Source organism: Cygnus olor, chromosome 6, assembly GCF_009769625.2.
Source record: "Cygnus olor isolate bCygOlo1 chromosome 6, bCygOlo1.pri.v2, whole genome shotgun sequence".
Lineage (NCBI taxonomy): Eukaryota > Metazoa > Chordata > Aves > Anseriformes > Anatidae > Cygnus > Cygnus olor.
Genome location: NC_049174.1, coordinates 33,387,244 through 33,851,180, shown reverse-complemented (window position 1 = coordinate 33,851,180; position 463,937 = coordinate 33,387,244). Strand labels below are relative to the sequence as shown.

Sequence of the window (463,937 nt, the reverse complement as noted above, 5' to 3'; positions counted from 1 at the left end):
TAACTGGCACATTCTCCCTCTCCTATAATTCACACAACCACCATGTGCAGCACATCCAGGAGCATCAGCAGCACAGTGAATAACAGATCCAAACCTTTCTGAAGGCAACAATCATGTGCTGTAATGTGTCTCAATACTACTAACTGATTGAGGTCATAATTACTAACTTTAGAAATGTTTTTCTCCCCAAATCCTCATCTAGATATTTCTTTTTCTGATCTGTAGTGATTTATTTTTGTTCTCTTGATGCATATAACAGAAGATGAAACCTTTTCCTTACTAATCGCTAATTTTCATGTTTGAGTGACATTTCTGTATTATAAAAAAAATAATAATAATAAACATGTTTAAAAGATGCTCTGTAGTCCTAGAGCCTACATATATATGCTGAAAGCTTATCACTTCTTTCACTATAGCCTTGGTTTTCAGAACCATATGAGATGCATTTACTAAGCAATGTGGTGGGGTTTTTATTCTTGATGCCAAGAAACAATACAACTATTTTAGGCAAAGTTTCATTGCTTCCTAAGGATATAGTGAACTGCTGGTGGAACTCTCTGAACTTTCTATTAGTCTGTGTTGAAGTGCTGCAGGATTAGTTATAGTTAACTGTCATCATGTCATTTTCTTCCAACCATTCAGATTCAAAGAAAAAAAAAAGAAAGAAAGAAAAAGAAACCTAGCAGCTATCATGGTATGATTAACGTCTCTATTTGTTTCCTATCCCAAACTTCATTTTTAACTCACAGCTCTCTAGCTCTTCACACACCCCTTAGCTTTCACATAGATACTTGTTCCTTGCTTACCACACAAAAATAAGCATTTCAACAACAGATAAAGAGTTACACACAAAGTGCAAGAAGCTTAAGACAAATATTTAATATTAAATAAATGCTTTCTTACTAAGCCATTTATGCTCCCTAGTGTAATAGTTCTGTGGGTACCTGTTGTTTATTTGTACTTCAGGAAGCCTTCTACAGCCTGTAGGCACACATTCAAAAATAATTTAAAAGGACACGAATTGATCAGCAATTCAATGACAACTAATGGTAATACACTAGTTGAACGAGTGCCAACTGAAAATAACATAAAACTACCTACAACTCACATTTCTCCTGGTTTAGAGCTATAAGCTCTCAACATCATCTTGAAAGCCAACAGAATTCGTATCTCCCACCTGTAGGTGATAGCTTTCACCCAACCTATGGTCACTTATGATATGATAGCTTTCAGAGTACAAAGGTCCGGCTGACAGCAGTTAATACAAAGATATACCTAAATCAAGTGACCATGAGTGATCATTAACTGTGAATGGTACGAGGCAAAAAGTTGTCTCTTTGGCACAGATCGTCCCAAAACCTTAGTATTTACAATTCTCATATGAATAGGTTTTACTTAATTGGAGGAAGGGGGTGTTTGCAAAAATTAATGCAATATTAAAGTAAACCAGATTTATCCTTTTTCATTGCTTGAAGTATTTTAGGATAATCTACTTTCACTTAAAAATCATGCTGCAACAACCTTAATTCTGGAGAATTAGGATAGGAACAGACACATAGGTGGGCAGGGCCCACATGCCCTCTCTCAATAGCATCTCCATTGCCACCATCAGAGACAGAGTACTAGACAGACCACGGGTCTGATCCAATAAGTCATCTCTGTTTTGTTAAAAACCAGGAAATACAACCAGATACTACCCTAAATGAAAAAGATTTATACTTCTTTCAAAAGTTCCAAACAGATAGAGATTTTTTCTCACTACTTCTTTGCCCCACTCTCCCATCTTTCAAAAATGCTTTCATAATACAGACAGTGGCGTATTCTGACTCATCCGTCTTCTTGACTTATCTCTAGAGTCTACGCTGTAGGTGATCACAGTACCTCATGACTGGAATTGTCGCTGCTTTTTATAAAAATGCTGGACCAAGTAAGAGAAAAGAGTGGAAGAGTCCTAACGTGTCTCTTAGCTGTAGCTGATAATTGAAACACCCTGCAAAATGTGGCTTGTCTTGAAGGAAGCTTCTACAAAGTTAAGATTTTATTTTGCAAAACAAGTAGGTAAGCCATACCATATGCAAGAAACTTCATTTAGTCCTTTGTGATCAATTCTGGAAAATGAAGGCCAAAGCAGTAGCTTTCTGCAGTCTCTCTACAGCCTTCTAAAATTCATTACAAGGAAAATTTACTCAACTGAAAGATGATTTAAACAGTATTTAATACAAGACGCAGTACAAAAACACTTTAACCAGATGTAAGGAAATGGGGCAACAAGATACATGTATTCACCTTTTGTGCTGTACTATATCGATTGGTAACCTGCTAAATAACATTTACGTTAACGTAGCATAACACTGGGAATGGAGCTAAATGGCATTTGCAACACACATTCAGGTAGTTTCTAAACAAAAATCAGCTGTATATATTGGGCAAAGCAGTTGAAGAGATTGACCAAAGCTACTGGTGCCAGTCTGCTTTACAGCAAGTAGATAAATGCATTCAAATCCATGTGCACTTCCATGACAAGGAAAGGCATAGCATAGCTCTGATACTGTGTCCTTGGCTGGATTATCAGCAGTGGATCTGAACCCAGCATTTTAAAGGGGGAACATCTATGAGTCTTTTATGCTCAAGCCAAAGCTATAAAAAGTTTTATCTATCACTAGAGTACAACAGGTTCAATACTACATCTCAGTCAAATATGAGCAAGTGAAACTTTACCATATAATTAAATCTCAGCAGCAACTGATGAGGAATTTCAGACCTGGAATAAAATCATTGCCCTTAAAAGTTACCAAAGGAAAACCCACTTGGTGGATTTTCCCAAGCTGCTCTGTAGAAGTAATGACCTTCTTTAGCATACATCAGATCTTTTCGGTGGGAGATTGCATGCCTCCATGACTCCCTTCAACCTACACCAGATCTTCAGTGAGCACTGAAGAGAGAATGTCACTCAAGGGGTGTTTGGCTAGATCAAAAACCGCTTTGTATGTTTTGAGGTATTGATTTAGTTAGAGAAAAAATTTCCCTTTGTGTCTAACAGTTCGGGTATCCCTCACTAGTTGCCAGCAGTTGCTGAAAGCTGGGCTCGAAGCTTGTTTTCATGCCCTCAAATATTCTCAATTGCCAGACAATCTTTAGAGCAGTCTCCCCATTCTGTGTTTCGTATTGGTCATCTTTGAAATCCTGTAAGCAGCTGTGTATTGCTGGTAGTTGGCCTCTCTTTACCATGTCCAGGGAGTAAGACAGAAATAGCAAATGAGATACTACACTTTTGTACTGTGATACAGATGAATCAGAGAAGTCACCAACTTTCAGCTTTGTTTTCCACTTTACATTATTTCTGGATATAATACAAAAGTCTCTAATTCAAAACTTTTTACTTTTTACTTTTGCATCTAGAATTACACAAGCCCAAATGAAAACAAATCAGAGGAACCTTGGTGCTTCCCTAACTCCTAAAAAAAAAAAAAAAAAAAAAAGTCTGATTTAAATGGATTGAAGTTTTAGCAAAAATCTGAGACTGGTGCAGATTTTATCCTCAAGGGGAAACAAGGTGGAAATGAAAAGAGGAACTCACAAGCTATTCAGTTTAACTTAATCCCCAGACACTAGAACAGTTTCATCTGCAGAGTACCAGAAAGGATTTTTTTTTCCTGGGTCATTAAATGTTAATCTAAATTCATTCATGCTCCTCTTAGCAGGCAGATCAAGTCCATATGATTGCCAGCAAGTGCACATATTTTGATTGATGTCTTCTCATTCATCTAGAAATCTGAAAATAATTCTTGTAAATGATTAAATATTTGATTTCTAGCAACAAAAGGAATGAAAAAAATACATGGGTAATAAATGGCAAGCCCACTGGCTAAGGCCCTGATGTACCTGGAAGTCTACTGCCTTTTCTGAGATAAAGTAGAACAAAGGTAGCTTTAAAGTTTGATTTGCACTCACAACCACAGTGGAAGGGGTAAGGCATTTGGACCTCAGACACAGTAAATTATTTCCACATCTGACGAGCACCAGCGAGTATTTCACAGCCTGGGATCACTGTAGAACTGGCTGCAGTAGCTAGAACACAGGCTAGGACCTCTGTACACCCAGTGACCCACTCCCTCAGTACCTAGGTAGGCAGAAAGGGACCTTAAAGTGGGGCAGAAACTGATCTCTAGACTTAGAAACAAGACTTTTGCAGCTAAATTCATAGTGAAAGCTAAATGCTTAACCACAGCAGTGATCAAACAGTGGTCATTCACTTGTTTTGAGGGGTTAACTGCACCCATGAGTTTGAAGAGAAGGATGAGAGTTATTTAATGCAGTGTCTTTTTAAAAGGAAATCAAGAAAAGGAGACAAAAATGAAGACTAATGAGACAACTTTAGAAGACCACTTTTTCTATAAATGATTTATTAGAAATGAAATAACCTGGAAACCAGGATTCACAAAATCCCAACCAATCATCCACTTCATGTAAAGTTGCTGTCTTAACCTGCCAAGAGAAATCAAGTGTAAAAAAGTAATGAAAGAAATGGCACCTTCCTCTTGGACTTAAAGATAGTGTTTAGCTTTAAAGGCATAATCTAAAAATAAGTATTGCTGCTCGCTAGTCTCATTGTATACTAAGATTCACTCCTCTTCATTTAATAGGAAATAGATCTATTTGGTATCTGTAACCTGTTATCCAGTGGAAAAAATAAAAACACAATTTTAATATTTATTAAAATACTTATTTGTGATAATGAAGCAAAAGACATCTGATAATTAACTAACATGCACAAGCCATGTCTTTTCAAATTGGGCTTATTTCTAGATTGCTAACACTGTGTTTGTCAAACCACCTCAGTTTGAGGCAAAACAATTGTTAACATGAAACTATGAAATAACGTATAGTTACAGGAACAGGCAATTTCAACTTCTGTGTCAAAAAGATGAGACTAGTTATGGTATAATTATAACATTTATAAGCCTTACACTAAATTGCATTTCCTTAGTGAGTGATACCTTTGAAGCTAACATGACTCAAATATCTGCCCTGTTAGCAGTGGTTCCACAAGGCTTTTAGTTGCAACATACCTGGAAGGTAAAACGTGACCATCCTCTCAAGTGATAGATGCCAGACATTTATTGGTCTGAACATCAATAACTCAATAACAGTGTGCCCAGGTGGCCAAGAAGGCCAACAGCATCCTGGCCTGTATTAGAAATAGTGCAGCCAGCAGGACCAGGAGGTGGTCGTCCCCCTGTACTCAGCTCTGGTGAGGCCACACCTCAAGTACTGTGTTCAGTTTTTGGGCCCCTCACTGCAAGAAGGACATGGAGGTGCTGGAGCATGTCTAGAGTAGGGCTATGAAGCTGGTGAAGGACCTGGAACACAAGTCCTATGAGGAGCGGCTGAGGGAACTGGAGTTTGGTCTGCAGAAGAGGAGGCTCAGGGGAGACCTCATTGCTCTCTACAGCTACCTGAAAGGAAGGTGTGGGGAGCTGGGGGTTCGGCCTCTTCTCACAGGTAACTAGTGATAGGACTAGAGGGAATGACCTCAAGTTATACCAGGCAAGGTTCAGGTTGGAAATGAGGAGACATTTCTTCTCAGAAAGAGCAGTCAGGCATTGGGACGGGTTGCCCAGGGAGGTGGTGGAGTCACCGTCCCTGGGGGTGTTCAAGGAAAGGCTGGATGTGGTACTTAGGGATGTGGCTTAGTGGGCAACATTGGTGGTAGAGGGGTGGTCGGACCAGATGATTTTGGAGGGCTTTTCCAACCTCAATGATTCTATGATTTATGAACTCTGAGTTCTTCTCTTCCTTGAACTGTATTCAACAGCATCTGAAGACTTCCCTGCGAAGAGTAATAGCTACGACAGCTGTAATAGTCAGAACCTTTTCTTCCTCCTGTGAAAACGTTGCAATGCATGCATTTCCTCTAGAGTTTAAAGTTGAACTGCCAAGTGTTGAAGGACCTAGCACTCAAGAAGCTTGCCTAGTGCACTGGTGTAGTTATATGCACACACAAAATTAAGTAAAAGAAAAGATAAGCTATTAGAAATGTATAGATTAAAGGGGGTGGGGGTAGGGGGAAAACCACTTTTTGACAGTGCCAGAAGTAGCCACTCAGACCTGAACATTGAACCTCATAAAGCTGACTGTCCTGTTGGCGTCCATTTTATAAATAGCTCTGCAGAACCAGCAGGCACATCTTGTCCCTTAAAAACATGCATGATTCTGCACACGTAGTGCCAGGCAGCAAGGACAGGGGAGAGCAAACACCAGTTTATATCAGGTAGCATCTCTACTCCTCCTGACTTAAGCATGCACTGCTCAAATGAAACTTAGAGGGATGCAAAGAGAAGGTAGGGCTAAAAACAGACAGTGTATCTTGTTCTCGGAAACTCTCCACAAAATAAATAAATAAATAAATAAATCTGTACTAGGCTTTATGCAGACTTTCCTCCGGGCAAAAAGAAGAAAAATCACCTTGTGCTTTTCAGATGGTTCTGGAAATGGTCATGGGTCATATGAATGAGTCTGACTCCTCAGCTCTTTGACAGAGTGCAAATTCAGCTGCTGCCTTCCTCAGTGGAAGAAAGAGAAGGAGATAATGCCACAGCAGGAAATCCTTGAAATACTTCTTTTCTCCTTCTGATACTTTTGCTCCTATATATCTCATGGTTGCACAGATTCTTCTTCTGCAAAGCAGTAGCTCACAAAGACAAGTTAGTCGGTGAAAAAAAAATGTGATTATACCTTAGACTTCTCATATCTGTAGTGATCAATAAGAGCTAATAATTAATCAAGGACTATCACCCCAAAAGTAGGTTCTTAGTAAAAAGGTTAACTTGAAAATACACAGCATCCTGTGGCCCAAAAAATTCCTTATAGTTAATCAGCTTGTCACATTTCAGACTGTACTATGACAGTCCACAAATCAAGTGAAGGCCAAGGAGGTCGGAAATCACTCCAACCTAATTGCAGGCTCTGGCAGTGGCAAAAGACTCAGAAGCCGCATCCCAATAAAACAAAAACAGGATGTACTTTCTCAGCTTGAAGTTTGTCTTATGAGCACTCCAAGAGAAAACATTAGAAATAGCAATAATTTATTTCTAGTCATGTTTTCCTAAAGAGTTTTTCACTTCAGCACTTTATTTACATGTAAAGTCACACTGGGGGCAACAATGTTTCATTGAAGCATCTCCCTTGTAAAGTGAGCTTATTAGTTCAGGTACTAAGTGTCTACAGGAAAGGAAGGCTTTCCACCATAACAGACCTACCATATAGTATCATCTTCATCCAATAAAGCCATACTGAACAGAACAGCATTTGATGTTTTGGCAGCAAACTGATTTTGGTATCATAGCTAGAAATAAACTGGAAGGAAGTTTCACATGGGATTAAATAACATACAAACAATATCTGTACCAACTTGAAAGACTGAGTTTAAATACTGTTTAAAGTAAAAACAAATTGTTGAGACTTGTTTAAGTGCTCTAGCCAGATGAATCACTATGCCCAGAACTCCCACTAAATGTATTTATCCAAAGAGCTGCATGGATAACACTGACAGAAAAATATGCTGTTAAAAACTGATCGCATCAGTTGTTTCCCTACACTGATCACACCTCCTCACTGCATCCTAAAGACACATCTTGGACCATGAAATTCTTCTTGAATGCTTGCCTTCAAGTACCTGTCCTACTTCAGAACAGACTGCATGTTATTTCTAGACAAATTACAAGGACAATTTCCGAGATAATTTTGTCTAATTCTGTAAATTCCCTGTGGACTTTATCAGGAGTGTTAAAAGTTCAAATTCTTGGACCCAGGAGGGGTTTTATCATCAAAACTTGAGCTCAGCCACCTGCTGGAGCCACCAGCAGCCCCTGGTGCTCAGCTCAGCTGCCCAGGAGCAAGGGCTTCACCCAGCGAGTGCCCCAGTCACCGCCACCTCCTGCTCGGGGACAAAGGGCTGCAGCACAGTGCCAGAATGGGGAAAGCAAAATCCCTCAAAGTCACAGAATTTAGTTTGCAAAACAATTATTTATTCTACCTTCCAGCTAATTTAAGAGAAGAGTGACTGGGACAGGAGCACGTAAGGATGGAAATAAGGGCATCTGGATATTGTCCAGCTTCTGCTGCAGTATGAGGAGAATCCGCATGCCTGCCTCTGAGCATGCTATAACCCTAAGTGCAACTAATGATGTTGGGGTTTGCTCCTTCAAGGGCAGACATGAAATAATAGGGAGTGCCAGGTTTGACCACTGATTGCAGCAGAAAGACTTCAAGGTGCAAGGAGAGGGGGATCATTAATACCTGCAGTGCATGTGCACAGAGGAAGAGAATTAACCTTGCCCATGCAGCCTTACCTTTGACATCACCTGAACTTTGAACAGCTCATTTGTCATTCATCTAAGTGTTCTTTCATCACTACTTTCTAGCAAATAATTTTGTAATTATTATCAATTACTGTCTATAATATATGCAACATTCTGTACTGCAGTTATATTTTACCACTGAACTTTAAAACAAACGTCTTTTAATTTAAAACATACTCCTCCAACTGCATGACACAGTTACTCCAAGATAGCTGTCAAAGAAAAATCGGGCATAAATATTTACCTCATTAGTAAAAATAAGAAGACTGGAGTTAGGTTGGCACAGTAAAAATTATCTTGAATTCTGTCAGTGTCCATCTGCTTCAAAAGAAATCAGCCTTCCAATAATTTTAGAGCAATATGCAAAAATATATGGAGCTTAATACAGAATAACTCTCCTTTTCTGCATAACCCTGCAATAGCTCTTCAGGATTTGTAGCAACTAGTGATAGGCATTTAAGAAGCACCACTCGCCCAAAGTATGCTTATTTGCCATTGGGCAGCTGAAAATGCTAGGTCCGCAATGAACCTGTTTACTCAAGCTGTGCTGTGTGTTGTAATTATGATCATCAGCCCAAAGGACTGCTAAATTAGCACAGCCAATAAAATCAATAAGATCAGGGGTACAAAGAGACTCGGGAAGGAAAGGATTTGCACAGAAAACTATTTAGTATGACACAGCCGCCCTGTGCCTGTACACTTTGTTGACTCAGCAGCTGGAGTGGACGTTGCTGATTGAGTGTCTGGCGTACGCCTTCAATAGAAAGCATTGTACAACATTAAATGGAAAAGCCCTTGTCTTAGAACAAGCCGTATCATAAGGTTTAAAGTATTTCCCACTCTGTTTCGCTTTGATTTTCATGGCCCTGAATATCCAAGGAATCAGGGTAGGATACCAGCGAAGGTAGGTTTGATGAGCAGAAAGGCAGAAAAGTGGCCCAAGCCAGGATTTAAATTTATAAACTAAAACTAGGCAGCTGAAGTCAGTGAGTAAGTCCAGCTGCACAGCCCTGAGTTGCCAGCACGGCTCAATTTTCTGTGCAGGAGTGAAAGGCACTGGAAGACAGGTCTGCCCCCCACGGCCGAGCGAGAGCCCAGCTGCTGCAGCCCCAAGGAGGGGGTGTTTGCAGCTCACCCTTGGCTACCTGCATTGGGTGGCAATGTTTTACGTCACCAAGCAGAAAGCAATGCAAAGAGGAGCTCTTAAAAATGCCAGGAAGGAAGAGGAGATGGAAAGGATTGTGGATGGCCCAGAGCAGAAGACAAGTCATAGTCACTGAAATGGCTTTTTGGGGATTCACAGGTTTAAATACAGCATTTCCAGTCAAATTGAAAGCAATTTCTGTCAACTTTCCAGAGCAATTTAAGTGAGAAAAGGGAAATGGGGGAACGGAAAGAATTCAACACTTTGACTCCTTACTGCTTACTCTCTCCTTGCTTTTAACTTTGCTCCTATCAGCTTTTGTAAGCTTGTATATATTGGTCTTAGGAAATGTGATTTAATACTTTTCTTTGTGTTTAAAAAAAAAAATAGGGTTAGACAAAAATCCTTGCCCACAGAGAGCAATGGAGAGAACTGCTTTGCTCTTCATTTCTGTAGCCCTGGTGAGCTTCTGCTAATAGCCAGCCTGTAGCATTAAGGAGAAAGGGTAGCATGTTTCCAAGAAAAGGGCGCCAGGGTTTCTCACCTCAATATAACTCATTAACTCTGATCTCCAGCTCTCCGGGAAGTAAAAGACCAGGTTGTAGTTAAAGAAACTTTTCTGCCAAAGGTCAATGAAAATTTAGTTCCAATAAAATAGTACAAAAACCCCACATCAGTCTCCAATTCTACCGCTCTCACCTTTATATGACAGAAGCAGGCTTTCAGGGACAAGGTTCAGATGTTTCTTCTCACAGCACAGCCACTACACCAATTCTGCCATCAAAGTATCTGCCATTAAATATACCAGACCGATAATGCAGGTTAGAGCTATTAAGCTCTGTCCATCTAGTAGAAAACAGGGGCTTACATGCACCCACCCTTACATGGGTACTTGCTTAACAAACACTGCCTAAACACTGGATCCAAGAAAAATGGCTTGGTGTAACAGACTGAAATCAGTCTACAGCTTTTAAATTTTAAATTTATCCATAATTAAATGAATCACTGCATTTGAATATCATTTGTGAAATCAAGCACAATGAACTGCAGTGATCAAAGTCAGCATCAAAGAAGATGAGATTCAGAGGACAATGTCAATAAATAAGTCCCTCGTAAAACTATGCTAAAATCATACACAATCTTTCTGTTGCCTTTTCAGCTCCACCAGAAAGCAGCTGGAGGCTGCTATCTAGCTAATGCTGACCTTCAGTTGTGACTTAGTTTATCTGGATTAGCATAGTTATTTGCTAAAACCTTAAAAGAACAAAGAGCTAATCAATACGAGGTCAAAACAAAAGTGTCACAGACTGCCTTGACCATTCCAAAAAGGTGGCATCTGTCACCGAGAGTTACAGCAGGAGCTGGCACAATGCTCTGGTGGCTGATGCTGAGGGCATTTCTTTGGCAACATCTGCAGACAACATCCACAAGCTATTTCTCAGGCATATTTCATGCCCAGTAGTGGGTTACATGAACAGGCAGGTCAGATTGATCAACAGAATGAAAAATGTCAGGAAAAAAATAAAGGTAGGAAAAAAAAAAAAGAGCAAGGAACAGAGGTTACAATATTGGAGACTTTCATGAAGGAACTTAACTCTTTGATGCTTTGTGCTCATTTACTCCAGTGGCTTGTAAGTGAAGCCAAAGACAGTCAGGATAAGCACAAGGTTTCAGCTGTACAGCGTCTTGCATCTCAAGTAGATCACTCCTTTACTAACATTCATTTACACACTCTGCTTTCTGACACAAAGCCTCGTCTGCAAATGAAGTGCTCTAATAGTAGACAGCAAGCATATGATACACCTTCCAGACAAAACTGCCAGAAACATGGAGATGAGTATAATGATTCACAGTGTGTTTTTTTTTGTCTTTTTGTTTTGTTTTGTTTTGTCTTTTGCCAAGCCACAAGGACCATCATTCTTTATACTCCATAAAGCCCTTCTATGAGCAAAAATGTCTTCCTTGCGCAAGCCTCTTGCAGGCTGGAGTAAGAGTCAGTGCATGAGGTCAGGTAGTTACAGATCCAGGCATTGGAGAGAAGCACAACCTGCAGAGCTCAGCTTGGGAAGGCCAGAGCCTTTTCACCACGCAAAGTTCAGAGCAGGCTGTGGACACTGAGGATCTTGCATGCCACCTAGAAGTATAGTCCCAAAGAAAACTTTGAGGTACAACAGCATCCAAACTTGACATTCAAACTCAAAAAAACTCCTCTTGAAAAATCAAGACGACATCCAAGATATTCAGAAAACACCTTTTATATTACAAATACTGATAAACTGCATCTGTTTATTGCAGAACCATTATGCAGATAAGAATTCAGGATGAGCTAGACTGCCTTGGAGAAGATCAGTCTCAGACTTAGTTCTTCACATCCTGTATAAGGGAGGGGTGTAGGTGACACAAAGCATCCACTATTTGTTTAGAGAAGAAAGGAAACAGGAATGTGAGCCAGTTCTGCTCCACATTCTCTCTCCCGTTATTTAGCAGCTAATGGAAGCTTTAGTTATCTATCCTGCACATTGGAGTGGAGATCTGCTCATTTGTTAAAACACTTTGTAAACGAAGGATAAGTCTATGAGTATCCACTCTCAAAAACCTTTCATAAAGCCTTTGGCTTTCCTTTTTGTCACAGGGCAGGTAGAGAAGAACATGCTAATCAAAGACCCTAGAACTACGGCTTCTATATTTGGCAGCTTGGTATTCTCTGGTAGCCTTAATTTATGCATATTATTAAAAGGTTAAAGTTGGTCACAGGTCTCCTGTGACTGTCATCTGTGAAATAATGCTGTTGGAAATGTAGTTTGGGTTCTACCTCATTCCCACCTGCAAATAAAACCACGCATATTCTGCACATCTTTTCCCCTGAACGTTGACACCTCTAGCGACATAAAATCCAACAAGAGATGTGACAGCTGCCAAGGTCAATAAGAGTTATACTGAACTGCTGAGTAAGTGCTGGTCACACAAATCAAAGCTGTATAAGGGCAGCTTAACATACACAAATCTGCAACTTATTCAAACTACTTTTTGAACCACGACATTTTTATCATTTTTTCTCTTCTAGGAAATGTTATATAATGAAATATGATCAAGTCAAAGGTATTTCATGAAATCTTAGCATTATGTCCTTTGTGTCGAATTACTGATAGGAAAGTATGTTGAAAATACATTTAACGTTTTTGAGAAACTTAACATTTGAAGGCATTTGTAGGAGGGCAACGATATAGAGAAGAAGGTAAAAATAATGTTGTAAGAAATTTTAAAGACATAGGGCAATGCTGTCTAATTAAGACTTAGATTCACCTGTTTAGATGTTCCTAAATTAGGAATTACAGGTTGGGCATTTTCAGTACTCAAAGCCTTCTGCCTTTGCTGTACTTATCAGAAAGGTTTTGGTATTCATTGGCAGCTGCATGTTAACTTACCTGAATGCTAGTATTTCTGAAGACGTTACCAATTGATTGGTAAGCATAATAAGATATTTGCTGGCAGACCCAATGGTTAGATTGAATTTTCTTATCTGAACTCTTCATTGAAATTCATAGACATAGAAACTGGTATATTGGATCAGCAAAGCTTGTATTTTTATTGTGTACTCCTGAAATATAGAGATTTAGAACAATTGCATAGAAAAATCATTTCAAACTTTGTGCCATGACTAAGGCCTTCTGTGCCAACCTGTTTCCATCAGAAAGTATTTACAGCCAAGCTGAGAAGCCCTGGAAATAGAAATTGTTAATAGAAACGCTGATGTAACTGCAACTGGATTGCTGCGACAAGTAACACTCCAGTAATTACACTGAAACAAGCGTTAAAAGGGGAATGAGGACAGAAAGCTCTCCATCAGGCACTTGCTTACTCCTGAATTTTTCTCTGAGAAGTAGAGCTACTAGCAGAAGGGCTCTGCAAGGGCTTCTGTCTTCCTTTATTCTATTTTAAGGTTGCTAATTGATTCTCTGAGGGAAGGTTTAGTCCTTTTGATGCAGTCTTTGTTAATGGAAGGGCTTTACAACAGTGGTTGGAGGTGTGTGGGTGTGGGATCCATGCAACCTTTCATGCCAGCCTTCTCCGCGATGACTCACAAGGCAGAGAAGCTGGAGAGCCTTCCTCATGCAGCGAGAAATGGAGCACTGTTCCCTGCTAATAGTGTGGGGGTTGATACTGAAGCAGGCTGCTCGGTTTGTTTTGCCTGAAATGAGCCTGGCTGACCTAAATTCCTGGTGGGGGTTTGATAGCAGTTCAAGGAATAAGGGGATGGCGAGACAAAGAGACCAGACTGTGTTGGAGTAGTCATCTTGACTGACACTCACCCACATTGCAAAAACGTTACCAGAGGTTGCTCTACTGGGACATCTTGCTCCAGATAAGCAAAATAAATACCAGAAGAATCATCTCTTTTTGAGATACCACCTTGGAACTAGCATAACAATCACTTTGTAAATGCTAACTTTCTCTTGTAACGCAGAACAGCAAAAGCAAAAGAAGTGATCAGCCCAATGCAGTCAACTGGCAATGCCAGTGGGCAGACTAACCGTCTGTCCTTATCTGACTAATGTGTTAATTTTATTGAAGCACTACTAGACTAAGTAGTCTTATCAAGTGTTTTGCCACCTAAAAACCAAGGCAGTTTGCCAAGAAAAATGGCCCATGGTTAAGGAAAGTGTAACAGTTTACTTGTTCCCTGAGCAGAGCATAGTTTAATTTAGGTCTAAGGAGCTATCTAGGAAACACTTCCATTTTTCTTAAACAAGGACACTTGGGTTACATCTGAAAATACTACTACATACATGAAACAGAAGGAAGCTTTTTTTTCCCTTCCATCCACATCTCTTACTTACCTGTTGTTTCTGCTACCAGCAAGATTACTTTCAGGGATGTCTAGTGGCCTCTGCCAGTTCTAGCAGAAACCCATGGAGATCTCTACTCCATTTCCATGTGAAGACAGAGTGTCCATCTGAGTTGAGGAAGGCTCTCAGCTTTTAAATACACAATCTGTTTTGATAAGAATTTCATGCAGGATTTTTTGTGCTTATTATCGTGTCTGAGCACCTTTTTGCCACTCAGTGCACAGATCATTGAAGGCAGGAAGGCGGCTGAATACAACAAGCTTTCTCTGTGGTCCAGGGCATCAGCAACAGTATTTAACAGGGACAAAAAAAAAAAAAAAAAAAAATTTGGTTTCAAGTAATAATCTGAGTCATCCAGAATCATGTCTCAAGTCTACTCAAGAGTTTTCAGCTATTTTGATTGTTTGTGTACATTTGAGGAATAACCTTGTAAGTACTTAGTTACAAGGACCACTCCAAATTAAGAAAAATTCTCTAGTCTCTGGAGACATTACTTTCGTCTTTAAGCTAAAACGCCAATAAATGCCTATTTTTGCACTAATTATATGAGAATTGCTGATCAACCCCATTGTTAGATTATATTCTTCACTTAGAATATGTTAAGTTTTCATTCAGCAAAGGGCTAACTTTCAAATGGCATTTTTATGAAATGCGTGAGGCAGACAAGTTTTAGAGTCTGAAGTGAAATATTAAGATATTCAGATTTTCTGCCATTCACTTCAAAAACCATAGGCAGTTCAACACTAACATAAGACACATACAAGTACAAGAGAAGTAAATTGAAAAGACTCATTGAAAATTGAAAAGCAGTACACGATTAAAATCAGAAATTTCCATTTTATGAAATACAGAGACCCTGTGGTCAACAGAATAGCCACATTGGATTGGATTGAGCGGCGTTCTCTCTCTTCAAAATGCAAAAAGCAGATGTTTTACTGTCTCCAACTATTTTGTAGGTATTCATGCAACTCTCATAAAGGACTACTACTATGAAAATGAAGGGCAGGAAATGGGAGTCAGTCCTGGGGCACTAGAACAGTTAGCTCTAACTTCATGTTTCTTAATTAACAGGTGGTTACAGACAATATTCTTTCAATAACATGTGTTATGGAATCACAGGTCTCAAATTCATTATGAGAAGGTTCAGTCAGTGCAGATCTAGACTTACTGGTCAAAACATTACGCAGACCTGGGTTGGTGAAATTGCAGTGATACATACAGTTCATAGAAATAAATAAATGACCACGTTAAGAGATTCATTTTTTCTTTATTTTTCTTTTGTGATCTTTAGCACGGCTTTGTTCGGAAAGAGATTTTATCTCTGGATTTCCTTTATCAGACATATCTTAGCAGCAAAGGTATCTTAGGGTAAAACAAAATTTCAGAAGCTACTGTAAAACAAAATTTAAGATGCAACTTCTAAACACAGAGAGTAATCATGCCTTTAGACTGCATCTTTTTTAAAACTCTCTCCTTGATTTTTTGTAGCTTTATTGATCTTTAATATAGGTTCAGTGATTTGTTTAATATAGAGCCAAAACAGCTTATTCTTAACCCTTTTTATCCAGTTCTCCGGAATTTTACTGATAAACAACCTTACAAAAAGAGTACACACTCTTACACTTGCAGCATGAGCTAGACAAGAGTTATTGGCCAGGGGGCTGGGGGCTGCCTGAGGCTATATGAGCATTTGTGTTTTTAGGTTTTGGCTGGTACATTCAGGCGCACATAATAAAATAGAGCTTTTATTTTAAAAATCAATAAAATGACTGATCTTAAGTCAGAAAATGGTTTTGTTTTACTTTTACCATCATTGTTTTTTTATTGTATCTCACATTTTGTGTTTTTTTTTTCCTTCTCTTTTTCCTGCCAGACAATCAGTCTAGACTCCTTTTGAGATTCAGCTTTTTACAGTACCTTATTTTTCTGAAGTAGTTCCTCCCCTTCTGTTAGCATTGCTGTTTTTATACCTTTCTCACCCAGCTTTTCCTACCACTTTTGCCATCAGGCTATTATAACTAACTCCAATACATAAGTCATGGTACAGTGAACGATGGCATTTAGAGACAAATTGCTCATTTTTTTCACTCTGAGCTACATGGACCAATAAAATAGAAAACCAGATGAAGCAATGAAAGGCAAGTTACATGGCTAGTTCATGTGCTAAGAGTTATTAATGGCAGGCCTGGGCATACCAAGACTATGCCCAAGTTAATTTAAGAATCCAACTCTTCCACCCTGCTCTGCGTTCGTTCCCATTTCTAGTTCAATCAGCCACATGCCGGTGATTGCCACAGTGTAAATCAGTAAAATTATCCAACTAACTAAAACCTTAGAGCTACTTAAAAACCTACTTCACCCAGATCATTTTATTGCTGTAATTTATGGTGCAGGCTGAAACATTTGCATGAACAACCACAGCACAGGTGGGAATTCACTGACTGAGGAGACGCAGCTGGGTGCTTCTTAAGTTGGTGTAGCGGTTACATCTAGTGATGCAAACCTAGTGTAAATAATTGTGTTCTCATTTGCATGGCTTCTTTTGCTATAGCTCATTAATAAGGTATGCTGAATAGCGTAATAGGCACTAACTTTTCCAGCTTTCTTGATCTTACACCAAAAATTATTTCATATATGACCTTGTGATTTCCAAGGGAAAAACAAAAAAAAAAAAAAAAAGGAAAAGAAAGGGGAAAAAAAAAGTCATTCAAGCCAATTACATTCCTGACCTCTTTGATATCCTGCAAAAACAGTGAGTCTGACTATTTGTTACACCACTATGTTGTTAACACCAATAAGTGTTAGGGATACAAAAATCAGTTCCTGTATAAATCTTGGTTCAAGGATGACGGGTAAGCAGCTAAAAAACATTTCTTCATGTCTTTTCCCCCTAATGTAAAACTCTTAGTAGAAAAATGATAAGGATAAATGGCACCTATCCAACTGATTCCATTACAGAAGCTGGTTTGTCTGCGACAGATGATTCACTATTTATAGTGTCTTTAGTGCATGCCTCACGGTATACTCTCACAGTCAATCTCAAAGACATGTTATTTAGGCAGGGTAATGTACTCATCTTCTCTGAAAGAGAGAAACTTCTGCAGACAAAGAAAAGAACATCTAGGGGGATAAAATCATCTATATCTACACCTGTTAAAACAGAGCTCAAGTACAACTGAACAAGAATACAAGTTTAAATCCAGAACAACCCTTCTGACTTTGGGGAGCTCCAAGACGTTCCAATGTATAAGAGGAACATTTAGCAGAACTGTCATTTCCTTCCAGAAATATTTAGACGCTTCCAGCTAGAGCCAAAAACCCAACAAAACCAACTCTAATTTCTCCCAGCACAAAGGGTTTCAGCTGAACTGTCAGCTCTGACATGCATCAAATAACAATGTTGAAAACACAACTCGTGCTTCATGACAGACAGTTATGCCGTAGACACTACCAGACTGCAGCATATAGCCGTCTTGTTCAGGCTTCAAGCTCCTGGTCTGTGAGGAAGTAGTACAAATCTCCATACAGACTGAAAAAATACATGTTTAAGCAACTAGTAAGCACAGAGAACATACCCACAGTGATCTTAAGTACAGCAATACTGAGAACTAGGTAGAGTAATTGTTGTTCTGATACATCTACAGCATTGCAGAGTAAACTCCAGAAACTCAGAGTATGCAACAGCTGAAAAGCAGCGATAGCATCTATTTCACTGGTATTTGCTGTACAGCCAGTATTTTAGTTGCTCCCTACAAAATTGCCCTTTTCCACAGTAAAGCCCAAGAATGATAGTTTCTTCTTCCCCGCTCCAAAGAAAACTACAATTCTAGGATTACAAAACATTTTCTCTCACTGGCCCCTATAGGAAGTGTTTGTTTTTTCTTCTAAACATTGTTATTGTGCTATATAAATTGTAAAAATTGAAACAATGAAATATTTAAAGCAGTTTTGATAATAAAAGTGTTCCATTTTGAAAAAAAATATCACAATGGGAGTTTTCAACATCAAAGCATTTGTCAATAAAATACACAGAACCATCACAGAATAGCGCAACCCTTTTAGTTTTCTTGTTGAATATTTCCAAGTCACTGTCATCAACAACTACAAATAGCAAGGTTAAAATGCTTTGTTTTTTCTGTTTGTTTGTTTGGGATATTTTGTTTGGTTTTAAGCCTTCACATAGTGATACTTCTCTTCAAAATACTGAGATAAATCATGATAAAGAAACATGTATATTACCTTTGTAGCCTCTTTTTCCAGAAAACACAAAAGCATTTAAGAATGTATTATTCAGAATATTTCAGGCCAGGAGACAACCCATTTTACTTTTAAGACTCTGTACGAATGATACATTGAAAATCTATATAGCTGATGTGCACTGGTTAAATGCATTTTCTAGAAACACAGCTACAGAAGCCAAGAAAAAGTTTAGACCAAAATCTACATTACAGATGAGAAGAAAAGCCCGTTAGATTGGCACAGAGCCTGCAAATCCTGAAAACAGTGAGTTTTGGCAGTTATTATCAAAGGGCAGTTAGAATTCCCTAGAGGACACTGACATTTTTTCCAGCAATAAGTGCAAGATCTTCTCTTGTTGATTCTTTCTGATACCTTGGTTCTCGGACAACCTCAGTTAATAGTTCTGGTGGTCGCATACCCGTGGTCTTCATCCTGGGTTCACTTTCATAGATCTCTCCCTGCAATAAGCTATTTTCTGGGAGTGATTCATTACAAATACAGCTCCTCACATCATTTCTTCCTGCCTCTTCCTCAAGGTAAAGAGGGGTCTTGACAGTATTTTCACTTCAGTTCCTTTCAAATAATATTAGAACTACAAGGATGGGGATGGTTATGCATATGAAAGCTAACATAATGGGCTAACACCTGACTGCACCGGAGGTCAGGCAGTAATAGATAGTGAGACTTCACTGTCTGCCACGCAGCGGTTCGTTACACCTCCCCGACCTAACAAGGGTCCCCACATAGCAGCTTTCCTCTGACTCCAGACAATTGGACTATTCACTTTTTTTCCAGCCTTACCACGACATCTACCTCTCAGTCCATAAAACATGCCAGCAAAGTTCTACCTAAGAAAAAAGCAAAAGCCTTCCATATTTCACTCTCATTCTATCTGGGGACAGGGATTTGGTTTTCGCTCCAATTTTTGATCCAGACACGTTGTGTTGCCCTGGAGTAGAGACCATCTTTTTGTCCTGGCTGTAGTGAAGACAGACTCCATGACTCCTCAGTTATGCCTAGTTGCTCTGAGTTTTATGACATTTTATCCTTCATAGCTTCTCTGTATGCTACCTTTCTTTCCATACTCTGGACTTTATTTTGCTCAATGATGTGTGAAAATGCAGATCGGCACCGTTCACTGCAACAATTAGTCAGGGTTTTCAATGGTGTCACCAACAGAAGAGCTTGGCTATTATCTTCCTACTTCATGAAGTAATAAAATGCAAAATTGAATGAACCAGATGAATCTGCATTCAATCATTAACCTAGCAGTTGTTTGACGTGAAAATCTTTTACCAATAAAAATGTTTTAATATAAAAAAAAAATCACAGTTCAGAACAAGTATTTTATAATTGGTAATGAATCCTCAAGTGAATGTTATAGAACAGTTAACATCGAGATGAGTTAAGAGTGAAAGGTAAGCCTGTCATTAAGGGCTTAGTTAACAGTGCCAAAGGATTCATCACTGCCATTAATAGGCATCACTGCCATTAAAAAGGATAGTGAAGTGAAACTACACTACTTTTTCCTTGCTGGAAAAATAAAGGGTTTATAAGAGCATTCTTCATCCTCGGAGTCTGAAGAAAATAGTGAAAACTCTGTGCACATAACACTCAAACCACTAAAATAAGTTAAAGAGAAAACCTAAACATTTAGCTCCACATTTGAACTGATTTAAAATTTCATACCTGTTCCACATCACCTCTCTATGTAACACTTGGGTTTCTTTTATCCTTAATAACAACCTACTATTATAGGTAAGAATATTTTAGCCTTTCAGCAGAATGTTTCATTTTTCCAAAATACAGAGCTGTTATCTTGCCTTCAGCTACTTAGCAGCATCCCTTAACCTTATAGGAAGATGCCAAGTAAGGCAAACTGTACAAAGCAGGAAATAACAAGTCTTCATGAACCATATCTTGTACTAAGCAAATTCCTTTGACCTCTCTGCACACCAGAAGTTAACAGAAGCCATATCCATTTACATTCAGACATCTTTCCTGCTTTCAATTCTAGAGGAAAGTCACCCACAGTATTATTTCCCATCTTTGCAATAACGATAGGCAGCAAACCAAAGTCACAAGTCAAGCTGTCCTTCACATCACAAGAACTGAAATTTCGGGATTTTTTTATTTGCCTTCAACTTTGAGACTATAGGTTTTGCTTTTACAAGCCTGTCCACACAACTTCTTCTACCAGAACTCATCCCTTAAGTATTACACATAACCTAACTTAGCTGAGCACAAAGCAACATTGCTGTAAACACTGCACCCTGGAAAGGAATTTATCTCTCTTCATAGTATCAGTGTTGCATTGGAAAAGCTGATCCAAGAAACCAGAATTAGTATGTGAATGAGTCCTACCAATGCAACAAAAAGTCATTTGATAATAAAGGCCGAGTGACACAATCAATACGGTCATAGACTGGGGAAAAAAAATCTGAGGCAAGAAAAAAAAAGATGTTAATTGAATATAACAATCATTTATAGACTGGTAGAAAATGTAGAATATATTTAAATGCCTTATGTAGACAAAAGAACCTCACTGTCAGAGCATAAAGTGGAACATGACACACCCATGAAATATAGGATAAGAGCTAAGATTATAAACAAGTCACTTTAGACATCAGGATGCAAACCACACCTGTCCAGTGTATATTTAATCATACCTTAGACCTACAAGATTGTGCTTATATGAATAAACTACTAGTGTAGCATCAATATCAGATATTAGTAAAAATGTGACACTAGGAGAATGAAATGTAACCCCATTATAATACAAAGCAACATGAATTATTAATTCAGAAACATATTTGAGATGATCTATAGACTACAGAATGGAATAGTCACCATTTGTACTTCATATCGAGAACCTTATACCTATGTTCCTGGAAATTTTAATGTCAATTACAACACAACAAGATGATTTGGGGAGCATATAGAACCCGGTCACCTTATAAACCCTAAACTATCTGCTACTGAATAAAGTGAAAAAGAAAAAGTTCATTTATGGATTGTTAACAGAACACATGATGCAATACACTAATATGCACACTTACCGCTGGGCTCCATGCTGATGGCACTCACGGCCCAAAGATGGGCTGAATGAGAAAGCACTACTAAATGAACCTTCAGAGGGTGCACAGATCTGGGATTAACACTAAATAAGTCCAGACCACCATCACCATGGTGTTGACAGTTTAAATGAGCCAAAACAAGAGCTGTCCTTACTCAGTTCTCTTTGCTGCTGGGTTGCATTCACCCACGAAGCAGAGAAGTTCAAGGTATTTTCTTTCCACAATGGCAGCTAATTGCCTGTGCAACAATTCCTGCTCCGCTGACCAGTATAAAGCATCATTTTCAAGGCAGCTTCAGAAGCCTCTAGAAGAAACCAAACATTTCCACTTGACCTTTCCTTATGGACATCATCTGCATTGTGGCAAGTGTTTTGCTTGCTTTTTTCTTATCTGCATAATGAACCACTGTAAATCTACGTCCAAAATACCTCCCCTCTGCAGTATTTCCTTGTACTTCACTTTAGTGAAAGCCAGAAGACAGCATGCAGTGGTAATCTTTAGTTACAGAAAGTTAAGGATAGCTATCTCAAAGAAAAAATAAATAAATTATTGTTCCATAAATTTATAGTGAGAGGTTTCTTGACTGTGAAGACCTCAAAGCTTTTCAAAGCAGACCTGTAAGCCTTGATATGCAAAAAAAGCTCCTGATCTGAAACTTTTTGCCAAAAGGCAAACTCAGAAGAGCAATAAATGGAACAAATCTGGACTGTCTTTGGACATTAGCCAAGGCTTCATGAATGGCACCACTTGCAAAGACAGGCAAGTGAAGCATCAATAAACCAGGAAACCAATAAACACTGAAATCTCTGTTGTATTCATTATAAATTCACAGCACTTTCTAAACTTAGATAAGAACCAGTAATAATCCATTCGATACCCTGAATCTGACGCCTGGCAAAAAAAAAAAAATATATGAACTGAACAGATTTATTTCTGTTCTCATTGTATAAACTTTTCCCTCTAACATGATTTAAAAATGAAATCATTCCTGCTGTTTAATTCTTTTTGAAGACTGATTTTTTATCCTTAAATGTTATGGCTCCAAACTTCAAATCCTATCTTTATCACAGAGGTGTTTGGAAAGCCTCACTCCACAAAGGAAAACACTGTTAGAACAACTGTAGAAACACCCAGTTAGCGCTTTCTGATACACAAGCTAAGAATCTAGATGTGAATCTCTATGAAAATGCTCGGTAGAAACAGAAGCTAGTGGTTTTAGGTATATATGAACTATAGTCAAATGTGTGATAGGAGCCAGAGCAGGCACACTTGCCAAGACAGTGAATCTGCAGCAGCACCTTGCAGAGACAAGGAGAAATAGCCAGGCAGCTCACAGCATGGCTGAAATACTATGTGAAACAGAAACTTAGATCTGATGTGTCAAGCCAAGCTAGTCATACAGTCTGTAGCACAAAATAAGTCTTTAATGTGGGTGACCTGACAGGCGTCACATCAGTAGCATCAAGAGATCTTCCCTGGCCTCCCTCCTCCTCCCTTGTGCTGTGTTTCCTCCCTCCTGCTGCACAGTGCAAATGTTCAGCAGAGGTTTCACCGAGCTGCTTTAACACCCTCAGCTCTTGTAGAGCGTTGTCTCCTGCCACAGAAAACTGCCACAAGCCAGAGACTGTGCAAGGTGTGGGACTGGGGTTGGAAGGGGAGACCAGAACCAGCCTTACCCTGACGCTAGAGAGGAAGACTGGACAATTTTAGATGTGGAGATGCACATCCAGGCATCAGTATTGTCTCTGAAAACAGAACGAGGAGCAGTCTGAAGAGCAGGGATGTGATATACGGTACCACCAGACTAGACAGCACCTAGTTTGCAGTATGATCCCCACACTGCAATACAATCCTTGTCACCGTCAGCGAAGAAGCGAGCAAGTTTGTGTTCTGTTTGGTTTGAGGTTTGTCTTTTTTTTTATTAACATCCAATTGCAGCTTGAGCAGCAGAGAAATATAAAGACCCACTGATATTTCAGATGAGAATCTTTATTAAAACTATTTTTCATCATTTTTAATCATTTCACAATCTGAACACGATCAAAAAGTTTGCTTCTTTTCTTTATTATTTAAACACCAAAACGAATGTCCATTTTAATCACTGGGTACATCATTACACTTATTTTTCAAATTTCAGACATGAAAATGCACATAAAGATTTTTCATTTTCCCTTGCAAACACACAATAAAATCCGAAGCCCTGCAACAAAAATTGCTAGTGTTGCTCCCCCTACAGCAACCTCACAAATCACCCTTTAATTTTAGCGAAATGAGACAAGATCACCTCAGAACTGAAGCCTCCCAACAGTATATCATCTAATAATGGCCATCAAAAGGCTGATGCATTTCAACTCTGGAAAAACATCACTTCAGCTACGGAAACTCTTACCAAGAAATATATTTTTGCTTCCTTCTAGCAACAGTTTCAGATGAATTGATCCAGATATACTCAAAAAAAAAAAAATCACCTTAGTAGCTAATGACTTTTTAGGGTAAGTTACCAGAACTTTCTCCAGTTCTTAGAGTTTTTCTCTGCATAGAGTGCTGTGGTGCAAGGCTGATGGCCAGAACAGTCAGAAGAATATTTCATTTGAGTTAGCGACGGGATTGCACTTTATATGCTCAAGCAGCACTTTGCAATGAGTGTTCTGTCATTGTGGTTTACTCGGAGTATTACTTTTTATTTCTACAGCGGTGTCTCTCTGAGCCATGCAAGTGACAGAAGTTACCATATTTTACATCTTGCCTCAGCTTTGATTTCTAGGATATTATAACCCCTTGGAAGCTGTGCTAGATACTGCCAGTGGCAGATTTCCCACGGGCACCTCAATGCCAGGCAAACCTGCTCATTTGAACCTCGTGTTCTCCTCCCACTTTTGTGTTCTTTCTTGGAAAGTGCATGGGTAAACTGACTTCTGCATAAACTTTATTGAAACCTGACAGCTGCATTTTTTTTCTTTGAAAAACAATATGGATATGAACTGTGTTCAGATTAATATAAAATACCTTATAATGCTAACAAAAATAAACATTTTAAGTGGCATTTAACACACCCAGTGTTGCCTAGAGACCTGCATTTGTTAGACCCTAACCCTGTGAACAGCTGAGGTCAATTCATAAGCTCTGTTTCATAAGAGCTCCAATCCTGTTTGGTGGAAATGTGTAAAAACTACATATGCATGAATTGTATATGAAAAATGGGGCTAATTTCAAATATATATATATATATATATAAATATCACAATATTATGTTTGAGGAATCGAGTTCAGCATTACCTACAGCTTCTAGACCTGTTCTGATGTTTTACATTGTAAGCTTTAATTCAGAAAACAGAGGGTAAGATTCCATTTCCTTTCCTGCTACAGTCATATTGATATAAGAGTTTTGCTTCTGCATTATGATAACCATTAAGATTCTATGAATTGTACTGCAGATTTACAACATCATAGCTTATTTTAGAAACCCTTCAGGTTTAAGGTGAGATGTGAAAGTTATTTTTCAGTACAAGTTCTCCTGAAAGGACACAGGATTAATAGTTTTGTGGTTTTTTTTTTTTTTTCCAGCAGCCCCAGTGATTCAGCCTGTAGCTCTCAGCAGCCTGAATTCAACATGAAGCACCTATTCAGCTAGGCTACACTGTGTTCCCACCCACTGCCCAAAAAAGCCAAAACAATTATGTGACAAATGAGAGGATGCCAGAACGATAGTCAATAGGAAAGCTTAGAAGTTGTCTTTAAAAAAATAAAATAAAAATCCTTCCCCCAATTTCAGTGTATTTTGAGGAAGACAAAGACAACTGCTCATGCAGTAAAGAAAAACAGACAAACAAGTGTCTTAAGGTAACACTGTTCATTTCATGCTTTATTAACACAATCCTATTACACGTTTTTCCCCCTTCGTTTTAATTAACAGAATTGCAGTATAATGGAGCCATCCAGACAGCCCCACAGTTGAAAGCAGAAACTTCTATTCTAAACTCTATTTTTAGCAGTATACAATTTTGGCTAGGGAATTATACAACAGCTTAGACTGAGAACTGTCAGGTTTATCTTGCAAACAAACCAGATTGGAGGCTACAATTTGAAGACAACTTGGCATACTAGCATTAGTTACAGGTCACTAACGTTGCCTTAATGTGAAACGTTAACCCTCTCCCACAAAGCTCTCATCTCTGAACACCACAGTACTTCGTGTCTTTGTAGGCAGGCTACACACAGCCCGTATGCAGACTTCAGATAAAGATAAAACTTCTGCATCTAGGTGTATTTATTGGTAGCATTTGTGTATACAAGCCCACATTGAGGGATGTTTCCACAAGGGGCAGCAGGGGTGGGAGCTCAGGGTGACCTTTCCCACAACATGGGGAAAAAAAACGCTATCCTTTAGGCACGAGCAGCCCTCAGCTTGGGTGTAGAGACCTCAGCACCCGACTGAGCGCTCCCATATTCAGCTCCTGGCTGGGCTGAGCCAGGTGTGCTCTCCAGCTATGCCTCCTCTCACTCCCATCCGCTGGGGAACACACCCTGGGGCCATTTCGTAGCACCTGCCTGTTCTGATACACACCAGGGCTCATTCCTTTCATTGACCACAGCTGCTCCTCATGAGGCTTCCTCTCTAGACCCTTCCCCATCTTCGTTGCCCTGAGTCATCATAGGAATAGTGTTTGGTTCAGGAGGACAAAGAAGGTGCTGTTTGAACACACAAACTCGCCTGGCCCCACAACTGAGCTAGAAGGCGACCAGCCTGTTACACAGGCCCAAAAAATGCACTGCAGGAAGAAAAAGCCCCGTGTCTAGGCAGAACACAGCTCATATTTCTAACTCTGATTATGGAAATAAAGCTCTCAAGATTGCCACCTTGCTTAATGTTCAAGACAAGACTACGTTCCACTCTTCCTAGATACCCATGCACCATTTAAGAAATCCATAACATTTCCTGGTCACTGCAGCAATCTGCCTCAGAGCTCTAGCAAAGTGCTATCCAAACTCTTTGGGAGCAATGAGAAATGAAAACAAGAAACGTTTATTTAACTGCAAATGCCTTAACTCCAATCATATTACTCTACCAAAAAAAAAATATATATGTATGTATGACGGTAGAAATATTTCCAACAAGATATGAGCTTCATACTCAGACTTTCTCTGAATGAAAATAAGAGTCTACATCAGAAGGGCAGACATTAATGTTTGGCAAAGCAAAAGTTATTTTGCATGAACCTAATATTTACTTTTTTTTGAAGTCTACATCAAGCTAAGAGAGACAGCATGGATTGGATAGAGAAATGATAGCAGTGTTGCCTCAGGAAGGCATGGCAAGATTTTGAATTGGATACAAGGAGATTATTAGATAAGCAGACCCTGCTTTCTGCCTCATCACAGACTGGTATACAGATGAGCTATATTTTCTGGAGTGTAGAGCAGAGAACAAACTGACATACATCACTCTCTTCACTGTAGGGGTACATTTCATAAAGGTAAAGACAATCCTGGACTCCCTCGATGGCAGGGTACAGGTGAGATGGCCTCTCTAGCCCACGATCTGTTAGGCTGACTTTGGAGCCATAAGAGATGGGAAGAGAGGCTTAAGGGACTTGGTTTCATTTTCCAAAACAAGTAATGGATAAGATGGTATTAACAGATTGTAAAAGCCTTCAACCTTTTCTTGCTGAAACAGTATGGATTATTTTTTTTTTTTTTGGTCATTGACTTCAATAGTAGAGGATTGTGTCTTAAGAAATGGAATACCTGGCCTGAGAATTTTTTTGGGGGGGGTTGGGGGGTTGGGGAGTGCATGGTTTGTAGAGGAGCAGTTTGCCTTCACTTTTAATTTCACACCTTTAAACACTTTTGCTTCTTCCACCTGTAACATTCTCCTCATACATATATATCCACGCATATATATATCACACTTATTACACACTAAATTTAAATTTTACCTTTATATTAAAAGCTTGCCTTTTTACGATATGATGTATGTGCACCTTACCATAAAAAGTTAATCCTCCTAAAATTACTGTTGTCAACACAGGAGGATTTACTGGAGGAAATTAGCCTGAGAAGCACGCTTACAAAAACAGTAACACAGGCAACTGGTGTGGTTCTTGGGTGATAATTAATCCAAGCATCACTTTATCCAACCACACATCCTCAAAAATCAGTATTTGCATAATATATAGGTCATGAGGGCTAACAAGTAACGGTAAGGCAGTGCCTTAACTGGTGGAATCACCCATAAAATTTAACTGGTTTGTTTTACAGTGCACAAGTTACTTGACAGTGAGCAAGCCAAGTAATCCCTAGACAGGATGCTCGGAACAGGCAGAAGGACAGCGACACAGTGAGACTACAAAGAAGTTGCAATGCTGGAGCAGGTTCATCACACATACCGTTTCGTGCACACAATCTATTTGCCATTTACAGGTGTTATCTCGCCATCAATGAATCAATGGAATTACAAGCTTATTATGCACAGTCAGGCTTGGATTATAGCACATATTGAGATAAAATGTATGAGGTTTTTTAATACTAAAACAATGTTTTGCTTGTTTAATTTTTAAACTCTTATTACTATCAGAGCACAAATCTTATCAGCTTTTGAATTATTACCTCAAGGTCATCCTCAACAGTATTTACCATTATGTTACCGGTTGCTAGAAACTATCTTTGGAAGGGGTTTATATATTTAAGGATTACAAATTTGGACCTTAAATCAGTCAAGTAACTTGATTTTGATGCAAACCAGGGAAAAATGTATGAATTAATTTCAGTAGAGATGAAAATTACTCACCAGCACCTCTGTTCAGAGAAGCACTGTAATCTATTGTGGTGGTATTGGCAGCAGGACAAGACACATTACATGTGCAATGCATCAGAGGAAGGAAAGGAAGCATGGTTGCCCATGAGGGATAGCAAAGCCAAGTTAAGTTGTCAGACTCTCCTCCATCCCGCAAGAGGCTGGGGATGACAGCATATTTTTGCTTATTATTTGGTGCCTAGTCCCGTACAAAAGAGGAAAGACAAAGAAAACAACCACTAAAAACAAAAAAGGAAGCAGCTGCAGCAGATCTAATCCAGAACATTATGAAATAAACACTGAGGTTATGCTTCAGAAGTTGAGCATCTTCCATGGTGGTTTCAGACTGGAGTGCTCTGTTGCCTCCTAATCAATATTCAACATACAAGAGGTGGCCTTCCTCGCTCAGGAACTAATGAGTGGTTAATGACCCCAATCTGGTATATAACAGATTGTTAATACTGGTACAAGGAAAGCCCTAGTGAGATGAGCAGTTGCTGGCAGAACAGGAGGGCAAAGGAGTCATTTGATTGAAAAATGGTCACAAGCTGCACTTTATCAGAAAAGTTACAATATTCTTTGTTGTGCGGCTCTGCTTTACAAAAGCAGAACAAAAAAATAAGCTATTGTGATATTTTTAATATTACATCTATGAAGATGATGACACAGCTCCTATTTAATTCCCATTTGCGTTCTGCTGCATTTATACCATTAGTGCCACACTGTGGTTAGACAGACAGGCTCATATTTTGGAGGGGGAAAAAAACGTGTGGCTGACAACTATCATTTAACTTTGTGGAGTAGTAACAAATGGGCTTTTCTATACACAGTTACCTACAAATCATAAAGACTGCCTTCTTTTGCAGGCTTTTCAAAAGCAGGCAAGAAACAGAAAGGCTCATGCAAAACCCAGCAGTTCTCTGCTACGCTGAAAGAAGTTGCCTCTGTGGTAATTTTGCAAAGCTTCAGCTTACACAGACTGAATAAAATCCCTCTCAGCAGGCAATACGTGATAATTTTTACATTAGGAAGACATTGCTTGTATCAATTTGTTTCCCTTATTTTATTAAACCTTGTTTATATATAATTCTATATTCATGCACAACAGAAAATCTGTTATCCTGTCCCAGTAAGGCACTAATGCTTTCCACGTGGCAAATTCATTTATGTTCTCGTAAAGTCATAAAATAAGGTTTTACGGAATACTCTCAATGTGGTCTGGAAGCAAAGAGGAACATAGTGGGCATCTTGAACTCCTGTCTACCATCCTGGCTCCTAAACAGGGCAGCAATTCACTGCTAGAAAAGATTTCTAGGCTGTCTCCAGACAACCTCCTGTTCCCTCAGGGACGAGCAAAATGGGGTCTACAACCTAACTGCAAAGTAGAAGCTGGAGGCTCCTCCTTTTCTCCTGCATCCTTGGAGTGCTCCCTTATTACTCTCTTAATCCGGTTCCCTGGGCTCTGTTAACAGAAGTCCCCAAAGGGCTGAGACCATTCCTCAGAAGGCCACCTCAGATCAAGATGTCTGACAATTATTAAAACCAAGAACCAGTTACGAGCTACCCAGTGGGATGCAGCCCGTGGAGCAGAGCTCACAGAAGCCCCTTTCACAGAATACTTTCACCCTCTCGAGCCTCCTTGACATGTCCACGGGAAGTCCCGTTGCCCCAGCCCACCACCACGTCCTCATCGGAGGAGCACAATGCTGTGCCCCTATCACACATTCTTAGTCACCTGCAACTCAGCTCTACTCCATAAGCTCCTATTATTTCCTTAGGCCAGCACACTTAGAATTTTATATCCCTTATGATCCTGGATATTGATTTGGAAAGACTACAGCTGATCCAGGTTGTTTTGACCCAGGCAGGAGGTATTTCCCTACCAACAGACCTTTTTACTGCTGCTCTATTTCTGCTGCAGGGGAGCATCATATATGCAACCCCAAAGCTGAGAATAACAGTTATTTTGTGTGTGTGTGTGTGTTTTGTTTTAAATTCTACATATTATTACCTCTTTTTGACAACATGTTAGTCAGACTCCTTCAAAGTCAGTAACACAGTATTTCTTGAAGAGAAGTGGAAATCACCCCCTCTGCTTTTCCTCCTTCCTTAGGTAAGGGCACCAGGCTGATTTTTCTAGAATGAGCCTCAGCTGTTTTCAGGCTGTCACTTAACCCCTACCTCTTCAGCCTGAAAACAAGCAGCTCCTTTGCTCCCCTGTATGACATCTTTGGTTGGGAATTTTTCTCTTCATAGCTAGTTCTTCACGCTTAGAAGAGCTATAAATGGTAAAAATGGTGAATGGGCTTTGTTTTCTGAAAAACAGAGAATAATTCAGTGTTTTTTTTTCAGTGTTCTATCTGTTTCTCGATCTCTTCTTTTTAAAAGAAAAACCACTTTCTTCTCTTAGTGAGCATTAGTTCCCAGGGATGCTGACCGTTCCCATTTTCTACAGATTACAAACATTAGTTTGGGGTATACTTCATATACAAAAATCAGGCTCATTATGTGAATGCATAAAAATATAAGGTTCTAAAAATACGTTGTTCCAAACATAGACTTCATGCTGCCTCAGGCAACTGTCTATAAATCTCTTCAGGTGCTAAAACTCAAGGACTTGAGCTCATCAAGAAACAGTTATCTTTACCCATATATCAAGCCAGCTTTCAGGATGTGACAAACATGCAGTAATTTATACATCTAATAGAGACCTGCATTCTGTTCCAATTTATCATGGTAAATTCATCACAGGAGATTCAAAGTAACTATGATGTTTTCAAATACTTAGGCAAAGTGTGGGTGGTCAGAAAGCAGTGATGAGAACAGGATTGACAGCTTGCTCCCCTTCTGTTTATATGCTCTGGAACTCTCCTTCTATGCAATACTAGAAAAGAGTAATATGGATTTAATACTGCATCACTATATTACTGGTCAAAAAGTTGCAAAATCATACAGCTGAGAGAAGAAAGAGAAACCATGGGGAATACCAGGAACCTAACTTGTATTTCTGCCTTTGAAACTCTCCCCTTCAGCTAATTAAAGGATGTTTTACCCTGTACTGAAAATCAACCGTTCTCATGGGTTTCAAATGCACAGTACCTGCCTCCTTCCTGATAAACACTTTTTTTTTCCTGACATAACTTCCTTTTCTCAAAAACACAGAAAAAATGTAGCAGCAAATCTATCTTAGAAGCAATAATTTATCCATTACATTGGAATAGTATTTAAGTGACAACAAAGCAATCAACAAAAGAGCAACATTATTTGCTCAGTCAATTTCTTTTAGAGTGATAAAATAAACCAAAACCAAGGCCATTAAAATGCTTGGGGGGAGAAGGGAGGGGAGAAACCTGGGGAAAAAGAAGTATGGCAATATAAAAAATTCAGAGTACTTACACATGACAAAGTTTCAGATACGGTGGCCACAAAATAGGAAAACAATTGCAGTGTTTGAAAATGAGAGCTGGGCAAATCAATGATTACTAGTCATCAGCCATGTCTCACACACATCATTTATTAAATCAGAATCCTTCCTTCATCTTCCTCTACAGAAACAATAAAAAAGTACTCTATGCAGTTAAGCCTCCGTCTGTATATCTCAGGAAGACAGAAATCAGATAAATTCATTTTAAGGGGGAAATCCTTCTCTTAATTTTCCTCGCAGGTAGCAGTTTTCCATCTCTCTACGGTGTCCTACCACATGATCCTCAATCACAATTATTGCAGAAGCTCTCACGTGGAAGTGGTGCTGACCTCAGCCAGGTGCAGGGGCCATTTCTGCCACATGAAACCAAAAAGCATTTGGTATTGAGGACCCCAGAGGTCATCATCAAAATGTGAGGTAAAAGTGGGGGTTATTGATATCATATTTGTCAAGAAATCCATGACTAAAATACAAGGAAAAGCTGTTCTTTGTTTGATATCATTTTTTTCCTGTATTTTTATCATTTCCATTAGCTTGGTATGTGAAAGCCCTTGTCCTGGGAGCTAATCACTTTCTGCTAAATCCTTTAAACACATAGCAAAAAGATGGCTTCAGCCCCAAAATCAAAGGGGAAAGGAAGTCAGAAAAGGAATACAAGGAGACAGAATCAATTGGGATGACAGGTCATGGTCTGCACACACGAGGAGCCTCACTTGGTTGTTATCTGTAGCCAGCATGAATCTTTAGGAGCAATGTGAGGGAGAGCAACAAAGACACTTTGGAGACTGAAGGCAGCATAGAGGAGACGCCGCGTTTGTAAGTGCAACAAAGCCAGGCTGGTGTCTTGGGCTGGTCTGTCACTTCTCAGCGAAGATGATCCATCAAGGGAGGCTGTGACCAAGGGGATGGGAAAAACGGATAGCATTTTGCACGGCTACAGTTGTCAAAGTCAGAGAGTGGGATGCTGCAGTACCCAAGGCACAAATAATCAAAGCCTAGTCAAGACTGTTAAGGACTTCTCATTAGGATCCTAATCAGAGACAACTCCTGAGGCCTTGGGTGCGTCTGTGTCCCACAGCCGCTGGTGGCAGTGCCTTTCTCTCTTCTCCTCCCAGCCCTCCCAACTCCCTGCCTTGTACCAACTCTACAGCCTGTGCCCTCTCTTCCTTTTTTCCCAATGAAAGCAACATGCCAAGCAGCTTCTGTCATAACTGACACCGCGCTGTAAGCACCATATTAGCTAATTCATTAAATAGACACTGAAACAGGGAAAGGGATCAATTATACCCTTGTCTGTTTGCTCAGCTGCTGCACACCGTCAGGTGCGTGTTGTGGTGTTTGTTTGTCCAGCCGTCCCCACGGAGAGCAGCATGCAGCATGTTCCAGTGCTGGCGGTGCTCCTGGCACCCCTCTTCCTGCCCACACAATGAAATTTTCCCCCTTCCCCCCAAGAAGGGTCTGCAACCTCTTCAGATTTTTGATTTCTGGGTAATATTTTTAAACTGATGGGACCGGTGTACTGATTTGGAGCAAGCACAGATTGAAGACGGTTGAAAACTGGAGCCACACATAGGACTGTATGTACAATTCAAAAATACACAAAGAAATCGGGAAATTTCTATCCTAAAGCTGTAGGAAAATGGAAGTGATGCTTCAGTTTTAACTGTCACTATCAGGAAAAGCATCTTTGACCAGCTTTTTCTATCCTAATGATAGATTTGAGGAAGGATATAGGGTTTGAACTATTATTGCAAACGAAGATCAAACGTTTCTGCAACTTCTTTTTTCAACAGATTTATGCATTCATGGCAAGTATTTTTGTTCATTGATCACAAATGACAAGAGCCAACCTATACTGCTATACAAAATCACTGCAAACCAAAATCATAAAGCATTCTAGCTAATTGTCTACAAAGTCCTAAAGAGACTCAATATTGTGCCCCGCTTTCCCATTTATATCAGTGGAGTTCTGAAAAGTTCATAAAAACAGAAGTAAAAAAAGGTGGTAGAAGATGGAGGAAACAAAATGATAAAAAAAAAAATTAAGCAGTGAATTTTTGTAAATGTCATTACAGATTCTTAGGGACTTAAAAGAGAAAATGTTCATTTTTTTTCATAATAGACATAGTGGCAATTGCAGTCATGCAAGCCTAGAATCACATAGGTAAGAATTAATTTCAAAAGGAATATTGGCCATTCTGCTTAACTCATGCAATTTATTCTTTTTGCTGGATCTAGCTGAAAAGTACACTTATTCAAGGAAACTTGCCAAGATATACGAAATTTAAGGATTATACCAAGGATTAAGCTTATAAGCATTATGCAGCACTCTACAATAGTATTCGGACTTTCAAATTTTTCACAAATCACTTGTGCAAGGCAACCTGGGGTGGGGGATTCTCATACCAGGAGCGCTGCAAATACAAATCCAGAGACTCACCTGAACTTGCTTTTGTTCCCAAAATAGCAAGGATTTCCTGGGGTATAAAATGTCTGAAAACATTTGGCCTAAGCTCTCAGATGAAGGCCTGAATAATGGGACTCTGGGGAATGAATGACAACCACCAACCCTTCCTTCTGAGAACTGCTGTTGTTGCAATGCAATTCCTCCCCTTCCAAAGGTAAACAGCACAGCCTCTATAAATCAACACCCTTCCAGAATACAAAGCCACAGGGATATCCCTATCAGTACATCATTCAAGCCAGAAATTAACCTTAACATGCCATATAATCAGTAAATAGTCGGAGTTAGTGGTCAGAGAGCAAAGGAGTGTTGATAGATCCAGTCAATTATTATTTTCCCAATAAAATAATAGCTATGGGAGATCTCTTACCTGTGTTTCTGAAGCTGGCATAGAGTCATGCTTTGAACCATGACCCTCAGATACCACGGATTTCAAGCATCTGTACCAGAACACTCATTCACTTCAGACACTTAAATCTGTAAAGCTTCAAAGGAGGCAGAACAAACATTAGTTTTAGTCATCCAAAAGAACATCTGCATCTGTACCAGCCACATGTGGAGGCAAACAGCTTGGGCTGTTCTCTCCAGCTGGGCTAAGTGACCTTAGCTTAAATCTTCCTGAATTGCGACTAATGACCCAGAACATCCATTGCAGCAATTAAAGCAAATAAACAAACACCCCGTCCTCTCCTGTCAGCATCTGAATCGTCTCTTTCTCTTTGCTTAGTATCTTTGCAGATGATCTTGATACTAGTCACGAAAAACAGTTCCAGAATCTGTCACCACAAGGCCACCTTAGCTCTGGAGTAGCATCGATGGCTGGTCAGGAGATGGGCAGCACAAAAACTGAAAACACTCACACTCACAATGTGAAACTGGGTAGATTTTGCCTTTGGATGAAGGCAATGCTGAACCTGTCATGCTGGTCAAAGCAGCGATTTGCTCTGATGAATCAATATCTGCTTCATATCTGGGGACGGGGCAGTAGTCAGTCTTTCATCCACTGAGTCAAACCATTTTAGCTTGTGCTTTTCTCACGTGGCAGATCAGGAAACTGCAGGCCAGTAGTGAAGTCCTCTGAAACCCTTTCACCCAGCACAGCTTCTTCCATCTCTCTTACAGCAGAAGCCAACACACCTCCTTGAATGTGACATGAGAGCCACGCAGTACTTTCAGAAGATTTAAGTCTAACTGTGCAAGAAAACAGGGAGCAATCCAGTAGCTCTTCCCCTGATAACAGATGAAGAGGGTCCAAACTCACCCTAAATGCTGACACCCACAAGCTGGTGTGAGGGAAGGTAGCGAGCTACTGCCCAAAAACAATCCAATCTAGGGGAAACTGAGGCACAATTCCTCCTGACATGCGTGACTACAACCATAAAGGCCAGCTCCTCAGTGGCAACCACCAGCATTTGCACTGTTGAGGTGGTTCTCCCGAGCAGTGTGTGGTCTGGCATCCTGGCCCAGCACAGGCAGGTCTACGGCTCCCAAACGCAGCCAGGCTGCAACCCTGCTCCTGAAGCTGGGTCACTATTCCAAAAATACACAGGGCCAGATGGCGAACCCACTCAGCAGTCCAAAAGCAAGGGGATTCAGGCAAAAGGATGGTATCCTGGGGTCTGGCCCCTGCTTCCTGCAATTCACTCTGCCTTTTGCAGTAATGAATAATTGGATAAAGTGCATAAGCAGTGCTAAGGGTCACCCAAAGCCTGTGCAGCACAGCAAGCATATGACTTTGCCTGTGTCCTAGCCTTTTGTTCCTCCAACTCAAATTGTCCACACCAGATTTGTCTCAGTTTGAACATACATTTCTGTTAATTTCCTGTAAAAACTGTATTTGGTTACGATGTTATGATGGAATTGCTATAATCACATTTAGCAATGACTAAGCTCTGTGTAAATGATCTAGTTCACATAAACACACAGAGTCCTTTTGCCAGAATGTGAAATGTTGGTCCTTGATTCTGTAGCTGCAAGTAATGATGGCAAAATAGGACAAGGAAATAACAATACGGCTTGTTTGGAGCAGGCTTCTCTTCTGAAAAATCATTCTTCAGAGCCATGGGAAGTGCTTGCAGTTGCATTTCAGCCACAGCTGCATTTCAACATTTTTCTGATTAAACACACCTAGAGAAAGGGAAGATATTCCTCTTCCCCACAAAGTCTTCGTCTTGCAAAGTCAGACTGTTGAAAAAGCCTGCCTTGGGTTGGTTCCCAGTGCCCTTCCTCTCTCCTAGCCCTTCCTTGTCAATGGTGGCTATAGCTTCTGTCCCCAGATCTCTGCTTTCATTTATAAATAAGCCTCTAGCCCCTTTGATCACAAAGAAAACCTTTGAAATGTGAAATGAGTTTAAACCCACACAGCAATGTGTGCTCAAGTCTTTAGACACCTGTAATAACAGCAGCTGGATGCGTGAGCTGTCCTATTCACTTCAGCAGAGCGCTCGTTCTGAAGCCAAGTCAAATAGAAGCCACATGGTCCAGTGACTAGATCATTATTTTGGCATTTGTGATGTTCAGGTTTAGTTTTGTGCTGATCCACAGAGTTGTGGGAATTTGGACGAGCTGCCTGGCAGAAGGTTTAAGCCGTGTCTGCTCCCAGCGGGCTCCTGGAGCCGCCTCGTGCCAGCGGCAGGGCTCGGCCGCGCTAGGCCTCAGCCTGCCTTGCCCCCGCCAACCAACTCGTAGGGTTTGGACCTAAGATGGGGATCAGCTAACAAAATGTGCAAATTGCCATATCATACCCCTTGAACAGACCCTGCTCACGGCATTCGTTAACTCCAGGAGTTACGGGAGGAAGCAACGTGGCATTTATAAACATATATGACAAATCAAGAGGGGTACAATAACAGATGTGAGCAGTGAAAGGAAGAGAGATGCACCCTGTAACCACAGCACTGCGACTTGGGCTCTGACACACAGTTCCTGTGTGACATCTCAGAAAAGGAATTTAAAGATGTTTAAACATTTCTTTTTCTGACAGCAGATGAAACAGTAAGTTAGTGGAGTAACTACTGCCAAAGACAGTGGTGGAAGGTCCGGCTCTCCTAAAAAACAGAGGAACATGATAGGGAGGGGTGTGTGTTTATAAAATTATTGCAGTTGCATGTATTGTTTCCCACTTAAGTGAATTTGAATCAAAAACCCTTCAGAAACGAACACAGAAGAATTCCCTGTTTCCTTTATCCACACAGTTATGACAGATTCACAATACCAATGACATGTTGTCAGATGACTCACTGAAATAGCTCTGGCTGCTATTTAGGCTTTTTCTTTCATGAAAACCCTTGCCATATCAAAGTCCAGCAAATCCTTAACTTTATGAACGCAGACAGTTCCGTTGACTTCAAGAGGATTGGGAGGAGGAAGAAAAGTCTGCATCTAGGCACTCTTTTGAGAAATTTGGCCCTACAACACATTCCAGACAAATGATAATGATCAGCCATATCTGTTTTTATGGAGCATCCATAATTTTGAAACGTATAAAATGGCACCACTAAAAACCATCACAGGGATCAAAGCTGCTGCAGAATGAAAATTGTGTGCAAGAATCAAATCTTTCCTCCCATTCCTTAGTCCCCTGATGAAAGCAAGAAGGGAATTTTTCCCTTCCAGCTGGCCTTTCACAGAAAGTGAGGCCATCCTATCTTCTGCCAAGCTTCAGGTAACTTACAAGGATAAGGTCATATCTTTCAAGATGTACCATTAGCTTCCTTACCGCTGGAGAAAATTAAAAAGGAAAATTGCCTGTCACACCCAGAGAGCTAAGCTGATGATGAAGGCTGAAGTCTGCTCAGATTTTCATTCCTGGGCTTAGAATTTAAGGTTACCTTATTTACTTATTTTCATGCACCCCAAGTGCTGCTTAAAATACAAAACCTACCAAGTATTTGCTTTCTTGCAAAGATGATAAATTGGGCTAGATTTTCAATGTGCTGGATACACACAACCCCACCTTTTGGGTGATCTGGAAGGGTCTCGGGTAATTTTATCTTTTTGATGGCATGTAATCTTCAGTGCTAGAATGAGACACATTTTCTCTCTGTTTTCCCCTTACCATCTAACTTGTGGCTGGCCTGATGATGTCAGGATTGATGTGCCTAGGAAGAGATTCTTGCTATTTTTTATTGCTTATATGTTATCTTTTAGTTTTACTATTATTTTTTCTGTACATACTGTTTGGAGAGCAGCAGACCCATCACACTGCATCTCTTTCCCAGTGTCAGATTATTCATCCTAGCAATGACCTTACTTTACTTCCACAAGCCTAAAGATGTGTTTGTTAAAATAGGCAATTGGACACATTGAGATAGCCTGCAGGGCATTGTAACTTTGTCCATATGAAAGATGCTACAGAAGCTGATGCATCCTAAAGCACCCTTTTGCTTGGCTACGTTATAGCTGACTCTTTCAGCATACCTCTTGTTTTACTGATACATGCCATGGAAATTTTTTAAACTGTCCAGATATAATGAAAAAGGATACATTAAAGTAACCATAAAAGTTGGTTTTAAACTAAAAGAAGCAAACAAGCTTGTTGTTTGTAACATCTACTTACGCCTGTGTACAACAGATCTCGAGGGTTATTTCTGCTGAAGAGATTCATAAGCTATGCTTCTGTTAATAATAAGGATGATGGTAATAATAATGATGATGATGATAATAATGATGAGAAGAAGAAAAATGTTACTGCACACTCTAATTATCTTCTCATTCTGTGAGCCATGTAAGGCCACGAAGACCGCAGAGAGCTGCTCAGCCCATGCAGCGCACAGGCCAGGGTCATGCTGGAAACCAGTCAGGCACACTGCAGCGGGAGCCTGTGGGGGCATGGAGGTGTCTCGGAAGGTAGCCAGGAAAAAAAAATAAAAACAGTCTTGTCAACTTAACTTCATAACCTCAAAGGCAAGGCAAGACTTGCAAGTGGTTTCAGTACAACAGGTAGTCTTTTAAAAATTAGACAAGTTTTGGGGTTGATGAGCCCAGGTGATATCAAAATGCCTCATACATCCAACACCAAACACAAAACCAAAACCTTGGCATTTGAGGGCCAGCCTATAAGCAAATGTCTTACTCCTTCAGTAGATCACACAAAGCCCTTTGACTGTGGCAGGATTTTCTCTCTGGTTCCAAGAAACGTGTTGACCCTCTCTTCCCTCACCGCGGGGAGGAAGAACATCCAGTATACCACAACAGCAGTGGTGGCAATGCCCTGCCTAACACCCAAGTGGGTCAGTAGTCATCATACTGTGTAGCCCAAAGCAGCACGTACACTACAAAACACTTGCTTCCAGAAGAAAAGTTTCTTGACCTGAAATAGGCATCTCTTATTGCTGCCTTCCCCAGTGGTCCTTCCCTCGAGCTCTTTGGCACCGCTCACCACACTGGGCCCATTAAGTTTGCAATCCATCTTCAGGACACTGTCACTCCACAGTGGAGCACATCCAGCAACCAAGTCCATGCCTCCAAAACCCTGCTGATTTTCATCATTACGGAAAGGAGTCACATTCAAAAATCTGATCTCTCTTGCAAGAGCAACAACTGTTCACCAGCTTTTAAGACAGTCTTAGTTAATAACAGTACTTTGATTCATGTCTGATTAGAGGATCTCCAGAGAACTGCGCAAGGACAGGAGCAGCACGGAGCAGGTTTCCCTCTTACCACGTGAATTCATTGCCTTACACGTACACAGGTTCTTGGTGGCCCCATCATCTTCCAGGAAAGGATTTGCAGCAATAAACCCCATCCTGTGGCCAGTCTGTCATGTTACAGACACTCGGCAAGACTTTAATAAAGTGACGGCTTGATGCAAAAGCCCAGGCTCCAAAAAAGAAAAGTAGAAATTCGGGTATATGCAGCAAACCGTGCACTTGACACAAAGAGGATTCCAGAAAGAGAATGCTCATTGACTTTACATTTTTAGGCCATTTCTTCTCTGCCTTCTACCATTCAGTACACCTCTTCTTTTGGCAAAAACAAAGGGGATGTTACAGGCCAAAAAATGCATTTTTCTTTAGATCATCACTGAATGTACACTGTTTAATTTACAGACCAAAACAATCGGCAACGTGGAAATTGTATTTTTCAACAAATTCAGGTTTTATTCATAAATGCAGAATATTTCTATGCATAAAACATGATGTGAAACATAGCTTTATGTATTTTTACTATGCAAACTTAAACTTTGATTTATATCCATTTCACTAAAACTTTATTGCTTCCTCGTCAGATAGGGCAGATTCCTTTCTGTACCTTAGATGGTAAATATAGTTAATGTGCTGAGGCTGCAATGGATCAGCAGTGAAGCTGTTTAATAGTGACATAAATTATTTCAGTGACTTTTCCTGCAAGTGAGAGATGACTCCATGTGCTATAAACTAATACCAAAGGAATGATGCTCTTTCATGCCAGCAAAGTGCCTGAGCTATATTGTTTTTGTATCCTGTTGGGGATGCTACAAATGCAGCATGTATTACAACTATATGCACTTAGGCGATTTTTCTTTGCTGTTTTTAATGCTCTCCTGCACTGAAAATTGAGCTTCAGTGTCTGAAAGAAGGCAAAGCCAATTACTTTCCTTGAAACCTCTCTTTAAAGTCTGCAAACCCCAACAGATATTAAAAAAAAAAAAAAAAAAATTCTATTAGCTTAACAATATACTTTAAAATAATTCCTTAAAATAATTATGCTGTTGTTTGTAGAACTTGACAAGAGCAAGGCATGAATGAAGCTGGGTGGCCAGTGGGAGCCACATGCATGTGTGTGCAGGCCCTTTCCCGTGCTGCAGATGCTGCTCAGCAATGCTCCATCCCCATCCCCTGCTCCGTCCCCAGAGCCCGCGTTACAGTTTCCGCAGCATTTTGTTCAACTTACAGTTCAAGTGCACTTCTACCAGGAAAACAGTTTCTATTTGTCCTCAAATTGGTCACTTATAAAAGACCTTTCATGTGCATCGTGGTTCCTCAATAGAAATAACAGGAGTACAGAGGAACAGAGCAAAGTTTATTACAGCCCCAGAAAAAATGTAACTGAGGCAGAAGTTCATCCTATGAGTAGCTTTCACCTATTCAGTGCAGCTCTATTTTCTGCTCACTTTAGTCCTTGACCCCATAGGAATTCATCTTCTTTTCTCCCTTGTGTTTTACCTTCCCGTACCTCTCACTGAGTTAACTTTGGCAGTCCCTTTGCTGTTTGGTTTATCCCACCACTAGTGTGAGGGACCTCAGATGGGACTTCTGGACACCACGTCCCACTTTTCCTCTCTTCCCCAAGCATTCCTTCCAGCTGTGTTTCTCCTTCCTCTCCCATCTCTTTGCATGAACTTAAACTGGCCTCCTTCTTTTCACTGTACTTTATCTATCTCTGTGCAGACCGATGCCAACCTCTTTTTCCTGTACCTCCAAATGCAACTATATGGTCTCGCTCGCTTTTTCTCCAGCAGCAACCCTTCCATCCAGCACCATCCAGCTCTGCCCCACAGAGCAGAAGCTCCGTGGCCAAGTGGGTCTCTTCTAAAACTGCCTCCCCATCCCACCTTCTCAGCCCGTGCCTGGCCACGACGCTGCCTCACGGACACTCGGCTCCTCACAGCCAAGCCCATGTCTCAGCCTTACCCGGTATCATCTCTTCACATGCATCTATTGTCTGAGAGTGGTTAAACAACTGAAATGAAAAATGATTTTTGATTCTGAAAATCAATATTCTCTCCTGCTAAATGCATTCATATCTTTTTTTCTATCCAGGACTGCAGCCTGGGGCTCACTGCATGTATCTGCCTCTCCCTGTGTGTCACTGTGGTGGACCCATCATCTGCATCTGTTCGGGCTCATATTAATACAGCCACCAGTTCTTATGACTAAGGCTTTATGCTTTATCCTTCTTCTCTTCCTCCTTTCCACACCACATCCACCTCAGTCTGCCAGTCCCAGTCCTCCAGGAACCCCAGCACATGAAATGCCCTCAAAAACGCAACTAACAAGAGTGCTTTCATTGCAAAGGCAATTGCTCTGATTTCCTCTTCTCTTGAACTACTCAGACATTTCCATGGAAATCAGTGGAATCACACCTGACTGAAATTCCTATAGCTGAGAATGAAATTGCCCATGTGTTTCCATCGTCTGTAGGAGGACACCACTGACTCGAGGTGGCTGATACTGCTGGACAAGGTGCTGTGTACCTACAAACTGAAACAACAGCTCCAGAGGTTTTTCTTCCTACACCCTCTCCGTTTTCTTATTACCACACAGGCTTCAAATCCTATCACTTTCAATGTAAAAGCAATGTAAAGGGGGAGGAGGCAGCTGGAAGCCTCACTTTAAATGCTAACATTATTCAGTATTTTTCTGATGTTTATTTCACCTGAAATGGTCCAGAAATACACAGCTATTTACAGTGACTTATTACTTCCATTATTAGATATGATAACTGCAGAGAACAGACTGCCATAATTCAAAATCCACAGAAAATGACAGTAAGCATCTCTGTGATGCCAGGCTGGCTTTCACCTTACTGGAAAGGCCTCTGCTTATCTGTGGGTGTTACGGCAGGGTTTTGTGCCCAGGAGAATTCCTCCTTTTGTCTACAGTTACAGTACCGCATGAACCTAGAACAGATGTGCACAGAAGACTTTACTCAGATGTGTCCACTGGCACCCTTTTAAATTTTCTGGCAAAAATAAACTGAATTGGGGGAAAAAGAAAAAAAAAAAAAAAGGTATTAGCAAGTAAAGCAATTAAGTTTTGTCCTAAAAATGCAAATTCATGTAGGGGAGGCTGAAGCTGTCTGCCTAAATTACTGACATAATCCAAACTATCTCTGAAGTCCAGACTCACTAAAGTTTTTGTTTCCAACTCTTTGCCTCCCTTTACTTTTTCTTCTGGTTTTGCTTGAGGATTCATTCAGAGAATCAATTTTTTTAGAAGCAGAGGAGAAGGACAAGAACAGGTACATGTTGTTTTTTTCTCATGTACCGACAAGCTGTAAGTACAGGTAAAACTGAGAGATCAGCCAGTCAGAGGTCTGTAGTTCATCTTGTCTCTCATTTTCTCCTGTGGTTTTTTGGTGGTTTTTTTTTTGGATTACCAAGAAAATCAATAAGGTTATGTCCAGTGACGTCTGGGACTTGTCTATCAACTCTGTATGCATGAAAAGTGATCGATTTCAATGATACTACAGAAAAAAGAAACTGCCATCACTTCTCTGACCCAGGCTCTGTATTTGAACTTACCTGGGCTCATCAGCCTATAATCAAATGCTTACGGTGTCTTTCAGCCTTCAAAACTACCAGATCCCATTTCAGCAATGCCTTCTATTTATTCCTAGAACGGAAGAAGACAGTATTTCTCATTTTTTCAATGCCCAGTTGGTTTATCAGTTTTGAAATGGCCATTTGGCTAAACCAGGTGATAAAGTTGAAGGTTAAATGAAAACCCATTCCCTCTGTACTGCTCTAACAGCTCCCGTTCCCCACAGTTAACCGATGGCTTCCAACTACTCAGCAAGCCAACTCTCTTTAACACTTCATTTGTGGACTACTTTGCTTTTTTAATTTTTTTCAGCATCCATAAGTCTATGAATTAATATAAATTGACACAATTCTTAAATTATTAGATAGTTTTATCCTTATAAATAGAAAAATACAGTGGAAGTATATAAAATTCCTACTTGAGTTTTTAAAATGTGTTTCATCTATCAGTTTTACCCAGACTTGTATCGGTACGTTTCGATCTGTTTAGACATCCACATATTGAACCATCTTACTGAATGCTCAGAGCACAGGAAGATCAGTAGGAGCTAAGGACTCACTGACACTGGACAACGGGCTGAAAAATGCCACAAAACTCCAGGTCCTTACCTGATCTCTAACATTACTCCCTATTTCTAATAATTAAAGAAGAAACGGGTGTATCTTTACCAATTACACATTTCTGTTGTAACAAAAGTGTCTAGCTTTCACATGTGACAAAGCTGAATGAGCTAGCTTCAAGGTGACTTTGCTACAAAACAGGTAGAGCTCATGAAAATCACTTTTTTCCTGCATCCTGCTGCCCCTGTTCCTTCCCTAAAAAGTTTCCAGAACTGCATACGCATACTAGAAATAGGGGGTCTCATTCCTTCCTGCATTGCAGTACTGTCAGTCACTGGTATCTGTGCAAAGTAAGTGCAGCATAAACAAAGTGCCAGGTCTGATTTGACATCAGCTGTGTAATGCATAAATAAGGTGCAGAGCAGGGAATGACTGACCACAAAAACTTTACGGCAGGTTGCTGGGTAGGTACAGAAGTATGGAAATGCTGGCTGCCCATAACTGTATGTAAATAGGTAATGCAGAAATACAAGGCTGTATTTCCTACAGGTATACAGTATTTCTAGTATACATGTCACAGTTTCCTTAATACATTACCTCTCTGAACATAGGAAATCGATGGCTTTTGCGCCTAGAAGACATATACAATAGCAGAAGCCACAATGACTGAAATAAAAATGAAAGTATTGCAAAAAGAAACTATTTCCTAAACCCCAATCAAAACTGATTCCTAGCAGAAACAGTAAGGAATATCTCAACATATTTACCCCAGAAAATATTCCTACTGGAGAGGACGACTGAGTTAACCCTAAGTTAACACCTATGCGCACAGAAAGCCAGAAATCACAGCTTTTCAATCAGGTAAGAAGCTGAGATGGTAACAGGGTGCAGAAAGGAAGTGCAGATGGAAACTTCTGTATTAAAGGGGATGTAAAACTTCCCTGAAAGTAACGTTCATTAGAACACAAGTGGTGACCAAGTTAACAGAGCTCATAGAAATAAAATGGCAGGTGAATGGGAATTTTTCTTTGTCTAGAAAGGAAACCATGAGCAAAAAATTGTCCCCAACTAATCAGTCCTGTACATATGCACAGACCATAGGTTAGAATACTGAGCATTGTTTTCAGTAAGAACCACTGTAGGGTCTACTAAGGAAAAATATTTTATTAGATTCACATGTGTAATGGATTTGCTCTATTCTGAAATTAGCATACTACATTCTACCTAAACTTGCATCTTAATAGAGTTTACTGAGCAAATGCATAAATAAGAGGTTTTCATCCATCATCTTTCTGACATGCAAGCTAAAGTCACTTTTAATCTGTACATAATAAATGGGATTAAGCATTCACTGAGTGTGGTTTTATTGTGTCAGTTTGCAGGAGCCCAGAGGACAAATTCTTGTGAATGGCAGCCTATTTTTTCCACTCTTCTTGTCTGAGTACTAGATTTAATACCTCGTGCAAGTACCTTTCGCTCTTCCACTGAGTCAGCTACTGGACAAGCAGTCTACACCATGGAGGGGCTCAAGGGCTTCCACTACTAGCAAAGCTTTTGATTTCTGGAAGGGCAGAATAGTGGAAGGGTAAGTGATACAGAAAAGGAAAAGCAGGTTAAACACCCAGTCAGAAAATCTTTGATGAGCCAGCTCATCAGAAATATAGAAAAGACTTCAACATGTTTCCAGGTTTCCTCTTCACGGGGAAAAGTAATTTAAGTCATGTGCATAATGCCACTGACATTGCAACATTTTAAAGCTGTTCTCCATCAGCTCAGGATTTTTATCTGACCAAAATAAATAATAATTAATAAGACCAAATTCAATATCATCACATAATTTACTTTTTGTTTCTTTTCTTTCACCTGTAATTTACTGTTTAAGTTCCCACTCCCCCAAAAAAATCTGGTAACAGGGAAAAAGAGACACATTTGGTGTATGTCTTTATCTGTACAACCATCTCAACACTGTCAAGACAAAATTGGTAATTTGAAAGCTATTAAAGAAGTCTCACTGTAAGCAAACATGCACCTCAAAGCTCAGACCCTGAAAGACTCTCCTAATGCACAGAACAGGGGTCTAATGGTCTAACAGCGGTCCTAATGCACAGGACAGCGGCCTCCTGATCATACATATATGATCACAAGAAATAGGCTGATTTTTAAAGGGCTTGGCAAGGTTCTGCATACGTATCTCTTTTTTTTTTTTTTTAAGTAGGAAGGGTGATGATTCTTACTTAACTCAGTAAAATATTTTGAGATCAATAGATGAAAAGGTTGATACATGCACTTAGAACTATTACCGAGTACTTTGCAGCAGATAGCAGTGTGTCTGAAAGCATGCCAAATGCCCCATTTCTTATTCTACAATTTAGAATGAGCCAGCGAATGCTGCAGGATCATGATTAAACTTTTAAATGTCACATCCACTAAGCAGCAGTATCAGTCAGTCATTGAGACAGTGTTATATGAACTTAGTTCACATCAGTGAATGAATTATACAACCCTTTTTCCCATAATTTGTTTCAATAGGATACGTATACCTCATAGCTACAGTCAAACACTGTGTTGCTCATTGAAAGAGTGTGAAAAATAAACACTTTATTCAGCTCCAATTCAGGAAAAAAAAAATTACATAAATTTTATACACTGAGCTGCACAGGGTATTACCTCTATACCCGTCATCTCCTTGGGATTTCAAGCCTATAAAAATCAATAATAATGATGCCAGACTGAGTCCTGACCTATCTGCACCACAGGAACTGTCTCCTACAAACTCTATACAAGGTCAAGAAATGATGAGCTGCTAATTATGAGACAAGGACAAGTGATGCAAGCCTATGTTTTTCTCTGCTAACTTCCCCTTAAGTTTTTTTTTATTTTCTTTCATTATAAATCTGTTTATGCAACTGAAACGCCTCTTATCATACAGTACTTGTATTCAGATTTGGACAAGCAAAACTATAGCGTGGAGTTCATAACATCACATCTGCAATATTACAGCATTTGTAAATACCAAAAATCAATCAAGAGAAGTCAACTGGCTTGATGTGCTCAGTCACAGATCAGAGCCTTCGTCCTATTTGTGGCAGCAGCCACAAAAATCTGCCTTAGAGCAAGGAAATAGGCATTGTTGAACTGCCGACACTTATCCACAACACAGGAAATGCTCATTTCCATGGCAGAGGTGGGCATGTTTCCACAATCACACTCACTGATGGTCATCTGTAGCTGAAAGAATTTGTACTCAAATTGTCCTAAGTTGATTCAACTGTGTGGTAACCCAGCTCTGGGTTACCCCTTTCTGCAGCCAACACTGCTCTTACTTGGGCAGTGTGGGCCACGTACAAGCCTTTCACCAGGAGAGCTTGTCTTTGCTCCCACCACGATGGTCTGCCTCCAGGGAGCCTACTTTTTTGCCTTGCCAAGGAGGAATGAAGAAATACCCTACAGATAAATCAAATCCCTCAGAGGTCAGTTCTCCTTATGGAAAGGCTGAGCTCTAAATATCTGATGACACTTTAAAGAAATTAAATTCTTTTTTAAATGGGAAAATTAAAACAAAAAAAATAAAAAATAGACACACCTCAACACTTTAAGCAACTTTTCCAAAGACTTACGTGTTGAATAAGAAAGTGATAAAACACATCAGGAAAGCTCTAGTCAGTTGAAACAATACATATCCCCTTCTGAAAAACCTTCAAGGAGGAAAAATAAAATGTGTTTGTTTCGTCTCAAGACACAGCAAATTGTTTCCTTTTTTTTAAGATCATTTGACCACAATAACAACCCTCTCCAGGTTTCTTCTGAGTTATTCCTTGGGCAAAATCCACAAGCCAGTGTATTCAGAGCTACCGTGCGAGAGAACAGGAACAGAAAGATCCCTCCCGGTGTCTCCCAGAAGTCAAATTCAGGCTTTGATTTGAGACAGGTGCATTTACATGCCAGGAACAATTCCCACTTCTATTCATAAGATTAGCAGCGAGGAAAGCCTTAGAAGTTCAGATGAAAAAACCTGCCTGACCTTGAGTTGTAAAGGTTGCTCAAACTCGGCTGGACTGCAAAGCTTTAATCTGACGGTGGGGAGGCCACAAACACAAGACGGTGCCAAGATCTGCTCTCGGTCTCTGTAAGGCTCGAGTGATTCCTTTTACATTTCAGTGTAAAAGCGAAATTTGGAGCAGTGACCTTGAGCCTTCTTCTCCAGCCACAAGCCAGGCCCCCTGCGTGCCCAGGCCTCTGTGGAGCATCATTAGCACTGCAGGAAGCAGAGCTCCCGGAGGCTCCCTCGGGTTTCACCATCTTCCCCACTCTCCTGTGGTTCTCTAATTGTGCTTTTAAAGGAGAGACACTAACAGCTAGCTTGTTTCTGATTAATGGCATAAATGCCTTTAAACGGCTGTTAACTTTGCCTCTTCTTGATTTTTAAAGCACTGTACAAAGGGTTAAGATTCACAGACCTCACTAATAACCGGAGCTATATGACTAAATTTCTGTGGTTCTGCCAAGCAGTAATTTTTGTCTGACTGACAAGGTCCTTCTCTCTCTGAGTAGTAGGGTCACAGAAGCCACCAGTCAATTACCCCTTCCCAGTCCAATGACTGCCTTTTCACCTCTCTGCCTGAAAGGACTCAACAGTGTTATTCACACTTCCACAGCTGTAAAGCTCTCCATGATCTTTATGGATAAGAGATGTTCTTCAGATAAAAGCTGGAATCCTCATGATGTGCTGCTTTCCTTTTGGCACACTTGCACTGCTCCATCCTAGCACAGGTACAATTGCAAGGTCACCAGGTGTCCTTTTCTTCCTCACCATCTTTATATTTCTGTCTTCTGCAGTGGCCTCGTAGACTTGAGTAATGGAGAGAAGGGGAAAAAAAAAATCACTCAGCACTAAATGCATGCCTGGCTCCATTCTCTTTATTGGAATTACACCAGGGATGAATTTAGGCATAAACTCTTTTCATTAGTTGTACAGTAAGCAGAGATGCTAAGCAACACTGTACCAAAGATATTCAATTTACAAGCCACAGCTCATCACAGCAGCACTGTACATAGTTACATTACATCCATAAAGAGTGGAACCAGAAATAAAATAGTTAGGTGCATTAAGCCAGAGCCCTTAACAAAAGGGAGACAGTGGTAAGAGCTGAGTTATGAGTTGTGGGTATTGCAATGTAGTCTTTATTCTGGTACTGATCCTGAGCACTTCAGTACATTACTCAGTGTTGTACCTTTAAAGCTTGACCACCAGACCAGCTAATAAAATCCTCACTCCCTCTCTGGATTCCTGTATAGAGCAAGGAGACAATTATTTAATTACAGACTGTGTATTCAACAGTGCAAAAGAATTTTGTATTTAGCTGTGCCAGCAAGCATATCACTGGTTGATCCAAATTGCTCAGAGAAGCTTGACAGTTCTCCTAAGTGTCATGAAAGGAAAACGTCCATGACTTGTTCATTTGAGAAGGTAACTCCTACTTTGCATAATCACCCTCCTCTTTGTCACATGCACATTGTTCTGGCATCACCGGGCTGAGATGCAGCCAGTATTTTAAATTACTCTATGTATATGGTTTCAGTGATGTGGAATGGCCATCTCATTTCCAAAAAGGTCAAAAGATGAGGTGTGCAAAGTGCTGCAAATACAGAGACTGCCGGGCTCTCTGTGTTGTCTTTGAAAGGCAAGCCTCTTTCCAGATAGAAGCAATGCTGAGCAATAATTGCCTGATGTAGAATTAACAATTCCTTCAGTATAATATCTAAGTCTTACAAAACAGTTAATCTGTTTAAACATTCAATTCAGATTATCTGTAAGAGAGATAAGAAGAAAAAAAGCCAGTCATGTATGAAAGATCCCAAAGTGCAAAGAAAACAGTGAGAACACTGTGCACTCATTAAGGCATCCCTTGGCCAAGTTTTGTCATGAAACTGTATTAGACTTTCTATCAATCAACTTGAACTATGGGTTTTTTTAGAGATTTATATGCATGAAGTGCATGAAAAGAGTAAGATTAATACTAATGTGTTGTTCACTCTCCTTAGTCGCAAGTTTGAAAAGAAGTCTAACCTAAAGAACACATCGTGACTCACTTCTCAGCTGGTGTTCGTGGATTTTTTTTAATCTATAAACATTACCACTTTACGTTAGCAAGTAAGTAAATAAATAAATTCAAGCATATAAGACTGCTAAGATGTGAGTTCACACAGCTCACTTCTAGAGCTAGTAAGAGAATGTAAAGTCCCATTGCTGTGTCCATCTTCCTGGTAAAAATGAAAAATAATAATAATAATAATTTATCCATTTTTAAAATCTTCCGACTGACTTTTATGTGTATTATTTAAAGCATACAGTGGGCTGCAGAGGACAATGAAGTGAACTCTGATCAAAACTTGAGCAGGGTCTGAAAGGACATGAAGTGACACCAGATGTGCTATCAGCTCAGCTGATATGAAATGTCATTTTTAAGAGTAAAATATTCAAAGATATGATGGATCTCTTAGCTTCTGTTGTCCCATTACATGAAAACCCCATATTCCCTATCAGGCTTGCCATAGATGAGACATGAAGTGAAAGATTCAGGCTTTCCTGAACAATGAAAAAGTAGGCAGAAAAAGAGTATTAAACAGCTTGATCTTGTGGAGAGGTAGAGAAATGTGACCACAACTAACTCTCATGCTGAAGCCAGCAGAAGCTGTAGAAAAAGTGATCAGATTGTAGAAGTTTGCACTGGAGATTTGTAACATCTTTGAGGCCACTCTGAAACCAAATGTGTGTGCCACCTGACTGTCAGGAGCTGAAAAGGGCCTTGCCACTTCATTGGCATACAGCATCTTTACCATGATGTAGCATTTACTACCTGGAAGGCTATGAACCTTCACTCCAAGTAATTTCCCGACCACATTTCACTGGCCTCGTTTTCAAAGCTTTTATTTTCACAGGTCATCGTAACTCAGTTCCTTTTCTCCTCTCCATAAAGGAATGTGTGTGTATAAAGATGCAACCAGGTCTTGCTTATATTGGGGTCACTCCCAAGCTGTGCTAGACACTGCCAACAGCATGTCACAGCTCCTTGAAATGGTGACACTAAGGCAGAGTAAGAGCAGGGAAGGACTAAAACAGACATGTTAAATGCTAGATGGAAAAGTGATAAGCTGTCTGGCACTGACCCAGAAAAATGCTTGTGTCCAGCTGAACTCTGCTTGGTGCTGTCATTGTCCATAGGTAATCAGTCCTCAGGACATGGAAGAGCCCATGGCCAGGCTGAGGAATACCTTACTGGTTCCATGCCTATTGAATACACTGCACTGCCACTATCAGTTTTCTCCCCAGCATCACTACAAGAGCAGAATGAAGGTGCACAGAGACCTCTTCTTGCTCCAGCTAAGCAGAACAGTGAAAATATTGCTAATCTAAGCCACAAAGACACTTCTAATTCCTGCCCAGTATCAGCCAACCTGCAGATAGCCACATCAGTGAGGTGTGACTTCCTCCGTATCAGTAAGAAGCTTGTCCTTCTATGGGAGAAGCAGATTAGCAGGGAATTTAGCTACTCCTCTTCTTGTAAGCCATGAGAGTTTACACACATAGCAGGTGACCTGTTCCTCATCACAAGCACGCAAATGCCAGACATCAAAGAACACTTCTAAATGAATGCTCAGGGTAATTAATTTTCACCAGAAGGTGTTTTAACCTTTTAATCCAGCTAAGCTAATAGATAGTAAAGGCTTTCTTTATGGCAACACCAGACCAGCTCCCCAATACCCACATCCCTATGGATGGGCAGCCCCTCTCCCAGCTCCACAAGTCACTGCACGGGCCGTGAAATGCCCTGCTCCTTCTAAAAATATGCACTTTCTTCCCAGAAATCAAATCTTGGAATTTTAAAATGGCTATTTCCCACAAAACGTTTCCTATCTTTTCACCACCTGTGCTGGACATTCTCAATCCAGTTGCGGGGAGTTCAGAAAGTTCAGAGATCTCCCTCTTTGTTTGATGAGTCAGTGTCTGGAATTCAAATCAGGATTCAAATCCCCGTTCAGAAGTTTGATCATTGATGCAATAATGAAGCCAAACAGTGCCTCAGACCTTAATTCCCTGAGAATCACAGACCAAACCTCCCTGCTGAGCTGGGCAGCTCTGGTACAGGATGGCCGTGGCAGACAGTCATTGATCCGCTTTGCTAAAAGTAGGCAAAAAAAAGCTTCCATAATGCAAGGTGGCACTCAGCAGTCATCTGTTCTCTAAATCTTTAAAGAGCACAAAAATTCACTGGAGTGACTCAAAATTAGAAGTTTGTAATGGTTCGTACGAAAAAAGCCCACCCAGTATCACACCTCTGATTTCTTTAGTGAATCACAATGCATAAGGGGATTTCTGTTGTCTTCCAAGTCTGACAGCAGAGATTGGATTTATGCAAATTATAAGGTTAAAATAATTAGAGATAGGTCAAAGGTATAAATCAAACAGCCAGAGCTGGCACGTCTAAAATTCTGCATGCTAAACAATCAAGGTGTTTCAAGTCAAAACATCCATTGGTGCTTACCTCTATAGAGCAAAATTTAAGGAAGGATTTGCTAAACTACCTGGTTGTTAAAATCGCTTTTTGTCTGCCTGTTCTAGAGGCCTCACGTGGGATGATGAAGTCCTGCTTCCACCTGTATTTCTGCAGCACAATTAAAGTCTATTCCTCAGGTGTGGACTCGGACATCTCATGAAATATAAAAGCTATATTGTGGACCGCTGTAGTAAAAATTCATTTGCAATGGAATAAACTTGATGTCAAGCAATGAAAGTTCAGACCCAACTTTCGTTTTGCATTGTTGTACATCCATAAGCTAATAACTTGCTTACATTTGGGTGTCTCGTTTTTTCAAATTGATTGATCAATGTCCTAGTTATTCAACTAGCGACAGATTGGATGTAAAAAGAGACACAAGTTTCAAACATGCATTTGTGTCACCTGAAATTATAGGCGTAATGTGCAATAATTAATATCCCTCTTGGTTACTTTAAGAGCAGAGGAGACATTCATATAAAATTAGGTTTTATATAGCAGAAAACAGATCCCTGAATGTTTTATGGTGAAATTAATCACCCCATATAACTGTACATTGACTTTTGCTAGCTAACACAAATAAGTAAATAGATAAATGCATCTTTTAGTAGCCTGAAGTTTTTCTCCCTGCACTTACCAGGTGAAGAGGGGAGGGAAAATAGAGTCTGAGTTTACTTTATGACTTTTTTTTGCACACATTGTGCTTCAGATATCAGTGACAGATAATGGCCTACATTTCCTAGCTGAGAAAGAGTGCCTTTTTCAAAACACTGAGAGAAGTGGCACTCATGAGGTTTGCTCTCTTACTACTCACAGTATGACAGAATAATTTTACTCATACCCCATCCATTTTGTTTCTTCAATTCCATTTTATCCCTGTTCATGTCTGTCCTCTCCTTCTACTTAAAAAGTCATTTACTAGGCTCCATAGCTCATTAAAATGTTCCCGGCTTCAAAGCCCCTTTACAATAACACATTACACATGTTTATTACTCCTTACACGAAATGATTTTAAGGCACTTCTTTTCTTATGGTTTTCAAGTGACCTTGCACTCCCGTTACTTTCCCTATGAGTAAAGTCCATTTAACATCCTAAGCACACGTTGCAATTTAGGGAAATTACAGAATTCTTCAAATACTCCACACCAGCAAGGGAGTGGTCATGCTGGAGCAAGGCAAAGGCAATCTGTGTTTGTTATAAATATCCTTTTCTTTCGTTTTTCTGACATGGTAAGAATTTGTGTAGAATTGGACAAGCAGGTCACAATGAATTATTCACTTGATGAACGTAATCTCTTTCAGTTTGAATTATTTGTGAACAACTTACTATTTTCTATTTAATTAGTTTAAATCATTTGATATGTGATTTCATGACGGATCCATGTGCATGAGCAAAGCTCTATAAATACCAGCTTTCCGTTTGGAATAAACAATCCTAAGCACATCCAAGTTTTTTTGGAGCATTATTTTATAATTAGAGCTATTATTCTAAGGCAGCAAAGCTCCACTTAACAAGAAAATATTTTTAAAATATAAACATTAGCACCGTTTAGAAAATCTTAATTGGTATTTAATATAAAAATTAGATATTTATTTTAGATATATAAAAATTGTACAACTTAATTCTAGCCTGAAAAATATATACATTATTGAAGAGGTACATCCATTTAGAAGAACTATTTTTCACATTTCCAGCTAAAGAAAGACAGCTGAGAAGAAATTTCATACAAGAGACTTCAGGAATGCCATTCCTAAAATATTAAAGGTATTTAATTTACTATAGCAGCGTCCTTAGCAGCACTATAATAAAAGCTCTGTGTTTTCATTCTTCACCCTAACTTCAAAAATGTTATGTATAGCAGTCATAAAAATGTAGTGCAATTTAAAATTTAGCTTGAAAATGAAAGCAAAGAGAGGGAAAAGTTGCTTAAAGAAATATTATCGGACTGTTTAGGTACTAAAAGACAGTTATTCAGAAAACATTTAGAGATGTATAAAGACAGCTTGCATCTCCCTCCTAGAAAGAAAGGCCATTTTTATTTTCTTGCTTCTTTCAAACTTTGCTTTAAAACATAATAATAATAATAATAAAAAGCAGAGATATGAGTCCTTGAAGAGTTTCCCCGAAGACAGGACAAAAACCTGAGCAGTCCTTGATCAGAATGAAGCTCACTGTGCGTGGGGAAGCAGGCTGGACCAGGAGACCCTGAAAGGTCCCTTCCAAACTGTGTTTTCTAAGATACTGCAAGTTCACTCCATGGAAACGACTTGCGTTTGGAAAGGGCTAAAGCTTTAATTTCAAACTTAAGCTGTTATTTTTTTATTTTGAGGGTTGTTTTTCAAAGTGGAAGCAGTCAACATCTATTTAATGAGAGAACTTAACTGCTATTTGTCTTCTCCAAAAGTGCAATTTTGATGGCAATGTTTCTGGTCCTCCCATAGTAAAGAGTTTTGTTGGTTTCTTCTTATTTATTTTTTTTTACTTAACTAGGCTTTTTACTACCAGTTTACACAGGAACTAAAAGCTCCGAGTAGTTTGACTGAAAGAATTAATGACTGTTATTTCCTGAATGGAGACATTTCATTTCGAGTGCTGGTAAAATACTTTGCTTTTCTGAGGCACCTGAAATCCAAGATTCTAAACGTCTTTGCTGACATTTATTTTTCTCTTCAAATACTTCTGCAAGAAGGGTCAGAAGGGAGGTTAAGAGAGACTCAAAGCACATCATTGAAAGACTCTATGACATTTCCAACCTCTTATTCTTCTGCTCTAGCCACTAGAATCACCCCACACTCGGTTCAGCCCCGGCACTGGTATGATAAACCTTTGGAGCTATTCTAGTCCATCAAGTTAATAACATGCGTTTTAGACAGTCCTTTTAACTAAGCCACCAACACCATCAAGGAGCAGTTAGTCTACAGACTCAACAATTCATCAGCTTTATGCGGTCCCTAAATGTATATTTACGTGATAAATGGCAGTAGACTCATCACAAACCCATCCTGTGCAGGGAGAAGCCAAGAGCGCGCCCACGGCTCGGTGCAACGCCGCGGCGTTCGGCCACCTCTGCCATTAAGCCAACCTTGGTACCAGGTCTGGGGCAATAAATCAAATCACTCCTAATGTTGTTCTACATTAGCATCTTGTCGGAGGCAGCTCTGTTTCCCAGGCAGATTAGATCAGATCACTCATGATGTCACTCTAGATTATCGCTGGTTGCCCACAGCTTTGCTGAAGAACTGTCAAGGTATAGATAAAATCCAAGCAAACATGCTAATAGATAAGATAAGGTGAGACAGTGGCACAGGAATCCCCGCAGTGTTTTTGTATCAAGAGGAAGTTCTCTCGTAAAGGAATTACGCTTTGCTTGACTGTTTATTTAATCTCCTGTCAGTTTCTCACTGAGATGAGAGGCTGAGTTTCTCAACTACACAGAACACACACAGCTGTGGGTAAAGGCTGGATCTTTTGCCAGGCTTTTTCCTATAGAATTTTCTTGTGCCTGTAGAATTCTTCTGTGGACAATCAGCCAAGCCTAGAGCCAATATGTTGGGCAAGTGTATGTCTTCACTTTGGTTCCAATTAGGTCTTTTATTGGAAGAAATGCTGTAATAGTCTCAAGCCTCAAACTGTTCTCATGCCATAAAGCAATTCATTTTAAAACTTCCAAAGAAACCCAGAATGATCCATGTATAGAATTTCAGCTCAAGATTCCCTGTTTTCTTCCTTCCTTGACAGTGCTTTTGCCTTCCTAATGTCCTCAGACACATTTTATGCATTGAGAATTTTGGACACCTGAACTCCCGTTGCACAGAGGTTCACATTTTTATACATCCATTGCTTCATTCTTATCTATTTTAAAGGCATCTCAACACTGACCACCCTAATGCCATTTTAGAGACCTCTGATGTACTCAAAGTGTGACAGCACCTCAGTGGTGAGCCTTGTAGAGACTCTAGAGGCAACACAGTCATGTCAGCATGCCTACACAGTAGTCAGTACCAGCACTGTTTTATTCAAGGCTCACATAAAATCTCATCTGGACACCAAGGCATGCCCATGAAGTGTATTACATTTAAAGGCAGTACTTGGGGGGAAGCATCCTTCCTCTGCATAAATGATAATCTGAAGCAGAATGCAGATACTACACCTTAAATCTTCAAGGTATAACTAAAGCCCAACCTGCATCCTGGAATTCCAGCCTTCTTTTCCCATCTTCTCAGGTCATAAATACCAACTACGGAAATTAAAAAAAAAAAAAAAAAAGGATTCTCCCCGTCATATCAGGCAGCAAAACAGAGAGTACCAAGTCAAAACAGCCTTACAAGGCAAAATAAAACATGAAAACATGTAAAAGGGCTCTTGTTTTCTTTTCAGCATTATGCCTGATGTAATAAATGCATTTCTACACACCAGCTTACAATTCCATCTGACTAGCTACACCCAACCTAATGATTCAAAGACTAATTAGTTCATTTACTTTACGGCCCATTTGCTGCAGTAACAATGAAACATTATCTAATACAGCTTTTCCTGCAGGGACCAGGAAGAATATATTGTTAACAGAATTTTAAATGAAAAGGAAAATGACATTTCCACTACACCTTCCTATAAGCAGCACATCAGCTTGCATTCATTCTCATGAAGGCTCAATATTCTTGCCCTGATTCAGCAAAATATTAAGCACATCCTACAGATTAAGTGCAAGTGGTCTCCGCATTTGCAGCATTTACGTTGTTCACATTTTTAAAGTCAAGCACAATCATATATGATTTCAGAACAGAGCATTGTATCACTGCTCTGGGGCTGAAGTTTGAATGGTATCCATTAGCATGTCTATTAAGAGAAGAAATGAAAAAGAAGCTAATTGCAGCGCAATTTATGCTGCTTCCTTCCTGTTGGTTTGTTGACATAATTCCTTATCATTTCTAATTACCTGGAGAAAGGGGAAAACTCGAAACTTTAAGCTGTCTGAACTAACCCTGTCAGTTCCTGTCATAGCTAAATTTTGTAAATGCTACAGTAATGCAAACAGACTCACTCCAAAATTCAGAAGATGCTGGATTATGCACGTTAGTGTTGCTTTTTAAACAAGCTAATCAGCTCTAATAGTCCTTTCTCTGTGCCTACTTCACCGTATCACTACATGATTTACTGTACGAAAGGAGAGGTTTGGCACTCAAATCAGGCTCTGCTTCTGTATCTATCATTCCCTAATGACCACTTTTATTTCTCTTTGGATGAGGTACACTCATTAAATTCCCCAGATCTTCACTTCTCTGCTTCGAAATTGCCATTGTGGAGTAGGCATGGAGTGCTGCCTGTATTTTTTCCCCACATTTGGTTAGCCAAATGGCCCCACTAACACTCGTGTTGGCGCAGCTGAAGAGGTGCTGTGGAAGGGGGAATGAGAAGCTGGAGGGCAGAAGCCAGCAGCTCCTTAAATCAGAGCCGCTGCTGTGGAAGAAAGTACATGAAATCTTAGTGCTAACCTTTAGAAAACAGGCAGACTGCAAACAAGAATAATTGTTATGGGCCAAGCCCTGCTGGTTTTACTCATGTTGGAAGTCCTATTGCCATTAAATGTAACTGTATGTGAGAATTAAGAAAGTACTATTTGGATTTTTATTTATGTAGCCTCCCGTGCAATAATGCTGAATGGAAATGTACTTGTTCACTTTTAAATGCGCTCCAAGTATTACGTTTACAAGCGTCACTGCCTTCACACTGCTTTTCCGCAAAATCAAGTCTTTCACAAATACACTGTCCTTCATTTCAACTCCTCATTAGTAAATCTTCAGATTTTTTAATCTACAGTGCAAATAGGCAGGTTAGTGCTCGTTACATGCTATGTTTCTATATCTTTCTGAGCCTAATTTTTAAAACTGATACATTGCTGTCTTGTGAATATGTCGGTTCCCGATGTTCTAAACAGATTTTTAGTGTAGATACATGTTCTGGCTCCACTGTTTTCCCTTTCACCCTAAATAAAGTTTTCCCTGATCACTCTTGCTACTGCAGAGAAATACATTTTCCATTTTGCCTTGAAAGAAATGTGAAAAAGGAAAATGCTGATGGCACAAGAAGCAATTTGAATCCCATGATAGAAAACATAGCCCTAGCAAACAATGCACAGTAATAAGTAATAGTATAGGAACACATTTTTTTTTTAGTTATCAGAAGAGAAATGCAAGGTACACATTTTTAAACAAATAAATGTTTCCTTTTGCCCTTTTTGTAGCAGCAAAAGAAAGGTGGTAGAGGCAAGAGAATAGATTTGAAAAATACATACCCTGCCTATCACTCAGCAGCTACAGAATTGGTTTTGTTTTTAATAACGTGTATTGGTTCCACTTCTGTACAGGCGACTTATAAAGGACGGACAACAGATAGAGGTCAGGCACTATTACAACAAGTCATGTCCCTCAGGCTGTTTCGGTACCCTTTGCTGTTATTTTCATTGTCATTATCCTGTGTGTAGAATAGCAAAGGAAGCTGTATATCTTACTACTGTGAATGTGTTGGGCTCTTTGTTTTAGGCTTTGCTACAAGTAAATCAGATTTAGTGGGAGTGATTCACCAGGTACATATCCTTCTTTAAGTGTAATAGCTCTATACAACACTGTGGAGTTTTGGGGATGACAAAGCATACATTAAGTGCTATCCAAGTGGATAGTTTGTGTGCTGTGCGACTCCTCGAGCTTATTACGCTGCTCCTGATGTAGCAGGGTGAATTTAAAACTTTGTGAAGTGCTGCCTTGTGGCTGGCAAACTACTTCTGACGACATGGCGCTGAAAGTTGCTGCTATTTAATGGCTCTTTGGTGACCTTTCAGAAAAGAAAGCATGGACTTGGTCCAAGTTACAGTACACAGACCCCATGAGCAACTTCTGCTCCGCAGAACAAACTCCATCATTCTTGTGGGCAGGAATTTCCCAGCCAGACCCCATCTTTCAGGTGCACTACCCACAACTCAGCTGTCTTTTCTCAGTCCTTTTCTTGGTATCACATACTCAGAACATACAGTGAATGACAGTGAGATGCACAGATGATGATGACGCACAGATCACTGGGCAATACTATTTTTCTCATCTAACTTATTATGCAAATTATCACAGAGAAAATCAGCTATTATTTCTTAAAAGTATTATTGCCACCAAAATACCATAGAAAGTGAACACAAACAAGTAAACAAACTCATCTGGAAGAGATTCACAGCTGGGCTTAATCAAGCCTTTTGAAAGGGCCCACCTTACTGAAGCGACTTCATTAAGAGCTGATTTTTAAGTCACAGACACATTTCTGTGCTGCAAACAGGCCACCTAAATGTCCATGGAGGGGAACTTTAAAAGAAGTTCCCACCTGTGTTACAGACAGTAGGCACCTTCTTCTGCTGTCACCGATGTGAAATTCCCAGTGTGGGCCAGAACACAGCCACTGATCCTCTTCCCATGTAACCCCACAACCTGGCGGCTCCACACCTGAAATGTTTGTTTTATCTTTGGGCTGAAACCGTAAGAAAATTTCCTGTTTCTTTTGAATGGCATGAGTTTTTGCAGCCGTTTTCCCCGAGTTAACTAGTACACTCTGTTATTTGCTTGCTACCTGCCCCAGCTGGAGGCTACATGTCACCACACAGTAGGGGCTGTAAAGCAGCTCGATCTGTATAATAGAAGATATTACTCCTATTAATATTGTTAATGCAGAGTTAACTGTAGAAAACGAGAATATGCTGACAGCTCATGTTTAATCACCACTGTTGCAACAAATTATGCCTTATTTTCTGATGCATATACACAGCAGCTCTTTTGTTTCTAGTTATCACCAATTACTTGCCAATTCAGAAAGATTAAACAAATTCGAAACAAAAAAAAATTATTACCAACAGAATCAATTTTCTTACAGCTGAGTTTATGTCTGAGCATGAAAGCCAGGGAACTTGTAGGAGTGGCAGAACAGGAGAAGAAATTATGCAGTCTTTTCTAAATGGAGTTAGTTGCCAGTGTGTACATGGCAGGAGGCTGGAGTTTAATGATCTTTAAGGTCCCTTGCGACCCAAACCATTCTATGATTTTATGATTCTATGACCAGAAATTAAATCCAGTTACATCCTATTTAATATATTGATGTTGTTGCAGGCACGTAGAAGCAAAATACAAAAGCCAAAGTACAACTATAAATGGACAAGGAAACAACAACATGAACATACCCTTTGTGTACATTAGTAGTAAGTAGAGAGAGTTAGTCCAGGGAAGGAAACCAAGTAAAAGAAACCCAGGCTTTTTGAAGTTAGGTAGGTTGGCTCCTCAACCAATAAAAGCAATAAACACCTATAAAACAACATGTTTTTTAAAAGCCAGCCTAACTTCTTTCTAGGACAAGTTAACAGGCTTTTTAGGTCAGGATTAGTTTTAGATTAAACTCAGAAGAGCTTTTGACACAATCAAAATGAGCTACGGAAATACAATCTCAACAAAGTTATTCTAAAACTACTACGAAAATTTCAGCAAAGCTCTTGGTTTACTGCCAAGAGAAAAATGATGTATTGAGTAAAGTTCCTGCAAGAGCTCAGTGCTATTCAGTATTTTTATGAATGACTTGAATGACGAAATAAAATACACAGTAATTAAATTTGCAGATAGCATCAAGCTGGAAAGATGCATGACGACTGGGGAGGACAGCATTAAAATCCAAAACGTGTCTAGACAAATTGGAGAAACTGCAATAAATAAGATTACAATTCACTGAAGACAAGTGTAATATACTGCATTTATGCAGAAATCATCAGCTGCACAAATACAAGATGGGATACAACTAATTACAGAACAATTAGTTAGGAGAAAGACGTGGCACCTAAAGAATTGAATACAGAACCCAAGTCAGTACTTTATTTTCTAACAAAACTGCCCTGGTACTGGAGGGTGTGATGAAGATGTCACATACAGGACACATGAAGTAGCCCCCAGCACGCTGCAGCCTGAGGCTGGAGCGCTGTAGATAGGCTTTAATACACCAAACATCAAGAAAGATGTGAGCCAGCTGAACAGCTGCGAGCAGCAAGGATGATCAAAGGTTTAGAAAACAGATTCTGCAAGGAAACATTGGGAGAACTGGGTTTGTTTAACTTAGCCAAGACCTAAGGACACATAACAGTCTTCGAATAACAAAGAAGTTTTGCAGGAAGTTGCTCATCTTCCTACCCACTCGAGGAATATGTTAAACTTGCAGCCAGGAGTATTTAAGGACAAATTAGACAAGCATTAGTCAGGAATGACTTGGCACAATTAATCCTGTCTTGAGTGGGCTGAGGGATCTCTTAGTGTCCTTCCAATCCTACCTGCTGCCCTTGTCCTCACGATGTTATTTTTAAAACTTCAGTTAAAAGGTTGCTTGTCCTGCACATGAAAATCTAAGAAAATATAGATTGGAATCAATTACTAAAAAAAAGATCCGTATGATTGTTTATCTTTGAATCTACATTAAAGGGTTGGATCTTCCAGTTATTTTAGGTGAACTTCAGAAAATACCAAGTCACCTTGAAGTTAACCAAAATCAGTAGTCAGTTTTTTAGGCTAAATGATGCTAGACCTAAAAAGTGAAATTACTGCAATTAGACCATTGTTGTGCGATTGAAGCAATGACAGGTTTGAGGGAGCGGATGATGGATTCTAGACATGGTGATCACTTTGTTATCATCTGTCTGCCCGTTTAAAAAGTACACAAAATATCAATGGCACAATCCTGAAGGGAACTTAGACCAAAGCTTGTCCAGATAAAGTATTAACTAAACAGATGGCACTGATAATGAAGCTAGATAATGAGAGTGCTCAGCACAATGAAAGGTAATTAACTTGCTAAAGTGATCATGACAGGCTACATGATACGACACATAGGGACCTACAGCTAGGAAGGAGCTGTAATTTGAATTCTTCGGATGTAGGATGCTGGAAAGCTGGACAGGACTGCGTGCTGTTTGGTCACCTGCACACAGAGCGCTGCATCCAGAAGAAAGCTCAGGGCTCGTTCAGTCACCACCAGCAGCTGGAGAGGGTACAGTCGGAGGTCTGGTTCTGAGAGACAGGATCTGAAATAGCTCCTGGAGTGGCCAGCAGTGGCTTTTGGGTGACCGCCTGCACTGGGAGTGCCCAGAGCCCCTGCAAAGCCCTGAGCCACTAAGAGCAGCAGCTGCTGGGAAGCAGCCAGCTCTGAAAATCATAGCAAGGAATCTTTCTTGCAGCAAAGCGTTAAGAATGAAAACATTGGCTTAGTTCAGCAGTGTTCAGAGTGTTTGCTTTTATCATTTTTTTTGAGTCTGCTGCCTTTTAGCTGCACGTAAGTAAACGGAAACATCCTTTTCACTCTATTTTATTGCAGATAAAAAGGGAAGACTCACCACACTATCATCCATCTATTATGTTGCCCCATATTAATTTCCTCCTAACACCATCTTAAATATCCTCATGTTTACTTCTCTGGGAATTGTTTTTGTATTTCTTCATCAGTTTAGTTGCTCTCTTTAGGACCTTTTCCATTATTTCATATGCCTTTTGAGATGGAATGACTGAGATTGAACACTTTAATACAGGCAACGGTGTACCATAAATTTCTGTAATGATACTCGTTTTGTCTTAATACAATCTAACATCTCAATTTCTTTCTAGACTGCACTGCATTTCAGCCTCCACTGTGCTGTTCCCTGCAATGATCAAGTATTTTTCTCAGAGTTGTTACAGCTAATTTAGAATCTATCAGGTAGTATGATTAGTTCCAATTGTCCCTTCAGAATCAGTTACCATCAGCTGTCTGCCCTGAAGCTCACCTGTCGTTTATTACTGAATGCTCTATCACCGCTTGATCCTTCTGCTTTCTTTGTATCTCCTCATAGCTAAGAAGCCCCATGCAATTTCACTTCACCAACAAAAAATAAAGTAATACTTATTCACTTTCCAGATAATTTTCACAAGTATGGGTCCTTACATTACTCAGCTATTAATCTTTTCCTCAAGTCCTTATTTCTTACCTTCTTAAGGCTCCTTAATCCACAAGACAACTTTCTTCTTTTGCTGAGATCACTTTTTCTATAGTGGCTTTATCCACACAAACTGTATTTACTATTGTAGTTACGAGATTTCCTCTCTTCGAGCAATGAAAGAATTCTAATAGGATGCGAAGATAGTGTTTTCCTTTACAGGAACTATTTTGATTCATTCTTTGATAACAGTTTTATCTAAATGTTTCATAAAACTCCATACCAGCATGATCACTATGTTTCTTTTAGGTAGTAGCCACGAAGCTGAGATTCACTCACTCAAATCATTTGTATTCCCTATATCTTCCCTTCTTCCTTTTATCTATTTGCTTTATCTTTATGTTTGCCTTTCACTTAGATTTTCAACTATTTGAGGCTGGCTTTTACTCTTTTTTATATTTGGATAGTGTATAGCACAGTAGGACCGGAGTCCACACATACAGGAAATAGCTTAACAAAACAATAGTGACTTATTGCATGGAAAATGTTTCAAATAAAGTGATTTACCTCTTATCAAGAGCAAACAGACATTTCTATCTCTTCTGCTCGGATACTTCTCTGCTCGGTCCTGCTACTAATAAAAATAACTCTCTTCTTTCCTAGTGATTTTCTACCATGAACACCACACTGATCCAAAAGAATGCTATTCTTAGATTAACTCTACTGGATACACAAGAAATGAATCTGGAGACCTCTGCCTATGCAGTTACCATCCTTAGACGAAGATGGTATCAATTCAGAGGACGATTTTTTCTTATCTCCACTTTGGAGCAAGTTTTCTCCATTTCCCAAGATGTAATTCAGTATAAAAAGTTAGAAAATTCCATCACCTAGGTACATGTGTCTCTCCCGTTAATGAAGTGAAACGATTGTTTGCAGAAATGATTACAGAATAAAATGGTATTTACATGTATTAGCAACCCTAGCTGATGAACTACTGACACTTAACGCTCATAGGGACCACACCTGGCCCCCAACAAAGAGCCCCTACCTCCTGACCCCCCTGACCCTCTACCTGACCTCCTACCTCAGACTAGCTGGTGCACATAAGGAATAACTAGGATGATTAGTTCACAAAAAACTCTAGTGGCACTGTTTCAGGAGGTAAATAACCACCTGCGGTAGAGTGCTACAATCTCCTCTGTGACTACATTGTAGTAGGAGGAAGAGTACACAAGAATGCAACAGAGTAGTGTCCAGGGCATGCTTGGAAGATGACAGGGAGGGGAGTCACAACCAAGGAACCCATTTCCACTTCCACAACTTGATCTGTCCAAGGCAGCAGTATGAAGCCACAGAACAGCACGTTAAGAGGGACTTCCCACAGGAAGAGCACATGCAGGTCAGCTTGTTGCCAGAGGAGGGATTCCAGGAGAATCGCCAAAGAAGCTGTATCTTCCTCAGGTTCGGGGAATGGCAAGGCTAAAGGAAAAGCCTAAAGCAAGCCATGTACGTCATCATTTGCTGTAAAGATGCTTTTGTTAAGTGAACACTGCTTTAAAGAAACTGTGTTGCCATTGTTCTCAGAGAGAGCAGAACTACAGGGTCTGAGATTAAGCAAACTAACTGCCTACAGTCCAGAAGAGAAAGACTGAAAGCTGTATGATTCTTCCTCAAGAGAAAAGGTAGATAGCAACTACGTCAGAGAACGGTAGATCAGAGATAGTATGTGCAACCTAGCAACTATCATAAGAAAGCACAGTCATTTTTCCAGTATCCGCCTTATCATCTAAGTGCAGAGCCCCCTTGCCAGATCACATATGTCCATCATCTACATTGCTTACTTCATCATCAAACTCAGGAACACTTCAGCAGAAGGCAGCCGAAATATCCTCTCTGCCCTAACAGGAGGTCTGAGTTCGCACTCGTGTGAGCCATGCAGGTCAGGTCTGTGGGGCTCTAAACAAAACATCCCCAGGCAGACGTGGCAGTCAGCTTCCCTCATGGGGGACTGGAGGCTTGGCGTGCAGGAGCAGGCAAGGAACTCCGTTCAGCAGCGACAGTTGTGAAATCTATTGTTCAGTCTCCGGTCTGGATCGGTGCTAAGATGAATCACTCTCCTTTTCATCTTCTGGTGTCTGCAGACCTTTTAAGTTTTATACATCGGGCAATTGTGAAAAAAAATAGCATTGAAAAAGAGATGAAATAATGTCTAATGAAATGAGACGATCTCAAGATACTGAGGTGTTCCAGCATGTATGACATTCAGCTTAAGCTCTAGACTACTCCTACCAACAGACTTGCTACAAAATGGGGGAATGAGCAGGTTCAGATAAAGGGAGAGATCAGGATTTTAAGTGATTGATCCTGTTAAAAACTCTTAAGAGCTTTGAAAACAATGGCTTCTTGTAAAAATAAGGCAATATTGAATGAATTTAAGAAAATAAACCCAAACCAGCAAAAAAAAAAATATATATATATACACAATTATAGCGATGAACATGACTGATCCAACAGACTGCTTATGAGCATACAATAAAGAATTGAATCTGGTTCTAGAAAGGACCTTGGGAGATTTTCTAACCACACCTCCTCCTGCACAATATTGATGCATAATGCTTAGCCTTAGCAGGCTCAGAAACACTTAGTCAGTGCTTATGAAAATACACATTTTCACACAAGTATTTCATGTATTTTTCAGAAGATCTTGTACTTCAGTATCTGATGAAACATCAGATTATTCTTCCTCACTTAGTACCAGGAAATTGGCAATAACATCTTACCAGGGTAAACATTTGTGAAGTCTCCACTAAGTTCATAGTTACAACTCACAATTCACGTAAAACCAAAAAGCCCTCTAAAATAACTTCAATACAATCTTCCTTTTAAATGAAGGATAAATATATGCCAGCTCTGTTCTCACATGTATTGTTTGTTTTACAAAAGGCTAAGTTAAAATAGATCTGGAAGTGTTGATGAGATGCCAGAGTCAAAACTGATGTGGCATTTTCTTTCTAAGCCTCTGTTTTCAGAAATAGCAGCTTTGAACTTCACCTTCTGGGGAAAATTGCTCATGCTTATTCTCAACATAGAGATAAATGATTCTTGAGGGAAAATTTCAAGAAAAGCCATGACCATATTTTTTAGTTAGCAAGAGTAGGAAGTATATCTGGCACTTAACAACGTACTTCTGTGTATTCATCAGGCCAGCAACAGAAGTTTCTGCAGCAGCCCCTCCTCGCTCACCTATGCCCGTACCTCAGGTAGGAAGGCAGCCACAAATGCAGTGTACAATCCCTCCTCAAAATATGGCACTAGATTTTAAGGCCAATGATATAACCTTGAAATTATGCACACATTGTGCATTATCAATAAATTTGAGCAGGAGCTTAGGTTGCAATAGGCACTTGATACATAGCACACACATACTTGTCTACTGTGGACAAAGGAAGATCAAAGAGTATTTTGCATGAAAGCTCTGAAAGAGATACGCACAGCCCACCTTATTCTTAGTACTAACTTATTTAAATAGCAATAATATTTACCTTTCACACATAACGCCAGCAGATTTCAAAACATTTCACAAAGGCAGTCAGCAGTATTATCAGCACTTGGTAATCTCACAGCATTGTGAAACCGAAGGAAAGGGAGGTAAAGTGCTTTATAAAGAGTCACCCAAAATACAAAGGACCTAAGGAAATGGTCATTAAGCCTGGCACACAGACGGTGTGAAGAGAAGGGCAGAACAGGACGAATGCAGCTCGTAGAAAAGAGGTGCTAAAGGAACACAAGACCCTAGTAGAGTGAAAGAAAGATAAAAATAAATGTAGAGAGAAGGATCACATATAAGGAGCTTAACGGGGAGAACAAGAGCAGTGCAGTAGAACTGAGTAGATGCAAAAGGAATCATCAGGGCCAGTGAAACAGGTGGCAAGAGGAGTGTGAGAAAGAAAAATGTAAAAAAGGAGCCCTTTGATATGGACCATAAAGGGTCCTAAAAGGCCAGAAAAGAAGAGGCTGTAGCAGCCCAGATAAAACCAAGGACATGTGTCAGTAAAGAAGGGTTGAAGCTGTGCTCGGATGGCTTCCGACCTGTGTGGCTCAAGGTTGTTGTTTTTTCAAAGCTTCAAGCCTGACACTGATGCTGCCATCCACACAGGCTTTGCTAAGTGTGAAACAAAGGAGTCGATTTGCTTTTCATGTCTCTCTTCTGCTCTAGTTAGATTTTCTCTGGGGCATTTTTCACTTTTGCTCTGATTTATTCTCTCTCCCATCACGTTTTTTCTCCTATGCTGCTCTTTAGTATCAAGTTCAATGTTCCTTCTCCGATTTTGTGAGAGTCCTTCCCTCCCTGGACAGTACAAGTTTTTTTCATTTAAATTGATTTAAGCTTTAGTTTTGCAGTAAGGGATTTTTCTTCTCTTCTGCATCCCTATGACCAACACTTCTGCCCTTTACCTCAATCAACATGATAACGGCATTTGTGCTGCTATGCGCAAATGATCTAGCCTTTATGTCAGAACATCTTGTGGAGAAAAAAAAGAGAACGACAGAGAATTCATCCATCTTAGATGCAAAGATACCAGGAAATTTTCTCTTACTCTCTATCACTGAACATGCCTGTGCATTTCATATGCTGATCTATATCAGTTTAGAAATGAACACAGTATGAGAGTAATGCCCTTGCACAGAAGCAGTTTTATTCCTATTTGGGCATTTCTCCACTGCTGAAAAGCAATATGTAGGTGTGAGAGCTTGTAATTGCAACTGCAGTGGTGGAGTGCAGTGATTTACCTATAGAAGCTCGTGTGTCTGTATGTGTGTGGTACACACCTCTAATCAGTACGACACATGAATTTTAGACTTGAAGATCGTTGGTTGCTGGTGCTAAGCACTTTTAATACACGTGGCACATTCGGCATGTCATCTGGTATGAGGGCTCTGCTGACTGCTAAGTCTGGGTGTCTCAGCAGGACAGCCTTCTTACCTATTTTTGAGTGGTTTTGAAAACAGCTTTTCTAAGCCCAAAGTTGTAAGATGCTAGATTTGTTTTCAGTGTATTTAATATTTCAGATCCACAGAAGCTCAGCCCATCTGGAATTTAGATATACAATCATAAAAGTTAAATATGACTACCCCGTGTAAAGCATACCATGTTCCTGAGAACATGCTGTTCCTTGTGATGTTTATTAAGCATTACTGGTATTTCTCTCATATTAGTCTCCTGAGACCATCTCAATATCTCCTAAACATTTTCCATCTGTACATGCATGAGCACTGAGCAATTCAAAAATCCTTTTAGGTAACAGAGTATTTTTTCTATGATCATCCACATAGTCTGCATTTTTTAATTTATTTTGGTCACAAACGAATTAAAGCCATTTTAATTTGACACTGATAGCCCTTTGCAGTGCAATTTAAAAAAATAGCCTATCTTCTGAAGAAAATTATAAAAGTAAAATCTTTATACTCTTCTACAACAGTTTCACGGATGAGAAGTCACAGAGAATTTACTAAATATTTCTGTCACCAGACACAGAGATGGTTGAGAAATACACAGAAACAAAAATATTTTTCACAAAATTCCCTGAGTAAGCGCTTGAGGAACTGTGGTTCCCCATCAAGATCCTATTCCAAAAGGCTAGATTTGACTTTGTAAACAAGTTTCATAACTCAAATAAATCCGGGCAGGGTTCTGTTCCTAGCTGCACAGTAGAGTCCTTACATGACTTTGGGTAAGTTACTTTCAACCACAATTTTCAGCCAATCGAGTAAGTATTCACTTTAGTTTTTATATTTAACTTGAAAAGTCTTGCACCTGTTTTTCACATTACTGAGGAACTGGCATTCCTGCTAAGCTCTCATAAGAGCTCGACGACTGCCACAGAGCATCTCAGGTTAGCTGCCTCACTAGTACAATCTCTGAACATCTTTCAGCATAACCTTTGGCACCGCCTTCCTTACATCTCTCCAAGCAATGAGTTGAGTAGTCAATATTTAACGTTGCCAAAATACAGAGGTCTTTGGGTGGAGTTTTCTCTACAAAGGGAATATATTCCAGTTCTTGGAAAATCATTCCTGCTACAATAAATAAAACACAAGAAAAAAAAATCTAACAATATTATCCAGGAGCCAATTGCAGGTGAAGCCTAGAGCAGTTTTGCTTTGACACTGCCTGCATCTCCTGTGATGGCTTCATGTTAGTGCAGGCATTTTGCGGAGTCACCTCTGAATAGTCAGACTCTTTATACTTGGCAACACTCTACATCCAGGAGGTATGCATTTTAACCAGAGGAAGTAATCTCTTCTCACACAGCTCATGATATCAAGCCCTTTTCTGAATGAGAAAGCAAACAGCAACCCGTGTAAAATGTAAAAGCAAAGCTGAATACCAAATCAGAGGAAGTGATACCAGTATGGCTGACTGGTCAGAAAGGAATATGAAATAATAAATTCCTACATATACATATTTTGATTCACAAAGAATCATGACATCAAAATTTGATTTTGTGTAACATGACTGTTGAAATTATCCACTGTGTTTTTTTGTTCTTCTCAAAAGTCCTTGGGCTGTGCTTTTCACATGAAGCACTCTGGATCAAATAAAAAGATTAAGACTTAGACAAATGTTTTCATAATATCTGGATCTTCTGAGCTCTCCAGGTATAAAAAGAAATTAAACAAAATGCAGCACAATTTGAACTCAGAAAACTAAATCAAATCTTTGACTTATATTGTGAGAAAATACCAATACTTTGGGCAAGCACACATGACAAAACTGGGAAAGTTTTTTAAATATCTGTTGAGAAAATAATATAAATGCATTGCCAAAAAGTGTCATTTGCAATTTCTTATATCAAGTCATCAACAATGGGCATCCAAACAACAAGGTAATGAGCAGGAACAAATAACACAACTTCTAAAGTACTACTTTGTCTTTCCATTTGCCCATGCATTCTCTTTTCACCAGCACCACACATTTCTGACATACTAACATAAATAACCATTAAATAAGCTTAATAAATGGTGCAGCATGAACTGCTTGCTTTTGTGCATATTTTACTATCAGCTCACCAAAGTCAGATCAGAAATTAAGTTTTACTTATATAATAATATGATTTAAGAGCAAGTTATGGAAGGTTGGCAGTTACATCTGCTCATTAACAGGCTCAAACACCCTCTGTAGGGTATCATTTCCTTTCTGTTCAAGAAATCCCAGGAGGTAACCCTTAGTGTGTTTGTTGTTTTACCTCATTTGTATGTCTCCATCCAGTATGAAATATTTCTGCATTAAGCATGAATGTTTACATTCTTACCAATATTTCCAGACCTTGCTTTCCAACTTACTGAAGTAATTGGTGAATCTCAAAATAATGCACCCAATAACAACCAAGGATGAAGAAAAGAGAATTGTTTAAATACTGAAAACAATTTTTTTTAACGAAAGAGCTTATATGTAGGTCTAAAAATTAATCTATACAGAGCACTTACAGAAAATATATGTCTCCCTGTGTCTGCACTGCATAGGAAGGCATCAGGAGAGCAATGTATGTGAGCTGCAAACCCAAGACATCAAAACTCACTCCCTTATCGGATCAGTTCAACTGATATTCACATTTGAATTAACTCATATTCTCAAATAACTCACATTAAGTAAATAAATAAATAAATAAATAAAGCTGACCTCTATCTTTAGGTTCTTTCTTTTGATAAGAAGATTCCATATTTACAGTTAATTAATTGCATATAAAACCTCTTAAAAGAAACAGAAAAGGTCTCAGGAATTACTCTTGTGTTTCTTACCTAGGAAATCAAAGATTCCGGTTGATTACACAAAAAGATCGCAAAATTTCTCTTTTATATATAAAGTACAGAAAAGTAAAAGGAAGATATTCATTCATCTTTATTATTAATACTTACCTCTAAGCCTAAAACTACTCATATTATGTCTGTCAGAGTCCTAAAAAAATTCTTCAAGTCTTCATACACTGTGCAATGGGTTTAAATCCATTAGAGGAAAATTTCACTTCTTATCCATAGCATTACATTCAAGTCACCCAGGGACACTTAAAAATTTAGGTCTCTAGTATTTTCAAAGTCAAGGATTTTAATGGCATTTTAGATAATACACACCAACTGTATGGAATTACCTGTCTGCACTGGGGTCATGTCAAAATACAATTTCTTCCTGTGTCAACATTCTGTGGCTTTAGATGTGAATCACTGAGTTACTTATTCATAGTTTTAGTGCTGTGCTATTGTTCATCATTTAAGGCAATGAATAAATAACAGATATTTTCCCTATTTTTTGTCAAATTCAACTTTACTTCAGTTGGTCCCTGGCTGTTCTTTCATTTCCACTGAGAGCAAAAAAGATTCACAAGCAGGTATGCTGACTCTTCCTAAGCAAATGAGGTTATTCTACCAACACTAGCACTAAATGGAAGCAAAAGCAGATGCTGCTTGATTTCTCTGTAATATCCTCCTACTCCCAATCCAAGCATATTTTATGGCTACAAAGGGAATACTCAGCCCTCCAACCCGCCGAGAGGGAGCCTGAGAGGAAAGGAGTTGTGGTTTTGCTTCCCCAGCCCACTGGAGAGACTGACAATCACAAAATGGAAATACCACAGATGGGAGGGAATGGTGCTGCGTAGAGTGCTGCATCCCATTAGGTGACAAGCTCAGCAGTACCAGCCTGCCAGGGTGAACACAGAAAGAACATTGCTGACCTACCACCATCAGAGCACTTGCCCCAAAAATTCAACTGCTTGTTATGGAGCAGTTAGAGTAGGTGTAATAGAGTTCAGACAAGTGATCTACTTACAGATTCGCGAGGTGATGGGTAAGGCTTGCTTTTCTTCAGGAGGCAAGATAACTTTCTGACTCAACAGCCACATGCCTACAAAAGCAAGTAGACAAGGTACCATTTGTTACTTGAGGCATGTTTTGTTCACTTCCCATAAAACTCACTTGTCAGGACAGTCTTCCCACTTGCACAAAGGCCTAAAACAAAAAAAAATCATAACCTCTACATTTTCTTTTCCCCATGAAAAAAAAAAAAAAATTATATATATATATATTAACCAAAGGAACCTGCATAAGTATGACATTCTCCCATTTTGCATGTAGGTACTCCCTGTCCAGAACATGTTATTTTTAAAGGCTTCTTTGGAAGACTCCATCACCAATCTAAGCAATAGCTGTCTGTATCTTCCATCTAAACTCAACCATCAAATATCTGGTAAATCTCTATTCTCTTTTACAGAAAACAATAATCCCTGTGAGAACTGGAAAAAAAAAATTAAACTGGATAGGCAAAACCAGTCAGAATTAGCCAAAAGTGCCATCAGAGATGAAAGAGATTACCAGAAAAAATCCTTGCTCTGTAGTCTGGAAGACGGAACCTCCTTGTTCTTTTAATAAAAAGACCTACTAGTAGTGTAAATTATATAGCTATACCCTTACCCAAGATTAATCATGCAATTTTTAATTACATCCAGATTTGATGATTAGAATGAAGATTTTCCGGTGCTACCTCGACCTTCCATGAATTCAGCTCTCAGCATCACACTGACTTCTAAGGGTGCAGCTAGTAACTACAGTAGCTGAAATGCTACCGCTGAGCACTGCCAAGAATCCCTGTTTGAGACCATATAGCTTTTGATGGTATTTAGCCATGACCAGTCTTACATTTTTAGAAAAGATTACGGTGATGATTGCGACAAGACAGCTTTGTCATCTAGCAGTTTACAGACCTCCTCCCTGCCTTTCCATCTGGCTTTTGGGTTGGCTTCTACACTATCAGAGAAGTGCCATTTCTTTGCTGAGTCCATATAGTCATGAACACAGGAAAATGCTGTTTGTCTTATCAGCACCCCATACAAGTGGTGATACTGAATTATTTTGATACTCAACATTTTTAAATTTACCTTCTTGTTTGTTGAACATCTTATGATTCAATCCTAATATTTAAACTCCATGCAACACTTACAAGTCACTTACTTGCAACGTAAGTACCTACTGCAAACTTCACTTACATACTCATAGCTAACATAGTGATGTATAGAAGTTAGTGATAGGCAACAGGGAAAAAAAAAAAAAAAGTCTTCCACGTAAAATACTGGGAAATTAAGAGGTTTTGCATCCAAATTCATCCCTCGGATTTAAGTTCTAGGTTGGATCCCAAATGGGAAAGGTGGTTTTCCAGTATAAATAGAAGCATGTCCTTTGCCTGGACCCCCTCGGGTCCCAAGACTTGTAACTCTGAGGACCAAAATCTTGTGAGGATACAAAATTCATTCACGTTAAGTCACAGCCTTTACACTCACCCCCAAATCTCCTAACTCTAATCTGGATCTAAATTTTCACAAAAGATATTAAGGCTGCTCTATCCCTGCTGAATAGTGTATCTGTGAATCCTGTATAGGATTTTAGTCTTCCAGTTACAGAAACCACAACAGCATGTATGTTTTCTAGCTGCTTTTAAAGCTGTATCCTCTACAAAGTGTTACTCAATACACTAAAGATCAGACAAAACACACCTAAGGGATATCATAAAGCATTTTCATAGAAGGTCATCCTTTGACACCTTCCTAAATTGCAAAGAAACCAACTTCCTTTGCTGTTTTCACTAAACTTGTCGCAGGATTACTTTTCTCCTAAGGTAACTCACAGATGGATGGCTTGATCAGCTGCTGTTTTTATGCATAACAGCAAGATTTACCTCCCCTCGCCTCTCTGTCCTACAGCAGGAGCTGCACAGGAGGTGGCCACGCCAGCATCCTCCCCACCAGAGGAATCCCGCAGGTGGCGGTGGCATTGCTGGTGGGAAGCAAAGCCCAGGAGTAGGAGAACGTCACCCGGAAAGCTGGTTCTGGCCAGAACACCCCACTGCAAATAAGTGCTCTCCTTATTACAAGGTGGTAATTTTTTCTTAGAATAGTTCTTGCTCCTCTGGTTTTATTTACCTCCCTCTGCTTATTTAGTGAAAGTCTCTCTTAGCTGTATAAAATTATAGTCACACAGACACGGGATTACAGTTCAAAGGCAGCACTTAGTGCTTTTAAAGACTTTTATGGGGTTTTTTGCTTTGACATTTCTGCGTAATCTGGGGTTAATACACGAGGTCAAACAGGAGGCAGCAGCTAGTTTTCCTTTTACTCGTTTTCTTTCAGCTCTAGCATTACACCTAGTTTTCCTCACAGCCCTTCCACAGCTCCTCGCCCCCGTTCTGGGCACAGAAACGACAGGCCAGGACGGCCCGGGCCGAACCGGGCCGGACCAGGCCGGGCCGCCCTCGGTGTGTCAGCGGGGCGCAGGCTGCCCCCTGGCGGCACCCGCCCAACGCCTCGGCGCTGCCTCAGGGGCCTCGCCTGGGCCCTTGGGTTGCGAGCAGCGGTCGTTCTCGGCTTCTGCACGACAAATATAAAAATATTTTTAAAAAAATAAAATTGCTTGCTTTAGTTATCACACCGAGATAGGCAGGAAAACGCTCCGCGTTTATTTTCAAAGAGGGTGGTTACTGTGCATTTCAACTGCAACGAGCAGTGTTTAGAGAGGAAAGCAAAGCATTGTTATCATTCATCACAGAAGACCAGATTTATCCAGTGCCATGCCAGGTCTTCCTAACAGCAGTATTTAATAAGTACACTTGCTGTGCAAAGTGGGCAGGACGAACTAGTTTGTGAAGGAAACTGTTGGCCTATAAGGAAGTACCTTACTCAATTATGTAGTTTAACTAGGAAACAATTCCCCCAGTTTACTCAGTACTGCACATAGCTGTCTAATGCTTAAAAAGCATCTCCCAGAAACAATGTGAGTGGGAATACGGTTATTACATCAAGGAGATTCTTGTGCAGGTCACCTGTACCCAGCAACATAAACCTAGCTGCAAATGCTATACACACGCTATATACAACGCACAACTACTAGAGTCTGACAGGAATCATAAGCTGTTTAACAACTAGGTTATTAGATCAGATTTAACCTAACCAGGAATCTGGTTAGGGGTTGAGAACTGGAAGATTAAAGCCTACTCTTGAAAGGGATTTTTTTTATTAAAAAGCTTGTAACTGAATGGTAAATAAGATTTAGACCTGTTAGAAGATTAAGTGTTCTGCTCTGTTCCTAAGCTTACACTTAAGGCAATTAATAGTTCTCAAGGTCTGAACAGTAGGGATATGCATGAATTTTCTTCATTCTGCCAGCTGAAAGAGATTTGAATGACTTTTGCCTTACCTTGTCACACAAACACTGGTATGGCTTGCAGTCAGGTAAATCAGCAGTAGTACAAGATTATCCATCAGTGATCCATTAGAAGTGTCATATATCAAAATATATATCAGCAGGTTAAAAATGTGAACAAAAGCATTTTTCGACTAAAAAAATCGTAGTGTGTTTGGATTTTTTCCCTTAATTTGCCCAATTACTTAAAATTTTCCAGTTAAAGTAAATGAAGTTTATGAAGAATTGAGTTTATAAATAACATGTTTTAATAAAGATGTTGCAATTCAGCAGATTTTCACCATATCTGCATCATATTTCTTGCTTCTCAGAAACATGAGGCTTATTATGTGTGGAGTGTATGGTCAGACGTGTATAAAGACATGCATTTCCATCCCAGAACCGCCAGCACAAGCATGAGCACAATCTCAGTTCTCCCAAGTCAGGATCCTGACCGGATGTCCCATCCCCAAGTGCCCCCTCTCTCCAAACCAGGACCACAATCCCAGGTTTTTCCTTTCTGACTGCATATGCTCATTGCATCAGCCTCTGCTCCCACATCCTGAGCAAGGAGTACAAAAGCGGCAGTGTTTTGTGGGATCAGCTGCATGGACTCTGCTATCACACTTGGATCAAGATGGAAGTTACAGATTGGTGTCATGGCAAGCTGTGATACCTTTGGGGGCAGTCAGCTTTAACCGAGTCCAGCGTTAAGTTGGTGCTCTTGTTATGTGACAGTTTGATATACTTCATGGGCCAACAGTGGGTCACATAGCAGAGCAGAGCACAGCTCAGGAGGTTCTGGATTATATGGTGCTGCTAACAGCCATTTTTCTTTCTCAATCAGAGAAGCTTAAAGCTACAGCAAATACAGAATGTCATCATCACATAAGTGGCCTAATTATGTTTTCAGTCTACTTGCTTACATTGTTATGAATCACTTTATCAATAGGCATTATATCTTTATATAAAGTTCCTACACAAAATCTTTGTGTAGTAATTATAGTTGAAAACCCACGCACGGCCTATTCACCCCACGATAGGCGAATTAAGTTGTTAGCTTTGCAGCTTAAATTGAAATTCCTAAATTCTACCACACAGAGAACATACACCCTCTGGTGAGACTGTGTCCCCTATCCAGACACTTTTAAAGACCCATAGGCAACAAACTACCTGCTGCCAAATGAATTTTTCTTGATAATATTTCACCTTTTTTACTTTTTATAATAAGTCATGAGTTAACCTCCTAATCATATGAAGTAGTCCAATGAATACCACTAGTTTCTGCAAATACAGAAACTCCTCCTGACTGGTTGCTATTCATTTTTCACTTGAAGGTCCACTAGTCACTTTGCTATTGTCTCTGAATGAGCTGCACAAGGCGAATTGTTTTTTAGTTAAATTATACTTAAATGTACACTACTTATAATTTCATCATAACTCTATTCTGCAAGCTTCTCAAATTAAATGGGCATGCAAGCCACTTCATTGTGAAGGCATATTTTCGTTGCTCTCTGAAATACTTGTGCCTTCTCTTCACAAGTAAAGAAAAAAATGGGTATCTGCAAGGTATCCAGCAGATTTTCTTCTCAAGAATGTGTTAGCAAATGTATTTCATTTGTGGCTTTACAGTTGCGTACCATACTATCAGGAGATTCTGATTAAATTCTCATTATTTTCAGCATTGTAGAAAAGGAGCTTTAACATTTCAAGTGGGTGTTAAGTTGCAGTAGGACTTGTGTACCCATTCTGCTTGAATTATTATTCAGGCATAAAGAGTTGTAAGAGCTTTTTTTTTTTTTTTTTTATAAGTAGGGTGTTGCAGCCTTCACTCTAGAACTTGGTGTATATTTTCATCTCCCTATGGTGTAAGTGTCATAAGGAAAAACATAGAATATCATGCCAACGTTGGTTTCTCAGTTCAGCAAAAGATCATTCCATAAATCTGGGTGATCTGTCACAAGCAGTTTGTCTGCTCTAAGACTCATCATAAACATATTCCTTCACATTTTCTCCTTACCAAAGTTCTGTGCTATGTGTCATATTTCACTATTTAGTTCAGGGTTTTATTTTCTTCTTTCTTGTGCAAAAATGTACTTACATTCTTTGGGAAATTAGAAAGAAGACTTCAGATGGTGCTTCCTGATTACTGTTACTTGTTTTATGCAACCTCTGTTGAAAAGGGTAGGAGATAGCAGCCTTCCTTCACAAATGCCTACCAACCACACTACCATGTTTCAAGCCATGTGATCCACAACCAAAGACTCAATGTATTTCATGAGAACAAACTTGCAGAGAACTGTGATAGAGTAAATACAGCACACTGCTTTGTCAGTAATGCTATTTTCTTAAATGTAGTGTAAAAACAGTGCCTTTCAGCTTACTTCCTGAATCTGAAGATGTAGCGCACATACAGCAAAGATGTAAGCACTGTCTCTACAGTACTTTAATTTTATGCTATAGTTTGTTCCTCTGTAACAGCTTGATAAGTTGATTGATTGTGTTATAAAGCACTGAGAACTTGTAACACAACAATCTCTGTAATACACAAAATGTAACCAAAAGATGTTGAGGCTTAAATGTTTACATATGATAAAAATAAAAAATAAACTAACCAGTACTATTCATATTATTTACAAACATTCTTAAAACTGACCCATGAACATATTTCTTTTCTTTTACTCAATGTGTTTTAAAAAAACCTGTGTATGAATTTTTCCATCAATATTAAACTTTTTTCTTAAGCTATGAAAAATGTAATCCATTTCTCTTTGGAAATTATTACCAGGCAAGCTGATGCTCTGCTGGATGCTGTTAAAGCTTTTCAGTGCAGTAAATATTGTTGGTAAAACTTCAGTGACACATGGATCAGAATAATATAGATAGTTCATAGCCAATTGTTTGAAATAAATTTGTGTATGAGTATCTAAGAGGAGTGGGAAATAAAACAAAAGCTTGTAAAACTTGCTGCCACTGCCTAGATCAGTAAAGGAAGAGGTGAATGAAAACATACCTGAGCTTTATAGCAGGGAAAGGATTAATATCCGATACAAGGTCAATTGTGTAAAAGAAAAATTATCATTTTTATTTGAATAAAGTATAAATATTGATTAGATTCATCATAAAAGACTCGAAATAAAATCATTTCTAAAAATGAGATTATCTATTAAATATTCCCCCAAAAATCAGAATAATAAGTTGACCAAGAGATGGTCTAGTATGTGAGCTGGAACAAACAGAGAATTACAAGCAGACTCCTTGCAGTATAATCAATCAAAGACAGTTGCACTTAAAGTTACCTGTGTGGATGAGTACTGACAGGGTTCGTTACTAGCACAAATACAAAAAAAAAAAAAAAAAAAAGCCATTTCCCAATAAACTGCAGTCTTTGCAGTGGACAACTACCTTCTTGAAGGAAAGTTGGGTCATTCGTTCTCTCACTGTAACCCTCCAAAACTTCAGGTCTGAGAGAAAGAGGCATATCCTTACCCACCAGCAAGGCTCTGAACACACACACTGCTGCTGTCATGTCCAAGAAATTACTTTTGTCCTTCTAATCATAATTTATATCCCTTACCTACTCACATGTGGTGTTCTTTAAAGGCCCATGACTAACAAAAACAGGATTCGTGACCAGCAAAAAGAAGAATCACAAGCAAAGTGATTTATTTCTGAAGTGAAAACAAGAATAATTTTTAGCACCCCCAATTAAACTTGTAAGCCTGTTTTTAAGATAAGGCATTTTCCAAGCTGCATGATGAGAAGTGTGAGAAGAAACAGCAATATTCTATTCACAAAAACATTAATTGCAGTTAAGACAGCAGAGTAGGCATGAAAACTATAGCTCACTTGGCAGGGTGGGACTGGGTAAAAACACCTCCCTGAGAGGTCATGTAATCAGCATTGCAGGTATTGTTATCCAAAGGCACTATAAGATACCCATCAAAATTAACATAAAACTCTGGAACTTCAATGAGTACAAAATAAGGCCTCAGATGACAGAAAATTTTGTTCCCTGATTTCCACCAACCTTTCTGTTTCAACCTCGCAACCTATCTGATATCCCACATCATCTATTAGTACTTGCGGAAGGGAATCTCATTTCTGATCCAGTGTTTTAGTTGGTGTCTCAAAACACTAACATTATGTGGGCATGGCCATCCTGCCTCCAAAATGCTTCCCTGACATAAACAGTGCTCCAAAAGAAAGAACCATGATTCTGATATACAGTGCAGGGTTTCACTGTCCGTAGCAGCTGGCAAAGCAGGAGGAGCTTCTCATTTTGGAAGGGAACCCAGTCTGCAGGACGTCACACGGCAATTTCAGGCTTGCTCTCATGGTAAGGGATGAAGATAACGCCTTTTCTACGCCCGTTTCAGATGCAGTATCCCAAGTGGTTATACAGAAGAGCATCAATGGAGGAACGGTACTCTGACCTTTCTCATAACAGTGCAAATTTTGAAGCCCCTTCCACCCTTTTGCATTCTTCAAACTGCTGGGGACTGTTTTTTTGGTTTTGCATCTTGTTCTCCTGCAATGTTGCTAAAGTGGACAAAAAGGAAAAGGATTTTCATGTAGACCTACTACACCTGTCACATACAGCCTATAGTTCTGGTAAGAACAAACCACCATTTTTTCCAAGTTTTACAAAACGTGTCCTTAGGCAGTAGTTTCAAGGGCACCTGAGTCATTTTGAATTTTAAGTGTCATGAAAATGTTTTAAGACCTTCCACAAATATTGGATCCTCCCTCACAGAAAACAAGAAAATCAGAAGAGTTTTGCAGTCTTTAATTCATTCTCACCCACTTTACGAGGAATTTAGTAAGGATGATGTTATCAGAAACTGAATCAACCAATTAGTGAGACTATTTATCTCTGAAGGAGTAACAAGGGAGATCTGCAAATGCTGAAAGAGAGCAGAGTATGCAAATTGTCAGGGTGTTTTGTAGGCTGCAGCAGCCTTTCAGACAGAGCACAAGGATTAACAAAAATCTCATTTAATTATTTCCTCTCCTGCCACTGCTGTCACCTTCTATAAACAGTTGAGTAAAGGAAGATGAACCACAAAAAATAAACTAGGGCTTAATTAAGAAAGAATTTTTCTTTGTTTCTTCTGACTAGGCCCATGTATGTATCTTGTCTCTAGGATACAGCAGCCATGCCATTTCCTTACTCCGCTAATTAGGGACACCATATTCCCCAAATAGTGTTGGAGTTACACTCGCTACCATTCATTTTTAAACCAGAATGACAGTCATGTTTATTATCTAGAAGTAACAAGTATTCATGTAAATACTGCATATTTGCACATAGCCACGGTAATGAAATTGACATTTCACACCTTCTCAGAACTAAAACTGTTCCAAAAGAGATCACCTCTGAAAGCCTTGCACATGACAAATAAAAGTTGTAGGTGGAGCTCAGATGGGAACATTTCTCAGGCAACCACTGAAAGGCTACAGAGGCCTGAAAGACATGAAATCTAACTATTAGATCTGAATACAACTGAAACAATGGAAAACTCAACAGTGTGGCTGATAAGCAGACAGATAATAGGTCGCCAAGCAGGATGCCTGTAAATTATCACAGGACTAACAAAAATCTACTTGGTGTATCTATGGTATGTGAAGATGTACAGATGAGGAAATACCTAACTGTAGAATTTAAAGATGCCTATCACCAACTGAAGAAATAGTGCTACTAATTACTGAAATTTTCTGGACATTTAGTGCACAGATAAATGGCCAATTTCAAGCTGCATTATAAGAAGATAATAACCAGTAGGAGAATTCATAATGCAACACATAAAGAACTGGCATAGAAAGGAGATGCACAGCTTTCTTCCTTTGGATTGTGGCTGGTAAAACTCTGTGTGTATCGTTTAATCAGCACATAGCGTTATGTTTATCTACTGTACTGCTGTCACAAGAAACCCTCATGACAAACGTACCATCAAGGAGAGCTTTGTAGCTTTACGAGGTGGAGTGGGGCTAGGAGAAGCCAACAGTTGCCAGTAGGTGAGCAGCTGCACGTTGAAATGCCTGGAGTGGGTTGAGGCTCCTGAGCATTTGCAGCAACCAGCAGCACCACAGGGACAAAAGTGCCTGAGATGCTGACCGAATTCTCATTACTGTTGGCATTTTGGAGCCCTGCTTCAACATTTCAAGTGAGCGTTAAGTTGTATTCATGTGGTGACCAGTCACTGCCCATAGTCCTGGGGCCTCTGGTATCATCCCACGCCCACCCTCCCAAGGCCTCTGCAACCATCCCTGCCTGTACTTCTCTCTGCTGTGTTTTATTGTAGGCTCTTAGATCATTCACGCTACACTAAAGACTACTTGTCATTACCATCTATTAGTTACAGACATTTGTGTAACTGTAAACATTAGCACTCAATTGTACAAAGCTAAGCAAAAGCTGAAACACTTTACATAACAGACACCTGCTTGCTAGAGAATGCTGTTACAGCAGTAACAAGCTAAAGCAAACGCCAGGCCAAGCATGGCTCAACAAGTCCTGAGGCTACAGTCATTACCTTAGCCCAAAGCCTGTGGCCTGCTACCAACAAGAGCAGCACTATATTTGCTGGGCTACAATACGCTTGCACGGCCTCTCCTTGTCACTGCCAGCTACAGAACAGGGGACCACACACGTGGCATTTTAATGCTTTTGCCACTGCTAAACCACTTTCTCAACAGCATCCAACCTGGCCGTCTTAAACAGGAAGGACAACCTCAATGTCTCTCAAATTTCACTAATAACACTACTGGACAAATTAAATGCAAAATGTCTGCAAACATGTCGAGTATTAGAGCTGAGTGTCAGCCTTCACATAGCAAATAGACATTTAGGGCAGGCATTCCCATCTAAGAAAAGTGCTGAATATCTTGCAACATATAATTTGCATAACCAAGAGATGGCAGCACTCCGTCAACCATTTGCCTGAAGCATTTATTTGAAAATGATTATCCATCTGTAAGCACGACACCTCAGTGTATGAACAACACTACAAGACTGAAAACAATGGAATAACAACTAACAGAACGAGGCCCGTGATTATTATTCTATTGCTTTACAAAGGTCTGAAAAGATGAAATTCATTCACCAGTAACTTGAATTATTTTTATCCCGTATATACTAAAAATAGGGCATAGCAAGTACTTTTTTAATTTAGTTGTCTCATAGATGTATCATTTCAAAACACGTTCTGTAAAATAATAACATGACCCAACTAACCTTCCACGAAACCTAAGAAGCACGTATATATCAAATATACTCTAATTTAAGCACTCTCTCAACCTTTTCTCAGCAGCTGGAAAAGTTCCCTGGCAATAATCTTAAGAATCAACACAGCCCTAGAATTTAATTATGCTATATATATATACTGCTGGTTGTCTCCTGCAGGCTGATGCCAACAGATATTGAAGGAGTTCAGCCTTTCCCAAAGGCTTTCAGTATCCTATATCATAGGTATACAAGAGATTCCTTAGCACTAGTAATTATCCTCTTTTACCACATTCACTGTGATCTACTTTTAAAATCTATGAACAGTGCGTGGACTTCAGCAACAGTCTTCAAACAACGCTATGTAGGAAATTAGTAATATGAATATATGGATGCTACAAGGTGATTAAGAAACTGGGTAAAAGGGAGATGACAATGAAATGGACTGAAAAGAAATTGTTGAACTGAGATGTTGCTATTGGATGAGTTTTGAGGATGGTATTATTTAACTTAATGAGGAGGTTCACAACTGACTCAAACCATCACTGGTTTCCACTTTCTGTCCCTATTGCTAGAACTCATTTACCTGAGAAGAAGGCCAGACTCAAACAACACTGATTGTATTTCAGAAAAATGTCACAAATAAGTTGTATAATTTTACAAAGGATCTTAATGTTTCTTCCATCTATTTTTGCTTAAAATTTCTGCTTTGATTTTGTCCTATTGCAAGCAATTTTTACTTTAGTTGCTCTCTAACTTCATTGATGTTACGCTTCATTTAACCCAATACATAAGGAACATCAGCTTGTTTTCACAGAATATACTGGACATAAGCTCCCCATCACTTCCCCCCCCCCCCCCCCCCCCCCCCCCCCCAATGTATTCTAGTTCTTGCAGCTTGTTTTCTGAACTTTTCTGGTAAAAAATGGTATCTCCATCTCGACTGGAAATATCCACCACCATTACATTTATTCCCAATATTTCTAGCTACACAAAAGATTATCTTTCTTAGAAGACCAGCAGATGGATTCAGTTTCTTCTTTAACAGCTAAGCAGCAGAGTATTTCTCAATAAATAAATAAAGAAATTGTTGAAATTTTAATCTCACACAATTTGAAACTTGAATTCTTGAAATTCAACATTTCAACAAAAGGTACTGCGTGTAGGTATTAAAATAACCAGTGAAATAGCAAGAATGTGTTTATTCTACCTTTTATTCTAACATGATGCATGCTTCTTAAATGACAGCAATCACACTAGAGGACACTAGAGACTACAGCTATCATAAGAAAAAGTCTCTAACTGATCACCTCTTTTTGTTTTGTTTTCCCTGAAGCATCAGGCCTTAGCATCAGCTTTCTCCTCTTTCTCTCACAAATTAACCTTGCTGCTTATAATGATCTCCAGTGCCACTGGAAGAATATCTGTGGCATTGTACATAGCAGCTAGATCAGAACTCTCCAAGGAACTCAACAAATTCTCCAAAATATGGATTGGAAGCTAAATATTTCTGACTCCAGCTATTTCTATTTATGGGATCGGAGTGCCCATTCATTATTAGTTCAATACATTTTCAGAGGGTGACAAATGAAATCTGAAGAACATATATTGCAAATAATTTATAACAGCATGTTTTTGGAATTATAATTAACTGAACAGAAATACTGTCAAATAAAAAGACCAGACAAAATTAAATATCTTTCCCGGGGGTAAAAATAATTTTCTTTTTTCCTCTCTGAGATGATCAATTCTTCCGGAGCTCTTCTTCCACCCACACTGTGATGTTGCTGTATCAGAATCAATAACCTATTTATAGATAAAAGGAAAATTTTTTATTCAACAGTTAGAAGATTTCTACTGCTTTCAGTTGTATTTAGTATTCCTTTAAAGTTGTTTTTTTTTTTTTCTCTCCAGATAGAAAACTTCAGATAACTACTTTGAAGATAATTCCCATATCAAGCTGAAAGCACAAGAGATAACTAAAGTTCAAAACTTTTTAAATTTTGACCAAGGGAAGATAGGACAGCTCACTTCTTCCGTCTGTTCCCAACACAGGGACCTCAGGGCTGTCCTGAAACACTCTTCTTTAGCTCATTTTCTTCCTCTAGTTTTGTACTTTCCACCCTATAATTTTGCTTTGGATTCCTTGCCTGGTTCACATCCACAAGCTGTCACACCAGTCTGCAGGCCAGCCAATAACTGGTTTCAATACTGTTCATTTCTGTGACAAAGAGTTAATTAAGTTACCCACTCCTGATACATCAATTTGTAACACGTTCCATTAAGAAGTGTTCTAAATAATCTTTTGCCTGCATGAATTATGGATTGCTTTCATGATTTTTTATAGAAAAAAATATGAAAACGTGTCACAGTGAAATTGAACACAACGTTTTTACAAATTAATCGGTGGTACTTCAAAAGTTGTATTCCAACAATTTTATTCAACAGAGCAAAACCTCTGAAGTATTGCTTCTAAGCAATATCTGCTGTTACGTCTACTACTCTTCCCACAAATTTGTCGAGGTCCTGAATTTGTTCTGGTGAACACTAAGGTGGTTCCTGAGGTTCAAGACATTTGGGTTCTAGTTAATCCATATTTTACAACATTTTGGACAAAAAACACACAAAATATGGTATTATCTTCTTTAGTGAGTCTGATCTTTCATTGTGTTTCTATTCTGTCAGAAATTCTTTCCTAAATAAAACAAAAATGCTTAGGGGCAAAGGGTGGGACCACATCAGAGAGTTTAGATACAATTTTTCCAGAGTTCAAATTTAAATTTGGGATTGAATCCTCCAAGGTACTTCTGTCATTATTTGGGCTACTCTACCATTTTATCGGTCTTTGATGTCTCTAATTTACAACAATTTAAAGGCCAACATAAGTTTCAGGGCATTATTTGATGAAATTTATAAGAGCAATATAACCTCAAACCAGTAGGAATACACATGGGTTCAATGCTGAGCACACGCCCAGACTTTTTCCTGCTCAAGAACTTAAGTGAACAGATAGGAAAGGTATATTGTGCTTTTGTTTCATGAAGAAGTAGTTCATTATTCTTATCTGTGCTAAAGAGAACACTTTGCTGAAAGAGATTTAAGTACAAATTCCAAATTTTGAACCCATTCACTGAAAAGCAAATGTACAGGATATATCTAGAGTAAAACTGGATGGTGTTTGAAGTGAATGCAAGCCAATTAATCATGTCATGTTGGAATCGTTTGATATGACATTTTTGGTGACAACTTAGGGGCAGAACTCAGCCATGGTAGCCTGTCCCGCATCACAACTGAACTGAAGGAAATTTAGGCAAGCTCAAATCATATCTGTGAAATTATCTTCAACAAAAATTTTGCTTTCATCCTGCTTTAATAATAATAAAACCTTTTGACAGTCTGCCATGGGAGAGATCCATAGGTCATTCAGTTCCTAAAATAAAGCAAATTAAGAGGGAGGCTGACTCATACAATCTAGAGAAGGTTCTCTGATCACTTGCAAAGTGGTTTCTCAGTTCCTGGAAGATAACCATGGTTAAAACTAATGTATCGGCATTAGCACCTAGATCTCAGCTCCTCTGTCTTTTAAGGCAATCTGACTGGGAACTGTAAATTTCCACCGTTAGCAACTATTTAAACACTGCATTTTGTTAAGCGATAATGCAAGGTTTACCTTAACCCTCAAAGGCAGCTGCTACCTGTTGGCAGGCACATCCACGAGGCAAGTTCTATCAATGAAAAATGCAGCTTATTAAAGGAAGAATACACTTTTTTTTTTCCCTCCAAAGTAAACGTACCAGTTTCAGTATCTCTATACAGGAAGCTTCTGCCCACAAGCCACTTACAGTACATCCTTGCACTTGTCTGATGTCTGAGCCTGTCACACCACAGCGAAACCTCGCTACCGCTACGTTCACCGACAAAGAGCACAGTAGGATATATCTCTGTGAACAGACTCCTACATCAGTTATTGTTGATCGTGATAAACAATCATCTCCTGGCTAACAAAGCGCACACCAAGACCTATGGCTCACTTTCTGCATGATTTAACATTTCATAGATAAACCCAACAGCCCACTCTAATGAGTCAGATCTTCCTAAACACTTCGTTGAAGTCTGTTTACAGCAATGTCGTTTGCTACATCAGGGGGAGGAGGTGTCTGCGTTTCCTTTTTTTTATTATTTTACTTTTTAATATTTTTTGAGCAAACACGACTGACAAAACTGTCAACTCTTTTTATTGTTTTCAACTTATATAAACAGACTTAAGCTGCAGGGAGTCTATTAATAAAGGCCTACACAACAAAACCACTGACAATCTTCAAGGCATGTTTTAATCTCCCAGAAAAAAAAAAATCAATTTTATTTAGAATAAACTAGTAGAGAATAGAGATTACTCCAGGGAATTAGTCTTTAAAGTATGATGGAGAAATATTGATTTTTTTCACTACGGGACTATGATGTTGCAGCGCCTATAAAATGTGCCATAACAATTATACAAAAGACTACTTTAAAAATTCCAGGCTTATTAACCCTACAGCTTTCTAGTAATAAGTATTTCTGATAAAAACAGGAAAAAAAAAGATAATTAGGGAGACAAACACCTGGAAGAAAAAGCTTAGAGCCTCAAATAAGTTCCACTGCACTAATGAACCACTCCACAAAATCCCAGGAGGTCGAAATATATTATGTGTGTTGACTCCAGCGCAGAAGAACTAACCTTGTGCCCTTGCTTTCCATATCTATGGCATCTCCAAAGTGTCACAAAGGGATGAACACAGAGGGTGAAGTTATATTAACGCAAGTTGAATGACTGCCCTGAATACAGCTGCCGAGACCTTCACTCACAGATGGTGACACTTTGTCTTGGGGGCTGAAGCTTTTCAAACAGCCGGAAAAACACAAATTCTGCTTTTGGTTGTACCTGCACCAGTCTACAGCTGAGCACGTCTTCATCAGCTACAGCAGGGAGAATGAAGCTGTTTTTATTGAACACAGAACCTGGTGCATTTTCACTCTGATGCAGGCACTACTGGGTTTTTAACATCTATAGCTTGGAGAAATCAGAATGACACCAAGTCCTGACACTTTATATTTACTTGTTAACAGGGTCAGTATTTCACTTTTTTCCTCTGGCTTTTATTCCTTTTAGCCAGATAAGTCAGACCTGAACTCTGTGCCTATTATTCCCACTGCAAAAATTTAAAGAACCTTTTGATTCACTGCAAAACAAGCAGCATGAAGGCACCCATTTTTTGTAATCCTTGCAAAACCAGCTCTCAACTCCTTACACTTTTTAACTGTCCATGCTAAGATCTTCATCAATATGAGTTAAAGCCTTCTCATAACACTTCATTAGGGAAAACCATCATTCCTGCTTTGCAGATGGGGAAACGATAGAGCTACAAGTCAAGTGACAGCTTAAGGCTATGTCTGCTTAGAAGGGATGTCTGGTGGTTAATGGAATCCACTTACGTAAGTAATATACAAGTAAATATCAAAATATATTTGTCTTAAAAAAAAAAAAAAAAGTAAGACAAATGCAACCTAAAAACCCCAGCCTGAATACTTCATGGCTCTTAGAAGTTGTTGTTTAGCAGTCACAGCCGCTTTGTGCAAAAGGAAATCATTTACCTGAACAAGGGGAAAAGTTCAGGTCTGGTGCTGCGCTCAGTCTCATAACTTTTTTGTCTTCATTGAACTCACAGATATTAACGAATAATTAACACTTGGAATTTTACCATCACCGTACAAACATTCTTCCTGCCTAGTTGTTATATTTTGCTTTGTTCATACCTGAATTTGATTTTGCTCCCAAGCAGTCATTTTCTATTTTTCCAGAGAAATTCAGTTTTCTAGAAGAACTTTTCTCCTATCTATACAAAATACCTGTTGGCCTTGCAGATACATGAACTTTGTATCAAGGTTATATTACTAATATAGCACAGAATAAAATGAAGCTGTCCTAGTAGATGTGGCATGCGTGGTTTGAAATGCATTTCACACAGGTGGTGCACATTTGCATGGGAGGGTTTGATCTGATCTAACTTTAGTTGGGGGTTGGAGCTTGCACAGATGCCTTCAAAAAGCCACAGCAACCTTGTGCTTGTGGGCATGGATGCGTGCACACAGATTTTGGTGGCAGTTAACACTTCTTCCGCAGACCCCCACTTCTGAATGAAGCTGGTAGCTGTGTGACAGCTCTGCTGCTCGCTGCACATCAGGGTCCCCACTAACACTGTCCCCATAGCGTTTTGACACCGGCTGCCTTCCGTCCTCCTCCTTCATCCCAACTCCTCTATTCTTTGTTGTAGGAAATAACAACCCAGACAACGGCAATGCCTCTTTCCTTATTGGTAAACATTCTCTGGGCACATCTGCTGTGATGATGATAAGGCAGAGGTCTGCTCTCAAATGGGAAAAACAGAATGTCAGTTTACATAATGGCCAGAAAACAAGAAAAAGAGCCTACGCGCTAGAGCAGCAAGCCTGTTTCTATCTTGCTTCATTGTCTTAACAGGATTCTTATTGTGTTTATATTTAGAGACATGGGAAACTGTGCTAGCCATGTTCCCCATTGTTACTTAACCTCAAACAACCTATATAATACACTATCCATTAAGGAACCTGAATATAGACGCTAATCAAGGTGGCTAAACAAGATATAGGAAAATAAAGCTCAGGGCTTCCTCCTTGTTTGGGAAAAAACAAACAGGAAGGCTCCCTCTTACACTCACCTCTCCGCAGAAAAGAGTGGGGCTCTTTTTTTCTGATTTGCTTTTACAGGCTCCCAGCAAATCTTAGCTCTCTGGTGTGTACCTGTTCAGCTTTTTCATCATTCACGCTGCCAGTAAACATCCCAGCAACCTGTTTCTCAGCTGGGAAACTTTTTTCTTTTCTTTACTTTTTTAGAGACAGTGTTTATTAGAAAACTGTTTGCCAATGACAGTGGAAACCTGAAATAATTGAGATAGCACTGACTGCAACCAGCAGATCATCGGCAAGTTGCTTTTGATAACATTAGTGCATTGTGCTTGAGTAGGTTTGCTTGAATGCTGTATAACCAACAAGAAGTTAGCAAATAACTTGAATCCACCTAGCTGATATTAAATTGAACACAATGCTCCTAATGAAGACACATCCTCAATTGCTTGGAGTCTACAATTCCAGCTCAGACATCAGTATTGCAGAGGAGCAACAGTGGCAATAGAGCCTGAAAGGCTGAATGCAAAATCATTCTACACATATAAAATTCAAATGATTTCTGGTTAAAAATTTGGTAGATTTATTTACACCACATATTTCTGACTTGCTTTGTCTTCAGGATCTGCAATATTTAGGCCTTTCAAATCATCTAAGGATGAAATACCCAACTCCTCTAAGCCTTTAAATTGACAATTTTACACAGACAGCTTTTGCCTCTTTCTGTGGCATTATTCCTTATTATACATAACCATAGCATTCAATATTTCTTTAATAAGCTTGGGCTTTTCCTATATGAATGTTCAAACTTTGAACATTTAACATAAAGCAGTAATAGTCCCTGGTACACCATGGAGGGAGAGGCTGCCACCAGAAAGCAGCACAGTTCTTTTCCTTTGGCCCTGATGTACGTGAGGCTGTGAAGATGACCTGTCAGGTATGCCACAGACTATGAATCCTTACACCAGAAAAGTACCTTTTTTAATCGATAAGGAATTCAAGGCATGGTTGCTTCATCACTATCCTCAGCAAACTTATTTCCTAGGTAAGCATACTTCTTACCATCTTGTATTGTCACTCAGTTATCACACCACATGATGTAAAGATATGTAGCCATTCACCTAAGAAGAAAATGAAGCACCTATGCCAACACCTAGCAGGGGAGCGTGAAATGCCTGAAGTTCCTTCTCACCCCTCCATATCCCAGTACGTCTGGAATCCACCTGTGGGAAGACCAACAGGAAAGCGGGAGGCATGCAACAGGGGCATCAGGCTCCAGGAGGATCTCAGGGAAAAAGTCAGCCTACGTTGCACCGTCCCACTCCACAGGCAAGGAAGGAAACCATAGTAGGAAAGGTTTCTCTTCTGTGCTGCTCAGGTTTCACATGCATATCACAACCTGTCCATCTTGGACTTAGCGCTGGGGATGAAAACAAACTTACTCCTGGGAGAAGGGCCAAGGGCTGGCCTCATTAGGCATGGCTGCAGTGGGATTTCAGTTAGATTTTAAGCTCAGACCTTTGTTTTCCTTTATTTTAATTATCCTCGCGGCTTTCTCCCCTCCCCTCAGAGTCTCTCCTTCTTGCAGGTGGTGGCACTGCTGCACCATTTGTGGCACTCAGCACAGATTCCTTCGCCAGGTTTCAGAGTGTATCTTAACAAGTAATTAGAACAGTTTTCACCAGCTCATGCTGTCGGCTTTCGAGCTCCTGCATGATCCAAACGGCTCTCAGGGGATGTTACATTATGGTTGGTTTGTTATTGTTTGTTCCAGGCCAGTGCCACTAGACAAAAGCGTTATAAAACTGGTGAGTAGTATTAATCACAATTTCTTAGGTGTCTGTGTCTGCAATATGCCTGTTCTCACTTTCCTGGTTTTTTGCTTAGTTTCCATTTTGTCCTGAAAGAACAAAAAGGACGTGATGCACAGGGTATTTTGCCATATAAAACCTCGGCAACGGGCTGACATATTTGTAGGGTTAAATAAAAAAAGACTGAGAGCAAAACAAGCATTGCATTTCAACACCTACATCTCTTTGTTAGGAATGATGGGATTAGTACCCGAAAGCTCCCCTGCAAACAGCCCGACTCCAACCAGCTCCAAGTATTTCAAGTCCCTAAATTCAGCTGAAGCTTAACCACTTACCCATTGTGTGTCTCCACATCTAACTTGACTTCAGCATACAATGCAGAACGTCCCCTGCTGTGCATCCCAAAACAAGCCCCTTTGAAGACACAGTGTTTATTTCAATTCGATTAATCCTTATTTAAAAACTCAAATAGTTCTGAAATTCACTGAGCTGCATCCCTGTCCCCGTATTAAGAGACAGGTATTCAGTCATACACCGGAGGAAAATAAACAGAGTAAACACAACTAATTTATTCCATTTCCGATCTTATTGATTTCAGGTCCAGAGGGCTTTTAAATCTGTTAAGTGAGGCAATAATAAGAGAATCGCACACAAGAAATAGGACTTTAGCTTGTCTTCCTCCTGGGGCTCTTCAGTGCAATGAAGAGGCTTATTCAGTATTGGTACAAAAAAAGAAGCCCTGCAACTGAAAAACCACCAACGCTACCAAAAGCCCTCTAAAAATATGAAAAAGAAAGAAGAAACACCTTTCTCGGGAAGGCTAAAAGCAACTCGACAGTTGTTAAATATACAAAGAGGGCTATGAGCCTGGTAGACTTCTGACTGATCTACAACAGGTCTGCATTTACATAGTGCTTTACATCTTCAAAGTGCTGTGTAAACATTAACTAATTGATCAAGTCAGAAAAACAACTGCTTCCAGTGTAATATCAAGTACGTATTCACAAGAGAACAAATTATTAACTAAAGGAAGCAATTAATTTAAAAATCTATTATCATAAATTATACTGAGCATTTCCCTCCTCTTTAAAATTATTCCCTCTGCAATCTGATTAATGTTTGGATTAATTTGCTCGTAATTTCTGGAAACTTACTAAGTGCAAACTTAATAGAAGGCTGATAGAAATGTCAGAGGTAATTGATGCTTTAATGGGCATGAAATCTGGAAAAGGAGCCGATCGAATAGCTTCACAATGGCCTTTGTTGAAGGCCAGGGGAAAGGCTCACCATATTGGGCTCACTTCTTTAGACGAGTTTAGTGAATTGTGTAACGGGAACATTTTCTGCTTCCTAAACCTGGACGGACAAAAGATCTATCAAACGAATATAGCACTCCTCTCATTAACTCCAGACACTGTATCATTAACTACTTTTTTTAATCAACATTTTTAAATGATGGCATTTTCAACTCAATAGTTGCATGGAAGATTTTTTTTTTTAATGCTAGTAAGCGGTTTTTATCTTGTCATATCAGCACAGAAATATTACAGAAGCTGAGACAATTCTATTTATTTTTTCCCCCTCCTTGAAATGATAAAAAAAAAAAGTTTCTGTTCCCATTCTTGCTTTGTCTATTCTTTTAAGCAAGAAGGCCTGATCTCTGTATCAGGTAAATCCTATTATTCAGTTTCAGTCAGGAATACAAAGGAAACATTCCACAATCTGTCCACAAGAATCTCATCCAGGTCTGTTTCTTAATGGAATACACACTCAATGATAACATATATTGTGTGTTACCTGGAGGCAAAAAATATCTCCATTTGAGAATACTGCTATGTGTAAACACTATTTAAAACTATTCCACCTCCTATTTTTTTTTTTATATATTTTTTTTTAATAGTCAGTTTACCACAACAGAGCATAGGAGTCTTGTCTGCAAAGTCACTGCCACGTATTTAAGGTCGGCTCCTAAGTTCTTTTCCCTCTCTCTTAATACCATGAAGTTCTGGCTGCTGCACTCACACTACCCATCTTCACATTAGCTCTTGTACCAGCCAATAAGTAAAAACCATTGTAATGCTGTCTGGCTTGTAAATGAGAAGAACAATAAGGAAAGTCTGAGCCTGACAGCCAGCAGTCCATGGTGATTACAGAGAAAAGGGACTGCATTTTTCCCTCTCTTTTTGTTATTGTTATTAAGGTCAGTGTCATCCATCAAGATGTGGAGTTATTTCTGACACAGTTTCAAAGGTCAATTGGTCATGTGCAACGACAGAAGAGATTCATGGAATAACGTACCCAAAAACTGGGGAATGCGCCTTTTCACTTTCTACTGTCATGCCCCTACTCATATTTCAATGCCAGAAATCAACAGAGAGACATTTGGAAACACCAGTTAAGTAAACAAGAAGAAACTGCAAACAACTCATGTATAGTTTGAAAGCCATGGAAATTTGCCTTCTAGGCTACTGTTTCCTTTATTCCAAACATTTGGTCCATTTTTAGCCAGGAGAAATATTTCATTGGCCTCCCGGTGCATCAGAGTGGCAGACTTTGACAAAGGCTCCTGTTCCCACTCCAGTGGGATAGCAAAACTCCAAATATAACCAACCTCTCATGCTATGATTCACTTGGCTGGCACACTGCTGCCTTTGTCCTTCATTCTAGGAGTCTGCAAACAGATCTTTTCCTGAGTTTCAATTCAGGGGAAATCTTGGGCAAAGCCTGTGGAGGTTTCATCACCATACCTGCCACACCTGCACAGTAAGAACTGCTGAAATTGGTAGCAAATGGGTGAAGACTGAATCCAGCAACCAGCAAAACACTGAATGAAAAATTCCACAATGGCTGCAAAAATACAAAGCTGCAATACCTTCTGCCACACTCATCCATCTCTCCTTGATGGAAGGAATATCAGTGCTTCGCATGTACTAGAGCCAGGTAGAAGAGAATTCTCTACCATATGTGTGAAGCTGTACAGGAGGCCCCTAAATCCTATACTCCACTCTTCTGTGACAAAGAAACTTGCTGGCTACTTGTTTCTAAGTGAATAACTTTGAAAACAAGGACTCCTTCTCCTAGTGAGCTCCAAAGCTGAATTTTCTGGAAATATCAATAGTGTAATTCATAGCTAAAATCTGCTTCTCTTCTGAACTAACTTATCTCTACCATATATCATAAGAGCTTCTCAGCAGACAGGCCTGTACAGCACTTCTTATAAATGAAATAGTAGCATTATCTTGTCCAAATTTACAGGCAGAAATGAGCATGTAGCCCAGCTGTATGATGACTGCATGGCCTACCTACAGTGTGGATCTGTACCTTCAGTGTTTCCTGTGCAGTTTAACTCATTTCATTCGATAACAGCTTATTTTACAGGCCACAAATCTCATGTGAGTGCTCCTGACACTCCTAGTCACTACTGGTCACGTAATTGCAATGTAGTACTATAGTTTGGTGTGAAAATTATATGGGAAATAATTACAAACTTAGGCCCAAACAGGTCCTGTGCATGGTAACAAAGTATTTAGCAGAAAAAAGTGCAGTTAACTTCTCACCTCTAATGTTTGCAATATAAAAACTAGAAAGCATATAAATGCTCTAATTCATGTTGAAGGATGCATTATACCATTTACATTTGGAGCACAACAGCCAAGAATAAAAATAAGTTTATACAGAAGGATTTACTTGGAAGCAGATCTGGTAGGCACAAGGCAGTTATTACCTTCACATTCATGCTACTGCTCGTCCTTCTTACCCATATTGTAACTTTACCCAGCACTGATTTACTAAACTAGAATAAATAGAAAACTGATATTTTGAATAGATATCATCATTCAGCCCGACGCATTCAGCTGAACAGGACTCAGCAATGCGTGCAGTAGGTCAGTTGTTGCACTGCCTGGTTATTTCCACTTTAGAGTCCATGGCATACTGACAAATACATATATTGACAAACAGCTCCCAAAAGTCAAAACGCTCATTATTTAACTCTAAACTCAAAGCAGTCATTAAAGAAATTAGATTGTGAAAAGCTGGCCACGTTTCTTCCTAGCCGTTGCCACAGTCTCCCTCCATTGCCCGCTAGGCCTGGCGCTTCCAGGCCCTGTTCCCCCTCAAGCCCACAAGGCACAAGGAGGGTGCTCTTTGCCACTCCGGGGCTTTGCCCTTCCCAGATAAAACCATACTGTAAACTCAGCAAGAGATTACAACAAAGTTCTGAAAACCAATGGTTCAACCATTGTTCCTCAATAGCTCTCAAGTGTGGACTCGAGATAAGGCCCTTCTCAGCAATAATTTCTTTTTTTGTCCTGCTGCTTTGTCTTCTCACTGCCGCCTTTTACACAAACGTTAACGCATTTAAAACCCCAGTAACATACAGGTTAATACACAGTACTCAGAAAAATACTACAGAGCAGTCTCAAACTCGGATGCTTATTTTCTGTGCTTTGGTAGTGATCACATATTATAGCTACACAATTTTAAAATAAACTTTAAAATAGGCTTTCCAGTTCTCTCAAATCCCCTCTTATATTGTGATTTCATCTATGAAAAACATTTAAAACACTAGCTAAATGATTACTTATTTTTGTCTCTGCAAAGCCAGGGATAACCTGTACTACTAAATCACATTGAGAAACTGAAATACGCATTTTTTTAAACTTCTCATATTTACCTCATATTTACAGACCAAGCTCTTCACAGAAAGGACTATCTTTTCTGAACTGCCAGAGACCTTAAGCCACTCACAGGCCTTAATGGTCCTCATAAGCCTCACCTGGGTCTCCCAGCCCTGCCCTTGGGGCTCCCAGCCCTGTCCTTGGGCCCAAGGCCTCTATTCCATCTAGGCTTTCAGCCCTTGCCCAGGCTATTTTGTAGGTGTGCTTGCTTCCAGGCCTGCCTTTTGGCCAGACCTTGGAGCCACACCATGGCTCTAGTTGCACTATGTTACAGCTTGCCTCCAGACCTCATCTCCTGGTTGGACTTTGGGCCCATGTTGTGACTTTGTTTGCAGTCCTGTCCTTGACCCTGTCTTCTGTCATCCTTGTTGGGGCTCCTTGGATGGACCTTGGACCCAATTTATCTCTTGCCTTGCCTGGTGCTGTTGATGGACCCTGTTACCAGGGCTTGACACCATGGTCAGACCCTCTGGGGCTGTGCCTGGATTAGTGAGGGCACTGCCTCCACTGAGGTGACCCTTGGCACCAGACTCCCCTTCCCTTCAGCAATCACTGGCTCTTGCTGCTTCTTGACAAAAAATTAAAATCCATAAATTTGCTTTAATAGTAGTAATAATAATTTAGTTTACAATCTTGGAGAAAACTATACCAGAAATGCGTAACTTAGTTTTCTCCCTTACACAGCTGAAGGTGAAATCAATTGTTTTGAAGTCCCACTCAATCCTCTCAACAAAGTGCCTTCTGTTACAAGTGATTAAGATAGATTAGCTCCCATAAACATAATTTCATATGATGTGTTGTAATTATCATGATTATCATAGGTTTAACTCATTTATTTAAAAATAAAAATGGCAGTAGTTAGCTACAGCCCTTGAAGTTTCCATCTGCTAACCGTTAAAACTCTTGAGATTTAAAAAAAAAAAAAAAAAAAAAAAGAACTGGAAATTGTCAAACCCAAAAGCTTTTATCAGATGTAGAAATTCACTGAAAAACAATCAGAGATGAAATCCTCTAACAAGCAGTATGTCTCCTGTACACAGGGTTCTTTGCATTCTGTGTTTGCATAAGTTGAGAATGGCTGGCAGTCTTACCCAAACTTTACTTAGCTCAGAAAGATAGCTTTCATCTTAAAATATAACTTAGCTGCACAAATGAACTCCCTTAGAAGTTGGCGCTACTGATGTGAATAGAAAAGCACAAATGTTACAAGGGGGAGAATCAAACTCACATGACTGGAAAAGGAGATAATTGTATCTGCTTAAAATATGCTGACCATGACATGTCAACGCAACGCTTAGAGAAAATAGAGATTTGTCCCAGGATTTGCTTCTTTCCTAGGAAACAGTGTATTTATGCTGCACAGAGCATGCTAGTGTATAAGGATTTTCATTGTCATGTACAAATTGGAAGAGACAAATGAGGTTCACATGTCAAATTTTCACTAAGTAATGCTGTATAGGACGTGATTTTTTTTCATATGTTAGCTGAATGATTACTTATGAACTAACTCAATATATCAGTATATATAATCAGCATCCACAAGTTGATGTAGAGATAGGCTGGTTAGACATGTTTGTGAGCAAAAATGGTTGGCCTCTACCCATCGGTGAAAATCTAATTCATGTCAGTACTTTATGTCAGGAACCTGGTTCAACTCCAGTGTGAAGAGACTCTTCCCATAAGTCACATCCTGCCCTGTTATACACTGTTGTAAAGTTAGTCACCCCACTGATGTTAACGGTGTTATTTTTTCATTATACAACCATCTGAGAGTAGAATTTGTTACTGTATGACCTCAGCATGTCACTCCGTATTGACAGAGCTACATTGACTGTTTGCCAAACATGAAATTGATTTTTAACATTGTTTTAAAGGCCTATAAGGTGGCGCATAATTTCATAACTTGTCTATTAAACTGAATTGCTGACTCTAAGCCACTAATATCATTTGAGTTTGATCTATTGATCATACAAAAAATGCAGGCTAAAAGTGTGTGCAATGCTTACTATAAATTCCTATATACCAGACACAAAATGCACTGCTGGTCAAGGTTATGAAAGCAAAATGAACGCTCAGTCTAAAGATCTTTTATTCCTGATAACTTTATCCTCACAGGCAAAGAACTATTTTTTTATCACAGAAACACAGATGTATTTTATTTTATTTTATTTTATTTTATTAGAAAACACTTGGAATGTATTTGTATGTGAGCCCTCGTGCATCTGAATGCTGAATTATGATGAGTAATGTCACACTGACAAATTGTATTTGTTGCAAGTTATAACTTTCACAGACTGCACAGCTTTTACCGACTGATATCTGAGTAAAAAAAAAAAAATCACCTACATTTCAACTTAAAAGAGAAAATAGATATTGTGAAAGATAATATGATAACCATCTTAGTATTTTACTTTCATTTTGTTAATGGCATGCAGATACGTTGAATACGATCACCTGTTCCCATTCATAAATATTATCATTTTACATTTTCCATTGTATTGTGACCCAAAGGTCACCACAGTATTAAAGCATCCCAGACAAGTATAGAATTCACTGAAATGACAGGAAACATTAGCAGAATAAATACTTCCAGCCATTCCAGGCTCTCATCCTAAATTTGCTTAAAGAAGAGAGAAGACGGAGACAGGAGAGAAGTTGGAGACACTCAGAACAAAAGGAGAAGTCACAAGGCTGACAGAGCCACTTTAACTAGGCTTCTCCTGTGTGCATTCAAATTTGCCTAAGCATCCGTAAATGCTGGTTGTTTGATTGATCTTTTGGACTACAGGTTCTCAGTTTACCATTCCTAATCAGGAGTAGGCCCAGGAATCCCAGGACTGTTTGTTGCAGATAAGTCCTCTTGCAGAGGTTCCCAGGAGCAGCTGCCCTTTGCAGCCCTGGACAAAACAATACATTATTACTCACATTTCAAAGCTCAGCATTTTCATCCCTCGTGAGTCTTCCTTAGAGTTCACTCCAAATACTTAAGGAATCCTGATCTCTCGCCTCTAAATTGTGACATCTGATCAATGAAGGCTCGATCCCATGCCCACTGTCGGTGCTCAGCCATTTTCTTTCATTTCTCTGTGTCTCCCCTTTCCCTGTATTTCCTACCTATGAATTCCCCTTTGCTCAGTAACTCCCTAATAAATTTCAATAGGTGATTTGTGCCCCCATTCAGTAATCCATGCACAGTTGTTTCCCCGATCAAATTCAAACTTATAAACCTAATTTTCCTTGGCCAGCAGTCATTCCTTGTGCTCCATCTGAATGTGTGATCACTGGCGTTTAATGGACCCTCACTGCTAGCAGTATAACTGGCACAGCGACATTTACTGTCACTGCTGTGAAATTATGCTCAGTTTGAAGGGAAAAGAGACAACAACAAAGCAAACAAAGCCCAATATTTGAAATGGAATTTGCAATTCCACACAAATGCATATTAGATATAATACCTAAATTATGCAAAATACTCAAACCAGCCCAGAAGGTAAATCAGATATGTTTGTTTAATTTCCTTAATGCTACAAGCGTAGATATATCCACTGAAAGTGAGAGCTTAATGAATTAATAAGAGGTTTTTTTTAAACAAGGGCTGTGCTGTGCAACACCTTGCCATACAAGATGAGTTTGTGAAGCCTAGGGTAGATTTGAAAAAATATCTGTACTTACACTAATTAAAATACATTTGTAATGTCTATCTTTGTGCTTTGGTGTAAACATTTCACCATAACTACCTGAGCTGGAAATTTTTTCGTCTTTACCCATGACTTGAATTCCTGTAACCAGCCATGACCAGAGAGGGACGTATCAGTGCTCTGCCCTCTAGTACTGCTGTGAGTCTGTTATCAGAAAGGATAGCAGTACCCTATACTGGACCCAGTTGGTTCCAGTTCTCAGGCAGCAATCCAGCACAGACCTGCAGGGCAGTGAGCAGGCAGCGCTTCCCCTCACCGTGCACAATGCAGAATTACGGAATCACAGAATATCCTGAGTTGGAAGGAACCCACAAGGATCATCGAGTCCAACTCCTGGCTCCATACAGGACTACCTACAAATTAAACCATATGTCTGAGAGCGTTATGACAGAGTCCAGAGAACAGCCAGATAAACATCATATCCAAAACACCCAACACTGGGACATCTGGGTAGCCAGAAAGAAATTCCTTTATTTCTGCTGTGTTTTCTTTTTTCTTTGCTCATTATTTCCTATAGCCTCCATCACTTTCTCCTCCCCTCAGCATGGGTCCTCACTAATAGCTCTTACAATTCCCTTCCTTTATTTGTCTTCCTTACACCATTCCTTTTCCTTTACTTTCCACTGTGCAGACCCATGCCCCTAACGGAGCCCGCCCACTCTTTACCTCTCAGAAAATCCAGCAGTTTTTGTTGCCTACAAACTGTTCCTTCAACTTGTGTAATCCCTGTGTTGTTTTACTTACTCACTGTGCATGGTTCTTGGAGTGTGAGCATTATGTTTATGAGCATGGTTAAAGTAATAAAAAGAATAAAATAATAAAAGGTTTTTTTTAATTGCTTACAATGAAGTATTATTCCAACAGACCAAGTGAAATGTTACCATCCTATGGTTGAGTTTTACTCATAAAGAAAACCAGAGCTTGGACAATGTGGATAAATGCAGGCCCCGTCTGCAATTACAAAAAAAGCTGTCAATAACACTCCACAACTGTCACTTTTATTACCCAACTCCCCCTCCCATAGCACTATCTCATTTGTAGCCATGGTAAGATGCCAAATTGCTTTATTTCCAAAGTGTATGACTACATTTTAAAAAAGCCTTTGTGTGCAATATATTCCACAGTGCTTAGTCTCATTAGTGTTGCCTCAGCATGCATGCATTCATGACCAGCATCCTTATTTCATATGGAGGCATCCTTTAAAGAAATTGAATGCTACAGGGTCTATACATCAATGTTATGATGCTGTATTTTTCTTGAAATCTGTAAATAAGGTCAACAGGATAGGGATATTCCAGATGACAGAATCCCTAATAGTTTTTGAGGAGCAGCCTGTTTCCTTCTAAAAAGTCAATTTGTTTTTGACCCATGCCTATTAAAAAGTGTACTTTGTATAGCAGAAGCAAAGCACAATTCCAGCAGTTTTCATGGCTTTCAGTAAAAATTGTTTGAAAGATTGTATGCAAGACTGGCTGCCCATAGATAAAGAAGGAAGGTAATGAGGACTCTGGATCATTGTAAGTGGCATTGTTTGACTCTGTATTTTAGGGTCTCAAACGCGATGAATTCATAACCAAGACAGTACGGCAAGGGAGAATAAAAAGCAGCATTGGCCTTGCAAAAGCTATAATTTAGAGAGCCAAGAATGTAATTTCTGTTTCTGACACAAAAATTTAAATAGCCTAAGCTTCTTTCAAGACTTTGGACCCAATCCTGATTCTCCAGGAATCACTGACTGCAGTGAATGGAAGGTCAGGCTCCATTTGACAACACAGCCTTCGTGGTTTCTCCTTCCTGCCCATGTCAGCAGCTAATCAGAGCCCATTACAGCAAAAGCTGTAGGGCTCAAGTCAAAGGTGCGAATGGGATCCAGGTCACTAGTGATTGAAGGTCACTACAACTGGGCAGCTGAGAAGTAAAAGCGGGGGCTGAAACCAGCTCCTGGTGGACAGCTGTCTGCTATACAGAAATTATTATCACAACGAGAGCAGCAAAAAGGGGATAAACAAAAAATAATGGGAAGAGAATACAGAGGCGTGAAACAGAAAAGCAGAAATATAGGGAATCAAACAAGGCACGCTAAACTAGAGCATAAAACCCAAAACTGTTCATTATAGTTTATGACTTAGTAGGGCTCTTGTTCATCTTTAACTCCAACATCCAACAGCAAATAGATCAGCTATTCGGGCCTATATCATTCTTTGTCTTAGCTAGAATATAAAAAAACGAGAAGAGGAAGGCTAAAATAACATGAACAAAAGTGAACAGAATTAAAATGACCAGAAGAGGCCAAAACAAATTAGATGAGAATATTTATAGCAAGAAGGACATGGCTCCACAGTCCATCACACACCTTTTTCTGTTCCTCACCATCTACCACTATCGGATGTACATCCTGTAACTGTCCCCAAAGCACAGGACATTGGAACAAGTTAATAAAAAATAGGCAAGCATTAATGACAAGAAAGATTTGTGTTTCAGTCAATGAATTCTCATCATCCTGACCAGTTGGGCAACTTGAGAGTGGTTTCTTTTGAGAGACAGGTGACCGGCCATTGAGCACTGAATCTTTAAATTTTCTTTATCTGCTTCTATTTGCAGTTCCTTCTGGAGATTCTCAGTTTCTCTTTTTCCATCCTAGCCCCAAACCTCCTTCTCCTTACAGCAGAGTTTGCCTCTCTTTCTGCCCAGGCCTTTTCTGGTGGCCCCATCCTGTTCCTTTTGTTCCAAGGGGCAGCCACATGGCCCAGGCACCATGCAGGTGGGGAACCCACCTGCTGGGCTCGGAGCCAGCCTGACTAGCATTCCCTTTCAACACCAAAGAGGCCACATAATCACTTTGTCACTTTCATGGCACCTATTTTACTGCAAAGGACTCTCCCTTTTAGAGAAAACCCTCAATTCCTTAATTGCTGTCTACTAAAGACCACTTGTTTGTCAGTACTGATTGGCTTTGGTGTTTATACAGCCCTTTGGCAGAGGAAGATTTTTATACCAAATGGACAGAATTTGCTTTACAAGATAAATCTCTCCCCTATATCTTCGATGGCAACATCTCATACCTGTCAGTGCAGTCAGCTGTGCCTGTCACCACTAACATGAAAATCCCGACCTCTGCTTGGACTTCAGTAGAGTTCAGCGGAGAAAGGCACGGAGAGAGTAGTCAACCCACAGAAAAACTTTGTGTGATAGCAGCAGAAGCTGGACATATTAGTGGCACCACTAAATCTGACCTGTTTTCAGTGGAATTCAGTTTTCCCACCACAATGTGACTGTTCGGCCATCCCTTGTTCCTAAGAATCATGTAATACTGCTCCAGTTTTCATCCATACCTACCATACACTAGGTGAGCCTTGTAATCTTAGCCAGTCTGCTCCGTAGCTTTGCAAATGAAATGGCAGCTTTAGGCAAGGCCTGAAGATACCATCCCACTTCCATTCTTATACGATTGTTGCTGCTGGTACACCAGAATTAAGCGATTTTTCCTACCTAATCTAAACCCACCTCCCTCCACACTTTCTGCATTTTAGCGCTGTCCTCTGATATCTCATTCACAACTCTGCAATTTTTGTTCATTAGAGGAATAGAGGAATTTGTCCTATTTGGGATGCCACTGTCTGGACAGCCAAACAAGTAACAGGCTGTTACCTGGCAGTCCCTCCAGCTTTCACCATCTTTGGGGGACAGATTAACCATGGAGACGTTGATAAAAGAATATTCTGTAACTTGTTATTGCTTTGTTTTTTGTTTGTTTGTTTGTTTAATCCACAGGTATTAATAGAAAAGGAATATTGGCAAATACAAGTTTATGTTTGTAAGAGTTTTTAGTGAAGTTGTTATATCTACGGAATACAATAATGAGGCAGTATCTTCCAAATTTACGGTGCTGATCAGAGTCAGGAGTCCTGATTTCTACTATTGTCTTTTCTACCATATTTTTGGATAATTTTCTTTTAAAAATGAAAATAAAATAAATAATATATATATATATTTTTTTTTTAGTTTGCCTCCTTGAGTCCCAATGTGTGTTTAAGAATCCTTCATCACTTTTCATGGGCTCTATAGTTAAGGAGTACTAAACATTTCTATTATAAGTTGATTGAAACAAACATGTCTGAGTGAAATTCTCAAGCTTTATTTTAAAATAAATTTATTTTAAATAAAGCCTTGAATACAAATCTGTTACACAACAATTAAAGTCAAATGGAATTCTTTCAGAAAGCTTAGTGATTGATATGGCTGGTAGGTCAGCACTTTATCTGTAATATGGTAAAATAAAAAATGTCTAGTTTGTGCACCCTTTTTATGTTCTAATTTAATATTAGTAAAAATCTTATCCTGATAGTAGTTTAGTCTTTGTTGGCATTTGGCATTGGATTTCCTAACGTATCTTTTGGAGTCTTTCCAAAGAAGAAAAGAAGGAGAGCAAAAGGGAAGGAAAAGGAAGGGAAGGGAAGGGAAGGGAAGGGAAGGGAAGGGAAGGGAAGGGAAGGGAAGGGAAGGGAAGGGAAGGGAAGGGAAGGGAAGGGAAGGGAAGGGAAGGGAAGGGAAGGGAAGGGAAGGGAAGGGAAGGGAAGGGAAGGGAAGGGAAGGGAAACTTTTTTGTTTTAATCAATTCTCATTAAAAAAAGAAAACACACAATGACCTACAGGGTTTCAGTGGTAAATGCTGAAATATTATAAGCAGTTCAAATGGCCATGGATTCTTCCCATCTGTCATGGACTGCAACTGAGTGATGTAACAGAAAAGTGGTATTAGTTTCAAACTAAAAATAAATCATCAAGCCAAGCCTAATCCTACCTACACTGCCCTACCCATGACCTTCCCATGGCCAGGACAAATCATATTCCATAGGGAATTTGTAAATTCATTCTTCATGCTAGCTCATTTTTGGTCTCTTCATGGAAAAAAAAGAAAAAATCTTCCAGATAGCTCATACTGAGCCCACTACAATAACATTTCAGACTTTTTAATGTTAAGCTTCTCCCCACCAGAGTCTAGCCAGACAACTTGCATATTTAAGACCTCTGAATTTGTCTACAAGGAGTTTATAAGGTCTAAGGCATTAGGAGCTGCCCCTGAAGCATTAGTGTACAGGGAGGGAAAAATAATAGAATCTCATTCTAGACATGGAAAAGATGCAGGGAAACATCCTTTCACAGCTAAAACAGTAAGTGCAAAGGCAACTTATGTGTATGTTTTACATCTTTGTGTATGTTTTGCATCCTCTTCAAAGGCCTAAGCAGGTGCACTTAGAGGAACAGCAGAATTCCCTTAACTAGGTTTCTTCAGCATTGCTGCACGAGGCAAGATCAAAGCTGCTTCTCTCTTTCACACAATCGATTTAGGCCAAGCTAGATTCATTGTTAAAGTTAGATTAATCTTGCTACAATCTTCCTGTCAAATGACATCCATTTTGTATAATCTTCATTCATAAATGTAAATAGTCTCATTAGTTTATATGTTCCTTGTTAAAAAAAATAACAGCACTAAACAAGCCTAGTAATTGGAACCTATTAGCAGAAGAAAACAACAACTTCTTTCTTATTTTAAAATTAATCCCATCAATGATCCACAAAAAGGAAGTGAAAAAATGTTCCGCACAGTGGGATACTGCATGAAAACAGAGTATTTGTGCTATTTCATCTTGCTTTATATTAGAAAAACAAACAAACAAACAAACATATTTTTGCTTAAGACACGACTTTCAGAGTTGGAAACAACTAAAGTTTCTCACAGGCAACAATTAAAATCACAGATATACAGAAAGTCTGAAAAAAAAAACAGGCTAAAGGTACCTATTGTGCCTGAAAAAAGAAGTGCCCGAATTTACAGGCCCTCTAAAAAAATTCTTTATGTGACAAGGTCCAAGGGCAAACAAGATGTTTGTGTTTGAATCTGGGAAAGAACTCGGGCTTCCCAGATCCACGTCTTACACAAATGATTTGCCTTTGTTTGCTTCTTCAGAAAATGCTAATTTGCACATACAAATTACTGGTGTGCACCTATGTCCATACGGATTTGTGGGAGCAAATTCAGAGACTGCTTTCCCAAAGCTAACTCATGAATTGCAACTCATAAGAAAGTCTGCACACAAAAGATATGTTTCTGAATATAAAGAATCACAATTTCTAATCAGTTTCATTGATGCTCGGTGTTTCTGGTAACCATAGTAACAGGCGCACACAATAAATGGTGTTTTGTTGAATCAGTCATGAGAAAGAAGTCTGGGCATGGTGAATCAGACTGAATCAGAAACAGTTTCCTTTACTACCCTCATCAAAATAACTTCAGTGTAACTAGAGGACAATTCAAATCAGCAAGACAGGGTAAGTCCACGAAATTCAGCTTTCGGTCCTGTTTTCAAACATTCCCCTCAGATGCTCAGATTAAAGTTTTACTTCCATTTCAAAGACTGGGGTTTATGCAGGATAGGATTCAGTTCGAGGTTCAGATTTTATCTTGCCCATACTGCAGGTACTTTGCGTCAGGCTGAAGTCCACCAGAGACATTACAGATGTTCAGAGCCAAAAGACTCAGAGTAATTTCAGGCTTACATAATAACTGGAAAAAATACATGAGAAAAATATTTTTTTAATGTGAAATAGGGAAAATGTGCCAGATAGTAACAATGCAAATAAAATTCTCTTGCCCCCAGTTATAAGGCATCAGTGGCCAGAGTTTGCTTTGCACCAGTGGAAAAGAAATATAATTAAGATATAGCCATACAATTTTAAAAAGAAAAACAAAAACCAGGTAAACTGAAAAGCATTGAGGAAGACGAGGTTTTCTGACAGCCATTCTTAGAAAACAAGTACAAAAACGGCATTCATCTGGCAGGCCCTAAACCAACTGTAGACGTGAAAAGGGTTTCCTTTGAAGTATAAAGATCAAAAAAATTTTTTTTCAAGTAATAAGATCTCTCTCAGATGGATTTCAGTAATATGAACATGTTTTCCACAGCATGGCAATAAAAATAAAACAATGCAATAAAACTGGAACTAAGTCAGTCACTCTTGAATTCTTAGAGTAAGGTCAACCAAAGTTAGGATCAGTGCTTACAGTTTCTGATGTCACACTTATACCTCATGAAAGTTATAAAATCATTGTGAGTAATGAGGCCTTAAAATAATTTGGTGGCTGTGGTGACACCATAACAGGTTTGATCAAGTGGCCCGTGATGTAATCAGAAATGCAACAGCTTTTTCCAGAATGTCAGTTTTTTAAAGGAGCTTTGGGAACATGGGTGGAGAAGGAACAAAAAGAAAATCTTTTCCTTTTATCTGTTTTCAATTCATGATCAGGCTTTAGCATCTACTTTATTCTCTTTTTTTTTTTTTGACTGTACCATGTCTTTCTTTCATATTCCCTCCTAAAGGCACTAAAACCAAATCTGAGCATCGTCACAGGTATTGCTTTCATCACACATTTACAAATAACTCATTTTTCTTCCCCCCCCAAAAAAAAAATTCTTTTTTTTCCACCATAGGGTATTTGATCTTAGGCTCTCCAAGTACTGCTGCTTTCCACATATAAGAGCAGGTCTCATTGCAATCCCTGTACAGACAGGTAAGACAAAGCCAGAGACCCAGTGGTAGATAGATGCAGGAAGATTCTGACCCCAAGATTCTGATGGCCTGAGCCCTTTCTCCCCAGTTGTACAACCTCTCATGGTGTTTTAGTCACTTAAAGGTCTCATCTACTCAAGGCAGGACAAGAGGACCCAAAGCCATGGACCAAGGAGAAGTAAAAGTACAAAAAGTGCCCTTGACTATGAAAGCCAAGTTCCTTATGGACAGCACCATCACAGCACACCAAGCGGCTGTATTTTAATGTATTTGTTACAGGTTGCTTCCAGTGAGAAGCTACGTGTTATGAAAGACCATACTCAGCCAGAAAAAATCGCCAAACGTTTGCTGTTTTCTGTCTTTTGTTTGAATCCTGCTATGGCTCCCATTGATATCAACAGTGTAAGTGCAGGGAAACACCTGTACGTTTACTCATTTCATTTCATCTACTCAGCCCAGTTACAGAACCAAATTTCCACTGCTGTCTTCGCTTTTTACCTAATTTTCCATCTGAGCTGGCAGAAGATCAAGGAGGTCAAGTGATTTTCTCGGGGTCACGTAGTGAGTCAGAACCCGGAGCCCAGATGAAATCCAGGATCCTGCCCAGCTCCGGCACTCGGGACTTGTCTGCTCATTAAACCGCACAGGTTCCAGCTGTTTTCCCTTCTCACATGAGCTGAATATGAGGAAGTTTGCTGAGAATGTCTTACATACAAATTCAGCCAGCAGCGGACTTTCTGTGGTCAAAAGTTAGATTTAAAATAACTTGAAATCAGTATCCAATACTGGGTACTATCTAGTGCTGTTCTTTTAATTTCTTATCCTCTTCAAATATCTGTCCATTCTCTTTCTCATGGTTATCTAAGAAATAAGGAAAGTTTGTTTGTGTTTTTTTTTTGTTTGTTTTTTGTTTTAATTGTTGTTATCTCTAATCTCTGCAGAGAGAAACAAAGAGAATTATTTAACCACAGAACATTTCCTGCAGCCACTGGAGCTCACGTTTTTGTTCATTCGGTGTGTGGAGAAGCTGCCTCACTACTAGCATAGAGCTGCAAGACAGGAGAAACCTAATCTAGTTTAATTACAAGCAAGACTCGGCGTTTCAAATAATCACCACAGATACAAGTGAAACCTCATGTCAGAGTTAAAGAGCTCGTACAGGTTACTGAGCATTCCTGAAGGGAAAATGAGTAGTATACGTAATTTCTCCTGTAGTAAGGTGGGAGCATTAGGAAATGATCACTGCAGCTTGAGAGTCCTAATTTCTTGAGCATCTTTTCTGAGTTAATAATTTTGAACTTTATTTGGGTATTGGCTGAAATCTAACTTGCATGGGAGATCACTATATAGTCCCAAAATAAAAGGGTGATAGGGAATGCAATGCTATCTTACCATCAATGCAAGTTCTGCAATAGGCTGAGAACTAAGGCATATTTTATGCAATTCATTAATTATTAATCTTAATTTAAATTAAAGTTCATTCCTAGTATAACTGTTGCTGAATACATCTAAAGAAAAATATGTATGATCCGATAGCATGGATGAGGGACTCCGAATTTGTTCATTGGTAGCATCAGCCTTGGTAACTACCTGAATGCTATACTGGTTGCTCCTTTATCACTGTTTAATGTCTCACATGGCAATGGTGCCAGCTGAACATGGAGTACTTACACACTTTCCCATCTGAGAACAAGAATTTCTTTTATGGGATATGATAGTTATATGTATCCCATAGCAGAATGTAAGTCTCAGCACATCCTATCCACAAAAAAAAATATTTTGGCCAGTCCAGCTTTTATCACCTTGACTCTGTCAGACCTTTGATTCTGACAAATATTAAGTAAATGTTCCTCAAAAAGCTGCCGAAAGACAAAGACCTCCAAGCACTTCAGCACCTACTGATAAGCTGGACTGTGGTCTGCCCTGAATTCATGAATCCTATCATCACCATGATGCTGCTGTTAGCTAACAAAACCCCAAACATGGAGAGAGCACACTGGTGGAGGACCGTCCTCAGAGAAGACGCACTTTCCTCTTGAGGAGGTACCTCGCACCCACATTAAGTGGTGCTCTCTACAGCCTACGTGGGGCTTGGCGTGCAGCTTAACCTTGGTTTCCAGCAGGTGAGAACTACTTCCTGCACATCAGTAGCACAGAGGCTGTAGGCTGCATCACTCAAGCACAGGCACAGAAAACCAACAGCTAAAACGAACGCCTCCAGTGCACTAAATATAAATACACCCTATGTGATCCTCCCCTAGGATCAGACCCGAGAAGCTGCTCTTTGTCACCTACCAGCACGAGCATGAAGGCACTAACCCTCAGGAAATGCTAACTGCTTGAAGTACAGCAATGCATGTTCTCTGAACCACAGACTGTCATGAATGTATTAAACGTGTCCTACCACGGCAGCCTGCAGAATGAAGAATAAAGTTCAAGATCATTCATTTTAACCGTATGGTGCTCCCCACGGTGCTAGCAAGTTGCATAAATTATTTTATACACCTTTAGGGTAATGACTGTGATTGGCAACTTCGTTGCTCAGAAATCTCAGAGCTTTATCGTGATGATGATGCTATTCATCTGTACCAGAGCAAGAATACTCTGAATTTCTGATACAGGCCTCCAGAATGAATTCCATCAAGATGGAAAATGTGCTACTTTCTCCATGTTTCTGGTGCGCTTGACTGACTTTATTTTCTCTTTAAAAAAAAATGAAGATCACTGCATACCTATGGACATCTGCATTTCTCTTTGTATTTGTGTATGCATGTGTATGGATATGTGCATCTGTCTATGCATTAAAAGCTTGACAGATAAGTACATTTATGTGCATGCTTTCTCCCAGGGAACATGCTGGGAGAACAAATGAGCCCTGCATAACAGATATCATGCACATGGCTTAATGCATGGTGGGAAGAGCCTCCAGGGATGAGGGTAACATGGGAGCCTGCGGAACAAGCCACCGCCACTGTCACTCATGGAGAATTCTGACGTGGGGATATCCTGCCTCCAGCAAGCTCTTCTTAAAAGTTACCTGATAAATTTCAGCTTTGTAATTTCTTATAACTTCACACAAAGTGAACTCATAGGAGAGCTGTTGGAATTTAGAAGTTATGAATATACAAACATAAAACTCAAGGTTCAAGATGACAACGGCCAACTCAAAGATGCACAAAGCTCTCATTCATATTAAATGAATATGAAGTAAAAGAAAATGTTGATTCTCCAATTCCCCTCAAGGTCATCTGCCACTCAGCTTTTTCCATTAGTACTACTCACAAACCGAGTACAACATTTGCTTTGACAGTCTGCATTTGCGCTGCAATTCAAGACATATAACTATCTATCAAATAAATTCATTTTTAAAAAACACAATAGATACAAGTACACTGATTAGGAGATACTTTGTATTGGCAATGAATATCTCAGATATGAAGAAAGTTTGCCTGTTTTGCTCATAGAAAATAGTTATTCTGTTTGGCAAACATAGGCAACTCCTCAGCTGTGACCAAAAACAAAATAAACAGACAGAAAGTTCAGTGGGAACTATTCTGAATATATTGCTGTAGATTAAATGTAATTTCAATGCATAGAAGGTCATTTTACATTGTTATAGCTCTGTAAGGGTTCCTTAATTATAAATAAAAATAACACCTAAATATTCCAAATGCTTTTTCATTTTAAATTAGCAATAATCTCTTCTGGGGAGCCAATTAATCAAGCAGCACAGAACAGATGAATATGTACTTTCTTTTGCTGCAGAATAAACACACCTCGGGTTTAATTAAAGTTCCTCAGAGTTCATGTCAAATCAGAAAAGGAAGAGCAGGCCAGTTTTGAGTGCGCTCCATCTGCTACACCCTTGCTAACTCTCCAGATTTTATGGCACTTAAGGTATTGCTTTCTGTTTTTCTTCAGGCCTCAGCTGATGTAATGCAGGGTCAGCATGTGACCTTTTTGGAGGAAAGCTTGCCAGTGTGACTTGGGTGTATCCCAAAGACACAAAAACAAGAAGTCAAGTAAAAAGAACTTCATACGTATGGCAGCTTCAAATTCTCATGATTTAAGTGAATCTCATGATTCTTTGAAGGCTTATGGGTAAGGGAGGGGAAGCTTGCACTTGTGGTTGGCAGTGCTTCTGGTATTTTAGAAATAACAGTAACAGAAAGCTACCTTGAGAAATTCCAGCGCTTGCAGCAGAGAGAAGCAACATTCCTTGTCATCCAGAATCCTCAGCACAGGACAAAGTGAAAAAAATCTCCAAAAGAGTCACCTGTTAGGGTTGTTTCTTTACAATACCAACCAGCCCGGCACTGCGGCAGAAATGGATCTGGGGATCTCACATTGACCCATCAGAGTCACCCTTACAGAAACTATGTATTTCTTTTTAGAGTCAGGCCACAGCATTTCCTACTTCCTAACAAAATCTCTCTTGGAAGCCCTAGATTTCAGGATAGTGTGGGATTGGGGATGCCCCTTCACTCTCCCTTTCACTTCCAGGCAGAGGGAATGGCACATATACACAGGTGGACAGCCTTTCTTGTGGGTGTGCAGAGTATGCAATAGTACTACTATTTCACCCAAGGTTTTACACACCTTTACAGCCTTTGCTTCCAAATGAAACTTCCACAGATAACGACTTTTTGCATCGGGCCACCAGAATTCAGTGGAAGTTGTGTCTGAACGGCGTTTTCCTCTCAGAGAAATAATGCGAGTATTTTTAAGTGGCTGAGTTGCGCATCAAGAAACACGAATTGTAAATAAGGAAGTACTTTGACTAGTGCAGAAGATTGATACAGCACCTGACAGCTTTCGTTACGTAAATCTAATTTATTTCAGCAAACAAGTGACTGGAATCATGCATCATTTCTGAACGCGCTGACCCTCAGGTTTACATGGTTGGCTGCTACGGGTTTGAAAACAGGAAGCTCCAGCTGTAACATGAGTGACCCAGACAGCAAAAAGCTAGACACCAAACTAAATTGGAAGGCAGGAAGTCAAAGTTCATGCTCATACCACAAACAATACAAAAATAATAAAGTTCCTCTGAGATACATTTGGCAAAGCCAAAAGGCATTGTGAGGTATAAAATATAAAAGAACTGATAATATAAACGTTTATAGAAAATCAGAGCAAAGAATAATTTGCCAACAGTGTTCCAAAGAGCTAACTCCATCCGCATACACTTTCATAAACACTGGATGCACACAATAAACTGAGCACTAACTCTAGCAGGATGCTAACTCCCTGAGGTTCGTTTAACTAGTCCATTCAAAAGCCCTGAGTTTTGAATACTGTTACTCTTTGCTTTCCAAAACCTTGATCTCAGCTCCCTCCCAGCTCCAGGATGCTGCTACACTCCCTGCTCTGTTGGGCACTTTTTTTCTGGTCCTCTGACACTCTCTCTTAAAGCCCCTTTTACTTCTCTAGTGACCTGCTTCTCAATGCTTTTGATCTCTAGAGCCTTCCCTGGGCTCACAGCAAGCCTTTACAGCCCACATCCAGAAATATATCACATCCTGTTCGCAGCAGAACTCCCCAATGGTTTCCCCAACAGCTACAGTTGGTCTCTTGCTGTTGCCTTCTGAGGAGCCAGCTTCTGCACAAAACATGTACAGGCAAGTTTATCTGCCGACAGCTGACTGCATTTTTCATTTTAGGGACAGAATGAGCCATTAGAGAGGAAAGTCTAACACCTAGCATGGATGCCAGCCCCACAGGTCAGGAGTAATGCTGCCGAAGCCATGGGAGTCCTGTGAGATTCACATCTGAGCAGCTGGTGGGTGCCAGAGCCATGATCAAGAATTCTGCAGATCCCGAAAAGCAGGAGCTCGATTCTGCACCAGGGTTGTAGCAGTTACTCTAAAATTCTCCTAATTCCACTCTGCAGGAAATAATGGGAACTTTTCATTTTATTTCATTTACATTTAATTTCTCTGGGAATATCATTTGTCCCTAGACTCCTGCCAAGGTTACCCGTCTAATCGCTAGCTATGTATTCCAGCTTCATTTTTTGACTCCCCTGCATCCTTGTGTTTTACAGCCACCTTTCATTTGCTATGATCTGTCCCATAGCCTTTTGTCCAGAAAACTGCCTCTCTCTCTTTAAGAATAGCTATTCTCCTCATTATATCTACAGAGAGAAAGGGGTTAATATTGACAGCATCCTACATGTATGCTACACAAAATACTTTCTGCAAAACTAAAGGGACTATAGCTTGCAGGCACAGAATTTTCCGGGAAGGTTAGATGTTTGTTGTCACACGTCTGCAGTAGATCACAGCTGATCTAATACAGTATTTTACCACAGAAACAGCATTGGTATTTCCCACAAACTTGCTTGAAGGACTTTTTTGCTGAAGTTCCCTTTTCATCTTGTTTGCCTTTTTACATTCCAACTTCTCCTGTTTACTCCCTTGTCGTATTTATTACGAGTCTTAAAACACACTATACCTGTTAAAGGAGAGGCAACCTTTCCAAAACTCTGAACCAAGTCAATGCTCAGCTTACACATGCACTAATGACCTGCTGTAGTCAATGGGCTTCAGCATGTACATGTATGATATGTCTTGTTGAACTCATTTCTATTTAAGCGTGTGGATATAGTCTTTTAAATTGCAATATAACAGAACAGGAAAATGTAAACAGAAAAGACTGAAATAAAATACAGCAATTTAAAAAATAAAAGGCTTTCTGTTTATCAAATACCTCTTTTCATCTTTGTGTTGGCACTTTCTGTGTAAAAAAAAGGTTTTAGTGTTTGAAACCCTAGAAAAGTACTGTTAATTTACCTGACAGCTACCAGCATTGGAAACCACATGAATCTAGAAGCTTTCTAAAAGCTTGATTTCTGCTAATGGTTACAATATTACACAGAGGCCATTGTCACAAGCCACCATCATTACTAACAATTTGATTCACAATAGATGTCAAAGCACTTCAAGGAAATGCAAGAACTACAATAATAACCAGTGAAGTTACCTTTGTCATCAATATTTTGTACATGACAAATTAAGGAGCCCATAGGCCGGGGTCTCCATTTTGGAGACCATCTAACATTTTGCATTCTGAAACTTTATATGCTACTCTTAAGATAATGGACCTGTTTTTCAAAGTTAGTTTTACTGCCACTGTTTACTTTTGTTTTGCTAGGACAACTACTGAACTGCACTGTTTTGTGATGCAACAGTGTGGCAGAGAGACACCAGGCAATAGTGAGCCAGTTTAGGGTGTGAGATAGTCTTGTACCTGTATGTACGTTGATCTCTAGTGAAAATGTATGTGTGCAAATCTCTGAAAACCAAACATGGCGTTCTTAAGTTGGATATTCAAAGACAAGCAGCCATTTTACTGCTCCAAGTGTTCAAGTTAAGCTTAATGTCTGAAACAAATTGAAGATCTAGGGGCAGAATTTGCTCGTCCCAGGATATTACTACATCTGTTGTACAGTATTAAGGTAAATGAACATGCTGGAAAATATCTCAGTAAAGCATTCAGTCCAGCTTAGTTTAGCCTAGTTAAATGCTGGCTTTGCATTCTTCACTAAATGTCATTAGTAGAGTTTCTGTGGTTCTGTAAACCTTTTCTGATACATTGCTTTAAACCTTCCTTCCACACAATTCCACTTAAGGTAAAAAATGTCTACAGTCTTGGGAGGAAAAAAAAAAAAGAGAGAAAAGAATTAACAAAATGGATAAATGGCCTTAATGACCGGCTTATTTTTACTAATGTTTGGTGTTTTTAGATTTTGCAACCAAAATTGTGACACAGCTTCAATTTGTTTCCTCACTCAAGTAATTTAAGTTGCAATACTGTTTCCTGAATTTGCAATTTCAATTTGCTCATTCTTCTCCCCAAACTTATCTTTCCTCTTCCTAGTTAAGGTTTACAGAATCACTCAAATACGCCTGATGTGTGTCCCAGATAAGATCAGTTAGAATTTATACAGAACATACAGAACGTTCTGTACTTTACCTAGTTTGGTATAAAGAGGTTATAAATGTTTAGGAAGGGAAAATAATAATTTTCCTCTGTGTTTAATTGTGCTTAATGTGACTACTAAACATTGTTTCAGGGAACAAAAATAGGTTTTTTGCTACCTAAATTAGGAGTTCTAATTCTATTCCTGTACTATCAGCAATTTCTAGTAATGCACTTGTAATTCTAGAGATCTGTACATACTAAATACATAGAACATATAATTCAAGGGTAACTTTACATCAACAATACAGTGCAGAGTCTTCCTTCAGTACTGATAGGTACACAGATAAAGGGATTCCAGATCTATTTGGTATTAAAGTTACAGGTTTGCAGTCCTTCACACAATATTCTGTAAGTATTAAGTTCTATATAAAAGTTGGTTTTCCTTCCGCACACTAATAGGATGGCTTAGATATAACTCAGTATTATCACATAGTTAAGGACCAGCTTTTGCCTTATAATTTGCACACAAACATGCACACATACTTATGTACACTTACTTTACACCACTGGTAGCTGTCAGTTTTTCTGGTATTTCAAAAAAGCCATGAGCGTTATTTAGCAATGTGCAGACTATCAAAACAGATCCCATCTTAACACCAAGCTTGAATTTCAAGCCATAACGTCAGTAGGTGCAGCGGACAACTCTGTCAGGCCACTTGCAATTACTTCCCACTGCAAGCTTTGGGCCACTCAGTGGCAAGAAAACGTCACCGGTGCTCAGTCGACCCACCTCACCACCCATGTCCTGGCATCTGCAAATTCCTGGAAGAAAGCTCTCTCCTCAGCCTTTCCGTGGCACAGCAAGCACACTTCCCACAGGACAGTGCTAACATGGCAGACACAGCCCATTTTGAGATCCTCCAGGAAAATCACAATGTTTTTTACCAAGAGCCAGCATGATTTGAACCCAGCAGCTTCAAACTCTGAAAACATGCCTGTCCATCACTTGACCAAATGGAGCAATTCAATAACTAGCAGATGTGTAAACACACTCTTGGTGCATTTTACTGATACGTTCCCAGTTTCTCAAAATGCTGCTCTCCATGAAACTGGACTACATGTAGCCTGAAGAATAGTCTTGGGCAAAATGTAAATCTTTATAGTAAAAAAATCATGATTTGCAAGAGGCCAGCTATGGATTTGCCTGCACAAAATAATGAGAACAGCTACTTTTCAGTGCACTGAACAACAGCAGTGGAAGTTTTAGGTGTGTATCTGTATAAATCGTGATGGAAATAATATCTGGTGGTATTTTTAATGTATCAAGCAGCTTTGTCCACATTTTTCTGTTATGTAACTTGAATAGACATCCAAAGGCATGTATGTACCACTGACTTTTCCGAAGTTTTGGACCTCAAACATTCTTCCTTATTTTATTTCTCTCTGTATCCTTTCCCATAATTAGACTGTGTAAACATTCAAAAACTAATCTCTGTTAACTACAGAAAACATCAGTGTTCTTGCTTCTGCTGTTGTATCTGAAATGGCATAATTTGGACTATTCCTAGGCATATGCACAGTACAAAGCACACTTCACAGCTGGCTCCAAATCCCAGAGAAGACCACTCAGAAGACAGAAAGAATGAGCAGAAATGTGAGGTACTAAGCATTTAGCAATCGCAGCAGTATGTTTTTTTGCTCTAATTTGAAATTGAAACACTTCCAGGAGACAGAGCTTGGAGCTGCTTTTTTTCAAGGACAGGGAGAATAATTTTTAGTAATTAAACAGAAGAGTGAAGATCCCCAGGAATACAGGACACAGTCAGATGTGTCCAACTCTTCTTCCCATGTGCTCTATCCATCAAAGAAAAGAGGAGGCCTCACCTGCCAAGCAAATGTTTTATATGGAGCTGGAGGGTTCCAAATGTCTCATGAAGGTGTCAGATAAACAAAAGGAGACAGGAGAAGGTGACAGGACACTCACTGAAGTGTTGCTTCTGTTTCGAAGATGAGTGACAGACAAAGAATTTTCCCCCATCCAGAAACAATGAAAAAAACATCTCAGACTATTCAAACTAGATGTCTCTGCAAAACACCTATGTTGTGCAAGATATATTCTAAGACAAAGTATACAAATTAATTTTGGATGTAAAGAGAAAGGCAATTTAAACAGGATAAATTATGCTTCCAACAGCAACTTTTAATAACCAAACCAATACTACAGTAAGAATACTTCAATAATTTCATTAAATATTAAACTTTACTGACCAAAGATATTGCCTACATATCAATTTGATTTATTTTCCCCTAGAAATAGCTGTAGCAGGTAGTTATTGACTGGCCAACAGTAATTTTGGGCACATTTAATAAATGCAATAAATATGCATTTAGTTTCACGCAAAATTACTGTGAAAACAGATCTCCCCAGAAGAAGTATGAGATGGCAAAATCAAAAAACCCGACGGATAGTATGTGATTCACATGGGTTTCAAGATACTTTTGAACAGCTGAAGGAAGGCACTTTGTGGTAATTCTCATTATTTAAAGGCACCGGTTGGGGTCTATCTCACTGCTGTGTGCCCAGAGCACCAGCAAATGCATGGTGGAGGCCGCAGCCGGGCTGGGACTATGGCTAGGCCCATGGGTCATGGGTGGGTGCTGGCATGGCCCTGGGGAGATGCCATGCAGCAGCATCCAAGGGCTGACAGCTCCCAAGGGGCCTGAGGCTGGGTCAGAGGGAAGCACCACATGCCAGGCTCCGTCACGGCGCGCTGCTCTGGGAAAGGATGCGATTGTCAGCCCAGGCATGAACAGGAGGCCTATACAGGTGGAAATGAAAGGAATCAAAAAGCTGTTTAACGTATCACCCAGCAAATTTACTTGTTTCTCGTGAGGGATATAACCATCTTCCTAACTTTAAAAATATTCCTAGCACTTCCCCGCTATTTTAAATCTACTCTCTTCAGCAAAGTTAATGTAAAGTTAAGCCTATGTAAGGCAGAAATCAGACATCAGGGCAAATGTTCTTGCTCTGTAAATCAGCAAATCTCCCCCTCTCCTAAAAGTGAGATTTCACAGTCAATTTAAGCTGATCTGAGACTGCATTGCTCCTGAACAGGGCAATCCAACTTCCTTTTATCTCCAGCTGCGTGTTCCCACCACTTCCCTCGTGCGGGCTCTAGAGATCATACAGGCGAAGGATAAACAAGATCAGCTCACTGATCCTCCTGAAAACTAACACTGAAAATACTTAGGTTTTAGCCATTTTCTAAAAAGTTGAGAGCAGCTCCTTCCGTGACAATTTACAGTTAACCCTCACATAAATTGATTTTGAAACCTCTCTGTTCTACATAAAGAAAATTGGAAAAAAAAAAATTATTAGTATCTAAGTAAGAAGTGAGACAGTACATAAAAACTGGAAGTCTGTTACAGGTAATTACAACATTTCAAAAGAACCATTTTTATCCCAGATTCAAAAAACCCCTAGTCTACACAGATCCTAACGTACAAGAAGTGAACAGTTAAAATGAAACAAATTACAGCAAGAGACTCATTTTGAGAAATGTATTTCAAATCTACAAGTACTCAGCTTACACAAGAAACATAATTCAAGGACAATCATTAAAATGTCATTTTCCTTTACACTTTTCTTTACTACTTTTCTTACCTTATTGTTTTAAAATGTTATGCATTTTTAACATTGCAATGGGGTTTTTATTTTGTAATTTGTTGAGCTGGTATTCGTTGATCTGGTATCTAACCCTACTTGTAAAGCAATTAGAAAGATCTTCTTTCCCCTCTTCCAGCCTTCATGTTTGTTAGATTTTATCTATGCGGTATTGTGATAATAAGCATACTGTTCCTTTCTGATGTTTATTTCTTGCTGGTCCTGATTTTATCTATCTAATGTGTGTTGTAACAAGAGAAAGTGTACCTTTTGTGGCAGCTAAAGATACAACAACGGAATAATGTGGAAAATATTGGTTGCTTTACATACCTTATACCATTACCAAGAGGTATGTGATATACATATGTAAACATATGCAATGTTTATATTAGAGAACTTACGGGTAATATGGATAATTAACACCGTCATAGATACATGAATTAATAATATCAAAATACTTGGTTGAGTTTTGAACTTCCAAAAACCATTAAGCTCAGAAATGGAATCACTGTACTTTGTTGGCCCTGTTCTGATGCTTGCGTTTTATAAATACACAGCTTTCTGACCTAAATATAGTGCTTGTAAGGATGGTAGCCCATCTAAACGTGGTGTATATGCAGGCAGAATCCCCAAAAAGTAGTTATTAGAGTTTCCAAGTGTCCAAATCTAGACAAGAGTAAGTTAATGGCATCTGTGAAGCCTGCTAAAACAAGATCTTATTGCAGTCATGGTTTTCATGAGACAGGCAACTTAAGACAAATAAATGTCTTTGATATAAGGCTTGTGAAAAACAATCAAATGATAACATTTGGTTGGTGCAGTTCTAAATTTGATTTGAATTGAGGATTTTAAAGCCCTAGATAATATGTATCATTCCTGATCTCTATAATATTTGTGATTTCTTAACATATTAATCTTTTGTAATGTTATTATAAACTGGGTTCCTAACAATCTGCTTGAACGTGTGGTTTTACCTCTTTGTACTGATTTGTATTTTTAATACATTAGCACCCATTCACACTTTTAAAAAAATCACACAATATATGTAATTATATACTGAGATGCTATGCACAGAGCAGCAGATGAGAGTGGTTCATCATCAGTAGGAGTTGCATGCCTAAACCTTATTTAAATGCATAGTTTTTGCTCATCACCCTCCCAAATCAACAGCTAGGGCAAATAAGAGAACTATCTTAAGAATGGGCAACAGTCATTTGCATGCAAATAATTAAAAATGGGATGAGCCTTCTTTCAGGTTGATCATGGCCAGACTGGTGTCCTTGGAGGTTACTCAGTGACTCAATAAACTCACTAAACGTGACAAGATGTTAGAACACTAGCGGTTTCTATTTTGACCTTTTCTACTCTTTATCTTTTTGCCTGTTTTTTTTATCATGTAACCTCTTAGGGAAGGAAATATTGCCTTCTTTTATGTTGGGAAATTGCCCAGAACATTACAGACACTACCCAAACAAAGAGTAAGTATAATAATAACAAAAAGAGGAGGAGGAGGTTTACTTGACCCCATACAGAAGTCCTTTAAAGACTTCTATCAAACTTAATGCAACTGCAACCTGGCTTATTGCTTAACTAAAATATTCCACAGTTAATTGTACTAATATAATCATTGCTATCAAAATGAACAACAGAAAAGATGCTTGTTGTCAAGAAACAACTGAAATTATTTTGAGGATAGTTAACATAGCCACTTAGAAATATGTAAATAGGTTGGTACCTTTTCTCTTCTGCTGGGATGGAGTTAAAGAGATCTAGAGTTTCCTCTCAATTCTGCTCCTGGCTTCATAATCTTCAGTATGACACTGTTAGGTAACTCTCTGTGGCCTCATCTCGTAATCTGTAAAACAGAGATATAAGTTTTCTTCTCAGAGCATTTTAAGACATACAAGTAAAATGCTACACAAGAGTTCAAAACCATTAATACACATTTTCCCCACTGGGTAAGGTCTTAAAGCAAAACCTTTCCCTTTGATCATTTGCTGCAACATGCCCTCTATCAGTCCTCAACAACACATTTTAAGTAGCGTATGATAAAAAGAAGGTCAATACAATGAAATAAACTCTGCAAATACCTCATTTTCCCTAGATTTAATTATGATTAATCTTATCTACTGCAATTACATTTTTTAACCTTTATAATTTTACAAAATGCTTGTACAAGATTCTTAGTCCCTAATATTTCATGCTATGTAGTTCCATTTGTCTCCCATCTATGAAATATATAGCAAGCATGACATTTCATATTTTAGAAATTTGCACTATTACACAAGGAACACTGCCTTCCTGCACCATTAATACCAACATTATGATTCAGACCCATGGTTTCTAAGTCCTTCTTTTAGGTTAATTTATTGTGGTAGTAAACCAATTTCATTGCTTGCTTCTAGTATTTTATATAACAGTGGAAAAATTTGGAAAGCGTAGTATCAAGACCACAATTATCCTTAAAATCATCTTAATACTTCTGTGGCCTGATTTACATGATTTTACCATCAGCTATGAAAACATCAGCCTTGTGACTACTGGTGGGGCTCCCCACTTAGATTTGTTCAATTTTTGTGGATATTTATGTGCATTTGGTATATCAGAAAGTACAACATTCTATCTTGTATAATTATCAAAATCTCTCTTCCTTAATTTAGATGGATCTTGTTACATGTTACATAGAAAATACAGTCTTCAGAGAAAAATAAATAAATAAATAAGCTTTAAATACATATGCAGAGAGAGAATAAGAATGAAAAAAGCAACAATTTGTCATATATTAGAAAGTGGATGCAATGGTATCTCTGGCAAAGGCTGTATTTACATTTTTGTTAGTGGTGTGGGGGCCATCTCAGCTATCCTTAGAACTTTTCTTGGGGAAAATTATCTTCATTGTTCAGTCCTCAAGTGTGTTTTTGCTTTAGGTCCTGGGAAAAAGATTTGACTCCACATGACTGCTTCTCCCATGAGCCGGCTTTCAGTTTCATTTCTGGCTCTGAACAGTACCAACAACCAAACAAAGAAATCTGACATAAACTGAGTGAAAGTTTTCTGAGTAAGAATGCTAACATTTCAACAATGTCTCAAATAATATAATACTAATATTAAAAATTCTAAATGATTGTATGCAGAAAATTTGAGAATAAGTACGTTGCATAGGACTCAAAATCACTGAAAGCTTTTCCACTTCAGTTGTTGCTGAAGACTATGCATCAAATGAGGTGGAAAAGCTATAATATGCATGGATTTGAACTTCTGTATACATGAATTTGAACTTCTGATATATCATTTTTGGTTACAAATTGGAACCTTATAGGACAATCAAGACTGGTATGATGAATGATAATAAATACAATTCTGAAGCCTTTAGTTAAGAAAATATAGCTGAATCCAGAATTACTCAGTTTGTATTGAGAATCTTCACAGGCAATTTTGCCTTAATACATAAAGCTATCAGAAGTGGCTTAAATAGATGATTTTAAAAATGGAAGAAATCAGCGGAGTCTTTACCAATGACTCTTTAAATAGAAGGCCCGATTAAATGAAAAAGTCAGTAAATGGCTGCAAAAAATACCTCTGGAGAAAATACTGAGTCCACAGTGAAACAACCTGGCAAGATCCTGAGAAATTTAACCTGTGGAAAGCTCAAACAAAGGCCTGTGGATAGATCAAGATTGCTCAATCAGTCCAGTAGCACAGAAAACAGAAGCTAAACTATGAGTGAAGGGAAAATTCTAAAGACACTTGCATCTCTTCTTCACCATTGAGCTTGGGGATCAAGGTTTTGTGTGACAAACATTTCAAAACACACATGTCTTACCCATAACTTATAAGACAAGAAATAAATGTGTGCAGTGTGCAGTATACAGGCCATTTGGCTTCTAGGAAATCTTGCTGCTTTTCTTGGTAGCCTCTTTGGCTTGATACATGCATCTGCGGAGAAAGTCCCTGTTGCTGCTTAGGAAAATGTTCTGGGGACATGTCCTGGCAAAGAGACTGCAGGACTAGTTTAAAAATTGAATTTTTAAATGCAGATGAAGAGCTGGAAACAAGTTTCACAGCTAAATTATTCTGTAGCATGGTAAAGTTTGTGTTAAAGGGTATTTATAAGCACAATAAAATGCAAATACAAATACAAATAATGCATTTCTCTCAAGACAAAGCTATTCCACAGATACACGTACTAAAGTACATTCCACTAAAGAAACAGCTGCAGTTTCTTCCTTGGATTTTGTCCCCTAGGCATACTCTGTTTGAACACAGTTAATGCATAGAAGACTGTACCTCTTTGAATTGCTTCAATGTTTGAGGCTGTTGCAAAGGACTAAAGCAAATACATTTGCATAAAAAAGTGTTAAAAATAATTATAATTTTGTAAAGACAAGCAGTCAGTATTTCCAAAATGACAGATTATGAAAGAAAACTAACAAATGAAGACTGCTTGTCATACTAGATTTTTTTCCAGTCCCATCCTCCTGTCATCCTATCATTGCATTACTTCTATCCATTAAAAAACAAAAACAAAAAAAAAAAAAAAAACACTAACATTCATGGGAACATTTATAACCTTAAGGTCACCAGACAGAAATGCCATTATGTGGAACCACATAAAAATGTTGTCAGCAGTACCTCTACTGTACTCTACAGCTGGCGTTTCAGCCTGTCCTCTTCTGCAATTAATAGTCACAGTAATAAGATTTTGAAGTTTGAATCTCTTTAAAGGAGAAAAGCTGCTTTTTCATCCCTTTCTCAAAGCTTACAATATGATTGGCAAAGTATCAAGAATAATAAGACAACTGGTGATGTAAACCCCAGGAGGAACAGAACAGCTTTTGTTCTGAACTCTCATCAAAATCTTGGAAATCTTGCAATAGGAAATGTTGCTGGAATGTAGGTTCTTACTCAGAGTTCGTACATGTTGGGCCTGCAATATCTGAAATCTCTTAACTGCTTCAATAGGTATTATTTCCATCCCATTTCATGCTTGTAGCTGAAACAGCTGTACAGATAACTATTTAAAATGTTCTTGATACACAAAATATATATTTCATTCTTTATTAATGCATCATTATTCTTGTTGTCACAATGAAGATGCTAGCTATTCTGATTGTTAACACAATAATTTCTATGAAGCACTCAATACCTGTTGCAACCATGATTATTATAGCTCATAGAAAAAAGACCATGCTTCCTAGACTGTTAAATGTAAAGTTAAATGTAAAAAGCCTTGTGTGGGTTAAAAATTAAGGCTGTATAGTAAACATGACCGAGTCAGAAAAAGCCAAAGCTATACTATATCCACCATCTATACACACTGAGTTATCTTGAGCATTTGTAAAAACATACGGTAATGTTTTCACAAGACAAAAAACAAAATAGCAGTACCATTGGTCCTAAACCCCCCAGCATTTGCTGCAAACAGGAGGTTTTGTTAAACATGCAAATGTTTTTGCAAAACTCAAAATTTTACAAAAGTTTCAGTTATGTAAGCATCAGTGTGACCTTTGGAACTTAATTTCCTCTTTTTTAAATGAGAGAAAAAAAGAAAGATTTGCTTGTGGAGCTTGCATTTATTGTATACTCTGCTGTGCAAGTACTCTTATCAAATGTGGTTTTAAGTGTGCCTTGTCGTGCAATTCAAGTTGTCTGGACTTGAGTTACTTCTTCCTAATCAGCCTAGTAACCTAAAGGAGAGCACCCACTCCTTAAAAGCTACTTGAACTGCCGTGCTCTTATTGGCACTGCATCCACTTGTGTTTGATGCTACGATGTCTGGGGACGTATCTCACAGACAAGTCAAGTGGACTGTGTGAGATTGTCTGTGCTGCTGATGACCACACTGAAGGAACTGTAACTTAAATACCAACCCTTTCAGGCTGCAAGCAACGTTAACAAAAGCATTAGTTATTATACTAGTTAGCTTTGCAGAATATATTAATCACTGACATTTTGCTGGAACCCAAGCAAATGGATCAATTAAACCATTCAACTCTTCTGTCAACTCCGAGAGTACAAATGAAGAGGTTGGAGCTCTCACTATCTCTTATGTCCATACAGAAATGTAGCGTGGTTCAAAACATTCCCAGGTAAGAGTGGCAGGAAGACATTACACAGTGAGAAGCCTGAGCTGGATGTGTTCCCATAAGGAACAGATTGGCTTTGAGTAGATGCCTATTATGCCTTTGAAAAACAGAGGCATAAAAGCAGTTTTTTGGAAAGGGAAAATGTTATTTTAACAGATTTGTCTGACAGAGAGCTTTTTGTTTGAAATTTGCCTCTACTATTGCTCAGATAATCAGTGTATGAGTATTGAAATTAGTATTTTTTAAATAAGTTATACCAAGAAATAGCTCAAGGGGTAAGCCCAAATCAGTTTTCATACAATTCAACAAAGTCTCGAGGTAAGAAGCAGAAAGGGTACCAGGGTTGTGTGCAGGAGGTTTGGGATCAGTTGCTGTCACCACCAGCCTTTTGGTTGAGTCAGAAACCATACACCACAGAAGTAGGGGTGCCATCTGAGGCAGGCTGCTGGTGTCCTCTCTTCTCCTCTGATACCACGTTAAGGCTTTATTGTTAGAGATGAGCAAGGCCTGTGTGCTTGCAGACATTAAGGGCAGGAAAGTGGAACCTACTCACTGCAGCTTTTTCCCCCTTTCAAATCTCCACCCTCAGCAATGCAACAGGACAATAAAGTTATTTTAAAGACCTGAATGATTAGCTTGTATGTTTATAAAACCCAAATCATTTCTGATTCATTTATACTATCTATGTTGTTGTAAGATGTTATTCTTCCTGTGCTTTGTTTTTTTTCTTTTCTTTTCCATTTTAACTCTGCACTCTCAATCACAATTTGAATTACAATCTCTTAAATTAGAAGTGTAAGATAAGAGTCATCCCTCCTGTCTGGTTCTTTATTTTATTCAAGTTGCAGAGTGATCATAAAATGGTCACTGGTCATATGTAGTGTGAGCTTTCAAATAAAGCACTCAGCATTACAAAAGATGCTTATAAATTCCACATGCTAGCGGGTTCTTACAGACCTCTGAGAGACACAAACACAAAAAGGGCCATGCACTACATGACAAGAGGCACATAAACAAAACAACTCGCCGGTGGGTCCCAGTTCTCTATAAAAATCCATTTAACAATACTGATGTATTTGCTAGTTACTGGAAGCTAGGAAAATGTTTGGGTCTAATGTGTGTAGTTCCTTCTTTCAGAATGAAATGTAAGTTGGTGGGGATTTTTCAGGATGAGGGACTGGGGGAGGAACAGGAGGAGGAACAGGGGGGTTATTGTGGAGATGCAGCGCTGAGCAGGCAGTAGTAGGCAGATATTGCTTTGCAAAGAAATCAAGCTGGCTGTAGCAAGAGGAAAAGGAAGGTTACACAAAAACTCCATATCACTTCTTTGCTTTCATTCTATTGAGACATACTCTTACCTGCAAGACCGATCCCCTGATTTCAGCTTTCTGACTGTTTTAGAAGCGCTGCAGCGATGCCAGCTGGTATAGCCAAGAGCTTGAGGTTAAACACAGATAGAGAAACATTGTCTAGAGAGTCAGTTAAACAGCTCCCCCAATTAACTGGTGCTGCCTAGCCCAAGGCTATAAAAAATCTCGACTGGGCCAGCAAACTTTCAAGCCTGCATCCTGCCTATCTTCCTGCCCTGGGGAGCCTTTGTATGAGGCTCATTGTTACAGAGCAGCTACTTCAGCAAAGGACTCACTGCAGGAATTTAAGCCTTACTGAGGAGGATTATCAGAAGTCATTGTTTTGATGTTCCTTAATTTCCAGGGTTTAAGAGAAGAGACACTAGCACAGTTTATGGGATGAGTTCATTAAATTGAGTTCTGAATTCCTTACTATCCATGGCAAGATTTACCAGAAACCGTAAAATTGAGTTTTACAGAGTATATTAATTCACACCCTGAAATTTCCCCAAGGTACTCTCTGTTTAAATATAATCTCTTCTGCACTCAGTACTCATTAAGCATTCTAAATATAACCATAAGCACATAAAGATCTTATTTGATACACGACATTTATTTAAAGGAACTATTTAATCTTGTCACCCTGTACTTAACTAGTAGCAATATACCAGAACTAGTTACAATTTTCACAAGTGAATTAGAAGTCAAGATTTCTTAGTACTTTCCCTGACTGCTCACAGCTTTTGGAAAATCAGTGGTTAAATTCATGCATAGCAGTAACCCCGGATGGCTGACACACATACACTTCTAAATTTCTCTGTCAGCTTATGCCTGTTGCAAACGCTCCCTCTGCAAAGCTGTATTCTATTTATTGGGCCTCATTATTTGTGAATTTGTTTGTATGTTTGAGAGAATATCCCATGTTTCTTTTTGAGGAGAAGTCTCAGAATTTTTCCCTGATCAACTGGCAGATAATTTGCTTTGCAGGCACCTATAGATGGGCACTCTTAACACCGAGGTCATTCAGTTTGTACATATATTGCAAAACAGAGATTTTCTGCATAAACTACATCCCCACTACCTTGTTAACAAACTTAGTCTAGGCATACATTCCTTCTAAACCCAGGTGAAGACATTTCAATTTGGATTGCAGCGTTTCTATACTAAAATCAAAATACAAAGCTAAGTAATAGGTATGTTTTTTCCTATCTATGAATTCCTGGGTAGTAAAACCCTTTTTTCCCTTGATCAGTAATAGAAGTGTTCTTCACCAGTGGATTAGAACTTTGCTATAGAAATTCCTACAGTAATGATCTGAGGAGCCCAAGGTTTTGTGACTATATGTGGTTATGAAATATGCCTCAAAAACATATTCCATTAAGTCTTCAATCCAGTGCAAACCACTGTAAGACCATCATCATCTACATGTTCAGTCCCCTTCATTCATCTCATTGTGAGCACTCAGTAAGGTCAAATTATTTGTTCTCCATGTCCAAAACTCTCCTTCAGTGTCTTTTAAATGAGGGACCATTTCATGCTGTGTGATCTCAACTTCCCTTGATGACAGCTCTATCCTACTGGAACTATGAAACTGTCAACATCAAGAGCAAAATTTAGGTGTGCAGAAGACAAAAATGGCTCAGCTGCTATCCCACAAACTCTCTCAATAGAGGTCAACAACCTCAGCATCCATGGAGAAAGCTGCAAAGTGCAGTGTTTCCATCAGCCTCACAAAACACCACCACCAGAAATTTCTTGCTGGCAGCAAAAGAAAAATACTTTGCACACATTACGGTTTCAGAAACTGTAGTAGAGTAGATAGTGCCATGACAGACATGGAATACAACTACAGATCACCTTGATTTAGTAGAGGTAAAAGGTGTACATGGTCAGCCTTTGGGAAGTAATGCCTTGTAGTAAATGTGAAGTAATATAAGGCAACTCCGCATCTGCGAGAGAAGGCCAAGCAGCTCACACCAAACGTTCTTCCTCTGCACTTGGGCACTGTGTGGTCACAGTCAATGTAAGGTAATCTGAGGCCACCTTTATCAACAGATTGAAACCAAAGATTTAAAAAATAAAAATAAGAAACATTAATTTATCACGCACCTTTCCTAATCCTACCCATATGAGATCATCTAATGTTCAAGGTTCTGTTGGATTCAAGTATACACAATGTTATCTTTTTTTAAAAAGCATTAAGTTGGTAGTTAAATGACTTGCCTGCAGACATCCAGGGCACGAAAGGTAGAGCCATTAATAAAAGCCTGGAGTCCCAACTGACAAGTTCTGTGTAGCAAGGATTAGAGTGTAGTTCCTTCTCTAAGTAAATTACAATGTTGTGCTCTATGCCATTAGAAATATGAGTGTTTCCACACCGCGTTAGTCCCTATTACATATTACACAGTATCCTTCATTTGACAGTGGCCAGCATTAAAAAAGCAAAAAAACAACAACAACAAAAAAAAACACAGTTGATAAATGTTTTGCCTTTCCTCCATGCCAGACACTGTATTTTCCACGCACCTCTAAAAACGCATTTTCGCATTACTGGTAAGAAGATGTAATGCCTTGTCCCACTAATGTCAGTCTTGATCCTAGCAATATGATCCCACCACTTCCCTTGCATGGGATCCGATTCCACAATGAGTCAGTTCAGGGTACAAAACCAGCAGCAAATAGAAAATTAACCCTACCAAAAAAAAAAAAAAAGTCATCCACCACTTTTCACCCTGAAACTTATTATGGAGACATAAGCATCTTTTCCTTCCTAAAATCTCTGTACATTTTTAGCTTCAGTGATCTGAAAATTCTTGTAGCAGAATTTCAGTTTAAATTTCACATTATGGGGAAAAATATTTCCAATTACTACATTTGAACTTCCTATATTTTGTATCAGAGATCAGATGCAGCCCACAGGCAGACCACTGGATCAGTTCTGAGTCTCAAGTCTCGTAGCCTTTTTACCTGAAGAGCATGCGTAGTGAGCAGACTACAGACAAGTTGAGTCTTCCAGAAGAAGCTGCATGCTCTTGGATACCAACTAACCCCTCATTTTCTCCGTTTTCACACCAGAGACATCTCATATGACTAGCTGATATTGACAAGAAGGAAAAGAGGGCAGACGGGAGTGGCTGCTATGTACTAGAACAATTCATCCAGACCCCCGTGAATTCTCAAGTGGACGCAGAGACAGGCAGCGTGAGAGCTAGCAGTGCAGTGTGCTCATGTTTACCCCCTTGCCCTGCAGAAAGTTCAGCAGATGCAGCTTCCAAGAGCGTGCACACACACAACACGGCTGGTCAGCGACCTCACTCTGCTGCTGCTACTCAGGCACGCCAGCTGCGTGGCTCCCTCAGCCAAAAGAGCAATAGGTCACCACTATTTTAAGTTCATTGACTGTCCCCTTATTTTAGTCTTGTAAATTAGATGACAATAAGCTCCTCCTCTGTTTTCTCCAGGCCATTCATTATTTTCTAATTTAGCCCCATTATTCATGTTTGTTGAAAACCTAAGTGCCCATCTTTTTTGCCCATGCCTTTGCCCTGAAACTGTCTGGTTATGCAGCCCCGGGTACCTCCCCTGTCAGGGACAACCAAAGAAGTATCTTGCTAATTTCCAAATGCACTTAGCATTTCCACTCATTTCCATAAATGCAAATATGTACTCCAAGAGTTTGATTCCCTATCACTTTTCTGGTCATGAGTTAATTTAACTTCATGCAAAGTTGATACAAAACATTACTATTCTTATGATGTAGGATTTTACATTCATTACAAATGATGGTATCAAGCAAAAAATAATCCGACCTAGAAAAATACAAGCATATTAGTTAAAACACACTGTCTGTTCCTTACTAAATTATACATTTCTAAACCTTTCAGAAGCATGCCTTTTAAAGTAACTCAGGGGATTTGCAGTTGCCTTCCAAGCTTTTCATTTCTAGGTCACTTGTTAAATCTACCCCAGGTCAGCACTGACTGAAAATTATTACTGTCTGGCAGCTGTTTTGTAGTCTACATAAAATGAATTAGTGGTTTCATTCCATTTCCTAATGGACAAGTGGCCCCATCTTATACTTCGACCTAAATGGCACCCTGTTGGGTACTGCAGGGAAAGAACTAAATAAACTCTTTTTATTCTGTAGGTAGGTCCTCACGGTGAAGAACAAGACTGGTGGGACCCTCGGAGCTATTATAGCACAGCTCTACAAAAAATAATGTCCTCCAGGTATGGAATTCATGTAACCCAACCAGATAAATGCTATTTTGGTGAGCTGTTGTGGTGATTATTTTGGTCCTCTGAGGATCTTTGTCATGTCGTACGGTGGGGAACATGCTACAAGTTGCCCACTATTAAAAAGAGAGCCCCTTCACACACCATTTCACAGTTCCAAGGTCAGAAAATGTGTGTATGGATGTGTGCACACGACTGCATGTGTATGCTTGTGCTTTTATGCCAGAAACCAAAAGAATAATCCAAAAGATCTCCTGCCTAATTGTAGCAAAAGGGAAATTTTAATAATAACATGGTGGACAAACAGATAAAGAGATTTCCTATTTAACAGACAGAGGCAGAAATTATAATGGGATCCATGTTTGACTTCTACTCGTTGTGCTCTACTTGCACTAGGAATAAAACAGGTTTTCCTGTCCTGAAAGCGCCCAGCCTCACACTTTCAGAGCATAACTTTCCCCTCTTTTTAGAGTAGACACAAGCACAAAAGCACCAACATGTATTATAAAACAACTTTGCGTCTGTCTATTTGTACCCGAAGTATTTCACACAGAAATTTATAGAAGTCCATCATTTTCTATACCATCCCTTGTCTTTTTTCCTTGGATGATAGATAAGTCTCTGTGAATCTGGTACTATCCTTGTCCTTACTGAGCTAGGACAAATTTTCCCTGAGGCCCCCATTTCCCTTTGCATTCCCATTTATCATTCCACTCAGCCTGCAGCAATTCAGACAGACCTGATCCTTTACTGAGAAATCTTCACCTCTTCCTACCCATCAGGATAAGGTTGTTTTTCTACAAGGTCTATCAGCTCCATATGTCACCATCTTTTCTTGCTTTTGTCCCCCAGTGACCCAACTCTGTCTCTTCCTATTTATTTGCTTCTTCTGAACTTATCGTTCATCTTTCCTTCTCGGCTACTCTTCTCTCTCTTCACTGCTTACCCCAACTTTATCCAAAGCCTAACTTTATCCAAAGCAGCCAAAGCAGCCTTCATTCCACAAATAAAAAGTGTTAACTTCAAGGGAAGTTCTCCACCTTGAGAATAATACCAGGAGCCAGGTTTTGCTCAGTCCCATGCTCCTTTTGTATTTCACCACGTAACTTTTATGAAAATCCACATGCAAGAGTTAGACTGGCTCCTAGAGAGATCACACCTCTGTTACTAGCTTTTGCAAGTAAATAAATGAGTTGATATTGATCTTTCTATTACGATGTTGATCTTTCCACAGACATATTACAATGAGCTAAGAGGAGGGCCTCAAAGATGATGCTGGAGCACCTCTCCTATGAAGAGAGGCTGAGAGAGCTGGGGTTGTTCAGCCTGGGGCAGAGAAGGCCCCAGGCAGACCTTACAGCGGCCTTCTAGTACCTAAAGGGGACCTACAGGAAAGCTGCAGAGGGACTCTGTCAGGGGGTGTAGTGACAGGACAGGGAGTAAGGGCTTTAAACTAAAAAAACAGTAGATTTAGATTAGATATTAGGAAGAAATTCTTTACTCTGAGGATGGTGAGGCCCTGGCACAGGCTGCCCAGAGAACCTGTGACTGCCCCATCCCTGGAGGTGTCCAAGGCCAGGCTGGATGGGGCTTTGGGCAGCCTGGGCTGGTGGGAGGTGTCCCTGCCCATGGCAGGGGGTTGGAACTGGATGGGCGTTAAGGCCCCTTCCAACCCAATCCATTCTGTGTTTCAAAACATTCTGTGATTATTTCATGTATATTTTCTGTTAAACAAGCTTTTCTAGGATGACTGTACCTAACACTTTGTTTTGGTATTACATGTACAGGCATTGTATAAACAGTTTTATTTTTACATTTTATCCTTTTACACATAATCACTAAGTTAATTGCCTTTTTTAGTTTTATTCAGTGGACCTTCCTCACATGTGAAATAAAACAACTTCTCTTTGTTAGAAGGAATTTACCCATATGGAAAGTGGTTTCCATGTAGCATAGATTACAAAGAATCACAAGCAAATTTAGTAGATCTTTGTTGCTTGGAACGAAGTCTTTTCAGGGACTTCAGTCCAAAGAATAGGCATGAGGCCAGTTAAACACTCAGTCATTTCTTGTCCATCTGTCCCTGATGGGAGTGTAAGTTACACAGGTTTTGCTTTGTAATCAACTAGACATTACCTAGAGTAGAGACAACCTGTTCATTATCACATTATTTCTATTTCATTGTGTACAAGCCATTTATAAGAATAGACACAAATGCACATTCAAACTCTACAGAACATTTCATAATAAAAAAAAACAAAAAACATATTCTGGTAACCTCCAAGCTACCATTCCAAAAATTAACAAAGCCAACTGTCCAGTGGATTTGTGATTGTGGTCATAGTCACTAATATCTAACTTAATGCCAAGCAACACTCACGTTATTTCCTGTTGAGACTGCAACTTCTCCCTCTGTGGGGCACTAATTTAAAAATTGAAGTCAAGGAATACAATTAAACTTTGCTTTTACCATGTCAGGCACTGACCTGCTCCTAACCCCTAGATTCTGGCTCTGTATGTTTACAGTTTGCTCTTACTTGCCCTTTCTTGCCTTTGATTGCTACCTGTCTTATAGGAAACCACCTTCCACTGGAAATAAGACAGACAGATGATGAAAAGGCCCTTCTGTCTCTTTGTTCATAACACTTGAATCACTTGTTCTTAGAATTATTCAAAGACTAACACTTTGTTTATGACTGGCTCTTCTTGAAGCTTCTCTAGAATAATGGCTCTTACACAGTCAGTCAGGAACTGCTGAATTAATTATTGTGATTGATTTTGTGATAAACAAGACCGATTTTATGTGCTACTCTAAAATCTCTGTTTTCAAGTCACAATCACATCTGATACAAGCAGTACAGTTCCTGCGTTGGTCAACAGAGACCTGCTCACCAACTCTGGCATGGATTCATGGCTTGAATACTAGAATCTGACATTTGTGGCTGAAAATTGCTTCTCTCTTAGAGCAAAATCAGGATTTTAGGAACTACTCAATACTACTTTGCCTTTAGGCACCATTCTCACTTTAGGCACTTTCTCAACAGTTATCTCCATCTCCCATAAAATTGATTTTGCTACCCTATTAGCACCTAAATCCTAAAAAAAATAGGGGTGTGAAGTCTTTTGAATTAAATAAAATGTGTAGTATAAAAGTTATACAAATGCTTATATTCTTTGGTCATGGGTTATGTGATATTTTATCATTCACAGACATAGCAGCTATCAAAGGAACAGAATTTCAGAGAACCTAGGATAACAAGACTGAACTAGGGTCAACAAGTCCCAGTAAATTTGTCAAAGCAGTGAATAAATTTTCTTTTAAATTTTTTTCTTTAAATTTTCTTAAAATTTTCTTTTCTGAAGAAACTGTTTCTAAAGATTGTCCCTCTGACATTTCAAATCTTTTTCATCTTTTTACATAATGTGTTCATCATGATATTACATCCAGTTATTTGTGTGCTAATACTGGTTCAAGTATTTCTCTTCCTTTTCAGGTGCCTACTATCCTGCTTCATTGCCCCCTTCTACCTTCATTTTGCGAACAAAGGAAAGAAAAGTGCTCTCAGTTTCCTCTCACAACAGAAGTTCTCCATTCCACACTTTACAACAATAGTCCTTCCCTGCGCCTATTCCATTTGAAATCATTTTTCTTGTTCGGAATTGTAAAAAGTATTTCAGAAGACTGCTTTCCAGTTCTCTGTATGGCAGTGATAGTATGTCTTTCTCTCTTCCACTATACCCTATTTGCTACATTCAATAATCAAGGACATCTTTTTCTCAGCTATATAGAGTTGGTGGTTCAGACTTATCCTGCCACTGGCTGATATATTTATGTTTTCCTCCCTTCCGCCATGCCAGAGGTTATCCCAGTTTTTAACGGTGACACCTAATTTTCTACTGCTAGTGAATTTCAGCAGCTTACTACTTTTTGTCCCAAAGTTAATGGAAAATAGTAAGTATAACTGGGTCTAATACAAAACCTTTAAGAGCTCTAGTGATTACCTTCCTGCACTTTACTGTTTTCCTTTCAGTGTCATCACTGTAATTTCCCATTTAGAAACTTCCTCGTTTATATTAGATATATTGTACTAATTCCCACATACTCTAGCTTAACAAACTAAGCTAGTAAACACTCAAATAGCATCACATGAAATGCTTTACTAAAGTTCAGACAAGTGGAACCTTCCTCTATTTCCTTTGCCTAGAAAATGAGTTACCAAAGAAAGCTATTAAGTAGTCCTACTACAATATACCTTTATAAACTCTATAGCCTTCTTGTTTTGTTTTCCATTTACTTCCACACCTATAAATATTCTTCCCACCAGGGCTTGTTCTAAAGCTCTGCATGCCAATAAGACAACCAGAGTGATACTAGCCCGTGCTGTTCTTTTTCAATGTCGGCCCTGCGTTTGCTATTCAAATGTCACATGACTTTGTTTTGGTTTTGACAGATTTGTCAAAACTGTCTCAGGACTTCTTATCTAACATGGTTATTTTAGAATTTGATGGAGCTGATAAGGTTCTTCTGATCTGATCACGTGGCACTTCTTGAGCTTTGCTTCCACATCCAGTAGGGCAGTTTCCACTTCTGTATACTCATTCACATTAGATACCCTTGCCTTTGTCCCCTTATTCAACACCTCTGAGGTTGTTGAAAGCTGAAAAGAATCTATAATTAGTTCCTCCCCTCTGTATTGCACTGCTCCTTCAACTAGACTTAGATCCTTTGTAAATCTATATCCAAGCAATAGAGGAGGATGGGCAGACTGCTTTATGGAAAATAAGTCTTTCACTTTTCAGTAAAATACATTTACAAATCTTTCTACGACTGACTCTTATCGTACAGGTTAAAAACAGATCGTCTTTTTGAATTCCTAAGTGCATTTTGACAGATGCCAGGAATTGAAAAGCCTCTTTCCAAAGTCAGTAAAATGCTGTATATTTTGCATTGAACATCATGCTCCAGTAAAGTGGTTTCTTAGTTTGGTTTCAGTTTTAAACCACACGACAATCAATCCTTCCCAAAAGACTTTATTTTGGTGGAATAATTGTTATCAAGCAGCTTTGCTTTAACATCTTCTTTGCTTAGAAAAGAAGGGGGAATAAAAAACACAGCTTTCAAACCACAGAGCAACCGTTGAAAACTTAAAACCACAATACCCAAGAACAGACTGAGCCTATGATTACCTAACACAAAGTGTGGTTTAAACTGGGCATCATACCAAGTTTTTCACAGAAACCCAAGGGGAAAGAGGAGTATAAGTATCCATGGTTACAGTGACCCTTGCTTGGCACCTGAAGAGATCTTTCTAGAAGAAGACAGGTAGAGACATTTATCAGGGTCCTCAAAAGTAGCAAGGCTTCTTCCTGTTTTTATAACTTCAACAAAAAGATAAAATAGCACTTAGTACAGACCGTCCTGAACACAGACTGTAACCTACAAATATTTTTAGAATTTCCCTCTTGTATGTTTTTCACAATATTCACCCAGTGCTGAAAAATAACCTCAGAAATCTAGAACCTTCTATTGAGATAATGGCAAATTCCTGGAATAACAAGTTCATTTATAAAGTGACCATTTCAAAACCAGCCTTTCTTCACATTCTTGGTTGTACTGAGCTCATGAATGAAGGAGCAGGACTGCAGGCTACAACTTTTAATGGGAAAAGTTGGAAGTGCACATTAAGCTAAATTGGACCCGTCTCTGCTGAGCATTGAAGCTTCTACACTCCCTGTAATTCTGTTCAATTATGCCTTGGGAGGCAGTGATACAGCTAAATCCTGTCCATACTTTGCTTGAATGGCATTTTTTTTCTTACTTCTTCACTGACACTTACCTGTTTTCTGTTTATGTGTATGTTTGGGGAAGATTTCTTTTTAAATCTATGCTGATGCACTTATGCATAACCAGATATACTGAAGCGTGAACAAACATGCAGACATGAACAAATATTCATAACAACTGATTTTCTAAATGCTTCTTCTGTGCGTGCAATAATCTGATGAGGCAGTGAAAAACGAGCTGCCCAAAGCTCCAGCAGTAAGTTCCTCTCACCCTCGCAGGGAGGAACGCAGATACTTCACATTAAGACACATGTACAAGCCAAATGCAGTTCTCTTTCTTGTGAAAAATAAGAAAAGACAGGAAGGTATTTCTAATGCCCTACATTTTCTCGGATGCTCATGTTCTCTTTGGCATGCTCCTTAAGGATTCTGCCTCATCTTCACTTCTAGAGGTGATGGCTCAACAGCTACTAATAACAGACTGTAGCTGAATCACCCCCCTGTATAGATCTGATCTGGATCAGGCACTAGCATGCTATTGTCAGGTCGGTCAGAGCACATGCAGAGGTGTTTGTAAAGGCTTTGTTCTGTCCATCATGTGAAATTATGTGGAATGATGCCTGGTTCAGCATCAGGTTTGCCCAGGCAAAGTTGCCTTTCGCCTCACTACAAAATTAATTTGAACCAGCAAGCTGAAAGTTTAGCAAGTCCAATTGTAAGAGATTAGCTCTTCATATCAGGGGGCTGGAACGCTCTCGATGCAGTAAGAGATATCCCGAAAATTGGATTTACCTCCCCATTAAATCAAAAACAGAGGTTCAACATCCCAGTCAAGCAGATCTCCTGCTTTTATAGAGGTTGGTCACCTAATGGCAGAGAAGAAATCATACTGTGTGACCTCAGTGGTTATTTATAAAGATTAGGCCCCAAATCTTACCTATCAGATGTTCAAAAGAGTATTTCCAACAGTGTCAGAAAACTCCAGGAGTGCCACTACATTTATAGAAATTTTGCTTTCTGCAAAGAGTAAATATCACCAATCAAAACCAGTCAGTTCTAAATAATACAGGTGCAGCATCACGCTCATTTCACTGACAGTTAATGATCAGAGAAAGGAACGCAGCTGCCATAAAGACTCCTACAGCTGTCAATATTCTTATATTTGACAATAAACACAGCAGGCTTTACTTACTCATGTATGTAAGCAAGGATTGTACACAGAGGGCCTTGACTCTGCAGCACTGAAAATTTGGCAACATTTAGTGGAGATTCTTTGGTTGTTTTAGGAATGTTGAGCCATGTTTTCAACAGACATCAAATTGACAGACAGTCACTGAGTAAATGGGATTGATTTTACTACCAAAGGAGGAAACACTGACTCAGAAATGCAAGCCCAGGCTTACTCCTGCATCTCCTGCTAGAAAAAAAGGCAGCGCCTCAAAGGCTTTCCAGTCATGGCATACGGCAATCCTGGCTTCAGCAGAACAGAAATGTTTGGAATTCTGGAGTGAATTTTCAGGGCAGTAAGTGGAAAGACAGACCCAAAAGAAAGAACACTGAAAATGCACATCACTGGATTTGGCTGACCTCCCTGCCTGCTGAAAAGCAGATTCAGTCGCCAGCTTTGAGAGGAAGCACAGACAGGAGCAATCCCTGGCACGCAAATTCAAAACCAAGTATCCAAGCTGAGGCTCAGCACCCATATGCACAGGCTTTCCTTCAACACTGTTGCAATGAAACCATTTCATTTGTGTGCTTCAGACTGCAAAACTGAGCTAAACAGGAAGAGTTGTTGCTCCTAATTCTGCTTTCAGTGCCACTTTCCAGATACAAAACTGGGCAAATGAGCTAAATCAACTATTTCAGAAAACTCAGAAGCTCAGAACGTGTGAAAAATCAGTAACCACTACCATTTCTAAATAAAACATTAAAAGAAATGTGTGAAAATGATAAAGAAAACATGGTACATAGTAGCATACATCACTATATGCTAAGCACACAGATCCAGAGACACCATTTCAACAAAAGATTGATCCAAAACTGTTGGGATGGAAAAACAATGTCAAAACACAATTTCCATTGTGTACAGCAAACAGGTTGAATGTATGCAAACATAAACGGATGTATTTTGATCCAGGTGCCTCTGGTAGCAGAGGTACATGGTCTGGTGGACCTACTTTGTGTCACAGAATAAGTCAGGTTGGAAGGGACATCTGGATGCAAAGCTAGACCCAGCTGCTTGTGGCCCCGCTCTCTCTCTCTCTCTTTAATTCCCCAAGCAGCCATGTGCTGCTTACACTGGTAGGAGAGGCACTGCACAAAACTGTACCTGAAAAACTGGGTACAAAGAAATCACAAAATTACAATAGTGCATGTCTATATACATGAATATCTGAACTAGATTATTTAATTATACATTACACAAATTATTTTCTAAGTATATGTGCTTTCAATACAGGAATTTAGCATGCTCTTAACATGGGTCCACAGAAACAATGTCCTTAATAATCCAAACAACTGCAAGCAAGTTTCTAATGGAATTTTCCAGCATAAAAGAACATCACAAGAAACCCATCTCATAGCTAAACAGAAATGTATCTGAATGCTGGCAAAGCCCAAATCCTAGCTGGTTATAGTAAAGAAATGACTTAGGATAGTTACTTTGTTTTCATAATTCTGATCTGAGCACAATTCCAGAAAAAATCACTTTAACATGACTCCAGAAGTGCTCTGCTCCAGCATCATCAAACATAAAACCTTCAGCTTCAGTGATATGCAAATGAAGATATGTTTGTAAAAAGGATTAACAAAGTTGTTCAAAGCATCTTTTTAGTCTTCTCTGCTTCCAAACAAACAATAAACTATCCCCATGCAGTGAGATTTGCTAACCCATAAACACCGCCAAATGGAGGAAGAAGATCAGAACTTTAATGAGTTTGGTCCCCTTTGAATTTTAGCCGATCAGTGTCACCAATAATTTTGACAGGCTCTAAAATAAGCACTTTCTGTCTTCAAAGTGCTCGCAAACATGACCAATTAATCCCTGCAACTCTCCTCTGAGGTAGGTAAGTAGGTATTGTTATCCCCATTTTACAGTTGGGTGAGCACAGTCAGAAGGGTTAAGTGATTTGCCGGAGGCCGGTGATGGAGGTGGGATTAAAACAGAGGAGTGACTATGATTCCTTTTAGAGGACAGCACTTTTTTTTTTCGCTTCTGCTGCAAGCTTTCTGTGCTGACTTTAGACATCTTGGCCTTGTGGCTATACTTGAAAGAAACAAAATAAATGCTTCTTGTTAAAAGCAAGGAACCATAAAGAAATCTGTCTTTTATACCCGTGTACGTAACACTTCTGTCACCTTTTACTGATGTAAGGCTTTTCGTTTAATTTTGTTCCAATATTCAAGCATCATTCCCTCCACACAAGGTTTCTCCTGCGTACAGTGTAACATGCTACCAATCCAATATGTCCTGGTTCTAATTTTGTGCTTTGAATGAGCGGCACACTGCCCAGCGGCCGGGCAGACGTCTTCCCTCCAGGAGCAGGGGAGCAGTCAGTGGGCTTTGCTGCTCCGCAGCCCTGGCAGGGCGAGAAGAAACGGAGACGGGAGCTCGGAGAAGCATGAGCCATTAGCTGAAACCCAACCCCGACAAACCGTCTGCAGCCATTCTAACGGGAGGAAGATTGATCCCTTTCCCACTCCAGCAGAAGGATCAGATGGAAGGAGCAGTGGATATCCCTTTCCTCTGTATGTATACAACTTCAGGCCACTCGAAGACCCATTTGTCAAGAAGTCAATCTGGTGTATGGCAATAAACATCTGAGGTTTGTAAGGAAAGCGCTTTTCATCTAGTGGCCAGCGAGTCCACAATATCAGTTCCCTGGAGTAGTTTTAGATTAGAACAACCCACTACTCAAAGCTAATGTCTCACGAATCCTGAGCACATTTTCTGTTATTCTTTCAAAAGATACTTCCCCTTGCTTTGAGAAGCCCTGCAGTACAGGGGTTGACAAGTACAGGGAAAAACAGGGAATGATTGAAAGTTATTCACTCCCTACTACATACTGCAGTAATTTCAGCCGTTCTGCTGAGTTTGTATTTTTAAGACACAGTCATTTATGTATCTTGAAAGGATAGCTCCATTAATCCTCAAAAGTAAAGAACAGCTTATTAATATATCACTGTAATTATTACACTATGGTGGCATTTCAGTTTTACATAAATCAGGGATCCTATCTCCTTTGTGTTAGGTGTCACCAAAAGACAATGTTGTCATCAACCTTTTATTAGCTGCAAGTTTGTTTTGCTAAAGACACTTGCGAAGACTTCAAGTCAGTCATTTAACATAGTCAAACAAAATGCCATTTATTTTTCTGCTTCTATGGATACTGGATCTAAAGGGTATTTTTCCCTCTGGAAAGGCTTTTTACAAATTTTTTTGCTCATGCACGAGCAGCACTTTATGTTTCTTTTTAGAAGACAAAAAAATAGGTTAATGATTCACAACTTGGGGAATTGTTTTGTTAGCTTAATAGTGTAAGAACATGTAAAATTTTGCATCTCAGGGGGCACACTTTTGGAAACAAAATGCATATTACATGGGTTAGGAAGTGTCTGATTTTCACAGTAATTCATGGACCAGAAAAACATGTAATGCAAAACAAGCTTGAAAATTGCTATTTGCTAACTGCATCTTAAGAAGATTTGTAGCTAACTCTCTGAATTACATGCTCTGCAGAAACGGCCCCCTTCTTTTATCACTTTGGGAATCATTAACTTGCCCTCCAAGCAACAAAGGAAGTTTTCACATGGATTTTCTGATAGGAGAAACAAAAGGGGTTGTAGATAACAAACTAGCAGTGTGACTGCTAGCTTCAGAGGACCTTCATCCCAACACGTTTCAGTGACGTCTCGTCAGATAGGGTATCAATCCCTGAATTTACCACCACTCAGCACTATACGCTTCAGGGCCAATCCATGGAACTAGATTATTCATCGCTTCCGAATTTCTTACATTATCTGTGGACACAAATAACTGTCTGGGTCACTGCCTCCTATCCTGGTAATTAATGCAATCAATTTCCAGGTAATATCCTTTTCTGTTACAGGCCTACCTGCATGGCAAAACCAAGGTGCGATGATAACACTTGGCTACTTGCACTGTAACTACATCTTTAGTACTGTTGATACCTCACGCATTGATGCAACCCATGCTATCCCCCCACCCCAAAAAACAGCCAAACAGCCCTCAGACTTGTCAAATCGCTCTAGAGTTCATGCACCATTGTTTTTGTTTTGTTTTTTCTCGTCCTCAACCATTGCACAGAAACCATCTGCACTATGGGCATGTTTTAATGCCCTGCACTGCATACCCAGAGAAGGAGCGGTGCTGAATCTTCTGTGCACCTCCCAGATGAGAATACATTCTCTGTAACAATGCATCGGCCACCACAGGAACTTCCGCCAAGGTGGAATATATTTTTCCATGTCCTGATCCACTTTTTTAATACCTGTTCAACACGACTATACCTGAAAAGCTGGTTCACATGTTTGCAAGTTCAGTAGGCTGGAGAGCCTTTCAAAAAGCACACCTTTGCTGCAAACTGCACAGCAATTCCTGGTGCCGTCAGCTGGGTATCCTCCATACATGAAAAAGTGAAAGATGATTATACAGAAGTGATCCTACTCATCCCTATATGAAAATCCCTCATCTCATTATACTGCTCATTTGTCTGCCTGGTCATGGAACTGCAGATTACTCAGGGCATGTATTTTCCCATTTGTACGAAGTAGTGAATGCATCACAGGTTCTACAGAAAATAATGAGAAAATCGCAATATTTATAATTTTGTCATACTTTTTTTTTTCCCCAAAGGAGTTCAGAAGGGTAGAAATATCATAAAGGAAGGCTAGGTCTAGTATCTTAAAATGGGGATTCAGTAGAAGAGTTTTTATTTCTATAGAGTTATGGTATGGTGCCTCTCTCACATTTTTCCAGGCGTAAACTCAAAGTAGATACTGAGTTTTCTGAAGACCGTTCATTCCTGAGTTGTAATCAATTAAAGTTTGCCTTTAAAGCAAGTTACATGTGATATTCCAGAGCTTCTATCAAAATATGAATGTCTATCAAATTATGATGCAGTTAAAGTACATAATGACATTAAGGGCCATACCTTACACACCGTATTTTTAACAAAAAGAAATATAACCAACGGCCTTCCAGCACCTAAAGGGGGGCTACAAGAATGCAGGTGAGTGACTTTTATCAGGGATTGTAGTGATAGGACAAGGGGAAATGGCTTTAAACAAAAAAGGATAGATTTAGATTAGATATTAGGAAGAAATCCTTCACTATGAGGGTGGTGAGGCCCTGGAAGAGGATGCCCAGAGATGCTGTGGATGCTCCACCCCTGGAAGCATTTAAGGCCAGGCTGGATGGGGTTTGGGCAACCTGGGCTGGTGGGAGGTGTCCCTGCCCATGGCAGGGGGGTTGATCTGGATGGGCTTTAAGGCCCCTTCCAACCCAAACCATTCTGTGGTTCCATGATTCTATACTAGTCATAAACGTGAGTACATAAGAAGTTCTAGAGTTATTAGGGGAATAGTTGGAGAGTAACTCTTGTCAAATACCTGCAAATAATCTTTATATCTAGAACTGGTAGCTAACTCAGGCCATGTAAACTGGCAAGAGGAGGATTTAAGAATAAAGCTTTTGACAGACTTTCACTTTATTCATCCCTTGAGACTGCCAGTGTAATCTGAGCATATTGTTATTACATAAAGAATGCCCTTCTCCCCTCTTCTTCTCTTCTTTCCAAATTCCAACTGTAAAGAGTAAATCCATATAACTGAATCAATTATTCCCAATATAATTACTCACTATGATGTGAGTTGTGAAATCATGGGAAAAAAAGAAAACTACTCTCATCAAAACCAGTGAAAACATTTCTTCAAATTAGTTTACCTGCATGAGTATCAACAACACTGAGTCCCTAGAGATACCTGTAAAGGGAATTCATGATTCTCTTTTATTTTTATTTGGGCTAGTTCTCCCTTGCAAACCTATTTTATGATTGCTATTTTTATCCTATATCCACAATTTTAGTTTTTTCTCTTTTGTTTTAGACTATCCAAGTACTGGAAACAAGTCACAGCTGAGGATGCTCAGCCCTCACATTAAAAAAGGTGATTTCCTTGCCTTGAAGCTGGAGAGAAAAATGAGCAGTTCCTGATACTAGTGGGCAAATAAAGAAAAATAAAGAAACTGGTGTTCACTATTTTTAGATCACGAGACACTAAGCATGCAAATCCACGATGTTAGATGAAGTTGGCGGCTCGTTTTATTCTCTTCCCATTTCCTATTGTTCCACTTTACCCTATTGTCTCCTGACCACACACACCGCCCGCAGTGCCCCGCAGTTTTTGCCCCCCGAGCCCCGAGATGCTCGGCACCTGCAGCTCCTCCCCGGCCTCCCGACCCCAACCCCGGGATGCGAAGGGCTGCGGGGGGACCCTCGGAGCTGGGACCGTGCCCTCACCCCCTGCCCCTCTCTGCCAGCAGGGACGGCAGCCAGCCCCTTGTCACCGGGGCACTCGGGGACCGCTCTTCTTCCTCCTCCTCCTCCTCCTCCTCCTCCTCCTCCCTCAGCGGCCTCACCCCGGCAGCCCGGGACCCCCGGGGGGGCTCTCCGCGAGGCGGACAGACCCCCCCCGGAGGGCTCAGCGCCCCGCCAGCCGCCACCATGCGGACAAAGGGCGGCCCGAGGCCGGGCCCCGGTGCCACCCGTCGGGGAGGAGCCAGGCGGGGGCTGCCCCCGGGGCGGGGGGGGGGCGGCGGGGAACTGATAAAGGGCCGCGTCCCGCCGGGGCGCCTGCCAGAGGAGAGCTCGGCATGGCTCGGAGCATGGACACCAGCCTCGACAGCCTGGATGTAAGTGACGGGGGGGCATCGCCCAGAGGAGCCCGGGGTGCTCTCCCCCCGCTTCGCGCTCTGCGGGACCAAGGGGGCGACGCGAAGCCGGGGCGGGTTGGCCCCGCTGTCCGCGGTGCCCTGGGGCTCCATGAGGGGTCCCGGCATCTTCCCTCAGGGCTCCGGCTTCGGGTGGTGCCCCCTTAGCGCTGGGTGCCCCCGGGCTTCGCCGCCTGCCGCCCCCCGACGGAGCTGTGAGGGGCCAGGTGGCAGCCGCCCCGCCGCCCCTCAGCCGCCCCTCCGCGCCGTGCCCCGAGCCGTTGGTGGTTTCCGGGCGCGCTTTTCGTGCCCTCGCCAGAATTTCGCTTCCTTTTTCCACCGCTCGCCTCAGGCCGGCCGCCCCCCGCGGCACGGCGCCCAGGGGGAGCCCCTCTCGTCCCTGCGCGCCCCCCGCGGGCAGCCCTGGCTGCCGCTTGTCGTCCCCTGTGCACCGCCACGCAGGTACCCTCTCCGCTTCTCCTCCGCCCCGTCCCCTTCACGGGGCTCAGAGGGACCGTCCCGGTGTAACTGCGTTGTGGCTGCTCGCTCCCGTTGGCGGTAGGCGCGCAGTTAGCGCTGAGGTGTCCTGAGGGGAGGCTGGCTCACAGGCAGCCCTTAGCGAGCCCTTTCCCTTCCATCCCGTCCTCAGTTACAGGATCCTACCCCTCAGAGAAGGACAAAGCAAGTTTTTTCTTAACTAGCTCCTGTTTGCTGAACGCTTTATATACATCATACATATATATACATTTGCTATATAAATAGCATTTATCTGGTTTTCAAAAAGTTTGCCTCTTTGTGGTGATGAGACTGCTTAGTGTCCTAACAAGTCATATAGCATGCTACATAGAGTGAGCCTTTCTAAAAGTGCTAACATCTAATTTTACTTTGCTTTTTTTTCAGCTGTCCTCTGGGTTAATCATTGAATTTTCTGATAATGGCACGGATGAGATTGGCTCAGGTGACTACGGAGACTATGGAGAGCCATGCTTCCAGCATGAAAATGCTGATTTCAACCGGATCTTCTTGCCGACTATCTACTCCATCATCTTCCTAACGGGAATAATCGGGAATGGATTGGTTATTGTTGTTATGGGCTACCAGAAGAAGCAGAGAAGCATGACTGATAAATACAGGCTGCACCTCTCTGTGGCTGACCTCCTTTTCGTCATCACCTTGCCGTTCTGGTCTGTGGATGCGGCGATAAGCTGGTACTTTGGGAATGTTCTGTGTAAGGCAGTTCACGTCATTTACACAGTCAACCTCTATAGCAGTGTCTTGATTTTGGCCTTTATAAGTTTAGATCGTTACCTGGCAATAGTCCATGCCACCAACAGCCAGCGCCCACGAAAGCTGTTGGCTGAGAAGGTGGTGTATGTAGGCGTGTGGTTACCCGCTGTGCTTTTGACAGTGCCTGATATAATTTTTGCCAGTACTAGTGAAGTAGAAGGAAAGTATCTATGTGATCGCATGTACCCTCATGAAAACTGGCTGATTTCGTTCAGATTTCAGCATATCTTGGTAGGACTTGTCTTGCCTGGTCTGATAATCCTGACATGCTACTGTATTATAATATCTAAGCTGTCACATTCAAAAGGCCACCAGAAGCGCAAAGCCTTGAAGACAACAGTCATCCTCATCCTCGCCTTCTTTGCCTGCTGGCTGCCATATTACATTGGCATCAGCATAGATACATTCATCTTGCTTGGAGTCATCAGACATCGCTGCAGCTTGGAGACGATCGTGCATAAATGGATCTCCATTACAGAAGCCCTAGCATTCTTCCATTGCTGCCTGAATCCGATTCTCTATGCCTTCCTGGGTGCCAAATTCAAGACATCAGCACAAAACGCCTTGACATCAGTTAGCAGAGGATCAAGCCTCAAGATTCTGTCAAAAAGCAAACGTGGGGGACATTCTTCTGTTTCTACAGAGTCGGAGTCTTCAAGTTTCCATTCCAGCTAACACTGCCCCTTGCCATCATTTTATAAAGAGACACTTTAAAAGTTGCTCAAGAATGAGACTGACCATAATGTACAGATTTATTTACAGTTGGATTTTTTTACTGTTTCTTTTAGTCTCTGGAGTTTAATTGACTTATTTATATAAAACTTTCGTATTGATGATAAACTGTCTAGGCAGGTCCTGTGGACAAGTGGTTAGTTCACAAAAGTTTTAGTGCTTGTTTGTATAGATAACGTGAACTAAACACTTCTGAATTGTAGCAAGTGGCTGTTAAAAGTTTAGAAAATATTTCTCTATTGTTTATATGTAAATGTTTTCAGTGTTGCTGTTAAATTCTTAAAAAAAGAAAACTTTTGCTGGAGATTTTTACCTTACTACAAGATGTTTGGTTTACAATAGCTTAACTCTGCTGTAGAAATGGCACTTATAACCAAAGCCGCCTCTGTTACATGCTAGGTTTTTTTCCCCATTCTCAGTAGCTGATGGTTTGCAAACTTTTCTGTTCAAGGTAAATAAAAATATATGACAAAAAGTTATTTTGAGTGGTATTTTTATTTCAGGTTAAATATTTTTCTCAATGCTTTTAAGTACAATACTCCCTGCACAATAACTTTGAAAACTGCACGGCTCTTAGATGAATAGGGGGAAAATGAGTTTCAGTACATCCTGATTGTTCAGTTGACACCTGTGAGTTGTAGATCGTTTGTTGTTTTTTTTTTTAACCAGAATGCATTTACTCCAGTTAACGTTTTCTTTAGAACGACTTAAACTATCACTTGAAACAAAGAGATTTTTGAGAACAAAACATCCACAAATGAAAAGCCATCTAGTCAAGCACTTGCTAAGCTCTACAGCCTCTGAAGTGTCAAACCAAGAGTACTGCATGTGACTAACCTTCACGCCATGCATATAAAGTCAATGCTATATTTATTCTGCATTGTACTATTCTAAGTTTAATTTCACATGCTAACAGTAATCAAAAGTAGCTGAATGAAAGACATTTTATTATTTGACCTAGTTTGAACTAAAGTCCTTGGGTTATCTCTACTGTGGAAGGTATTCTCTGCAGAGCTTTCCCTGTCCCATCTACATCCACATTTTCTTAATATAACCCTGTTGATTTTCTTTTAAAAAAATGGTACATAATGGATTTTTTAACATTTTTTTTAGTAGGAACTAGCCAGACTGTCGAATTTCCAATAGCTAACCTTCTCTAAGTTAGCCATATCTTCATGTTAGAGTATGTTCAAAAGTAATAAATACGCAAGAGGAAAGAGTCATTGGGAATATTTGTATGTTCTTACACTAAAAACAAACACAACTGCTACTTATCTAAATAGTAAACACTTTGGTAGTCTTCTGAAAAAGCAAAAAATAAACAATGCTATTTGTCACATAGAACTTAAGTGAAATGAACAACATGGATATTTCGGTGATATAACTCAGAAAGAATGTCTTTCCGTAAGCACAGCAACTGAATATATGTCCCACCATGTTAAACCATGTATTAAATTGTATGTTTTATTTTAGATATTTTCATAAATGCAAGACCTTTCTGTTTTCACCTCCCCTGCTCTTCAGTCAGGAAGCTGCAGCACCTTGGCTGCATCCTGCACGCTTGCAATGACTTTTTGCAATAGTCATTTGATTTTGCGTTGAGCTGACTCAGTTTGCTGAATCAGCACAAAGCTAGAATGGCAGAAAAAAAAATCTAGCAGTTTAGTGAACTGAATTAACTCAACAAGGTGTCCAACAAGCATTAGAAAAGGGCAAGACCCTGTAACCTAGAGCCAGGCACAGGGAGAGAAAAGTAAGAGGAAGAGGTAAAAAGAGAGGAAGCAGGTTCCCCCCCTTTTAGTAACTAACGTTTTGGATCAATTAAATTCAAATGTGTAACTTCACTTGGCATAAACTAACAACAGAAAACGATGCAATCTCAAGAAACAAAAGGTCTTGCTTTCATCAAATTTCTCCTCACAGAACTGAGAAATGAGGAAAACGTGACATAGGAGCAGAACTTCTTCAATGGTTTATTTTTGTTGTTCGTTTGTGTGTTTTCTTAATTTAGTGAGCATTTCCCCATGAAGAATTTGTTGTTCTAAAAGATTCTGATTTCCACCACAGCCCAATCAATCACTGTGACTTAATTGCACTTATAAAATACTTACTGGCTATCAACACATTGCTGCTTATTTGTTGAGGAAATGTTTAGAGCCCTCTAGCATTAACTTAGATTATTCCCATTATACTTCACAGTCAGCCAACTGTTACCTCTCGCAGAGAGTTAACAGGAAAGAGGGTGCAAGTCGGAATAACCCCAGCAGTCCATGTTACTGCCAAAGACCACCAAAAGGACACTTTAAACAAACAACAGAAAGCATTTGTGTTGAAAATAAATCAGCAATATTAAAACAGAACCCGTGCCACAGAGAGATGAGACCTACATTAGTTTTATAAAACTGCCATTGTTCTCAGTAGAATTAGTGAAACTATGGACAGAAGGATGTCTTTAAAAAGATTACTGGGGTTTGGCTCCAGCAAAGAAATGAGTCAAAAGCCACATATTTTTAAACTTTATGTATCAATAAATATGAATATATTTGTAGTGGTACTAGAGAACATATTTGTAAATTGCACAAAGTTGCCATGACTAAACAATAAGAAAGTATGATTCCAATTCTGTCCTTTTACCTCTGAGTATGTATCAAGCAAACTTCACTCAAAGCTCCTACAAATATACCATGTTGGTAAAAAACAAACAAAAAAAATCAATTAATTCCCTTTTAAAGCCACATTGCCTGTAAGCAGATTTTTGTTGAGGCCATGACTGTTTTTATGCCTTTGTGAATCAAAAATATTTCTTGTAAATGTGTTTCTCAAAGTGTAAATTCAGTCACAAAGGTGAATAGCCATAACTATGAAATATATACAGCAAACAAGTCCACATCCATGGAGAACTTTCCAAAGTTTCCAAAGAGCTTTTCCAAGTCTTTTCCAAATTTTTCCTGTCTAGCATAGAGAATAATGTTACGATTTTTTCTTTAAGACATACAAAATGCATAGTCTCAGCACTTCTTTGGTGTAAAATAATAGCTCAACTGCTTTTAAATGTGCAACATGAGATATAGAAAACAGATATGAGTACTGTTTACAAAACAGTTAAATTGCTTCTGCATCTTTAACAAGTTACATGGTAATTAAAAAAATAGAATGTATTTACAAAGATGTAATTTATTTACAAAGACTCTCTACAGAATTCAGAATTTGCCTGCTATGGCTGATGCAATGTGCCAGCAGCAGTGCCTGGACTGAAACGTGGATATTCACCTAATACTATAATGCACGCCTGGTGAGTGCTTAAGATTAGTTAGAAATCCTTTGGATCAGGCGAGTCTAAACCAAGAAAGGAACGGACACATGAACTTACTTCTGCTTCATCTGAAATGCTGTTTGGAGGAAAAGTTAGACTACTTCAAGCAGAGGGATAAAATTACGCTATAACCCGTTATTTGTATGGTGTATTTGCACTCCTCCTGATCAGGTTGTGTGGAGTCCCCGTTTGAGGAGGATGGGAGAAGCCGAGTGGTTGTGAGGGTGTCAGAGCTAACGTATGCAGGCTGCAGAGGTGGCGTGTCTTGTTTTTGCTTGGCTGGTCCTATGACGCAATCATTGTAGAGGGGGTTCAACTCCTATGCATATACATAAATCAAAACAAAATCACCATGAAAATAAAAAGGAAGTCACAGAAATAACATGGAGCCATTCATACAACTGAATGGTTTATCTCATGATGGTTGAGCTCTAGTTGGACAATGTACAAAGTGACCACCTCTAGATGTTTGGTTGAAAAGGCCATTTTTTATATTGTTTGGGAAAGGAAACAGCATGACGAGGAAGCACTTCCTTGATCCAGGCATGCCTCCAGAATCCCCTAACAATGGAGCATTCTCATATTCTCATAGTGCTGAAACTTAGGAAACACTTAAGCAGATAGGGCACCAGAGTTTTTGCTCAAAGGATGCCACTCCCTCACTTTATGTTTTGAAAGAACGATAGACTCTTTTTCACAGTCATAAATCACATGTCAATTGAAATTCCATGAGCACTGGGATTATTTCTTGTAAGGGAGGCACAGATTCTTAAAATCTTTTCTCTTTACTCAACAAATCTTCTGTTATTGTTTTAATTTTCCCTGAAAATATTTAATCTTTAGCAGGATGGAGTTTAAAGACCATTTGTTTCAACATCAACGCTGTTACTATCTTCCTATCATTCTAGTACTAACAAGACATGGAGAAAATAATGCTATGCTTATTGGTTTTGAAACTAAATTGTAATAGTAGTTGTAGCACACTTTGTGCTCACCTTATATAGAGAGACATATACAAATATATTTACATATGGATGACAATATAGATTATAAGAACCATTTTCAATTGTTGATACAAGTGATCCAGGCTTCAGCAAAGTGACTACTGACTTTCCGAGAAGTCCAGACTCATTGCAGATAGAGAAGATATTAATTAAAATGACTACTTTCTTAAAAGGGCAGGAGGCTTTAGTGACAAGCTCCCACTGAACTCAGAGGTCAGAGTACGTAAAGAATTATGCTTCTTAAAGAGTATGCCCTTCTAACCCAAATCAATTACAAATGAAGATTAGGAGTTCCTCTGATTTCAGCTGCAGCCAGAGACCTACAAGAAATTAGATCTTTCAGTATGGAGCAGGTGGAATTGTTCTGGTGAACCTAACAGAAATAAATTTTCAGCAAAAAGGTTTTCTCTTACTGGAGATACACAAATTTTTCATACCCAGCTATCAACAGTCTGACAATAATTGTGGCATAATGTTTGAAAACATTTAAAAAAGTGGCATAACGTTTGAAAGAAATAGGTCAACATTTTAAATATCCTTACCTTTTGGAATTCACACCAGAACAGATTCTTACCACACAAACTTGTCAAACTGAGCAGAAATTATTAGGGATTTTGTGAAGGGATACATTGTGAAGAGATGTTGGGCTGATGTGTTTTGTTGCTTGCTGTTGATAGTGTGTTTTGTTTCTACTATCCCCTTCTCACAACTTCTATTCTACTTAACTTTTCCTTTAGCAATATAACTTTATTGAATTTGCAGTGGTTCCATTCTGTTAGGACTACACACAATAACCTAGACAAGTAAGAAAAAGTAAAGAGAAACTGTTCAAAGAAAAAATGCAGCCCTCACAACAGTCTCTATGTCCTCTAACATGCATTTCCCTTCCAACATCTGCTTTCCTTTAGCCAAAAGCTAAATTACTTCTATATCATATGCAAAGTTTTAACTCAAAGATTGTTTTTATTCTCAAGTTTCGTAAAGTGCAAACACAGCGACATTTGTTTACCTCCTTGATTTCTATTCAGCACTCCCTGATGTGGCAGATCGTCCCCAGGAGAGGTCTGGATAAGCCCAGCTGGGGGGTCCCTCACCCGTGTGTCGGTGCCATCACTGCTGCCAACGTGGCTACACAACCACCAGCTGCCCCCGAGTTTGCTCTCCCTACCGATGCGCTCTGCAAGGCCGCAATACGGCTGGACAGCAATAATAATCACTGGCAAAATTCCTAATGTGTCAGCTTGCCAAAGGCGAGCATAACAGTCCTCAACAGACAAAAATAAACCTGAAAAGTTAAAACAATATCTTTCTTTAACGCTCCTCTCCCAGCCACTCAACCTTTTACTGGACATCCCACCTGTCACCTTTCTCATGCCTGTCCCTCTTCTTCAGCACTGTCCCATTGTAGGCTAATATTTGCTTTTTTTTTTTTTCACTTGGGAAAAATATCTGGTATTTAAAGTATCTTTCAAAACGCTTGTTCTGCCAAGTCAGTCTATAAGAGTTCACCAAGGAGAGAAATGTTGGTATGCTTGATAGGAGAAGCCCAGACTGGGGCCTCAGTTTCCCTAGATCAACTCTGCCTCTAAAATAGTGAAAAGCAAGACAATGATTCTGTTTTTCAATAAGCATGTTTTAATGTGACAGCAATAGATGAGTCCTGTCAAAACTGGGTTCATCACAAGCCTGCAATCTATTCTTCCTGCTCTTTGGGGAAGGAATTACATCTATCATACAAGTGTTAAGTGCACTGCTGGAACTCAGTACAGGGATGTATCAGCAAGAGAAGCTAGAGTCTCTAACATGAATAATGGGGACGAAGGGATTATTGTACAAGGGCATGGTTTCATGTTAGATTTAACCTGACAGCAAAGTAGATCTAATGAATTCCTGCTGTCCTTAGCCCTTAGTTTTGACTACCTTCCTTTTCATGGCCTTCTAGGTCAGTCCCGTCCCACTGCGCCCTTGCTTGCTGTCTTTCTCCCGCATCCCACCGCAGTGTTTCAACTGGGTAAATTTTCTCTGACAGTGCTATCCTGCATGGAGCTGGGCCCTCACAATGCACTGACATGCAGCAACTGAACTGACCTAATAGTCAGCAGGGCCAGAAAGGATTTTCTCACACCTCACAGTGCCCTTCCTGCTCTCATTTACTATTACCCCTGCAGCACATGTGACTCTTGGCAAGCCAGTTCAGCTGCTGAAGACTGGTTTTCACAGGAATTTGAAGCAATCTAATAGTTTTCTCTGATGGGAAGGTCTCCAACCTCCTTCACTCCTTTTGTCTTTGAATCCTTTCATTTTGTATCTTCAGTACTCTCCAATTCTTAGTCCCGTGGGCCTATATCCTGCCATGAATTATCTATAGAATCATTCACATCGTCTTTTGAATAGATATAATTGACTAAATAGATAGCATCTATTTTTTTTTCTAATTTGTTTTATACCATTTTAATGAAGTTAACTCACAAAGAGGGCTGACTACATCCACGATACAAAAGTAAGCAGCCAGGCACATGGCTCGGGAAGAAAGAAAAGTGGTGATGCAGACTTGCTGAACTTTTTCTTTTGATGGCAATGAGCTCTCGGTTCCCTATGTTTTGTGAAACCCTCCACTCACAGAAAAGAAACCAGCAAAATAAAGTGAATAGAACTGAATTGGCTCACTAAAGCATCAAAAGCCAGAGCATTTGCGAGAGTGAGGGTGGAACGAGGCACCTGGGAGCCGGGGGGAAGTGGGACCCTGTCTTTTGAGAGCAGCAAGTTTTTAAGACTGGTTTAGCTATCTTGTCAAAACTTCCCTGAGTAAACAGCCAAAGTGTTAAACAAACATAAAACAGTTCTCAGGTAGAGGGCAAGAGGCTGAAAAGGCACTGAGAGAATGAGATGCCCCTGTCCAAGGGAAGTGAGCCCTGCTTCCTCCATAACCAAACCATGATTACCCGCTGACTACCTGACAGTGGACTTTTCCCTGAAACCAGGCTCAAATAAGAGAGAGCAGCATTTTAAACTAAAAACATCTGTAACAGCGTGTTGAATCACATTCTTGATTATAACTTATATCACTCATCAGATTTAAAGTAGCTATTTGCTAACGCAAACTCTAAATCTACATTCATATATAGTCCACAGGACTTTCTGAATGTCATATGTGTTTTTTAAAAGCAGATTCCTTGAAAGGTAGAGAGCCTGTCTGCTATTTAACAGAGCCACTAAATTTTAACAGGGCTTCCTATTAGGAAAAATGCCAAGAATTTCCCTTAAGTATTATGCTGTGACTCTCTCTACTTTTAATTATCCTGTCGATCAAGGAAAGAAGAAATTGCCTCTTGGTATGAAGTATGCTCAGGAAGCAAACATTAAATCTCTGCCTAAAACCCAAACTTAGTCCCACTGAAGAAAAGCAGTCAGCCTGGTTATGTTGAAGCCAAATTAAATATGGTGTAAATGACTGTATGGTGTAATGTGTGGAGCTGTAAGCCTCTGCTACTACGCTGTAATGAAGGGGAGAGCCTGGCCAATGCATGAATATTCAGTGTAGTGTACACTCATCTAACTATAGCTGAGCCCAGAGAATAAATAATCTACACAGCCATGAATTCTTGAATCTGCTCGCTCTTGCTTCTTCCTACAAGCTAATAGGTAAGAAACTTTGCCTATTCATCAAGCACTTTGTGGACACTCCCTAATAAAAACTGTGACAGATGAAGGATGCGAGATCCTTTGTGATATTTAAGAACCCCTCTGCTCCCCAGGTGTTTGAAAGAGATCCTCTTCATTCATTCAGCAGTTCCAGTGACAATTAACATTCAGAACAAAGATTTTTGTATCTCTGTAGAATAAATCCAGTTTCTAAAGGTAATCCATTTTAAAATCCTGTTGCTAGTACCACATGCTTCACCCTACATGTGCTCTTTCAGTTGCTTTCCAAACTAGGACCTATTATGCCCTCTAAAAGCAACCAACCTGATGCATCTTCTTATACAAATTTACTTAAAACTTTTAACAAAAAGCATTACAAGAAAACAAGTGATTTACCCACCCCTCCTTCTATTTATCGAAATCCACATTCAGCTGTGTTCCAATAGGAAACCGGTAAATGATTATGGATGTTTTTGCAAACTAGTTATAATTACCATCAGGCAGCATTTACAGAGAAGAATGATGTAGGTAGCCAGTTATCCTTTCTGTTGTTAAATCTTCAGCGAGGACAGTTACTGAAGGCAGGATTTTAAGTGCGGCCACCTGTTTCTCAAGAAGACATTACGTAGTTGTATTTCACCTGCACAGACTTTAGTCAGAAATAACAGCTTTATTTAAAAGCTTGTTAACACACCAGCATCACGTACAGACACCAGTTTGTCTATACACCACGCATCATATACAACCATAGAAATATACCAATGTGAATTATTTCATTTACTGAAAAAAAGGGCAATTAGATCCATCTAAAGAAACTGAGCCTATCCCTATGCTTTGCAGTTTTTAAGATCATTTGCTGCTGTGCATCAGGAGAGTCAGCCCTCATCAGCTCAGTTCTCCAACTCCTGGTAATGTATCCTTACCACACTGACCGTGGTACGACCAGGCTATCAGAATTCATGACTTCAGGACACCCTTCCTATAAAATACATGAAAAAGATATGTACAAATTGGATTTTAAAAAGGTATTGTGCAGAGAAGGGTGCTGCCTAAACTTACAAATGGCAAATACTGGAGGAAATGATGAGGCACAAGCCACAGCCTGCAAGCAAAATGAGGGTACATCTAAGTGATGTGGAACAGGGTATTGAAACACAGCGGTGATTAGGCACACTCCCAGGAGAGCGTGCAAGGCAACCTGAGCTTTTGTACCCATGTCCCTTGACAAAGAACATTGTTTTTGCAGAGGGCACCTCCTTCTCCTCTTCAATGTTTTATATAGGATTAGGCGTGCGTTTATAAAAGCACCTCTAGGAGCAAATGCTGTCCTTGAAACAAGCTGGGAAGTGCTTTGGTTATGACTTCTTCTAGGGGCTAGGCAGGTGGGACTTTGCCATTCAGCGCTATCAAGTATGAAACGGTTCTGTTCAGAAGCAGTAGTAGATGTTTCAGTACCTGGATCCGTTACAATTCAACAAGAGCCTTTTAAGTTTTATGTTTAAAGCATCCAATTTGTAGAAATCTAAATTTCTCTCGTAAATCTAGCTGTCAGCAAATGGAGTCTAGACCACTGCAGAACTCTCCCACATTAAGAAAACAGAGCTGCAGATAATATTCATACACCAATAATCCAAGCTGTACACCAGAAATAAAATAGCTACAGTCTTTTCCTCCTTTCTTTTTTTACAAAACTCCATAGGTGAACAGACAGCTCATCCTAACAAGCTCCTCGGCCACTGATGTGCACTTAATCCTGAATCAGCAAAACCTGTTAATAATTCTTGGCTACTTGAAATGGAATTATTTTCTGATGACTGCATTTAATCCAACCAAAGGTCAGTTGAAATAACAAATGCTGTCGGCTCAGGAGTTAATGATATATCCCTACCTCTCTAGGCCTATAATTTCTTTAGATACCTAAGAGGTCATGTCAATCCTAATGTCTTCCAGTTTTATGAATGCAACCATAAGCCCCTCTAAATGAGATTACAAATGATTATTATAACTCTAAATCAAGGGAAAGGCCCACCATTTTCTCTAATTGGAAAGGGTAATTTAATTATAATTCTTTTCTTTCCAGATGCTTTGTTTTTGTTCCATTACATTACAATAACTACTCAGGGTTTACGGAAGAGAAACAGTTAATTGTTTACGACTTCGAAAGGATGAGAAATTAGATCATACGCCAGTGGAGCCACACTTCAGCCACGCTTCTATTGTTGGTCTTGAGCTGCAGGTATTGCCATACGCAGTGTGTGATGGCTTTGCTTCTAAAGAAGCTGAGAAGACTGCGCAACTGGAGAGCTTGTGCTGTTCTCACATTTTTGAGAGATCTCATTCCACCCCAAGTAGGCAATTAATAAAACCATCTGAAGTAAAAAGCTAATAATTCAAGATTTACAAGTCAGTGGGCACAGAGTAGAAAATGGGTAACGTATTCAATATTCCAGCGTGATTTTGCACTCAATTAACATAAACTGACAGAGCCTTCAAAGTGAACTTGTCAACAAACTCACCTTGACTTATTCAAATGACTGTATCTAAATGAATTTTGTTTGTCAAAAAATAAGTAGCTTTCCAAATATTAAATGAGCCAAATCTATATTCTGCATAGGTTTACTGAAGGCAGTGCTTAATTATTTATTAGATATCAAATGTAGAACATCTGTGTAGGAAGGCTGGCATATGTTAGGACCTTTGACTTTGATACACAAAAACTGTCTGCTGAGTTAGGAGTCTCTCTGAAAATTAATTAGATAAGCATGAATATAGTATGTATATTCTTTTAAGTCTTTGCTTCCCTAGAGATAAGGATAATGCTTATACAAAGAACACACGACTGAATGTACGAACGGATCCTTTTGTCTTTGAATTAACAAGGATATACTTCATGCCTTCTTAACTTTTTAGCGGGTGGCTTTCACAGTTTAATGATTTCACAGTCTGAAGGTTGATCCTTAAACTGATTCTGAAACTCTGTCAATATTACAGAAAGTTATAGAAGTATAACTACCTAGATGTTATTTCATCAGTATAGACTTTGTAGGCAAGGCCTTAAGTAAGAACATTCTCCTGGAAAGATAAATTGTTTGTCTTCCTCGTTCATATACACAAGCACATAGACATATGCACACAAATCCAACTGATTATACTTTGGGACATAATCTTGTATTTTGTTAGAAAAACTTTCATCCGATTTATCTCCTTGCCAGTACTCCTGATTTGGAAACCTTCTAAAACTTGCTTCTCCAGCTGCTTCTCATTCCACTGTAGAATAAAAAATAACTTTAACACTCTCTAGAAAGTAGAGCCTGCTACCTATACAAAGGTATTTCTTCTTGTAGCTAGATATGAAAAGTAGTATTTTATCAAGATAAAGGGAAAGGTCACAGCTGGTCTTCTAGTAAAGGACTTAGCCTTTGCTCCATAACATTTTTTTCCCTCTAGAGATCCCTCAGCAGAGATCCACAGTTTTTATTCATGATTTAAGTTAGGACTTTGCAATGGAAAAGGAGCAGTTTATCAGCAAGCATTCAAGGTAATAATTGTGCCCATTCTCACTACTGAAAAGGTATAATCTTCCAAATAAGGCTGCATATAGCAGTATATCCAAGGAAACTAGAGGAGTAGACCTGTGCCAAGTGCATCAAACAGAGTTCTTTGCTTGAGTAGGGTCCATAGTGACATGCATGCAAAAGAACTCTTGCTTTTTGAAAAAGCAATCCTGAATAAACACTCTTCTCATTCAAGATAGAGGCCTTAAGGAACATCCTGCATGTTAACAAACATCTTCAGATAATGCCTAGTTTGATGCTCATTTCCTAGTTATTCACAAACTCTCTTAAATGGAGCTCTTTCACTTCTGCAGCTTAGCCTAAGGAAATCCTGCAAGAACAATGTGTGACTGAAATACACACAGGTTTCCCAAATGGTAGCAAGACCCATTGATGCTGCTTCAGATAGCACCAAGACAGCAAGTTATAATGCATGCTAAACAAGAAAGGATCTTGTTTGTATAGGACTGATTTGGATGCAAGCTTTTTTCCTTTCAAATAGTAGTAGATTATGTAAAGTGTCCTTCAGTGAAGATATTTAGCTGCCAAACTACATTACCTTTCCTCAAGTACATCAGTAGTCTGAATTTCATAAGCACCTATGCAATTGCTTACTCTCCAAATAAGCATTCCTACAGCAGTCACTCTTAGTAATTTAGTCTGAAATCTCCTTTCAGGTGCTGAAGGTCTGGTAATAGAAAAAGAGAGGCCCTAAAAATATTCTATTTCTGAAATCAGGTACCATGGCAATGACACATTTACTGATTAAGGTTCCTTTATTACTGTGGAAGGTGCCTGATTTGATGCACCTGGTGTCTGTACAACCTGTACACTGATACAGAACAAGTGCACCACTAAGGACATCACAACTTCCTTGGGACTACCTTTGTAAACAAAGAGAGATCCTTAGGACCTCTACATTACCCAGAGGTTATCAACGGGGTACAATTGTTTCCAGTATATGGATATCTTTCAATTGTACAGTATATTTAGACTATGAATGTATTTCAAGATGGTTAACACTCAACGGATGGGATGGCTTTCAACAGTTTCCAAGACAGATTACTTTTGGTTCTCAAAGACAAATAGCTCTTTATCCCATTAAAAAAACTCAGAGGGAAACAATCTTCCTCCTTTTTCTTCTCCATTTCTGTAGCATTTTCTGGCATCTTCTCTAGTCACAGTGTACTTAAAGCTGGTGCTAGTATTTTTACTAATCAGAGCATCCCTGATGAGTTTTTATGCTATTACTTTTCTTATTGCCCTCACTGCACAGCGCTTCTTCAACAAAGGGTACACATTTCTTTTTGTATTCACAGAAGGGACTGTGCGACACACAGCACTACATATGGGTTAGTGGATATATCTCATTATCTGTCTTCCCCAGAAGGAATCATATTGATCAGTCAAACAACTTCTAAAGCACTTTAAAGTCTAGATTTCTGTTTCTATTTTGTTTGTGAAAACAGATTATTTCTCTTTCGAGATGCTAGGTATGGTTCTAGGAAAGTTGTATTTTGGTTGAAACAATGACAGGAAAAGGAGCTTGCCTAATATGTATGCTAAAGAGATGTAGTAAAATAAATATATTTTCAAGAACAATAAAAATATGTTTTAAATGAAAGTATATATGACACTAATTCTAGCCACAAAGAAATGGAAAATAGTATTCTGTCCAATAACTGATTTCAGTGGGTTTATATACAGGCATACACTGTTATCAATTCAGATATGATATATCATTCAGAAGTAAAAGCAAGGCATATGGAATATTATATGCATTAAATATATCCTATTATAACTTTTTCCCCCTATAATCACTAATAATTAAGCTTTTGAGACAGAACAGAAGGGTTCAATGCAAGTACAGCTTTCCTGAAATCTTATAAAAGAAAAGGCAGAACTAAAGTACAATGCTTCTGTCTAGCAAATCTTATAATACTCAGTTATCCCAGTTACCATAGCCTCACTTATGCTCTTAAAAAGAAGTGAAGAAGATCAGATTAGAACTTTATGCAAAAGTGCTAAAATCAGCAGAGACTCCCACTGGATAGGCTTTGGATCAGCACACATACAGTCTCTTGCACCCTGGCTTTCTCCATTCTTTTCTACTGTTATCACAGCTACCTAAGTAATTCTGATTAATTTTTCTTTCAGATAGTTGGAGCTTTTCAGAAGAGTCATTACAGTGGGTCCTGTGTGGTTTAAGTGATGTGCTGAGCAAGAGTGATATATTGCAAAGTGAAGTATCAGGCTGGAAAACTAAAACAATGAGTTACTCAGAAAATTGTAATACACCCTGTTTGTTCTTTGCCTTCATATACATAAAAAAATGCTTTTGAGCATGTTTGTTCAAATGTTAAAATGTATACAACTATAAATTTGACTTCAAAATCTAACATCTCCAGTTGTATTTACAAAAAAAAAAAAAAAAGCAAAGCTCATTTACCCATCAGGCACTTCTAAGCACATCTTTGGATGTTGTTGCTGTTGTTTTTTTGTATAGTTGAGCTATTTGTCTTAAGAAAAAAAAAAAAAAAGTGGCATCTGTATGTAATTTCCATGCTCACTTGGCAACACTACCTCCTTTTGATGACAGTCTGCACTGTTTCCCTTTCTTCTTCTAGTCACTCCAGCTGCAGGACCCAGATGTCAAACTCAGGAATGCATTTTTTCCCAGCAGTGATATCTGATTCGGTTGCTGGCACCTCTGCTGGTGGTTATTCTGAAGCTGCCTGTGAACAGCTTCTAAAGTTTAATCTGCAGAAAGCTTTTTTTATTTATAAGCTAAAACCTTTTCAGTTGCCTTAGTTATGGGAACTGAATATTGTGTATTTATCAAACTACTGATTCCATTATTTACTATATTTGTTTCATGACAACTACCTGCTTCTGTAACCAGAAACTGGGAGGCAAGAGGAAAGCTTTCCAAAAAACAAAGATCCAAGGGAAAAAGTTCTTTCCAATTAATAACGTTCTGTAATTTTCTCTTTTACTTTCTCCTAGCTTCATGCTGCACTTACTTACACACTGGTCTTGAGTACTGAGTGAGTCAAGCATCCTCCCGGCAGCACCGGATGGCACCTGCATGCTTACCCTGCTGGAGTCTACGTGACAAAATCATTTTCCTGTGAACAGATCCCTTAAAGAAAGCACATCCTCCCCCCTGTTTATTCTCGTGTGTAACAAATTTCATTTGGGGACAGCTTCTATCTTACATAATTACTACCAATTGCTTTACATTAAGATGCACATGCAATCAAGAGAACAGCTTATAAAGACAACAGCAGACAAACTGCCATGTGGCATTTATTAACAAACTGCTTAGTCAAGAAGCTAATCAGTGCTAGGCTAAAAGAGCTAACTCAGCAGCTAAGAGAAACGAGAATAAAGCCATTAATGAGGTAAAGAAATGGTAAGTGGTAAGTAACCCCAGTCAGGCAGGTAGGCAGACTGGAAAGTTTGGAGCTATGAGAATGTTAATACTCAGCAGCATTTGTATTATCTGCCCACCTGATCTCTGCCTCAATACATCTGTTGGAAGTTGAACACTGAATTGATAAACTGAACCTAACGCTTTGTAAATTAAAGGACTATGGCTAAAAGTTTAAAGACTCAAATTTTAAAAACGCACCTCTTCTGGGACCCAGAACTGGAGTGCCAACTTTGAGATATACACGTGACCTGATCTCCAACAGTATTCAGTGTTTGTCACTATAGAATAAATGAGAGCTGCAAGGGCTCAGGTTACTGTTGGCTCTGCCATTTCCCAAGGCGTACAGTATCTGAAATTAGGCATGGAAAAATGTAGTAACGTTTTGAAAGCTTAAATACTTGGCTAATGTTCCAGATTGATGACTAGACTCTATTTTGTTTGCTGTTCAGTCTAGCAAGATGCCAACGCCATGATTCCTATTCATCACAGATGTTCATGTGCACCACAGGTATGGAACAAATAATAAATGAGGAACAACAAAATATACAGGAGTTCTCAGCATCTAGACAGATAGATAGATTAAGCAATTTTTGCAATATGAAGAAGAAAAAAACAGATGAGAGAGTGTACAAACAGGCCAACTAAAAAACTAAAAAGCATCAGATTCAGGGCTATCACAAGGAGGTATAGTTTCATACCCTATAGTTAATGTGTAGAACTAAAAGATGCTGTAAGTTTATAGGTATGCAAAAAGGGATATCAAAAAATTAATAAAAGAAAATACAGCACAGGCAATTAAATGCAGAGAGCCTATATTTGGCTCAAGAAGTTCCTGGTCTGAAAATCACTGGAGGCTGGAAGAAAATACTGAGGAAATATCTCTATAAACTTACTGTCTTGTTGTACTCTTTCCCATACTCCAACACTGGCCAGAGGAAAGATGATGAGTCACTGACTTAGACATAACTTTGGTCTGAGGCAGTGAAGTTGTTCTTATGTTCAATTTTTGGTATTTGAAAAGTCTCATGGAAACCAGAAGGATGTCTAAATTCTCATGTAACTGTAATGTTACAGTTCTGACCACCCAGCATTTTGTAGGAACAATCAAGAGGAAAAGCCACATACTGGAGAGAAATGTATTGAAGGTGTACAATATTGTAAGTCCAAAAAAAGAGAGCTTCACCACAGAGAGCTATTTTTTTAATATAACTTTTTTTTTTTTAAGTGAGCAACATAAACAACGAGTGTGTGAGTTTTGTGAGAGAGGAAGAAACCACTTCATGAGAAAACACAAAGCAGGAAGACAGTTCTGCCTCAGATTTGGCCCTAGATGGAAAGCTAATGAAGCTGAGAATGGTGGCAGAAACTGTATTTCTTCAGTGAGATTGTGGTGTGACTGCTGCCCTACTACTTTGGACGACAGCCTTTTTTTTTTTTTTCTTTATTTGGACTGTTGAGATTCAGCAACCATGTCTCACTTTCACCACAGTAATTTCAGAAATGTCCGGATATGTACCCTCAATCAACAGCCATTTCTAAAAATGTATTCTCAACAATTTGGGAACATGCAGAAACCACTATTACAAATCACAGCTGAGATTAATACATGGGTACAGACTATGGGAGCGTGCAGTGTCCATAGCTAAGAGCACAGGGATGATAACAGGCAGCCCAATCAATAAGAGGAAGAACCCAGTGGGAAAAGACCAGTGTGGAAGAATAAATTCCACTGTTTCAGTGCTGAAGGTGAAAACAAAGGACAATATGAAGAGTAATGGCAAGACCAAAGTTACAGAAACTGAAGACATTTTACATCAGGAGAAAATGTACTTCAGTCTTCAGTCATGACAGGTACATTACACTTGCCTCAAAGATATTTTACTTGAGCAGCATGAAAAATTCCACTTATTCTTACAGTTTTTCCTACGGTTTTCCTAAATTTATGGAGATTAGGTGCTGTTTAGAGTTTGCAATCAAGGCCTTAGAAACAATCAGTTACACTTAGTGTGAAAACTGAAAATGTTAGCATATAAATGGAAAAAGGAAAGCATGTCTTTAGTTAGCTGTTTTGCATGTAAAAGTCAAAACTGTGACAACATCTCACCTACCAGTGAGATTAGAGATAGCATGCAAACAAAGGCAATGAGTTGAGAAGTGCTGAAGACATTACCACATTCTTCCACTTACAATCATTTTTGAACATGACAAGATTTTATACAAGTGGGACAAAGCGACAAAGCGAAAGAAGAACAAGCCTGTATGTACATAAGCAAGTCACCTTGTCTGTGAACTTGGCCTCCCACTCCTCAGCCGCTAATAAGTGGAATTTATCTCCTTCCACACCTACTGCCCAACTACTTCTTCACATTGTTTGTGTAAAAAACAGGTGTTCAAAAGAGCAGAGGCCTTTTTTGCCTTCATAGCACTGGCAGAACATGCTCAGACCTGGTCACAGCCTTTCCTCCCAGAGGTGAGCACTCTGGAATACACATAACAAGAACCAAAAAGACAGTCCGAGTCTGCCACAGAAAGAGTGGCTCTTCTTTTAGGTCCTCAAAGCAAGGAGATCACTTTCAAGGTACCCACAAATCCTGGAAGAGGACTCAGAGAATTGCTCCCCAGCTCTCATTTAATTCGTCAGACCTCAGCAGCACAAGTTGCACAGCAATGTGTCTGGGGTTCTTGAGAGGTAGAGCACAGTCAAGAATTGTGGCATTGAACAAGCTAGTTTCAATAACAGAACATTTATAGGCAGAGAAGAGTGGATCAAATGCAAGAACCTTTGATATTGATCCTCAGGGTAACAGAAAGATTAAACTGTACAATCCTATGCAAACAGAAATGCTGGGCTGCAACCAAGTGAAGAAATTTCCTATGAAATTGTTTACAATGTGGAAGCAGATTAAGAAGAGAAAAAAGTGACTTTACCCTTTGAAATAATTAGTGGCCAACATCACCATCCTGAACTTGAATTTGAAAATAGAAGCATTCAACTAAAGTCTAAGATGGCTCTCTAGCCTCTTTTCTTCTTGATACTAGAAGATAAATACTGTAAAACTCCTTTTCTTTGATATAAAAGAGTAATTCTGTAACTCTGAAACTGTATGAGCAGCTACTTTATTTCGAAGGTCTACTGTGAGGACAACAGCTGTGGAGCATACAGATTTAAGGAAATTAGTGCAAAAGCGGTCTATACTTTAAATACATGATGTGAGATAACATACATAAAGCAATAACATCTCAGGAGCAGACAATAAATGTATCCTTTCAAAATTCCATAAAGGTATTTGTTAGAATTTGAACAGACATGGGATTGTCCTAGTAAAAGCAGTTACACATGAGAAATTGTGAGTGGGCAGAGCAAAAGGGAGAAGGCAGAAAATGAAATATTTTAGCACAAAAAGCTACAATTAAAAAAAAAAAAAAAAGAAAAGAAAAAAAAATGGAAGTGCCTAAAAGGGCAACATCACTATCATCACTATAACAGCAAGTAGAATAGAGACCAAAAAAAAAAAAAAAAAACCATACAAAATAGTATTACTGTTTTTTTTCTTTACTTTTTTTATTATGGTCTTGGAAAAGATTACCCAAGTGCTTTTTTCCGCTGACAGTCAAGCAAGATATAATTAGACAGTCTACTAAACTTGATATGTGAAAATACAATGAGATTTTCTTCCTCTTTTGGCAACTTCTTCCAGCCAATTGAATACCCACATTGAGGAAGGAATAGTGCATATTGCTAATATGCACAGATTTCATCTCAGAGTGATTATTTCAGTCACTAATTTAGAACTGTGAAGAGATTTACATTTCCCTAACTCCAAAACTGGACTTGTAATGCCATGTGATTCATAACGTGTTACTTGAGTTTTTGCAGATTTTCCTCAAGCAGTCAAAATCTTCTACATAAGGATATACCCTACACAAAAAAAGGATTTTTTAGTTCAAAATCCAATATAACCCAGTGTAGGAAAAAGAAATTAATCATTCCTTACTGAAAATACAATGTTTATGACTGTCAATGTGTTTAGCTTTAGTCTAGTTTCTTTACGGGAACAAATGGAAATATAGGAAATTCCATTTAACCATAAGAAAAAACATTTTTTCCCCTGTGAAGGTGGTCAAAAGATGAAACATACAGCCCAGGGAAGTTATGGAAGCTGTTTTTGGAGAAACTGAAAACCCAGCTGGACACAGCCCTGGACAACCTGCTAGTTGGACTAGGCAATCTGCAGAGATCCCTTCTAGCATCAACCATGCTGTGATTCTGTGAATGTGGAAAACACCAGTACTTAGGAGTTTTCTTTATTTTCCATTCATTATCAGTTCTTTTTCAAAAGCACCAAATGTCTACATGTCATCTCTATGCCCCATTCAAAATTACGGCAGTTTTGATTCCCCAAATTTTCTGATTACTAGTAATGAAGCCATACTGTAATTTTGATCTTACTATCCTCTATCCTGATTTACATATAATCATTCACTATCCCACCCTCTTTCATCCCTTCCATCCTTAACCTTCCAGAGCACAAAAGTATTCTAACTTATAATATCTTTTCCCTAGTGCAGTCCCTTCCCTTCCAAACTGTTAAGACAATGTTTTTTCACCAATTTTTGTGTAAAAATTTGCTGCACATTTTGTCATAAGCATTTCTCTATGTCCTCCTTCAAATTATACAGTTGCTTATATAAATGTATGTTTCGCTGTGTAGAATCATGGAGGAATACTTTGGTATCCCTTATACCTTTAATAAAACTATTATCATTAGGGAACTGATAGTTTACTCATCGCCTGATTCAGAAGATTCCAGTTTGTCCAGAAGAAATAATTTTTTAAATAAGCATACAAAAACCTTAGCTCTCCCATCCTTGAACATCTACTGTAAACTAAGTACATTCAGTATCCAATGTTACATTTCAATTAAATGCACAATCCTTTTATTTTCACAGAAATTAATTAAAACTACACAATTGTCACTGTCTCAGCTCTTGCTTGTACTAGAAGTACTGAGCCACATGAGGAATTGTACTTCCAAATTATCTCCTTGCATATTTACATAGTCAACAATTTTCAGGCACAGGTAGGATTAGAACACATACATTTCTGGTTTTGCATATGCAAATATGCTGTGTGCCAATGCTTGCATTCATGCTTGCATTCACAAGTGATTACAAGTGCCACTTTGAAAACCATCTTGGGTATTTTGTTCTTTATTATGATATATATTTGCATATTAAATGAATATTTGTCCTTCTATCAATTCCATAACAAAAATCTAGTATTAAAAGTATTAGCAGTAATGTAAGATACAACTTCTCAGAAGTACATCTTCAGTGAGATTTTTGCAGTAACAAATGACCAGTGCTAACCATCAGTCTTGTTCTGCGTTTCACAGCAGAACTGTATTATATTTTGGTAGGACAATTCACAGGCAAAAAGGGAAGCTGCATAAACATTTACATTCATCATTACTAAAAATAAAATGTATACACAAACAAAGGCATTTAATAAACAGCACTTGTTTGGGGATCATATTGTTAAAAGAAACACTTCAGTAGGACTCCAGCCATGTCTTCTTTTGAAATTTTGTAAGATATCTTTCTTTGAAAGTATATCAGGCACATTTGTTGTGAAAGAAGGAATATTGATATTGCCAAAGAACAAACTATCTACAAAGTTCATATAATTGAGTGTTTACAAAAAAAATTGCACCTTACATACAATATGAGAGGCAATGAATTTTTGGATGATGTTGTAAATACAATCAAAGCATGTTTAGTTTCTTTTTGGTTTGTTAGAACTACAACAGAAGAAGAAAGAAACGGAAATTTGCAAGCAGACAGAAAACAAGGCAATATAAATAGGAAAAATAGTTACACTTAATGAGATTTGTTTTCATTGCAACTGCTGCTGGGTTTCACTTTCAAACTACAGAGTTATCTGCTTTCATTTGATTAGAGACAATGCTATGCAATCTGTCAGAGTTGCTTTGATTCCCTCACCAAATAAAAGAACGAGTGCATCACACTTAAAGAGAGAAAACATTCAATTTAAGGAAATGCAAGAACAAAGAAAGAGCCTACTTACTTTAAATACAAATGTGAGGATGATTACATTAAAGATAGTAAATCACTGTCTGGCAGCGATACTGGTGGAGAAATTCTGTCCTGACACAAACCACAAGTAACCACAAAGGATTGCTTTGGAAGAGCATAGTTGGGGGGTTGTTTATATTAAACTCTTTATCTCAGTAGATTAGTTTTTTTCTCCTTAGTAGTTGCTTCTAAGTAGTTGCTTCCAAGCTTTTCCTTTGTTCTAGTTTTCCACCACAATCCTTCAGTCTCCCAGTGGCTAATGACTTTTCCATCTCTCCCTGTGCCACAGCAGTACTTGCCACTTTTTTTTCTCTCAAACTGTTTAATAAATTAAAATAATTAAGTAATTTTAATTATCAAAGCAATTTTTCCCAAACAGAATACAGTTTGAAATTTGCTGCTTCTACGTCATGTCTCTCCCTGTCTTGCATTCACAAAAGCTTGTCCTTTGGTCCAGTTGAGAACTATACAGCAAATCTTTGCCTCTTCCTACAATCCTGGTCTTGCTTGTACTTCTACACTCTCATTTTACCACAGGTACAAGACTAACTATGGGTGTGCTTGTACCATCCATATGTCATGTCACTGCATTACACCCTTAAACATGCACTCCTTCACCACCTAATTATTATCTATGGGGGTCAAAAGACCAATTATTAATTATAATTGGTATTTTCCCTATGGGAAATCATAAAATATGACCTAAAATGATATCAAGTTATCAATGGTTCAGCCTCAGAGGATAAATGCTCAGCTGTGGATGACAAAAGGAGTCTGTAGGCACAGTCTCTAGCAAACCCTGTGTCTAAAAATTTGAAACACATCTAATGGACTCTGACAACATCTCCATGCAAGCCTTCTCTGAGGATCTCCAGCTCAAAGCATACCACTTCTAGCTGGGATCGCATGGTACATGGCACTACTGTCAACTCTGCTCTCATTGTGTTGTATCTGAGTTTGCTCCAGAAAGGAATCAATCACTTTGTAAAGCAAAATGGAGACTAACTAAGAAAAAAAAGTGCTTTTCACAAATATGTTATGTTTCTAGTAGCAATGATGCTGCAACTATGTGCATATAAATGATTTAAGCTGTACAGGTATAGCTAATATCTTTACTAGACAAAACAATATATTTCATAGTTGCTTTACTTGAAGTCTAAGAGGTAATTCCCCAGAAAGTCAAGTTGTTATTTCAGTTAAATCAGTTTGTCCAGTAAAAGATACTACTTCTTCATACAAGACTTGACTTTATATTCTCTTATTTGCTGCTTCAAATTATTTTAAATTGAGTTCACATTAAGTGTGTAGTTAGTTGCAATGCACTAAAAGACAGATTGCTGACCTCATCTTTTATTTCACTTATAAGGATGTTATTTTTTACTGTACTTTTTGCTTTTTGAAGGCTTCTAATACTTGAATACTTCAAGCTCTTTCCTTCGCTGACAGAGAAAGTCTACTGTCAGTGGTAACATGTTAATTCAAGGATATGTTTTAACGGGATTCCCAGGCCCTAATAACCATTACTTCCTGCATTCATAATAAAAACAGTGTGAGATGGCTACATTCTCACATATCAAACAAAACTTCAGGACTGCCCAGTTAAATGATTTGCCAAAAGACTATTTGATACAGCAATTTTCTAAGTCTCTCTCAGTTATCCACTAGCTGTTTAGAAGGTATCGGGTTAAACACTAATCAGTGCTACTAAAGTGCTCGATTTAAATTACTTGTCCTGTGCTTGGAGATAACTCTGGTAGTCTTAAAATAAGAGGTTGAATGATACACAGTATTTTTTAAACAGTTTGCCGAACCTTGATGTGTTTCTTTACGACATATGGTATAGTCATTACTTAAAGGCTGGTTTCTCAGCAGTACACATCTTTCACGACAACCAAGTACAGGGATTGAGACTGGGAACCCATCTGCTCATATCTATTAAATTCTCAATACAATTTCAATCATGATGACACTTTCAAATGCGACAGGATTTTTATAACATAGGTGAAGAAGAAGAACATGATTTCACTTCAACGAAAATCATCTTAAATTGTCCTCAGAGAAAAGAAAAAAGGGAATAAACAGATGCAGTATTGAAACATGTAAACACAATGACAGGGCTGTGTAAAACAGGCTCCATGTTATAAAGCTTTCTTTTTTCCTTTAAACTAAGGAATGTGCAAATGGTAATCAAAGTAGCTCAACAGAAAAGCACTTTACAGCACGCCCAAGAATGTGGAGGTGATCCTTTTTATTGGGGCAACTAAAAATATAAAGAAGAAGTCTTTGAGAAATTTTGTTTTAATTTGTTTTATCAAAGCTCGTGAGCAGTAAAAGGAGAGAATCAAAGGGTTGCCCTGTGTGGTGCCTCTTGGTAAAATAATCAGCTTTGAAGTTATTCTTTGGATAACACAAGATACTGAGTTAAGCAAGGGCCACCTCCTTAGGATTTACTCCCATTTGACACAGCACTGCCAAACACATGTAAATTTTATAGCAAACTAAATGTGAAAACATGTATTATATTGGACAACCCTAAATACACAATGATCATTCCCTAAATAACCAGACAGCTGAGAAAAAGTCAGAGGAAAACATGAGAAAGTAAAACCAATGAAATTCTAGGAAAAAAAAAAAGGAAAGAAAAACTGAACCATTGATCCACTGATATTCTTATACTGGCCACTCCCCAGCTGAAGTAATACATCACACTTCAACAAGTTATCACCTGTGACAATATAGACAATAAGGAATCTGTACCTAAATACAAAATAAATGATATCAGAATCGGTCTTAATCTGACAGCCATATTTCGACAGTTGATTCTGCTCATTTAAAGAAACACCTCCCAATTCATGGTAACTAAAATGCTCACAATGGCTGAAAAACAGATCATTTTTACCCCATTATTTTTTTCCATTAATTCATTGATTTTGTTGTTTAACACCAAGAAGAAAAGTTTAAAAATTGTGAGGAATGAGAAAGAAACAAAAAAAAAAAAGAAAGAAAAAAAGAAAAAAAAAGATTAATAATAGAATGAGAAAAAATACATAGCTCCTCTGAGCAGCAGTATTTTGAGTACAGGATTACAAGCATACATTAAACCTCAGATTTTCAACAGAATTCTTTAACTGAATGTGTTCTGCTTTGGATAGCTTTCCATAGCTTTATCTTGCAATAAGAACCTGCATATACTAGAATGGAATCTTGACAAAAGCTAAGGCCTTGCCTAAACTTGCTCATACAAATAAGGAATATTTGTTTGAAGTAGAACAGTTACTTAAAAACACAACTGTCTATGTATGGACATTGTTTTTTCCAGAATAAAGGCATCCAAGAATGACTTACACCAACAAGTAAATCCTCAGAGCTTGTTTCAACACATTTAATAATTTGTTTCCTATATGAAAGTGCAGTTAAATATAAACACTTTGGAAATTTTTGTCTCCTTTGACCTAAGCATTTATTAATTATCTGTGTGCACAATAATAGGACCTTAATCTTTAATATGGTAATAAATCATATATATAAACTGGAGATTAGTCTGGTATGTTACTTTGCATATAAATCATGCTGCAAAAGGTGTTCATATCTTTATGCTTGTAGCCAGGCAATCAGAAAGCATCAGAATTGGTTTTACTGTTTACAGAGAGTTCAGAACTAGCAGCAATTACAACAGGGTCCTGAGCACTGCTGTGCTCCTCACTGATCCTCTGTTAACACCCAGGTCTTTTGAGGTATGCTCAAACCTTCAAAAAAACTGCTCACAGCTCTTCCTACACTGAACAGATGAATGAATACTACATATTTTAATTTACTTATGGCAGAGAATATTTGCAAAAGGTCTGACTTAATGATGTTAGTATGGTCATTATGGCTTCCTCCTGGTACTTCAGACAACCTCGTTATTGGAATTAGCATAGTGTAGCTTTTGGTTGACATTTATTTATTACCAGCTGATTCTATTTTATCATCACAATATACTTACAGATTATAGTAAGTTAATTTAAAAATTTAATTTCTTGCTAGCAAATACCGCAGGAAAAGATATCTATTGAGGATACTGATACCTTTCTGGTAATATTGCACCCCTGGAATATGGTATTCAAATTAAAATACACTGTGGTTTTCCAGTAAAATAATCTCAGACAAGATAGCATGAAATTAATTAAATTATTCCATGAAATTCCTTAAATTTGAGGTGATTTTTAAACTATATGGAGGATTGATACCATGCCAAAATGGAGGCAAGTAGAAGAGGGAGTCAATAACAAAAAATAAATCTAGGTGTCAAATCTTATTTGTGAAATCTCTGAAAACCACATCAAAGTGAATGAGATTTGTATCAAAGACATTTTTCTGATATCCGAGTGAAACTGAGTAACTGTGCTTGGAAATCTATGTCTGGACAAAATCAAAAGCTCCGTGTGGGTATGTAAAACTTAGACTATCAATTGACAATTAGTAATACGCACAGAAGGCGCAGCCTTCAAATCAGGTACTCAAGCTGGCATTTCTGACCTTAAAATACATAACAGGATGATCAGAGGAAGTTTATAAAAGGCGGACGATTTCAGCATTGCACATAGGCTTTCAGCTTTCAGTGTTGTTTCTAGACATCAAAGGGAAAAAAAACAACTACAAGTGCATAAAAATGTACAGCAGTGAGTATCGCAACTAATCTACTGTAATAACTTTTTATTCACTTTGATAGTGGATGGGATTATCAAGCTGGAGCAGATCACCGAACAATCATTTTGTACAATAAAGCTCATACCACAGCAGTAAAAATTTTAGGATAGTTTTAGTCCTTCTCAGCCACAGACCCTTCATCTTTTGATAACATTCTGCTTGTTGAGTGAAGATTTTAATGAAAACAGTATTTCAGAACTTCCTTCCTTTGTGAGTCTATGTCCTCACCTTAACCTTATTTTAACATTGTTTTTTGTGTGGGCGTTTATTGTATTGTAGGGTATGGCAAATCTGATAAGAGAAAAGTAAAGGCTGAGCCCAGCACTATTGTATCAGAATGGCTGAAATATTCACATATCCTGGAAAACCTGGGAAATTCTGGTCCTACTTTCAGGCACAGAATGGATACATAGTTTTTGATTACAGAAAATTCTCTTGCAGTCAAACATAAAGCTAAACTTCAGTTTTATTCCCTGATGAACAATCAACATGGCTCATTTCCTGGGCTTTGGAAGAAAAATTGTTTCTTCTTGCACAACCTAGTGAACTGCGAATAATAGGAATGATATGCGTGATGATAGCCGCAACAGAGAATCTAAAAAATAGCCCAGATGTCTGCGTTTTTGAATTAAAGTATGAATGTCATAGGTGCAGCACACAGAATGTTTGATCCAAAAAGATTTGCTTCTTTCAGTGCCCCAAATGCTACGGCTCCAACTGTTACAACCACTCATTATCTAGGTGGTTAATTCTCCCCAGACATTCTACCTTGTTTGGAAAAAAATCACAACACTTATTAAAAGGCAACAAAAAATATTAAAATGACAACCAGTAATTTACGTTCTGGTTTCCAAAGGAAACAAAATTGTTTCCTTTATCTGCATTTTATTTTATTTTATTACAGCTTCTTTTACATCTCACTCTGTGTGAAAGTGTAATTGTATACGTTTGTTACCTCAAATGACAGATTTTTTCAGACATAATTGAAATATTATGCCCGTTCTTTGGGTATGTTTTGCAAGGAGAGCTTCCTAATCTCAGCTTTCACCATAAAACATCAACTAACTACGTAAGTGAGAAAAGATCCAGGCTGCTTTCATCGGAGGCTGTTGGTGTCATTCCCGAAATTCGAATGCGGTTGGCTGCTGCTGAAAAGTGCCCTGCACACACCAGGACAGTAGGACACCACATCCGTGTTCCTGGAGGGTATGTCTGACCCCTAACATCTCATCGGTCTCATGTGCAATAAGGACTGTGCAGTCCTTTTCCTAATTTAAATGTATTAAGCAAATTCATGCTAGTAGCTGGATTCCTGTACGTACCTAGAGGAAACCCAAGGATTGAACAATTTAGGGTGAACAGAGCTCCTGGCAGAATGCATCTCGGAAATTGTTCACCACAGAAAAATAATTCAGACTTACAACAGATGCATTTGTCTGTAGGGACCTTACAGCTCCTCTGGAGTTCCTACAATGACCAATCGTATTAATACATATTTTCTTTAAGCTTTATATTTAAAAACATAGTCCTACGAGCAACATGTTACAGTTTGAAAGAGATTCCCTTTACAGGCAATCCTTTTCAAAATTACTCGTAATATACTTCCCTGCGCTTCTGGTAACTGTCAAAAATTGGCTTCTTGTCAGATGTAATACTCATCTAATTTAATGCAGCATTTCCTGTTTGGATATTTAAGTAATTCCAATATTTTCTCTAGGTCTTGAGTCTTCTCTAGGAAAGCATACTGCAATAGCCTGCAGTGAAGGCTGACTCAGTACTCATCCAATGATTTTGATCTTGACTTTTAGAAGATCTAACCAACTAGTTCAGTGAGCTGCTAACTCTCAAAGCAGTCAGGGTGTCAGTCTTCACAACTATTTATTTCACAACTCTGACAATAGAATTTAATTGGAAATACTTGAAAAGTTTGTTCCAGAACAGCAAGGACTCAAATTTCTGAACTGTTGCTAACTGAAATTTCTGATAAATATTTCTGCATGTAAAAATGAATGCCCTGAATCTACAAATGAGGGGGAAAACAGAACTGGGCAACAAACAATAAATGCAGACTCCTCTTCAAACAGCAAGGTTTCTTAGGACTCAGCTCATTAATTTTCCCTGGGAGATATGCAATTGAAATTCAGCGAGAGCTAAACACTCGACTCCCTTAGGTTCTTTAAAATCCCAGATGAGGTGATATTTAACCAGTTCCCACACTAACAGAAATCAGTCACTTGGCACAGCGGTGCTGTCTAATTGTTGGTCATTATAATGGATTCGCTCCCAGCCCAGCGCTCAGTGACGTCAGTGCAGGGGCTCGCATGTCCTGTCCTGCTGGGCTGGTGGCAGCCGAGTTCAGTGGCCCGAAAGCCCCCCAAAGCCACACAGGGCGCACGGCTGCGGCGGAGGATGCCTTTCATTACCCACAGTAAGGCTGTGTCTGCAAATTCAGCTTTCCACAAGCACTTTCTGATTTTCAGATGCATATTTAACACATAAGAAGTAATATATCCTGTGGGTGTGACCCTCCTCATATGTTCTATAAAACCAGTGACATTACCTCCCTCTCTGCCTATGAAATAAAATGAGACATCTCTGGAGAGATTTACTCTTGAATAGCCCCAGCTTTTCTCCCTTTTCCCACTTTGCCTCCCCTCTTTCATGCCTGGCGGCCTCGCTTTGCTGCCAGAATTGTCTGAACTGGTGAGCTCACTCCCCCCGTGCTCCTTTTTTTCCCTTTCTCTCCTTCCCTCTTGGCCTTCCCTGGCTTTCAATGGGCTCCTGCAGCTACCCAGGCGGACAGCATTTCGTTGCCACGCAACTCCCTGAAAAGAAGCACATGCTGCTGCTGCACAGACAGAGCCTGCCCGGCTGCTCCAGTGATGCTGTGGCCTAATTTCTACCTCTGTTGTACGGACTACAAAAGGGAACATCTCCACAGTGGAGGGCCGGGGAGGACTGAATTATCTGCACTTTTTTTGTTGTTGTTTGTTTTTTTCCCCGCTCCCCTGACGGGGTGCAACCCCATCTCAGGGCCCCCAGAAGTCATGCATGTCTAATCTGTGCACATGCATTTAGTGCTGCTCGCTGGGCTTTGCAGAGTACCCAGCTCTCTGGTAGCTTCTGGCTGAGGTAACAGTACTTACAGAGGTTTGCTGAGCTTTCCTGTAGGTCTCCTTTAAGGGCAGTTTTGCATGTAAATTCTCGAGGCCATTCATCGTTTCCTACCTGACTCTTTATCTCCTGGGTGTTTTTTTTCTTTTTTAAGGCCTCTTCAGGAATGTGAGCATAGCCTTTCTCATTTTCCCTCCTTTCACTGGGCCTTCCTGAGAACAAAGACCAGCAAACTAAGAAATTCCTTTGGTTTTTCCACAGCCTGAAGAGAGATCACTGTTTTATACATGGATTTAGGTTTGGACTGCCTAATCTTCTTAAAAGCCAAGGCCATACAGATTCAGATTTTGAGGTTTGAACTCAGCTCTGCTCCTGTAATCTGTCACTGTCTATTAGAGACAGTATTATTAGGTAAAAAACTGCAGTCAGAATAACAAGCCAACTTCCTTACATTTATTGTTAGCTTCCTTAAATTTATTGTTAGCATGGTTTTAAGATGAAGGTTGCTTACGTTTGTTGCCTTTTGTCAGTTCTGTTACCAAATCAGCAGCTCCCTCAACCTGCAAGCAAACGTGAACCTCAGAGAGAAGCTGTGCTGAATTCAGGCTGACGCAGTCTGATATTGCTCTGGGGCTCTGGGTATTCCACTGGTCCTCCTCTCACCTCTGGACCAAGGCTGAAGTCCCAGTCCTAATCTACAAATCCCTAATCTGGTTAGTATACATCTACTTTAAGGGCAGCCAAGAATCTTCATCCCCTGATCCCTCGAGTCAGCACTACAGTACAAATTTCTGCCAGCATAGCTACATCAACACAAACCGTGAAAAATGTGTGTAACCTCCAGCTGACACTGCATTGCCAGTGAACGCTCGCTGCAGGCTCATTTATGCCATCAGGGCAGCACATTTGTCAGCTTAGTTTGCACCTTTCAGAAATGTGCCGTAACTAAACAGGCAAGAACCACCGTGGCATGGAAAAACACGGACGTGGCAGATGCTCTGTAATAGACAAGGCCGAGGCCAATGTCTGTGGACACATTACAATTAAGAAAGACTCTGTGAGGACACAGAGATCCAAGAGCTCTCTGTAGAAGAACAGTCCCAGCCCAAATGTTCCAATTCTTCCCTTCACGACTACGACACAGTAATTACATGACTGCAGCCACTTTCATGCCAGTGTACTTTATGTGTCTATTGCTATGAATGTGATTCTGCTTATCTTTTCCTTACCTTTTGCTTATGTCCTTCACAAAGGATCAGAACTGTTGAACTGCATGGCAGCCATAGCTCTGGAACACTAAAAGCAAACCCAGTGGCAAAAGTGAAGTCTTGCCCTTTGGGAGCAAAAAGGGAATTGCAGTCCCTGATAGTTTCACGTGCTATGAAATCATTGTGTTATTTACAAAATGGTTCGAGACTTTCTGGACAGAAAAGTCCTATACACATGCAGAACAATAGTACTTGCATGAGTCACACATATACTGCATTATACAGTTCCTCAAATATCCTTCCTTCCCAAACACACTCAGTATAAGATGAAACACAACCTAATAGCACTAAAGAAACAACAATATGTCTTAGCACTACATTAAAAATTCACACTCCCATTTGAAGTCTAAGGGGGAAAATCTAAAGGGAATCTAAAAGGGAAAATAAGGCCCCAGAACAGCCTATGGCCAAGACAAAGCTAAAGAAAAAATGAAGTGATCCCTGCAAAAGAGGTAAAGAACTGAAGAATAGCAGCATAAGTCGATTTGCCATACAGATATCAATTTCTGACTCACTGTTCGGAAGCAGCCTGTGTGTTACCCTCCATGTTTTCAGCCCCTGCATCAATTCAAGATGATCCTAGAGTTTGGCCCCCAGCCAGAAAGTGGCAAGTGAAATAACGTTCCAGTGCTCGCACTGTGAACACACAGCTGGCTTCAAAGGGAAATGGACTAATCCTACTTCATTTCCCTTCTTCAGTAGGTGTTTAAAGAGCTTTGGTGCGCTGAAGGAAATCGACCAGAATTCATTAGTTTCCTTCTGATTCAGCTCATTGCTGTTGGAAAGGGAAGCAGGTAGGGATTGCAGGATCCTACTCAATTTCCTTTTGAAGTAGACTTTGAGCCAATTCTGCTCTCACTTGTGCACACACGGATCTTCACTAATGATGCCCGTAGTTAAATGCAACAGCTCTCCAATCTGACTAAAACGTATAAAGTCAATAAAGGGAAAAAATATTAAATTAAAAAAAAAAAAAGATGGCCTATTTGACTTCATTGAGAACTTTTGCCAATTCCTAGAAACTGGGCATTACAGAGAAACAAACTCAGAAAATCAAGAGAGGAACTTCTAGAAAGAGACAAAAGAGAAAAGAGAAGGGGGGAAAAAACAGTAGATAAGAGGAAAAGAGCACAACGAAGGAAAAAAAGGAGAGAATCATTTTATAAATGTATCATATACATTTTCTTTGGCTATTCAGTGGAAAGCTACAGCTAACTAAACCACTGATTCTAATAGCTAAACTAAACCCTAAGCATCATTTTGATCTCCTTTGGAGGTGGTTTAGGAAATAGAGACATGAATTTTAAATCAGTTACTCTGGACAGAAAGTTTCTCTTCCCGTTCATAAACAGATCTCTCCATTTCTCTCTTCAGAGCTCATGTCGTGTTTATAGGAGCCATCCCTATGTTACTGGAAGCAGTTGGATTCCAAGTGATTCCAGGCTGTACTCTGTTCAGTTTAACGCCACTGCTTTCGAGACACAAAGCCAGAGCGCGAGCCCTTCCAAAGCAAACGTAAAATTAACCACCTAAGCAGAAAATGGCTCGTGACAAACAAAGCAGAAAGGAAGAAAGCTACAGAATTCATGGTGAGAGCATGGCTTGAGATAAATCAAATGGGAACAACATGTATAAATCTTTTAAATCTTTTTCTATTTTGTAATTGCAGTGAAGACTAAGAAGTATTATTGCTGTACTGAGACCTCTTCTAAGTTTGCATTGTGATACTTTAAATGTTGAACTGCCTTATGAAGTTGCTTTTCACTAATGATTATGAATCATAATAAGTTTGAAGCAGCATATTGCGCAGAAAACGTGTCCTGGACATGGAACCAGGCAAAAAGCTTTTAAAATAGCAATGCTGTGTCTGAGATGACATGGGTAATGCTCTCTCTGAGCAAGTAATTTGAAATGTAATTCAACCTACTCTAGAAGAAGTTATATGGCATTTATGACTTGCAAAGATTGAGAGCTTGGTATAGAAATACTGGGACAACTACAACAACAATATAGATAACTTGTTCTCTTTGTATGTACAACTCATTTTCTTCTTCCAAAGACAAAGGTTGAATGTCCCATCCCTCTCTTTAGTTGCAGTGAATGGATATTGTACAGGAAGAAATCAGTCACCATTTGTAGATAACATCACAAACAAATAAATAAACAAAAGCATTTCACAGCTCAAACATCCGAAGTCAAAACTGGCTTATTAGGCATTTTTCTTTTTTCTTGTTTAGTGTACTTCAAATTGGTTTCAAAGTACAAGAGAGTAGATGGTATAAAAAGACAATTCCAGATCGATCAGCTCACTCAGTATAACTAACTACATTTTCTTAATCCTGTCTTCTTTGCTGCATTTATTTCTCTGTTGTTATTATTCTTGTTTGCTACATGGACGACACAAATGGTTTGCTTGTTTGTTTCATATTCCTTTTGCAAAAACTGCATTCTCCTCCTTCCTGTCTCCTCACTTTTGCTGTCCCTCATACAGAGCCATTTCCTTTTGTTCCTGCTGTGCATGCATAATATATTTAATCTCCTATGGTGTCTCTTTAGAATTCAAATTTCCCTCCAATTTGAGATAAATTATTGTGGATAAAACCATTTCCTAAATGTAGCCAAACCTTTAATGGAGATGAGAATTTCTTTTTTAATGTCAGAATCATTTCAGCTTGCAAAATGTTCCAGTAAAACCTCCCCTTCATTCCTAACGTAAAGAGTCATAGATTGCTTTTCTGAAAATAAAAATGAAGTCTAAAATGAGAAATATAGTTCAATAACTTAACCAACCACAGAGGCAGAGTTACTATTTACAAATGGGAGTTAGTCTATACAAGGAGAATTGGGCTCTTGAAGACAAAACAAGAAAACGTCTTTTGATTTACATCAGAGTTGCCTCTAAGATTTCAAATAGGAGGCAGTGAAAATCTGAGGAAGAGAGATTAAATACTGTCGCACTAGGTAGGACGTAGTGACAGAGGGACACCTGCCCCTAGTGCCATTCTTTGACAGGTACCAGACGGCCACGACTGCCTGCAAGGAAGACTTAATGCACCATGGAGAGCGATGCAGGCTGCCTGGTGGAGGAACAAAAGGGAAAGCAAAGCAGTCAGGGCCAGGAAACATCCAGTCCTCCCACCGTGCACTGCACACAGTGCATGTGCTTGCCCAGACCACCCTGGACAACAAAGGCATTGCATGGTGTTTCCACTCATGCACGATTAAGAAAAGAATAGAGATCAAGGACACTACGTAACATTACAGTGACCACCGTAGTAGGTACTCTGGAAATGCATGATGGTCACTTCAAATTAGAGATGCCTGCATTCATCAACTGTACCACCTAGACCCAACACCTTTTTTACACATCACAAAGCAGGAAAAGTTAGATTTGATGCCTACAAACTTACTTTCACTCATAGTTTTAACCTATGACTTGTCAATATTACCCCATCTCCTTGAATCTTCAGATATAAAATATGACAAGCTACTAAAAATTCAACATTCTCAATGGCACAGCCTCCTAAGCAAGAGGTTTAGAATTTTAACATTACATAAAATGTATTTCCCAGTTCCTGGACAAATGTGCTTGCTGTGGTAATTGTGTCCAAAATGAGAAAAATGAGAGAAAGCCTCGTCACTAAACTGTAAGGGAAAAATGGATGTACTAAAATCTTTTCCTGATCAATGTTGGATTAAGCAGCTGTCTATTTACCAGGCCTATATGAAGACTGCAAACAGAATCCAGCCTATTAGTATGCTTTAAAAAGTGAGCTTTATGTATGAGAATGCCCTCACTTGCTTCATTGTACCAGTTCAAAAAATGTAATCTGAAATTACTGTGAAAAGTGGATAAATCACTCCACATTAAAAGCTTCCGTTACTAGGACCTAGTGTACCCTCTTAGAACTTTCCTGTGAAAACTGCTTTAAATTGCAAATCCCAGCTTTACCTTAAATGACTAGAACACAACGTCAAACAATGTTTCAGCAACGCCCCATTAAAAAAAATAGTCTAGATTTACCATCATTCCTTTGTTTCTTATCTGTTTCTGGTTCTCGTTAAGAAGGGCTTGCCGCAACACTTACAAACTACTGACAACACCAGGTGAAGATTCAAGCAGGAAAGCTGTGCCCATATTACCCACATCCATTGTTTGTTTAAAAAATGTAGTAATGTTCCCAAAGACAATGCTGTGGGCTCTGCACTATCTCAAAATAAAAGAAAGAAAAAGGCTTTCCAGGCTGCAAGTGCAGGTTGCCAGGCCATGTTGAGTTCCTCATCAACCAAAACCCCTGGGTCCTTCTCCTCAGAGCTGCTCTCAGTCCATTCTCCGCCCAGCCTGTGTTTGGGTTTGGGATTGCCCCGGCCCCGGCCCAGGTGCAGGGCCTTGCACTTGGCCTTGTTGAACCTCATGAGGTTTGCACAGGCCCAGCTCTCAGCCTGCCCAGGTCCCTCTGGATGCCATCCCTTCCCTCCAGCGTGTCGACCGCACCACACAGCTCGGTGTCATCGGCAAACCTGCTGAGAGTGCACTCAATCCCGCTGTTCATGTTGCCAACAAAGAAGTTAAGTAGTGCTGGTCCCAATACCAACCCCTGAGGAACGCCACTTGTCACTGGCTTCCCACAGACATCAAGCCATTGACTGTAACTCTTTGAGTACAACCATCCAGTCATTTCCGTACCCACAGAGTAGTCCATCTGTAAAATCTATGTCTCTCCAATTTAGAGACAAAGATGTTGTGTAGCACAGTGTCAAATGTTTTGCTTTTGCTTTTGAAGTGTACTTAGATGCAACAGCAAATGGACCAGCTAAAACTATAAACCAGAGAGATGCAGACCGCATACGATTTAATCCCATAATCTAACCGTTGTTTCTGTAAAATCTAGACAAGAATTCAGGACAAGTTCTTCGTCTTTAAAAAACAAAAGGGCTACAAGAGGAAAAAACAAATTTTCTTCTTTGAGACTGTGTGTCAGTATACAACTATAAGAGGTGGTGTTTAACACTAACCGGTCCAGCTGGCTTCTTTGCTTTCCCAACAGTCTTCATAGCTTCCTTGAGTTGTTTTCTAAGGTCTTCTTTCAGCTAGCCATGTTTATAGCACTAGAGGAGGGAGAAACAAAGCAATTGTAAAGCTTGTTAAGAAATAGTTCATGTGTTATTAAAGGTGAGCTTCCTACTTGCAGTTCTATTTGCCCTTCCTTCCCAAAGGGGGTCAAATCTTTCCATTTAAAATCTGAGCACTCTTCAGCACTCAGGTCTCTGAGACAAGCATTGAAAGCTACGTCCTGATCTGTCCTGAGCTTTTGAAAAGCTTAGAGCCACATTCTAACAAAGTGCCAAAGGATCCCCCCATAGCAGTTTGGTGTCTACAGATACAACACAGCTCTCAAGCTGGCTGAAGCACTGCTAGCCATGGCAGTGCAGACAGCAGAGTGGTAGTCTCCAAACACAAAAAAGCCCCTGAGATTGACATCTTCTCAGAATGATTCACACTGTAGACAAACCTGCCTTTGCAAACAGCCGTACTGTACAAGCTACTGCCCGCTGTCTCTCTCTCAAGTGTTCATCGTGCCACACTTCAGTGGAAATCAGTAATCCTTATCTATGCTGCCTGCATATGCTCTTCAGAGCATTTCCTGTTCTGTTTCAAGTAAGGTCAGCCAGGTTAGCTTAAACTGAAGAACTCTGCTAAGATGGATGACCCCGTCTGAAATGGACAGGGGCACATCTATACGAGTAGTTCAGTCTGAGGTGTGGTTTCACATTGAACCTTGGTGTAAAGGCAAGCAAGTTACCACACGAGCGATGTGGTAGCCTGCTTTCTTTAAGAGAAAGTACTCTCTTTAAGAGAAAGTGCTTTTTCTTTAAGAGCACTCTGCACAGACAGCCTCTACTAGTTGCACTGGTAGAAAAGGCTGCAGGCCCTGGCTTGCTGTTAAATATTCATTATGGAAAATCTGCAGATTCCCAGATTCTTCATCCACATGATCTCTGGATTTTTTTTCTTTCTGTATCTCAGTCCTCCAAATGATGAAACCTTGTGCTCAGCTCTTGAACCTAATGCTCAGCTTTGCTAACTGTTCTTCCTTGAGGAAGGCGGCTGAGGTGTTGCCTTTGTGCTAGCATCTGTGTTATGACCCAAAGAAAAGGGCACCTCAGTCTTTATTAATGAATCTTATTTTCCAGCCAGATGGCTTCAAGTCCATAGATCATGGGATCTGAAATGTAACTATAAAAATATATATAAAAAAAAGACAGGCAGACCTTGACAGTTACACAGTTAAATCATGTATAGCAGCCAAGCACAAATTAACGGGAACGTTCTCAACTATCCAAAAGAGATGAGTCTATCAAGGTCTGGAAAACAGAATCTTCAGAAAAAAAACCACAACAGGTAAAGTATTGAGTCATTCCCAATGAAGGACAGTTAAAACAAAACCAATCATCATATAAGATTTATATGTTCGTGTGTAAAAAGGAGATGGGATGTGACAGGTTAATCGCCCTGTTTATCTGTTTCTCTGCTATCAGCTGTGAATATCTTCCATATTCTCATCAGTTAATCACCTATAAAACCAGCTAAATGTAGAGGGGAATCACCCTCAGTAGAATAAAGAACTAACCTAGGAGTTCTGTGTGCACTCCCCACAATCCTAAACACCATAAAGCCTATGAGTGTCTGCAAATTTTGCTCACCAGACAAGGGGGACAGGAATGATAGCAGTGAAAAGTAGCTGCAGTTTGCACAGCCTACAGCCCACACTGGTGCCCCAGAACTGTACTATGCCGTAGGTATGCGTTTCAATTAATCACACGGGTTGCTCAGACCTGAAAATTGGGATCATTTTCTTCCTGCTCCCCCTGGAAGAAACTAACAAAACATTTCCAGAAGTCAGGATTGCCTCACGTGAAAACATAACGCTTTAGGTTTGCATGAGGTGCTCAAAATGAAGGCCCAGATCTTACAGAGATGTGATAAACCTGGCACCGTATGCAATCCCACTAACTGAAAATTACAGGCACTTTAATTCTAGGTGTTCAGACCGTTCTGAAAATCTTAATTCAATTCCATAGAAAGTAATTAACTTCAACCTAAAACACTACATTTGTGACTCTGCTCTGATCAAATTTAAGATCTCTACTGTTTCTTCCTGACACGTGTGAACCATCCATAAAGGACCTCCTGTAAGTAAAAACCGTGAAATTTAAACAATAAAAGCACATTCTCCTTTTTCCCAAACATGAAAATGACTATCCCTCTTTTCTCCAAAACTCAGAAAAAAAAATTACCTATAACCTGAGAACAAAGATAAGCAAAGAAAAAACCTCCCAAGTAAAATGTTTGCAATTAAAAGAAATTTCAAACAGAGTACATCCTTTAAAACCAAATTTGATGAATATCTTTGTCTAGATCTCCCATCAAAAGTGATTTTTCTTATGAGGGTGAACGAAAAGGCTGAAGTCATACCTAATTCAAATCACACCACCCTAGTGAGATGGAATTATCTCCGTTTACAGAAGGAGAGGTTTGATCCTAATGGTGTTTGCCTGAAGCTCTCTGGTAGAGAAAAGCTTGAGCTATAATGACAGTGTGCACAATGACACACATTACCTTTTGGCTAAGTACTATTTTAGCAAGCTTTAGAAGTTTATCATCACTATATGGTAATTATGACTTTTCTCAGACACAAAGAATTATGGTTTTTATCAATGGTTCATGCCAAATCTAACTCCTTAAAAGAAATCAGCCCAAAGCAGGTGCACAGAGCTGTCAGACCTTGAAATTTGTTTTGAAACCAACCACCTGTTAGTGTAATTGTGTAGCTGTTTTTCCTGGCTTATGGGATTTTAGTTCAGCTGTTGTTCTCATGCTAACACTTATTTCCTCTAAGAATCAGTCTGTCCATGTACTCTAACTTACAAATTTCCATGTGACTGTCTTCACAGTCTGTTTCAATGTACACATGCAGAATGTCTGTTGCAGCAGCCTTAACCAATAACACGCTTTGTTTAAAAAATAGCTCATGATTGCTATAGGAAAATGTCTGAAAAACAGTATTTAACGTCCTCTGTGTCGCATTTAATCACTTAGATGACTCGTCACTGCTTCTTGTTTGTTTTAGACAGCAACAAAGAACATTTACTCTTAATGGATGATCTCAAAGACAGATTTTGTGTTGGTGCCTGACTCACTTCTTGCTGATAACAGAGCATTGTTCCTGACGGTGAAAGTCCCGAGTCAGGATTCCCATTAAAACCTTCTGTTTCTAAAGATTTACAACTTCACCAGAAGCTGAATCTGGGTTAGAAGTTAGCAAGTGTGCCGGAACACTTACTCAAAAATTCTGATAGAAGAAATCTGCCTATGTGTGAGATAAAAGTGTAAAAAATATTATCAGAAGGACAATGGCTTAATATGCTTTTTGTAAATGAGAAATGGCATTTGAGAAATAACAATGAGCTTGCACTTCAGGGGCCGGTTAGAATTGCTGTTCCTTTATTCTCCAGATTACTGTTTTCAGCACCCTTTGGACGTAAGCCACCCCAGAAAAAGAATTGGACACTTGGGTCAGAACAATAGATGAGCTGTTCATGAAATGTCTCCTGGCACACTCATTCCCAGTCATCCCGCAGCTCCACACTGCCCTCCAGGGAGGGCTGTCCACAAAGTCACACCATATCCCTCAGTTTCCCTCTGTCAGGAGACCACTCCTTGGGAATATACACAAAGCGAGGAGGAAAAATAGAGCTGACATAAACATAAAAATATTCATAAGATATTTCATGACAAAAACCCAGCAAAAGATAAATTATAAAGATTAAATATTCCGTGTGTTCTTATTCATGCACAGATAACGGCTATCCAAATGCCTTTTTCAAGCATCACATAAAGGAAACAATAAACAATTTATGGGTAATAGTTCATAAATATATGCAGTGCTGTATATCCAATGGGCATAGATACCTCATTGTGTAAGACACGATTACTAGGTTTATGCATGATATGAAATGCGAGTTGTTTGCAGCTATTTAAAATCATTTTGGGACCCAATAAACTGTTGACAAGATTTATCCTATTTAAATATATTGCCCATCCCCGACTGCAGAGCATGTTGTCTTGTGTTTATCAGAAGGAACACTTTCAAAATGCATTGAGAAACTCAATTGTTTATCATTGTCCCAACTTAAAAGGACTACACCTTTGTATAGAGTTCTGTTAAAAGAAATCCTGCTGCTTATCATAATCACGTACTTCCCCAAAGTTCCTGTTTTTTTAGAAGTCTTATTAATTGCAAATGTTGTTTACTAGAGGAAAACCGTGATTGAACCTCTAAAACAAAGGGAATAGTTGTAACTTTAATCCTTTCAATAAGCCTTTGTTTCCCATTGACTAAAAACTTCCTAAAGGAAGTAGAGCTGCGAAAATCCAGGAAGGAATTAGATTTGCCAAATTCTGTTCCTACTTGGATTTAGATGCAAAGCCTTTGTTATTCATTGTACAAATGTTTGAGTAAAAACAGAATGATCAATTAAAAAAAAATTATGTATTTTTGCCAAGGATGAAAATTATAAATAGGAGAGCTTTCTCTATCAGAGTGAACTATGAACTTACTTAACTTAGAAAATGAATAATATGTTTATTTTTTAGCTGCTAATTTTTTTTTCAGTATTTTTTCCCTTTTGGTTATCTAAGAGAAACTTGGATAATGGACTGATGAGGTTTACACAGGAACCTAAATATATAAATTAATACGGAAAGGAAAAATCAAACGCAACCTCTTACTTAAATTAAGTATGCTTTGCAGCATCCAGGAGAAGAGAAATCTTCAAAATCCCTTTCCATGACAACGAGTAATTGCATACTAGAAAGTGTACTATTGTGGCAATAAAGCTGAATTCCCTGAAGACCTTTCAGAGACACTACCAATTTGTTTTGTATTTTTTTCCACATGCTCCTTTTAATTCTCCAGGTTTTATCTAGCCAAATATGTAGTCTAGGCAAATACAATCTCACTTATTCCATAAGCCAGAAGCCCTTTTAATTTCGTACGCTAAAATAACTTAAATGCAATTCCTATCTCCTTCCCATCATCACAGTGTATATTTAACTGTCCATTTCTTGATCAATACTAAACTGGAAGATTAAAGAATATTTGAGCAACCATTTTTGTAAAGCGCTACAGAAGGATAGACTGTGGAAGGTGCTGTCTGTCTTCAACTTCTCATGGCTTCAGTTCAGCATGATGTGGCACCCAGCTCTTAAGTAAAAGCAGCACTATATTTTAACAGAAGTATGTCAAAGGTTAGGCTGGGCTTAGCTGGATCATTGAGCTGGAAAGACTACACTACAAGTTCCAGCAGCCACCAGCAGGCAAAGAAATGCTGTGGTTAACATCACATCCAGCCTGTTTACTGCTAGCTTAAACCATCCAGTACAGAGAGTGATCTTCAGCCTACGCAGAGACAAATGCCGCTGGATTCCTAGAGAGACGCATTAGTGACTCTGCTATGGAAACACCTTGTAATGTTTTTAAGTTTTTTTAAAACTGATATACATATGACCAATAGCTTCAGTTTAGGATACTGCAGGTGCTAATGCCTAAGTTTCAAGGATATATCAAATATCAGTATTTGCAGTGACTTGAAACTGGGAGAGGAGAGGAGAGGAGAGGAGAGGAGAGGAGAGGAGAGGAGAGGAGAGGAGAGGAGAGGAGAGGAGAGGAGAGGAGAGGAGAGGATTTCTGCATCTCACCATTGATCACAACACTTGACAAGCTTCTCTCTCCCTTTAAGACGGAAAAGGCAGGTTTAATTTAAACCACAAACTGTTGACCAGGCCTCAGCTTGGCTTTGCAATTCACTGTATGCCTGAGGGATAAATTATTTAGCATTAGCACATGGTATGTCATGTCTTGTTACCTAAGTGGACTGTGGCTCCCATCCAGCTGTACCGCTGGGGCCCCAGGATTGGCTGTGGCTGATGTCACCTTCATTTGGAAATCCTCGCCGAGGCCCCCGGGACGGCACTGGCGGCTGCTGGGCTCCCAGCCCTCAGCCTCCCCCTGGGCCCAGCAGCGGCTTTTTCCTCTCACTTTCCACTCCATGGCTGGCCGCAGGTACTGCCCCAATTAAGTGGTTTTCAGTAGCGGTGCAACGAAACAGAAGGTGCGGCAGATGAGCTCGCACTGTTTTGTCCTCTTAACAGAAGAGTTGTAATAAGTCCGGTGAGATGGATGTGGCAAAATGCATTTCTGCTGCAGACCCGGATTACTTCAGAATTTTGAGGGATTTAACCAAATATGAAGTAACTGTTGTCAGTGAAACTATTCTTCAATTGTTTTTTTATTATTATTTTCAGTGCATTGTAGAAATTTGTTCTAAAATCTTTCTGCCACTGCAAGGCAAAGGTATTCCAGACAAATGGCCCGAGAGGACGTATTCTGGAAAATGTCCCTGTTAGTTTGGCAATGAAGTAATTAACTAGAGTGCCCCCTGAGCAGCCATATTTTATCTTCAGTTAACACCCCCAATTATGTTAAAAGGGGTTTTTCCTTCAGAACCGCCTTCAGGTTAGTTGCCCACAGAGGATATACTGATTATGCTCTTCTCTACTGGAAGGCTCCCAGCATAAAAACAAGGGTTACAGGGTTGGTTTGTTTTTATTGAATTTTGCAGCAAAGCCAGTGAAATGCTGAGAATTACAGAGCGCTCGGTCACGCAGATGGTAATGTCTGCTCAGCGGTGAGGCACCAGATTTGCATCTGTCTGTTAGTTAAGATTCAGCAGCGGTTCTCTTCAGCCTTGTGATCTAGGTGACAGGTAACAGAAAAGACACAACTGGCGTGCTGCAAGAAATCCACGTGCTTTATTACTGTTACATTACTGTTAAATAGAGTACTCGATACCCTACCATCAGAACTTTGTGTCTTGTGGTAAGAAGGTATGAAAACCGTGATTTGTCCTTTCTGTTACTGGATCTTAATAGCTTGAAACAGCGTTTCACGTGAGAAGAAAGGATTTTGTGAAAGCTGTGTGGTCTTTTGGTGGTGAAGCGCATAATTCTGTGAGACAGAGGCAGAAGGGGAACTTTGCGAGGGGATTCCCACCAGAAAAGACGCTGAACCAATGCAGAACAAAGCGCCGTAAAATAAACAACTGTAGGACAGGAAATGAAGAACTCTAATCGATACCGCAAAAGGGATTAGTTAGTCAAATGTGAGAACTCAAAACTGCAATTTAAATCAGGACAGCTAACTCCCTCTTCTTGTCCTGTATAAAATAAACAAACTATGGCCACAGGACTCAACAGCTGCTCGCAACTTCGATTTTGGGCATTTGAAAGTTGCCACCTGCAGCAAGGCCCGACCTCAATACCGCGGCATTGATTTAGGCACCCAGCTGGAGGGAAACACCTGGATTTGCTCTAATGCTTATTCTCCCCAAATTACCAGGGCTACTTTTGGGTTTTAGCTAGCTAATAATAAACTGCAGGATTCAGAGGAAGAGAGGAAACTCAGGGCAGGCCCTCCTGACTCAATTTTATTTACGAGACACCAAAATAAAAATTGGTTTGCCCCAGCATGCTGGCACCAAGCTGCATGCCACAACATCTCAGCGCCACGTGTCACCCAAAGTCAAAACGGGCTGAGTCGTGAGGCAGGACAAGCCCTGTGGGAACGGCAGCAGCCAAAATGGGGCGTTTTGCAGAAAAATGGGGCACCCCCAGAACAGCGCTGAGGCGACGGACACTCCCCGCTCCTGCTGCCCGCGGGCAGCTCTGAGGAGAGCGGTCCCGCCCTCCGAACCGCCACGCTCAAGTCTCGCGAGAGTTGCACCGGTAGCACGGGGTGGTGAAGATCTCGCGAGAGTCGGTCGTGAGGGACCGTGAGGGGCCGGAGGATGCCGAGCGCCGCCGGCCGCGGGCAGGGCCCGGAGCGCGATCGCCGCCCGGAGAGCGGGGAGCAGCCGGCGGCCGACGTGGGTCTCCGCCGGGAGGGAGCGAGGGGGGGGACGGGAGGCGTTGTGGCCGCCTTGTCGGGGTTGCCGGGCCCCGAAAAGGGGAAGGGAGAGCGCCCGGCCTAGCGTGGGGCCGGCCTGGGGAGGGGGGGTGGGGAGGTGACAGCGAGGTGGGAGCCTCGCTGAAAATGAGTGTTTGAAAATGAGTGGGCTTAGTTGGGAAACTATGTAGAAGTGTCATCTTTTTAAAGAAAAGGCCCCATCTCCTTGTCTTACCTAACAGATTTTGATAGTCGGGCTTGCTTTGGCTGCCATAATGGCATACAGTCTGTTGTTTTTCTCAGTGAACCTGAATATTGGAAGGAAATACTTAGCAATGGGTCTGCTTCATTGGGAATTAAATATATTTTCAGTAGTAGGCCCTTTGGAGAGGCATTTGTACTAACTTCTGTGTAGCAGAGTGATCCTGTCGTGTGTTCGGTGTTGAATTTTTTTCTTTCACAGGACATAGTTATTTCACTTGTGCATCTGTAAAAGTCTGAAACACATTTTTTCACTTCAGTGTTATAGCTAATTGTTCTATATTATCTCAGTTAACTAGTGATTTTATTTGTCACTTTGCGTGTGCTTCTTTGATATATATTTCTCATCTCCTTTTTAGGATTTTGCTAAGGAAAGATATGGAGTGTCATCAATGATACAATCCCAAGAGAAACCAGGTCAGTTTAAAAACAAAAAAATTAAAAGAGGCCAAAGAGGGGAAGTTATATACTACATATCTTCAGTACTTGTTTGAAAACTCATTTACCAAACTTTTTCATTCAGATCCTGCTGTTCTTCTTTCCCTTTATCTGAATACTTTTGGTGCTTGTGAGGCTGCATTTGGAGTGCTGTGTCCAGGTTTGAGCTCTCTGGTGCAAGGAAGACACTGACTTGTGGAGCCAGTCCGATGGAGTGCTGCCAGCCTGGGTAGGGGAAGGAGCACAGGATCTCTGAGGAGGGGCTGAGGGAAATGGCCTTGTGCAGCCTGGAGAAGAGGCAGCTGAGGGGTGATCTTGTCACTGTCTAAGGTTACTTTATGGGGGGGGTATAGAGAAGATAAAGGCGGACTCTTGAAGGTGTGTGGCAATCAGACAGGAGGTCATGGACATAAGTTGGAACAGAAGCAAATCTGATTGGACAGAAGAAAAGAAAATTGTGATAGTAATTGGATATCAGAGCAGGGTCCAGAGAGATTATGGAATTACAGTCTTTGTGCTCGCATGGACCTTGCCCCGCGCAGCCTGTCGGTTTTTGACTGTTTGTCACTGCAGGTTTGACTTTCTTGTATTCAATTATTGTTATTTATGGTATACCAAGTCCTGAGATGTTGGGTGGTTGGGGTCTTTTTTGAGTAAGTTCTGCTATGGCTTGCTGCAACAGCTCTCTCTGAGTAGGCTATATTAATATTTATAGGTTTTTATTGTTGTTCACACTGCTGTGTATTCAGAAATCCTCACTTCATATTGGTACAGAATTGGTATTCAGAAAGACATTTCAGCTAGAGAACAACGTCCCAGATCAGCATCCCAAGAAATATTTATCTTCACATTATTCAGTTCATGGAACAGGAACGAGGGAAGGTAACAGACTGGCTTCTTGTAACTTTTTCATAGTGGAATGTAAAAAAAAAAAGTACATCTTCTGTGACTAGGTATTTTTTCTCCCCTCTGAATGGTTGTTTTGGTTGACCTCCCTTAGGAAGGGAAATGCAGAATGTAGGGAAGAGGAGGGGCCACAAAAGCAATCATAGTTTGAAAACAACTGAAGGGGAACGTTATGCAAAAAAAAAATAGCAGGACAAGAAAATCACCAGAGACTGTATCAACAGGCATTATTGAATAAAATATGCATTAGCTGCCAAAGAAACAGGACTAAAGTTGAAATTGTGTCACAATGTTAGCCAGGTGCTGGCTGCAGTGGTCTTCTTGTGCTTCATTTCAACGTGTTTAATCGTGAAAAATACCAACTTGTTTAGCCAGCTTAGCGAAGGAAAAGAAGTTGGCTGGGGTGGTGTGATAAGTGCTGGAGGGGGCAGCAACACAGCCATCCACACTTGTGTGCGTAGATAGCTGTGCAGTCACAACCCAGAGGGCGTAATGACAAGAAAAAGGTACCCTCTCAGAGGTAGCAGCTGACTAGTTAAACTGCACTGCTGACTGTAGGCTGAAGGATTGCGCTGTTGGAGCTCCTCACCCTGCGCTCTCTGCGATGGCGTTTGGCTCAGCAGAGCTTCTGCAGGCTTTGTCCCCTGTGCCAGTTTCACACCCTCTATCAAGAGCTCTGTGGGAGCCCCAGCTGCAGGCTTGGATGGTGGATCGAGTCCTACTGTCTTGGAGGAAGTCTACCCTGCCAGCTGTCTCATATTCAAAAGAAACACTCAAAAATGCTCTGGAGAAAAAATACGTTGAGAAGGCAAATGGTAAAAGCTATGGGAAACAATGTGGAAAAGGCAGAGTGCTGTAGTTAGGGTTGTTGTCCCCTCAATCATTTAAAAAGTCTCAGCCAATACATGGACAAGATTTAGTAGGCTTTCCACTGGACGTAAAATAAAACTTACATCCACTCCTGCTGTTCCATTCGTTAGAAAGTGGCTACCCAGAACACCAAATAAGGTAACAATAAAAAACAGAATGCCTGTAATAAAAGATTTCAAGATCAGCCCAGTGCCTTCCTTAAGATTGATGCCCTTTTAATTTAAAGATTCAGAAGTTCCTGCCAGGGAAAGTTCTTATCAAAGGACTCATGGGAGCGTGTAGTCATCATTCAACATCAGTAGTGCACGTATGCGTTTCCCTGAAGTATTCTGGTTGCATTGACCGTCTTGAAGGAGCTACTGCGTGGGGCATGGGGCGCCACAAATGCGGGTGTTCCATCTGTTTGTGCTGTATTAAATTTCTTGCTGAAGTCCATGTGGATACGTGCCATGTCGAAGTCAGAATAATGAGTTGTGGGTGGTGTGTGCAGATCGGCGTACAGTCTGGAAACTGGAGCCAACAGCACAGGTGTGGGCCGGAGCTCGGTTTGATGCCTGTAGTACGGTTGGTTTTAGGCTCGATATAGTAGCTGCACTGAGCTGAGGACATTGGCTGAACATGGGAAGCTAAAAAGTTTAGATGGATTGGAGCAAATTATTTTCTCCAAGGAAAGAGCTTATTGTCATTTCACTGCACTCAGAGATTCTTGTTCTTCTCCAGGCAAAATAAAAGGTCTTTCACTTGATCACAAAGTTTATGCATAGATACTGTGCCCTGCTCCACTGTATTCACACACACACACCTGTGCCTTCATTCTTGGCCCACCTCAGTCTCTTTTTGTGCTAGTGTTGGCTGCCCTGCCTATGTGGTGTGCTTACCTCCCATTACCTCATGTCTTTACAGTCCTTCCTGCCAGCTCGAGGCTATGACTGCTAGTAAACTCCATTTGCCTTTCCCTTTTTGTCTGTTCAGACCTGTTGGTTTCACCTCCCCTGTCTGGAAGCTGCTTTCATCTTAAACTCCTTTTGGCTTTTAGTTTGTTATTATTAAACATCCACTTTCATATTTTTTTCAATTTTATCCAACATTGTAATGATGTTGGCGCTTCACAGTGACAGCAGAAATATTTATCACCCTTTCAAAATTCAGTGATATAAGTTAGACAAACCTGGAAGAAACGGTGTGTAAAAGTGATTTTGACTTGTATTACCCGTATAGCTTTTTGGATGTTTATTTTCTCCTCCCATGCTTAAAAAATGGTAGAGTTCTGCAAGAAAGATAATTCTTATTTAGTATCTTGAAAAGAAGAGGTTGTGCTATACATGAAGGAAATGAAATTAAAAAATACAGAGTCAGTTTCTCCTTAAATATGATTTTAAATAGCAATGAAGGTGAGATAACGTGAACATTGAATGGGTGCTGGCCGTGTAAATTAGGACCTAAGAAAGAAGTGTTTGGTCTGATCTTTAATATCTGTGTCCCTTGTCTTCACTGCAACTGTAGCACAATTTACAATGTCTTTTTATTTTTGCGATATTATCTGTAAGTGTTTATGCATGAAGAAGAGGCAAGAAAACAAAATGTAAGTATAGCTTGCATTTGCAAAAAAATAAATAGACGGTAGTCTGGAGAGTATGGTGGGAGAACCGCAAAGGTGAGAACAAGAAGCATCATTTTTATCATGGAAAAGATAGAAATGAAGTGAAAGGAATTCCATGTGAAATGATAGGTGAGAATACGGAGGGAAGACACGAGCTACAATATGTTGGCTGGACAAGGGAAAATGGGTGGCAAAGACAAATGATCGCTTACACTAACAAGCGTAGACATTACCGTGAACTAACAAGCACTGACATCACCGTGAACTACCAGCATTTTAGAAACAAGAGGAAAGAAGACCAGATTTGGGACACATAGGGAAACTGATGGAAAAGTTGCTGTGTCTACTGTTGAAAAAATCACTTAATTGTGCCTCTTTTTGGATATTGTTTTGTTACCCTATTTATGGAAGTTGAAATAGTTTTTAGTATTTTTATATATATATATATATATATATATATATTTTTTTTTTTTTTTTTTTGCATTAAAGGTGTCGTTTGGTCTTGGTGAACCATGGACCATTATGTATCAAAAAGATTTTAAAGAAATATTTATGTAATGCAGATGGTTCTTGAAACACTAAGGATCCATAAAAAGAGTAACACCTCAGTCTGTCTTTATGATTGTGCCTGGAAAATATTTTGGGTTTCTAGTAATACAGTTTTAAGTTGACTGAGGTAATTTTAACTGTAAAACTCTTTTAAATACCAAACTCTTAGAAGTACTAAAGCTTATAGGTTGTGCTGGTTGCTTGTTTCTTATATTACTGATGAAGTTTGAACAACAGGGGTTGCTGGCAAGCAACATCTTTACTCCCCTTTCTCCCTTCCCTAGTGCAGGTGCATGCACGCTTATGAATAGATTCAAGTCAATTTTGTATCACATTTCTCTGTGCACTTTCATTCTGTTCTTATTTTGATGTGTGTCTATGAAGAAAAAAAATGCGTTGCCCTGAGCATAAGGGCATACAAAACATTTAAACACTACCACCCCCTTTCATATTTGCAGAGTTCAGAATACCAGTCCAGTGCAGAATAATAGGATTTCAGGGCAAGCTGTGACTAATGTTCAGGGACAGAAGGAAGGAGTGCAGAATGGCAGATGGTAAGCTGGGTTAGACAAACTTTGAAAAAGTTCTGTTGGGAAGAGAAGCCTTAGTCTTAGACTAGCTGAAGAGTCTTAGTGAATTTAATGTTATTTTGCAACATGGGAGAAGTCTATGATGCAAGATGAGAGAGTGAATTTGTTTGTTACATATCTCCCTTGAAAAAGATATTTTTTGTATAATCAGTGGTTTTAATTGCATACAAACTATGAAAGTGAAGTCCTGATTCATTTAAAAATATTTTTAACTTTTTTTCTTTTTTGTCCAAATTCTACCCTTTCCTAACCCTGCATTGAATGTTCCTTTAATTTGTAGTGCACATGTGTTTGTAGATTCATTTTATTTAAAATAATGATTATTTTACAGCGATATTCACCCTGCTTAGGTATATACAGAGAACAGCCATGTCTCCTCTGAGCCATACGTTCAACATACCAACGTCCATGTTGTACAGTGGAGCAAGGCAGGTATCCCTTAGCGAGCAGAAATCCAGGCTTGAAAGTCCAGGTTCGCGGTGCAGCAGAGTGACATCCTATAAAAAATAGTGTAGTCATTCTGGGTGTGCCATCCACAAACTACAATAAGCCTTGCTTTTGTTTTAGGGCAGTTTGACCCTGCAATGTAAGTCAAACATTAAGCTTGAGCCAATTTAAAACTCCTTGATCAAGTGTTATTTGCTGAGAAAGGAAATGAGATCTTGTGTGTTTTCAGTACGAACTTCTGTTATGCTGTAGGTACACAAAATAGTATTTGGGACTTATTGTAAATTTTAGCAGTGATAGAAAATGTATCTGGAGTTTAAATGAAAAATGTTTTCCTTCCAAAAAACAATTTTAAAATGTGTTATTTTCTGTAATGCAGATCGAGTTTTGATTCGAATAAAAGACTTGACAGAGGAGAAGGCTGATGAGGTGGTTTGGGTTCGTGGCAGAATTCATACGAGCAGAGCTAAAGGTGAGATGCCTCCAGGGATCTGATTTTTGTTTTGTCATTTTGTTGGTATAAACTGGACATTTATTTTGGCGTCATGATTTTTCAGTAAAAGGAAGCAAAGCAATTACTATCTGTTAATTATGTCTTGCGTATAAGAAAACTTTGCCACTTGGTTACTCAGTGTTCACTTCAACTGGCTTTCTCTATTTTCCACTCTTCTTCTCCTGAAAGGGGAAGAGGACATTTCATTTTCAGCTGAGCGGAAAATCAGGTATTATTATTACACTATTGTAAAAGTAATTTTTGTTTTTATCACTTTACAAAATAGTGTGTGGACAACTGTAAGTAATAATAATCGTAAAAAAATGCAGTCATTTTGCTTTGGGGGAGCTCTTTGGGGGCACTGAGATAAACCATTTTTAAGGCTGTATGGGAAAAAATATTTTAAATATATCAGTTGTCAGATCAACTGCATTCTGTGTACGAATAGTTTTACTGTACCTTTTCTTTGATAGGAAACAAATATGCATTAAAATTTCAGATTTTTTGCCTTTGGTTGTCTGTATTTGATTATTTCAGTTTGGACTTAAGGCAGAGGGAGAATCCTTTTGTAGGTTCTGCGTAGTGTGGGCTGTCACAGTTGGCTGTCTGACAGCCATGTTTTTCACTAGAATCAGAAGTTCTCTCTGGAGATCCATTTGCCATACGGAAACTTAAACAGGCTTTGGCCTTTTCAGTTGACATCAGATGCTGACAACTGTTGTACTGGTTTCAGTTATGTTTGGCAGCTCTTCAGTGAGATACAAATACATTGTCTTCCCAAGAGTTGAAAGGAAAGAGCATAAAGAAATTATCTTCACAAATGAAGCTTACCGATAGTTGTAGAACTGGGAATAATGCAAATTAGGGATGAAAATCCAGTACAGACTATTGTCACAGATAGTAGATTAATTTCTCTTTTTTGAGGATTCCTTTTCTTTTTTTTTAAAAAAAAAAAGTCCTCCTTAATGAGTGTCTGTAATGCTGTTAGTTAAAATAAGGAGCTAAATGTAAACATATACGTATCACATATGTTTTAATGTATATTAGAATCTTACATTTAGGATGACCTGTGTGATTTCCTTGGTGGTTTTGTGGTATGGTATAACATGGAAGTTGGTCTTTGCTAGGTACAGAAATTAAATAATCACAAAAGCTGTGAAAACCTCAGTCATTACAACTTGGAATTATTCAGGCAGGAGACATGATCTAATTTAATTGTTATTATTAGTATACAAACATGAGTATCTTCATGGCTTTTTATTTTGTAATTAGAGGAAAAGTTCAGATTACTAACAGAATTTACTGTATTAAAGACAGATGACTTTATACAGACCTCTAAAACAAAATGGAATTGTTGTTTATTACTTTCTCTTTTCTAAATAACTAATATGAAACATTTACTTCAGTCGGAATAACGTGTAACACGGCAACATTAACTTACAGGAAGCTGTTGCTTTTCACCCTTCACCTTTGACGTCAGGAGGGACTGTGGTTTTTCATGAAATAACAATGTCTATTTTCAAAACTCTTAGCACAACCTGAAGAATAAAAGCAAAGGAATTGATTATGAGCACAGAGTGTTCTCAATTTATTGATTGTGCTTCTTGTTCCCTCTCCTAGACTGACAAGACAGAACAATTCTGACATTCAGGGAATGCTCTTAGGGAATACTGTATGCTTGTTTACTTAAGCTTTGGAGGAAAGAATCTTACAACAAAAGCAAATGTTTAAGAGTAAAAAGTAATGTTAGCCTTTCCCACACACACTGTGGCGCTATTCCTACCATTACGGAGAGGAAAATCTTGCAGGAAACAGGAAAATCTTGCACAAAAATAGCTTTATTTTTCTTAGAAGCTTGGATTTGACTCCTAAAAAACCAACATAGCCTTTACTTAACCCTGTCTGGTTCTGACCAATAAACCAAAGAAATGAATGTGAATGACTGCAAAATCCAGCTGTCTCATACAGCGAGCCACTCATGAAGTCCGATGGAAATTAACTGAAAGATGTGTAAAGAATGGGGTGTTGGGAATTTCTGTGAGTTGTACTAAAATTAAAGTGCTTGAGGCCCTGTGTTTTTTATCATAGATGAAATGTTATTTCTGGCTTTATTTTAAAGCTAGCCTAAGCTACTGATCGCGTTTATCATTGAACAGCAGTTGGGAAATCAGTCTGGGTTCTGCCAGGCAGCTGGGACTTCTGTGGCATGGAAGGCTGGAACTTGTTTTTGTTTTATGGATGCAAAGCTTTTATAAAACATCAAAATAGTATGTCTGAAAATAAGACGACCACGAAGTGCAAGTGGACCAAATTTTATTTAAAAAAAAAAAGGTTTTTTTCCTTTACTGGTAGATGTCTGTAACTAACAGTGTATTAATTTGTATGCAGACGCATTTTCACAGTTTATGCAAAGTTCTTGCTTGCATCCTTTTCTTTCATAAGGTCTCATGTCATTTGGTATTTCTAAGAAGGGACATCTATTCCTGTTTGGTTTTCTGTGCTTAATTTTGATTGGATTCTGTGTGATGTATTCTTACTTGTTCAGTGACTAAAAGTTTCTACCAATAAACTGTCAAACCTTTTTAACCAAATTTTCTTTTGAAACTCTTCATCTTTTTAGGCTTTCGTGTATAGGATACAATATTGGTTTATTTTATAGAAGCTTAAAATAGTTTGTTGTTGTTGAATGTGAGTACTTAAAGTTGGTCTTAGCCTTTTCACTGAAATACCATGTAAAGATTTTGAAACACATGGAGAGCATCCCATAATCCTATTTTTTTTCACACTCTAATGCTTCCTTTTTTCCTGTCTCTTGATGTGGAACGGCATCTAATCGTGAACTAGACTTGGTTATGCCTCATCTGTTTGGTACTTTATCTTGCACGCATTAGGCTCTTTGGGGAAAAGTTGTTTCCTTCTACAATTTTTATAACTCCAATGTTTTAATTATTTCTATCAGTGAGGTTTGTTTCATCACTTATCTTCCATGTGATTAGAAATGATTATATTCTACAAAGCATTTTTTTCTCATAGAAACAACTACCATTACTCATGACAAGATTTGAGTCCTTTTGTAATGCAAATATATATCAGACTTACAGTGTTGGGGTTAAGTACAACTACCGAACTTTTGCTTCTGATTTGGATGATAGCAAGTTTCCTCATTTGTTTCGCTAGCTTTTCCTTAACTTTTTACAAGTTGAGTGGCATTGTAGCTGTCTTCAGCTGTGTATTTTTGTTTGAACACCTAACGCTGTGTTGCAGAATCTCCATCATACTTCCTTAAATTCTTTGTGACTGAGATCACAGAGAAAAATACTGTTTTCAAGGAAATACAGTATCAAATCCAAGACTATGTAAGAAATATTGAGATGTTAAAGATGAGAGATAAGCCTAGCTTATCCAAAAACTCCTTAGCATATAATGTCCTATGGAAAAATTGTACTTTTAATTGGTTTGTCAACTTGCTGAAACACAGGCATATATATTGCTGAAGGCTCTATTTAATTTATGAAGCCTGTACTTTTCTAATTTAAATCTATGGCTTAATGTTTGCTTGTAGGAAAAATGTAAATCCTTACTATATTAGCTTTCTAAGATATTGCAGCCTCTGGAATATGGAAATAGTTGTAGGCTTTTTTTTTTCCTGAAAATATGCAGTTAGTTTTATTGCATTTTTTGAAATCACAATCGTAGGACAAAGTTATTTCAAGTAATTGTTATTTTTAATAGCACTTTTAGTTGTTTTATGTGTTTGATTTTATTTGACATTGTATGTCATGATCTACATCTATCATGATTTTCTAATATCATTTAAATCATCTGCAGCTATGTGTCAAATTGTAATCTACATAATCACAACTGAAAACCACAACTGTCATTTTAGTATCACTGTTCAAGTTGGAGATATGTTGTTTTGAATGTTTTCTAGTGTAAGTCAGCAGTAATTGGGAAGTAGCTCTCTCTAACAAAGCTAGCTTCTTATTCTCACAATTTTAATGGAAATGTTGTCATGTTATGAGTCAGAATTTGGAACTGAAATAGTATTGATGCATTTTGTCATTGTACAACAGTGAGTATTTGTTGTCAGTACTCTCTAGCTGAGGAAGAAACATTTAAAATCACCATGTTTCCTTAAATGTAAGTTAAGTAATGAATATTTATTAGAGATGTGAACAGAAGTATGAAATGATCGTAACTGTCACTTAAACAAATTAAAGGAGTTTTGTTGTCTTGGAAATATCCATTTTAAAAGTCAACAAAGTGCATTATATTCTTTGTAAATTACTATTAAGTCCTATTAACTTCTTTTTCCCTAAGCTGTTCATGAATAAATTGCTCTTACAGGAATTATTTGGGTCTTTTAGGTTCTTGTCATTTATCAGAATCAATACTCCTTTTGTTACCGTTCGTTCTGAGTGTGTGGTGTATTATAGAATGAACATTGTTGGTATAGTCCCTTGTGGTGCAAAATCGAGCCCATTTCTCTCAGAGTACGTTTTTCAAATGAACTCTACAGCTTTAATTTTAGAAGTGATGAAGTACATTTTAGAAGAGAAGAACTTATTTTAAAATAATGTATACTTGCAGCAGTTGTGACCGAAGCAACAAGTATGGTTTCTTCTTACAGTTGATATTCAAAAAGTTATGAACTGTAGTTTGTTCTGTCTAAATATTACTTATCTTGGAAGGCTTATTGATATTTTAAGAAAGTGTCTGTTCACAGGTTCTGTAAGCCAAAATTACTTGATTTATCTCAGGTTTGATGGGTGTACTTGCAGAGCTGAATGTAGTGAGATCTAGCTATTTAGACAGGGAGGCGGAGAGGGAAACTTCCCCTCCCCGTCTCCCCTTAAGAGCTCAGTTCAATATCAAACTAGTAAAGCATTTTTCTCATTCACAAAGATACCGAGTAACTTGTCCTTAATACACCTGCGTTGTTTTTCTTTGTATTCAGGGAAGCAGTGTTTCTTAGTCCTGCGTCAGCAGCAGTTTAATATCCAGGCTCTTGTGGCTGTGGGACAGCATGCGAGCAAGCAGATGGTAAAGTTTGCTGCCAAGTAAGTAAGCAATTATATCCTGTTGTCAGAGTAAACAATGGTGGGAACCAGGACTCCCAGGGGTTGGGACCATTTTCACACATTAACATCAATGCTTCGTTTGTTTTAAAATGTAGTTATTTAAATTGTCAGTTCACTATTGCGTTGAATACATTACACTGACAAAAGATAAAATAGAGAACAGGCTTGAAATTCATTCTGAACTGCTGAAGCAGCATTCTCTCGCCATAGACAACCTACATTTACTTTCAAGCTGGCTAACAAAAAGTCTGGCAAGCTGAGCTTAGTGGGGCACTTCATTTTGAGTGATGTTTGTGTGTGTCTGCACGTGTTCAGAGTTTTTTTCTACAAGATTTGCAGTGTGGTAACACATTATATAGCTGGAACTGGTGTGAAGAAGCTCCATATTACAAGCATCTTACAGAGCTGAAATTAAGAGTTGCTTCTGTGCCCTGAATTAATTTTATTTACATGCCTTATTTTTGGCTCCAAAAGTTGGGGGGATTGAGTTACTTTTCAAAAATATTCTGGTTTTACTTGCAGTAATATTTAGACTTGCTAATTAAAAAAAAAAAAGTTTGAAGCCATTTAAATTCAGCTAATTGGTTTATTTTATTCTTAATGATGTATTAAAAAAAAACACAACATTTTTCCCCCTGCTTCTTGCTTCAGGATTGTGCTTTCAGGTCGTCCATTGCTAAATATGCTTGCATGACAAAGGTGTTTTTATAATAGAGCTTTTTAGTCATGTATAACTACTTACAAATAGACTTGTGGATCACTTCAGTGCAGTAGTATGTTTAACATTTGGTACTTGAGTTGCTTCTGTGTAGTTCTTGGCACTACTCTTGTGCCTGGGAAGGGAGCCCCCACTAATTAGCTGCAAGAGTGCCACAGCCTTCAACCTTCAATATGTCAGGGAGAGGAGGGATTCATTGTAGTATAGACTTGCAGAAGCCAAGTTAAGAAGGTTAGGATAATGCCTCTGCTGATTGAGGTTCAAGGCAATGGGAGAACAGAACCAGCAGTGTTCGTTGTCTGGCGGTGCTTAGAGTTGGCAGTGCCAGCGTGAAGCATGCTGTTTACAGGTGTTCATGAGCCAGAGTGTTCTGTTTCTTCATGAAGTAGTTTTTTCTCTCCAGCACTTAGAATCTTTGAAAAGAATTGAGTGCACAATCTCTTGGTTCCCCACTTCCTCTCCTTGTAACCCACTAACAGTCTGCCTGTGCTCTCTCAACAAACTTGCACTGCAGAGCAGTGAAACAATTTTATAGTAGTGATACTCTCGTATCCTCCAGTTTTCTCCAACATCTGTTTTTTTCCATTTTTCTTCATGTTTCTTGGCTCCACAACTGAGTGTCTTACATTTGTTTCATGAGCAGCAGAGCTCTGTGGTAGGAGCTTGTGAAAAGGAAGTTGGTCTTTACTCTTCTGTGAGCTGACTGCCACTTGTAAGCCTTCCATGACCCTTTTTAGACTTACTAATCTTTTATACTAGGCTATTTTTCTGTTAGGGTAGTGATTTAAAGTAGGTCCTGGAGGTCCAGAGCTACCAAGAAGTGGTATCTGGAAAGAGCGGAGGGCAAAGCTCCTTTATCTTCTGGCATCAGTGAGCTGTTAAATCAGATGGGACCATATCCTTTAATTTCTTTCCAATTCCCTGTCATCTCCCCACTTTTGTTAATGTGACAGACCTGATTTCCCCAGAGTAGCCAAATTCATGTTTGTACTGTTTTGACTTTTCAATCTGTTCCCTTTTATGATAGTATTTTATGTCTAAATCCCGATACTTCGGACTTTATAACATGCATATTTTACTCATTTGTGCTTCTGAAATGCCTATATGCTGACTATAATGTGCTTTGACTGATACAGCTTTCAGTACTACAGCCATCCTGGGTTTTGTTTTGCAGAGTTACTTTATTTTTAAATGCTATTAGTGCAGTCATCGTAAGATTCCTTCCCAAAAACAAACCTATTTCGTTAATATCCTCCCACGCTCTCAGTTTTTCCAGTGTTTTATCTTGTTCTACAATTCTGTCTACCGTCATTGCAGCTGCCTCTTGTCCTTCAGGGCTGCTGTTCCCTGACTTCCAAGTGTACTTGTGGTCACCACGTCAGTGACACCTGAAGCACAGTGACAGTACGTGCCTTGTCTTCAGTCATTTTCCTGCTTGTTTTCATGTGCTGTGGAATAATGCCATTATTATTAGCAGATGAAGCTGGTCTTAGATGTCTAAAAATAACTATATTGTTTCTCTGCCTTTCTTGGTGTCTTTTTCATCATCTCCTCTTGTTTCCTAAACATTAACTGAGGAAATACACATTTATTGAAGAAAATATTTAATACCTTACACTTCAATTTCAATGTAAACTAAACTTTTTTCATTGGCAGTGGGTAAAGGTTAGTTTACATGTGCTGCTTTCTCATATTTTGATAGTGGGTCTAAAACTTTCTTTAAAACAGCTTGTGAAATTACAGGTCATGAATTTTAAGGAGAGGTTAAGATAAAGGTTGGTTAAATCGTGAGCAATTTCTGTACAAATTTTCATAAATAATAAACAAACCAGTTCCTCTTTTAGATATTGGCACATGGGAACAAAACTTTCATAACCTTCTGTGGTCTAGAAACCACAGAATGTAATATGAATATACGTATAGTAACGTAATATTCATATACTGAACATCTCCACAATCATAGGAGTGTGAGTTATGTTTATTGAAAGATACTTTTCACACTGGTTTATCTCAGTTTTAAGAGATTTCTGTGAGGTTAACTGTAAAAAGTTTCTAGTTGATCTTTCAAAAAATACAGAGCTGGCAATGTAGTGTCAGTCAAGGTTGGCAGCTATGGAGTTCCCCCTAAGGTCTTTCATCAAAGAAATCCTCTGCACATTCTTGCAAGGAATGACAGAGTCAATTGTCTCTTTCAGACAGCAAAGGTGCCAAGTGGTGAAATTAGTAATTTATCAACCTGCTTTTTTTTTTTCCAGAACGTACTGGGTATGGTCGTTTTTGGTTTTTTCTCTTTTTTTTAAACCAGCACTGGGCTTTACCCCTCCACTGGCATTATTCCACAAATAGCGGTGATGTGATGTAGCAGCTGGGGGAGGTGGTTACCAGATCCTAATTTAGCTGCTGAAACAGTTTGCCCTCTCTCAGAAACTACATGGCTCTCTGTGGTAGGCTAGAGAATGAAAATATAGAAAAGGGATAAAACATAAGAAAAAATAAAAATATGATGGGTAAACTTTTAGGAAAAAACATACAATGTAGAAAAGTGTACTTAAGTTGATTGATTACATGAATTGGTAATACCAGGGAAAATTGAAGTCACAGTGGTTACTTTTGCTGAGGGCACAGAAAATGGGATGGGAAACTGGTGACTAGATTACTGCCACGGGGTATGTAGTAACCAGGGCTTATTTGGAGTAATCACTCTGATACTCTTCCATATGAATTTGTCCCTTTGTGAATGCTAGTTCAGATTTTGTACATGTTCAGGATTAATATTGAAAAATGTATGTAATTAGGACTTTGAGATGATCATAGATAACCAACTTAACAGGAGTTCGTGCAGGTCTCCTCCCTACTATGCTAGAATGTCTGAGTTTTGAAAAAGAGGAATAAAATGTCATTAATATAATATTTGTCAGTCTTCAGATGATTTCTGGAATATTTTGTCCTCTTGTTGTCTTTATTTCTGAATATATGTCAAATTAGAAAAAGTTGATGATGAAGCTGCAAGATGAACTCATGCAGTCAGGTAAATCTGCCTTCCTTCGAGGGTGAAGAAACCTGTCTAGTTTATCCAAGAGTAGGTAATTTAAATCCCAGTCTGATGGTACCTGTGCATGCTTTCGGCTGCAAAGTGAACTCTTTTTTTAAAAGTATTTTTTTATATCCAGCTTTCTCTGACACTGACATAAACAACCATTGATTATTGTATTATAATAATTATTTAATATTTTAAGATTTAATAAAGTGTTAATATTGTGACTTGTGCAGTCTGCTTGCGTGAATCTTGAAAAAAAGAAAATGAAGAAGTATAGATGCTTTCACTAATTAAAACATATTTAAAGTAAATAAACAAGTTTCTTCTAATTTTTTAGACTTTTGATCAAGAAAATATTATGATTCACTTAGAGAGGCCCACATGGGGTTCAGCTTGCAACATGAAGCTGTTGATGAAAGGTGTTGTCATACAGACTGCAATAATGCAATCCTGTGGTTAAAAGAGAAAGTCTTGGCTAACAGGCATACAGATAATTAAAAGCTACATAAGGCATCTAATAGACGTTTTAATAATTAGTCTTGATTTTTTGGAAGAAACATTACAATGAAAGTTTGATATACAGAGAAATTTTTAGCTTTGGGCTTTGAGTCTGTCACTAAAATAATTTCATTAAGGGTTAAACAACCAAAGGGTATCATGTCATCTTCTTATCATATGTCTTCTTCATGCATTCCAATTTAGGTTCTGGTCCTTTGCAACATTAGTTAGAGATAGAAATATTGTTGTCTTTAATGGAAATGGTGATAGCTTTGGTGTTTTTCTACTCTTTGTTCACTTTGGTTTGGCTTGGTTGGTTTTTGTTATTCATGGGAATTCTACCAAAGCATTACCTAGATGGTTTAGGGCTGGTGCTGTGGAGAACACTTTGAAGATTTTGCTGTAGTTACCAGCATTTAACTAAAGCATCTTCTTTTTTGTTCTAATTTGAACTGAAATTACCATTTCAGTAACGTTCTTGGAATTACCTGTTAGGATCAAAGCAGCATCTTTTAGGTTTCTGTAGTTTACATTTGATGAACTACATTAGGAACTTTAGGCTTCACCAGCACTAGATTTTGCTAAATTCAGTTCAAATAGGACTCAAAGCATGAGCTTTTACTTGCATACCAGATCAGATATGTAGTCTGAATGAGGAAAAGTATGTTTTATAATCATCAAATGAAAGTTTAGAGTAGATTATGAATGTTTGTAGATGCAAAGATGTTTGTATGCAGTAGAAAACTTGGTGGTACTTGTTCAGGCAATTATATGCATATTTGGATACAGGTATTTACATAGGTAGAAACTGAGTTCAAATGCATCATGAAATTATAAAAAAAAAAAAAAAAAAAAAAAAAAAAAGGACCAAGGGATGTCACAGTTTTTAAAGTGTGTTCCAGACCAAGAAATATACCGTTTCAATTGTAGTTCTAGTTCAGGGGGAGAGGGGAAAAATAAGTGAAAGCACATTTAATCACAAGTGCAAAGTTTTGGAGTTGTTATGCAAGTTTCCAAAGTGATATTACAGTTGCAATGAAGTAAAAGTCAGTTTCTTCCTGTATTTTTAAACTGTTAGAATTTTGTGTGTCTTGAATTCTGGGCATATTCTGAGCATAGCTCTGCAATGACTTCTCTAATACCAGCTTGCAGCCATAGGATCAGTGGTTTGAGTCATAAAACACATTTACATTTAACTATTATTTTCTTTTTTGCAGCGTGTAGAATTTGCTTCAATACATTTAAAGCATTTTCATTAACAATTATTAGTGGGAGGGGTTTTATTCAGCAGACTGGAAAATTATAATTTCAATTAATACACTGCTGTTGGTGTCATTAGTAGTATTTTCTGGGCTTTGCCAAAATGTTGACGTGAAGAAGGAAGCAGGAGAAGTAGAAGAGAACTGTTTGGGGGCGGGGGGAAATTAGCAGAAGAGTAAAACTTGTTTTCTTTTAAACTTTCACTTACTGGAAAAGTAGATGGAATTTGTAGTTACACTTAATACTATTTTAGCATGGTGCATTCTCTGTGCATTTCTTATCTTCATGTTGTCTTTTGCATTCAAAGTGATGTATTCCTGTCTTTTTAAGTGGATTTAAGCAGAACCATTTGTAAGAGAGCAAACTCTTTCTAAGCACTTACTGTCATTACTTTGTGTCTTGAATTTGTTGTCTCATCTTCAATATTTGAGATGAATGGAAGCTCAAACTTTACTAAATGAATTCTGATTTAAAGCCTACTGTTGACCTTTGCTTTTTTGTACAAATTCAGTCATTTGTTCATTATACTGATTTTGGCAACTGTAGCTCTTTTAAAATGTAAATATAACAAAAAAAGCACGCTATTCAGGAATATTAAATAGGAAATGGAATTACCTAATGGTTAGGCATATAAAGCACCATGGTCTGTGTAACTTTTAGAGCAGCTGCCAATGAGTTCTATCACCTGAAAGTATTGCCATCAAAGAAATAGTTGAATGCTGAAATGCTAAAATGATGAAATTTGGCTTTTTTTGTGATTCGTTTCTAGTGATGTTGTTAAGTTTTGAGAATTTTAGTGCTTGAATTGCCCACTGTTACTTCAACTTCAATAGATTTTTCACAACTTTGATCGCTTATTCAAAATTCTGTTGGATAATTAATTTTGAACTTAACTTCATTACATAAAACAGTTTGTAGACCAAAGATCCATCTAGCTTCTCTTAGGGCTGGTGTGGATGCTTCAGGAATAATAGAAAGCAGGACAAGCAAGTAGTCATACTCTGCAACACTTAGTGTTTTGCATCTCAGTTGCTTCTGGGTCATACCGCTTGGGTTTTGTCAGAGAAGAAGGCCAAGTTTCCCTCATCAACTAAAAAGAGAAACTTCTTTGTTTAGCTGGGTAATTCATGTGAGAGCATGACTAGTTCCAAACATATATTTCTAAAAAGAGAATTTTTAATCCTAATGAGTTTCTCATGTGGTTTTACTGGAGCTGTACAAAAAGACTGTCTGTCTAGAATACCTAGATTTTGTTCACAGCTCCCAGACTGACTCTGGGCAGTGCTAGATAAACTGATGCAGATGCAGGTGATTAGGACTGTAGTTACAATCAGCAGTGGCTTGTATGTGCTTGCACTCTGTCCTTCTCTCCTTTAACTGGGTGGGGGTTATTGCCCCTCAGTTCTGTGCAGTAAAATATTTCTCGTTAACCCAGCCTTTTTTCCATTTAGTTAAGTTAGAGGATTTATTGGTTTGGGGATTTTTGGGGTGTGGGGAGGAGTCTTGCTAACTAGTGAGCTGACCTCATAAAACTGAAGATGGCTAATTGATGTTTGATTTCCCAAAGTCAGTAGTGGCCAACTTGTCTAATGACATCCTTGCTCAACTCATTTGAAGTCAAATTATGGGCCTACTACCTGCTTGCTTTCTGAGGGCTTACGTGGTCAAGTGATGTACATAAAGTGCTTTCCAATCATCTCAAAAGTGCCTGAGAAGTGAAAGATAAAGTTAACTGTAACAGTTATTTTTCAAAAAGAGGAAAAGTATTTTCGGATATTTTGCTTTTTGTACACCCGCTGCCAAAGACACAAAGTAAAGATATATTTCCAGTAGGGATGAAATTACATGTAGAAAGTAATTGGTTTAAAGTCCAATACTTCAAGTACCTAAATGAAAACCATTCATAGGAATTATTTTTCATCTATCGCTCTTGAGGCTTTTGTTACTGTTTGCTTATAGCACACATGCTTCCCATCATATTGTTGGAAGATTTTCAAGATAACATATAGAGTTTTAATATACTATTAGTGACTGTTTATGGAGAGCAATTAAGATGTCCTCTGTCTTAAAGAAATGCCTTACAAGCATCTTGCATCTTTCACTAACAAGTCATGAAGTTTAAACAAGCTCGATCAGTTTGATTTTCCCCTCCAGATCTAGGACTTCCTTTCAGTCTGTTGTTCTGCTGCTCAAACCCATCTTTCAGATAATTGCATCAGCTGACACATGCAAGAGTGTATGTGGCCTAGAAAAATAACTATGCAACTTGTCACTTAATGTATACACGCACAAAGAATGAGCAATCAGTAAGCTTAATTATAATTCTTTCCCTCCCAAGTCTTCCATCCCAGTTTTTGAGTTTGTTGTGGCTGGGAATACTTCAGTGACATCCTTTATTATTTAGTGATTATATATAATAAAGAACTATCTAAATCCTTAACTGTTTTGTTGTTCCAGCGGTTCATACAGCACATAAACATCTGAGTGCAAAGTACTGAATCTGGTGCAGTGTGCAATGAAATTTAGTAAGCCTACTATCTTTATTGACAGCATCAACAAAGAGAGCATTGTGGATGTAGAAGGCGTTGTGAGGAAAGCACATCAGAAAATCGGAGGTTGTACTCAGCAAGATGTTGAGCTGCATGTTCAAAGGGTAATTTTTTGAGAAAACTGAGCACTGGTTAATTGTTTGAGAAATTATCTGTCCTATCTAGTCTGTCTTTTTACACTTACAAACCTTGTAAGTAAGCGGTCCAATACCAGAGAGATATACTGCTTTAAACTACGAACGTCATTATATAATACATAAACGTGAAACATTCCTGTTCTTAAAAGATTTGATTTTTATCTTCCACTTGAAGTACACTAACAAGTAAAATAAAGAATCTCACTGGAACAATTTGGTTAAGAGTGCTTGTCATTTTGTTTTGATTCTTAACTGCAGCAGGTACTGTAATAAAAAGTCTGCATCTTTTTAGGTGCAAGTCAGAAGTTTCTTCTGTATCAGGGAGTTACAATCTTCTCCTTAGTGAAATGGAGTGGAATACATAACTCTCAGCTAAAGTGAAGTACTGGCTTAATAATAGGGGAGCTCTTGAAATCTAAAATTTCCACAGCTTGTGGCGTAGGGCTGTAGCTTTATAGTTTATTGAAATAGAATGCATATTTAAACCTTTATGCAGTATATTTTGCATCTAAAGGTTTTCAGCCAATATACGAGTTGTATGTTTACAATACTACTGAAGCACAGCCACTTCAATAGTAGAATACAATACCTATTATAGTTGTAGTAGTAAGGTAAATTTTAGTCAACAGCATTATGGAAATCATGCACCTATGACTAGCCTGTATGTCAAGGTGCCTTTCTCTGACTGTGCTTTTTCTATCAAATGAATTATCAGTCTGAAATGTCTCTTACATTTATATGGTAAGTAAAACAGTACTTTAACAACAGAGACAGTGAGATGATCTAGCTGCAATCTGAACCTAAAACTGTGAAATCTTGTAGTTTCAGACCTGGCATTCATGCCAGTAGGCTTGTTCCCCAGGCAGTGTATACTTGTTCAACTCGGTGTTATTTTACTCCTTGGGGAAAAAAAAAAAAAAAACATCTTTCCAAAAGAAAATCAGATTTAAGCACTTTGAGTGTTATTGTGAGAATGCACCCGTGTATCCTGACTATATGAATAAAATCACAGTCTTCCAGCTAACAGCCTATGCAAACACTGTTTCATGTTTATGCCAAAAATATCCTTTTGTAAAACACACCTCCTTTTGTGAGTTGAATCTCATGTTATTTTTGTTCTTTTCTCACTTTCAGATCTATGTGATCAGTTTAGCTGAACCCCGACTCCCCTTACAGCTGGATGATGCTGTTCGGCCAGAAGTGGAAGGCGAGGAGGTGAAAACTTTGCATCCTCAAATATGTTTTAATATATCTGTAATTGAAGAAAAGCATGAAAGCCTGGCACTTCCTTCGTGCAGTGCTTTTGGGGTTTTGTTAGGCTTGCATTTTACTTCCTTTATATTTCTCCAGAACTGTGTTAGAAATTTCTATAGATTTGTTCTCTACTGAACTGCAGCAGAAAAACAAAACCAGAGGGCTTGAAGTTCCGTGTATGTGTTGTTGATCCCCTTAGCTGGTTTCTGCCTGTGACCACTGGGAAGTTATACCTTAAGCCTTGCTATACTGGCAGTTTGTTGTATGTTCTTCAGACTCATCTGTAAGTTCTCCCAAATTTAGAAGTAACCCTGGTCTTTTAACCAGAAGATGTTTTTCTCTACTAATTTTTTTTAGGTGTGTATATTCATTATGTATTTTTTGCACAACTGTTTAGGATGGAAGAGCTACTGTAAACCAAGACACAAGACTGGATAACAGAGTCATTGATCTGAGGGTAAGCAATATGCTTTGTTATATGCTTACCTGCAAGCATTTATTGTCCACTGCTCATATCCATGAAGCAATAAAGCAGTGGATCTGATGGAAGTGTTTTGTTGGCCAGAGGGAAAACTAAATGATTTTTCACTAAACTAAACATGTTTTTCAATTTGTGAGTGACATTGTGAGAACTCAGTTTCATCTACATATGGACATGCAAACAACAGGAAAAAAAAAAAAAGCAACTTTCCTGACATTCATGGGAGAATCCCTTATTAGTCGTTTAAAGGTGAACATTTAGGATTTGGCATGTTGCCATCTACAACTGGGCTATTTTAATTTCTAGAAGTCAAAGGTGACTGAATAAAGACAATTTGGAGACAACATTTCTTCTCAAGTATAGTACCAGAAAGTGTAGTAAGAGCTCTGTTTTGAAATACAGGATGGAAATTTTGAACTTAACATGTAGCTGAGGTGCTGTAATGCATGTCTTGCAAGTGAAATTGTAGCAGGATATCACACCAGTCTCATTTTTTTTCTTCCACGGTTTACCCATTTTTTTTCTATCTGGAATACTTTTGTTTGCAGCTTTCTGCTAGTTAATATACTTCCCAAATACTTACTGTTTCTGATTAGCAATAAAAAAAATTGCAGAACTTTTCTTTAAAAAATAAAAATGGCAACACTAAACACGTAATTAACTAACTGCAGTCCTGTTGACGTGACTTTTTCTGGTCTTTTCCCATACTTGGCTCTCCACAATACAATTTTAATTAGCTTTTCATTGAGTGATGAGTGTGCTTAGCTTGTTTTTATGGTGTTTCTAGTACTGCCTTCAAAATTATGATTATGGTAGTTTCTCAGTAAACCAATCCATGGGCCTGGGAAATAAAACAAAAAAGTCATTTATTTATTGGAAAACGTAGAAAAGTTTTGGGACTGAGGTGTTTAAAGCATTTGAACATCTGATCTCTATGTCAGCAAGTAAAACTACTTGTGCAAATTGTTCTATTTGGATCAATGCTAATGGCTTTTCACCTGACCTTATCATGTGTGATACTGAGCAACTTCGATATGTGATTACTTTTCAGGATATTTAGTATCTCGTTATATTAGTCGCTTTGTCTTAAGTCTTTAATGAAAAGAATTCTGTACTAGTGAGAATGATTTAAAGGATCATCACGTTATGGCAATGGTAAGGCAGTGTGCTAAATTGAAGGTAGAACTCTGGGATGTTAAAAGGTAAAGTTTCACTTGAGCTTCTGATGATGCAGAAAAATGCTGAACAACATGCCAGAGAAACTTAAGAAAATTCTTTTAATGAATGAAACGCCTGTATAATTAATAAACAGAAAAGAGCTTTGAACCCCAAAAAGAACAGAGAAGTAATACAAAGGGAAACAACAGTTAAAATAATAGCTGAAAATAATGGCATGAAAGCTATAAGTCAGGTGAGAGCATCTGTGGAGTAACACCTGAGAAGGTATCTAGTAATGGAAAAAGAAGGAAGACTCTAATGCCAGCGTAAACGCAAGAGATGAAATAAAGAGGTGGGTTAAAATTCTTCCATCCCTAGACATAGCCAGTAGTCCAGCAGGACGCTCCAAATACTTCTTATGTGTCTGCCAATAAATAAATTGTCACTGGTCTACTTGGAGGGTGCAGCTTCTGACCTAAGTGGATCCTTCTTTTCTAAATTATATGATTGCATACGATTCTGGTGCTTGGGGGATGTGGTTTATTGAGTGATATTGGTAGTAGGGTGATGGTTGGACCAGATGATCTTGAAAGGTATCTTCCAACCTTAATGATTCTATGACTATTGTACATCCCAACCATTGTCAGTATACCATTTATTCAGCAATGTTTGGCCCCTTGTTTTGAGGTCTGAACCTTAACTCTGTCTTCTACAGAAGTTATTTTTCTCCACATTTCCAACAGCTAATGGATAGAGGTGCTAAACAGCTATTTCTTTTCATGCTAAAAGGAATTCAGGTTAAGTTTTTACTAAACTGATGGAAGGATGAAATACCAAATTCCAGAGCCTTATTTATGTCTTGTCCTCTGCTTGCACCTGTGGCTGGATGTAACCTGGCCACAGCTTCCTCTTGATTAGGCTTAGTTATCTATTCTGCCTTCCTTCTATGTGTAGAAAAAGTTCCCGTGGCTGCCTGTGTCACGTTTTTGTGTCTTCTGCTGCCTGTTTCGTTCTTTGTTTCAGAACAAAGGTTATTTTGGGTAGGCTCATGCCTAATCATATGTTTGCTTTCTCTGTTCTGCAGGAGCTATGCTTGTGCAAAAGGGGATTCAAAGTAGTTGTGTTACTTTTTTTTTTAAGGGGAGAGCTGAATAAGCAGAAAAAGTGTTTAATGCAGAAAGGGAAAATCCCAGTGAGAACACGTACTAATATATATGTTCAGATTCAAAGTACTGTATGCACACAAGCAAGGGAAAGAAGGCAGTTTATCCTTCAAAATAGCTTTAAAAGAAAATAAAAATTCCTGACAAGCAGTAATTGATTTTCAGTGATTTGGTTTCATAGACTGAAGCTGCAGTACAAGTGGGACTTCAGAGAGCCCCCAGTGTTTCAAATGCACTGCATAAGTTACATTCTAAGGAGGATTAGGCATGATGTATTAAAAGCTCACAGGGGTATCTGAAATCATTGTTAGCTACTTTGTCCTCCATACCTCTTCTTTCTGCTACGACCAAATTGTGGACACCAGGGAAGAAATGTTAACAGAACAGTTCTAATGGAGATGCTGTGATGATCTGTGCTTGCAAGTGTGAGGGGAAGTCCAACCACAGATGTGCCATCTAGTTCTGGTTTCCTTAGTGCCCCATTTTTTTTAAGGAAGAAGGAGGTCACTGAGTATAAAAATAAAGATACTGATTTAACAAACTAAAGATTTAAACTAAATGCGTATACCTTGGCTAGACGTGCACTAAAAAAATCCTTAGCACGGAACTGAAATTATGTTTGTCCATTTAATACAATCTTTAAAGTAGTTTAGTAGTGATTTAACTAATCTTAAGTAGTGATTAACTGGTAAGTTCTTTGGGTGGGATGAAATCATGATGAAGTGGAGCTGTGAAACTTGCATGAATGAAAGGAGCTGGATTTCAAAAACCAACCAAAAAACACTTTCCAAGGAATGATGACTTAGGTAGAAAGACTCTTTTCCTGATGAGTTAACTCATAAAATACAGATCCCATAATTTTAGAGTTAGAAAAAATGAGGGTCTAGTGTCAAGAGAGATGGTGTGAACAAAGAGGAAAAGAGGAGTCCTTGTACAGATCAGATATCCTTTAACATCACCACAGGTGACTGTGAGGAAACTGCTGTTGACCTAAGTATCCGTTTTTCATGATATCTTAATGGAAGTTAAAGTATTTGATTCTGTATACATTTCCCTTATGGTTCCTTTCTTGGAACAATTAGAAAAGGTAAACTGGAGCACTGATGGTGTTTTCAAATCTCTGCTTTCTGCTGTGCTAAAGTTTGACTGCAGTATTCAGCGACTTCTCATATATGTAAAAACACATACAGAAATTGTTAAACAGCCATATTTCATGAAGATCAGTGGTAAGCAAAAAGCAATAAAGACAAGGCATCAAGTGAAACACTGATTCTTGGATTTTGTTTCTTAGTATGTCTTGCTCTGAATTAAAAATCAATTCAGGTTCATTGGGTTTTAACAATGTCCTGACTGATGTCCTTGCTCTGGCTTATTTTTTGATGTCCAGCAGGGTTTTTATCTTAATGGTATCTGTCTGCATTTGGCTTGAATTATATGCATTTAGTGGTCCTGATGCTATAATTATGTCTGCTAATGCGCAGCTCACTGAGACCAAAGCACAGTCCTTTTAGAGTCAATATTGTCTTGTTTAAACTGCTCAAGGTAGTGCATAACCATTAAACCTGTACCTTTAGTAGTTTATGGATGTCAGACTGTTACGTGATAGTGCTGTTCATTGATCTTAATGTAGTTTGGTTTTTCAAAATACTTGATTACTTTAAGCTTGATTTCATTGTGTTGAATTCAATTTACTCATTGCAAAAGCTGTAGTTTTCCTGACTGACTTCAAGCTGTAATGAACAACCTGATATACAGCTTGTTTTATTGTGTATAGTGATTTGACTGTGATGACATAACACAGTCCCAGTCACTTAGGCAAACTTCATGTTCATATCTTCTTGTTGTACTATAAACAGATACTGAATCTGAATGAAACAATTGATTTCAAACACTTAGGATTTACCTTAAGTAACAGTTTTTAAATCCTGGTTTCCTAGCAAAAACTTCATTCATCATACATATGAGAAAGGATTTGGAAAATTACCTACCTTATATAAAATAACATATGTTATTTGAAACAATACAGTTGATATTATTTTCCCTTTTTATTTAGCCTGCTTTATGTATTAGTGATTGTGATAGAAGATAGGTAGTTACAGCAGGCAAACAAAAATGTAAAAAGTGCAGAACAAATTCTGTGGCTGATGTGCGTAACAAAAAGTTCACAGCTTTGCACGTCTGCGCCTCAGTCACACCTCTTGGAGATATAATCATGTAAGGTGTTAACTGCCCTCGATTCTACTGAAACATATTTGTCTCTGACTTACATGACTACGATTATTTTAATGCTGCAGATTGTGTTAAATAGAATGTGTGATAATTGTTTTTATAGTCTTACAGAGTTAAACTACTCTGTTCTAATATTATTTCTCTTTTATAGCATTTAAATAATAAACACACAGTGAAGTTATGATGAAAACTTGTATTTCAGCACTCATAGAATCATTAAGGTTGGAAAAGACCTCCAAGATCATCTGGTCCAACTGTAAGCTATTGTTAGCTAAACGTTTTTTCTGCTTTGATTATTAGAAATAAATTCTCTTGTGAAATAAATTCTGCAGACCATTTTTAAACATCAACACTGTTAACAGCAGCAACATCTAAGTGGCATAAGTTTGTTTCAGTTTCTGCTTCACACTTGAAGGATCGTTTACTGTCTTTGTCACTGTCTCAGATAAGGATTTCCCAGTATATAAGGGGAAGAGTTTATATTAGAGTAAACACTACAGGAAAAGAATGCCATAGTGAAATGTTGTTTGAGGCAAAGGTAAAAATCGATTCACTTTGACAGCTGTCTCTGCCTTAAGATTGTTATGTTTGCAGCTAAGTGTGGTATCTCAAATGGGAACTGTTACCTACCGCTATAACCAGACCTCATAACACACATACCAGTGCCTCAGTTAAAGACAACATAACAGCATGAATTATTTTCTTCAGATAAATTCAGTTTATTTTTGTCCCAAACATTCCAGTGCTAAAGGACATAATTAAATCTGAAAAAATTTGCTTCATATAGACACATACTTAAAATCTTTGGAAAGTTGTAGTTTGAGGTCACCCATTTGACTCTACTGCATGCTGCTGGATGCAGTTCTTTAGGAGTTTATCTCAAATGTCATCTTGGCCTGTTTAATTCTTGCAGGGAGACTGCAGGATCATATACTCAACAGTTACCATTGTTGGCAGTCTCTGAATGAGCACCGATGCTCAGCTACCTTTGGTAGTAAGAAGAGCGGTCTTGTGAGATCTAATTTGAGGTGTGGAGAATTGCTGCTTGTTCTTTTCTTGGTCTATATTTAAAGAAAAAAGCTTCAGTGTCCAGACCAGTGAATTTGGCTACTTTCATAAACACTATTTTTGAAGATAATTTATCGTTACAGATGGGATTGGGAAGACAATGTCTTTGCTCTGCATCCTCACTAAAGCAAAGAGTTGTTACTACCTGGCAAAGTATTGTTAGTAGAGGTGTGTTAGTTATTTACCAGCCGTGTTTCTGTGCACACCTCTAGGCTTCAGAGCAAGTAATCGCTCTCAGATTGGGCTTAGCACATCACCATTTCTCTTTTTCGTGAGAGTGTATACCTTAGCATGGAGCTGGTGCTGGTTCATCAGAAGGATTGTTGATCAGAAGTCGTTGTTACTGTCCTACTTCAAGCAATTGTTGCACGTTTTGTTTCTTACCTTTTTTTTGAAATTTGTCTACTTTATCAAAAACTGTATTGGTGACTGTGTCATGTGACTGTTTGGGTTGTAATCTCTTGTAAAATCTTTCAGCTTCTACATAGGAGATGGTTAAATATATACGCATATATGAAATGTGTATTTATTATATCCCTTTGAATCATTTGGGTGCTTTGATATAACACTGCCACAAATTATACACCCAATTTGGGCTACCTTTCCTGTCTTAGCATATGTCTGACTCTGGGAGACCCGTGGAAAAAGGGTGAAAAAGTTTGAGGGTACTTCTGTAACTGTTGCTCAAAACCTCATTTCCTTCATTTTGAAAGTAGTGGGAGTAGTGGCTGTGGTTAATGCTATCAGACAGCGAGAGCTGCTAGCAATTATTGACTAGGCTCAGCCCCTTACACTCCTGAGATATCAGTCTGCTAAAATTGCAAATAACTCCAAATTACTACAAAACTGCAGTATTATTACGGTTTTCTTTCAGTTTTTCAGTTAGGTGATATCTTTTATCTCCTAGAGATGACAAATGTAGATTTATTTCAACATATCCACTAACTGACTGTCTAAATTTGGGTGCGTATATATTTTGTTTTGACTGGGTTTTTTTGTTTTGTGGTTTGGTAGGAGTCATGTGAAAAAGCCCACAAGGCTCTCCTTACCCTAACTGACAAGTAGGGTACCTTGCAGAAAGGAGAAGTAAACAGTGCTGTGACGCAGGTTGTTGTAAAGAAATGTTTTCTAAGTTGTTTGCAGGAATTCGTTAGGTTCTGTATACGCGTGTAGGTTGCTAACTGCCAGTTCTTAAATGCTGCAAGCACAAAATCAGATATGGGTTCAGTGCTGACGTGTTGCAGTGTTTAGAGCATTTGCTAAGGGATTTTTTTTTCACACTAAAACCCAAGAGTGTTCAAAGAACGTTTAGTGTAGATATTTGTTAACCAGATAAGTGGCTTACCTGTTTCATATGCATAAACAAGTAGAAGCTGATCAGTTCAGGTTTTCAGCTAAATGTACTTCTGAAGTAAATTTTGAAAAGACAGAAAAACTGCAGTTCATGTGATCAGGTGCTACGTGGACTGTTAAATGCTGCTGGGAGCTCAAACCTTCTTTTGAGGATGTTTTTGTGCCTGTGTCATATGTGGTTAGCATGTGACTGGTTTTACGTGACAAACATGTATTCTGTAGTCTTCAATAGGCACAAACATTTTGACCTTATGTAAGTAAGGGCTTTGCTCTTATCATGCATGGTATATTACTGCAACTGTTCTAGTTCAGTGTGCTGAAAGCTTTTTAATAGGTTTAGTGTTTTTATTCAATTTTTTTACTATAAAACCTTTATTTGCAGAAGCATAACTTATAAATCAGTGATTGCTTAAATGTTGAATTGACCATAGTGCCTCCTTTATAACTGAATATGCTGTAAACTGAAATGAGGAGTTTCTGTTGTTTCCATTCCTATTTCTTCTCGTGTAATAAATAATAATTAAAGTGCACTTTTCTCTGTTTAGGCAAATACAACAACCTAAGAGCATAAATGTAGCTTATACTGTCCTGATACCTGTCTGTAAGAGTTGGGAAAATTAAACTAACTTAGGATTCTTTATTTTATCTTCTCTTTATAGACCTCCACTAGTCAGGCAGTCTTCTGCCTTCAGTCTGGTATTTGTCAGCTTTTCAGAGAAACTCTCATTCGCAAAGGATTTGTGGAAATTCAGACTCCCAAAATCATTTCAGGTATTGTATATTTGATCCAGAAGCTACAGATCCGCTTCCTTTATATTTGCTCAGTGTACCTATCTGCCAAAAATTTGGTAACTTCTTTGTTAACAAAAAGATAAAGTTGTATTTCTAATTTAGATAAAACGTAGCAAACAAAGGAAGTATGGAAGTTGTTCTTCATTCTTCTCCTGACTTTGGATGCTAAAAGATTGACAAGACAAATACTATATATACCTGATTTACCTACTCGGCAGTACCTTTAAAGTTTTAATTTGTATAAATATGGATTCCTGATCATAGGCATTGTTCTTCAGATCAGTCTTCTTAGTTTGAGTCTAAAATTCCATTCCCAGTATTGAAATAAATTCTAAATTAAGACTAAAAGCAGCTTGCATCATAAAGAAGCTACAACACACCATGGTATAAGATGATGGCAGTGAATACAGTGTGTCACTTCTGTACCAATGAATATATGGCTGAGTGAAGGATCAGTAGCATCATTTTTCTGTTAGTATGGTCAAACAGTTTTAGCCTGACTAAAAGTCTGGCAGTGTTGATTTTGCTTCTGATTCTGTTGCTGATCTCTGCTATATTGTGAAAATCTCCAATTTACGGGTGGATGTTTTTTCTTCCATCTTATTGGTGTGCTTTGAGGTGTTACTGATGTCACTAAGACACACGACATGTAAAATGTTACTGGAGGGCAGAACGTTTGTATTATTCTCATTGTGTGTGTTCGTTCTATGCATTCCTTCTGCCTACTGAGTTTTATACCTCTGTATTTATATTTTTGGAGACAGCTCTTGATTGAGATGAAACCAGGACTTTTTAAGAAAATTAATGCAAGCAACTATTCTTACAATATGGAAAGTATCACTGAAGATAGGATAACTTTTTTTTTCCCTGCAGAGACAGTTGAAATATCATGAAGTGTTAAAGACTCCCAGGCAGCCAGTTTATTTATGGAGGACCTTTGAGGAAGTGTGCTATTCTTACTGTGCAATGTACCATTGAAAGCAAGCAAGCAAGCATCCTATTGTTTGAATGAGATAATGTTTTGCAAAAATAACTAAGTTAAATCAATGCAGTCCTTACTAAACTTCGAAGCTACATATCATAGCTGTTTTAAGATTTGAGATTTAAAAGGTTACCTGTATTCAAAAATAACGAGTCACTGAAACTATTTCAGTGGGAGTAGTGGTGATGAAAGAAAAGAAAAATTATAGTGGAAGGGCTAGTAATAATAGTAATTAGCACTTTGTTTAGTGTTATCTTAACGTAAGAATCTTCAAAGACTATTAAGTAATGTTACTCTCTGATGCACTTTTGTCAGTATGGTAGGCAACTGTAACTCTTATACTACAGGCTGGGAAATGGAAATTGACTCAGCTTTGGTAGGCACTTCACTATGAGGGGTTCAAATGCACGTGTTCTTGGCTAGTGTTCTCCTGGTAACTTTCTGTGATAATTGTCTCAAACTGAGAGATAGCTTTATACCTTTGGCAGATGTCCTCTGGTAAACCTAGTTTGGGCTCTGAGATACATTAGTGCCTTCAGACAACTCAGACATTTGCCCAGTCCTCTGTTAGAAAGGACGGTCCTGGCAAAACAGGATGTGCCTCAGATCTCGGCCTCTGCAGTTAACTGTCTTTGAAGCTTGCATCGCGGATAAAGACTGGTTTCTACAGAAATGTTGGGCTGTAAGTAGATGTGGTGTGGTACAAGCATACATTCTCTGCTGTCCTCACTAAAAGGTGAGGGACGGCTGGGAATAGTAACATTGAACTATCCCAACTCAATTTGCAGATTTGCAAGACAATGTCTGACAGTCCTGAGCTGCAAAGCTTCCCTTAGCGTTAAGAAAGCGTATCTTTTTCCCTCTTACATGCTTTGTAGAAAAATCTCCTGCTTATCTTTAAACATAAGACTATCAGTCTACCTATATATTTTTTTATATTTTTATTTTAATAATTACTGTAAGCACTTGCTTTTCAGCTGCCAGTGAAGGAGGAGCCAATGTGTTTACTGTATCATACTTCAAAAGCAGTGCCTACCTGGCTCAGTCCCCGCAGCTGTACAAGCAGATGTGTATATGTGCTGACTTCGAAAAAGTTTTCTGTGTTGGGCCAGGTAAGAAAAACATTGGCTTATCCATATTATAACGTTTGCAGTGATGGCTTTTAGCAGTTACAAGTAAGATACCATGTAACTTGAAAGCCTTGAATGCTTTCACTTAATATGGTTTCACACACTGGACACAAATTTCAGTTGGGGTGACAAATGAGAATAAAGTTGACGGGGAGTTTGCTGAAGTAAAACTAAGATGCTGAAATACAGATGGAATTGTCTTCTCCAGTGCCTGCTGTTCTCTGGGGAGAAAGAATAGATAGAGTTGCACTGGAAGCTAATAGTATGATGGAGAACTTGGAATAACACTGCAATTACTGAAGCCATGTTTTCCTATTAAGCATGCTTTAGTTGCCCAGTAGTAAGCAGCTAAAATAGGCAAGCAAAGTTTTATGTACTTCACATTCCATATTAACAAGTACTTATCCCATGCTCTTGTGTATGTACCAAACAGCGTTATTTAGAAAATGTGTACTTGTAACTGGGCTGTCAGTAAATAATCCAAATTTAATATTTCCTTGTCTCATGCTATGTCTTTCCCATAAGCTGATAGGATGTTGCCTTTTTAGGTGGTAACAAAGCATCTTTTGCTAAGACATCAAAGACAGGTTTAAAGATATGTAAAGTGAAAATGCTGGAAAACAAATCAGTAACAGCATGTAAAACTAAAAAAAAAAAAAAGCAAGTAATTCACAAGACCTTAAATGTCTCATTAATTACTAACACGAGTCGTGTTTTTTAGGAAGGCATGTTTATATATCAGACTCATATACCTGAAAAAAAAAATCAGAACATTCACACGCATACAAGTATGTTTCCTGTGAAAAAGGTAGTTTTCAAATCTGAGAGTTCTTGTGTGTGCCTGAAGGCTTGTCTGTTTTTCCCACTTCTGTTTGTTAGTGTGACAAGAGGTACTACCTCTCTGCAAGTCTTGTCTGTCTTGTATCCTTTGACCACCGCAGCTAAAATAATGCTGTCACTGCTATTAGAAATGATGCTTTGAGGCAGCTAGTTTTCTTTTTGTTTCTCAGTAAGAATTGTCATGTCTAGAGACAGCATTGTCTGTGGTCCAATTACTGATGTTTGTTTGTCCATGTTATTTTTTCAAAATGGAATTACAATTTCAGGTCAGTTAGAATTTCTGTTTAATTTTACAGTTTTTAGAGCTGAGGACTCCAATACACACAGACACCTGACCGAGTTTGTTGGTCTGGATATTGAAATGGCTTTTAACTATCACTATCATGAAGTGGTAGATGAGATTGCAGATACCATGGTGCAGATATTCAAGGGACTTCAGGAGAGGTAACGAGAACATTTTCCATTTCATGAGCAACTTCATTTGTTTGAAATCTCTTGCACTGTGGTATCAAATGGGTAAGCATTTTGTCCTCAGCCTGTCAGATAATCAGTCATTAGTAACCTGATTTACAACAAGAGAACTTCAAACGCTGTTTTGCTCCTAACCATTTCTTTGTACCCGACTTTAAAAGTTTGCTAAAACCATAGGCCAGTAAATTGTCTGTTTTTAGCCAAACTTGAATTTCCTACAGTATGCCAGTTTGTGCCACAAAAACTTGCTGTTCATTGTTGAATGGGCTTCCTAATACAAATGATCCATCATTAAAATAAAATATCCTTCCTGTTGTGCCACTACAGGTAGACTGATCGTTCTGTTTTGAAATTAAGATTAATATTAACTGTTTAAGGTGGCTTTCCTGAATCAAATTTATTGTAACAGCCCGCGTCTCTGCCATGACAGCAACAAAGACTATTCTCCATTATTCATAGTCTAACTCATTAAAAAGCCAGGCCAGAAGTTTAGGAAGTGGTTTTCATTTGCTTACAAGTTAGACTATATTTTGCCAGCAGAAATGCAAATCTTTTCATCAGTCTAGAAAGAAATTTCTCTTTTATATTCGAAATAGAGTATTACTTAAATCAAAGGAGAACCCAGCTGAAGATTACAAATCAAAGGGTTGGTTTCTAGATGTCTTAACTGTGAAAATTTGACCTAGTCAATTATTTCTTACAAAAGGAGTAAAACAGAAGTAATAGTAAAATATTAACACGTATATCATTGGATTGCATTAATTTACGTGAAACGTTTCCTTGGGATTATACAGAACTTCTCCAGAAGATGCTTTAAAAAAGGTTTTTATGTTGCAAGAGGGACCTCTTGTGGCAGACTTGTATTCTTCTTGTATCTAATCGTTATTTTGCATTGACCATACATTTCTTAATTATTTTGTATTTTGCTTCTATCCTTGTTTTCTTCTGTATAGATTCCAAACTGAAATTCAGACGGTGAACAAACAGTTCCCATGTGAGCCATTTAAGTTCTTGGAGCCAACTCTGAGACTGGAATACCGTGAAGGTGTGGCCATGCTTAGGGAGGCTGGTGTTGAGATGGGTGATGAAGACGACCTGAGGTACTTTGGCAATGCCCAAATGTGTCAGTCGAACTTAAGGTTTAAGTCCTGTACTGTGCAACTGAGCCCTCAAGAAGGAACTGCAAACTTTGAGAGGAATAAACAGCACTTATATCCAGATCTCTTGACAAAGAAATGAATGGATATAGAAGTAGTCCTTTCTCTTATTGTAGGCTATACATATAAACTCTGAGATTAAAAAAACTAAAACTTACAACATGAAGTGAGAGGAACTTGAACCTTCTAAGATCAGAAGAAGCGCTTTTTTTATATAACAATTGCAGTCCTTCATGTGAATTGACATACGTATTTGGATAGGATTAAACAAAAAGATTCTTCAGTCTTAAGGTCTTTCTTTTCAGTAATGCCTTCCCATTTCCTTTTTCCACCTCTGAGGAAAATGGTTAAGCAGTTGATTGCATTCCCATTGATTGGCTTGAAAGATGGTTTTAATTAACTGATTATATATAAATATTTCTGAAGATGCTTACTATGTTAAAACATTTCTTTTCTTTCCAATAATATATCCGGTACCATTAGGATAATATGTGATATTACAATTAAAGGAACTTTGTGTCAAAGAAATTTCAGTTGTAAGACCTCGCTATAGCAAAATAATTTCCTTGTTAGCTGCTTAGAGCATTTCTCACTGTGTCTAAAAAGAAATCACTGCACAAGATGTATGCCCATATGAAACAGAGTACACGATTATTCAGTAATATGAATACAGTGACTAGAAAGTAGTTATAATAAGAACAAGAATATTGTTAGGTATCAGTTAATTTAAGGGACTCCTAGGACCCATACAAAGTGCTTAGGAACAGAAATAAATGTACTTGATTTTTGAAATTTGTTTGCACAATCCAAAACACACAGAAACAAAGAATACATTTTCTAAAGGACAGACTGAAGCAAATCTGTAGCTTGATCTTTTTAGCTTTACAAAGTATATAATCAGTAAAAGTTTAAATCACTTAATTGTAATGGTGATAATCTTTTTCAGCACACCTAATGAAAAGCTCCTGGGACGCCTGGTAAAGGAAAAGGTAATGATTATTTTAGAATAAATATGTTTGTCATTGAATTTGAAGCCTGATATAGTGGAATCACTGGGTACATATAAATGGCTGCTTCGTGTAAAATAATTTTTTACTCACTGATTAAGAAAACAGTATCAACATGCAGAAGTTGTGAAGAATTTGTGATTAGCATAAGCATTTCTTAATTGTCTGACTGCATTACAATTTTGTTTTTGCCAACAGTTTTGCCAACATCTACCAACAGTTTTGTCTTATTAATAATCTATTCCAAACTATTTTCAATCTTTTATTATTTCTATTGAATACACCAAACAGGATAGTACTTCCAAAAAAAGCATTTCTTAGGATAATTAAAAACCAGTAGAACAGATTCTAACTAAGTCTTCAGGAAAAAATGAGATCTCGGGAGGGGGAGGGCTATTATTTTGGCAAGACGTTTTGCTGCTAAAAATTTTTAAGTTCACAATAGAAGCAGCATTGGGAAATGGATAAATAATATACTACTTCTACTGATAACTCATTTTTGAAGATAATACTGTCAAATTTGTGCAAAGTTATTGGATTTTTTTAAGATTTCAAAGATTCGCTGATTGTGTGGAATATTAATTTGTTCTTTACGTTGTTTTTACTTGTGCTAACTTCTGAAAATCATCATTTTTCAGTATGACACAGATTTCTATATTCTTGACAAATACCCTCTTGCTGTGAGGCCTTTTTATACAATGCCAGACCCAGTAAACCCTGTAAGTAAAGTTCTTTGTCGATGTCTGTGGGGTTTTTTTGAAGTTGAAATTACTTTGTATAGGGGTAACTTGACAGAATAGATAAAGTGTTTTTATATGATCTGTAGTAATTGAAATTCTGGTAACAAGAGTAGGTCAGTTGTACGTGGCCCATAAAGTGTTTACAGTTACCCTTCACCAGTGAAAACATACGAGAAAGAAATATATATAGCTGAAATTGGAGGATCTTTACTGAAGAGATCTCCACGGCCACTAGAAGAGATCTCCAGTTCCTCCATCACTAAAAAGAGACAAAAACATTCTTCGAGGGCAACAGACAGTTCAACAGAAATCCACTTTTTTTACATTGATAGAAAATTCCCCAGTTTATTCCAGAATCCAGAGTAAATATCTTTACAGCATCTTTTGCTTGGATTACTGCCTGCAAATGCGATGTCTTTTTCAAAGAGTGTGTGGATGAACTTTGTTTTTTTTAAATCGACTCCAATCGAATGAGGGGAGACAGTGTACTCTAATTCTAGGGCAGACTCAAATACATTGCACTGTTACTACATTGCTTTGGATATCTAAGTGAAGTTACTGAGAGGTGTGTATTTGCCACCTAAGGATGGAGCAGCTTTAGACAGGAAATAAACTAATCTTTGTCTTTCCAGAAAAACTCTAACTCTTACGATATGTTCATGAGGGGAGAAGAGATTTTGTCTGGAGCTCAGAGAATTCACGATCCTCAGCTGCTGACAGAAAGAGCCCAGCATCACGGCATTGGTAACAAGATAAACAACTTAAAGCTCAGTTTAAAAGATTATAAATCGTGATTGGATTAGTTTCGTTTAGAGGAAGAATTTGAGGCAGAATTTAATATGTGGCAGTAATGCTAAAATCACAACGCTGTTTCATGCATAATGTTAATCCATCTAATTGTTCAACCATTTTAATCTAGAGTGGTGGTATTAAGAAACTAATTAGTTTCCCAGCAACACCTTGATGAAAAGGGATTGTTTCCAAGCGCTTTAGAGAGGACGTAACACAGGAAATACCTTCAATAGAAGGAGGGAAGGCAAACAAGTCTCATTCTGTACTCTCACAGACTTCTTGTGGAGTACTCCAGCAGAGTGGTTGGTTGTCCCTTTTATATCTTGAACTGAGAGGAAATAAGCAATAAGTGGTGAAATTTAAGGATAAGGCTGCCTAATAGTAAAAGGATAGAAGAGTAAATTAGGTAGAGATCAGGAATGTAAAGTGTAGATTGAAATCATGCTTTCAGTGGATGGTGAAGTGAAACGTCAAGAAGATACTAGCAAAAAAGGAGTAGCTCCCACTGTAGCAAGAGAGAGAAACAGTTGTTAAATCATTACTTTCTCATTGCAGTTTATTCACGAATTCTCTAGTTTTCGTAAATTATGACGAACAGTTAGGCCTAGCTCTTACTCAGTTCTAGAATTCCTTCCCTGATTAAATTATTAACAGTAATAGAATAAAATTGCTACAGGCATAACTTCCAGACATTGCTGGGTAATTTATTTGCACTTTGAGTGAAACCCACTGTTAGTTTTTAAGTCACCTTGATAAATTTTTTGTTTTGTTTGCAGTCCCCTAGTCACTTATGTGTTTCTCACCTGTTTAATGAACCCCAAGCCAAATACACCTTTTTCTTGTCTAGATCTGGAGAAAATAAAGGCATATATCGATTCCTTTCGGTTTGGTGCACCTCCACATGCTGGTGGTGGTATAGGTAAGTGTGTTTATTTTATTATATTCTGTGTTAGCTTGACCTTAACTTAAACTGTTTAGTCTCTATCAGGGTTCAATATAAAATTCATAGTAGTAATCTTGTTAGGAAAATGTGTGGAAATGTTTATCCTGAGGAATTTAAGGAGAGAAGCTAAACAGTAAGATGTAATGGCAAAAAATAATGGCACAGTGTGCCAAGCTTAAAAGGTAGGTGATCACAAGAGAAAATACACTGATTTATTAGCCTAGCAGGTCACCTTCAAATTTTACCAAAGAGAAAACTGTAAGGAGGCAAGAAAATACTGCATTATGTATGGATATATCACAGTCTACTAATACCAGAAGCCGCTGGTATCTTAATGCATTTGATGAAGCTGTTGTGCAGTGAAGAGAAACAAGTGATTGCTTCTGTCTTTATTCACTGCGATTTGACTGAATGTTACTGATTAACTTTGGCTGATGCTAATAGTTTCTGCAAAGGTATTGATGTCTACAGCCTTCCTGTCTTGGGTGCGAGCATTTTACATACTAAAATGAACAAAGAGTTTTTTCATAACTTAGTGATAACAATTTTAAGTTATAGACATTGCTTTCATTAGCAGAATGAAATCTCTTTATGCATGTGGAAATAAGATACTTTATTAGGTCCTGAGCAATATGCACAGTGATTTCTTTGATTCAGTCTTTCTGCATTTGCCTCACATTGGTAAGGTACGCTTAATATATTCCTGGCACGTTAAGAGAACAACCTCCTAAGTATGCCTTTAGTAAATGTGTTGAAATGCAATATGCTTTTGGGACAGCTGTTTTGAAATACTTAAAAGATGTTAGCATTAGTGATCATCAGCGTTTGTAGACAATCCCCAATCATTTAGGCCAGTCACAACTGATATCAAGGAAGCTGAAGCTGTGTCTTTTCTGCAATGTAAATGCTCCTCTTCACACATCCCAGAGGCCAGGCCCAAGTATCAGCCAAACCAAAGATGCTGTGAGAATGATCACTGTTCTCTAGTTGTTTTAGCTGGAAATTTTAACACAGGAGGAGTGTGTGAATAATAGGCATCTGGGTTTTAACGTCAGTATGGCTGGGGTGCATATCTAGCCCCATGGATGTGGAAGTCTTCACACGTTCCACGGTATGTGCATAACCTCTGAGGTTTCAGAAAGAAAGAACGCAATGACCAGTGAAGTATTTATTATCATAAAGATATCAGCAAATAGTTACGTGGGTACATAGTGCTGAATCTATATTCCTGCACTGTAGAGCATTTGGAATGAAATTCCCCAAGTAGATTTTTACTGTAGTTGCCTATGACAGTTAATGTCTCTGAAGTATTTGGTACCAGCGCTTAAGACTGCTTTGTTCTATCCTTCTGTAACTGTATTCAAGATACAGTTCTCCCAATTACTCCCTTTCCATTTCAATTTTCTGCACCATCTTTCAAGAAAGTCTGAAGTAATTCAAAAGAGAGTTGAGTCTCTACTACCATTGCTTATTGGTACATGTTTCAAATGAAGCCTGTGTCATGTCAGAAGGCACTGTATGTAAAACTTGTAATTTCTGCTTCTAGCTCTTTTCTGTAGTCAGATGTGTTAATGCACACATATCATAGAATCATTTCAGGTTGGAAAAGACCTCGAAGATCATCTAGTCCAACCTTTAACCTAGTACTGACAAGTCCACCACTAGACCATGCTACTGAAGACATGAGTCTTCGGTCGAACTATGTGAGGCTGGATGTAGCTATAAAGTACTTTCAGCTTCTTAAGAGTTTTGAACAAAAGACTTACCATACTGATGTTTTTGTTTTATTTTTTCCAATTGATGTAGGGCTGGAAAGAGTAACTATGCTGTACCTAGGGCTGCATAATGTTCGTCAGACCTCCATGTTCCCACGGGATCCCAAACGACTGACACCCTAACGAGACCTTCTGAAAGTTTGAGGTGATTTGCCCTGCGAATATGATTGTGAGCATATCTGTTGCTACTGATGAACCTGTATTGATCTAAGCATTATAATATGCAATAAAAGAAGATCATCTCATTTGCTAAAGTGCCACAATAATTTTTTTTTATTCTTTGGTATTTATTTAAAAAAAAAAATATTTTAACAGATCAAGACTTTGTATTGGCAACTGCACATTTTTAATGAAAATGTGATACTTTGAGCTAGTGTTCTAGTGTCACATTAAATTGTATCAAGTTTCTAAACATTTAAATAAATTATGCAATAAAAAATCTGCATTTTTAACTCATGTCAGCAAGCTTGAGTATTTTGGAGTACAGAAGTGGCTCAAAGCTGAAATAGCTGAATGCTTGCAATTCAAAAAGCAGGAGGAAACCAGCCAATTGTTAATTTACATGAGTATTAGGTAGAGAAGCAGGTGAGAAGTGGAACATTCTTAACAAAAAGTCTTAACAGATTGCAATAAATCTCTCAAAGTAAATTAGATACAGTATCTGTCTTTCTGGTTTTTGCTTTATATCCTCACAAGATAATCATGAATCGTTAACGTTGTTTTGAAACAAACAAAACTGATGCAATAACTGTCCAAAGTTTAAATTTATTTTTTGTCTTCACTTTTTTTTTGGAAGTTGTATAGAAGTCATGCCCGTTCTTTATTTTATGTTACTACTTGAGACTGGATAGGAGGTTATATACATTCATGGGATGCATGAGGGATATATAATCTCAGAAAATTAATGGATGGTGAATTTGAGAGCAGGTCACATGTTTGCAGGCCTCTATGATAACTAAGTAAATCAAGGAGGATCCCATGTATCTATTGCCAATGAAACGAAAGGAAATAATGTAAGCCAACCTATTTTATTTTTTTTCCATTTATAAATCCCACAAACTGTTTGAAAGTTGTACATCTAGAGAAATTGGGTGTTTCTGTAAGTCAGAGTACGTCTGAAATTCTAGACATCCCTTTTCTCAAATGAATCACCTCCTTGAACCTCATTTTGCAATGGCATGCAAACCTACTTCTCTTCCTCCTTTTTCCCAACCCCAAAGTTATGCCCTGCATTTTGTGAGGAACCACTGTGTTTGGAACTTTCTTTTATGTACTTTATCTGATGGTTGTTTTTCAAATTTAAAGCATTTAAGCATTGATACCAAAGAACAAAGGATTCCATTCCATGCTTGGGCCCTGCAATAGTTAGTCTGATTTTCGTACGTATCTGTGACTCCTGACTTAATTTTTGCTTAACATTTTCCATGCTAAAGAGTTTTCAGTAGGAGGTGTAGTTTAGACAGTCTGTGTTACTGTTACTACCTTGATTTTTAAATGTCAGAGAAGTCATATATCAGTTATGCTACAGAAAGGTCAGTGAGGCTGTGTATAAGTTGTGTAGAATTTCACAAAAGGGCAAATCATCTTTTGCAGCTGCCATTGAACAAGACTTAATTTTCATGTTTTGTGACAAGTTCTCCATTATAAAACAATCATTTTAGGAATACTAAAGGTCAGTTTGGTAAAGTACTGGAAATGTAAAAGTTAAACTTTGTTTAGAAGTCACACAATTCAAAGAATAACACATTTTGCAGCTTTGCTTATGAGTGTTATGCAATTAATTTACCATGGAATCTTCCCCAAATTATTTACTTTCATTTAAATTGTTACAGTGTACCCAGTTGTGCTTTACAAAGCTAAGTGGCTTATAAGTACAGCTTATCTTCACAGACTTATTAGTGATGAATCCAAGTTTCAAAACAGTTGTTTATTCAGCTAAGCCAACTGGAATTAATTTAATTACTTTTGTTCATACAGAGTTGGTAATATATTCCAGATTGGAAGCGCTTAAACCTAATAATAAGCAAAATTACTAGCTTCCATTTCATGCTAACAGAAAAAATACTCTGAGAATTAAGTTCATCGCTCTAGATGCGGCGGCAAGTTTTGTACATATGCTCCTGTAACAACTGTGCTTATCCCAGTTCTGTTAAGAGTTATTCAAGCTCATGTTTTAGTTTGATTTATTCACAGTAGCTGCAAAAGAACTCGAATTTGGCTGGAGGCCCCGATTCCTTTGTATGCAGAATTTTTTAATGCAATTTTTCACAGCTGAGAATAATTATGATCATAAATCAAAATGCAAAAATGCATTTGTCCTGGATGTCATTTAAAAAGGATACATCAGTGCTGCACAGTGTTAGAATTTGGTTAAAACTCTCCAAATCGTAATTCAGAACTACGTCTTGTTTTGATAGGTAGCAATCGTGGTTTGATAGTTCTGGAAAACCTGTGTAGTTCTTTATTTCCACTATTTCTAGCTGTAAGTTAGCATTTTACACAGTCCCAGTTGCTGCTGCTTTTCCACCAGTTAAGATGATTTTTTTCTTTCATGATGTACAGACGAAGATGATTATTATGGTGCAATTTTTTAAATACTTAGGAATAAAAATGATATAGTAAGGGATAGCCAGGGAGTCTTTGGTTATCAGCTAACACCAGAAAGCCTTAGTTTACTTCTGCAGTTTAACTACAACATTTTCCTGTGAAAGCTGTCTGAACCTGCCCACCAGGAGGGAGGACTTGTGCTAGTTTTCTGGAAGTTAGGTGCAGGACTGATGGCCAGTGGCTGTGCGCTGCCATTGTGGGGTAACCCCAGGAGGCAGCTAAGCACCACGCGGACTCCCTGCTATGTGAAAGCAAACTACGGCCTGCGCTCTGCTGCCAAAGGGATGGAGAAAAACGCACTGGCGGATCAGTTGGCCACCTTTGACTCCGTTTTATGCAGGAGTTCCAGCATGTCTGGTATGACAGTGGTTAACGGGCGTGACTTCATTCATAGTCCACTGTTAACCTCCAGCCTCTGTCAGACTCTTGCACTGGCCATACAGGATTGGGAAGGACGAGTGAGTCAAGGAATCAGCTCCTGGATGCGACTTAGGGAGCCTTGGAGGTGTGATGCTGGTGCACCATCGTGGGGGCCACTGGTACCCGCTTTGGTTCTTGCCATGTAGCAACCCCGCAACAGAAGGATCCTTCTCAAGGCTGGATGAGGTAGGCAGCTGTTTATTCTTGTTTGCACCTACAGCAGCTATACCAAAGGCACACTCATACCCCTTTGGATCCTTGAAGTACCCTTTTGGGATAGTGCCAGGGATATGTGGGGCCTCCAAATTGGCCACAATAGGGTGCTTTTGCCACTTGTTTCTCATCAGGCACACCTCGGCTTCCAACACAGACAACAACTGTGATCCCATTGTCACTCCAGAAATCCAGCCTCTTGCCCAGGCTATGTTTCAATGTCTGTTAGAGGTTTGATCCTACTGCAAGCTGGCACAGTCCTTCGGCGGTGCTAGGTGTGGAGTTGGAACCCACATGGACAGACATCCATTGCATCAGTATCCAAAAGAGGAGAGGTGTCCTTGGCCCATCTGCTGGTTCTGGGGAATTGCTTGACAGCAACTGGAACAGTAATCTGCTTGGACGCATCCACTTTAGCCACTGTCTTTTCCCTCTAAGTGCTGATCTCCATTTTTTATTTATGTACTTAGAAAATAGGCATTGATTTGGTTCCACCCATGATTACGAAAGTTGCTAAGCTTGTTCTTTTACAGTTTCGTATTAGTGAAAGAACTTCATTATGAAGGAAAATCACTGAACTCACTGAAGCATAGCTTACAGTGAAAAAGATAAAATAATAAATATCTGGGCAATACAGAATCTAGTGCCTGCTTTGTATTTATGTTTCTAAGAGTCTGTCCATAGACATGAGGAAAGTACTGTTAATGACCTAGAGATTAAAAGCAAGCAAAAATGATGAACAAGTGTCTGTTTTAAACTACCTCTGATTTCACCTTTTTGCTTCAGCCTTTTCCTTTTATTGATGATTTCTATTCTAGTGGTATTCCCCAAATCCGTAACTGTCTGTAACAGAGAAGCTCTAAACATATTTGTTCCACTAGACACCAAGGGCCTTTCTGAGATGATGCTCATCATCTGTAAGGAGTTCAAAGAGTTCCCTTACTTTAATCTTACTAGCTGACTCAAAATCTTGCATCGCTGTGATGATTTATAGATGCTTTCAAGTTGTTTAAAAAAAAACAACTGATACTCTTGCAGACTTCTGAAGCTTGAAACGATTTGTTCTTTTGACTCACATTCATGCAGGAACTGCGTAAGTTTAATCAGCTATTACTTTATGTAAAAGGCAAAGTGCTTCATTCACACACTGATTGTGCCAGTAACTTTACCATCCTTTGTCCCTTAAGGCTTTCCTGATAATAAAAGGAAGATAAAATGAAACTGATAGGCTGCCCTCGCAGGATCTTTCTGAGGGGCGATGCTAAGCCCTGCGTGTTTCAGTTTCCAAATAAAACTTGAGGAGTCTTTCAGACTTTGGTCTCAGTTGTGGGTTGTGTGTGGTTTCCCCCACCCCGCTGCTTAAAAGGGTTAGAAGTATGAAGGTGAGAGGGAACAGAGGTCCTGTACAACACAGGGCCGATTTTCTCATACAAGACACGTACAAGAGCGCAAACAGGTTCGCTGCTGCTGGTAAACCACAGCAAAGAGCCGCTATGTTCCAGTGACTCACCTGCAGCAGGACACTCGTCTACGTATGTCACTTGTGCACTGGCTGTTGGGGCAACCTGAGGACCTGTCGGTGTTAACCACCACCACTTCAGCACTTCAGTATTTTGGCTGTTCACACTTGACGAGCAGTCATGCCTCAGGTACGTAAGCAAAAACTGAAACGTGGAGTCTTCTGACACACGCATTGGGCTTTTTTTTTTCTTCTCCTTCACAAACAGCCTCTGAGAATAAATAAATAAGAGCGTGGGGCAAAAAGAAAGACCGTGGGGAGAACAACTTTAAAAAAAAAAAAAAAAAGAAAAGGCTGAACAAAGACTGAAAAAAATATATATTTTTTTAAATGGAGACTGGGAAAGAAAGATTACCCCCCTTTTTCCAGAGTCCCACAGAAAAGAGAGACCAGGGGAGAGGGGACTGGAAAAATAGACTGTGGAAGGGGATGACTACAAAATAGGCTCTAGGAAAAGAGACGGAATAGAGAGAGGCTCTGGAAAAACACAGTGGGGCAGGGAAAGGTGCAGCTCTAGGGGAAAAAAAAAGTGCAGCTCTTGAAAACAAATCCCAGAGTCTCTTTCTTAAATGGAGACTGGGAAAAAAGCAACTCTGTGGTTAAAAAAAAAAAATCTGTGGAAAAAAGAGAGCATGGAGAAACCTTCCCCCCCCCCCCTTTTTTTTCTCAGACTCTGAAAAAATAAGAGGAATTTGTGGAGCACGGAATGACACTTTTCCCAATCTCTTTCTGTTTCCCAAGCAGACTTTGAAAAGGGCATCTGGGGAAAAGGGACTCTGGGAAAAAAAGAGGAGACATTTTCTTTTCTTTTCTTTTCTTTTCTTTTCCTTTTTTTAAGGAGAGACTGGAAAAAAAGAGACTGAAAACAGAAACTCTGGAAAAACAGAGTATGATTTTTTGTTTTAGGAGTATGAAAAGAGAGGATCTGGAAAAGAGAGTGAAGAAAACTAAAGACTAAGAAAAAAATGAGGCAAAAATGACAAAGGCAAAAGACCATGACAAACTGATAAAGAGGCTAAAAATATAGATACAGAAAAACTCAGGAAAAGAGCTGGGAAGAAAAAGGCATGTTTGCTTGATAGCTGTATCTACAGTATACAACTTGCCTCACTAGATTTTAATTATTTACTGTTCCTTGTCTGAGTATTATCAGCATGTGTATAGAGTGGCGGCAGACTCGTTTTGGAAAAGAAAAATGATGAAAACTCAACAGAAATAATTATTATAGGTGAATTATGATTTCTGCTGATGTATGACTGACAACCCACTTGCTTTTGTGCCTATTTTTGCTTGTATGGTCTCACAAAGTATGGAATTTACAGACTGCCAACCTTTTAAAAGAAAATCTAAGAATGCCTTTCTTCGCCATTTTGCTAAGACAAGCCTCTGTGCACTGCACGGTAAGGGCACTGCAACATAACGGAACACCGCTACAGGAAGCTCATACTCTTGGGTTTTATTTTTTAATGTTTTTCGAAGTTTCAGAACTGCAAGAAGCCAGCCCGTCTGCCTTCATGACAGACTCCGCCAGATGGATGTTTTCGCAGGTGGCATCGCGCCTGCGACCAGTTCTTCCCAGATATTAAAGCTCTCCCCGCTGGCACCTGTCCCTGCCGCCAGCTGTCCCTCGGCCGCGGCTGCCGGCCTGGGGCAGCGCCGGGTACCCGCCGCCACCCCTCCCTCCCGCCAGCCGCCATGGCTGCGGGCCGCCCAAGATGGCGGCGGGCGGGGGGCCGAGATGGCGGCCGGCAGCGTGGCGCCGAGGCCCCTCCTCCTTGAGGCATTGGGCGCGAAAACCTCCGTGAGGGGACGGGACCGGGCGTGGCGGCGGCCGCTGACTGGCCGGCGCGGCCGAAGCGGGAAAGGCGGCGGGGCGGAGCTGGGGCTGAGGGGGGCTGAGGGGACGGCGGTCGCCATGGACCTGGCGGCGGCGGCGGCGGGCGGAGGGGCGGCAGCGGCGGCGCCTCAGCAGCTGCGGGATGAGGTGGCCGAGAAGTGCCAGAAGCTGTTCCTGGCCTTCCTGGAGGAGTGAGCGGGGCCGGGCTGGGGCGGCGGCGGCGGCGGGCGGGCAGGGCTGAGGGAGGGGGCGCTGAGGCGTTGAGGGGGGGCTCGGCCTATGGGGAGCTCCCTGGGTAGTCGCCGTGTGGGCATTTGGGGTGCTCCGGGGGCTCGCCGGGGGAGCCGTGGTGGGGTTTGGGCTTTGGAGAGGGCCTCCTGCAGCAAACAACGATCACAGAGTCGTTAATAGAGAGCTGGGCCTGGTTCGCCTGCAAAACAATAGGCTGGGGGGAGACCTCATCAATACATATAAATACCTGAGGGGAGGCTGTCAAGGGGATGGGACCAGCCTCTTTTCAGTTGTGCCCAGTGACAGGAGGAGAGGCAGCGGGCGCAAACTGAAGCACAGTAGGTTGTGGCTCAATATGAGGGGGCGTTTCTTTGCTGTGAGGGTGACAGCACTGGGACAGGTTGTCCAGTAAGGTTGTGGAGTTTCCTTCTCTGAAGAAATATTTCTAGGTATTTTTGGATATTTTGTATATGTTCAAACCCCACCTGGATGCCATCCTGCACAATGTGCTCTAAGCAATCCTTGGCAGGGGAGTTGGACTAGATGAGCTTCAGAGGTCCCTTCCAACCTCGGCCATTCTGTGATTTTGTGAATAAGGTTGGAAAAGATCTCCAAGATCATCTAGTCCAACTGTCCCCCTGCCACCACTGTCACCCACTAAACCATGTCCCTAAGTACCGTGTCCCAAGGAAGCTGTTCACATGATCCTAAGGGAACAAAGCCTGTCTTACTGGTGCAGGTCACGGTTAGACCACAGCTGAAAGGCTGTGTAGTAGAACAGTGGGGCAAGAAGCAGATCCATGTGTTTGCAAGGCGTGTGTGGAATGGGGGCAGAAGGAAAGGCATCACTGGAAAAGCTGTTTGCAAGGGAATGGGGGATGCCATCGTTTCCTTGCACACTCCTCAGCACATATCGTCCGTCCTTTCCTTGTCTCTTGACAGCAGAAGTATTTTGCTGCTGCCTGATGTATAGCTGTCAAACATTTTGCTGAATTGTACTCGCTTTCAGGTTCCAGAACAGTGATGGGGAAGTCAAATACCTGCGTGATGCTGAAGAACTGATTCGGCCAGAGCGGAACACGCTGATCGTCAGCTTTGTGGATTTGGAGCAGTTCAACCAGCAGCTCTCTACCACTGTTCAGGAGGAATTTTACAGGTAAAATGGAGAGGTTACCTGAGGGCTGACCAGTGCTGCCATCTCAGGCCTATAAAGTCTTACCTGAGATTACCTGGTTTCTGTATTCCAAAAAAACTCATATTTAAGAAATTTATTTTTACTGGATCAAAGCTTATTTCTGAATGGATTCATAACTACTAGTTTATTATTTTCTGTATTTCAGGGTTTATCCTTATCTTTGCCGAGCAGTAAAGACTTTTGCCAGAGACCATGGAAATGTGCCTTCGAACAAGGACTTCTATGTTGCCTTCCAAGATCTGCCTGCGAGGCACAAGTAAGATGATTATTCATTCCTTGTGTGTTTTTGCTACTGGAAAAAAGTGTCAAAGGATACTGAAAATGTTTTTGATTATCAGAATAAAACGTATGGTTTACCAGTATAATTGTGAAGAAGCTGCCAGACCTTATGGCTGATCTTTGAAACAGTTTTTCATTTGTGAATCATAAAAACACTGGACTGGAAAGGCTCTCAAATACTGACATTCATAGTATTCTGCAAACTAATGTAACCTCTCTATTTGCAAAGCTGGTATAGATAGCGTGTTGCTTTTGAAGTACCAATGAATCAACCTTTGCTTTGGTTTGGCCTTTAGTGTTAATCTAAAATTTTAAATAAAATCAAAAAATGGGAAAACAGAAACCTTGTTTCCTTTGGGTATTACAGCAGTTCTTTAGTCACAGGCTGAATGAAACTATGTAGCTACTGGTTGGGTAGTACCTTCCGCCTAGAAATGTCAACCCTACTAAGAATTTAATCCCGATGAATTTCCATTTTAAACAGAATTCGAGAACTGACATCAGCAAAAATTGGCTCTCTGATGCGTATCAGTGGACAGGTGGTACGTACCCACCCAGTTCATCCTGAGCTTGTAAGTGGAACCTTCCTGTGCCTGGACTGTCAGACAGTGATAAAAGATGTGGAACAGCAATTTAAATATACGCAGCCAAACATCTGCAGAAACCCGGTCTGTGCCAACAGAAGGAGATTCCTGCTGGACACAAACAAATCAAGATTTGTTGACTTCCAAAAGGTACAGTGGGGAGGTTGGGGCAGGGGGACAACAAATGATGATGTTCCTGTGTTCCAGTGGTAGTCGCAAGGTGTTGTTTGTACTTCTGCATATCAAAGGTGGTTGATTTTGGTTCTGTCAACCTCAAAAAGAGATCTCAAGAAAAGGCAGTGGAGTTTCTGCAAATAATTTCTTTCTGTCTGTGGAAGACTTATGTGTAAGCATGGGAAGTTATGAATAGATTCAAAGCAGTTTTATTGCACAACTTTGTGTAAACAAGTCACTGAAAACCCCTGTATTGGAGCCATTGTCAGTCTTCTGTCACAGGTACTTCGTGTGTAATTATTTTATGCAAGTATGAAAAGGGGTATCAGCAGGGGTATTTAGTATCAGCAGTGTTTTGTTCTTCTAGACTGATTTAGTCTGCCAAATCCTCAGCACATTGTATTCCACAATAATGCTTTGTCAGTCACATTAACTGGACTCTTAAGTTGCCCAAACACTTTTCCTTACTTTTCCTTAACTTCAGAATTGTCACTGTGGCTCCTAGGTCTGTATCCTCTTCAGTTTCCCTAACACTCCTTAGATAGTAACTTTAGATAGTAACTCCTGGTTAGTAAAGTGTGATTTTGTTTCATTTAAAAAATAATTTCATGATTGATATGGATAGCAGCCAGCAGATGCCACTTTCTGTGTTTATTTTTTAAGCTATTTTAGCTTTACAAGCAGTTTGAAATTCGGTGACATCTGAGCGCTTGATGTTCTGTACCTCCCAGGTCCGCATTCAGGAGACGCAGGCTGAGCTGCCGCGAGGCAGCATTCCTCGCAGCGTCGAGGTGATCTTGCGTGCAGAAGCAGTGGAGTCTGCCCAGGCAGGTGACAAATGTGACTTCACAGGATCACTGATTGTCGTGCCTGACGTGGCTCAGCTCTCAACACCAGGTTTGTTGCTGCTGCCCCTGACCTCCGTGTGACGTCCCTGCAGCTTGCTCTGGCAGCTGCTGACTCTTCTTCTCACGGCAGGAGTGCGCGCGGAAACCAGCTCCCGGCTTAGCGGGACAGAGGGCTACGAAACCGAAGGCATCCGAGGACTTCGTGCCCTTGGAGTCAGAGAACTGTCCTATAAACTAGTCTTTCTAGCCTGTTATGTCGCACCAACAAATCCACGGGTGAGTCTACAGAGAAAATAAATACAAGAGTACTGAAGATTTCCGCTCTGTTTTTACCTCAAATGAGGGGGGTGAGGATAGGTAAAGCTTTAAACAGGTGCATGTACCACCTTCCCATGCGTTTGACTGCCCTTATATTCTGAGTGAATTTACATAGCAAGTTCTTACCTTGTCGTTATTGTTCATAGCAGTTTTCATGGATGTGAAATTGGAGTTTGCCAATTTTATCAATTTTTTCTAAAAAGCTAAATGATTCATTTATTTCATTCAAATTTCGTAAATTTCTCCAGTATTTCCTTTTCCTCCAGAAAATCCTATTGATTCATATTGTCCCAGGGAAAAAAGCTAACCTTCTTGTTCCCTCTATTTTATCATATTAGATCTTAGGATGTTACTACAGCATAATAAGTAACACTGAATATGACTGGGTTTTAGTAATAAAAGGCCATGTAAATTCTGGGTAATGAATACTTAAAAAGGCAAATTTTAGCCAAAGGAAGCTGTATTATTTTTGCTCTCTTTTTACTCTCTAGACAAGCATCCCTGTTGTTCTTTTCTTGTTAACTGAGCTTAGACTCAATTTTCCCGCTACAGAATTGTCTGTATGTTTTTCTGTTTGTTTTTTTTTTTTTTTAAAGATAGAAGGTAATGATCTGCCTTAGCCTAAGGCTAGTCTTTCTGAATGTGTTCTGTTCAGCTTAGAGTGCAAGTTTGTACAAGCTCCTGTCTGCAGTACTCGCATTCAGTAGTGATCACATTTGTCATGGTTACTTATTTATTTATTTTTAATTCCCTTGTTTAGTTTGGTGGAAAAGAGCTCCGAGATGAGGAACAGACTGCAGAAAGCATCAAAAATCAAATGACCGTGAAAGAGTGGGAAAAGGTGTTTGAAATGAGCCAAGATAAGAACCTTTATCATAATCTGTGTACCAGCCTCTTTCCCACTATCCATGGTAAGAGCCCAGTTGTTGCTGCAGAGAAAGGAGATTTCCCTCGTGAAAATATTAGTTCTTATTGATATCTTTCTAATACCATTTTGGGAATGCATGAAAGCCCAGTCCCAACTATCTCAAACTCTTCCCTCCAGAATTGGTTTTGCTAGAAAAGGAAAACCTAATTCCGAAGGACTTCCTTTGTTAAACTATTAAGGGTTGCAAAGGTAGTGAAAGTGGTTTTGCTATGTGGTGATCTACCACTTAACCCTGCAGCTGCCAGTTGGATATGAGCTTTGCTTTATATGGGCATCATTCGAAAGATATGAGAGTTCAAAATCCATATGCTGTTGTGCGTGGATATATGTGTGCATACGTCTGGTGTTGCTTCTGGCTTCAAACTAGTTTGAGAACTTACGTTGGTTATGTCTGAAAAGTTTGATCAGCTGAATTTTGTCCATATTTAGAGCCATCAAGAACAGAAATAGGCTTTTAGTGGATGTTTAGCAAATAAATTCTGAGTTGGGTGTGCCTAAATGCTCTAAAATTCTAGTGGGCTAAAGTTTTTTAAAATAGGAAAAATGTGGAGTTGCATGTTGAGTGTCTTTTCTTGGGTAGGTAATGATGAAGTGAAACGTGGGGTCCTGCTGATGCTTTTTGGAGGAGTCCCTAAGACCACTTCTGAAGGCACTTCATTGCGTGGGGACATCAATGTTTGTGTTGTTGGCGATCCAAGTACAGCCAAGAGTCAATTTCTAAAGTAAGTATCTCTTTAAAACTCAAATTTAAAATTTTATTTATTTTATTATTTATTTTTAATTATTTTTAATTAATTTTATTATTTATTTTTTATTTAAATATTGTCCAGTGTGACTAGAGCTATAAATGTATACTGTGCCTTTCCTACCTTAAACAGAGGAAAGGGAAGTAAAATAGTTGAGAAAATTTTCCAGGAATAATTTGGATGTGGTTGAATTATTTGAGCTGAACTAAATTCAACAGGCCCCTAAGGTAATAAAAAAGAATTAAATTAAGAAGTGGTTGTTGTTGTTTAGACGGAAGTACAAGTTTTTATGTTTTTGAAAGTCAATGAATATTAAATATATAACACTGCATATCTCAAAACATTAGAGGTGGATAAAATAGTGATTTTTTTTTGCCCTGCTTTAGCTTAGTCTAAATTGGTAGGTCCCAACACTGATCAACTAGACAGCTACTAAGCCTGAACAATAATTATGAAATAACTGTATCTAATGCTACATCTTCAAGCTATAATGCTTTTTTTTTTTTTTGCTTTACTTCAAGTTCTATTTAATGTGGTTTTGTTTTATTATGATGCTCTTTTACCTCTGGATTATTCTCTGTGAGGCTGAGGTCTACTGCATCTCAGAAATGTGGAGGCATCACAAAAGCTGCCTTTGGCTGCCTGTGGTCAGCATAGCTGCTTCCTGCTGTGCAGCCTCGTGCCGTTCCTTTGTGCTGACTTCTGCCTGACCTGTGAGGAGCTGTCTGAGCTTGTGAAGTCAGCGGAAAACTTGTGGGAGGAGGTCTGGATTATTTTTTCTGCTGGTGTAACCAAGAGTGAATAACAGACCTGTAACAGACTGCAGTTAGATAAGGCTTAGTTCCCAAGGCTCGCTCAGATATCGTTACAGATAGGGGGACCTAACTAAATGTTAACTGCTTCCTGAAGGAAGGAATGAGTCCTGGCCCTAGGGCTTGAAAGCAGTGATGCATTGAAGTTGTCTTGTTTCTGCAAGTCTTAGTCTGTCTTTTTAAGTTTGCGTAACACAGTTTCTCACTGTTCTCTCTCTCAATAGGCACGTGGATGAATTCAGTCCTCGCGCTGTATACACCAGCGGAAAAGCCTCCAGTGCTGCTGGTCTAACAGCAGCTGTTGTAAAAGACGAAGAGTCGCATGAATTTGTCATTGAAGCTGGAGCACTGATGTTGGCAGATAATGTGAGTACAGGAACTAGAGAGGTTTCTGCACCCCCAGAATGGTTTTGATTAATGACAAAAGGCACCAAACTGTCTTAAAAATGCTTTTGTCCCAAATGTGATTGAATTTGGGTAACTTGTTATTTTTTATTCTTCTGCTGCAGGGTGTATGTTGCATTGATGAATTTGACAAAATGGACTTGCGGGATCAAGTAGCTATCCATGAAGCAATGGAGCAGCAGACGATATCCATTACTAAAGCCGGAGTAAAGGTAGCTTGTGCTATTCCTTTGGCTGTGTAGTCTCCATGATCATGTGAGAGTTTGTGGCACACGCTGATCCATCATCATCTGTCAGACTTTGATGTCAGCTCAGCAGCTGCCTTGCTGTGGCAGAGAGAGATCACTTACCTGCAAAGTTTTTGTGCCACATGCTCATAAAGAATCATAAACTATACTGAAGGGAAAAAAGAGACGGTAGCGGGAAGGAAACAGAAAATGGGAATGAGTATGGGGAAAATCCTAACCCTGAAGTAACCCTCAAATGGTGTAGATTTGTTTGCTTGCAGAATCATTTGTATATATGCACTGTTTAAAAACAGGGTGATTAGTAGCAGTTTTAAGGGCTTATTTCAGTATTGGTGGTAGTTGTGTGATAATATTAAAATACTGACTCATTAAACTGTACCTGGGCAGAATATGATATTGGAGCTGGGTAAAAGGACTGGTTAGAAGAGTTTGGACTCTTTTGAGGAGCTGTTGTTGTAATATAATCATTGCAGTTCTGTATAAAAGACTTCATGCTGATCTCTTGGAGTTGCAATAAGTTGGTTTAGCAAGTCACAACATCTTTTTCTTTCCTTTTTTTTTTTTTTTTTTTTTTTTTTTTTGTCAGGCTACCTTGAATGCCAGGACCTCCATTTTAGCTGCAGCAAACCCAGTTGGTGGGCGCTATGATAGATCCAAGTCATTGAAACAGAATATAAACTTATCTGCTCCCATCATGTCTCGGTTTGATCTCTTCTTCATTCTTGTGGATGAATGTAATGAGGTAATTTTGAACAATTGTAGAATAATTTACATCAGAAAAGACCTCTGGACATCTCTAGTCTAACCTCTTGCTCAGAGCAGATTATTAAAAGCAGGTTGCCAAGACCTTGACCTGGCAAATTTTGAGCATCTTCACGGATGAAGATTCTGCAGTCTCTAGGCTGCTATGGCAATGTTTGACAAATCTGTGTTTTTTTATATAAAAAAAAAAAGTTATATATAATCAGAATTTCTCATGGTTCAGTTTGTGTCAGTTGCCTCTTTTCTTGTTAATTTGTACTTCCAGGAACAATTTGGCCCCGTTACATCTTGCCATTGAGGCACTTGCTTTCTTTTCAGGCTGAACTGACCCAGCTCTCTTTCGTTCCTCATACATAATGTGCTCCTGCCCTCTGACCATCTCTGTGGCCCTCTGCAATTTTAGGTGAAACTGATCTCATGAGAGCCTCTTGCTTCTGCTTTTATTCTCTGTCTGCAAAGTTAAAAGCTGGCAGTACAAATTTGAACACACTCTGCTGAATACAAGGGTACTTGTGGTGATTTGACCTGCAAACGTAACAACATTAGTCAGTTTTACAAATTGCTAGTCACTAAGGCTAAGACTGCTACCACCTGTCTATGTGGCATTTGCCTTGAGAGTATAAAAGATGCAGAGATTCATGTTGTCTCCATACAGTTCTTTCAGATGTTTTGCTCAGCATCATTATCTAATTGAGAAGGGACTATTGAAAGAGAGAGAGTAGGCTGTAAAGAAAGCAAGCGGTTCCCACGCTGCAGAGTGCTGCTTTCTGCCTATTCTATGTCTAACTTGTAACCCAGGAGAATTCCAAGAGGTTGTAAATCCTAAAACTGCCTTTCATGCCTTCTCTGCTGTGTCCTTGTATTGAAACCTTCCAGGGCATTCTCCTGGGTCTTCTGGCAATGTCTTGCTTCTGGAAGACTAGCTCAGCCTTGACAAGTGCAAGTGAGGGAAGGGGATGGGAAGGAAGAATACAGCTGTTGTTTTGACGTTTGGCTGGTGTTGCAAAAGTGATCTAACAGAGCAACGTTATTCCAGGTAACAGATTATGCCATTGCCAGACGTATAGTGGATCTGCATGCCAGAGTAGAAGAATCTGTCGATCGTGTGTATTCATTAGACGATATCAGAAGGTATCTGCTGTTTGCAAGACAGTTTAAACCAAAGGTAATACTGCCTTCTTGTAGAAATTAATCTGTGTGAGAAAGTCCAAAGGATTAGTCACTCTGCAGCTTGCTTTCTTCAGATGAATGCAGACACTTAGTGTAGTGCTCTCTCAAGAAAGGAGCAGTAAACTCAGTTGTTATCTAGAAACATAATGTATTTTGGAGCCATGCACTCTTTTTTTTTTTTCACTCCAGAAATCCAGACAGCCCAGATGAGATTATGTTATAATCAGTGACCTTAATCTCTTACCTCAAGGGCATGGGTTATTCGATACATGAATGCAGAGATATTTGTATTTTATTGACCTCTTGCTTAATCAAGCAGATTGTTTGTCTTTATTTTAAAAGGGTGGTGTTCCTCAATATTTCTTTGCCCTTGTTAGGGTAAAACACAGAACATGAGACTGCTCTAAGTACAGATTTTTGTGGTCTATCCAAGTAGCTTTTTGGATGGGCTGTTTTTTAGATCTGTTGGAAGTTACTCTATTGTCATTCTTCTCAAATGGGAGGAGAGGACACCCTCCCTTTACAGAGTTTTGCAAACTTGCGTTTCATTTTCATGTGGTAGGAAGTTTGTTTTCCAGTTGGATCTGTGCATGTGCAGATAGACAAAGGCTAAAAAGCATGTACACGAAGCTGTAGTTGGTGTTGGTAGTCTTGAGCGTATACTTGCGTGCAGAACAGTCTGATAGAGACAGGCATGAATTATGCCTAGAAGCAAGTCTGGAAGAGAAAAACAAAGATAATTGATGAGTTGATGTACTTACCATATAACTGTTACTATAATCATTATTACAATATAATTCTGATATGATTGTCCATTGTATTTATATATGGTAAGCGTGATAGAATTAAATATTTCACAGAAAAGTCTGGAATCTGCTAATCTGATTCAAGAAGCATAAACTTGAATGCTTTTAACATGGCAAACTGTCTTACCATCTTATGTCACAAAGATATCCAAGGAGTCCGAGGACTTTATAGTGGAGCAGTATAAACGGCTACGGCAGCGCGATGGCTCTGGAGTGACAAAGTCATCCTGGAGAATCACAGTGCGGCAGCTGGAAAGCATGATTCGGCTCTCTGAAGCTATGGCCCGTATGCACTGCTGTGATGAGGTATCAGGTTTTTCATGAAAGTTTGTAGAAATGTTGTGGCAGCTCTGGGTTTTCCATGTGACTATGGTATTGTACATATTTAAATTCCATGAGTGGGGCGGTGGGTTATTTTTTAATTAAATTCAACTTATAAAGAAACTGATGGCTTTTATGGCTGAATTAAGGAAGATTTGTCCAGTTTTTTCTCTTCAATTCCAGAGGAGAGTCTCATTAATTACAACTTTTTTTTTCATATTGTTTCTGTTTAGACCCATTTCTTTCATGTTTCTTGCTCCACTGATCCTTCTTCAAAATATTCTTGGCATAAGTAAAAAAAGATTTTACTGACACCATGTGATAGCTAAAGTCTAAAACATTCATCAGGCTGTTTATTCCTTCTGTAACCCCATGTTGCAGAATACTTGTAGTAGGATGTAATTTGACTTGTGGGGTCTTTACTGCTTATGATTAATTAGTTGAGATGGGTAGAGAGACTGTCAGAATCAGGGGTGAACTGGAACTATTGGAGAAAGAAACCTTTAATACTAGAAGAGCCACTGTGCCTATGTAATTCATGTTTTTTCAAATCTTCCCCAGGTTCACCCAAAGCATGTGAAGGAAGCTTTCAGGCTTTTAAATAAATCCATCATTAGAGTTGAGACTCCTGACATCAATTTAGATCAAGAAGATGAGCAGCAAATGGAGGATCAAGAAGACCAAGATGGAGTCAATGGTAAATTATTTGTAGAGAGCTTTTCAAAGGGGAAAGTACCTCCAGCCTTTATAGCTTACCTTGTTAGAGTATAAACTTCCGTTTCCCACCTATTTCTCTTCTAATACTGTCTAGGAATCTTTATCCCTGCTACTCACTCTCTTACTTCTTCAGCCTCTTTGTAGGCTCCACTTGCCTGGTTGGTCAGTGCCACACTTCTAGTGGCTTAGATTATTGGCCAGTTAAACGATGTTGCAGAGTTAAACCTGAGCATGTGTCCAAACAGGTGCAGCAGAAGCTCCGGCTGGGGTCAATGGTCTTGTGAATGGGATCAATGGCCTTCCAGAGGACACGAACAAGGATGCTGCACCCAAAGCTTCTCTTAGGCTGGGCTTCTCTGAATACCGACGAATTTCTAATCTTCTTGTGCTGCACCTCAGGAAAGCAGAGGAGGGTAAGGATTCATTTGTTAAAAATCCGGCAGACTGAGTTGTGTCAACATGTGCGAACTGGCTCTTCATTAAAACAAATTCACCTGAAACTTAGAAGGTTTGCATTTTTCAGTGGAATTTGTTAAATATTTCTGTGTTAAACATTTCTTCTCCAATTAAACGATGATAAAGCAGTCTCCTGTGCAAAACATGTTGTTTTAAGAAGCACAAGAGAGCTATTGTGTGTTTATATTTTGAACATTATAAATGTTAACATAGATACCCTTTTCTCTTATGGTTTGGAAGTTATCTCACAGCTGCTATGTTAGTGCAAATTATGTGGAATGGTATTGTCATCAGATTTTTTTTATGCTTTTCATTTGCAGAAGAGGACGATTCATCATTAAAGAAGAGCGAACTTATTAATTGGTATCTAAAGGAAATTGAATCTGAAATAGAATCTGAAGAAGAACTAATAAATAAAAAGAAGATCATAGAGAGAGTCATTCACCGACTTACACGTTATGTATGTATAAGGATGTGTGGATAGTGAAAGAGTTTTAATATATATTGCAATTATTTCTTTTTAATAGATTTTCTTAATTTGAGAAATGTGTTTTGTGTTTCTGTGTCATTGACTGATGCAGCATAAATGCCATCTTTGTTTAATAACTGTTAAAACTAATTTCAGAGAAAACACTGAAATAGATTAGAGGTGTGTATTAGTACAAGTTCAAAGTGCTATTTTATTTTCTGCTGTTTATTTATAGAAGCATAAGTGCTATTTTTCTGTATTTCTGTAGTTTTAGTTGTATGAGCACACAAATGTTAACAAAACATTTTATTCACTGGATAGCTTTAGGTTTTAGAGTGTCTTACTTAAAACATTTCTCTGAAGTAGAAATTGTTACTTCCCAGGATCAAAATATGTACGCGCACTGAAGTTACTTGTTTTACATTTTGGGCTTTTTGGAAGAGAAAATGTCAAAGTAGGAAAGAGGCAGACTACTTCTCATTTTTAAAAGTATGAAAACACTAGACTGATGTGTTCCCAGAAAGCATACTACAAATAGGAGATTACCACTGAAGGTAATTGTTGAGATTAGGAACCTATTAAAGAGGGAATTGACAGCTAAAAGGGTTGAATAATTTGTCAATTAGAGGTGCTACCAGCAGAAAAAAAGATCCTTTTTTTAAAAAAGGACAAATAAAACAGTCCTTTCCATTCTTGTTTGAATACAATTTTCTTGTCTGTTGCAGGACCACATTCTGATAGAGCTGTCTCAGTCAGGCCTGAGGGGTTCCAGAGAAGAGGAGACTTTTGATGAAGACCCATACCTGGTTGTCAACCCAAACTATCTGCTGGAAGACTGAAGGCGGAGATCTGGATTGTAGAACAGACTCAAGACTAGTTACGTGTTGGAAAACGCGTTCTTTTATGCATTATTGCAATGGTTGATACATAGCTAACCGATTCATATGAATGCTTTACTGTGTAACGCATCAATATGCAATTAATAATATATGATTGATTATAGACACTGAGCGTACCTGAAAATTTTTTAAAGAAATGCCATGTATTAATTTCATTTTTAATTCTGTTTTCACTGCCATGGTCCAGATGCAGAGGACGGTCATTCAATAGCTCTTTTTAGCATCAAGCTCTGTAGATGCTTCTGTTTTAAAGGGGGGGAATTTTGTTCTATTCATTGTTCTTATTGTATTTGGTAAACTTTTTATACTGTAGATTTTAAATGTTTTTCTTATTAACATAAATAAAGGATCATTAAATGTCTGGAGCTCTCTGGGGGTGGATTTGTTGGTTCTGCTATGTGGGGATGCTATTTCTATGCCTGTGCTTTGAGACTGAAAAATTAGTGATCTAAACGCTTCATGTCTTAAGAAAGATTAAATTTCCCATATGACAGGCTTTTTTTTTCAGAATTCCAGTAATCGACGATGGAAAACTCTGATTGCTTCTCTTTCTTTTCAGATGTAATAAAGGTGTGTATGCTCCTGTTGCATATTTAAAATAGAAAGTCAAAATAGTCAAGTTCAAAGCAAAGCATTAAGTCAGGATGGCACCCCCCCAGCTTGAGGAATATCTTGACTCGTAAGTGAATTGAAAAGTGCCATCATTTGTGAGGGATTTTAAAGTGTGTATTAGTAAACTTGTTTATAGATAATTCTATAAGAAAATTTTGCTTAAATTTCTGTGGATCTCTAAGTACTGTACACTATGGGAATATTAAATTATTTATTAAGAATTACAAATACTTGAATATTTGTAAGTATTTTTAAGTACAAATACTTGAACATAGAAATACCTGAATTTCCATTTTATCTGAAGTTCCTGCATTCTAAAATAATGACTAGACTAAGTTATTTGGCAATTTAACTGTTCAAACTAGAGCATAAAAGCATTGGCCAAATGTATCAGGCATTGTATATTTTATTAAGGCCTTTTTTCCTTCTTGGATCCTTTTAGAATGCTAAAAGCTGCAGTCAACATTTGGGTCTGTTTGAGTGTTACTGTAAGGCCAAGCTTCGCCCTTTAACATCCCAGGAATTTGTTGGTAGTTCAATAGGGTACCAAATGAGAACAAAATTTGAGCTGAAAGAAAATATTCTAAGCTGATTTTGTGACCACTTCCTTGTTTGTTTCAACTCGCGGTGAGTAGGGAAATAACTAACTCCAATCTGAACGTTAGCAGGATTTCAGAACAATGCTGTCACTCCAAGGGAACAGAGTACTTCTAACGCACTTCTGAGGGGCAAATACTTTCTTAAGGTGCAGTTCTTTTTTTTTTTTTCTTAATGTATCCTCTGGGATTAATGCTTTAGTTTCTTTTTCCAGCACACCATCGTGCATTTGCCGAGACTGGGAATATTCTCATTCCTTTCCATGATGGGTCCAGGTAGCAGCCTTTCACATGGAGAACTCTGTCACCTTAGGAATTCTACATGAGGAATTCTTTGAGCTGTACTGAAGGTGATACTTATATATGGTTTTTGGAAGTCCTTTTGTTAGTTTACATATGATTAGTAATTCTTACTTATTTAATCATTCATTCACAGTCCTAAGTAGTTTTTATTGCAATTTGAAATCAATCCAACTGAATTGGATGCCTGCTCACATCAACATTAATCTTGTGAAGCCGAACTACTGGGCACTAATGCTATATGCAGTAATGTTTCTCTGCTAATATTTTTCATAAACTGCATCTTAGCAAATGCTTCATTTCATTAAAAAGAACTGCCCACCTACCACAAGTCTTATTCTATATTGTTCATAACTTACTTTTAAAATAAGGACAGGGAAAGAAATATTTGTTCTTCATTATATGTTCCTTCTTCCCCCATCCTGATCTTTATTTGTTAATAAGCATTTGTATTAATCCTTTTTCGTAAGGAGAAAGTAAGTGGTTTTTTCCTACCTCTTCTTTCCCTACAGTTCTATGTGTTCCATAGGTTGAGAGGGGTCTTCTCTTTCTGGAGTTAACACTGCTGTACTGAGAAATCAGCAGCAGGTGGTGCTGTAAAGTTCCTAGTCAAGCTCATTAAATCCATTAGAGGAAAAAAACAGTACTTACGCTTTCAGAACAGCAAGCACAGTGTTTCAGCAAGCTTTTCAAGGCTTCTTAATAAAATCAAATAGTTGGCTGAGAATCAAATAGTCCTTCTGTAAGCAAGGAGGTTGGCTGTTGTGAGTAACAGCAGAAGCTGAGAGAGTTTCTACTATGACTTAAATAACAAAGAAAACATTGCTTGAGAGCAATGAATTGCCCAAATGATTCTAGCTATATTTCAGACAAAAACTGCTTGTTAAGGGAAATAACCTGGGAGATAGAACTGACTTTTCAATATAGTTTCAATGTAGTTTATATAGGATTTTATTTAGTTAATTTAAACATGTTCTGCACTTAGGCAGCACAGATGGCAGTTCCAGGCAAATGTACTCAGCTTTTCCATTTTGCTGTATTTGGATGTAGAAAAGTAGAATTATCTCCTCCTGCAGCAATCTAGGTAGGTGATCTGTGTGAGTGCATGCCTTCTCAAGGCTGAAGGAAGGAGTACTTTGGAAAGCAATAAAATTATATTGTTTGAATTCCCTGATTTATTATTAGAATGGGAACACATGTTGCTGCTGCCTGAATTCATGTAACAACCACTTTTCCAAGTGGGTAAGGTACCACCTCTCAGATTTCCTTCACACACCCAAGAACTACAGCACAAATGAGCCTCCCTCCCCTCCTGCTCACTTGAGCCATTGATGGCACCCAGCCCCAGCAAAGCAGGTAACTGCTTTTGTTACTTTTTGCATCCAGAACTGTGCAAAATCCAGAATTCCTTTTAAGCCAAAAAAAAGGCCAAGAGGAAATGAAAAGCGTTGTCTACTGTCCTGGTTTCAGTTAGGACAGAGTTAATTTTCCTCCTAGTAGCTGGCAGGGTGCTATGTTTTGGATTAGAATGAGAAGAGCGCTGATAACATGCTGATGTTTTAATTGTTGTAGAGCAGTGCTTACACCAAGCCAAGGACTTTTCAGCCTCTCTCTGTCCTGCTAGCGAGCAGGCTAGGGATGCAGCAGAAGCTGGGAGGGGACAGACCCAGGACAGCTGACCCAAACTGGCCAAAGGGGTATTCCATACCATCTGACGTCACGCTGAACAATATATAGGGGTGGCTAGCCGGGGTGGAGGGGGGGCCGGCTGCTCGGGGATAGGCTGGGCATCGGTCAACGGGTGGTGAGCAATTGCATTGTGCATCACTTATTTTGTACACATTATTACTATTAATACTATTATTATTATTATTATTGTTGTTATTCTTTTCCCTGTCTTAATAAACTGTCTTTATCTCAACTCACAGGCTTCACTTTCCCGTTTCTCTCCCCCATCCCGGAGAGGGAGGGGGGAGGGTGAGCGAACGGCTGTGTGGTGTTTGACTGCCAGCCGGGCTAAACCACAACATCTACTTACCTTCTCTTCCTGTGAAATGGAAGTGGTCTTAGTGAGAGTCAGTTTATGTTCAAGCATAAGGGGAAACATGCACATTGCAGAAAATGAACCCACTGTTTCCCCATGACCTTTCTCCAACTAATTGCTTAACAGATCTGTTTATCATAAAAAGATTTTCATCTATTTATTCAGTTGTTCTTCTGTCAACTGAAAGTCCTGATTTGTTATCATTTGAGTGTCAGCTGGTTCTGGGAAGGTTTATCTGTGTAACAGATAATTTCAGTTAAATATTACTTCTACTATAATATAAATAGTGTGGACTAACTTTGTGAAGCAGATCCAGAAATGGAGCTGGTTTGTAGGATAGTTGTCTTTTTCATGTTAGCCTGTCCCAGCTTTGGGATAGATGAGGAGTTAGCTCAGATCTCTGTGGCCATTGCTGGACCTCTACCCAGGGAGTTTGTACATAGCCTCCAGCTGCAAAACCACATCCCACCCAAAGAAGCTCCAGGCCCTGCTGCGGCTGAAACCCGTGATTACCCATGCCAACAAGATCCTGCGACTTCTGAGCTGCCCCAGTACTTTTCTCACCTTCGTGAGTTTGGGGTGACGCATTACAAAATCTTCCTGCCATGGGAGCGCATTCTTCCCAAGGGGGATGCCAGAAAGCCAGACGAAGCTCAAGTGCAGTGCTACCAGCAGCTGCTTGAGACGCTGGTTGCTGCAAACCTCAGGCCAGTGGTAGTTCTGCATCACAAGCACATCCCCGGCAATGTGGCCGCACAGGCCGCAGGCAACAAAACCAACGCTTTTGCTGACCTTTTTGTGGACTATGCTGAGTTCAGTTTTAATGTTTTTGGGGGTCTGGTTGATGTGTGGCTCACTTTCAGTGACCTGCCAGAGGTCTTGGAAAGCCTGCCTTACGATGAGCCCCAGCTCCGTGTCCAGGCCCTGGCTGCTGCTCATGACAGAGCTTACAGTGTCTACCACGAGAAATACTCGCTGGCAGGTAAGAATAGGCAGAGGGATTTTTGTGTATGACCTTTTCACAAATAGTTTGTAATGAGATTAAATGGCAACCGCTACATGTAATCTCTGAATGTGCTGTCAGTGCTCTCAGAGTTGCATAGGAATACTTGAATAACAGGTTCCTTCAAATATCTTATTTTGATATTTTTTTTATGATTACTGATAATTCCATTTTACTTGAAATGATAGCCAAAGTAGTTGGGGAGAATGTAGGCGTGTATCTCTGTGTGTATATTTATATATAATTTCTCATTTAACTGAAGTGAAATGTATTAAATAGTTAAATAAACCAACAAGAAACAAGATAGTTACTTTTAGCTTAAAAGGAAAATAAAATATTCTGTTTTTTTTTTTTTGGTGTGTGTGTACGATAACAAAGCTGTAATGATCAAGCTATTTTGTAGACGATAGTAGTTTCAGAACACAGACTTCATAGAATAGTTTGGGTTGGAAAGGACCTTTAAGGTCATCCAGTTCCAGCCCCCCTGCCCTGGGCAGGGACACCTCCCACCAGCCCAGGTTGCCCACAGCCCCATCCAGCCTGGCCTTGGGCACTGCCAGGGATGGGGCAGCCACAGCTTCTCTGGGCAGCCTGTGCCAGTGCCATGTTCTACTGTCAGTTTGCAGGTTTTGTATTCATGTTCTTTCCTTGTATTTTGTGGGGTTTTGTTTGTTTATTTTGGGGCTTTGTTTCTGTCTTTTTTTTTCCATGTCCAGCACAGAATGGATATTTAAAAATAAGCCACCATAAAAGAACCACAAAGGCATGAAAATTATTATTATTATTTATAATTAACCACGGAGTGGAATGGTTCCTGTTGGATAGCTGTATTCAGATCCTATTCTGATCCTGCAAACAACGTTGTTATCGTTGCTGCTCATGAACATCTTAAGATTCACTGAAAAAGACTCCTTGGACTCTGCATTTGAATTTCTACCTTCTGCAACTCTCCATTGATAAGATAATGGATGTTCTGAAATCAGCTACCTAGGACACTGGCTGATGAGCCACAAATTCAAAAAGTTCCAGCTGATTTTAAAATAACTACAGCGAACCAAAATTCTTCATTTGTACTAAATACATTACTAATAGATTGCCTCCTTTTCTTCAAGGTGGAAAGCTGTCCATTGCTTTAGGAATAGATCATAGCTTGGATAGTGCTTCATCAGAGCTGCTTTCAGTTCCTCTTCAGGTAACACCTTAATGGAATGATTTCCAAAATTATTTCCATTTTATTTCATTTCACTTGATTTTTATGTACAAGATCAAGTGGCCTATTGCAAGTTAAATACAATTTCAGCAAATTGACCAATAGGGTAAAATCTATTTGTTTGATCAGTTCGATCGTGAAACTCTCTGATTTTAAAAAATACTTCAACATCCCTTCTTGGCTAGTGAGCAGTGATTAAAATATATGGAGACATATTTCATAACTGGCAATTTTAGCAACATACATGCTTAAATAACAACATATACCCATTGCTCTTTTATTCACAAGTCTCCTTAATGCACAACCAAATAAAAAAAACTTTTATTTTTTTAAATACCTTTTTTAAAATAGTTAATATGTTAAAGCACAGCCTGAGCTCTGCTACAAGTGGTCTAGTTGTACAGGGATAGCACAACATGAGGAAAACCTATTTTCTACAAAGGTGATGACATCCTTTCTGTAAAGACCAAACCCTCTGTCAGTACTTCTTTTCATGTAGATAATGTTGATGTGGGATGCAGTGAACAAATGGCAGTGCAGGTTTATGGCTTGTATTCACAGTCCTTCAGAATTCAATAATAGGATAAGTAGTGACGCAGGCATGATATTTCAACGATATAAGCAAGGTGTGGTTTGTATGGGGAGGAAAGATGTACTAAACAAGCTGACTAAACTAGAAAAAAAAACCCTTGGACTGAAAAATAAACTGGAAGCTTATCAATTTTTGTGCCTACTTCAGCAGCTAGTTTAATAAAAGAATACTATCTATTCCCTTGAATATGACGACCTTTAGTGGAGTAACGTTGGTAGTGTGCAACGGTTAAAGATTTCTGAAGTGGACTTTCTGCAGAGGATTATTGATAAAGCCTCCCTGAACCACATGCTGATAAAGGTTTCTCTGTTTGGTTAGTCTCCGATTAACCAATCTTACTAATTTAAAGAATCAGTTGTAAATCAGGAATATTAAATGCATGAAACATTCTTACAACTTCATTTAATTCTTCTAAATTTAGCGTTGTTTAGAAGGACAGACATCTTTCCATACACCACCCAATTTGTACGCATTGTATTGTCCCACATAGCTGTGTGGCTTCTTACTTCAGCAATGTACCTGTATCTAACATTGAACAACTTTATATTTTGAACAGAATACCTGCAAAAAAAAAAAAAAAAGTTGATTCTTTTCCTTTTCTTGTTTCCAGGATTTGGTAGATTTTCTGTCTCTCAACCTTCAGTACAGTTGTGGAAACGAAACAGATTTCTACATGCAAATGAGTGAATTCCAGGTAACATTATGCACAGTGTGCAAATGAGCATTTCACTTCATGGATACATTGGGGAATTGAAGTTCTAGTAATAGAGCAGAACAGATAGAACAAATCCATCGCTGTTCTTAGATTTCTGCTGAACTTCATAGACCATCTGTAACAAGTTATTTTGCAAAGAGGTCAGGTACAGGAGTTCACACTGAATTCAAAGTAATTGACAATTAATTTACTGTCTTAAATCCTTTAGCATCTAGGTGTATGTAGTCCATGTGTCTGCAGAAGTGAGCACAGAGATGCCTCAGGATCATGTAGCACAGGCAATAGCAGCCTGAAAAGGAGTATGCCAGGCTCTACCTTAACTCTCTCTGCTTTGTGTATTTGTGGCAGGTTGCTTATTCCTTGTAAATGGTAAAGTGATGGCCTGGCCAGAAGTGTAGAGCAAGAAGTGGAGACTCCCCATAGAGAATCTCTGGAAAGCTAATAAATGTCTAAAAAATCCCTAAGGTTTTGATAGATTTATAGAAGTCAACTGTAGATACAGACTAAAGAGAAGGGAAACTTGTGTTTTTTGATGCATGTCTAAACAGTTCTGATTGCTGTGAGAGCTCAGGCAGCAGCTACACTAGGAAACAGCTGCATACAACTCACTGTTACTTCCCTGTTTTTCTGACTCAAAGACAGGTGTTCGAAAGTGTTGGAAATGTTTTTCTTGGTCAGTGATCATTATTGATGCATTAGTAACTGAAAAGGCATAATTCTTTTGTCCAGGACTGGAAAACCTCTATCACATCCTAAGGATGTGATAAATAATTTGGCTAATACCTTTACACAAAAAGATCTTATTTTATTCTAGCATTGGTTCTGCAACTATAATAGCAAGCCTCACGACTCCTCATCAGTAAAGGCAATGCTAGAAATGTTAATTAGGACAAATTTGTGAAAGGATTAGATCACATAGCAGCAATAACGTCAGTGATGTTATAGGCTAGTACCTGATACTATCCATCTGAGAGCGAATTGCATTCTTAAAATACGTAAGAAGAGTCATCCAGCAGCTGAAGAGCAGAAAAAGGAGCTACTCATTTGCTCTAAGATTGCATGCTGCAATAATTCTAAAAATCTGGAGTGGTTCAAACATTTAAAGCAAGATACTTCTTTGTGGCTTTTCAAAGGGAGGTCAAACTAAAAGTTTCTGGGGTTTATGCTTTGATTTGCATTGGGCCCTTTTGGATCAAAGTGAGGGATGGTATTTAATGCTTACTCTGTTTTATGAATTTAACTCTGAACAACGTTATCGCTGATTCTCAGTCTTCTAGAAGTTTTCTATTCTGTGTTAAAAGAGCAGATCCCGAGAACATGGTTTTACTAGCTGGCCACAGTTTATTTTCATACAGTTCTTTGTTTTAATTTTGTTTTTGTAGAATCTCTGGAAGGACATAGAGATCTTGATTTTCACTCTAAAATTCCTTGGCTGTGGTTCCCTGGAAGAGAATCCATTCATACGAGTAGCTGCCATAGTCGCTGGTGAGTGACCTATTTCAAGGAGTGGGAGAGTTTAGTAGCTAGGCTCTGAGTGGGAAACTATAGAATTGTCCTGTCCAGACCACTTCTGTTAGACAAAACAATTTTATAGCTTCTTTCATAACCTCCTTGGAATATAAAAAGCTAACATACTGGATCTGAGAAAAAGAGCTATTACTTGTTTAAAAACAAACAAAAAAAACAAAACAAATGCACCCTTGTTTCAAAAGGTGTAATTGTATGTACAAGTGGTGTCATGCAGTCTGTGGCATCTTATTTGTGACTAAGCCCATCGCTTATTGTTTGTTTTCAGCTCTTAATAAAGGAAAGGCACGTACAATTGGGTATGATGTGAATGAATTATTGGACTTCTCATCTCGTGTTTTAAGGTACAGTTTTTCTCCCTTAAATTAGATACTGTAATAAAGAGGTGTCCTCTAGGAACAAATATGCTAGGCAGATGTATGACAGTTTTAGTGGTAAAATCTGCTGATAGTTGCTGAAAGGACTTGAAAGGAATTAAATACATAAAATAACATCTGGCCTAGGAGAGAAGCTCATCATGCCCCAGAGATGTAGGGGATATAGAATCATAGAGCAGTTTGGATTGGACACCTCCCACCAGCCCAGGCTGCCCAAAGCCCCATCCAGCCTGGCCTTGGACACTGCCAGGGACGGGGCAGCCACAGCTTCTCTGGGCAGCCTGTGCCAGGGCCTCACCACCCTCATAGCAAAGAATTTCTTCCTTATAACTAATCTAAATCCGCCTCGTAATTTAAAACCATTTCTCCTTGTCCTATTGCTCCACTCCCTGAGCAAGAGTCCCTCTCCTGCTTTCCTGGAGGCCGCCTTTAGGTACTGGAAGGCCACTGTAAGGTCTGCCCAGAGCCTTCTCTTCTCCAGGCTGAACAACGCCAGCTCTTGCAGCCTCTCTTCATAGGAGAGGTGCTCCAGCCTCTTGATCATCTTCGTGGCCTGCTAGCCGTACTGCTTTTGGTGCAGCCCAGGATGCAGCTGGCTAGGGAGAAGCTAAGGACTACTGAAGCAGGATTGATTAGTTTTAGCATGTCCCACGGAAACTCATGAGCACGTGAAATTGCTACGCGCTGTGAGGATTTTGTCTGCATCTTTGAACTAGGTGTAATGAATTATGGAAATCTGCTTACAAAGAAGTGCATTAGATACATAGCTCTTGAGCTGTTCTGAAGTTGGCTCACTGCACACCACCTTCATCTGCCAGCGGGGTGGCAGGAGATTGGATTGATCAGATTACAAAGGGGCTGTACCTTAAGTGGCAAATGAGCCGAGTGGGAAGCAAATAACTCTTATCCTTCCTGTTTGCAAGTTCTGTGGCACTGACATCTACCTTGGAGATTGTAATTCCTTTTTTTTCTGTTTTCAGCAAAGCCAGTGCTCTACAGGAGAACCCAGATGCGGTTCTCGCCCCTCGCTCCTCCTATCAAACCGTTTGGGAAATGTTTGCTAGCCAGTCTGAATTGGAGAGGGATTCTTTTCTGCAGGATGTTTTCCCGAGCGGTTTCCTCTGGGGCACCTCCACGGGTGCCTTTAATATTGAAGGAGCTTGGGCAGAGGATGGGAAAGGAGAGAGCATCTGGGATCGGTTTGGGCACGAAGGCCGTGTCTACATGAACCAGACAACAGACGTGGCGTGTGACAGCTACTATAAAACCAGCTATGATGTTTACTTGCTGAGGGGTCTTCATCCCCAGCTGTACAAATTTTCTATATCCTGGCCTAGAATTTTCCCCACTGGCACCAATGAGACCATCAGCTCCAAGGGTGTGGATTATTACAGCCAGTTAATCGACAGGTTGCTAGACACTAACATTGAGCCCATGGTGACTCTGTTCCACTGGGACCTCCCGCAAGCTCTCCAGGTTCTTGGTGGCTGGCAGAATGACAGCATCATAGATGCGTTTGTGAACTACGCAGACTTCTGCTTTTCCACTTTTGGGGATCGGGTCAAGTTCTGGATTACTTTCCACGAGCCTTGGGTTATCAGCTATGCTGGCTACGGCACCGGCGAGCATCCTCCAGGAATCGCTGACCCAGGAGTCGCATCTTACAAGGTAGGGACACAGGAATAACAAGGATCTTGCAGCTGCCATTGTATTGTTCTCCTCTGATGATTCTGTACTTTTAACTATGTGCAAGCCTAATGAGGCCTCTGAGACAGTTATTTGCTTGTTGGATTTGTGATACTCCCCAGAAAATGGGGTAGTTCATGGATGCCAGATTTTATTTTCCATTCCGAAATCAGCCAGATTCTTATGCTTAATCCAAACCCAGCAAAGCAGTGTGACACAAATCCATCCCTCTGCTCTCTGCCCCCAGGTGGCTCACACAATTCTCAAGGCTCACGCCGAGGTCTGGCACCTGTACAACGACAGATACCGTTCTCAGCAACAGGGAAAAGTGGGGCTGGTGCTGAACTCAGATTGGGCTGAACCCAAGACTCCAACCAGCTCCGAGGACGTGAAGGCGTCGGAGCGGTACCTGCAGTTCATGCTCGGCTGGTTTGCTCACCCCATATTTGTTAATGGTGATTACCCAGACGTCCTGAAGGCTCAGATCCAGCAGGTAAACCAGCAGTGCTCCACGACAGTTGCACAGCTGCCTGTGTTTACAGAGGAGGAGAAAGCCTGGGTGAAAGGGACTGCAGACTTTTTTGGGCTTTCCCATTACACCTCCCGCCTGGTTAGTGCCGCAACTAACGGGACCTGCGCACCAGGCTACGAGAGCATCGGGAACTTCTCCTTGCATGTAGATCCTGCTTGGCCAAAGACTGCCTCTGCTTGGATCCACGTGGTCCCCTGGGGATTAAGAAGGTTGCTGAAGTTTGTGTCCCAGGAATACACAGGGACAAAGATCCCAATTTACATAGCAGGGAACGGTATGCCAACAGAGGCCATAGGGGATCGTATTAACGACACTCTGCGAGTGGATTATTTCCGCCGGTACATCAATGAGGCTCTAAAAGGTACGGATTTGTTTTTTGTTTTTTGTTTTTTAATTAATGGCAACTGGTTAATCCATCTCTTCCGCCGTGATTAGCTTTAAAACATCACCATTTGTGTGGGGATATGGAACTCCCCATTCTGTTTAGGTCATGGAACAGGTCTTTCATACATGCAGACAAATACAGCCTGGATCCTAAAGCCATTCTCTGTGAGAACAGTGTTCATGTATTTCAGCTCTCCTGAAGATAATTTGACTGCAGGCAGGCCCTTACCTACAGAGATCTCATAGATCAGGACTGAATGAAGTCTTTACTCACTAGGCAGATCTAACTGACAGCGTCCTGCACCACTGAGGCTTAGAATTTTTAGGGAGATGTTTGTGTCTCAAATATTTTGAGTAAGATTCAAGGTACGGCTGTATCTTTGCAAACTGTGTATTCAATTGACGCAAAAAATAATGCTTGTGACTGAAGTTCTGGACAACTATAGATCTGAGACTTCAAATAGAGATTTCACTGTTACTCTCTTCAGATACACAAATCAATAACATCAGAAAACTTTATTAAATATGTTGGTGATCACTATAGAGCTTTTGGTCTTTTTGACCTAGTTCCCAACACACTGATAGAAGAGCTACCAGAGGCACAAGTGTCCTGTACTCAAATATTTCTCTTCTGATGCATTTTTATTACTCAGCTTTTGACCAGCTCCTATGACAGTGCTGACGCTCTTCTTGCCGGGTACCCTAATTGTTTTGTTTTGTTTTCCCTGGAAGACCACTCCTAGACGTTTGGCTATCGCCCCGTTACCCTCTGATGTAGTGCTTGTGTTAGCCAGTGTCCCGTCGACTAACAGTCTTGTGCTGTTTCTGTGGCAGCGGTGAAACTAGACATGGTTGATGTCCAGTCATACATTGCTCGATCCCTGGTTGATGGCTTTGAAGGCCCAGTGGGGTACAGCCTAAAATTCGGGCTACATCATGTGAATTTTGAAGACAGCAACAGACCAAGGACTCCCAAGGCATCCGCTTATTTCTATGCCAGCGTTATCGAAAAGAATGGTTTCCCACCCCAAGTCTCAAACAGACTCCCTGCGCCAGTGGTGTTTGACCTACCCATGCCATCAAAGTTGCCAAATTTACCAGCATCAGAAGTCCCCTCCAAGTCAAAGGTTGTCTGGCAGAAGTTTTCATCTCAAACAGACTTTGAGAGGGACACGTACTTCTACGGGACGTTCCCGGAGGACTTTACATGGGGTGTGTCTTCTTCTGCGTACCAGATAGAGGGAGGCTGGGACGCTGATGGCAAAGGGCCCAGCATCTGGGATAACTTCACCCATGTACCAGGGAACGTAATTAACAACGACACTGGCGATATCGCTTGCGATAGCTACAACAAGCTGGAGGAAGATATTTACCTGCTGAGAGCCTTAGGGATAAAGAACTACCGTTTCTCTCTGTCCTGGCCTCGAATTTTCCCCACCGGAAGGAACGACTCAATAAACAGACACGGAGTTGACTACTACAACCGCCTCATTGACGGGCTGGTGGCAAACAACATCACCCCAATCGTCACCCTCTACCACTGGGACCTGCCCCAGGCTCTCCAGGACATCGGCGGCTGGGAGAGCAGTGCGCTGATCGAACTCTTCGATAGTTTTGCAGACTTCTGTTTCCAGAACTTTGGGGACAGAGTGAAGTTCTGGATCACATTCAACGAACCCCAAGTCATTGCCTGGGTTGGCTATGGCCTGGGGGAATTCCCACCCAACGTCAAAGACCCCGGGAGCACTCCCTACAAGGTGGGACACATCTTGCTGAAAGCTCACGCCAGGGTGTACCACACGTATGACGACAAATACAGAGCAAGCCAGGGAGGGGTCATTTCTCTGTGTCCCAACATCGACTGGGCCGAGCCGAAGACACCGAGTGACCCCAGGGACCTGGAAGCTGCAGACAGGTACTTGCAGTTCCTGGTGGGGTGGTTTACCCACCCGATCTTCAAAAACGGCGACTACCCTGAGGTCATGAAGTGGAAAGTTGGGAACAGGAGTGAGCTGCAGAACCTGCCGACATCCCGCCTACCCGTTTTCACAGCCGAGGAGCGTGACTACATCCGGGGCACAGCAGATGTCTTCTGCTTCAACACCTACACTTCCAAAATCATAACCCACACAACGACCCCTCTGAAGCCCTTTTCTTATGAGTACGACCAGGAAGTTTCAACAAGTATCGACAGCTCCTGGCCTTCCTCAGCTCTTTCTGGCCATCAGGCTGTGGCCTGGGGGCTGAGGAGGCTGCTGAACTGGATCAAAGAGGAGTATGGCAATCCCCCGATATACATCATTGAGAACGGGGTGGGGATAAAGACCAGCTCGGATGTTGATGACCATACCAGGATCCTTTACCACAAAACATACATCGATGAAGCTTTAAAAGGTACAAACGTTTGCTTTTGTTCTCTGGTGGGTCACTCCTCTAGATTCTCCATCACTATCTTCCTCTGACAGGTAGTTTTTAAAAGCAGCTGTTAGCGGTCTTTAAATATCCTGAATGCAACATAAACGGTGATTTTTTTGTGCTCTCCTTTGCATGGCCATTCGTATCCTCTGACTGTGGGGTCTTTCATGGTCTTTCTTGTCTAGTGTCAGTCAGCTTTGTGAAGCTGGCAGTGTGTGTGTGTTTGCAAGTGACTTCCTTGTGGTTCCTTCGATGCACGATGTATCACTGATGCTCTTCCGTTGCTTCTGGTCTTTCAGCTTACAAGCTGGACGGTGTTAACCTGCGAGGATACAACGCTTGGTCTTTTATGGATAACTTTGAGTGGTTGAACGGCTATGATCCAAGATTTGGGCTGTACCAGGTCGATTTTGATGATCCCAACAGGCCAAGAACCCCAAAGCGCTCAGCTGTGTACTACACAGAAATCATCAGCAATAATGGCATCCCACTGCCCAAGGAGGACGAATTTCTATACGGGGAGTTTCCAAAGAACTTCTCGTGGAGCGTAGCGACAGCAGCGTACCAGGTTAGGAAATGAGGGCTGACTCTTTGGGTACCGGTGGCTGTTAATTCATTTTGGATGAGACACCCACAGCTTTTGTAACAGGTTCTATGGTAATTGAGGGTTGCTGTAACAACTGCCTTACTTATCTCCAAGTTCTTCCCTTTTAACGGTGTGGTTGTACCACGGGAATATTGAGACGGCAGCACGGGCTTCACAGGAACCAGCAAACACTGAGCAGCAGGTTGAACTGCCACAACACCTCCCCCGTGACACTGTACTTTGGTAAAACTTCTGTGCCGTGAGGCCCAAGAGCTCTTACTAGTTTGGTGCAGCAAACATTACTGCTTCAAGGCTTAAGCTGATAGCTCAACACATTCTGTGGTGCCGCAAAGGCCAAAAGGCTGAATTCTTTGCTGGGCCAAGATGTAAATGTGGGGTTACTAATGGTTTCTCCCTTCCTTCCTCCATCTTCAATTACAGATTGAGGGAGCATGGAGAGCAGACGGGAAAGGACTTAGCATTTGGGACCAATTTTCTCACACCCCCCTGAAAATCAGCAATGACGACAATGGGGACGTAGCTTGTGACAGCTACCACAAGATCGAGGAGGACGTGGAAATGCTGAAAAACCTCAAGGTGTCTCACTACCGCTTTTCCATCTCCTGGTCCCGTGTTCTCCCAGACGGGACCACCAGATACGTCAACGAAGTGGGACTGAACTACTATGAAAGGCTGATTGACGCTCTTCTGGCAGCCAACATAATGCCTCAGGTAACTGTAAAAGTGGAAATCCAAGAGTGCAGGAGCTGAGAATTATCCTCATGTTGAAAGATGAGATGCTGACTCTCAGATTTCTCTGGTTTATTCCTGTCTTCTGATCCCAATGTGGGAAACCCTCGCTCCTTACAAACTTCCCAGGCTGTTCATGACCCGTTAAGACCCGTTGATGTGTAGGCCAGTAGCAGAACCCAGGTCTGACACTCAGAGCACGCGTGTGTTTAAGTCCACCCCCTCCTTCACAGAGAATTTTTTTTCATTGTGTGCCGGGAGGAAACGTGTTTTTTGAGTAGGTAAACGTGCTGGGAATATAGGGACACATTAGCAATTACTACCCAGAAGATCACAGTAGCCTTATTGCTGGCTGTTTCCAAACACCTTGCCGTTTTCCAAGTCCCACCGACCTGTTGCCTCCCCACTGCTGGCTGGGTCCCCCCAAACCGCCCTAGAAGCGGTGCTCATCTGGGGAGGGCGAGGCAAGGAGGTTGTTCTGTGCTCCCGACACTGCGCAGCCTTTCAGCAGCTCACCCAAGTTTTCTCTGAGCTTTTTGCTTGCAGTGGACTTGCAGAATTGGGAAGGCTTTGGCCTTTCTTATTTCCTAAAAGCCCAAGCAGTGCTTTTATGTGCCTTATGCGTTGTCGGCCCTTGTTCCCACTTGTTAGGTGCTTGGTTTTTTGAGTTATAGCTCATTAACAAACTCCTTGCTTAGCCCAGAAGGCTTTCTGTCAGCTTGGACTCTGGTCCTAAGTTAGAGTGTTTGGGTTCCTTGCTGGGAGTGCTTTGGTTAATATGTTACTGACAGATTTGTCACGTATTTCGTTAATATGTCAATAAGTTGTAGGCATAGTGTCACCGAGATGGGACAGTCCCTCCTAATGGGAATTTTTTACAGGAATTAATGAATTTTATAAGAATTGGGTACTTAACACTGTTCGGATGTGTTCTTGGGAGAAGAATAAGTTATAAAACGTGTATAGTTATAAATTAATTATAAAGTTATAAATAAGTTGCAAAAAATGTACCCACTTACAGGTAGGATGAACAAGTGTAAGAGATAATTACAGATGTTCTTGTTGTGTAGAACTGTTTTACTCATTTTTTCATAGTTTTGCCAAGTAGCTGCTCTGTGATTGAAACAAAGAAGAAAACAGCCTTTTACTAGCTGCAGATCCCAGCAGGGTTTATGCTCGGAAATGAGGCTGGTTTGTTGTCTTTACACCTGAAAGGAAGGAAGGAATGGCTGAGTCCTTTCTCTGCTTGCTCCCCACAGGTGACCATCTACCACTGGGACCTCCCGCAGGCGCTGCAGAATGTCGGCGGGTGGGAGAACGATACCATAGTGCAGAGGTTTAAGGAATACGCCGAGCTCCTTTTCCAGAGGCTGGGAGATAAAGTGAAGTTCTGGATCACCCTCAATGAACCTTACAACACGGCGTATCTCGGCTATGGTTTCGGGACAGCTGCCCCAGGTGAGGCTGCTGAGCACGGTTTCAGAGCTCTGCTGAAGCAGTGTCTCAGCCCTGGGCTGGGCCTCAGGGCCCCAGGTGCTGCACGTTTCATTTAATAGCAGGCAGCTGGCTTATTTCTCTCACAGGAGGGCAGCTCTGGGTGTCCTGGGTGTGTTTACCTGGGAGGAAGCAAAAGGGGAAGCTGGGGATGGCTGCTCCAGCGCTTGTGTTGTTGCCGTCTCTACAGGAATCTCCGTTAGGCCGGGGCGAGCCCCTTACATAGTGGGGCACAACCTGATAAAGGCCCACGCGGAAGTCTGGCACCTGTACAACGAGACGTACCGGGCCAAACAGGGAGGGTTAATCTCCATCATCATCAACTCGGACTGGGCAGAGCCAAGGAACCCCCACAAACAGGAGGACTGGGACGCTGCCAGGCGATACCTGCAGGTAGGAGGCATGCAGACAGCCCCAGCTCTCCTGGCTGCTCGCGGCGTGTTCGGCTTGGCATCTGGAGCTGCCCAGGCTGGCATCTCAGATACGTTTCCTTGCAGCGATGCTTCTCTAATACACCAACCTCTTCTGCTGAGTATGCAGTAGAAATGAGACAAAATATGACTGCAGTCCCAAAAGCATATTAAATTTGTTGCCATTACACGGACATCCCTGCGTATCTCTTTGTGCTTGTTCGTTATAAATCTGGTACTACGTGTAAAGCAGCATATGGAGAGGAATGGTGAAGTCCCTTGTTTTGATACCTAATTTATACGTATTTCCTGGGTTAGTTTCTCATAGGTTGGTTTGCTCACCCCATTTTCAAAAACGGTGATTACAACGAAGTGATGAAAACGAGGATTCGGGAGCGCAGCCTGGCTCAGGGTCTGAAGCAGTCTCGGTAAGAGCACAGGCACATAACTGCTCTTGTGTTGCCTGCTGTGCTGAAACCTGCTTTTCTGACGGTGCTGTTAAGTGGAAGGATATTGGTGAAATGGTGTGGTAAAAATCTCAGTGTCCCCTCACGGGAAAACTATTTTATGTTTTTTTTTGGTTTATGTTTTTTTTTTTGTCTTTACCTCTCTTGCAAACTAAATTTACTAATGTAAATAAATCTTTCTCTAAGCTTCTACCTTTGGGGTACTAGGTTGGCAGCTCAGAGTGGTGTAATAAATGATCTGCATTAGATGCTGTGATTTGCCTGACAGTGATAAATGTGCTTTAATCATTCTTAAAATGACATACTGAACTCATTGGTGCCTCCGAATTACATTTCTGGTTTGCCATTCCAGTTAATTACTTGTAACCCTATTTCGCTATCTGTGTTCCACTATGAATGTTTTTCCTTTTCTCTCCCTTTCTAGACACATACAAGGACAGCACTTTTTCTTTCCCCCTCTTGACTGTAATAACAATTTCTTGGGGGCATGCTAGGTGTGGGGGTATTGCTGATTGTTCCTCTGTGATAAGACCCCTTGCTCTGAAATGAGGGAGGTGACAGGAGAGTTGGTGTGTGCTCCGCAGCAAAGGCGGGTCTCTTCAAGACTTAAGTTTTGGTTTTATGTGCCTAAAATGCTTGAATTCTTGAGCATTTTTTTATATGTTATTTCTTCTCTGGTGGTTGCTACCATGAATCAGATAGTATAGTCACTGTGTGTTGCCTTATGAGATGAAGTGCCCAAGCATCTCCATCTGGGGAAGAAGTCCTGTCCTCAGCCTAAGAGTGAACTCTCAAGCATCTCTGAATTGCCAGGAGTGCACGTTGAGCAGTGGTTGTCTAGGGACCGAATTCCCAAGAGAATTTTCTCTCTTTTCTGGCTAAAAGAGAACTGAAAAGTCCCTCTTGCTCCAGGGCACCCTGGATGTCCTTGACTGTTTCTTGCTCTGTCACCACAGCAGCGATCGTGTAGGGCTGAGATCCCAAAGGGAGATGTTCTCCGAGGAGGCCTCCCTTTTGGAGGGAACCAAGCGCTTTGGGATTAACTAGCAGAGCTCCCCTGCCTCAGGCTAGTTCCCAGTTTCTTCCGGATTTTCCCATCTTCCTCCAAGAAGATCACAGTGCAGCTCTCTGCTGCACTTCTCCTGTGCTCTTTGCATTTATTCATGGCTGGGGGCCTTGGCTGCGTTGTTCCAGCTCCCTCCTGGGTGATCCAGCTGAAAGTGGAGTAGGTCCCCAAGTCACCAGTACAGAAGTGCCTCCCACCTCATCTGATTTTCTCAGCTGTAGAGCTTGTTTGTATTGTTTCTTTTCAGCACTGCCCTGACTCCTGCTGAAAGCCACTTTTTATCTTTACTTCAAAGCCTCTTGCCCCCTGCAAACGCATTTACAAACAAGCACGTGAAGAAAAGGGGGTTGCTCAGTAGGAGTTAGAGATTGCCAAGCTCTACTTCCATTTACACATCTGTTAGCTACTTTCCTTCATCTCTCCTTTGAGCTTTTCAACATCTCAGTGTTACAGTCCGCAAACTGCTGCAGTGAAGACAAACCCTGTGCAAATTTAACCTTTCTGGGTCCCAGAACACAAGGATACAGGGATGGTCACGTCAGTGTTACAGATGCTCTCAGGGAAAGTTTCTGATTTCTCTAACTCAAAAGTACTTCTGAGCTCAAGCACAGCAAGAGAAAACAGCAGGACTGGTAAAGAACAGCCTTGTCTTTAGTTCTGTTGCCTGCTCTAGAGCAAGTGTTACTGGTTCATGGAGCCCCGCGGCTGCCAGCAGCTCTGCGCTGAGGTTGTGTTTCTGCCACTACCTTTTACTTGAGCGTGAACCACCCAGTGTTTCGTTTCCAATCAGTGAAAGGTCCGTTCCTCTCCTGGGGACCTCTACATCAGGCAACATGAATTGCCTGAATTCTAGCAAAAGCTTCGTTTAGTTAGCCACCAGGACTGATGAGGGGGTAGAAACAAAAGAAGGGGAAATCCTGAAAAGAGCTGCATTTCTATGGGTTCATGCTTTTTCTCTGTTTTCTGTTGCAGACTTCCAGAATTTACTGAAAGTGAAAAGCAAAGAATTAAAGGCACATATGACTACTTTGGTCTAAACCATTACACTACAGTTTTAGCATACAACTTTAATTATTCTACTGGGATTCTGTCATATGACTCTGACAGGTAAGATATAAATGTACGTTATTGGTCAAGTCAAATGTGTGCGCCTGGAGCCTGGGCCAGCTAAGCAATATAAACTTATAGTGCATAAAGCCATGAGAAAGATATATTGGTCTGTTATAACCAATACTAGGGAAAATCATACCATAAACCAAACATATCATAAACAAATCATACCCCAAACCATACCTGTGATGCTGTTATTTTCACAAAAGCCCCTTCTTTCTGATCCAAAATGAATGGTTAAAACAGAACAAGGAAAATTAGAGCATCTACTAAAAGGAAGGAATCGGCTCTTCTGAGTCTCCCACCCGGTATCAGCTCTCAAGAGTATTTATCGTATTTCCTTCCCCCCAGTCCGTAGTTTGAAGAGGGAGATTATCCTGGTTTATGGGTACTACTGCATTTGCTGTTAAACAGTTGTTGGCTCTCTCTGCACATTGGTTAAGCTTAAATTTAAAGCCTAAGTAGCTAAATCGCTTCTTAAATGTATGTAAGTCAAGCTCTTTTATTCGTTGATTTTTTTTTCCCAAGTTACAAAAAGTAAACGATAGGAGCTTATGAGTTTTTCTGCTGAGAATTAAGGTAATTGTGGGACCACTCGTGAGGGTGAACGTTGGCTGTTTTCTGAGCTGTTTTCACAAAACTGTGTGGAATTGGGGTAACCTCCCCTTGTGCTTTGGTGCTGCAGCACTGCCCCTGGGGTGTGTCCCTTAGAGGATGCTGGGATCTGTCCTGCATTCCTGTAGGGGATGTGTGCTCAGTCACTGCGGTGTAGATCAGAGGTTAGAAGTAGGAATTGCTTTAAATGACAAAGATGGGGCAGGCTCATGAGTTCGGCACACAGCACACCCTCAGCAACTGCTGATGTAGGCAGAATGTAACTTTAAAGTAAAGCAGGAGAGGTGTTTTCTGGAGGCTTGTGAGCACCAGTAGCTCTTTACCTCCCCAGAGCTCTGTGCTCTTCCCACCCTGCCACAGTCACTTCGGGTGCAGTTCCCTAGGGCTCAGTGCCGCGTTCTCAGGCGAGCAGTGACACGGGGCCAGGCACCAGGGATGGGCCTGTGATCCATGTCCTCCTCCACAGGGGTGTCGCTTCAGTAACCGACCGCACCTGGCTGAACTCGGGGTCCTTCTGGCTCAAGGTGACGCCCTTTGGCTTCCGAAAGCTCCTGAGGTGGATAAAGGAGGAGTACGGCGACCCTCCCATTTATGTGACTGAAAACGGGGTATCAGAACGGGGAGACACGGATTTCAACGACACCTGGCGGATACATTACCATCAGAACTACATTAACGAAGCACTGAAAGGTAAGAGTGACTATTTAAAGCTGGTTAGCGGTGTCTCCCAACAAGCCTGGCACGTACAAAGCGAGCTGTACAGAGCTGAAAGACCACTGGCAACGCGTTTGTCAACTACAGGTACACACGGGGTTACTCTGTGTCCGCTGCTGCGAGCCTTTGGATGTTAGCAGCCACTGGGCATGGCTGGTCGAGACTTGTGCAGGGAAAGATGAAGTAGAGGCAGAGCAAACCATGGGGTTAGTAGAGTGGGACAAGGGCAGCCTCCTTGTACAGATGCATTTGGCAAGAGAAGGTTCTTTGCCTGCTGCTGGTTCTAAAAATGGCACCGTACTTCAAGCAGACAAACAAACACAGGGAACTGATTTCAGTTACAGCCGTGGTCAACTTTGCTGCTCTGCCATAGGGGAGCTGGCTGCCAGGTGTTCCCAACGCACTTGTTTACTGCCTTTCAGCAGTGGGCCCCACGAGCACTTGTTTGAAAGCTCATGGTGTATTGATAGGTTCTTTTCTCTGTTCTTAAGCCTTTGCTTACTGAATGAAAGCTTTGATTATCGGAGCAGAGAGTGGTCTCCAGGGGCTGATGGAGCTGCCCTGGTCGATGGCTAGGTGTAACTCAGCTGTTGAACCACCTCAGAGCAGCACGTGCCAGAGGTGGGGATGGTTTGGCAGTGAGCTCACCGAGGCCGGGTTGGCAATAACTAGGTTGCACCCAGCTGCATTTTCGTGTGCTGCCCTGTTTGTACCACTGCGGGCTGAGGGGCAGCTCCGTGCCACCTGCCTGCTCAGCTCACCTGCTGTGTGTGCTCCTGTAACAGCCGTCGTGCTGGACGGTGTCGACCTGCGAGGCTACACGGCCTGGACGCTGATGGACAACTTTGAGTGGGCCGTGGGCTTCGACGAGAGGTTTGGCTTCTACCACGTCAACTACACTGACCCCAGCCTGCCGCGGCTCCCCAAGGCCTCCGCCAGGTACTACTCGCAGATCATAAGCTGCAACGGGTTTCCAGATCCAGCAGCGGGCCCGCATCCCTGTCTGGAACCGGAGCCTGAAGGTGAGTGATGCAGCAGAAATCGCACGTCTGATACTAAACCCAGACACCTTCCGTAATCTGTGGTCCTAGAAGACACCAGCTTTTTTTACAATATTCTTTTTAAGGACTTTGGAAGCAAACTGCCTGATTGTCAGCCTTTGTTAGGACTTAAGGTAGTTATGTAGAACTAGGTCACTTCTGTTTGCAAAGCCAGAATAACTTTGAAAGATGTTGTGGTAGCACCTAGCTACGTGCCTGTCCTGAAAACACAGCAAAGAAAGAGGTTCTTCTACTCTTCTCTGATTAATAGGATGTTTCCCCAGTCACACCCATCCAGTAGGCCTGCAGCATTTTTTTAAAAACAATTTTGATTGCATTCTAAGAGGCATTGGGAATACTTTCATCACTTGTGTTCTCTGGGCTAAGCACATTAACTGAATGGCAACCCCTGTCAGTTGGGGGTGTTTAGAGGTTCATCTTTATTAGCCATGACTGCCGGGGAACACTCGCCCCTCCTCTGGCCTCAAGAGCTCCCTATTAACCCTGGGTTGTGCCTTTACCCTGAGCTGGAATTGTGTCAGTCCCTGATCCCAAAGACCTACGGCTACAGCCAGGGCCCTGCCCAGCAGCGCTGAACCTTCCGCAGAGGAAGGAAAAAGCGATGCACGCGTACATGAATAAGTTCACAACAGGCTGGCTACTAATTCTTGTTGTCTTCCCCTGCACAGTGACACCAACGGTCCCCACGGCAGGAGGACTGGCTGACAACGTGCGCTTCCTGGGCTTGGATTTAACATCACAAAGTGCAGAAATCGCGCTGTATGTGCTTTTTGCTCTCTCTGGAATTGGAGCACTGGGCCTGGCTCTTCTTGCGTATAAATACGGAACGTTATCCAAAAAATCCCGTAAACAATCGCACATGGAACTTAGTAAAATGTGACGTTCAATCGGTTTATATATGGGGAACAGACTGAAACAATGAAACCCTATCACATTGTATTCTACAGCAGCATAAAGAGACCGAGTGCTCATACTACTGCACCTTAACGAGGGGAAGGAAGCCTTAGAGATGGCATCCTGTCTTTTTTTTGTTAAAATATGAAGAAAAAAATATTCTGTTAATTGATTTATTTTCCCAGCTGTTATTGATTTGATTTCTTCAAATCAGAACTAAAATAGCTTGTTCCAAGTCGTGCAAGAATTTTGAACCTGACCGTTCATCTGCTCTCCTTCATCTCCTTCCCTGGGGTCCCGCCGGTCTCTTCAAGACATCCGAGAGCACTCCCATGAAGCTCTACCGAATCTTAATGGTTCGAAGACAAGGTAGGGCTGGTAAAAACAGGTGGAGGAGGATATTGTTCTCGCAGCTACTGCACAGCATGTTTTTTTTTCCAATTCCTTTTTTTGTATTTTATCATTAATTATTAAAAAACAAAAATTGGCCTAGCCCTCTGCCTTCAAATTTGTAGAGTGTGATACTTAACTGAAGCATCTTCAAATAGAAGGCTGAAGCAGCACAGAACACCTGCAATGTTTAGGGCTATACAAAAAGTATAAATGCACAATTCCACCTAGGAAAGCTTTGTTCCCACTTCCAAAATAAGCTTCCCTCCTCTTCTATTACAATCCCTCTTTCCAGCAATATTTCTATTTTACGTGAGAGAGAAGAAAGTACTTTTCTCCCTGTGCCATGTCCTGGATGCAAAACCCTTTCATACACGTTTGACCAGATTTCAACAGGAACAACTCCCGAGTAAGATCCTTTAAACTGTAACAAAAAGCTTGAAGGTCTTTCCAACCTTTATGATTCTATGAAAAAGATTGCTCACTGTATTTTAAGTTTTAGTGTCTAAGCCTAGCTGCTTACTTGGTTGTGACACAAGTACTTCAGAGGAACATTACAAGAAATGACAGTTATGTTTTCTGGAAAATATTTTATTGAGTGCTTGGGGAATTAAAAACTACAAGGTTTTGCCTGCAGTTGCAGAAGCAAGAAAGAAGTTAAACATAAATTAGTTACCTGATTTGCTACTTATAGTGCTTCTGAAACCCTCATTTTAACCAGTCATTCCCCTCCCGTGACCTTTATATTAATATATCTGACCCTTAAATTTATGTAGCAGAATATTTAAAGATTAAAAAGTGCCTTCCTAAGGGCAGTAGGGTATTGATTATGAAAGCTGATGTAAATTTTCAGTCTTAACTTGCCTTCTAAGCTTCAGCTCCACCCCCTTGATTTCTCTGACTTAGGCAACTTTATTCCATCCTCCCCTGCAGGAATAAGAATTAAGTAACTCACTTGGTGTGAAATAAGCCCCACTGGTCCAGAAGCTTTAGTTGACTTAGATCAATTAAGGAGAGAAAAAAAAAGCCAGACAGGGGTTACTGCAGTTACTCAAAACTACATTTGTTGTGTAGAATTTCCATTCCAAGTGTTGTTTTCATCTTCTCCATCATCTTGAGTCCTCAGTCTATAGATTTTGCCTTCTTTTTTGAAGTCTTCCCCCCGCTTCTCTATGACTCGTTTCCTGACTGTTTGCCTAGGGTACAAATGACAGTGAAGTTTGACACTTTCCCCTAGTTACTGCATTGGCTTCTCTTGGGCAAGCAAGGCCTCCTCCTTCTCTCTCCCCAAGAACAGGCTTCTTCAGCCCTTTGGTTCACAGGGAAGCGATCCCCAGCTGAAAATTTGGCATTTAGCAGTCAAAGTGACAGAATCTCATTTTCCCTGGAAAGGATGAGGTGATACACGGCTGCTTCACGTGCAACAGGTGAGCTGCTCTACTTGTGTTTTGTGTACAACCACACCGTAACAACACAAAGTTTTGAAAATCAGCATGTCACCTCCAAACAGTATCGGCTCAAGTGATGCCCAGAACTGTAGCTACAGCTGAACTCCCTAGTCATAAATGACTGCAAGACAATGCTTTTTTCTACTCTGTAGTTGGAAATCAAAGCAAACAGTAAGGCGTTTGCTTAATCACACACACAAAAATCAAGATATCCTCTTGATTTTAAACTGCTGCAGTGCAGTTTAGCAGCCACCAGTTTATCCTCTAGCCATACGAAGGATGGTGGTCAGAAAATGCCAGAACAGAGCAGCAGTTAGAGAGGGGCAGACATGCAGTTCTCCAACATAAGACAAAAATATTTCTAACAAGTATTTTGAGAAATGGCCCCCCAAAACAGTTTTGATTACCTGCTTTGCTCATTGTTGCTGGGCTTCGAAGGATTTGAATGGTCTTGCTGATGAGCGGTTCTCGCAGCAGACTGTGGGGGAGGTGGACTTGTAAATAGGAAGTTGCTAATAAATCTCCAGACTGCTAAGAGGGGATAAAGTATTGTGCCCAAAAACTTCCACAGATCACCACCTGAAGCCTGAACAACCGAAGTAGCCGGTCTTCCCGCCTGGATGTGAACACGGAGCAAACGTGTCAGGTATTAAGGCTCTACTCGTTTAGACAGAGTAGTTCATACCGAACTTAGAGGCAGTTCAGTAGACGTGAGGAAAGAACCCCTTTGGTTACATATTAAACAAATCCCAATGCCACCACCTATCCGTCTCAGAAAAAAGTCCTTTTCCAAATCAGTCCTGACCAAAATTACACTGATTATGCAATCTTAGACAAAGGAATGACCAAAATTCAAGCCAAATATTTTAACGGCTGACTAAAAGCAGCTAGACAGCAACAGTATTGCTGCTTACAAGTAAGTGAGGAACAAACAAACCAAACCCCAACACCTACCGGCAGCAGCACCACTGAAGCGCTGGGAACCAGCTCTAGCTCCAGTAATTTCTTTCCATAATCTTCTTTGGTAAATTCCCTTCTGGGAAACATTGTCGCCAGCGAAAAATTGCCATAAGCATTACCAACCGTCTGTGAAAACATAACGAAAAACACTTTATTTCTAACTGCTCACTTTCCAACAATCGCACAGTTGCCAGTTGAGCACCCCTTGCTTTACTGACCAAGAGTTCTTTATCAAAATGACAACGATCTCCATGTGAAGAAATGGAGAATTTCTCCTATCTTACATCTCACCAGTTACATGCTGCAGTTATACAAAGGTAGCTGGTGGCAGGGGAAAAGGGTGCTAACCAAACCCCCTTCAAATAAACAAAGAGACAAGCAGCTGGCGGCAATCCCACCGCAATCACTGACTAGTTGCTGCTCCACCACACTGTAATCAGCACGCTGCTGAGGAAATGAGACACTGACTTACCTGCGCAGCAAACTGCCTTGCCTCTTCCAGCCGTGCTTCGGAGGGGAACTGGTTAGTAAAGGAAGATCCATCTGGCAGGCGGAACTGAATCCTGGCTACTAGGCTGCGGGACATGCACCACAGTCAGTCAGCACATCAGTACAGTCATCCTACTTCGGGCAGCATAGATGGTTTACAAATTTGGATCCACACTGGATCCTGCTTATCTATCACAACGCATCTCCTCTGCATTTTTATCAGAGTCCAAGCCCCACCACTATTCAAACAGGATGCTTATATTGATCATGCAGAACTTAGTGAACACATGAAAGAAATACAAACCACACAAGATTTTGTGTAGCCTGTGTTACTACTTTTTTTTTAAATTTATTTTCTTTATTTTTTTGGAGAAGTTACACTATGAGGGCACTGACATTTAGACTGGCTTGGCAAATAACTACTCTCTGCTAGCTAAGGCCCAGCGTTTCTGTTTGAGGTCCCGCACCAGCACAGCTCCAAGCCAACTAGGCGCCCAGCTGCACTGCTGGGCCTGCACCATGCGCTCAGGCACAGTTCTGACACAGCCACCTTATCCAACTCCCTACCCAGCCTGTTGTGCATGGCATTCGAATCAAGGCTCAGACAGAAAAAGCTCTTCTCTACCAAACACAAGAAGAGGAGGTGAGCACCACCATCAGAAATGTTTAAACAATGCAAGTTACCAGAGAATGTAACATTCACGGAGATAGCTATGAGTACGCATTACAAGAGAAAGCTACTTTTTATGTCACTAAACCCTCCAACATAGCATCAATTAACAGATTAGGATATACTATTTAATTTTCTGAAGCTTATGTAAACTTTTTTTTAACCTCCTCCCCAAAATACACACTTCTGCTTTCTCTCCGACAACTCACCTTCGTTCCTTTTGAGATGCTTCTTTTCTGGCCTCTAGCTCAGCCTGTTTAGCCTGAAGAGCTGCAGCTTTTGCAGCTTCTGCTTCTTCCTTCGATTTTGCAAAGCGAGCCGCTCTCTCAGCACGATCCTTTGGAAAGACCAAACACAAAACTTCATTTTTACCATAAACTGTAGCTTAACACTCACTAAAGCACAGCCTGTACTGAAAACCCAACTGCACCGACACGAGTAGGAAAGACTGTCAGGCTGCAGAGCTGTGCTCACTTCAAGTTGCACGATCCCCTGTTGAGATGACACACACCTGCAATGAGTCACTTCATCCATGTAGTTAACAGATGGTCCTCCCATGGAAGCTTAATGTTCCAGGGAAGAGAAAGGGAAAAAAAAATCTTACGATAAGTTGCATTGCTGCAGTTCTAAGTTTTCTACGCCAAAACTTAGAAATGAGGGGGAATTTCAATTGTTGTGAACTGCTTGTATATATAGGTGTTTGTGTATAGATACAAACTTAAAAAAAAAAATAACCCCCGCCATTTTGAAGCCAGCATTCCTTGGCATACTCCACAATTAAGTACTCCCTGTGTTTCTGTTTCAGATCTCAGTTAAATTGTATATATATTTTTAATATTTAATGATAATCCACCACCTGGCTCCAACAATGTAGAAGACAAGTTGGTATGTTCATTCTGAGAGATAATGAGTTGGTATGTTCATTCTGAAAGACCACCCCTATATGTTGTTTAGCATGACCCCAGATGGTATGGAATACCCCTTTGGCCAGTCTGGGTCAGCTGTCCTGGGTCTGTCCCCTCCCAGCTCCTGCTTCACCCCCAGCCTGCCCACCGGCAAGACAGAACGAGAAGCTGAAAAGTCCTTGGCTTGGTGTAAGCACTGCTCTGCAACAATTAAAACATCAGCACGTTATCAGCGCTCTTCTCATCCTAATCCAAAACATAGCACCCTGCCAGCTACTAAGAGAATATTAACTCTATCCTAACTGAAACCAGGACATACCACGAATATGAAAGCAGCAGCTTCATTTTATATACAACAAGTGCTACTATAAAACCACAAATGCGCAGATTGTTACCACACAAGGCCGCGGGATTCCAAACAGAAAAAATGAAGATCTTTCAATGTTTCTCCTAACAAGAAAGTTTACTTTTTTAGTACGCTGTTGGCCCTTGCAAGAGAGAGAAACAGCAAGATATCTTTCAAAACACAAAATTTACCATCGCAATCTGTTGTCTTATACGCTCTCTAGCTGCCTTCTCTTCTGCCTTTTCTCTGTTCCTTTCCTCTAACATCCGTTTTGTCAATTCTTCTTCTTGCCGTCTTTTGTACTCTAACATTTCTTTACCAGTTTTTCTCCGTTCGATTTCTTTCTTAATTTCTTTCTGCATAAAGAACAGAGACAATAAAAACAGGACCACAAAATTGCCTCGGACAAGACTGAAACGTATTTGTTTTAACAGGAATTAAGCATTTATTCAAATACGGGTATCTAAATAAATACTGCAAGCACTTTTACATTTTTATGTTACCTGTTCTTCTTCTTTCCTTTTCTCTTCTCGCCTTTCTTCAAGCTTTTTTGTTATCCTAAATTTACAAACAAAGTGAAAAGTCTTAAAATCACAGTATCTACTATTAGTTGGTTTTTTTTTTTTGATGACACATTTGCAATCACAGAAGAAGGAAGCTCATGAAAATGAGCAGGAACAGTAACACATTGCTAACCCCTAGTGTAAGAGTAATAATGATCCATCCACGTGTGGCTGTACAGACCATAAAACCATGAGGTGGGGATCCACCCCCTAACTTCCAGTTTTTAAATGGTAGTTCTAACACGTTCCTTCTATCCTTTTCTGCTCAGAAAATGAATAATTTTGTATATTCTTATGGTTGAGTCACCTTTTAATACATACAATAAGCAATACTATTTATGATCTGTGGTAAAAGAAACACCACTCAAGTCTCAATCTGTTCTATAACCATTTAACCTGTCGGGTTTCTTCTGCACATCACTTCCTAAACTGGAAAACAGGTAACACATAGCACACAGCTGTAATACAGACGCACATGTGTGTGTCTCATTTCCCCAGAAAGGTGCCCTAGAATGAGGACTGATTTCAAAAAGCATACTGAGGTGCAACATATTTCAAGTCTGGGAACAGACATGACCAAATAACATGAGCAGTCTGATAACAGGAGAAACTTCTTTTTGTTTGTACAATGGCTGTTCTTTTGCTTTTTTAAAAGAAAATGGTAACTACCACAGAGCCTTCTCTTTTCTTCCCCCCGAAAGAAATGCTTTAGGTATATGCAAATACGGTACAATTTAAGACTAATGCACATTTAAAAGAGGAATGTTAGTATCTATATTAAAATACTGACTTTCTTATCAGTCTTGCCAGTGCATTTCTTAGCAGTTGCAAGTAAAATTACCCTTACTGTCCAACTTCTTTGGAATAAGACTGAAATTAAATATGAAGTTTTAAAAATACGATGATTTATACTACTAAAATGTATTTACTATGTGTGTGTTACTGGTTTTAGGTAGGATATTATAAACAGTATCTGTCTTACAGATACTTTCCGTTCACTGTTTTAACTCCTTCAAAACAGTCTGAATTCAAGTTCTACCAAAATAATTGCAAAGCTGTATCAAAGTAATGACAATATTAATTTTCCAGATCACCCTTTTCTTTCAGGGTACATGAGAAATTAATTTAAAAGTTGGTTTTTGTATCAACCCTAGTATTATCTCAAACATCCAAACAAAGATAAGGCTACATAAATGCCTGCTGGATGACAAGAGAATCAGCACCAAAATCCTGTAATTAAGCCTGTCTGATCCAAAAAAAAAAAAAAAAAAAGAAGTGCCTCCTGAGAAACAAATACAGTACACTGGAACTCTACAAAAGAAGAGTTACCTTTCTACTTTGAGTGCAAGGTCATTCGCAGGCTGAGCACCACTCGCTTGTGCATCTGAAGACTGAGCAGCTTCCTGGCTTGCTTGACCTGAATTTGCTCCATCTTCAAGTGATTTACAGGAAGGTAACGCACAAGAGAAAAGGTATGCTTCTTATCACAAAAGCATTATTAAACACTCATCATTAGCCGTAATTGGCAGCAGCTAGCACATCTCAAGAAGACAGGAAATTCTGCTGTTTAAACTCTTTGGGCCCCGTCCCCCTCCTCTTGGTTCAGGTTACTAACCCAGAGAAACCTCTTTTACCGAATCCTATCACAAGACAGCACACACAGTTTGTGTTGTGCTATAAACCGGGTATTTCTCACGCGTTACAACAGGAGCAGAACGACAAGTTCTGCAAGAAGGATCTGCTATACTCAAGTTTTTCCTCAGCAAGTCCACTTTGTCTTTTATGTAACATATAACAATGTAAGACAAGGAAAGCAATTTCAAGCAAATCAGGTATCTTTCTGGTAAAAATACTAACCATTACCAGCAGAAGGCTGTATTGTCTCTGACGTAACGGACTCCGCAGAGTCACAGAACCCCGCTGCTGTGGATTGCACGTTTTCTGGAGCACCATCAGATTGAGATGAGGAACATGAAGCAGATGACTGACTTGGATTTTCCAGAGGTTGCCCTTTTTCTGCATGCATCTAGGAAATTGGGGTGAAAAAGCCAGACTATGAAACTTCAGATGTTTTCCTCAGGTTCAAAAGCCAAGGCTACTAAATTATTTTTGGAGAATCACTCCTATTTAAAATATAAAACTAGAATTATCCTATATTGTTCAGTGTGACACAAAATATCACATTTTTTCCTAACTGTAGTCTCACAATTGAAATCAAAGTGTTAAAAACTACCTATGCTTATAGTACATCGCATGTTCCAGTTTAGGGTTCTTGATATACTTCATTTCTGTAGGTGTTACACAAATTAATATAAAAAAATAATCTGTGAAACAACAAAAAATAGCGCAGCATTTCTGCACAGTGCTTTCAAACCTGTTCAACTTCTGCATTGAATTTAAAATTTGCTGGGTTTGTTGGAGGGATATAAACCCAGTAATTCAGACTTCCCCAAGGTGCACGCTAAGGGCCTGTCTTGAACACGCATGCATATCCATGTGAAAGATCCAGCCTGCCAGCCAGCATTACCTGTTTGACTTTATGGATTCTGGTAACAAGTTCTTCTACAGAAACGCTGCCAGCAATTACTTCCAGAGGGATTCCATTGTCTCCTATAAAAAAACTGGATGGAACACACACTACAGGATCTGCACAGCTACAGTTAAGGGCAACAAACAACAAAAATTTATAGAGTAACATTTAAGGCAAAAGCAGAAGTCCTTTGTACGGCATCCTCTAGCCCAATACTCTATTTCCACCTGCTACTAGTAGTAAGTGCCAGAGGAGAAAGAAACAAGGCTATCAAATATGCTGGAAAACACTGCGTACAACTGATTGGTATTTCTTCTTTTCCTTGAAATTGTTTTGAGCCAAAATAAATTACTCCAACACACGCATATCCAACCAACTACACCTTGGAGCTGAAAGATTTTGTTTTAAAGTGAGATGACTTCTTATGTAGATAACGCTGAAATCTTTACAACACCACGATGATGCACACAAGGTACAGCACTCTCTTTCTCGGCATCACGCACATTTCTGAGCTATAAACAACAACCTATGTAACAGGCAGACATTCACCTAACCAAATACCTGTGTATCTGACAGAACCCAACCCACTTGTTCCTCCTCCTCTGCAATTCTGAACTACACATCTCATTACACATTTTTGTGCAGTAAAAAGTACTTTTAATAACATTGCCTGTAATTATTTGTCTTAAGAACAGTATTAACTTGTGGATTGCAATTATCTATGATCACAATGCAGTATCTAAATCATTTTCAAAGGATACAAATTTGAGAAAACTGCAGGCATGCTTCGCTGTTTGAAAGAAAAGATGCATGTTTAGAAGCAGCAATCGCTTTGCAACAACTTTAGATTAAGTCTTTCAACATAAAAATAACTGTCCTACCACCACACAAAACTATTTAAATACTTGAGAGAACACTAAAAAACTCACATCTTCTCATTAACATTTTGCATAAGTGTTGACATGGTGACAATCCCTGGTTGTCACAGTTGACTACAGATTATTATTTATGGAAGCCATGCTAAGAAGCAATTCAGGAAAAAAAATCCAGTCTACTGTGCGTAAATAAGAAATAAATTCTTCTAAAATGCCTACAGAGCATTCCAAAATAACGCAACTTTTGGAAACGTCAACGTGCTTTCTGCACAAGAACTGGGGTGCTCATACAAACAAAACTGAGTAACTTATCCAGGAACCTTACTGGTTCTGCATTGCGTGTCGCAAGAGAGAAGCATTTTCTTCGGGGCCTTACAGACCGTTCTTACCGAATTCCTAAGAATTTTCAAATTCATAACGTAGCTGGGCAAACCAAGAATTGCCTTGCGAGTACTTGCATTTTGATTCCTTTTTTTTTTTTTTACTTGGCCTTTTTTTTTGCTATCTTTTCCTGTTGACAAAGGACGTCCTCAAACATTCTTTACTATATTCTAATACTCTAGTATTCTAATACTGAAATTCAGCAGGAAATACACAATGAATATTCTGCACACTGTAACAGGAAACCTGGAAATTTGGAGTTTTCTCTGACTCCAGTAGCTTCAGGAGCACTGAACTCACTTAGGCTCTGGAACATGCTATTTAGACTACTTTCAAATCAGGGACAGGACTTCAAAAGCCTTCCACTTTCATCATCATCAAAGGAAGATCATGTAAGAAACAGAATGAGAATAGGATCAAACCTTTTGGTGTTGATTTTAATAGCAACAAAACCATCTGAGGCAGCCTCGGTCACCTTCTCATCTTCCCACCTCGCAGCCATCTCGGTGGATTGTTCATCCTCACCTGCAAAACGCAGCACGTGTGAAGCCAACCATGCCACAAACAGCTCCTGTCCGATTTAAGCTTTGCTTCAGCTGCTTGAAATCAGCTTTGCAAAAGTCTATCAAAATCATTTTCAAATGGGTTGATTTTTTTCACTATAATCTGAAGGCAATTCGCTCCAGCTGATGCATCAGATGAGCAGAAGGGACTGTACAACACGGACGGAGGAGGGATAAAGGGACTGGAACTGATAGCGAGTCTGGAGATCAGCTCAATTGCATCATCTCACTGCCCAACTTGTGATGGGCCTCGCTTTCATGTTACAGGGAACATGTTCATGCTTTAACATTCTGCTTTGGTGTCTGCTCGTAATACGTGAGGAGAGCTCGTAGCACAGTCAGCGAACCACTGCGCCTCCCCAACGTTAGCCTTGACCTACCATCCTCTGCTCGCCCTTCCTTACAAATTTAAATGTGTTGCTGCAGCAGCTGCTAACAGAGGCAGAACTACACTTCTCACCCCTTGGAAAACATAATTCAGCAAACAAGATTCAAAACAAAATTCAGCTTCAGAGTTTAATAATGTTAAAAAATACATTTATTTTGTTTAAAAGGAGTCAGGAGCCCACCGGAAGAAGATCAGCAGTAGAAGGGGAGCTACTTAAGCCAGGAAAACAGAAAGTGTTCTGGGGACGCACACTCGGGACGGTATTTTAACCAGGTGAAACAATGCCGATTGTCCTTTTACCTTCCAAAGCACCGGTTTAGTGAGGACTTGGGTTAATAAACACATTCAGATGAACGTTTGTTATTTTTCAACAAGCAAACTGACCTACAAGCTTTTGTTTATCTTTCATTTCTAGTACTTCCTAGCAGCTTGGGATTGCCTGTGCTCTTGATGAAGAACTGAGTCACACGTTGGCTTCTAGCACACAAGTCCGTTATTCAACGACAACAACAAACCATTTGTTTGTTTCATCCCAGTTGCTATTTCATGCAGTGCTTTTCACTCGTTAAAGATCAGAGCTTTCTGTGCAGCTCCCTTGTGAAGCCCTGCTCCCTCAAGGCTACGGCTGGCTGGCCACAACGCTGCTCAGCAAGAAAGGCATCTAAAATACACTGATTTTGGAAACGTGGCTTTTCACTGGAAGGACTGTGGACGCTAAGAAAGTACTCGTCTCTATTGCTCTTAGTCTGTACACCCCAAGTTACTAATTTGGATGCTTTATATAGGAGCCTTTCGTTCTCCTGTAGCTGCAGCACTTCCCGCTGCGGCTGATGGATGCAGCTGCTGTGCCGAGAGCGACGCAGCCTCCTCCCCATTCCCAAATGCTCAGGGACCGGCAGCCCCTGCACTGCACACACTTCTTCGGAGCACATGTGCTCATCCGATTAGGCTACTAAAAATATCTCAGTGCTTGCCTAACGCTAACTTGTCCATCCCAACAACTGCTGCAGTTGGTGAAAGAATGTTGAAAGACAAAAGCAGGTTGGGGATCACTCACAGAACAACCTCAGAGATGTGCCCCAGGAACGAAAATGCTGGTCACTCACGTTTTACAGAACTGTATGTCACGGAGCACCGTTTAATGTTGTGACTACCCCCAGAATCACCACTCGTACGGCTTTTTGATTTAATAACCCTGTCCCATTTGGGGGCTAAGGTTCATTTGTCACAGTTTTGTAGCAGTAACTACATCCTGAAAACGAAGCACAAAAAACATCAGAAGTCTAGAGGTCAAGCTCAACAGGACTTGACATAATTCACAACGTCCTAAGTTACAGCTTGTTTAGCACGCAGTCATCAGGGAAAAATGTTTCCCTTACAGAAGACGATGAGTCCAGCTGACTTCACGCAAAACGTTCACCGTTTCATAACTACCCCGTAGGGGTAAGGACTGCCCGCTCTGGGACTGACAGCGGGCTGGAACGTTGAGCTGCTCACCTCCTCCTCCTCGCGTCATCCCACACAGCCAACTTGAAAAGTGCTTTGATACAGCTTGGATAGAAAACACTAACAAATAACTTGGGATTAAAAATAAGTGTTCTGTTAAAAAAAATCAACTAAAAATAAAGTTATAAGCAAAACCATTTCTACAAATGTTTCTAAAAACAAACATTCTAGCTTCAAGTCTTCTCTACACATTCCCCTTCCTTTTCCACTTCTGAAAACGCACTGGTTGTGAGTGGCCTGGTATTTTTGTTATCAGAACATGCCAAACTTTTGGAAAGAATAATCTCAAACACCTCAGTCAGAACAGAGGAGGCATCTGAGGAAGTTTAATAAAAAAAAAAAAAAGCGAAAAAACCACAACTTCAGATGAAGTAACTCAAACCATTAAAGGAGTCTTCTAACCCTGAAGGCAAGAAAATCGTCTACAGAACCTCTTCCAAGGTACCAGACGGAAGGTACCAGAGATGGGATCTTTAATACGCTCACACAACCGCATCATCAGAACTATGCCATAAAGGTTTAAAAACTAAACTAGAAGTGTTAGGATTACAGCTGCGAACAAAAATGTTAAAGGAAAAAACTGGCTGAACAATGTGCAACTGCAGTCTCACACAGTACCTCCTCATCGTTAAGATAAACAGCTACATAATTCCTTGCTTGGCTAGAAAATATTCTAAAATCAGAACGAACAATCCAGTTCTTCATTTTGTTTAGAGAAGTGCAGGGAGCAGGATGAGAGGCACAGACAGATGGTAGCAGGAACCAAAGCAAATAAAGTGAACCTAACAGACTTCAGTAATTTCCATCAAGACTGAATCTAATAATTGCCCATCACAGTGGCCACCCTAAAATCACAACTGATTTACAGTTACCATTTCTCTTACTAACTGTTCCCCTTTATTAATGTTTTGTCCGCATAGATATTATTGGGCAAAGTGCACAAAACAGCAGAACAGAGCATGTCTGGAAGTAGCATTCCTGCACAGAAAGCTGCCCTGAACGCTTTTCCTCTATGCCCTTGGCCAACCGTGCAGCGCGAAGACCCAAGGCCACCGCCACCACCAAGCGTGGGGTTTTCAGCATGGATCCACCTGAGCAACGACCCCAATCACTGCCAGCACGAAGTGCTGGCACCCGGCATCCTTCGAGCACCCCGTGCCCACATGGGGTGTCAAAGCAGGTTCTCGGGCTGCCCACTCCCCTACCATGGCTGCGGCACCGGCTGCTTGCCCCATCCTACTGCTCCTAGGGGACATCAGCAGGACTCCGACCTGTCATCGTGGGGGTACGGCCTCCCTAAGCAGCACTCCCCTCTCTGCAGGGCTTATAAAAACAAACACATACATTCTTACGTTATTTACAATATCAAAGCTAAGCTACATCCCTGCAATCATAAGCTCCTCACCACTATGCGTATCCTCTATTTCCACATCCACCCACCCGACAGCCACATCTGAGGGAAAAGGACAGCTCTGCGCAGAGTTTTAGTTTCACAAAAACATCGTAAACAAGTCACGACGTTCACTTCTCAACCCCCAGTGCACACGTATCGAGTCCAAAGCAGTCCTGGGTTCTGAGTTACCACTAAAAACCTCCACGGATCTGAAATATTCGAGAAACCCAACAGGAAGCCGTAACGCCGAGGGGCAGCGGGTCCCAGCAGGCGGTGCTGCAGGGTGGAGATGCCGGCGTCGCCCCACACCTGTCCGGGAGCTCCTTCTCGCCTACCACCTGCCTTTCCAGACCCGGTTTCCAGCGGGGCGCTCCCTACCCGCACCAAACGCCGCTCTCCGGGCACCCGGGGAGCCGCCGTGCGTGAGGGCTCTGTGAGGCGCCGCCGTCCCCTCACGGAGCCGAGGCAGGGCAGCGGGGACGCACCGCCCGGCCCTGACACAGCACAACGCGCCGGGCCGGCCGCCGGGGCAGCGCCGGGCCGGGAAGAGCCCCCCCGTCCCCCGGCTCCCCGCCGCCGCCCCCGGTACCTGACACGACGACGACGAACACGGCGCTGCGCTGCTTGGCCGCGGCGATAGCGGCCGGGATGGAGCCGCCGAACCACAACATGGCGCCCGCCCGGCCCCGCACCCGGCCCGCCGCCGCCGCCGCCGGGGCGCATGCGCCGCGGCACCGCCCCCTCCCAACAGCCCCCAAGAGCCCCCCGCGTGCGTGCGCCGAAAGCCGCCTCCTGATTGGCGTCCGCCGGCCGCGGCGGGACGGGGCGGGGGAAGGAGCGGGCGCCATCTTGGAGCCTGGGGACCGGGATAAAGCTGGGGGGAAGGAGGGGGGGAGGGCGGGGTGCTCCTGAGGGAAAAGTGGAGGGATTGCGTGCCACATGAGTAACGGGAGTAGAGGGAACAGCCTCAGATTGCACCAGGGGAGGTTCAGGTTGGGAATGAGGAGACATTTCTTCTCAGAAAGAGCAGTCAGGCATTGGGACGGGTTGCCCAGGGAGGTGGTGGCCTCAGCGCCCCTGGGAGTGTTGAAGGAAAGGTTAGAGCTGGTGCTTGGGGACATGGGTCAGTGGGTGACACTGGTGGTGGGGTGATGGTTGGACCAGATGGTCGGGGAGGGCTTTTCCAGCCTTAATGGTTCTGTGATGCTATGTCAAAGAGCAGTGGAAGAGCACAGTCCCAGCGACGAACCAGAAGTGTAGTGAGAAAAGTACCAGATAGTGACGACTAAAAGATTTTTCTCAGTAATGGCAAGGGACAAATCAATGTTAACAACAATACGCAAAAAGTGTTTTACCTATTTCAAGGTGCAGCGTGTGGAAAACGTGTCGCGGTCATCCTGCTTAGTGGGCAAGTTTTGTATATGCACACTGCGCTTCTGCAGGCTTCTGAAAGTCACTGACCGCTAAATACCGCGGCTTTTCTGCTGAGATTGCATCTTTTGGATTTTCTGGATTTAAGAGCAATGCCAAAGGTTGGATGGTAGCAAGGTAAACAATACACATTTCTTAGAGATGTACAAAAAGTCATATCTGTTATGCATGCTCATGTAAAGGAAGAGGTTAGGGTATAATGTGTACAAGCATCTTAAGCTCAATGTAGAAGTTTGATATGTTGCTGTACTCATTCTCATGGCATTCCCAACAGCTGCAGTTTGCATTTGTCACCCACCCCTCACTTGGAACCTCCAGTTAGAAGCTGAGTTGCACAAGAAGGGTGAGTGAGGTGCTGAACACCACTTTTTTAGGAAATTATTTTGCAAGTATGATTCTCAAAAAACTTTATACCACTTCAAGAAAGGAATTTTGTTTAACCATAAAAGTGAAAGGCTTATTAATGACTGGATAGGTGACTTTTGTGAGGGTGTACATACTTCACATTTGGTGAGAGTGTAAAATCTTTACATCATGAAGAAGTATTTACATTTTCAAATAATTAAAATGTAACAAGTATAATTATCTAACTGTAGGGCCACTGAGTTGCTGCAGTTGCACATGCCTCTGCAGGTATAACTAATTAATCCGAGAGCCCCTCGGGCAGGTGTCCCTGAGAAGCAGCAGAACACTCCATGCATAGGGAGCATTTGTAGTGCAGGGCAGAGGGATGGAGTTGGGTGGGTTGCACCACCTCAGACACTAGGTGGGGACACAAATAAGAACCTAGAGGAAAGAAATGCTATGTGTGGATTAGGGAACCTTCCTGAGCCTTTCTTTAAAGTGATTTTGAAAGGGTTCTCTCACATCCAGCCTGCTTCCCAAATTACTTGTAATCGCAACGTTGCGTAATGCGTGAGGTAGCTGCACAGTCCACCTCCAGAGCATTTGCTATTGCAAGTCTGAAACTTTTCAGAACACATGGATCCAAATTTGATGGAAATCACATCTATTGCTCTTGGGGAAATTTCAGCTAGTTTAGGATAAAATACACAAAACTTGAATTTGGCAATCAGTATGGGAAACGATGCAAGAGACTCGTTTACATTTTAAGAGATTGGTGAATCACCACCCCCCTCTCAAAAAAAAAAAAAAGGCAATAAAAAGCAGCAACAACAACAGACCAACAGTGCAGACTGACTTTGTACAGGAAAATATTTTTATTAGTGAATTATTTTTAATTGCACGGTCACTTGACACTAATCAGTGGTTCATTAACAGTTCAAAGTATCAATTTAAGCCAGGTTAAAAGGCAAATAATTTGACAAAACATGGAGACAAGCTGTGGTGTACTTCCCAGTATCTATAAACCAATACTGTAGGCTATCATAGCACACTTAATGGTGCTATTTCTGAGAGTAACTAATTTGGAAACCCTAAGAAGGGCAAGGCTGTGCTGCATACCTGTCTCTCTAACTAATCTTACAGCTAGTGCAAAAAAAAGTTACAAGTTAGGTGTTAGAAAGAAGGAGAATGTCAGTGTCCCCATTTCAAGATCCATCTGAGGTCCTTTGTAAATTGTGCATGATGTGCAATAGTCCACTGTTTAGAAATAGATATGTATATATGTTGTTAGCTGTCAAGTGATTTTAGGAAAAACGAATGTAGCAGATCATTTAGTGTTGAAGCCAGTACATACTGCAGCCATCCTCTAGCATTTCTTCTACCTCTGCTGCGCCTACGTCTGAGAAGCTTCACTGCTGCCAGCACAGTTTATCATCGCCAATCCTTAGTCTAACTTAGATTCGCAGTTAACTGGGGCATGGGATCTGAATTAAGAATAAACTTCAGTGTTAAGAATTATACAGAGCAGCACAGTTTATTTTTATACCTTTTACCAGTTTTAAAAGCAAACAACTGTCAGCAACATACAGGTTTTCCTATAGAGCTCTTTGGTTTACAGCACTAGTCTTATCTGACATTAAAATTTCTCTTCAGAAGTGCAGAAACAGTTCATTACAGTTGCATGCATCCCATATTATGACTAGGCTCGTCTGCTTTAACAGTAAGACTGAAAAATAAAATTAAAAAAGCAGCAAATGGTGCAGTCTTTGTGCCCTGTACTAATTTTTAATGCTTCTTAATCATCTCTTAAGCAAGACCCGCTTTCAACCTGACAAATTTTAACAACCTGCTAACATTGCAAAGTAGTCAAACAGTTACAAGCAAGATAAAAAATAAACCTTGCTAACAAGGGGCTGCCAGACAGTCAGGTCCCAACTCCAGCCCTGCAAGCCTAAACACAGAAGGCAGACACTGAACCAAAGGGAGGCTCGTACGTGTTATGATAACAATGTAACTGCATCGTTTTCAAGGCATCCAAGAGACAACTTCATTTACACCGGACCTCACATCTAAAATTTTCAGATGTGAATAGTGACTTTGCTCTTCTGTTCCATAATAAGATAGCTTAAAGAGACTTAAGGTTCAGGTTTTGGAAATTGGACCCTTTTAAGGGTTCTCGACTATACACGAGAATTAAGACTTCCAAAATGAAGTCACATTAACATTGTGCACTGTTTAGTTTTTATGCTTATTGACATCACTAGCCAAAAATACCCAAACCCAAAACACTCTAAACGTGAGCAGGATCAAGACTTCAAATAGAGATGGCACATCAGTGACGTCGTAAGAGACGGCACAAGACCGAGCTGTAGAAACACTGAAGGGATTGAAATAAATCCTTTCCGAGCTACAATAATATTTCATGACCCTTAACATAAAAGTGGTTTGATCAATTTTTCACTAAAACTTCATATGTGTTCCTTGCCTCAGGGCTAAATACAAGAAATTGCAGCCCACACCATTTTTTTTTTTCAGGGAAAAAGAATGTCATGGAGCTAAATTAGATCTTCATAGGAGTTAGTTGCCATCTTGACTCCCTTTGAGACATCCAAATGAGCTACTACAGGATCAACTCAAAACAACTTGTCGAATGTGCAGTTTTAAGGCACAAATGAGCGTGAAAACATGAGAACGTAACTTTATTCTACCTCCAGAGGGAAATGGTTTGCATTACTGGCTAGGAAAAGGACACAGAGCTGCTTGAATAATACAGGACAACAAAACTCGTCTTGCTGTGAAAGGCATGCTGCGTATCAAAGTGCCTTATTCGATACTAAATGATTATTCTCATGCTTCAACAGAACTAAACTCCCATCTCTGTACCACCGTCCTCATCTGGACCTTGAAACATAAGGGATGGGCTTCTGTCTGCCCGGGCCCAGTGAGATTAGGGGCAGTCACAGGTGGGAACACCCCAGTTCTGTCGTCTTCAGTAGCCAGTACGCAACAATGCTCAAGTCCTTTCTTTGTAGATGATGTTCCACTACTTTTCCTTTTACAGTCATCTTCTGCACACGTGAGTGAAAGAAAAGGCTTTCAGATTAAAATTGGTTGGATCTGCTCAGGGAGGAGTCTTGGGTAAGGTGCAAGAGCAGCTTACTGACATTTTACTTTATACCACTCCAGACTTAACGAAACATGAGGGCAGAGTTTGGCAGCTCTGCAGGGCTGTGAGTAGATCTTCCCGAGTCCAACCTCATGCCCATGGATTTTTCAGTGTGCTCAAAGGGTGGGGCTTGCTTGTTTTCTTGACTTTAAGCAATCATTTTCAGCGCACTATCATAAATAACATTGAGCCTGTCCACAGTTCAGGGATGCATTTTATAGTAACATTACTGCATTAATAAAAACTTCAGTAGTAGCCTTATCAGTTGGGGGGTTAGGTAATAGCCAGATTTGCTTGTGTTTTCTGGTTATCCTTCCAGTGCTTTTTCCTCACCTTTAACAGTTAAGACATGCTCACAGCCAAATAAAATGCCTTAAGTCACTGCAATATAGTTTGGGTCCCCGTTTAATTCTGTTCGCCGTTACTTACTTTTAAAATAGTTTCAATGTGGAATGAAAGGAAGCTCAAATATGCTAGTTCTGGATTAGCTGAGAACACTTGAGAAATCTAATTTTGCATGCAGTGTCTATTTCAAGCCATAAAGCACAGTCATTTGCTTTGTAGAAAGTGATCCAAACCTACGGAATAAATCTAGTTTCAGGGTTTTTGTGCAGTCCCTAGACTTTGGTGTTTTAGGGAACCAAAAGGAGCAGAAGTGTAAAAGCCAGGAAAGTGTGGCTGGTCCTGGTTCAACAAGTTTGAGAGCCGATGGCTGATGAACCCTGGCCAGTTACTAGACACAGTATGAAATGGCACAACAGCTGGAGTGAACAAAAGACCGTAAAGCGGAAGTATTTTAGTTTGTGCCCATTTTAGACATCAGAGGCCTTTAACACCCCTGAAGTCCTATTAATTATAATCGGTGAGGCACATGTTAGCATATCCAGATCAAAAACCTTAACAGCCCCTACTTAACAGGAAGGAAAGCATGCCCAGAAAGAGGAAACTGTCTGTAGTAAGAGTAGGTAAGAGTCGTATTCAGGATTAGAATATAACTGACTTACTAAACGCTTTTTCTTTTTTCTTCTGGAGTAACTTCACTCAAATTTACAACATAGTTGTTAAGAAATATTGCCTGTGACTTGTTCCTAATCCGCCCGTTCCTCTCCTCCTTTTGTTTGGCTCGCTTACGTTTTCCATGCTTACCTCTCTCGTCTTTGTTTTCTTCTCTTTGGTCATTACGGGGAAAGTTTATTAAACGAAGCAAGTCATGCAGCATCCTTTGGAAATATTTAGATTTGGTGTTATATTTAGCTCTGTTCTTAGGTCGTTCAGAATAGATGAAAACTCTCCGTTATTCATTCTTCTTCTACATCTATGGAACAACGTCCTGGAAATGTTTAGCCACAGGAAGCAGCTGCCTTTCTGGGTTTAAACGCCTGTCATTACAGACATTTGATTTGTTAACTACTTTTACAGGATTAAAACAGTAATCTTGAGCTAGTGCTGGAATATTGACAAGCAGCAGTGATGGAGCCTGGGCAATGGTTGTGTTATCACCTCTGTGCTGTTGACAGGAGCAGAATATTTTAATTTGCATAACCTGGGGGTGATAGAGGCACTGGTTTGGGGTGCAGTAAGCTACAGCAATCCCACCTCAGGAGGAAGAAATACATCCTGTCAGGCATGACTCTTCATTCTAGTAGTAGCAAATGAACTTGAACGCCAAGAAACAGCCATCCTTTTAGCAAAATCGACTGAGCAAAGTGAATCTGCTTATCTGTTGATAAGTAGATCTGTGTTTTGGCTAGGGGCTTGAAGTTGAACATTTTCCCTCTACTTCAAGAGAGCATCCAAGCGTAAGTGTACCTTCAGTCATGTAAATACTTGTCACTATGGCATTTTGCAGGATCAAGTCCCATATGCCTCCTTCATTAGGCTGCATCCATCCCAGATGGATCAGTTTTCTTCTGCATATTTTGATTAATCACATGAATGATCTGAACATGCATAGGACTGTTACTACCACTTCACATGTTTACATTTGGTTGTTGAGTGGTAGAAATTTCAATACAAGATGAAAATTAATGCCTCTAATTTCTTTCCCTCTGTAAAATATATTTTAAAATATAACATTTACCTCAAGTTTCCACTTACGGAAGTTACAAATACATGTTTTACAAAACTACAGCTGTAAAGGAAGGGAACACGTTATTACTTGCTAAGAATAAAAAAATAAAAAAACAGGAACAGCACCTCGTGGTCTCTGATCAATTTCTTCCTAGTTTTACTTATATAGGGAAATATTTAAAAAATGGAGGCTGGCATAAATAAATGCTTCAAGAAGAGGAACAGAGATAGCAATTCTTTGAGAAAATCTAGTATTTTTGTTAATAACAAGTTATTTTCTCACGTTAAAGGGATCCAAACCATCGATGTGTTCCTCAAGGTTTCAGAAGAATCCTAGAAGTTTAAACAAGTGCACTGAAAAAGTTTGTTTGTAAACATTTATTTTCTTGAACTGAAAAAGGCTTGCATCAGCACACATTGTACAGCCTTGCAAATTACACAAATTGAAAAAAATGTTTGTTTCATTTTTATGTGCAATTAATCTTTAATGTCCAGTGAGCATCTGCAAATGATGAAAACTTAAACCATTAAAAAGGTTTCCAGCACTTATCAAATACAATTATCTTAGCGTGAAAAGGAAGAGAAAGATTCATACTGGTGGGAACACAATTAAAGTGCAAACATTTTGTCACTTGTGAAGATACATTTTAGTTTCTTCACCTTTTTGTTAAAAAGAAATATTAAAATGTGATTCAGTGAACATTCTTTGTAATCTATTCATATTCCCCCTTAAATACTTATTAAACTTGTTGGATCAGAAGCAAATCCTTCAAGGGTACAAACAATTTGTAATTTCTTTTGACATTGTTTGAATGAATCTCAAAAGAAAACAACCATCTAAGGAGTTAGCTAGTTACTAAAATTATATTTTTTTCTTTAAAAAACAAAAAAAAGAAAAACGCAAGGGAAAAGGAACAGGTTAATTTGAAGATTTGGGGTACTTCGCTAGAAAATGAGTGTAATTCCTTGGACATGGTTCTCTTTTCCCCTCCACCAATCCTCAGGCTCCTGCTTTGGAACGGACAACTGCGTGCTGGCTGTGAAAAGGGATTATAAAATACAAATCTGAATGTGGGATTTTATGAATGTCTGCTGTACAATAGAACTTTGGATCTGATACAAGAATTCAAAAATATAAAACAAAACTATTATAAAAGTAGGGGGCATTTCAGCGGCATTCCTTATAGAAAGCTGCCTGTCTCAAAGGTGATTCCTTGCTATTGTCTGGGATCAACTCTATTTTTTTCTTCATCTCGCTGGATCACTGGGTTATTCTTCAATGGTTACTGTCACACGACAAAACATCCCAGGAGTCTCTCTAAATAGAGCAGAAACCCCGTAACATCAAGCCAATCGAGGAGAGGAGGACATGAAGTAGTAAAGGCTGAGTGTCCACCGACGGAACTGCTACTGAGAACTAGCCCTTTCCAGAATGTGAAAGTCGTAGTGCTTCTTGCTCGTTCTCAGCCTGAACTTGTTAACTGAGGTACTACTTTGTTTCTTCAATGCATTCTGAGCAGCCGACATCGTAGGGAACGTAGCTAGAACCGTGTACGTGGAGGCCAAGTCACTGGGTTTGGATGGCTCAGTGCTCACATTGCTATCTCCGCTGCCACAGTAACGACGGTGCTGCTGCTGCTGCGTCTGCAGACACTGCGAATCCCTTAGCCACCGAATCTTGGCACCAACTTTTAAAAGTTCTCCAAACAGTTTCTCTGCTTCCATACGAGTTATGCCTTCTGGCAGTTCAGTTATTTCTAGAACTTTTCCCACAACTGAAACAAGAAAAAGATGGAATCAAAATCGGTGGTTGTACTTAAAGATACATCACACAGTGGAAAGCGAGTTATTTCATCTCGTATCTCCAGGTGCCTGATGCCACGCCGCTACACAGGCGCTCCATTTCTGGTAACCCAGAGAGCATTCTGCTGTCACAGAAAAGCTGAGAATACAAAGAGGCCCCTCAGAAGAGTGGGGCGGGGAATCCACACCAAGTTTTGCAGTAGATTTGAAAACTCTCTATACCACCTGACTCGCTTCACCTGTTAACTCTTCACACATCACTGTGCTAAACAGCTAGTCTCTCTTCTCTCAAAATCTTCTCCAGTAAATGGTTAGAAACTGATTTATCAGTAATTTTCTGCAAAGAGCTGATGGTAGGTAACACTTGCAACACAAATAATTTCCAGTAAAATGGGAAAATAGATGATGTCAGGTTTTATTTGGATGACATTTTTACCAGCTCCGAAAACCCAACCTGCAGATCTCCTAGTGTGTCCCCAAAATTAATGGGTTTATTTATATTAGAAGGAAAAAACTAAGTACTAACTTTTTTGTGGTTTATGTATGATTTCACAAAAGTAAGAGGAAGCAGGGGTACACGTTTACTATAATATGGGAGAAGGGTTTTGGACTTGGCTTGCATCCAGCAAGCTTGCTTTTCCTTTTAGTACTGTCCAGTCCTGGTCTTCTCTAGTCTTTTCTCCAGCTTTCAAAACTACGCTTTTCTCATTCCTCCCTCTCTCATTTATCTTTCCTCTCTCCTAATCAAGTCTTCCATCCATCTTTGTTTCCATGGTTTGCCATGCCCACTCCTGTCCAGTTACACTTCATTCTGGCCCTTTTCTCACCTGTGCTTTTCTCATTACATCCCTAGCCTATCACCACAATTCGTTCTGCTGGAGGACTGTGTCAATCAGCAATTCTGTACCTGGTTCTCCCGCACCAAGATCTGTTGAAGCAGCCTTCTTTGCTGGTTTCTTCCCCCTGTTTCCATGTCTGTTTCCAGGCTGACACTGGAGAGATGGATATAAATGATGTACTTTAATGACAGTGCATCAGTATTTTGAAATATCTGGGTTAGCTCAGTGAAAAATGGTGCAGAGGAATGTCTGAAAAGTAACCTGTGCTACTGTGGTATAGAAAAGATTTCCACGTCTGATTTTAGTCACGGAGTTTAGCAATTCTGCAGTCAGGGGCATTCAATCCTTCGAAAAAAAAAAAAAATCCATCCCCGCCCCCAAACCCAGCACATCGTCTGGCTGATCTCAGGTAGAAGTGAGCAAGGTAGAGGCAGGGGGTCTGTGTCTGTCCCAGAAATTAAATAGATGGCAAGACTTGCGAGCTTTGCCAACACTTAATATTTTGGCTTTCTTGAAAGAGACAAAGCCACTCTCTGCTTAGAAATACCTATATGTACTTTCTATTTTTTAAAAAAACTGTTATTCAAATAAAATAATCTTTTTAAACAAACAGTCTCTCTCCGATTTTTGGAACTGCTGGCAAACCGCCTCCCACAGAATCCATATTCTACACTGGGCCTTCTATCTTCCTTTGTAGGTTGGAATTTCAGTTCAAAAGAAAAGCTACATTTCATAATAACGCTTCTCTATATTTTTACAACAGGAACAATGGGAAGTATCAACAGAATAAACCGGTTATTGGGAAGCAAGTGCTTTCCAATCAATTACTTTTCAATGCAATAATACATTCTCCTGTTCACGGCTACTGTAACTGTAGTCCTGAATTGTTTTCTTCAGTGTTGCCAGGAGAGTGTTCTCTTTAATACCTGTTGGCTTGCTACTTGTCCACGTAATAAAGATGGTGGATTGTATTGCAGGGGCTGGCCGAGCAATGGGTATCTGGCATCTCCTTAAAGAGAAAGGTAATTAGAAAGGTGTTTTTTTTCTGTAATATAAAAACTCTCTCCAAAATCTCTTACACTGAAGAGAAAGCAGAATGACTATGCACAAAGCAGCGTATTTGGCTAAGCTAAGAAAACAAGATTTGGCACAACTAAGTAAGTGCATGTATGTAAGTCATGTTGATCACAAGGTGGAAAGCTACAAGCTCTTGCATTTCAGAGTTACACTGAAAAACGTACTATTTTCTTTCCCTTCACTGCAGTCTTCTCTAAATCCTGTCATATCAAAATGAGCTTAATGAGGCTGCTCTCAGTGTAACCATTTAACCATTTCCATGGTAATATCCCTGGTAAGTGCCAGGTACATCTGTATATCTCCTTTTTGCTCCAAGGATCCACACGATCAGTGAACAGAAATTTTTAATAATCACAGAAGATTAAGAAAGTTGAGGGACGTAGTTTACAACAGGCAACCTGGAATTTTTTTTTTTTACAAGAGGAATGGAACACAAAGCAATAGTGTAATGATCATGCAGAAGGTTAAGACAAAGACAAACAAAAGAAAATAAGGTCTTCTCTATCAGTAAGGAAGACCTAACAGATTTTTCTATAAGTTTTGTTTTTACTTTAATGCAATTTTTGTAGAAAGTAAGACCCATTAATTTCAAGTTTGAGAACTGCAGATGTCCAAACATAATGGACATCTTTGGTCACTGACACAGGATTTATTTTATCATTTGTTTTCAAACTTCTAACTATCACATCTCAGTGAAAATTCCCTATTTTCTGTTTTCTGATAACATGGCAGCAGAGGAATGAATTAAATTCTACAAGGATTTTCTTCTTCTTCTATCATGCTAGTTGTTCTAAAAGGAATGAAGAATTCACACTTAGGCAGTGGTTTGATTCAGTGCATCATCAATGAATGAGTTTAGCAGAACATTCATCTTCGCATGACATTTGTGTCCTTTTCTCCAAAAGATGCCACTACCACCCAATGTATTAAGATCAGCTAGTTCCACGTGATTTATCTTTGTAGCTCTAAAATTATGCCTTTTGTAAATATATGTAGAGTTCTTGATTTATGGTTAAAACTTAAAACTAAATTATATCAAACATTTTATTAATATTTTCAATTCTAAAGTGGGCAATGTCTCATGTGAGAAAGCTAGTGAGTTATAGAAGGTCCAACAACAAAAGATCGAGGCGTTTGAGAATACAGGGAATGATACCAGTGCAGAGTGGTAAGGTCAAATTGTGCATGATCCAAGGGTGGGTAGTTTTGATAGTCTTGCTTCAATAGCATTACTACTCAAGTGAGCCATAGTTTGTCACAAAATCCTTATATAACTTGTATTTTAAAGCATTTATTGAAAATAAAACCACAGAAGTATTTTAGTTAACTAAAAATATACCTTGTCCAGGGACGAAAGGTCTAGAAAACTGGGGCACAATAGAAAGAGGTGTTAATGTGGGACGGATGTTCTTCATGTTTGATAGCTGAGCTGGTGCTGGTGATTGGGCCGGTGAGGTGACGGGACTACCTACTTGAGGACTATGCTGCAACTGGATAAACAAGTTAGTGTTTTAGAAAGTATCTAGGTGAGCAATGACATCTACAGCATTCAAACACTGGAAGCAAAATTAAAATTGGTATATTAAGTACCATCAGAACAGATTTTATTCCCCCAAAAGAAGTCTTGGGGAAAAAAAACAACACAAAATGACATGCAAAGATGCAATTTATGCAAATAAGTCATGCTAGAAAACAAATCAAAAAGCTCATACCTGTGCAGCACTGTCTAAAGTGCTAAGTTCTGTGGACTTCTGCCCCCTTTGATGATCACAGTAGTATTTATTCTGTTTCCACTGTGGAGGTGAATGGTTCCGAGGCTGAGGATTGTTAGGTATATTGAGCTGCATCATTACTACTCCTCCACCTGGTGGTGCTGCTACTGCTGCAAGACAAGAAATTGGTAGAATGCAGTAAGTTTATCATATATTTCAACTTTCATTTTAGAAGAAAAAACGTGAAATGAAAAAAAAGAGAAACAACATAATTGCCATCTTGCTAAATAAGCTGCTCAATTGCAGAAAACTAGGACAGTATCTTCTGTACAATTATATTTCCACTATCAGATAAATCTGCACTAGACTAACTTGAGAAGGCTTCCCAGAGCTATAAAAGATAAATGGAACCAATGAAACTCAGTATTGAGAATATTTTTTGAAATAAATTGTATTTAACAGTAGTTGAAATTACTCAACATTCATTGTAGTTACTGACAGAGTAATGCACTGAAGAACATGTCCTATCAAGAAAAATATGCATCATTTAAAAACGGAGTTTACCTAGTTAGTTTACATGATATACACCAAATGTTTTCTGTGATACGATGTCATACATTAGAAAGACCTAATTAATCTTCAGTCCGGGACAAAATTACCCTCACTTACACATTTTACAACGGATTTTTACGTAACTGAGATTGTTTTTCTGGGCAGAGACTACAAGTTGATCCCCACATCCTGTATCACTTTGCCACTGTGGTAGGTACAGAAACTCCAGTTAGAGAATAGCCAAACAGCCGATGCTGTTCACTACGGTTTCGTGTAAGGAGTTGTGACGAGAGGTTTCCTGAGAATTGGTCCCTGTTGCCCCATCCCTTTCCCAGGTAACTTATATAATGTTGTGTTTATGTGAAAATGGCTGTTTTCAATTTCCTGCTCTCCTCTACCCACTGCTTACACAATTTCTTTGAAACAATGATTAAAATATGTGATTGAAACAGCATTTAATCATCCACCTATAAAGATGGGGCCTACAATCTTCTCAACTCACCATCTATGTTGTAGCATCAGTTAGGAACAGTAAGTCAGATATGGATTAAAAAACAAAACAAAAACAAAACACGAATGCATTTTATATGGGCTATTGTTTTCACTACTCCTATAGTCCAAGAAGAAACAATCTGACTCCTTTGAAATGCAAACCAAATAACATAGAATAACAAACTCATAATAATAAAACTATATTAGCTTTTCTAAACTGTATTCTGAAATACTATACTGATTTTCATCAAAATAAAGTGATAAAAGCAGTACTTTCACATCTATATTCTCTTTCCAATCTTTTCAATGGCAAAAACGTTCTACCCAAGTATTACAGACTTAGATGTAATCATCAGATTACCTCACCAATTTTAGTGGATATAAATTTGAGTGTCCCTGTAAGAGCCACATTGAGAATCATTCTATTCTGTTGCATGGCAAAATAAAATACACATCTACTTATGGATATCTGGTACACAATCAGAACAACACACGTCACAACAGTTTCCAAGTGGCAAAGCTATAAGCTTATGTAAACCCCATACACCTATATACCTGAGGTGTACCTACCTGAGGTGTACCAGGCAAACATCTATATACACACTATGTTTTACACAAGAAAAAAATCATTTTTATGCATATATTTATAAATATTAAAATGGTATATTTACATCTCCCTGTCTTAAAATATAGTATTTTATAGTATTCTGCAGCACTTGCCATACAACTCTTTTGTCTCATCTCTGTTCAATAAGAATGCCCAGCAAAAACACGCATTTCAGAATTACCAGGAGCACCATTTCTAAAATAAGTGTCACAATCTGAAAATTCTACTTGAACTACAAAAAAACACCCTCCGTAAATCCCCCAAATGCTGGTTCTTTCTACTTCTACTAGTTCCACAGCATTTCAGTAAGTGAAAACAAATGGAACTCTTTGCCTGAACAAGCATGCTTGAAATAAAGTGTCATCGAAGGCATAGGTCTGTTTGCAGACACTTCAATTATCAAAACGCATGAGAGGAAAAAACACAGAAGTCGTCCCTGAAAGTCTCCCAGATTTGGAGTCTGGTCCTCTACAAATTTTTCAGAGGAACAGAAACACCACTCAGCTGCTTGTCTGCACATGTCCTCATTGTCCTCGCCTCAATCACCTTGAGGTATCATCTCAGTATCGCTGCTGCTGAAGTGCATGCTTTTCTTTATTCACTCAATCTTTGTTCTCTGTCACAGAGGCTCTCCCCTTCCCCAAACTTGTTTAAATCACAGTTCAACAGCTTTGAATCAGGCCTTCAAAACTGCATAAAACCAAAACTACCAAGATAAAGGTAGAACAAAGTAGTGCTAGACCAACTGTGGACATCCTGAAATGACAGTCTTCAAGAACTACACACAAACAAACTTGAAGTGTTGAAGAAATGGAAACAAAACCAGAACTGCTGTGAACAGCTATCTTGCCACTTAACTGGATGTTACCTATTTACTAATAAACAGGCTCTAAAAATATCTTAAAAGTTTGTAAGAACCATCACATGTATAGTGGAATCTAGGTCACTGACCTAGTTGTTTAATCTATTACTTGCTTGCAAAATACTGAGATAGCAATATTTGAGATTACTCCCTTTTTTTGCCAGCCAAATCCCTCTGATGCATCAAACTCCCTATCAGTGAAATAAGGACAGTACCACTCACTATGATTGATCTATAACCTCTGGTTTGAAGGCTAACCTTCATACTCTTAACCTCCTGACCAGCCCAATTTTATGATAATTGTGTTTGGAAATTCAGAGGTTTTAAGTGTTTGGATGTTAATATTTACAAACATTTCACGCATAAGACAAGCTCTATGTCACTGCTGTTTTCACACCCCACTGAAACTGCTATTTATATGCCTTTTAAAAATTACGTAAGATTGAAACATTCCAAACCTGATTTAAATGCTTCTGCTAAGTGACATTCTTCTCTGCTGAAGAAGGCTGCCTCCAAGCTGCCCACGTGAGGTTGGCTTTTGTTTCATTTCAGTTCAGAAGTTGTCATTTTTAATGTTACAATGATAGCAATTTCAATGAAGAATTAAAAAAAAGTATTTGAAGAGATGGCATTCAAGTCACAACTGTTCTAGCAGGGAGCCATGAAATCAGTCTGACCATTTACAACAGATTTCTAGACAGAATGGCGTAGATGAAAATCCCAGTAAAATATACCTTTTATTGGCTGCATGATGGAAAGACCAGTGGGTGAACTTTTACATGATGAGGGTGGAGACACTATGCTGTAGTGCACAATGGAAGCAGCCTGTTGTGGCTTTGACTTTGATGAAGGTGGCAATAATGTAGGAGGTGATGGCTTCTGACTTGAATGGTTGCTATAAACTATGAAAGTAGAAGCAGTAAATAACGCTAACAGAAAAAACAAACAGGAAAACAGACCCCCCACACACACCTTACGAGTATTTCATTTCCCCTTTCAACAGTAAAAAAAAATGACTACTCGTCTCAATCCAGACCCAGAATGATTACACTTTTTAGTCTCTTCTCAGGAACTCTAAAAATAAATAAATCAGACCCACGTAGCTCCCATAATTGAGGAAAAGATGAAAGTCATTTGGGTGAGAGTGCATTGTTCCCATGTCTGTCTCAATTCAAAAGCTGACTTGCAAGCCATTATGCCATACAGTACTGAATTCTAAGAAAATAACTTGAGGGCTGTCAGTGATAAATTAAGATGTGAAGTTAACCTGCTTGCAATATAATTTTAAACACAGCATACAGAAGGAAATACAATAGTTAATTCTAAATCAAACCCTTATGCAATCACCCAGCGTAATAATTGTTAGAAACTTGTAAGTCTTTCAAAAAAAAAAACAAAAAAAAACCTTCAGTCCTCCAACCTGCACATTGCTGTCCTTGAAGCTGCTGAGAGTTACATGGTGATGATGTTCTAGGAAACTGTATCTGCTCTGATCCAGGAGGCTGCAAATATCCTACTGATGAACTATAATAACAATAAAAAAAATTCAATCAGTAATATTCCCGCCTACTCCCCACCCAGGAATCTGCTTCTGAAGAAGACAGAAGTTTCACAGCTCTTCCTTGGCCATAACTTACAATCTGCACATATCAAAAACAGTACTAATTTACTTACTTTGATATACCACCTTTGTGCAAAGAGAACTATATAGGTATAAAGATACATAGAATATGAAAAAATAGCAGTTCATTGTCTTAATTAACCATAATTAGGTCTTGGTTAAATGGCCACCACAAAACCTGCCACAAGGATTTCAGATGCTGACTACTCAGCTGGAGGCTGGCCCCGTGGTATTCGGCACACAGAATGAGAGCACTCCTCTGCTTCAGTGCAGAGTAACGCAGCCTAAACTGACATCTGCAGGGGTTGCCTTACCATGGCTTTACCAAATAGGAGAAACACCCAGTCATGGAAGAAGACTCAAGGAAAGAAACAGCCTTGCATTTGTTTGTAATACTTACGAAAAGAATAAAGAAGTTTATTTATGCCAGGTATTTTTCAGGGCATTAAGGGCAAAAACAAGTAAACAACAGACATAATTCTGTCATAACAGTAACTGATCATTCTGCCAGAGGCAAAACATCAGGTTGGTGGACTACAAGCAGGATGGTGCCTATAGCGTCTGGTGCTTCAGTATAAAGTTGAAGTTTTCATCAACAGATGAACTAAACGCTCTGAGGGAATGAGAAAGAAGTTTTTATAACTTCACACTACGGAAAAAAGGAGGGACGATCTTTTTAAGCCTCCACTGGGAATCCATTTTCACCTGTAACTTCACATGAAAATTTTCCCATCCTTTGTCCCATAGGCCAAGTATATGATTTTAATTTAGAAATGCTATTGAAACAAACCAAACTCAGAAAGCAATCTGTTTCAGTTTTCAGTCTGCTCACGATGTATTCCCTCATACGGCTTCTCATCTGTCTAATGATTATAGTTCTCAGTGGTGACTCATAGGTTTGAGACTATTCAGTTCTTGCAGAACAGTATTCCACGTTTTTTTTGTTAAAAAACGCTACAACCTATCTACTGCGGTAAATGCACGTTGCTGTCCTTAGCTGCTAGTCTGCTCTGAATTCCAAGCAAAAGTTACCCTGTTTGATAGAGATGGCCACTGCAAGTGATGCAAGAGAATAAGCAATAAAACTTATTTAAAAAACAAGTCTGGGATTACGTCTACAGGTGAATTCACTGAGCCTCAAACGTAACTATGGAAGAAAAGGTTAAGAACCCTTTGAGTACAAAGAACAAGAATTCAGATTCATTTGAGTAGACGAAGCCATGCAGTGATGACACAAACACTGAATTGTGTAAGAGAAAAAACAGCTAATAAAGCATTTTTAAGTCTACCTTCAAAATATATTTTAATACACGCAGTAACGTAGCAGATTCTAACAGTTACTACAAGGCAATTAAACCTGGTTGCTGAGAAATCAAATAACCAACCTTAAATTATTCTGTTGACCTGATGGAATGACGCTGTAGTAAACTGGCATTCCTGTTGTGGGCAATCCTTGATTTGACTGACTGGGAATTATTACAGGCTGTTGATATGTCTGCTGGGGCACTGCCTGGGAACCTTGAGGCACCGAAACCTAAAATTGAGAACACGTTAAGACTTTCTTGTGCAAAAAATGTTTCCTTCTGCCTCTTGACCATCACCTACTTTACTTTTTTTTTTTTTTTTTTAAAAAAAACAAAACAAAACCACAAAGATCTACCGGAGTTCTCTAAATCCAGAACACTAGCGATAACATGAGTTGAAATAATAGTGCTTTATAAAACAAAAGTTTTTACCTTCTTCCCTAAAAATGGAAATAGTTCCAAGGGACTCCATAAATTAACAAAAGAATTTCTCTGCAATAGTTAAGGAGTGGAGTGGGTGGAATTCTTACAAGCTTTTTCTTCCCTATCCTCTGAACCACAATTAATGCAGCACTTAGTATTCAAAAGGAATAAAATTTGTGAATTTGTGATAGGTCTGCTTCATGCTTCAATCATCTTATCAATATCAATATCAATATCAATATATATATATATATATATATATATATATTTCTCTCCTCCAAGTCACCTTTGAAATGTACTTGCAGCTTTCTGGCATTTACAAAGCAATGCACTTCAAAAAAAAGATCACTCAAAAGTACAGAAGAGTGACTGGAAAGTTATGAGTAAATTACCCACCTGATATGATGGCACTGAAGGATATGGAACAATCACACCTTGAATTTGATTCCCAACATTGTTGTGTTGGCCACTGACTAGATTTTGATTCTGAGACTGCTGAACTCCAACTAAACCCTGGTAGTTTTGCTGCTGGTTAGGCAAAACTTGGTAACCTGAAATTATACATTTAAATATTATTTTGAAAGAACTATCTAAATGTAACACATTTTATACAGAGCTGCCTGTATGAAAAGGTACGTGTGGCATTTTCCAATGGCCTTTTACATCTGGCAACTTCGTAAGACTTGAACTTACCATGCGTATAAAAAGAAACCAACATTAAAAAAATCAACAGATTTTATTAATTTACAACCACCTGGCCCCACCATTAAATACCACACATACTATCTGCAATGCTGCACTCACATGCTTGCAATATTTCTTTGCACTCTACTGAGTTACATGCGCTGACACCTTGATTTGACTGGTGAAAGCTGAAAGCATTTGAAAAAATCATGCTAGATAATGTCAAAAACAATTGTCTATTATTATAAACAAGGCTGTTTATAATACTTCAGCTTTGAAATTCTGCTTATGATAAATTCTGCTAGCATCTCAGGTGCCCCAGGATGAAAGTATGTCACCTGTGAGTCAAGGCTGAAGCACACTGTGCAATGCACTTGTGCAAGTCCTTTTAAAAACAACAACCAAAACCAAATTGATTTTTCATATTCACCCCTCTATAGTGCCTCCACAACACTTTATTACTGCTTAAGCTGGCACCCTTTGCTGTCTTTCAAAAATGTCCTAAACAAAAAAATAATCACAAATAATGAAAAAAATAAGCATGAGTGACAAACAGGAAATGGCACCTGTGCATTTATTACACTCCAGCCCGGCTCCCACTTTTTTTAAAGCATATAGTAGGTAACTGTTACAGGTAACTGATAAAACACATGCAGGACACAAGTTCTTTTCGTCCTATTCCATCATCCAGGTTATGTGCTCGACTACTTACCACATCAGCAACAAAACCATAACTAACTGTGTTTCTGAGACAAAGCCAGTTGCCACTCCCGAGTAACAAAACCGGGCTTGTCAGGAAGCACCGATGGCAAGAGGAGTCCAGTATTTATTAACTTGGACACATTCACATTCCAAGGAATCTGACATTCCCCATGCTCCCTGGCTTGATATGGAATTATATTTACTAAAGCAGATACAGCTGCGAAAAGTCACTTGGATTTTTTTTTTTTTAAATTGTGTTTTAAAATTCCTTGGTCTATTTAGAAAATTATTCAGTTAACAAACACTTTTTTTTTGTAAGACAAAACCCAGAGACATTCATTGATTACATACATTCAAGGTACAATGGACATTATGAATTAAGTCTCAGCTGGCTATCTCTCTTATAGAAATTGCAACAATGAAGACTAACAAAGCCTGTGAACATGACCAAATATTGCTTGACAGAATTAAAGGGAAGAAGGTTCAGTTCGTTAAAACCAAGAGAGCTATTCGTTAGAAACACAGAAGACACTATCAATATTTTCAGAGTACTATGTAACTTCACAACCATGCATGCTCGAATAGAGATTAGTAGTTACAATTTTTAATAACTAAACTTGGACCGTGTAGAAAAATCCATCTCTCATATCTGTAACAAACAAAATATTTAAATGTGCTTTGTTACCAAGTGATCTATGGCACCTAAAAAGCAATAGAATGCAAAGTTGCAGTATACAACAGATACAATCACCACATCTGCAATCTAAAGCCCTCACTTCCCCAGCACTGTAACATAGCTGTGAATATTTTTCAGCTTTTTTTCCTGACACTTTCAGCGACAGGCATAATCAATTTTGCAAGCGCAGAGAACTAGAACAATATAAACTGAGTGCCAAGAAAGTTCCCCACAGCATTCTGAAGAATACTCTATTTTTAGTTTCCCAGTTTCACCTCTGCATAGAAAGTGGTATGACAGAAATGCAACACTCAGCAGAAAAAGAAAACCTGCACCTGCCTGAACAGACTGCCTCATTACCGAGAAATATTCCAGAACAGCAGCTACAAAAAGAAGCAGCTACAAAAAGAAGCATGTTTCTTGGTATTTCCGTAAGTAATCACTTAACGTAAGAGGAATTAACCCACAGGATATAGAAATACATTTTCTGAATAACATGTTAAGAGCATGAAATGGCTTTTGTTCAAGAACAAGAAAGTACGATAACCTGGTTAACCAGCTCTGAGTAAGGCTCGGTATCTATTACAACTAGAGCTTTTATTACTGTGACAGTGATGGCTGGCAGTTTTGTAGCAGAAGCTAGCTGAACTTCAGCTGATGCTCCTACAGTAACTGCTGTTCAGATACGATTTTTAATCAACCTACAGTTAGGTCTTTTGGTCAGTGGGCCCTCACGATCACGAAGACATGAAATGCTGTTTTCTTTCAGAGAGTTTCCTTCTGTATTTTGGGCACACAAAGCATTTAAAATATTAGTGAAAAAACAACACTAAATATCACAGGTGAAACCCCTTTAGAAAGGAAGCCAGGAAGCAGCTGAAAAAGAGACCGGTTCACTGTGAGAAATGTAAACCTCTCAGACAGTGTTACGGCCCCGAATTCAACAGCTCAAAGTCAGGCCATCCCATGTTACACCAAACGTGGCTTCAGTTGCCACGCTCCCAGAAGCTGTCATCTTTTATCTAACTTTGTGTTTGGAAAGCAATTTCAGAGTTAGCAACCACTTTACAAAATGAGTAAACCCCCTGGTTTTTATGTAATACAGGATTTGTTTGTTCTCACTCTTGACCAGACCCAGAATCCCAGAATAGCCGCAGTTGGAAGGGCCCCAACCCAAGGGACTCTTTGCCACGTTAGCCAAGTAGCACGCTGTCCTTCATCTCAACAACAGCTATCGCTAGTAAATATCAACCATTTCAGATGTAGCTTTGTGTTAACCTGGTACGAATGTTTAAAATAAACCCACAAGAGAGGTAATTACAAAACATAAGATCTCATAAGCAGTTTGCAGAACAAAAAATATGATGTGGAACTTTTTTATGTCCAGAATGGAGATTCAGAGTTGTCTATAAAGCAGTAAATGAAAGGCAGCAAAGGCGAGGTAGCAATTGGTTGCTAGTAAAATATTCCTCTCTACCATTAGTGTAGATATAAAATATCTCTCTACCACACACCAAGTAACCAAGCAGGAATGAGTGGAATTATTGGCTGGACCATCCTTTCACTACTCTAACAAGATCCCTTGATATTGCGATTAGAGGCACAAGGTACCTTATCAAAGTAGTAAGAGTTGTCTGCACAGCTTTCTTTCTCCTTTTATTACATTTATTTCTTCTAGGACAGAAAGAGATTTTAGTGGCTGCTACTTTTCACCCCGTCCATGTTACAGACGGTGAAATTCAAGTAAAGCATCAAGAGCTGAAAACATACAAGAAACAAACTTACTTACCTAATAGTAACTGATTCCTGCCTTTGCATCTTAACACTGATGCACATCACCCCATGCTTTCAAACTCAGATTTTTATTAAGCTACATGTATATACCGGGCCACCTCTGAGAATTCACCTCCTACAGGATCCCCGTGAATGGGGAAGTAACCCCAGCTGAGCCTCAGACTTTTTGCTATTAAGCAGTCTGTGTATTAAGTATTCTGAGGAAGGAAAGCAGGGTTGTGCAATACAGTTGGACAACGCATCTTTAACACAGATGGATAAAGCAAGTAGCAAAAAAAAAGAATATATTTTTTCTTTGAATATTTGTCAACATACTTTCACTTCTAAAGAGTGCAAAGTGCAGTTCTGTTTTGCAATAAGCAGGTACTAACAGTACTTTAAGATGATCTGACAAGTCTACCATAACGGGTATCTCATCTTGATGATTCTGCAGTGAAATAATCCCACGAATTTGTCAACTGAACCCTGAATAACAACTTCCAGGGCTGATGATATTTGAGCTCTTCCTAGAAGGACTACAGAAAACTACACTACATACTACTGAAGATGACATCTTTCTTACTGGCTACTTAATAGCACAACTATAAAGAAATCAATTTAGTATTTATTTGTAAGAGGTGATCTTTCATCATATTCCTGTTTAAAAAAAGAAAAACATAAAACCCCCCCACCACACAGTCTGGGGGGCAAAACAAAACAAAACAAAACAAAAAACCCACTTTGTTTCTGAAGGAACCTCAAAAGGACACGAAATCCCTGACTTTTAAGGGACTCAGCCAAAATGTTATCTGCCTTCAAATATCACTAGCTACTTCTGAAAGTTTTTACTGTCGGTTAATATACTACTCAGAAATAAATTTGCTTCAGGAATCCAAACCTTACTGAAGAAGTTGTAAGAATATTTCTAAGTAGGCAGACTACTAGAATATAATAGCTATACTTAACTCAAAAAGAAAAAAAGACAAGAGGAAAGCAGGGAAACAGACAAAGCTTGATAACATTCATAGAAAGGTAAGTCAAAAACAGTAGAGAAGCCTTTACCAAAATAGAAGGATCAGAAAACTAATTCTAGCCACTTAAGTCTCACAATATATACTGTTCAATGCCCAGATACCTTTAGTCAAAGGACAAAAAAAAATTACTCCATATTATTTTCAACCGTATTTAAAAAAGACTATCACCAACATCGTCTGCATAGCAGTGTTTTCATGCCACATCTAAAATTAGTAACTGAAACTTCAAAACAAGAGATAAGGTGTATCTCTGCAGTGTTACCTCATTTAAAGTTATTTATTCACCTTAAAACAGGAAAAAACACACACAAGGTATTCAAAATGCTGAATTAAGTTCAACAAACCTGTCTGCTGTCCAGGCTGTGCCAATGGTTGGTTTTGCTGCGTGTTGTAATGGACAGAAACAGGTCGATACTGTTGGCTGGAGTGCGGGTACTGATTGGGTGTACAATAACAAGCTGGCATCTAAAGACAAACGACAATTAAAGAGATGCACTACTTGCAAGTTTATAATAGGCATACACATAAACGCAAAAAGAAGCACACAATAAAAGAGGTGCAAAACTTAAATGGTACAACTAATGTTAAATGCTTTAGCAAATAAAAATACTTACTCTGTATTATATAAAGTCTCTCTTAACAGCTGATTTCTTGTACTTTCATTGTAGAAGAAATAAGTTCCAAAATACTAAATTCCCCTACATCAGCACTATTTTCATCAACTGTTTTTAGCAGTCTCTGGTGACAATACATGTCATTTTAGCCAATGCCAGAGGAAAGTAATGCACTGCTACTTTTAAACTGCAATAACTACTTGTTGGAACCATGGAGAAGGTTGGAGGGGAGATGGGAGCAGATTCAGGATCTTTGGACCAATTTGCATAAGGAAACATCTGAGACACTAGAAAACAATGGAGAACACAAGGATGTACAAAATCCACATTTGGTAGTTTTAAAATCTCACTACCAGTAACACAGCGCTCTGATACTTATGGTTTTTGTTTGTTTTTATTTAACTAGCTAAATAGACAAATCTGAGTGATTATTCCTCCTCAAATAAACTGAAGTCATTCATTTCACAACACAAATGAGAAAAAAAAAAAAAACAAAAAATGCACACAGCCACAAATTAACAGGGAACCCCATACCATATAAAAAGCCCATTAATGGAACAGCATCATCATATTTTAACTATAGCTTTTGGTAGAATGGAAACAGAACCATTGTACCTGCGGCACAGGTTGCTGCATATATCCCTGCTGCTGGAGCACTTGCTGGCTGACAGGGTGGCTAGATGTAGAGTAGCCTTGAGTAGAAACTGGCTGGCCAGAGGGTGGTGGAGGTGGAGCAGCTGCGATGATATAACCAGACTGCTGTGGGGGCTGGAGGACTACAGTGGACTGGAACATAGTAGTATGAGGTTCAGCTGGATCAGCAGGTGGCTGACGGGCAAGACTCATATGGCTAAATTGTGATCCTAGGTTGTCTTGCTGTAATTGTTAAAAAAAAAAAAGCAGAAATTACATTCACAAGTACTCAAAGAAAAAAAAAGAATAAAAGATTATATCACAGTAAGTAAAAGCAAAATAGCTCAGTAAGTAAAATTTTCATATAGGAATGTCTCAAATTACTGCACATTAGCAACATCAGCCAAAGAGCAAGAGGAAAGATGATAGCACAAGATAGAACAGCAGCAAATTATCTTCAGGGCTGACAGTGGGAAAGAACATCCATGTTGGGAGACTTTACTCACTTCAAATATTTGATTTTTTGGCTCACATCTGCCTCTATCTACTTACTGTAAGAATTCAATACATTTTCTGATTGCACTCTAAAACTTGAGTAATAACGTTAACCCCCAGTTAAAACAGCAGAAGGCATCAGTATTGTTAATTTTTGTTTAATTTCTAATTTTAAGTTAATGAGGCTCTAATCCTGGATAACAAGAGACATTTGTCTGACTTGGTATTATACTACATAGTTGTCATGCTACAAAAAAAAAAATCAATCTTTGCAACAGCTGCAAAAATCTGTTCTAGCAGCTACCCATTATCTGCATTTTATTACCATCCGAAACTATGGTACTGACAGCACTGAGCACTGCAGGAGTCCCATGGAATATGAAACTCCTCTTATGAAACTCCCCAAGCATTTTTCTTTTCAAGCAATTCAGCATCAAATGGATTACCAGTATTCTGAAAATAAAAAGTGATCTCTAATAAGTTATCTTTTGTTAGACGTGAAGATTGGGTTCACTCTTCAAAAGTAAACTCCAAATGTGAAGAAACTCAAAAATTTTAAGACCACCTGATTCTCACTCAGATCATCCTGAAGAAAATATGAGTTAATCAAGAAACACTAAGTTCAACCTCTGTCTTTTATGGATCTATATTCATATTGTATGATGAAGTTTTATAGTTCCAAGGCTAAAAATACTAAATACTAGAAATATGAATTTGCACTTAAAACTTCATTTAGAATACCTTTACATCTTAAAAAGACTTGTTTTCATCATATCAACTATTTAACTTGCCTTTGTCATTTCATTTTTAGATGAGGCCTATTAATGCAACCATAATACTTCTCTACACTGGATTTTATATTGTGCTTCCCATAACATCTAGTTTAGAGAAGAGATCCTGATATTTAGTTTTGATTTAATATTACTTATACAAATGGCTAAAACCTCACCACAAGTTTATTTCTGTTATATGCTGAATACAAGGAAATTCTGATCTGGTCAGTTCTTCCCACAACAACAGATACAGTACAAGAATGATCAACCACTGAAACACGGTATTGCCAGACATGGATAAACCAAACTTTCCTGCTACCAACTATGAAGGTGTTCAATTTAGACTACAAACCTAGACCATCAACCCTTTTCCCTACGTTACGTAAGTTGCCGTAAGTAGAAATACATTTTTGAAACTGACAGCACAATTAGTACTTCAACTCATTTCCTGAACATGAAATAGTTTGAAACTATTATAAACCTGGGGAAGTTTCATTGTTTTAACAAACATATGCCTAACAATGATTGCAAATTACAGCACAGAAACCTAAGCTATGTTTGAACTAGCTGCTACAGGCAGCAATTTATTCATATGCTAAAACTGTGTAGGAAGTTCACATTGGTTAATTACCTTCTCAGTTAATGAGATGAGAATGGTTAAATTATTCTCAGTGCAGTTCACATGTATTCAAACTCTAAAATACCATGAGAAACAACACTGCTAAAAACAATACGCCCTTTGTGAGGTGCAATTCCTTTTTGGGATTGTATATCTAAAGTACAGCTATTTATAATATAATATATATATTTTATAATATATATATAGAGAGAGTATAGTATTATAGTTATATAGTATAGTTATATAATATTATAGTATTATAATATAGTTTTAATTATATGCAGCCTATTGATTTCAGATCTATATTTATTACTAGACGATGTTTCTGATTAATACCAAAACCAGTAACAAAATACTCTGAATACGTACTAAAATAGCTATTGTATAACATATAGAGCAGCATGGGAAGTTGGGAAGCCTCAATTTTTGACCCGGGCCCTAGTTCAGATTCTGCTTTGGATAACTTTTCTCCTTTCCTAGGCTCAGTTTGTCTTGGTGTTAAGATTCTTAGTGAATATTAATTTTTACAGAAAAGACTATTAGATTTCATTTCCAGCTTCCATCTATTAAACACTGGATACTTGTGAACTGGGAGTGTGAACTGGCAAGGAGACTAGAAAATGTAACCACACAAAAAAAAACCAGTACAGCACAGCTGATCCCTGAAAAGAGATTAGGGGTCAGCAGAAGAAAGAGCAGACATAGCAACATGAAGAAAGGACGGAGAAAAGTTAATTAAAAGGCATAAAAAAAGGTATTGACTGGCTAACAAAACTTTGAAAAAGCTTTTCCTTTACAATTATCAATCAATGTATACAGATATAAAGGAATAGTGCAATTGTATGTCTTTCTGTTGAACTGAAAATTTAGAGGGTAAAACCTCGGGAACTATTTTCAACCACTCAGGTAATATTTTACTGTGATGAAGAAGCCAGCCAGTCATTACACTGGTATCAGACACCACTTACAAACAACCCAAGCAAAGGTCAGCACCCACTAAAGATTAACCCATGCAGAGAGGAAATGAACAGAAGATATAATACCACAGAATATTGCTGGGTAGAGGAGACTGGCAGGAGCGGGGGTGGATAAGAGACTGCAGAGTACTGAACAGGCTGGGAAGAAGGCTGCAGAGGCCGGATAGGCTGAAGAAATAACAGGTTTATAAACATGGTTAACATTAGGAGTAAGAGAAGTGAAAACAAAGTCAAAGTCTTTTGTAATAGAAAAAAAGCAACCGTGCTCCAGTCATTACCAGAGAGGGAAGGGATACATTTTTTCCCCAATTAAATCAAGCTAAAGACTGAACAGAATTAAAACAAATGTAATTTCCAGTATCTGTCTCCCAGCAGAAATGCATTTGCTTTATTTGTTATATTTTATAGCTTATATAATGTAAGTCAAATTGCTTCTATTTAGCTTATACTATTTCTTTGAGAGAGATTGTTTTGAAATTATAAATAAGAACTACACATGCATTCTAAACACAAGTTATTTCAAAGCATCTAAATACAGAATGGATCTAGTACTAACCACAGATTAAAACGTATTACTTTATCCAACAATACTGAAATATTTTATATGCATTGGGGCTATTTAAACATCAGAGAGCTATCATTGCTAATACTATTTTGAGCAGGTTTAACTCCAGCAGCCATTGAGAAGACAATTATAGAAGTAGCACAGGATTTGTGAAGAAACCTACAAATACTACACGCTTTTGTAGATCAGACAGGGAGAAACTGTACAAATGAACCTTTTTCAAAGCAGCCCATCATTACTGTCTCATATGCAGGTAGCCTGAACAGAAGATTTAAGCCGAGGAAAATGGACAAGGATAAAGCCAGATAACATTCTATAAATAACTTTCTGACAAATTTTGAGAACAATTTGAAAACACCACAGGAGACTATAGCCAATACCTTGGTGCTTGAATTAGCTGCTGCAAAAAGAGGTAGAACCCTCCCTTCTCCTGCCTATTGCACACTGCTCACTTTTCTTCTTCAAGGGCTGAGTCATCTTTAATCTGACTTATTTTACCAAATTCCTCCTGTGCAAGATGAGAAAAAAAAGCCTGTTCTTCAGCATGGGGTTTTCTAAGTAGGGTAAGCCAAGGTGCTACCCAAAGAGGCATTCATACCCACCAGTCCTAAACTACCTCTTTTGTACCACCGTACTGCTTGTACGGTACGGCCCAGGAATTCATCAGACTGAAAAATAACCTTAATGAAAAGAGATTTCAACTGGATTAACTCCCTACCCAGTTTGCTGACTATGTGACTGTATGCTAGGGGTGTGTGTGTGTGTCCAAGTGTGACACTGGATGAAGACAGAACTACTCCAGAGCAATCTAGGCTTGCTATATTCTTGAAACTGTAACGTTTTCACTATTTTTTTTTTTAATTTTCTGTATTTATAAGAAAAGGCTGCCTACCATGTTCAGTTATTAGGAGAACTGATAGTTTTGAGGGCTGTGGGGAAGAACTCCAGCCACACTCATCTCTGCAGCTATTGCTGCCGCTTTAACATATGCGTCACCAGAGCAGCCCTACTAATCCCTGATTACCAGACAGCAATATGACAGCATCAATCATCAGTACAAGCAGCATGTGTTTGACATGTGCACCTGTGAGAGGATGTGATTAGCTGCTGGCTGTTGCTGAGGTGGTGGGGGAAGAGGTGGCTGTTGTGGAGGTCCAGGCACTTGGGTCCTAACGGGCTGCTGAGGCATCGGTGGATTGTACACAACGGGAGTGCCATCTGGATTGAGGAACGGCTGACCTGGGAAGTTGAAAAAGAACACAACCAGAGACATGCAGCTGTATTAGCCAAGTTTGGAGAAAATGAAGACAAATGTATTTACAGTAAACAAAATGAACAAATTAATACAATTCTAAAACAAAGCCGCACTGTTTCATGCCAGATTTATGCCAAATCCCCACAACTACATTTAGAATTGCCATGATTAAAAGGGCCTTAACTGGCAAACTTCATGCAGCTAAGACATACAAGTTTTTAAAGTAAACAAAGAAACCCAGTCTTTACTTAATGAACACTAATAAATATTTGTCATACCCTGTTAAAAAAACTCATTTTTATTACGTAGACTGAAAAAAGTCAAGAGTAATAAGGGAAACCCCTAATAAAAATACTACTTTAAGAACCTTTTAAAAGACAAGTAAATGAATCTTCTTTAATCAGTTTGACACCGGACAGCTTAAAGGCAAACATTTTTATAAAACATATATAAAACAGTAGCTGCAATTGTACTCTTATAACTGCTAGTTAGTAAGATTAAAGTACTCTCTTCCCCTATTCATAGATGAATTGGCTCTTAGCTTTAAAATGAAATAATGCAACATGATTCTCCTATTTAATAAACTGCATCTTCAGTATTACATCACTGGACTACTGCAACACTTAAACTATTTAAAAGTAAATTGTAAGCAAACAGTGATTAATTTGGTTGTGTGGGTTGGGGGAAAAAAAGAACCAAAGGAACAACAGATTAGTCAGCAAGGGCCTGTGGTTAAGTCTAGCTGCTTAATGACACGTGGCTTGCCTTGGCTCATTTTGATGCTTAAGAAGGTCCAAAGACTCCTGTAAATTTTTCCCTCCTCCAATATAAATATTTTCCTTCGTGGGATTCTTTCCAGACGCATAAGCTGAGACTAAAGCCTTTGCATCCTAGCCCAGGTCCTGTTAAAAGCAGACTGTAACGCTCCTTCAGACCTCTTCGTCCCATCCCATTTCAAAGCAACTGGCCAACACCGTAGTTACTGGAGACAGGACTGAGGCAGCTGATGCGAGAGAGAGAGACAGGAAGCATGGGCACAGCTACAAAAAGTAAGCTGCACAGATGCACTGCAGGTGGTGAAGCTATATTCAATATAGCTTAATAATGGTCAAGAATTGCAAATGTTCATATAAATAAGGAATGTGATTTTATTTCTTTCTACTCCTTTCTAGCAATCCCTGGAGCCTAACATGATTCCTGTAGCGACCGAGTAAGAGCTGTCTTTTCTCAAGTACGGTCTTCAATTGCTAAGGACGAGTCCTTTGACCTACGACTATGAGATCTTCTGTCAAAAGTGCTTTGGGTTTGAACCCTGACTGTCATTTGGAACAATAAAGCCAAATGAACAATTACAGAATGTGATGATGCCACTACATTAGAAATCAAAAGTTTAGCTGAACCTACATACTCCTTGCTCTGGAATTGTACTTTAGCTTCTGTTAGACAGTCAGTAGTTATTAAGATAATCATCTATCATGAAAGAACATTAATGGCTGGTTTAAATACATTAAAAATAAATAGAATATAAGAATCATCACAACTTGAAAGTCAAGCTAATTTAAATGAACATTGAACACTCGGTTCTACAATCCTGCTGCCTTTACTGAGGGGGGTGTGAGTAAAAGGAATGTTTGCAGATGAAAACTCTTTTACAATTACTTCTTTCTCTGCCCTTCCTCACTGCTGTATGTGGAAGCCTCGTCAATGTCACAGGGAAAACGACCAACATTACAGGAGGAAGAAAGTGAAACTAATATCACATGCAAAGCGATGACATAAGTGAAATTAGGATGACTCAAAAAGTCACTAATGAAGCTGTGTCATGTTTTAGATGCCGCTACTTTCTAACTGACGGTGTCCTTCCTGCAATACCCACAGTTATCTGTTTTGTTGCTCGGTAATTCCAAAGACTTTAGCATGGTCATGCTATGAACTCAATGTAAAAATGACAGCCAGCATTCTTCGTATTAATGTAAGCCACAGAGTACTCTAGCATACAAAAATACTAGAGCTTAATTTTTCTAGCAAAACTTTATCACTAATCACATTTGTCTTCACCCAATGGAAAATTCACAAATAAGCTGTGCAACGAATCCATCAGGACCAGAAAAGCTAAGTCAGTAGTGCTATGTCCAGAAGCTGGATATAAGACAGCAAATACACCCCCTCCAAATGCAATGGCTATCTAGGAAGATGATATACTACAGCATAGCATACTAGTTAAAGGTCCTTCTAGCAGGACCAGCTTTAACTATTTGTTTAGAAGCTTTTAAGAACCCTTAAGGTGGGATCCCAGTAGGCAGAATCATTAACTAAAAAAGATTCTCTAGTAAGAATGGCAATTGAGTTATATAAAGAAAAAGATTATTAATTTCTATTTAGTTTCAGGAGAGAAATAATTTAATAAGTGATTATTTTAGCAACACTAGTGAGAAAAATTTAGTTAAAAAAGCACATGCAATTATATTCAAATATAATAAAGTGTATCTACAAAATGATGGGAGAGATCCTGAAGTATTTCCTTATCTACAAGGAAAACAAATCTTTGGACTATGATTATTTTTTAGTTTCAGTATAAAGATAGGTTGCACAGAAAAGGTAAATTCAAATTTTCAGGATTTTTTAATTTCTACAACCAAGTTAAAGTTTTCCCAGGTTTGCTACTTTTTTTTTTTTTTTAATCCAGACAAGTAGTTACACGTCTCTGCATCTACATAATGAAGTATCATTCTCCCACTGCTTACTGAAAATATCAGTATGGGCCAAATACACCAACAGTGATTTAATCCTGTTTTAAACTGAAACAGAAGTTTAAAAATAGCATGTAATCTCATCCTTATTTCTTTCTCTTGTATTAAGTCAGTGTCATGAGTACACAGAGAAAGAATGTATGTTGTGACAAAAAGTGAAGAACGATAGATTCTTTCAAGTTGATGTGAATACTTGCTCAGGAGCTCTCCGCTCACTGAAACTTTTATGTTAGCACTGGAAAAGACTTTTCCATCTCCCCACAAAAAGCTGAAAAAATGAATTTAAATTATTCTGTGTTCTGGATAATATAGTATTTTCATAGTTTGTGCTAGTCACCATTAAGATACTATCTATAAATTAAAACTAGCAGCAAAACCCAAGTGAATTTACTTATCGCTTTTATCCAACGCTCATGCTCTCTTTTTAAAATTAGTACACTGAACAGATAAACACACCAAAAAATAAAGGAAAAAGACAAGACAATACTGAAATTAAGTCTCATGTAAACACTCGCACACTTTTGTCCAAGTTCTCAACTGTAACAAGAACATCCACGAGCGGTACCAACCTGTTTGCGGGTTGATCAGAATACTGCCAGGTGGTATGCCTGCCGCTTCCAAGGGAAGCAAAAAGAAGCTAGTGCTAGTAGGTGCCACTTGCCCATTTATGCCACCATCAAAGGAAAGAGAGTTACTAGTGCTGACAGTTGGATAGACGGCAGGCGTGCCATGAGAAGGCTGGCTTAGAGCTGGCACTGGAAGAGGCTGCTGGGTGTGAGAAAGAGAACCCGTGGATGACCCTACACTACTAGAAGACTCTGAACCTAGGAAAGGAGTAACGAGAAATTGTTTTTACCTAGAGACAGAAACATCATGCTCACTTTATATACATGTATGTATATGCTTCACAAATGCTTACCCTTAAAGCTTAGCGTAAGTACATTAGCAAACAGTGCCTTTCCAATGATGTCCCCCTTTATCTCCCCTGGAATGCCATTACAAGATTCTTTCTGTAAACCAAGGGTCAATTCAGCACTGCTTTGCACTGAGAAGCGATCATCTCTAGATCTGATTTCTGGACAGATAATATATCCCTGTATACATGCACATGTGCTACAGTGCAGGTCTTCCACAATACACATAACCAGTTGCTCACATATTCCCAAATGATGCACGCATCCGTGTGGATGTACCCAAGGGTCTGGATACACCAGAGCTCTGCACACGCAGGCTCAAAGGATTGATTGCATGTGTGCAGACCATGGGGTACCGCAGATGCAGGTAGCCAAACGTCCCTTAAGATGCACGAGCTAAATTTATGTGCTTTATAGATACAGCCTGCATGCAAGCAATGGCCATTTTTTTGTGCCTACTAGATGTCAGATCTGTCTCACCTGCTGGACAAATTGCAGAATACTAAAAACCCCCCAACACACCCCTTTTTTGTTGTTGTTGTTGCTCCTCCCTTATCACCCCAATTTTCAGGCTCAAATCAAGAATGGAGCTGAAAAAAAGTTAAGGTAATATGGTAGTTTTAAAAATAGCCCAAAGCAACGATTCAAAGTTTGAAAGGAATATAAAAGAGCTTATTGAAAGCAATTATTTCACAGATATTAATGGCTATAACCATTGCAAGGCAGTGGAGAACCAGACCCTGAGCTTTCTGAAAGCCAATGCATGCAGCCAAAAGCAATAATCCCGAAGTCCAATACAGAGTGTTCTACAGAACTGCACTGTCTCTAAGTAAACCATTTAACATACTTTTTAGTACGTCTTTGCTATGATATTAGCAGGACTTGGAAACAGAATATCGTTGTTTACACTTAAGAACTCTTTATTAGCAGCCTCTATACAATCTAGAAGAGAAAGCAAGACTCAAACAGGGCTGTGATTAAATTTATCTGCTATTTTAAGTCACATTACTGTCCTTCACAACGAATTCTAATTGCAACCATTTTGTTAGTATGAAAAATTAGTAGAGCTCAAAGCATTTGCTGATGCTGATTGTTAGCCTTTGTTCTACTGCTGGATGAAGTGAAACACAAAGCTATTAATTGTAAATGGGCCAAAAACAGCATATCCCAGCACTGTTAAACAAGCCTCGCTTGACCACAGTTACTTTGATTCGATTTGTTTACAAATATATCCTCTTCTAGATTATGTAGAGAAATTTGGCTAATGCCATCATAATTAAAGCCAATTACACCCTTTATCAAAACAACAGAAACAATCCCAACACATGCTAAATCACCGCCACCTGTAGCTGCAGTGAAGCATCAAGACAGGCATTCTGAACTTGGAGTGTTAACTCTCTGAATGCCAAAATAAAGTTTCCAGCAACATTTTAAGAACTCATTTATGTTCTTGCAATTTAGAAAAAGAATTTCTAAGAACATACATGATGGCACAGTTTCAAAACACCGGTAGAAGTACTCTTGGAATACATTTTTATACAAGTACACAGTAGACAAACAATTTTTACTGCATTAAGATACAAAAGCGTGGCCATGTACTATGGTACTACCTACGAGGTAGTGGGGGTTTCAGGGAAAAGCAAAAACTTTAACAGTGTCTACTTTCAAACAAGTTTTATAAATAATAGCAAAGCCAAGCACAATACAGACAAGACATTCTGCTTTTTTGAAGTTCTACTTCAAATTCTGAAGTAGCACATCTGTAACCCACCTATCCACTTCAAGCCTCAAAATTCTCCACAACCAAGATCACTTATTGTATCAAATTACTTTAGCATTCAGAATACAAATATTCAGTAAATTTCATTTCTGATCCACAGAATTGTATCCATATTTTCTGAGATTGTTTTGACTTTAGTTACACATTAGCACACCTTTGAAACACAAAATCTTATAAAAATAGTGTTTTTACCCCAACGTTTCTGAATCTTACAATTAAACAGTACATTTAGTTCTGCTTTGATTTTTTTAGCAGTCTAAAAATTAAGTAAACTTTTTAGACATATGCACTTAAATTCTGACAATGGCACTGAAATTTATCACAACAAATGTAACTAACATTGGCTTTAATGCTGTTTTTTCCTAGCTAGTAGGATAGCAGCACAATTTCTTAAGACTGCACAAAGCAGCTTTGCCCCACTGAAACCGGAGTTGAACTCCAAATATGTTTTTATTTTGTATAAAGTACTTATGTTGATAAGTACTTTCAAATCCATTGTATCAGATGAAATGCATTTAGCTTAAAGCCATCTGCAATGCATTTTTAAATTCTACTTCCAAAGTCAAAAGTCTTCGTTTAATTTGTAACCTGAATTCTAGTTCTCCAAGGCAGTTTTGCGCTATAGGCCTAGGTCTGTAGTCATTCTATGCATGCAGCACCCACTGTGTCCAGAGGGAGTTGTATGCATGGAGCACCTACAAGACTGAGGCCTCTACTTATGCACACATCTGCAATATTCATCACATCTCAAACCATCAGGTACTTCACTGCTACGGAACTATGTAGTTGTACAGATTTTGTAATACCTGTCTTAGACAGCCTGCCTGTGCTTTTGCTGCTTCCAGAGCTATCTCCTCTTGTCAGAACTGATATCCCACTGAAGCTGCTGGCTTTCGTTACAGCTGGCTTCAGATTGCGGATGGAACTATCAGAGTCGGTGCTGCTCCAGGGACGGGGTTCACAATACTTCAGCTCATTCTCAGTACTGCTCTGATGGCTGTTGGCTGATCTCCCTGATGTTTCCTTATTGATTCTGTAAGTTATAAACTAAACTTTTAGCACAAGCATCAATTGCAAAATAAGGGAAAAGAAAAAAAAAAGAAGAAAAAGGTGAAATGCATGCAGAATACTTTGGGATTATTTTTTTTAAAGAATGCATCAAATACCTAAATATCTGTCGTCTTTGTTGTGTACTATTAGTTTCTTCCTCCTGGATTCTGTTGACATTTTAATAAGATAGCTTAATATTTATTAAGAAAATAGAAAAACAAAACAGAATTGAACTGCAAATTCTCTTACCTTTTATCAGTGAAATAATTCTCTTGGGAACACAGGGACTGAGTGGCAAAAAAAGTGTAGAAATTACATTAATGGCATCTGGAACCCCTACTACGGTACAGTAACAAAACAAGGTGCAATTTAAAGCCTTTTATATTATGTATGGACTTTTATAGGCCTTTCCTCCCTTATGCAACTTCCAGTTGACGTGTGACTGCACAAGTCTGCTAACTAGATCTTGGTGCCCTTTCTTCTTCTTGAAAGCCTGAATTAGTACTAATGGCTACCGCAATAACTTTACCGAACTCATTAGGTACAAACACAGATACAGTAAAAAGGAAAGAGAATATATGATCAAAAAGGCTATTAACTACTTAATTACGTTGTCCTTAACTACTTCTAAGATTCGGTAAAAAAACTTTCTAAGGGTACAACATATGGTAAACGAGTATGCAAAGTGTCATTTTAAAACTAGAAGTCCATCCTTTTGTGACTAGGGCGAACAAAAAAACATTTCTGGAACATATTTGAATACAGCAAATTAGCCTCACAGAGCTCATTACACTTTCTTCAGAATAAGAATCTGGTTTTGGATGTATGAAAGCTACAGAAAATGTCAGAAAAAGTGGATTATTAGAAGTAACTTTTTTCAAGACAGTATTTTAGTCAGTCTTATTTAAAATACATATTACTTGGAAAAAATGCAAAGCTGAACTATAGTTTACAAAGTGGCATTGTATGGCGGTCTGGAACAGATTAATATATTTTTATGGCTTGCACATCATCAACACCACAAACCTATTAACTAAACTACAGGTGCAGAATTTTCATCCTACTTGATAACTCCAGTCAAGAGACTGGACTTCCAGGTTTCTGACTCGGTTTTCACGTGTGGGAATTCAAATCATTTTACTGTGGTTAGTCATAAGATGCATTTGAATTAGACACAAGTGAGAATAAGTTATTTAAAATAAATAAGCAAACAAAAATTATTGCTCTGAGTTACATCGCATTACCAGAACTAAGCTTAAATTTCTGTAAGGGGCAAGCTTTTGCATTGAAGTAGATAATGCTAAATAATCCACCAAAATCATTCTTGGAGGTTGCCTGGGCTTCGTGCAGTAATGGTTAAAGAAAGATTTTTCAGTGACTTCGATATCATTTAAAACTCACTCAAGCCACATTAATGATTCTTATCTGCTCAGCCCTCTTCAGATACAGAAAGTTTCCAGGAAAGAAGCATCTCTTAAAAACCAGAAGCACACGCATATATATGAGGTATTCGTACATTAAGATTTTCTTTGATACATACATCTTGAGCAAATATTCTCTCTCTAGCTCTCTGGTATTCTTCTTCACGTTCTTCTATTGATTTACTTCTTCTGTCATCTTTTAATCGTATTCTCATCTAAATTAAGTGATAAAGTGTCAACTTCTACATGAAAATAGTATAAATACACAATCAAATATAACAAAGCGAAGGGAAAAATAACCAATATGGATTTACCTGGTTGTCATCTTTGTCTAAACTAGAGTTATCTCTTTTAAGGATGTACCGCTTCTGAAAATCATCACCCTTCTCATCCTTTATATGCTCACAAAACTTTTGGTCAGGTCTATGAAAAGTTGTTAGAAAGAAAAGATTTATGGGCTTGTAAACATACACTACACACAGTGGAACCAACTGAAATGCATTCAATATATTTAATTGTCTAACAGAAGTGACAGATTTTGGTCGTCCAAACAATGAAAAGGTACCAAAAATATACACTGTTGTGTATGCCTAACAACTCCTGTTCCTGAAACGTAACAAACCTGCTTTTCAATTTCCTCCACCTTCAAAAGTTTTGCTTCAGTTTCCAATTAAGGTGGCAAGCAACCATGCCCTTGGGGAACCAGACGTGTTCTTGAATCCAGACTGGTGCCATGCAATGGATATTGGGCATGCACAGAAGTCAAGACAGGTTTTTTTTCCTGCTACAGCTGCAATACCTCAGTTCATTTCGAGGGAAAACAGAAGATAAGGAGATATAGAGAGGCGAAAGCACTGAAACTTAGAAGATTCTAAAACAAAATTAAGCAGAAATAAGCAAGAGAAGAATGATACAAAAATGCAGGAAAGAAAGAGCTTCACAAGACCATAGTGAGAGGATGAAGCAACAGATAATATATGTTCTTTCATTACTTCATCTACATTGTGAAAGAAAATGAGGTATTTTGCAAACTCGTCATCAATTTTTGATAAGAAATACCTAGACAACAAAACTACGACTATTGTAAGAGATGATCTCAGACAATCAGGAAGAATTTGCCTATTAAAAGACAAAACTTAAGTATACTCTTCTGTTTACTCTTCGTTACTCAGGGCATTTATATAACATCGGGAGATCTTTTTCTGTAAAACAGCCAAGCCTAACTATTAGATACTGGATGCCCAAACATAATTAGCAGGCATTTCAGAGAACCTTTAGACTGTCTTACCTCTTTCTTTTAAAGGTCCCTGAATTTACTGCCCTGCAATCACCAACTTCCCACTCCACTGAGACGTGCCAGTACGCACTGGGTTGTTGATGTCAGTAACATCACTGATCGGCGCTGGAGCCGGGAATCTGCCTATGAGGAAAAGGTAAGTTTGGTTTTATTCAACATGGAGCAGATCTCCAAGGTTTTCTTTCTAAATTCTTATTTTATATCCAAAGCGATTTAAAATAAGAATACTGAAAACATTAAGACTCTTAATGTCTGCAGGTTAGATGAAATGCCTGCTAATTAGTAACTACACCTACAGGGGGCTTCCAGAGGCAATAGGCTATTTTAATACAGTTTAGAAAAAAATGAATTCATCTTTTAATAGTTCTTAATCCACACTTGAATGTGTGAATCTTCAGCCTAGCGATGATGGTAGATGCTAAGGCAACAGATTTGAAATGCATGGCTTTATAATTATATTCCAATAGAGAATTTATAGCCAAAGCAAAAACACATACATGAATACATAAATTATTTAACATATATTTAAGCTCTACATGTTTTTCTAAAAACTTTGAGAATGAAACTATCTACTTAATTGAAATTTCAGTATGGTATATTATTTTAGTTCTGCTGACTCTAAAATGAGGGTGGATAATTAGATTTTGTTCCTCCAAAACTATGGATAGTCTATAGAGGCTGGGATTAGACTGCAGGAGCTGTGAACTCCTATTTCCATGCTCACATCACAGTACTTAAAATGTCATGCAAAGCCAAAACCAGAAACTAGGTAAAACACAAAGCTTTATCATACCAACACATTAGTCCATCTTTCTGAGAAAGAACGGGAGACAGAACAAGCGGAGAAGACAGAATAGCTAGGTCCTTAGAAAGAAAGTGTCAACTACATGAGTTTTGGAGATGCTGTGACCCCCATGCTAGTATTTTTAAATACAGATTTTTCTAACAGTTTCTCCAAGAACTCCCCAGCTGTCACAGCAAACTAGTACGCCATGAGCAGTTAACCTGGCTGACACTTGCACTGTCAGAGATGACTGAGATGTCCATCTTCCTTGCTACACATACTTTGTAAGGCTTTTGACTTGTAGGCAACATTATTCCAACAACAGATTTCAATGCCTGAATTTTCCCAGTAGATTTTTATAGTACAAATGCCAAGTCTACAAGTCTGTTCCCCAATGTTCACCCTGTCAGAAAGTGACCCTGTTCTAAGGGCTGTTCTGCTTTCCAAAAGAAAAAAAAAGAATGTGTTTGAAGCTGGTGTAAATCTTTAAACAGACAAATGGTTGATATAAATTCATATTTTATGGAAACACAGTTCACAAAGCGTCTCTGCAAGAAAAGCAACAAAACCTTAATCTACAGATAGCATACTTTTTCCTCCCTGAATGTTTAAACATGAAGCACATCACATTATCTGGAGCATAAACAGTGAAGATCTCAGAAACATCTCTCCTTGCTGCATGCTTCCCAATGAATAAACTTCTACTGCTAGAGATGCAGCATCACTGCACATCCCAAGTGTTTAATCTGTGTACCAAGCAGTTTTTTTTTTCAAGACATTTACACTTACATTCTTGTATTGCTAGTTTTATTTACTATGACTGACTTCCCACTCTGGTCCACGTTGTGCTCTAATCCAAAATAAGCAGCTACCCTGTGCAACAGCATTCTATGGTAAGATGTCATTGGGGGAAACTTTTTTCTTGGAACTCTGGAAGAGAGGAATAGTAGCTTTATTAAACAAACAGGAACGCTCTTCAATTTTTTTTCCTATAAGAGTACAGTACTTACTCATTATTACCAATGAAATCTAAAATTTCCTGTTCTAATTTCAGCAGCATCATTCTGTCCCTGAAAATAAAAACACAGCAGCTCACATATGAGACACTCCAATAACTGCAGCTGTATTCACCTTAAGAATACACAGATAACATCTGTGATCAAGTGATGATTGAAGATTCTAAATAAGACCACCGAGTCTCAAATGCAGGATTTTTAGGAGAAACTATTCATTTTTCACTAAGCTGTATTTTATTGAACCCACCTACTGAAACACGCTGTTCTCATCTCAGAAATGAGTACAAAGACTCTCCAAGTAATCTCTGCTCAGTGGGCTCAATAGAAAGCACAGTCATTGAGAAGACTCAGGAAGAAGGGAAAGAGTGACTGGGTTGGTTCTCGTTAGGTAGCAAGATTTGCAGAGGTCTGAACTGACCCTTGGATTGTGAATCACATCACAGGATCATCGAGATACACCGTGAGTAAAGCACTGATAATGGAAGGAATTACTACAACATACTTACAAGCAAGTGGTTAAAAACTGGCATAAATTGCAATGTGTTGAGATGTTGAAATAATATGAAAAAGCTTAAACTCAAGCTGACTGAAAGGAACGTTAGCTGAAACACCGTAAAATAGTATCTTAAAAACACTTATGCCAATTTCAATAAATTAACATGTAATGAAATTTACTGTCCCACAGCTGATTATTTGCATGCATCAGATAACTAAGCTTCCCAGACATTGCATGAGTAAAGGCCTATAGTAGGTCTTCATCTGCGATTCCTATTTTCACTCTGAAGATTTATGACTTCCAATATGGCCAAAGTAAGAGTCTAGCACAGGTCTGTGCTTCCTAATTTTACTCTATAGGACTAAAAGCTGTTGGACACTTATGACAGCTTCTTCATTTTTTTTTTTTCAATAAAGTGGAATCCCAATACATTATCACATGGGAAATACTAACTATAATACGAACGAGTAACAAATAGCAGTGGAATATTTTTTTGCGATAGCAGCACAACTACAGCAAGTTTATTTCTTGCCTCGTATGTACAGCCACAGACCTAGTATTAAACCCTGTTTAGGAAAAGAACAAACAAGACAGACAGCGTGCTCCAAACCTCAAAGCAACCAAATCATGTCAACTCTTGCTAAATGATAGACTTGGATAAGGTCAGATTTGGTTTCTGATGTGCAGATTGAAGATGTATATACCTATGGTTTATATAGTACAGCTTAAAAGAAACTCCTTTGTCTAGAAATTCATTAAAAGGCGGATAAAAGTAAAAGGTAGTTTGGTATCTAACAAGTAGATGCTAAACGAGTAAAAGTTTTAGAACTGAATACAGAAGAGACTCTAAAATTCTATCTGAACTCCTTGTTTATTTATTAAACACAAATACCATTTAAAATAGTTCAGTGTCCTGAACCTGCATTCATATAACACACAAATTACAGCGGACTGGTGTTTCAGATAGCCTCCATAACAAAAACTCATCCTAAATATATGTCTAACACTACATGTCAGTGAAGAGGAGGGATAAAAAAAAACAAACAAAGAAGAACAGAACAAAAAGTGGTGTTATACCTCAGGCAACAAGAAGACAGAAGAACAAAGTTAAGTTTACTGATGCTTACCTGGGATTGTTTTTTAATGTATTTACTAAAAATTCATGAAGATCTATACCAGTGGAATCTGTGTATTCTTGGCTGGAATCTAAGGGTAGGGGGAAGAGAGCAAAATTACACTTTGCAAAAAATATTTTTTTCCAATTATTGCTCAACATATTATTTATGGATCAATACTAACTAATAGGCATGTTATTCTGAATTGAACACTTTTGTTTTCCAGAGAAAAGGCTCAAATAAAAAACAAAACAGAAAACCCAGTATGACCTCCTCAATTTTCCAATTCAAGTGTAATATAGAAGGCAAAAGCTTCAGTAACGCTGTCAATCTATTAACAAACTGCTAAACATTTTGAAGCAGCATATCACCTTGAGTCACATCATGTCCATCAACCCTTCAGGTTTTCTCCAAAACACTACACTGTTGCATGCATTTCTGTGGACCACTAGATGATGTACAGAATGTACTGGATGCAGCCCAAAGAAATACTGTAAGTTGGTATCTAACAGTTTATCCATCACTATTGTTCTGTACTATTAAAAACACTTGTTCTATTGGTCTGGCTATCACAACATAATGTTTGAGAACTTTCAGAGAAGTCTCACAAATGTCTGATTTGTTCAAAGTATTTCCAGGTTACATTGTGTCACTGAAAGAAATACGTCTAACACCAAATCTTTCCTTACACCAGCACCTTCCAGAGTTCTGTATCCCAGAATTAAAAGCTAGAGATGTTTTAATAACCTTTGGAACTAGATTTCTTCCAATAACTACTCAAGTGCCAACCTCTTAAGTTATGCACAGCTCAAACTTATGCCTTGCTGTTCCAGGTCTTTTTGTGGTTAGTATGGAGCACAGTCCTTGCAAATTAGCTTTTATTAGCAATGACTGAGGGGACTACTGCACAAAGAAGGCAAGATTCAGTGGATGCAGAATCTATGCTGTGTTTTTTTTTTTTTTTTTTTTTTTTTTTTATTAGAAGCAACAGTGCCAGGAGAGTTCAGTCTCTTGGTGTAGTGGGAAACAGGGTGACTAAAGTGTTTGATTTTTCACAAATGAGACTGAAATCTTTCCTGGAGAGACTCCAAGTCCATCTGAGGACAGGGAACCTCTAGTTCCCTAAAGAAGAATGACAGTGAGTTCCTTGAGCTCTGTAGAGCTCAATACACTACCAATCCTCCCTGGCACTGTCAAGAGAACAGAAATGAAACCAAGCAAGTCTGAGCATTTATCTTTTGGGATTACTTTTGATTCCAAGGAGGAAGAAGAAAAAGAGGTATGCCTGGTAAAAAAAAAATTGAATAATTATTTACCTTCATTTTCTTAATTTGCCAAGTGAACAATAATTCAGTAATAATTACTGGAAGATTGATGCTTAAATTCCATCATAATATATTTTGGCATGTCTTAAATTGGAGAGTAATTAACCTCCATGGGTTATGCTGGGTGTATTTACAACAGCTTAGACGTTGTCACTCACTCTCAACTCTTCACCATTACTTAGCTTTTTTTTTTTTTTTTTTTTTTTTAATTTCAGAAGGTGGGAATGTACTTTAAAGGTTAGGCAAGTTAGCTCTGATACAACACACTTAAAGCATTAGGTAACATGGACAGAGACAGTCTTCTGTCACCAATTTTGGCAGTTCTATTCCAGATTAAAATGAATGAATTCCAGATTCTTTCTATACCCAGGACATAACCTACTACCTGATTAACACAGGGATTAGGCCATTTGATGGCACTCAAGTATTTACTGGTATGCAGACAAACAACTAATTTCACCAACAGGTATACTATAAAGACGGAGAAGATTTGAGCTTGTCACATCTTGGCAGGTGCTAACTATAAAAATGTTGTCTCTTATTTAAATTTAAACTAACAAAAGCCAGAGGAAAGGGGGCCTGACTTTTCACCAAGTGACAACTCCATCCGTACATGCCATATTTTCATTTCTATCCACATTATACAGATACTACTCTCTGGATATTACTACCTCTATACTATTTTCATATAGGGAAAGTAATTCAGCTTTGCAAATCATCTTCCACATGCAAGTCTGGACTATCATGTATTCAAGTACACAAGATACAGTGAAATATTAATCATTAACATGCACAAAAATCCACTGCAGCTCATATACACAAAAATAATTTTTTAGTCTTAAGAAAACAATATATTTTTACATTAAAATAATTCTAACACTTTTCCCAAAGGTCACCTGAGGTCATTAATAGATTTTCTAGAAAGCGTGATCTTAAAAATACAAATTAAAAGCAGAATGACAGATAGCAAACCTCTTGATAACATTTTTCTGGGCAATTTATCACTGGACTTTTCCTTTTCCGTTTCATCTTTTGCAGGCTTTTCTTCTTTTTCAAAACAATGTGACAACTGGATTTGAATTTTCTCCTGTCAAAAGTAAAAGTCAGTCATCATGGAAATTACTTCAAATGATACATATCTGCAGGACAATTGTTCTGTACTATATCACCTGCAAAAATGAAGAACTAACAAGGAAAATAACTGTCCTCATATTCTTTCTGATCACAGATATACTTCATGCAAACAAAATGAAATTATTTATCAGTGAATCAACAGCTACGGAGAAGACACAGAAAGTAATATACATATCGTTGAATTTACACACACTTCCAGGCCCAGACTGCCTTTTCAAAATGAATTTAAACTACCTTGAGACAAGCATGAAAGCATTCCAGTTTTTCAGGCGCACAAATTTTATACATCCACTTTTTTTTTTTTTAAGGTAACACACCATCCACAGTGCTTGTTTTCGTCCATTACTCATAGTTTCTGACTATAACAACTGGCTTCAAGTTTTGATTTGGTTTATATCAAGAAAAAAAATTAAAACAAATGTTGCAATTTCTGAGACTGACCAGCATTACCATACTTGCAAAAAAAGAAAATTTTTTAACAGTACAATACATCAAGACAAAACTTGCAGACCTTACTGTCATCAAGGCTTAGATTCTTATTTTTTCGTATATTTTGACAATTTTTGTCAAAAATCGTGCAATCGTCTCAAAAAATTCATCTGTGTGCAATCATCTCAAAAATTCACTTTTCTACACAAGTCAGTGAAGTATCATGAACCCTGTTTCCAAACATGTCAAAAAAAGCCTCTTTTAAATTAAAGTGACAAAATGGTTCCCTAATTAGTAGGCAAGAGTCATTTTGTTCTTCATGCCTCTTTGTCTTTAACAAGACTGTTAAAACAAAGGACTATCATATTTCAGACAGCAAAACCAGAGGGAGTAGAGAGAAATGGAGAAAAATTCTGTGTCCGAGTGATGCTAAGAGGAAAGATAGCAAAGTCCTGTGGTAGCACTCCCCCACTCCTTGTATCTGGAAGTCCCTCAGACATTAGTTCTGTTCCCCTAGAAGCCAACTCAAGACACTGTCATCACCCCTATCCACAAGCATCTGACTCCTCCCAGCCCAAGCCACAGACCTGCCCCACATCCAAGTTTCCCTACCACTCCTGACTCCTGCACCAAATCCTTTCCCACCCAAGTCCTCACTCTTCCTTCAAGCCCATTCTTACCCACATCGAGGCACCTGCTGTAAGCTTCTCCTGATGTCTTACACCACAGACTTGATCTGACAATTAAAGCCAAGGCTGAAGACTGCTTCACCTGCAAACGCATCTCTGCATAACCTGCAGTAATGTTCCTCCCTGCCCTACCTAGCATAAACTGCTCGCCACCTTGGTTTCTTCCGAGCTGAGCCGTAGGAGCCCTGCACTAAGGAGGCTATGGTTAAAAAACAGTTTGAATATATGTTTGTGGAGTTACAACTGTTTCAAATAAATAAAAAAAAGAGCTTAGCTGAAAAAACTGCCAGCTCTCCCTTTCATTATGAAATGTTCCCCCCCTTGAATGTTCTAATTAAACTTATCAATCCATCAGCACCCTGCAAAACAGCACTACAAGTGTGAAGGCTTCTCAGCTTCTACAAGGTTATCTATATCCAAGGCTGACAAAAACCATTATCTTTCACAACTAATGAACTCGTTAGCATACTTCTTTACTGGTCTTGAGAATTCACTTGGCTAAAAACATTAAAGATTCCAAAAAAAAAACAAACCCTTGCATTCCTCACCTCATACATATAAACACAATCCATATAAGCAAATTATTTTTCACTATAAAGTGCATTACATGCTGACTGTTCACGTAGTAGCTACGTAATTACTATTTGAAAAAGAATAAAAGTACAGTGCATGTGCTATTAAGAAATTAATTCTGACTCTCATCCACCAATGTTACATGCTTTTCTCCATTTTTCAATGTTCTATAAAACTATTAGTAAATTAAGGAATTTTTCATAGTCTGATTCTGACTTTCCTTTATTAGAAGACTGACTGGCTACATGAAACCTACCCAGAGTACAAAAAAAGCATGCGGCAATAGTTTAGTCAAAGGGCTTCAGCAAGTAATCATTTTCATACTTCTTTCTCCACAAAGTGCTAAAAAAGGAAGAGCCATCTGAGCAGCCAATTCTGCTAGCATCAATTCGACTTCAAAGTGTGATACAGAACTGTGTACCAAAGGGCACTTTCTTGTGATTTCATGCTATAAAAAATGTAGCATCTAATTAAACATGACCTACTTCATGGGAAAGCTGCTGAAAAATATTTTAGCTTCTATTCCTTAAAATTCTTTTAATCCCACCCTGGTGATAGCTGGTCTCTGCTAGCATACTAATTTAACAGACACTTTATGGTAACACAAATCACCTTCCTATCTGAATTCCTCATTGCAGCAGCATGAATTGTCACCAAATTTTGGAATTAAAAAAAAAGTAGCCAAACAGTAAGCAGAAACCTCCAAACCAAAATCATCAACATCTGAAAAATTCCTCCAGCTTAATACACTTGAAAAAAAAAAAGAAAAAGTATATAAGCATTGGGAAGCATTACTGAAGGATTAATCAAAGGTCCTATGTCCTGGGTTGCTTTACCAACAATCTGAATTTACACAAGTCAATATAAACTCACTAACATTGCAGACCCTGTTTTTTTGTTGTTTTTTTTTTTTTTCCTTTCCCTTTGAGCTGTTTTATTTCGTCAAAGAAGTTCAATCTTTCAAAGATTGATTTACTTGTTAATAATAACAGTAACAGCTCGTTCACAAGAAACCAGCCCTTTCTTAATAAGAGCTGAAATTAATCATGCTTTGGCTAATGTTTGTACTTTGTATCAGAGCACACAGAAGCGGAACAATTCCGGCACCTAAATTTAGACAAAGGATGACAAAAGAATAAAGAGCTAGTGTGTTTTCAAAAATAAAAGCTCAAATAAAGCAGTTACGGTTTTCTTCAAGCAATAAATTGACAAGCTTACACTTCGATAGCACCTTTTACTTAAAGGGCTGCCAGTGCTTTTCAACAACTAAGGCACAACACTTGTGAGCTTTTCAGTTCCTCAGTAACGAAGAGCATCTTCTCCCACGTTGCAATTGCTCCAGAAAATACAAACAAGTATTTCAGAAAATACATTGATCTTCCAGAGGTGATTTGTCTGGTCCATCACCTCCTTCAGTGCAGCCTTCTGAGGAGAGGCAGGCAGCAGAGGCTTGCAGAATTACTGCTACACCTGCATATGCCGAGGAGCTTTACACCTTGCAAAGAGCTGAGGCACAGCCGGGTGGGAGGGGTGACTGAACAGTCACAGGGAAGACCACAGAGTTACCCCAACACTCACACCAGTTCCTGCTTTCTGAAGATCAAAAATTAGAATTCTTTAAGGATTATCAGCAACTTTATCCTGAATTTTATCCTTCCTGACTCTTAAAATCCATTTTAAGTATAAACAGAAAAAGGGAAGCTGTGTTTCAGTTGCAGTCTCACTGCCACAACGGAGCAGTGACTTTTCCAGCAAGGGGAGGCACTCGCACACTTTATTCCAACGCTGCCAGGAAGGGCTGTGCCATACAGCCCCTCACCTCCCACACATACATAGCACGCTTCCAGCACGGGGCTTGAGGCAGCCACCTGCAGACTGCTGCTTCCTGAAGAACCCTTCCACACTGTTCCCAAAAACCCTTGGAAAAGGAAGCAAGCAGTTGAAGAAATTGTCTGTATTGTTATAGAAGGTCACGCAAAACCTGCGGCCACTAAGATGTGCACTGCAGCATCAGAAGTTGCAACAATTTCCCACTTCTGTCTGACTCTCCTCTTAACATGCATTTCTCTCTATTCAACCCAGAAGAATTCAATTTGTTCTCTCCATCATTTGCATAGTTACTGGGATCCCTAAACCACTTTTTTTCTAGATTACTGTTTCTAAAGAAAATTTGCAGCCTGATCTAGTTTTCTTTCTTAATATATATTCTCATTTATGACATTCATTCTGTGCAGATTATTCCACAATTCAATTCCTTCTGCAGAACTGGCCTTTACATCTCTTCCGCTGCTGCACTAATTGCTTTCAAGAAGCACTCAGCACTACGTGCAGCTAAGGAGAGACTCCCCCAGGACACTGCAACAAATGCCACCTGCAGAGAACGCTTATAATAAGGCTCTGATATTAAACCATTAAATACAAGGTGTCATGTAGTGCTGGAGTTCTAAAAATCCTCCTGACTTGCATTTAAAATATGCTGTGGATGAATAGTTCATCAAATTACGATTCTCTCCTCTTATACTCGGATAAAGTGCTTGATGCAGCAAAGCCCTACCGCTTCAAGCCTGAACTAGATCTCTTAGTTTAGGTAATCTTATGGGAAACATTGCAACAGGAATATAAATCATGGTAAATGGCATTAATTTTTCTGTTGGCTTTTAAATTCCTACTCCACGTGCTGCATCAGGCTTAGATTTTCATTAAATCAGCAGGCCCAGTTCCAAAATTTCTCCAACTAACTCTTCAAGTATCAGTAAGTATATTAATGAAGGACTGAGAAAAAAAACAACACTATTTTCAGTTTTCCCAAGACCAAAACCTAGATACTTGACAGCTCATTCTTCACAAATTTTAACTCGTTTGAGTTCTCAACCTCCTTTCCTCCCCAAAACTGAGCTAGAAGTCCCACAGCAATAAACCCTCACTTGTTGCTATTCTACTAGTTCCTTCTGCTTGTTAAGGAAAGTGAGACTTCTCACAAGAAGACCATTTAGAAGCTTTTCAAATAACAGTAAAATATTTCAACATGCTTCACAGGAAAGCCACTAAGAATCATTTCACTTTTGTTAGGAGTGAAAACAAGAGCAACATGAAAATCATTTCAGTGTCTCTCATCCATAGCCCAAACTAAAGCTAGTAACAGTATTTCACTCTGAAGATACAGACTTCTATAAAAGCAAAATCAGAAAAGTTAGATTTAAAATTCTCTAAAGCTTTTTACATATTTTGTCCGTTATTTAGGAATTTCTTTGAGTAAGTTAAAATATCTTAACAGATTAGTCTCCAGGAATACCTCAGGCATGTGTTAACCAGCAATCATGAATAACATGCAGAAATTCAATCAAAACACCAGAACTTACGACCATTTACATCTTTAGATATGAAAAGTTGTTAAATTATGCCGCATATTAACACAACATTTGTCTTAATGATGGCACACTGCATGAAGCAGTTTGCAACCGCCAAGTGCACTGTAACACCAGAAAGCTGAAACGACTAACCAAGCTCCCCTTTTTCTGTTCCCCAGATATCAACCATTATAGTTCAGAAAACCACAGCAGCAGACTCTTTGCCAGATATTACCACCTCTGTTAAAACTGTATCAAAAATAGTAATCATCATCATATGGCATCTGCATATTTAAAGAGTACCCAAAAGATCTTCTTTTGAACAGTAACTTTTTTAAATTGTTTCAGAAACTTCAGTAATGTGACTTTTACCTGGAAGTCCTGTGATATTTCAGCTGTAGGTGGTGGTGGGTATTCTTCACATACAGCAAGGCTCCGAACTAACTTTAACTTTGTGTTTGACTAAAGGAAAGTATGTAAAATTAAAAACTATGGCTTATAAATATTATATAAATATACCATAAGCCGTTATTTTTCCATTCATGTTATGTAAAACAAATTGGCCGAGAACTGCATTTTTAATGTTTTCAAAAGAATAAATTATTTCCTTTAGGAAAAAAATACCCAAGCAATTGCAGCCTTTGAAGGCACTGTCAGCACAATAGAGCACATCTAATGGAAAGTAAATAAAATCGTTGGGAAAGTGCTTCTCTCCATAACAATAAAAAGCCACCAAAAATATAAAGGCAAACCACAAAAGCAGACAACTAGGCAAGACAAAAATCCAACAGAATAAAACAAAGCTTCATTGCCAAAAAAATAAAGGATGAAACTAAAGGCACTTTTCACAAAGTAACAAGGTTTCATCAAGCATGAAGGGCTTCCTTAGCATGCCAGCACACAAGGCTACTGTACCTTCGACCTTTTGGCTGTCTGTCCAAAAGACTGCACTGGCCGCTGGATGATGGGCACAACAGAAAAGGTTTATATTACACTTAGCACTTCAACTTTAGCAATGCAAAAGACTGCTTAAAAGAGAAAGTTATAACAGTTATTACTGACATGGTGGTCAAGTCTGTGAAAGGAACAGCAGGTGCTTTTGGCTGAAGGATTATATGCTCTCTTTTTCATTGTGCTTGTCCTTGAAATCTCTCTCATTTATCAGCAATAGATATTACAGAAATTTAACAGGAAGTAAGCATTGTTCTTGGTCAGTAAGATCCAGGCTGTTTACTCTGTCCGCTCCTATGTTTAAAATTATCGTGTCCTAATTTCCTCAGTAACATGAATGTTTTTTTTGTGTTTTTTTTTTTTTTAATTTTTATTTATTTATTTTTATTTCTTCCCATTTCCTGAAACCTACCCAGAAAAATGATGATATGGGAGAAGAAGGAAAAAAACACAACATATTGCCTCTACAAGGAAATCAATACTAATAAGTAAAATATATTTTAATATATATTTGATTCATATTAAAATATAAAAGATGATTAGGAGCTATAAAAACCAACTTGAGAAAAAGCTGCTGGTCAAAACTTTCTTTAGCTCAGTAACTTACTGTGCACAGATATATCTTTATCTACCCAGAACCCTTTTCCCATTAGTAGTTTCTTTAAAAAAAATCACAAATTTGCTGCAGCATGCATGATTGAAATGTATATTTGATCAAAGAAGAGCTTGTCAGGTTTTTAACTCCATGGTTAAAATGCATCCCCTTGATACTTGGAGGAACTTAAGAGTGGCACAAGATAATGAAAGTACTGGTTTCACTACAGAACTAAAACTGATGGATACACAAGCCTTTAACAGAATTGATTTTAGTGAGCACAGGCCTAACACATGTAAGTGAAAGCTAACATTGGAAATACAGTTTCAAGTGTTGTTTAATGGACAACATCCCCTCCTTTATGAAAGGGGAATCCTTCCAGAAGCAAATTAAATGAAAACACAGTCTGAAAACTACATGAAGAAAGCAAACTCTGCCCTAAGCTCATACAAAAAGCACTTGACAGACATCTGCTCCTAATTTCTTGCAGGAAATACATGTTGTTAAGAAACTCCTACCCTAAATTGAAGGGTTCAACCATGTCAAGTCAGAAGAACAGCTCTCTCCCTCTCATTTTCCTCAAGTATCAAGTATCTTTTTTTGGATGTTGACCCAGCTTCACTGAGAAGCTCATTTAAATATCATTCATTTCACTGTGTAACAGGATTTTAAATAGCTGTGCTGAAAACTGACTGAACTGATATCTATCTATCTATATTTTTTTAAAGGAAGCTTGCTGAGATTCTGAGCAAAGTCAGTTCAACTTTTCCCATACCTGGAACAATACAAAGATGAAGTTTTGTTGGTATCTGTAAGTCATTTTTTCCCCTCAACCACCTATGCTGAAAGCACGCCCTGTTTACTGAAAGCTGGCACTTTGTATCTCCCTGGCAAAGTTTGCATTATACCAAGCTAATGAGCTTTCAAGAACTGGATGATTTCCCAGCCTCTATCAATTAATCCAGCATCAATTATCTTAGGTGGGTTCAAATCAAGCTGTATAAACATAAAAATCAAATCAACAATGCTAGTGGGATCCTCAGTTGACTATCAAAACAACAGGCAGAAGGAACTACTCAAGAAATTGTTTACCTCTTGCAAAATTCTGGAAGCTTTGAATCCAGTAAATAACCAAAAATAGTCTAACGAAGCAAACACCCTAGATCCACCATTTGGGTGGGAAAAAAAAGAAAGTCAACTTAGTTATACAGGACATAAGACATTTTTAACTAGCCAAATAGACTTCTACGATTTACTAAAAACATATATTCAATTACTTTTAGAAAATTGATTTAAAGAAGAACAAGAGTAGAGAATGTTACTGGAAAGCAGTTCTGTACAAAGCACAGATCTCCTCCTCACCTGACCTCAACTCAGTAAATCCAACTCAGGAATCCACAGCAGCCAAAGGAAAGCGTATTTGTTTATGCCAGATAAAGTGAAGAAAATATCTCAAAATTAAATTGATATACTAAAATTGATATGATCTAGTATCAAACCCAAAATATTTGTAACAATGCTTAAAATGAGTATGTTTTTCAGAATGCAGCCACAATAGGCTCTGGTTGACAGTACATTCCTTTACGCATTTTGTGGGCTGTATCTCATCTTCCATTTCTCTTGCAGAATTAGAATTTTGATTCCAGGCTGAATAAATCACATGTCAATCATACCACATTTCCAGTTTCTTGAAGATGGGTGTTTGCAACCCATGAGGAGCAAGCAAGATAAGGTATTCAGGGTAGTAAACGAAAGTATTTGAATATTCTGGTGCTCAATTTCATGAGCATCTGACAATTTTTAGGGACCAATCCGATAGCAATAACACTGGGGACAGCCAGGGGCAGGGGCATTGCAGGAGGGAGCGGTCCCAAGTTTTAGGGACCAGTCATTCTCCCACGATTGAAATGAATCAAACCTCAGAGTTGCACATGAGATTAGCGTCGTCGCATCCATCATATTAACATCTGTTAACTGGCGACAACTTTATGCCTTGTAAAGCCATTCTTTGCCAGCCTCAATTCTGTGCCTTCCCAGATGACTAAGGATATCAAAGCCTGCAATACAAGCCTCCGCATCCAGCTCTCACTGGGTGGGATAGGCACCAACACACCTGGAATTTTAATTCTGATTTCTGCATTTGCTAAGCTTTGTTCCTATGGTACACCTTTATGTCCCCAATTGTAAAAACAATTTCTAGCTATTTTAGAATATATATTCCATAGTGAGTGCAAGTTAAGCAACTTCTTTATAACTGCAGCTCTCAAGAGTTTTACTGACATGAGAAAATACCGTTAATAAAAGCTACATTAAAAATATATTTATGCTCCATTTAAAGTCGCTATAGGCACGATATCAAGACACTTTAAAAGCAAGTGTTGCAAAAAATTTGCATAATGAAAACAATGATCTGTTTTTTGCCTTAAAAGTTTTTTTTTTTTTTGAGACAAACTACTGTGCTTCACTTCCATCTAATTAATACAATGCAATCAACAAAATAAAGTGGATGTTAAGATAATTTACTGAACACATACTTCCACTGAAAGCCTGGATATATAGGGTTGTATTTGCATGTTCTTTTTTCCTAATTACCCCACAGATCATGTATATTAACTACAAAGTAAAGATCTGGAACATTTACATCCCTTCTACCAAACTGTGCTGTCCAACGAAGCTGGGTAACAACAGCTGAGGCACAAGAATGCAAATTCAGAAGCAAGAAAAGCCTTGTGAAAAGGTACTACACAGATTTCTGCATTACGCTTGGGACTTTTCAGAGGTCAGACACGACATGGCAGACCTGAAAAGAGTGGTCTAAGGACTTGCAGTTTTCCATCCTTTTACTAAACTAGGCCTCAGTTTTAAATTCAGATAAGGGCTACAGTTTTAACAACCATAGCTAGCTTGTATAACACCAAAGGAAAAACCAGCATGGTGTATGGTTACTTGCGTTCCTGTACCAGTGAGTGGTGACAGCAATTTTCCGTGACACAGCAGAGGATGACTGAGAAATAAAACTGGAAAAATAGTTTCACTATTGGATGCAGAAGCATTTTCAACAGTTCAAAAAGAAGCTGATCAGAATCTGTCTATTAAAAATTAGTAAGTCATGTATTTTGGAAACAAAGACATGTAAATTCTGACAAAATCAGAACAGCTGAGGAGGCAAAGAAAGGCCTCACAGAACTCAGCTGTGGAACAGAGAAAAAAACAAAGGTTTGTGCTAGTATGGAAGGAAGAAGAATGTCAAAAAGCACGTCCAGTTGTTAAGAACAAACATTTCACCTAATTTCTCCAAGGGACTAGAATATTTGCTTAATTAGTATAAATCAGAAACAGAATTACACCTACTTAATACAACATTTACCTTGCTCCTATCAAATAATGAACGCACACAAGTCTTGCATTCACGCATCAGCCTCCATCACTTGGTGAGTTTTTTTTTTCTTCTCTTTTATTCTCCACAGTTTGCAAGTGCCTTTCCTGTTACACAGTAATATGCAGCTTGCTTTCTCCCAGTCTTTTACTGCCTTAGTTATCACCATCCACTAAGGATCTTCTATCCACATAGCAGTGATTATTTTTTATTGCAGAGATGATGGCAATTAAGATTAACATTCTTCTCCCCGCCCCACTCCATACTGCATGGATTGTAGAGTAAGAACAAGCCTGCCTTTTCTAAAATAGCCAGCATGAATTATTAGAGAGGTGTTAAATGTTTTTTTTCCTTAAAAAAATGAAATAAAATTCCTACCATGAATAGCAAGCTCTATCATAAAAACCCCACCCCACAACAACAAAAAAACACCACCAGCAACAAAACACCTCCATAAGTGCTGACCATGCACTCCTCTACAAGTACTTTTCACGAGTGCCACTGATTTCCACTACCATTTGAATATCACTTAATGGCAATTTTAAACTATGACAATTCAAAAATCGTCCCTAATAACCCCTGTATCGGTTACACTACTTTCACACTACTTAAAAAGGCTGTGAAAGTTGCCCCATACACTGAGACATTTTTCTCATTCACGCTGTACACAACAGCAAAGTGGGGACTAGTGCACAACATCTGAAATCAATCTAGAATTTAGAGGCAAGCTTGTATTTCAAAATGTAACGACCAGTTTCTCAACTGCCAAGATTCAGAGGCATACCTGAATTCAAACCACAATACGTTTAGACAGAGAAGTAATCAAAGCTAGTTTCTTACTTGACTGTAGAGAAGTTAAATAGCAACTTACAAAGCAAGTATATGCCATACGTATTTGCACTATCAGCGATCATAGTGCAAGTACCATTAACTCACTGACTTGGTTTATGTGCAGTTGCAAAGGCCTTAAACGAACAACATTCTGCTTCAAAAACGGCTGCCTACCTCCTACTCTGGAAATCCTCAGACCACTGTTTTTAATTACGCTACTCTTGTAATGGCAGCACTCTGGTTCTGATGGACACTCCTAGACACAACGTTCACATCAACACTAGATGAAAAAGACAGCAAAGCTGCCTGCATCAAGAAGCCTTCATTACACAGTTGTACGGTTCCTAGTGTGCATGCTAGATAATTATATCAGCCACCGGATATTACTCCCACACAAGACCAAAACCAACCAACCAAAACCCCCTGTCAAACAAGCCAGAGCCAAAGCCCATAGCCACTGGCAGCTTCATTTCTCTGGACAGGAAAACTTGTTTGCAGGAAGGCAGATTTGCCTCTTGAGCCTCATAAGTTTCCACACTAATACTTGTTGAATTAGAAAATGTGAATGAGTTTCTTCTAAGTTACTGAACTGTAGGAAAATAAACCTTAAAATCATTTTTAACGTTGACTACTGGGATATTCCATTGATTAAAAGAGAGTACCAGCTCAGCTCTAACATCCACCAATGTTTCAGTAGCAGTTATTTCTCATATGTTACAGGAGAAGTATTTCATTTTAAGGATTTGCTTTCCATAAAATTATCTATTTACGCTGATGCCAACTTTAATAAAGCCAGCAGATATTAAAGAGTAAAACTGTATTGTTATTACAGTGGTCGACAAGATTTATTTGGAAGCAATTTAACCTAGCAAACAGAGCTTACTTCACTCAGCAGAATATTGAATTGCTAGTCATGAGCAAAACTACTCCCCAAAGAACATTTTACTCAATTCTCAATAACAAGAATCTAATAAGCCACTGTCCTGGTTTTGCAAGGCACAAGAGAATACTAGCATACCCCATATCCCAATCACGATTTTTATCAGAAATTTTTTTATTCATAACCCACAGATAAAAAAATCCTACAGGAAGTTAATTTCTTCCAAGCCTTATTGGAAATCCGCCCCTTTTCCCAAGTTATGACAGAAAATTTCAGTTTCCTTCCTCAATTCACCTGAGGTGCTTACTGTCCCCAGTGACCATGGGCAGCCTTGGCCAGGAGTTAGCCAGTTTATGCCACACACAAGACACCCCTCTTTTAGGGCTCTTATGCATAAACACTGTGTAGCTGAATCTCAGAGGTATCAAACATGCTGCCGTACCTGCTGAACTGGTGTTACGAACACTGCTGTGCTCCCCCTTAACACAAGATGTTTCCACAGCACTTCTCCCCTACCCATCTCACTTGGAATCTGATGCTGTAATTTTTTTTGGGTACGTCTCCTACCTTACAAAGGCCGTATGTTTATGTGCATCACCTCCTCCAGGTATGCAAGAGGACAGCCTAAGCTTTCCCACCTGATAGATTACATACCAAAATTGACGAGTGGTGGAGAACTGAAGGAAAGGGAAGCTATGGGAGTACTCACTAGCAGCCAAGACAGGACAGTAAGTCCCCATCCTACCCCACCGTTGATGCAGGGAGGAAGGCTGGACTTCCTGCTGCTATCTAGGGCAGGACCTGGACCAACTGGCCTCAGCAGCTCCACTGACTTGATTCCTCTGACACCTGGGGATTTGCATTACCTACATCTGCTTACTTTAGCCTTGTGCAGTACAGCTCTGCTCTAAGAGTTACACCTGAGCCATTTGTAGCTCGAGAGCTCTAGATTGATCACCACTACTCAGGGTAGCCATGCTGAGGAGCAACACTTACCATTTTAGTGCCTTGACCAAACCATATTATTACCAGATAGAGTATTACTGGTGCAGCATAGTCTCTGAAACTTGGTCAAGATTCAGCAATAACCAAAAGGTGATTTGAGCGCTAAGTTTTTCCCCTGTTCTGAAAAGGTTTGACTCAACTTCACATGTGCACTCAGGAGAACGTATGTAATGGATAGTTTGGCTTTCCCATGAAAACCACTTACACAACTCAAACGATTAAGAATGACTGACCTTCATGAATATAAATATACATTAATATAAATTGAGAAGTGAGGAAGAAACAATCATCCTACTCGCTTCCAAAAAAACAGCCAAGTTTTCCCAGCCTGAACCAAGGTAACATGTAAGAGGACCATGACAAAAAGAACATGACAAAGACTCATTTAACATGATATATTAGTGAAAAATAAAGTGAAAAGCTTCTTACCGGCATATCGTTTTTGCTATCAGGACAATTTTCATCCTTTTCCGCTTGGATCTGCTCCTGACTTCCTGATTTTATAAGGTTTTCATCTGGTTCTGTATCTTTAAATTCAGCTTCTGAACCCTTCATTGCATCAGTTTCATCTTTTACAGTAAGAATATCAGACATCCTCATTAGAAAAGATTATTTTAAAATTCTACAAGAAATATGGAACCTTTAGGACAAAGAAAAAGGGGGATCACTGAGGATTTTTAAATTAAATAAACGCATATACTTAAACAGCTATCCAAAATAGAAATGATTTCACTACCATGAAGATTTGCACTCCTGTTATGGTATTTCTCATTTTTTGTATCAGAGGGAAGGAGTGATCATCATATTTTCACCACTTTTATCAAGAGGCATATAACCACAGATATCTGTATGAGAGAACTAAACAACTACACTGTGGGATAACACTTGCAGGTTTTCCCTCCTGTATTTAAAAATAAACGCTTGAACATTTCAACGCTCCAAATCAAATTAGATTCTAACAGAAACAGGGGAAGATTTTCTCATTTGAAGGGAAGAAGGAATTACAGGCAGGTTTACTTTGAAAGGGTTGAGAGTAAACAGACAAATGACAGTGTACCAAGAGTGCAAATACACTAAGTTTCATTAAATCATTTTAAGTCTCCTGGCTGCCAATAACAAAGGGGCAAGTACTGAATGTAATGAAATGTAATGAAACTGGTCCTGATAAAATTAAGCACTCCCAGAAGCAATAAAGACAAAATAGCTTTGGCAATTATAATAATCACCATTATCAATAATTACTAATAACAATAATTTATAATAAATATAGAGAACTCTAATGATTAAAGCTAGTAACAGAACCATCTTAGTTTTCCCTACGAAATACCAAATACAACTTATTCCTATGACTCAGTTGCAGTGTAAGATGTAAAATCAAGAATTCTCCATTTCTTTAAAGAAAAAGAGTAAGTTCTGCATGCTTAAAGTCTTTTATAGGGAAATAATAAAAATAAGAGTATAGAAAAGTCTAAGCAAATATCTGATTTATTACCTGATGTGTTCTACAGTTTGGGGATTGTGGTCTACCACAAAAATAAAATAAAATAATCCAAAGTTCCTTTCCACAGTTGTCAACCAAGATGTCAGTTGTAATGAACCATCTGGAATCTGGCAGGAGGAGTCCCATGTCCTTATCCCCAGTGTAGAGTCTTGAACAGAACTATGTTGTCTTGAATCAGCAAGAACATCCCTTCCAAATGCCTAAATAAACAAACAGATTTCAAAAATCAACAAAGAAAATACATGATAATTATGTTTAGGGGGAGGGGACCAACACAAAAACTTGAACTCATTTAAAGAAAAAATAAACAGAATAAATGTGCATTTCTCATATGACTTGCTTTAGCTAGCAGCAACAGCTATATTTTTCACCAGGCTTCCAAAAATATTTCTATATTACAGAGTTAACAAGTAGTCATAATAAGCGTTTTGTTAGCATCCCTAGTGAAACTGTTTCTATAAACAAGCAGGTATCTTCCAGAAGAGGCTGAAAAGACAGTTTGTAATAAGAAACCCAGTAGGTGTGGAGGAGTAATAGCCATGAAAGCACAGAAAATCCTGTAAACATAAGCAAATCTCTTTTTGTCATACTTAATAATCTACAAGCAGAACACAAAATCCATATTTTAGGCAACCTGAATTACAGAAGACATTTTTTATTTTATTTAATAAAGGAACTGCCCTTGAATGCGGGTTTACAAATTTCTAGAAAACCAACACTGTTCCATCTCCCCTCTTTTACAGATTTGCTTTCCTGAGAAATAATTATAACCACTGCCCACATGGAAGCATGTGTTTGAAGCGGTAGGCAACGAAAGAGACATCTAATATCAAACGAAACACAACCCATGAAGGTAGCAGAAATACCCTAAAACAAATAAATAACTACCTTTCAAGCCTGTGAAAGATATGCTGAAAAGGATCTCTATATTGCATTCCCCAGACACTTTTCTCACAACTACACGGGTGCTTATTAAAAACAGCACAAATGCTAATAAAGATCAAGAATACCTTCTGTCACCCCAGCTGAACTACTTCATTTCCATGTCAGTAACAAGATCATTAGAATGACTTCAGGAAAATAAACAAGTGAAAAACATCCAAATTGTTTGAGGTGAAATAAGAAACCAATGAGCCATTTATTCCATGGCTATAATCGCAATTTTAATCAATTTAAGTAAAGAACCCACATTAAACTGTTCTCTTAGAACATGAGTTGCCTTACATGAAGGAAGAAGGGACCAAAAGACCTGCTCTGAAAGATTTTAAACGTCTCCAACAAGCTACAGTTGGTCACTAGAAAGCAATTAATAGCAAAATTACAAGGTCAGGCTGTGACAGTGCCCAGCCCTTCCTCAGTTTTACTGTCTGTCAATACAATAATTCTGCAGTTTAATATAAAGTAACAGAAAGCTAGCTAAATATATCACTGACTTTACAAGAGAAAAGCTGCGTCTTGTTTCCCCAAATACCTACAGAACTGAAGATGGGCAGTAGGCTTTACAATGAAAGGAAAGCAAGCAAATACTTCACATTCTCCACATTCCCCCACAGCAACTCTCACCAGCCTTTATTCAAATTGCTTTGTATACACCCAGAGATACTACAATGTCGTGCTGGAAAACAATAACTGGAAAAACAGCACAAGACAACACTTCAGAAGATACATGCAAGTAAAGAATATTGTATTCCTCCCACATGCACCTCATTCTCCTCCCAAAAAAAGATGCAAGAAACCAAAACCCACCAGCCTGTAAAAAGAGATTTGAGTAGGAAGGATGTTAAATTATCATTTAAACGGTGTTCAGCTTTTAACACCTCCTCCTGAAGCGCTAAGGGATCTTAATTCATCATTCATTCATCACCCCCAGTATCTCAGTGTCAAGTACTCCAGTACTCCTCCCGGTACAACCCAGGAGACTGCGGCAGTGGCACAGTGGCCCACAGGCTGCCAGGTTGCCCTGGAGGTGAGATTAAAGCCCAGCAACAAATTCTGTTTTAGATCTGAAGAAACAAACAGTTTGATAAGGGACAGGAGATGCTACGAACATTTTGGCTTAATAAATTTCATTTAAAAGCAGCATGAAAAAAAAAGGTAAAACAATGGGCTGTGATTCAAGCTTGTAAGTTTTTTGACATCCTACTTACTGAATCATTAATAGGGGAGAAAGGATTACAGATGACAGAACAAATTGGAAGTAACAAGGCACAGGAAGGCAACAAAGCAGGAACTTCATGTGCTGCAGACAAACCACAGACCATCCTTATGAACCCCCCCCCTCCCCTTTCACCTCCCCGTGTATCTGAACACTCACTTCTTGTGTCCCACGCAGGGCAGGAAAAAGCAGCAAGAAGGCTGACCTCAGGAATCACTCTACTGTTTGGAGGGAAAACAGGTTCTAGCAAGCAAATGTGCATTTTCTGATTTTCACTTTATTGCTGCAGTCCACAAACACACTGTAGTCGCATTAACATTTTGGCATGGGAGGAGTATTCAACAAGTATGTTTGACAATTCTGTCTTCTCTTGGCTACCGAAGGATGAAGTATTTATATTAAATCCCAACACTGGCTATACACTGGATGGCAATAAGCTATCCAAAGTTATCCCTAAAATCCAAACGATTGAAAAGATCAGATTTAAACACTAGCAGTAGAACATTACCTGGTTTTCCCTTAAAAATCCCTACCAAAACCGCTAGCAATATGTTTCATGAAAAAAGCCTTCCAATTTTAGCATCTTTTATAGGTGGCAAAGGGCACCTTCTTCACTAGATGGAAAGCACAGGGACAGCTGTTGCAGGAATTCAGTTTAGACAGCACTTATGGGAGGAGTATAACACCTTATACTTATGTTCTTCAACCTCTGCGATTACTTGCAACTTACATTTGTTTGCTGAAATGTACACGCTTCCTTTTTCATCACATTGATAACACTATACCACCAATCACCCTAAATTCTTTTACTTCTTCTGAAAAGCAGAAACGATGACTTCTAGACACTATTCTGAAAGTGCCCCTTTTCAGAGGGAAAATTATTATCAGCTGCGAGATGGATGCCTAGCACTAGCTAGGCATATGCTTCGGGCAGCAAAAAAGAACAACAAAAATTATCAATGTTGAGCTTTTACTGCTTTCTTTTGTACAATCCAGAGAACAAGTGATAAAAAAAGACATCAAGCGAAGCCACTGATGAGTTTTATGACAGAATCATGATGTGGGAAACCACTGGATCCTTTGTTTCAGTATCTGACTTGAAAAGCATCATTTGCAAACCACTAAATCGACTTGTAATGAGCGAGGATATTTCTGGGAACAGGATCTACTCAACTTAATCCAATTTCTGTAATAGGCATCAAGAGTTCTATCTGCTCCTTGGTAGGCAATGGAGATGGAGATAGGAAGCTTTGCTTTGCCCATGACAGAAAAAAATCGATTCTTTTTCTTTTGAAAAGAAGATAAAGACAGAAGGTGATTTTCTGTTCCTTGTTGAAGCAATTGCTGATACCATCACAGTTGGGAAAAAAAGAAAACAAAACACCGAACAGCTGTCTAAATAATTGTTATCAATCAAATGCAGGGCAGGAAATTGGATTTAAAGGGTGGGGGGGAGAAATTATATTCAACATGCAAAGTGGACACACTGTCAGCAGAAAGGGAAAACTAGGATTTCTTTCTTGAACATGTTCATCAGATATTTCACCAGAATTCTTGCACAGGTCTAAAGAGTATCCCTTGCTGGGTACAATACCTCTCTCGTTTTTGTTAGAAGTGTGCCTAACCTTTAACCTGACAGCCTAAATCACAGCCAGAGCTAAATTCCCAGTGAGGTTTGTTGCAAGTCATTCAGAAATTTCCGAACTGTACGCAGCCATTTGCCTTGTCTCAGCACTCAACATTTGCTCTAGGTTCAGATAAAGCTGTACCTCTCTTCAGGAGCTGCTTTATATCCAAGCACTAAAGGCTGGAACTTGATTATCCATCTGTACTCACCCTGAAACCAGATATTCACATTTATGTAAATATAGAGAAAGCCATGCTTGCTGCAACGCTTACTTTTGCTGGCATATTAAAAAAAAATGAAAATGAATATTTAAACTTGAGACAGCAATCGAGCTGTCTATCCTAGCAGTAGAAGGCCAGCAACCCTGGGCAAGCCAGGTGAGATATAAGATCAAGTAGGAATTGGGGGAAGGTAATAGCAAATGTTAAGGCACAGAGATGGCAGTAAGCAAGGCTCGTACCTGCCCCAGCTTCCTGCACACATGTGGAAGCCTGCATCATTCTGTTAAAGGTCACTGTGCATTTTCCATATGCTAAATGTGAGAAGAGATACAAACAGAAAGTGATTCTCCCTGGTACCTCTACATTTCCTGTACGCTTATAAAACACTTCATACTTCCAAACACCCCATGTCTTTCAGAAAAGCAAACCTAGGAAGGATGAACATCGGATGTAACACAAAAGTTGTCTAACCAGCATCAGGAATCCCCCACTGAGAACTGCAAGAACTGTCTTCACCATGAAATTAAGTAAAGAGCCTGGGCACCGCGCTCAAAGCTTAGCTGGGATACAGCTGAGGACAAACTAAATCAGTCCAATAAAACATATAAACAATTGCACGGTTTTGCTGCTGGTTCGCTTTTGCTGCATTTTATTTCTCATTTCTGCTAGCTTGGAGTCACAGAGTCATTCCTCTACTTAAAAGAAATACATGCACACAAGCCCAGAGGAATCACGGTGGTAGGTTATTTTCTATACTCTGCATGCTGTATTCCATGAAACCGAGAGGAATCAACACTGGGTTTACTTGCCTCTATTCTCTGTGAAGCAGGATTATAAGGATTAATCTTCCCTAGAGAGGAAGTATCAGGAAGGAAAAAAATGCAGAAAAATGCTCTGTACTAAACAACAATTACCTTCACTACAAAAAGACTAGACTAGCATTGCCCTTGTAAGAAGGTGTACTGTCTACATGCCAATTTGTAGATTCCCCTCAAGATTTTTCCTTTGGGAGAGCTGAGCTTGCTAGAGGATCCATATTATTTCAAAATGTCTGTTCCAGAAGTAGCTACATGAAGAAAAAAATAAGACAAAAACACTAGCATCATAAGCTTCTTACCATAACTTACATGTGCACCATAACTTACACATGAGGTAACTCCCTCCAGCGTAAGTGGAAAAACTGACTGATGAGCACAGCAAAGTCTCAGGGAATAGTCTTGATGTATCCTTAGCAGTTTGGTGACACAAGCCTTTCTCGGATGGGGAAGTATGATCTTTTTTCCTCCCTTCTCTCTTCACTGAGAGAAATTCAGGACCTTCCCCACAAAGAAAAAAGATCTCTGAAGACACCTATATAAAATTTTGCCTTGCCACACAAGAACCTTTCCAGCTATTTTTCACCTCAATTATTCTCGGCAACACTTAAGCACAATATAAACCTATTTGTATTAGCAGCATAACCTCAGGGTTTCTATGATTAGAACAAACACCAACCTGCCCAACCAACCAAAAACACAAAAAGTTACATGTGTTTCTTTGTTACGACGAAAGAGGAAAACATTTATGCCTTAAGCAAAAAGATATTGATCAAAATTAGCTCATTCTTATGCTAACAAAACCTATGGGTATAACGAAAAGAGAATTACTGCATCCAGCTACTGCTTAGTTCTTGAGGATCACCACCTCTATTCAGTTCTTAGACAAACTCAAAGTGGAAACAGTTACTTTTGGCAAGTAAGACTGGTTATTCAGGCAGGTAAATCAACAAAAATCACTGCTGTTAAAAAGCGAAGGTCTCACTTCTTCCTTCCCCCTATCCCTCTGCCCCATGCTACTGGAGTGTGGTCCCACCTCTACCGCTGCACCTGCTGAACTCTTCCCTGCCGTGAGTCACCACAAAGGGACTGAGAACCACAAAGGCCATTAGCTAAGGTAGGTTTTTGTTGGCTACCAAGTTCCCGTGGTGCACAGGAAGGCTTTTATGAGAGCTAGCCAGCATGAAGTTAGCAACAAGAGGAACAGAGAAAGAACCATACGTCCCTCTTTTTGCAGGGGCAACTTAGTTGAGGTCTGCAACAGGGGTCAGGTAAGGACAGTGCAATAGCAGCAGTGCAATTAAACTACAGCTATGTGAAGGTGCAGATTAATATTTTTGGGAAAAAAACAGAAAATTCTATATATTACCTGATAGCCTGGTGATAAATTCCAAGACGAAAAGATAAGCAAAATGCTGGGCACCTGTACTTGGAAGAGATTAGTCCTGCTGAGAACCTGAATTAGGGCAGGTTCCCTATTAAGCTATGATATTGTGCAGAAATCATTAATAGCACGGCATTTAAATATGGACTTTATCCATTTTTGAAGCATGAATCAAAAAAATCCCTGATTGCTTACATTTACGTACCGAAAAATGCTGTACAGATGAATCCATGCTGCACTGACTTCACCACATTTAAATCAAAGCTGTATGCTTTTCCCAGTGCTGCTATCTACAGAGATGTTTAGGTTACACACTAATCAGTTGACAACTGAAAGCTATTTACTGCATTAGCATTAGAAGATACTTTTTATTTGTTTCAATTAGCAAGCTATTTAGTAATCAGATTTTCAAAGAAACAGTATGATGATGAATGCAAATACAAAAGCATACCACGGAGCTGCTCTGCCTCTTACAAAATTAATTAAGGGCTGGATACATTCCCCTGTCAGTGCAAATTATGCCTTACCTCCTATTGAGCGTGTAGACGTCACTAAAAAAAGCCAAAGCCAACTAGACAAAAATAGCACCGAATTCAGCACAGGATATTTGCAGCCTTACTTGAGCAACCTGTCTCCAAAGGAAATGCAGAAGACAGAAGGAAATCCCAGAGTTGCAAACCTGATAAAAGGCTCCTCTAGGCATGCTCTAGCTAATCTTGCTGCACCGGCTTTATATAGCTGGTCTCTTATTTAAGCCACAACAGCAAGATTCGGCAGAAAATCTCTCTCAAGCATCTGTCTGCTTCAAACCTACGCACCCTGGGTACAGGTGAGCAGCACTTCATTATTTCAACACAATAATGCTGCACATGAGAAAAAAATAACGAGAAACCTGTCCTCACAGTCCTGGAGTTCATTACGCTAAAAGACCTCTGTAGCATGCAAAACTTGCCAGGAAACCAAGAATCTCCCAAACAATTTTAAAAATAATACAGTTATCAGGCTATCAGCTGGACACTACCGTTGTTCACAGAACTGCTGACAGCCAAAAAAGAGGACACCTTTCACAGCAACAGGCAAGTGAGAAGCCAAGATGCATTATATGCAGCTGGCACCCTGTCTGCATCCGCCCCCCTTTATATATATCTATATATAAATTCTGAGCAATAACCTAAGCCTTTTTAACCCTACCTTACCTACTCTTAGTCCCCTACTGAATGTAAAAGAAACCCTTATGTGACAGTGACAAAGAATATCAAAATAGCCCTTTCAGGAATACACCTGCATACATGAGAATAACGAGTTTAAGAACCAGCAAGGCTAGAGTGATCTTTATCTGTAACTCGAAATTTCTGCCCTAGGAGGGTTTCCATGTACACTGACTGAAAGCATTGGCACCATACAGCACTGCTGCAGTCACCTGGAGCACTGGGTCCTCACGAGGGTCAGCCGTTCCACTCCACACACAGTGCTGCTGCTCTCTTATTAGTTCTATTCTTGGACTTCACTTTGGACTTTTAGGATATGAACGATCAGAGCCAAGTACAGCCAAGGAAGTAAACAACCATGCCGGCTTCCTCCTGGTGAACGAAACAGTCCTCAGCATGCAGCCACTGCTGCAGTGTAAGGCGTCAAAGAGGTTCCCCTAAGCTGCTTCCAGCTGACAACTATATCTTTCAGACTTCAGGTGGTTTTGTACAGTGCCAAAATATGCACTTCTAATATAAAAAATTCAGACAACCATAATCATTTAGGAGAAGAAAAAGGCTGGCATACTAGACTACTGTCTAAAAAAAATGCAATCCTTGTTTGCCTCGGGGAACTATACATCATCATGACCAACAGATGTCCTCCAACAGACCAGGAAAGTTCAGTCCACATGTTTCAACAGATGCAGGGTTGCTGATGAAATTAAAATTCTAACATTGAACAATTGTGTTGGATGAAAACCAACTTGACTAGCTGATGTGTATTGTTATAAAACACAACTCTGTGGCTAGTCGACTCTCATTCGAGTAACTGAAATAATCCAAGTAGTTTATACGGTATTTGAACTTGTAGTGATGTTAGGACCAGTTCTGTTCTCACCTTGCTTTTTTGGCTGAAGAGGGAGACAGAGGGAAAGAAAAGAATTTCTGAAACAGGCTTCAAGACAGATGAAAACTATTTTTGATATCACTGTTTCACAGGCAAGCACCTTATGTTGGCAGACAAAAGCCATTTAGCCTGAACATTATAGCATTACCCTTTCAAAAACCACACACTTAGAAACAGCAAAGCATTAGGCTAGTAGAAAGTAAGTATTGAACAGCCAAGCCCCTCCTCCCCATTTTTTGCATGCCTAAGACAGGAGGAAAAACTATTTAGAAATCCCTACGAAATAAAACATGGCTTATCTTTAGTTTTGCTACCGTAGTTCAGTTGGCTTGGGAAGTAAAAAAATGAATGCCCTTCTCACAAGACATTGCTGTACCAAGAAAAGCTCTGTACATGTAACTGTGCTGACAAAGATTTTGCTGGCTTAGGTTTCTCTGAACGATGTAAGCTAACTGGCAGCAGAAAGACTCCCCCTGGCTCTTAAGCTGTTTCTGCTCTGGGAGCTCTGCTGCAGATGTATGCAGTCCTGCAGCCATATCCCCACACCAACTTCAAGCCACTTCACGTTTCAAACAAGCTCCAACTGCCCACTTTCTATTCTTAGTTTGTTTAAACACGTAACATCAACTTCAAAATAGTAAGAACGATGTTTTTCCTCAGAATGTTGAGAAAGGTATTTTAAAAAAGGGTCTCTAGGGGCCAAAGATACTAAAGATTATGAAATAGGTTCGGTAATAAAAAAAGCTATGAAACGAAAGCGTCAACAGGCACTTCCCCCCCCTTCCCCAAGATAAGAGTCATACACTTGGTGAATTACCACACCATTATGGTCTCACCTAGCAAAAGTACAATGAAGATATAAAAAAAAACAACAAAAAAAACAGAAAATTCACACAAAGACGAAGAAACAACATGACAACAAATGACAAATGCCACAAGTGTTTCCATGGGCTGATATCGATATGCTCACCTATGCGTTATTTCCATAGCTTCACTAAATATTACTTCACAGACACAAGACACACACATATATTATTTGGCAGCTTAAAAAAAAAACAAAACAAAGATCCGTTCATTATAAATATCAGTTAATACCAAATCAAAGTTTTAAAACCATCTACCTAATAAGCATTGATCCTTTAGCAGTGTTCAGTCTATGACAAAGCCATAGGAATTCTGATGTCTGCTGTGTCAGTGAGGAAACTTCAAAAAATTGAAGTGACCATTGATCTCCATGAAATCAACTGCCACAAGTTTTAAATAACCACCCAAAACTATTTGGTATCTCAAGAAAAGGAGATTTAGTCCACAATAAAGTTGTCAACGTCCTGCAAAGGAAAACAGATTTCTGTGTAGCCTACTGTAAATAGTCTTGCTATCTTGATTTGAAGTCTATTCAGTCCAAAGGTTTTCACAAAAAAAATCTCAATCTTACTTACAGTTACTCATTCCAATGGAAAAAACCAGTAGCACTGTTAAAAAGACACCTCCATTTTTGCAAACTAGGAAACTGTCTGGTTTTGTCAGAACAATTCATAAAGGTTTTCCAATCCTAGCACCACTTGAATAAGCAATAAATAAGAGTTAGCAAGAATGCCATTATTAAACCAGATGATATAAGAAAAAGGATTATTTTAAAGTTAAATGTTTACAGAAAAGAGATTTAGGCACCAATCATCTGTGTTAATTGATGAGGCCTTAAAACGGCTTTGTGGCAAAAAGGAAAACCAAATGCAAACTGTGGTTTGTCTGCAGACATTTTCTTCTCCTCCTTTCAGGTATTATTTAAGCACTACTTCTGAACTGACATACCTGCATCCTATAGGCACGTTACATCCCTACGCAGTCCCTGAAGGCATACTTTCCATCACTTCTCATAGGAGGCTGTCTGCACTTTTAGGGAGCTTACAGCACAGGCACTCAGCTGATGCCCGGGCACTGGCAGGGCCATGCTGAAGCAGTCGAGGCACTGGCTGAAGCCGCTCAGACAATAGGAAAGCAAGAGCAGAGCGCCGTGCTGCCAGTGGCACCCACACGTCACCATGCACCACCACCAGCATGCACGGAGCCTACAGCGAGCTCCTCGTTAGCAATTCACAAGCAACTGATAAAGCATCAGAAGCCGTGACTGTGCTGTAAGATGGCTGTATGGATTGTAATCACTTGTACTATTACCATTCTCTAACACAGCAAGACTGCTCCCAGAATAAAAATTTGTTCTACGCTAAAATAAATTCTGATATTTGAGACAAAAGTAGCATAAAACCATTTTGAAAGATATTATCTTCCTTTCTAAATATTTTTAGATCTTTGGTTTGACACTGTGAACATAACTACAACAAAATATCAGTAAGTTAGTTCCCAGTGCTAGCAGCTAAATGCAGTTTTTTCCTCAGCAGTACAAATGCCATGATATTTTCTGAACTGGCACACAGCTGCTATCAGAACACAAGTAAAGAAGAAAAACGCTGTCAAACAGAAGGGTAGAAAAAAGACAGACAGCTAGTACGATATGCTAATTATCCTACTTCCAAAGTCAGTACCAGGCTTCTCTCATCTTCTTGTGAGAAGCTGCTATCACCACCCCGTCCGTACTGTAGCACCACCACACAGCTCAACAGTACTTCTGCAGAACGACAACCCCTGGCTGCACCGCTGGCTCTCCAGCTGCCGCATACCAAGTCAGGCTGGAAGGCAAACACAGCAGTGTTTCTCACTTGGGGCTCCACGGAGGGGAGGCAAAAAACAGACAAAAAGATCTTTCGGTACTGAGGCTGCTACTGCCTGTTACAGGTCTAAACCATCCTTGGTGTTCTCTTCTGCCACCTCTGTGCTCTACCTTTAAAGCTCCCATTCCCCCACTGCTGCAAAGTGGGGGTAGCGCTCACTCCATGCAGCTCTGCTGTCATCTCTCACCAGCTGAGTCTAGTGGCTTTTTGTTGTTTTATTTTTTTTAATTAGTAATATCAGCAACATGCTACAGCTAACACTGAAGAGGAAACAAAGAAGCACCAATGGCAAACCAAGGAGAACTGGGCAATAATCCACTGTGTAATATTCCACACTGTGTCTCAGAAAATTTTCCTTGATTTCCCTGAAACTTCCACACCCTCAGACTGTAGTATCGAGAGCACATCAGATACTTACTTCTTTTTGGCTTTTATTAGCTTTTCTAACTCCTATCCTGGAGGCTGCCATCCTACAGGAGAGGATGGAATGGTCTGTAATATTTTTCATAAGTAAAGCAAAACAATTTCCCCCCCCCTTCCACAATTTCATTGGTCTGATCTGATAGATTAAAAATTGGAATAGCGGTCACGTTCTCACACTTGCCTGTAACTAGAAGCTCACCCTTCAGCAGGAGTGTATATAAGAAGAAAAAAAAAAGCCTTCAGTGAATTCCACAAGGCACTTCACATAATCCCCACCTTCTAGCTGTCCAGCTTCTATTAGATAACACAGATAACAGAGATAATCTTCTCTCTTTCCAGAAGTTCACTGTTTCTCATTATTTCCAGCAGCGGAGATTCTGTAATAGCTTTCTCTCCTGAAAGCGTTAGACCATGTATCTGATGGCTTAGAATGTCCTACTTTTCCAATTTCTAAGATCAAAGCAGGCTGGTAGTTGCTATTATACCCTGTCTACACTAGCACCATGGGATGGCTCCTCTTAAGACTTCAGATGTGTATCAGCACTATGAAATAAGCTTCATATTAACAGCTTCCCTTTCTGTAACTGTTCTATAAATTGCAGTCTTGCTGATAACAGCAGATAATTAGAAATAGATTCTTAAAAACAGTCAAACAACTGGAAGATGTGATGTATACCAATGGCCAATTGTTCTATTAACTACTACCATCATCAGAAATACTTCTGAATAATAAAAAAAAACACCTTACAGAGGTATGACAAAGTTAACTAAAACATTTATACTAGGAATCAATATAATAAAATGGCCTGTATCTTTAAAGCTGCAGAATTTTAAATAAAAATGGAAGTGTCAATATGAAGGCATCAGTACAATCTGGCTACTAGTACAGTATTCCACAAGACTGTCTGCAGTTAGTTTCCATCAGCTCCAATCTACTAAAAGGTGTCCCTTTTACATATTGTTACAAATATAAGCTAATAAGAAAGGCAATAAAAAAACCAGAACATTTCGTTTATTTAAATTTCAAAATGGGCGTAGGGAAACATTCAACACCTGCATTAAGTAGGTGCAAAATGTTAGCTTAATATCTAGGATCTTTTCTGCCCCATCGCTGTAGCGAGAGTGGATTTGAACCCCTCCTACTGAAGTTTGTACCATCTGTTCAACTCCACTCTCCTTTCCTTCCCATCCGGTTGTTCTCTTTCAGTTGCTGCTCTTCCATATAGACTGGTGCAGGAACGTGTGGTTTTAGTGGTGGATTTCATTAAAGTGGGAGATGGGAAAACACTGCTGAAGTGAGGGGAGAAAAAGAAAGAAAAGAGGTACTCTACAGCGGAAGATCCCAAAATGCAGATTTAGTTATTACAATTGCTAACAGAAAAAAAAACTTTTAATCCCTTCACAGGGTTTCCTTACAAACACTATATTGAAACCAAAAGAAAACCACCAATGCCTGCAACAATCAAAGTTTTCCTTAAGAGACATGAAATAAATTACAGCTTAATATTAAAATACTCTTCAGGACATCTGTGCTTAATATTAAAAAGGAAAACGGGATTTAGAGAGGGAACAATAGCTACCCAAAGTATTCCTGCCTAGGAAACATACTGCATAAATGCTCACTTGATGACGTGTCTACAGCTCTCTGAATGTCTTTCCACAGAAATTATGCCAGATACAACTACATGTAAAAGAACACAGAAAGAACTCATTAAAGCATGTGAAGTGGGAAAATAATTTGAACTGTATATCATAAAAATAACACCTTAATGTTTCTCTTAAACAAGAAATGACACAGGAGCAATAAGTTTCTACTTATCCTAAGCTTATATCCTAGAAACACACGTTGGAGCACTTTGGGGTAGTTTACCGGAACATTAGCAACCCTAACATAGTTGAAGATCAGCTAAGAACACGTGCAAATTGTATGTTATCAAATACACAATTACATTTGCAGAAAACTATCTTACAGAATAAGCATTATAAGCTCAGAAAACAATACGCAAAGTTCAATTAAATTTAAATTTCAAAGCAATAACACACAAACACAAAGGACAGATAGTCAAGAGATAAATGAAAAACTGTCTAGAAAACAATGAGATGCTTACTAAAGAAGGAAAGATTTCTCCAGGCTTGCTCAAGAAGAGCAAAGATATGCCACAGAGGGACAGCCCCTTCAAAACCATTCTCCTGACAAAAGAATACTCCCTGTGATGGTTGCATTGAAACCCTAAAGACAAGCGATAGGGGAAATTAGTATTTATTTATGCTTTTTAAACACAAAAAATTACACAACGCAGTAAGTGGCCAAAGTGCACCACAAAGTGTCCCCAGACTGGTATCTGACCCACATACTATGATCTCCAGGCCTTTACATTTTCAGGACCAAAAAGGAGGGATGCAAACTTCTGGAGGAGGAGGCATGCAGTTAACACACTGAAACATGTTATCTAAAGACAACCTTTGCTTTTAGCAAGAATGAATGAAGAAGAAAATGAGTTCTTTGTAGATGCAGAGTGGGATACATAGCAACCTTCCGGACCAACAGACTAGTTAAGAGAAAGCTTGATAAAGGAAAAAGCCTTTTTTTTTTTTTTTCAAAAAAAAAAATTAAAATGGGCTACTTTAAGTAGACCACTTACCCCAATTCCAAAATGAAGTTTACCTATAAACCCAAAGAAAATAGCCCACCTTGTCTCAGTTACATGAGGGAGAGAGAGACTTCAGTATGTAACATTTGGCCTAGCCACATGAGCAGAACAAAGGTTCCAAAGGAAGCCATCTTTTCATCACACCAAGTTTCATCCACTTCACTGATCTTGAGTTTGTCTCTTCTGAACTTCCAACAAATCTCTAGACATTTGATTGAACAGAAATATCCCAATCTCCACTGTTAGAGAGCTTACATTACTCCAGACTGGTCATGAATGCCTAATTTGTGTTTGCACCCCATAACCTCACTACAAACCCCTGCCCCTCCAAGGAAGCACAAATTGTCAAGTGCTGCAGTTTCATCACTTTGCGCCATAAGCACAGTTTAGAATTAAATGAACTTACGATAATAAACATCTTTCTCTGCAGTTTTTATTTCGTTCCAAGAAGTGAAATGTATCCTCTTTGTTACTAGCAGAAATGAAAATTTTACTGCTGTTTAAGATCTAGTCACCAATTAGCTCTGGTAATGACAAAGTGATGCACAGATCTAAATACAGCAGGCCTTAAGCCACAGCCCTAAATTTAAACAACCCCAAAACACTGACTACGCACATCTACTCTTAAATGCAATTATATTTCAAATTCCTTCTGGACAATAGATTTGAGATAAGCGCTGTCTGTCTGGTGGGCCCACCTGTAGGGCTGATTGTTGATAAAGATTGTCTTATTGTTAACTAAAAAGCCTAGAGTACTGGATACAGTTAAAAACAAGCTAAAAATGCTTCTAGCATTTGCAGAATTCAAGACTAAAGACCTCTTTACAAGCACTTAAAACAACCTACTGGATAAATATCAAATATGTTTCTGGGTGTAAGTAAACATTTGGTGTTGTTTACAATTACATAATTAAATAATTATTTACAGTTCTATAAAACTAACAGTCACATGACCAGACTTTTCGGGGCGGGGGGGAGGAATGCACCACAATTCTGTCAAATGATGAGGAAGAATTAACAGAACGCAAATTCCAGTAGAGGATGATCCTGAAGTTACTGAGGCTGTCATCCATTGCCTTAATTCTGATCCTGAAGTTTGTGCTTAGAGATGAAGAAAAGCACCCAAAAAATACCTATTTTTTTATTCTCTAGAAGGCACACTGGAACATATTTAAAAAGCCATCATTTTCTCTTTCTGAGACCTGGATAGTTGTGCTGTACAAAAAGGGGAAAAGAAAGACCCACCCGTTGAAGCTCTAGCCTGTTTCCATAACCTGGAAGAAAAACACCCACATAACATTCAAACACAGACTGACTTTTGAGATCTAGAGAAAACATTGCTGTTTAATAAACTAAATCAAGTATAATTTCTGCAGTTTAAGCAAACAACTGAAAAATGCCTCATGCTAAACAAAGGAGAGAATACATCACAAAATCGGCTACAGACTAAAAGATCAGTTACTTAGTTCTGTCAGATACAGGTTTTATCACCGTAATCTGTCCTTCCACCCCCAGCTGTTCCTATTACTGAACATTCTCAACCTGTTATTACTAAAAATGGCTATAGCTCTTTCAAGACCTTCACATTTTCTCCACAAACCATCTAACCTATTGCATTGGTGATTAAAAAAAAGTTAAAAAAAATCATTTGCAAATTTAGACTGAAGATGGTAAATTGGTGCAAGCCTAATGAACATGCTATGTCTAGTTGTGCACTCATATCTTGATATAAACTACAGTTAAGGAGAAATTTAAAGTTCAGGCTTGTTTAAATATTGTGCTTCTAGATGTTTTCATCCAAATGGTCAGGCGTTAGCTGAGCAAAAAGTTAAGCTACTTCTCACTTGCTGTTTGGGGTTTAAGGTCATTCTAAGTGCCAAAAGCAAAACCAATATGCTGTAATAGCCTCTCAGGCACATGATGTTCATGTTATTTTTTGTAATGAAAAACACACAACAGTCTGTAATAAAAAGTAACATCTCTGATAATTTTTGCCTGAGCTTCCCCATAAGCAACTGGGTAAGTGAACTGACAGAGTGGGTCAGACATAGGAAGGTTCCAGACGATAACGTAGGTTTAAAAACTTTTGAAGTATTAACCCTCAGAAAAAAAAAACAAAAAACACCATTAGTGTTGTCACTGGATATAGTTTTCCATTTTACTCCCACCATTTTTTTCAAAACAAAATCTGGTATCCATAAGGTACGTGAGGCCACGCTATTCAAAAACAAGGAGCAATTCACATCGGGCTAGGTGGTGGTGGGGAAATACTGAGGGGAAAGGTGAGTGTGGGGAGAGAAAACAAAATTTTTTGGTAAAAACATTATCAAGCTACCAATAAAACCAAGTTTTTGTCTATTCCAGCAAAAAGATACACTGAGCAGGTTTGTGAAGGCAAAAAAAGTGAGAATAGGGACCTGTAGGAAGCTGTTTTCTTCTAAACCACTGTTATCTTCTACAAAGGGACAGCTGAAATAGAAGTTCCCAAATAACAACATTCACTCCCAAGACAACAAAAACCCAAGCAACATACTTTCTCTCATACTTGTAAAAGCCCCTGTTTGGGAAGCTGACTTCAAATTGCTGGGTTATCACCCCAAAGAATCCCAAACAACTACGAGCAGGAGCTGGCCTTCAGCTGCCAGGTGCCTAACGCTAGGAAAGCCTGGAAAGGGGGAGGCTTCAACTGAGATCAGGAAGAGCAACTTCTCCTCTCATCAGTCCCAAGCTTCAAGTATTTCAGAGGTAAAAAACTAAGGAATGTATTAGCTTAAACCAAGGGAGACCTGATTTATCCAGACAAATAAGTAATTTTCTGAAGTGCAGTTTGACTACAGCTTGCCAATTCAGTACAAGCCCTCTTTATTATTCACACCTGAAGATCAACAGGTCAGGAAGACCAAGAGCGACCAGCGCCCTTCGGGGCAGGTTCGTGCTCCCTCCACACCAACAGAAAGGAACTAGCAGCTGTAGGGCTGAACCAAGTGACAACACAACTGGGAATGAGGGTCTGAACCACATATAGAAGGGGGGCTGGGGAAAAGACTGGGGGGGCTTTTCTCTTGTTTAGTGACAGGGGAGAGCGTTTGGGAAGCTGGATATTTTTAATGTTGTTTTTCAATTTATTTTTCTCCCTTCCAAAAAGAAAAAGGTCCAGAATATCAGCTCCACCCCTTCATTTTGTTCCAGAAGTAAATGGTGTTGGTACATCTTGTGAGAGAAACATGTTCAACTTGTAACAGCAAGAGCTCAAGTTGAGAGAGACTTCTGTTAGCTGCAGCATTAACACTTCCTTGGACTTTGTTAACATCCTCCCCCCTCCGCAAATCTGTCTAATGTTAACTTCGTGAGTAAAAGGAAAGGTCTTTTTAAATCCCAAAGCACTCAAAGCTAAAGAAGCTCTGGCTTCTCATGTAAAAGGCAACAGGGAGAGGGGAAACGGAGGGAAGAGAGAGCAGGAAGGAGAGGGAAGAGCCCTGAGAAGAATGACCGGAGTCAACAGGGGATTTTCACTTTCTCGCGCATCCCTATAGTAAAGCATCTCTACTCAAACGACATAATGGAAGGACATTATCAGCCACTAAAGGGACTTTTAAGGTAAATCAGCATATTTAATATCTATGAATAGTTAAAAAAGGAGAACAATCTTCAATTAATGCCACCTAGGAGGAGATCATTATTTTTTAAACAACGACGGCTGGGACCTAGAGTATCCACTTGAGATGCATCCTGCAATATTACAGAGCAGAGAGCGGGCTGGGCTAGATAAACAAAAGCTTTTTCAGAGATGCAATCCTAATTTTCAGAATGTTGCTAAGGCAACAGCAGACTGTAACGAGAAATCCCGAATAATGAGCAGGTTGCAATATAGGAAGATCTTAGGCTCCCGACTGAATTATTCATACGCGCTTCTGAATAGTGAGATTTATAAAAGCAATAGCCTTATTCCATCACTACAAATGGAAATACTATATATCCTGTCTAGAATATTTATTCGAGTTCCAAACACGCATCTCTTTATCGCTGAACATGATATGTAAGGCAAGATCACTAGGCTGAACAAAAGAGACTCGTGGCTCCAGCATAAAGAGACACTAGCAGTAATTTCGCATAAAATCCTGAGCTATCTGATGAATGATCTAGAAGAAGAGTTTCCTAAACCCAAGCTAAACCCAAAGTTCAGTCTCAGATTATCCTTGTACTGATTCAATATTAATTCCAGAAGGACAGGACAAACTAAGCAATTAGGATCTAAGGCCCACATTTGAGAAGAACTGGCTGTACTTTATCCATCGTGCACACACACACACAGCATTTCGTTTGTGGAAAAATCCCTGCTGTGGCGGGGGATCTTTATGCAGAGCCTAGAGATAGTCTGCTGTTGATCTCCAAAAGCGATGGCAGCAAGACTCAGCAAGATTTTGTTGCTTTAAAACCTTTATTCAACTCTGGTAACAACGTGCTACTAGAACTTCAACACAAATTTACATTCCTTCCTTTGGTTTGCCAGCCAAGTCCCTGATTAACTGGCTTGCAATGAGCTGAGCACCTGCCCACAGCCAGCCACGACCATTCTTTTGCTCAATATACTCAAAGGTAACTATTGTAACTTTTTATAGAACTGAGCTGATGCTCCCTGCAAGTTGACCATAAGGAGACAGGCAAATAAAAATCTGCTCTACCTACCTTTGGGGGCTTTTTGTCACAGATCTCAGATGTCCATTTTAAACACTAATAAAATAATAAATACTGTGGTTATTTTAAGCAATATTCCCAAATTCTGGAGATTAACATGGTTTATGCATTGAGATATAAATTCATATGCTATAAAAGGAATGTACTTTAATGTTTGTAACTACAAACTACAAAGCTGTTTTACAAAGCTGACAATCAAAACACGTTGCAAAAACATAGTACAAAGTAGATAAAATTATTTGATATCACTTTGATGAATTGAGAACTCCATTCTTCATGAAACATCTCTATTTACTAAATGCAATCATTTTAGTTCAGCAGATTTTCAATTAATGTGCATTAATTGCAGGTCAAGCCCTAGAACTGACCCCCCATAAAATTGCCATATCACGTGTGTCAGCCCCATAGACCTGAGTACTCCATAGACAGCTAGAAATAGTTTTTAAACAGAAGTTCATTCAGTGAAATCTCCCAACAAGGAGTTTACATCTGGTCAAGTCTCATCAACAAAGCTTCCATGCCAGCAAAGCTTCTTGAACTGAACTATAGCTAAAACCATCCTTCTTCTGCAGAATCCACAACTCAAGAAGTAGTGGAGATAATTTAACATTCAGTGGAGATAGTTTAACTCACAGAAAATTAAATTATCTGATTCTTATAGTTAGTCCTCCTGAATTGTTTGTAAACAAGCTACTGGTCTCTGCAGAAGCTTCAGTCTAAATGGGTTTACGATCCAGCATCCAGCATTGCAGTTTAATCTTGGGAATTCCTTTGTTCAACTTTCTCGTCAGAGGGAAAACAGAAGACAACTGCCTCACCAATACGATGGCCTGATCCAACAGCTGCTTAAGCATGATTTTCTATTGCTAAACTGAAAATCCTGGTGACACAGAAAAGTAGAGTAAAATCAGCATCCTGCTGCTTCTTAATGAACACTTGTGAAAGCATATCATCAGGAGAGCAGCCTAATTGCTCAGGCCCAAGCACAGGGAGATGAAGAGCCAATTCCTCCTTTCCCCAACTGAGAACAAACAAACACAGAACATCGCTTTCTGCCATCTTGTTACTCCTACTTTTGAAAGGGATCTCATTTTGTTAGTAAGTAGAGGGCTCATTCAAGAAAGGGTTGCTAACTTTTGTACTAAGTTTCTTTTTTTTTTTTTTGTGATGACTGTGATGGCATATCCTCCTCTTTCATGGTGTAATCAGTGAAACAAAAAGCTACATGTTAAAGAAATTTACTGGGATCAAACACCGCATAAGCATCTCTCTCTTTAGAAGGAAAAGAATAAGAGCAGACACAATGAGGGTTTCAAAAGAAAATTCCAACGTGCTATAAAAGCATGAATATAGGACAAAGGCTGCCACCAATAAATCTACACTCAGAAGCATCTCAAATGCTTACTGCTTAATGTTTAGATGAGAAACTAATACAGTGCATAAGAATTTAGTGAATTTATTTGAAAAATGTCTGGAAAACTAGTTTAGAGACAAGTAAAAATGCATGAGCGAGACAAAAAAAAAGTACCTTTATTTTCTTCAAAAATACCACAAAGATCAGATGACCAAGTAAACATGACAGAAAAAAACACTCACCTCAGCACCCAAATACCAAACACCCCTTCCCCTAGCTAAACACCTGCATACACACACTAACTGGGGGCAGAAAGGTTGTCAAAGCTTAAAGCAACAGGAAAGAAAAATTTGCTGGAAAGGCAATTTTCACATTTTTAGGGTGTTTATACATTCCCTAACACTGAGGAAAGGGGAGCAGACCAGAAGGTTACTGCTACAGACACCCTCTGTGACACCAAAGGTGAGATGAGGAAAGGAGTGGCTTTAAACAGACAGCAACTTCACCACTGCTTCATTGATGAATACATCAATCTTAGCCATCTTTACAGAATATTCAAGCAAAGAAGTATTATTATTAGAAATTAACAGAGAAGCTATCAGGAAGTATTAGAAACCCTCATTTCTCTGACCAAAAGGCTTCACCTTTACAGGCAGTTCAGGGCAGGGACTTGGTTACAGCCTCAGGCTGCAGCAATCCAGGGATTGAGGATAATCAGCCTGGCCTTGAGGCATCATTTCTTTATATAGATATACCAGTTAAAATACTATATATGAAAAATCTTGACTAATTTTATGTGCTTTTTTTTTTTTTTTTTTTTTAAGTTACATATGTAGCTTACTTGAGTATTCTTCTTTAAGATACCTATGCAACTATCCTCATTACAGATTCCCCAGGGCAAAGGGAGAAGGAGCTGAGAAGGCGGCAAGCCCTTTAAAAGGAAGAACTGCAAATTTAGCTGCATGAATAAATGCAGAGGAAGAGAAAAATTTAACAGAGAAAAACCAAATAAACAACAGACTGACCAACAAAAAGCAACTCTTCAAAGTCAGAAACATGAGTTACCGGCCTGAGTCAGAACTTGCTTACAAAAGGTTCATTATCCATATAAATAGAAGAACAAGAGCAGAACAGGAGAAAACCACTACAGCACTTCTGAAATTGAAGTTGAAAGACTACATTCAAAGTAAAAACAAGATTCACAATGTAAGTGCTGAAGACAGCATACCCAATGACTACAGAAAATTAGAACCATCTCTCTTCTGAGATCAGAAGTCCCAAAGCAGATTTTTTGCAGCAGTACAAAATACATGACAGTATCATTTGATGTTAGAATGACAAGCAGAGAACTAAACATAAGGAAAAAAATAACTGTATACCTGGCTTTTCGATGAATTTTAAAGGGAAGTATGAATCAAAGGCAGCAAGATCAGTGGAAACGGAGTTTAGAGAAGAACATGTGCAACAGATTGTGCCAAATAGCTCAAATTAATAAGGGAATATTTCTTAGGAAAAATAAGGTAGGCGTAATCCATTTGAATTATATGCAGTATAAAGAAAATAGGTAGATATTTAGAAAAATACAGGGAACAGATAAAGCAGAGACAATGCAGATTAATACAAATAATTTTAGGTAATCAGAAGGCTCACTAACAAAAGGTATTATACCAAGCAGTAGACTAAAAAAGGGGGAAAACTGGCAAGGGGGTTAGGTTAGCAGTGGGGTTTCATGAGACTGAGACCAGCTTTCTTTCACTTCAGGCCTAATGCATGAGCTGAAATGCCAACATCTCTGGATCACAAACATGGGAAATGCCACCAGCAGAGGCAAAAACATGATCCTGAAGACACTAAAGCAGTATGGACTTCCTGCATCCTTTAATGAGAGAAGTTCTCAAACCAAGAAGTCATCCACTAGAAAAAGATGGAAGATAAACAGCTAACCAGTCATTAAATGAGTAGTGATTCCGTGAGTACAGAAACAGCTACACAAGGCAACGTAGCCATGAAAAAGGCCAGTGCCCTATGATACACCATTCGAGGTATACTCAGACAAGCCAGAGGAGCAGAAATGTCATCCTAAGCAAGCCCTGGTGAGACCTTATACAGAAAGATGTTATTTGCACTGGTAAAAAGTGATTTTTAGAATGCAGTGTTGTTTTTCATATCAAAGAAGAGACTGAAAAAGATTGTTTAGTTTGTCAAAACCCAGATAGAACAGCAATTAATCTATGAGGTGGCACGTGTGGCTGCAGAAGACAACAGGTTGGCAGAAGAGCTGCTTAAGCTAAAGGAAAACGTCAAACAACCACGTGCCTATGAATGTGCCACAGCCATCCACACTGGAGGCCAGAAGTCGTTACCAAGTAAGATTTTATACTTGTTTTCCATCAGGAAAGCAGACAGCTAGCAATCCAGTTAATGCTAAAGTTTGAGACAGTTATGAATGGATTATTTTCTGCAACAACACGGAGCAGGCACAGTGACCCCCAGAGTCACCCCTTTCAATTTTCAGACACTCACACAGCACAGAGTGCATTAAGTTTCACACCTGCCCACAAACATTCCATTATTTCACTGATAATTAGTGCTATTTAACACCCAAGCACATGAATAGCCTAGATTCACTGGGAACCAACAGAAAGTTGTTTGTCCAACCTGACCTTCAGTTAGCCTGGTAAGAAGTCTTTTTAGGGTCAGCAAGATTTCTTTCCTTCAAATTAAAAGAAACTGGAGAACATCTACTTACTTGTGAAGGAATCCTAGTTACCTGCTTAATACATTTTTTGATCTTTTATTTTTAAAAATTTCAAAGAACAGTTTAATAATCAATTTTATGCCCTCTGACATTTTCTATGGAAGTTTATCTTTGAACAGCAAACATCTGAGGGAATCCAGCCTCCTTACAGTAGCCATGACTGTGCTCAACCTATGTATAGTACATAAAAGCTTAAATTCAAACTGAGTTTCAAAGTTTTAGGATCAGTGCAATCACAACCATGTACTTGCAGCACATGTAGGCGCGAGTAAAACACGGCTACAGAAGATTCTGCAAACCCAAGAGTCCTGAAGGCAGCAAGTTATGAGCAGTACTGAGGCTGAATGCCTGTTAATGTCATGCTCAAAGACTTCCTTGCTCCATCAAGAGATCATCAGCCACCCAGATACAGCCATGGAGCGTGGGCAGCCAGCGCACATCTGCAGGAGACAGCGCTGCCCTTCCAAGCAGCACGGGGAGATGAGGCATTTAGGAGTGCACTGGGCAACTGAGAACCCCGTCAGCTCACCCTGATGTTAACCAAGCAACACATTTTGGAACTTAGTATTGATCTAAAACATGCCTGAATTCATATACCATCTGAAATGATCTTTTCATGGTTGCCCATCCCAATTATTCATTCAGTTAGAAACGGGTTAAACTGTTTCCTGCTTAAAATTGGCCTATATATTTCACTTTATGTTGGAAGGCAGGACAAGAGAGATACCGAGACACTTCCATTTCTTGATCTTCATTGAACACATTAGTTTTAAGCCTTCACACCGCTATGGACCAAGGAAGATAGAAGCACAAATCCATTCTGGAATTGTCCAACATTTTAACAGAAAAGGCCAGGGGGAAAAAAAAAAAAGCCATTTGCACTCTGAGCTACGACAGCGTTCATTACTGTTTTGATATGCAAGTCTTACTCAAGGCTACTGCTCTTTGTGCTTTGCAAATTAAACTCTACAGTAGTAGATTAGGCTGAAGCTACTGGGATGTCATCACAACTAAATGAACAACCTACCACTGGAGCATCGCACATTGCAATAACTGGATTATCCCAGTACCATCATTTATTCTGTTCATAGTACTGCTTAAGAATTTAGTCTAAAAGAACCCTTCAGAGCTCAGAAATCTTAGTCAATACATGGTCTTATTTATGATGCTGGAGAAAGGCTCTGGTGTATTTAAATCATTACTAGCTAAGCTCAGCCTGGACTCAGCTGCTTCTCTAAGTAACAAGAAAGTCCATGTAAATACAAATGTTCTGTTCTGGTTGCAGTTCTCTGAAGAGACGGAAAACAGGACCCGTGTAGTCTTACTACACAAAGCATTCGGGTCAGATTCCTAGTATTTTTATAAAGTAACACCAAAGTTTACGTGCTGAAAGATTCACATTCATTTCATAACCGTGAGTCTAGCCAGAAGGCATTAGCATTCCTATGGCTGCCTCTATGAAGTCACTGAATAGCTTTGCATGTCCTCTTCCTCATCCCGACCCACACCACAAGGATGACACCTCAGAGCAGTAACAGTACTGGCTTCTGGTACAGCTTTACACCCTTGAAAGAGAAGTTTAAATTTCCATGAAAATAATGTAATGTGCAATGAAACACGTGCTTAGAATCTTTTTCAGGCATTATTTGCAATGGAAATACAGTAAAGATTTTTTTGATGTGCTTAAAAAGCCACACAACACCTAACTAGAGGATTAATCACTTGCAATCTTCAGCGCAAGTAAAAAAAAAATAAATAAATCAAAGTCTCATTACTGCCACTTCTAACAACAGAACTACTATCAGCAGATACTACCTGTATCTAATTAGCCATTTTACCAGTTTCTTCCACTGAACTGAATGCAACAGTTTTTAGCACTAAAAAAATTAGTCAGCTTTCCTTGGTCAGAAGGCAAGTCCTTAGGCAAGATGCTTGGGAATAGTCTGGCTTCCCAAGAGTAAAACAGATACGGATGCACCAACTCTAAAACACAACGAAGCTCTGTTTTGAGTCCAGGTACTACAGTCCCAGGTAACTGCACTAAGCAACCAAGCTAGTTTTAAGGGAAGGTAGAAATTAGCAAGGATTTGATTCGTGCTTTAAAGTTACGGAGAAGATTCAGTAGATGATGAAAGAAAATAATATAATCCGTGCAGCAAGTTTTACTCTTTAAACACCTACAGAGTACACCAAACCTGGAGTGTCTCTCATCATCCAAGTGACAGAGGGACTTACAGTGCTTTAAAGGAAAACAGGCTTTTGACTGTGCCTTCTGTTGAGACCCTCCATGTCACTTGTTGAGGACATGGACAAGAAATCCCCATGAACTGATTTATTAATTTCTCTACTGCATAATCTGGGTGCAAAAATTGGATGTTTGATCAAAGCCTAAATTATAAGGGTCAATAATTTTCCAAAGCCTCTCAAAATTCCTACTATATCACCACAATAACATACCAAATACTTCTGAGCTCTCTTAGAATACGAAAACAAATGGAAATTTGTGTGGATCCAGCACGCTGGTCAATGATGCAACTGCTCCCAGCTAGTCACTGCCAGCAGGAAGCTTTCAGGCCCAAAGCTCTGCCATCAAAAAGGACTCTGGGAACACTCCTCAATCTGCTGTTGGCAAAAGCACTCGAGGTAGCTCAAACTTCCCTCACCAGCTGCACACCAACAGCCTAGATTCAGATTTCTAGATTCAGCTGCACCAGGGAAAGAAGTCACTGATCTCACTTCAAGTCGCCATTTCTTCCATCTGCCAGCTAAACTGTTCCTGTGAGCTTCCCTAGACATGTTTCAATTAGATAGGAAAAAAACAGACCTACATCCTACACAGTCTCAAGTGAAATGTTCAGAAACTGCTCCCAATAACAGCTCAACTAACAGATCAGAGCGGGTGACAGAGGGTGTCAACGAAAAGCTAAGGACATGTCAATATGACAGCCTCTTCCATACAGGCAGATATTTGCAAGGAATAAATCTGTTTATATCCTGCTCTACTGTAATATGAAGTAAAAAGTGTTAGATTTCTGTTAGTGTGAAGTCAAAAACTATTAGGCTTCACTTAGCAGAAAACGTACTTCTTCAAAATAAGCGTGGTATTTTAACTGTTAGCCGATCATACAAATCACTTTTCAGAAAAATCTGAAATTCAACTCTGGATTTTTGCTAAGAATGGTAAGCTGGGCCAAACCCAACTATGACAGCTTCCACGTTTATGCCTTTTAGAGACCGTTTATTTTTTTTTCCCGGTAATACATGTTATCTGAACCTATAGTTTCAAAATGAAGGAACAATTATGCTATGCTATTTAGCCATTGCTTTAATGACAGTTCAGATGTTTGTCCTGACAAGTTTCAGTCAGCAATCTATCCTATACACAACTGGACAAAGACCTTTCACAGATGGCAGCACCAACGAACTTGCTAGCAAATAAAACTGGGGAGGGGGCAGAAGAGAGAGCTGAGCGTGTTAAAGGACAAAATTCTGTTTTGTACACAAATATTTTAATTATAGATTAAAAAATATTAAAAATTGGTGTTAGGAAAAGGATAGAAACACAAAACTTTAGCAGCAGGTGAACAAAGATGAACAATTTAGTGTACAGATGTTTATGCAGAAAGCAATAGCTGCAGAGAGAAAATGCCCTATTCTCTTCCTGAGATCAACGACCACGAATGGAAAAGAAGCCTTTGAATGAGCATCCACAGCCACGCTCCTCGAACCTACAGTTTGCTTCATCAGTCTGGACACAGGCATACAACAACCCAATATAATATGCTCGGAAACTTAAATTTCCTGTATTGGAGAACAGCTCGTATCACAACGTGATGCAGTCTCATAATACCTGCATTAAGCTGGTGGATATCAACTTATGCACAGGAATGGCAGTGGAGGCTCTCCTGTAATTAAAGCTGCTGTGCTCCCATGAATCTGGTTTCAGACATTATTTCCTCAGAATGACTCCCTCAAAAAGTTTTTAAATCATATTAAGATTATAGGTAGGCTGAAAGTCCAAATTTTCCAACAACATTAAACCAGAATCTGTTGCTGATTTATGATCTCCTAGAAATAGAGCTCTCAGGAAATCTCCTAACATCGCTATACAGTGCATCAGTCTGCCACCTGAAAGTAAAGGCAGCAAAGGATTTCATAAAACATACTTCGATGGGCTTGCATAGATGCTACCCATCATTGACGATAAGCACCACATTAAGGCATTCGCAGATTCTTCTTCCCTAAAAAAATAAAAATATTGAGTGACCTTATTATGCAGGTCCTGCGGAGCCAAACAACTCATCTTCCCATTATTAAGAGGCTCAATTTGGAACGCACCGTTTAACAAAAGCGCCTGGGTCATTCCTATCTAACCACTACGATGTGGAATGTACGTGGGAAAACTCCCACTGAAAGCTTCACCAGGCTCCCAAACCCAAACATTTCTGCAGCACCCCCGGCCAAACGGTGCCAGGGTCAAGGAATACTCACTACTCCTGTGAAAACTCCTTAGACATCACACCCAACGATTACAATATTTAGTATTTTTTAGCTATTGCTTAGCTCCAAATAATAAGAAGAATTAGAACTTACTGGAAAATTCCAGAATCCGTGCACTTTACAGTAATTTGTTTTTTAATGCATTAAATCCATACACTTTACAGCCAGTTTGTTTACAGGCTAGAACAAATCAGCATATCCAAAGGTGCTAATATTTTTTGCTAGTGAGGTTACAGCACAGAGGTAGGTAGCTCACCAAAACTGAGCGATGCTGTCAATATGTTCAAAGGTTTTTAAAAATTGAATCTATGCTGCGCTGCAGCCAAAGTTTATATGGCTTGATGAGTTTATATGGCTCACCCCTTTGGGACACCCGATAAGAAGTCCCACATGCCCCAAAGAGACAAAAAAAATGCAATTGTATCAAGTACTTTTAAAAGCCTAAAATACAGCGCCTTGAAAGTTGACATGTATTATCTTATTTAAGGGGATGTGGCACCACATTTCTTCGTCAAATTCACCCTGGGGAGAAGTAAATATCTGAAAGCGGTGATACAAGGACATATGAACTTAAGTTAACCTGTGCTACTGGCCAAACTGATGGCACCTTTCAACTCAGTTAAACACCAAACACACACAATATTTATGTTTTCTATCCAGGGCTATACCTAACGCGGTTCACCTACAACGTCCAGTTAGTTTGAAACGGTTACAAACAGATTTTAAGCAGGTAGTATAAAGACTTCTGTAAGGCATCTATACTGAAACATAAGCAATGAAAACTTAATACAACTTGACAGAGGGAAGAAAAAAGCATACGACAGAATTATGTTTCAGACAAGAAATATGATTAATTCCTGTCGTGTGTGCACACGTACAGAAATAAAGAAAAATCACAGAACCAAATCAACAGATTCAAGTAATTCACTTCTCCCAAGGCTGGAAAACCCTTAACAAACCAACCCGGCACACTGCACACCCCTCAGAATTACTGACGTTTAGCCATACCCATTTTTGTTCAGGAGAAAAGCTGCAGTTGATCTTCATAGCAATTTACAGCTTTGTAAAATAAAACGTAGCAGTGAGTAATGCAGTTGCAAGTGCTACATTCTTACTACATTCTTGAGCTTCCAATGTTTAGGGCACAACAAGTCTTTATATTATCTTTATCACTGGGGCCCTTTTTTTTTTTTTTTAAATTACAGAGTACAAACCAGGAATTGCAGATTTCCTACAAAATACTCAAACCCTGGAGACCACCGTATTTATTGTTTAAAAAAATAATAATACCCTTTCTTTTAAATCAGCCTTGAGGCGATAACATTATCACTTGTAACAAAAGCAAGACTGTCAAAGAAAACACATTTCCAGTGCTGTTTTCTTCTCCTGAGCGGCAAATTGTCTGAATAATTTCACTATTTTATTTTTGTTGCTTTCACTTCCATAATAAAGACGCGTTTCTAACCCAACGTTTATGAAAAATACCACACTGTAAGACTGCCGTCATCATGCCTTCTGCTTAGCACTCAGGCAAGAAACATGTGTGACATGCAGCGCAGCATAGAAGTCGAGGCGGAGAGCAATCCCGTTGCAGATTGCTAGCTGATGCCTCATGGCAAAAAAAGGCTAATCCCAAACACTCTGTAGAAAGTAAATAAAAAAGAACAAAAACCTATATTCCTTAGCTGCATTAGGGTCAGATCTCTGTCATATCAGGCTGTTGGAAGAAGGGCACGATTATTAAAAGCCAACGAAGCCGCCCAAAAGCCACCGCGCTTCTGCAGACCGCGCTGCCCACCAGGCGCCCCGGGGGCAGCACCCATGTCCCCTCCCGTATTGACTCCCCACCACCTTCCTCCTCCGGCTGTCCGCAGGGACCACGAGGCGAGCGGCACCCGAGGGCACCTCAGGCACACCTCAGAGCGCCCCTCACCGCAGCCTCAGCCCCGGGCACGAAACCGCCTCAATTCACCTCAGCCTCAGCGCCGCGCTCCCCTCATGTTCTCCTCTCCTTCCCGTACGAAGCGAAACCACTCTCCGGCGCTGCAACCCCAAATTAAAACGTTACTCAGAGCGGGCTGAGGCACTCTGCCTCCCCTCAGCACCCCCCGCGCACAAGGGGCACCCCCGAGGCCGCCCCCCGCTCCCTCCCTCAGGCGCCCCCCGGCCGTGAGGGCGGCGGGCTGGTGCGCGCAGCCCGCCCCAACGGCCGCGCCCCTCCCCCGCCCGCCCCAACGGCGGCGCTCCCCCCCCCCCCGCAACGTGGGCGCGTCCGCTCCCCCCCCCCCCCCCGCTCTTTTCCCTTCTCCTCAGCGCAGCGCAGCGCGCGCGCGGCCCGGCCGCGACCACTCGGCCCGTGGGGGAGCCTCCTCCCTCCCTCAGGGAGCCCCCCTCCCTCGGCGGGCCGCTTACCGCGGCGGGTGCCCTCCCTCAGCGGGGCGCTCCCCGCGGCGGCAGCGGGCTCACGCACGAGGGGCGCTTAACGCCATCGCCAGCCCCGCCAGCCGCCTGGGTTCCTCCTGCTGCCGCGGCGGGGAGAAAGGCCCGCCCCCCCGCCTGAGCGCCGCCCAATGGCCGCGCCGGACGTCTTTGAGTAACGGGCCCGCTGACTAATCAGCGGCGCGGCGCCCGCCTCCCGAGCCGCCGGACAGCGGCGCTGCTCAGCGCTGAGGCGGGCGCGAGCTCGCCCAGAAGACGGCGGCCAATCAGCGGGCGCCGTCGCTTTGACGGACAGCCGCGACCACCACTAGGAACCTCGCTCAGGCGCGGAGACCGGCAGCGCAGCGCCCTCCCTCTCTCTCCCGCATCCCGGGCGGCGATTGCCCCTCCCCGTTTCCGCAGCCTTCCGCGAGCCGCAGCGGCCCCGCAAAGGCATGCTGGGAGATGTAGTCCCTCACCCCCCTCCCGCCCTTTGCGGAGCGTGCGCGCTCCCGGCTCGCGTCACCTCCGGCCGGCGGCGGTTTGAGCTGGGAGCCCGCGAAGGGCGCGAGGAGCCCGTGAGTGGGGGGGAGGGGAGGGGCGGGGGCGCTGTGGTGGGGCCCGATCGTGAGCGGGGGCTGAGCCCCCTCAGGGGTCCCGCCCTGCTCTCGGGCCGGGTTTGGCTCGTAGCGCCCCTAAAGTGCCTTATCCAGGCGGTTCGGGGCGGTTTGCGCTTTGTGTGGTGTTTCCTGACGGGCAGCCCGAGCAGATGAGGGCGGCCGGGGGTGCTCCGTGAGGCGAAGCTGCCCCCCCGTGAGGCGAAGCTGCCCCCCGTGAGGCGAAGCTGCCCTCTATGTTAACAAATGAAGGGTTGCCTCTGAGGAACTGCCACAAGCAGGCTCCAGGAGGTTCCTGGAGTCCATCGAGGACAGCCTCCTCGCCCAGGTGTTAGACAAACCTACCAGAGGTTTGTCACCAGTCTGCAGAGCTCATTAAAGGGGTGAAGATTGGAGGCAGCCTGGGTTGCTGGCAACTCCTTGAGGGTATTTTCCTTGGAGCACAAGAGCGCTCTGTTCCCATATGTAATAAATCAAGCAGGGATGGTAGGAAGCCAGCATGGTTGAATAAGGGTCTGCTGGTCAAACTTAGGCAAAGGAAGGAAATGCACAGATGGTGGAAACAGGGCCGTGTGCCCTGGGAAGAGTACAGAAACACTTTCTGGATGTGCAGGGATGGGATCAGGAAAGCCAAGGCACTGACAGAACAAAACGTGGCGAGGTATGCGAAGAATTACAAGAAGGGGTTCTACAGGTACGTTGGCTGCAAAAGAAAGTCTAGGGAGAGCGTAGTGCCTTTGACAAATGAAGTCAAAGAACTGGTAATGACAGATGACAAGGCAGAGGTACTTAACTTCTTTGCCTTGGTCTTCACTGGCAGTCAGGCTTCCCACATCACTCGAGTCCTCTAGGCAGGGGCTGAGGGAGCAGAGTCCCTCCCACTGTAAGTAAAAAACAAGCTCAGGACCTCCTGACACAACAACTGCAAGTCTATGGGCCCTGATGACATGCATTCGAGGGTCCCGAGGGAATCAGCAAGCCCAAGTGCAAGGTGCTGCACGTGGGTCAGGGCAATCCCAGGCATGAATACAGACTGGGAGAAGACCTCCTTGAGAGCATCCCTGCGGAAAGAGGCTTGGCGGTTTTGATGGATGAAAGGCTCGGCGTGAGCCAGCAGTGCGCGTTTGCAGCCCAGAAGGCCAACTGCAGCCTGGACTGCATCAACAGAGGAGTGGCCAGCAGGTCAGGGAGGTGACTGTCCCCCTCTGCTCCGCCCTTGTGAGGCCCCTCCTGGAGTGCTGTGTCCAAGTCTGGAGCCCCCAGCACAAGAAGGATGTGGGTCTGTTAGAGCGAGTCCAGAGGAGAGCCGCAAAGATGATCAGAGAGCTGGAGCACCTCTCCTATGAAGAAAGGCTGAGAGAGTTGGGCATGTTCAGCCTGGAGAAGAGAAGGCTCCAGGAAAACCTTACTGTGGCCTTTCAATACTTAAAGGGGTCTTTTAAAAAGGATGGAGGACTCTGTACTCGTGTAGGTAATGATAGGACAAGGGGGAATGGTCTTAAACTAAAAGAAGATAGATTTAAACTAGACGTTAGGAGGAAATTCTTCACTCAGAGGGTAGTGAGGCCCTGGAACAGGTTGCCCAGAGAAGCTGTGGATGCCCCATCTCTGGAGGTGTTCAGGGTCAGGCTGGATGGGGCCTTGGCCAACCTGATCTAGTGGGTGGCATCCCTGCCTATGGCAGGGGGGTTTGGTACTAGGTCATCTTTAAGTTCCCTTCCAACCTGAGCCATTCTATGATAGCAGTCAGCTATCACAAAACTTCAGTGTTCTTGAAGTTCTCATCAGTCACCCAGCCTTCTGGTAAGGAAACCAACACCTGCTGCTCTCTCGATTGGGGTCTTAGATGCTCACCCTTCCAGCGGTACAGAGCAAAACAGCAGCAGCAGTGACAGAATTCCAGATTTTTTTGTGCGCTCTCCTTTTCTTTTATTAGTATTTATGCTGCTCTTTTCCCTTAGTACCTACTTTTCCAAATTATTTATGAATTCACTGAACTCAATAGATGCTGGAGCAGATTCCTTTGAAATATTGCCAGTGTCATGTCTGTTACGTATAAAGAGACTGCTTGCTTGCATTTTAAAAATTACATTTTAAAATCATTACTGTATAAATATGCTAATAAAATTTATTCCGTGGTTAATTTTGAAGTCAACTGCATGAGCCAGTTTATATGTGCGGTCGTGTAGACCCCCCTTCAAAAAAGCCTTTAGTAGACTTGAAAGATAAGATTTGCCTTTACAAAAGATATGTTGGCCCCCTGCGTAGAGAAAGACTTATCCTGACGTTCACAAGTTCTGCGTTTCATAATTTTTAATGATTTTATTCCCTATAAATGAATCATGTTGTCATTCCATGGATCTGCGTTATTACTGTTGTTAAAAAGTGTGATCACTTACCACTCCCTAGTCGTGAGATACTAAAGCCATTTTTGATGAATAGCTACTATTTTTAGTAATTCAGCCACTTCAACCTTGAGTTCCTTCAAAACACTTGAAGGAACGCTTGGATTTTCATTTAGTGTTTTTGTGGTTTTGATTTGTTAGTCATGAAGCTTCTGTAGCTGCTGTTTACTCGATGAGCCTCTGAGTGAAAAGCTTGGTCCCCACATCTAACCTTTTAGGTCTATTTTATCTAAGAAAACTAAAGTTCCAGACTTCGTGGTCTAGAAATGTGAGAGGGTCGTCAGGATGCATATTACAACATGTTAGGGACACACCAGCAAATGGAAAAAAATAACAATTAGAGAAAATGTGTGCACTAATCCTTTCTCTCTGTTCTTAGAGCTTCTGAATCTGCAATGGGTAGAACAACAGGCGTGAACTGGTCGTCTTCCTTTCAGTGTACAGCGATGTTTCTGCTACACTATCTGACTTAAAAATAGGCTTTGGTTTGTTTAAATTATTCGATAAAATTACTATGATGCTGTTCATAATGCATCTGTCTAAAAACAAAATACAAATGACTACCACTACCGAAGTAATTATATACAAGGCATTGATTTTCAGTTTAATTATTACTTTAAAAGATCAATAAAAGGCAATTTGCTGAAATTCATTTGTTTCACTGCCTTGTTTCATCATTGTTCATTTTTATTTTCTGTATGCCCAGCATAAATCTTTCATAGGTTCAATATGCCTTTCGTAGTGTCTTCTGCAGCTTTGGATATCAGAATAGTACTACAGGCAGGAGTATTGGCTGAAGGTGGGTTCTTAACACTGCTGGTGTTATTCAGAAACCATGGCAGAGATTTTTAAGTCTTCAGCATATGATTCTTTGTATAATCATTAGGAAGTTCACGTTAATAATAATTGCAATAATTTGTAAATGTGGCGTAGAGCTATAGGACAGTGCTGTTATTACAATAGCATTCACTGCATGTGGATTTCTTTAATTATTTACCTACTCTTTAATTATTCACCATTCATTTCATTATTCACTTAGGGGAAAAAAAACAACAAAGAAAAGCTTGTACATGTTTGGTAGCTAATGCTTTCTGTGTTGCTGTTGGTACTTAAGATAGAACTGCAAAGTTGGTTTTAACTCATTTAGTGACTGTGATCCAGAAGCATTTTTTAATAGCATTACTACATACCAAAGAATTATATGTGCTTTCTCTCTCTAATTCAGATTTATACATATGAAACTGCATTTTTTATTCAAGGTTTCGGAAGAAGAATCTTGTCATAATCTAATTCAACAGGAGGTTAGTTATGTTAACATTTCATTTTCATATTGTCACTCACCACAAGCTGTGTAGCAAGTCGATCGAAAGTGTTCATTTTCTCTGCTTCTGTATAGAAAGGGAAAATCATCACAGAAAGTGAGTCAGAGATGTTGCTCGGTGGTGAATCACAGAGCTGAGCACTGAATGGGTCTGTCGGCCCACCAGTCATCCGGCATACTCGGTTAAGGCTGGCACTACAGGAATGTTGTGTTTGTTTTTGCCAGCAGTCTTGAAGTGCATTCATCAACTTTTAAAGAAAAAAAAATCAGTCTGTGGAAAATACTGTAATAGAACTCTTGAAGTGATTATGATTGATTTCCCAACAGTTAGAGCCGAAACATTTCTGTTTGCTCAACTGAGAGATGAAATGAGTGTTTACCAGAGTTTTACAGCTTCTTGTCTGTGCAATGCATTGCTTAGAGCAAGCTAGAGGGATGCCCTTCTCCATTAAGCAATGTTCAGCAATGGACATCCACAGAAGAGCCTTGATACTGATTGTAGCACTTTTATCCGCTGTTCAGTGTTCCAGGAACCCAAGGTACAAGAATGTCGTTTCCTTAAGGATACGAGAGAGATCCCACTTGCAAAAACGGGAAAAAAAGCCACGGTGAATAGTGTGATGACAGATGACACCGTATGTCTGTTTTGCAAAAGAAACACAGATTTCCTTTCCCTATAACTGCCACGGAGTTCTCATTGCTGGGTGAATCACTTGTACGCCGCTGGTGATTGACATCAGGTGTTCTAGACCCTTAAGCTGCACCTTTTGGAGGTGAGCTGTTGAAACTATAACCGTACAGAAGGCCTTAAATGAGTATATGTCCATGCACACACAGCTCTGTGACTCCAGTTTGGACCGTTGTTCTCATCCATGTCTTTCATGCTTTGTATGTTACGCAAAGGATAACCGATCAGCAAGAATATGGTCTTTAAAAATAGATTCTGTGGTAGCTAGATAATCTGATACAAAATAGAACCAAATCCATAGCAATAGTAAATACAATCCTTAGACCTCAACTTTGAGTGTTGCTTGAAATCTTAAATTCCAATTCAGGTGTCCTTGCTTGTTTCCTCCCCCATTCTCCAGCAGAACGACGCATCAAAACAGCTGTGGTTACCCACCACTTCGTTGTAAAGTAAGTGGTAAAAGATGCCCAAGAAAGTACGGACAGAAGTTCCCCGATATTACCAGCATTTTCTTTCCAGCTCTCTAAGTGTGATGTGTTTCTTGATAGGTATGCCTATAATTCATCAGATAACCAAAAAAGCAATTACTTGTTTTCAGTCTGAATGTCATTAGTCTGGCCAGTGGTGCCAGTGACAGGATACACCAAAATCCTCATTTTTTCAAGGGTTGTGAAACGGTTTAGTGGGTTTACAGAACGATCTGGTCCCTTTTTGTGTACGTCTGTTTACAGACGTTTTTGTCCACAGTACTTCAGTACTACCAGATTTTTTTGCTACAGAAAGGCAAATTCCCAATAACTTCTTTTTGCTGCTCTTTCTAGTCCTCCCTCCTTTTCCTTTTTTCTTGGATCTTTTCCCTTTTTCTTTGGATCGATTTTAAGACGGCCTTGCCTTTTGGACAAGGCAGGACATGGCTGGCTCAGCAGCGGTAGGTGGCTACGGCAGTGGGTCCGTGAGTTCCACTCCTGGATCCCCAGTGGGGTCATGCAGCACCACGGCCAGAGTCTCGCCGCACCATGCCAGGGAGGTCTGGTGGCTTGGGACATCCCACCTCGCCAAATGGAAAGATTTCTCAGTTTTAGTAACGTAACGGCCCTTGGAAGATGGAGGTGTTGGTACAGTTGTGCCAGAACAAAATCCCAAGCTCTTTCAATTTACATTACGTGTTAAAGTAGAATCACAGAATCATAGAATATCCCGAGTTGGAAGGGACCCATAAGGATCATTGAGTCCAACTCCTGGCACCGCACAGGTCTACCCAGAAGTTTAGACCATGTGACTAAGTGCACAGTCCAATCGCTTCTTAAATTCAGACAGGCTTGGTGCAGTGACACCACCTCTCGGTGACAACCACCCTCTCGGTGAAGAACCTCTTCCTGATGTCCAGCCTAAACTTCCCCTGCCTCGGCTTAACACCGTTCCCGCAGGTTACTTGGTTGTGCCGCAGTGCAGTTAGAGCTAGATTCTGTTCACTGAAGAGAATGTAACTTCAATTGGTAGAGTACACATCAAGTTTTGTAGCTAAAAAATCATAAATGGAATTCTTTAGGAAAATAGAGGTGCTGTTCTCTTTCACCGTGGCGTATAATTCCTTTTGAATCAATCTGTTTTCCTTGCCAGTACGCCAGAACATTAGAAGGAAACTACTGCAACCTCTGTTTTGCATAATCTTGCTTTACTGTGTTGATTACTTGAACCACCTGCATTGTCCTCAGGTCTGGCTTACCATGTAACTAGTCAGCATAAAAACCAGATGGTTTAGTCCTGCAGATCTTTGAAGTGAATGGCCATGTAGCTCAGTACATTTCTTACTGTGAATATAATGAATCATTAAATTCACAGGAAGAATCATTCATCATACTCACCAATTCGTATCTGACTTGTTCTGAGTTGTTTCAGAAATATATCAGTAGAAAAGAATCTGGGTACCACATGTTCTTATAGAATTTTGTTACAGAGCCTGGTAGTACAATATCTACTGTTGACAATACAAGAGGCATATTTTGCCTGATACTTTGTGTTCCCATCATAATTAAGGTCCCAATCCTCATACAGGCTGTGAAGCCAAATAAGATAATTAGGCAGTGTGGGGTTAAAGACTTTTCCTCTATGCTTTGATGTAAAGGTTTGTTCCTTTCCTCGCGTTTAGTTGGTGTACTGCTACTGAGCACTTTTTTTGAAGTTATAAGAGAACAAAAGCTAGGATTTCTTCTCCAACTCTGTTGCCTTGCACAAAAGTGAATTGAGTTCATATTTTTAGTCTGAAGCACATTATGAGAATTGGCATTGATTAATTATATGGTTTAAGATTTTATTTCTGAAGGGAATAAAGTTTCTTTTGTTGTTTTAGGTTTCTTGTGTACACCTAAACAATGCTGGTCAGGTCCACCTGAGATCACTTGTAGCCAAACAAGCGAAAAAATGAAAATGAATCAATTTTAGAAGAAAAGAAAAAAAAAAAAGTAATGTGTTTTCAAGGACATTGTTATAAAAGAAAAGTAAAGTGTATTGATAAAACACAATGAAACAAGTCTGATGCCAAGGTCTCACCATCTTTCTCTAATGATCTTGGCGACATTTTTGGTGTTGAAGACAGCATTCTTCCTCCACCCCTTTCCTGAACGGTTCTTCTTGCAACTGACTTCTCATGGGCAAAACGCCCTAGCCGTACTCACATGTTGCCATGATCTTATTGGCTGTAAAGAGAGGTACAAAGCTCTACTGCCTGTCTCTCATTCTAAACTGAGGCAGGCTGCTTTGTGGCAAGTTGGTTTAGCTCTTTATTTCCATGCTAATACAAATGAAGTTGTGCTACTTTGGAAATGGGAAGGATGTTTGAAATGTGGGGATGTTTTGGTTGGCTTTTTTTTTTTTTGGTGAGGGTTATTTTGCGGAGATTGATGTTCCTTATCAATAAATTCAATGTACATCGAATTACAACAACTTTGTGACTTTGTCCTCCTTAAAAAAAAAGTTACCATGCTTTTGTTTTTTTGACCTTCATAGTTACTAATTAATATGGTGATTCTGGTGGTCTTAATTTGCAATATGTTTTCTGTTAATTAAATTGTCATATGTGACATCTGTGAAAAGCCAAGTGTTTAGTTTTTTTTTTTTTGTAAAAACCTGTGTTAGCTTTAAGAAATAGTCAACTGGCTTGTCTGAGCGTTTCCTTTTCGTTTCCACCTAATGCTATTATTATAAGGGTAACTTAGATATCAAGTATTTCAAGTTATCGTTATTCTGTGAAGCTTTATTCTGTAATGTGCTGCAGACCTCTCTTTTAAGTTAGATATCTTTTTTGGTTTTGTTTCCCCTAGGCTCAACATGGCTTGTATGTTCCAGGAAACACCTACGCTTGAAGCTTCTTATTCTGAAAATGTTGATGCTAAGCTGTCCTTTCTACCTGAAAGACTGAGAAAGAAACTGCTTCCTTTTCAGGAGAAAGGCATCGTATTTGCACTTCAGAGAAGTGGCAGGTAAAATCCTTATTCTATCATGTGCCAAACAGAATTATTCTAGGTAGCAATAATGAATGGTTACAAAAGCTATGCAAATACAGCAACACTTAGGAGAGTTATATTACAGATTTTTTTTGCAAACTGTAGGATAACATGGCTTATAATGAGGTGTTTCCTCTTCTTCCAGAGGAGGAAGAAATATTTAATAGTGCAAAAGAGGCTTGTAGTATCAGAGATCTCCTCATATAAGAGGAGGTTGCTATCAGCAGGACCATCCTTTTTGTCGTGTTAATGGAGAATTCTTAAAATAAGTTGATTCACATTTGCTTCTGTAGTTCTTAATGGCGTGTAAGAGCTGTTAAGAGAATGACTAACAGATCTTGATGCATCTGTGTGGTATTCTATTTTAAACTTGGTACAATTCTGGTATGTAATCAGGGTGTTCTGGAACTCACTGAGCTGCAACAGCAGAGCAGAAGACTAGCAGAATGCTCGGTTAGCAAGTGCAGCAACTGATAAAAAAGGAATTCGACAATTAGGTACCTGATAAATCAGAAAAATAGTTTATGCAGCAGAGTCTGTAAATATTTTGCTGAGTAAGAGCATGTTACTGAGTTACAGGGATAAAGAAGTGGGAAGGGAAATGCTATTTCTGCTTTATAAATTTTCGAATATCTAGGCAGTTGCAGCCTAAAGTTATGAAACTGCTGTATGTTGTTCTTTTGGAACGTAATGACATCTTAGAGGTCTAGCACAAAAGAAACGGTTTGGGCTTAAGTTGTGAGGAAGGATGAAGTTAGTTTCTGATAACCTCATCATCTTGCTCAATACAAGAGGCTTTGGGCCTAAGAGGGTTGCCTGCTACTGTTTGCGATGCTTTTGTAGGAGATAAGAAATGTGCATGCCCTTCTCTAAAAATTAAAAATGGGAAAGGAAATGTTTCTCATCAGTCCCTGCAGTTATATGGAACTCCCGATTGAGTCAAATTTTCTCGGAAGTATTTCACTTTAATTCTATTCATCTGGCCAAAAAACTTCAGTAATGGTAATATTTCTGTCTTGTAAGCCATCTATTTTAGGCTGCCAGAGTAGGTAGCAGAGTAGAAAGATGGGTCCAGCCATTCAGGTGCAAGCTTGAATTTAAAGCCTGGGATTTTAAAAGCTTTATGCTGTGTTGTCATTAACTTCTCTGTGACTACCAGTCATGTGAGGTACTTCGCTGCTGCCCAGTGTAATTGTGAGGGTAAATGCATGCAGTTTTAATGGATCACTAAAACTTGGACAGAGTAGACGGCAAAGTCTGTATTTGAGTTGAATTTAATAAATTCAAAGCCTTAGGCTACTATATATCAGTTGATCTGATTCTAGTAAGGAGAAGTGAAGTTTATATCATGTGTAATAGAGGTGCATTTGTATACACGAACAGTGAAATAACACAAGAATATAAATGTATTTATTGTCTTTAATGTTAATTAGTGTAGGCTAATGGATGTATTTGAAAGTGGCATAAACCTTTGCAGCCTACCATGTAATATACAGGTTCCTCAGGAAACTGTTTAACTGTAAATTTTAATTAAATTTTTCTTTCTTCTTCCTTGAAAAGAAACAATTGCCTGCACTAAGTATGTAGAAAGGTTTGGAATGACCGTCAAAGAGGGAATGAGACTGTTTTAATTAGGATTAAGGGCTTTGCTTTTTTTGTTTTCTTGAAGCCTGTCATTAACAAAAGATTGAGTAATACGGCACTGATGTTTTTACTATGAAATGGGTATGAATGTATTTTCGTCACGAGTGCAAGAAATCTCATTCACTGGCATGGCATGGCAAGTTCTATCCAGTAGCTGGGTCAAACTGAGGAACAGTATGCATGCTCCCAGCCAGCCTCTGTATAAAGTGAAATGTGTTATGTCAAACTTTCCTGAGCAGTATTTTTTAAAAATCTGTCTTTTGCTCAGGCAGATCTAATTTTTTTTTTTAGTCCCAAAACAGAGCAAGAGCCTGTGTTGCTGCTTGTAGCTGAATTTTCTTATTAGTGTGTCAGCCCTTGGCTCACACAAATCTCTCCCTTTTGTGTACTCCTTAATGATTTAAGCCTTCTTTCACTATTTCCATCGGTATATTTTAGCAAGGTCTGGTGCTTTTCCATAGAAGTGTCTTTTCTAATTTTAAAAATATATAAACCTAGGACTTGAAGTAAGCAATATGTGCATCTGGGCTCGTCTTTCTTCTCTCGCTCGGGCTGTGCGCTCCCTGTGCTGACATCACTTAATGCATGCTTTGCTCTAGGGGTAGGAAACTGGTGTAGAGAAAGTGCTCTACTGCTGGCTGTAGACATTCAGTTCGTGTTATCTTAGGTTAGACAAGCTCCCAGCATGAAAGAGGGACTTATTAGAACAAAAAAAAAATATGATCTTGGATGAAATGCACACTCTGAGACACTAATGGGGCAGGGATTAACCTATTAATTCCCCCATAGTTTCCCTAACGATAAGATAAATATGCTGTTATGATTTGTGCTTTTGATTCAATGGTAAAAGGGAAGCAGGAGAAGAAGCAGACAGATCCTGTTTTTTTTTTTTTTTAGTAAATTTTTCAGTAAATGCTCCAAAAGCTTTGTCTAGAGCAACACATGCTGCCTAAAGTTTTTCTAGGAAATAATAAAAATACAGTAATTATAGAGCCTACAAGACCGTATAGTTCAAAATATGGTAAGATACCTTTTAGCTGACAGAAATGCCTTAAGAAGCCATAGAGTTACTTATCTTCATTCCTTACTAGAGATTGTTCTTCAGAAGTGCATTTGGGAAGAGGTACCTAGGGATGGAAATCTTTATTCATAACCTGAAACATTAATGTGTAGAAAAGAAATATTCAATGTGCATGCAAATTCCATACCTGAAAGCTATTTTATTTATTCTTTTCTTCCAGGGAAGCTAGCTTACTTTTAAAACATCATAAATATATATATTTATGTATGTTATTTACTTTAATTATAGACAGCTCACTCACCTAAATATACTGTAAAAGTTAGAAGCTTGCTATTATTTTAGAGTTATGCCTCTTGCTGCTAACATGTACAAACCATATTGCTGAATACTTTACCAAGTTTTATAATAAAAATTGCTAGCATGTGATTTGCAAACATCATTTTTAGCATTACTTGCCTTGTTGACGATATCTGAAGAAGATGCCTTTGGACATACAGATTTTTTTTCCTAGAAACATTGGCAGAACAATGTGTTTAAGCTATCTTGCTTGTGGATGAGAAAGAAGAGTTGTTTACCACGTATGAAATAAGCTTTTCTGTTATTACTGCATGCTCAAACAGTTTAACTAGGATAGTCTAGTTCCCTGTTGTGCTTTTTTCTCCCTTTCTTGTATATGGTTCAATGAGTACAAGTGCATTACCATTGTAACTCCTTTTGTCTGACAAGTAATATTTTTTAAAATAAAAGTTTTTATAGATATTGAAATGCTTATTGATACTTTCGCTAATACCTATATTTTATTCCAGTTGTGATTCATAGATAATTTTTGCTTTTTAATGCTGCCTGTAAAAGTTTTAGAGGTAATATGTTAACTTGTGTGTTCTAAAGCATGTGATATTTAGTGTCTTATACATGATGGCTTAAAATTATTTGAGTATAGTTACAGTAATAAAGATGCAACGTGATATGGGGACTTCATATCTGGCATTAAGAGCTATCTTTTTTAATGAAAAGGTATTTGTTTCATTAGGCAGGTCATTTAATAGTTAATAAAGATTGTTATATTATTTAATGTTGTTTTGGATAATAGGCTACAGAAAATCATTGTGATAGCAAGTTCATTATAGAACAGTGTCACCTAGTATAATAGCAAGTTAGTTGGCTGCAATTCAAAATAGTATTTTTATTTTCCATTGACTTTGTCTCTGAACTGTACCAATCAACACAGGAGAAGCACTTACTTAATTCTTCATAAATTAAAATATATTTTTGGCTCAAAAACTTTTATCAGTCTTCATAGAAATTAATTTCTTTCTCCCAGGCTCTCAGAGTAGACCAGAAAAGCAAAGGCTCAAATCAGAATTTTCTCAAGGCTTATGAACAAGGCTAAAATGTTCTAGCTCCAGTTCCTTGCAGGAAAGGTACAGTATATACAGTCTGATGAGGTTTTAGTTGTTGAATTGTAGAAATTATAGCTCTTGGGCAGGAAACAAATAGAAATTTTAAAATTCCTGGTCATGGAATAGCGGTTTGTAGGGTCAGGAATTCCTGATACATGTTATATCGAAATTCTTGGCCAAATTTCTGCACAATTTTGTTTAGCTTTCTAGGACAGTAATAAGAAGGGAAGAGAATGCACAGAAATTGAGTCTGGATGTGGCAGCATCCAGTAGACTAACATTTTTTTCCCTTGAAATCTCAAATTCTCAGAAGTCCTTATTCTGAATCTGCTGTGTTCTATTTCATTCAACCTGCCAGAACGTAAAGCTATAGTCTCCGTGTGTGGTACATTGGGTGGGGGTGGAAGGGTTCCTTTTTATAGAATTCTTCAGAACACGAGGGAGAGGTTAGCTGTGTTCAGGTTTCTTTGTCTAGAATCTGAACAAGGAAGCCTCAATCAGGTTAACTCTTCTCTATCAGCCATTGAGCAGCATGAAGGGTATCATTTCCGTATGGTTTGAGAGTGTAATGGAGATAAATTCCTAGTTTTTGGAATTTGATATAGTAGGAGAAAACGTTTGGTCTACACTTGTTTCTATGCACGTTTTAATTTACTGCTAGAACAGCAGACCCTTCTCTCTTTTAGTTTTGTTTAATTATTTTTCCTTTTAATTCTTAATTTGTATCATTTTTACTGAGTTTGATTCTGTATTTTATGTTATCTTTTCTTTCCCCTTCTGTATACTGCCACTGTTGCTTTTTGTTTGGTTTTTTTTTTTTACCAGAGCTTTTGCATTGCTTTGCTTTAATCTTTATTACTTTTTGATCCATGATTACTGCCTCATTTGCTTTTTCAGTGCATTTCTTTGCTTCAGTTTCTTATTTTTGTTAGTAGTTATGAATAAAAACTTTGGAGAAGTAAAATATTTTCATCCATTTCCATTTTGAAACACTAAGCTTAGATGCATGTACTTGCGTTAGTGTCTGCATCTGTTTTTTTCTGTCCTTTGTTTGAGAGGTCATAGATTGCTCAAGTCTGTATTGTGATTAAATGTGTGGCCAGCTGCTTTTTACTGTTTTCTAAAGCCATCTCTTTTTCAGCATCAGCTACATGTGTCAAAGTAACACTTATCAAAAATACTTTACAGAGTACTTCTGGACTGTCCTCTAAAAGTACTTCTCAATATTTTTCTTGTGGAAGCTGTGGCATAGTTATTTTCAGTTGAGTTTTGCCTTACCATTTTCATCTCTTATTATGTCTTCAAAACACGATAGTGTATTAGTGGACTGAAGTTTTTAGTTCCATTTAAGTAAGTTGCATGCAACTTAAATTTTTCTGCCTTTAGGAATTAATGGTTAATGTTTTCATTGCATAAATTAACAGAAGTGGTTGACATGGAGAGTGTGCATTTTATGGAGCTATTTAATCATTCTCAGTATGTTGTACCTGACACTAACATTTGTGGAGAACGTTTTTAAGAAGAATTTTTCTTCAAGTTTTACTTATATTGGGCCACTTGGGTAAGAATAACGTGCTTGAAATCTGAATGAGAGTTTTGACTGCTGAGCGCATAATGAATGTCATTCTTATGTGCTGCAGGTAAGGATGTTGAGTTGGCGTAATTACCAAATACAATATCTGTTAAGGAGTGCAAATGTTGTAGTATCAATTTTGTTGTGAGATTGGAGTTAACCTGATTTCTTGTTGCTAAACTTTTGATTGATTTGATTTTAAGATGGAGAGTTCAGACTTGAACATACAGAGAAGAATTTCCAAAATAGGAAGGGTGAAGATAATCGTCATTTCTTTTGGGAGATCTTACTTTCTCTGCTTTTTTCACGATGACTTTGATAGATGCCACATTAATTAAATTTGCATGTTTCAAAATGAAATTCCTTTCATATTCTTTTTCTTTTTTTTGAGTCATGCCTATGAATATCTTTATGAATGTTTCATTTTTATTTTAATTTATACTTGGTGACTTGAAGCATTAAGTGCTGTCAACAACTATCTCTGTTAGCTGTATATCTTCAGATCAGATGGGAATAAGGAGGAAGACTTGAAGAGACTAGTTCTGCAGCTTTTGCAGTGCACATCACTGCAGGGAATGTCACATGGGAGAGCAAATTTTATTGGTAAAGTAATGACAGGTAACTAATTTTCATTGAAAGTCATTAGACTGCATTCTAAGGAAGAGCTGCTGTTGATTACATATATTTCAATCATGCCAATTAATATCTAGGTTAAAGCTCGTAGCCTACATTGTTAGTAGTTGAAATTAGTTGATGTTATTCCAACTGTTGCAATTAACTGACGTCAATTTTTCTTGCAATGAATCAGCTGGTGAACTGATTTGTATCTGAGGGGGCTTATAAGAAAGATGGAGAGAGACTTTTTGCCAGGTTGTCTAGAATCTCTAGGACAAGGGGTAACAGTTTTAAGCTGAAAGAGGGTAGATTTGGGGAAGGATGAAATTCTTTACTCAGAGGGTGGTGAGGCACTGGAACGAGTTGCCCAGAGAAGCTGTGGATTCCCCCTCCCTGGAGGCTGGATGGGGCTTTGAGCAACCTGGTGTGGTGGGAGGTGTCCCTGCCCATAGCAAGGGGGTGGAACTGGATGATTTTTAAGGTCCCTTCCAACCCAAACCATTCTGTGATTTCAAGTCTCTGAGCTTAAACTTCACCATGACCACTTTGATACGTTATTCCACACATCCTTGCCCATGCTTAAATCCTGAAATACGTAGGCTAATGTGCTCTCATAGCTTGCAAATCTTCATAAGCATGGAACATTTTAGGTGTTTTATTCAGTTGTAGGTTGAGGAGTGCTGGAGAAAAGCATGAGACTTGGCACAACCATTCTACTCCATATTCCTTTAGAAAATCAGTAACACTGCGTATAGGGCAATTTGCTGCATCTTACATTAGCTTGAGGGTTGTTTTTTTCATTTAGTTTTTTAAATACGTAGTGTAATTCAAGAGCAAGGGCATCATCTAGCTTAAATCTTCTGGGGCTCTATTTCTGGTGAAACAACCTTGATTATTTTTGCAAGGAAGTCATCTCTCTTTTTGTTCTAGTTTTAGGACTGTGTGCTGTGATTACTGACACACAAATGTAATGGTTGCTTGCGCAGTTTTATATAAAAATGTACTAAGTTCAGATTCCTTAAATAACCCTTGGTGAAGATGTTAGTGCTAAAGTGTTGGCTTGTGAGTAGGAGGTAAATTATATGTTGTAGCGTTATATAAAACTGACTCACATGAGTAGGTGAGAATCCCAAGAATATCAGGACACCCACACTAGTGAAAGAAAGACGCAAGCTTCCTCTGTACAACATGTTCTAAAGATTACATTAACAAAAACAGCTTTAATTTGTTTGAGTAGTAACAAAATTTTTCAGTGTTTTAAGAAATCAAGTGCTACTGCTTTGACTGTTTATGTTGGAAAATGCAACTAAAAGTAAAGCATTTTGTTCTGAAAAAGCTACCTGCAGCTCTAACTATACTTTCTGGATAAACAGATGTTGAAAATAAATCAAAAAGTTAAATTATCCCCAGAAGCAAGCAATAAGTATATTGGATTTTTATATCCCCATTAACTTTTAATCCATGATGCATAAGGAGGCAGAACTGTCTAGTTCAGGGAGAATATTATTGCAAAATATTTCTGTAGTTACATAAAACGTGTAGCACCGTGTGACTTACTAGGATTCATGGTTAAATATATTATCTTTTTAATCTATATAATTTATATAGATTGTAAGGTTAAACCTCACACACATTCCAGTGTGTTGGTAATCAGTATTTTTCCAAGAATGAGATTCAAAATGAGATTTTGTCTTTGCAGAGATACCTTGCTGAAGTAGTCACGATTAATGTAAGAAACTGTAATTGCGTTGTTTACTTGGTATATTAAAATATCACCATTTCAGAAGGATGACTTGAATGTAACCCATACACACAGAAATAGAAATGATTTTCATTTAAATGTTCTGCTTCCCCAATCTCATCTGCATTCAGCGTTAAAGATCTGTTTCTCCTTATTCTTTACGAAGCTGGTTCAGTCTTCTTGACATCAATACAACCAGAAGCTTTCCTGTTCATTGTGAGGTTTGAAAAATTATCCCTTCTGTCCTGGCAGAGCTTTCCTGACCAGAGCTTTCTTAGAGGTGGGTTTGGGGTCGCTTCCTTCTCTAAGTACACTTTTGCTTGGTGCTTGATACCTTTACAAGACTGTTTTGATAGTGTGTGCTAACTCTTGAATATCTGGTTCTGGGGTTCTGATTCATCCAGCTTTGTGTGGTCACTTAAATTACAGCCTTAGGTGTTTGTATTCTCTTTTGTGTGGGGATCTACAACAAGGTTTCAGACCTATGTGCATTCGAGGTGAGCCAACGCAATAGGTTGCTTGGTCTTTCTGCTTTGCGTGCATATTCACTTACAGGATATTTTCTCTTAGTTTTATTTTAAAGCTAATATATCTTGAAGTGAAAGGGTTGTTAAAACCTAGTGGAAATCAGACTGTGTGGTTCCCTTCTGTTTATGAAAGTAGATGGAAAGCTGTGTCCAAAGCCCACTGCTAACCCTACACCTGTGAAAGGCTCAAGAATATCAGGAAATTTATAGCAGCATGTGCAGTGCACCACAATGAGATTCTGATGAGATTTTCTGTTAAGAAAAAATAGCAGAATTTCTTCACAAATGGACAGAGATTCAAGTGCTAGCCACAGGATTCACTGAAGAAGGGAAACATTTAGAAATGAAATGGGGAAGAAACAGAGAACTTGCCATTGACTGTGATACTTTTTTCATGGTTGGACTTTTTTGCTGATGGGAAATGTAACTGAGGCATCTCAAATGATTTTTCCTGGTTTTCAGAAACTTTTGACCGTGTGGGCTGAGCTTATAACAGGATATGGAACTGCGTATCATAGCTCTGATTTGTATTCTTGGATAGAGCTATTATTAAGGTGTCATATGAACAGATGGGATATGAATGATGAAGCTCAAATTGGGTAACTACCAGTTGAGAGGAAATGACTAATTGAACTTCAGAGAACAAGAAGTCTGTCTTCTTGCAGTCAGAATATGTGAAACAAAAATACGTATTTGTCCCTCCAGTGTATCTGAAGATCTGTTTCTTCTGCTTTGACAGCACGAAACCTTTATGTTCATGTTGGCAGCTTGTCTGACTGCAGTAATATAGAACATACTGAAGTTTGTTATAAATAGAGGCTGCATATTTTTAAGGTTACGTAAAGCAAAATGTGAAGTATTTCTTTTTACCAGTTTAATGTGACTATTGGATCTTATGAGTTCTGTATGATCTGGGCTATAATGATAGGGAAATTCTGTACGTTTCAAAACTAATTGCTGTGATCATAAACTGGGACACCTGACGATTTCCCTCTCAGTAACATAAGCTATCTTATGTTACTTTAGATTAAAGAACAAATGTTGGACTTCTCTTATGTTCCAACTAGGTTAAGCAAGCATGTTTAAGACTTTTTCTAAAACTGGGAAAACTACAGAGTTTTAATGCTCTGAAGTGCATCAAGTCATAAAGTAACTTGAACATCCACGGTAACTAAACCAACTAATATTGGTTTTATTAACTTGTGCCTGTATCATAAACTCACCTTGTGTATAACGTCAAAACTTGCATCAGTTGTGCTGATAATGTTAGTTAGCTGACCATAAATCAGCAATTTGGAAACTGTAGCACTTCAGGGATTTGGATGTGAATGGTGTGGATCAAAGCAGTGATTCACGTTGCAAACTGTATCATAACAGTGGACCCAACGCATTCAGATACTCTAAATGGAGCGTTAAAAACAATTATGTGCACCTGATTCATACTGGTCTGTGATGTGTCTAGTCAAATGTTTAAATGACTGAAAGGTGTATGGATTGTGAGCATAGGATGAAAATCCAATACAAAGCTATTTCAACATTGGGTGAGAGAAAAAAATTAATACTTAACTAAATAGCAAATATCACTATTGAGCCACAAGCATTTGCAGCAGAATTCAATAGGTTTGTAAGTGGCAATTACTATACTTTCTCTTCTGATAATACTAACAAAAGCAAAAATACTGTGATTCATAAGCAGTGTGGGTTATGTTCAGGTAATGAAGAGATAATTTTGGCCTCCAGTGCTGTGCATCTTTCCTCTGCTTAGCAGTTTCCCCACTTCTGCCTTTGATTTTACTGCAGATTATTGCAGAATGGATGGGGGGAAACTATATTTGAGGATTTATTGTTGAGTTATAGTACTTTTTTAAAGAGACTCAGACTTAATAAGGTGTGAGTTGTATGTAGAAGCACCATATCTTTTGTAATTCTGTTAACAGAAACTGTACTGTCATTATGGGAACATAGAATTGGAGGTCACCTGTGTCCTGAAGTTTCTCTGCTGGAAGGATCCACACTGTACTAATTCCTAGCAAAATTTGGGTTCCACCTTGTAATTAATTACTTTTTAGCCCCATGATTCTTTACAGATACTGTTATTAGTGTGATTAAGAACATCATTCTAATTTCTAGCTTAAATGTATCAGTAAGCCAATTATTTTATGTACCAACACTGTTGTACTTTCTACCCATGGAATTTTTCTTCTTTATGGATTTACAGAACAGGGAGGGGAGGAATAAGCGTTCCATTTCAGCTTTTACTTTCAGAAAGAAGAAACTGTTTCTCTTCTGGTGTCTCCTACCATGGTGTCCTGGTTTCAGCTACAATAGGGTAGCTTTGTTTTCCTTTAATCTTTCTAGTAGATCTTTCTTGCATCTCTTCTGGCTTGAATTTGTCGGAAGACAATGGGATGTGGATGATCAAAATGTTACACAGTATTCTGGATGGGTGGCATTCACCAATACGTTATATATTGGTGTTTATATTTCTCCATCTCCCCTGAAAAGTGATGATACCTTTATCTAACAAACAAACAACACCAAAAAAGAAACAAACAAAAAAAGATTTTTTTTCCTTACGTCATTCTAATATCTGTTTATTTTACCCGATGTACATTCATTCTAGGTTTCCATTGAATTCTAATACTTCTCAACTAATGTTGCTTGATTTTGCAGGGCTGTTCAGGAAACTTTATCAATAGCTGCCTAGCAGGAAGAAGTGCACCAGATCCAGCTCTTCCTAATCAGCAGGGTGCTGAGTATTAGAATCACAGCTGGAAATGTGAATAGTGTCAAGAGGCTATGAAAAGGATTGTTAAAAGCAAAACCTAGAGTCAGCCTTACAGTGTAGGAGCTTAGCAAAGTTCAGGTAAAGCTTATTTATGTTGTGAATCAATTTGCATTTTTCAGTAGCCTGGACAAATGTGCACGAGTGACCAGATAAGTTTCCACTAATTAAAATATGGATAATGCTTCGTTAAAAATAATAATGTCCAGTATGCTAGTAAATTATTTTTTTGAAACACGCTGTGAAAAAATGTTCTCTTTTGGTAGGTGTAGAAATAGATCAGTATACAATAAAATCTAGATTAGCTAGAGAGTGGAAATGTGTCGATAGCAACTTTTCTTATGCTAGAATTTAGAGTATTGATGAGAATTCTAATTGCTGCCGTCCTTAATTCTGTAGCTCTTTTAAGCATATAGGTGTTTCTGTGGAATCTCTTTGTACTTGTGCTGCAGAATCAAGGAAGTTAAAACTGTGTTGATCACTTTACCACGTTTACCTTTTAGGAGTGGTTACTAGATGGATAAAAAGATGGCAGTTACTTTGTGCTTCCACTCATTTACCAGCAACAAAACTGAGTTTCTATAAATATTTTAAAGCCAGCACTTTTGTCTCTGCTACATAAGAGGTTTCACTTAAGACATACTAATTTGAAGCTAATGAAAGCAGAAGATTCTATGCGCACAACATGAAAATGATTGAAAACAACAAAACGGGACAACTTCCTGTTGTTCTGCAGATATTCAAGTCATTAAAGTTTAAGTGGCTACAGTAAACTAATGAAAAAAAAGTTTAATGGAAAAAACTGTTCCAGTGGTTGACATCTTTTTAAGGCTTTTTATTTTGATTGCTCTTTAGCTTTTAATTGTCAGACCAATTCGTAAATCATTCTGAATTTCTTCATTTTAGCTTGTTACTCTGGAAAAAAAAAAAAAGAGTGAAGGTATAAGTAGTTGGTTCACATATGCCAAAAACCAGTACAATAGGATCTTATATATTCTCACTTTGGTTTCTTAAAATATGTGGCTCATGTTAGCATAGATTTATTGTCTCTCTACAGAAGATGCATGTCCAAAGTGATATGATGTACGTTTCATTATTTATACAACTCTACTAAAATATAAGTTGATATGCTGAGAAATACTGTATTTGTCAGTATAGGTTGGCAAGGAACATTTGTGTTCTTGTTCTCTTTAACACAATTCCTTACTAGCAGATGCTCAGATGCAACATACATTTGGATATTGCTGTATTTACATATTTGCTCTGTTATTCTTTAGGGTTAAACATACTGTATTGTTGAGGAGTGTTTTAGGTTTATTCTTGCAACGCCTCTGCTCTGTAGCAGATTGGTATACTCATTTTCTTACTCATTTTCTGTATTTGTTTAAGGAGTTTAAAAAATCCTGCAACATTAGGTGGTTGCACATTCCAGCTGATTTCAGGCTTCAAACCATTTTTAAAAAATTATTAATCTCCTGAAAGCGGTTGGCCTCTTAAAGAATCTGCAGGAAAGATGATTTGTTTTCTAAACTACAGTTGAAGCAATTAACAAAGAATATTACATGGAAAAAAAAGTCAAACCTGACATTATTTTAAAATTACAACTGTGTATTAGTTGTCTGCAAATAAATGTCTTCACCTGGCTGCAAATCACAAGCATGAAGGCTCCACAGACATGAGTTACCACTAAAAAATATTCTTTTCCTGCCTTTTTGTAAATCTGTGCAGATTTGGTGGTTTTATTTTGTTATGTTTTCTTTCTTTGCTGTTATCAGTCCATCCCTACCAAGTGTGAAGTGAAAAACATCTAAAAATCAGAAAATATATATGGTTAAAGCTGGGGGTGTTGTTGGGGAGTGGGGGGTGTTGTTACAAAGTTATTACACATAGATAGTTATTTATAAAAACTGAAGTTATATAAGATATATTTTGAATTACTCTTATGTTAGTTGAAAGAAAATGTTGAAATTAGTTGACATTGAATCTGTACTGTCAGGTTGAATGAGTAAACGACAGTATACCACATTTCTCAGAATATCAAATTGTTATCCCCCACGTCATGTCTGGAAAGTCCCTCTGTACGTTGTCTGCCCCAGAACCATGCATTTTGGCCCCATGGCAAAAGGTATGTTATTGGCCACGATCATAGCTGATGGTGCTGCTGCAGGCATTAATCATTAGTGTAAGGTGGCTGGGGTTTGTGCCAAAGAGAGAGCTTCTGTTGTGCTGTTGGGTAGCTGCATGAACTTCCAAGTACCTGACATACAAACACAAAAAAAAGGCAGTTCTGTGCTACTTCAAAAGGTTATCAAAATACAGAATTTTTATATCTTGGTGTGTTAAATTTGGTTATAGATACAGAGACCTGGAAGGCCTCCAATTTTTTCACAGAAGCAACATTTCATTTGGGTTGCATGGTGCACTGGGTGCATGTCTAGTTATGTGGCATAAGAGTAGGATAAATTTCAGTTTCCTCAGAAGATGCAGGGGGTGGGAATACACGATAAGAAATTCATCCAGAGCAATTCATCAAGACTATTTTGTGTCTATGAGTGAAAGCTCCTGGGGATTAGAAGACAAAAACCAAGGCAGAAGTCTTGTTTTTTTCCCTTGAGTCAGGGGGGAAATAAGCAGAGTGGCCTGCGAAGTCAGTTCCCTTCTAGAGCTTGAAATATGTTTCTGAGACTTGGTGCTTTCCTGTCGGTAAACATAGATAAATCCTCAAGCACAGTGATGGACTGCATACAGCTGTCAATCTATTGCTGCCATTTGTTCAAGCAACACCACCCCGTGCTATATTTGCCAGTGGTTTGACTAAGCCCATGCTGTTTGTGTGGCACTGGTAAGAAATGTTTGGAATTATTCTTCCACTTCGCGTTTTATGAAAACTTGGAAAATCATACAGCGCTTGAAAAGCTTCCCAGATTAGTCAATATCTGGAAGATTCATCTAATTGCCAATTACTTAACTGAAACCCAAGCAGGTATTGCTATTGAACTCTGACATTTCTTCCGAACTTGCAGAAATTTACACTTTGAGCTTATTTTAGATCTTGCTTCTTAACTCCCGGCGTTGACTCTGGTCAGAAAATTCTTTGTAAGCCTATAGTTTTACGCAGTCTGCTGTTGCTACAGGAAAAAAGTGAATTTAAGTCATCATCTTGCTGCAAGACATATAGGGAGTAGATTTTTTTTTCTACTCCTCTTTATTACGTTCACAGGTTTTGCTTGGAATTTGGCTTCCTCTGAATTTGTTGGTGTGCAAATTTAATGTAGTTATTTCATCTGCTAATTACAAGAGTTAGTACAAACTTTCTTAATTCTTTAGATAATGCTTTCAAATTGGGTAGGCTTTATTGTTGTGGTGTTGTTGGTTTTGTTTGCTTTTTTGTTTTTGTGTTTGGTGCTTTTTCTTGTGGTTGTTGTTGTTATTGTTGTTTGTTTTTATTATTTGGATTTTTTTCCAGCTTGCATAAGCTTATAAAATAGCAGAGGTAAAAGTTTGTGAAATAGCTAAGAGCTCAGTTTGTGAAATAGCTCAGGGCAGATGTTTGGAAAGCTGTGCCATTATCCATTTAATGGAACACCTAAATGTCCACCAAATAATCCCATTTGTCCTTCGTTTAGTCTCAAAAATTTTATGAAGAAACTTCTTCTGTGTGCTAGAAGCTCTTAAGTTCCCTAGATCCTATACGAATTAAGAAATGTAAATATTAAGGCAACTTAAAATACCTATAAGAAATTTATATCAAAGATGGCATTTGATATTTAGAAAATGTAAAGCATTTACTAGTTTTGCCTGTAGACTTGTCATTATTGTCTTTAAATGGAGTAGCATTAACTAAATGATCCAAAATGGAAAAAAAATTGAGTTCATTTTCTAATGGATTAGCTAGTACAATTAAGGGGTGAGAAGGTGTCTGTTTCTATTTCAAAACAAATGAGGTCGTTCTGGAAATCAGCTTTTTCTAAATCAGTCAGACATATAAACAGTCTTTAATTGTGAAGCAGCGAAACCATTGCTGTTTCTGAAAGACAACAAAACTGAAGATGTACTTGTCAAGCTGAAAATGTCTCTTAAGATTATATTTAATATAGCACTAGACCAAAGCAGCAATTCATTTTCACAATGCAAGTTCTTCAGTTATACTAATAAATTGAATATAAAATTGTAGAGTAAGTGGTGTGCTTATTTTTGCATTTATACCAAAATTTATAGTTAATATCAAAGATGCTGTAGAAAGGAAGTCTACCTTTTTTTTTTTTCATTTGGTGACAGAGGAAATCCTTTGGATTTGGTAAAACCATAACTTAAATTTATAGCAAGCAATTTATAAGTATTGGTTTATATGTTATATTTACTGTTTGTTTCTGCTTTTTTTTCCCCTCTCTTCTCATTCCATGCTTAGGTGTATGATTGCTGATGAGGTAAGTGATGTCCCTGTTCCTTTAACACCATTTTTCTTGTTTTAATATACTTCATTCAGGTGTGATTTTTCTTGTTTGAGGGATGTGGGCAGAACAGTTGGCAGTGAAGGAAGCCTAATTCATATGGTATTCAGTAGATATTCTGAAAATACCTAATTTAAAAAAAAATCTGACACGAGATTAAGACAAGCTTTGAGAAAGCTTTGACAGGTACTTTTATTCTATTTAAGCTAAATCTCATATGCTGTTAGGTCCTTAAAATCTTAGTGCAGTTTATTTTGATTTTTATTTTTAGCACTTTATAATTGTACAGATAGCTTTTTTAATGGATTAGGAGACATTTGTGTACCAAAGAGAGATGTGCCTTCCAAAGAAGAATTTTCCTAACAACGAGGACCAAGTACTATTAATGAAATTCATGACTGTATACATTTTCAAATATATGAATTTATTCCATATTAGGGAAATTTGAGTTCAGAATTTCTTACTACAGAAAAAAGCATTTTTGTAATAGGGTATAATCATTATTATATTTTATATTAATTGACGTATTGTCAATATAAAACCTTATTGAAAAAGAGGTAATGATTGAGGATTGATGTAGCTTCCCAGTTCTAATTTGGGATATTATTTAGTAAAAAGGAGATAGAAGAAAAATCAACCTCAAGAAAGAATTATCTTTCCTTTGAGTAGTCTTTTTAAAATGCTTTTGGCAGCTTAGCAAGTTGAAGAGTTTGATTACCCTTATAGTCTATCCTACTAAAGCAATGAGTAAAAAAACCTGAAATTAATGGAAATGCTTTTTTAGCTTTAATGAGCTAGCCAAATATGCAATATGTATCAATCCTGTTAAAGAGAAGTATCTTTTTCATGAAAGATTATCTGTAGTAACAAATTGACAATTAAATATATACTATGAAACTAACTCTTTGGTTTTGTTTTCTGTATCTGGTTCATTTTTTGCAAAATAGAGAGGCTCTTGAGACTTGAGTGTGTTTTCTGAGCGCAGACTTCTATTTTTTTTTTTCCTTTTCCCAGATGGGTCTAGGTAAAACAATTCAAGCAATTGCCATTTCCTACTACTACAAAAAGGAATGGCCTCTCTTAATCGTAGTGCCTTCATCTCTGAGATACCCTTGGGTTGATGAGATGGAGAAGTGGATTCCAGAACTCTCTCCAGATGATATTATCATCATTCAGAACAAAACCGATACTGGGTGAGTAAAGTTCATTAATCTTCTATGGAAAGGCTTGTTTTGTTCTGTGACCTGATTGCAGTATATATGTGAAAAAGGTACAGTATATATTATGGCCATAATGGAAGGTAAGGGTTCCAGCAAAATAAAAGATATTTCAATTAGGTGCTATATCTTTCAGTTGAGAGTTGGAATTATGGTTGTTTCTCATCTCCTTTGAAATGGAGAGGTCTGATTGTACAGTAGCAAGGGTTGCCTGCTTAAAATTTGGTTACTTGACTGTCTGTCTGTCTGTCATTGAACATATTCAGTTCTATGTCAACTCTGTTGAATTAGGTGGGATTTTTTAGTCTCTGTAAAACAGTTTGAGCACATTTTTTGCAAACTTCTGGTATGCATTATAAAATAAGTAAGTAATTACCATTAATATTCTATTTAGTGCACTGACAAAATTTAGAAGTTAAAATAAGTATCTCTAAGTAACTGCAAAGGTCCTTGTGACCTGAGTTTTCTATCTTTAGACTTAATAGCATAAATTCATCAGCATGTGACTACAAGTCTAGAGTGCTATTAGAATAACTCTCCTATTGTGACGAAATACTGAATTACAAGGGTATTTTTTTAGTCTCTTTTACTGTAAATGACGTAGTTGATTTCATGGGAATGTCTAGATACTGTTCTAAAACTTCTGGATATAGAAGATTGATCTCCGTGTTTTCAGAGGAGTACCAGAAAGTGACTTGACTGCCAAGACATGCTGATGAGACAGTAGCTTGGAACCTTCCTTGTGGTAACAGCATAAATCCAACTGGAAATATGTTTAAAAGCTTGATCGATGGATAGTTGCTGCTGATAGTCAAAATATAACTTTCTCATAGGAACATAGGAAATAAAGATCTAATAAGCCTATTTTTTTTAGTTCTTCAGCTAAAAAGCACACAAACTCCATGCTTTATAGTTCTGAATGCAGAAAGGAAAAATGTGGAATAAGGGTAAATAAGGGTAAATGGTGGCAAAAAGTAAGTAAGTGGCAAACAGAATTCTGTTCGTTTCTATCTTTTGAGTTTTTTTAAAAGGAGTAGACCTTAACCATTATTACTTATTTTTGTTTGCAACAAGAAAAGAGGAAAAATAAGGCTTTCTGTTTAACCCCCAGGAAGCTTCATAGCTGTAAGTGAGATAGCTCTTGAGCTAATTAATTTCTTTTTAATTTGCAAGAAAATGCAAAAACAGAGCAGCTACACTTGGTTTAGTACTTTGGGAAATTGTGCTTCTCTGTGTTCAGCCTTTGATTTCTCTCAGTTCAATACTTTGCTTTTCTTCAAAACTTCAACAATGAAATTTACTGCTTGAATGTTGTTTAACTTCTTAATGTGAATAGGTTAAAATATACTCAGGAATCAGTTCAGGGTGTCAACGTTTCTAACTACATTTGAAAGGAGATATTTCTTGAATAAACTGCTTCAACTAATAATAAACAATTTTATTTCTGATTTCTTTTCCTCCATGTTCCACAGAGGAGGTGAAATCCTTGTTTTTCTGGTTGCTGCATTTATCTACGCAGTAGCAGCCAGAGGGTGCAATGTGTTGGCCACAGTGCCAGTACTCTGACCGTTGCCTCTCCCTCCATGTCCAGAAGCATGAATATGCACATGCACGTTCTTTCTTCCTCATAAGTACTGTAAGAAAATTCCACTTAGTGGATTGGTTTTTGATCCATTGCTACTGGGGAACAAATAAAAATCATGCCAGCAGAGCAGTAGCATCTGACAGATGGACAGACCAGCTAAGACTCGAGTTCTGGTAACTTGTTTGTCTAACAACTTTAAGTGTTCACGTGTTGCTCAAAGGCTTCTGAAGGGCCACAGTGCTCTCTAGTGATTTTAAAAACAATTCATGCCTTGGGCCTGGGTATATCCTTACATGTATAGTAAGAAATTATTTTCAAATACTCGTTTTTTTTAAAAAAAAAGTCCTTATCTTAACCCACAAAGTCTTTTACATTGTATTTTCTACACCTGTCTCTTTGAGGGCAAGTGAGAGAAGGGCATGGTATTATTTAGCTGCTCGTTTCACACAACAATGTCTTCTGAAAATAGGTATGAAATGTGTGTGATTTAGAAGTGTCAGATGCTAGATTTTTTTTTAAATGAAAAGCATGTATTATTAGCCAACCTGACAGCTTACTAATTAACCAATCTAAAAGGTATCATACATACCTTCTTAAAAAAAATCAGCTTTAGTTTAATTAGCCTAGTTAATTTAGTTTAATAATTCCTTTGCTATATTAATTTTCCTACAATAAAAATTTACTAAGACAACTTCTGGATTTTCTCTTCTAGGAGAATATCAACCAGCAAAGTGACGATTCTGGGGTATGGCCTGTTAACTTCTGATGCCCAGACTTTAGTAGACACTTTATACAAGCAGAACTTCAAGGTAGTTGTGATTGATGAATCACACTATATGAAATCCAGAAATGCCACCCGCAGCAAGATCTTGTTGCCAATTGTGCAGAAAGCTGTTAGAGCTATTCTTCTTACTGGAACTCCTGCTCTAGGAAGACCTGAAGAGGTATTTGGCATGCTGTGTTTTTTTAGGGATAGTATCACTAATGAGTGTACAATTTTGTAATTTTCTTGAATGTGTACAATTATATGCGTTAGAAAATAAAGCAATTCACTAGCTACATTAGGAAGCACAAATGAGAAAGTAAAAAATTGTTCTTTGATTGTATTGATGTTTTACAAACTCATTTTAGGCTTATGCACAGGTGACTTGGGTCTGTTTCTTGTAAGAAATTAATCTTTCTCATAGCAGACCAGACTGTTGGGTGAAATAGAAAATAGAGGGCTTGAGGTGAGAACTATTTGTTTCTACTGGGCAAGAGAATCCTTGGTAGACACATATTTGCATTAAGTCTTCTGTATCGTCATCTGATATAGGCAGTAATTTGTTTCTCTCTGGTCTTTTTGTTATTGCTAACATTCACTTATAGCAAAATTTTGCTATAGTAAAAGTGGAAAAAATCTATCTAGTGCTAGTTGCTATCCAGAATTATGAATTTTCCTTGATGGAAGATCAATTTATGGAACTGGGGAGAAGCAGAGTAGAAACAAAAATCTCTTGGATTTTATACTGAACCCAAGAAACTTTTCTTTTTTTAATCAAATGTAGAAATAAATGGAGTATAGGATCTAATTTTGTATCAAGGCAACTTAGAGGGCTTAAAATAAATATTTGTGCATTTCATAGAATCACAGAATCATTAAGGTTGGAAAAGACCTCCAAGATCATCTGGTCCAACCATCCCCCTACCACCAATGTCACCCGCTAAACCATGTCCCTAAGCACCAGGTCCAACCTTTCCTTGAACACCCCCAGGGACGGTGACTCCGCTGCCTCCCTGGCCTCCCATCCCAATGCCTGACTGCTCTTTCTGAGAAGAAATGTCTCCTCATTTCCAACCTGAACCTCCCCTGGTGCAATTTGGTTGGAAGGGACCTCTGGAGATCATCTAGTCCAAAATATACAGTAGATTTAAGAGGATAACAGGGAAGGACAGTTACAGAGAGCCTTCCAGACTACTGCTGTCTTGATGTCCTCTCTGCTCTCCCTTAACAATGGGTCTTGGATCTAGTTATCATCGTTGAATCCAGAAAGTTTTAACAGTAAAACAGCTTGTAAGTTAGGATCCTTTCTGGTTAAGGTTGTCGAAACTGTTCCTGCCCCGTTACTCAGCTGTGAAAAAAGGTATGGAATTTCTGGTCCGTAATGACACCGTCCTTTTTTTAAAGTAGAACTTAATACATGAAAATCCCACTCATTCTTTTAAGAAACAGGACACTGCTTACCACTTAAGCGCATTGAATGCCTGCACTGATGCTTTGCAGAAGTTTATGTACCTGGCAAATCACAAATGTTTTGTTACTAGGAAAAATATTTTCTTGTCCTTGTTTTCTTGTTCAGTTTGTCTTTTCCAAGTCTCCAACACCGCTGTGGTGTTCAGGGTACTCTGCTCTTTGAGGGCTTCATACAGCAGTCCCGCCTGAAGACGTGCATAGCCTTAAGGAATGTCCTTTGCTTATGTGCTGAGCTAGTTATTTTCTGTGCAACTGCTGAATGTAAGCTTAACACAATAATCATGTAATAAGTGAGAATTATTTCTGAATAGTCTTACATTTGCAGGCAATTTGTCACTGTCACTTTTTTTTATACAGCTTTTCATGCAGATTGAGGCACTTTTTCCAAAAAGATTCGGAACTTGGAATGAATATGCCAAGAAATACTGCAATGCTCGTCTCAGGTATTATTGTACTTGTCCTTTTATTTTCTTAGGTGTCTTTGAGTGCCTTTGATTTTCTTCTCATGTGAATCTTCTCATGTGAAATGAGAGAATCAATAAATAGTATCTCTATTGCTGTATTATACCATTATGTTTGGAGACCTAGGGTCAGATAACATCTCCTCCATCAAAGAGAATTAGGGACCTTGCAGAGGAAAAGTATAAATATATATTTTGTACAAACATAGAAGATAGCTTGGCTTCCATACAGGTTTTGTTGTCAGTGTTTAGAAAGATCTGGGGAGAGGATTAAATTGACAGAAGACTTTACTTAAGGAAGAAATTGGAAGCTATTAAAGTTCGAGAGAAAATGTGAGTGCCAACATTCTGTTAAGTAAAATGATTTCCAAATTTACCATTGTTAGTATGAAATATATAGGTTTTACCTTTAGAGCTAGTGTTTCAGTTAAAGCTGAAACTTGAGTTTTTGATTGTCAGTCCTTTATGCATATAATGTAATAATTTACATCTCTTTTTATTATGGGATCCAAACTTTTTGCTATCCCTTAACACTTGGGGAAAAGAAGACCGTATATGGTAAAAGGAGATAAAGGTATAAAATTCCCCAAGGCCTGGTAGTGTGTTTGTAGTTCAGTTTGAGGGTTTGAATATGGGCATTGTAGGTTCTTGTCCACTACCTTGCCTCCTATTTGCTAGGTAGCACTGCTCTTTACACTTCTTTCAAATGCATTCCTAATGAAATTTTAACCCATTTTTATCCCTTGCATCTTTCATGTGCTTTTATGTTTCATGTGCTTAAAATCATTAACTTCATGAGTACCCGTTCCCCTCTGCTTGCTTCCCTCAGGTTTAGTTTAATGATCAGTTTCTCTAGATATATTCTAAAATAGAGGGGACAGAAGAAGTTCTGATATGAAATGCTTAGCTTTACCCATCTGAATCTGTTTTGCAACCTGGAATGAAAGAAGTTTTGAGAAGAGAAGAACCTTTACAAAAATATCTACAATTTTGCATATATTCAAAACAGTAGATTTCGTCAGTGAAATTGGCTAGCATTTAGATTTATTTTTTACAGTAATAATTACACAGTTTCGTTTTCATATAGCTTGGTATTTTTTTCCCCTCCATCATATGTGTTTTATCAGCATTAAACTTCTAATAACAAGGAAGAGTGCTGCCTAATTTTCAGACAGAGAAAAGCTATTTTTTCCATGGTGTTTTGACTGAATGCATGTGTAATTTTCACACCACAAGTGTGCGTGGGTACAGCATGGTTAACTACTCAATCATAGATGATTATCTTATTTTTGGAATGCCATAAATGTAATAAAAATCAAGTTCAGGGTTTGGCAAACTCTCAATAAAAAACTTTGTCTTAATGACTGAAACAAAACGTCCTGTGGTAATAAACTTGATAAGATTGTTTTATGCAGAACTTCCTGTGAAAATGTTTTTTTGACTTAGGTGTTCATAGACACCTGTTTCTAAGGATGAGGTCCAAAGTATTTCTGTGAGTTTTCAGCTAACATTTCTTATATCTGCAACGCTCAAGTTGGAGAGAGGAACCCTTTCTAAGGACAGTCATATAAATAGATTACAGAAGGCAGGTGAGCAAAAGATGTAGCTGTCATCCCTCTGTGCAGCATTTTAAGTGAGCTACGTCATTACTTTTCCAGTGCAGAAATGAGTCCCTCAGCTCCTATCAAAACTGATCATAGGCAGCCAATGAAATACTGTTGATAAGCTCAGTAAGGCTTAAAATTCTTTAATTTTTTAAAATAATTTTTACCAGTGGAATTACGTGCTTGCAATGTGCTCTTCTGTCGTGGAAAATGCCACCTGGGCTTTTCTCTAAAGCCAGCAAAATCTGTCGTACTAGTTGTTTTTTTATATGTTGACAATATTGACACTGAAAAGCTGTTCTTTCTGCTGCAACATGTCCTTGAAAACAACAAAAGAAAGAAAAAGGAACAATAATTTAGTAATTTCATTCTCTGTTTCAACATTGAGCTTTCTAAACTTAAACCTACTTCCTCTATTTATCCTTGTTCATTAAATAGTGTTGCGTTTAAAACAGGAAGCTGACTGTAACTAGCAGGGAATTCTCAGGAGAAAACAAAGAAGTATTAACGGTGATATTTGCAGCATTTTTGACAGTTTCTCTATCATTTGTTCCCCTCTATAACATAATAAAGAGCATTCTTACTGTGGTATATTCTTTTCATTAGTCCCTTGAAAGAAGAGTTTTAAAATGATATCTGGAACTTCTGCTTCTCGTACAAAGGGAAGTGTAGCTGGGATGAGATACAGGACTGTGTACATCTGATGGGTAGTCAGGCCTGCAGGTAGCAATATCTGCTGGCAAATTGAAAAAGCTCTGGCTTCAGTGTTGGAAAGAATTAGTGAGAAAACAATCATCTCTCCAGTGTAACCAGGAACACTGAGTGTTGCTATCCTCCATGCCTTCATATCTAACAGTGTGTTTTAAAATTAATTATATACTGAAAGTTTCTTTTGGATTTGGAAGAGCCAGTTTTCACCCTTAATGTTGATTTTTATTTTTTTTTCCAGATTTTTTGGTAAAAGAGCTCAATGGGACTGTAGAGGAGCTTCAAATTTAGAAGAATTGCATCAGCTTTTAAGAGAAATTATGATCAGAAGACTCAAGAATGATGTTCTAACTCAGTTGCCTCCCAAAGTTAGGCAACGTATTCCATTTGACCTCCCACAAGCCACAGCTAAGGTATATTTTCCACTTAATGCTGGAAACCACATTTGTTAGTAATGTCTATAAATTTTATATATATATGTGTATATATATATATGCATATATACAAATATATATATTTATATGCATGTGTATTATATTCACATATTCTTTGTAACTACATATATAGCATAGCATCTGTATTATTCTTTTTAAAATATGTGAAGAACATGAATATGCCACTTTTTGTCATCAAATAATTATAAAATATGCCCTAATTTTAATACAGTCTTCTTCCTTTCTGTCTTCCTTTCCATTAGATTTTGAATCCTGCAATTACTTTTAGCCAAATTTGATAGTTCTCATAAGTACTCAGTTCCTAAATATTTCATGCAAATCAATATTGTGGTAGAGAATGCTTTGTACTGTCTAAACTGTCTATAAATTATTTGTACATCTATCTAACCACTGATCTCTTCTGCCACTTAGAATTTGAATGCGACTTTTGCAGAGTGGGAGAAATTAATGAGAAACCTGAATTCAGATGCCAATGAAAGCCACTTTGTTGAAGTCATGAGTCTAATCACACGCATGTATAAAGAAACAGCCATTGCCAAGGTAAGCATGGAAATATTTTTTTAAAATACATTTAAATTTTTCAGTGTGGTTTAACTTAATAAAATCAGTTGTGTTGGCTTCTCCTAGACTAGGAATGTACCGAAGGCGGGTACTTCAGCGATGTATCTGTGTGTTGGCAGCTGCTGCAGCTGATCCAGTTGGCATGTGGTACAGGATGATGCTGATGGAGCCCTTATGCAGACTGTGCTCTGCCAGTACTGGTTCTCTCCATGGATAAACAAAAAGAATAATCCGCTCTAGCTAGTCTCTGTTTTAACAGATGGAGTCCCCTGTTCTGTATTTTCCTCCTATACTGAAGATGTGAGAAAAAACAAGTTAATAACCAGAAGTTTTACATGCTTACTTTTTAACATGTTATCAGGTTTCTTTATGCTAATCTATTTTTAGAAAAGGATATTTAAAGAGAAATAAAAGTTCTGCAGGCTGCTGTATCAGTAAGAACAGAGACTGACTACTTGAAATTTTTTCTTAAATTTTCTACTTATCTTAAAGATATTACTGTGGTTGTGTTGCTATTTCTTCCCTACTGTTTTTATTCTCTCCGCTATCACTGTCAACCCATTTTTAGACAGAAAGTTGAAAGAGGAAAAAGAAAAAAGTCAGAGGACTGCTACTGTGGGTATTGCATTAACCATTGATATTGATCTTGATAAATCTTATTAGTTACTATTACCTATTAGATCTTACTAGTTACCATTGATAAATCTTATTAGTAACTGACATTATTTTAATAGTTGTTATAAAAGATATTGAAAATGATATTTGACACAAAAGAATTCTATGAATGTTTAAACAGGCAAATGCTAACATTTCGTGATTGCAGTGTCATGAAAGTATCAAAACTATTTTTTCTGTTCTGATACGTGGCTTTATGGGTGCAGATACAGATGTTCTCATTAAGCAATGTCTTATCTGTTTATGTTTGGACAGAAATTAGGAGGTTTATTTTAGTATGGTTTGAAACACCAGATAATGGTGTCATAACTAAAAGCATTTTTATTTGCATCTTAATCTGAAAGAAATGCCATCTAACTGTGTGATCTTTTGAGGATGAGGGTTTTTTCTCTAAAGAAAGGAAATAGGTTTCACTATTAAGACATAAATTTGTGGTACTTCTTAATATAATTTGAATAATTTAATAATTACTGTTCCATAAAGTCTTAAATGGATAACAAAAAACATGGACATTTACCTTTTCATTTCAAAAGAAATTGAAAGGCGTTAAAGTAAAAACTGTCTTCTTGAATGTTTTATATGTTTAACTAATGAAAACATACTCTTTTACTCCAGGCAGGAGCAGTAAAGGACTATATTAAAATGATGCTTGAAAATGCCAAATTGAAGTTTCTAGTTTTTGCTCACCACTTAAGCATGCTTCAAGCCTGTACAGAGGCAGTTATAGAAAATAAGGTAATGATTTATTAAATGCGCACTCGTTTAATTTCAGACTTCACAAATACACAACAACTGTGTTTGAACTGAGTAAAACTACCTGGAATTTAAGGAGTTTAAGTGTATACAGGTCAGTGCCACTGGATTAAAAGCACTGTGGGGTTTTCAAGAGCTGTTTTATACATGAGGATAATGTAAACACTCTTGTCTGGTATGATACTTCATTATTGAATTAATGTTGTAGGCAGTTGTTTCCCAAGTTTTTTTTACCAATATGCTTCTGTCTACTTTGTTTTTTCTCTGTTTAATTCAAAGCAATAAAAATGTCTACAAACCACCTTCATGTTATTGGTCGTAGACTCTCAACCATTGCTAGGGAACAATGCATAACTGTGCTATTTAATATTAAGCTAGTATTTTGCAAGTGCTTAGAATTTTAATCAATCACATCAGGCAAGTTGCAGGTTCTGGGGAGCATTCCACTTCAAGAGTCTGGTCACTCTGTCCCCTGTAAATAGGGAGTGCTGAGTCGTCACTTTTCTAGATAAACAGGCTTAATTGTAGATCAAAAAGCAAAAAGCTACAGAGGTACCCCTGTCCCCGTGACTGAAATAGAACAGATGTTTTCATATTTGTATCGGGAGACAGAGGGTGATTGGATCAAAAAATGAACAGGAATGATTTCATTTTTGTCTCTATTATAATATGTCACAGGTTCGCTACATACGGATAGATGGAAGTGTTCCTTCTGCGGAAAGAATACATCTTGTTAATCAGTTTCAGAAGGATCCTGATACACGAGTTGCTATTTTGAGTATTCAGGCAGCTGGTCAGGTAGGATAAAAAAAAAAAGGAAGTATGTGAAATAAGAAACTTCAAGAATAAATACTGATGTCACTTGATGACTGAAGTTATTTACCTGAAGGCAGTTCGTACAGTATATCTTTTGGAGACACATGTATTCATTTTTTTCACTAATCGTGTTAACTGTTTTAAGCCTCCATTAAAATTACATGAGTAAAATCAAGATAAGCAGCAGAATCTTGTGCTTGAATAATTAGTAAAAACAAAACAAAAGAACACACTCCATTTTCTCTCTTAAAGTATCAGATTAATAAGTAACATTTATTTCCATAATGAAAAGCAGTATGCAGTCTTTGTACAATATTGGAGTGTTTATTGAATCTTATTAGTATCTACGTGAGGGTCAAGGAAGAAATCAATGTAGAGGGCCCATCTCCTGTCCCCATGGTCCCCCTTATTAACATATAAAAATGTTCTGTGCAGCATGTAGCTGTGTGTGGAGATTTTTTTTCTAAAATTTGTCTACTTGCTTATTTTGATTAGGGTTTAACTTTCACTGCTGCTACTCACGTTGTGTTTGCTGAATTATATTGGGATCCAGGCCATATTAAGCAGGCAGAAGACAGAGCACACCGAATTGGGCAGTGCAGTTCTGTGAATATTCACTTCCTTATTGCAAAAGGAACATTGGATCCTCTTATGTGGGCAATGCTGAATCGCAAGGTATGTGTGGAACAGAACCAAATAACCAGGAACTCACTGTGTTTAAAATACCACTTAAGTGAGAGTAGCAAATAACATTTTTGTTTCTCTAGAGCACTGTTCTAGTATAAGACAAATCAACAGACCAAGAATTGCTAATTATCAAAATGACTGTCTGTTCTGAATTAGTGTTTCCTGTGTTTTGCTCTCCATTTAAGGTTGAAAGATAAATAAGGTAACTCTTTGCTAAGGTGAATGGGATAGTTCACATTTATTGTTTTGTCTTCCTTCTAGCTTTTTATTGCTCTGGTTGCTCAATTTATAATTTTAAGGTTTTCTGTGCAGTCATAACAGCTAGAGATTTTTTATTATTATTATTGAGTGAATGTTATACCTTTCTAACTTCATTTCTGAGAGACAGGAGCATTCCCAAATAACATTTCTTAATCTCACCCGAGGTTCAAGTAGTCTTACCTTCTTGTCGTCAGGTATTACCCAGTTGTTTTAGGAAGGTTAGTTCCCCATTCTACATTCTTTCATTATTTGGAAGATCTTCACAGGACTAAAAGTCATTTAGCTGTTTTGCTTTTGTGACCTTTTTACAACCTTTGATGCCATTTATTATGTGTCTTGCTTTGATAGCTGAGGTGTGTTAGTGTGTCAGCTCTTGTCTTCTGACAGTTCCAGAGGTGTAAAGCTAGAAAGAGAATAGCCTTTTAAACTCTAATTGTCAGAACTTAATGAGATTGTGGTTATGCAGTTTCTTCTGATGCAAATGCCAGTGAAGTGCTCTATTCCAATTTGTGGCAATTCATTCTTGCATTTGGCTACCCCTTTGTTGGAGTGGTGCAATTGCTTCTGTCCATGTTGTTATTATATTGAGAAACTGATAACCATTTTTTGTCAACATGTTCCTCTGCTGCTGGAAAGTAGTCACAGCTGACAGAATCCAGGAACTGCAAACTGTATTTGAGATTCAGTTGGGGAATGAAACTATTCTAATTCCTGTAGGTACCTCTGAAAAATCCGAAAGTCACTCCAGTACATTAAGAGTCTTCTCCTTAAACATGGCACAGATGGGTCTCAGTAATTCACCAACTATTTACTGTACAAGAGTTCAATCACTAAAGTGCTGCTTTCAATTAATATTGCCTTTGGCTCCATGTACTAAGCAACACATGTAAAGACAGTAGGGGAAAGAGATGCACACAATGTATATTTTCTAACTTCAGTAAGTACTGACATTTTGTGTGTCACATGTTAGATATGCTACTTATTCTTGCAGAAGAAATGACTTTTGACTAGGACGACTGGAAGAAGAATAGTTTTAACCAAAGTTATTTTGAATTACCACAGATTTTCTCACTTTTCTCTTGTGAACTTGGTTTAACATTTGTAATGAGTGCATTTAGATAACTAAATTTGTTCCAACATGTGAATTCCTCAGAACTTTTATGCAAGTCTTCTTTCTGCAGGCCAAAGTTACAGGCAGCACCTTGAATGGCAAGAAAGAGAGAATGCAGGCTGAAGAAGGTGATAAGGAGAAATGGGACTTTTTGAGTTTTGCTGAAACTTGGACCCCAAATGAAATTCTAGAAGATACCCAAAATGAAGTTCTGTTTACGCATGTAAGACTCAAAACTTAGGTTTTTCAGTATTCTGTCATTTAAAAAAAAGCATTATAGCCATTGCTTACCTAAGCTTTGTGTGCACTGCAGATTTTACTAGTGGAGAAACACTAAATGAGTGGGAAAAATATAACGTGAGTTTCATTTCAAAAAGTTAGTGAAGTGGGAGAAAATCATTTGTTGGGCATAAATGTCACCTACAGGTTTTGCATAGGTCCTTATGTTATCATTTAGGTGGTTGACTCACCCTCAGTCTGATAAGAGCATGTCATTTCTGTTTAAATCACAGCTTAATTACTAGCCAATTAAATTCTGTATGGTTATTTTGAAAGCAATGTTTAGAAGTCTTTCTTTGTAATAGGCATAATCAGAAAAAGGCACGCAGCATATCAATTGTCATTGTTTTCAGAATTTTGTTAAGAATATTGAAAATGATTTTTACAAAACAGAAGAACAATGTAATAACTTCAAAAAAAAATAATTTTAGCCAATTCTGATGCTGTAAATACAAGATGGGTTTACATATTTCTTTCTTCTTTCCTAGTTTGAAAAGGAAAGACAGCATGACATACGTTCCTTCTTTTCCCCCAAATCCTCCTCTGAGAAGAAACGCAAAATATTTTCAGGTAGTAAATCATTAAATATTGATCCAGAATCTTTTGAAGTCACAAAAGAAGAGGATGCAGAGAAGAGCAGTGAAAACCTGGATTCTACAAGACTAAGCGACGCGGATACAATTTGTCATGAAAGTACGTCTGAACGTGAAGCTAAAAGAGCAAGAAGCATAAGTGGATCTACTCCAGTCAGCTCCAGTAAGAAAAAGAAAAAATCTTTAACTGGAAAAAAGTCCACTTTGTTTACAGAAAAAAATGCTGAAGTCCTTCCTTGTGGCTCAAACACTTCAACCAAAAGCACAGCTTTAAATAAAGTCTGGCACTGTAGTGCTTGCACTTACAGCAATAACGAATTGCTTCCTTACTGTGAAATGTGCAGTTGCCCTCAGAACAGTAATGGTAAGTGACCCATGCTGTAGAGAAAGTATGCATTCTTCATTCCAGTTGTGATTAGTTTCAGAAAATAAAGTATTTTTAAATATATGAATATACACAGTTACAGGCAAACTGCGAAGAATATCTCTATGTGAACAGATAGATACCTGTTAAGTGATCTTTCTTAATTTTGCTTTTCCTGAGGATTTTTTGTGTTATTCTAATTTGAAACAAATAGAGACTTCAGCTGAAAGTTAACAAGATACAGATAGAGTGAGCAAGAATATACATTTCGTTTTCTTTGCAGCAAATGTATCTTTTCTCTGCAAAGGTTTATGGTTATTCTGAATCCAATTAAATAGTATGGTTTTTCACTGCTTGTCAAAACTAAATGATGTAGCATAGATGTTTTTATTAACTTGGGTATTGTATAGTTATCATGGGAGCCATTGCCTTGAAAATATAGCATTTCTCACTCCAACAGATCAGAATAAATATCTTTTATTAAATTTATTTATGCTATCTGGGAACTTATTAAAACATATTTATAAATCTATCCCCATATTTGCAATTTAAATTGCAAAGAAAAGAGTAAGTTTCTTTTTCTTTTTTTCTTTTCTTTAAGTCTCTCTGGTTGATTAAGTAAGGACAACTTCTGAATTTCTTAAGTATAGGTCAATGCCTGGAAAACTACTTCATGTGTTTAAGGTGTACAATAAGTGTATATAATAGATATTTATTTAACCACATTATTGCATGTATGTTGACATAAAGCTGGGTGCATGAAATTGCTTAAGTGGAATACCGTGGTCCATGTGTTTATTCTCCTAATATCAAAGTTAGCTTTTTTTATATAAGTGGTTGCACCATGATGATATTAGAGAATAAAATGCAATTTCTTTGCATTTCAGTTGCATAGTTTTGTGTCCATATACGTATTGAGTAGCTCTGTCTGTTTATATGGGTAGTATAAGTGATCACTTTTCTTCATCTATAGCTGAGAGAAATCCCACTAGCCAGACTGAAGAAAGCATGTCAGAAGACTCTGAAAGAAATGAACAGAGTGCAGCATGGGATGCTGAAGACAAAGGAGAAGATTTGGGGGAAACAGTGACCCAGCAATCTGTTGAAATAAGTGAACAAGAAGCTGTTAAAATTGAAAGTAAAAAAGGTGAAAAGAATTGTGGAGAAGGTAAAGTGGGACTGCTGTGAAAGAAAGATGATCATATCCTGTCTATGAAACTGTCTTAACCGCCTCTGGCAAGAAACAGAACTTTTAAATGAAAACCTTTCAAATGTGTATTTGAAAGAAAGAAGTACATAGACTAGCACATGACTTTTCATTTCAGTCTGGGATGTTTTACTGAATTCTGATGTCTAAACCTACCCTTTTCAAACAACGCCAGAGGAAATACAGGGGCTTTGGTTGACATAGGAACTATGTCAAACTAGCGAGTGTGAACCTTAAGTTACAACACAGAGATTTATTGAAACTTATGATGGTGTTTACTTGCGTTCAGGACAGCCACAGATAAGAGATGATGGGTTGTTCAGGAGAACAGAAAATACAGAGATATCTTAATAGCTTGTAGCTTGAGTTGTGTGTATCTTGTTATGTTGTTCTGGAATTAGATATAGAATCCTAGTGTGGTATATATTCTTGTGAAGTTTGTGTCACAATTTCTGAAAATTGGGAGGGGGTGGGGAAGAAAAGATAAAAAAGATTGACAGTGTTCATATGAAAATGTTTGTATGCATACCAAATTGGGAAATTTCATAACTCCTTAAAAGACAGGTATAATATTGTTTTTAATGTCTGAGTGGAGAAAATGAAGAAAACTTCTTAATTTCAAAATTGTTTTTCTCTTTATAGGAGATTTAGATCAATCAGACACGTTTCTAGTATATGATGGGCTTATGTTCTGTGCAAGCAGGAACACTGATAGAATTCACCTCTATACAAAGGTAAACCTGAAACGAGCATGCTTTTTATCATTTTTAAATTCCAAAGTACAACGTCCTACGAAATATTTATGTATAATTTCATTTGTTATGCTTTATATAAAAAACAGTATTTTTGTATTAACTGAAATGTACAAAAATTAAGTAGTTTATTATTCTAGTTCTTTTTCTCTGTGGAACTAAGTAATAATTCTCTAGGTATATAACTTCTAACACTTCTCCTCGCTTATCTTCATAAGATGCTAATACACTAGATGTATGCTCAGATTACCTGTTAGAAATGCAAGTGATGTTTAAGATTCCTGTTTTTATTATAGTATCTTACCACAACCTTGAATCACTGGAATGGTAAATTATTCTCCTTTTTGCAGCTAGTGTGCTATTCCAAAATATTTGTAGACTTATAGTAATCAGTGAATCCCACCAGACTAAATAAGTAAATAAAATATTGCCACCACATTTTCACAAGTAGGCATTGGTGCTGTGTATAAGTAATTTCTTGAATAAAACACATTATCATTAATCCAGTGGTCATAGTAGGACAGAAACTAGCAGGTGGTAATTTTCCAGGTCATCTTTCACAGAGAAGACAGGACTTGCTGATCACTTCTTTTAAGGGCTGGAAGCCTTCACTTAGAAGGTTTCTTCACTGCTACTGAATGTGTCAGTGTATTTAGGTACAAGTGTAAAGCATCATGAATAGCTGAGGGCAAGTCTTTGAGGCAGTACATTTTTATTAGACGAGCTGGTAGAGCTGGAAAAAACAGTCAAAAAAAAGCGTTGTCTTGTATCTGAAAATTTGTTCGATATGCATAAAGTGTATTCTGCTTCCTAGCTTTGCACGTTTTACTCTAAGACAAAAACGCGTTTTGGATGGTATTGGTCAACTGTTTTGTCTTGGCTTGAGTCAGTACTTTGTTATGCTATATATTGCACAAAATCTTTCTACTGAACCATAATACGCTGGGGAAATCTGCTTTAATTCCTTCTTTCAAATTTTTGTGAATCATCAGTAAGTTCCTGGGTCATGTGAGTGCTCTGGGGACAACTTGTTCCTGAAAAACTAGGTAGAGTAGAACTTGCTCATATGTAAAAAAAAAAAAAAAAAAAAAAAAAAAAGAATAAAATCTGAATGAAGGATGACATTCTTCATTCCATAATTATTAATTTCACTTGAAAATTCAGTCAAGAGAATTATAATTTCAGTTTATTACTTTAAGGCAGATTTTTTGTCTCTGAACTATTTGCAAAGAATTGGTTTTGAATGTAATTTTCATCCTGTTTACTTTTGGATATATTAATGTGAGTAATGTTTCTTGCATCTCCAGTGTTATCATGCATGTGTGGTTTATCATTTGTTCCTGGAAAAGTCTTACCTTGAGGGTCTAAATTTAGTTGGAAGAGGAGGATAATCCAGTTGAAACAGATCATTTTTTCTAGATTGTACTACATTTCATCTGTAAACAAAACTGTTTGCTTGTGTAGGATGGTGAACCACTGAATCATAATTTCATTCCGTTGGACATACAGCTGGATAACTGGGAGGATTTGCCAGAGACCTTCCAGCATAAACAAAATCGTTCATTGGTAAGTAGAAATTCTACTGGCACAGTAATATAATGTTTAATATGGAGTGCTTGGACTTTTTTTTTTTTTTTAAATAAATGCAGATCACTTCCAGGCCTTGGGATCTAGGCACAGTTTCATCAATGCAAGCAGATGTTATAAATGTTGATGTGAATATTAATTATGCAGTCTGTTCCTCTGGCAGATTATCATACCTCCTGTTAACATTTCTGTAGATGGAATCAACCAGGCATCATTTAGTTTCTCGTTTACAGAATTAGTAACTTACATTCGTAAGTCAACAAAATAGCATTTTAAAGGTTATGAATTATGTATGGTGCGTGATGAATACGAATGTGCTAGATTGTATCAGAGCTGCAGTTCTGAGCAGGCCTCTTCTCTCACTTCATCCTTTGGTCTTCTAACAATGTTCAACACCATGTAGGGCATAACTCCACTGCGATATGCATCTTCAGTTATTTTAGCAATAATGGTCACATTCATAATGGTGTTTGAGGACATGAACGCTGTTAAACCAAGAACTAAAAGTAATGAAATCCAGAATTTAAATTGGATGCGCAGTGTTACCTTGTAGATTAAAATATCCGCGTTAGTAACTGCTCCCATGTTTCTGTTATGTCCTGCAGTTTCATTGACTTCTTTCTTGCTGCTCTGACTTCGAAGTAAGACTGATCAGTACGCTTTTACATTTGCCATGAAAAAAAATATTTTAAAGAGAAAAAGAAAATTATCAACGTGACATGGTCTTGAAGAATGTGGCTGGATGAAGCTGAAATCACAATTAAATCTGTACTGCACAATGTATTTATTCTTACCACAGTCCACGTTCAGAAACACTGTGATACTGCCTACTATAGATTGTTGTGAGTCAGCAAGTAGTGGAATGGAAAAACATAACTGGTTCCTGTCACTGCTGGCTCATATTGTTGTCACTGGGGGTCATATTGTTACTCCCACTTATTTCCTGCTGGAGAGGTGGTGGCGGGATGAAACCATTTTTCCCCTACACACATCCTAAAGAAAGCAGCCATGTTGTAAATTCTAAATTCCTGTGTAGGAACATTTTTTCTACTTGCCTCCTCACAGTTAATCCATTAATCATCCCATTTTTATCAGTTTACAGCTTCAAAATTTTATGTGGTTTCCTGGCCTGTAAAAATCCATTAGGTTCACTACCAGAAATGATTAAGTCCCTCAGAGCAGCTTTATTTTATTATACTTTCAAATTCTAAATGCAAAATAAGGAAAGGTGATCAATACTATGCTATATTCTCCATTTCCTTTCTGAAATATAGTGTTAAGCAGTTCATCAGTTTTTCTGTAGGATCCTACAGTTGTATCAGTTGGAGATTGCTGTGAAAGAAGTTAAATTCCTCAGAATTATTGTGCTTTGAATATTTTGATGCTAAAGCATATCTCTACCTTCACAGATCATTGTAATGCCACAGAGAAGAGAACAGTGGAATTGCAGTAGAAACAGATGCCTAATTCTGAGATAATTTGGTGATCTCATACCACTAATAGCAAATTTAATCTAATAATTTTTATTATATATGTGAGTTTTTCTGACACTGTTACTGTAAAAGAATACAGTAACCTCAGAGCAAGTACCTCTATGATTCTGTTGAAATTCCACAGCTTAAACAGTTGTACACCAACTGTTAACCTGGTGTTAAGCATGTATCAGAAGGTTAGAGGAAAGAAGAAAGGTGGTGTGTAAACCAAACGATAAATGCAGTTCAAGTAACTGGAGCAAACTTTCCTTTTCTGAGCAGCCTAGTGCAAAAGGAACGGGGCTGCTGTAAGAAGAAAACTTCTGCCCATCTGTTTTTCCCATCAGCAGTTTTGCTTACACAAGCAGGGTTATTTCAGGCTTTATCATGAAACCATTCTCCTATCACTGTAGCTCAGATTAATAAAGTCAATTTCTGACCTTATTTTCTACCTCTGAAGCACCATACCTATCGGAACAAAGCCATAGTAGACAATGCCGAAGCTGTCTCAGCTCTTCAGCGGGCGAGAACAGGGGGCTGCAGCTTGTATGAAAGCTGACTTGAAGGGACCATCTCTGATTGTACTAGCTTTTTTCCATCAAGTTTTGAATATATTAATTCCTGGCACCCTTTCTCTGTAATTAAGTATTTCCATTTGATGCCTGTCATGCTGCTGACAATAGCATTCTCCACCAGATACTAAGGTTTGTGAAAGAATGGAGTCACCTCACAGCAATGAAACAGAAAATTGTCAGAAAAAGTGGTCAGATATTTTGTAGTCCTATTCATGTTGCAGAGGAGTTGTCTAAAAAGCAGTCAGTGGCCGGCAGCACAAAAAGGTACGTATTTTTTTTCCAGCTTATTTATTGCTGCATGAAGCTCAGTGTGTTTAATCTAACTTTCAGAGGAGAGATGCTGGGACTGTAAACCCACTGTTCAATGACTGTCTCATAGTGACAGGAGTAGGCCACTGAGCACGTCAGTAAATCTGTTGGAAGGGAAGCGTCTGCTTCCCTGTCCCTCAGTGTGTCACATTCAGCAGCTGTTCTGGCTTTCTGCTTTGCGTCTTTAAACATCTGGAGCTTGCCAGAAGTTGTTGAGGAAAAATCGTGACCTTTAGGGACTCAAAAGCAAGGTAAAAAAAGTCTTGTTGCATTTCCCACTTTGAAGCAGTAATAAATCATTAGTTGCCATCAATGCTACAGTCCTTTAATTATAATTCACAGCCTAGCCCAAACCTTTCTCATACTCAGTTTTTCTTCAAGTAATTCTGTTCCCTGTGGGTGACATTTCTCAAAATTACTGTTTTCCTCACTGGCTGGTATTGAAAAATGATAGCGTTTAATCCTTGTTAAAATCTGAATTTACCTTTTTCCACTTTCTGTCCTTTTTCTGATGCATTGTCTTCCCCAGTACACATTTGCAGCTTACCTGCTGTTATCGCTCTTCACAAAACTTCTCATTTGTACAGGTTTACCTTACCTTACTCACCAAGGTGCCTCTGCCTGTTTATGCCTCTCAGTCCCTACTGTTAAATTCTCCAGGGTGAGAATTTATATTTTATATGTATGTTTTTGATGGAGGTAAGCATTCAAGTAAGAGAACAGTTTTTTTTTTAATTCCAGTAATATTTCTTAACCTGATGTCTGATTGTTTCCTTCCATAAAATATAAGATCTAACTGTGAACTGTGTTAGAAAATCTACTCTAACCTACGCTGGTGTCCTGAGGTGGCATGTAGGGTTTGGCATTTGTACAACACAGAGAGGTGTATTTATGAGAAGTTGTCCGAACAGTCATTCTGTGAAGAATGATCAGAGTGAAGGGATTTTAAGATAGTTTTACTTAAGAGCAGTGGTGTTTTGTATATTTTCACATGAAAATAAACTGATTTCTAAGATAAATAACTGGGCAAGAATCCTCCAGAGCTTTTAAAGCCTCCTGTATCACCTAGAATATCAGTTAACAGTTCTCCAAACTGAAACAAAATAGCTTTCAGATTTCACTGTCAACCAATATCAGATTGCTTTCACCTTTTAATTGTTTTATGCCAAATAACTTATGTTTGCTGAATGGAGTTGAACCTGGTTTTAGGAGAAGCTATCTTTAGGTAATATGGAAGTCGTATGGAGAAGTATGTTTTCCCAAACTGTTCTAGTCCAGGATATAAGGTATGTTTTAAGACAATATGCAGCACCAATCATGCTGCAGCCGAGTGTGAATGTTCTTTGAGAGAGATTGTTCTCGTTGTAGTGTATTGACAGAATTTTGAATTATTTTAGGTATGTGACCAAGGAGGATGTGGCAGCAGCCTCACTTAGCAAAGCTAGCAGCAGCGGGGGCAGTGTTCGCCTCATCTCTAAAGAAAATAAGGTTTGTCTGAAGAATGAAGGTGCTTCTACTGAACAGTCAGGCCACTCCACAAAGTAAGTTTACTGCAGTAAAATGATTAAGCTTTTCTTCATAGACTTTCTTTTTAAAGTAGCAAAGTTGTTATGAGTGTTTACCTTGCTGAGCTATAGTATTTAAGTAGGAAATTTGCTGAAATTGGTAATGAGGCATTAACAATTTAGCTTATATGTATATCTGTTGTCTGCTGGTATAGCTACTAATTAACTCAGTGACAAAATGAAACAAGAAAATAGTTACACTGTTTGGTTAAGGAAATAAGAGCTTTAGCTCAGGTTAGCTTGTACAGTCAACCTGAAATTAGGTAGCAAATTTTCTTCTATTCTGCTTCATAATTTAGAATAAGGCAGAAAATATGAAAATTTTGGACAGAAAATGCCCTCTGTTCTCAGACAGTTCTTGCCTCAAGGTAAACTTTATTTAGGAAATTGATAGGTAGCTGTGAAAGTGGCAGAGAGAAACCAGGATGTTTTCCTTTGACTTCTGCCAAAAAGGGGGCATATACATTTATGTGTATACATGCCTGAAAGAAACCACTTTTTCTTTATAAACACAGCATTATTTTAGCTAGTATGATGTGCAGCTACCAACCTGAGTAAGATGATTTTCCAATTGAAATTTGTATTTTTGAGCTTAAAAGATATCTAATGGAAATACGCAATGCATATCCAGAGCGACTTTTTACTGGGGCAGGTAATGATTGGACAAGGGGAAATGGTTTTAAACTAAAAGAGGTTTAGATTAGATGTTAGGAGGAAATTCTTCACTCAGAGGGTTGGAACTAGATTGGCTTTAAGGTTCCTTCTAACCCAAACCATTCTGATTTTACGACAAAATGACTTAGATAATTGTGTTGTTGAATACCTGCTTTACTAATAACTGTACTTTGTTCTCTGTAAACAGGTTGCTTTTAGAGAACGGAAAAGGTTTTTCAGCTCTTCATCCAGATGAGGCTGAAGCTGAAGGCTCTCCCCTACCCAAAGGCTATTTGCAAGCCTTGGACAGTGAAGGGAACCCGCTTTGTCTCAGCTGTCAGCAGCCCACGACTCAGCTTGACCAAAGCTGCCAGGCCCGTGCCTGGGACATGCGGTTCTGCTCTCTTGCTTGCCAGGAGGACTTCTTGATTCGTTCCAGTCAGAGCTACCTCAGGGCTAAGGTGTTTGAAATTGAACACGGTGTTTGCCAGTTCTGTCATCAGAATGCCCATGAGCTTTATCTGAACATCAGAGATGCGCCTAAGACTGAGCGTAAGAAACTCCTGGAGAGCTCTTGGATGTCTCACCTTCCACTTGGGCAGGTATTAATATTGCTTTTTGAACACTCAGAGTTAATCTGTGTAGTCCTGGAGTAGATAGTGCAGAGAAATCTAAAAGGTTATTCTTACAGGCTTGAGGTACAAGGTAACCCAGCACCAACAATGGAGTAAGAAAAATCTGAAAAAAAAAAAAGCCAAAAAAACCCACACACATAGACTAAACACAAGCAAAACCAAACACTCAAAACCTCAGTGCCTTTGAAGACATAAACACATCTAAAAGGGACAGGCATCATCAATTAGGGATGTAATTCCTAATTACAGGAATTCTGATTCCCTAGGGATATCAATATTGCAGCTGATTTTACTTGAGATGCATTTTGTTAACAAACTATATGGTTGTGGACAGAATTAAGGAATAGATGTAATCAGTAGTATGAGGTTACTCCTACTCTCCAGAATGTTTAGTAGGAGCTTAACAAAAGCCAGTTGGCACAGTTCCCCTCAATATTGCCTCAAAATGCATTAAAAACTACTGCTGTTCTTCCCTGGCTGTGATTGCTTCTTTATTGATGGGAGGCAATGGAGCAGGGAGAGAGAACATTCCTACACAAGGCAGTATTTTGGTTTCTGATTACCATTTTTCTCTGCTGTGAAGCTGAAATTCTGCTTCAGAAGTTACTGGTTCTAGATTTTAAAATAAATTCTGCTTACACCCATATAAACTTGCAAAAGAACAAAAACCATTTACCATTACTGGCCATATGCATGAGATCAGCTTAATGTTGCTTTGTGGCTTTTGAAAATACAAGTTAATGAAAATCTAAAACATGAGAAGTCTGGTGGAGAGCGGGTTTCTTACAATCTTTTTAATATCAGCAGTTGATACTGATAAAATGACATTGAAGATAATTTACCGTACCAGTCAAGAAAACTGAACCTTTCCTTCTGTTTTTTCCTTGATCTGCTGTCATGTGCTTCAGCGTGCTGCAGACTGGGTAAAACTAGGCCAATTAAAATTACAGCTCTTTGCCTGTCTGCTGGGAAAAACAGAAAATTTATAACACTTTCATTCTCTTGATAAAGACTATGAATAGTTACTTTCCTGAATTATTTTCTTGTTGTTACTGTTTATTGCAGTTGAATGAAATTATAACAAATCCCACAGAAGGTCACTTCTGGCAGGTGGATCACATCAAGCCTGTCTATAGTGGAGGAGGACAGTGCTCCCTGGAAAACCTTCAAACTCTGTGCACGATCTGCCACAGAGAGGTCAGTACGGTACAGTCAGAAATCATTGTCCTACTGTGCGGAAACGTAATGTGCATCGGGGCATTATGCCTGTGTGCCGGTATTCACCAGCCCACAGCTACTCTGGGCTAACAGACCCCCCACGGGTAAGGGAGTAACTGGCAGCAGAACCTGACTGGCTCAGAGCAGGGCTTAGAGCCAGAGCCCCCTCGGGGTGAAACCTCCCTGTGTCCTATAGGAGCGCCCCAGTAGCACTGCCCTGGTGATCTCCAGGGAGTAGATTTCATAGTACTGCCTCTCCAGGCAGTAGACTTTCACTAGGGCCCTGCTGAGCCCTCTTGTCGCCAGCTGAACCCCCCCGTGCCCTCAGCCCCTCCGTTCCCATACGGTCATGGCTCTTCCTGACTATCCTCAATATCCCCTCCCCGTCCGTGGGAGGTGTTGGGCTGTTGCTGGGCTGAAAAGCTGCACAACCAAATAAGAAATGCATCGTCTGAGGACAGCTGCCTATTGATAGCTTCTCTCCTCATTTGACCTATCCTGGTAAGTACTTGGAACATAACTTGTAGCAAATTACAGGTTTGCTCTGGCAGGAGAAACTAAAACTGTCTTATAGGTAATTGAGATCATAGTATTATATTTACAGTAAAAATCAGTTATTGCTTTGTGTGTCTCATGAGGAAGAGACAATGCCCAAGTTGTTATAAATGAGAAGAAAAGCTACTAGTAAGAAACAAACAAACAAAAAAAACTTTAATCAGAAATACTTCATTATTACTCATTTAGTTTGTACTCAGTAATGGAAGCTTTATGTTGTCTTGTCTGAGGCATGGCACGGCTCCTCAGCCTGTAGGAAGGCGCCAGAGAGAATGCAAGTCAGTAGCATTAGTGTTATGATACAACAGGTTACTCACCTTAATAAATACTTGCATTTTATTATGTTGTCTGCTGCAATTTAGATTGAAGTCTAACTATGCAGTAATGCTTTCCTGCTAGGTGCCAAGTAACAATAACAGTATTTTCTGACCAGACCTACCTTTCTCTTTCACAGAGAACTGCAAGACAGGCTAAGGAAAGAAGTCAGATGAAGAGACGGTCCTTAGCTACAAAGTATGGCTGTGATATCACAAAGTTTTTTGTGAAGATGTAAAATAGTAAATATATTCAGTTACATTATAAGTCAGGACTTAGTACCATTACATAGTTTTCCTTGTGCACATATTTAAAAAAAGATGTCTATCAGGGTGGTGGTAGAGAGAAGAAAATATGTAACAAAGACCCAAAATATTGTAACATTGATTTTCAGAGATGAGCGCATCCAAGATACTCAATCATGGTTATATTTTTGTGACCCCCCTCTGTTTCAAGCTGAATTGCTGTGTCCAACCGTAATGCAATGTTGTTGCTGTATTATTTTCATGAGTGTGTTTACACCTACAGGAATTGGAGAAAGTGCTGTTGGAACTTGTGTTCGTCTTGGAGTTCAACTTTTACGGAGCTTTATGGACTACAGCTCTATCTTAGTTTAAGTTCTTTGTTCACGTAATCAAAATTACTGGAAAAAATATAGCCTCAGATCTCGGTTGTGAGAGTGCAAGCCATCTGTTTCTTTTAAAACTGTCTCATACCTATACAGTAAGTTAGTTAATAGCAGCCTTGCAAATGTTGTAATCAGCTATGACAGACATAGTGGTAGCACTGGACCTGACTTAAAAGATTTGGGCACTTAATGTCTCTTGAAATCTATTTTTATTTAAAACAGCTAGTATTTAAAACTTACGCATGATAAAGGTAGTATCTATTGTTCCTATCTTAGCCAGGGTAATTTCTGGGAAATGCTGCTTTAACAAGAGTGTAGGTATAATGGTTATTTTGCACTGTTCAGTTCACTTTCTCTACAGCTCCTTCAAATAAATCAATGTTTTTTTTTATGTTTTTGTGCCTCTCCCCTGCGCCCCTTGTATGCTGTCAGGGCAATAGTAACGCATATCTGTACACCGATCATTTTTCTGAAAGCATTACTTGACTATACACTTCCAGGTAGAGCTAGTCAGAATGCACTGACAAGCTTTCAGTACTTACCCTTACCAGAAAGTTCTTTGTTTTACACGTTTTTTTTCTCAGTTAAAGATCAAGATGGATACTGCTGGGACTATTTCGTCTTCTACACAGTGAAACTACTGGACTTTTCCAGCAGCCACAACCCCAACACAAATTTACCTGAGGGAACCATTCTAAGCCCTGGCAGCTACCCCTGTAGGGCAGATTTAAGGGTAACAGGTGGGACCCTATTCTGTGAAACAATTTCCCTTTCTGTACTTGATATAGTCACAAGCCATTTTGTTCCTACATCAAATTCCGCAAGGATGACATTTAAAGTGTTTTGACAAAACCATCACTATTACCTGAAGAAGTCGAGAGCCAATAATAAGTCAAGATTTATTAATGACAACACTGTTGTTCTTACAGTTCGCTTTATAAAGTAACTCTGATCTGACTGATTAAAGCACACTAGGATCACTGTAGAGCAGCATTGGCACATACACGTCATAGTGTCTGCATGATATTCAATGGGGTTAGGTTACAGCATGTGATAGAATTGTGTCATCACATCAGGTTAAAGACAGGATGCATTCAAATGGGCTCTAACTATCAGTACGTTGCCTACAGTAAAACACCTCTGTACATGTAATTTACATACAGCTTTGGCCCTTGCATGCAGAGAAGGATATAAAGTATCCCAACGTAAGTGATCCACTTACAGCTATTAGGGGTACGGTAGCTAATAGCCCAAAATATCCTTAGTTATGTTTAGGAGGAGCATCCAAGACAAGATCTCTTTTGGACAACTACTGCAGTGCTGGGAGAGGTAAGCATGAACTAGAATGTACTGTACACTTCAAAAAAATCAAGGGAATTTCAGAAGTATTTGCAACATAGTGATTAACTAAAAAATACTGAGCTCAGTATTTGTGATTAGCAATAAATACAAATTACTTCATGTTTGCACATCACTTTAAGTAAGCTAATATCATTTTACCATGTCTGATTAAGAACTGTAAAGCAGCATTTTCTGCATAAATTTCAACACAAAGTATTTGCATACAGCCCATTAACGTCCATTATTAAACAAGCCAATGCAACAACACTTGCTCCCTTGGGACAGAGGGGAGAAGCTGAACTTTCTGCCCCAAAGGTCTGAATAAAACTACTTGCGTGTCCATGCCAAACCTCCAAGACAGAGTTGCTGCGGGCATTCTTCCCAGCCATAAGATCTGCTCTGTCCTTGGGACTGCTCCTCTCCATCATTAATGACAACCGTGCTTTCTCCTCACCACAAGCTGGTAAATCTAAGTGTTAACTTCCCTGAAGGAAAATGAATAGCATTCTACTTGTGAAGACACAAGCTACCACAGCTAGTTACATCAGAAGAACGTCGTGTCTGCTGAAAAGGCACCTGCAAGTCGAAAATCTTCTTTTGTAAGCACACTGTACATGCGCTGGGGCAATGGTTTCGAGTAGGGTGCGGGGCGGGGGACAGTTGTGCGCAAAATAACCTCCCGCCCCGTGGGTGGTGGGAAGTCTGAAACGGCGCCCGTGTTGAGTCGTCGCTCATCTGATGAACCTGATCTCCTCAGTTCTTCATCAAGTGGAGGCATTGCAGAAACCTTAAATAAAAGCAGAAGTATAATTGCAGGGCGAGCTGTTTATCAAAAGTGGGATTCAGAAAATAATTCATAAGAGAAAAAGAGGAAGATTAGAAATGGTAACACATCAGAAGGCTTTACATGTACACGGTGCAAGACACTAATGGGATGTCAAGAAATAAACTGCGCACGGTCAAATGGAAGAACCTTCGTATGCGGATGGTAAAGCTCAGCCTAGACTAAACTCCCTGTTTTTTGACAAGCGTGAAGCAACTGTTTTCACCAGACAAAATGGCCCCTTCTCGGTCAGGGCTCCAGCCTCAGCTCCTTGTGGCTACACACAGCCAAGCCAGCCTCCTTTTAAAAGCAATCAGCAAACATCCTGGAGTCTTGACCAAAAGCTACCTGCCTTTTAAACAGCATACTACTTCCATACATGCCCTTCGTGGCCAAAGAGCAGCTTACTGAGGGTACATCACAGAGCACATGGACCGCTGGGCAACCTCCGTCACTACCCCTTGCCTCAGAGTCGGTAGCAGCAGCACTAGAGTCTGAACACTGGAAGAATGACCAGCGTGCTCCAGCTCCTGGCTGCTCCTCAGCCAGCCCAAAAGACATTTCCTAATTACATGCATACACACCAACACCCTAACAGGGTCTGTGTTTAGCTGTCCCCAACTCAAGAACATGGAAGAACCCCCAGGAGGACCCTCACATCCACACTGCTTCCAGACCTCTCTCCCCCCAGTCCTCAGGAGCAGGGACCCAGCTCTGCAGCCAGTGACAGAGGGTAAGTCACCAGGGGTAAGTGCCAGTTGTTCGTACAAGAACAGTTTAAAGAAACCAACAGAGACCTTTGCTACACTTCTTCACAAGTTTTCCTGGTTCTCCCTCCCAACCCCTCCGTACCTTTGTCCAAAAGTTTCAGTAGTGTTAATAAGCATTGCTATCTCGATAGTTTTGGTGGTATCTGGACTGTGACATCCACCATGTCGTACCATCCATCAATACCTCCCCCAAAACATCTGGCTGTTTAATAAGCAAAAAACAGTGACAGTAACAGAGATGAGTATGAAGGTAAGGCTACGTATTTCAGCATCAGAAAATATTAGTATTCATTGGAAGAAAGGTTTGTGGGTGGGCTGGTTTTCTTTGTTTTGCTCATAATTTTTTTTTTCTCCACTTTCTGTTAGGCTCTAAAAAAAGTCTGTGAATAAGGAAAAACCATTCTGGAAACACAAAATTATTTTTACACTTAATATGTGAACAACAGTATAAACCACGTCAGGCTGTTGTGCTATGTCTACCAAAAGGTTCAGCTCTATGCAACTAGGGAAGATGAGTGGGAAATGAGGGACAAAGTTGGTTACCTCATCAGAAGATTCAGTCAGCTTGAAAAAGGATGAGAAAAGAACCAATGATGAAAGATAGAAACAAAGGCAAGTCAGAGATGACTTACAAGAGGTTAGAAGGAGGCTGTAGGTTTAAGAGATATCATGCACTCTACTTCCAAGAACATGCATTTGCTATCATAATTTTCCTGAGAAAGCCTGAGAATATAACAAGACATTTTACACAACTCAGAGAAGAGTCCAGAATCAAAAGGTAATGAACAAAAAAGTCATTCAACTTCTATTTACCAAACAGCTCTCTATCAAAATAATTCATGGCAGATTAAACGTGAGGGTTTTCTGTAGCAAGTGCGCTCTCATCCCACTAAGAAGTCTTAACAGTGACTAGTGAGAGGTGTCCGTAAGCTAGCTTCAGTTACTGATGGTTCAAAAGAAACAAACCCATAGACATTACAAAAACCTTTATCGATTATTAATGTTACAAGCTTGTACTCAACTTTAAAAACGTAATACCACATTACTAAAAAGGCAAGTACATACACTTGCATATGCTTACAGAGCACAATCTTAAGCTTTAAAGGGAAGCTGGTAAATCAAGCTGCCTTATATGTTGAGATTTGTATGCTACAGACTCAAGTTCTCCTAAAGGTAAACCAAATGTTCCAATTTTCATTTCTCAGAATAACCAGGGGCTGTTTTCAGAATGGTCCTTTTTATGTTGAGTTGCAAAATATACAGATTATTATTAAAAGCATCTGCACCTTAATTTTTTTTTTTTTTTTGAAAAACGGCAGTGATGTCCAAACAGGATTTCAGGCTTTAAGGTGTCTGTAACATTATGCCACTTTGTTATTAGCAATGCAGTTAAATTTTAATTAGGTCATTTGATGCTATGAATAGGTGAAATTCTGAGAGAAACTGTAAGCTGAGTGCAGTCCAAGAAGTCTGGAAATCAATACTTACCAAGCTAGTTATTAAAAACACTGCTTACGAGAAGAAGGGATTATTTATAACAATATAGGCCACGGAAAGGTTTCAAGAAAACAGTTGCAACACTGGCAGTAAGTAAAGTAAATGTAGAGTTGTACTGGAAAAGGAAGGAACTCTTCCTAGGCACATGAATTTCCATCCAACAAAGTATTCCAAATATAAGCCTCAGTCTAAAGAGTTCCTCCTTCTAAAGTATTAAACATTAGAACATGCATTCCTACATTCCTTTGTGAAACCATTAACACACTCCATTCTTCTTGCTGTGAAGTTGCATATATTGTGCAAATTGAATAAAGCAGAAATCTGTGCTAGAGTTGCATTACTGATGTCACCATTTTAAGTACATCAAACACTGAATGGCACACCTATCAACTTCCTTCAAGGTTTCACATCCCAGGTCATCTCTTCTTTTGTCTCATGAGGTTCTGTTATGGCTAAAATCACGTTGAACATCACACAAAAAACCCACCCTCTTCAATCACATTTATAAAAATACATGCACATGTAGACAAAATAAATCGCCATCACATGTTAAGCCACTGCCTCAATCCATTTGAACCAGAAGCATCAGCAAAGCAGTCAAGAACTCTCTCTTACCCTCTGGGCATTCACAAACAGCTTGTGAATAACGCTGCCAGCAGGTCCTCTTCCTGCACCAAGAACAGACACTTCTGGCTGCTCCAGGAGGCAGTTTACAAATCTGACAGTACAAATTATTGAAAAAAAAAAAGAAAAATATAATTATATATATGTGTGTGTGTGTGTATGTATATATATACATACACACACACACATATATATATATATATATATATATATATATATGTATCTTGCTTATTGCATTTTCTAGTCTAAAACCAGCGTTGTTTCCCGTGAGGAGACCTCCACCTAGCATTATTAGCACAGTGAGAACTGGCAGACACAGTTCTCTGTTGAAAAAATCCAAGGAAAACAAATGACATTTCCCAGCATCACACAAACACCATCACTGCCTTTTCATCCCTTCACTCCTTTCCCTTTAGCCTAGGCCTCCAGCCCTCAGCCTTCTATGCTGCCCCCTACTTCACTGCTCCTCCTCTCATGCTAAGCAGCTGTTTTCCCACAGAAGCAGGCTAGAACTGAGCAGAACAAAGCAGCCTCCCAGATGAGGTTGGGAAAGGCAGATTATGCAGCTGATTGTGTTGTAACTCCAGCAGCAGGCCAACCAACCCCTAGACTGCAGGTCACCCCCTGAAAGGACCTGCTGCCCTCCGTTACTTCATGTGGCAGCCAGGCTCCTAAGGAAGATGTGTAAACTGTAAGGAGCAGGTGGATGTGGCCAGAAGGAGGCTGCAGCCCAGGGAGAGCTCCGCTGCCCTCCATGTTCCTCTGCTTAAGCAAAAAGTAAATATTCTGACAGCAGTCAGATGCAATGAAACATGTTCTGTCACTTTTCATTCATATGGTTCCTCAATAATACATTTAAAATTAGTACGGAGAGTGGAATGAGAAAATGCAACTTTGGGCAGCATTTCATTCCGTATTAGTTATAGAAAACACTAAATTCCTTGTCCTTCCATTTTTACATATATTGCAACAAAGTTGATCGTGTGCACCTTTCACTTAACACAAAAATAATGAAATCTCCAGTACCATCAACAGAAAACAAATTCCATTGAAATAATCTATATCACACGCTTTTAAAGAGATGGTTACTTTGACGGGCATACAGGGTACCCATAAATCACATCTCGGTAGCATAGGAACATGGACACTGAATTTTTACAGCTACTAAGTATGATTCCTCAGTATCTCTTTATTATCACCACTTTCTTATGTCCTAAATTTTGAAACTCCTAAAAAAAGGGCATCAGAAGAAAAAGGGAAGAAAATTAGTCACCTTTGCAGATCTTCCTTCTCCTCCTCATTTTCACATTTCTCTACTCCAAATTTTGCTTTCAAAGACCTGGCCCTGGCAATGATAGCTTCCACACTCATAATCTGAGCAATGATTTCCTGCAGGAGTTTAATAAAAACAAAAAAGATGTTATTTTAGCACTCCCATGAACAGTGTACACATCTGTCAAGTTTTCAGCTCTGGCCAATATAAAAGTCTTACTTCCAGCTTCTTGTCCTCTGGATTTGGAAATCGTAGAACTTTACTGGAATGGGATATTATCTGTTTAATAATCTTCTTAACTGAAGATATATCTTCTAGTACTTCTATTAGGAGAAAAAGAAAAGCAAGTTCTCATTATCGCATCAGTGTTCAACCTAAAATATCTTAATAATTTATTAAACATTATTTACCTTCTTCCTTTACCTTGAGTACAGCTGCATGGATGATGCAAGACAAGAGATGTCTTGCAAGGTCAGCTGGTTTTTGAACTGCAAGGTAATGAAGCACCTAAAACGTTAGAAAATTGAATACATTAGTGCTCGAAACGTCTTCTCAAAGATAAGGTTTAAGCACAAAAGATGAGCACCTACATTAAAGAAGTTACAAGAAGGGAGTATCATTGCGAGACAGGACTCAATAGGTAGACGTTACTCGACTCCTCAGTGGTTGCTTACAGTCCCAGCAAGTTAGAATGAAACTAAAATAATCACTATTTAGTTTCCTAACACGTAAATTCAGATAAAGATCTGTTTTATTTACTAATAATTCAAAGAAGTACCTAAGTAATACTGCTTGTAGAGCTACATTACACACACTATTTTAGATTTTAGATTTCAAACACACTGTTGTATGGCAACAAGGACTTCTGATTAACCCTAAGCCATTTACAGAACAGCTGAATTACTCAAAGGATATAGTTCAAATCTTGTTGGAAGAAGAAGAAAGGGCTGCTTGAAGATCTGTACAAGCATTACAGATCAGACTATCACTAGCCACAGAATTTTTACCTTCTCTGCTTCTCTGGTGTCATCGAAGAGTCTCTTCTGCCTCCGTGCTGGGACTGGTTTTGCTGTCTCCCAGGCCTCTACCCACATGTTGCTAGGGATCTTCATTCGGGCACTCAGCTCACCTTTAATTACCACATTCCCCTTTTCATCAACCACTTCCTCTTCAATGTAATCCCGAGGGGAGTACCACCTCACAAAGTCCTCCAGACAACAGCCAGGATTAGCTGCCTGGAAAGAAAATGAGATAAAATTTGTACCTGAAGAATCCTACAAAAACATCATAACCTGGGTAGGAAGGCAATGTCGTTTACAGGGCGGAGCACAGGCTACAAGCCAGGAACTCTTGAGAGTTCTGCTTGCAGTCAAGCTGTACAGTAGGAAAGAGACCTGGGTGAGGGGAGAAAGTAACTGCAAACCAAGAAAACGGCAGCAGGAAAGCAGCAATTGTGTGTGGAACCCACACCAGCAAAAAATAAACCTTCCTCTTATTCCCCAAATCCAGTACATTCACCAGTTACTTCACGCAAGCTCAAAATTTCACTGTTAAGTCAAGCTTCCATCTGGTGCTTCATAAATGCAATAAATATTAATTTTCACGTATAAGCTTACACCAGAACAAAAAGTAAATCCAGCCATCTATGCAAGGTACCTACGGGAAGTGCACTTCCCTTTCAAACCATGGTTCTATAACTCTACTTCAAGGTTTAAGATCACTTGCAGCACAGAAATAAAACTGCTACATCTATCTAATATGATATGGATGACTGTGAATAAATTGATACTGATGTTGTAAATAGTCTGACTGTACAGTGCACCTGCATCCTTTTATTACACAGCAACACATGCATGCACACACACATACATATTTCATGACAGAATCTCAAATCCTTTTAGAGTTTAGAAATCCTTTGTTAAAAACAGTGTACATGCTCTTAGCTCCCTCTACAGAATTCAGCAAAGAAATGAAACGAGTTACTCAAAACCACAGCTAGTCCAATCCCAATTTAATGAACAGCTGTACAGAACTTTTAAATAGTGATAACTTAACCCTCCTACTAAATAACAAAACATCCTCAACTGTATTTGAAGTTATGTCCATCTCTCCCCCAAATTCCAAATACAGACTTGTGGAAGTTAATTATTTTGTTTTCCACACCTTTACCTTTTATCCTTACAAGATGGTGGGAGAAAGGCACACAATTTTGACTGAGAACACTGATGCTCAATTTTCTTCTGACACTTTTGTACAGCCTATCCTGAGTTTTAATTCCCAATATCAACTGAATGCATTTTTCCCCCTCCTAAAGAAAGCCACACAAGTCTGACTTTGTACAAATTTACTGGAACATTACATTATAATCGACTGGATAAACATAGGTTCTAAAGCATTCAGTTTTCTCAACAGGTTTTTATTATCAGCTTTGAACTGTTTTGAAACTGTTTTGTGGCGGGAAAACAATAAAATTTGTCATAAAAACCTTCACACTTGTCCAACACAAGCAAGAGGAGTAATTTAATTAAGAGGAAAACAGTCTCACAGACTTCAAGTAGTACTACCTTAAATGACTCCATATCCGAGAGCAAGCAGGCACTCTGCATGCGTGCTCGAAGATGTGCACCTTCTGCCGAGGTCCCTAGTTTTGCCAGCACCTCAGACTGTTCTTCCAACAAATCTTCAGTCATGGGTGCTGGTTCCTGTAGCACAGAAAAAGGCAAGCTTACAAGTAGTTCTCCTACTCTTAGCCCTTACTAAGGAAAATGTAAGGTAGCCAAGACAATTTAGTTCTTGGTTTAAAAGGGGAAAAAAAAGTTGGTCTGAGTGAAATTTGTAAGGAGACTCACTCTTAAATAAGACAAAGAGCATGTGAGATTTCACTTTAAACAGCCTCACCAAGTTTTAAAAATGGAAAACAAGGTCTTCAGGCAAAAACACTCAACAATTTTAAGAACAAATAAATCTTTAACCTTCGAGCTATATACAATTTCACAACCCTAAGTATGACTCATACTGCATGAGCCTCATATTGCTCACCAAGCTCATCTCTGGCCACCTAACCTGTGTTATCGGGATGTAGAGAGGTTCTCCTGGGTGCAGTAGTGTCAGCTTTCCATGAGGATGCAGTCGACCTTCTGGTTTTAAGTTCACAGGCTCTTTGCTGCCCTCTTTGGCTCCTCCTTTCTTTCCATTTTCCTGCCCATTTCCTTTCAGATCTTCTGTGTCACTTAGACATTCAAAAAATTCTTCTTCACTGTCACTCCATGATTCCCAAGACTTGCCAACTTCTTTTTCCTTATCAGTCTCCTTTGAGTTATCTCCAGAGTGGTCTGCTCCTTTTCCAGCATCACCAGAAGAACCACCAGATGAACGATCTGACACGCTCCCCCTTTTCCCCTCATCTCTTGCTTTCTTTCTTTCAATGCAACAATTTAACATCTAACAAGTTAAAGGAAAAACAACAAGTGCTTAGCAATTACTTCTCTTACAGAAACAATGCCACAGAGTACTTGGAGAGTCACTAATAATCTCTTAAAACTCCAAAAGTTACTAATTCCATTGAATTGGTGCTATAACAAAGATTTTCCCAAGAAAAGAAGTCCAGACCCAAATAATACAAGGACAACTAAATCTACAAAACTGACATATTTAGCTAATAATGGTTACGATTTTGACTGTTTCCCTAGGAGAAAAATCATTCTTAAATTTGGGATATTTACCTGAAGCTTCTGATGCAGTAAACAGCATCTCAGATCTGGAGGGCCATTAGCTAATCTAACAAAAGGTAGAAGTAACTATTATCATTTATGAAGTTGAATCTTTCACACACACACGGTCTTAAATCATATGAAACCCAAGAAAGGGACAAATAGCCATACTGAACCCGCTCCCACCAGTCCAACTATGCGGCTCTTCTGTGGTATCAGAAGACAAGTTATGATTGAACAAGCCCAGAATTTAAACTACGTTTATTTCCTAGAGATCGTAGCTGGAGCTCAGAGATCATTCATAGCAGTACAAAAACAGAGACCTTCTGCATTTCCTGTCAATTTTCTGTTTGGATGTTAAAAGAGTAACTGTTTTCAAGCAACAAATTAAGCACCTTTGACCTCACTTTAAAACAGTTCACATTCCATTTTATTTGTTAGTGTACCCATTTCGAAGTACAAACGAATGAATAAGCGGCCAGTCCAACCCACAAAAAAATAAAAAGGAACTGATACATTTGCTCTACACTTATACCTGCTCCCGACAGAGCCCTTCATTTGGTCTGCAACAAGCTGTGCTAGATCAGACCTAACTTGGAAGAGTCTGGATAGGTGAGACAGCATTAACTGCCCAAAAAGGCTACTATACCAGCAGGAATTTGGATATGCTTCCTTGGAAAAGTGGCAAAACTACACCACAAAAAAAAGGTATTTCAGATTATATCGCCTCCTTCGTTTCTATCTCATGATAGACTGGTAGCTAAGCATTTGCATAAACTTCTTTTTCCTCCTTCATATAATCTTTAATTTGAGCTTCTTCCAGATATCTTGAAGATCAATGGAGGGCACAGACACTTCCTCACCTCTCTTGCCTTTCTTGCTTTAGGGAAGAAAGGTAGTAAAAATGGAAGATAGCATTTGAAAGCAAACAAATAAATAAATATAAATATTGGCATATTTCAAAGTCATAGTGAACTTGCTCTGTTCCTGAAACAAGATTTTCTATGACAAAGCCACAACAACAAAAAAATCTTACCCTGGAATAAGGTAGTTGTTCTCCCATCTGTAGCGCATTTCTAACACAAATTCTTGCCAAAGATGTGCCACTCCTTTTACTCCTCCGTGGTAGAAGTTTATCATACAAAGACATAAAGCTAGTTTGTACGTCAGACTATCAGAAGGAGCAGATTTAAACTGACTGAAGAGATTCTACACAAGAAATACAAGAAAGCAAGAAATGTAGAACCAACGGCAGTTTCTCCAAAACCATCCAATCTGTGTCCTGTTTGTCAATACAAGTGGCTAACTAATGCTTTAAGCCTACAAGGTACCAAAAATGAGCCTTTGGAAAGAAAAAAATAAATAAAGAAAAACACCAACAACAAACATTCACTATTTTCTACTTGGAGATTCCACAGAGGTAAGATTACCTATTAGAAGGCAACCACAGCAAAGTCTGTATTAACGCGCACTAAAAATCGTGCACTCTCTCTCTCAAGTATCAGTCAGTAAAACTCACATAATCTTCATTCTCTGGAGGAGGATTGTTCCCAGTTGAAGTTCCACTTTCAACCCCATCTGCAAGCTTTTCAGCAGCATCAGGAAATAAGAACTTGAAGAAACAAAAAAAAAAAAATTCAAACTTGCACCAGTAACAACTTAGGCTGTATTTCAAGAAGCTGACCAAAGCAATTTAAATAACGGAACTGACATCAGAAACTCTTTTTTAATTACAATTCTGCTATAAACCAGATGTATCAGTACTAGCAGGAAATATGTTTTTTTTTTTATGAATCTAATGTGCATGGGTAGCTCACTTACCAGAAGAATAGTGTTCAGAACTTCATTGTTCAAAGGCGATTCATCTACACCTCTGTGTTTCCGAATCTTTTTCTTGGCACTGTGAACCATATTTGTGACTGATAATTTATGGATTGGAACAGGTGCTGGCTCTGTGAGCTTCGACAAAGCATGAGTAATATCAGCAACCTCTGTAACATTAGAAAAAGGAAAAAAAAAGAAAGAAACAGCTCTTAAAAGTTCGCGTGTCATATTCAGTCTGCGCATCTTGTATTGATTTTTAACACTCTGTACCCTTGTATTGTCATGTTTGGTCCTCGATACTCACTGTTCTTAGCCACAAAGACATACAGCACAACCAGGAGTCACAGACCAACCGCCTTGATTTATTTTCTGAAGGAAGACTAGACTGGGTTGGCTGCAGGTAGTGCCTGCCACCTGCTGCAAGTACTGCATACTTGCAGACAATGACAGACAGTGTATCAGCAAAAAGCCTGCTACAAAGCCAGTGTTTAAACCTCATTTACACACAGCAAAAAGAGAATATGTTGAAGTTAAAGACTATTCAAATGTATGCTGAAGCTTTAGATTAGCCTTATGTAGATCCAGTTTTAACCACTATATATGACCATACGTGGTCTATGCATATTCTGTTCTAGAGTCTTCAGGTAAACAAGATGATTTTTCCAGACAACATTGTTGCTGGTAAACTTTGGAACTTCTTTTTTAATAAAATGAATTACATTGTTAGAAAGAATTAAAACAAATTTAAGTGAATAATTACATCAGCCTGGAAAACCTCATCTTGGCAAATGTTTTAAGGAGATTAGAGAAGGAGAGCTAAAGAGACTATGTCAAGCACTAGAAGTAATATGTACCCTATGCAGTCTAACACCTTTTTAAGCTAACTAGCTAGCCCGTTTTTTGCTCTTGAGCTCCCTCAAGCTGCATTCCAACATGAAAAGTAAGGAAAATGAAAGCAAGAGTCAGGGACATCAAAAAGATGTCAGCATCTGCATTTTTAGGATAAAGTTTGACCTGTTGGTCTGTTAATTTTGGTTTTAGCTTCATTGCACTTCTACTCCTCTTTCAGTAAGAGTACGAAAGGCCCTTAAAATGGAGAGGAGGTCAGCAAAGACTCTCAAACAGTTTAAAGGCTCTTTAAACTGGCTGTTAAAAATACAGAATACGGTACTTCAAAAGGTAGAAAAAAGTTAAGAAAATACAAAACCACAAAGTGATAGTCAAAAACAACTCCTGTACATACTAGTACAATGTCTAGTCTAGCTCTCCGATTAAAAAAACAACTGTAACACAGGAATTTGTCCTTGGGGACTTTGGCAGCTAGGCTTGCCAAGAATTCTTGAGAAATGGTACCAGGCAGCACTGACCGGGAAACTCCTAGAAGTGTTCCAGAAAATGTCTAAGAGTAACAAGTAAAAAAGGCTAAAGAATCTGAAGTCAGGAAAAGGGGGGTAAGAAAGGCAAAATCTGTGAAACATCTAAATATCAAACACAAGTCAACAAGATTTTAGTGTTACCTTTTCCATCCTCTTCAAAAGCAGACCTTCCAAGTATCTCATCAGTTGACTCCTTCCGACGACAAAGCTTGAAGAATTCATTAAGAAAGTCACCTGTAAGAGAAACAGTTTCTGAACCACTACAATTCAAATCTCATTGAACAATAAACTAAATCTCAAAGTAATTCTTGAAAGATGGTAAATTTTCTCTTAGTCTGCAAGAACATGATAATCTATTCTGAAGCACAAACATCCTTAAACCACATAATTAAAGCTTCAGAAAATGCACAGCTGAACAGCTATCAGCCACCCCTCCACAGCACAGTCCTGCATGCAGTTCAATCCATTTCTTCACACCTTCCCTCCACAAGCTCAAAGGCCAGGATGGGCAATAGTACAGTTCTCCAGGCTTATCAGTCCTGTCACAGACAGATTGATCCAACTAAAGAAACTGATATACACACATAGTGCTTAATGAAAGCTTGTTTTCTTGGAAAAAGAAGCCCATAATATAGTTCACTCAAAGAAATGAGGGGAGTGAGGAAACAGAGGTCATCAGGGTAATCAACCATCCAATTTTAAACTCAAGACTTAATAGCCTAAAAAACACAGCAGATTGGGAATTCAGGCATCTTACCCAATAGACACTGAGGATTATCTGCTTTTCTGATTCTCACAGACCACTGTGGTGCTTGAATAGGATCCAGGTCGCTAAAAATTAAAAAAAAAAATAGAAAAAAAAAAGGTAATTCTGTCACCATAGGTATGCAAGAGATGAGTATCAAATTCTTAACAAATGGAATGTCATAGCCATGAAGCTATAACATACACTACATTACACAGAAGAATATGACAAACATTATGGCGTGCAAGCAAGAGTCCTTGTTCCACCTACTTATTTAACATGAATAAGAAGTGTAAGAAGAATACAGCTCAACTTTAGTACACTTTAAAATACAGTAATTTTACATAATGTTGAAAACTCATTTCTGCATTAATTAAATCAGTAGACCGCAATTATTTTTTTCCTTTCTGAAATATCAGTATATATTGTTCCTACTCTTTAGAAAGCTTAATAAAAAACATGTGAACGGGGTAACTAAAATGCAGTAGTTAACAAGACAGTACACAGGTAGGTATTTACAGTTCAGGCAAAATACTTACGAGTAAACATCATTGTCGACAATTATACCTTCTGTTAGGTGAGGCCACGTGGTAGCCAAGTGGAGCTCACTGAAACAGAACAAGATTTAAGACTCGATCACAGTTAAGACCTTGACACACATGACAGTTCATATTTAAATTCCTATACATATTTTGCAGCTAAGTCCAGAAGTGTGCATGTTTTCCTCGCTGTATATGTTGTAAGGTTATTCTAAAGCATGTCACCCAGTATTACACTGAACCTTAGCGGTAGCTGGCACACAGGACTCTTTCAACGCTCCTCTCCATTATATCCTAGGTATCCCAGTATAGACGAAAGAAAAATTTTCATAAATTTCCTACAGCATTAAACGCTAATACATTAAATGACTCCTTGATTTGCTGAGTGGTGATGGGCATTCAGAAGAGGGCATTAGAGGGATTATAACAACCCAGTTAACAGACCCTCTCATTTTAACTTTCCCACAAATGTCATAGTACAAGAAAAGAACAAGTCGAACCGCTGCATGAAAGTACATCATTTTTAAGGTTTATCTCCAGTTAAGGTACACTTCAACATAACAATTTCAGAGACAAATTGAGTACTCTAAAAGTTTATGGTGAAACATTTATGAGCCAGGACTCCGAATATCATTACACAGCTTCGTAAATGGTATTATTTGCTATTAGAGCACGTACTTGAATAACAAAACCTTCTATTAGTGACATAGTAAGTGAGATGCAGGCAAAGCTCAGATTTCAAATAACATACATTTAAGTCCTCCACTAAGGAGGTTAAAAAAAACAGGTTTTTTAACTCTTATCTTACCTAATAGGGTCCTCACAGGCACCAAACGGTAACTTCCCAAACTCAAGACCTCCAACTTCTCCCCCAACTAGCGCATCTATATCTGAAGACAGATCAATACAGAATTTGCAGGGTATTTTAAGAAGCGTATCATTTTAATTTCATAGGAAAAAGACCACAGTATGTAGGCTCATCCGAAACACGCTGAACAGCTAAGGTTACGGAGATATGAAGATGTAATACTAGCGCAAAGCCAAAGTAGTTGTTTCCAGCAGAAACTAGGAATTAATCTTGAAACTGGACAATAAAAACCACAGATAAAACTCTTGTCACTTGTGTTGAGCAAAGGTTATTCCATTTATGCAGGAACAGATGACAGCTATAAAGGCATCCTTAAAGAGTCTATGTCCACACAGGAACAAATAGACACAAATTTGTCATGAAATGACAATTTAGGCAAGAGACAATTATGACAATTTAGGCAAGAGATCAGTTCTGTGCAGAAAAGGGAGACTGGAAAATCCAACTCTGCAGGAGCGAGAAACGAACTACTTTGAAAACGTTGTTTGAAAATTTTACGGAAAGAGTTTGTTATGTCTGCTGCAGTTAAAGACTTAACCCAATGATGTGGGGGATTCCTTTTACCACACACACAAAAAAAAAAAAGCTAAAGATGCCTCCCAGCATCCCCAACCACTTCCCATGTTATACATTTTAAAGAAAAAACAAACACTGACACTTTCCCAATCAAAAATTTAAATGGGTAATAACGTGTTGTAATGACATTATTATAATGTTATTACAACCTCTGATCCTTAATTTCGAATGCATCTGATAAACTGTTTGCATACAAAACAACAGAGGAATTAGAACAAAGTATTTGAACAAATTCATTAAGTTATTTCTCCAACTTTCTTCTTCAGAGAAGATAAAGTACATATTTAAATTCTTTGGCTTTATTTGAGAATAGCTAATTGAGTGGTTGAAGGCAATAAATTCCTGGTCTAGTTATTCACAATGAAAATATAACCACAACTGCATGTGGCAACAGCAGTAAAAATGTTGTTTGTCTCCAGTTTCTGCAATACACTATGTCACTCCTGGTTCTTTATCCAGAAACTTCTAGAAGAGTAGAGTTTATTCAAACTACTTAAAGCAAGAGACATCACCAGAGTAGTATAATTCATTCATGTTAAAAAAGGGATCCTAAACTTGCTGAATAACTATAGCAACGCACAGAAAGACTACTGAGAATAATAATTTCTGTGTCTGCAGAAATAATAAAAAAGAAAATCTGTAGAACTAGCTTCACAAGTCGTTTTGACAAGCTTGGTTTACCTGCAAAGAGAATTACTACTAAAAAAAAAAAACAACAATGATTTGCTCTGACCCTACAGAAGAGGATTTTCTTTAAAGTTATTTTCCACACTCCTCAAATATAAAGCACACAAGATAAACTTTGCTACACATTTCTTCAAAACACATCTGTGCATCTGTGAATAGTGTAAGGGTTTTTTTGTTGCTGTTTGTTTTTTAAGTAAACAAAAGTCAAATAATTAGCAACCAGACTAACGTCATACAGGTTCTGTCCCTCTAAGTACGCCCTAAATACTTCATCCTGTTATGCAAACCTACTACCAAGCTAAGAATAGAACTTGGGCCTTTTAATTGCTCTACCACCTTGTGCCTAAAATACCACGTTACTAATGAAAACGCCTGTTGAGAACGAACTAACCTACCTTTTTCCTATAGATTTGCTTAACTTTGAGCCAGAAGAAGTTTATAATTTATTTCCTGAGCCAGAAGAAGTTTATAATTTATTTCCTGATGCTACCTCTATATGAATAGGTCTGTTAAGAGCAAATCCTTGAAGCCCAAGAAAATGTTACCGCCAAGCAAGCATGTAAGAGTTCACTGTGAGATTACCAAATGAGTAAACTAGCACAGATTTTTCTAAAGAGCATTACTGTTGCATAAACTTATCAAGTCTGGTATATGTACTTTAGATTTAAGACTACACATTACTTTTCTTCTTTCCTTTCCTAAGACCTCCTATAGTAAAAAGCTTGATCAGCACTTTTTCCTGCACGAAAAAAATGTATCAACTACTGAGCTTACTTAACACTGTGGACTTTTTAAATCCAAAGTTCAAATGAACATAGAAAAGTTATCTCCTTTTCCATTGTTAGTAGAGATAAAAAGATAAATAGTGAAGCACTAAAGTCAGTTATTTTATTGAAATAATCACCCAATACTAGTGTGAAGTATTAGCATCTATCAAAACTTGAATCCAATTGTTTCCTTGTGGAACCCAGGGCAGAATTCTTTACAGATCTATGGACAGTCACCTGTTTCTCTTCAAACAGACACTACAGTTTTAGAAGCATCACAAACTGTATCTCTGAACGCTAATGAAAAAAAAGTATATTTCTAACTCACAATTTCAGAGGAGCTTTAAATTTGCTAGCTCATCACAAGGAGTTGTAACTAAAGCCTTTTGTAGTAATGCAGAAACAACGTTTAATTCCTCTGGCAAGATGCACAAACATTTTCTTTAGCATTGACTAATTGTTCATCTTAAGACAAGTTATTCTGTGGACACAAAACTCCCACCTGGTGGCTGCTGCGGCCAGAAATACTGTTGCCAGTCTTGAAGCACGTATGTAAGCCGAATGGCCATGCTAACTGGAGGCAGTGGCGTTAATGGGCATCCCTTGAAAATATTAAAGGAAAAATTAAGTGTAAATAATACATCCTCTACAATATCCTTGAACAGAACCTAAGTTATGACAGTTTGTATTATAGCTAATTTTATCTGAACTGCAACACCGCAAGAATTACTAATAAAGTCTTTGCTCAACAAGACACTCATTGCAAAACTAAGCATATAAGCTTTCTAAAACCCATGCAACATTTACATGCTCCATTTAACTGGTTATTCACAAGTAACTCTAATACAGAATAAGTTAGGTTTGCAATAAAAACTTCTCTCAGTGTTTTGATGAGATTGCTGACTACCAGTATCAGTTGTGAAGTGTTGCAGTCCCCCATGCTCCTCTATAAAAGTCCACTTAAGACTCCTCAGATTTCCATCATGTTTTTCTTCCCTCTTAATTTATTGGTTGGGTGCATGAACTACAAAATATCAGAAGAAAAACTGCACCCCAACCTTCCTCTCTCCTTCAGAGAGGCATAGAGTTTCAGAAAGAGGATAGAGTTTGCTTGAGGGAGATTGAGAGACTTATTACAAGTAAACTGCAAAATAGAAACATTCTTTCACAAGCCCTGTGGAAAATAAAGAATGGAAGAATGCGATACAAGTGAGTACAGAAACATATAAATTTTTACTTTCTACTACTAGATACAGAGTGGCAATAACTGGAAGGAGATTGTTGGTATTGGCAGTGTGAGTCTTATCCTTACAAAACAAATCCCTAGAAGACAGAAGTGAATGTACAGCAACCAGTTAATAGAATTATTCTTAGTATCAGGTGTACACATACGGATGCACTTACGATCTTGGACTTGAAGATATCCAGTAATCCCGATAAATGTGTGTACTGATTTGGCACTTTGCGAAGATGAACCATTTCAAAGTCAGTTCGAACTCCTGGACCTTGACATTCTCCAACATACATTCGTCGCCATTTCTGATGTATTTGTACAAATAACGGTACCTGACTATAAAATATATTTCAGGTTATTTAAAATGTCGTGCTATCTCATAGTCTTTTAAACTAGCTAAAAAAATGTTAAGTATCATATTTTTAGAATACATTTTCTTAGTGGAACACAGCTCAAAATGCTTAATATGAATCATAGAAAAATATTAACTTCACCATTACATGGAATGCCTAACAAATTGTTGTGTCGTAAACACAAACACGAAGGCTTATCAATGACTTCAGTTCATTTTTAGTCTAAATACTTTTGAGGAATATGATAAAGTTACTGTTACCACACAGATAAGAAAGCTTCTTACAGAGTTTATGCTCTGTATGCCAATTATTCGAACAACTTGCATCAGTTTTTAAAGACTTTGAGGTTTTTAAATAACAATGAATATAAACAACATACCAAATCAATCATTTTATAGTTACCATGGGAAGACTGTTTTTTAATCTTTATTTTTTTTAAATATTATGGTGCAAATACAACAAACTCGGAATGTAATTCACTAATAAATTAATACTTTTTCCTCAAAAGAGAAGTATAGTAGTTTCATCTTGACGTACTAAATAGTTTAGGCTTTCACTTACCAGCCGGTGTTGCCCAATGCAATAGAAACAGAACTCAGCAGAAGGTTACATTTGGATTCACTAAGAACTGCATCGTTATTTGCAGCCGGAGCAATAACCACAAACTCCCGTAAGCCATACCTTGGAGGGGGCGAGAAGAAAAAAAGCATGATGTTTCTATTTTCTAGTAAACCAGCTGAAACACACAATTGGTAGAAATATTATAATCTGAATAACAGAATTGCCACCAACAAGCTGTGAATCTGTTATTTGGACGTGAGTCCCTCTTTCAGCGAGGTCAAGAAGCGACTGGATATGTAGCACTGCAGATTCTCAAATCAGTAACTACAGGCATTCAAGAGCATTCAAACACTATTAAAGTAACGTGAAGATTTCCAGATCTATTAGTCCTGAGTTTATTACTTAAGTTAATAATAACTGTAATTATTTATACTTTAATACAATCTCTTGAAGAATACAGTAATCTGCTACAGATTTGCTTTAAGAAGTATTTGGTTGTTACTGCAGTTTTTTCCCCTCTTAAGGTGCTAAAGCTTTGTTTTTGAGAATCCATCTAAATATCACATACATTAAAGCCTGATTAGTCTACGAATTCAGAAAAAAATATTTTGAAAAGACTATGGTTTGGGCTTTTGTTTTTTTTCAGCCCTTTACTGCATCCCATACAAAGAACCATGTTCCTTAAGCTTTAACGCTGGATGGAAAAAAAATACAAATGATTGTGCCACCAAAGATTTTTCAATTGCTATGTTTACTTGTTTTAGGGAAGAAGAGAGGCAGCATACATACCATCTTACCAGACAGTGAGCTCTAGGAGGAAAGTCATTGTTCATGCACAACAAGTCCTGCATAGGCAAAGGAAGGGCATCTGCAAAACAAATTGATACATAAGAGCATCAGCATCCATTCAGCTAACTTACAGTTTACTTCTCTAGCAGTTTGCAAATTCTTTAGCATTCGTTCAATGTAAAACACTAAAATCAGAGATGTCAGATCCCACCCATCAGACACCTCAAAATTTCACACAGATTCAAATCAACGCACTATGAATTCCACATTTTGAAATTGTCTTGTCATATCCGTATGCCAGTGACATAATTCAGACACAAAAGAGAACTACAAGCTACCTTCTGCAGGTTCTTCTTTCCCATCTCTGTCACTGGGTTCTTGTACAAGATAATGATGGGTAACTGAGAATTTGAAGTCTGCAAATGAAATTTCATCTGATTTCTCTTCCCATGCTCCTGTGGTATATACACCCTATAGATTTAAAACAAACAAACAAACACAAAGCTAGTGCTTCATCACATAAATTTAGGTTAACATTCATGAACCTTACAAAATATACTGCCTAAACAATCTATAACATTTGTCCACCTTTTTCTGCTACCATTTTATTTTACATAGCAAGGCATGGTTTAAAGATACATAAAGATGATTCTCAAAACACTTCATACTAAAGGTATCTGAATGTTAAAATCTACATTACTAATAATCATGTTTGTTTTAAGGAAATCTTGTCCCCCACAAAAGTCTTGAGATTTATAAGGCAATAAAGAGGCAAATATTTCCCTTCACATGACGGAAACTACACATCTTAAGCATATGTACCCTCTACTTTGCCCAAAGAGGGAAGCTTCCCACCTCAGATTTTACCTATACCTGTCAACCCCGCCACTCTAAACAAATGCTTCTTTAATATTTACTTGGAACTTGCTTTTACTGATAAATGATTACGTATCTAAAACCTGCAAAACTTCTGTGAGGATAATCAAATTTTAAACAACAATACTACATATGAGGATATATAAGGGGGAAAAAAATAAACAGCACTGTACAGAATTTTACAGCTGCTACTCAAGCTAAGCAACTTGGACAAAGAGCATATTTGTAAAGAGCATATTCTCACTGGAAAGCAAGAAGAAAGGTCTGGTCTAGAAAACAAAACATGTAGGAATACACTGAAGGATAAAATAATTGTCTAAGGTTGACTAGTTGTCAGCCTTAAATATTAATCCTGAATACTTTGTAGCATGACTAAAATTAAGAATCATAAAACTCTCCTGGAAACATGGCAACCATTCAATCCTAAACAGCTAAATTTATTCACAATGATATGCATATTCTATTTATGTATTTAAATATTCTAGTATGCAGAAGAACTCAGTAATTTTTTATATGTTTTACAAGACTGAAGAAGCACCACAAAGACTAATTAGACTTTGGGGTTAAAAAAAAAAAAACTTCTCTCTGATCTATGAAATGTACTGAATCACCAGAAACACAATGCAAACCTCAACCATAAGTACATGAGGTGTGACGAAGGCACGAGGGAGGTCAGGCAAAAAGAAACTCCTTGAGAATTTCAAACAGCTTGAACAATATTTTCAGACTGAAAACTGGCAGTGAAAAAACAAAAACAAACAAACAAAAATAAAAAAAATCAAGGCCCTACATGAAGATTCAGATTTATCAGGGAAATTGCCCATTTTCCAGACAACCCACCAATAGACTTACAGCACTTGTTCATCCAGTAGCCAGTTTTACAAGTGAAATTCCCAATATAAATCATTATCTGCCACACTTACGTAAATGAGAGCACATGTAAACATCTCCATGTGGACTGCTACTGATATTAATAATTCTAATAGAACATCTGGAAGCAGCAACTGACCTTTTCTAGAGGTTTGCCTGAAGAAATCCCAATAAGTTTCCAGTCATTCAATACTTCTTCTATTTTTGAAATGAATCTAGTAGGGAGGGGAAAAATCATTAGTATTTCCTGAAGTCTCATTCATCTTGCACCGTAATTCAGCTCCCTAAAGCAGGTGATATGTTGTCCTACTACGGAATACTTTAAAAAAACACCAAGTATCACAACAGGAACAGAAGTACTTCCTTGTATGAATAAAGTGGTACTTCTATGTTTACACTGCAGATTATAGTTATTTTTAGCAATTGCTATGAACATGCTTTGAGTGATTACAGTATCTTGTTTATTTTTGTCTGGTACTGCAGAATATTGGTTTTAAGAAAATACACCCTTATTTTACTGTTGACAGAAAGAATAAACATTTGACACATAATTGTAATTGAAATTCAGATTTAAAGACAGCGCTTAAAATCTTTGTCTGCTTCTGTCATAGTCATTATCACTGATATAGACATTTTAAGAAACGGAGGTCAGCCTCTTCTCGCAAATAATTACTGGTAGGACTAGAGGGAATGGCCTCGAGTTGCGCCAGGGGAGGTTCAGGTTGGAAATTACGAGATATTTCTACTCAGAAAGAGCAGTCAGGCATTGGGACGGGTTGCCCAGGGAGGTGGTGGTATCACCGTCCCTGGGGGTGTTCAAGGAAAAGTTGGATATGGTTTTTACGGACACGGTTTAGTGGGTGATGTTGGTAGTAGGGTGATGGTTGGACCAGATGATCCTGGAGGCCTTTTCCAACCTTAATGATTCCAGGATTTCTATGAAATAGTACATTAAGAATGCAAGAGCAATCTTCACCTTAAATTTTCTTGTACATTGTTCTTCTAACTTTTGAGAGCTTCATCTGAGATGACTACGTTATTAATATAACATAAAAACCCACAGAGCTCTTCTAGATGTTTATTCCCATCCTCTTCAAATAGACATTAAACCAGATCTTTCGCTAAGCTCAGAAAGGGCTTGGCTGGATCCTCTTAGCCTGCCGAGCAGTACCGCCAGCAGGCACACTGTCCCCGTCCCCCTGCCCCTGGCGCAGCGTTAACCTGTTGACAGGGGCAGCAGCGCTCACCAGAAGCCTCTTCCCCCGATGATGATGGGGCACAGACACCTTCTGGGGCCGCCTAAGTTCAACTAACAACAACAACAAGGCCACGGAGTAGCTGAAAACTTGGAAAAACTGCGCCCGACGCCGCCAGAAAGGCGGCCGGGCAGCGAAGGAGCCGAACGGTCCCGGCGGCACCTGCCAGCCCTCAGAGCCCCCCCGAGCCCCGGCAGGAGCCGCGCAGCCCCCGTCCCCCGGTCCCGGCAGCAGCACGTACCGCTCCCACTCGGAGGCGGTGGTGAAGTCCGTGATCTCGAACACCTCCGACTCGGGCTGCGGGGAGAGAGCGGGCAGGCAGTGAGCGGGGAGGCAGTGGCTGGGCACCGAGAGGAGAGGAGAGGAAGGAAGGGAAGGGAAGGGACCAGGGGGCTAACACTCACCTCACTGTCCGCCGCCATTTTGCGACGCTGCCCAGCCCCCTGCCCTGCGTGCTGCCGCTGACGGGAAGGCGGCGCCGGGCGGGCCGCCCGCTCCTCGCCTCCTCACGGGGCCGCCCCGGCTCGCTTTGCCCTGCCCCAGGAGGCGGCACCGGCCGCGGGCGGCGGTGCTTCAGGGCTGCTCCTCCCGGGCCTCCCGCGTCAAAGCTGGGCTCGCTCCCCGAGGCTTTCCGGCTCCCTCAGGGTCGGCCTGAGAGGGTAAACAAAATGGCTGCCCGGCCGGCCGGCCGCCTGCTTGGGCGTGACCTGCGTCGCAGCTTGTCCCCGTGGGGCCAATTTTACCTGTGGACGAACGAGACGGTCGGCCAGGAGCCGAGGTGCCCCCCAGGCCCGGTGTCGCGGTCCTCAAGAAAACAGAGCGGGCCCTAAGTCCCCGGGTGTCGGGGCACGCAACCTCCGGGCGCCTCTCACAACAGCTCCCCCAAACTCCCCTCACACCATCATCCCCCGATCCCCCTCACGCCAGCTCCCCCCAAACCCCTCTCACACCATTTTCTCCCCAGTCCCCCTCGGCTCACCCTGAGCCCGCAATCTCCGCAGCCGGCCCTGCCCCAACCAGCGCCCCCAACCCCGCTGCCGCCCGGTTCCCGGCCCGCTGCCGGAGTTCCCCCGGCAACGCCGTGTAAACGCACCCGCCCCGCTCCGCCAGAGCACCGAACGCCGAAGCGAACGGCCGGGGAGGTTGGGGCTTGGATTTCGTGCCGCCCGGCAAAGGGGCACAGCTTCCAGCTGGGGATGCCCTGTGGCTTCTGGGCGTGTTGCTGCGCCTCTGTCACCCTTCAACACCCGGTAAGATAGGGGTTGTGGCTGCTTTGTAGGACCTTGTCAGCTAGTGCTTTGAAGGGGGTCTCGTATATCCAAAAAAAGTCGAAGTTTGGAGAAGTTCACGGTCTGATATAACTCTTAACAGACTAATACAATGAAATATGCATTTTAATGGATTATCTTGTGTTTAGCTTAAGAATGATAAATCAAGAATGCTTACTCAAGCTACTTTTGCGCAACTCGTTGGGTGACCTTGGTCATACTATTCAACTTTTCTCTGTTTCCTCCTCTGTAAACTAAGATGAGGAACTCATTTCCACTGACCTGTGCAGTGACGTTGAAATGGAATGGTTCCGTAAGGACAGACTGCTACGTGGCTTGCTACCTTCCATCTGTTGCATACATCTCACCATTAATAAATAGTACCTTGACATTAGGCAGTTTTCCCATGTGCATTAGTAGCTCTACTGAGACCCCTGAGCTCAGATGCAAAGTAAAAAAAAAAGTCATTATGAATAAATTGACAAGTATTTATGAGGAAACTTAAAACAAGAAAAACACACACAAACCCACAAACAAACAAAACAAAACAAAAAGCATTGCTGGGGTAGTACCTGAGATTGTTGTTAGGAATAATTTGTAATAAAACTTGTAAAGAATGTTGAAAGTGTTATTTACTACTAAGTGTGAAAAATTTATAAAGTTGAGCATTTTATGCATTTGAGTCATGTAAGGACAAGGAATGAAGTAAAAACCAGCATGTGAGAAAAAGATCAGAGAGAAAATTTTGTAAAGAAATTAACGTAAGAGCCACTAGGTGTCCTATTTTTCACAGTCCATCTATTGATAGATTTAATAGCCATAAACAATTTTCTAAAAATCATACCTTTCTTTTAGCCTGCCATACAAATTAAGTTCTAAAACTAGTTACTTTGGTAGCATGTGTATGATGGTTAAGTAATGTTTTTGTTTGAGGGGGGAATATATTGCAATAAATTAAATTGAAGATGCAAATGCAAAAAAAAAAAAAAGTTTAATGATAGATCACTGTTTTAAATGGACATAGCATGTATTTCTTACACAGTTAAAATGGAGAGTTCACTGCCACACTATATCGATTATGTCAATATAATAAAGCATGCCACGTAATCTAGAAAGTAGAATATATTTATGCTGCAGGAAAAGTTAGACCTCATTCAATAATATTAGCAAGAATATGAGTGTAAAATACATAAATCGTGATATTATATATCTATTGATTAGACAGTAGGAAAAAAAAAAAACTTATTTTTACATTATTACATAATTTTCCAGTATGGACCTTACAATCTTCCACTCAGAGGAATGTTGCCCAGAGTTACCCTGTAGGAATTTGAGACTTTTATTCCTATATCTTTAAATGTATATTCATATTCATTCACATATTTTTATACACATAAGGTATCTAACAATATCTTCTGTATTTTTTTAAACTATAAATTGTTTGCTAAATAATAAAGATGGGAAATGGGAAATATTGTAATATAGATGGTAGGCAATATTAATAGTAGTATCTTCTTTTATTCATTTCATTTCAGTGTCTTTAATTACATTATATGTTCTTGTCACTTGAGAAACAAAAGTTCATAATGTTTTTCAGAAATGACCCCAAATCCACAAAAATAATTAATTGAGATTTATTTTAAGGATTAGCCATCAAAAATTTCATATCTTCAAAACCTTCAATTTCACCCTCTCGTTCTTCTTCTGCAATTTGTCATTGTTTCTTATTGTTTACGTCACTAGCATCTTATGGTATTTTTCATTTTTGAGTTTCCTGGAGAAGAGGGTTGTTGTTTTTGTAATTGTGAAACAGTTCACGGTGTGGTTACTCACCATATTCAGGCATGTTGTTAACTGTAGAGGATCAATATTGCCCACACATAGCTATATTTAGCAAGAGGGTGATATCTAGCTCCTTCAGTGTACGCTGATTAGTTGGGGGAAAGGTTCACTACAACCTTCTAATTAAGGGTAAAGCCTAGTAAAAGCATCTTTTAAAGCGCAGGTCACAGACATCCAGTGGCAACAACAACAAAAAACCAATCATATAATGGCAAGTTATTTTTTATAAGGTGTGCAATTTTTAAACACTTAAAAAAAATTACCTTTGTAAATATTCAGAGATAATACATTGCCATGTGTGTACTTATGAATTTATAATAGATCTGATATAAAGGGTGTAATTTATAGCTTCTTGATAGCAGTGAGACTGTGGCTCTGTAGAGAAGAATAATTAGCTAATTTTTGAGCATACATTTAAAACTACGCTGTTTTTGTATTATAGAACAATTCCTTCTCAAGATACTTACAAATTATTTTAAAGTAAATTAATTAATGACTGGTTCATATTTCTCTCAAATTGCTAGAAAGATTCCAGTTGGCTTCACGTTTCATTGGAATAAGCTATCATTGAGACTTTGTTGAGACTGTTTGAGAAAGTTTTGGTTCTTGAACCTCTTTTGCTGGGAGTTTTGATCAAATAGACAAAGATAAAGGCTTAATTCAGATCTGGGTTGTAAGGAATATGTTAAACATACAATTATCTTCCAAATGTGAATTGCTGACTTTCTGATCTTAGAGTAAGGATGATATCAGTAAAGTAATGCTGACAGCTTTCATGTCTTATTCACATAGCATATGGTGAAATTTTAGTGTTAGAGATTAGGTCTGGACTTACTGCTTCTGTGCACTTTCAGGATGGGGCATTGAAAGTTAAGTTAAATTGTAATATTTTTAATAATTTCAAGTATTTTTTAAATGTCTCTTTTGTCTTATATAGGATCCTGAAATAATGAAATATAAAGTACTGATTTGTGCACATGAATTGGAAATCAATTGATGAAACATTTTTTTCAGGTTTCAGGACTATAATACATCTAAGGACAATATGTTTGAAAACTAACAAAATAAAAGGAGAAGAAAAGAAGGTAGTTTAACCAATGTTTATGAAATATTATATATGGGATCTGGAGAAAAAAAAGGACAACGTTAACTTGAAATCTTGTCACTTGTTAAAACCAAGCAACTACAAGATAATTTGAAATCAACTTCAGAGTTATTTTCCACCTTTGAAAAGCTCTGAAATTTGTTTTAATTTTAACACGTTTCCTATTTTAAATGCCATGCTTTTGTAGAGTTTGTGAATATTTTTCTTATATTTCTATTCTACTGAAACAGGAGGTGTAACTGGATTTTTTAAAGATGTTCTTTGCTTTTATTCTATATTGAATTAGTATACTTACCAAAATAACTAAAATTGCTTTAGATTTGCATTCAAATGTCTAAAAGTTATAACAGTATGTATATGTATCTAAGTCAAATGAAACATGCTCATTTTTTTTCCTGTTTCTTCCTAATAGTAATATTTTAATGGCCAAAAATATGTACATTTTCTTTGTATTATTGGTCAATGAATTATAATGCTTTTATGCAATATACTAATAGTTTATGCAATATACTAATATAATACTAATATACTAATGTACTGTTGCAGGTTGTGGAATTGTTGTTGCTCTTCAAAATGCAGATAAAATGATGGAGGAAATGCATCAGTCATACAAAGCTCTAGGAAAAAATAGGTAAGCAGAATTAATAGTTAATTTGCAGTTGGGTATTCAAAAATGAAGACAAAGCAGGTATCAGTCCGTGAGTATGAAAAAATGTACTTATTGCCAGATGCTAGATGCAACTCTGTGAGTTGTACAGTGTTTCTATCTTCCCAAAGTCAATTACTGGTCATTGCCGGAGGCAGGGTATTGCAGTAGATGAACTAATTATTTGGTACAGTATGAGGAAAAAATGTATATGGTTTTACATCAGCATTTGATTCAATTAAAAACAGACAATTATCTCACATACAGCTTTAAGATTAATGTAGACTGTATTTTCGACCTCGTTTCAGTCACAGCATTTTTTTTTTTTCCATATTTTGATTTTCCATTCTTCAGAAACCAGATGGCTGAAATCTGAGTCTTGTTTACATAGCCTCTATTCTTTCAGGCAGGCCATAGCACATTTTATAAATAACAAAGGTGCACCTGGTCTTTGGAATTCTTCTGACATACTTTCCTGATGGTTCTTAAAAAAGTCATGCTGGAAGCAATCAGGTTTTGTCAAGAAGGGGAAGGTGGGTAATGCTTTTTCCCATTCATGTGTTGGCTTTGTCTATGTTGTTTGTAATCCATTGTCATTTGTAATCAGTCCCTGGTATTGCAGTCAGATGGTGCTGGGGAGAGCCCCAACTTCCTAGATGGATCAAGAAAGAGAAAATACTTTGACATTCTTGGATCTTACAGACTTCTTGTTCACATTATTTCCACGTCACTTGATTATTTGAACTGAGTAGGCTCCTTACACTTATTTTTATACTGTGTTTTGTTTTTTGCTTTTTGCCTTTTAGCCAAATAGCACCAACAACTGGACTGTGGCCAGATAAACAAGCGGCATGTTTTAAAAGTAAAAATCAGTTAGCATTACAGATGGGAGAGCACACTTCTCTACCTTTCTTGCTGAAGAAGGAGAACGTAAGACTTGGCTTTGACTTCAGCTTTCTGCTACAGGCCACATGCACAGAATCTAACATTTCAAAATCATTTATGGATTTGGGTGCCTTTCAGATCATACAAGCACATGCACGACAAAGTAAGTTCTATTTTAAAAGTCACAACTTTTAAATATAGCTATACATTACTATCAAGTTAGGTCCCAAAGTCTCAGAAGTCCTTTTTATTTAAATTTTAAATTGTCTTTATGTTTGCTTGACTTCTTCATATTAAGTAGACTTTCAGCCATGTTGAACATCTTCTTTAATTTTGTGTATGTGTATTTGGGAAATGAAGGAGATAAAGAGAAGTGATGACAGAGAACATTATAGAGAGAATACTCTGTATAATGAAACTGAGACCACAAAACGTATAGTGGAATTCTCCTTAGCTTCAGTGGGGCCAGGATAGCATCTCTTTCACTTTTTTCCTCATACTGGAATTAATTAATTCATAATGGAATTAATTAGCTACATGTTGAAGTTAGCAAACATCTGAAATTGAGAAGAGATATTTGCTTAAATTATTAGAATAAAACTATTTTAAAATTACTATATTTCACTGAGTTCTATAGAAAGTGCAATTATAAGATTCAGTATCATACTTTAATTTCAACTTCCAACTTTTTTCTTTATAGCAGATTTATAGCATGGATTGCAACTGCACATTAGACAGATTCCTGGTCCTCAGAGCCCTACAGTTTGAAATTAATTTATGCATGAAAACTGTACTCTGTTTAAGAATGCCAAACTAATATTTCATTTGTTTTGATTTTTGAGGGTTAAATATAACAATAGGAGAAAAGAGGAACAAGAAATCTGAGGTAAGATGGTGTTATGTATAAAGCTGAACACAATTAAAAGTATTATATACTTTCAAACTTGAAATATAGCAACACAAAAGAAGTGCAGGTAGTTTTGTCTACTTATTCTTCAGCCTTTCAGATGAACATCAAGTATTCATATATATATATATATCAGCAAATGTTCAGAGCTATATAAAAAATTGTCAGTGAAGTGTTACATCAGGGATTTTGGGGGGTAAGGGACTGGAAGTTCAAGAAGATATAGAACCTCTTATAATGGAAATACATAAGTTAATTTCAGGTATGTGTATTCTATATGTTAGACACTGTTGTCTAGTTTTGCTGAATTTAAAAACAAAACAACTTCATGTATTGATGGATAATTTAAAATTGAAGCAGAATTGAAGAACTGTCTTGATATGAAATGATTGCTGAAATTTATTGTACTAACATATATAAAATAATGTTTTAGAATTAAACATATTTGACATGAAATTTTGTGATGTGTAAACAGGATTCCTGACAAAACAGTTTTGATAGCTACTTCTGTACACACAACTGAGTTAGTCATTTAACAGTGCTTCACACCAGGTGAGCCTGAAATGTTGCAAAAGATCAAATATACTATCTTTGGAAAAAAGATAATTTGGTCTTTATAGTTATTAATTAATAGCCCTTTGTATAGAAGAATTAATGAATCAGCTATGTACTTTAGTGCACCTACTGCAGAACATGAAAGTATTCACAGGAAAAAAGTCACAGAAAAGTCTAGAAGTTCTGACAGAAGATCATAAAAAGGGCTATGGAAAAAAAAAAACAACGAACATTCCCAGTTGAGGGAAATGTTTAAGAAAAACAATTCAGTTGACCTCAATGTGATTTAATACAGCTTTATTTCACATCTTAGGCTCTGGTGATTTCTAGAGAACATTATTTGGAATAAACTGAGCATTCGGACTAAAACCATGCAGACTAGACAAAGCCTTCTGAACTGTAAATTTCAAAACAGCACTCATTGCTTTTTCTGGCACATTCGAACCTCAGTTTGCCCTTGGAATGCAAACAAAAATTTCCTGCAGATTGCAAACTGATGTTGAATATAGACATGCGAATGTGCAGTCAGAGCATGTGACTATGTAATTATTTCTATCGCATTCATTTGCATAAAAGTATACAGTATATTTGAGTTTATTTTTTCTCCCTTTCCTATAAAAATAAAGAATAGAAATAATATTTTCAGAAAATTATTTTCACAGTTCATCTGAATAATCACAACAATGCACTCAAATTCTTAAATCTGTTCTCTTTCAAAGATATACAGTACCTTTTGATTAAGGGGGTGGGGGGGAGAGAGAAGAAAGATGGGAGGAATAATAAAATACATCCTAAATACAACAGACTACTGTGTTAGCTGCCATACCAAAAAATGGTCTTTTGGTAGCTATCCATTTAACTTCACTGACAAAATGTAGTGCAGACTGTGCTATTTTCCAGCATACTTTAAATTCTGTGAGCTAAAACTGTGGCCTGTCTGACATGGTTTATGAAGTTTTTTATAAGACTACATTGAACACATGAAAGAGGTACATATTTAGAATTATAGCAACATCTCTTAAAAGCAATAAAAAATTTGTAAAGGTTGTTTTTTGCATTGGTAAAATAGTATTCTTTTATAACACTATAGCTTTTGATTTTTAAAAACTGCTTTCATGAGCCTTAGTTCCGTTGGGAATATAATTACTGCTGTCAGCACACTTTGGAGGATTATAAATATCAGCATAAGAGTGGTGCTTTCGTTCAGTGAGAGTGTGCAGCAAGAAAGAAACTTTGGCACATGAAAGTTTTGAATTCCTGTACCAAACACACTATATAGCATAACACATGGTTAATAACTGATGAGATTATTTGTATACGCGGCCAAAGTTTATTATTTTTAAATCATGAATAGTGACTTAGGCCATAAACAAAGGATCCCACTTTCTGTGCTAAAATACTTAGGAATAATTCTGGATATGAGAAAAATAATGTGGTTTTGAAATTACACTTCATGTTAAGTTAAATATGGGAATATATCAAAGAGTAATCCTTTTCTGATTATTTTTTCCTTCACCTACTTGGTTCTTAGTGATTAGCTTTTGCCTGTATCTGTTCTGTAGTACATTATTAACGTTTTTTTTTCTTTTAATGGAAATTACAGTTTCATTTGCCACCAGTGACATTTCAGCCTGTAAGAACAATTCATCTTGCTCTTCTAGAGGATAATTTTGTCAATGAAAGCACCAAGATCAGAAATATTTTGAATATTATGAACTTTATTCCCCAGCCTATAAAACCAGCTAACAAATTTTATCAGTATCAGGTAGACAATCTATTAAAAAGAGACGCTGAAAAGTCTTCAGGTCTGATCGTGGCTACTATTTCTGATAAGTTCACTCCAACACAAGACCTGTGCTGCTTCAGCAAGGATAAATATTATAAGTACTCTACTGACAGGAAAGAAGAAATTGAAAACAATTTGAAATGGAGGGAAGCTGATGTAGCTACCAATATTGAAAAGAATGACCAGATGAAGTATCAGTTGTCAGTGGCTTGTAAGGACGTAGATATTATGACCCAAGTCAGGTACTGGGATGCTAGTTCTTCCTACTTCAGCACAAGTAACGCTGTGATAAACTGTGGAATACTTACAGCTTTATGTCCTGTGTCAAACAACACAGACACTTTAAGAGCTGGTGAGAAGGAAAAAAGAGTGGAGAATTCCTGTACAACTGGTATAGAAGGAGGAGATATTCCAGAAATGACAGTGGGTTATACACCATGTGAAGATGATGAGCGCGTGAACTTCATGCTTGGCAATCATGATTTAGATTCTTCCTGTACAAATGAAGTGATAGAGGCCTACTGTGCCTTAGAAGGTAACTCTGTAGCTGCAGTCATTCCCAGAGTGCAAGATTGTTCTGGAAAACAAACAGAAAACAATGTTTGTCTTCTTGAATTTGAAAAGAAAAAAGAAGCAACGCAAGATACGACTGCAGAAGATCAAAGTGAGCTTGTACCTGTTGCCCACATTATGTTCTCTGAACAAGAACCAGCTAAGGAACCCATTGCTAAATGTCCTGCCGGGAGAAGGAGTGTCATTCATAGCCTCCCTCCTCGTGTTAGTCAGAGCTGCAATGTTCCTGCTTGCAAAGAAAATGACAAAGGTGAGATAAAGATGAAGAGAAACAAACGTTCATCAAAATCTAAAATAAGTAGCAAGATAAAGATAGCTGAAGGTGTAATTGTTTCTGGTGAGATTTCCACAAAATATAATACACAAGAGATGAATGCCAAGAATCGGATTTTTCCATCTTTGCAACTGCCATGCATGGAATCTGAGACTTCCCTGAAACGTCAAAAAAAAATACCTCAAGCAAACAAATACCATTTTCCTCAGAGTGCTCAAAAACTTAAAAAGCAAAGTTTCTCCTGCAGCTGCAAAAATCCAGTTATTTTAAAGAAACCTGTTACTCCTCTTTCTCTACCGTGTGCACAGTCTGCTTCAGATTTTGTACATCTGAAATACAGTGACATGTTCAAGAAAATAAATTCAAATGACAATGGTCCAGGTATTTATGAAATGTTTGCAACTCCAGTCTATTCCCACATGCGTGAGCTTGATCAACATGAGAACAGTTTTTACAGAGATGTTTGTTCTGCTCCACTTGGGAGATGCACTGCTAGCACCTGCAGATCTACCTGCAATAAAAGGAGAGAGAGCAGCCAAGTAAGAAACACTCAAAAGAGAACGTATTCTAAGCCAAAGAAGACCGTATCTGGTACCAAACAAAAGCAGAAAGGCTTAATTCCAAAGGACAAAAGTATCAAATTCAGTGATAGCAACACAGAGCAAGATAATGTAATAACTTCTGGTCCGGATTGTCAAATACAAACTTCAAGGATCATGTCGCTGGTTTGCGGAGACTTAGACGATCAGCTTATATTTTTAGAAGAGCTTTCACAGTCAACCAAACAAAATAAAAAAAATTCAAATTCAAAGTTATCTCCTATTACAGAAGTCTCTTTGGAGAAGTCTTTAGACAGTCAGGGTCTATCCAACCATCAGATAGCTTCTACCTGTAGCCAGAATCTTCTTCAGTTAAGTGATAAAGACTACACAGAATGTGCTGCTGTACGCAGCAGTTCATTGACAACAGACCAGAACATTTGTGTACCCCAGTACAGGGTGGATAAGGACGGCTGCACAGGCCTGGAATCACACCAGACCTCCTTCAGGACTATAAATCGACATGAATCATTGCACTTTTCAGACAGACTGCAGTGTCAATCCCTTGCAAAAAAATCAAGTCAGAGTTGGGCATACACACCTCAGGGCAGTAGCTTGGCAAATGAATTTACTCAGCCTTCAGTGATTCAGACAACAAATGTTACAAGTCCCAGTTTCCAGACAAGTCAAAACATTTTGTCCTGGGCAGGTAAAAAGGACATGACTGACGAGTTGCTTTGTTGTCTGGCTGCAGAATTGCTAGTGCTTGAAGAAAAAGACATCAACTCTTCAAGAACAAAAATTGCAGATTCTAAAATGCAGAATGCCTATGCGAAAGAAGGAAATACGATGAACGGAGATGGAGAAATACTAAATAGTGCTCTAGTGAAGGTAAAAGTAACTTCTTGTAACTTGCTAGATCCTTTGGGTGATGCTCCAACACAACTGTGGGTGAACGATGAGTTATGATGTTGACTAAGAAAACAGTGTTTAACTAAAGTACAGGTAACGTGCTCATTAATGATCGGGTCTCCTCCCCTTGGGCCAGCTGTCCACTGAGCCTTCTCATGCCCAGCCGAAGACACCCATGTTAGATGCTGCCTGTCTGACACAAGGCAGATGGTATTCAGGCATGACAGACATAGATACCTATGAAGTCTTATTTTTTGGGGTCAAGATAAATTAAGAAATTGTAGTGAAAAAAAGGGAGAGGCTGTTTTAACTGAAGAGCATGTATGAAAGGCTGTGGGCCAAGGCAAAAGCACTTGAGATCTAGACTTGTAAAGGATATGAAAAGACATTACAAATGGTCCTTGTATATCCAAAAAGATAATTTCCTTGAATCCCTGAGGGCAACCAGATACTTTTGTAGATATGGATGACAAGTATTGGCTTATCAGATAGACTTAAGGCTGTTTAAGTAATGTTTAATCAAAACTTCAAGTTCAGAAGGCTTTGATTCTGGCCCCCTGCTCAGTTAAGAACCTTCACCCACTAAGGTGCTTATCTACCAGTATCACTTCTCCTTGACCCTCTTAGCTTTTTCTCTATTTTAATTAAAATTTCATAAGGAAGTTTTCTTTCACTGTATTTTGATACACTTCCTTATGCTTCTGCAAACACAGATGCCAATTTTACCTCCATTTATTACTTCTCCTGGAGATCCCTGGCTAGATGGAGTAATTATTACCATCCTTTCTGAAGCAGTCTCTTCTTCCTGTGAAGTCATCTCCAAATTGTTTTCATCAGGCTTGGATTACATATGTTACCTAGGGCAAGTCAATGGTCACATTCACCCTTCAGCTTAGCAAACTGTAGCTACGTGACAAAAAAAAGAAAAGAAAAGAAAAAAGTAATAAGCAGACATATAACCTGATCTTCTAAGTGTTCCTTCTGCCTGGCTTGCTTTTAATGGCAAAAAGATGGTGTGCTACAGTCTTCAGGTTATGCACTATTATGATACGTCCTTGAATATATCAAAGAGGAGGCAAGTTTCTATTTCAGGAGCTGTTGTATCGATATGCCAGGCAAGGAGTGTTTGGGAGAGGAGGAGGAAGAGAAAAGAGAGAGAGAATCATTCCAGGTGAAAGTTACTCCTTATAAAAAATGTAATGATAATATGAAGCTTTTCTTTTCCCCCTTGCTTTCTCCTCATGGTGACCATCATCTTTCAAGCAGAGTTACAGTAGAGCCTTTTTGGGATCAAATGAAGAAAGAGACCTGCTAAACATTGAGGAATCTACTGAAGTGCCTGGAAGCATTTTAACTAACAAGGATACTATCACGTGGACGAGAGGTGAAGTTCTTGGAAAGGGAGCCTATGGCACAGTAAGTTAGTCTCAGTATGTTAAGAGATGCACTGGTCATCTCTGAGCTACATCTCACCTTATAACTGACTGTTGTCCAGTGCAACAAATAAATATTTTTGATTATGCAATGAAACGTGACAAACACAAAGATACCCTGTAAAATAAGTGAACATACACTTTTATTCATGTTTCATTTTAATAAATGCTAGTTTCTTTGTAGGTATACTGCGGTCTGACAAGCCAAGGACAATTAATAGCAGTAAAACAGGTTGTTTTGGATACGTCAGATCAACTCACTACAGAAAAGGAGTATCAGAAGTTGCACGAGGAAGTTGATCTTTTGAAGACACTGAAACATGTCAATATTGTAACTTATTTAGGAACTTGTCTGGAAGACAACATGTTAAGCATTTTCATGGAGTACGTTCCCGGTGGCTCAATTTCTAGTATTATTCATCAGTTTGGTCCGTTGCCAGAAATTGTCCTTTGCAAATACACAAAACAAATTCTAGAGGGGGTTGCATACTTACACGACAATGGCGTGGTGCATAGAGATATCAAGGGCAATAACGTTATGCTCATGCCAAGCGGTATAGTAAAGCTAATCGACTTTGGCTGTGCCCGGCGCTTAGCCTGGGCAAGCCTCAGTGGCACACACAGCGAGATGCTTAAGTCCGTGCATGGGACTCCGTACTGGATGGCACCAGAAGTTATAAATGAATCTGGATACGGAAGAAAATCGGACATCTGGAGCGTTGGCTGCACCGTGTTTGAGATGGCAACAGGAAAACCACCGCTGGCTTCCATGGGCAGGATAGCAGCCATGTTCTATATCGGGGGCCCACAGAGGGCTGATGCCTTCCCTGCCTGACCGATTCTCGGGAACTGCGGCGGATTTTGTGCATGCGTGCTTGACCAGGTATGTGGAGTTTTAACTGAAAAAGAAAAGAAAAAATGCAGATAGTGTGTATGGAAGCTTAGGCTGTCTTAAATGGCACATATGGCTGCGAAGAAGAACTGTACTGTAAATCCTTAGGTTTTACAACATTTCAGGAAAGCCATTGAATAACAGTATACATAAAAGAGATTTACTCTCCATAATGGTGTTAAAAATAGTCACAAGTTCTTTTTTAGGGGGCCTTATGTTCAGCATTTACTTTTCCTGTAATTTTCATGCAGAAACGTGTTACCATTGAGTTTTAGACAAATGTTGGCTAATTTTCTTTGAAGTGCTTTGCTGTTCCAATAACCCATTGGCTGAGTCTGGCCTGTGTCTAGGAAGTTGTTTTGAGGACAATATTCTAAATGGAAAAGGTGGCACATAGTTCTTATCTTCTGCAGCAGAAAAATATGTTATCACTGCCAGCCCAGGAAATACATACCTACTGGAAACATAAAGTTCTCTTTATTTAAGACAAACTAGCATTCACTCATTATAAGAATTATTCCTGTGGTGTTTATTCTATTTTAAATACCAGCTTTGTCCCAGACTTTTAAATGGACTATCATTTCAAGAGATAAGTTTCTGACCTTCACGGGTGGTCCTTATGAAATTGATAGCTTTTTGAAATTGATATCCACCTTTTATGTATCTCTAAAGACCAGATTTGGGCACTAGAGAGAAGTACATAATTTAGTGGGTATGACAGTGCCCTGAATTTTAATCCTTGGATTAGAGTTGTTATGGTCCACATGGACCATGTAACAGTAAACAGAATAACTGTTGTCAATAAATAGCAACATCATAGATACTTTGATTCAGAGATAGTAGTATTTAAAAGATACCAGGAGTGGTTGTTAGGTAGAAGGAAATACACAAATAGAAAGATTTTTAATACAGTATTTACTTTTTTTTTTTTTTTTTAATGATGCATTTGTATTGGCAAAGTTCTAATATATGGTCTCACCGTGTCCTAAATATAAATGCCTCCCTCATCCTGTTTTTCCTATTAATTTATTACTTAAGAAATCAGTGCCCTTTATTGTTTCCCTTGATTCACTTTTCTCCAAGTTGAGGGTTGAAAAAAAAAACTCCTTGATTCTTGCAATGCTGTAAGTCCAAATGGCCTCCTTAACGTGAATCATGTTGATTGGAGATGGCAAAACAGACTGACTGACACAAGGCCAAACAAATAATTAACATGTTTCTTAAATACACTTTTGTTGCACCTGAAACAGCTGAATGAGAAGAATTATTCAAAGTTTTGGTAGGAATTTAGAGGAACAAAAAAAGATTTCTGTAATAAGTTATTTCATTTTTATATGTCATACATGCTAACAATCTCTTCCCATAAATTCTGCCCTCTTTTCTACCAGCCTTATAAAATATAAAAAAAAAAAAACGAACAAACTGTAAAGGAGTAATGACTGGAGAGTTAAGAAAAAAAAAAAGCCTAAGTTTGTATTTAGATTTTACAAATAATTACATTACAGGAATGCATATTGATTTTATGTACTGATTTTTGAAACCCTCAATGCAGAGATCAACATGAACGCCCTTCTGCCCTGCAGTTGCTGGACCATCCCTTTGTGAAAGGAAGACAGTGAATTTTTCAAAACTCCTGCCATATGAGTTTACCTTTCACATAAAAGAAGATTTCCACTGGTGGAAAAGATCAGAAGTAGCTGGACTTAAAAGTGACAGCAGAACTTACTAGAGGTAACTTTGTAGACAAGAAGGCTATTTTTAGGTGGTGATTAACATTTTTTTGCGATGTCCGTGCTCATTGGAATGGGCATTCCTTCACTGTGAACACAGGGCCGTACAATTTGTTGCATTTGAACAGACTTAAAAAAAACACCCCACAACACTACCCCCAGTCCATGACAAGCAAGGTACGTTGGCAGTGCCAATTTGTCTGCAAAAACCTTTGGAACGTGTGGTATCAGCAGAAAGCATTGCAGATACAGAAAGCTCTACTCAGACTCATAGATGAGTGTTTAAATGTGCCTGTAATCCCATGAAAATGCCAAACGATGCAGTTATGTTGGCATAAAACATACTGAAGCTTTTGTTTAGTTAGATGTGCCTTTCAATTTTAGCTGGTGGAAAGAACCACAAAACTAGTCTTTGTACACACGTATCAATCCTTTTTATCCTTTGCTACTGAGGTTTATCAGCTACAAGATACTGGAGTGATAATGATGAGATGCCCAGCTGTACACAGACTTACCCTTACTGAGCTTGCATCAAGCTATTTTCTTAGTCTCTCTAGAATTATGAATCAGAGATTTGAGAGTGTCTTTTCTGGAGATGGCCCTGTCCAACCCCACTGCTCTGAACTGGGCTGCTCAGGCCCTTGTCCATTTGGCTTTTGCATATTGCCAAGGGTGCTTTTTTTTTTTTTTTTTTTTTTTTTTTTTTACAGGTAGTTAGTGTAACTAGCTACTACCTACTACTAACTGCATGTAATGAAATAACATTTGAAGAACATTATGATATATCAATTAAAAAGAAAAAAAGATTCAGGAATTAGTATTTAGACCGTCCTCTTCCTGATGGGGCTTCTTTCACAGTATATTTATGATTTCAGGGGAATAAAACATTGCAGAAGCCATTAAAATGGGGTGAACTTTATGTTCTTGTGAGTACCTAGTTTCTAGGAAGACGTAGTAAAACTCAGCCCTAGAACTTTCAAGGGCTGAGCCCTCAAGAGTTCAAGACCCTGACTCTTCTACCAGCAGTGAATTCAAAAATGGGTGTTTTACAAAACAAAGAAAGAAAGCAACAAAAAGTTGTGGTTTATAAAAGATCAACTTCCCCCAGAGCGTTTAGCATTTTAGTTACTTAAATAGTTTTCAAATTTTATTTTATTCCAGTAGCCTGACTTCAGAGAGCTGTTTGGTCTAAACTTTATAAAAATGAAGAGAAATCAGTAAGTACTTTTAGCAAAATTCTTTATTTGTGTAGTTTCTGTAGGTATGATGTCACATAACAGACAGAGCATTATGCCATTATGAGAGAAATCCTAGCATCACAGTAATCTTTCAAGTTTAAACAGTTATCAGTCCCATTTTGAGGAATAATTGTTGGTCCTCATGCCAAAATCCATGGCAACTTGAGTATCTTCACGTTAAAGTACCTTGCAGAAAAAAGGTAGGAGCCCTGGCACGTGAACTCAAGTGGGATGTACGTAACTCCACGGTGTGTATTAATTCTTCTTAGATTAAGGGAGTGTTTCCAAAAAAAGCTGAAAAGTAAATATGAGTTTTTATTTAGCATGAAATGATACTGAGATGACAGTCATAAGCGGAGAAAGAATGGGAATGCTTTAGGATATGCAGTTAATTCATATTTTCAGAGCTATGAATCCCCCTTCTGATGCACATCTTATAACTGAAACTAAAATCTGTTAACGTCTGAGTTCTCTAATGTTAGGGTTAGTAGTTATTTGGAATTTAAATGTAATGTTTAGTCCAGCTACACTAACATTAGTTTTCAATTTTTTTTAAAAAAAGGTTTAAAATTTGTAAAACCTGAACCTGAGCTTTTTTTGCTTGTTTAACCAGATTTAAAGAATGAGGGTATAGTTTAATGCCGGCACTTGCAACAAGTGTTTTTTTTCTTTTCAGCTTAAGTGTGCTTGAGAACAGGGGATATGTGCTAACATACCAGCCCTCTTCTTAGCACAGCTTAACCAAGAAATATGTTGATTTAGGGAATCTCGGGCCTTATGTAGACAAGTCTAACTTTGCATATTTCTTACTTAAGGAGATATAGATGTTTCACATCAAAATGCAGACAATTCAGATACCTGTAGTGAGGTATCTAAGTTAATAAGGAGAAAAGTTTTAAAATCATCTTAAATCCTTATTTTTTGATGAAAAGTGACTCACTGAAAAAAGACACACTTTACTATTTACAGTATTTGAGCAGGGCAAGCCTTATTTATTTTTATTTTTTAAATTTGCTGCCTTCATTTCTAAAAAACATAGGCCAGAAGCAAAATAGCAGTGAAGACCCCATTGTAAAGTACGCAGGCTACTAAGCAGCAGGTACAGCCACTTTGCTGTAATGCCAAGTTTCCTCAACATTTAGAGTTTAAATTCAAGCATATGAAAGTATGTGTCCCTTTATCACTGTAGGGGATACCTAGTATTTTATTTTATGCAATAATATTTAAAGCTCTGAGCTACTGTTCAGGAAAGTTAGGTTTCATAGGTGTGCCAACCCAACTGTCTTGCACTGGTCTTGAAACTATAACCACCCATGACGTAAAAATTTGCATCTCAAAATACATTTATCGACCTTACTTCTCAAGGAAGCAGACATCAAGCTCAGAAAACCCACAATCTTTTGAGGTTCAGGTTCAAAATTAGCACCGACTTGCACAGCTTTCTCACAACTTTCAGCAGGAACTGCTGCCATTTTCTACAACCCTATCTAAATGCCAGTTCTCTCGCACATAATCCAAAAAGGCCAAAAGTTCTCCCCTGAGGAAGCGATTCCAGCACTCACAGCGGAGTAAGTTTTCTCCCCTAATTTTCATAGGGTCCCATACCCCAACGCAGCTTCAGGAAGTGAAGTTTACAGGTATTGCCAAAGAACACA

At 39.0% G+C, this 463,937-nt stretch overlaps 9 protein-coding genes and 5 long non-coding RNA genes across 61 annotated transcripts; 9 read left to right on the top strand and 5 right to left on the bottom strand.

The window, feature by feature from the left end:
- Window positions 1–84,307: 84,307 nt before the first annotated feature.
- LOC121072313 lies at window positions 84,308–96,380 on the bottom strand. The gene is made up of 3 exons (XR_005821117.1): window positions 96,314–96,380; window positions 86,799–86,853; window positions 84,308–84,934 (listed from the first exon to the last, which is right to left on the bottom strand). It is a non-coding gene; the product is annotated as an uncharacterized LOC121072313 (long non-coding RNA).
- A 9,487-nt stretch (window positions 96,381–105,867) lies between these two features.
- Window positions 105,868–111,229, top strand: LOC121072312. Its single transcript, XR_005821116.1, has 3 exons — window positions 105,868–106,345; window positions 108,526–108,598; window positions 110,433–111,229. It is a non-coding gene; the product is annotated as an uncharacterized LOC121072312 (long non-coding RNA).
- Window positions 111,230–120,918: 9,689 nt separating this feature from the next.
- On the bottom strand, window positions 120,919–189,462 carry LOC121072311. The gene is made up of 3 exons (XR_005821115.1): window positions 187,645–189,462; window positions 181,732–181,824; window positions 120,919–121,032 (listed from the first exon to the last, which is right to left on the bottom strand). It is a non-coding gene; the product is annotated as an uncharacterized LOC121072311 (long non-coding RNA).
- Window positions 144,418–147,074, top strand: CXCR4 (C-X-C motif chemokine receptor 4). Its single transcript, XM_040561817.1, has 2 exons — window positions 144,418–144,562; window positions 145,481–147,074. The coding sequence occupies exons 1-2, from the start codon at window positions 144,524–144,526 to the stop codon at window positions 146,540–146,542; spliced, it is 1,101 nt and encodes a 366-aa protein (XP_040417751.1). The 5' UTR covers window positions 144,418–144,523; the 3' UTR covers window positions 146,543–147,074.
- Window positions 189,463–189,555: 93 nt separating the features above from the next.
- DARS1 (aspartyl-tRNA synthetase 1) lies at window positions 189,556–228,943 on the top strand. Its single transcript, XM_040561816.1, has 16 exons — window positions 189,556–189,702; window positions 190,343–190,400; window positions 195,763–195,855; window positions 200,834–200,936; window positions 209,021–209,123; window positions 210,291–210,371; window positions 210,808–210,867; window positions 218,522–218,633; window positions 220,614–220,748; window positions 221,903–222,050; window positions 223,031–223,177; window positions 224,181–224,223; window positions 224,880–224,960; window positions 225,614–225,725; window positions 226,621–226,692; window positions 228,523–228,943. Exons 1-16 carry the CDS (start codon window positions 189,625–189,627, stop codon window positions 228,612–228,614), a joined length of 1,518 nt encoding a protein of 505 aa, XP_040417750.1. The 5' UTR covers window positions 189,556–189,624; the 3' UTR covers window positions 228,615–228,943.
- LOC121072310 lies at window positions 190,407–191,343 on the top strand. The gene is made up of 2 exons (XR_005821113.1): window positions 190,407–190,650; window positions 191,137–191,343. It is a non-coding gene; the product is annotated as an uncharacterized LOC121072310 (long non-coding RNA).
- Window positions 228,944–235,108: 6,165 nt separating the features above from the next.
- Window positions 235,109–247,816, top strand: MCM6 (minichromosome maintenance complex component 6). The gene is made up of 17 exons (XM_040561811.1): window positions 235,109–235,278; window positions 236,328–236,474; window positions 236,659–236,769; window positions 237,277–237,526; window positions 238,282–238,447; window positions 238,529–238,674; window positions 239,477–239,627; window positions 240,225–240,366; window positions 241,427–241,568; window positions 241,712–241,819; window positions 242,442–242,597; window positions 243,654–243,782; window positions 244,738–244,899; window positions 245,476–245,611; window positions 245,877–246,044; window positions 246,408–246,547; window positions 247,282–247,816. Exons 1-17 carry the CDS (start codon window positions 235,166–235,168, stop codon window positions 247,393–247,395), a joined length of 2,481 nt encoding a protein of 826 aa, XP_040417745.1. The 5' UTR covers window positions 235,109–235,165; the 3' UTR covers window positions 247,396–247,816.
- A 3,322-nt stretch (window positions 247,817–251,138) lies between these two features.
- LCT (lactase) lies at window positions 251,139–271,081 on the top strand. The gene is made up of 17 exons (XM_040561810.1): window positions 251,139–251,989; window positions 253,123–253,202; window positions 254,423–254,506; window positions 255,910–256,012; window positions 256,323–256,398; window positions 257,412–258,099; window positions 258,365–259,010; window positions 259,868–261,427; window positions 261,748–262,016; window positions 262,476–262,766; window positions 264,044–264,242; window positions 264,469–264,671; window positions 265,007–265,116; window positions 267,194–267,328; window positions 268,413–268,636; window positions 269,446–269,682; window positions 270,390–271,081. The coding sequence occupies exons 1-17, from the start codon at window positions 251,326–251,328 to the stop codon at window positions 270,599–270,601; spliced, it is 5,781 nt and encodes a 1,926-aa protein (XP_040417744.1). The 5' UTR covers window positions 251,139–251,325; the 3' UTR covers window positions 270,602–271,081.
- A 499-nt stretch (window positions 271,082–271,580) lies between these two features.
- Window positions 271,581–284,765, bottom strand: UBXN4 (UBX domain protein 4). Of its 4 annotated transcripts, none has more exons than XM_040561813.1 (13): window positions 284,612–284,765; window positions 280,595–280,697; window positions 279,678–279,706; window positions 278,914–279,032; window positions 278,244–278,412; window positions 277,716–277,818; window positions 276,327–276,381; window positions 276,015–276,179; window positions 274,782–274,909; window positions 273,886–273,988; window positions 273,408–273,539; window positions 272,861–273,069; window positions 271,581–272,201 (listed from the first exon to the last, which is right to left on the bottom strand). In XM_040561813.1, exons 1-13 carry the CDS (start codon window positions 284,691–284,693, stop codon window positions 272,063–272,065), a joined length of 1,536 nt encoding a protein of 511 aa, XP_040417747.1. In that variant the 5' UTR covers window positions 284,694–284,765; the 3' UTR covers window positions 271,581–272,062. The 4 variants fall into 4 exon arrangements, with proteins under 4 accessions (XP_040417747.1, XP_040417749.1, XP_040417746.1 ...); XM_040561815.1 differs by having other exon boundaries at window positions 272,861–272,931; window positions 284,612–284,746; XM_040561812.1 differs by having other exon boundaries at window positions 277,716–277,821; window positions 284,612–284,742.
- Window positions 284,766–284,906: 141 nt separating this feature from the next.
- Window positions 284,907–292,396, top strand: LOC121072186. The gene is made up of 2 exons (XR_005821050.1): window positions 284,907–285,570; window positions 285,728–292,396. It is a non-coding gene; the product is annotated as an uncharacterized LOC121072186 (long non-coding RNA).
- R3HDM1 (R3H domain containing 1) lies at window positions 291,398–372,426 on the bottom strand. Of its 37 annotated transcripts, none has more exons than XM_040561516.1 (29): window positions 372,207–372,426; window positions 371,767–371,837; window positions 342,377–342,585; window positions 341,314–341,524; window positions 334,162–334,203; window positions 333,619–333,708; window positions 328,047–328,161; window positions 325,762–325,840; window positions 324,133–324,192; window positions 323,912–324,052; window positions 321,356–321,464; window positions 321,161–321,256; window positions 319,870–319,907; window positions 319,737–319,787; window positions 319,377–319,603; window positions 316,446–316,700; window positions 312,956–313,110; window positions 311,373–311,474; window positions 308,425–308,685; window positions 307,540–307,660; window positions 302,723–302,877; window positions 301,985–302,133; window positions 300,384–300,502; window positions 299,713–299,880; window positions 296,466–296,635; window positions 296,093–296,243; window positions 294,603–294,685; window positions 293,745–293,829; window positions 291,398–292,809 (listed from the first exon to the last, which is right to left on the bottom strand). In XM_040561516.1, the coding sequence occupies exons 4-29, from the start codon at window positions 341,482–341,484 to the stop codon at window positions 292,442–292,444; spliced, it is 3,561 nt and encodes a 1,186-aa protein (XP_040417450.1). In that variant the 5' UTR covers window positions 341,485–341,524; window positions 342,377–342,585; window positions 371,767–371,837; window positions 372,207–372,426; the 3' UTR covers window positions 291,398–292,441. The 37 variants fall into 37 exon arrangements, with proteins under 37 accessions (XP_040417450.1, XP_040417455.1, XP_040417454.1 ...); XM_040561521.1 differs by having other exon boundaries at window positions 300,399–300,502; XM_040561520.1 differs by having other exon boundaries at window positions 311,376–311,474.
- A 295-nt stretch (window positions 372,427–372,721) lies between these two features.
- ZRANB3 (zinc finger RANBP2-type containing 3) lies at window positions 372,722–422,727 on the top strand. 6 transcript variants are annotated; one of them, XM_040561558.1, is made up of 21 exons: window positions 372,722–372,790; window positions 380,564–380,722; window positions 396,461–396,479; window positions 397,518–397,696; window positions 400,018–400,249; window positions 401,896–401,981; window positions 404,553–404,724; window positions 405,178–405,306; window positions 406,618–406,737; window positions 407,434–407,553; window positions 408,067–408,246; window positions 409,701–409,853; window positions 410,398–410,866; window positions 411,840–412,034; window positions 412,716–412,807; window positions 414,290–414,391; window positions 416,581–416,723; window positions 418,166–418,309; window positions 419,196–419,589; window positions 420,688–420,819; window positions 421,850–422,727. In XM_040561558.1, exons 2-21 carry the CDS (start codon window positions 380,571–380,573, stop codon window positions 421,946–421,948), a joined length of 3,312 nt encoding a protein of 1,103 aa, XP_040417492.1. In that variant the 5' UTR covers window positions 372,722–372,790; window positions 380,564–380,570; the 3' UTR covers window positions 421,949–422,727. The 6 variants fall into 6 exon arrangements, with proteins under 6 accessions (XP_040417492.1, XP_040417495.1, XP_040417491.1 ...); XM_040561561.1 differs by lacking the exon at window positions 372,722–372,790 and adding an exon at window positions 376,473–376,535; XM_040561557.1 differs by lacking the exon at window positions 372,722–372,790 and adding an exon at window positions 379,770–379,951.
- A 498-nt stretch (window positions 422,728–423,225) lies between these two features.
- RAB3GAP1 (RAB3 GTPase activating protein catalytic subunit 1) lies at window positions 423,226–446,729 on the bottom strand. 4 transcript variants are annotated; one of them, XM_040561565.1, is made up of 26 exons: window positions 446,677–446,729; window positions 446,102–446,440; window positions 445,939–445,994; window positions 444,581–444,656; window positions 443,034–443,166; window positions 442,696–442,774; window positions 441,907–442,026; window positions 441,163–441,328; window positions 440,261–440,360; window positions 437,669–437,750; window positions 436,861–436,929; window positions 436,334–436,407; window positions 435,718–435,810; window positions 434,198–434,367; window positions 433,896–433,988; window positions 433,413–433,585; window positions 432,389–432,443; window positions 431,730–432,107; window positions 431,231–431,368; window positions 429,674–429,901; window positions 429,077–429,173; window positions 428,886–428,989; window positions 428,667–428,782; window positions 427,385–427,487; window positions 425,816–425,836; window positions 423,226–424,466 (listed from the first exon to the last, which is right to left on the bottom strand). In XM_040561565.1, exons 2-26 carry the CDS (start codon window positions 446,117–446,119, stop codon window positions 424,224–424,226), a joined length of 2,985 nt encoding a protein of 994 aa, XP_040417499.1. In that variant the 5' UTR covers window positions 446,120–446,440; window positions 446,677–446,729; the 3' UTR covers window positions 423,226–424,223. The 4 variants fall into 4 exon arrangements, 3 of the variants coding, with proteins under 3 accessions (XP_040417499.1, XP_040417498.1, XP_040417500.1); XM_040561564.1 differs by lacking the exon at window positions 446,677–446,729 and having other exon boundaries at window positions 446,102–446,573; XM_040561566.1 differs by lacking the exons at window positions 425,816–425,836; window positions 446,677–446,729 and having other exon boundaries at window positions 446,102–446,566.
- On the top strand, window positions 446,699–462,280 carry MAP3K19 (mitogen-activated protein kinase kinase kinase 19). The gene is given in 10 exon segments (XM_040561514.1): window positions 446,699–446,947; window positions 449,822–449,892; window positions 450,459–450,543; window positions 451,365–451,606; window positions 452,286–452,329; window positions 454,509–456,968; window positions 458,256–458,405; window positions 458,607–459,221; window positions 459,223–459,305; window positions 460,867–462,280. Coding segments are annotated over 8 exon segments (3,708 nt in total). The 5' UTR covers window positions 446,699–446,947; window positions 449,822–449,892; window positions 450,459–450,496; the 3' UTR covers window positions 460,934–462,280.
- Window positions 462,281–463,937: the final 1,657 nt, after the last annotated feature.

Excerpts from the sequence above, each read along its gene's own strand:
- CXCR4 (XM_040561817.1), top strand. The coding sequence starts at position 144,524 with ATGGCTCGGAGCATGGACACCAGCCTCGACAGCCTGGAT. Across the intron at positions 144,563-145,480 it reads CCAGCCTCGACAGCCTGGAT|CTGTCCTCTGGGTTAATCAT; the intron begins GTAAGTGACGGG and ends CTTTTTTTTCAG.
- ZRANB3 (XM_040561557.1), top strand. The coding sequence starts at position 379,779 with ATGCCAAGGTCTCACCATCTTTCTCTAATGATCTTGGCGACATTTTTG. Across the intron at positions 400,250-401,895 it reads CTCTAGGAAGACCTGAAGAG|CTTTTCATGCAGATTGAGGC; the intron begins GTATTTGGCATG and ends TTTTTTATACAG. Across the intron at positions 409,854-410,397 it reads ATGAAGTTCTGTTTACGCAT|TTTGAAAAGGAAAGACAGCA; the intron begins GTAAGACTCAAA and ends CTTCTTTCCTAG.
- MCM6 (XM_040561811.1), top strand. The coding sequence starts at position 235,166 with ATGGACCTGGCGGCGGCGGCGGCGGGCGGAGGGGCGGCAGCGGCGGCG. Across the intron at positions 238,448-238,528 it reads GGCTCAGCTCTCAACACCAG|GAGTGCGCGCGGAAACCAGC; the intron begins GTTTGTTGCTGC and ends TTCTCACGGCAG. Across the intron at positions 239,628-240,224 it reads CCTCTTTCCCACTATCCATG|GTAATGATGAAGTGAAACGT; the intron begins GTAAGAGCCCAG and ends TTTCTTGGGTAG.
- RAB3GAP1 (XM_040561565.1), bottom strand. Across the intron at positions 441,329-441,906 it reads GCATTGGGCAACACCGGCTG|TCAGGTACCGTTATTTGTAC; the intron begins GTAAGTGAAAGC and ends TATATTTTATAG. Across the intron at positions 436,408-436,860 it reads GTCGACAATGATGTTTACTC|CGACCTGGATCCTATTCAAG; the intron begins GTAAGTATTTTG and ends TTTAATTTTTAG.
- LCT (XM_040561810.1), top strand. The coding sequence starts at position 251,326 with ATGGAGCTGGTTTGTAGGATAGTTGTCTTTTTCATGTTAGCCTGTCCC. Across the intron at positions 261,428-261,747 it reads CATCGATGAAGCTTTAAAAG|CTTACAAGCTGGACGGTGTT; the intron begins GTACAAACGTTT and ends CTGGTCTTTCAG. Across the intron at positions 269,683-270,389 it reads TCTGGAACCGGAGCCTGAAG|TGACACCAACGGTCCCCACG; the intron begins GTGAGTGATGCA and ends TCCCCTGCACAG.
- R3HDM1 (XM_040561516.1), bottom strand. The coding sequence starts at position 341,484 with ATGAGGATGTCTGATATTCTTACTGTAAAAGATGAAACTGATGCAATG. Across the intron at positions 311,475-312,955 it reads CTAATCACATCCTCTCACAG|CCTATCCGGCCTCTGCAGCC; the intron begins GTGCACATGTCA and ends TTATTTCTTCAG. Across the intron at positions 300,503-301,984 it reads GGTCAACAGAATAATTTAAG|TTCATCAGTAGGATATTTGC; the intron begins GTTGGTTATTTG and ends TTGTTATTATAG.
- DARS1 (XM_040561816.1), top strand. The coding sequence starts at position 189,625 with ATGCCGAGCGCCGCCGGCCGCGGGCAGGGCCCGGAGCGCGATCGCCGC. Across the intron at positions 222,051-223,030 it reads TTCAAGGGACTTCAGGAGAG|ATTCCAAACTGAAATTCAGA; the intron begins GTAACGAGAACA and ends TCTTCTGTATAG. Across the intron at positions 224,961-225,613 it reads TGCCAGACCCAGTAAACCCT|AAAAACTCTAACTCTTACGA; the intron begins GTAAGTAAAGTT and ends TTGTCTTTCCAG.
- UBXN4 (XM_040561812.1), bottom strand. The coding sequence starts at position 284,693 with ATGTTGTGGTTCGGCGGCTCCATCCCGGCCGCTATCGCCGCGGCCAAG. Across the intron at positions 278,413-278,913 it reads GAATCCATAAAGTCAAACAG|ATGCATGCAGAAAAAGGGCA; the intron begins GTAATGCTGGCT and ends CCAATTTCCTAG. Across the intron at positions 273,070-273,407 it reads CTTCAGTGGTGCTGCTGCCG|GCGGGAAGACCGGCTACTTC; the intron begins GTAGGTGTTGGG and ends GTTCACATCCAG.